Source organism: Rhinopithecus roxellana, chromosome 13, assembly GCF_007565055.1.
Source record: "Rhinopithecus roxellana isolate Shanxi Qingling chromosome 13, ASM756505v1, whole genome shotgun sequence".
NCBI lineage: Eukaryota > Metazoa > Chordata > Mammalia > Primates > Cercopithecidae > Rhinopithecus > Rhinopithecus roxellana.
In genome coordinates, this window is record NC_044561.1 from 51,927,759 (window position 1) to 52,489,880 (window position 562,122).

Genomic DNA, 562,122 nt, shown 5'->3' on the forward strand with positions numbered 1-562,122 from the left:
GGAAGAAAACATGTCTGTCTTCACAGGGCAGCAGGAAGGAGAAGAATGAGTGTTCAGTGAAGGGGGAAGCCCCTTATAAAACCATCAGATCTCATGAGAACTAATTCACTAATACGAGAACATGATGGGGAAAATTGCCCCCATGATTCAATTATCTACACCTGGTCCCTCCTATGACATGTGGGGATTATGGGAACTACAATTCAAGATGAGATTTGGGTGGGGGCACAACAAAACCATATCAGGTGCCATGCCAGGTCCAGGCCCTAGCCTTCATAAGCCCTGACAGAGTCTGCATTTACACTGCTGGGAGCTGGGAGCTGCCACAAAAGAAGTGCAGTGACCCTGCTGAAGAGACCACATGGAGAAGCCAGAGGAGAGAGAGAGAGGCCATGGGACCACATGGAGGAAGAGAGGCCCCCAACTCCAGCTAAGCCCAGCCTTCTAGATGCCCCTTCTTCCCAGTTCTTTGGAACTGGCTTCGAGCTTTGCCTCACTCCTGTCCCATTCCAGAGCCTGGTTCTCAGGACTGGAACCCCTAGTGCTTTCTGGGTCCTGGAGCACTTCCTCAGAGGCAGCTCAGAATCAGCTAGTCCTGCCCCGGGGCTTCTATTACATGTGGGGAACCATCTTGGATGTCCCTGCCCAGTGGAACCCCACGAAGACTGCAGCTCCAAGCAATGTCATCTGCAGCAAAAGAGCCACCCAGCTCATCCCAGTCAACCCACAGAATCATGAGGCATTGACAACCTTGAGGAAGAAGAGGCTCTTACAGATATAGGCATTTTAGGCAAAACCAGGTGTAAATAAATGACTGGTTCTTGGTCGCTATTCTCAGCAGATGTGCTGATAATAGTAAATTCTCTCTTTTTTTTTTTTTTTGAGACAGATTCTGGATCTGTTGCCCAGGCTGGAGTGCAGTGGCATGATCTTGGCTCACTACAACCTCTGCCTCCTGGGTTCAAATGAACCTTCCACCTCAACCTTTCCAGTAGCTGGGATTACAGGCATGCACCATCATGTCCAGCTAGTTTTTGTAATTTTTGTTTTTGTTTTTGGAGAGATGGGGTTCCGCCATGGTGCTCAGGCTGGTCTCAAACTCCATGGCTCAAGCAATCCACCTGCCTCAGCCTCCCAAAGTGCTGGGATTACAGGTGTGAGCCACAGTGCTCAGACAGATAATAGTAAATTCTTTAAACATATGAGTAGGAGCTTCACAGAGCATCCAACCAAAAGCTGACCCTTAGGTCTTAGTGCCATATGACTCTAATATTGTTAACCGTACATGGGAATGCTTTCTTCTTAATAGTAGTATTAATAAACACCTTTTTTTCTTTAGACAGAGTTTCACTCTTATTGCCCAGGCTGGAGTGCAATGGTGTGATCTTGGCTCACCACAACCTCTGCCTCCTGGGTTCAAGTGATTCTCCTGCCTCAGCCTCCCAAGTAGGCGGGATCACAGGCATGCGCCACCACACCCAGCTAATTTTTGTACTCAGTAGAGATAGGGTTTCACTACGTTGGTCAGGCTGGGCTCGAACTCCTGACCTCAGGTGATCTGCCCACCTCAGCCTCCCAAAGTGCTGGGATTATAGGCATGAGCCACTGCACCCAGCCTAAAGACTTATTTTTACAACTAAGTAAATAAATCTTACCAAATAAATAAAATATCGAATTATCAAATAAAACAAAACATCAAATTAACAAATATTGAATCAAATAAATAATAAAAATAAACTCATAATTAAATCCGTGCCTAACTTGACCACTCTGTGGAACTGTAGAGGTAAAGTGGTACTCACTTATGGGTAACCATGCACACTTCATCCCAGAGTCAGAAAGAAAAGCACACCATACCTGAGGCAAACAAACAAAACAAAGTCACCCAAAATGAGGAAAACCTTGTGCCTTTCCTGTAAGTTACTCACTCCTCAACAAAACTTTTACCCCAGACTTCTGCAATGCTGCTGCTTCAGGATTCGCCAGGACCTTTGTGGATATGACAATTGTGTGATAAATTTTGTTTCTCTGCCATGTGCAGATTACTATAAACTCAGTGGCCTTTGTAATTTTGTGCATTTGTTTTCTTTAAATGCCTGTTTTATTTGATGATCCACTTCTTCTATCCCCAGAACATTCTTGCAGCTCATTTTCAAGCAAACTTTTTTTTTTTTTTTTTCAAATGCTTTTGTCTCAAAATGTTCCATTCCCAGAGACCCTGAACTCAGGGAGGGCAGGCACAATGGAGGGTGGGGGTTGGGCACTGCATGGAAAATAGGAGAATTAAGCGAAGATCTATGTGCTGAATAGCCATGTTCTCCCACTCAGCTCCTAGAACACTGAAAATTAGGTGCCTTTTTTCCAGGCAAGAAATGGGAGGATTTGTCTCTGAAGAATCTAAATGGCCCCAGTAAAAATACTGCTGAGATTAACAGTTAGGGTCCCTGGTTAAAACAAACAAACAAACAAACCAACAGCCCTCCAATCATCCTGCAGAGAAGCCCAACCACCACATGTCCCAGTAAACTCCGCAGACCTTCCCTGCAGGCTCCTTCTCTTACAGGGGAACCCTCCAGGATCTTTCCTTTCTGGTTGGTTTGTTTTGTTCTCTGTCATATTAAACACCATTCTCTAACACGTGTTACAGACATCTTTTCCTAGCATTTTAACATGAGATGGCCTCTCACGTGATAGGCAAAAAACAAACAGGAGAAAAGACAAACGTGGGCAGCAGAATAGAAGCTCAAAAATTAAAAACAAAATTCTTAAAGAGAATACAATGCATCAATAAAACAAGAACAGAATGATAGAGAAAAAAGCGCACAATCAGAGAGCAAGAATGGGCTCTTAGAAAGAAATGATGCATTCGCTAAAATGAAAAATTCAATAGCCTGATTGGAAAAGGGAGTGGAAAAATTATCCCAGAAAGTAGAACAAAATGACAGAGATAAACTAGAGGAGAAAAAGATAAAAAGAAAAACAGAAAGCCAATACAGAAGCCAACATTCAACAATCGGTGGCCTAGAGAAGACAGATAATACAGAGAGAAAAAATCTATTAAAGAAAGAAGGACCCCCGACAACTGCCACCACTGAAATGCATGATTTTCTAGACTGAATAGGCCAGAGAGTACCCAGCACAATGAATGGAGCAAAGCCTCCACAAAGATTGTTTCAAAAAAAAATCTTAAAGTCTTTTACGGAGGAAAAATAGTTTCTATTTCTAAAAATTAGGATGATATCAACTTCTCAACAGCAATATTGGATGCTAGAAGATAATAAAGCAACAGCTTCGAATACAATTTCTAGACTCTATAATTATATAACTAGACAACAATTCGAGAATGAAAGTAGAATGAAGACACAGACTGGCAAAATCCCAAATGTGTGGACTCCCATGCATCCTTTCTCAGGAAGCTAACTGAAAATGTGCTTCTCCAAATGAGAAACGGACCAAGCAAGGCATGATGAGATAGATAGAGAGAGAGAGAGGGAGAGAGAGAGAGAAACTAACACGTAGGTGACATGAGGTATCACAGCCCAGTAGAGTCTGATGGGGAATGGCAAATATATGGTCTCAAAGTCACCCGCAAAAATACTTACTAATTACATTATTATTATTATTATTATTATTATTATTATTATTATTATTTTAAAACAGAGTCTCGCTCTGCCGCTCAGGCTGAAGTGCAGTGGCATAATCTCAGCTCACTGTAACCTCTGTCTCCCAGGTTCAAGCAATTCTCCTGCCTCAGTCTCCCGAGTAGCTGAGACTACAGAAGTCCGGCTAATTGTTTGTATTTTTAGTAGAGATGGGGTTTCATCATGTTGGCCAGGCTGGTCTCCTACTTCTGACCTCAAGTGATCCACCCGCCTTGCTCTCCCAAAGTGCTGGGATTACGGGTGTGAGCCACCATGCCTGGCCTGTGAGACATGTCCATAACTAAAAAAAAAAAAAGAAAAGAAAGAAAAGAAAAGGAAAGAAACTTTCTAATTACAAAGGGAATTGGAACGAATTTCCAGTGGGGAAGTCTGACAGATATCACCTCAATCAAATGAGGAAATTTAACATCAATAGTAATAGGGCCAATGAAAATCATATACGCTTGAAAGGATGCAATGAGAAGAACACAGCGCTGGGTCAGTGATGCCTCACCTGGATCTAATCACAGGCAGCAGCAGACAGAAAGGCAGAGGGACTGTTTCAGAGCAAAGGAAACTCAATACATGATCTGGGATCGGATCCTGGGTCAGGGAGAAAAAGTTATAAAGGACCTTGTTGGGAAAGTTAATGAACTTTGAAGATAAATTCTGGGTTAAATAATAGCAGTCCTTCGACAGTAAATTTTCTAATTTTAATAATTGTATCAAGGTTATATAAGTGAGTAATCTTGTTCTTAGGAAATACACACTAAAGTATTTAGGGATAAAGGGTAAAGGATATGTCCAACCTATTTTCAAATGAATCAGAGAGAGAGAAAATGATTCACCAAATGGGAGGAAATGTAAACAATGTGTGAATTTAGGTAGAAGGTACAGGAGAGTTCCTTATACCATTCTTGCAACACTCATGTAAGTTGGGAATTACATAAAAAGTTACCAAAAGGTTCATTCACTTTATTATTAGTTCATTTCCCCCAAAATTTACATTTTATAGTTAAAAATGTGGTATTACAACAGGCGCAGTGGCTCACACCTATAATCCCAGCACTTTGGGAGTCAGAAGCAGATGGATCACCTGAGGTCAGGAGTTCGAGACCAGCGTGACCAACATGGTGAGATTCCCATCTCTACTAAAAATACAAAAAATTAGCCGGGCATGATGGCAGGCACCTATAATCCCAGACACTCGGGAGTCTGAGGCAGGAGAATTGCTTGAACCAGGGAGGCAGAGGCTGCAGTGAGCCGAGATTGTACCCACTCCAGCTGCACTCCAGCCTGGGCAACAAGAGTGACACTCTGTCTCAAAGGAAAAAAATGTGGTTTTACTAAAGGAACCAATGGACTAAAAGGAAATATATTAGAGATTAAAGAGCATCTACCCAGAGGTAGACAACAGGTTAATTAACTTCCTTAAACCTCACCTTCCTCGTCGGTCAAAGTGACTAATAATAGTACCTATACCATAAATTTTGAGGATGGTTAAGGTAAAAGGGGTAGCATCCATATCACCTTATTTTAAAAAGCTCACTTTAAGAAACATACCGTTGGGCAGGGCAGGGTGGCTCACGCTTCTAATCCTAGCATTTTGGGAGGTCAAGGTGGGTGGATCACTTAAGCTCAGAAGTTTGAGACCAGCCTGGGTAAAATGGTGAAACCCTGTCTCTACAAGAAATACAAAATCAGTCAGGCATGGTGGCATGTGCTGGTAGTCCCAGCTACTCAGGAGGCCAGGGTAGGAGGGTCACCTGAGCCTGGGAGACAGAGGTTGCAGTGAGCTGAGATCATGCCACTGCACTCCAGCCTGAGTGGCAGAGCCAGAACTTGAAAGAAAAAGAAAGAAGAAGGAAGGAAGGAAGGAAGGAAGGAAGGAAGGAAGGAAGGAAGGAAGGAAGGAAGGAAGGAAGGAAGGAAGGAAGGAAAGAAAGAAAGAAAGAAAGAAAGAAAGAAAGAAAGAAAGAAAGAAAGAAAGAAAGAAAGAAAGAAAGAAAGAGGGAAAGGAGAGAGGGAGGGAGGGAGGGAGGAAGGAAGGAAGAGATTTTAGACTTCTAAGTTCCAGAACTGTGAGAGAAAAAACAGCTTTTTCAAGAAACCACCCAATTTGTGATAATTTACTTAGTTCAGCTGCAGGAAACCATACAAGTCTCATGGTGCTGAAGATACAAAAATCATCATTCAGAGCCTGCCAGAGAAGAGGGACCCTGGTAAATACCCCAGGCTTTCAGTTGTGATCCCAGAAGGACTGTGCCCCACTAGAAAAGGAAATCAGACTTAGTTTTGACACAAGACTAAATTTTCTCAGGGATCAAAAATACTGTACCAAGAAGTGCATATAAGATATGCAGAGCCAGTATGAAGATCTAACATAGGTATAATTGGAGTGGAGAAGAGCTGAGAGGATGGGGGCAAGCAATATTTGAAAAGATACTAAACTGGAAAGTTTCCAAAACTGATGAAAGACATCAAACCACAGAATCAAGATGCTCTGCCAACTCCAAGGAGGATAAATTATTTCTAGGAAAATCAGTAAAACTGATGAAAACCAAGACCAAAAACATATTTTTTCTTCCCCAGCTTTATTAGGTATAATTGACAAATAAAAATTGTGTATATTCAAGGTGTACAACATGATTTGATATACACTAATATGGTTTGGCTCTGTGTCCACACCCAAATCTGATCTCAAATTGTAATCCCCACATGTTGGGGGAGGTGCCTGTAATCCCCAGGTGTTGAGGGAGGAAGGTGATTGGATTATGGGGGCAGTTCCCCCCATACTGTTCTTGTGATAGTGAGTGAGTCTCACAAGATCTGATGGTTTTATAAGTGTTTGCCAGTTCCTCCTTCATTCACTTTTGCTCTCCTGCCTCCTTGTGAAGAAAGTGCCTGCTTCCCCTTCCACCATGATTGTAAGTTTCCTGAGGTCTCCCCAGCCATGTGGAACTGTGAGCCAATTAAACCTCTTACCTTTATAAATTACCCAGTCTCAGGCAGTTCTTTATAGCAGCGTGAGAACGGGCTAATACACACACATACACAGTGAAATGATTATCACAACCAAATTAATTAAAACCAGAATTAGTTACCGTGTGTGTGTGTGTGTGATATGACACTTAAATCCACTCTCTTTAGTGTGGGAGGGGAGTGAGGGATGAGAAATTACCTAATAGGTACAATGTACAGTATTCAGGTGATGGTCACACTAGAATCCCAGATGTCACCACTACACAATCTCTCCATTTAACAAAACTGCACTTGTACTCTCTAAATCTATAAAAATAAAAATGTATAAAATAAGATAAAATTTATAAAATCCACTCTCTTCACAGATTTCAAGTAAAAATATCATATTATTAACTATAATCACCATGCTGAACCGCAAGAAATCTTTAAAATAGCTAGAGAAGAAAAAACACATTACCTTCAAAGGAGCAAAAATGTAAGACCAACAACAGACTTTTCAACAAGAACAACAGAACACGGTAACTAATTCTGATAATGGAATAGAAAGAAATCTACTTAATGGGGGTAGGGAGACGAGAGGAGTGTCTACCTGCCACCAACATCATATTTAATGGTAAAATACTGAAAGATTTCCCCTTGAGACCAGGAATAAGGAAAGCATGTCTGCTCTCACCACTTCCATAGAAAATTGTATTGGAAGTTCTAGTCCATTGCTCTAAGTGAAGAAATAAATAAGAGAAAAGGAGGACTGTAAAGGATAAAATTGTGATTATTTGCAGACAGCATGACATGCTCTCTGGGCTACTTGGCAAGTGTGAGTCCTTCACTCATCCCTGGTGCAGATACCAGGTATGTCCTGGCACAGAGGTTATGATACTTTGGGGGTCTACCCTATGCGCTGGGTTGAGGGAGTGGAGGCTTGGGGAGGAGAGATGCCTGGCTTGATTTAGCTGCTTCTGGCCAGGCACAGGGCCTTTGTCTAGGAGCTGGCAGGAAGGGAAACCTGGAAGCTAGTGGAGTGCACATGGGTGCACTGAGTTGCAAAGTGGAACCCTTGCTAATGCAAGGGTCTGGATCTCCCACAAAATTATTATATCCTCATGCTCAAAGGAAAGTGACATTAAATAATAACAAAACAAAAATCAAAACCACCATGACAAGTGAAGAGAGAAACTGCAGAAGAAAGGGAAAAAAGGTGTTTCGAATTTTAGTACCTTCAATGTCACTTGTTCCTGCTTCTTGAACAAGGGTCTCACATTTTTATTTTGCACTGGGCCCTGCAAATGATCATATTGTCCCTGCTCCCCTTTGTACCTCAAGGCATAGTTTAGAGCAGAGTTCAAAAAAAGGGAGACACAGCAGGAGACACATAGTTGAGACTGCACTTCTGAGGCCGGAAGATCATGGAGTTGGAGAAGCCTACTCTCCAGCCCCGCCCCTCACTTGCCTATGATGCACTCCTGAAAACCTGCACTGGGCTCAGAAGGAAGAAGTCTGAACAACAGACGCACATGGCAAGGGGGTGCCCTTGGAAAACTAAACATTCTTCTTTTAATATCCTGACTTACACTTTCTCTTTGAGATACATTTTTTCATTTGTAGATAGTTTGGCATGTATTTCTAAAAGAGGAGGGCTCTTTCCTAAATATGTAATTACAATATCACTGTCAATCGTATTTCTCAAGGATGAAAAATACTGTACTAAAAAAATTGACACTTGGCCAGGCGTGGTGGCTTACACCTGTAATCCTAGCACTTTGGGATGCCGAGGCAGGTGGATCACTTAAAGTTAGGAGTTCAAAACCAGCCTGGCCAATATGTGAAGCCCCATCTCCACTAAAAATACAAAAATTAGCTAGGCATGGTGGTGGATGACTGTAATCCTAGCTACTTGGGAGGCAGGAGAATTGCTTGAACCTGGGAGGCGGAGGTTGCAGTGAGCCAAGATCGTGCCACTGCACTCCAGCCTGGGTGACAGAGCAAGACTCTGTCTCAAAAAAAAAAAAAAAAAAAAAAAAAAAAAAAAAATTGACACTCATGTCTTGGTAACATCAAATATCCAGTCAGTCTTCACATCTCCCTGATTCTCTTATACATTGGCCTGAATTAAAACGCAAACAAGATTCTCACTTTGCATGTGGTTGATACGCCTCTCCAGTGTCTTTTCATCTACGGGTTTCCTTCCTCCCTGCTCCCTTTTTTCTCCTTGCCACTTATTTGTTGAAGGAACTTGGTTGTCTTTCCTATAATTTCCCGTATTCTAGATTTGCTGGTAGTATCCTATGATACTGTTTCACATATTTCTCCATCCCTGGATTTCCTGAAAACCTGTGGTTAGGATGTCTAGTTAGGGACTGAGTCAGATTCACAGCTCATGTTTTCAGCAAGACTATTTTATAAGGGGTATGTACTCCATCAGGACGCAAGTGAGATCTCCAGATCACTCTGGAGAAACCTCTTTCTCTCTCTTCCCTTCTCCCTCCATGCCTCTCCTCCTCCCTTCCTCTCCCTATTAGCAGTCATTGACGAGAAGCGGATCGTTGATAAGACCCATAATCCCAACAAAGGTTTACAAAATGCTTTATCCTCATTCTATCCACCCTTCTTTTATGCTCCTATTAGAATATTTCCATAGGGACAAATTTTCCTTTGTTAACTATCTATTTAGCTATAGACATAATTTCAACGTTATATTTCCAGCATATCATATGTGTTCACCCTGGAACTTTATTCCCTACTAGGGTATAAAGACGAAAACTGAGCAAAAACAAGGAAACCCCTGTGGATACCTATTTTCTTAATTCAAGTAATTGATATTCCACCTATGTATCTTTCAACTCAGAATATGTAGGGCCATGCAAGTGTTTTGTTTATTTTATGGTTATTCCTGTAGCCTTTTGGCATTTGACATTGTAAGTCACAATCATGTTTAATACATGAGCTCTGGGCTGGGCGCGGTGGCTCAAGCCTGTAATCCCAGCACTTTGGGAGGCCGAGACGGGCGGATCACGAGGTCAAGAGATCGAGACCATCCTGGCTAACACGGTGAAACCCCGTCTCTACTAAAAAATACAAAAAAAAAAACTAGCCGGGCGAGGTGGCGGGCGCCTGTAGTCCCAGCTACTCGGAGGCTGAGGCAGGAGAATGGCATAAACCCGGGAGGCGGAGGTTGCAGTGAGCTGAGATCCGGCCACTGCACTCCAGCCCGGGCGACAGAGCGAGACTCCGTCTCAAAAAAAATAAATAAATAAATAAAATAAAAATACATGAGCTCTGGGAAACTTTGATTGATAGACCACTAATATTTTTAAGGAGTAGCTCACAGTTCCCAGACTGCACTCAAAACAGGAGAAATTCTCTCCAAGAAAATGTGTAAATAGCTAGTTTTTACAGGAGAGGAAACCTGTCTGAGTTTATAATCTTCAGCTTTGGTTCACACTCCACCTGACCCATTTAATTATACAAGGGCATCAGTCATTGAAAGCTAAAATTAACAGTTCATGAGTTTTGCCAGAGAGCTCTGATATCTCCAGGGGAAACTTTCCAGACTGCTCTTGTGACAGACCAGCATCCACTGATGTTGCCATAGAGAAACAAAAAGTAAGAAATGAGGTTTTTGCCTTGGTTTTTCCAGCAATTGCCACGTGGACAGTCTGCCTGGTCTTAGTGATAACCCCACTCTGGTCACATTCACATAACACATAGTTTTTGGTCATTGACTGTGGGTCTGGCACACAGATGGGTGCTGAGAGTAAAGAGGTGCACAAGACAGACAAACAGCCTGTGCCCAGAGCCAGGAGACCTGGCCTCCTACACCAGCCCCAGCACTCCACTCACTGGCCACATGGGTTCAGGCCAAGTCTTGAAAATCACATAGATTCTAGGCATTGGAGGAGTTCCCGGGTAAAGAGGCAGTGCACACCAAGTCAGGAAGAGCCAGATTAAATTCCCAGCTCCCTCCCTTACCATCTGTGTGGCATGAGCCTGAGGTCATTTAGAAATGGTCAGAAAGGAAGAAACAGATGAAATGCGAGAGTGCAAGGAAGATCCAAGGGAAACCACATAGCTGTTGTTCCTTCTTTAATCAGGGTGTAACGTTCATATAGTAAAATGTAATAACATGCACCAATCTTAAGCATACAACATAATGAACTCTTCACATGAATCCCATATAACCACCACCCAGATCAAGATATAGAACATTTCCAGCATCCCTGGTAGATAGACACTTCAATGTGAAAATATCAAAAGTTGAATCCCATGACATCTATTACGTTACCACAATCGGTCCTGCCTCACTCCAGTGCCATTTCCTTAGCAGGGGAGATGGGTTTACAGTTTCTCGTTCCACCCTCCTGGTGACCAAGAGCACCACTTATAGACTAGCCTGCTGATCTGGGATTACAGATGGAGCCTGTAGATCTGTCTTAGACTTGTTTTGTTTGTTTGTTTTTTATTTGTTTGTTTGTTTTTTTGAGACGGAGCTTACACCATTGCCTAGGCTGGAGTACAGTGGCACGATCATGGCTCACTTCAACCTCTGCCTTCTGGGTTCAAGCTATTCTCATGCCTCAGCCTCCCAAGGAGCTGGGATTACAGGTACTCACCACCATGTCCAGCTAATTTTTGTATTTTTTAGTAGAGGTGGAGTTTCACCATGTTGGCCAGGCTGGTCTCGTACTCCTGACCTCAGGTGATCCACCTACCTCGGCCTCCCAAAGCACTGGGATTACAGGCATGAGCCACAGCACCCAGCCTGGCTTAGACTTCTAATGTGTAATGAGCTAACTGGCCAATGCTGCACTAGCAAAATATACAATATTGTCCCCTTTTTATTGTACTAGCTAACCAGGCTAGATTTTCTTTATATTATAAAATGTACTAAATATCATAAAATTACTACATGGGCAATAAAAGTTGGGGGGATGTAACAGCATCTTTCTTAATAGCCAACTGGTGGAAACCACTCAAAAGTCCATCAACAGATGAATGGATAAACAAAATGTTGTCTATCTATATAATGGAATATTATTTAGCCATGAAAAGGAATGAAATTCTGATACATGCTACAACATGGATGGACCTTGAAAAACCTTATACTGAGTGAAAGAAACCAGACACAAAAGACCACATACTACTACATATATTTCCATTCATACAAACCTCCAGAATGGGTAACTCCGTAGAGACAGAAAGTAGATTAGTGATTGCTTGAGGTTGGTGCTCAGGGTGGAGGGATAGGAGGTTAATAGCTAAAGGGTATAGGGTTTGTTTTTGAGGTGATAAAATGTTCTAAAATTATAACGTTGGTTACACCTATTCGAGAATATACTACAAGCCATTAAATTGTACACTTTATATGGGTGAGTTTTATGGTACGTGATTGCTATGGTTTGAATGTCTGTCACCTCCAAAACTCCCGTTGTAACTTAGTCCCCAATGTAACAGCATTAAGATGGGGCTGGGCCAGCTGCGGTGGCTCACACCTATAATCCCAGCACTTTGGGAGGCTGAGGCAGGCAGATCACTTGACCTCAGGAATTTGAGACCAATCTGGGTGACATGTCAAAACTTCATCTCTACAAAAAATACAAAAATTAGTTGGGCATAGTGGCTTGCACCTGTAGTCCCAGCTACTTGGGAGGCTGAGGTAGGAGGATCACTTGAGCCTGGGAGGTGGAGTTGCAGTGAGCCCAGTCAAGCCACTGCATTCCAGCTTGGGCAACAGAGGGAGATCCTGTTTCCAAAAAAAAAAAAAGACTGGGCACCCGTGGCTTATGCTTGAACTCCCAGCACTTTGGGAGACTGAGGTAGGTGGATCACTTGAGGTCAGGAGTTCAAGACCAGCCTGGCCAACATGGTGAAACCCCGTCTCTACTAAAAGTGCAAAAATTAGCTAGATGTGGTAGTGGGTGCCTATAATTCCAGCCAGTCAGGAGGCTGAGGCAGTAGAATTCCTTGAACCTGGGAGGTGGATGTTGCAGTGACACAATGAGCTGACATTGTGCCACTGCACTCCAGCCTGGGCAACAGAGCCAGTCTTGTCTCAAAAAAAAAAAAACCCAAAATAAAATAAAATGGAAGTCACAGACACCGAGGGAAAAGCCAAGTGAAGATAAAGGCAAATGGAATAATCCAGCCACAAGCCAAGGAATGCCTGGGGCCACCAGGAGCCGGAAGAGGCAGGAAGGACCCTTTTCTAGGGCCTTCGGAGAAGGGGCAGCCCTGCTGATATGTTGACTTCAGATTTTTGGCTGGTCTGAATGGTGAGAAGAAATTTTTGTTGTTTCAAGCCAGGAGGCGGAGGTTGCAGTGAGCCAAGATCGTACCACTGCACTCCATCCTGGGTGACAGAACAAGACTCTGTCTCAAATTAATTAATTAATTAATTAGTCAGTCCCAAGTATTCAGTTATAGCAACAGAAAATGGACTAAGACCATGATTACATCTCAATAAAGCCATATTTAAGAAAATAAAACAAGGGGGCAATATAAAGTAAGTTGAAATGTAACTTAAGGTGTTATTACCCAAAGACACTCAGGATCAGCATTGTGAGGAAGATCCTTCTGGTGCTTTTCTACACGTAATTTTGTTATTGTTTTACTTAATCATGATCATACAATATGTAGAGTTTTATAGGACTGGAAAGACTTCTAAGGTATAACAGTCAGATTTAGGTGCCAATATCAGAAATTTCTTGAGCTATTTGAAGCACAAAGAGATTTAACAGAGGGACTCTTTGGTGTTTATGAAACTGTTAAAAAGACTGGGTGGAGACTCTAGACTGGCTTCCCAGGAACGGATCACACAGAACCAGCCAGCTAAGGCAGCTGTTAGCACTGCCACAGCCAATAATAGCATCAGGAATCTGCTACTGTGACTGGTGAATCCAGCAATGCCCTTGTTAGCTGTGATTGAGGGATCTGAAAACCACCACTGGAACTGCTGGCTTCAGAGCTTTGCCACTGGCACCTCTGCTAACGCTGCCAGGCACACACATACCCAAAAAAAGCATTCGCTGATGTGCTGACAGCAGAAACCACAAAGGCAGCCGAAGTGTGGCGGCCACTTTACTTCTCGAATAAATGCATCCAATTGGTCACACCTAATTGATATCAAGATCCTTAGCTGCAAGGGAGGCTGGGAAATACAATTATATAAGAAAGGTATTTACCATACCATGTTAGAAACTTTTAAACTATCTTAAAGTAGCTACATAGCTTTTCATTAAATATACATACATAAATATATATGCATTTAATCAATCAACCCCTCCACCAATTTATGATAGTTTGTTTCCAGAGTTTTATATTATGAATATTAAGATTCTAACATTTAATATTATAAATAATAATATCATGATACTGCCAACAATAACAACTACAGCTTATTTAATACATCCTTCTTCGAAACAGTGTGCTAGGTAGGCCATTTTCGTTATATTTGTCAATCATTTTTTAGTTAGGACTCAACAATCTGCTTATGAAAGTAACTAGTAATCCCATTGTACAGATAACAAAACTGAGGGTTAAACAGAAGTCAGAGCTAGATTTAACACCAAACCTTGCACCTTTAACTAGTACGCAAATACTCATGCAAATAGACTTTTTTGGTATTAGAAATGATCTCCATTGGACAAATAACCAGAAATAGAATTACATACTGTTCAAGAGCTGTGAATGCTTCTAAATCCCTTGAGATTCATGAATGAGCAGGCCAGATTCTCAGTCAACATAACTGTGAGGGCTGCGAACACCTCCATGGCAGAAGCTCCCTTTTATCACTTGAATGCCTGGCTCGGCGCCTGGCACACTGTGGCCATTCCGTGGGTGTTTCCTTAGTGTTTCTGTGTGTAACAGTGGGTGTGCAGGCAGGAGAGCATGAAGACGCTCCAGTCCAAATAACTGCTTTCCTTTTGCGGCATAAAGCACGAGTTGCACCTAGGCTAGTCCAGCTCTAGACCACACATGAAAGTGAGTGCCTGGAACATGCAACCCTCTATCTGCTTTAGCCAGCTTCACACACCAGGTAAGTCATTGCACTTTCCATGACCATGTTGCCTGTGAAAAGGATGAACATGGTATGATAAATCAGGCATCCAGCAACTGTGCACAAGGCTGGAGACTGCATCCATTGTTTTAGGTAGGTCAATAGGAGCAATTCTTAGCAAGTGAAACTGCATCACTTTGGATTATTTAATAAGTTAACTGCCCTATTTAATGCTGATTCTTTAAATCAATATTATCCACTCATATATATTGTCACAGTCCACCAATGCCCAGACAAGTTAGACTGTGAGCCCGAGGACTTCAGAAGATGCATTAACCACTGCAGCCCACCAAATAGCCTTCATAAGCCTTGCCCTACTTCTCTCCCAGGAAGGGGTTTATACTCACACAACTTCCAGCTGAAGGGGTTGGTATTGCTAATACCTTCGGACCTCCATATACTGCTTTTTCCTGCAGAGCAAAGTGTAGTAGCAAAATGATTGCTTTTAGGGCCAGGCATGGTTGCTCACACCTGTAATCCCAGTAGTTTGGGAGACCGAGGTGGGGGGCGGGTGGATCACCCAAAGTGTGGAGTTCAAGACCGGCCTGGCCAACGTGGTGAAACCCCGTCTCTACCAAAAACACAAAAATTAGCCTGGTGTGGTGGTGCATGCCTGTAATCCTAGCTACTCGGGAGGCTGAGGCATGAGAATTGCTTGAAAACCCAGCAGATGGAGGTTGCAGTGAACCAAGATTGTATCACTACACTCCATCCGGGTATCACAGAAAAACTGCCTCAAAAAAAAAAAAAAAAAAAAAACAAAAACAAAAAAACAAAACAAAAAAAAAAACGAATGATTGCTCTTGGGAATTTCACCACTAAGATGCCAAAAAACCGTGACACATCAGCTGGCCTATAATGAGGTGGGTCTATGTTCCAGTGGATTTATTCCATCTTTCAGACTATATCACGTGGAATTTTCTTATAGTCTTTTCTCCCTTTAAAAAAAATCCTAAGGTTATTAAAGATACTCCTTTCAGTACTGTCTTCCCCTCCCCATGGGCTACACTATTCAATTGTCTTTTAAAGAACAGAATTGTAGCTTGCATTATCCATGGAGAAAATTCCTGGAGAAAACACAGATGTTTTCTGGCTCATGTCACACAGGCGGTTCTGAAATCTACGAAGTTATATCAGGACTTCCTGGCACCGTGAGAGGAAGGTTGGGAGGCAGTATTACTCAGCCAGACTATAATGATTTTATTTATTCCACACGGCCTAAAAACATGTTTGAACATAACGTGCCACAATTTTTCTGGTGATTTCTATGAATCAGTTTTTAATTATGAATAATGTTTTTAGAGATACTCCTGAGAAATTGTACCCAAAGTTCCCTTGACAGCAATCATGTAAAGTATCTCAAATGAAGCCGCTTCCACGGCTAACACAGAAAATCAAAGCGTGGATTCTAAAAGATTTATTAGTCATCTTTGCTGAGAACAAGAGTCTCACCATTCGCACATGCAATGGGTGGCTGAGAAACATCAACAAACATAACTAGAAAGAGACGTTTACTGTCAAATAATTGTTCAAAGGAGTTTTGCACAAATATAAATTTTGTAACTTCACTCCGAGCCTTTTTTCTTTTCTTGTAGCTAGGAATTTTCTCTGTGTTTAAATTCTTGCCTTTCTAATCCTCAGCTGACGTTTTGCAGCTTTTAAGGGATCGCTGTGGCTACAGCAGGAAAGGTGCCTGCTCCATGGCTCAACCAGGCCACTCAGAAATTAAAATGTTTGTGCAAGATAATGAGTATGAATTTCTCCTTCTGGGATTTACTTTTAGAAAATCCAGCTACTGAAACTCAGTCAAATCGGGTCCAAGTAACACGCTCTCAAAGAACAGATGGGTGGAGTCAGCTCTGGAATTCAGGTACTTTTCACAGGTGTATCTCTCCGGGAGACCATTTTCCTTCATTTGTCAGAGCTCACAGCTTCTGCGAAAATGTCGGCAAGGGATCAGGCGAAACAGAAATACAAATAAGTCAAGTAGCTTTCAGTGGAGCACCCTTAATGTCACTTAAACAGGGAGGTATTTTCTGGTCAATTACTTTAAGTAGACTCCAATAAACGCGAAAAGTATTTTTGCATGGGTAGCAACAGCGCTTATCTTTTTCCTTTCCTGGCTCCCAACTATCCAGGAACAAAGTAAATTCACACAGAAGTGTTCCAGGACTCACAACCTTGTTTAGATTGTTTAAAAGGAATTGGAAGCTGTGGCTTTTCATCCAGTGTCAGTGCTCCCGAGCAAGTCACTGGAACTGGCTGCTTAGCCAGAGGAAGCCAGCGTCTACCTGTGTCACTCAACAGCGCTCCTCTCACCGCGACACCTCCGTGCTTTTTTTGCTTGCTTGTATTTATTCAAAAATTAGATTTGTCAATAACGCGGGGCCTGGCAAATAGGAGGACCTCTCCGAAATTAAATGCAAGATTGAACATAGGTCTCTCACATAATAATAGAGCGGTTTAATTGATTTCAGCCGGGGGAGAGGAGTGGCACTTGGCCAACCCCTTTGACCATGACCGCCTCGCGCACACTCGCACCATGACCGCCTCTCCCATAAAGAGAAAAGCCACGAGAAGTGTCCCCTGACTGTGCAGATCTGTGTGCCCTCCCAAGGAAGGCGCCTGAGGGCTCACTCTGCCTGGTTCAAAAGCTTGTGGGAGAGAAGCACCGAAAAGAATTCTGTTGTCAGGTTAAATAAAGTCTTTGTCTACACTCGCAGGATGGAAAGGGCGATGGTGCAATCACCGAGATTATTTTGTTTCCGTCCTCTAAAAAATGAAGAGGGGACTGGAGTCGGGACCAAAATTATTCGTAGACCGCACGGTTTGCAGTCACCCTGAAGTTACAAGCAGCCGATGCTGTCTCCAGGGAAAATATTCTTGAGCTGGAAAAGGTGCTAATTTAAAGTCTTTCGTTTTACACGAAAATGTGCTGCGCTCCTTGACTGCTCCGGAATTTGCTCTAGCACCTAGAAGGAATTCTGACTTAGGGCAGGGGCGAGGGAGAGTGGAGGACGTTGGACCTTCTTCCTCAATCGGGACCACGCCAGGTCTCCCCGGAGAAGGCTGAGTCTCCAGCGCGTGGATTCAGATCAGGCGAGAGCTGGGGATACCACTGAAGGCTTTGGCGAAGCTAAGAAAGCACTGGCATCTGATTCTCACCAGACATCTCAACACCCACGTGCGCTGGGTCCCGCAGTCTCCCGCCTTGCCCACACGAGTCCCAGCCCTGGTCCTTACTCCACACGCAGGAAGCATTTGAGGAGGATGGGGGCGGAGAGGGGGCTGACCAGAGAGTGGGAGGGAGGACGCGAGATGGGCAGAGGCTGCCAGAGTCAGGGCCGGGACAGACGTCCGCGCGGCCCCAAGGACTCACTTGAATGTCACCCAAGTCACCCCAACACCGCACAAGACCGTGTAGGGGTACGCACCGAGGCCCCTACCCCGAGTACGCGCACTGGACAACCCCTCCTCCAGGTGCGCGAGCAGCTCCGGCGGCCGTGCACACTGCGCCCCCTTCCGCCCACCTGCCTGGCCTGCGTTTCTAACCACGCGGGCGGTCCTGAGACTTCGCGCAAAAGGCAGGACCGCGACGCCCAAGAATAGTATCTCCGAAATAATCCCTTGCTGAGCCGGCGCCCAGGGCCTGGGTTGGAGTCCCGAGTCCCTTTTGCGGAGTTAAGGAGACCTCTGGCTACCGGGAAGCCTGCCCCTGTGACCGCTCCAGCAGCCCCTGCCGCGTGCATGCCCGAGTGTGGCCCGCAGCTCCCAAAGCCCAGGTGTGTGTGGCCTAGGGCGGGGAGAGTTGGCGACCCGAGCCCTTCACCGCCCCAGTGCCACCGCCCTAGTGCCTGACCAGATGGGGTGCCGTCCCTACGCCCGGCGTGGCCCCGCCGCCACTCAGATCTGAAGTCTGGCTTTCGCTCGCCCTGAGCGGCGCAGCCTCTGACTCGGAGCAGTCCTCGGCCGTGGGCTTCGTCTCCTCCTCCTGGAAGGAATGAATGGGCTCCCCGACACACATCTCTCAGGAAACTCACCTTTCACGCTGACCTTCAAAAGAAAAGAAAGAAAGAAAAAGAAAAATCCGGTCGAAGCGGGAGAATGTCCACGCCCGGGATTGGGGCGGACACGCGCCCCGGCCTGGCTGGAGGGGCCAACCCCGCGGGGCCCGCCTGCCCGCCGGCCTTTCTGTAACTTTCTCTCTTTAAACCTCCAATGAATGAACATGCCTCTTCTTACAGATTTGTTTAGATTAGGGAGTAGATTCCTCACTGATAGCGTTGCTTTGCAAATAGACCTCCTATATTATTCAAACCAAACGAGTTTGTGTCTTTAAAGGACTATAGGAGCCCTATTCTATATTAAGGGTTGACTATCACAATTATTATATGCTTAGAAAAAATGTAAGCCCTGTAGTTTGTGCTTTTCTTGATGTACAGAAAGATTTATCTCAGGTGGATAGGTTTTGTTTTGTTTCTTAGATGGGATTTTTTAGTTCATGTCTTCGAAGGGCTGTTTCGCGACGTCATTAATGAACTAATCGGTTTTCAGATTTCAAGACGGTGTGTAATTGATGTAACCACTGAGGAATTTAGTGCACACCAGACTAAGACTCTTTTAGGGCAGGGGTTTCCAGACGCTTCTTGGGCTCCCTGGAAGCCATGGGGATGTTTCCAGACCGAAAGGAGAGCTTTGCTGGGCAGTAGATGTGCTGCCCTTCCCCGACCCAGGACTTTGAGGCGATGTTTCCGTTAAGCTGGGCCGAGAGCCCTCTGGGAGACGGCGGCAGGTCCTAGGGGGCAGGGGTGAGGGGAAGCCGGATGAGGTCGGCGCTGGACGCTGGGTTCCCTTGTCCTTGTCCTTTTCTCCAGAATCCCTGGTCAGGCCTAGGGAGCCACCCCTGGGTGCTCGAAACGAGTTCCCACCCTCACTGAAGATCACTGGATGTCTGTGTGCATCGTAAGGGGGCCACGGAAGTCCCGAAGCCTTATCAGGGACCAGAGAGAAAGAGGAGCAGGCTTGGGAGAGAGGGAAGGAAAACGCAGGGGAAAGGGCTCACCCCTGGACTCCAGGTAAAATTAGAAGGAACCTGTGGCAACCTAGGTACAGCTTTGGTCGCTCGCTCAAGGACCTAGCTAGTCACTACCATTAATTAATTAATCACTGTCATTAACTACCAAGGACACCGTTTTTATTCCCCTAAAAGCATCACCTTGTGGAGAGTGGAGAAGTGGGCAGCTGCTATGCAAATCCTGGAACAGGAGACACTGCCTGGGGCCGCTCTCTCACTCCCAGTCCCAGAACCCGAAGTTATCCCAACAACCAAGTCCGAGCAGAAGAACCAAGAGGCTCAGTTTCAAGTAGCCCCTTGCCCCTACAAGGGGCCCAGGAGGTGGGCATAATCCCTCACCCCTGGGATTCCTCCATCCATCCCTCCCTCTTCTCTCCTGCAGGAGACAGAGCTGAGGTCTCCCAGTTGGGGGTGATGGCTCTGGACAAATGGGGTCTGTAGACCCAGGGCACAAAGGTTGATCTGCCAGGGTTCACTGCATGTAATGGGATAATCAAACATGTTGACCAACCTGAAAGCAAGGACTCTCCCAGGGAGTAACTCCCAGTGAAATAATTTATTAAAAGAAGCAAAAAAGAGACATAAATTTCTCCCTAATACTTGAGGAAACAGCAAACAGAACGAATTACGGTCTTAGCCTCTGGAGGAATAAATTATTCCCGACTTGCTCTGGATACCTGTAATTATTTGTAAGCAGTGGGTAGTAATACTGTGATAGTCCTCCAGTCCTTTCTGGAAGTAGCACTGACCCCAAGGACAGTTGGCGACGTCTTCACAGGGTTTACACAAGGACAGGAGTGAAAAATCGAGGAATTCTTTCAGATAGCCCAGACCAAAAATCCTCCCAGCCATGAAAAGGTCATATATGTGATGCTGGGCCAAGCAGACTTTTCTGGAGTAATCATATCGTAACTGATTGCGGGTGTAGACAAGGGTGTATAAACCAAACAGGCTTGAATCAACGAAGTCCTGGATTTTCTGTTGCCTCTGCTTGCTGGGGCCGTGGAAGTTCTTAAACTCCACTTCAGAGGTTGGAAATTCTTCCCCCTCCCCCACCTCCTTAGTGACAAGGTCTCTGATCTCCTGCTGCCACTGCAATAGCCTCTCCCATCCCGCGGGGAATGGCCAGGAGTTCTTGATCTCTCGCGAAAGTCGGTTTCCGCTGGGGATGGATCGCAGGTAGGCGCCGGTGCGGCCTGGGGAAAAACAGTTGCGGAGCATCTGAAGCGGAAAATCCAAGCAGATGTGAGGCGATCTGGGCCCGCCCCGTTCCTCTTGGGGCCTGAATTTCTTCCAGATAAGTTTCCTAATGGAACATTTCTAAGAGGTGGGGTACTAGGCGGCTTGCTCGCACGCGCAGCGGGACAGACTGCGGGTGGGGAAGCCCCGAGAGCTCTGGACCTCAATGCGTCCGACCTCTCTCCACACCGCCCTTTTCCAGCCCCCAATCTCCCTTCATTCCCGACTCCGCAGGCTCCTTCAGGGCCGGTGGGTGAACCGCCATTTCTGACGGTGCCTCGGACTCGGGGGTCGTGCTCTCCAACTGTGTCTCCCTCCTGGGGCCCGCGAGGCTGGTCCGGGCGTTCTGAGCTGGGCGTTCGGCTTTAGGCCCAATACCCGGACCAGGAATTTCTTCTCCCGGTTCCAGAAGGGAAAGACGTAGGAGGTGTCCCAACCTGCGGTCACCGCCGATGCTCCTGACCACTCCAGTGAGCACCTGCCCAGTAGTTTTCCATTCCAACAGAGCTTCCAGCTTCATACTAACTGTCCCACATACGACCAGAGGGTATTAGCTCTAAGTGTCCTTTTCGGAGGGCCCCAGGCTCCCCCTCCGGCAGGGAGAGCTCCGGGACGGCCCCCACCAAGATTGGGTTTCTTCCTTCACGATTCCACAGAGGCATCCCTGTCCTGCCTATCTGGGAAACCTCGAGGTACTCTGCATGGTGCTATCAGGGACCCCAGACCCACAGCTGCGTGTGTGTGTGTGTGTGTGTGTGTATGTGTGTGTGCGCGGGCGCGTGTACGGCGAAAGGATGTGCTTGGGGGAGCCGAGTACACAATGCCTGCTTGGGCAACTGCTGGGCAGGCATTGGGCCTGGAGGTATCTCACACCCACGTATCTTCCAGTAGTCAAACACGGCCTTGCGCTACCTCCAATAGCGCGCACTTTGAGCCCGCCTCTCGGACGCGTGAACAGAGGCTGTCCCTGGGAAGACAAGTGCGCTTTCCCGTAAAATCCGGGAAATTTGCCTTGAGGAAAGTTTCCGTTCTTGTTACTTGTCGGGTTTCTCCCAATTCCACTTAGCCATGTTTCTGCGATCTGGGTAATCCCTTTCAAGCCCGGGAGGAATTCTCCCGGGTCCATAATTGAGAGTCGGAAGTCGTGGGGGTGAGAAACGCATTAAATACTCCCGAAGCCCAGGAGGTGCCAGAGCGGGCTCAGGGGGCAGCCTGAGGAAGCTGCCGCAGGGGCTGGATCCGTAGCCTTTAACCCCTTGGAGCCCCTTCTCCCAGAGGCCCCGAGCCGGCAGCTGTCAGCGCAGCCAGGCGCGGGGTCCTGGGCGCGGAGGTGGGCCCGACTCGCCAGGCTTGGGCATTACAGACCCGCGCCGCTCGCCCACGGCCCTCTGCTCAAGCTGTTGCAACAGGAAAGCCCTCCTGGATCCGAAACCCCAAAGGAAAGCACAGTTCCTCTGTGCGTCCCGCTCGCGTGGCGTCGCGGTTTCAGAGCACCAAGCCTACCAGCCCTGGCCACGTTACGGGCTCCGCGAGGGGCTAGGGACAGGCGGGGATCGAGCCCGGGTTTGCGCACACCTTCCAGCCCCTGGAGGGATCCTGCTCCGCTTTGAAGGCCTTCGAACTTTTGACCTTCAAAGGAGTCCCTGGAAAAGGTCAGGAGCTGTCGCTGCAGGCACGGTTGCCGAAGGCCAGGCCTTCCTGGCGCAGGAGAGGGAAGGGGAGGGAAGAGGATACTAAGTCGCTGTCCGACGGCGAGTTTTCGGAGCAGCAGGCTCATGATCCTGGGCCAGTGGCGAGAGCAGTGACACCGGGAACCCAAATCTCCGCGCCCGCACCCGGGGCCGGGTGTCCTCCCGGCCGGTGCTGACTTCCAGGTCACGCACCCCCACTGCTCCACAGCTCTGCAGCCTGCAGCACACGGCCGAGAGTCCCCACATGATCTCGACGCCAAGGGAAGAAACTGTCCTGCGTCCTCTGCCGCGTCTCTGGCCTGGGAGGCCTGGAAAGCCGCACTCCTGGAAGAGGTGGGGTTATGCGAACGCCGCTGCAGGGGTACGCGGAGGACTCTGGGCCGCACACCCATTTCCAGGCTGCAGAAGCAGGACAGGGAAGACAGAGGCGGGAAAACAGGACTCTTTAAGTCCAAAGTGGCCCTGAAGGAGAGCTCCGGAACGCCCTGTGGCCGCGTCTGCAACGGAGTCTTCTCTCTCCAATTGCCTTCTGCCCCATCACCATGGGCCCCACCTGCGCCCACCCTGTGACCCTGGCTCAGCGACCTTCGCCCTTAAGCGCCCGCCCAACTGCGATTCCTCAAAATTCCGGCTGCGCTGAATCGGGCTGCTTTTGCTGCAGCCCAGGCAGTTGGGCCCTGTTTCCGCCGGCGCCCTGGGAGAGGCCTCGCCACCCGGCTGGGCTTCCCGGCCCCTCCCTTCCCCTGGCCTGCGCGCCCCTGCGGCCTCCGGCTCCTCCTGAGAAGGCGACAATTTCTTTTCACCTTAGTGTTTCCAGGACAGAAAGGGCAGAAGGGTCACTTCGGAGCCACTCACGCCGTTTTCTTGTGTGTGTGTAATGGGGGGAGGAGAGCCCCTGGCTTTCACCCTTTCAGCTCTTGGACCTGCAACGGGGGGAGGGCGAGGACGCGGGACCAGCGCACCCTCGGAAGGCTGGATTCTCCCGGGCAGGGCGCCTGGCCAACGCGCCGCCTCCTCTCGGCCGCGCCTGCTGGTGACCTGCCCGAGAGCCACAGGGGCGGCCTTGGCATCCCCTCCTTCCCTCGCCCTCCCCGCCGCCGATCCTAGCTCCGGGGTCCGGAGACCTGTGCTCAGGAGCGGGTCCCCGCGGCGCGCCGTGTGCACTCACCGCGACTTCCCCGAGCCCGGGAGCGCGGGGGTCTCTCCCGGGAGAGTCCCTGGAGGCATTGACGCGGAGGCGCGCCTGTGACTCCATGGCCGCGGCGGGGTCGGAGGCAAGATTCGCCGCCCCCGCCCCCGCCGCGGTCCCTCCCCCCTCCCGCCCCCCCGCTCCGGGACCCGGGCGGCCAGTGCTCCGCCCGAAGGCGGGTCCGCCATAAACAAACGCGGCTCGGCCGCACGTGGACGGCGAAGCTGCTGCGCCTCGCCACAGATCGCGGGCTCCGGCGCTGCGTCTCCAGGTACAGGGAGCCGCCAGGAAGTGCGGGAGAGAGCGCCCGGGCCAGGGCCCGGCCCCAGCCGCCTCCAGCCCGCTCCCCTCCGCTGGGCTCCCGCTCCATGGCTCCGCGGCCGCCGCCGCCCATGCCGCCCTCCAGTCCGGAGGGGCCTCGCCGCAGCCGGTGTGAACACTGGGCGAAGGAGTAAGCATCGCCTCCGGCTCCGCGCCGGCCGCCCCTACGCCCCCAGGAAGGCCGAGGCAGGAGAGGCAGGAGGGAGGAAGCAAGAGCGAGCAGGAACCGGGCTCCGGTTGCCGCGGGACGGTCCAGCCCGGAGGAGGCTGCGCCCCGGGCAGCAGCGGGCGGCGCCGCCGGGTTGCTTGGAGCTCAGGCCCGGGGGCTGCGGGGAGGCGTCTCGGAAACCCGGGAGGCCCTGCGCACCTGCCCGCAGCCCACGCCGCGGACTCACCCGGCTCTGAGCGTCCCCTTCCCCATCCCCGCCGCCGCAGCAAGAGCGGGGCTCCGCGGGCCTGGAGCACGGCCGGGTCTAATATGCCCGGAGCCAAGGCGCGATGAAGGAGAAGTCCAAGAATGCGGCCAAGACCAGGAGGGAGAAGGAAAATGGCGAGTTTTACGAGCTGGCCAAGCTGCTCCCGCTGCCGTCGGCCATCACCTCGCAGCTGGACAAAGCGTCCATCATCCGCCTCACCACGAGCTACCTGAAGATGCGCGCCGTCTTCCCCGAAGGTGAGGAGCAGGTGGGCGGCCGGGGACGCTGGGGAGCCCGGCGGCCTCGGCCCAGGCGGGAAGCTCAAGCTGGCCTGCCCAGAGGGGCTGCCGCGGCCTGGCGTCCAGAGGTGGGGCGTCTGAGGGAGGTTGCGTGAGGTCTTCGGCTTCGGCGCTGGCTTGGAGCGAGGAGCCAGGGCCTTGGCGGCCCAGGCGACCAAACCCTCTCCTGGTCCAGGGCTGGGTGAGGGTGAATTACGAATTGTTCCAGGGGCAGGCAGTCCCCCAGCCTTCACAGCCTGCGGGTTCTTTCTGGTTTTGTTCTTTCTCCCTTTCCTCCTTCCTTCCTTCCTTCACCAATGCATTCTGGTTTGGTTTGGATTTTTTTTCTCTCTTTCTCCCTCTGTCTCTCTTTTTCTTTCTTTCTTTGTCTCCTTTTCTTTCTTTTTTCCTCTTTCTTTCATTCTCTCACTCTTTCCTTCCTTCCTTTGCCAATGCATTGGTTTATTTTCTTTCCTTTTCTGCCTTCTTTTCTTTCTTTGGAAGTTCACCCTGGTTTTGTTTTGCTTGCTTGCTTTCCCCATCCCTTCCTTTCATTTTCCCTCCTTCCCTTCCTTCTTTTCTTTCTACAATTCCGTTTATTTTTCCTTCATTCCTCCCTCTTTTTTTCTCTTCGTGGAGGAGGTGAAGGAGGGTCGGCTTCACGTGCTGGGAGGCAGCGTGCATCACTGCGAGGCCCAGGCACTGCAGGCTAAAGCCACAGAGCGAGCACTTGTGCGGAGCCGGGCCCTCTAGTGAGGCTGGGGTGCGGGAAGTCAGGGCAGAAGAGACCACCACCCCCGCGCCGTTGGTGAGCTGAGATCCGGCTGAAAGAGAGGGGGCCGATTAATTCGAAAATGGCAGACGGAGCTGCCATTCTTTTCAGGATTGAAAATGTGTCACAGTGGGCCAGGGGCGCTGGGACACGCGGTCCCGAAAACTCGGAACCGGAAGAAATGGTGGCGCGCTGGGTGGGCTGCCCCGCCGCCCACACTGGTTGCCGCTGGTGACAGCGGCTGCCCGGCCAGGAACCTCCGAGCAGCAGGTCTCAGGAAGGCCTGGTCACCACAACGTTCGTTTTTGGCGTCCCAAGCATTCCGGGCCGCGTCTTCCAGCGCCTCTGCTCCCAGCGGGGTCGCTGCGGCCTGGGCCGAAAGGTTTGACTCTTTGCTGGGAGGCGCTCTGCTCAGGGGTCTGCTGGGTCCTCTAGGCCCAGGAGCTGGGAGGGCTGCACCGGCCTCTGGAGCCCCGGGAGCCAGTGCCGGGGAAGGGAGACAACTTCCGCTGCAGGGCGCCGGACGGTCGGTGCAGAACAGCCGACAGGTGTCCCTAGGCCGCAGGGCGCCTCCATAGCGCCATCCCCACCAGGCGCTCTACTCGAAATCAGAGAGCTCGACCTTTTGCTTTCGCCGCTGCCAAGCCTGTTATTTGTGCTGGTCGCTGGGTCTGGAGCTGCGCTTCTCAGAGCCTCACTGGTGGAGCGCGGAGGGCGGGTCTGCAAGCGCGGCCTCCAGCCCCGCGGCTCCCCTGCCCAGGAGCCGGGTGGACCGGGGAGTGCCGGGCAGCGGAGGTGGTTGGAAGAGGACCCTTGGCCTCTCCTGTGCCACCCGGCCCTACCGCGCGGCCCCGGGGCGCTCTCCTCTCGGGCACAGCAGTCCTTCAGCCCAGCGCAGCTTCCTACCTTTCCTACCCGGAACCTGGCAAAGATACCCGCTCCCAGCCCCTCCTGCCGAGAGCTGTTGCCCACGGCGGTCGCTACTTGTCTGCTCAAGGGTGACCCCTTGGCAGAGAAGCAGGGATGATTCCACTCCAGTTGATGTTTCAGGGGAAATTAAAAGAGCACTCGGTTTTATGAGTCTCCTTCCCACCGAGGGAGGCGTGGTGGTGACTGGTTTGCTGGGATGAGCGTTTCTTAACCGCATGCAACAAAGCAGGTGTGGAATCCAGACAAGAGGGCACTAACTGCCTTCTGTCCCCTTTGGAAATAGAAAAAGCATTCGAAGAAACAATCCAAAGATTAAATGATTTGTGGTCAGTGATTTCAGTTAAACCGGAAATTAGTGAGAGAGGGCTGAGAAAACACGGCTGCTCAAAAACTGTTCGCCGTTTGAGGGATTTCCCGGAGAGCCTGTGGAAAGCTGCGAAGTGCTGGGTGTACCGCTCAGCCACCTTTAAACCGGGTCTCCAGGCATTTGGGCTGAGAATTGCTGGGCCCTGAGTTTGTGCGGGGGTGGTCCTTCTGGGGGCCAGGACTTGAGCAGCTTGCTCTGGTGGCAGGTTTGGGAGAAGTTGAGGGGCCTCCTGTGTGTTTTTTAGGGGGTGACCCTGTAAGTTGGCACTCTGGAAGGGAGCTCTTTGGCCCTAGAGTTTTGGAAAGGGCCCTGAACCTGTTTGGTCCCCCTCAGAAAGGGAAGGGAGCAGTGGCTTAGTCCCTCCATCCTCCATTCCTGCGATGCCTGGGGTAGGGGTAGACCTGGAGTGGGTGGATACATATCCTTGGAATTCGTCAGGACAGCCGCTCAGGGGCCTTGGCCCTCAGTCAGTCTGGGGCTGAGGAATAGGGAAGCCAGGAGCTTAGGGCAGAGGAGGAAGATGCACTTAGAAAGACCTCCATTATGCAAACAGGAGTCCATTTATGCAAACCGGTCACCCTTCCAGTAGCTCCAAAAAGTGGCATCTTGATTGATTTAACCTCTTCTCAGGGAACCTCTGTCTGTGAGGGAGGATACGGCTGCGGGGTTGGAATAGGATCTGTCTGAGCTGCCAGGGTCAGGGTGGTGGCCCTAGGGAGGTTTTAGGGCCAGGGTGGTCCCGGGCTGTGGCAGGGGCTCTCAGATGGCCTTGGGCTCTCAGCTGCAAGGTGAAAAATACCATGAGGAATCGATCCGCCAAGGGCGGTCTTGTCTCAAAGCAAGTGGATTGCTGGGGTAAAGAATCTAGAGACCAACTTAGGACTCTGGGAGGAAAAACAAAATAAAAAGAATAGCAGAGTGCTAAGGAACTGCAAGGATCACCAGATTAACCCTTCATACCTGGGGAAATTGAAGCCAGACATGACAAAGGCCTTTCCCAAGGCCCCATAGCAAGGGCAATAGCAGACCAGTTGCTGCCACTGTGGTCCTGTGGGGCCTATTCTCACCCCACTGCACCCAGGAGGCTGCCAGCCTCTGTTCCTTTTAACCCAGAACTCCTCAGGTGGTAAAACAGAAAGAGGAACTCAGAGGAGTCCCTGTGTGTAGGACAGAGGGAGACCACCAGAACCAGGGTAAGCACCTCACTCAGTAGCCAGTTCAATGGCTTGGGGATGCTTTCAACATTTACAGCCAGGTTTGAGTCCCCATTGTCATGCTGTGCTACTCGGCCTTGGTCTCCTTGTCTGTAAAATGGGCCCGTTAGCAATGCACAGGGTTACTGTGACAAAGACTGAGGTCCCACAAGCAGAACTATGCAGTGAGGGGGGAATCCTAAGTGTTGTTCCTAGGCCACTCACCCCTTCCTGTGAGCTCCCCATGTTCCCTGGGTCAAAGGAGTCTTGAATGGCAGGGATGGAGGACTCACTGCCTGGACTTTGAAGATCTCTGCTTTCTGGGTGGCCATCTTTTCTCCCGTTTGACAGTGAACTAACAAATGGAAGGTAGATAGTACTGGGAAGAGGACAGGAGAGCAAGGCTGGCTTTGGACATGGGCTCAAAATTGAAAACTTGATGAGTCTTGGCGGGTGGTTAAGATAAGCTCCGGGCTGGGGCAGCGCTGAGATCCGACGGTCAGCCAGCCCTCCCCAAAGTGGGCCCTCCCTTCTGGAGATGGGGCTTTGGAAACCACGAAAGCATGCTGGCAGGCAAGCTCTGGTTCTTCCCTGGACATAGCCGCTCGGAACTTGAGTTGCTCCCTGGCCATAGCTGCTCTGACCAAAGGCAGCAGGATGCAGGTCAGCCTCTGCTCATCGGAGGTCAGAGGCAGGGCCTCCAGCACCAGACTCAGCAGTGCTACTGCAAACCTGGCACAACAGACTGGTCCCAGGACCCAGCTCAGTAGTGAAGTTGGAAACCAAGGTTAAGTCTCCCCATCTCCCTTTCCCAACCCGAAAGACCCAAGACAGGTGTGGGTGAAAGAGGGAGAAGGAATTGCTACTCCAGAAACTGTCATTCGCCCACACAAAAAGAGGTGGGGTTCAAGGTCTGAACTCTTCCAATGCCTGGGTGCCTTTGGGATTAAATTCAGCTGCAGGTGCCCCCATCACCACTTCCACCTGAGCACTCCACCAGAAGCCAAGTTATCTTAGACATTGTTTCCCAGAATCAAAGCGACTTGATTTGGAGAGCTAGGTGAGGAGAAACTCACCTCTATACCGGTGAGGGCGTCATAGATGTGAGGCCATTCTCTAGCTCCGCTGGAAAAAATGCAGATTAATTAAAGATCGACTGTTTAACAGAACAACGTAGATTTTTACAACTCTTTCCCCATCCGTGCTTTGAAGCCTGCCAGGCTGCAGCCGGGGATCCAGGAGGGAAAGCTCGCAGGCGCAGAGGGGACAATCTGGGAAGTGGTAAAGGGGACACCCGGGCACCGGGCCTGTGCTTTCGTTGGAGGTGAGGAAGTGGAGCGCGCGCTGCAGATTCAGCGCGGGGCTGGAGGAGGACCTGGATCCCTGAACCCCGGGGCTGAAAGGGAGCCTCCGGACTGCTGTGCGTGCCGACCTCCTTGGAGCCAGCAGATGCTGGGGCGGCCTACGAACTCCCCAGGTCTGGGCACCGGCAGTGGGGGCAAGGGGCCTTCTGCCTGTCCTCAGAGCGCGTAGGATACCCGCGGGCGACATGCCTGGCCAAGCTAGGAGCCTCCTTCCCTGCCCCTCCCCATCGGCCACGGGAGACTTTCTTGGGGCGTCCCCACGACCACCCCCTTCTCACCGGGTCCCCAGTTTGGAAAAGGGCGCAAGAGGCGGGCTTTTCAGGGGCCCCGGGTAGAACAGGAGGGCTCCGAGGCGGGAGAAGGATTGAAGCGCACAGATGCGCCCCAAATTGCGACTATTTACTGGGATCTTTGTGTGGGGAAAGGAGGCTTAAAGGCTCAAGTTGTAGGCTGTCCTAGAGCAGCGAGGCGAGGAACTGGCCCCAAACTCCCTTCTTACGCCCTGGCACAGGTTTCCGGCGCCTCGTGTTCCCAAGGGAGCCCCTGAGCCTACCGCCCCTGCAGGGGGGTCGTGCTGCGGCTTCAGGGTCGTAAACGCCGAGGTCGGGGGTGGCGGAGCTGTAGAGGCTGCCTGCGCGGAAAGCTCCAGGATCCCAAAATTTGCTTGCGTGGAGCAGGGAGCGGAAGAGGCAGCCGGTCCTCACCCTCCTCTCCCGCCACGCACATACCCTTCTTGACTTTGGAGTGGTTTGCAATCCGAAAGTGTGACCTTGAGTCCTCAGATGGCCGGCAACGCGCCAGAGGTCACGCTCCCCAGTGATACCCCCTCCCCTCCCCTACTCCAGCTCCCCCTGGAGCAAGGGATAATTGGGGGAGGAGAGGCCGCAGTCAGGGAAAGGGTGGGAAAGCCAGAGAGGGCGGCACAAAGTGATGGCAGCCGGGCAAACACCGGGGCTTCGGTCTGGGCCGCGCTCATTTAATCCCACAAAAATCCCGTTTTGGAGGTGAGAAATAGAGGTTAGAGGTCGAGCCCTTATGGAGATCAGACCGAGGCGACGGGCCCAGCTGGCGTCTTAAAGCAGGGAGGGGGAGTCCGGAGGAGGGGAGACCCCTGCACCCAGGTGGGGGCTCCCAAACTGTTCTGGATTTTCCACACTCCCAGGTCCGATTTTCCATGGAGGGCTGGGAGTAGGGACCGGCACCTTCTTGTTGTTAGCCGCATTTGATATTCACAAGAACTCTGTGAGGAGACTTTGTCACAGATGTTTTCAGATGCCTGAGTTTGCCGGAGGGGCAGTGAAAGAATGGCCGTGTAACCTGGTGTTCCTACCAGAGTCCAGGCCCTGTGTCCTGGGCTGGACCCCCAGTCCCTGCCACCACCCAGAGGAAGGCGCGAAGCTGGCTGCCTCCTTTACAGGTCTCCCGTAGGCGCCCTTATGAGGGGGGTCGGCCACCTCACAGTGCAGGAACTATCTCCCCGTTTGCTCCCAAAGTCTTCTTGGTGTGGTGCTGTTTATGGTCTCCGTGACCTGCATCTGGAGGTACCCCCAGGGCAAGCTGGAGAGGAGGGATCACGTGAAGGCAGTGTCTGTGATGTGAAGAACCGCAGGCAGGGTGTGGAACCAACATGCACACACTCACAGGTGCCGGGGGGCAGCGGGAATGAGGCGCTGGCTCCCTTTCCCTCCATTTCTCTCTGGGGGTCCCGGCAACCTGGCCATCCCTGACTTCCAATAGCACAGCCTCCCCACAGGTCCTGCAGTGCTCGGCAGGGGTGCAGGGAACTCCCCTCCCCCCAGTCCCAACCTCACCCCCCTCACCCCCAGCCCACCCCCACCCCTCCGGCAGGAAACCACAGGCTGAGTTGGGGACCCCTGGCTGCTACAGGAGAGCAGTGAGTGCTGGGAGCCGCTAACTCCGAGGCGCCTAGCCCAGACTCTTCTCATCCCGTTTTTGAAATAAAGCCCGTCCTTAATTCCAGATAAGGGCCACGTGCTCAGTGCCTCACTTTCCTGGGAGTGTATATCACTCCACAGTACCAAGACAATTTTCTTGCGTTGCAAATCTTCATTTAGTCTCTGCGTTCAGACCAAAGTAGATTTTTATGGGCTGAGTGAAAAAACCTCGCCCGCATTGGTTTCTAATGGAAGAGCTGGCAGCGCCACCGCCCCAGGGTGGGGTGGCCTAGAGGCAGGGGTGCTTGGGAGGAACATCTAGCACCAGGCCACCTCCACCAGGTGGGAAAAGGACGTTTGCACCAAATCTCCGTGGGCATAGCAGAGGCTTTGGGGAATTACAGAAAAACTATAATGATCTAAGAGAACAGGTTATCTTGAAGTGTGCGGGTATTTGAATTATACAGACAATTGTCCGGTGTGCCCAGTGCACTTTTGCATGTAGAGCCAGGGCCTTCGAGGAGGCTTTCAGGAGATCCCGGGCAGTGGAGTATGGTCTGGAGTTCCTTTCCGTAGGTGCAGATTTCTCCCCAAGTCTTCCCACCATGGGCTTTGCAAGAAGCCAGGGCCCAGAGGCCACGCTCACGCTAAATTTTTGTGGGTTCAAGTCCCATTGATCTAGCAAGGGCTTAGCTTAATTAAAGTGATTGATTTGCGTTCAGTTGATGCAGAGTGAAGTTTTGCAGTCCTTGTGTGTTTTAGAAATTAAGCATAGTTTACTTACCAAGGGCTTTGAAGGCTTTTGGTCTTACTTACCTAAATTTCTTTAGCACCGAACAGGGCAAAGGTGACTCCAGGACAACTGCCCAACCCCAGGAACAACCCAGCAGCAGAGAAAAGGACAGCTGCCAGGGTGCATTTGTCCATTTTTGGAAATCAGAATTCCTGAGTCGTTAGTGAAGTCTTACTTCACCAAACCCCAGGACCTTTATATTTTGGTTCTTGCCATTGCTGGTTAAACGGTTGTAAATGCTGCCGCCACGAGGCCTGGAAGGAAGGACCTGCTGCTGAGAGCATAGGGAGTGCTGCTGTGATCACGGTGGTGAGGGCGATTTCCCGGGATTAAAAAGCCACCTCTGCCCCCGTGGTGGAGGCTAGAGGCCCCCGAATAATGAGCTGTGATTGTATTCTCGGGATCATGTATGTGGAAATTAGCCACCTCTTCAGCCAAGATAAGCCCCTAATTCCTTGAGCCCAGGAGGAGAAATTAAAGGTCATCCCTTTTTAGATCGCGGAATACTTTTTTTTTTTAAGTTTTTCGTTGCCGAATAGGGAAGGGTTTGCGAAGCCGCTGCCCTGGGCCGAGGTGCATTTTACGCTTCCAGAGGTCGAGGCCTCCAGAAACCGCGACGCCCTGGGCGTTCCCGGGAAGGCTGAGAGACCCAGGGTGACTGGGTGACTGCACAGTGACTCCTCGGGAACCCACTCGGGGTGCTCGCTTGGAAGGGCTTTGAGACCCCGGGAACGGTCTCCAGAATCTGCACGGTTAGTCAGGTTCCCCGTCCGTCGTATCCGGCCCTGCCCAGAGGCTCCTGCCTTTGGTTAGGTGCTCGCGTCACCGCACGAAGGCAGGCAGTGGGGGGGCTGGGGCTGGGCCTGGCCTGAAGTTCCTGGGGTGGGGGGAGGGCATCGTGGGTTGGGGTGGGGGGCTCTCCAGCAGCGTCCGCAGCTCGCTCCGCAGGGGTCGCAGCCAGGGTTCGGGCGCTAGGCTCGTGGGCCGGGAGGCGGCGGGCATGTTGCCCTCCGGGGAGGTTGGGGTTCAGGCGGTGCACCGGCCCTCGCCATCTGGCGCGGCAGCCACGGCGCTCAGTGGAGGGTCTACGGCAAGGCTGCCGGCAGAAAGATTCCGGGGAGGGGTCGGGAGTTGTCCCAGCCCGCGCTAAGCGCCGCAGCCTCGCCCGGCTTTTCTGCTTCCTCGGAGTGTGCAGGGGAAGCCTGGGTTCTCGCGGGGTGCAGCAGTCAGGCCGAGGGTGCAGCAGGAGGGGAGCCCTGATGGGCAGGGCCCTCTTTCCTCTGGTGCGCAATACCAGTTGGTAGCTTTTGGGAAGGTGGTGAGGAAGGGCAGGAGGCCTGTTGAGCGGAGGGGCCGGGGAATCCCTAATTATGTCACAAGAGACCCTTTCCATTTCGGCCTGTAGCCCATCCTTCTCCCACCGCCCCCAGATTGGAGTCTGCTCTCGGGGAGCCCCCAGGTAAACCCCTCCCAGGCGGAAAGTTTCGGATTGGAAGGAGGACCGCGCTCGCGGGGCTCCTGTGAGAGCTGGGAAGCCCAAGGGGTAGCGTGTACGGGGCTTTTTATGCGGCAGGAGCTGCCTCCTGGGCGGTGGGGACTTTTTGTCACAGCCTCTCTGGCTTTGGGAAAACCAGGAGTTGCCGGAGAAGCAGGGAAAGAAAGGAGGGAAGGAAGGAGGGTCCTTGGGGGAATATTTACGGGTCAAATCGATATCCCCGTTTGGCCACGAGAATGGCGATTTCAAAGCAGATTAGATTACTTTGTGGCATTTCAAATAAAACGGCAATTTCAGGGCCGTGAGCACGTGGGCGACCCGCGGGAGCTGTGGGCCTGGCAGGCTCACACGGGAGCCCGGGCTGCCGGCCGCGGCTGGGATTTCTCCCCCGGCCTTTTCTTTTTTAACCAAGGGCAAAGGGACGAGGGCGAGAACACAGATGGCGGCTGCGGAGCCGGGGAGGCAGCGGGGGGACGCGCAGGACTCGTGGGGTGGGCTGGCAGGGTGCAGGGGTTCCGCGTGACCTGCCTGGCGCCCAGGCATCGGGCTGGACGCTGCAGTTTACTGATTTGCTTTCTTCCTGCGTCCAGGTTTAGGAGACGCGTGGGGACAGCCAAGCCGCGCCGGGCCCCTGGACAGCGTCGCCAAGGAGCTGGGATCGCACTTGCTGCAGGTAGAGCGGCTGCGCCAGGGGAGGAGCGCAGCCGCCTCAGGCTCCCTTCCGACGCCGCCACCCCAGCCTCCAGGCGCGCGTTCCCCAGGAGGGCCGGGCAGATCCAGAGGCTGCCAGGGGCTGGGGATAGGGGTGGTCCCCACTGCGGAGGGATGGACGCTTAGCATGCCGGATGCGGGCTGCGGCCAGACCTACCCTAACCCTACATCCGCCCCCACACCCTGCCGAAGGCCCCAGGACTCCCCAGGCCACCTGAGACCTAGGCCAGGGGCGCCTCCCGAGCGTGGCAAGTCCTTTCCAACCTCACTTCCCTCGGCAGCTTCCACCCAGAGCTTGCTCTGTGCCAGGCACTAGGTCCGGAGCAGCAGAAATGATCCGGCTGCTCTGAGCTCTAAAGCATTCGGCCGCTGCGTGTGTGCAGGGGGCGCAAGCACGGAGAGACAGCATCAATAATAGAATATTAACAGGGGCACTTGTCCAGAGCTTTCTGCAGGCCACATTCAGTTCCGGACTTTATTGGCTTCCCCTTCCCATCTAGAGTGCGTTCTGTTTTTTGCCTTGTTTTTGTTTGTTTGTTGTTTGTTTTTTGTTTTGTTTTGTTTTTGGTTTGGGGGTTTGGTTTTTTGGTTGTTTGTTTGTTTGTTTGTTTGTTTTGAGATGGAGTCTGTGGCCCTGGCTGGAGTGCAATGGCAGGATCTCGGCTCACTCCAACCTCCGCCTCCCAGGCTCAAGTGATTCTCCCGCTTCAGCCTCCCGAGTAGCCAGGATTACAGGAACCCGCCATCATGCCTGGCTAATTTTTGTATTTTTGTAGAGACGGGGGTTTCACCATGTTGGCCAGGCTGGTCTCGAACTCCCGACCTCTGATGATCCGCCCACCTCAGCCTCCCAAAGTGTTGGAATTACAGGCCTGAGCCAACGTGTCCTGCCTGGGTTCTGTTTTTAACTTCATTTTTTTTAGAGGAGGAAATTGAGGCACAGAGAGGTTAAATAACATGTCTAAGGTCACACAGCAAGAGGTGGAGCAGGGTTAGCCCATTGGCCTAGCTCTAGAGCCCAGCCGGATAACCAGAACTTGGTGAGGCCTCCGGGCTCTTGCTTGGTTTGGAGCCAGGTGCTTAACTCCCCGAGCCCGGGGCCATTCACCCTGCAGGAGTTGCACGCTGACCTCAGCTTTTCCCTGGCAGCAGAGGGGCTTTGTGGATCGTCTGGGTAGCCCTGGGCACAGCTCGCCACTTCCAGGTGGGCGGTTAGCGCTGGCTGGGGACAGATCCCAATCTTTCAAATGCCCTTTACAGAGCCTCATCAACGACCCGATTCATTCCCCACCCTCCCGTCATTTGTCTCTGCCATCGAAAAATGCCTACCGAGAGCTGCTCTGCATTTCCGCCCTCTATTTTGTGTTTTACTTTAAAATAATAATTTAAAAAATGTTGGCTGCAGGATGCCATGACTTAGGTCAGCGAGTCAGCCGCTAGCTCTGCATTTCCAAAAAGCAGATCTTTTCACAACTCTCTTGCCCCAAGTGCCCTAGTGTGGTTTATTTTTTAAAATGCATGCCTGCGGAAGAGAAGACCCGGGGAATATTTGAAACCCCGAGCTTTTACAACATAAAGCGCATGCTGTGGCCGCGGCGGGTAATGGCGCTCTGGGAGCCCTGCCCAGGCGGCCTCTGCTCCCCCTCCTTCACTTCCAGCTCCGAGCTGGGTGTGTTGCAAGTTTCATACTCCTACATATTATAAGTGACACTAATATCAGGGACAACTAAGTGCTGGGGAACTTCAATGAAAACCTGGTTGGCAAAATCAACACCCCCAGACTTCTCCATGCTACATTTCTTTAATTAATTCCGGAGTAATATGTGGACGGGTGTCTTTGCAGTTATTATACATGTAAGTGAATTAGGTCATTTGAAGCTACGAAGTCATACCCAACATTTTCCATTAAGAATGTTATTTTTTTAGCTACTGCTGGCAACTTTTAGAATTTAATTATGATAATTTTCCTCTTTTCCTCATTAACCCCGATATGGCTGGTTGTGAGATACTTTTTCACTAAATGTGTCTCTTTAATGATTTTGGAGTTAAGAAAGCATGCCAAATGCACCAAGACATTTATAACTTTAGAAATTGCTGTATAGTTTGTATTTTTGGAACACCACAGGTTTAGGTGGGAAAATATTTTGCAGCTGAGTTAGCAACTTGAAAGTTAGGGCCGGGCGCGGTGGCTCAAGCCTGTAATCCCAGCACTTTCGGAGGCCGAGACGGGCGGATCACGAGGTCAGCAGATCAAGACCATCCTGGCTAACATGGTGAAACCCCGTCTCTACTAAAAATACAGAAAACTAGCCGGGCGACCTGGCGGGCGCCTGTAGTCCCAGCTACTCGGGAGGCTGAGGCAGGAGAATGGCGTGAACCCGGGAGGCGGAGCTTGCAGTGAGCTGAGATCCGGCCACTGCACTCCAGCCTGGGCGACAGAGCGAGACTCCGTCTCAAAAAAAAAAAAAAAAAAAAAAGAAACTTGAAAAAAAGAAACTTGAAACCTTAGCATCGGGGAAGGTAATGATAGTTTAGTTGGCAAAGACTTTTTGCAGCAAACTGTATTTGAGACAGCAGAATCTAAGGATATCTTTCAAGATTCACTTATACTACATTCCTTTTTGGTCCCCTCTCTAGGGGTGGGGGGAGGGTGGCTTAGAAAAACGAAAGGTAATCTGGTTTCAATTACATGCTGTAAAAATAGAATTTGTGGCCAGAAATTAATTTGGAATATTTTTTATGGGGGCAGCATTGTGGGTTGCATGAGACTTTCACCAACTTTATTGCTTTCTTTTGGTTCTGGATCTAAAATATGAATGAGTAAATAAAATACAGTTTCCTTTTTCAAAAATAATTTAGTCTTTTTATCCTCGACACATAAACATAATCATTACCTTTTATTTGTCTTAATTACCTCTTATAGTTTTACTTTATTTTTGAGGGTTAGCCAACTTAGGAAAAATCAGAATTTCATTTGGGTAGTTTTCGTTTTTCAGAAGTTGATACTTTTCCTCCTTGAATTTTGCAAAGGTTATTTGATCTCTTGCAAATTCTAAATAATTAATTCTGTAGACATAGTCTGGTAAAATAACCAGGTATTTTGTTTTATTTTCTGGGCAGTGGTAGTGTTCGGAATTTATTATTCAAATGGTACTTAGAGGTAACTAGAAAATTGTGGCAAATAAAGCATATGTCCTAGTCGTATAAATGACTGCCAATTATGACATAAAATGGTCTATATAGTGGTAGATTTTCCCCTAAGTACCATAGAACTCCGGATTTGTACTAAGTGCTAAAATAACCCAAACAATAAAGCTACTACATTTAAACTGAGCATGATAGGAATTCTCAAATGTTTTGCATGATTTTTGTGATGTGGATGTATGATTGTTTCTAAAGTGCTTTAAAAGCATTGCAGAGCCTGGACTGGGAACTAAACCCTGGGTGCTGTTTCCTACAGTCCTTTTTAAGGACGTGAGCTTTGTTTTTGCATTTAGCAAGCATATGTTGATGGTCGCATTTGATGCATGCCTCCATCCCAGTGACTGTACCATTGTTAGATTTAACTCTAATGTGGAATGATCATCTCTTATTCTGACATTTTATCTTTTACAGACTTTGGATGGATTTGTTTTTGTGGTAGCATCTGATGGCAAAATCATGTATATATCCGAGACTGCTTCTGTCCATTTAGGCTTGTCCCAGGTGGGTATTGCCTAATTTTTTGTGCAACCAAAATATTAAACGAAGTGATAGCAGATTTTGACAGCCTCGCCCACCTTGAAAATGCGTCTGTTTAAGTGTTTGCTTTTGTGTAGGCACATAACCCCAAATTGCAAAATCCTCTTCTCAGGACATCCTGCAGGGGTTTGCTTCTTCATATTACGTTTTATTTTTTACTTTCTTTTTCCCTTGGGGTTTCATGACCAGTGTGTCTTCGCCACATCAGCTTTGTTCCGAGACTCTGTCCCATACCTGGACTATCTGCTTACATAGTAATGCTAGATGTCCCGAAAAGAGCTTCACAAAGGGACATGTTTCAGTACACACTTGCTGGTCCGCATGCGGTATTATGAGTTGCTATAAAGCAAGAGGTAAGCTGATGTGGAACATGGATTTTATGCAGAACGTTCTTTGGGGAGAGAGAATGGGGAGGGATAGATTTATGAGTGTTCACATGGAATTCAGGGTCATTTTTCCTGACTTTTTCCAGTTCAGTGGTCGTTTCAGCAAAGCATTTTATATGCTTGTGATAGAAACTCATAAAACTCAGTTTACTACTGTTTTGAACAGCAAGATTTCTTTAGAACATCTGAATATTACCAATTTTTCTGAAAAGATGAAATCATCTTCTTAAAAAGGTCCATCATTTCCTTAGAGGAAAGAGGGGGACTTAGCTTTGTCTCTCCCTGGCAAGCCAAGGGTTTGGTGGGGGATTTGGGGCTCCCTGGGCCCGTTGAACGTTTGAAAGGGGAGAGTGTAACTGATCATTCTCATTCGCGTGCCTGACTTAACAAATGCGCATGATGATTTTAAAAGCCACATTTTAAACTACATATAGGGACTAACTGTTTCTTCACATTGTGAACTATCAGAGTGACTTTTCACCATGACTGAAGACACACTAGAATTAATGATAGAAACAGCAGATGGGTTCCAGAGAGGCCCATAAGGAATCTGAATTACACCCTCCTCCTAATGTAGTTAAGCCAAAATAAAACATGCCGATTAATGTGGCTTCAGTTTGCTCAATGAAAAACAAAATAACCACATTTGGCAACCTGCATCTGGTGTACTCTTTTTATTTTTCTGCCAATACTTTTTTTTTTTTAAATAAACTTGCTGTTTGTTTACAACCTTCTCTTCCGATGTATGGATATCCTCATCCAGGTCCACGTGGGTTTATATAACTCCGTGTTTCTTAGGCAAAGCCCTTTAAAATGAATTACATATTAAATTGATTTGGAAGTTTTTCTCTTCCTCTTCTCTGCTTTTATCAAACCAAGTCTCCCAAATACAGTTTACTAAGGCTTGGCCCTTGTATCTATGTGACTCAAGAGATTAGCGTACTTGTAGAATAGGAACTACTGTTGGAAACAGGAAATTTACTATTTTTCATAGTTATTAGGTTGGTGCAAAAGTAAATGTGGTCTTTCCATTACTTTTAATGGCAATGACTGCAATTACCTTTGCACCAACCTACTATTATTCTCTGAATTTTTACCTTCCCCTATTTGGAATTATTCAGGGCCCTTAAGTTGTACCCAGACTAGTTTCTACTTCTGATTTGGCCCGATTGCTTACCTTTTTTAATCGTTTACAAAACCTTTCGTAGTCTTACAGTAATGTCACAAACACAACAAAACATTTCACACACTTTTAAAGATGACTGTTCGAAAATCTTAAATAAGTAAAGTCACTGTTATCAAATATTAAATTTAGATCTGAGCTCCCTAGCAGTCAAAGCAAAAAGGGAAATGCATTCAGTTATACAGTTTTCATTGTCTGCTAGGGCTTGTTCTTAACCTACTTGAACCTTGTAACTTAAATAATAAAATCATGCCTGCTCTGTCTTTAAGGATCGTGGTGAGAAACAGATCAAAATGCCTATTTCATGTGATTTACAAACTATGGGGAGCAACACAAAATCCAGGCATACCCACAGTTGCATTATAACAAAGTTGCTTTCAGCAGAGTCCTTTGGGGGCTCCTATTAGGGCTGCTTGGTCATTTGGAATGTCCTGGCCCATCAGGAGGTACTGTGCACGTCCCAAGAGATCCAGTTCATTCAGTCAGGCCATCCAAGTTAGCCGCTCTGTGCTATTTTTCTCTTTTTATGTGGAAAATAGAACTGATTGATTATAAACACAATAATTAAGAAGGACCAAAATATTGGATAGGTGACAAATCTGCCTCGTGTTCATGATCGACTCCACGGAAGGAAATCCAGGCAGCCTCACAAGTTGAAGTACTCTATTTCCTCATGATCATAATGCAGCAGGAAAACTTGGCCTCATAATTTTGAGAGAGGAGAGGGGTTAGGCACTACCATTTTCTAAGAAAGTTGTAGAGATACATTGTCTCTTTCTCTCCAGCAGAAGTAACAGTTTCTAAAACGATAAGTCTGATCATCTGCCTAGAGCAACTGATTTTTTCTGATTTCTCTGTGGGGCTGTGTTAGCATCAGTCCACAGCTACAAAAACACTTTAGTGCCGACGTGCCCTCTTTGTCGGTGTCTAGGGAGCGTTCCGTGGCGAACTGTTTAAATAAGCAACAACAAACTTTTCTCTCAAATATGCCTCCTGTTCATGATTAACTCCATAGAAGGAAATCTAGGCAGAATCACAATGTGTATTTTTTTCTGTCTTCTTTACTTAAATAGTAAAATAAGATATTGAATAGGATGTCAAATACCCAACTGGTCTTTTAAACATTTTTGCACCTTTAGATTATTTTTTAAAAGTCAGGCAAATGTATCAAGCATGAGACCTTTATTAAAACGGGCTTACATTTTTTTTAAGTCACGAGAGAGAAAAGTGATAATAAAATTTTACCCAGTAGTCAGAGTAACCTTTTAAACAGAATTTCTGATGAATAATGATAGTAATAATAGCTGATACATGCTGCTCTTTTGTGTTCCAAAAACTTTCAATTACCTTCAATGACATTATCTCATTAAGTAAAGATGTCTTTCATGTTAATTCAGCCTTAAACTTTATGTTAAAAGATAATAGAGAATATAAGCCCCTAGATCTGCTATAATTGTGTGGAAATTCACTGCAAAGTGGTATTTTTTGTTTTGTTTTTGGTCTAACCTCTACTAAATAACTATCCAAATTCTCTATTTGAGGGTATAGAAATGATTCTTTATGGGTTATAAGCCCATCTCCATTCCAAGTCTTTTATTAAGCCTTACTTGAACAAGTGTTGAAATAAATCTACTTCGTATGGCAGAGCTTTTTAGTTTATTTTTTTGTTTCCACTCGTAAACAAGTGCTGTTGCTGACAAACTTTGGTACTAAAACAATGACAGAGACAACCATAAAATGCCAGTTGTCTCCTCAGCCCAGGGTCCAAGCGTCAGGCAATAGAGAGGCAGGCTTTCAGCCTGAAAATTCCCTTTGGTGAACACACTCACACACATGTCCACACACAAAACATCTAGACAAGTTTCTATCTACGTGGATGAGGTAGAGTTGGGACAGCAATCTTTTTCCATTCATGTTTACTAAATGATTTAGTTCTATGTGCTTTTTTGGTTAATGCAATTATTTTACTTTTATTTAGGGAGGAGGGAAAAAAAAGCCCCTTGTAGCTGCTGTATACATTTTTAAGTATCCTTGAGTTAAGTTTTCTCACTAACATTGCATACAGTTATATAGCATCTAGGTAACTAGTATACATGTTCAGATAAATATAGGTATGTATGAAATAGCTGTTTATGAGACACATAAAAGATTGTCTTATTTAAGATTGTGGCTAGAAACAACCATAAATATGTCGATGATGTTGTGTGGAGGTACAAGATCTAATCCTTTCACTTTTGAAATGAAGACAAAAGACAACATATTATGTTTGTCGACATGACTTGAACCCTGAAACCCAAACCATTTTATTTTAAAATGCTTAATTTACCATACTCAGCAAAACACCCCAGAGTAACGTGCATTTTCGGAGTGCCAAGCGATCCTGCCCTTCCCCACAGAATATATGCATTTAGTGCTGTATTTATCATGTGTAGTTTTCTTGGCAGGAAGAAAAGCTATTCAGCAAGACATAAAAAAGCTCTTACTAGGAAAGCTATCCATTTTGTAGTTAGCGGGGTTTTACAAAAACTAAAATATCACATGGAAGGTCTGTTTTAATAAGGCTAATGTATGAGACCCAGGGAGTTTTATAGCGACAACCATAATTTTTTTTTTTTTTTTTTTTTTTGTGAGGTAGTCACATTTCTTTCAGTGTTCAAAGGCACAGATAGATACGTAAATACAGGAAACACCATGTCAACCATAATTTTGAGTTAAGGTCAGGACTGTTTTATCATTCCTAAATTTGTTATTTGAAGACATTTCCGTTATTTGAAGGCTGGTTCACTTCCTAGACAGCTCTGGAGTTTTCACGTTCATTTTATCACAGACCCGAGCCTTCAGAAAACCAAGCCTTTCATCTGTGCAACCTCACCCTTCTCATTCTTCAAACACATGTGATGAGAACGGGAACACTGAAAACACAAGAAGCTACTCTGGGATTAAAACGCAAACCTAACCCTTAATAAGCACAGATGGAAGGTCTTTCTGCAAGGATATGAAGATGTTTCCTGAAAACCCATCAGTTACTTTTTTCTAGAAAAGAACTTTGAGCAAACCAGAATTATTCTTTTTCCCTAAAAACATGGGGAAGGGAGAAACGATAGGCCAATATAACATTTCTCTATTTTGTTATTTTTTCATTTTTTAAATAAACTGTTGAAATTGTGAGTTAATATATATTTTCTTTTCTTTTCTTTTCTTTTTTTTTTTTTTTTTTTTTTTTTTTTGAGACAGAGTCTTGCTCTGTCGCCCAGGCTGGAGTGCAGTGGTGCGATGTCGGCTCACTGCAAACTCTGCCTCCCGGGTTCAAACGATTCTCCTGCCTCAGCCTCCCATGCAGCTGGAAGCACAGCTGCGTGCCACCGTGCCTGGCTAATTTTTGTATTTTTGGTATAACATGATTTTGCTGTGTTGGCCAGGCTGGTCTTGAACTCCTGACCTCAGGTGATCCGCCTGTCTCAGCCTCCCAAAGTGTCAATATATATTTTCTTAAGTCAGCTCTTATTTTTTAGCCTCTGTCACTCCGCACCTGGACAGGCCTTCCCAGGGCATATTCATTGCCACCCTGAGGAAAAAGGAAACGGTCCTGTCCCAAATGGTTGACTTACATGGTGCCAGTTTATTTAAACTTTTTAAAGATTAACAGGAATGACTCGAAAGAAGAATGTTCAGTTTTTATTATTTTTCTTAAATGAAATCCTGTAATAACTTTTCAGGGAGGCAAATGTCCGTCTGGGAGATCTATTGAGAAAGTGCCAGGCTTGGGAAGTGGGTGTTAAGTAAAGGGTAGGGAGGATTCCGCTAATAGGATTCTCTCTGTTGCTCTGTTTGCATAATATTGGAAGGAAACATTCCATGAATAATGTAAAAAATAGAACTGTGAGAGCCATTTTAGGGACAAGATGACTTAGCAGGCCAGAAGTGTAATTTATTCTGAATAAGAAGGCAACTCGCTCATCTTAACAAATTGGAAGAACTGGCTCGGAGGACTGCGATAGATCACTTCACCCCTCCACTACCCCTTGGTCCCAAGTTAAAGCTGATGGCCTAGATGCTAATCTGGAACGGCAGCTCCCAGCAGAACTTCTCCACTAAGCAGCTGGCTAGGCTGTCCTGTTGCGTGAGGTGGCACCGTCAGGACGGCCGCTTTGCAGATAATCATGTTGTCTGTCCTCTGATGGAGAGCCACGGGCTCCCGGCGACACCTCCAGCAAGAAACACCTAAAAATAACAAGGGGGTGGCTCGGGACAAGACACACCACGAGCCTCCTTTTGTTATCTTAAGTTACCCTCTCTCCTTAGGGCAGGGTTGAGAAGGAATTCTCTAGACCAACCCAAGATCCTTCGCCACCCAAGGACGGTTTCCCAGTGCTTTGAGTTTCTTCTCAGGCTGGGCACTGGGGCTCCTCTTGGCGGTGGAGGAAGTCCTACCACTGCCCCTGGGCCTCCCCTGAACAATGCTGTGGTTCGCCGACTCACTTTCCTTGTCAGCCATTCTCAGCACTATTGATTATAGCTCTAAAAATAGGATCCACCCACCACTGCTCAGAAGGCTGCTCTGCTAGTCATTTCTAGAACATTCTGTGCCACTCCATCTTAAGGTGGGTGGAGGCCCAGGTGTTGAGACTCTGTATCATATCCTCTCCTGGTACTTACGTTTGGGAGAACATTTGAAAGATTCTCAAGTTCGGGAATTGGGGTTCCAGGGACCTCTGTGTAAAAATTGTAACTATGATGGGTATTTTCCTGGGGCCATCCACTCCTGCAAAGTGACATGGACATGCTGTCCTCTGTGGGCTGTGTCTGGAAATAGGTGGCATCGGACTGTTGAGGCAGCAACCCCAGGACATAATCCCCACATAACGAGGCTCTCTGGAGCAGGCCCAGGCCCTCCAACAGGTCACACACAGCCCCAGCCACACCCCTGGGCGGGAGCCACAGAATTAGCACAGTCATTGCGGACTGGGAGGGCCAGAGAAACATTGCTGGCAATGTGAGAGAGGCCTGGCAGCGCCTGAGGGCACAGCTCAGAGCCGACGAAGAAAGGGCCTTTGTCTGAGTTCGTATCCTCCTCGGGCGCAGTGGAGCCCCCACCGTGGCGGGCTGGTCGGCCTCAGAGTGGACAAGACTCCTACAGTGAGCACAGTGTGGACAGGACAGCTGGCCTTCTGGCCAGCCAGTCCCCTCAGATCGCCAGCAAGGGAAGGACAGAGACCCCGGCCTGGGTCCGTTTCAAGCCCTCTTCTGTATGAAGAATGCTGCCCAGGCCAGCAGCGCCACCCACCTCTGGCACCCACCTTTTCCACCCTTTGCTTTCAGGTCCTTCCTGCTAAGGGTTCTCTTGGCTCCAAGCTTAAGCCTCAGTGCCCTGGCCTTTTTAGACGGTGTGGGAGACAGTTCAGAGCTCTGAGCTCTCTTGAGAAAAGAAAACTGTTTCTGCATTTGGCAAAGGCGTGGGTTGTCAGCAGAGATCAAAGTTCTGTTCTTGGCAGGGTGTGCACCTGTGACACACCTTGTCCCTCCCCCTGCGCCAATCCCAGAGGAGTGGTGGCATTTCTGACCCTTCCCTTCCACGGCAGGTGGAGCTCACGGGCAACAGTATTTATGAATACATCCATCCTTCTGACCACGACGAGATGACCGCTGTCCTCACGGCCCACCAGCCGCTGCACCACCACCTGCTCCAAGGTATTCCATCCAGAGGAAAAAAACCAGACTAAAAGCAAGGCGATGTTCTTAAATGGGACTCAGGTCATTGCTTCCCACGTCTGCCAAGTGGCTGGACATGACTAGGACTGCCCAGCCCAGGTCTCGAACCAATACACACACAGCACCCACCATGTGGGGATTTGCATTTATACCTGTGTCTTTTAAGCCAATATTCATCACGCTGCTACTGTTGGCCAGAAACTGTGTTGAGCACTAGGCAGAAGAGGAAAGTGCTGCAAGCCTGCTCCCCTCATTTGCTGTTGGTTCACAGTTGGGTACAGCATCACGGGGCTAGACCAAGCTTCTCCTTAACCAAGATGCCAGGCCTAAAACTCGGGGGTCGGGGGTGGTCCATGACATTTCGTGGGGAAAATTACGTTTGTGTTTCCTCCGGTTGAAATTTGGCATTTCCTTTGCTTCTGATTATAGACGATAAACCATCTTGGGATCACTAGTACCTGTGGTTTTGCCAACAACAGAAATCACAGATATTTTCCATATCATATTAAAGTTTTGCAGGTTTAAACATACCGCTTATGCCCACTTTAGAATTTCAGGAGTTCTGAGACCTGCTACTGAATCTTCTTATTTATGTATTCATAAAGCAGCACATTTATATCCATATCACTGTGTTGAAATATTTTGATAATTATTTTCCAATACAGTTGCTTTTTTGGTAATCTTATATATTTTATTTTATGTATTTAAAAATGTTACTCCAAGTAGGCATCTGTAGGTTTTGTGCTGTGGCACAAATCATTAAGAAGCCCTGGTCATTACACAAATGACTCCTTAAATTTCTTTTTTTTTTTTTTTTTTTTGAGACAGAGTCTCACTCTGCCGCCCAGGCTGGAGTGCAGTGGCCGGATCTCAGCTCACTGCAAGCTCCGCCTCCCGGGTTTACGCCATTCTCCTGCCTCAGCCTCCTGAGTAGCTGGGACTACAGGCGCCCGCCACGTCGCCCGGCTAGTTTTTTGTATTTTTTAGTAGAGACGGGGTTTCACCTTGTTAGCCAGGATGGTCTCGATCTCCTGACCTCGTGATCCGCCCATCTCGGCCTCCCAAAGTGCTGGGATTACAGGCTTAAGCCACCGCGCCCGGCCCGACTCCTTAAATTTCAATTGCGATGAGTGCTAGGAAGATACAGAAGGACTTCTTCCAGGGGCCCTGGCCTTTTAACTCCCTCCAACCATCCAGTGAGGCCAACAGGCCTCTTGACAAATGGGTCTTGTGTGTGCTTTGGACTATAGTACCCAGCTTGGCCAAAATACCCCAGTGGAACAAAATGCAAAAGAAGAGGCTTTAAGGATGATGAGAATGGAGTAGCTGGCTGCAGGAAAAAAACGAGTTGCATTCTTATTGCTGTCTTCTGGGGGAACAGTCATTCTTGGGCTGGGAAAAGAGAATACAAAATAGCACACACAGTTGTAAAATCCCTTGCAGAAAGTTCTGTGGCCCCCAAGTTCCAGCTCCAGAAATAGTTACTAGAGTCTAATTATTCCTTACCAAGGAGAGAGCCTGGCACGTTCATTTCTGAAATGAGATGGGGCACCTAGTTGTAGCTAAGGTCTGATTCTTGGATATGATATGTCTGCATACGTCATACGTCAACATGAATCATGGCTCTGAAGAGGGAATTTCTTTTTTTTTTTTTTTTTTTTTTTTTTGAGACAGAGTCTCTCTTTGTCGCCCAGGCTGGAGTGCAGTGGCTGGATCTTAGCTCACTGCAAGCTCCGCCTCCCGGGTTTACGCCATTCTCCTGCCTCAGCCTCCTGAGTAGCTGGGACTACAGGCGCCCGCCACTGTCGCCTGGCTAGTTTTTTGTATTTTTTAGTAGAGACGGGGTTTCACCGTGTTAGCCAGGATGGTCTCGATCTCCTGACCTCGTGATCTGCCCGTCTCGGCCTCCCAAAGTGCTGGGATTACAGGCGTGAGCCACCGCGCCTGGCCTGAAGAGGGAATTTCTAACAAAATCAGGGCTAGGCTAGAACATCGCCCCTGAATCGAATTCTTTCACTGTGGGGTTGTTTAAAGCTGGACAAAGACAACAGGTGTCAGAGAATTGCAGAACACAGAGCTGTTGTTGTTTTTGAAAATTGCACAGTATGGTTTTTTGTTTTGTTTTGTTTTGTTTTTTGGAGTCAGAGTTTCATTCTTGTTACCCAGGCATGGAGTGCAGTGGCCTGATCTCGGCTCACTGCAACCTCCGCTTCCCGGGTTCAGGCGTTTCTCCTGCCTCAGCCTATCAACTAGCTGGGATTACAGGTGCCTGCCACCAGGCCTGGCTAATTTGTTTGTATTTTTATTAGAGACAGGGTTTTGCCATGTTGCCCAGGCTGGTCTCGAAGCTCAGGTGATCCACCCACCTCAGCCTCCCAAAGTGCTGGGATTTACAGGCGTGAGCCGCCGTGCCTGGCCTGAAAATTGCAGTATATTAACTGTGTGGCACTGTGCTTTCTCCCCCTACCCCTGGTTTCATTTTACCCTGTCTGGGTCACAACCTCCCAAAGAGGGATTATAAATGAGAGCAAATGTGTCTTGGGAATATCATGAGACCCTTTCACCCCTTCTGTGGCCTTTGAGTCTGAAGCAATACGGGCTGAAAGTGCTGAAGCTGCACCTGACTCATTTCCACAGCCAGCCGAGGGGTGCAGGGGTTGAGATCCCCAAGTGCTTGGTTTTCTCCCCAGCTGCTCCATTTTCTCCCCAGCTGTTCCCTTGCCGACTTTCTGTGTCTGAAATGATCCCCACTGTTTTATGATAAACCTGTGAGAAATGGGCTCTCCCCAGAACTTGGTAGTTAATGACTGGTTGATGTATATTAGAGCTTCCACCCCCTCCCCGGGCTTATCTGGAAATGGCTGGGGCAGGCAGCCATGTTAGAGGGAAGCTTTTTGCCCACAGACACCAACTGCAGGGGGAATTGTGGGTAAAATATGGCAGCCTCTCCAACTAGGGGAGGTGGGGAGTGCCCTCTGAGGTGATTCCTGAGCTTCCACAGGGCAGTGACCTCAGGGAGGGTAGAAGACCTTGCTTCCATTCCTAGTGGTAACCTCCCTTTAAAAATTCATGTATTAACCTCCACCAAAGGGCTGTTTATTTAGAGTGGGGTGACCTCAGCCTCCCTCAGAGGTCCTTCTCTATTTGTGTCTCAGAGCGCTGGTGTCCCTTCCTGAGGCAGAGGGTGTTTCCTTAGGGGACACATTTGCATTGACAATAGCGAGGTCAGAGGTTTGCGTGTGAGGCCTGCAAAAGCAAAGTGAGTGAGTAGGAAGGGCAGAGCTCTGGAGAGACAGAGATGATGGGGTAGTCCTTCCAGGGCTAGAAATGAGGGTGAAAGCATGGATCTGCCGAGCCTGGGTCACACGTACTTAAGTCCTGCTACCCTGAGGGAAGTCAGAGGCTTCCGGGCCTTCCCGGAGCCCACAGCTCCCAGGAGCGGGCAACTGCAGGTGGAGCTCTGCAGGGCCCATCAGGGGCCTCAGGTGTGGCCTCATTTGGCTGCCTTCCTTTAGAGCCGAGGAAGCCACACCAGGACTGGGCTGGTGTCTCCACTGCCCCACCCAGATCTCAGCCAAGGCTGAAGATCTCTGAGCAGGGTCTGGGCACACTGAGAAGGCCTCTGGCAGCCGCGTCTGGCCTTGGGAACACATTGGTGAGGTTGGAAGAAGGATGGGGGAAGCACGGAGGGGCAGCTGCCAACCTCACCTTGCTCCTGCTTGCAGAGTATGAGATAGAGAGGTCGTTCTTTCTTCGAATGAAGTGTGTCTTGGCGAAAAGGAACGCGGGCCTGACCTGCAGTGGATACAAGGTACGGGGAGTCATGGGTGCGGGGAGGAGCTGGCCGTGGGTCCTCCCTGTGTGTTTTCAAGAGCTTCTGCAGAAAGGAAGGCATGGGAACGCAAACATATCATCCCCACTAATGTAGAACTCTCCAGGAACATGGGGCACAGTCTGTTGGAGGCACACGTGACAGCTGGTGTTTTAGGAGGATGTTCCAGGCTGGCTGGAATTCATCGCATAAGACCTGGAATCAGCGTGGCTTAGGGCAGATTTTATTAACACCTTGGTCCTTTGCATGTGGACCAGTCCCACTGGAGCTGCCGCCTCTGGAGTTTATTGAGGCCCATCCCGGGCACGGTGCAGCCGGGAGTGGTATCCAGAGCACGGACCCTGCTTTTCCTCTCAGGATGCTCCACCAAGTTCCGTGCCACCTATGGCGGTGTGCACCACAGTAATGCTAGAGCCCTTTCCAAGGCACAAGGCAGAGCTTTCATCTGCAGCACCACATCTGGGCCACTCCCTCAAGCATCTCAGCTGCCCTTTGGAATGAGCAGCACCGGCCAGGTTTTGTAGTCAAGGACCACAGGAGGGATGGCACAAGGGGCTCGGTGGCGGAGCTGGGACTCTGAGCCCAGCCCATGCTCCTCCCTGGCTCCACTTCTCTGCCAGACACCACTGCTTGTTCTGGTTAATTCCAGAATGGAGGAGTAGGTCGCGTCTCAGGGCACGAGAGTCAGCCGCTCCTCAGGGAAAGGTGGGTCGGGAGAAGTCTGTGCTGAGTGCCCCCGCCAACCCTTTTGTCCCCTGTCTGGGCTCCTCACCCTCCTCCCAGGCATCTTCACTGCCATCTCTCCAACCTCAGAGGACAGACATCATAACCCATCAGTATGAGGCAGGAGGCTGCTAGAAACTTTCTTCCAGGAGGATTTTCCCCCTAGAAAAGGAGGGAGGAGGATGGGGTGAGAGGAAAGGGCACTTTTGTGCCTTTGTCTTCTCTTTCTGGAAGGCCCCGCCCCAACTCCCCTCTTTGACCCCACTCTGAGCTCCTCCTTTGACCTGTATCTCACTGTGCTGTTACAGTTTGGGGGATATGTTTCTTCCTTCTTGTCCCAGATACTAAGCCTCTTTGGGCCACGGTGGGGCCCCAGGAGCCTACAGACATTCTTCAGAGGACTTGGGTCTTTTTGTTAAGGGACAGGGTCTTGCTCTGTCACCCCGGCTGGAGTGCAGTGGTGCAATCACAGCTCACTGGAGCCTCAAACTCCTGGGCTTAAATGATCCTCCCACTTCAGCCTTCTGAGTAGCTGGGGCCACAGGCACACACCACCACACCCAGCTAGTTTTTTAAGTTTTTTTTTGTGGAGATAGGGTCTTGCTGTATTTCCAGGCTGGTCTTGAGTCCCTAACCTCAGTCAATCCTCCTGCCTTGGCCTCCCAAAGTGTCGGGATTATAGACAGGAGCCACCACGCCTGGATGGGACTTGGGTCTTGACTTTTTTCCTGCCACTTATTAACTGTCCACTGTCCAATCTTAAGTGATACACAACACTGTCTTGTTCTTGGTTTCCTCATTAATACAATGGGAGAACAGACTAGAAGGATTTTAAGATGTGTTTCAGCCCTAAAGACGATGAATGCATTCAGAAATCCTGCAGGAAGGGTTTTGGAAGAGAGAACTTAGGGCTAAGATTCTTCACTGCTGTCGTGATGACAATGATCCTGTCAAGATTTCACAGACTGCAGCTTGAATAAATTCTTCCAGTAGTGAGGCTCGAGGCTGTACAGATGTTTCTGTTTGACACTGAAACACTGCGTTTTTGTCTGTATGGCTTTTGGCTATAGCAATTGGAAGGGCCACTCTGGCTTACTATTATGAGGGGATAAAATCTTGAATTATAAATAAAGGAAATAAAAATACATTAAAAATGAAGACTTCAAAAAATTGTACTGGGGCAGGGCACCGTGATTCATGCCTGTAATTCCAGTACTTTGGAAGGCTAAGGTGGGAGGATTGTTTGAGCCCAGGAGTTCGAGACCAGTCTGGGCAACATAATGAGACCTTGTCTCTACAAAAATTTTTTTTTAATTAGCCAGGCATGGTAGCACATGCCTGTGGTCCCAGCTACTCAGGAGGCTAAGGTGGGAGGATCACTTGAGCCTGGGAGGTCAAGGCTGCAGTGAGCCTGATTGCACCACTGCACCCCAGCCTGAGCGACAGTGAGACCTTGTCTTAAAAAAAAAAAAAAAAAAATTCTACTGACAGAATTGTTTATTTACTGGAGTGATACAGCATGTCAAGTGATACAGATGCCAAGTTCAATCCCATTGGAAGGTGGTAAGCAGCACAGTCACTGATGCGAGCACTGTGGAACAAATGTTTGGCTTTCCCCAGATGCCTTTATTGTGTTACCTACTCACAGCTTGGCAGCGAGCTCGTAAGGTATATCTCCATCACATATTACAGAGCCCTAATTTGTAGTTACTTACAGTACAATCAATTGGATAAGATAACCCTTATATTTTATTATGATATTTTTTGTTGTCTTGTGTGTGTGTTTGTTTTGTTACCCAGGCTGGAGTGCAGTGGCACAATCTCGGCTCACTGCAACCCCCGCCTCCAGGGCTCAAGTGATCCTCCCTCCTCAGCCTCCCAGGTAGCTGGAGACTATAGGCATGCACCACCATGCCCGGATAATTTTTGTATTTTTTGTAGAGACGGGGTTTCGCCATGTCACCAAGGCTGGTCTCGAACTCTTGGACTCAAGCGATCCCCCGACCTCGGCCTCCCGAAGTGCTGAGATGACAAGAATGAGCCACCGCATCCAGCTATTATGTGGTTTCCTAAGAAGCACAACTCTCCACTTCTCCTAAGCAATGAACCGGTGCCTGTCAGCACATTGGGCTGCACAGCGGAGGAGAGGCTGGGCTGGGAGAATTTCAGCACGTTTGAGAAAATGAGCCAGGAGGAGTGGGCACCAGCCCAACCCTGGGCGGCCAGTGGCTGACCCTGCCCTCTCCACTCCCAGGTCATTCACTGCAGTGGCTACTTGAAGATCAGGCAGTATATGCTGGACATGTCCCTGTACGACTCCTGCTACCAGATTGTGGGGCTGGTGGCCGTGGGCCAGTCGCTGCCGCCCAGTGCCATCACTGAGATCAAGCTGTATAGTAACATGTTCATGTTCAGGGCCAGCCTCGACCTGAAGCTGATATTCCTGGATTCCAGGTGAGTTTGGCACCTGCCACCGTGGCTGTGTCTTTTTGGAAGACACTGGTGGTGGAAATGGGTCCCTGAAAGCTGCCATCTTGGTCAAATCATAACGAGGAATAAGTCATAATAGGAATGTGGATTAAGCAAAACCAATTTACGAACTGAAAGAATATATGTCAGCCTTAGGACTCAAGGACTTGTTTTATTTTATTTACTTATTGATTTACTTATTTACTTATTGATTTACTTATTTATTTACTTATTGATTTACTTATTTACTTACTGATTCCTTGTTTTATTGTATTTACTTATTTGAATCACTAGAATTTGAAATGAAAACATGTGCTGTGAGCACAGGTTGGGATTTTTTGAAGGCCGTGATGTCAGAGCTCTGCCTCCTGTGTCCAAGGAGGACTTTAGAACAAATGGAAGGTTTCCACCCTGAGTGCGGCATGAGGGGGCCTTGGCACTCAGGCTGGTGTGAAGCCACCACAGGGCTGAGGCTGGGAGCAGAGAGGCTGCCTTCCCTGGGGGATGCCCTGCCCACCGCTCATGGGTGCCCTGTCTACATCTGGGCTGGGAGGAGGGGATTGGATGATGTCATTTCCCCTGGCCTTGGGGAGGACCTGCTCTCTAGACCCGTGCTGGAGTGGCCTTCACTCTCCCCGAGAGCCGGCTGCAGTCCCAGTTTTTTAACTGGGTCTGCAGTTAAAAGTCCAAGTTTTTTAAAATTGAAGTTAATTTTACTTTTAATTAATTTGTTGTTGTTGTTGTTGTTGTTGTTGTTGTTGTTGTTGTTGAGACGAGTCTCACTCTGTCGCCCAGGCTGAAGTGCAGTGGCGCGATCTCAGCTCACTGCTGGCTCCGCCTCCTGGGTTCACTGCCGTTCTCCTGCCTCAGTCTCCCTAGTAGCTGGGACTACAGGCACCCTGCCACCACGCCCGGCTAATTTTTTGTATTTTTAGTAGAGACGGGGTTTCACCGTGTTAGCCAGGATGGTCTCGATCTCCTGACCTCGTGATCCACCCACCTCAGCCTCCCAAAGTGCTGGGATTTCAGGCGTGAACCACTGCGCACAGCCTAAAATTGAATTGAATTTTTAAGTGACAAATGCTAACTGCGTTTGGTTTTCAGGGCTTTGTGGTGTTTGTGGGGTACAATGTGATGCTTTGACACATGTCCACGCTGTGGAACCGTCAAACCCCTCCCAAGTCTTGAGGCCATGCGCTAGTCAGGCCTTGTCCATGTTCTTATGTGAAATAGCAGCACGACCTGCTCGCTCACTGCTAGGAAAGATGAAATTAGATAATAGACTGAGGCATTTAAAACAGCGAAGCCTCTCTTAGCTGCAAGGCCACTTTAGCTCTTGGCAGGTAGGTTCCTCGGCTGTGCAGGCAGGACTAAGTCATCAGAGACCCCACTCCTGATGTGGGGTGTGTGTGCGATGAGTCTTTGGCAGGGGAAAGAGAGATACATTTTGCTTTCTGTATGTCCAGAAGCTAGAATTTACTGCTTTCTTTTCTTTTTCACTTTTTAAAGTTGTGGTAAAATACACACCATATAAAATTGATCATTTTAACCATTTATTGATGCTCTATAGAGAAAAAACAAATCTTTCCTGGTTAGGGGCAAGAGATAAAGACAGGAGTCGGTTTGGCTCCTTGTCAACACCCTTCAGGACCACTCAGAGGCAGGGAAATGACAAGGGTGAGCATGTCAGGGTCACCAGGATCTTCCCAGAAACTCCAAGCAGAGAGGAAGCAGTGCTCTTTGGGGAAAGCTGCCAGCACCACTGGGGATGGCCAAGAGCGACAAATGCCATTTTCTTGCCATGCAGAGGGAGGCCCTGCAGGGAGAGAAGGCAGCCGAGCTGCCCCAGCTGGAGTGGACCCCTCTGTTCCCGCTCCCTCTTTTCTGACTTGGGAGCCACTTCTGAGAGGCGGCTAGGAAGGACATCAGCTGCCCAAGGTCATTATCGGAGACATCTGGGAGGATCCAACTGGTTTCTCCCTTGTTTCGTCTCCTAGTTTTCCTCTGGTCCTTCTAGGAAACCCCTGAGACTGATGAATTCTCGAGAACAGGAAAGACATGGTGTCCCCAGAGGAGAGACCTGAGGGCTTTCCAAGCCATTCAATCCACACTGCCTGGAAAGGCAGCTGAAGGTAGAGGAGGTTTTGCCTGGATGGGGCTTTGTAGCAGCAGTGGGGGCTCCCGAGCCTCAGGGTGTGGGGGCTGCACCCCTGGAGTGAGAAGAAAAGAAGGCTGGTGGTCTTGAAGGAGACGTTCTGCCTCTCCCAGATCTCTGGTTGTTCCTGTCATATCAGGAAGCTTCTAGCAAAGCCTTGACGCCTTTTCTGAGCTGCAGTCACATAGGAGGGGCTGAAAGGGGCCAGAAGAGTGCCGCAGAGGCCTTCCCAGTCATCATGGTTGGTCTGTCACCAAGGGGTTGGGGCTTGGGCTGGCCCAGCCCTGGGAGGACAGCAGAGTGGTCAAGCAGGGTGGGAGATGTCCCTTCTGGGTCCAAACCCCAGGGACCAGGCGAGGGCTTGGCCCGAGGTCTTGCGGCCCCAAGTCATAGGAGTGAGGGTGGTCATGGGTCTGTCTGGCACCACACCCCGCTCAATCCCAGACACAACTGAACTCGCCGTAACCTGAAATTGGGCTTGTCGGGGTTTTGTGGTATTTCTCTTTGAAACTGGAGCTGATGCTTTTGCTAAGGATGGTTGAACACAGCGATGTTTGGGGTTTGGCAGATCCCTCTGACAGGTCTTCAGACACTAGAGGCTTGGAAAAAACTGGGAGGGCACCCTGCCAAATCCCTCCATTTCCCTTTAATTTTTAAAGCCAGTGTGTACTTTGATGAGAAACTTAATATATGTGTTTCTGATTCATTTACACGTTTGGGGCCGTTGTTCTGTAACTTTGCATCCAAAGGGTCTGGGAAGCCTCTTTCATCTCCACATGGTAGAGATGTCTGGTTTTCTTTTTGGGGGAAGCCAGATGGCTCAGTTTTCCTGCCACACAGAGTTAGATTCTGATGGGGCTTGAAGTTCTAGGTGGCCCTTGGACAAGTCCCCTGATCCCTGAATGACTTTGGGCTCTGCAAGGCCCGCTTCCCCACCACTGCAAGCCCTGTCTCCTTTCTACCCTAGTAGGACACCATGGAAATGAGTACACCAAACAGGGAATGATTCCAGGGAAACATGAGGCTCTCCGAGATTTACGACCCAAAGCTTGAGCAGATCTTAACAGAAAGGGAAGCGGGTTAAAGAATGAAAGTGAGGTCAAGTTTCTCAGCTTAATTTACAGCTAATGTCTCCTATCCTAGCAGGGAGGGCCCCCAGCCCTGGCCCTCCCTCTTTCCCCAGCCTCACCCGGTCTCCAGGACTGACTCTGCACCATAGCCTCACCTGCCTTGGAATCCCTTCATCCCTCTCTCTATCATCTGTTCTTGAAAATCCATCACCAGGATGTTGAGGACCACCCCCTTTGAGGACACGGTGCCCGGCCCCATTGCCCAAAGCCTGGGAAAGCATCGTTGCCACGTGCAGCTTCCACCTACGGCCAGAGCGATCCCCATGCGGGTGATGATGTGGTCTTGGGTACTGAGAGCCACTTTTCTTCAAAGAGCCGAAGTGGGAAATTAATATGCCTGGGGCTCGATGAGAACACAGAGGGGTTGTGTCACATAAGCCCCAGGAAAATGCTTCCATTTCTCTAGAGAGCTTAAGGCTTTCCTTTTAGTCACAATATCTTAGGTCGTTTTCCTGTCTTCTGGGGGGTCTGAGCCAATCCTCCCCTCATAGGAGCCTTAAAGGTCTCCAGTTATTCCGTAATTCCCAATAGTGGGAATCACCCAACGGCAGCATCCTGAGACCATCTGTGCCAATCAACAGTGTCTAGCATGCAACAGAGGTTTCAACACTCACGCCCGCAGTAGCCAAGATGTGCAAACAAATGTCCACAGACAGAGGGATGGAGGAACCAAATGTGATGTCTACATGAAACAGAAACTTATGCAGTCCTAAGAAGGAATGAAGTTCAGACACATGCCGCAGCATGGATAGCCTTGGAAACATCATGCTGAGTGAAAGAAGCCGCACACAAAAGGCCACATGGTGTGCCATCTCACGGACATGAACTTTCTCTAAGAGACAAATTCTTAGAGACAGAAAGTAGAATGGAGGCTACTGGGGGCTGGGCAGGGGGCAGTGGGGAACTGGTGTTTAATAGGGACAGAATGTCTGTTTGGGGGTCATGGAAAGCTCTGGAAAGGGGCAGTGATGCCTGTTACACAACATCGTGAGTGCACCAAATACCACTGAATTGTATGCTAGAAGTGGTTACCATGGTGAATTTTATATTATGTATATTTTACCACAATTTATAAAAAACATTCGCACAGGACTGTCCCCCCAGAGCCCTCCAAGAGTGCGTTCTTTCTCACCGTAGCAGCTTTCTCACAATATCGGTATCAAAGTTCACTCGTAAGCATTCCCTGATAAGCTGAACTTCGAAAAAGGCTACAATTTTAAGCCATTCCAAACATTCTCTTAGCCGGTGGTTTCAGAAGAACATTCCCGTTCATGAATAGTGCTACATCCTGTACCGGGCTAGAGTTCAAAGACTTGCTTCTTGTAAAAAAGATCATTCTCAGTTTCCAAAATCAACATTTCCCCCCTGAGCCTTTTAGCACTTGATTAGTTGGCAAAACCAATATTAGTTTAAATGAAAGGCAGTCTGCAGTGGTGTAACGCACTGAGCCGCTGTGCCCCCGCAGGGTGACCGAGGTGACGGGGTACGAGCCGCAGGACCTGATCGAGAAGACCCTATACCATCACGTGCATGGCTGCGACGTGTTCCACCTCCGCTACGCACACCACCTCCGTGAGTAGCACACCCACCCCAGCCACGGGAGGTAGCTGGTCAGGGAGGAGGCGCTGAGGACAGAGCTGGGGGGGACATGTCCCTTTTGTTGGTGCAGTTATCATCCATGATACACACTTGAATGTCAAGCCTTGAGTGGGGCGTCCTCCACCCCATGATTAAGTACAGCTGCGTGCTGTCGGTTCTCAAGCAGCTGTGTGCACCCTTTCAGCGAGACTTTAGCAGGTGTAGGAGCAGGAAGTTGCCTGGATTCTAGATTGTGGATGTGGAACCTAAACTCTATGATCTGGACACCATTTGTGAATAACAGCAACAACAGTGGACGAACTGCTGGTTATGGAGCTCTTACTGCTGTGGGGCACTAGTTTAAGTGACTAAACACATTACCAGCCCAAAAAGGGAGAGTCTCATGGTCACGATCCTCATTTTACCAGTGAGGACGCTGAGGTCCAGATAGGTTAAGCCACTTGCCCACCTTCATACAGCTGGGAGGTGGCGGAGCTGGGAGCTGAACCCACGCAGAGCCCTGTCTCCGACTGCTATACGCCTGCCGGCTAGGGGAAGCCCAGGAAGGCCACTGTTCCACGATGGGAGAGGTCATCTTGGGACACACAAGATTTGTTAACAAGGGTTAACAAACACCGATTTGATTTGCCGATGGAGGTGGTTTGGGAACATCTGGACATAGTGGGGATGCTCTAGTCACTGAAATGTTTGAAGAAGTGACGCTTTGGCCGGGAGTGGTGGCTCATGCCTGTAATCCCAGCACTTTGGGAGGCGAGGCGGGCGGATCACAAGGTCAGGAGATCGAGACCATCCTGGCTAACATGGTGAAACCCCATCTCTACTAAAAATACAAAATATAAGCCAGGCATGGTGGCGGGCGCCTGTAGTCCCAGCTACTCGGAAGGCTGAGGCAGGAGAATGGTGTGAACCTGGGAGGCGGAGTTTACAGTAAGCTGAGCTCACGCCACTGTACTCTAGCCTGGGCAACAGAGCGAAACTCCGTGTCGAAAAAAAAAGTGACACTTCTACTTTTTTAAAATTAAAAAAAAATTTTTTGAGACAAAGTCTTGCTCTGTCACCCAGACTGGAGTGTACTGCAATCTCTGCCTCCCGGGTTCAAGCGATTCTTCTACCTCAGCCTCCCAAGTAGCTGGGATTACAGGTGCGTGTCACCACGCCTGGCTAATCTTTGTATTTTTAGTAGAGATGGGGTTTCACCATGTTGGCCAGGCTGATCTAGAACTCCTGGCCTCAGGTGATCCATCTGTCTCTGCCTCCCAAAGTGCTGGGATTACAGGTGTGAACTACTGCACCCAGCCATACACTTTTAGAATCCAAACCGAGGCAAAGATTAATTTGGATGGAGTGGAATGCCTCATCCTCCTGCTGTCCAGTCCTGCCATGCCCATGGCCGGTCAGGAGTGCTTTATAATGGGGTGCAGACAGTTAGAGGAGCTGGGTCTTCTGCAGTGTGGCCCAGATGGCGTGTCCTCTGTTCTTGCTGCGCCTTCTGTTGGCTCAGGGATGTTAGAGGACAGGTTGCCAGTGTCAAGTGGGAGCAGACGGCAGGCCCATGAGCCACTGGGTCCACAGATGCGTGGTGTGCTGGGTTCGGTGTGGACTGGGACCCGGGGACTCAATACTCCCAGGGTTCGCTGTTGCTTTTCCCTCCCCAAGTCTCTACGGACAGAAACCCGTGACAACCAGGACTTATGGCTGGGCAGGCACAGATGGCTTCTTCCTTGCTCCTTGATGCATGTGGAGACTTGGAGGTGTGAACAACCCTTTTCTGTCTTTTGTTAAAGACCAAATCATGATCTCATAGCCATCCCTGTCATTCTGGAGACCAAGCTTGGTAGAGAAGCAACTACTTAGTGTTTGGATGGAACTTCTCAGTCGGTGTCACTAATATGGGAGGTAGAAAGTTTTCTTGTGCAAACCAGGTATGGTGTGTCAATTCTAGAATGAGATATCCAGGAGACTTGAACAGGCAGCTGTGAAGAGCAGAGTGGAGAGGGCTCTGAAGCAGCAAGAGCAGTTGGGAGATGGGAGAGGCATGTGCCTGGAGAGCACAGAACTGTGCTGTGCCCTAGAACAGTCTGGGACTTGGAGAGCGGAGGTGAGGGCTCACGCCTCCACACACTCCCCCTGCCACTGTTGGGGCGGAGGGACTGACCAGCTGCTCTGAGGGAAAGTCGGAGGCATGGTTGCATTGCAGAAATGCAAGTGTGCTGGAGACCCAGTCCCCAAAGGAGTAGGTGGCTTGGTTTCAGTGTCACCGACGACATTCACTGAGCTCCCCCCAGCCCTGCGGGAGGGACAAGAACCATGAGGGCACAGGGATTCCATTGACTACTTTTTTTCCCATTAGGGTGGTGGATTTGTTTCCTAGGGTTGCTGTGACAAATGAACACAAACTGGGTGGCTTAAAACAACAAAAATTCCTTCTCTCACTGTTGTGGAGGCCGAAAGGCTGAAATCAAGGTATCAGCAGAGCTGCCCTTCTCCGAAGGCTCTAGAGAAGGATCCTCCCTGCCTCTTCTGGCTCCTGGTGGCCCCAGGCGTTCCTTCGCTCATGGCTGCATCGCTCCAGTCTGTCTTTATCTTCACATGGCTCGCTCCTCTGTGTCTGTGACTTTATTTTATTTTATTTTATTTTATTTTATTTTATTTTATTTTATTTTATTTTTTTGAGATAGAGTCTCGCTCTGTTGCCCAGGCTGGAGTGCAGTGGTGAAATCTCGGCTCACTGCAACTTAAACCTCCTGAGTTCAAGCGATTCTCCTGCCTAAGCCTCCCTAGTAGCTGGGACTACGGGCGTGCACCGCCACACCCAGCTAATTTTTGTATTTTTAGTAGAGAGAGGGTTTCGCTATGTTGGCTATGCTGGTCCGTCCACCTAAAGCTGGGATTACAAGTGTGAGCCACTGTGCCCAGCTTGTGACTTTTCTTTTAGGGACACCTGACTTTGGATCTAGGGTGCATCTGGGTAATCCAGGATGATTCTGCGTTGAGATTCACAAGATTCCAGCTGCAAAGTCTTTTTCCAAATAAGTTCACATCCATAGGTTACTAGAGTTAGGATGTGAAACATATCTTTCTGGGGGACCCTGTTTAACCCAAGACAGGCATTTTTGGTATCCTTTTTAGCCCTTACAAATCCAAAACAGAAACAGAAATAGAAACAGAAATAGAAATAGAAGTTATGCTCAGGGCCAAAGTTTACTTTCCTCCCCAGGGTGTCTCCGAGACATGGCTGTGCCTGCAGGAGAAATTCTGGAAGAAGCAGGAAGGCCACTTAATTTTCTGGATAGTATATTTATATAAAACTAGAGGGCTGGGTGCGGTGGCTTAGGCCTGTAATCCCAGCACTTTGGGAGGCTAAGGTGGGCGGATCACATGAGGTCAGGAGTTCGAGACCAGCCTGCCCAACATGGTGAAACCCTGTCTCTACTAAAAAATACGAAACTTAGCCGGGCGTAGTGGTGTTCGCCTGTAATCCCAGCTATGCAGGAGGTTGAGGCAGAGATAATGGCTTGAATCCAGGAGGCAGAGGTTGCAGTGAGCCAAAATCTCACCATTGCACTCCAGTCTGGGCAACAGAGCGAGACTCCGTCTCCAAAAAAAAAAAAAAAAAAAAAAAAAAAGTAATGGCAAAAACCACAGGTACTTCTATACCAGCCTAATAGCTACAGAGAACTTTCCAGAGGCCGCTGCACCCTCCTCCCACAGCTGCCACTTTGAGGACACTTGGGCTGAACTCCAGCTGTGCCCTCAAGCTCTGTTGGCCCCGGTTTCCTGGTGCTGCCCGCCTCCCATGGTTGTAGTGGGGCTAGAATGAGGTAATCCTGTGAAATGAGCTAGAAGTAGACACCATGTATCTTTTCATTAGAGAAGCAAACCCCCAAAGGAGAAGCACTGTCAGACTTCTCTCTTTGCCACAGCCTTTGCCTACACCCTTCAGCAGCAATCTGAGTCAGCTGAGATGCAAATGTTAAGTAAGCCTGGGCAGAAAAGCGCTGCTCTCTGCCTGGTCCCAGAGAGGCCTCTCTCTAGCCGGTGGCATGCTTGTGACACGGCAGCACTGCCTCATGCCCCCAGGTTCATCCTGACGGGGTAGTGGGGCCTGATGGAGACTGGATTCCTGCCTCCCAACCCCCACAATCTTCTTTCCCATGTGAAAAAACCAAAAACATGTCATTCTGGTTAAACCTCCTCCTTGTTGGAAATTTAGAAAGTCAAGGAAAGCCGAAAAGAAGAAAGTGACAATTATCTGTCATTTTCAGTCAGATAAGAGTTAATATGTTTTGAGCCCTTCAGCTGTGTCTGCCAGTGTTCTAAATCCTCAAATAGATCATCTAATCTTTCAACAACCAGATGATGTAAGGACTGATTATCCTCTTTTTATAAATGAGGAAACTGAGTCACAGGGGGGTTGGTAGCTTGTCCAGGATCACAGTTTGTTGGAGGGCGTGGTGTGTGCACATGCCCACTTTTTCATAATTAGAGTTACACTTTACACATTTCTGAATCTTGTCTTTTCTTCTGTTAACATCGTGTCATACGCATTTCCTATAATATTACAATTTCTTATTAATCATCATTTTAATGGCGGTATAGTTTACCATAATGTATTTACTCGTTTCCCTACTGTTGAACAGTTAAGTCTCTCCCCACCCCTTTCCCCTGAATTTTCAGCAATACTTCAATGAAACTCTTTGTACATAAGTCTGTGCTTGCACTGCTCAAAATTTCCATAGGATCAATTCCCAGAAGTGAAATCGTGTGTCAGAGGGTGTGAGCGATCAGACTGCTTTCCAGGAGGACCACACCAACTCATCCTTCCATCACACATGAAAATGCCTCTCACTGGTCAGCGCTGTGGCTCATGCCTGTAATGACTGCATAGTTTGCCATAATGACAAACTATGGGAGGGCGACGCAGGCGGATCACTTGAGGTCAGGAGTTTGAGACCAGCCTGGCTAACTGGCAAAACTGGGGAGGCTGAGGCAGGAGAATTGCTTGAACCCAGGAGGCGGAGGTTTCAGTGAGCCGAGATCATGCCACTGCACTTCAGCCTGAGCAACACGGAGAGAGTCTGTCTGAAAAAAAAACAAACAAACAAAAAAAGAAAGAAAAAAGAAAATGCCACTCACCATATATTAGCCGGTGTCACCTGTTGGCCTTCCATTTTTTTTTAAAGATAAAATTCACCTTTCTCGCCATTTTCAGTGTTTTTTAGTTATATTCACAGTGTTGTACAACTATCACCTTTAATTCCAGAATGTTTTCATCATCCCAGAGGAGACTGTCACTCCAGTGGTCCTCGTCCTTCAGCCCCTGGCACCCACTCATTTGCTTTTGAACCCTGTGGATGTGCCTATTCTGGACATTGCACGTAAAGGGAGTCATACAATGCTTGTTTCTATTTTAATGTCTGTTGATCTGATGGATGGATCTGCCATTAAGTTAAACAAGGGAGTTGGGCATTTGTTTATCATTTCGCCCATTGTATTTATTCTCTGATGAATAATTGTTCATATTCTTTGCCTATATTGCTTTTAGGGCCTTTGTGTGTGGTTCTTTTTTTTTTTTTTTTTTTTTTTTTTTTTTTTTTTTTTTTTGAGACGGAGTCTCGCTCTGTCACCCAGGCTGGAGTGCTGTGGCCGGATCTCAGCTCACTGCAAGCTCCGCCTCCCAGGTTCACGCCATTATCCTGCCTCAGCCTCCCGAGTAGCTGGGACTACAGGCGCCGCCACGTCGCCCGGCTAGTGTTTTGTAGTTTTTTTTAGTAGAGACAGGGTTTCACCGTGTTAGCCAGGATGGTCTCGATCTCCTGACCTCGTGATCCACCCGTCTCGGCCTCCCAAAGTGCTGGGATTACAGGCTTGAGCCACCGCGCCCGGCCGGGCCTTTGTGTTTTTATCAATCTGTACAAACCCTTTATATAGTAAGGTGAATAACTCCGTGCAGCGTTTCTTTTGCACCAAAATATTTTGATGTGGATGAGAAAGAGCCATCTGCAAGGTGAAAAGGAAGCGTAAAGGGCCATGGAGAACCCAGGAGTGTTTGCGCAGAGACTGGGGGCTTTGCCTAGTGGTTTGATAGGAAGGCTGAATTTTTGTTGCATAGGAGCCTCAAAGTCTGAATTTTTGTTGGATATATGCCTTGGGGAGTTTCCTTCAGCGCCAGCTGGTACAGTCACAGACTCAGCCCCTTTGGCCACCTCCCCAAATCTCTGCTCAGGCAGCTGCTAGTTAGGTCCAGGGGCCAGTGCTGCCTTGAGAAGCAGGAATGTTCTGGAGCTGAGGACCCAGGCATCCAAGGATGCCTTTCTAGACTTGTGCTATCTTCCCCTTCCCTGGAGAAGCTTCACCTCTCCACTGCCCACCTGCAGGTTCTGGCACTTTCTTCCCTGACCTGCCTCCTGGAAGGCAGTGAGGTGGAACTGTGGTTTATGGGTGCACCGAGCCTTTGGCTGAGCTGCTTAGCAGCCTAGAGTTTGCACCCAAGCACAGAAGCAGGCCCATAGGCCCAATTTTCAGGAACTCTGTAACCAAGTTGAGGTCCTTCCTACATAAACAACATAGGGAAATTAATGAGCCCAAGGAAAACTGGGATTAATGGGAAGAAAATATAAAGGGCAACAGAGTAACACAGTTTCACTGTGCATACCCTCATGTTCCTGAACAGCAAACATCAGCAACAGCTTGACACTTGGTTACACTTGGTTGAATGCACTTAACTACTTTGTGTAAATAACTACATCACTCACCCCCCTGCCCATTAAGGATTTGGGGATTAAGACATAATCATGGCATTTTGGAAACTAAAAAGCAGATTCAATTTTTTCACTCTGCCAGGTACAAACTGTGGTGGCAAATGTTTCCCTCAATGAAAGCAATGACTGTTAAATGAGAGTTCTTAATGGGTGGGAACTCCTTGAAGTTGTAGGCAAAATTCCTGTGTGCACATGTATGCGCGCGTGTGTGTGTGCGTGCGTGTGTGTGCTTGTGCGTGTGCATGTGTGCGTGCGTGTGCGTGCGTGTGCATGCGTGTGCGTGCGTGTGCATGCGTGTGCGTGCGTGTGCATGTGTGCGTGCGTGGACGTGTGTGTGCGTGCACGTGTCTGCTTGTGCGTGTGTGTGCGTGCGTGTGTGCGTGTGTGCGCGTGTGCGTGCGTGTGCGCGCACGCACGAGACACACACAGACATGCATCCTCCAGCGGAGAAAGCCCGCCCCCTTTGGCAAGTTCTCAGAGGAGTCCATTGGGGGCAGCATCCCAGAGGTGGGGCCTGCGAAGCGTCTGAGGACTCATGTCGCTTTGTGCTTGCAGTGTTGGTGAAGGGCCAGGTCACCACCAAGTACTACCGGCTGCTGTCCAAGCGGGGCGGCTGGGTGTGGGTGCAGAGCTACGCCACCGTGGTGCACAACAGCCGCTCGTCCCGGCCCCACTGCATCGTGAGTGTCAATTATGTTCTCACGTAAGTCACACGTATTTGTTTCTCTCCTTGCTCTTTTCTCTTCCTGTCCCACATCGGATGGCTCCCATAAGCACCATCTCTCTTTCTCTCTTTCCTCTTTCTCAAACTGTTCATTTGTCTCCTGTTTTTTTTTTTTTGTTTTGTTTTGTTTTGTTTTTTCCAGCAATCTGGTCATTTTGGAAGGTCCAAACTATTTCTATGCTCAGAGGTGAAGGTCAAGTGCTAGGCTGCAGGGGGAGCCAGGAGGAGGGGGTCTGCACTGGGCATAGCTTAGGATCCCATCACACAGCCTAGTGAGGAGCATCGGGGGTGGGTGGGGATGCCCCCCATCCTGAATAGGGTGCAAAGAGGGTGCACACCCCCAATCAAGAATACAAACTTGTGTTATCCATGCCTATAAGCCTTCAGATCAACTTGGATGCTCCTGCTGTTTGAGACAGGAAATACCCCATTTTTTGCCTGTCTTCCTATAGAGCCTGTTGCAAATGATGGTAACTATTTGGTCCTTTAAACATTCCAGAAGGTCCAGTTCAGTTGCAAATGCTTTTTTTTTTTTTTTTTTTAATTAAAAAAATATATGTTTTTGTAGAGACGGGGTTTTGCTATGTTGCCCAGGCTGGTCTCAAACTCCTGGCTTCAAGTGATCCTCCCACTCAGCCTCCCAAAGTGCTGGAATTACAGGCATGAGCCAAGGTGCCCAGCCTGCAAATACTCTTAAGGCCATTAGAAGCAACAGGACAGATGTCTATCTGGGGCCATATATTACTTTTCACCCACCATAGCTATTGTAGGTTAAATCACCTTGCTCCAGGCTCTGACCCTTGCTGTGCCCCAGCCCCGTGATGAAAAGGGTTCTCATTTGCACTTCATCTGGGGTGAGGATTTAGGCTCTAGGTTTGTTCATAGAATGACTGTGTGTCTTAGAAATCAAGTGATTCTGGCAAAACTGTCAGGGAGAAAACAGTTTAGCTCTTTAGTTATTCTTCCTGAGCAAACGTGTGGGCTGGTTCGCTGGGTCGACGTCTCCCTGTGTGAACATGACCCTGCTGAGTTGGTTCTTTAGGGCAGAGATGGGTCCCCAGTGTGAGAATACACAAAGCTGGTGGTCAGGCTCCCAGGCCCGCAGAGGGTCCCAGACTCTTGCCTCCTGGAGTGCTAACTGGAGAGGCAGCTGGGCCACAGGTGCTCACGTTGGATGCAGGTGGATCTCATCCATGGCATTTCCGCCTGTCCCTTTTTCCCTTGACGGCTTTCCTAGTGGCCCACGGCCTCCCCCAGAAATGTGTTTGGGGCTTTGTGGGACTGGAGAGAGCTCTGACCTGGCTCAGCATTCCCTGGGATGGCCCGGCCTGGGGCTGCAGACAGCTTTTATAATGAGGGTGAGCTGGCCTTGTCTCAAATCCCATCCACATCCAACCCCAGTGAAAAGACACATTGGAGCACTGAGAATGTCCTCCCCAGGGGCTGGTGCCAGGGAAGCTGCTGCTGGACATGACTCGGCCCACTCTCGCCTTCCAGGGAGATTGAGTACAAGGAACTTCAGCTGTCCCTGGAGCAGGTGTCCACTGCCAAGTCCCAGGACTCCTGGAGGACCGCCTTGTCTACCTCACAAGAAACTAGGAAATTAGTGAAACCCAAAAATACCAAGATGAAGACAAAGCTGAGAACAAACCCTTACCCCCCACAGGTAACATGCATGTCCTGCAGCTTTGGGGTGCTGACATCTATCCTAGGGGTTCGAGACACCTGGACACGTTAAGGAATGGGAGCCTCTCATTTCACAGCAGGGATCTCCCTGCCGTGCAGCAAGGTCCCTCCGGGAGGTCCTGCCTACACGGTAGTGACAGCCTGGGAAGGCTGACATCCCGGTGGGCTAGCCAAGTTTAGGAAACAGAAGACTAAATTGGAAAGGCTCTTCAGCCTATTAGAATCCACGGGTTAGATTCGAATGGGCTTGACGGGTTAGAATCCACGGGTTAGATTCTAGACTGGTGGGTTAGAACACCAGTCCATTGTATTTCCACAGCATTTAAAAAATGAAAGCCCTGCCTTTTTTTAAAAAAGTAGTTTGTGAGCTCTCAGAAACAGCAATTGTCAGCTGGGCGCGGTGGCCCATGCCTGTAATACCAGCACTTTGGGAGGCCAAGGCAGGTGGATCACCTGAGGTCAGGAGTTTGAGTCCAGCTTGGCCAACATGGTGAAACTCCATCTCTATTAAAAATACAAAAATTAGCTGGGCGTGGTGGCGTGTGCCTGTAGTCCCAGCTACTCAGGAGGCTGAGACAGGGGAATCACTTGAACCGGGGAGGTAGAGGTTGCAGTGAGCCGAGACAGTGCCACTGCACTCCAGCCTGGGCGACAGAGCAAGACTCCATCACAAAAATAAATAAATAAATAAGTGCTCTGACTGTTCTATGCCAAGTGAACATTGGTAGCATGGTCATTAGCAGATAGACCCATTGAAGGTCACTGCCTCCATATTATGCCAAAAAAAAAAAAAAAGAAAGAAAAGAAACAGCAAGTGTCCATGTGTGTCTGATTTGTTATTGGTTCGGGGTGTGGGATCTCTTTCTACCCTAGGAGTAGGTCACTGGGGTATCGCTTGTTGTGTGCCTGTCACCAGTGGGACCTTGCTGTGGTGGCGAGGGTAGGGGGAGCCCTTGGATGGGGCTGGGCCCCATCAGGGCGGATCTTGCAGGGCCGGAAGGCAGCTTCCTTCCTGCCGGCCCCTTGCTCGCCCTTCATCCATCTTCTTTGCCATGCAGCAATACAGCTCGTTCCAAATGGACAAACTGGAATGCGGCCAGCTCGGAAACTGGAGAGCCAGTCCCCCTGCAAGCGCTCCCGTTCCTCCAGAACCGCAGCTCCACTCAGAAAGTAGTGACCTTCTGTACACACCATCCTACAGCCTGCCCTTCTCCTACCATTACGGACACTTTCCTCTGGACTCTCACGTCTTCAGCAGCAAAAAGCCAATGTTGCCGGCCAAGTTTGGGCAGCCCCAAGGATCCCCTTGTGAGGTGGCACACTTTTTCCTGAGCACACTGCCAGCTAGTGGTGAATGCCAGTGGCATTATGCCAACCCCCTAGTGCCTAGCAGCTCGTCTCCAGCTAAACATCCTCCAGAGCCACCGGTGAACACTGCTCGGCACAGCCTAGTGCCAAGCTACGAAGGTGGGTCAGGTCTGCTCGTGGGGAAGGCGGGAGGACTGGGCACGGCTGGGGGCTGAAGCAGCCGTGGCGGTGGGTGGCAGATGGAGACAGAACCCTCACGCTTTGGGCAAACTTTCCCTCTTTCTGCTTCTAAGTAGGGCTTGCTGTGCTTTCCTGCTCTCAATGCAGGCGCTCCTCGAGAGTGAGAAATGGCAGTCTGCCTGCCTCGGGAACACTAGTGACAGTATAAAGGGCAAAGGAAAACCGAGTATCCTGCCTTCACGTAAATCCTGGCCACATTCACCACACAAAGGGGGACAGTGATTTTCAAAACCAGCTCCCATGTGCTGAGAACACCCCAGCTGCATTTCTTTTCAAGATTCCTTTCCACTCCATCCAGAAGTGAATATTTGAGACAAACGGCCTATTGGCTGTTTTCCCACACCAATTTTGGAAGTGGGGAAAACTATGGTGGAAATTCATGGGCTTGGGGACAGAAATGCCACTCACCAACCCAGGGCAAAGAACACAAACCCTCCAGGGCTCAGTTTCTTCACTTGTAAAATGGGGTCATAAGCTGTGATGTGCCTATTTCCAAGGACATGGCACACAGTAGGGGCCTGCCCTGCACATGCTAGTTCAACAGCAGAAAGGAATGGCTTTTCGCCTTCTTCTGGGGGCAGGCAAGCAGATGTCCTCTGCGGAGATACTGCCAGCTCTCCAGGACGCAGACTGACTCCTGTTTGCTCACTGGAACAACCCCAGGCAGAGAGTGGAAGGTGGGGACGGAGGTTTAGCTGCAGGACATGTATTCCCGTTGCACCCAGACTAACTGCCGCTCAGAGTGCAGACCGACATGGTGCAGATGTCCTGCAGTGCCACTAAAATGTGGGTGAAGGTGACATCAGGATTATGTGCCCCAGGTCGGGCCCGGTGGCTCACGCCTGTAATCCCAGCACTTTGGGAGGCCAAGGTGGGCGGATCACCTGAGGTCAGGAGTTTGAGACCAGCCTGACCAACGTGGTGAAACCCCGTCTCCACTAAAAATACAAACATTAGTTGGGCACGGTGGTGAGCACCTGTAATCCTGGCTACTCCAGAGGCTGAGGTGGGAGGATCACTTGAACCTGGGAGGTGGAGGTTGCAGTGAGCTGAGAGCACCCCACTGCACTTCAGCCGGGGTAACAGAGTGAGCCTCTGTCTCAAAAAAAAAAAAAAAAAAAAAAAAAAGGATGACGTGCACCAGAAAAGAAGCACACCGGCCCCTGCTTAAAGACAAAGGACTTAAAGAAGAGAGCTCCACGAAGTTCCCTCTCCCCGCTCTAGAGGCAGGTAGGGCTCTGCTCCTTTTGGGCCTCATCCTGCTTCTTCTGCAAATCCTAGGAATCTCTTGCTCTGTCTTGTGACTTGAAGCTGAGATAACATTTCTTCCCGAAGCTGAGAAGAGGGATAGATTACAGGAGAATGCCGCCTTTCTGGAAATCACTAGGACATGTTTTTTCAGAAGTAGCTAACTTAGAAAAGACCACACTGGCCACCAGGGCCAGGCTGCCTGCCTTTTGACCTGGCCTGTCCCAGGAGCCACTGATCCCTTAGATTTGCATCTGCCACACCCATGAACACCTTGGGTCCCTCACATAACCAAGGAAGGGATCCTCCAGAACATCCGAGCAAAGGAAGACAAAGCAAAGGGTTTTGATAATAGCTGAAAATATTACCCACTTGAGATTGACTTGAGTTTGTGTGTCTGAACTGGCTAATGCGGTCACATGGTATTTGACTTTTACCACTATTTTAAAAGTGAAAGAAGTTAACAATCTCCTTATCACACACTTGATAAAAAGTGGACCCAAGGTGCTAATTTGAGGCAATTTGCGATCAGCTTTCTAGTCTTTTTGGTATTAAAGGAAGACAAATGTTGACAAACAGAAAACGACAAAAACAAAACAAGAAAACAAGCCAGGGAGCTACTTAATGTCAGGCATCGGACTGAGTAGATGGGAGTGGTTATTTTTCATTACAACACAGCGAAACCGATCAGGGTGGTTACCACCCCTCCACTGAGGGACGGGCAGAAGAAGTCAAGGCAGACGGGGCCATGCAACACCAGGGCCTCTAGACCTCTGCCGTCCAATCAGGTAGCCACCAACCCTGTGTGGTCTTGAACATGGAAATTTGGCCAGTGCAGTGAGGCAGGTGTGACCTGTGCTCTCCATCTCAGTACCAAAAAAAAAAAAAAAAAAAGAATAAAATATCCCAATAATTGTTTCACACTGATTGCACACTGAGATAGTATTTTGGATATGTTGCATTACAGCATATTATTTAACAGGCATTCCACCTGTTTCTCTGCTTTGTATCGTGGAACATTTCAGGTCGCGTCCTGAGACTGGACAGCGCGGCCTAGACTAAGGCGGGGGAGGGCGACAGCGATCCCGCGGGTGGAGCGCGTGGGCGGCCGAGGGGTGGTGGCTGCGCCCGGGGCTTGGGGTTGGGGTGGCTGCGGTCGCGCCCCTTGCTGCCCTCTAATGTGTCGCCTGTCCCCGCAGCGCCCGCCGCCGCCGTGCGCAGGTTCGGCGAGGACACCGCGCCCCCGAGCTTCCCGAGCTGCGGCCACTACCGCGAGGAGCCCGCGCTGGGCCCGGCCAAGGCCGTCCGCCAGGCCGCCCGGGACGGGGCACGGCTGGCGCTGGCCCGCGCGGCGCCCGAGTGCTGCGCGCCCCCGGCCCCCGAGCCCCCGGGCGCGCCGGCGCAGCTGCCCTTCGTGCTGCTCAACTACCACCGCGTGCTGACCCGGCGGGGACCGCTGGGGGGCGCCGCACCCGCCGCCTCCGGCTTGGCCTGCGCTCCCGGCGGCCCCGAGGCGGCGACCGGCGCGCTGCGGCCCCGGCACCCGAGCCCAGCCGCCGCCTCCCCAGCCGGCGCGCCACTGCCGCACTACCTGGGCGCCTCGGTCATCATCACGAACGGGAGGTGACCCGCTGGCCGCCCGCGCCAGGAGCCTGGACCCGGCCTCGGGGCTGCTGCGCCACCGAGCCCGGCAGATGCGCACGACCTACATTAATTTATGCAGAGACAGCTATTTGAATTGGACCCCTCCGCGGACTTGCGGATTTCCACCGCGGAGGCCGCGCGCGCCGGTGCCGAAGGTCGAGGAGCGCCCGGGTCCGGGCAGGTGACCGCCCGCCTCTGTCCTGCGAGGGCCGGTGCGACCCAGTTGCTGGTGGCTTGGTTTCCTCACCTTGAAATCGGGCTTCACGCATCTTGCCTTGTCCCCAGCGTTCCACGATAGTCCCGCTGGGGGATTTAAGCGATTTCACTCCGCAAATATCCTCCACTTTCAGGAGGGAAAACCCACCCTGCCACAGTCCGCTTTTCCAAGTGGATGGCAGCCCTGGAAGGGGACGCCTGTGTCCCGAGCCCTTTTAGATCCTTAGGTGAAGGCAGAAGTGACGATTGTAAGTTCCCATGAATACACAACTCCACTGTCTTTAAGTCGTTGAAGAGTCTCATTATTTTTGTTTTTATTTAACCCTTTCTTCAAAAACCAACAAGCCAAGACTAAGGGGGTGACCATGCAATTCCATTTTGTGTGTCTGTGAACATGGGTGTGCTTCACAAATCCATTAACAAGCTCTTACTTCCCCCTAACCCCTATGAACTCTTGATAACACCAAGAGTAGCACCTTCAGAATATATTGAATAGGCATTAAATGCAAAAATATATATGTAGCCAGAGAGTTTATGAGAATGACCCTGTCAAGCTTAATTATTACGTGGCAAAATCCCTCTGGTCCACACAGCTCTGTAATTCACTAGGCTCGTGTTTGCTACAAATAGTGCTAATAAAGTTAAATTGCATGTGCAATACCAAACACTGTCAATGGACTGCACCGTGTGGAGGAAAAACATGCTTAAGGGGATGTAATGAAAATGATGTAGACATTTTAAGCATTTTCTACACATCAAGAAAACGTCATAAGAACATGTTACGTGTGCAACAGGTAAACAGAAATCCTTTTGTAAAGCACCAGCAGTGTTTAAAAAATGAGCTTCTATTAATTTTTATTTTTTATGGGTTTTGCTTAAAGATCTCAACATTGAAAAATACTGCCATGGCTCTGAACTGCACCAATGCATGGAACCACCGTCTTTCAATTTTCTTCATCCTTTCAACATTGCATCATTTTGCTGCTTTATCAAAATGGTTTATATTAGGAAACTTTCCACCTTTCTGAACGGAAAGAGGTTTTCCCAAATGTTTTAAACTCATTGTTCTAGAATCAAGTGCACCTACACCAGCTGCTCTCAAAATGTGAACTTTTTTTTTTTTTTTTTTTTTGCCAACCCTGTGTCACTTAGTGAGGACCTGATATAATCCCTACAGGGTGTCTTTGTCAGTGGGCCTCATGGTAAGAGTCACAATTTGCAAATTTAGGACTGTGGGTCATGCAGTGAAGGGGCTGGATGGTAGGAAGGGAGGTGCCCGCCTCTCCACGCACTCAGCTATACCTCATTCACTGCTCCTTGTGAGTGTGTGCACGGGAAATAAGCCGAGGGTATTTTTTTTTTTTTTAATGTTCATGAGTCTTGTAATTAAACCATGATTCTTGAAAGGTGTAGGTTTGATTACTAGGAGATACCACCGACATTTTTCAATAAAGTACCGCAAAATGCTTTTGTGTCTATCTTGTTATTAACTTTTGGGGCTGTATTTAGTAAAAATAAATCTAAGCTATCAGAGCAGTTCAATAACAAAGGTTACTGTTGAGGAAAAAGACCCTACTATAGATTGACAAGTGACAACGTGGAGAGGCGTAACAGTGTGTATGTACTTGAAAAAGAAAATGTGTACTAGTGACAACGTCCTTGTCTAAACAAGCTTCACCGTTTTCATAACCTAGAACATGAAGGAAGATTCTTACACGAGCTGGCTTCAGGACGGCCAGGGCTGAGTGCAAAGTTAGCAGAGCTGTTACTATGGCAACCTAATATTGTTACCTCCATCTTGAAGAGTCTGCACATTTAAGCTGGGGATCGCGTTTCTTGACTTCTGTGAGGCTCTGGTGGGGGACGAGGAAGCATTTTAATACATATGCCTCTCTTTTACAGAAAGGAAAAAAAATCGTCGTGGGCCCTAACATGTACCATGTTGACAAAAATGCCAGATCAAATGGATTTGAGAAATAAGCCCAATTCCAGGCTGGCTCAGCCCTCACGGGGCCTCCCAGGGAAAGGAATTCCTTTATGTTCTTGGAAACCCTTTTCTAGAAAAGCCATTCCATTCATACCTTTGTAAAGCAGTGGGCTGGGTGTGGAGGGCAGCGCGGAGGGTATCTGTAAGAGCCTGTATTTTCTGCCTCCCTTGCCCCCACCTCTTTTAGCCTTTTAAAAGTTCTATCAGCCCTGCCTTCGTCCCTTCCGCCCTAAGCCCTAAGAGTGGAGGAGGTTTAATACGGCCAATGGATCTTGTATAAAGTCTACCTAAGTTTTAATTTACCAGAGCTATAAGGCGGTTAAGGTAGACTGGGGGTGCTGTTACAGATAAAATGGGATACAAAGAACATTTGCAAATAAATGCCATAAAATTACAGTAGCTTGGAATTTTAGTGAATCATAGCCCGTGTGTTATCTAGAATGCATTATTCAAGCTGTTCCTAAACTTAAGTATGACATATAAAGTTAAAATCTTGGGAGGAAAAACTGTTCAGATGAAAAGTCAAGCAGTTTCCACAAAAGAATAAGAAAAATCCTAAAAATAATCTAAAGTTGTTACATTAAATTTATTTCTCACCTCAATTAAAAGGGTTTTTGCTTTGGGGTTTTATTCACTTTCATTCTTTGGAGTAATAATATTTCTCTTGTGTATGGCGCTGAATACTTCTGTCAATAATACATCAAAAAAAAAACAAAAAACAAAACAAAAAAACACCTGGCTTCTTAATACTTGGAAATACATACATATTCCTTATTATGTAAAACACTTTATTTATTTTGTAAAAATATGTTTAAATATGAATAAAAATACTGTAACCCAAAGTAGTTGCCTACTTTTAAAAATGAAACTTGTAAAAATAAGGTTGAGCCCAAACCACATAGAAAGTCTTAGTTTATTTTGGTAGACTTGCTTTTTATAGGCATTGGTTTAAAGTGATTCTTTTCAGAGACATTCCTTGAGAAGTTAAAATGCAGAGGCTTACATTTTCTTTTATTTCAAATATGCATAGTGATTAACCAGCAATAAGGATTCTCCCATATTCTGCCTGTTAAGAGCAAAGAGATCTGGAGAATGGACGCCCACCCCACCTCCCTTCTCCATCTGAAGCAGTGTGGTGAGGCTGGCTCCTCTCTTTGTTCCCAGACACCAGGGCAAGGGGCGACCATGCTGCATATGCTGTGGCTTGGGGGACCCCCAGAGGCTGTGCTCTGTGGCCCGTGCTCCCCCGATGTGGGCCTGTGCACCCGCAACCTAGTGGGCCACTTGCTCTCACATGAGGCAATGTCAGCCTGCTGCAGTGAAACTCAACCATGATTTTACTTCGAACACAAATCCTTCCTACTTCCACCACTCCCTGGCAGAGTTCCCAGTGCCAAAAAGCACTGCTGGGGTGGGGGTGGGGACAGGAAGCCCAGTTATTGCTGTGTTCCATTTTAGGGGGCACTTCCCCAAGAGTCCCCCTGAAACCTGTTACCAGCCTGGAAGGGAGGATATCTTGCCTTGTACAAAATACGGTCAATACTCAATGCACAGCCTCTAAAGCAAGGGCTACTCCAGTGTTCTAAAAGCACAGGCCAATCCTGAGTTTAGTGACCACATTTCAAAGATCATGAGGAAAATGCCAAGTTCCCATTAAGACTTTAAAGCGCCTTCACCTCCCAGGTTGCAGGGTGCATAAATGGCCCAAATTGGAGAGTGTGGTATAGCAGGTAGACGGGTTTCGCTAACACTAACAGCTATCAGTAAAATGCCTTTATTCAGCTAATTCTATAGGAAGCAGAGTTTTGAGAGTCTTTGGTTCACGTGAGGCAAAATCAGATTTATGGAAAACGCAGCATCTGCTTCAAGACTGCTTTATCTCCCTCAGACAACTGGGTCTCCTGTGCGGCGGAGAAGCGCCTGTTGGAAAGCACAGAGCACAGCAGTATGCCCGGAACATCTCCATATCCTTTGACAAGGCCACACTTCATTAGTTTTAATTTGCAGAAAGGAAATTAAATGATAACATTTTTTCCCCAAAGCAGAATGTCCAGAATAGGACTTCAGCTTAAAACAAAACATAGCATGTTTTTCATTAAATAACCCCCAAAGAAATTCAAAAAGTGATGGTGGCAGCTCTGAGAGGGCTTGCCTTATATTACAAAGTCTGAGAAATGAAACCTACATCGTTAGCCTCGAGATCTTTGTCTCTGATGATATTGTGCAGATGCCCTCTCAAGGGTGAGTCCATTTTGTAATTTGGGGGTGCTCTGGGCTTATATTTTATTTAAGTTTCTAATTTCAAAAGAAGGCTTGGGCATTTGGAGAAGAGTAGTTTCTTTGTGGTTTGTTTGTTCGTTTTTGTTTTTTTGAGAATAATAATTCTAATTGAAGCCTCATTTCCAAAAATTACTTTTTAAGTTCTTTTAATGTTTCATTTCCAAAAAATATATATTGGGTATTTTTTCTTCCTATGGGGTGGTCCTGTGCCTGGCTAAAGGTAGACAAATTTTTTATACTAAAAACCACAAGTTTCTGGAATTAGCCTGACTGGGTTAAGACCTGGATAAAGATGGTGCTAGTTTACAATGAAGGGATTTTGTTCAAAGCTGAAAGTGCCATCAAACTTTCTTTCCACTAATTTCAGCTGGGACTGGCAGGAAGAGAGAAAACTGGACAAAAATTGGCCTTTTAAAGCTGAAAAGTAACGGGTATGATTCATAAGTTCAACAGAGATAGGAGGGACACGGCAAAGGCATGGTGTACATCTGGGAAAAGCGAGTGCATATCAAAAGCCTTCCTTTCTTTTGTTCTTTCATGAGACTCGTAGCACATCAGATTTTGAATATCTTCTTTTAAAGCTATGTGCGTACACGCACGCACACACATATGCGGGCACGCACACACACATCCTCCCTCTGAACTGATGGTGTTCAGTATCAATAACATTTTCTTTCTTGGTAATATGGGGTAAATCAGGGGGGCAAAAACCCTGTGACTTCTGAGTGAAATGTCATGTCTTCTATATCCTGTGAGCTGCACAGTCTTGCGGGAATGCTCCACATCTCAGAGTGAATCTGAAACTGGGTTAAAAGCTCCAAGTCCTCCCTTGTATGTGGTATGAGTGTGCCTTCATCTCCAGCTGTTACAGCCAAATCGCCCACCTCCTCATCCAAGTGATGCCTAATCCGACATTTAAGGATTCTGAACTTGATCCCATCTCTTCACAATATGCAGTAAATTTAAATTTACTTAAGAAAGTAAGTCCCTAACTCAGGACATTTAAACTTCCTTAGGAAAGGAGAGCTCATTGAATGATGTGAAAGTAATTATCCGATTTCCTCTACAAGGTCATTGCAACCACACGGGTTAGCTGTGTCTCTACAGGTGTTTAGACTTCGCTATGGGGCCACACCACCGGGGGGAGAGTAACTCTTGGAAGTCTACCTTCCCTTTCCTTCATGAATAAAAACACAGAACAATGACTAAGTGTCAAATCATGTTCTTATAGTTCAACACCTCCCCAGATGCTTAGGCAGTGATAGCATACCTCTAACTCACCACTGTCCTGGGCCCAAGAGCATATTTTGGTTTGTTTTTTCTTTTTTCTTTCTTTCTTTCTTTTTTTTTTTTTTTGAGACAGAGTCTCGCTCTGTCGCCTGGGCTGGAGTGCAGTGGCCGGATCTCAGCTCACTGCAAGCTCCGCCTCCCGGGTTTACACCATTCTCCTGCCTCAGCCTCCTGAGTAGCTGGGACTACAGGCGCCTGCCACCTCGCCCGGCTAGTTTTTTGCATTTTTTAGTAGAGACGGGGTTTCACCGTGTTAGCCAGGATGGTCTTGATCTCCTGACCTCGTGATCCGCCCGTCTCGGCCTCCCAAAGTGCTGGGATTACAGGCTTGAGCCACCGCACCCGGCCAGTTTGTTTTTTCATAGACTAGGGGTAAAGGTCTCCACTACTGGGAAAATATCTGAATTCTCCCATTGCCATTTCCATGTAAAAACTCCCCCTGACAATAAACAGAAGTCCAAGCCCCAGAGGGGAGAGCGATCTCCCACCTGTGGGAGGGCTTTCCCTAAACTAAATGTTCTACTTCTTAACCATCTATCCCAGAGCCTCTTCAAACACCAAAGAAAACAACAACAAAACAAACCTAAAACAAAAAACAGAAACATAGAAAAAGAATCAAAGGCTTCACAAATGAATTGCAGGAAGAGAAAATTCACCTACAACTCTAAATTAGATTTCCAGATGCGTGGGCACGGACAGGCGGCCGCGATGAAAGCTGAATGCTCACGGTGGTGGTTCTGCACTGGGCTCGGACCCCAGCCCAGTGGCATCCTCGCCTGCTGCCCAGGTGCCAGGCCCGGTGAGTCAGGAGGGCAGGCCCAGCCCCGTCTCAGGGACGCCCCACATTACCGCCGTTTGGGGAGGATGAGGTTTCTCAGCATGTCGAAGGAGTTGCCATCGGGGTGCACAGTCACAACCTCGCCGCCCTCCTGGTGAACCTGGAGGAAGCCAGAATCGTCCAGGCCAACGATGGACACCTTTGGTCCGTCCGTGCTGCCCAGATGGACTTGCTGACCACTGAAAAGGAAGAACAGCGTGAGGTCACTGAGAGGTGTCACAGGACGGCTTAAGACAATGAGCTGAAGAATAATCCATGATGAGAGGGCTGGGGGTGCTGGGGAGACGGCTGAGGCTCGCTGCGGGGAAAAGGCAGCCTGGGCTGAGCTCTGACTTTCTTCCACCCTGGTGAATGGTTTTAAGAATTACTCAAATAACCAGCAGGGTGCAAGTTCAACAAGGAGTCGAAATTTCTTCACACAACGTCACTCCTCCTAATTCTGGTCATCTGCCGTGATGGTTCGAGCCACTTCCTCATCTTCCAGCACTTTGAAGAAACACTCTGCAACTCTAGGTTTTTTGGCTGAGGTTGGAGGAAAATAGCCTGAGTTGGCAACAATCTTTTATCTCATAAAACAAAGTTGGGTCACATCAGCCACAAGCGAAATTCATCCTGATCCTATTTCTTTTGAATATTTTCCAAATATACTGAACTCACGTCCTTCTTCACAGCTTTCAACATATAGAATTTTCTCCTCAAGTTTTTATTTTGAAGAATTTCAAATCACAGAAAAGCTGAAAGAACAGCACAACAAACCCCATATTCTCTTCCACTCTCACACCAGATGAAAACACTTTCCCTATTTGCTTGCTTTCTTCGCATAGAAACACATATGAGCACGCATTTTTTTTTCCTGCATCATGTAAAGGTAAGTTGCAGCTGAGTGTGGTAGCTCATGCTTGTAATCTTAGCAGATTGGGAGGCCAAGGTGGGAGGACTGCTTGAGGCCAGGAGTTCAAGACCAGTCTGGGCAATATAGTGAGACCCTGCTTCTACAAAAAAAAACAACAACAACACTTTTTTGAATTAGCGGGCTCTGTGGCACATTCCTGTTGTCTCAGCTACTTGGGAGGCTGAGACAGGAGGATCATTTGAGCCTGGGAGTTCGAGGTTTCAGTAGTGAGCTATGATGGCGCCACTGCACTCCAGTGACAGAGCAAGACCCTCTCTAAAAAAAAAAAGAATAGAAATAGAAAACAAATGAAAAAAAAAGTTTTTTAAAAGCTGCAGGCATTGTGACACTTTCTGCTTAAATACTTTATCTCCTGAGAACAAGAACCTCTTACAAAATTGTAATAGCATTAACCATGACCAGTCAAGAAAGTCTGGATACAAGAGGTCCATGTTCATGTCATTCCCACTGTTCCTTTAATATCCTTTGTGGATATTTCCCTCCATCCAGGATCACACACATTATATTTAGATGTCATGCCTCTTTCGTCTTCTCTAATCCCAAACAATTCTGCCACCTTTTTTTGTCCAATTGTTTGTGTGCAGACACTGACATTGTTGCAGGGCACAGGCCTGTTGTGGTAAATCAGTGAGTGGCCCTTGGACTTCAGCTGCGTGAGAATCCCCAGAGCATCTGTTATGACACAGGGTGCTGGGCCCAGCCCAGCGGTTTCTGATGCGGTAGCCCCTGGTTGAGGCTGAGGCCACTGCCTGGAATCTCAAGTACCACTGTCACCTAGAAGGTTTGACAATTTAGATGCATCTGATTGTTTCTTCACAATTAGAATCAGATTAAACCAATGTGAAACTCTCTCATGATTTCGGTTCTTCCCACCGCATCCCACCAGGAGGCATAAGATGCCCGTTTGCTCCATTATTGGCGATGCCAACTTGGTCAAGGTGGTGTCCATACATTTTCTCCAATAGAGGCACAGAAAATCATCATTCAGACCAGCGCTCGGTCCCTCATTTTAAGACACTGAACTACGGCCAGGCGCGGTGGCTCATGCCTGTAATCCCAGCACTCTGGGAGGCCGAGGTGGGCGGATCACGAGGTCAGGAGATCGAGACCATCCTGGCTAACACGGTGAAACCCCATCTCTACTAAAAATACAAAAAATCAGCCGGGTGTGATGGCGGGCGCCTGCAGTCCCAGCTATTCGGGAGGCTGAGGCAGGAGAATGGCATGAACCCGGGAGGCAGAGGTTGCAGTGAGCCGAGATGGCGCCACTGTACTCCAGCCTGGGGGACAGAGCGAGACTCCGTCTCAAAGAAGAAAAAAAAAAAAATACTGAACTACTAAGATACTAATAAAGGAGCTGAAAAGAATGAAGACGAGCCAGCACTGACCTGTGGACCCAGTATCGGTAATAAAGGGGAAGGACGCTGTTGGGCCCTTTGTCCTGAAACTCTTCGATCAGTTTCTCCAGCACAGTCACGACTCTGGCGATGAGATAATCGGCTCTCAAGGGCTTCAGTTCGGCCTTGTGTTGCTTATTGTATTCTGTGATGAGGTCGTTGATGCAGATGGTAGGGTTACTGTTAGTCACATTAAATCCACAGCCTGGACAAAAACAAACAATTGAGCAGCTCAGCCGGTTGATGGCATCACACATTCCTCTCTGCTACCTGGAAAAAGTTACAGTCTTGACTGTCAACTTCCTCCTTCCTTGTCCTCATTTCAGACTTCGTGTCTCTAACCACTTGAAGAATGACTTACATCTTTTTGTCCATCTTCCTTTTTGTCCTTCTTTTATTATTCTTGTTCAAGCTAAAACCATCTCAACCTTACTGCAAATAAGAAGGTAGGAAAAAAGAAAGCCACATTTGATTCAATTTAATTCAACAGATGCTATTAAATATGGGACAAAACGTATCAGTGTTGCCTCTGAAATAAGTGGTCTACCAAGCATTGCAGCTCTGCACTGAGTCCAATAGAGAATACAATCTCTTGTTTCTTCTCCTACTTGAGTAACAGATCCCATGCTTGAAAATAGAGAGTTTTATTCAGGATTTGGGAAGTAAACTCTGGATTCAGAAATTTCAAACCTTGGTCATGGCATAACCCTAGAATGCATCTTTTAATACTTTATCCTTGGAAGTCTTTGGTGCTAAGGTTATGCTGTTGGCAAGACACCGACCCATTTTCAGTGGACTTTTTATAGGCTCCTAAACCAAGGCTTCATGAGAGTTACCAGGGATGGTGTCTGAACAGGCTTATCTGTGCAGTTACTTAACACCACTATGCTCTCCAGGGAGAGGGCGGTGTCTTCAGAAAAGCTGAACTTCAGTGTTCAGCAGGACCCTGAATCGGCCTGGAAGAGGTCTTCAGTAAGAAATGAAATACTGCAAAAACTAGGCAGTAAGAAAACTACCATGTTTTCAGTGACTCTAAGAAAAAAATCCCCAAAACATTCGCCACAGACAGAACGATGCCATTTGTAACAACAGCATTCTCCGGCAAGTGTCCTGCCGTTTCCCTTGTGAAGGGAAGGACTGACTGGTCTCAGATTTTAAAACAATATACTGGCTATTAAAATACAAAGCAATGTCAATTACCTCTGGAAAAAAACAAGTAACTACGGCAACAGGGGCAGAGCTTGCAGTTGTTCATGTATTCATCCATTCCATGCGCACAGTAACTGAAGCGCCTACTGAACGCTTGTAACGCATTAAATTAAGTGCCATATAGCACTGAAAATTCTCTCCTGTGTTCAGAAAACTGGAATTCCCAGGATGAGTAGCAACACTGACTACTGGCCACTTAGGCTATGTCCTTCTAAGGACCAGTGAGCACCCTGCTGGCTGCTCTAAATCCCCAAAGTCAGAGACCTCATCCCATGGCCTTCAGAATTCAGTAAAAGCTATGGGTTCTCACCATAGGAAAATGTTTCATTCCCCTACTTTATTTTTATTTTTATTTATTTATTTATTTTTTTTGAGACAGGGTCTCACTCCAGTTGCTCAGACTGGAGTGCAGTGGAGCCATCATAGCACACTGCAGCCTCAACCTCCTGAACTCAGGTGACTTTCCATCTCAGCCTCCTGAGTAGCTGGGACTATAGGCACGCACCACCACGCCCAGCTAATTTTTTGTATTTTTAGTGGAGACAGGGTTTCGCCATGTTGCTCAGGCTGGTCTCGAACTCCCGGACTCAAGCAATCCACCCACCTCAGACTCCCAAAGTGCTGAGATTACAGGTGTGAGCCACCATACCTGGCCTATTTTTTGTTTTTGAGACAGGGTCTTACTCTGTCACCCAGAATGGAGTGTAGAGGCTCAATCACAGCTCACTGTAGCCTTGAACTCCTGGTTCAAGTGATCTTCCTGCCTCAGTCTCACAAGTAGCTGGGATTATGAGCTCAAGCCACTACGCCTGGCCTTTGCTTACCCCATGCTGATAACATTCATTAGCTCCCTGAAGCCATCCATGTGCCTCCTTGTTGTCTGTGGCCCCTACCTAGGAATCTCTGCATCAACTGCAATTACTCACTTAAAGATAGGAAATGAGGGAGGCTGGATGCGGTGGCTCACGCCTATAATCCCAGCACTTTGGGAGGCGGAGGCGGGTGGATCATGAGGTCAGGAGTTTGAGACCAGCCTGGCCAACATAGTGAAACCCTGTCTCTACTAAAAATACAAAAAAATTAGCTGGGTGTGGTGGCGGACACCTGTATTCCCAGCTACTTGGGAGGCTAAGGCAAGGAGAATCGCTTGAACCTGGGAAGCAGAGGTTGCAGTGAGCCGAGATTGCACCACTGCATTCCAGTCCAGGCAACAGTGCTGGACTCAGTCTCAAAAAAAAAAAAAAAAAGAAGAAGATAGGAAATGGAGCTATAAGTGTATGAAGTAGCTTGCCCAGAATAATATTGCCCCTTGGTGGCAGAGCTGGTAACACAGCTCTTGTATTCCCTGGCTGCCACCTGAAACACATGGTTACATGTTTTTCGACCATTGCTGGTTTCTGAACACAGGTTAGGTTCTACTGCCACAGAGTGAAGCAGATGACTGGACGGCCAGGAACCTAAGGACTTCTGAGGTTGCCTCTGAATCCATCTTCTTGCCTGATGTGGATGTGCTGCGGTGAAACAGGGATTCTTTTTTTTTTTTTTTTTGAGACGGAGTCTTGCTCTGTCGCCCAGGCTGGAGTGCAGTGGCCGGATCTCAGCTCACTGCAAGCTCCACCTCCCGGGTTCATGCCATTCTCCTGCCTCAGCCTCCCGAGTAGCTGGGACTACAGGCGCCCGTCACCTCGCCCGGCTAGTATTTTTTTTGTATTTTTTTAGTAGAGACAGGGTTTCACTGTGTTCGCCAGGATGGTCTCGATCTCCTGACCTCGTGATCCACCCGTCTTGGGCTCCCAAAGTGCTGGGATTACAGGCTTCAGCCACCGCGCCCGGCCGGAACAGGGATTCTTTACCCTGCCTTGAACAGCCTGCAGCTTCTTCTGAAGGTTAAAATGATGCCAACTCTTTCATGGTCCAGGAAGGTCAGGATAAGAATGCAAGACACCAGGAGAACTATTTAAGAAATTAACTTTCACCGTGTTAGCCGAAACCCCATCTCTACTAAAATACAAAAAACTAGCCGGGCGAGGTGGCGGACGCCTGTAGTCCCAGCTACTGGTGAGGCTGAGGCAGGAGAATGGCGTGAACCCGGGAGGCGGAGCTTGCAGTGAGCTGAGATCCGGCCACTGCACTCCAGCCTGGGCGACAAAGCGAGACTCCGTCTCAAAAAAAAAAAAAAAAAGAAAAAAAAAAGAAAAAAAGAAATTAACTTTTCCTTTTCTTATTACAGAATAGAACGTCAAATGTTTATTTTCGCCATTTCAAATTCAATGAGTAGCAGGAGTGTGGAAGGAGGTAAGAACATACCTGCTTGATATGATACCACTTTGGTGGTTTCCATGGAAACACACAGAAAATGCTGAACTCTGTGAAGTGCTTTCGACCAATCTCTCTGCATCTATACCCTGCTCTAAAACTACAAGATTCAAAATAATCTCATATGATCATCTGCTCCTGCCATCAAGCATTTTTATTTTTTTTGTTTTATTAATCTAAAAATGCTGGGGGAAAGGTTTTTGAAACTTACCAATAAGTATATGAAATGTTTCTCCCATGAGCGTTGAGTTAACCAGAACTCCGCCGATCTTCATGAGGTCGCTGTAATAAATATCGTTGGGCCACTTCACTCGTAAGTTGATATCCTGAAGGGAAATCTGCACATTAATTAAGCAGTCACAGGACACAAGGGGCCCAGGCAAGTCACTGAGCTAAGGGAAGATAAGCAGAAACCAAGGTAACATGGGCCTTGTCCTCTTCTCTTTTCCAGATAGCTAATCACTTCTTTGGGACAATCCGATATTGAAGTGCCTCTTGGGGCCAGGAGGTAAAAGCCCTGAAGAACAACTGGCATAAACCCCAGCATTCCTCCCCATCCCCCAGCACTGTTTCTCATCATCCAAAACCCCTTCTGAAGATGCCTGCCTTGTAAATGAAGTTCATTATGTCAGTACCCACCACCACCACCACCACCATGGAGTAGCTAACTAACATGCTAGGGCCAGAGGGTGGGGACAGAATAGTAATCTCTGGGTCCGTCTCCATTCAGGAACCCATGCTTGAGAGAGAAAGATGGCCCAGAATTAACCAAGGTCACAAAACGCAGGTAGAAATGTCTTCAGTAGGAGCCAGTGGTGGGGCGCGGTGGCTTGTGCCTGTAATCCCAGCACTTTGGGAGGCTGAGGCGGGCAGATCGCAAGATCAGGAGTTCAAGACCAGTCTGGCCAACATAGTGAAACCGCGTATCTACTAAAAATACAAAAAATTAGCTGGGTGTGGTGGTGTGCGTCTGTAATCCCAGCTACTTGAGAGGCTGAGGCAGGAGAATCATGTGAACCTGGGAGGTGGAGGTTGCAGTGAGCCGAGATGGCGCCACTGCACTCCAGACTGGCCGACAGGGCGAGGCTCTGTCTCAAAAAAAAAAAAAAGAAAAGAAAAGAAAAAAGAGTGCTGTGAAGACACAGAGGAGAAATTCACCCGGGTAATGAAACTGGACTTGTCATGTGGCCCCTACTACCTCTTCATCTTGAATGGTGTGGCCTGGGGAGGCTCTCCCCGTCATCAGCTCACGGAATGGACCGAGAGTGGACAGCGTCTTGAACAAGGCCACCCAGGCCTCTGCCTATCCACTGTGACTCTGAAGTTGGGACACAAGAGACTGGGCTAGCTGAGTGGGTGTCAGAACCACCAGGTCTTCTAGACCTGGGGCTGGCAGCCAGGCTGTGCCATGTGTGGGTAAAGGAAGCCTGTCTGGAGATGCAAGGCTGGAAGAGAACATTCAGCAAAATAAAGCTAAGGGAGCAGAGAGTAGCTGATGGCTTCCGAGGGCCATGGTGCTGGTCTTCCCATATCGCAGGCCAGGCATGGCACTGAGTGCCTTCTCAGCACTAGTCCACGTGTTACTTACATCCAGCCCATGTGTTGGTGCCAGTGCATCCCTAGGGAACAGAGGGAGAAACGGAAGCTTAGAGCAATTATGTGGCTTGCCTGAGGTTATACCACTTGAAAACCACGGAGCTGAGATTCAAACCCTTCTGCCACCAGGCCTGGGTGATGAATCCCATGCTACGTGGCCTGTTGCTTCCATGAAATCCCCTTCCTCCTTCCAACAGGCCTTCTTTTGACTTTGGCCAGTTAGAGCATAGTGGAAGCTCATCTGCTTTAAAACAGCAGTTCAGGCTAAGAGAAAAAATACAGGAATAGGAGCACAGGAGAACAGAAAGTGTAAGTAAACCAAGGATGGGGGGTGCGCAATGACCTGGAACTGATCAACAGCTTCACGTTTCTTTTCTCTCTAGAATGGGGATTCTCAGCGGGAGAGGGGTGGATTTGGCAGGAGACTTCCTTGGTTTTCACAGCGTGAGGGAGTGCTACCGGCCTCTAGAGAGTAGAGGCCGCAATGCTGACACATATCCTTTAAGGCACAGGACATCCCCACGACAAACATGCCAGGGCCCACATATCAATAGCGCCGGGCTGAGAAAGTCTTCTCTAGGAAACCTGTGACTAGGAGGCTCTGCTCTTCATCACTGCCCCCCGTTCCCTTTCCTGCTCCTCTCTCGCCTTCCCACATCCCCCTGTGCCAGTGCCATGGCCAGGGAAATGAGCCCCTGCCTAGGCGGTGGGAGGACACCTGCAGAGTTCCCAGAGCTGTCAAGCTCCTCCGCCACGTGCGTGCGTGACAGCTGGTGCCTGGGCGGGCCCTGCACTTGGGCTCCAGCTCGCCTTCATGGCTTCAGATCTCATTGGCTCATGAAGCAGTTCATGAAACTCTGGGTTCTCACGCAGGTAAGCAGGACCAGCATTTCCAGATGAAGAGGAGCGCTGTGTGCTTATTTTTCATTTTCGCAATCATTTATTCCAACAGCTGCTGTGATCCTCCCACATAAAAAAAGACCAAAATGAAACAGATCCTGCTCTCGAAGAGCTACTAACTTCATGGGAGACGGAACAGGAACACACATCACTCCTCTTCAAAGCCACACACGGTAGAAACGATAAAAGAGGCTTCAACACAGCAAGTGCTGGATGGTGCTGGAGGAAAGAGCTGGAAGTAGCTGGAGGGTCTGAGAACAGCATTGGAGCTGGGCCTTAAGGATGAACATTATTTTAAGAAGCAGAGAAGAGGCTGGGCGTGGTGGCTCACGCCTGTAATCCCAGCACTTTGGGAGGCCAAGGCGGGGGGATCACTAGGTCAGGAGATCGAGACCATCCTGGTAAACATGGTGAAACCCTGTCTCTACTAAGAATACAAAAAAATTAGCCGGGCGTGGTGGTGGGCGCCTGTAGTCCCAGCTACTGGGGAGGCTGAGGCAGGAGAACGGCAGGAACCCAGGGGGCGGAGCTTGCAGTGAGCGGACATCATGCCACTGCACTCCAGCCTGGGCAACAAAGCAAGACTCTGTCTCAAAAAAAAAAAAAAAAAAAAGCAGAGAAGAGAGCAGGGGCAAGGGTGTGTGGGTGGAGGGAGGGTACAGGACCCAGGGGTACTTCATGGACAGAAGAAAGAGCAGGAGTGAGAATGGGCACCCCAAGGCGGGCTCTGGAAGGAATGGGTGCACCCCAGTGAGGCCGCCTTGGGCCTGGAGAGGGTGGTCATGATTTGTGTGCTGATGGTGACATCTGGTTAGGGACCAGTTGGGGTCCTAGTGAAGGCCATAAAGAAAGTGAAATCCAAACAACAGGGGCCTGTTTCAATCATCTAGTAGCTGCTCTGTGTCAGCTAACCTGGCTATGTTAAAAAAGAAACCCAATTCAATATCAAATGTCCCATCACACAGGTGACGCTGGGCAGCTGACTATGGAAGAGGGATAGAACATTGATACAAACTTCTTAAGAAGAATGGGAACACAAACCCCAACCCCGTTCACTGCTGAAGGCAAACTTCCCACTTCCATCCTGGCCCCCAGTGCTTGGCGCACACAGCCTCTGCGCATAGCAGGCCCTCAAGAATGCTGGCTAAGGGAACTAGTGGGCTCCAAGGTCAAAGTCAAAGCCATGAAAAAGCTAAACAGACCAAACAGGCTCATTTAACGTTCTCAGCTTAGTGTTTGCTTTACTTATTTTCCTAAGACTAACCTGTTGCTAGAGTTAAAAGATAATTTCTCCCATGACAGGACTATTTCTTTTTTTTTGATTCGAAGTCTCACTCTGTTGCCCAGGCTGGAGTGCAATGGCACGATCTCAGCTTACTGCAACCTCCATCTCCCGAGTTCAAGCGATTCTTGTGCCTCAGCCTCCCGAGTAGCTGAGATTACAGGGACCTGCCACCATGCCTAGCTAATTTTTGTGTTTTTAGTAGAGACAGGGTTTCACCATGTTGGCCAGGCTGGTCTCGAACTCCTTACCTCAGGTGATCCACCTGCCTCAGCCTCCCCAAAGTGCTGGGATTACAGGCATGAGCCACCGTGCCCGGCCAGGACTTTCTATTTTGATTGCTTTCTGCTAGACAGAACGCACAGCTCAGGTGCTAAAGGCCGGGCACCCGAAGCCCTGTAATGGTATGATGCCCCAAACCATCAGACATGCAAGGATGCTGGGCGGCTGGTAGTAAACATCCGTTTCAGCAATGTGATGTGATACAGGAAACAGAGACGTCAGCATTAACTACATCTGAGGAATACCAAAAATTCATACACAGTGAATACATCACAGAGGGATTTAAGGGGCAGTGAGAAGGACTGTTTCTTCAATGAAATGATGACAGGGCCTCCAAGTCTCCTTTGAGAGTCACGCTCTTAACACCTTGGTCCAGGAATCAATCCAATCATTTCTCTTTAGCCTGACATAGGAGCTGCTGGGGGAGGGAGGCAGGAACCTCCTCTTTATACCCATATGGAATTCTTCCAGGAACATCTGGGAGGGGGCTGTGGGACGTGAAGCCCAAGTACGGAAGAAAATGCTTCGGTCAGTAAGCTAATCATTCCCTGTTGCTTGTCTTTTTAATAACCGACAACAAAACATCCAACAGTAATAAAGAAGCAGGCACACGGGTCCTAATAGCTGGGGGAAGATGGCCCCAAGTGGACCTACACATTGTATGTGGTCAACAGTGGATAAAGGATAGCGCTGCTAGAGCACAGAGTCTAGGAAACAGAGGCAGGAAATGAGAAAGGTTTTTAGGTCCCCAAATAACCCTTTTCAACAGAAAATGCAGATGAATAACTTCCATCCAGTCCAACAAGCAAACCTCATCCAGTGCTTCAATCAGAAAGCAAACACGGGGCCGGGCGCAGTGGCTCACGCCTCTAATCCCAGCACTTTGGGAGGCTGAGGTGGGAGGATCACAAGGTCAAGAGATTGAGACCATCCTGGCCGACATGGTGAAACTCCATCTCTACCAACGACACAAAAATTAGCTGTGTGTGATGGTGCACGCCTGTAGTCCCAGCTACTCGGGAGGCTGAGGCAGGAGAATCGCTTGAACCCTGGAGGCAGAGATTGCAGTGAGTGGAGATGGCGTCATTACACTCCAGCCTGGTGACAGAGTGAGACTCCGTCTCAAAAAAAAAAAAAAATAAATAATAAATAAATAAATATATAAACAAACATGACCAGGTGCAGTGGCTCATGCCTACAATCCCAGAACTTTGGGAAGCTGAAGCAGGCAGATTGCTTGAGCTCAGGAGTTCAAGACCAGCCTGGGCCACATGGTGAAACCCCATCTCTACTAAAAATACAAAAAAATAGCCAGGCGTGGTGGTGTGCACCTATGGTCCCAGCTACTCGGGAGGTTGAGGATGTGAGGACTGCTTAAGCCTGGGAGGTGGAGGCTGCAGTGAGCCGAGATAGTGCCACTGCACTCCAGCCTGGGTGACAGAGTGAGACCCTGTCTCAATTAAAATAAATAAATAAACAACAACAAAACCCAAAATCTAAAGCATTGCCCTCATCAGGCTGTTTGAGAAATCTAAAAAACTGGGTAGAAAGGGAGTTCTGGGGAATGAATGCATTCGGGCAAGTCTGAAGCAGCATTAGCACCTGGTGGCGCTCTTAAAACTCTGAGGGCACTTTGTTGCCAGCTGTGCAAAGGGTAGGCTGAGGTTCTACAGCCACCAATTATGCAAGCACATGCTACAAACAAGAATAAGCCGGATTCTGCATGCATTACAGGGTCGTAGAGGGGGACTGAACTGTACCTACCTGATACTTGGGAATGGACCTCACCGCTTCCACGACAGCCACGGACATCAGATGCTGGACAAACGGGATCCTCTGTCCCAGCTGGGATCTCAGTGGGATGGAGATGAGCAGAGTAGAAACAGCACATCCCACGGGGCTCAGCCACGCATTCCCTCCCCGTCCTGGAACACAGTGCGCAGTGGGAAACAGGCTACCTTGCCATGTGGACAGACACAGACACACATCATGCCAGGGCCACACACTCAAATAAACCTGGACTTATTACACTTCTTATTGTATTACAATGCTTATTACATTCTGGGCTTAACTCAATAAAAGAATAGCTGGTTAAAATCTGAGCTCTGTTGCTGAAAACGTTTCCAATAATTAGCATAATGTTCTGCTTCTGTGAGCATATCATTTGTGCCTTGATGACTCAGAGTCTTACAACGTCTGAACATGACTATCAGTTTAATTCCCACCATATGGTCATGAAGGCAAACACAGACATTGGGAAACTGAACTGATATATACTGATCCAGGAGAGGTCCTGGAAGCCACTGTTTAGAAGCAATTCCCATTGTGGCAATGGTTGCACAACCCAGCAAATATGCTATTAAATAAAAGCCACGGAGCTACATATTTTATTTACTTATTTTTATTATCATTTTGTAAGATGAAGTCTCACTATGTTGCCTAGTTGAAGTGCAGTGCATGTGATCTCGGCTCACTGCAACCTCTGCCTCCCGGGTTCAAGCAATTCTCCTGCCTCAGCCTCCCAAGTAACTGGGATTAAGGTGCCCGCAACCATCCCCAGGTAAGTTTTGTATTTTTAGTAGAGACAGGGTTTCACCATGTTGGCCAGGCTGGTCTTGAACTCCTGACTTCAAGTTATCTGCCTGCCTCGGCCTCCCAAAGTGTTGGGATTACAGACATGAGCCACCACGCCCAGCCAGAACTATATACTTTAAATGGAGGAATTATATTTCAACAAAGTTGTTTATAAAGGGATTCCTGATATTAACTGAGTTGTTACTTTTCTTTCTTTCTTCCATTTTTTTTTTTTTTTTTTTTTTTTTTTAAGAGACAGGGTCTTGCTCTGTTACCTAGGCTGGAATGCAGTGGCGCGATTACAGCTCACTGGGCTCAAGTAATGCTCCCACCTCAGGCTCTCAAGTAGTTGGGACTACAGGTGAGTACCACCGTGCCCAGCCGATTTTTGTATTTTTTTAAGAGATGGGTCTTGCTAAGTTGTCCCAGCTGGTCTTGAACTCCTGGACTCAAGTGATCTTCCGCCTCGGCCTCCTTGGCTAGGATTATAGCATGAGCCACCGTGCCTGGCCTACTTTTCTTAAAATTGAAGTTAGAAAAATAGAAGAATCCAAATGAGAGGTAGAGTTCATCAAAGTTCTTCTTGAATGTCTTTTCTTAAAAAAAAAAAAAATTTCACATATTGAGATCCATAGCTTTTGCCAAAAATTTTTTTTTCCATTTGAATTATGTTTGAAAGACATGTTCAGGAGAAAGAAGGGAGAACAGCAGATTTCTTATTTCTTTGGTTCTTATTAAAAAGTCATAAGAGCCTGTGAGAGTGAGAAGCACATCTGGGTGAGCCTGGCACTGCAACCGTTGGGGCAGGGAGGGACCAAGCCCCGTGGAGCAGCCCCTGTACAGGGTCAGACCCCAGATGGGTCTGGGAGGATGTGGGCACTCGCCTCCAGGATCTGCAGGTGGTGGAGCCCTGGGCAGTGCTCTGCTTCTCTGTGGTCACTGTGTGAATGGGCACTGATGCAGAGCCCACCGTGTGCATGCAAGCCCAGGGCCGGCTGGGGTGGGAACTGGCATGCAAAAGGCCTCCCACGTGATGCTCGGTACAGACACAGAAGGCTCCTTATGGGGAACCTTCAGGAAAATAAATGTCTCTAGAGCACAGTGAGGATTCCCAAATTGCAAAGCCCGGAATTCACGTAGGTCACATTTGCCATCATAGGCAAATGTCCAGTGATTCATAAGCATGGTGATTAGAGAGAATGCTTTGGTTCTACTAAGGCTGAACCTTCTGATCAGTGCTTCCCTCTTCCTCTTCCTCTAATCCAGGCAGTTATGAAAACAGAAACTACTAACTTGAGTCCCCCAGATATTCAGCACACACATTCAATGGGCTCCTGGGCCACAGGAGTTGCAGAGTTTAGGAAACAAAAGCAACAGCAATGATCACAAAAGATGACTGACCTTTGCCCTGGGTCTGCCGGGCTGCGATCGCTATTAAGCCCATTTCCTGCGGTGTCTGAAACATCAACCTGCGAAGAGGGGGAAAGAATGGTCAGGCCAGACATGGACACGCACGCGGCACCAACGGCTCACACAGGAGGGACAGGGTTTGCATGCATCTGAGGGTGTGTGGCCACGGAAGGGCCAACTGTGGTTTCCACTGGCCTTCAGGAATGGGGAGCCAGGAGGGATATCACCCTCCTTTCTAACCTCAGTTGTGAGAATGAAAAGAGATGAAGAAAGCACCTTTTAATATCAAAAAAGAGCATGGGAGGGGGCGTGTGTACCTGCCTGAGCGTTACTCCATTTATTTAAGACTTGGTTAGATTCTATTTCATCAGAATATCCTGCCAAGTTCTTTCTCCCCCCAGCCCCAATGTGTGTACCTTCTTCAAGTGACAACTAGCAATTCCCGACATTTGTTCCTACTTAGGGTGTGTTTCTGTTCGAACACTAGAACACAATCTTAACAGAAGTTTCTGATTATTCAGAAAACCAATATGGTGGCAATAAAGCCGTTTAAAAGACATACTATCCCCTGAGAACTAATTATGATTTAACTATGGTAAATAAATCCACACCTTCTGAGGACGCAGGAGAACCCTGCATCGTTTTCGGCTTCAGTCCTGCTTTTAAAATGGTTTCATTGAAAAGAACACAAACTTTCCTTTGGGGGATAGGTAGAAAAGTGCATTACATCCTCACCAAATGAGTGGATATTAACTTTTTTTCAAAAAAAGGAAAGAAAAAAAAAATCACACAAAAAAACCCCCACTCTGAGAATTTCCTGCAAGCCGCGCTCTCCCTATTGTAACCCCGTGGTAGGACAGTTTCTCTCTGCATGCCTGGGAATTGCTGATCAGGTGCTGCACAGGTGCAGTTCGAGGTAGGATCCATCAACAGAACAAAGATCAGGTTTGGCCTCTTTGTCACTGCAGATGAGAGGGCCTCTTTGATTTATTTATTTTTGGAAGGAGGGGAGCGGCCAGGACAGAGATGCAGAAGAGATGGCATTTCGTCATAACATAAAGTTTCTAATAATAAGTCTCCAGGCTTCCACAGTGGCCCTGCTGAGGACAAAGGAACTCTAAAGAAAGACCATGCTCGGAGAAGCTTATCATCCTCCTCTCCCAGCTACAGAAACTGGGTGGAACTTTACAAATGGCTGGAACTCGGGAAGAGAAGAAAAATATTTAAAAGCAGAGAGAAACAACAGCGTCCACTGTGCACCGATGGCTCACGGAGCTCCGTCTGACGGCGCGTGCAGACCTCAGTCAGGACAGGAGGAGCCCAGAAGACCCTCCACGTGTTTAAAAGACCTCAGGACACACAGGGCAGGGGCTCAGCTGGTGACACAGCTGTCTTCCCACACGGCTGCTGGAACAGGCACAGGACGCTCTCGGTGAGCAGGCCGGCCTTGCCGCCCATGTGCCAGGCCCACTCCATCTCACATGAAATACAGCTCCGAAGTATTTCTCTTGGACACGATGAATAACTCATTGAGATCGAGTGTGCTGTACGCCACTGGGTCCAAGAAGAAAGCGTCCTTTTCTTGTGTTGGACCAGCAGAAAATCTAAGAAGGAGTCTTTGTGCAGGGAGTTAACATTGTCTTTCAGGAACCTCTGCTTTCTAGAGGGTCCAGCAACCCTCCACCTGGCTTCCTAAGGCCCAGGGCTCTCGAGGTGATGGGGCAGGGGTCGAGGGGACGATTTAGCATGTTGCGAGCAGACTGCAAAGGCAATCTAGGATGTTCTGTAAATAAACATGTAGATGGTAGACAGTCATAGGCTATAGCCAGGGAGACTGATGGGAGGGGCAGGAAAAAGGTTGGTTCAGAAACCAAACACAGACTTCTAGAACAAAGAGAAATGATTAAGGGAACATATGCACTAAACTGCTAGAGGTTTGGCAGCAGTTAACAGGGCATATTAATGAGAAGAGGGAGTCTGTGCTGAAGGCCAAGAGGAAATTCTGCAAGGAGGGAGACAACGGGGGAAGGAGCTAATGCTCAGTTTGAGACAACTGGAGGCCGCCAGATTTATTTGTGCTATCTGAGATAACTCTGGGGCCAAACCGCACGGCTCACAGTCAACAAAGCAGCATTTATAAACCCTGTCAATTCTGCATTTCTGAAAATGAAGCTGCTTGAGTTTGCTTTAGCAGAAAGGAGAAACCATAAATGCATTTCCATCCTTAGTGGATGATGTCCTTACAAAACGAAAAAGGAAAAACAAAAAGGAGGGGGTCACATAATGATTACCTCCCTGCTTCTGTATATTTTCCTTCCTTGCTGGCAAAGGTTGTGGAATAAAAGCTTTCTGTGAGTGGCAGCCGAGTGCATTCACTGTGGAACCAGAGCGGCACTCAAGAAGAGTGCTCTGTTTTGTACTCTTGTGTTGAGTCTGAAACATCCGGAGCCCCCTAAGGGTCACTCTGCAAACGAGACAGCCTCCTGACCCCTTTGGTTACTAAGGACAGCCCAGTAGCCACGGAGGCTCTGCGAATGGAACTGTCCTGATTGTCACATGGTCCTTTAAGATTAAGCTTTAATGATTGAGAATAACCTAAAGACAGGCCAGTATGAATTAGTGAAAAATCCGAATGAACAAAAATGTACATTCAGACCAAGTCCATCCACTTCGGGGATCTGAACCTAAGAAAATAGTCCACATTCACTACAGTGTTATAAAGGTAAAAATACGGAAATAACCTCACTGTTATTAGGCAAATGGTTACATAAATTCTGATAAGTCAATGGAATAATTTGTAATCAAATTATTATAGTTCTGAAGACTATATAGCAACGTGGAAGAAAGGCTTGCACTGGTATGTCAAATGAAAGGCTTGCACTGGTATGTCAGATGCAGTCTCACTCTGTTGCCCAGGCTGGAGTGTAGTGGCACGAGTCTTGGCTCACTGCAACCTCCATCTCCCAGGTTTAAGCAATTCTCCTGCCTCAGCCTCCTGAGTAGCTGGGATTACAGGCCTGCACCACCATGTCCAACTAATTTTTGTATTTTTAGTAGAGATGAGGTTTCATCATGTTAGCCAGGCTGGTCTTGAACTCCTGGCCTCAAGCGATCCTCCCGCCTCAGCCTCCCAAAAGTGCTGGGATTACAGGTGTAAGCCACTGTGCCTGGTCAAAAACTACATATACTTTTATTGCAAGTATGTAAAATTCAAAAAAGGGTGGGAATGAGATTAGTCAAAATGTTAATGATGGCTATATTAAGAAGAATTTTTTCTTTTAAAACTTCAATATGATTGGTAACCTATCTTTTTTTTTTTTTTTCTTTTGAGACAGGGTCTTATTCTGTCGTCTCAGCTAGAGTGCAGTAACTCACTGTAGCCTGGACCTCCAGGGCTCAAGGGATCCTCCCACCTCAACTTCCCGAATAGCTGGGACCACTATGGGTTCATACCACCACACCTGGCTAACTTTTGTATTTTTTGGTAGAGATGGGGTTTTGCCATGTTGCCCAGACTGCGTAACCTTTTGATTTAAAATTTATTTTGATTTTTTTTTGGAGAAAAAGCATATTTTTACATTTAAATATAATATTGTAATTGAGCCACCGTGCCCGGCCATAATTTTTAAAAGCATACTTCAAAACATGATTGGACTCATGCTATATAGGATTTTGCATCCTGATTAAATCACCTAAAAGTGTCTGGTGGTCATCTGCCCACATTACTGATGGCTATATGATGGGCTTTCATGTGGGACTGCTGTGGGTTTTTTTATTCTTCAACAATGGGCTGTTTGGATTATTTCTGATTTTTCACACTGCATCAATAATGCTGTGGTGAACAGTTGAGCCCCTGAATTATTTTGTGACCCTGTCTGAGTCCTCCTCAGGATTCAATTCTGTAGAAGTACAGTCACTGGGTCAGGAAGTGAACCATTTTTAAGGCTATCACTGGGTCTGAACAGACTGGTTTTAAGGATTTCTGCTCACTTGTTAGTATCAGATAGAGACCATTCTGGCTAACAGGGTGAAACCCCATCTCTACTAAAAATACAAAAAAATTAGCTGGGCCCACGTGGTGGCTCACACCTGTAATCCTAGCACTTTGGGAGGCCAAGGCGGGCAGATCACTTGAGGTCAGGAGTTCGAGACCAGTTGGCCAACATGGTGAGACCCCATCTCTACTAAAAATACAGAAAATTAGCCGGGTATGGTGGCGGGTGCCTGTAATCCCAGCTATGTGGGAGACTGAGGCAGGAGAATCACTTGAACCCAGGGGACAGAGGCTGCAGTGAGCTGAGATTGCACCACTGCACTCCAGCCTGGGCAACACAGGGAGACTCCATCTCAAAAAACAAAACAAAAATTATTAGGAAATATACCAAAATATTAGCGGCAGTTATCTTGGGGAGTGGACATATTTGAAAAATATAGAAAAGTGTTAAGTAGCACATAAGTTATCTAGGTAAGTCCTGCTTCTCATTAAATATTATTATTTTGGGATTGTATATTATTTTGGGATTGCTCTCTTTTTAGAAAACACAGATATATTTTATAAAGTATTTTTCTGATAATTAAAAATTTTTTATTTTGAAGATCTTACAGTGATGTTGTAGATACATAATTATAGACATTCTTATTATATTGTTAAAAAGAAGGCTTAAAAACAGTATCATAGAATGATTCTCTTTATATAAGATATGTATTTATAGAAAAATACAGGAGCCAGGCTCAGTGGCTCATGTTTATAATCCCAGCACTTTGGGAGGCTGAGGTGGGTGGACCACTTGAGCCCAGGAGTTCAAGACCAGCCTGGGCAACATGGCAAAGCCCCACGTCTATCAAAAAATACAAAAATTTAGCCAGGCATGGTGGCACATGCCTGTAGTTCCAGCTACTTGGGAGGCTGAGGTGGGAGGATCAGTTGAGGGAGGGAGTTCAATGCTGCAGTAAGCAAAGATCATGCCACTGCACTCCAGCCTGGGCAACAGAGCAAGATGCTGTTTCAAAAAAGAAAAAAGAAGAAGAAGAAGAATACCGGACACATATTAACAGTGGTTATCTCAAGAAGGTGGAAGAGGCCGGGCGTGGTGGCTCACACCTGTAATCCTAACATTTTGGGAGGCTGAGGCAGGCAGATCATGAGGTCAAGAGATCGAGACCATCCTGGCCAACATGGTGAAACCGTGTCTCTACTAAAAATACAGAAATTAGCTGGGCATGTTGGCACACACCTGTAGTCCCAGCTACTCAGGAGGCTGAGGCAAGAGAATGGCTTGAACCTGGGAGGCGAAGGTTGCAGTGAGCCAAGATCCCACCACTGCCTTCTAGCCAGGTGACAGAGCAAGACTCCGTCTCAAAAAAAAAAAAAAAAAAAAAAAGAAGGTGGAAGTGTGAAGTGTGTAAGTAGAATTATATGATGATTTAAATGTCTCCTTTATGTTGTTCTATATAATCTCTGGGTGGTAAGATTTCAAGTGATTTTTACTTCTCTCTTATACTTTACTGAATTTTCCAATACTTTTGTAACTGTAGTTCAGTCATTTTATAAATGCTATTAAAAAAGGATTGATTTAAGCCCAACCTGTAAGTGGATTAAGCTTGCAGCCGCCAGTTCACTAGTTGGTGGAACAACCTCCTTTCCGGCACAGACTGGCAAAGAAAGGGCGGCCAAGTGCAGGCAGCTTTCCCAGGCTGCCACACCTGTCCCGTGCTCATCCTCTGCTGCACAGGCCAAGGCCACGGAGGGCTGGCACTCTGCCGCTGGGGCAGCTGGCCTCTGGACGCCGGGCTGTACCTCCGACTGGCCTCCCTTTCTAAAAGATGTTGTAAAGTCTTTCTCTGGAAAGCACACCCCAGCCACCCCTAAGTCTGGGGCATCATGCCCTGCAGCAGTCTGGCATGGTGTGGGTGTGAGGCGACCTTGAAGTCTCCCTCGGACCTGGGGGGCTTCCTCAGCTCATGGTCCTGGCCTGGCACCAGTCTGTGCTTCTCTTTGCTATCTTCTTTCCCCTACCAGTTTTCTCAGCTCTGACGCGGTTCTTAGCTTTCGGAGAGACAAACACTCTCTCATGTGTGAAAAAGAAAGCCAACGGGGGTTGGGGAGGAAAAGGGAGAAGGGGGCCCCAGGCAGTCACATGTTGAAGGTTCATGAGTTATTTTTCATTTTTTAAAAGCTGACTGGAAGATGAATTCCCACTGTTCATAACCCTGCTGCCCTCTGCGTAGTTCAAAGGAGGCAGCGCCATACTTCATTTCAGAACCACTTCTAAAACGTATGACATTGTGAACACCAACCATGACATCTGAGTAGCACTTTCTAAAAAGTTAACAAGCTAAAATATCAAGATACTTCATTTTTGTTAAAGTCACACTTTAACAATATAATTTTTTTTTAAGCTACTTTCTCGGCAGGAATGCACAATATTGTTTTTTGAAAGAAAATGAACAGTGGTTTCTGCTAAAAACGCCTCCACCGTAAAATGGAGCGAGGCCCATGAGATGGCTGTGCAACGCATGGGGACACAGTCGGGGCAGAAGAGGCCCGACTTCTGACAGGCGACTTCTGAACTGGCGGCAGGGTCCACAGCACAAAGCTGAGGTTGCTGCCCCAGGACACTGCAGGGTCCTAGCCAGGGACCCCGGGGATATTATTCCTGGCAGCTACAGAAAGGTTCCCAGGGGACTTGAGAAACATCACAGCAGAGTGGAGACTCGGACAGGGAATGGGACAGATCTGGACTCGAATCCCAGTGTTGATATAAACATGGAGTAAGGGAATCCATCCCTCTCGGTCTCTCCAGTCACCTATAAAATGGAACACTTTGTGCAATGTCAGTAAAAATGACATATGACGGAATCCGCAACGTGGTCCCTGTCATGTCAGTCCTAGAACTTCTTGCTGCCAGAAGACAAGCAGAGCCTCCCCTTACCTCCTCCTCTTGGGGATAAGGAGGGAAGTTGGGAAGAGGGAGGGAAGGAATGCAATGGTGGGAACAAATGTGTGTGTTTTAGGACTCCTCAAAAATTCTACAGGTGATGCCTCTCCTCTCTGTACCCACCCGTCATCACTTCTACCTACACACACTAAGGTGATCTCTATCTGGGCTAAAAACCATGTAAGTGACACTAGCAACGGGGGATGCAGAATCTTCACTTCCAATTCTAGGGTCTCTGAACCTACTCAGCAAAGCTACACATAGTTGGTTGCACTGGCTCTTTGGCTGACTTTGCTTAGGCGACTGCTTAGAAACACTGTTGGTCAGAGGTGTGCTCAGGCAGGTAACAGAACAGTTTTATTGATACATTCTTCCATTCTATTCTGGATTTGACACTACGGCCTGATCTTTCCTCAATGCACCCCGTTGGTAGGCTTTAGATCATATCCCCTTTCCGCTCTTGGTGTAGCACAGGATGAGTGTTTCAGTCGGAGGCAACACAGGAATCGGGACTGTTCACCACGAGCAGAGCCATCATGATCCTCCCGCTGGAGCTCCCCAGAAGCAGAGTGATGCCTGTGGGTCAGGTCCTCTGGTAGAGACACCCGCTTCATTTCCATAGCTCCTGGCATACCTGCCCTTCTTAGGTTTTTGGCTAATCTTCCCCATGTCCAGCATAAGAGCGTCCATACTGCTGCTAAATAAATCACTTCATGGCTCCCAAGAAGGAGCCCAGTGGATTCAGCTTTCAGAATGAGGCTCCTTTCTGGTAAATCAAGCATTTACTGACGTTGCTCTGTATTATCCAATCAAAGTGAATACAAACCACTGTTTCTTACCCTGACACTTCACCATAAATACTGGATGTCTGAGCATCCACTGCCTTCTATCTTAAACTGGTGCTATTACAGAATTTACAGATGAGCAAAGAAGCTTGCCTACAGAGAAATATTCATGGTACCCACAGCCACCTCTGTGGCTATACCTCAATGGCAGCCCTGATGGTAGATCCCTGCCTCTAGTGGCGAGCCTTCACTGTGCCACCACACACCAGTACTCAGACTATCTGTCCCCACTCCTCCGCCAGGGGTCTCCAGATCCTCCACATGATCCTCTCAACCTCCCTTCCAGGCTGGTCAGATCTCATAAATACATGTGTCTTCTACAACTGGGTGTGGAGCGGCTCCTGGTGGAGAGTGTCCACAAGCCTTGACCATAAGTCATCTGCCCCCAAAGAGGGTCTGCTACTGGGAAGTGCTGCTATTTCAGAAGATGGACACCGACTCACGTGGACTACACAGCAAGCAGACATCTGCGAACAGTGTTTCTGCAAGCACCAGGTAGATGCTTCAACTGGTCACCTGGAATTCATGCCAATTTTGTGTGCTATGAGTGGCATTATAGGTGTGCGATCTCATCCAAGCCTTCCAAAGCTGAGAAGAAGTCCTTCCTCACAGACAAGAGGACACAGTCTCAGAAAGGCAAAACCACTTCTATGAAGCCACATAGCAATCTAACTGGAAATTCAAATCAAGTTCTGGTTGGCTGTAAGGTCTATAATACTTTTTTTCTTTTTAACCTTTTACTTTGAAATAATAGCAGACTTAAAGTTACAAGAAGAGTACAAAGCATTCCTCCATGCCCTTCACACAGCACTCAGATTTCCTAAAGGTTCACTTTTTGCCACATGTTTTGTCCATCTGTCTATCCATCATTATTTTCTGAACCATTTGAGAGTGAGTTGCAGCCCTAATGTCTCTGTATCTCTATACACTTCTGTGTGGCTTCCTAAAACCCAGGGTTTATCTTATTTAATTATGGTTCAATCTTGGAAATCAAGAGCATTGATACCACACTATTTTACTCTTTTCGTTTTCTTTTTGTGTGTGTGTGTGGAGTCTCGCTCTATCACCCAGGCTAGAGTGCAGTGGCGCGATCTTGGCTCACTGCAACCTCCGCCTCCCGGGTTCAAATGATTCTCCTGCCTCTCAGTCTCTTGAGTAGCTGGGATTACAGGCGTGCACCACTATGCCCGGCTAAGTCTTGTATTTTTAGTAGAGACGGGGTTTCACCATGTTGGTCAGGCTGGTCTCGAACTCCTGACCTCGTGATCCGCCCACCTCAGCCCCCCAAAGTGCTGGGATTACAGGCATGAGCCACCACACCCAGCTGATATAACACTATTATCTAATCCAGAGGTCAGCAGAATTTTCTATGAAGGGTCAGAGCGTAAATACTGTAGGCTCTGCAGGCCATATGGTTTGTATGCTCAGTTGCTCAAACCTGCCGTCCGAGGGCAAAGGCAACCATGCCTGTGTTTCAACATTTACGGACGTAAAAATTTGAATTTTACATAATGTTCATGTATCACAATATATTCCTTTTAACTAATAGGTTTTTTTGTTTTTGTTTTTGTTTTTTTAGAGCAACTTTAGGTTTACAGAAAAATTGTGCAGAAAGAGTTCCCATATGTCCGCTTCCCTAACAGTTTCCTTATCATTCGCATCTTGCTGTGGTGCGGCCATTTGTCACAATTTCTGAAGCGGTCTTGGTATGGGATCGTTAACTACAGCTCACTGCTTCCGTTAGGGTTCCTGCTTTGTGCTGTGCATTCTGTGGGTTTTGATAAACACACCGCATCTTGTGGCCACCGTGTCGGCCTCACACAGAACAGTTTCCCTGCCCTAAACATCCCCCTGTGCTTCGCTTATTCATTCCTCATCCCTTCCTCTCCCCGAACCCTTTGGCAACCACTGTTACTTCTACTATCTCTATAGTTTTGCCTTTCCCAAAGTGTCATATAAATTTTACTCCTTAAAATTTTTTCTGACCCTTTAAAATGTAAAAATCATGCTTAGCTTTCATGTGGTACGAAAACTGGCAGCAGGCCAGATCTGGCCGAAGGGTCACACTTTGCCAACCCCAGATCTCATCTATAGAGTGTATTCAAATTGTAGCCATTGTCCTAGTAATAATGCTCTTTTTTTCTGGTCTAAAAATCAAATCCAGGATCATCTGATGCTTTCAGCTGTCACGGCTCCTTAGTCTCCTTTTATCTGGTTCAGTTTCTTAGCCTTCTTTTTGTTCTTCATGATCCAGACATTTTTGGAAGAGCAGGGGCAGTTATTTTGTCCTATGTCCCTCAATTTAGATAATCTGATACCCCCGTTCTAAGACTCAGGCGTGCATGTCTAGCAGGAATACATGGAAGCGATGTTGTGACCTCAGGGCCTGATCGGGAGGCAGGCAGTGCTGTCTCCTAACATCGGGGATGTGAACTTTGACCCACAGGGTTATGTGGTTTGTGCTGGGTTTTCCCACTAAAATCCTTTGTAATTAATATGCACTTATGGGGAGATAAATCTGCTTCTCATGAAATTTAATCTACTAGTTTTAGTATCCATGAATGATTCTTGCTTGAATCAATTATTATTATTATTATTTGAGACAGAGTCTCACTCTGTCACCCAGGCTGGAATGCAGTGGTGCAGCCTCCACCCACTGCAACCTCTGCCTTCTGGGTTCAGGCGATTCTCCTGCCACAGCCTCCTGAGTAGCTGGGATTACAGGTGTGTGCCACCACACCCGGCAAATTTTTTATTTTAGTAGAGACAGGGTTTCTCTCTGTTGGTCAGGCTTGTCTCGAACTCTTGAACTCAGGCGATCCACCTGTCTTGGCCTCCCAAAGTGCTGAGATTACAGGTGTGAGCTACCTTGCCTGGCCTTGAATCAATTATTTACTTGATGGCTGCCAAATAGATTTTTCTGAGCCATCATTTCTTCTATATTCACTTGTTGGGTTCTACTGTAAGGAGTAACTTCTTCTTCTCCCCTCCACTTATTATTTATATTTTAATTTATTTATATCAGAGTAGACTTATGGATTCTTATTGTATTCAATAGATTGCATGCCTTCCTATCATTATTTATTTTGATACTCAAATTGTCACACACCTGGCAAGTGAATGCTCCTTCAGTCTGGCTGCTGGGTCCTACTGGTGTGTCCCAGTCATCTTTCAGCATAAGAGGTCTCTACTTTCAGGCACAAGAGGTTCTAGGCTCATCTTGAACTTTCTTAGCCCCCACCCTGGAATCAGCTATTTCTCCAAGGAGCTCTGGTTCCTTTTGATGAAAAATGGTATTTAAAACAAAACTGAGGCTAAGAAAGAGACAGAAAATGTGTGTATGTGTGTCTAGGGTGTATATATGCATTATAATTGTCCCTTGGTATTCATGGAGGATTTGTTCCAGACTGCCTCCCAAGTCCCACAATGAGCTCTGTGGAACTACTGAGCACACAAAAAATTGGCCCTCCATATATGTGGGTTTCACATCCCATGAATAATCTGCTTTGGTTGAAATAATTCCATGTATAGTATGATCCTTGCAGTTCATACCCCTGAGAAATCAAGGGTCAACTGTATTTCCTTCCGTCCGTCCCTCCCTCCCTCCCTCCTTCCTTCCTTCCTTCCCTCCTTCCTTTCTTTCTTCCTTCCTTCCTCTAGATTCTCAACTTCTTCCTCTATGTAATCCATCCATCCATCCATCCATCCATCCATCCATCCATCCATCCATCCATCCAGTTTGAAAACCAAGTTCATCATAAACTCCAATCCAATCCAACACCACAAGGTTCATTCTAGCCCCCCCCTTTTTCTATATTCATAAATTCCTTCTCCGATAGTGAGAAATCTGGCTCGCATTATCTACACTATTTATTCATTTGCTCACACCGTAATACACAGGGGAAGTGGTCTCGGCAGTGCTGACCCATATCACTGTGAAATCACACTTACTAACTAGAGTTCAACATTTGTTTACGGTTCTTTTTGCCCTTAGCATGAGGGTATAGATTCAAATATTGTATTGAACATTTCCTTGGATTTGTTCTTTTTTTCCCCCTTCACGTTAGTGTGGTTACTTGTCTGAAATCAGGTTAGGTTTAACTGTACTTCTATATTACATTTTACCTCCACACCCAAACCCCACCAATCCTTCTTTCTTTTTTCATTGTTTAACCTGGTTCAGAGTCAGAACTGTACACAGACAAGTATACTCTAAGAAGTCAGCTCCCCTACGCATCCCTTCGAGCTAGGTCTCCCACTCCATCTCCTTTCTGTAAACTGCAAATCAAAATCTCGTTCGTTTCTGGTTCATTCTTCTTGTGTTCCTTTTTATATAAATGAATGGATACATGCATATTTTCTTATTTCCTTGTCTTCCTTACAGAAAGTTACCATTTTGTAGATACTCTTTTGCCTCCCCCACCCCCCTAACTCCCCCACACTTAATATACCCGGGAAGCACTCTGTAAGTTCATAGAGCTTTTCCTCATTTTTTCTTTCTCTCTCTCTTTTTTTTTTTTTTTTGTTGAGACAGAGTCTCACTCTGTTGCCCAGGCTGGAATGCAGTGGCGCAATCTTGGCTCAGTGCAAGCTCTGCCTCCCGGGTTAACGCCATTCTCCTGCCTCAAGCCTCTGGAATAGCTGGGACTACAGGCGCCCACCACCACGCCCGGCTTATTTTTTTGTATTTTTATTTATTTTTTTTTAAAGGTTAAGGAATTTTATTTTTTACAAATTAAGACTATGTAGATTTCATATATTTCTGAATCAAAAACACCTTTGTCTTCACAGTATGAGTTAGAATGCAGCCTGAGCTGAAAATCAAGGAACTAGAAAATAAAGTAGTAATTAGAGATAACTGTATTAAAAATCTGTTAGGCATTTTCTTTAAAAGTCGTTTTTTTTTTTTTTTGTTTGTTTTTTTTTTTTTTTTAAATATCTTGTCATTCTTGGCACTGTTTCTAAAAGAAAAACTCCATTATCCCCAGCAAAAAAGCACAGAAGGCGGAGTTTGGCTTCAGGAGATGTAACTCAAATTTTTAGGCCTGGCAGAGAATCACCAAATTTATGGAGAGTTGTTAACAGGGGTTTAACAGGAAGGAAGTCCCTTTAGTGCGTTCTTAAGCCAGAGGCTGGAGGCAGCAGCTACATCAGAGGACAGCATCCTCAAAGTGAGCTTTTCCGGGTGGCATGGCACTTCAGGAATAAACACAACTTAGGAACAAATGGTTTCATGGGATAGCACAGTAACACGGTGCACTGTGAACCTGAGGCCACCGTGTCAATCTGTGCACTGGTTGTGAATAGAGAGAGCCAAAAATCATGTCCTATTGGTAATGAGCTTTCAATGGCTCAATCCTCTCACACTGAGGCTCTGTAGAGCAGCTCAGAGCCACAACCACTCCCAACACTGGCCCTTCTGTGGGCAGCTGTCTGTGGCAGCCCACAGGAAAGGAGCTGGAGATCCTCATTAGGACTGTCCACCCACACTTGAAGCCACAAAACTGCAGAGATTGGGGCTGTCACTGGTTTGGCCACCTAACTCCCGCCTAAAAGGCCACAAATTTCTGGAAAACAGGTAACAGACCAAAAACTAAAGTGCATCAGTAAGATGAACATTTATCTACTGCACTGAGTCTCTGGCTTGATACTACCTATTGGTAGTATCAAGTCCAGTTGGGGACAGACTAAAATGCACTGAAGGACTATTAGGATTGCTGCCTCCTAAGTTATCACAGCCCCATTCTGTTCATGTGAACGAGGAACTGCTTGGTTGGTAAAGGAGATTTTGCTCCCCACTGCCCCAAACAGGTCCTTATCTAGGTTTGCTCCCTGCTGCCCCAAACAGGTCTGGCAGGAGTGGTTACAATGAGCTCCAGAGGCTCAACCATTCCCCTTCCCTATCCTTGCTCAGACATTTAATCACAGCCACTTAGTAGAGGCCACTCAGTAAGGGGACAACCAACTAAAAAAACAAAAACAGGGCAAGTTTAGGGGAACCCTATGATGCTGTACCTTGATACACATAATCAACCTTTTCAAAAATGCCTGACAAGAATTAGTCTTCCCTTTGTGCTGAAGTCTTCCCACCCACGGATGGAAGCAGGCTGACTCCCTGAGGATCAGGCAAGGGATGGGAAAGGGAACACATTACTTTTGTGAAGACAAAGCAGAAAGGTGTGTTTGCCAGACCAGCATGGGCAGCTCAGAGGAAGCAAAGCATCCACCAGAAGAGGCTCTCCATTTTCTTTGTAGGGCCTGACAGTTCAGATAGGAGGCTAAGTTAACAATGGGACCACTGAATTTCTTTCCAATGGAAAACTCATGGCCCAGTCCCACAGGAACTGTGCGCACTACCAAACAGCGATGAGGAAGGAAGGGCCGGGTGGCCCTACCAAACAGTTCAGGTCCACTGGGTGAAGCCTGGTGGGAAAGCGACTTCTGAAGTTAGCGCCCTCTGCTGGTCCCACTCCTCATCACAGCAGGTCGACTGCCTAAGTAGAGGAAGAGGCTACAGACTGGGTTGACAAAAAAGGGAGTGAGGAGAACTCCAGGAAGATGAAGCCAAACTCCAAACTGTATTCTGCTAATCAGTTTTTTGATCAAAAAATTCAAAATAGAGGAAACCACAAAGTACAAAAGCTTTTCTGATGCTTTTCATTATCACAGAACACACCACCTGGAATGTGTGCAAGAAGGAAATGAGGGGTGGAAGGAGAGGAAGTCAAATTGGGAAAGGCTGGATGGTCACTTCATTTCTTCTCTTTCTTCTTATCCTTTTCATTCATGGCCAGGATCATCATGAGTTTTCTGAAGAGAGTAACAAAATCTAAGAAGAGATCAATGCAGTGCCAGATATAATCTTGATCTCCATTTTCGGCCTTTTCAATAATGAGTTGAGTATCAAAAAGGACAAAGCCACACATGACCACCAGTCCCACATACAGGTTTGCCTGGAAAAGCCAAATGGATCCAAAGAAAACATTCCCCACGGAAGACAAAAGCAACAGGCTCAGGGCTGACATCAAGATACCTCCCAGAAAGAGGTAGCTACGGCGCCTGGCATAGAGTGCACTGAGGGTGAAGCAGGTGAAGATCATTGCTGTGCCCAGGAAAGCGGTGGGAAGGATGCTGGGGTTGACAGCAATACAAAATTCCAGGGCAGGGCCCAGGCCAACTCCTGTAAGGAAAGCAAATCCAGCAAGAAGTCCCAGTCTTTTCTGCTCAGTTTCATGGCTATGAGGTGTTGCCATCAGCCAAATCATCAATATCAGGGAGCCCAAGGCAGACAGCAGGCCAGCCTGAATGAAATGAGTGACCACATGGACATAGGACCCTGCAGCCGCCACAAACATACAAAGGGCAAAACTTGCATAGACCTTCTTTAGGTGCTGCTGTGTTGAGGGGGTTATATGAGAAAATTTAAAAAGCACATCAAAGTTGATCTTTCGATCAAATATGTTCATGGTTCCAGAGTCTGTGCAACAGTCTCCACTCTTCCTAACCAGCCACTCCAAGGCCTACGGGTGCTTCTAACACCGGATGTGCTCTCTTTTTTGTATTTTTATTAGAGACAGGGTTTCACCGTGTTAGCCAGGATGGTCTCGATCTCCTGACCTTGTGATCCACCTGCCTCAGCTTCCCAAAGTGCTAGGATTACAGGCGTGAGCCACCGCGCCCGGCTCCTCATTTTTTCTTAAAGCTGAGCAGACTCCATTCTGTGGATGTAGCACAGCCTCTTCAGCCACTCTCTTACGTACAGGCATTTAAAGTAGTTCCTAAAAGGACAGTATAATGAACACTCTTATTTGCATAGATTTTTATATTACTGAAGGTATATCTTCAGGGTAAACTGCTGGAAATAGGATGCTGAGCCAGAAGGTAAACACATTAGTAGCTTTATCAGATTCTGCCAGAACCCCCACTACTGCACACAGCCATGCAGAGATACCGGTTTCCCTACAGCCTCACCAATGGACAGTGGTGTGTGTCTGTGCATGTGTGTGTGTATACACAGTCAATTACCAGTTAATGTCTTTTGAGTTAACTCAAAAGTTAAGAGTTTCTTATATATTAGGGCAGGGTCCTCAGCTCTGCCCCACCTCTCCCACCCTCCAAAGGCTGCACAGCAGAAGGTGAGAAGAGGGCAGGCAGGTGGGCAAGCAAGCTAGCAAAGCTTCATCTGTATTTACAGCCACTCCCTACAGCTCACGTTACCACCTGAGCTCCACTTTCTGTCAGATCAGCGGCAGCATTAGATTCTCATAGGAGCGTGAACCCTATTGTGAACTGTGTGTCCAAGGGATCTAGGTTGCGTGCTCCTTATGAGAATTGAAGGCCTGATGATCTGAGGTGGAGCTGAGGTGGTGTTGCTAGCACTGGGGAGTGGCTGCAAATACAGATTAACATTAGCAGAGATGTTTGACTACAGAGACCATAATAAATCAACTGCTTGCAGACTCGTATCAAAACCCTCTCAGTGAGTGGCAAGAGACAATTAAGCTGCAGGCTTCACGGTGGCAAGTGAGTTGATGCACTTCAATTGTACAGCTGCATCCAGTGGCCTTAAAAGTACGTCTGACACAACTACACATCTCCATATGTTCTGGATTAAAGTCAAGGTGGAGTATCCTGAGATTGCCACAAAAGCACTGCAAAGCCTGCTTCTATTTTCAACATCCTATCTTTGTGAAGCAGGGTTTTCTGCAGTGATAGCAACCAAAGGGTGATTACATAGTAGACCAGACTTAAGCAACATACTTTGGGTGTCTCTGTCTCCATCACCCCCAGATGGAATCATCTAGTTACAGGAAAACAAGCTTGGGAATCCCACTGATTCTACATTATTGTGCATTGTATAATTATGTCATTATATATTATAATGTAATAATAATAAAAATAATAGAAATAAAGGTTACAAGAAATGTAATGCACTGGAATCATCCCAAAACCATCCCACTGCACCTCATCCACAGAAAAATTGTCTCCCATGAAACTGGCTCCCAGTGCCAGAAAGGTTGGGGACCACTGCATTAGAGAATACTAGTGCTTTACCTGTGATATCTGTTGCAAATATTACCACCCAGTTTGTCACTTTTCTTTTGCTTATCATGTTTTTTGCCATCCAAAAGTTGGTTTTTGTGGGGTTTTTTTTTTTTGAGACAGGGTCTCCCTCTGTTGCCTGGACTGGAGTACAGTGGTGTGATCACGGCTTACTGCAGCCTCAACCTCCTGGGCTTAAGCGATCCTCCCACCTTGGCCACCTGAGTTGCTGGGACCACAGACATGCACCACTACATCTGGCTTTTTTTTTTTTTTTTTTTTTTTTTTGGTAGAGACAGGTTTTTACCATGTTGCTCAGACTGGCCTTGAACTCCCAGGCTCAACTGATCCGCCTGCCTCAGCCTCACAAAGTGCTAGGATTATAGGTGTGAGCCACCACACCTGACCCAAAAGTTATTTATTTTTATATTTTTATGGAGCCAAATATATCGATTTTTTTTATTGCCTCTTGTTTTTTGTGTTGTGTTTAGAGAACCTTTCCCTACGCCCGGGTTTTACAAGAATTCATCTACTTATTTCCAGTACTTCCATCTACTTATTTCATTTTTATTTATTTATATTTATTTATTTATTTATTTATTTATTTATTTATTTATTTATTTTTGTTGCGATGGAGTCTTGCTCTGTTGCTCAGGCTGCAGTGCAGTGGCGTAATCTCGGCTCACTGCAAGCTCCACCTCCCGGGTTCACGCCATTCTCCTGCCTCTCCTCCCTCAGCCCCGAGCTGGGACTACAGGCGCCCGCCACCATGTCCGGCTAATTTTTTGTATTTTTAGTAGAGATGGGGTTTCACTGTGTTAGCCAGGATGGTCTTGATCTCCTGACCTCATGATCCACCCGCCTCGGCCTCCCAAAGTTCTGGGATTACAGGGATCAACCACTGTGCCCGGCAAGATTTCATTTTTAAAACTCAGATTCCTGATCCATTTGGAGTTCATTCTTGTGTCTGATGAAAGGTATGGGTCTGATTTTATCTTTTTGTCCAAAAGTCTGTCAGATTGTTCCAGGACCATTTGTTAAAAAGTCTACCCTTTAGTCACAGTGTAGTGGCTCACGCCTGTAATCCCAGCACTTTGCGAGGCCGAGGCAGGTGGATCGCTTGAGGTCAGGAGCTCGAGATCAGCCTGGTCAACATGGCGAAACACTGTTTCTACCCAAAATACAAAAAGTAGCCGGACATGGTGATGTGGGTCTGTAATCCCAGCTGCTGGAGAGACTGAGGCACGAGAATCGCCGGAACCCGGGAGGCAGAGGTTGTAGTGGGATGAGATCACACCACTGCACTCCAGCCTGGGCAACAGAGTAAGACTCTGTCTTAAAAAAAAAAAAAGAAAAGAAAAGTCTACCGTTTGCTCTAGGGATTGGAAACCCTACCTTTATTATAGTCTAAATCTCCAAATGTAGTTGGGGTTATTTCTGGACTTTCTGTTCCTTTCTGCTGGTCCCTCCATTTATTCATGTGCCAATATCACACCGTTTCATAGTCTTCATAGCATGTTTTAAAATCTAGCCAGGCTATTACCCCCAGTGTCTTTCCTTTTTCATTGTTTTCCTGGCTATTCTCGCATATTTGCTTTTCTAGATGATCTTTAGCATCTACTTATCTAGCTCCACTGAAAAAGGCCTTGATGGGGTTAGGCACGGTGGATCACTCCTGTAATCACAGCACTTTGGGAGGCCGAGGCAGGCGGATCACCTGAGGTCGGGAGTTTGAGACCAGCCTGGCCACCATGGAGAAACCCCGTCTCTACTAAAAATATAAAATTAGCTGGGCGTAGTGGTGTGTGCCTATAATCCCAGCTACTCGGGAGGCTGCCTGGGCAACAGGAGCGAAACTCTGCCTAAAAGGAAAAAAAAAAAGCCTTGATGGTATTTTTAGTCTAAGCGCATTAAATGTATAAATTAACTTGGGGAGAACTGACCACCTTTGTGATTTTGAGTTGTCCTATCTATGAGCAAAGGATGACTTATATTTGTTCAAACATACTTTTGTGTCTTTCAGATTGTTTTAAAGTGATCTCATTTTGATTGTGCATATTTCTTAAGTGCTATCTTATGTATTTTATCTTATTTGTTGCTATTATGAATATATCCCATAATTTCCTTTAACTGGTTATCGCTTGTTGTTTATAAAAACTGTGGATTTCTGTATAATAATTTTATACCCTGCTCTATTACTGAATTCTCTTATTTGTTGAGTTAGAGAGTCACTGATTCTCTAAGGTTTCTCATTTCATCTGCAAACAGATAGTTTTACTTCTTTTTCAATGATACCTTTAATTGACTTCTCTTGTCTGTTTGGATTGGCTAATACCTTTAGTACAATCCAAAAAGAAGTGGAGACAGTGGGCATCCTTGCCATGTTTCTGTTCTTAGTGTTTCCTTGCTATATAAGATGCTATCTAGGACTCACAGACACTTACAAGTCAGTAAATCATCCATTAAGTCCTATTTTTGGAATTTTTAAAAATCAGGACAGGGTGGTGAATTTTATAAAGTGTTTTCTCAGTATCTATGGAGATAATCATAATTTTTCTTCTTTGATCTATTAATATATTAATGATTAATAGATCTATTAATGTTTTTAATATTAAACCAACCTTGCATTCTTAGAAAAAAAAATCACATTTGGTCATGGTGTATTATTGTCTTAATGTTAGATTCTGTTAGTTAATATTTATTTAGAATTTCTGCATTGATGCTTATTAGTGATACTGGCCTAAAATTTTTATACTGTCTTTAACAGATTTAATATCAATATTATTTACTTCATTAAAATGAATTTGAAAATTTTCCTTCTTTTTGATGAGCCCATCCTTTTTCCACTGAAGTACTCCTTCTGAGGAAGACTAAAAACAAATTTCTGCTAGTGATCCTGTAGGAAAATTCCAAAAGAAACCTTTTTGATTTCTTCCTGAAACAGCTTTCAGAACTCCTGTTCTCAATCAAATATCTTTGCACCTACAGCTCTGTGTGAGTTACTTGCAGCACATGGGTAGTAAGACAATGAGTTTACATTAATGTGGACTACATTTAACAATCTACATATAAGAACCTTAACTGAGGCTTTACCTTAATACTCCAGACAAACAGGCTGGAGACCTGACCTCCTCAACAGGTCTGGACCAGTTCTGGTAGAGATCAGCCCAGAATGACCAGGCCTCTGAACATTTCACAAAATGTGTTCCATGGAGAGGGCGTGGACGAGAATAGGTAGCACTACCGAACGGCAAAGGAAAACACTTTAAGACTCTCCTCAACCATTCCCATTAAAATTTCAGAAACAGGCCAGGTGCAATGGCTCATGCCTGTAATCCCAGCACTTTGGGAGGCCAAGGCAGGTGGATCACCTGAGGTCAGGAGTTTGAGACTATTGTGACCAACATGGTGAAACCTCATCTCTACTAAAAATACAAAAATTAGCTCAGCATAGTGGCAGGCAACTGTAGTCCCAGATACTCTCGAGGCTGAGGCACAAGAATCACTTGAACTTGGGAGGCAGAGACTGCCGAGATCACACCACTGCACTCCAGCCTGGGTGACAGAGTGAGACACTGTCTCCAAAAAAAAAAAAAAAAAAAAAAATCAAAACCAAAACCAAAACCAAAACAAAGAAAACCTCCAGAAACATATGAGAACATATTTAGATGTTTTGTATTGTATTAATACTTTTTGCTCAATTTTAACAAATGCCTCAGTCTTTGCTAGGAGCTACCCACCTCAACAAGCATGGGTTCCTGGCCATATCATCAAGGTCACAGTGGCAAAGCTGCCTCCAGAGCTAGACTCTCAAACAACGTTGCACATCAGAATTGCGTGTCCCAGATGGCTAGAATGCAGCTGGTCCAAAGACTGGGGTTCTAAAACCATGGCTCCCAAAGCGATTTTTCAATGACGTTTTTAAAACTACATTTCTTTTAAAAATTTTCCAGAGCTACAACATCAAAGAGGCAGTAATTCTCTTCTGGTTCCTTCAGTGATTGAAATGAAGCATCGCATTATTTTGATATTTACTAGGACGGCACAACAATAGTCCCACAGATGGAGAAATTTCATTTTCTAGAGCCAGAGGGGGGTCGGTAGTCGAGGAAAACAAAAAAGGGGAAAGAACAAAGAATTGGCATTCGGACATAAAGTGTGCACCAGAAAGTACCATTACATGCAAGATAGTCACTTAGTGTGTCTGAGTCCCTGTTGGCGTTCTGTCTCCCTACAGTGACTTCATTCATGATCACCAGATGTCAGGCCTGCCAGATGTCGTTTTTAGCCCCATAAAGCATAGTAAGGGCTGGTGTCTCATGCACACACACACGTGTGCATGCACATGCACACACACATGCACATACACACACACACACATACACACTCACACATACACACTCACACACACACTTGACTGCCACCTCAATATGGCAGGTTTCCAACAGTGAGCACACCAGCCAACACGGCACCATCTTTCCACTCACTGTAAGATTTCTCCAAGGTCTTGTAAATGGATGAATGAATGAGCCATAGGGAAGGGGTATCTTCAGCTGTAGATCTCAAGACTCAACACTGCATGCAAGGCAATGGTTCCTTTGACTGAACACCCATCCACATGCTGGGCTCTTGGTATGAGCCATGTTCTCATTTAAATGTCCCAGTGACTCTCAAGGGAGAGTCTCAAGACATCATCATTGCCAAGTAGTCTCATTTTACTGCTGACGAGTGGAAGCTACACCGGAGAAGTGGCCTGGTGAGATCACAGAACAGTCAACCAGGTTTGCCTGGCTCAGAGGCCCATCTTCTCACTCACTAGGAAAGAATCTTTTGCTTTTATCAAAACCGAATCTCAAGGTAGAAATACCACCAGCAATTTTTTTTTTTTTTTTAATGAGACAGAGTCTTGCTCTTTGCCCAGCCTGGAGTGCCGTAGCACTCTCTCTGCTCACTGCAGCCTCTGCCTCCCAGGTTCAAGCAATTCTCATGCTTCAGCCACCTAAGTAGCTGGGACTACAGGCGTGCGCCACCACGCATGGCTAATTTTTGTATTTTTAGTAGAGATGGGGTTTTGCCATGTTGGCCAGGCTGGTCTTGAACTCCTGACCTCAGATGATCCGCCCATCTCGGTTTCTGAAAGTGTTGAGATTACAGGCATGAGTCACCACACCCAGCCAGCCAGCCTCTTAACATGCATTTGTGTAAGTTTAACACTGCTGGAGGCTATAAGGCTTTCTAGAAAGATCTGGAAATTGACTGCCAAATAATAACATCAAAATGGGGGTTCTTGTTTTATTTTCTTTTTCTGAGAACTGAAACAGTCATCTTACATTTTCTGAAAGTAAACACCACCAGCTTCGCAGCCAAGTTCATCAGTTCTGTGCTACGTGTCTGAATAGGTATTTTCCCAGCTCTGTACATTTTCTGCTTCAAATACTTCATTTTCCCTTATGAAATTTACATAAATTATAATACTAATAATAAGTTTCTTTACCTACAGAGTGAAGGGGTGTCTGAAACACCCGGGCAAACAAAGGAATGTGAAGGTAACGAATTCCTTCCTCCAGAGGGGCGGCTCCACCCGGCCACTTGGCCCTTGCTTTCCACCCCAGGTACTGTCACCTTCGGGGTAATGACGAGGAAGAATGCCCTGCCCTGCCAGCTGGCCTGGAAACCAGTGTGCCTTTCACCACCCTGACGCCCTGCGTGTCACCTTCCTCTTTCCCTCGCATGGCTCCTACCTCTCTTCAGAGCCTTCCCTGCACTCCACCCTGCCAGAGATCAACCAACATGCCAGAGCTCATTTGTCTGGGATGCTTAGCACCAGCTTAACTCTTCACTCAGTGGGATAAGGGGCCTCTTTCTTTCAGGCAGGGCTTTGCTCCATGACACGCTGGGTTTATGGCCCCTGTGAACCAAACCTGGTTCAGAATCCAATTCTTTAACAGATTTTCGTTCAAATGCTTATTTTCCATCCCTTGTCCCCAATTCCATTTTCTACCCATCTCTCCCAGCTCTCTGCCTGTGGGGGCTGACCCCCTGAGACCTGGGTGGGTTCGTGCTTCTGGGTGGGTTCTGTGCTGGCAAGACATTTTATATCCTTTTCCCTTACTGAAGCCTTGTACTGTTTGAGTTGAGTTTGATCCTTTATTCTCAAGGTTTCCCAGATATACTACAATATCATCCACAGATAGAGTTTTACTTGTTTTCTGATTCTTATGTCTCCAACTGGCTTCTGTGTCCACTTGGATTGGGTAATACCTCCAGGACGATGCTAAGTATTACAGAAGTGGAAGCAGTGGATGTATCTTGGCCTTCTTTCTCCTGGCCTCTGTGGAAATGCTCTTAGGTTTCCCCAAGAAGCAGGAGGCTAGCTTTAGCACTCTGGATCTCACCCACTCCCTCCCACCTTTGAGTCTTTGGAAAATACTATTTCCTCCCTTGCTCTTTCAGGCCCAGGTGGCAGAACTCCCCTCTCTGGGGACACCTCCATCGTGTTTTCCCTTCCACAGGATTCTGAGTTGGATCCTGTGTTTGTCTGTGGCCCTGATGGCTGCAGGCACCGACCACAGGCTCAGCATGGTGGGATGGACAGTATCCTCAACTCTGTTTCAACAGCGACACTTCTGCTAGGAGAGAATGGGCCCAGATGAAAAGCTGCCTTTCTCCGGGGTTTCCTGAACCTCCTGGTCTCTTTACCTTCATCCTGCCTCTTCCTGCTCCGTTAAAAAGAAAATGCTTCCCATTTGTTAATTGTTGAGTGTATGCTGCTGTTTTATTTTGCTTGACATCTTATAATCAATCTTCTGTATATGTTTATATATGCTTTTCTATTTAAGCTGTTTTTTTTTTCAAATCTAAAAAACACAGTACCATACCGCCAAAGGTGTCAGGAAACACGCTCAAATAAGGAAGGGCTCCAAAGACTGCTTTGCCAACAAAATGCCAGTAAAATCTGAAACCTGGGTTCAGACACACTGGGAACGTTCCAAAATTTAAAACTTAAAGAACTTCTTTATTCCAGTAAATCAGGTTCCCTGTGAATACCATCAAAATCCTGGGCTTTAATGAGTAAGGGAATATCAGAGGAAGGGGTGGAGAAGGAAAGGATTTGGACGAGCACAAAATTTAATTTAAAAACTATTATGAGAAGTTTAATTTCCCCTCCCCCAACCAAACACATAAATCTTTTTCATGCATTTTCTTTGTTTCAGTTTTTCCTAAAAAATCTGGAGAGGGAAAGGCATCTTGAACCATCTGAAATGACAGCGAGTCAGTGGAGTTTTTAATAATAAATACGTGTTTACTGGACTCCTATGAATTAAAGTGCCATATTAGCTATATGGGAGGATCCGAAGAAATCGTAAGCAAAATTGCATTCTCACTGAATGTGTAGTCAACCAGGGAGAAAAGACATTGACGGGGAGGATAACGAGTGATACAAGGCCTCGGGCCTCTCAAGGAGTAGGGACAACAGAGGTGTCAGAGTCCGGGCGAGGATGGCTCACTTCGGCAGGGGTGGTCAGGGCCCAGCACACCCCCAAGTGCACTGAAAGATGTGAGCATGTAGGGAGAATGAAGCCGGCCTTCACAGTTCATAATTCCATCCACAAGCAGCACTGCGTGCAGCCACATTTCAACACTGGAACTTTCCGGGGCCAAGAAGCACTGAACACATTGCAAGAGCATGGACTTCCCAGGTTTTCCCCAGGCCACACATGAGCATGGGTTGTGGGTGTCGGTGTGCCTCAGCACCGCCACGTCCGCTCCGAGTGCAGGTCCGGCTCAGTTTTGGATGTTCCTCCGACAGCAGTCCTCCAGGGCCACCGTGGGACGAGGCACCTCTTTGGTAGGCCGTTTACACTCCAGCACGGCCTCTGTTCCTAATCATGATGGGCTGCTGGTTCAAGGACCCCCTGCCACAGCCAGGAGGCACAGAAGACCCCACAGAAGACCCCACTTGGCTGGCCTCGTGGGGTCTTCTGTAAGACCTGCAGGGGTCACCTGCCTAGGCTGAGCCTCAATGTCCTTGTAGATAAAACTAGGCTTCACTCCCCAGGAGCCTTCACTGCCCAGGGCTCCTAGGGAACAATGTGCCACGCTGCGTGGGATGCCCAAGCAGAGCTCTGTGGGCATTTATTTAGCCACACTGGTTCCTCTACCCTGGTTTCTTTTCATCATCAAATGGACATGATGGACCGCTCCTTTGCGGTCCTTCTAGGAAAGAGGGCGGCACCTATATTCCCGATGCAGCCATTTTACAACCAGGCGCTGCTTCCTGGTCAGAGGTGCTCGACCACAAGGATATTCTACAGAAAGAGAACTCAACTCTCTCCTTCCTACCTCACATGACCCTAAGGAAAGTTAAGAAAAAGAGGAAAAGACCTGTGAAGATGCCTGATGAGCTGTCAGGGTTACGTAGACACTGGCTGCTGTTATTTATTGTTCCCTGGTTGATAAAATATCCAGGTCACCTGTGCCGATAACCAGACCCATCCCCTATCCACCAGCAGGGCTACTAGGGCTTTCTGGAGAGATGCTGCTGCTTGGTTTTTATTTCCTTTGCTTTCTAGCCCTCCGGTTGGCTTGAGTTTGATCATGGGTTTATTCCATTTCCATTTTGCTAGATTCCCTCCACTCCCTCAAGCTTCTATAAAACTGTGGGGGCCACCACTCCCCACAAAAGATAAAACCAAGACGTTTCCTAGAGGTGGCATTTTGTCTTCCTGAAGCTGCTCTGTGCACAGGTCCTCTCCACACTCATGCCAAATGCTCAGTGAAGCGTCTTCCTGAATGTCCCTAAGGGGCATGTGCCACTGACAGAGCTGATGGGCACACCTCACTCCCACACATGCTACGCCGAGCTCATGACTCCACTGCGCAGGGCCCGCCCAAGAGCGAGGCAAACACCAACACCACACAGCGACCCTTTGTCAACGGCGGGGACCTCAGTGGCTTCTCCATCGGCAGGGACCTCAGTGGCTTCTCCCTCGGAACTCGGGGCTGACGGGCCTCCAGACCTACTGCTACATGCTGGCCCACGGAATGACCCTCATAAAGCCAAGAACAGTAAACAGAGCTTAACATTCTAACGAAATCAAGATTGCCGGGTGTGCTTTCACAAAATGAAACTGCCTGGAACTTCTCATAACGTTTTTTATGATGAGCATTAAAATGCAAAGAGGAAGATTAAAGTTCCTGCTACAGACCAGAGCAGGAATGAGCATGGGAGGAGGAGCTGTGGGTAGGGTCCGGGAGAGAAGTTTATGCACTGCATTACCGTTGGATATTATTATATAAAATGAGTGTGTTATTAAAAGGATCCTGAAGTTATAGAAACTCAAAGGAACTTTTAGTGAGGATGAATAACTTCTTTGGTAAAGATGAATAACTCTCACGTCCTAGAGACTGGGGTGCAGTCACGTGCCAGAGCTCTTTAATTGCTAGTAGCTGGATTTCGTTGTTTTTGTGGGGTGTTTTTTTTTTTGTGGGGGAAGGGGCAGAAAGATTAGGAATACATTCTCTGATTAGGAGAGTTCTAATGGGTATGAGAAAGTCCCTCTAGTTAGTAACCACGTATCTTGATTATCCTACCAGAAAAAGGCAATAAGAAGACGCATTTCCTATGGCCATGACAGCCACCTGATATGATTTGTTTTGCTCTACTTCTTTTAATTTTTTTGTTTGTTTGTTTTGAGACAGAATCTCATTCTGTTGCCCAGGCTAAAGTACAGTAGTGCAACCATAGCTCACTGCAGGCTTGACCTCCTGGGCTCAAGTCATCCTCTCACCTCAGCCTCCCAAGTAACTGGGACCACAGGTGTGTGCCACCATGCCTGGCTCATTTTTAAAATTTTTCTAGAGACAGGGTCTTGCTATGTTGCCCAGGCTGCTTGCTCGACTTCTTAAACAGTACTTACCACCTCATCCATTTAATGTTACAAACACAATGAAATCAGTAAGTCAGAAAACTGTAGAGTGATGTGGTAATAAACATTTTATTAAAGTGTAGTTCTACTTATTTTAAACACATTTAATTAACTAAAATCATACCAGAGTATGGCTTTGGGCTTGATCTACTCAAGTAATTTACACATTTTCCCTATAATTTTGTGTCCATAAACTAGGAAATTTCCATGTAATCTGTGTCAAGACAATCACAAATTCTAAATTAGTGAAGACCAAAGTAATGTTTACCTTTACCATGGTCAGAAGTGTATAGGGTATTTACTTTATTAATTTTAAAAATTATGAGAGTAACCCCAACAGTCTGGAAAACAGAAACAAACGATTTCATCATGCATACGAACACAAGGATTGCCACCTTATGCAGTTTCTAGTCCTTTCTCAAAGATGCATGTTTTAAGATTTTAATCTATGAATTAATAATTTATTGAAACCTGCTTTTTACTTTAGTTGTCTGAGCATTTCTGTATCTTGCCACAGTCTTTCTGCTAATGGACAATATTCCATTGAGTGAGTGTGTACAGAGTACTTAACTATACATGTTTGTGAGTATGAACTTTGCCATGTATCTGATCACTTTTTAAGGGTAGATTATTAGAAGTAGGATCACTGGGTCAAGGATATTAACTTTTTACAACTCCCGATGCCTACTGCCACACTATGCTTTTCAAGAGGTTGCTCTAATGTACACGACCACTGGGGTGTGAACAAGACTTAAAAGTACCTGTTTCGTTATATCCTGGCCCATCCTGGATATTATCATTAAGAACCATTTTGGGCCGGGCGTGGTGGCTCATGCCTATAATCCCAGCACTTTGGGAGGCTGAGGCGGGCAGATTACGAGGTCAGGAGATCAAGACCATCCTGGCCAACATGGTGAAACCCCATCTCTACTAACAGCACAAAAATTAGCCGGGTGTGGTGGCATGCACCTGTAATCCCAGCTACTCGGGAGGCTGAGGCAGGAGAATCACTTCAATCCAGGAGGCCGAGGTTGCAGTGAGATGAGATCACGCCACTGCACTCCAGCCTGGCGAGGGAGTGGGACTCCAACTCAAACAAACAAACAAAAATCAATTTGGGTGTGAGTTTGTTGGCTGATGTAGCGAGTGAAAACAGCCAACAAACACACCAAAATGGTGGAGGATTAGGAAGAGGGTCTTATGGTGTTTCCTTGGCTTTTCAATCAGATTGACGACAGGAAACAACCACACAGACATATTCTGTATCTGGCTGCCTTTCCCACGATCTTATGCTTTTGTTCCTCCACGGAGAAAAACGCAAAAGGACGCACGAATGCTCCAATCTGGGCTGTGAAGGCTCAGACAGCAAGGAGGCTGTCTGCCCAGGAAGGCAGGTCAGAAGCTGCTATTAACCACTCCGGCAGGGCAGCGTTTCCGTCAGCCTTCAGAGCACTTCGGTTTCTGGAAGCAGCCGCTGGCAGAATTGTGGTGTTCTCTCCATGTAAAAAAAATGAGGAAGTCAGCAAAATGTTCTTAAGCCATTCCGTCCACCATTTTGCCGATCTGTGTTGATTTGGCAGGTGTTGGCAAAGAATCTGGGTGTAGGACAATATGCTTTGTAAATAGAAGAAAATGAAATCAGAGGTGCAGGGGTGCCTTCGTTTGAGCTTGCTTGTATTTACAGTGGGTTAGGTATGCCTCAGCAGAGATCTTTGGCGACATGAATCATAATAGAAAAATATAGCAACACATGGGCTTGTCCAAAATAAAACCTGCTCACCGTGCCTCAGGTAACCCTAAGACACATCCTCTTTTACAAAAACAATTCAAATACATACCAAGTAGCAAGAATCGCATATGGAACCCCAACATAGGATGTCCGGGGCAACAACATGCAGACCTCCACCCCTGCCGGAGCCGAGTACACGCTGGCCCACACATCCAGGGCTCTGGGCAGCGGTGGCTGTTCAGTGAGGCCGCTTTCAGCATTTGCGAGAAGCTGCTCACCAACTGCCAAGTTCTTGCTGGGTCGGCCAAGAGGTATGAACCAAAAATGAAAAAACATGAAAGGTTTGTTTTTTAAAGGCAATACATCAAACATAAAAAGAGCCCTTTTGTATGAATTTTCAGTGTGGGAGCCAGAGAGGAGAAAAAATCATTTTCCCTCCTGGGAGGAAGCAGTTTGACCTCACCTGCGACTTTTCTCTTACGGTGTGGATTTTTCTCACCCCATTAAATGTAACCTACTCTAGGTGGGTTAGTACCATGTGAGAGAAATAGAGAGTGATGGGGAATATGGCAGACAGGCAGGCTGGGGCTCAGACAGAGCGCCGAGCACCCTGGAGGGTGGGTCCTCGAGGGCCATGGAAGCGGGTGCCACAGTGCCGCATGGAATGCGGCTGCTCCAAGGGGCCTGTTTGCTAGACACACAAGGATTAAGTTTCCATGGCTCCAAAACCTTTAAGGCCTCTCACCCCCATGGCAAAAGCATTCTTTGCAAAAGGAAAGGAAAAAAGAACAACCAAGTTAGAATGGGGTTATCTTCTTACCACTTTTACAAAGAAAGGGCTGGCTGGGATGGACACAGCAGGCTTCCTACTGTGAAGCCGTCAGAAAAGCAGCGGAAAAAACCAACGTAGCAGTTAGGTGTGGACCAGCCAGAGACAGGAACAAGCGAGCCTTCAAACCTAGAAGGTGAGTGTGCTACCTGTCAGGGTTCACAGGACTTTGCTCTGAAGAACAGTAAAAGACCATCTCAGCACCAGGTCCCTAAATCCCCTTCCCATTAACCAGGTGCCAATAGTGACACCTAGAAGAGGACCCTGGATAAATCACCTGGCGGCTACCCCGCAGGCTCCCCGCGCTAAGCTCTGGGGACTGGCAGCCTTTTCTTCTGTCACACAGCAGGAGAATGAGCTCACTTTGGCATCTGTGTGACCAGGGATGGCTGCCATCCGTGTGTCACTGTTAGCAGTGGTCAGAACAGAAGTAGCAGGTGGAACCATGTGAAATTCCTGACATTCAATCGTTTGGACCTGCAAAAATGGCTCTTTCCTTTGATTTACCCTGATGATAAGAAGAGGAGGAGGAAGGAGGGAGGGAGGGGAGGGGAGGGAAGGGAGGAGGAGGAGGAGGAGGAGGACCATAATCATCAGCCAATTGTGCTACATTAGTCCAGAGTGAGCTGCTACTTATGATTTCATCTCCTCCTTGGACCGATAGGAGCAATGACAATCCCCATTTGTAGATGAGGCACCTGCTCAGAGAACTTAAGTTACTCATCCAGGGTCACATGGCTGGTAAGAGGCATGCCCAGTACCCAGGACAAATATTCATCCCCAAGTAATGAAGCTGACGACCTGTGTCTCACCCCAGAACCACGAGCTGTTACAACACGCAGTGCCACCTGAGCCAGCAGCCAGGGGCAAGAACGAGAGGACGCAGGGAGAGGCTCTGGGGAAAGGGTTGCGTCCCCTCAGTCATGTGACCCCCAGGCTTTCCAGAGTGACTCAAGGTGAGGACAGCAAAGATCACAAAATGCTGTCTAGACCTTCACTCTGCCCATCACCCCATCCATTTGGTTTCGTTTCCCTTTCATTTGCATGTGTAGTCACATGCTCAGCATCCTTGGGGGCAACTGCGGTCCTCCAGAACCCCAGGCTTTGCAGTTGGACTTGAACCCCTCATGCGCTTTTGATCCCTGATTAAATGACCTGATTTGAGTTGTTGAGATCTTTAGTTTAAGTCAAATAATTCTTCTATTGCTCCATTCACTTCTGCACTTTGCCTTAGATACTGATCCATTTTCTCTACGACCCCCGCTGCTTACATGAGTTCTAAGAACATCCACAGGTGTGTGCCTGTCAGAGGGCTCATAAGAACACGGGAGAGCAGGATGCAACCTTTTTTTTGTTTTGTTTTTTTGAGACAGAGTCTCGCTCTGTTGCCCAGGCTGGCGTGCAGTGGTGCAATCTTGCCTCACTGCTACCTCTGCCTCCTGGGTCCCAGTTCAAGCAATTCTCCTTTCTCAGCCTCCCGAGTAGCTAGGATTACAGGCATGCACCACCATGCCCAGCTAATTTTTGTATTTTTAGTAGAGACGGGGTTTCTCCATGTTGGCCAGGCTGGTCTTGAACTCCTGACCTCGTGATCCACCACCCTCCTCGGTCTCCCAAAGTGCTGGGATTACAGGCATGAGCCACCGTGCCCAGCCAGGATGCAATCCTATTGGTGTGTCACTTTTAGCCTGAGAAGCAAAAAAGTGGAGTAAGCTGGTAGTATCAACTGTTATTTTTATATTAAAACAAACACGTACCAGAATTATGCAGTAAAAATTATGCAAAATTTACAAGCATGTTAGAGATAAATCAGACCTTAAAGAAATTTAGTGCTAGTCAGAAGTTACATAAACGGTCGGGCATGTGGCTGCTGGTGTAATATTGTCCCTTTATGGCCAAGAGACCTTGGACAAGTTACTTAACCTCTCCCATTGAAAGCATCTCTCATGAAGACGCTGCTTCAGTCATAGGGTTGTTATGAGGATTTACCAAGTTAGTACCTATATGGACAGCTGTTTAGAAGCCTCAGACCACCCTGAGAAGGTGCTTTCAGACCTGCCCTGGATTCTTAGCACACAGTGCCTCCTGATACTAAGGATGAGCTAGGGGCGGGATGGGGTTATGCTTGGCTCATTCTGGCCTCCCCGGAGTAACATTTCCAAAGGGGCGATTTCTGAGCTCCTGGGAGCAAACCCATGAGGATACGGATGATTCTGCAACTTTGTACCAGGCCCTCTCCAGGCTCTGGGGTTGTTTCTGTGAACAAACACTCTGTCTCTGTACCCAGGGAGCTGGCATTCTAGTACGTGTGTGCAAGGGTTGGGGAGAGGCAGGTAAATGCATAATATGTCAATGCAGTGGACACAAAATACAGCAGATAAGGGGTAGAAGGAAGGACAAAGGATGGGGTGTTCAAATGGTCCCCAAAGGCTTGCTACGATAAGGCATTTGTCCAGAGAGAAGTAGTGAGGGCATACCATGAAGACATGTGACAGAGGACTATTCCAAGCAGAGGCAGCGGCAAGGCCCTCAGTGGGTTTGGAGAGGAACAAAAAGGTGACCAATGTGGCTGAAGCACACTCTGTGTATGGAGCTGGGGGAAATAGGAATAAGGGTTATGCTGGTTGCGGGGGCAGATTTGGAAGTGTGCAGGTCATGGTAAGAACTCTGGATTTTTTATTGAATGAAGTAGGAAGCAACACTGAACCTTTCTAAGCTAAGAGGGATGAGATAACTAAGTTACATTTTAAAGGAAATCACCTGGCTGCTACATGGAAAACAGCCTGGTGGAGGGGGCCACTGGCTTAAGGGCTGTGCACTGGTGCAGGGGAGAGGGTGCTGGGTGGGCTGGGGCATGCATGCCAGCAGGAGGAACAGATGTGTTCTGCACATTTTCAAAGTGGAACCAACAGGATTTGATGATGAACTGAGCTCCTGAAAGAAAGATGGAGTCAAGGGTGAGTTCACGATTTCTGGCATGCACAACTCAAGGAAAAAGTGATGTGCCGTTTTCCAAAAGTGGGAGGCAAGGGCTGAGCAGGCTGGAGGGTGGAATCTGGTGCTGGGCTTGGATGTGGCAAGCATAAGATGACTATGAGACAGCCCATGGAATCCAAGGAGAAGTCTGGTGTGAGAGGGAGAAGTCTGGGCTAAGATATTCATTTGGGAATCATTATCGTGGAGATGGTTCTTAGAACTGTGGGACCAAGAGAGGACAGCTAGGGAATGAGTTGGGCTGGAGAGGGGAAGACATCTGATTAACCTGACTTTGTTCTCTGGCAAAGGCACCAGGTTAAGAATTCAGAAACTCACATCCCTGGTTTCTTTTTAGCAAACACGAAGCATGGTGACCAAGCCATGTCATCACACTGGAACTGCAAAAAAGAGAAGAAAGGAAATGTGCTTCGTCTTCTGCAAGGACGCACTGATGGCGCTCAGCTAGCCAGCATCTAGGTCCCACAGAGGGCAGGAGGGATCCGGAAACACTGAGGTCCCGACTCCTGAGAGGCTCATGCCTTCACATACTTTCTTAATATATTCAAAATGGGAGTAAATGACAATATGCATCTTCCCAAATACTGAGGGTTCTGGATACAAGCTACTGAAACAGATTTCCTAGTTGCTATGCTCCACACTCTGCCTAGCATATGGTAGGCATTTTATAAACATCTGATGAATAGTTATGAATATTTCTAACAGAAACCAGAAATTTTGGAGCCATAACTCCTTTACAGCTCAAGAAATATGCAGAATTGTATTCCCTGAGAGACAAATGTCTGAAGGCCCCAAGCAGTCCAACCCTGTCCTGTCACAGCCTGGGACATCCTGCCTTAGGGAGTAAGTTATTACTAACTGTGGACAAGCTCTGTTTCCCTTTTGGAGGAACCGAGGGCAGAGGTCCTGCCACTAACTCCTACCCCAGTGCCTGGATAATGCCCTGTGCACAGCAAATGTCCAATACATCTAAATAAATGTCAAATGAATGAGCGAATAAATATTCATTAAAAATTAACCGAACAGTTAATTTAGGTCATTCACTGGAAAAAAGAAAAACATTGAAACTAGAAAAGCATCTTTTTAATTTAAAAGGTTAATTAAGGACAAGGTTTTAAAAAATATTTTGGTGGCTTAAGTAAACCAAGCACAGCTGGGACTCAAAATAGTTGCGATCTGTAACTCTGAAAACAGCCCATTATGTCCCATGAATTAGAAAATGAGGGAAACTGCCTGACTCACTTCATGATTCTGGTATAATCTCAATTCTTCAACCAGATAGTGAACAAGAAAACAAAAAACCCCAAGCACTTATACACACAGATGTGAAAATCATGAATAAATGCTAGTTAACTGAATTCAATGCTGCATTTTATGTGTATTATAATCACATATTGTTTATCCTAGAAATGCAAGGATGGTTTAACATCAGAAAAAATGTATCAACATAATACATAACGTATGGGTGGGCAAAATGAGGAAAATCACATGATTTTCTGAATAGATGCAGAACAGACATTTGGTAATTTCAGTAGCCCTAGGCCAGTCCAAATGATCTATTAGTCTAGTCAATTTAATGATTTTACTAGATTCTCTAATTCTCAAAAGGATGTTTCTTTTTATTATTTAAACATTTTACAGCTATCTGTTTTAGATGTATTGGCAGGGCCCAGAAAAGCTGTGAGGGACCAGGACTCAGATAATCCAGGGCGTTGGGAGACTCCCCCAAACCGGCAAATGATCCCATGCACCATTCGAGCCTTCCAGTCTTCCCATAGAATTTACCAAACGTTATCAGGGCCACTAACAAAGAAGGAAGAAAATTTCAATCTTAGCTCTCCCTTTGACTCTTCCACTGAGGGATATGTGGGGGGACCCGTGTTAATGAATAATAACTTCCAGAAATAAAAATTCAAAAGAGACAAGCAACGCAGCACCTATAGAAACAAAAATAATCAGACCTAAATCCACAAGTTTATTAAAGTGACTTTTTATCATGATTTTTTTTTCCCCCTGCAGTGGAATCTCACTCTGTTGCCCAGGTTAGAGGGCAGTGGGGTGATCTGGGCTCACTGCAACCTCCACCTCCCAGGTTCAAGCAATTGTCCAGCCTCAGCCTCCCAAGTAGCTGGGACTACAGGTACACACAACCACGCCCATCTAATTTTTGTATTTTTAGTAGAGACGGGGTTTCACCATGTTGACCAGGCTGATCTCAAACTCCTGACCTCAGGTGATCCACCTGCCTTGGCCTCTCAAAGTGCTGGGATTACAGGCATGAGCCATGGCTCCCAGCCTACCACGATCTCTCTTAACACTGCCCTGACATAACTTACGGCTATACCATCCAAAGACATTATTTTGTGCTATCTCTGAAAATCTTTCAATCTGGCCTTAAAATAAATATTCAGCAACATAATAGAGTGGTAATGTCAGAAAAGAGTATTGGCTCCCATATCCACAGTTGTTTTAATAGCATTTAAGACCAACATTTTGTAAATATTATTAGAAATAATTCTATTTATTTTTCTTATTATTTAACATTAAAATATAATAAAGATACTGTTTTTCTCCTAGCTTTGCTTATGTTTGTGTTTTCATAAAAGGCAGAGGGGAGAACTAATAATTAATCAATGAGCTGTGCATCACTCGACAAGTTCCCTGTGTGAAAAGCTCTAAATTAACATCTTTGCAAAAACATTATGAAGAATTTCCCGATAATCCATGTAAACATATGAGATTAATGAGGAATTAAATGCATCTGCACTTATTCTTGGTGTGTGGACTTCATCTGTTTCTCAAAGTTGAACTGAGCCAGAGCCTGCTCAGCACAAGAAAAAATGAGAAGGCTAATGGAGAGAGCCATTAGTGTAGGATGCAATGGTGTGCAACTTGGTGGGCACACACGGTCTGAAGCCTCACCCTGCCCTGATGCCTGCATTCCTAATTCTGTGCATTTACATGTTGACTCAACAATGGTTTATTGAGCATTTACTATATAATGCTGTTCTAGGGACCGAGAAATACAGCAGTAAATCAAGTAGGCTTACATTCTGGCAGGAGGAGTCAGATACTCAACAAATATGCAAATACATATATATTGGGTTGCGGGGTTAGAGAAGAAGTAGTGGGAGCTAAGGATGGTGGGGGGAAGGCCTCTCTGATAAGCTAACATGTAAGCAGAGACTTGAAGGAAGTGAGAGAATCAGCAAGCTACCTTGGGGAGGAACGATCTGGGCAGGGGGAAGAGTAAACACAAAGGATGGAGGTAGTAGTGTGTGCTTGACCTGAGGCCCAACAAGGAGGCCCAGGTCACTGGATGAAGTGTGTGCACACGTGTGTGTATGTGTGTACAGTTATGTGTGTGTGTGTGTGTGTGTGCAGGTATTTGGGGGAAGAAGGAAGGCAATCACACAGGGCTTCCAGGGAGATGAGGACTATGACTTTTCACTTAGCATAATATTTTTAAGATTCACCCATGCTGTCATATAAATTAATATTTTGTTCCTTTATATTGCTTAGATTCTTAGTTGTATTCTAGTAATTTGTTTATCCATTCACCAAATGATGACTATTTAGGTTGTTTCCAGTTTGGGGTTATTTAAATAAAGCTGCTACGAATATCTACATACATGTCTTTGTATGGACAAGTGTTTTCATTTAGCTTGAAAGCCATCTATCTATCAATTGATTGACTGACTGATTGATCTGTTCACTATATATCATCCAGTAATGCCACTCCTAGGGATTTACCCAAGATAAATTCCAGACTGTTTTCAAAAGTGGCTGCTATCATTCTGCTTTCCCACCAGTAACACATGAAAGTTCCAGTTTCTGGCCGGGCACGGTGGCTCAAGGCTGTAGTCCCAGTACTTTGGGAGGCCGAGATGGGTGGATCACGAGGTCAGGAGATCGAGACCATCCTGGCTAACACCGTGAAACCCCGTCTCTACTAAAAAAATACAAAAAACTAGCCGGGCGAGGTGGCGGGCGCCTGTAGTCCCAGCTACTCGGGAGGCTGAGGCAGGAGAATGGCGTAAACCCAGGAGGCGGAGTTTGCAGTGAGCTGAGATCCGGCCACTGCACTCCAGCCTGGGTGACAGAGCGAGACTCCGTCTCAAAAAAAAAAAGAAAGTTCCAGTTTCTCCACATTCTCGCCAACATTTGGTATTGTCAGTCTTTTTTAAGTTCAGCCCTATTAATGCATGTGAAGTGGTATCTTATCATAGTGTTAATTTGCACTTCTCTGAAGACTGGTGACATTGAGCATTTTCTCATGTGCCTTTAAGAATTTATATATTTTCTTTGCTGAAGTGTCTTTTCAAATTTTTGCCTTTTTAAAAAATTGAGTTGTCTTAATATTGAGTCGTAAGGTTCTTTATATATTCTGGATATAGGCCCTTTGTCAGATACATGTCTTGCAAATATTTTCTCCCAGTCTGTGGCTTACCTTTTTCATTTTTAAAATGTGTTTTATAAAGAAAATAAGTTTTTTTAGATCAAAGTCCATTTTAATCATTTTTTCTTTTATAGTTCATGCTTTTTGTGTCTCGTTTAAGAAATCTTTCCCTACTCCAATGTCACAAATATATTCTCTGAGAAGCTTAATAGTTTTTGCAACTAAATTTGGGTCTATGATCCGTTTTGACTTAATTTTTACATATGGTGTCATGTAACAGTTGAGATTTTTTTCCTATGCAGGCAGATGTTCAGTGGTTCAAGTACCATTTATTGAAATGGCTATCTTTTCTCCACTGAATGACCTTGGCACTTTTATCAAACATCAACTGGCCACATACAGGTGAGTCTACTTCTGGACACTTATCCCATTCCATTCATCTATGTATCTCTATCCTTACACCAACACGCACGGTCTTGAATAATGGGGCAAGTTAATTTTAAGATGTCTCCTGGATATGTAAAAATTAGATATCCGAGTTAAACTACAGTTTATTTATATATCCAGACAGCAAATAAATGTGAGAATCTCGAGGTGAGGGAAGAGATCAGAGATGTCAACTTGGAAACCATCAATTCAGAGATGACTCTTAAGGCAAGGGACTAAGGGACACTCTATAGGACACGGATAGAGAGGGGAAGGGGCTGCGGCCTGAACACCCCACCTGCATGCCCACTCACGTGGCCTGTGTTAACGAAGTGCTGGGTCTCCCCAGCCTCTCTCATCTGTAGGCAGTGCCCACAACGTCCAATACAGTTCCATCCAATTTGGATCTGCCAGATTTCCAAGGAGCAGAAAACTTGACCCTACAAATCAGAGTCCCGAATTCAGCCCAGAGGCTCAGAAAGTTGTTCCGGTTTTCTAAGCCCCAGTTCTCAAAAATTTGGAAAAATAGAAACTCAGGAACTAGCCAAAATCAAATGTAAACATTTAGACACGCAAGCCCCGTGAGGAAAATCCAGCCGTCCCTCTTTCTTTTTTTTTTTTTTTTTTTTTTTTTGAGACGGAGTCTCGCTCTGTCACCCAGGCTGGAGTGCAGTGGCACGATGTCGGCTCACTACAAGCTCCGCCTCCCGGGTTTACGCCATTCTCCTGCCTCAGCCTCCCGAGTAGCTGGGACTACAGGCGCCCGCCATCTCGCCCGGCTAATTTTTTGTATTTTTTAGTAGAGACGGGGTTTCACCGTGTTAGCCAGGATGGTCTCAATCTCCTGACCTCATGATCCACCCGTCTCGGCCTCCCAAAGTGCTGGGATTACAGGCTTGAGCCACTGCGCCCAGCCCCGTCCCTCTTTCTAATCAGTGTGGTGTGAGTTTCCTATGATCCATTTCCACATTTATGAACCATGATCAACATTAGCCACGGAAAACAGAGGAAAACAACATCTGGACAAGTCACCGTGAGCTCAAATGACCCCGCAGACTCTGCGGCCAGCTCGACCCCACCACTCCATCATCAAAGAGGACCATGGTGAGAGCCTGAGGGATGAGGCACTACTTGTTGATGCTGGCAGGATCAGCAGAAACAGATGTTTTCATGCTGAAAAAGAAGACACAGATGTGGGCACACCTAGAATGCACTCCTGGCACACAGTGGGTACTCCGTAAGTACTTGGTGAACAAATAGACACAAAGAAACAGCAGTCATTTGAACCATCAGCTGAGAAAAACAGAGACTCTGTGACCAAGCTCTCCATCAGGTACGGAACAGAGGCAGTCGCAAGAATAGTAACAGTCACAAGGAGAGCTGAGGGTGGCTCCCTGCTGGTACCACTCTTGGCAGTTTACAGGAAATTATTCATCCTGTGGAGCAGCACCATTATTAACCCTGGTGTACCAGTGAGGAAACAGAGGCAGGAAGGTACTAGAATTACTCCCATTTCATAGGTTAAGGAAACTAAAACCCACCAAAGTGGCAGGGCTGGGACTTGAACCTAGGTCATCAGGTTATGGGGTTCCACGGACCACGGCTCAGCTATGATACTCTGCGATATTCTCTCCCATCTTCAGAATGTTTGCTTCACTTCAAGTAAAAGACAGTAACTGAAAATTCTCTTTCCATCATCTGTTGCCTTAAAACAGCCTCACTCAACAAAACTTCAGAATGCAAGCCCAGGTATTATGGAACCCACCAAGAATAGTGAGTTCAGTGTTGGCTGCCATTTCTACATGGACAGTGTGAATTCCCTCCACTGAGTTTAGGGGTGGAGAGTGCTGTTGAAAGAAAGAGATGAGATGACAAGCCTGAAGTGGCTCATCACAAAGCATCTATGGCTGTGTTATGTAGCTGTGTCATCTGTGGTGACATTCGCCTGAATGGAGATTCTATTATGGATATGGTTCTGGGATGCCTGATGCTGACAGCATGGGACATAAATATGCGGCTGGACATATTTATGTAGGAAAATTAAAGAACGGACTGGTCAATCATTGGTAAGCCGTGAATGCCCCCTCAATGATTACTGTTGTTATTCGTGCCAGCCAAAACACACCCAGTTCACAACAGAGACGCAAGCAACTTTTCAACCTGCAACTGTCCACTAGAAATTTATTTTAGGCCGGGCGCGGTGGCTCAACCCTGTAATCCCAGCACTTTGGGAGGCCGAGATGGACGGATCACGAGGTCAGGAGATCGAGACCATCCTGGCTAACACGGTGAAACCCTGTCTCTACTAAAAAAATACAAAAAACTAGCCGGGCGAGATGGCAGGTGCCTGTAGTCCCAGCTACTCGGGAGGCTGAGGCAGGAGAATGGCGGGAACCCGGGAGGCGGAGCTTGCAGTGAGCTGAGATCCGGCCACTGCACTCCAGCCTGGGCGACAGAGCGAGACTCTGTCTCAAAAAAAAAAGAAATTTATTTTAGTAGTTGCCTCTATCCTATGATATTTTACAAGTCAGGTTCTCATGCATAATTAGCTCTCCAGCCCAACTCATCTGTGCCATGTTCTACTATAACAATGGTAGAGGGTATGACAATCAAGAAAAGGAAAAAAACGCAGGCATCTGTCTCATAGTTCAATTTTAACAGGAATAAAAATAATTTGAAAGAAAGAACAAACACGTAGATCAGGGCCACATCTGCCATCTCATTGCAAGACACATGCCCATCCTGTCTGCAAAGCTTTTGGCATAGCACGTCTGGTTCACAGTAAGTGCTCAGATATTAATTGGCTTCACTGTGAGTAGTTATGTTCTATTTACGAAAATTGCAAACAGATTGATTTCTTTTCTTTGTTTTTTTAAATTTTTAAATTTTTTTATAGAGACAGTATCTAACTGTGTTGCCTAAGCTGGTCTCAAACTCCTGGTCTCAAGCAATCCTCATGCCTTAGCCTCCCAAAGTACTGGGACTACAGGTGTGAGCCACCGCATTCAGCATTAATCTCATTTTCATTTGCACTTTTAGCAGCAATATGATATATATAATATTCTTTAATAACAATATTCATAATGTATATGATGTAAAGTATATAACAATACAACTATTTTATATGCTAACAGTAGCAAATAATATTCTCTTTCAAAATTGTGATTCATCAAGGTAGACTAACATTAGCTGAAATAAGTCCAACTGCAGAGGCCCAAGTCCAGGGCTAGTCAGGCAGCTCTCCTCCAAGCGGTGACTCAGGGCCACAGGCCTCTTCCAATTTGGGATGCCGCCATTTTCCCACAAGACCTCCAAGATCGCAGCATAAGGGGAAAGGGACAGTGGGAGAATCCCATGGGCCAGGCCTGGAAGAAGTGTACTTCATGTCCATCTGTCTGTTGGCTGTCTAGGCAACGTCAGCCCAACTGAAAGGGGACTATGCACCCAAGAGAAAAATGAAATAGGTTTGGGAATCACGTACTATTTTCTCTGCCATAAACATTTTCTCCATGGACAATTAACATCTGCCTTTTATTTTACACGTTTACACAGCACTTTTCACTATGTCTTATTTATTCATTCAGAAAATTTAGTCAATTTAAAAAAGTTGAAAAGTTGCTATTGTTATTGCCATTTTCCAGGTGAAGAAACTGCAGCTTGGAGGAGTCATTTAGCATCCAAGCAGATGAGTGGCACAGCCAAGACTTCATTCCCTGACCTCTGCATCCAAATCTCAAGCCATTTCCACTTTTCTTTGCATCGTATTAAACTTCAAGAAGAACAGAGTTCCTGTGATGAAACAGATTTATGACAGAAGTAGGGTTACCTTTTCACTCCCAATGAGATTCAATGTCGTGTAATTCCACAAAAAAAGGCACTATCCCCACACAATTCATGGAGTGGAATCAACAGGACAGCCTGAGAGCAGGCTTTCACCAGTCCATAGTCATATATTAGCCAGTACAGGGAGTGTTTCAAAACTGAAATAGAAGTTAATATCCTGATAACCTCAAAATAAGACCTCTAATTCTTATTTTAGAGGTCAAAGAGATAGGTGCAGATACGGGTGAACATGATTAAATCAAAATTAACGGATGTGAAGAAAAACTCTGGGCGATCAGAGTCCAGTTCCTACCCCTGTCCCCTTAACTAGACATGAAACCCATGTGGAATACTCATTGTCATGGTGACAACTGGGTGGATGGAGTTTGAAGACAGGTCAGAACACACTACTAGGTCGACAAAGCTCAAGGCGTCACTGAGCTGGGCGTGAAGTGGCTGTCCAGTACATCTTCCATCGACAAGCCGGCCTTCATGATGGGAAGGAGGCTCATGGCACAGTCTTAGCTGAGTCTACTCCTGCAGGCAGGGAGCAGGGCGGACAAAATGTCCCCAGCTTCCTTCTCCATGATCTCTGCCTACAGAGCATCAGTATTTCAATGTTCAGGATGGAACAGACTTCCGTAACACTGAAAGCAGTGATTTTCTCTTTTCAAAACAAGGTGTCGTGTGCAGTATTAAATCTGGATTCCAGAAACGCTTGCACAGGGCGACCTTGTGTGCAGAAGTTTATTGCCAAAGTTCCAGTTTATGCCCACGAGGCGCACAGCGAGGCTCCTGGAGGAAGCTGCTAGCTTTTGGCGTTCCTTACAGAGCTCAGAGCCCCGACAGGTTTTGGCTGTAAGGAGTATCCCGCGACTGATTTATTCCTCAATTTCAATTATTTTTTTCTCTACATGAATCATTTCCATGTTTCCAAAGCAGAAGTAGAAAGAAAAAAAAAACACTCATAAGGTGAAAAAAAATTCCAAAGTTTTTTGTTTTTGTTTTTAAAAAAAGCCTGCAATACGGGAATGGATTTGCTATCAAACATCCATTTCAGGAAACCATCAGATAGAATCGGGCAATTGGGTCTCAATTTCCCCATCAAGAACAACGTCTGTGCACACATACATACACACATTCACTCCCAAGTCATCCACCTCACCAGACCATGAGCTTTTAGGGAGACCAAATTCCAGCCAGGAAGGCAGTTTCCTTTTCACTGTACTAACATAATGCTTCATTACACCAAGACACAGCACTCTCCGATCTGCCAGATCAATAAAGAACGAAGCTTAAAATTTACAGTCACCTTTACAAAGCTAAGCATTTCAACCTTAAATGAATGTGCGGTCCACCAATCCGCTTCCCCGGCCTGCGGCCAGCTCTTCCTGTGGCTCAGGCTCAAATGATCTTCCACGGGGTCCATTAGTTCCTCTTGGCTGGTCCCTGGGTTCAATGCAACGCTCCTAGCAGGTACGGTAACTGCCACTCATCTGAAACTCCCAAGTTACACTCTGCCTCACTGACAAGGGCATGGGGCGCTGCCTCCTATTCTGCTGTGTGGGTTCTTTGATCACCAGAAGGAATTTCGAGCCACCATGCTAAGTAAATCAAGTTACTCACAGAATGGGATCCCAGAAGCCGCTGGGTTCTTCCATATACCATCAGAAGCTAAGCTTGTCCAGAGGCCACTGAAGGGTCTGCTCAAGAACCCTACAGCAGGTTGTCCCAAAATTACCCACCATGACCTCAGTAGCTGACTAAATGCCACAGCCCACCTGAAGTTTCCCCAGGCAAACACCTGGAGTGTCTCATGACTAAGCAAGATGTCCTATGGAGCTAAAAATAACCCTCCTATCCCTTCTTCCTCCTGCCATCCCCATCTCTCTGACTCTCTGTGGTCCTCAAAGGGCATTCGAGACTCAAGTCTCCTGGCCAGAATGTGGGCAAGTGCTTGTATTTATTTGCTATTTACTAACTGCTGCCATAGTAGATGGCATTTCTAATACAGTATAAAACATCTACCAACACCACCAGGTTTTTGGTATTCTCTATGTGACTGTTAAAATAAAACTGGACCTTGGCTACCTATAATGAATGAGCCAAGTAAAAGCACCCCAATCCTGGCATCCAATTCTATCAGCTGATATTTGACACAGGTTTGACAGTTGACCAACTGTCTCTCCATGGTTCCAACCTCTTAACAGCTCCATGAGGTGGCAGGGCCAGTACAATCATCCTTGTTTTGTATCTGAGCAAAGGACATTGCGGAGAGATTAAGCAAGGCCACGAAATTGGTGAAGGATTCCGACTTTCCACTACAGCAAGAGGTCTCAGTGCATGGCTAGCCCTAGGCGATGCCAGAAACATGACAACATAAGTAAGATTTTTTTTTTAACAGTAAAGAAAGCAAGCCAGTAAGATGTCCAGTTTGGGAAATAAGAAGTGGGCAAGGACAAAAGATGCCTCCAAATTTTAAAGGAAAAAAAAAATCTCTCTCTCAGTTAAACTCATTACTCCATCAAGAATAACAGCAGAGTCCAGGTATCCCCTGGAAGCGGGTCAGGTTCGGGTCTGCACCATCTTCTTGCTTCCAGGTACCTTCCTCGTCCCAGGCCGCAAGGAGTCCAGGCCCAGCTCTGGGCGCTGTGTTTACAGGCAGGGCGGCAGGAAGGACATGACCTCCCCGGCTTCGCGGCAGGTTAAGCAGCCTGATTGAACGTGGCTGCTAATTAAGGGCCCCTCTCATCTGGCAGGGCCACCAGGGTACCTTCTGCACTTGTTCATGACCACAGCACCTCGCTCAGAAATTAACTCTTGATGAGTGCAGACAGGGGCCCAGCTGGTCCTCCCGAGTCCTCCCAAGTAGATAAATGAAGTGTAATAAGAACGCCGCTGACTGCCAAGGGAAGAGGGGCTCTCCGTGACCTCTTGGTAAAATCCAGAGTATACTTTTACCGTGACTTAATTATCTGCACTGGGGACACCTAATGTAGCCAGGAATGGTGTGAACAGACCACTAGCCACAGGGACAGCATAGAGGCGTCCATCACCAGACGTCCACTTCATGAAGTAAGAGTTAAAAGAATAAAGAGGCGATTTATGAGAAACTAATTTTCAATTGGCAAATATTTTCGGGAGGTGTGATGACCTACTTTTCTTCGTAATTCTTCATGGGCCCAGGAACAACGGTGGCTCCTATTACAGTTTGCAAATGGTACAATCATTCCGCTCAGCTTTAAAATATTAAATGCTCAGCTTCTACCACTTACAGAGGGATTCTTTCCCTGATGCTGTATTTAAGGAGAGGAAAATTGCGGCCATCATTGTCCAGGCCTCCCAGATATAGAAACTTGGTAGGCAGACATGTTCTGGGTCACACGGCTAAGCTGTACTGACATGCCACTCGAGTCCAGAGGTATCGCCATTGAGTTCGGCATAGTCAGGACCAGAGCCTTTTCCACCATTCATCTCAGGAAGCCAACACACACAGCTGGTAACGGGGAGGGCCTGGAGCTAGGAGACTGGGAACTGTGCGTGGTCAGAAGCCACCTCACTGCCCTGGCCCACAGTGTGGCTCCCTGTGTGACATCGTCTTTGAGATATGACAGAGACAAAAAGCAGGCTGCGAGCCCCTGCTCTGGACTCTAGATCGTGATGAAGTCACATCTTTCTACAACTTTCAAAAGAAGCAGGTGAGGTTTCCAAAAAAAAACAGGTGAAATGAAAGGTGACGGTCAGTGTGCTATCTTTTGACCGCACAGCAAAAAAGTGGTTGCCAGGCTAGAAGCAAGATAGAAAGATGAAGAAATGGGCAGAAAAGGCATTTGGTGCCTTGATGGAAATTTTCAAAAATAAAAGGGTACCATGGTAGAACTAGAACAATTCCCAGAAGACTAAATGTGGGAGGAATGGGACGAGGTAGGGGAAGTCAGTAGAGACTCTAAGTGGTTTAAGAGAGCGTATTAGTTATCCACTGCTGTGTAACAAGTAACACAAAACTAAGCGGCCTAAGACAACTTAAGAAACCCACGGTTTCCGTGCGCCTGGAGTCTGGGTTGGCTTAGCAGCATGCCTTTAGCTCAGGGTCTCTCACAAGGCTGCACTTAAGGTGTCAGCGGGAACTGCAGTCATCTCAAGGCTTGCCTGGGGGGGTGGCTCCGCCTCCACTTTGTCCCCTCCCAAACTCATCTGTAGGCTGCCGCAAGCCTCGGTGCCCCCATAGCTGCTCATCTTTTGCCATGGGGTTACTCATAGCACGTCAGCTTGCTTCCCTCAGAGCTGGGGGTAGGGGGAAGTGGGGGAAGAGGAAAAGCAAGCAAGACAGAAGTCAGCCAGAAGTGCAAAAAAGGAGAGCCATCCCATTACTTTTGCCATATTTGATTTGTTAGAAGTGATCCAGTAGGTCCGACCCACCTGCAAGGGGAGGGGCTTATGCAAGAGCATGAACACCCAAGGACAGAGACCACCAGGACCAACAAAAGCTGTGGACCACAGAGAGACTCTTCATTCACGGGATAAACCTGAAGCCTGATTCTCCCACGGTGAGCCTCCTAAAATGATAGAAGCTCTATGGAGGGAGGCCACATGCTAGGCCACATGTCAGCATTATTATTGTTCATCATTCATTCAGGGCCCACAAAAGCGAGAGCATCTCCATACGGGTGTGGATTTTAAAATCAGAAAAGCAGGCCAGACTGAATTCATGCGTAGGCACAGCTGCTCAGAACTGACCACCCTAAGGGGCCCACTGTTAATAACTTATCCTTTCTGATGATCCGCTTACTGCCTGGTGTGGCTGCTGCCACTGCTCAGCTCTGTCCCCTGCCCTGAGAAACATGTGCTTCCAGAGGTTCGTCCTCACAATAATAACTGCTAACACTGAGTGAGAGCACGTGATGGTCAAGTACAGAGTCTGGCACTTTATATTCAACACCGCATTTCGTCCTCACAACGACCCTGTTCTGTGGATCGGGATGGGTGCGTCAGGAGGTGGGAGTCCCTGTCGTTTGGGCACTGATCAGTGCCTCAATGTTCTCAGGGACACTCCCCTGCATTAAAGCCGGCAGTTAGACATTAACAGCTCTCACGACTCAATATATAACTGAATCGTTACATTATGGGCACACTGCACAACCGTTCACGTAGAAAATCTAAAAGAATCAGCTAAAAACTACTAGAAAAACCTAGTGACGTATATAAAAGGAGACTATAGAAACACTACCGTGTCACTTTAGGACTCTGGCAATAGCTTAAAAAGTTAAGTTTTGTGATAACTCATGCTCATTGTAGAAAATCTAGAAAATAAAAAAAAAAGTAAGACTAAGGCATTAAGTCACTCATGACTCTACCAAAAGACATTTTGGTATATTTTCTTTGATGCATTTTTCTATGTTACATGGGTGACTGTATCATTGTATTTTTTTAAATTGTTGTCATACTACACTAGCTGAGCATCTTGCTTTTTTCACTTAATGTAACATTAAATGGGGAGCATTTTCCCATGCTCGTGTTCTTCAAAAACCCAAGGTTAAATGGTTACAGAATAGCTCATCATATTATTAAAACCTCATTTAAAAAACTATTTCCTTTCACTCATTTAGCCAAAAAAATCAAAATTTTTTCCTCTGTTCCCCATTTCCTGTCTTTAAAAAATTATTTGAATATCCATTTCAATTCTTCTATCGACTTAACACATATTTCTTTACATTTTTAAGTTGGCTGCAAGTTAGAAATACGTTATAAGTTTTCACAGTCTGCCTACAGTCAATACTGTATGGCCTCTATAATAAAGAACTCTTCTCACCATCGAGGTCCGTATCTACCCCTGGTCTTTACACCTTACAGCTGTTACATGTATCTCATCTATAGATGTTATAAGCCTTGCAAGACAGTGTTATAATTTTTGCTGAAAATTCTTATATGATTAACAATGAAATTAAGAAGAAAAAAGCAGAAAGAAGAAAACTAGTATTTCATATTGATCCAAATATTTACCAGTCCAGTAGTCTTTATTCTTTTCCAAGAACCTGAGTTCCCAATTGGTATTATTTCCCTTCAACGGAAAGAAGTTCATTCAGCATTTCTTGCAGTGCAAGTCTGCTGGTGATAAATTCTCTTAATTTTCTTTTATCAAAAAATGACTTTATTTCCCCTTCAATCTTAGAAGGCTATTTCTACAAGACATAAAATTCTGGGTTAGGGCAGGCGCGGTGGCTCACACCTGTAATCCCAGCACTTTGGGAGGCTGAGGCAGGCAGATCACTTGAGGCCAGGAATTCAAGACTAGCTTGGGCCACATGGTGAGACCCTGTCTCTACTAAAAATACAAAAAATAGTTGGGCGTGATGGTCCACACCTGTAGTCCCAGCTACTCGGGAGGCTGAGGCAGGAGAATTGATCAAACCCAGAAGGCAGAGGTTGCAGTGAGCCGACATCATGCCACTGCACTCCAGCCTGGGCAACAGAGCGAGACCTCATCTTAAAAAAAAAAAAAAAGGCCGGGCGCGGTGGCTCAAGCCTGTAATCCCAGCACTTTGGGAGGCCGAGGCGGGCGGATCACGAGGTCAGGAGATCGAGACCATCCTGGCTAACACGGTGAAACCCCGTCTCTACTAAAAAAATACAAAAAACTAGCCGGGCGAGGTGGCGGGCGCCTGTAGTCCCAGCTACTCGGGAGGCGGAGGCAGGAGAATGGCGTAAACCCGGGAGGCGGAGTTTGCAGTGAGCTGAGATCTGGCCACTGCACTCCAGCCTGGGTGACAGAGCGAGACTCCTTCTCAAAAAAAAAAAAAAAAAAAAAAAAAAAAAAAAAAAAAAAAAAAAATTCTGGGTTAGAATTTTCTGATTCTCTGTTAGTACCCTGAGGATGCTATTTCATGCCGTTCTGGTCTGCAAGGTTTCCAGTGAGAAGTCAGCCATTAATTGAATTATTAATGTATGGCTTTTCTCTTGTTGCTTTCAAGATTTGCTCTTCATCTTTGGTTTTCAAAAGTTTGCAAGAATCAGCATGGGATTTTAAAATATTTATTCTTTTTGGTGTTTCTTGAGCATATGATCTTATATCTAAATTTCTACTTGTCACTGAATTCTGAAATTTTTTAGCTATTATTTCTTCTGCTACTTTTTTCTACTCCATTTTCTCTTTTTCCTCGGTCATTTTCCCTGTGTCTTCAGCTGTTAAGTCCATTTAGTAAATTTTTATTTGAGATAACTGTATTTTCAGTTCTAGAATTTCCATTTGGTTCTTCTTTCCATCATTCTATTTCTCTGCTGAGCGATCTTATCTTTTCATTCATAGTAAGCATATATCATCTTATTTCATTTAGGATAGTTTTGTTTTGCTTTGCTTTGAGACAAGGTCTTACTCCGTCACCCAGGCTGGAGTGCAGTGGTGTGATCACGGCTCACTGCAGCCTCAACCTCCAGGGCCCAGGCAGTCCTCCCACTTGAGCCTCCCCAATAGCTGGGACTACAAGGGCATACTACCATGCCCAGCTAATTTTTGTATTTTTTGTAGACATGGGGTTTCCCCGTGTTGCCCAGGCTGGTCTCAGACACTGAGGTGGGCGCAAGCAATATGTCCAAGCCAGCTTTCCAAAGCACTGGGATTACAGGCGTGAGCCATGGCGCCCAGCCATTTAGTATAGTTATAAAACCTTGTGTGACTCTCCTTATCTGCTTCCCCTTGGGGTTGGACTTCATTCAATTTCTCTTTTTCTTGAGATAGTATTCTATTTCCTTGGTTTTTCAAATGTTGATTATTTTAGCTTTGTATCCCAGACGCGAGGAACGTTGAATTGTAGAGGTTTGGGATTTTGCGATTTTTCTTGGATTAGTGTTACTTCTTTTGGTTGGCAATTACCTGAACCGGAACTGCAAACTCTGAGCCTTTCAGCAGCAAGCGCAGATTCTTTGTCATTATTGTGATCTGAGTCTATTCTATGCACGTACGGTTTAGTGATCGAAGAGGTGTATAAACAGAATTTGGGGGTCCCCTCTCCAGTCCCTTTCTTCTAGGATTCCCCATCACTGCACCACCTGCCCTTGGCCCTGAGATTACCTGGTGCAGCTCAAGACCTACCCTGTCCCAATGAGGTTCTCCCATCATAGCTGGCCTGCTTCTGCTCACTCTCAATGGCTTCAGGCAGCTGCTTTCTGAATTATGCCGAGTTTTCATAGTTATTTTGTGTGTGTGGTGGGTGCGAGGCATGGAGGTAGGAGGATCTGTCTGGCAAGATCTTGGTCTGCCATTCTCAGAAGCAGAAGTTCCCAGACCTTTGTATCTAAATACCATTCTCCACTAAAAAGGAACCCGAGTTCCTTCTAAAAACGTAGAAAGTAAAACATCAAAACAGCTCATTCCAGAGCTGGGTACACGGTTACACCTGGAATGTCTTCTTATGCCAGAGAGTGAGTGAGGAAGTGAACAAAGATCCATGAGGCCCTGTCAAAAGGAGACGGGAGCCTACTTTTCAAACCAAATCTGGGATAATTTGAGCAAAGAGAATAAGGATCATAATTAATAATAAAATTCTGAAGAAAAGACTTAGTGGTCCACAGTGCTGATCCAGAGGAAAAGGAAGAGAAGCATATTACTCATTTAATTGGCAGATAAAACAGAATGTATCATGTACAACACGATGTTCTGAAGTACCTAACACATTATGAAATTACTAAATCTAGCTAATTAACATAGGCATTACCTCACACTGTTACCATTTGTTACATTTTTAACTGATAACTTATCTCTCATTTATTGGACTGATAACGTATCTATCCCTCATTCATTGGATTCTACCCGGAAATAGCACACTTTCACCCTTTAATGGTACAGCTGCCATGCTCTTTACAATGTTATTATTCTAGACTATTACAGTTCAAGCTAGCAGTGACCTATTTATCTTTTAGGATCATGAATATTGTATATCACTTCATTTCTAGAAACTGATCTTCGAAAACTATAACCCACTGCAGGACAGGTGAGGCCAGGGAGGCGGACACCTCTGCCTCCAGGAGGCCACTCTGTGCCTTGAGAACTAAAGAACGAGGAGAGTTCGACCCACTGCTTGTACAGAGCCCGAATGCCCTCCCTGCTGCTGTTCTAACACATGTCCCATTTGCAGTGTTAGAAAACAAGCTTCGGCTTGATACAGTGAAACTTGAGAGATGGCACAGTTTGCTTCTTACAGAACTAAGTATGAAAAAAATTCATTCAGTAGTGCTCCTTAGAGAAATGTGGTTCAGAAGTCAATTTTAAAAGACCTCTGTCCCATGTAAGACACCCATGAAACAATGCTCTGGTCATAATCAGTCTCTAAACTTTCAAAATGCCTGCTGTGCCAGGCGCGGTGGCTCACGCCTGTAATCCCGGCACTTTGGGAGGCAGCGGCAGGTGGATCACGAGGTCAGGAGATCGAGACCATCCTGGCTAACACGGTGAAACCCCGTCTCTACTAAAAATACAAAAAATTAGCCAGGCGTGGTGGCGGGCGCCTGTAGTCCCAGCTACTCGGGAGACTGAGGCAGGAGAATGGCGTGAAACTGGGAGGCGGAGCTTGCAGTGAGCGGAGATGGCGCCACTGCACTCCAGCCTGGGGCACAGAGCGAGACTCCGTCTCAAAAAAATAAAAAATAAAAATAAAAAAAAATTTTAAATGCCTGCTTCGGTGACCTCAGCTGCTGTTGAACACCATGCCTGCAGACGGTGTGAGGTGGCCGAAGGGCGAAGGACCAGGAGCGGGGGCGGCAGCGGCTGGCGTGACCCAGCCACTCACTTGCTGAATGATCAGGGAGAGACACTGTGTCTTTCTGGGTCTCAGCTTCTTAACCTGTAAAACCCGGGGGTTGGGGAAAAGCTCACCAAGTCTTCTTCCAGCTTTGGCATCCTATGAGTCTTTGTTGTCGTGGACTAGCTGGGACCCCTAGGACACCGGGCAGCTCCTTCCACCTCACATAATCGTTCTGCTCAAGAAGAACTTGCAGGAGCCACAGACCCGCCTCACAAACATGAGGAAGCGCACCCTTCTACAAAGCGAGAGGCTCAAGGTGTGTGTATAGCCAGGTCAAGGTGAAAGCAGAATTAACTTTGTATCAAATCTCCTCTCTCTATCCTTCTCAGAGTCTGATCAAACTGGGAGGTAACAGATTCTCAACAAATCTCACACAGAGGGAGGAAAATACCTACCTACTATGGAATTATCTATCATTTTTCTAACACACAGAGTATGTTAGCTAAAACTTTAATGCCCCATACCCTTTCTGTCACTTATGGTACACTTTATCCTTTGATTTTTGATCAACTTAGCTGCAGAATGAAATGCCTACATTATCACTGAAATCTAGCAAATTATGTCTTAGAATGTTAGCTTTAAAAATAAGTTTAAAAATCACTTTTATGAGTCTTTATAAGCGCAAAAATATAGCTCTCATTATTTTGACTTCGTTTGTTTAAATTGCTGAGAAAATTATTTCTTCAAAAAACAGACACAGTACTCTTCACCAAATTTAGTATGTTGAAAACTGAAAATAAGAAATTATATATGAAAGAGCAAGCCAGAGACAACATACCAATATACAGAAAAAATAAAGGAAAAAAATACTAAATTTTTCACCTCTGACTTTTCCTCCTTTTAAAAAGAAAAAAATCAGGGCCGACGCGGTGGCTCCCGCCTGTAATCCTAGCACTTTGGGAGGCCAAGGTGTGAGGATGGCTTGAGTCCAGGATTTCAAGACCAACCTGGGCTACAAAGTGAGACCCTGCCTCTATTAAAAATAAAAAAATTAGCCAGGCATGGTGCTATGTGCCTATGGTCCCAGCTACTTGGGAGGCTGAAGTGGGAGGATTGCCTGAGCCTAGGAGTTCAAGGTTGCAGTGAGCTGTGATCGTGCCACTACACTTCATCCTGGGCAACAGAGCGAGACTGTCTCAAAAAGAGAAGAAAAGAAAAGAAAAGATCTACCAGAAGCCTTGGGTTCCTGTTTTCTGGCAATATTATGCTATGCATATTTGCAAATATGTAAACCACATGGATAATTTTGCTGTAACTAGGAATGTCACTTTACCAGACTATAAATTTAGTCAGCATTCCTCTGAACAAACTTGCTCATGATACTAAGCAACGCAAACACGCAGCTAAACAACTGGTGTTTTAATATTCTAGCTTCTATTTCTTCCACGACATAATTTCCTGTAATAATCTCACTCATGCCTGAACTCCACAGACATTCTTATTTATATTTTTCAGGTCAGTATGCCAACAGCAAGAAGACTCGTTCTTGAAAGGTTGAGTTTTTCAAATGAGTCCTGAAAGAATTCTACCAACACTACCTGTTTCCCAAGCAGGGATCATGGCAGAAAGCAAATTTTTAAGAAAATGGTTCTAATGCCATTTTGTTAAAAGTACTGAGAGATTTACAATGATCAAGTAATATGCCAGTTTCTTTCAAAGGATGCCAACATTTGATGCCAACACAATTACAAGTTGGAAAAATGTGTAATGAATCAGGCGGCTCATAATTTCCCTTAGAATATATATGTACAACTTATTAAATGACATAAAAAGCAGAGAGTCACGGCAAATGTTGAAACCTTAAATCTGAGTTTCATTGCTTTGGGGCATTTTCGTCAAACTCCATCATCTGGAAGTACCTAACAATAAGAAATATTAGGTCACAAGCTGTTTTAGAAACACCTGTAATACCTTCACCTAATGAGGCCAATAAATGAGAGCTTCGTGTTCCTCATCAAATAAGAAAACTTAATAGTCAAATCTGACATAATAAGCCCAAACTCAAACCCTGTAGAAATGAAAACACTCACATGGAGAGCATTTTCTCTTCCAAATTTTCGATTCTGCCAGGTCCCTCCCCTAAAGCCACCTGGTGGAAAAATGTGCCCCCGGTGCTAGGTCAGCGTGGGTTTCCCAGAGTAGGGCTTAATTCATGTGGAGGCTTTGGAGGCTCAGAAAGAATAGAATAGAGTTTTCTCATCATTGATGGTCACTGTCCTCACCTCCTCCTCCTTTCCCCCAAACACACTACAACCTAGGAAAGGAGAAAGATCCTTCTGACATCTTAATCAAAACCCCAAATCCCACCCCTTTCAAGGTACCTGCCAGGGAGGTAAATGGTGGACTCTCCAGGTTTCCTCCTCCAAAATCATTTGTATACTTTGTCTATTGTTACTTTCTCCTCAAAAGGGCTATACTATCATTTTCTTCCAACTAGGGCTGTCAGATTTCACAAATAAAAATACAGAATGCCCATTTAAATGTGAATTTCAGATAATTTCTTAGTATGTCTCAAACCGTGCATGCGATATACTTATACTAAAAAGCTACCTGGTGTTTATCTGAAACTCAAAATGAACAGGGCATCCTGGATTTTACCTGGCAAATCTATGCAAAACATTCATAATATGGGGAATGAGAAATTAATACCTTTACCTCTTTCTGGTAGTTCAGGAAGTAGAGAAAAGGCAGCTCTAAGAAGGGGTAGAGGTGAGAGTAAGGAAAACGTAAGGAGAAAATAAGGCCTTCCTTATTTTGGTAGAATTCCATGTGGTCCTTTACAAACTTTAACGTGCATACAAATCACCCAGGGACCTTGTTAATTTAATATGTGGGTTCTGATTGGATAGGGTCGTGGAGTCTGGAATTCTCCATTTATAATCCCTCTCCAGGCAATGCTGATACTGCTGGTTCAAAGTTCGTTTCACTGGTAACATAACTCCAGCCTCCTTTATTCCAGGAATTGCATGGGGTCAAAGGCAAGAAGACCCAGTGCAATGGGTGGAGAAGCAGGTGGAGAAGTGGGGGCCCTGTGAGGGCCAGGGAAGGTCATGTGAGTGTGTGGATCTGTGGCTGAGGGGAAGAAGGAGGCCAGGGATCAATGAATCTTTGCTTTGCCCTTTTTTCTTTTTTTTCTTTTTTTTTTAATGGAGTCTTGCCTGTCACCCAGGCTGGAGTGCAGTGGTGCAATCTCGGCTCTCTGCAACCTCCGCCTCCCGGGTTCAAGCAATTCTCCTGCTTCAGGCTCCTGAGTAGCTGAGATTACAGGCATATGCCACCACATCCCACTAATTTTTTTTTTGTATTTTTAGTAGAGACGGGGTTTCACCATGTTGGTCACGCTGGTCTCGAACTCCGGAGCTCAAATGATCCGCCCGCTTCGGCCTCCCAAAGTGCTGGGATTGCAGGCGTGAGCCACCACACCTGGCCTCAATGAAATTTTTCTAACAGTGAAGGTGAAATACAAAGATTTAGTCTCTTCTGAGGTTCCTTCTGATTCTGCACTGTGGGAAATAACCGCTATTGTTATCCATACTAAGACATGAATTCTGAGCAACAACAGTAACAACAAAAAATGTACACATAGCAAAAGCAGCAAACAATTTTAGACATGTGTGCTTCTCATATTATCACTGAGAAACAGAGCCGTACGCTTACTTAAGAATCCAACACAAACGCCTTGCCACATTTGGACAAACAAGTAAAGATGGGGGATAAGTTGCGCAGAATCCATCAAATTGGTGCTCCTAAAAAGTGATTTGAGATTTCAGGACCTGGCCATGGGTTGACCCTTAGAGATGTGTGTGCCTATATACACACCAATACAGGTACTCGCATCACTTTCCAAAAGTTATCTGGAGAAAAGTTGTTCTAGTTCAGGGCGTTTACATAGGCCAAGGATGGTCAACTGAGACTCCAGGGCAAATACATGACATTTTTACCAGTTCCTTGATACCTTTGACTTAAAACAGAAAAAAAGTCATTAGGAAAATGGAAATTATTCTTGTCATTCATAGAAGCCTACAATTCTCCCACCCAAGAAATTCCACTACTCAATTAATTGATTATATGGAATAGGATGTCTCCACTAGTCATCTAGTCAATGTGGACACCGGTCTGGGTTTTAACTTGTGGGGAATTGTTTTTCTTTAACTCAGGGGGCTCTGAAGTACAATGGTTAAGAGTACCAGAGTCAGACTACTTGTGCTGAATTCTTGCTCCAACACTGTCTCCCTGGGTTCCATACTACTCTTCGCCTCAGTTTTTACATCTGTAAAAGGGGATCTATAAAAGTATGTCTGGCTGGGGCAACATAGTGAGACCCCATCTCTATAAACATTTCAAAAATTAGCCAGGCCTGGCACGGTGGTGCATGCCTGTAGTCCCAGCTCCTCAGGAAGCTGGGGTGGGAGGATCACTTGAGCCTGGGAAGTCAAGGCTGCAGTGAGCTGTGATCACACCACTGCACTCCAGCCTGGGTGACAAAGGAAGACCCTATCTCAAAAAAAAAAAAAAAAAGTGTGACTGTCACTAGGTTGTTGTGGGGGAAAAAATAAAGTATGTCTAGGAAATACACAGAAGTTCAGTAACATCGCCTGTTAATACCTTGTCACTGTAGTTGTTTCTTTGCTACTTTGCATGAAGCTCTGAATTGCTCGATGTTACCCTGAAGCTGGGGACTAGCCATCCTTCTCTGGATTGCCTTCTACCACTCAGCCATTCCAGTAATCAAGCCAAGCCTCTGCTGAGGTCCCAGGACACACAGTTGTACGGGTAAGCCAATGCGGCCAATGAAATGTGTTGTAGATATAGAAAATGAACTATCGGAAACGCTGACTTCAGGAAGTGCAGATACATGGCACAGCTCCAAAGGCAAGAAACCCGCAGCCACCATGAATCTAGTTAAGTCCTCCCTGCTTCTTGTCTTACATTCACAAGTGTTAGGGAAACCGGTGGTAAAAATTTCCTTTCCCATGACTGGTAACCTTCTAAGAAAAGCATTGTGATGATACTAAGTACTTCAGCAAAGGGTCAGAGGAGTCAGCTGTGAGCACTGTTCAGATCCCAGTAAGACTTTCAGTGGCCAAGATTAAAGCTGGCTTCCCTCTGCCATGCAGAGCAACCCGGTCTGGCTACAGTACAGCAGGCTGCTGCGGGAACTTGTCAGAGCAAAGAGTAGGCATTCGACGAAGATGAAGACTCGATTAGAGTGGAAGATGGAAGCAGGAGATAACGGATGCATTACATACCATACTCTTTTCAGAACGAAAAAGCAACTAACATGCAATCCTTCAATATAAAGGCAGATTATAAACACTGGCATTTTTTACTTTTATTCGCACTTGGAATTACTTTGGTCGTAACCATTTATGTCTTTGCTCAGCCTGGTCTTAACCGGTTTCTCTGTTCTTCCCTGTAAAACTGAGTCTTTCCACCAAATGACCCTGCATTCACCTTAATTTGATTTTCTGGGTTTTCGTCTTTTAAAAATCATCACATGTCTTATGCCATAGTTGTGATCAATTCTCCAACATTTGTCTGACTGTGGCTCAAGATTAAAAAACATTTTCTTCTAAGATATGAGATCTCCTAATTCTCCAACACTCACCTATCCTCCACCCACCGGCATTTCTCTCCCTCATCCCACTCCTCCGCCTGCTTCTCCACCCACTGCACTGGGGCTTCTTGCCTTTGACATCATGCGATTCCTGGAATAAAGGAGACTAGAGTTCTGTTACCAGTGAAATGAACTTTACGTTAGAGACATCCAAACTGTGTGGATTTGGTATAAGCTTCTTTCAAAAAGTACTACTCCATTATTGGGAATGTTTATGCCTAAAAAGAAGATTCTGTGTTCTATTGTGTCAGAAGCTTTCAAAGTGCAATTGTTCAATTTGCAAACTGCAATTGGTTAACCAAGCTAAACTTAATTAGTCCAACGATCCTACACATCAAACCCTACTGTTTGATGTATTCTGCGAGATGTCCAAGCCGCCTACAGCTGGCTAAGGGTCACAATGAAAAGGCAGCCAGGCTTAGGTCTGGGAACTGAAATGAGCTGTTCTAAGTGGAGCTTTTCTTCCATTTTCTGAGGCTGCACTGCTCTGACCTTCTCCAAATCAATCCTTTGCGGATTAACATGTAAAGCAGTGTCGAATTAATTTCAGAAAGGGAATATGAGATCAGCCTAGGATCATACAAAACATCTAACTCCTAAATACACTAATGCTTCTAGCCATTCAATGAGAAGCTGTCAATAAAGGGAAAAAAGTCGGGGAGGGGGCGGCCAGAAGGATTTGAAGGTTGGAGCAATCTATCAGACTAGTTAGCACATTGCCTACTTCTGTGGCATGGCTAATGCATTCCTCTAGAAGTTAATCCTATTTCTAAAGACCCTCCCGCGAGGAGCACATAGGCCGTGATGAATGAGAACTAAAATGCATTAAAATTCTCAACAACTTCACCAAAAGGCACACTATTAGATTCTGAGTGTCTAAAATAAGACGGTTCATTAAAAGTGCAGGTCTTAAAGAACCCGCTTTTGTCCCTACACACTGGGGAGAGAGGGGCCAGTGTGTCACTTGTGACACCTGCAGCCAAAATATTTTTACATTAGGTTGTCCAAGTAATCACATGAGAAACACTGCATGAAACGGCAAGGGAAGGCCTTTTTCACAAGCGGGCTTAAATAGTGTTATTACGTGCCTACGCTGGGGGAGGGTGTGTTTCCCCAGCATTAGCCACACAACAGTGTCATTAAACCCACTTTTAAAAAACAGACATGAAAGAGCACTTAATTTCCCTTGGAGGAGCGGCAGTGTTTGAACACTTCTCCTTTTCTCTCATTGTATTTTGCTTGTACTCAATTAAGAGATAATTTAGCCATTTATCAAGATGGAGTCGGGGCTGAGCATTCATAAAGGCATTTACTGCAGCTATCCTTACAGGCGAAAATCTGAAACTGTCTCCAGAAGACAGTTCACAGTGGTGGGCCTAGTGTTGACTGGAAACTACACCTTGACGAGTTAGTTTTGAGTCCCTGTTAACAGCACAGGGGATGGCTGGACGGCCCTCAAGACTGATTGCGACAAATTATAAAGCAATGTCGATGCTAACGTCTGAAACACCAAGGACGAAACACTTGAGTCCCTACAGAACTGGCAGGAAGCAGCAGCTTAAGAGGCTCCGAAAGACGAACACACAAGGACGGCAGCACACCTAGAAACTGGAGGGAATCCACATCGCGTGTCTGTTAAATGAATGAATTAAAGAGAGAAGAAGTAGAGTCAGATTGCCATCTGGACTCAGACGTTTACAGCAACTCAATGGGTTGAAGTTTTGCCAAAGTTCATCCTCAATGCTAAACATCAGGTCCAGCAGAGGGATTCCCCAGAGGGGTGTGGGCACGGGAGGACGAGAGAGGAGCATGAGAGACATGTGATCCTGCCCACTTTGTTTCCACGCTTCATAAGAAACGCCTGTGCTGCATTTACTCTTTTGTATGAATCGAATATTACACTGAAAAAAATTGGAAAGTAATACTTCTTCTGACCTTTCATTTTCACATCAGCATCTACCACTTCTTTGCAGGGTCATCAATCCTACTATAAACAGTGTTATCAGTCTAAACTCTGCCATATCTGAACATTGTAATAATTATGATACTAACAGGAACATTTATAGAAAGCTTCCAATACAGCATCTGTTTTACACACACTATCTCTAATCCTCACAATCCTTTGGGCAGGTGGCATCTTTGTTTTACAGACAGAACACCTGAGGCTCAGAGAGGGCGAATCAGGTGTTAAAGGCCACACAGCTAGCAGCCACCACTGAGAGGATTAAACTGAGGTCTGCTGGGCTCCCAAATCCGTACTCTTTCCACTTTCCCATAAAGAAACAGTGCAGGGGAAAACATAATACCACGTATCTAAAAGAAAGAAGCATAACGAAGAAGTCGCACATCCGAAAGGTTGCAAGTTCCCTCAAGCTTAAAGTAAAAACACTCATTAAATGATAGGGTCCAGGATTTTATGAATAAATAAAAAAGAGCCATCCTACCTAAGCCTGATAAAGTGCACTCACAGGGTAGCAAAAATAAGCCAGACTCAAGCCACATCAGGGTCCCAGCGAAACCCAGGCTGTGTGATCCATGGAGATGACCACCAACCAGCACTGCTCCCTCAGTGAGAAGGTGGCTCCTCGGCCACTGGGAATGAGGCGAAGGAAGGGGCAGGGCCCAGGGAGCAGTGGCCTGACAGCCCCTTCCCATGGGTTGGGGAGTAGGAGGCAGGTAGTGATGGCAGTGAGGCCCCGCGCCAGCTGCAGTGGAGGAGGCATGGTTGGGGCTGCACCTCCCCAGAGCTGGCAGGAACTGGGAACAGGTGAGAGCCATGCCCCCTTCCGAGTTGAAGGCACTGGAGCTCCACTCTCCCAGGCACGGCTGCAGCTGCCCAGTCGTGGCTGCCAACTGGGACATCCTTGCACTCTCAGGGGCCCCAGGAAGTACCCCTCCCGCCACAGGCTCAGAAGTGCCTGCTCCTGCTGCAGGGCCTGTCCCTGCTCCTGGCACCGCTCTGATTTTGGAGCAAAGTTGTGGCCAAGCCCGGGCGCCGTCATGACCCAGCCAGATGCGCACATGCTCAGGGTGGGGCTGACATGCCAGCCCCCTCTTGCCTCAGCCCCCACGGGACTTTGGGGACCAACAAGCACAGGCTCCTGGGATGCCAAGGTGGGGCTGAGGGCAGCTGGGCGCACAGGCCTGCACGCGCCCTTTAGCATGAACAGCCTGGGCACTGTGGGCACCGTGAATGTCAGGTTGATGGCTGCAAGAGGCAGACAGGCTCCTGGGCAGAAAGTGGCACGTCCCTGGTGAAGCTCCATCTTCATGCCAAGGACAGCCTGAAGCGTTTCTTGGGTCTGGATAGCTTTTGTCTTTTAGATGACCCCAAAAGCACAGCCTGGCCAACATGGCAAAACCCCCGTCTCTACTAAAAATACAAAAATTAGCCAGGCGTGGTGGCTTGCACCTGTAATCTCAGCTGCTTGGGAGGCTGAGGCAGGAGAATTGTTTGAACCCCGGAGGCAGAGGTTGCAGTGAGCCAAGTTCGCAACACTGTACTCCAGCCTGGGTGATAGAGCAAGACTCTGTCTTGGGGGTAAAAAAGAAAAAAAAAAAGCATCAATCTTCTAATCTAATGGATGACGCACAGACTTCATAAAGCATATTTATCTGACCTGATGGGTTTTTTAAAATAAATTTTGGAATAATTTTTCATCTACATTACTTTTAATTATAGTAATCACAGCTCTTTCGTGATGGGCTGAGCACATGTGATGGGCACCAGCACATATACATACGCCCTTTCAAATCAATCTACAGCTTGTTCAGGGATGTATGGAGACAGATGTAGATGTAGTATTGGGATAATTACTATTAATGCTAACTATTAATTTTACCTCTCCTAGTATTTCAAAATATGGTTACGCAAGCCAATTATCCATGCATGGAAAAATTTCCAGAACAGGGAAGAACAAGAACAGAACAAGATCTAGCTAGAGCAGGACAGTGACTTTTAAAGCAAGATAACTAATTTTAAAAACCTACCAATAAATACAGCATTTAATCCAGGGTAGGGTTAAAAGAAATAAAAACAACAAAGAAAAACTTAAATGTATCACTCACTAAAATTACCTGTCATACTGATTAGGGCATAACCACTCGGGTTTTCTTGACCTGTGAGCCTGGACTTCTTGTGTGTGTTAAAGCACCGCCAAATACAATGACAGCCTTTTTAAACGAATCTAAGACCCTGCTGATGGTAGTATACATCCCAATTTCAGAAGTGTTACAATGTGTATTTTAGAACTGATGAAACAGTAATACATTAAGCTGAACCAAATCAAAACTACATTTCCTACTTATTTGGATAATGATGCACAATGCCTGGAAGAGAATGAGAAACAGGCAAATATTTACTGAATCAATGGATAGTCTAGGAGGTGACAGTCATCTGTTAAATATGGAATTACTCGCAGTTTGCTGACACATCATCTTCTTTCCTCTCTACACTTGCCTGGGACACCCCTCTCTTAGCCTTTCATTATAAGGAACAATCAGTTCAATAATACGAATCTCTCTTCACTATGCATGAAGTGATCATTCCTTGCAAACTAGAAACACGAACTTGTTAACCTCCTTCAAGGATGCAAGAAGACTCAGGAATCCTTCTCAGGAATCCTTCCATGTACTCTGCATTCACAAATATGTGTATGTGTGAACTTAGTCTACAAGGAGACTAACGACAGCCCATTTATCAGCTTCAAACGTGCAGGGTGTGTGTGTGTGTGTGTGTGTGTGTGTGTGTGTGTGTGTGTGTGTGTGTGTGTGTACACATGAGCTTCAGGGCAAGGCATGTGCTATATAATTTATTTTATAAGTTTACTACCACCAGATGTACAGTGTCAGTATCACCTGTGTAAATTAGACACAACTGGGTTTTGTATTTTGCATTACCTAGATAAGTATTTCTCTGCATTAGAGCTACATAGACCAGGCCTATTTAGCTACTTCCCCCCTCCCATTCTTGGAGGATAAAACCAATTTTTTGTCCTCATAGATTCTCTGAGCATCTAACCCTATAGCACCAAGAGAAACCAAACAGAGCACTGATGCCATGTTTGCTGGAATACCAACAAGGAGAGTGGAGGACAATGAGTAGAATTAGTACAAAAATAGGCCAGGCATGGTGGCTCATGCCTGTAATCTCAGCACTTTGGGAAGCCAAGGCAGGTGGATCACCTGAGGTCAGGAGTTTGAGACTAGCCTGGCCAACATGGTGAAACCCTGTCTCTACTAAAAATACAACAAAAATGGGCCGGGTGTGGTGGCACATGTCTGTAATCCCAGCTACTTGGGAGGCTGAGGCAGGAGAATCACTTGAACCCAGGAGGCAGAGGCTGCAGTGAGCCGACATCGCACCATTGCACTCCAGCCTGGGCAACAAGAGCGAAACTCCGTCTCGAAACAAAACAAACAAACAAACAAACAAAGAATTAGTACCAAAACATCAAATGTCAACAAAAACAACAGCAAAAATTTCAGGGTATCAGAAACTCATTAACAATCTGCTAAACCTGTAAGCTTCCTGGGTAGCACATGTAGAGAGAAACATTCTTTTGATATAACCATGAGAACCATAAATTACTAATGAAAATCCACTAACAAACCATCAAGATGCATCTCAGCGAGCGACTGTGGACTGCTTCACCTCTGCTGTTCCTCACAGGGCTTTCCTGCCACTCTTTAGGATACCTTCTGATGTCATCACCATCAACTCTGACACCATGAGATGGTATCTCACTGTGGTTTTGATTTGCATTTCTCTAATGATCAGTGATGTTGAGCTTTTTTTCATATGTTTGTTGGCTGTATAAATGTCTTCTTTTGAGAATCGTCTTCATGTCCTTTGCCCACTTTTTGATGGGGATGTTTTTTTCTTGTAAATTTGTTTAAGTTCCTTGTAAATTCTGGATATTAGACCTTTGTCAGATGGGTAGATTGTAAAAATGTTCTACTATTCTGTAGGTTGCCTGTTCACTCCAATGATAGTTTTTTTTTGCTGTGCAGAAGCTCTTTAGTTTAATTAGATCCCAGTTGTCAATTTTAGCTTTTGTTGCAATTGCTTTTGGCAATTTCATCATAAAATCTTTCCCCTTGCCTATGTCCTGAATGATATTGCCTAGATTTTCTTCTAGGGTTTTTATGGTTTTGGGTTTTATATTTAAGTCTTTAATCCAGCTTGAGCTAATTTTTGTATAATGTGTAAGGAAGGGGGTCCAGTTTCAGTATTCTGCATGTGGTTAGCCAGCACCATTTATTAAATGAGGAATCCTTTCCCCGTTGCTTTTTTTTTTTTTTTTTGTCAGGTTTGTCGAAGATCAGATGTTTGTAGATGTGTGGTCCTATTTCTGAGGTCACTATTCTGTTCCATTGATCTATTTATCTGTTTTGGTACCAGTACCATGCTGTTTTGGTTAGTATAGCCTTGTAGTATAGTTTGAAGTCAGCTAGCGTGATGTCTCCAGCTTTGTTCTTTTTGCTTAGGATTGACTTGGCTATCTGTGCTCTTTTTTGGTTCCACATGAATTTTAAAGTAGTTTTTTCTAATTCTGTGAAGAATGTCAATGGTAGTTTGATGGGGATAGCATTGAATCAGAATGGCGGTTATTAAAAAGTCAAGAAACAACAGATTCTGGCGAGGCTGTGGAGAAATAGGAATGCTTTTACACTGTTGGTAGGAATGTAAATTAGTTCAACCATTGTGGAAGACAGTGTGGCAATTCCTCAAGGATCTAGAACCAGAAATACCATTTGACCAGCAATACCATTACTGGGTACACACTCAAAGAAATATAAATCATTCTACAATAAAAACACATGCACACGTATGTTTATTGCACCACTATTCACAATCGCAAAGACATGGAGCCAATCCAAATGCCCATTAATGATAGACTGGATAAAGAAAATATGGTACATATACACCATGTAATACTATGCGGCCATAAAAAGGAATGAGTTCATGTCCTTTGCAGGGACATGGATGAAGCTGGACACCATCATCCTCAGCAAACTAACACAGGAACAGAAAACCAACCACCACAAGTTCTCACTCATGAGTGGGAGCTGAACAATGAGAACACATGAACACAGGGAAGGGAACATCACACACTGGGGCCTGTCAGAGAAGGAAAAAGGGGAGGGAGAGCATCAGGACAAACAGCTAATGTACGCAAGGCTTAATACCCAAGTTAATAGGTGCAGCAAACCACCATGACACACATTTACCTAACCTGTATGTTCTGTACATGCACCCCAGAACTTAAAGCAAAAAACAAACGAACAAAACTCTGATGCCATCTCTGGCATCTCAGGCAATCTCTGCTTTTCTAGGTTTTCTTTTGTCCATACACTGCAGAGATTTCCTCCACGGGGGGGACTTCACGAGAGCCAGAACCAACAGGAAAACCTGGGTGAGAGGTACTAACATAATTAACAAACTGAAGAAACACACCAACTTTCCTAACCAGGGAAGAAACACAAAACAATAAAGGAAGTCACATTTCCCTCCTTTTCCCATCCCTGAAGAGATGGCAGCCAAATGGTCACGCTCACATTTTGGTGGTGCAGGAAAGTGCTTTGGCAGTAATGATCGACAGGCAGTCACTGGCATGCTTATGGTCACTGACTTGTGACCTTGTTTCTCGAGTTTCTCCTAAAATTTCCTTTTGAAAGAAAGAAAGACTTTGACATAAAAATGTTCAACGTAGCTTCAGAATCACAAGAATTAGAAATTACCTCAATATCTAACAGCAGGGAGACCACTAAGGAAATTACAGTATGAGGCCAGGTGCAGTGAATCACGCCCTAGAACTCTGGGAAGCTGAGGCAGGAGGACTGCTTGAGGCCAGGAATTTGGAACCAGCCTGGGCAACATAGTGAGAGGTTCTGTCTCTACAAAAACTAAGGACGAAACTCATCCAGGTGTAGCAGGATGTGTCTCTGGTCCTGGCTACTTGGGAGGCTAAGGCGGGAGGATCACTTGAGCCTAGGAGGTCATGGCTGCAGTAAGTCAAGATCACGCCACTGCACTCCAGCCTGGACAACAGAGTGAGACTCTATCTCAATTAAAATAATAATAATAATTATTATTATTGTCTTTCTGTTAATCAATTCTTGAGACTGGTTTGGTTCTGGCTTATGTGTGTGTATGTGTGTGTCTATGTGTGTGTGTGTACATGCAAATATATATATATATTGTTCTACATGACTAAAAACATACACTTCATTCATCTTCCAAGTAAGTTAGCCTTCTTGTTTCCATTAAAATGCAGGAGGTGGGTCTGGTTCTACCATCCTCGCTCGAAATTTATCCCCAAGTCACTCCCTGGCCCCAGGATTCTGGCAGTGCTAGCGTAAGGGAGAACACTGGTGGCTGATCCTGAATGTCACCTGCAGGCCACATATGCATCTCCACCATCTCCAGACGTTGGCAGCGCCGCAGCATGACTCTGGGGATGCAGCTTCTAGACAGTAAGCAGCAAGTTAGAGACTAGAACAATTTCACTGATAAAAGACGCCTGCTGGAGACATATGACTTCAAACCATGCAAAGGGGACTTGAAAGCTGCCATTCTGCCAACCAATACCTTAGCAGGCAGGGGACACACAGAGTGGGGACAGTAAAGGGAGGGACACTCTCTCCCAACAACCAAGGAACAGACCCACCTGAAAGAGAGAGGGGGTTTCCTCACCGGGTGCAAGGAATTAGAGTAACAGTTATTTTTTTTTAAATTAGAAACAAATGAAAGAATGCCACCAACTTCACTCTATGAGCTATGATTTTAACGTAAGAGTAACAAAGATGGGAAATCTATCAAAATCCTCAATTTTGTATTACACTGCACACTCGTGAAACAGTTCCTGACAAGCCTAGATGAATTTCCGTTCTTTTAAGCCAATATTTGAAATACATAATCACTTTTTACTACTATTGGTTTAACTGCTTTTTCCAACGAATTGAATATTTTAATCTTTCTTTTCCCACCCCTCTCTCAGCCCATTCTTTATTTGTCTCCTGTGCTTTGAGCATCAGGAGTTGAGATTCCCGGAGAGGGGCAGGACACCAGACAGAAAGAGCTTCGCTGATGACCACATCGTGGCTTTTCTACTTCTCGATCTTTAGGATTTGATGCCTGTTTTTGTTCTTAATTCCTCAATTTTCCATTCCACCGTGTTGCCAGTGGGTTGCTTTTTCCAAATACCCTAATGGCATGTGCCAAACACCAATGTGTTTGTCCCTTCTCAGGTGACAAGCAAATCAGTTCCATCCAAGTTTGTTTCTCATTTAGCATGAAGGTATTCACTAAAATATAATTTGAAAAAACGTATATATATAAAACCATGGGAAAACACATATAACCAAGCGTATGACCCTTACTAAGGCACCAAGAGAGCACCGGCGGCTGCTCTGGGCAGACTTCCCCTAGGAGAGGGGGTTCCAGGGCCACAAAGCTGTCTGGGGGGCTGGTGGGGAAAGATCATTACAGGCACACAGTGACACTGCTTCAGTGAGGGGACAGAGGCAAAAGCAAGCTGGTGCGTGAAAGAGCCAGAAGGGCTGAACCTGAGATGAAAGGGACAGCTGGGTAGAGCACACACAGCGGGCAACACAGGAAGCCACGATCTTCCATGCCTACGGGAAAGATTTTTCAAGACCGAGGAGAGCTTGGCTTTGGGCCAGAGTTCGACGGAAGATCTCTGTGGCGCTTTATAGAGATAACACCTCAGGAAAACGGTGGAGGATGAAAGTGAGGGTTCCAGAGGTAAGAGGCAACAGAAAGGGCCTTTTCTGAGATGAACTTTGGGTCCAGGAGAAGCTGTAAGAGGGAGACTTGATAACTCAATGACACAGAGAGAAATGAGATGGACTGAACAGAGCCAGCCTCGAGTACATGGTATTGACCCACACCCCGTTTATCCTAAGATGAAGCCAAAGCCCTCCTCCTTTAAGAAGCCCCCGCTGGCTGGGCGTGGTGGCTCACGCCTGTAATCCCAGCACTTTGGGAGGCTGAGGGGGCGGATCACGAGGTCAGGAGATCGAGACTGTCCTGGCCAACATGGTGAAACCCTGTCTCTACTAAAAATACAAAAAAAAAAAAAAAAAGAGCCAGGCATGGTGGCAGGTACCTGTAATCCCAGCTACTTAGGAGGGTGAGGCAGGAGAATCACTCAAACCCAGGAGGCGGAGGTTGCAGTGAGCCGAGATCACGCCACTGCACTCCAGCCTGGGCGACAGAGCGAGACTCCATCTCAAAAAAGAAGAAAGAAAAAAAAGCCCCCACTGACCGCCTCAGGTAGAGCAGGAGGAAGGGCACCACAAAGCCTTCCAACTCCTTCCAGAGTGCCGGCCTGTCCTGAAGAGGCTGGCAATGTTAATAGTGGCATCTCCAGACTCCCGACAGGTAAGGCTGAGGAAGCAGCTGACGCAGGTTTGCCAATGAGACATGTTCGCATGAGATTTGGAAGGAGGAAGAGAGGCAGAGATCCTCTACTGCCACTTCTCTTCAGGCCATATCCAGTCCCCAGCGTGGTGGGCGCAGCCAGACCAAGTATCTCAGGGCCTGGCCATGAGCTGCCTGGGTGTTGTGAGCAGGGGCAGCTGCACTGGGGACCTGCTCCCAGATCTCAGCCACAGGGCATGCTCCTGAGGTCAGCAGTTCCAGCAGGGTCCCCAATCCCACCCCTTCCTTAGCAGTGGCCCACTTCCGTGGCTGTTTTCTAGCAGTTGTTCCTGGAGTTAGTCTGGAGTCAGCACCTCCAGCCCTCATACTGATCTCTCAGCGAGATACATGCATCTCCAGAGTTCAGTACTCGGTACACTGATGGCACTCAGAAATTAGTGGAATGAATGGATGAATGAATGAATGGTTATGCCTCACTGGAGCAGGCAGGATGAACCACCTGGAAGTGTTAAAGAAGGTGCTGAACGAAACTCTGCTTTTCTTGCCTTCATTCTTCCTTTTTTTCCACAAGGGTAAAAAGCAGCTGCATCAAATCCCTTTCTGTTCAGATGTCCTGGAACTGCTACCAGGCCCACCACATATCCCTCGTCATCTTCAACCAGCACGGGGTAAATAGTAACATTCTACTGCACCACATTTTCTAGAATGGCTGTATATATGAAGTTGCAATTCACGCTATGCACTGCTAGTGAACTTTCCACAATGCCATAAATAAAATATGTAATATCATGACTCCCATTTTACAAATGAGGAAGCTTGTCCAAGTTTACACAGTTAACAGCGGAACTGGGACTCCATTCTGCTATACTGCCTCCCAGTAAAAGTTTACATGGTGAATACAGAACTAATATTCAAAAGAGAGAAAGAGGGGAAACAGAGGTGACAGAGGATCCAGTGTTGGCTTAATAGGTATAAAGATGGTCTGAGTCTGATTATAGGCAAAAGAAATAAAGAAGAGCAGAAAAAAAGGAGTCACATGCATGGATAGCAGGGTGCTGCGAGGATGTCTAATAACGCAGACCCGTGGCGGGGAGGGTCACAGGATAATGGCATGCTTAAGGTGGCCCAATAGACATAGAAGAACAGTGATGCCTCCTGGCAGGCTGGGAAGAATCCATGGGGAGCTTATACTTAACGTCTGTTTTGGGAGTAAAAAAAGGATGAGGAGGGTAAAGTTAAAGAAAAGGACTGAAGGTCATGAGGAGTTCTTCAGTGAGCATACTCAGCTGGTAAGTCAAAAATACTGCTGAGCTGAGGCCGGGCGCGGTGGCTAACATTTGTAATCCCAGCACTTTGGGAGGCCGAGGCGAGTGGATCACCTGAGGTCAGGAGTTCAAGACCAGCCTGGCCAACATGGTGAAATCCCATCTCTACTAAAAACACACACACACAAAATTAGCCAGGCGTGGTGGCAGACACCTGTAATCCCAGCTACTCGGGAGGCTGAGACAGGAGAATCACATGAACCCAGGAGGGAGAGGTTGCAGTGAGCGAAGAATGTGCCACTGCACTCCAGCCTAGGCAAGAAGGTGAGACTCCATCTCAAAAACCAAAAAACAAAAAAAATCACTGCTGAGCTGAAAGAGATGGGCATACAATTCCTACAGCAGAAAGAAACTCAGTTCTCTGGGGACAATATTTTTCACTTACAAATTGAGTGTGCTCATTGAAGAAACCTTGGTGACCTTTAGGGATTTTCTTTAAATTATACCCCCGATCCTTTTTGTACTCCCAAATTCAGTGGTGAGTATTTTTCTACAGTTGCTTCATGTTCTGAGAGCCAGAAGAAGGATATGTAAGGCTGTTGGGTGTACAGGTTCAGGTCTGATTCAGCGGGTTCAGAAGGAAATGAATAACAGCAGGGAACCAGTATAGCGAATATCACAAGGGAGCTGAGATTTGCTAATAGGCCATAATTTATTTAAAAAATAATTAGTCTCATAACTTTAGAGTTCAGTACTTGGTTCACTGATGGCATTCAGAAGTATGTGGAATGAATGAATGAATGAATGAATGAATGAATGAGTAAATGGTTACACTTCACTGGAGTTGGCAGGATCAACACCCTGGAAACAATAATAAGATGTTGAACAAAACTCTTTTTTTCCTTCATTCTTCCTTTTTTTCCAAAAGACGAATAGCCTATTCAGTAATTCTTCTTTTCCCTCTAACTGCAGTAGATACGTAATACCATATTTTCACTAACAGCAAAAACAATTCACATTAGAAGGGGTTCTTCCATTCACCAGAGTTAATTTTTTAAGTGGATAAGCAATTAAAGATGTCAAGTAGATTAAAATTGATCCCTAGCATAAAAGTTGTGATCAATAAAAAAACAATCTGTAAATTTGATTGCATAAATCCTTTTTACTTAAGTCTACCATAAGCATAATTTTCAGGATCACTACTTTGATCTCACTTACTGGAAAATAAAATGCAATAAAAATATTGCTGCAAAACCTAGTTCAGAAATTAATAAATAAAACATCCATTTGAAAATTTTGGAACCACTCATGGGAGACAAATGCACAATGATTAGACTATGCCACTAACCAAGGGAAATACAGGATTAAAAAGTCCCTTGGGATCTAGCCAAGTTCCTAAACTAGTGGGAAAAATGCTCTCTGACATGCAGCTTGTTTTATTTAACTGGTTCCAACAGCCCCTTACTGGTTTTCATGGTTTGGCAACTTTATACATTGTCTTTGGATTCTTGCTGTTAGGATCTAGCTCACACATCATCCATCTCTCCTCACGCTCAGTTACGCATCTGTTGCCAGTTCTACTGGATTCCTGTGAAACTCCAAATAGCGTACTCAAAGCCCCCTCACTGTTTTACCTAGGAGATGTATGTCTTGCTGCTCAGTTTGTATGAGAAGCACAACCACGCTCGGCTTTTCAGTCCCTTTCTCTTCATCTGCTTCCCCACCCACCTCTGTCACCCTTTACCTTGTCAAATGTAGTAACATTCACACAGTTCAGTAGCAACTGTTATCTTTCATGATTTGTCTCTAGATTCATTCTGAAAGTTGACACATTCCAATTTTGTGTGTCATGATACATAAACATAATTTACAGTATTAACTATACAGATAATACTTATGATAGAATGCATACTATACAGATACTACTATAAATATGAATAGTCATATTAGATATTACTAAATATTAATATACTATACAGATATTTGTAACTATGCAGATATTTATAATAATCCTAGTTTGTTACGATTACATTTCCTTCTCAATGGGTTCATGGTGCCATCCAATGGATGATGTTTCTAGTATCAAAATAAAAAAGACCCTGTCTCCTCCCTCATGTAATTTGCTTTTATTTCAAGACACTAAAAAACCTGAGAGATCTCCCCACTCTATTCCCTTCCCAGAGAAGACTTACTTAAGTTCTAGAGTGAAGTCAGCCCCTCTCCCCGGCCCTCTCCCCCAGAGGGAAGGAGGGGCAGGCACGCAGCTACACTATATGAGCTCACGTCTGATTGTTCAGGAACCCCTCTTCTGTAGTACAACCTGGCTGCACATGCATGGGGTTAGAGGCTGAACTGTGTGCCCCTAAAAATTCAGATGTTGAAGTCCTCACCCTCAGCACCTCAAAATGGAAATGTATTTACAGACAGGGTCTTTCCAGAGGCGATTAAGTCAAAACGAGGTCATTCGGATGGGTCCTAATCCAGTATGACTCGTGTTCTTGTAAGAAGAGGATATTTGAACACAGACACACAGAGAGGGGAGGTGACGTGAACATACAGGGAGACGACGGCCTCTACAAGCCAGAGAGAGGGGTCCGGAACAGAGCCTCCCTCATGGCCTCAGAAGGAGCCAGCCCTGCTGACACTTGATCCTGGACTTCTGGCCTTCAGAACTGGGAGAAATGAATGTTGTTGAAGCCACCCCAGGCTGTGGTGCTTTGTCCCAGCAGCCCTAGCAAGATAATACACAGAGTAACATCAGCCTCTTCCCATCCAGTCCTGTGGTAACAGAAGCACTAAAAAGCTCTGCGAGGAATGCGTGGTTTGTTCTTAGACTCAGAGATCTCGTGTTTCTTGTCAGAATATATCTTTCTCTATAGCTGTAGCTACAGATTTAGCAGCAGGGAGATCTGTATCAAAATAACACACAGGGCCTGTAACACACAGGGCTTGTCAATAGACAGGTTTCACTTTAGTAAAAGTGGACACAGGGGCCGTATATGGTGGCTCATGCCTGTAATCTCAGCATTTTGGGAGACTAAGGTGGGTGGATCGCTTGAGCCCAGGAGTTCGAGACCAGCCTGGGCAACATGATGAAACCCGAAACCCTGTCTCTAAAAAAATTTTTAAAAATTAGCAGGGCACGGTGGCACACATCTGTAGTCTCAACAACTCTGGAGGTTGAAGTAGAAGGATGACCTGAGTCCATGGAAGTTGAGGCTGCCGTGAGCCATGATGATGCCACTGTACTCCAACCTGTGCAACACAGTGAGACCCTTTCTCAAAAAAAAAAAAAAAAAAAAAAAAAGGTAGACACAGGGGATCTCTACATCCAGGACGAGGGGGCTTTTACTCTGAGGTATCTGCCCCAGTTATTGCCAGAAAGCCATTCCATTTCTTTAAAGGTAGGAATCACCCTAAGGCGGCTTCATCGTTGTCATCCTCCCATCTGCTTTTCATCTCCCCAAATTCATTTAAATCTTATCTGCTACTAACTGCCTTTACTTCCTTTAATGTTGTAGATGTTTAACTATTAGTTTTGTATAATCTTTTTGGAGGGTTTCAAGAAGGGGAGAAGATAAACTCAACACGTGACCCCATGGCCTTATTCAAGTAGAAGCTCTGATCTATTTTTTTTAACGTTGTTTCCTGATATTAAATCAATTAAGAGATGTAGGGTTCTCCTAACTACAATTAACTCTCTCATATGGCTAAATAAAGGCAAGTTATATGAAACACTTCTTTAAAGCTCTCTTGAAAATGTTTAAGGAAGTGGGAAGAAATGGAAATCTTTGAGGGTAGCCAAAGGGAAGGAAATAAGTTACAAGTCTCAGAATATAGAAGTAAAGTTATTGGGCCAGCACGGTGGCTCACATCTGTAATCTCCGTACTTTGGGAGGCCGAGGTGGCCAGATCACTAGAGGTCAGGAGTTCGAGACCAGCCTGGCCAACATGGTGAAACCCCGTCTCTACTAAAAATACAAAAAACATTAGCCAGGTGTGGTGGCATGCACCTGGAGTCCCAGCTACTCGGGAGGCTGAAGTAGGAGAATCACTTGAACCTGGGAGGTGGAGGTTGCAGTGAGCCAAGATCATGTCACTGCACTTCAGCTTGGGCAACAGAGCAAGACTCCAACTCTAAAAAAATAAATCGATCAAGATAAAGTTACTGTATCACAGCAGCTATGTCATCTGGAAACATAAAAATATTCTATTTAGGTATGGAGTGGTTTAGGGTTAGGTCTCCTTTACGAGTAGAAGGGAATATATTGAAAACATTTTTGTAAATACAGTTTCCTACATCTTTCAGTTCCAGAACTGGTTCTAAATCACTGACTCTCAGCAATTTCACTAGAAATGCTCCCTAATGACCTGCCCTGAGCTAATAGCATCGAGATCATTGATTAGACACAAGACAAGCAGACCAGGACACAGGGCACAGCTAAGCTTTTACAGCTCAGATTTTCAGCCTTTCCATCACCACGGTGGAAGGGGAAAAAAACTCCTTTCAGTTCCCTGAAGGATGTGTTCTTGCACATAAATTGGCATTTAGGTTCAATTAGATACTGAAGGCCTGGTCCTTTAAGGCCAGCCGGGTGGGTTGCGGCTAGATATGCCTCGGCGCCTCTCCTCTGTCCTATTACTAGGCAAGTGTCCCCTGGCTGTATGTGCTCCAAGTGAAAACCTAACGGAAGGGCAAAAAGGTAGAAGAGATGGCTGATGAGGAGGAAGAGGATGGAAAGGAAAGGAAGACAAAAAGATTCCCCAGACTATGCACATGGCCAGAATCTCACCAGGCAAAATTATACAGCACAGAGAATCTCAATGAAGATTCTAATATAGATCACACAACTCTAAAGCTTTTCTCTTTAACATGAAACTCAGTTAAGGGTTGGAAGGGAGCTGGTGAGAAATAAAACAGTGAAGTACAAGAGGGTTCCAGCTTCCCGACCTCACTCACACTCTAGGCTAGATTAGCACACGCCAGACACAGTTCTGTTCACTTTACAGCCATTGCTCATTTAATACTCACAACAATGACACTCACAGTATCTTCACTTTACAGAGAGGGAAAATAAGGCACAGAGAGGCTGTGACTTGCCCAAAGTCACGCAGCTAGTCCGAGGCAAAGCCTCAGCTCTAACATGGGAGGCCATTCCCTAACTCTTTGTTCACTGTTTTCTTTAAAACATGATCTTGGAATTACTTTCTCTCATTTAGCAATACTATGCTAATTCAAGAGTTGGTCAAATGCGTCCTTGAAGGTAGGTACAAAAAAATGCTGTTCCCTCCAAAGGCAGCCCTCGTCGCAGCCTGAACCTTCAAAGGGTTGTAAGGCGCCTCAGATGCACAGCTGCCTTCTCTAGCACCACACTTTTGGTTCCACTGCTTAGATGACTAAGGAGAGTGAAGAGCTTGTTCCTTATTTTTCCAGCTTCTAGAAGGGCAAAGGAAGGGAGTACCATGAGACAGAGGCCACAGAGCAACCAAAAATAGAAGACCTTTTTTTTTCTAAGGCAAGGTCTCACTCTGTCACCCAGGTTGGGGTACAATGGCACAATCATAGTCCACGGCAGCCTTGACTTCCCAGGCTCAAGTGATCCTCCCAGCTCAGCTTCCCAAAGTGCTGGGACTACAGGCACCTGCCACCATGCCTGGCTAAATTATTATTTTTTTTAAATTTTAGTAGAGGTGAGGTCTCACTTTGTTGCCCAGGTTGGTTCTTGAACTCCTGGGCTCAAGCAATCCTCCTACCTAGGCTTCCCAAAGTGCTAGGATTGGCCAGGCACAATGGCTCGCACCTGTAATCCCAGTACTTTGGGAGGCCGTGGTGGGTGGATCACTTGAGGTCAGGAGTTCAAGACCAGCCTGGCCAACATGGTGAAGCCCTGCCTCTAATAAAAATACAAAAATTAGCCGGATGTAGTGGCACGCACCTGTAATCCCAGCTACTCGGGAGGCTGAAGCAGGAGAACTGCTTGAACCTGGGAGGTGGAGGTTGCAGTGAGCTGAGATCGTGACACTGCACTCCAGCCTGAGGGAGAGAGTTGGAGACTGTCTCAAAAAAAAAATTATATATATATATTTGATTTGGACACTGATTCTATATGGAGATCTTAATATTCAGTAAAGGCAGAATAAGATGTGGAAATACCTCAAATAAACAGAAGAGGATAAGGCATCAGTCAAACCAGGGAGGGATAAATCAGATAAAGTAAAGGAATAAGTTCAAACATAAGCAAGTGGTATAGGAGCCAAAGATTCCCAACCAAAATGACCACTGGAACAATTGCAGTTTGAAAATATTTCCTGCGATCAAAATTAGCTCACGAGCTATGGACGTGAGTTTTGGGAAGGGATGACTCTCTTTTACATAACTGCCCAGATTGAAGAGGATTTGCTAGAATTTAGTACAGTGGACCCGTGAATGACACAGGGTGGAACTGCATGGGTCCACTTATACGTGGGTTCTTTTCCAACCAAACGCAGACTGAAAATATAGTACTGGCGGGACGCGAAACCTGCAATGTACAGAGGGCTCCTAGGCGAGGGTTCCACAGGGCTCACTGCCATACTTGAGTATACACGGACTTTGGTGTATGCGAGGGTCCTGGAACCAATCCCCCATAGACGCTGAAGGACAGCTGTATTTATCCCCTGACACACTGCAGCTCTTCATGAATACCGGGAGTCACTACACTCACCTAAGTTCTATACACTGAGGTTATGAGGTTCCAGATTCCAAATGTGGAAGCGAACTTCCTTCTTTTCTCCTTGTGAGTGTGTAGGAGTCTGTGGGAGTGTGCATGAGGGGAGAAAAGGGAATGTCACTGAGCACCAGCACGAGCATGTCCAAATGTAACCAAGATGGACCAAGCACAAAAGTAGTCAAGTGGGTGAGTGACCAAGCGCCAGGGAGGCCAGTCCCAAGAGTGACTGTGCCCAGGGGTGGCCGAGCCTGACAGCATCGGGCTGCTTTCAGTGGTCGCAGATTGAGGCTATGTATGAAGAGACTCTTCCAGCAGACACTTTGTTGTTTTTTGTTTGTTTGTTTCTTGGTTTTGAGACGGAGTCTCGCTCTGTCACCAGGTTGGAGTGCAGTGGCACGATCTTGGCTCACTGCAACCTCTGCCTCCCAGGTTCAAGCGATTCTCCTGCCTCAGCCTCCTGTGTAGCTGCAACTATAGGCATGTGCCAGCACGCCCAGCTAATTTTTGTATTTTTAGTAGAGATGAGGTTTCACCATGTTGGCCAGGATGGTCTCAATCTCTTGGACCTTGTTATCTGCCCGCCTTGGCCTCCCAAAGTGCTGGGATTTCAGGCGTGAGCCGTCGCGCCTGGCCCCCAGCAGACACATCTAAGACATCCTATTCCGAGTCCAAAAATACATTTTTAGGCTGAAAGACAAGAACAACTTCTTTGGAGAAGCAATGACCAGCAGTGGGTGGTGTCAGGAGTCAGGCTAAGCACTCTGACACCTGTTAGAAGCCTTCTCGAGAACACTCCTATCCTCCTAGATTCCCAGGTGAGGGTCTTCAGCCTGATCTCACCCATTCCCCAATGTGCTGGCTGGACAAAAGCCACAGGCTATGGGAAGAGCCATTTCCAGCAGAGCAGGCAACTGCTTCCAAGATTTAAAGTAAATGGGAGATTCCAAGATGTCTGATTCAGAGAATCAGTAAAGTCACTGATGGTTTCGTCTTTCCTAAATACAGTCACAAAGATTTTAATTTCACATTATGTCAAGAGTTTTACGGAGCCAAGGATCTTTCCAGTACTGAATATGCCTATACAAACCCCACAGAAATCAGGCGGCAAAAGCAATAATCATAACTATCACCTGTTGGGTCAAAAACTTGATTAAAGCCAAATGACAACTAAAATGTATTTTATTAGCAGTAAGATTAAATCCAGAGCATATGTCAAAGCTGGAATATGAAGTCATAATTTCTCTAGATCACAGGTGGAAGCAGTAATTTTATCACTCTGTTCTTCCCTAGCCTGTAAATCCAAATATAGTTCAGACAGCAGCTCTGGACCACGGGGTAGTATCCTACTCACTGTGAGACCCTGCAGAGGAGCTCCGCTCTCACTGGCCCAGGCAGGCCACACCCAGGCTCCCTGCTCTCCCGAGTTTATGGCCCTGGGAACCTCTCCCAATCCAAGGCAGAATCAGCTGTCACAGGAGTAAGATGCTGCCACACACCCTGGATCAGCTGTCCCCAGTAGGCATGCCATGGAATGGTCTAATTAGCTGCCATGAAGATGTCATGTTTCGTGAGCGATGAGGAGGACCTAGACAATTTTAGACATGAGAACATTCCTTCGGGCATGTCAGAGGTAGTGCTCTCTTTCCGTGGGCCCTTGTGTGTGTTCTTAATACAAAGACCTGATTCCCATTTTTCAAATCAAACCAGGAGTCCCCTGGTTTAGAGTGGCCCTCTACACCCCACCACCACCCTGCCCACAACTAACACATCACCTTACCCAAGAATGTCATGCAAATCTGCTCATGGTCTCTCCCTACTCCTATCCCCAGTGCCACATCTGAACCTTCCTTCTTATTACGGTTTGCTTATATTAGTGGCAGAGTCTCCACAAAAGTCCCCTGACGCAATCTCCTAGTCACTGTGGCAAAACTAGTCTGGAACATGGCCCCACTTACACGGCTCCATACTGGGAAGGGTTGATGTCCCTCCACAGTCACCTCTCCCATTGCAAGACAAGAGCAAGAGCTACACTTACCCTGGGGCTGCAACAGGATGATTATTTGCTTACCAGGACAGTGAAAATCCTGATGTAATTTTTTTTAAGGTGGTAAGTGTTAAGGCATGATCTAAGCTTCTTTCTCATGTAATCAGAACTGAACCACAATTGCCTGTTGAATGATGATAAACATAAAAACTGCATGATGGCCAGGCACGGTGGCTCACACCTGTAATCCAGCACTTTGGGAGGCCGAGGCAGGTGGATCACCTGAGGTCAGGAGTTCAAGACCAGCCTGGCCAACATGGTGAAACCCCATGTCTACAAAAATACAAAAATTAGCCAGACGTGGTGGCATGTGCCTGTAATCCCAGCTACTCTGGAGGCTGAGGCAGAAGAATCGCATGAACCTGGGAGGTGGAGGTTGCAGTGAGCCAAGATTGTGCCACTGCACTCCAGCTTGGTGACAGAGTGAGACTCTGTCTCAAAAAACAAAACAAACAAACAAAAAACTGCATGGCATTTGACGTTCTTGGCATTGGGACGTGACCTGCTTATTGTTCAGAAAGCTATTTATAAAAGTTTTGTGAAAACCTGAAGCATTATACAAACTATATGCTATACTGTAAAGTTTTTATAATATGGAGATCCTTTTAAATAGAAACTTCTACTAATAGGCAACTCAAAATCCCCAACTACATATCATCTTTCAACTTTAGACATTTGAAAATACAGCACACAAAAAACTTCATTTTGGCTATGTCCACGGCAAGTAGGAAAAAGTCCAAACAGAATGAAAGGGTCTGAATTATAAATCCTTGTGAAAATACTATTAATCAAGAGGGAATTGATGTTAACTTATCTAGTGGGTGCTATTATCATAACTCTTTAATATCAAACTCACAAAATTAGCAGCAGAAATAAAATAATACTTTTAAAAAAAGATTATTTTCTCAGTAAGGTTGGCCCATAGAAGAATACGCATTAGTAAGATGCACAGCAGTCAAACATGAAGAAATGAGTGACAATTTTTAGGGAAATTTGCAAGTTGGCTGCAATCATGAACACCGTATCAAGCCAAGTAATGAAAGCCACTTTTGTCTGGGTGGGCTGCGTCCAGCCTGGCCCCTGTTGATACCCTGATGCATTCTGCAGCTAATCAAGTTCTTATGGGGGAGAGGGGAAGATATGGCAACAAAATACACACTGAAAACAAAATAAACATGTTTCCTGTAGCCAATATCTGAATAATCCTTAGGTAATGACCATTTACACACTTGATAGTTTCCCAAGTTTTTCTTTCCTCTTTCTTAAGTAAAATGGAAACCGAGGACAATTTTAAAGCCAGAGAATATTTAGAAACTATTTTTTAGGTCATTTCATCCCATTTTTGGTTGACTAGTGTAACCTAGGCAGCAATTGGATTTCAAAGCAGCAGAGGAAGACATTCCGAGCCCACTCCGAGCCCAGCGCTGGGATGCAGCCTCCACCCTCCCAGGAATCTTGTCACTTACATTCCCTTGCCCTCTTGCCCTTCTGCCGTTCCTGCCACCAGGTAGCTGGTCAGAATGGGAGTTTTCTTTCTTTCTGCAGTGGGTTGAATGATCACACACACACACATACACACACACACCCACAGCCAAGTCCTAGTACCCACACTCTGTGAATGTTTACTTACTTGGAAAAAGGGTCTTTGCAGATAGAATAGAATTAAGTTACAATCTTAGCCAGGTGTGGAGGTTCATGCCTGCAATCCCAGCACTTTGGGAGGCTGAGGCAGGCAGATCATGAGGTCAGGAGATAGAGACCATCCTGGAAACCCTGTCTCTACTAAAAATACAAAAGTTAGCCGGGCGTGGTGGCAGGCTCCTGTAGTCCCAGCTACTCGGGAGGCTGAGGCAGGAGAATGGCATGAACCCGGGAGGCAGAGTTTGCAGTTAGCCGAGATCACGCCACTGCACTCCAGCGTGTGTGACAGAGCAAGACTCTGTCTCAAAAAAAAAAAGAGAGAGAGAGAGACAGAAAAGGAGAAGAGACACACACAGAGGGGGTCACATGAAGATGGAGGCAGAGACTGCAGTGACGCAGCCACAAGCCAAGGAACACCTGAAGCCACGAGAAGCTGGATGGGGCAAGGAACAGGGCCTCCCGTGGAGCTTCCGGAGGAAGTGTGGCCCTGCCGACACCTTGATTTCAGACTTGTGGCCTCCAGAACTGAGAGAGAATTATTTTCAGCTGTTTTAAGCTGCCGGTTTGCAGGAATTTGTTACAGCAGCACCAAGAAACGTACATTCCAGATACACAGATATATTATTCTCATTTTTGGAGCAGCAAAGGAACATCACTTAAACAGTTAACAGGGACCAACCTCCCATCTTTAGAGCAATCTAAGCATTTGTTCTCTACAATTAGATTAAATGGGATTAAACACAGGCACTGCTTCACATATGAAATTGCTGTGTAAATACACACGGCTGAAATATACGAGAGGTCAATGGACAGCATTAGCATGTCCACTTCATGAAAAAATGAGACACTTCTCCGCGTTGCTTTAGTGGATACTGGATCCAGTCCAACGTGAATGGCTCACTTTCAGAAATGAATCTGAAGCTGCTGACCATCTTCTTTGGAGTCACATGCTAGGAGGTAGCCTGGGAAGACGCCTGACTCTGAAATCTCTCACACACGTTGTAACCACTCGCTATTTTTGCGAGAACTTGCTTTTCTTTCTAGATATAAATGTAAACACGCTTTGCTCACTGGAGTGTAATTCTTGAAAGGAGGGAGAGGGGAGAGGTGGCAGCCCAGGGAAGAAAGGACTGAGGGAGAGCAGATAGCAGCAGATGACCTGAGCGGGGACCAGATGTACGCCAGGAGACAGGAGAACTTCAAAGCCAACACACAAAATACGGGCAAAGGAAATTAACGGGCACATCACAGAAGACATCCAAACAGTCAAAACATTCTTAAGAAGATGGTCCAGCTCACTGGCAATATCCTACACACATGTTTCTGAAAATTCCAAAATGTCTTAAGACAGAAGAAGAACCTTCAAATCCAAATATGGATCCCTAAGGTCATTTTTCAACCCAACTACATTAACACAAGCAAAACTCCAGAGAGCCACACGATGCTCCAGAGAGCCACACGATGCTGTCACTTAAATGACAAATTCTAACGTTAACATTTATTTCACTGGATGCCAAGACGACATAATAACAAAAGTGTTATGTAGCTTATAAACGGCCTACTTGTAACTTATTAGCACAATTTTGGAAGTGCGTTCCAAGGAGCAAGAAAAACTTCAAAACATAAACAAACTAATCTTCACTAAGGCTCCATTACTCACAATAAAGGTTAAGGATGTACCTTAAAAAGCTCATAAACAGAAAAAGCACGTGTGGATTTCTTTGAGAAGCTTGTAACATCTTGGGAGTTTACTTGTCCTAGTAGAAGCTTTATAGCTAATTTTTACACAATCATAGAACTATATGAAATAGCCATGTTGCCTAACATTTATACTTGATTTTTAATTACTATTCCCAAATATAAAAATAACCTATCATTAGAAAAGGTAGGTGAATATTTTTTTAAAAGTTTTTTTAAAAATAATAATTCAGTCTACCTTTAGTGTTGAAGTACTGCCTTCATAACTATTGATGGGGACTCCAAAAATACCCTCTATGGAAAAATATTCAGGTATCTAAAAAAGGATCCATCTGAAGGAATTTTATTTTATTTATTTTATTTTTTTTTATTTTTTATTTTTTGAGACGGAGTCTCGCTGTGTCGCCCAGGGTGGAGTGCAGTGGCCGGATCTCAGCTCACTGCAAGCTCTGCCTCCCAGGTTTATGCCATTCTCCTGCCTCAGCCTCCCGAGTAGCTGGGACTACAGGCGCCCGCCACCTCGCCCGGCTAGTTTTTTGTATTTTTTTAGTAGAGACGGGGTTTCACCATGTTAGCCAGGATGGTCTCGAACTCCTGACCTCGTGATCCGCCCGTCTCGGCCTCCCAAAGTGCTGGGATTACAGGCTTGCGCCACCGCGCCCGGCGGGGAAATTTATATTAATGGTTTCCTTTCAAATATTTTTGGACCTCTGACAGTGAAATCATGAGCCACAAAAATAATAAATGTCTCCCATATTTTAAAACTAAGTAGTGACATCTCATCATTATAAAGATTACAAAGAAATCTTCCTACATGATGAGACCAAATTAAATGTTGCTTTTATTTTATTTTAATTAATTTTGTTTTGAGATAAGAGTTTTTTGCTCTTGTCACCCAGGTTGGAGTGCAATGGCGTGATCTCAGCTCACTTCAACCTGTGCCTCCTGGGTTCAAGAGATTCTGCTGCCTCAGCCTCCCTAATAGCTGGGATTATAGGCGCCCACCACCACGCCTGGCTAATATTTATATTTATATTATATATACAGGCTACAATATTTTAGATTAAATTTGTAATCTTCAGTGGAAGAAAACTCCAGGAGGATTTTTGTTTTTTCACAGAGGAGTGGGACAACAATACAAAAATGAAACTGTTTGGGGTGGGTATTTTACAATATATAAATTATACCTCAATTAAAAAATTAAAATGACCTGGCCAGGCACAGTGGCTCATGCCTGTAATCCCAGCACTTTGGGAGGCCGAGGCGGGTGGATCACGAGGTCAGGAGATCGAGACCATCCTGGCTAACACGGTGAAACCCCATCTCTACTAAAAATACAAAAAATTAACCCGGTGTGGTGCGGGCGCCTGTAGTCCCAGCTGCTTGGGAGGCTGAGGCAGGAGAATGGCGTGAACCCGGGAGGCGGAGCTTGCAGTGAGCGGAGATCCGACCACTGCACTCCAGCCTGGGCGACAGAGTGAGACTGTCTCAAAAAAAAAAAAAAATCAAAATGACCTTAAATTTTAAAACGACAGGGACTTAGGTACCAAAAAACCTTTTGGAAGCATTTAGTTCTTTTCCATCGTACAGCCATAAATTAAAGGTATTTCTTAATTTGCTAAAAAATATTTCAACTGAATTGGCTTATATTTAAGTTTTAATGGGTCAAATATGTTAACCAAGGATATTCTTTTGGCTTTTCGGGGAATTTGTCTGTCTTCAAACAAAACAAAACTAAACCACTGTCCGAATAGTAGGAACAATTTACAATGTGTGTGAAGATCTAGAGTTCACGAAATGTGATAATAAATAGCCCAAACCACGAGCACATTATTTATTATTACTGCTGTAAGAGTAAAATGCTATGGTCACGTGAGGGCTGTGTAAAGGATAGGATGATGGCCTCCGCCATGTGATCTAGAAGCCACATAATGCAACTTTTGTGGAAGGTAAGAGGATTCAATCTGTGTGTGAAGATGGCAAGGGCTAGGGTTGCACAACGTGGTGGCTAACAGCACAGGAGTCAAAGTCCTAGGCTGGGAAACAGCTTCTGTCCTTAGTAGCATCAGACCTTAGACAAAACTATCATCTTCAGTCGCAGGCTTCTCATCTGTAAAATGGGGATAATGCAACTTACGATTCTTGTGAACTAATCTGTGTGAAAGCAGCAGGCAAATCAGCCTGGCTTCACAGGCAACTAAGACGTGAGCTATGTTCCTCAACTGGCTTGGCTCTGTTCTGCAGCCACAGGGTAGGCCTGGCATCCCAGAAATGCTTGTCATTGATAACAAGGGGACATCAAGTCGGAGAATTCGAATGTCACTCCTGAAAGTCTAATGACCCTCAGCTGTCATCCACAGCTCATTGGAAAACTGTTTGGTAGGACCCACTAAGGCCGACATATGCATACCTCACAACCCAGCAATTCTACTCCTGGGTATACACTCAACAAAAATGCTTACATATGTTCACCAAAAGAATCAGATGGTTCATAACAGCGTAATTCATAGTAGCCCCAAACCAGAAACAACCCAAATGCCCATTCATAGTAGAAGATAAACAAACTGTGGGATACTCACCCAAAGAAGTATTTTACGGCAATGAGAATGAAAAAACTATAGCAACACAGATGACAAGACAGAACGCAAGAGGCCATGGTGTATGTTTCCATCTGTATGAAATATAAAACCAGGCAAAACGAAGATAGTGTCAGAAATCAGGACAGTATCCCTCAAAGGGGGGATGCAGATGGGAAGGGACCTGAAGGTGCCTCTGACCTCTGGAACCCCGTTTCTTGATCTGGCTACATGTGAGGGAGTTTACACTGTAAAAATTCAAATGCTGCACCCTCAGGATGTGTACACTCTTCTGGATGCATATTATACTTCACTAAAACTTCTAAGAAACTCTCTGGTCAAGCACAGTGGCTCATCCCTGTAATCCCAGCACTTCGCGAGGCCAAGGGCAGATCACATGAGGCCAGGAGTTCAAGACCAGCCTGGCCAACCATGTGAAACCTCATTTCTACTAAAAATACAAAAGAAATTAGCCGGGTGTGGTGACACACACCTGTAATGCCAACTACTTGGGAGGCTGAGGCACAAGAATTGCTTGAACCCGGGAGGTGGAGGTTGCAGTGAGCCAAGATGGTGCCACTACACTCTACCCTGGGCAACAGAGCAAGACTCAGTCTCAAAAACAACAACAACAACAACAACAACAACAACAACAACAAAACCTATCTTTATTATTGATAAAACCATTCAAGGCCACAAACCCAGAGCAGCCCATACCACCCTACTCTGAGGCCCTGAATTCTGCAGACCTGCGTCAGCCTAACCAGCAGGGTGGGGGGCCCCAGGTCAGGGAGCAACATCCTCTCTCACCAATGATCTCCTTCCATTTCTAAGCCTGGCATCTCTCTGTTGCTTAGAACATGTCTGAAACTGAGCAGTTCTTCCTACCATGTCTTATCTTCTAGACTTTCGTGGCCATCTGTATGGAAGGAATCTTCAGGTAAAAGACACGCCTCAGGATACTGAGCTGAAATGATACCCAACTTCTTTTAATGAAACGTATCTTGCCCCAGGCAAGTCATTTAAAAGAAGTATCTGTTAAGATACTGGCCAGAATGGTGGCTCACACCTGTAATCCTAACACTTTGGAAGGCCAGTGTAAGAGGATAGCTTGAGTCCAGGAGTTCAAGACCAGCCTGGGAAACATGGCAAGACCCTGTCTCCACAAAAAAATAAAAAATTAGCCAGGTGTGGTGGCATGTCCCTGCAGTCCCACTACTCGAGAGGCTGAGGTAGGGGGATCATATGAGCCCGGGAAGGCGAGACTCCCGTGAGCTATGATCATGCCACTGCACTCCAGCCTGGGTGACAGAGGGAGATCCTGTCCTCCCCACCCCTCCAACCCCCAAAAAATACACAAAGAAAGAAAGAAAAAGAAATATCCATTGAGATATTAAAGATATATCTTTTAAGAAACTATGAAAGAATATTTTGTACAAAACTTAAATGAACACTAGTAATGCATAGAATTTTCTAATTAGGCACACATCATATCCCATCAATCTTAGTGAAGTCAAAGTTACCAGTGTGTGCAAAGTTATTTAAAAATATAGAGCATGTGGGAAAACTAAGGTTTCTGAAATTCTGTACATTCACTTCTAAAATGTCAAAATAGGCTGGGTGCAGTGGCTCATGCCTGTAATCCCAACACTTAGGGAGGTCAAGAGGTAGGAGGCCTGCTTCAAGCCCAGGAGTTCAAGACCAGCCTGGGCAACAAAGAGAGACCCCATCACTATGAAATATTCTAAAAAATTACCTGGGTATGGTGACATGCACCTGTAGTACCAGCTCTTGGGAAGGCTGAGGCAGGAGGATCACTAGAGCCCAGGAGATTGAGGCTGCAGTGAGCCATGATCATACTGCTGCACTCTAGCCTGTGTGACAGAGCAAGACCCTGTCTCTAAAAGAGAAAATAAAATGTCAAAATAACTATTTGTTTGGATCACTATGCATGAGAAATAGTTTCTTCTTAAACACATCCTCATATAAGAATATTTCAGTCAATAATGCTCCCTCTCCCTAGTGCAGCAAGCAGAATGTTTAGGGCACTGAAACTGTAAAATACTGTAACGGTGGATACATATCACTATACATTTGGTAAAACCCATAGAACTCTGCAGCACGAAGAATGAGCCGTCATGGAACTGATGGACTTCAGTAACAATTCAGTAACAATTTATGAATAGAAGCTTATCAATTGTAATAAATGTACCACACTAATGAAAGATGTTAGTAATAGGGGAAAACGGAGGGGGATTCGGCAGGGGAGACAGAAGGACAGGGAGGGAGTATATGGGAACTCTATATTCTGTTCAATTTTTCTGTTAACCTTAAACTGCTCTAAGAAGTGGTCTATTGATTAAAATATAAATAAATAAATAATGCTTCCTCCCGCCTTCTAAGATGTCCACATTTTACCTTCGATCATTTTTGCTGGAAACACCTAGTTTAGAACACACGGGCCACAGGAAAGAACAAAAGCTTTCACGTATTTTCAGGGCTTTGTGCTTGTATGTGTGAACATCTTTGTCACTCATGATCAGTGAATTATACAGACGTGATTTTAACAATTCAGCATGGAGAACGACTATCTTTTTTTTTTTTTTTTAACTTGGCTGGATACTGTCCTGTGTAAGAAAATATATTGCAAAATGTATTCATATAAAAGCAAGAATAAGGGTCGACTTTAATACCGTGGGGAGAAATCCGATCAATTGGGTCCATAAGGAAAGATGTATGCATTTGGTGCTCCCTAATTACAACTGCTTTGGTGGGCAGCAGCACTGGTGAAACAGATGTTGGAGACCTATTAAAGAAGGGGTTTCAACATCTGCTTACAATTTTAAGGCAATTGTAAATACAGCAGAGAAGGTCAATTGGGCCAATTAAGGCCAATGTGCAAATCCACCACTGCGGGTTTCTTTTCAAGCTTACATGGACTTGATTTTTTATGCTTCCATTTTCTACAACCACAATTTTTTTTAAACCCAGGAAATGGGTTTAATAACTTTTGTCCATTTTGATTGTTATTCTTTTTAAATGGAAGAAAACTTTCTGTTCAAAGAAGTCACTGCACACCTTCTGCCTCCCGATGACTCATTTTCCTTCCTTCCCTCCCCTCCCATGCTCACAGCCAGCCACTCGGCCCCAGTCAAAGCAGGTACGTGTTACCAGGGAGGTGAGGAATCCCGAATACTGGGCTTCCTTTCTAAGCCAGAATGAACACGGGCAAGTGTCACCTTCAGAAACTTCCGTGCCATGACACACAACAGTGCTCCCAGCTGTATGGACAGGACTGCTGGGAGCATTTGCTACTTCTCTACCCTAGGCACCTTCACCAGCCTTTATTAGAAAATCATGAAGTTTCATGAACCGTAAATACAATGGCAAACTGTACTATCCCTCATCTAAGTAGGTAAAACTGAAATTATCTCATGGTATGCAAGGCTCATTCATGTAAGAGACAGTAACAGGGACACGCTCCCAGTTGATTCCAGGCCAGAGATACAAAGTCTGAGACCCACTTGCTGCTCAACAATTGGCCCCCAGGGGTGGAGCGGGACTCAGAGACTGAGTGTCGGCAAAGAGGCAGAGCTGTCCAGCTCAACGTTACTAGGTCATTTCTCTTAAAGCTAAACGTGTAATCGTTATTTGTGCTAAGTAGGTATAAAAAGTCCAAGTATCACAGGTATCAGAATGGCCTCCTTTGGGAGAGTAAGAAATAAGCCTGGCCTATCTTCTTTCCTAGGAGTTCTAAGTGATGGCCACCGGAGTATATTTTGCCACCTTTTCTTGGTGGCCCAGACCACTCAACTGTTCTCTTTATATAAAGAAAAAACCAAGGTTGGGCAAACCTAGATTCAAATTCTGCACTTCTGAGCTGAGTGACCTCGAAGCCTCTGTTTCCTCATCTATAAAATGGGAATATTGCCATTTCTAGAGCTCTAAAAGTTGATACAAAGTAGGTGCTCAATAAATGCTGAGTTCCTAAAGGTGATACACAGTAAGTACTCCGTAAATGTTGGTTTCCTAAAAGTGATACATAGTAGACACTCCATAAATTTAGCTTCCTAAAGTTGATGTGTGGTAGGCACTCAGTAAACGCTGGCTTTGTAAAGTTGATACACAGTAGGCACATAATAAATGTTGTTTCCTAAAGGGGATACACAGTAGACACTCAACAAACATTAGTTTCCTAAAGCTGATTCCTAGCGGCAGTCAACAAATGTTGGTTTCCTAAAGAAAATACACAGTAGGCACTCAATAAATGTTGATTTCCTAAAATTTCTATACATTAGGCACTCAATAAATGTTGAGTTCCTCTGTCCTCTTTCTGAGACCTTTGGGACCTCCACCAAGACACTTCCAAGCGGCCTAGACCGGTGTTTCCAACCGGGGGGGGGGGGGGGCAGTTCCCCTGAATGTTTCTATTTGTTTATTTTCAGGGGGAGGTATATCCAGTTTTTGTGCTACTGTTGATATTGTTGTTGTTATTATTTGCTTTGTTTTTGGTGAAACAGAAAGTAGATAATGAAACTACAAAAAAGTTCTAAAAGAAGAATCCTTGAGGCAGCAGAATGGGAAGAAATAGTATTCAGAACAAAGAAAATTCTGAAGGAAAGTCAATATACCGCACAGAAATCTAGGTTGAGAAAGAACTGTTTTTCCCTTACATCCCCTTTTTACTTTTCAACCTTGAGGCTCAGCTCACTCAGGTCTGAGCAAGAATAAAGAGTCCTGCTTGTCTAAACAACTGCTAAATCTGAAGGCAAACAGCTCAACTCCATGTGGTTCTTCAGCAACATTCCTGTCAACAAACCCCATCTTTGCTCGATTGGTCCAACAATGCCAGATTTAGAGCCATCCGCTCATCCTTCTTCCAGGATGCAAGGGGATTTTCAAAAGGCCATTCCAGGAACAGCTCTTGCAATTTTTGTAGCCTTTTCAAAAACACAAAAATCTAATTTATCTGCTGCACTGCTTCAGCTATTCAGCTTACACCGATTTTAAAATCTCCCCTTTTGTAAATAGAGATGTTGGGAACGCCACCACTGCCACAATATAAAATGATGGTATCTTTCTCTTTTGTAATCAAATTACCATCATTTATTATAAAGCTTCAGACAGAAACCTGAGGGATGGGCAAGATGACCTTGGCTTCAGAAGAGAGAGATGGCATTTCTGACACTGAAATAAAAGCTTGGAGGGCATAAATACTTTTTTAAAAATCAAGTATTTAGCACAGGATTTGGTATAAACACTGATCAATAAATAAGAGCCAGCAGTCGCAGCAGCACGCTGGAATCAGCATCATCTGAGTTCTAACACAGACCCGTTTCTATGAATCACTGAAAAGGAATTTCATGGTGCCAGCAGCATCAGCACAGAAAGTCAGAATAAGCACTTAGACAGTAATACCAGCATCTTATTTACTATCCTACAATGGAGTCAGTTTGCTGGATTTTATGTAAGCTAAGCAATGGATATCCAAAGTACCGTCAATTTAAAAAAGTTTTCCAAAGTTAATTTTTATTAAAAATTGCATATGATAAACTGTAAAACCAAAAAAACATTTGGGTCAAAACTCCAAAGAGTTGGAGTATCACTAAGCTAGAAAGAGAAAACCAGCAGAAAGAGGATTCTCTTGCTGATATGCCAAAAACGTGACTCTATTTCTTTCAACAGGGTTTATTGTTTTCTTCCTGTTTTACAATGGCAATACATACAAGAATTTTTTTTTTAATTCAGAAAATTGCAGAGACAAGGGGAAATTTCTCCCCTAATTCTATTCCCCAAAGAGAACTGCCTTTCATGTGTTCTGGCAAAATTATCTCATCTTCTTTCAATGCATGCACAAACCTTTTATTTATTTACTTTTCGAAAACAAAATTGGGTCATACAGTAGGTATTGTTTTTTGATCTGCTTTTCTAATTTTTAAATGCTGTGCAATAGTTAAGCAAATGGATATACAATTAACCTCCCATTATTAAACACCAAGAACAGCTTCTATTTTTCTGTATTATAAATAGAAAAGCAACGAACATCCACACAAATAAAACTTGGCGTCACTTCATCTACTTGGGTTAAATTCCTGCAAACTGAATTGTTGGGTCAAAATACATGCACATTTTAAGGTAGGTGATGTACAAGACACTCCAGAAAGGTTGTGCTAATTCTGCACAATGTATGAGAGTGCGCTTTTCTCCATAACGTTGCCCATATAATTTTTTTTTTTTTTTTGGAAACAGAGTCTCGCTCTGTCACCCAGGCTGAAGTGCAGTGGCATAATATTGGCTCACCGCAACCTCTGCCTCCCGAGTTCAAGCAATTCTCCTGCCTCAGCCTCCCCAGTAGCTGGGATTACAGGCGCCGGCCACCATGCTCAGCTGATTTTGGTATTTTTAGTAGAGAGGGGATTTTACCACGTTGGCCAGGCTGATCTTGAACTCCTGACCTCAAACGATCTGCCTGCCTCAGCCTCCCAAAGTGCTGGGATTACAGGCGTGAGCCACCGCGCCCGGCCCATAATTTTTTAATCTTCACTAATTTAGCATGTAAAAACTTATGTAGCATTTCCATTTTATTAGTAAAGATATTCAGGTGTTTTTCCACGTTTTTACTGGATACTTAATTTCTTCCTTTGGGAACTGAATGCTCACTTCCTGGACCCATTTTTCTTTTCTTTTTTTTTTTTCCTGGACCTGTTTTTTGACTGTAAAGCTTTTGTATGCTGAAAATATTAAACTTTTATTATTATATTCCAACTATGTTTCCTCCATTAGTAACCTGTTGCATGGTGCCGCTTAAAGCACAGAATGTTACTATTGTAGACCAACCAATCTGCCTTTTTCTTTCATCATTTTCCCTTGGATTTGTAAACTCAGAAAGGCCTTTCCCATCCTAAGAGCAAATACAAAATCTGCTTTACATATTGAACTAATATTGGGATGGTACTGATTTTGATTGCAATATTTGAGAAGGCAAAACAGAGTTAAGAAAAGAAGAAAGAAATCCCAAAGGATGGGGAAAGAGGTGAGAAGGCTTCTAAAAATAACATTTGGCAGACATCGGCTCAATGCAAGTCTAATTTGCTTCTTAGTTAATGAAGGAGAAAATGGAGATGGCGAAGGAATAAAAGATCCATTCTAAAATGGCAATAATAAAATCCCCTATGAAGACAATACCAACATTCTTGTTATACATGGAAATCTAATCCTAAAATAATAAAGAATATATTGATATAACAGCACTGTGAATAAATTCCATTTAAGCTATGTTATTTTAACAATGACCCAGAAAATGTTAAACTAAAGTAGTTTGTTACATGCCTAGTTTGGCCCACTTAGAGAACCACAGGTTCTCAGAAACATATCTGGAAAAGGCCTTTTTGTCTGCAATCAATGCATCCACCATGGTGCACCAACAGGCTGACTATAAAGGGCTTACACATAAATATATGTGCATATACAAACAGATTTTACTTGCATCAAAAGGTAAAAATAGAATTTGGTTTATTTTGTAAAGCCATTAAACATAATCATAATCTCATTAGGATCTAGCAGAAAAGAATGACTCTGGCAGCTTTATGCTGGGTCCCTGGCACCTCTTTCTATGGATAGAAAAGGAGCCCCTGGGGGCATCTGGGTGGAAGGAAGTCACGGAGGCTGCAGACTTGCTTGCCTGGATGCCAGCCAGTGTGGCAAAGATGTCCAGGGCAGCCTAGAGTTCCTGCTGGGGGCAGTGGCAGGGGTGGTCAGGGCACAGCCAAGTGCCAGGCAGTATCCACCCCAGGCCCCACTGAACTGCTGGCATCCGGCTCTGCCTGTCTTTGGCTTCTGGCTTGCTTTCCCGGCTTGATTCTCTGGCCTTCCCCTAGGCATTGAGAGCTTTCCAACATTCATCCTTCCAATGCATTTCTTTTCTGCTTAAGTGACCCAGGTCAGTTTCTGTTGTTTGCAATCATGAACCTTGACTGTACAAACTCTTATTAGCTTCCGGCAGATACTAAAAGATGCGTGAGCTCACTTTGATGCAAAGGGGTCTCAGCATGGATGCACGACCAATCTACCAGAAGGCGCCTCTGCTTCCTCTCCTGGCCTCCCTGTACTTATCTCATGGTTTATATTTGATTTTGTTCCATTCACTTTCTTCTTTTCATGCCCAACTCTCCTCCCTAAAACATGTCTGGTGGCAGAGGTGAAGGCAGAGAGCGGAGGTGAGAAGAAAATAGGAAAGTGAGTAACTTTCAGATATTACTTTTCAGAAAACATTCTGTGTGGCAGTGGCCACTTTCCTGTCAGAGGCTTAACATTTTTTTCCTATAAATACATTAAAAGTGAGTCAGACTTGGATTTGCACCTTAACATTATTGCTAACACTTTCAATAACTGTATGTTCTCTACAAATGTTCTCTACTAAAGAAGGGACTCCGAGGATGGAGGGAGCAAAATGGAGAATGGGGAGGCGACTCTGGGGCAGCTCACCTGTCTGGCCCTGTGCGGAGTTTCCTCTTTAGAATTCAGCAGGCTGTAGGGAAAGGGAATGCTGGGTACTCGGTAACCCCTGCCCTGGTCAGGGAGTCAGGGAAAACTGGACAGACTGCTCTCTATCCTACACCCCCGAGCCCCACGCTCCACAGGCTTGCAGGGTTGTCTCAGGAAGCCCCTCCTAGAGGCTAGGCCCAATTCAGCAGGGTGATGGGGCATGGACCACACACGCATGCCTGTCCTTAGTGCCTTGAGTCCAAGACCCCCTTTCCTCCCAGTTCCTTTCCTTGTGGAAGGGCGAAGGGAGAGGTGCCCTCAGGGAGGGTTTTGGACTGTAGCCACCTCTTGAGATTCTGGGGTCGGGGGACAAGTCCTGAGTCCAAGGGGATAGCAGGGTGACACTGGTCAACAGGTATGTGAGTCCTGGTTGAATTCTTGCCCTCAAATGTTCATGCTACATTTTCTGTGTCCCTTCCACCCTCAGTCTACAATGAGGAGCTCCCCCATCCTGGGCCAGTCGGGGTCTACAGGCCAGCCAGGGAAGCAGAGGGACAGCGGGAGAGGCCTTCGAGGACACTCTACCCCTGCTGGAGGGGAGGATGTGCTGTTGTTGAGGGGCTGTACCCTACGGCCACAGGTGATGGGCAGGGTGGGTTAGGAACTGTGCACTCCAAAACTGGTTGTGTTTTTCTCTCAGCAAAAGCTTCTTGTACCTCCCCTCCCTCCATGGGGGGGGGGGGGTATGGAAGAGACAAAGATATTAGGTTAAGAGCCTTCTACATTTCAATAGAGCTACCATACAATTCAGCAATCCCAATCCTAGGTATATACCCAAAAGAAAGGAAACCAGGACACTGAAGAGCTATCTGCACTCCCATGTTTATTGCAGCCCTATTCACAGTAGCCAAGACCTGGGAGCAAACTAAGCATCCATCAGCAGATGACTGGACAAAGAAAACATGCTGCAGATACACAATGGAGTACTATTCAGCCACAAAAAAGAATGAGATATGGTCATTTGCAACAACATGGATGGAACTGGAGGTCATTATGTTCAGTGAAATAAGCCAGACATCGAAAAACAAACATTGTATGTCCTCATTTATTTGTAGGAGCTAAAAATTATAACACTGAACTCATGTTGATGAAGGAGAAGGATGGTCACCAGAGGCTGGGAAGGGTAGTGAGGGGCAAGGGTGTAGGTGGGGATGGTTAATGGGGACAAAATAGCAGTTAGAAAGAATGGAAAAGACCTAATATTTGCTAGCACAACAGGGTGACTATAGTAAAAAATATTTTAATTGTACATTTTTAAATAACTCAAAGAATATAACTGGATTGTTTGTAACACAAAGGATAAATGCTTGAGGTGATGGACACCCCATTTACCCTGAGGTGATTATGACACATTGCATGCCTGTATCAAGATATCCCATATACCCCATAAAAATATACACATACTGTGTACCCAAAAAATAAAAAAATAAAAAATTTAAAAAGCTAGAGTCTTCAACATTTCAGAAACATATCTTTTAAAAAATTAGAAAAAAGGCAGAAAAACAGTAGTTTATGGCCCTAAGAGCCTGCATGCACCCTGCTTATCCAATCACGGAAGCTAAGCAGGGTTGGGCCTGGTTAGTACTTGCATGGGAGACCATGTAGGAATGCCGGGTGCTCTAGGCTTAAATTTAAGTAAGTCTAAGTAAATTTAAAGAGATTTTTTTTAAGATGACAGATTATAAGTCAAAGTGCCACCCTGTGGCACCCATGACTGTTCCTGCTGCAGAGATGCTCTGAGGATGCTATTCATTCTCACACGGCATTCTTTCATGAAGATCCTGAAGAAATTTCTGTCTGGTCTCACCTTTCAGAATAAATCTACTTTTTTCTAAGTGTCTCTCTATGTTTAATCTGTGACTTGCTGAGTTCTTTACATCAGCTGTTAGTAAATCTAAAGATAAATTCCTAACTGATGAGATAAGCTGGATTACCTGAATGCTACCCGGGATCCCCCTCTGGGTTATCTGACACGGCGAGACCAGAGGCTTTCTCTCCTGGCAGAGAGGACCATCCCCAGCTTCCCAGAGGCCCTCAAGTCCATGCACAGGGCAGCTGAATTTCCCAGACAATTCTGGTCAGCAGCCAACACCCCAGGTCCCGCTGCTGGTGCCAGGCTGGCTGCTGCCCCACTAACAAGGGGCTCTCACAATTCCTATGCCAAGTGAAAGCAGTAAGGGAACAGAGTTCTTTCTCCAAAACACATTCACACTTCACGGCTAGCACAGAGCCCATCACACCTCTCAGAGGGGTGCCAGAAGGATCAGGGGACCAGATCCTTGGTACATCTGCCTCTAAAGCCTGATTCTTAAGCCATATTCTAAGACTTTGAGGACCCCATGCCAAGTCCTGGTGCACAACAGGTACCTTCTGCAAAGATCCAACCTGCCTGAAACCACCCCTCAGACACAGGATCCCGCTGAGGACATCGCTTCCTCATCCCTGCCAGTGCACATTTCTGGTGCGGCTTCTCCTTTTGCCCCTCCCAATTCTGTTTCAGGACCTGACAGATTTATAAATTGCCTCCAATAATTTCTGGAACACAGCAGCACAGAAGAAGGAGAAGGAGTGAAAGCAAAAGCAAAACAAAACAAAACAAAACAAAACATAAATTCTCTATCTTTCAATGCAAGCATAACTTTTGGCTTCCTATGACTCAATGCACACTATCCCCTCAAGATTCTCATGATGAATAGGACTGAAAATGCCCTAAAATAGAGCCACCTTCAAACTGTAGCAGAACACCTTCCCAAGAGGGCACACAGGTACAAATGGTCTGAAGGGCAAAAAATTCACAGAGCCTCACTCTCCCGTATGTGCTTTCCTAAAACAAGTTATTTCAGAGCGAGCTTGGAGTTCAGGCACACAAAGCTCTATCTTTAAACCTCTCCTTAAACAACTGCCTTTCTCCCATGTGACAAAGAAAGGGAGACCTCTCACCCTCCCTGGGTCTAGCTATGGAAGGATGTATCCTGGGAGCATAAAGACCTCCATGGGGCAACAGACAGGTCATGCAAAATTCTGATGACAGTAAAAAATCTGCAGATCAAGGTTTTTATAGCAGTATGTTTAAAACATGGGATAAAATACAAGTATTTTCTTTAAAAAGTATGCTATTCTATTGATAAGGTAGTATTAAAATTAACCATTTCAATTTTCTCAACTAGTTTTAAGTACAGCATAAATGTCTTTAAATAAAGCATTAACAGGTATAATGATAACAATTTGATAAGTCACAGTAAAGTCTCTTAACGATCCTTCAGATATTAATAAAGTGAATTAATAAAGTAACAGATTCTCTCATAAATCAGGTGGGTTCCAGTTCTTTGCTTTCAACAAAACTGAAGGAGGACCTAACTGAATTATTAACTGATAAGTCAATAAAAATAATTGTTGATGAGAATGCAATATAATTTTTGGCATATAACTTGTAATCATTTCAAAAAAACTGAGTGGCAATGCTGTTTTTAAAAATCAATTCCATCCAAATGGAATTAACATTTGTTTTTGTTGTAGAAAAGTATCCTGGAGTGATTAATAAAAGACTTTTCAAGCACAAAAATGGGTCATATTAGTATATCATTCTATGGGGAAGAAGAATGGAAATATGAGTTCAAAAAGATAAAATAACAATGTAAAATTCTGACTATTAAAAAAGAGTTTCGGCCGGGCGCGGTGGCTCAAGCCTGTAATGCCAGCACTTTGGGAGGCCGAGATGGGCGGATCACGAGGTCAGGAGTTCGAGACCATCCTGGCTAACACGGTGAAACCCCGTCTCTATTAAAAAATACAAAAAACTAGCCGGGCGAGGTGGCGGGCGTCTGTAATCCCAGCTACTCGGGAGGCTGAGGCAGGAGAATGGTGTAAGCCCGGGAGGCGGAGCTTGTGGTGAGCTGAGATCTGGCCACTGCACTCCAGCCTGGGTGACAGAGCGAGACTCCATCTCAAAAAAAAAAAAAAAAAGAGTTTCATATAACTTTTAATGGATAATGGCAGGCATCAAATAGGTATGGCATTTAAATTCATTGGATAAATTTTAGAAAGACATGAGACTTTGAACGTCAATATTTGTCACATGTTAAAAATCACATCCAGAATTAAACTTTTGATGAAAATGGTTAGATGTCAGCTTAAACACGTGTAAGGGGATTTACAGATTTTCAAAATTATTTTAGGGGTACACAACTAAGAACATTGAACAACCACTGCTATAATGGCACCCTATTACTCTCCCACAGGGAGAAAGCTCCCAGGTTTCCCACTAGAGACAGACACATCTGGGGCACAGGAAAGGACGCTTACAGCGATGTTCATTTAAAAACCTCATTTTAACAGGGAACAGTAAGACAAGCATCAAAAGGAAGTGCAGACTGTACAGATCCTTGGAGCTCTGCAGGGGGAGTGACTTCTCAGGTGCTGGTTTTCCTCCTGTTTATGAGAGTAGGACTAATAATTCACTAATAACTCAAGCAGTTCAAGGTGGGGAAAAGCTTAAGTACTGAGTGCACTGAGGAAGCAGAGGTCACAGGAAGGACCCCACAGCGAGGTCCTCTGTGTGTGCAGGACTGCCCCCTAGGGGACATTTCAGAACTCTATTTTTCTGGTTGTCACAATGACTAGAATTTAGTGCTCAGAGGGGCCAAGGATGCATGTTGTCTTGTAACACACAAGGTCAGCCCTGGACAACGAGATTCTCCCACTAGTAAAACAAATGTTTAACATTCCACTGGACACTCATTTAGATGAAATACTTATTCACAATGATCTGACTTGAGAATCTGATTCTATTTTTGCGGATAAACAGAAAGTCCTTTCTGTACAGCAGTATTAAACTCCAAATATTCCAAAGATAGGACCACCATGTAAATCAAGGGGGAGTTGGGTAAAGTCCACACAAGCACAAGCTGTTTCCCACTCTGAGACCAGGTCATCTCAGGCTACACTATTCATGGCGTCTAGGCTGCCCAAGACCTTGCAGCCATCACATTCATGATTTTTTTTTTATATAGGTGCATGTGTCTATTTCATTACATCTTCTTGAACAGATATGAGCACATATTTAGATGCATCTTGTTTTCTTTAACTTTATTTCTACATTGGATTTTAGAATTATCTGCATAGTTTATATAATGTATAAATTCAACTTCAAGAGGTTGGCCAGGCATGGTGGCTCATGTCTGTAATCCCAGCACTTTGGGAGGCCAAGGCAGGTTGATTGCCTTAAGTCAGGAGTTCAAGACCAGTCTGGTCAACACGGTGAAACCCTGTCTCTACTAAAAATACAAAAAAAATTAGCTGGGCATGATGGTATGTGCCTGTTATCCCAGCTACTCAGGAGGCTGAGGCAGGGGAACTGCTTGAACCAGGCAGGTGGAGGCTGCAGTGAGCCAAGACGACACCACTGCACTCCAGCCTGGGCAACAGGGTGAGACTCTGTCAAACAAAAAAAAGAGGTTAAAGGTGGCAGTACAAAATGTTTGCTTGTTTGTAGACAGGATCTCACTCTATTGTCCAGGCTGGAGTAGTACAGTGGCACAATCATGGCTCACTGCAACCTCTGCCTCCCAGGCTCAGGCAAGCCTCTTATCTCAGCCTCCCAAGTAGCTGGGACCACAGGTGCACGCCACCACACCTGGCTAATTTTTGCATTTTTTTTTTTGTAGAGATGAGGTTTTTCTGTGTTTCCCAGGCTGGTCTCAAACTCTTGAGCTCAAGTGATCTTCCTTCCTGGGCTTCCCAAAGTGCTGGGATTACAGGTGTTAGCCCACACACCTGGCCCAAAATATTTGTTATAAAAAGAGATATGGACATGCTACAACATGGGTGAATCTTGAAAATATTATGCTAGGTCAAAGAAGCCAGAGGTGAAAGGCCACATGTTATATGATTCCATTGCTATATGTCCAGAATAGGCAAATCCATAGAAACAGAAAGTAGATGGTGACACCCAGGGCTGGTGGGTGAGGGGCAAGGGGAAGGGGAGTGATTGCTAATGGGTACGGGGTTTCTTTTTGGGGAGATTTTTTAAAAGTTCTAAATTTGAGTGTGGTGATGGTCGCACAAGTGAGAATATAATTTTAAAAACCACTGAATTAATTGTACGGTTTAAGTGACTGAATTATATGGGATGTGGTTTATATTTCAAAAAGCTTTTTTAAAGCATGGGTCAAATTTGGTTGAAAACCACTACTCCAGACTTGCTCACATGGAAAAGAACTGGAAGGAAAAAAGGTAGGCCAGAACATCTTGGTGGGACTCCTACAGTGTTAAAACAGGTATCAGAACACTTCTGGCATTTAGACTGCGGAAGGCTTTCATTTTAAAGGACACACAAATGTGCAATGAATATAGGTGAGACTTTCCAAAATAGAATCTATCTCAGATTGCAAATAAATACTATGGTTTCTATGGGTCAAAAAGACATAAATAACACATACCATGCCAACAGTAGTCCTTTGAAACCCTCCAGACCCAATTAACACCCTAAGAAAGCATAAGAACATAAACTGTTCTAGGAAGTATATCATCAGGTAAGGTAATGCAGTCCCCCCAGCAACAAAAAGAAAAATAGAAGGAAGGGAAAAAAATGAATGCCCAAATAGCACCCACCACCAATAATCACCTAGTTAAGAGAAAACCACATCTAGGGATCATGTTCCCTCGCCTCGAGTTATGAGGCAGGTATGAGCCAGTGCATGAAATGCTAATGTATTCTGAAATCAGAAAACCAGCGCAAAGGAACTAAAGGAACTAAGATTTACTAGCACGTAAAACCACACACACGCACACACAGACATACATACAAGGTAATTTCCCCAGGCAGCATCTTACTTTGATTACCTTAAATTTAGTCATTTGTTAATACAGGCAGCTCTCCCTTTGCTTGGTCCCACGTTAACTGAAACTCATGCATGTCCATTGCAAACTGTGTAAAGTGAGGACACTGTTCTGATATGTACAAGTTTCAGTTTACATGGCGCCATGCAAAGCAATAAATGCCTCTACCAAAACAGGTCAAACGACATTTTTAAAAGTCTTCTCTAATATAGAGGTCTGTTTGAAAACACGTATCAGGATTGCTTATCTCTTGTTCAACACTGCCTTTTCAAAACCCAAGCCACACCAGGTATTCCAGTTCTACATCAGTTGTTCCAGCAATATGCCCAAAGGAGAACAAGAACAAACCTTCAAGATCCTTTCTCCTTCCCTTTCTTGAACCTTTCTGTCTGTTCAATCCTATTCCAAAGCTGTAGGTGGAATGGCAGAAGGCAGGAGTGGGGTAGGAGAGATACAGAGAACTTCCATCTCCTTGCTAGCCTCTCATCACTAGTCCTATTCCGAAGAGGTTCACGAGGATTCATGCTGTTTGCTCTTTCATTTGTGTACTACTTGAGGAAGTCCAGCTAGGTTACCCATAATACCAGCGGTCTTAGCAAGGCTTGGTAAGAAGATGAGCCGTCATGCCAATGTCCCCACATTGGCCCTCCTTTGTTTACCCACCCAAAACTTCCAGGGCCCTCGCTGGGGCTCATGCCTAGAGCTCCCACTCCTAGGATGGCATCTCAGTGGCCCAAGTTCTGGTGGTTTCATCTAAGCTCCCCTCATCAAAGCAGAGTGATCCTGTTTTCTCCATAAAAGCCCAGTTTTTAGCTGGCCATCATTTAATTTAGGATTTTGGTTTTTTGTTTGTTTTTTGAGATGGAGTCTCACTCTGTCATGCAGGCTGGAGTGCAGTGGCGCAATCTCGGCTCACTGCAACCTCCGCCTCCCAGGTTCAAGTGATTCTCCTGCCTCAGCCTCCCGAGTAGCTGGGACTACAGGTGTGTGGCACCACACTCGGCTAATTTTTGTATTTTTAATAGAGACAAGGATTCACCATGTTGGCCAGGCTCGTCTTGAACTCCTGACCTAATGATTCGCCTGCCTCAGCCTCTCAAAGTGCTGGGATTACAGGTGTGAGCCACTGCGCCCGGCCAGGATCTTATTTATTTTTTATTATATTTTAAACATTTTCATTAGATATTTAAAGTCATCAAGATTTGATAAAAACCTCTTTCATTGCCCTTAAACTTAAGAAATCTTATCTCATCAAAAGCATGACTAAATATTCACTTTATCCTCTCCTCCTAATTCGTATTTTAATATTTAATTCATTCATTTATCTGGAGTCCTTTCTGATACATCTCTAAAAGACGGATAATTCCACAATGAGCTGCTAGCTAAACACTACTTGAAATTTCAGGATGGGACTCTGTCCTAACCACCAAGCCTTGTTTCCAAGAGATGCCACGACTGCTAAAACTGAGGTTGGAAAGATCAATGTCTTACAGAAAACAGAAGATTGGGGGGAAACGATTGAAACAGCACTGAATGTGCTTATGAAATGCATCCTCTCACTCAACAAATATTTACTGTGCCTCTGTCTCATCCAAGTTCCAGGGATACAGCAGTGAGCAAAGTTCCTGACTTTGTAATGTTTAAGTGATAAGAGAGGGAGACAGATGTTAAAGAATGCAATACATCAAGGGCAGAGGAGGCCGTGAAGAATCGTGGATGGAGGGTGCCTGCAGTGAGGTGGTGGCTGCTGTTGTCAGGCGGGGAGGGAGCCTGCCCTGCCATGAGGACCTCTGGGCATCTGCAGGAGACAGGGAGCAGGCCACGCAGCTGTGCAGGAGAAGAGGAGAGCCTTCCAGGTGAAGAGGAAGCCCATGCACACGCACCAGAGGCTAAATGACCCCCATTTGCAGAGTGAGCCTGTCCCCAAATACTCCTGGTGCATCACCCCCTCCCCAGGCTTGGGACATCTGCAACAGGCTGGGAACCACTGGGACAGGACTTCCTACCAGGTTTGTCATCTACAGGCTACACCTCCTGTGAGGCCCCTAAGTCACCCAATGTTTGGCTTGGAGTTTTTTGTTTGGTTTTTGTTTTGTTTTTGTTTTGAGATGGAGTCTCACTCTGTCTCCCAGGCTGGAGTGCAGTGGCGCGATCTTGGCTCACTGTAACCTCCACCTCTCGAGTTCAAGCGATTCTCCTGCCTCAGCCTCCTGAGTAGCTGGGATTACAGGCGTGTGCCACCAAGCCCAGCTAATTTCTGTACTTTTAGTAGAGACGGGATTTCACCATGTTGGTCAGGCTGGTCTCAAACTCCTGACCTCGTGATCTGCCCGCCTCAGCCTCCCAAAGTGCTGGGATTAGAGGCTTGAGCTACCGTGCCTGGTCAGCTTGGAGTTTTTTTGTCTTTTGTCCTGGCATTCTTCCTTTCCTGACTTGGTCCTCCTAGAGTCAAAAACAGTTTCTAAGCTGAAGAATCCATTGTTCTGAGTCTGGCCTCGCACCCTCAGCTCTCCCCACTCTGCGAGCTCCACCGGGACCCCCACAGGTCCACAGCAGGAGAGGGGAGCGGGACAACTGCAGTCTTGTTCTTTTGTGTAAGTGGACTGAGTTTTGCAGAGGCAGGAAGATGGAAGATTTTCATCTTTCAGTTTCAAAAGTCTGTCTCAAAACCATAGCTGGAGTGGCCTTGCTGCACAGAGCAGTGACTTTCCTACAAGTTGTCTTGTGGTTGAAGGGCATCCAACTCCAAACCCAGGAGTATCCCTCAAGCTTTCTCATTTCATTTAAAATAAAATTGTAGGATTTTCAATAAGGAATAGAAGTGGTCCCAAGGTGGGTTTCACAAGCCACCATTCCCATACATGTTTGCGGGGAAGCCCTCAGCAGCAGTGCTGCTCAGGTGGGCGTCCAGGCACAGTGACAAGGAGATGGGGAAGAAGACGGTCTCGCAATAATCACTTACACCACTGGAGGCTTCTGGCTGCCTAAGGACACACTGGCCTAAGGACATCCTGAAATTGCTCCTTTCAGGTCACATATTAATCAATATTCACGCAGAATCCACTCTATAGCAGGCTCTAGGTCAGAATTGGCTGGGCGAGAATGCTCGGGTTACCTCCATGTGTGCACACGTGCACCCTATAAATAGTATAAGTTGCAGCAGGAGGGGTTAATTTTAATTGAGCACCTGCTCTGATGTGTCTAATATAGGGTTTGATTTCATCCTTATTCTGAGTAGGCATTACTATTCCTTTTTTTCAAATGAGGAAACTAAGCAGAGAGAGATCACATAACCTCCCCAAGGTCAGCCAGCTAGTTAGTGGCAAAGTAGGACTCAAGCCAGGGTGATCAGACTCCAAAGCCATGCCCCCTCCAGGAAGCCACACCCTCCAGGAAGTCAGGCTAATTCCCCAAACTAGCCACTAAAAGTGGCCAGGACTAGTCAGATCAACGTGCAGAGAAAGCTGCTGATGTTTTATTGTTAATAAGGTCCCAAGTTCAAGTTTTACTTGGAGATGTTCACATTTTAATTATTACTTTTAATTGAAATGCACTGTAATTTAATATTAATTTTTGTGTAAGTCAAATAAACTAGGCTAAATTGCAACTTTCCTTTTATTTTGGAAGAAGGAGAGGCTGAAGAAAAAAAGCAATAAATAAAAAGGAAAAAGTATTTCTCTTAGAAATTCACCTGATAGAGAGGGATTACTGCATTTTCTAAACCATGTCTAGTTTAGACACGGCACATCTGGTATGATAGATGCTGTGTATGAATGGAAACAAGTTTAGGGTAATAAATGTTTCCCAGTGTTAAAATAAACGCCTCAGCAGTTCAGATTTTGGCCAGGCAGTTTCTCCACAGTAGGAGGCACTTATCTACTTTAACACTTTGCTACTTAGAAATTATCACTCAATCAATTACCGTCCACCTGGGTTTATTTTTACAGAGAGCTTCAATAAAATGAGTGTGAAAATAAGTTAAACACATTCTATTCATTTTCTCAATTTTTCACCTCTCCCAATGGTGGTTATGTTGACAGAAAAATTACTTCATTTTATTTCAAGAGACATTTATGGAACGCTGACCAGGTTCTGTGCTAAGGGCTGGGAGACAGGATATGACAAAGTGGAATGAAATGCAGTCCCTCTCATTACAGAGCCTATATAACCTACCTTTTAGCACAGGCGGTGCCTCTAAAGCCCAAATGAAGGCAACCACGAGAAAATTCTGGATCCTACAATCTCCACAGCCCTCCCCTTCCACCCCTACCACAAGAGACTCTGCCCTTTGCCCAGGTAAGGTCCCTGTGAGTAGTTACCTATGTGGTCCATCAAACTCTCAGGTGCTTCCAGATATGGAAATACTCTTTCACCAAGAGATGTTTGTTATACTTTCTTTTTTCTTTTTAAACTTTTCTTTTAGGTTCAGGGGTACATGTGCAGGTTTGTTAATACAGGCAAACCTGTGTCACAGAGATTTGGTGTATAGACCATCCTGTCACCCTAAGTCACACTAAGTGTGACACACTTAGTCACACACTTAGTGTCACTCTGTCACACTAAGACTAGTACCCAATAGATTTTTTTCTTGATCCTCTCCCTCCTCTCACCCTCTACCCTCCGGTAGGCCCCAGGACCCATTGTTCCCCTCTTTGTGCTCACTGGTTCTCATTATTTAGCTCCTACTTACAAGTGAGAACACAGAACATTTGGTTTTCTGTTCCTGTGTTCGTTTGCTTACACTTTCTTTTAAAAGAGTGCCTCCCTCTTACATCACTTCTGACATAAGCTTTAGAATTTCTGAACCACCTGTCTTTTTAAAAATAACACCTTTACTGAGACATAATTCAAATACGATAAATTCACCCTTTCAAAGTACAAGACTCAGCGGTCTTGATACTTTCACAAAGTTGTACAACCATTACCACTATCTAATTCCAGATTCATCACCCCCAAAAGAGTCTCTCACACATTAGCAGCCACTCCCCATTCCTCTCTCCTCCACCCCCCACCAACCAATCTCCTGGCAACCACTAATCTATTATACTTACTATCTCCATGGATTTGCCTATCCTAGGCATTTCCTATAAATGAAATCACACAACATGTGGTCTTCCTCTGTGTCTGACTTCTTTCATTTTAGCATAATGTTTTCAAGGTTCATCCACGGTGCAGCATGCATCAGTACTGCAGGTATCAGTACTGCATTCCTTTTTACGGCTGAATAATATTCCATCGTATGAATAGACATTTTATTTATCCATTCATCCACTGATGGACATTTGAGTTGTTCCCACCTTTTGGCTGTCATGAAGCACAATGCCATAAATATTCACATGCATGTTTTCGTGTGGACCTCCGTTTTCATCTCTCTTGGGTAGGTGTCTAGGAGCAGAGCTGCTGTATTACATGGTTAACTCTGTGTTTAACCTTGCGAGGCGCTGCCTGTTTTCCAAAGCAGCTGCTCCATTTTACATTCCCACCAACAGTGTGGGAGAGTTCCAATGTCTCCACATCCTTGCCAACACTTGTTACTGCCTCTTTTTTCTGACAGCCCCGGGTGTGAGGTGGCATCTCATTGTGATTTTGATTGGCATCTCCCTGATGGCTACTGATGTGGGGCATCTTTTCGTGTGCTTAATAATAAATCTGTTTTCCTTTACAAAATTTTCTAAGATCTTTGGGGTATTCTTTTGAATTTCACGTTTTGATCTACAAGTTCAGAACCTCTCCACATCTGTTCCTCTCACCCTCCTGTAATGTGGTGTGGTCACCTGTCTCTCAGCTCCTATAGTCAGGGCCTGGGTCACCATCGCTACTCTTGCATGGCTGATGAGCCTTATACAGCCTACATCACATCTCTTGGACCTGGAAGGGAAGGAAGAGGAAAGTCCTGAGACTTACCAAAAGGAAGGAATTCAGCACTGGCAGAAGTGAGTCCCAAAGTCCCAAAGTCTCTGAATTATTCTTTCCACCAAACCATGCTATGCCCCTAATTCAACACTTGTCATTTCTCTTTCTCTTTTTTTCTTTTTTTTTAAGCGACGGGGTCTCATTATGTTGCTCAGGCCTCAAGCGATCCTCCCACTTCAGCTTCCGGAATAGCTGGGACTACATGCGTGCGCCACTGAGCCTGGCTTCACCATTTCTTAATTGCTACAAATTCCCCAAGTCCCATGAGACAGAAGTGTATGTTCAGTCATAAATATGAGTGCACATTATTCTCCCAGGCCTGACACGAAACAAGTAAAATAGTAATCCTGCTTTCTGGGTGCAGAGTCAGTGACGAAACATAAAACCAGTCACACAGGGTGATGCAGAGAGATTTAGAAATAGTACCATAAAAGCTGTAAACAGGGAGATTCCACGTGGAGACATCAGCAAGGCTTCCAGAGGAGAGGAGAGAACTGACCGACGCTGAGCCACTGAGAAAGAATCAGATGGAAAATGTGGCGGTGGGGAATAATCAGGGGTGGGAACAGCACATTCAAAGATCCAGTTTCAGGAAATAGCAGGTGTTTAGTGAAACTAAAACAGAAAGTATGAGGGTCGCAGGTGGGGTCACGGAAAGGGTCAAGGCTGGAAAGAGAGGTTGGGGCCAGTGCTTGTCAGTCTTCCCTGCCATGTTCAGGGTTGGGATTTTGTAGATTCGGAAATGGAAAGCCTGTGAGTTTTTGAGAAAGGAAGGAACATGATTAGATTTGCACTTAAAGAGCTCACTGCAGCAACCATATCTTTGGATATCATACAGATAGATCTTTTCAGTATAGTAATGAAAACTGAAAATTACTGCAAAACGGCTAAACTTGTTCAAGATTGTCTTTGCATCATTTCTTCTTGGCAAAGTTCTGCTGCTCAAGACCCAACAATTCATCTCAACCACCCACCACAAGGTTAAGAAATGCTCTGATGTTGTGGTGTGGAACTCAGCTATGTACCACAAAGCACTGGGCTTCAAACCTTTGGCTTAAATAACCCCTAGTAGAATTACTAAAAAAAAAAAAAAAACTGAAAGCCTTGCATATTTTTAAGTTCATATAAAATGTTTCCGTCTAAGCTAGGACAGTTGCAAAGGATGCAATTTCTGGTTTGGGATCGATATTGACATTTAAATGAAACTATTATATCACTTTTATAAGTATGTTCAAAGGAATCAAAATATCAGAGAAACCATCATCTAAAGTGCATGAACAGGCCGGGTTTGGTGGCTCATGCCTGTAATCCCAGCACTTTGGGAGGTAGAGGGAGGCGGATCACTTGAGGCCAAGAGTTTGAGACCAGCCTGGCCAACATGGTGAAACCCTGTCTCTACTAAAAATACAAAAATTAGCTGGGCATGGTGGTGTGTGCCTGTAATCCCAGCTACTCGGGAGGCTGAGGCAGGAGAATCACTTGAACCTGGGAGAGAGAGGTTGCAGCGAGCTGAGGTTGTGCCACTGCACTCCAGCCTGGACAACAGAGCAAGACTATATCTCAAAAAAAAAAAAAAAAGTACATGAACAAACACTTCCTTTAGTCAAAAATTTGCCTTCCTTTTCCTCCTTCAAGAAAATTCCACTTCACCCCAATTCCATCCTAATTCTACTTAAAAGCCTTACTTCTGTTTTCTCTACAATAAAAACGCACATAGGCCGGGCGCGGTGGCTCAAGCCTGTAATCCCAGCACTTTGGGAGGCCAAGACGGGCGGATCACAAGGTCAGGAGATCGAGACCATCCTGGCTAACATGGTGAAACCCTGTCTCTACTAAAAAAATACAAAAAAACTAGCCGGACGAGGTGGCGGGCGCCTGTAGTCCCAGCTGCTCGCTCGGGAGGCTGAGGCAGGAGAATGGCGTAAACCCGGGAGGTGGAGCTTGCAGTGAGCTGAGATCTGGCCATTTGCACTCCAGCCTGGGCGACAGAGCGAGACTCCGTCTCAAAAAAAAAAAATGCAAAAAACAAATGCACATTAAAAAATTGTAGTTTTTATTTCCTGTAGCCATTAAGTTCTAAGTGTTAAGTTTTCATATTATGAATTGATTCAGTTACAATAGCCAATAGTACAGAATGGATCAAAATATAAATGTTTCAAATTTTAATAAAAATATTATGCATAACTTGAAATCCATTGGAAATTCATCTTTTAATAAGATGAATGGGCCTTTTTATCCTTTCTATAGATGAATATTACTTATGGCTAGAATAAGACAGGGTCAACATCAATTCCATTTCTACTTTCCATTTTTTATAGATGTTAACACTAAGAAACCTTGTCCACATACCTAAGTACAGGGAAATAAAGGAGTTTTATTACAGCAGCGTTGCTCAATTCTTTAAACTCCTTCCAACATTTTGCCAAAAATCATGCCTTATCTATCATTAAAAAGTCTTTTTTAAATCTTGTCTTTTGCTTTCTGACACCACTATTTCACGCTGCCCTGTCTGCCACCCTAGAGGCTGCTCCATCTCAGACAGGGTCATCCATAGCAAGATTATGGACGGGTGAGAAAAGGCAGTCACGGTGGAGGTGGGGGGTAGCGCATGGCAGTGGGTGGGAGAAGAAAACAGGCTGATATCCCCACCACTGACATCTGCTCAAGCGGATCAATCTCAAGCAAGAGTCCATGTGGAGGCTGAGGGTCTGAAAACTACACCACTCCCTACTCATGTGCCCCAGAATGCGCGCTAGTTTAAAGGAATGGCTCCGAGGCAGGTTTGTAGACTCCTGGGTCTCCCACTCTGGTTAAATCTTGAAACAGATGCTCTGTTCCTGGGGACACCGAGAAAGGAGATGGAAGCAGGAAAGAAGCAAAGATGGAAAAAGATGAAAAATGTTAGAAAATGACATAAAAACAAACAGTAAAGTGTTTTTCAAAAAAATAGAGAAAATCTCTATAAATTAGAACTCTGTGGCTTGCCCCACATGAAGCCATCAGAGTAGGGAGCAGACCCTCTTCGGCTTTCTCCTCCCAGCTCCTGCCTCTCCTAAATGTATCCGGAGAACCTGTTCAGTCTTTGTACCGTTCTGTTGTTGTCATTTTTAAGCAGAGGGTCATCATTTCAACCCTGGTTGTTCCAAACGAATAGTAAACTGTGATAGAAAATTCTGAACATTCCACCACCAGCGACCCTTACTATTCTGATATGGTCTAATAACTCAGAATTATTCCCTATCATACGTACTTTATATGACATCAGCTACCACACAAGTTTTTAATACACAGTAAGCAGGTGGCCCCAGCAATTTCTCTTATATCTCACATCTGGTATTGTACTCCATATAAGGTGCTGAGTCCGATTTTTTAATAAAAACATGGCCTGAGCTTGTAAAAGTTCAAGTAAAATATGCCTTTAAAACTGCTGTATTTAATTTCCAGTCATGAAAGTCTAAAATTATTGTAAAATAATACTCAACTTTTTTCATAGATCCATTCAATGACGCTTAAAACTAGTTTCCTTTCAGAAAGGTAAAGAGCTTCATAACTAACAGTTTCTTGAATTCACATGTGCTATCTTACTTTTGTGAGCCTAAATTGTAACATTTTATAACCTTTCAATCTGGACAAAATTAGTTTGGTTAGTAGCGCAAAGTAATAATACATGTATGTTTCTGGGTAGACGTGGGGGAAGGGAATGGTGAGGGGAAGGGCAGAAATGCTGCGAATTAAACCAATAACTTGAGACTTGGAGGAATTCATTATTTTTTCAAAAATGAAATCGAAGACATAAACTGAAGATACACATTAGGAAACATCAACAAATGTGATATGATTATAAATATTATCTTATAGTTGAGGAAATACCCATTTTGACAGTCATTACACTTTATGTGAGGTTGGTGTACAATGTGCGGTAAAAGACTGGTGTAAAAATGAGATGGATTTCTGCAAGTTCAAACTTACAATCGTGTATCTGACTAGATATAAGCTGTTGCCAGTGCATTACGTCTCCCACTGCAGTCTAGGAAAGGTGGAGTCCCTTTTATTTACATGACTATTTTCGTGATTGGGCAAATTCACAGGGGAAACACAGGGATCACATTCCTTCGATCATAAAGTCCTCAAAAGCCATCTTGCTCCATGTCAGCTAGTGCTAAATCAAAAGGTAACTTTCATTTCCTTTAAATAATTCAGTTTCATCTCTAACTATCATCTTCAACCACAGATTTTAAATTGATACTAAATTGGGTAACTAAGTAGAAATAAATTAGTAGTAGATGATGCTGGCTATAAAACCAAGCCAAGAACTTGAGTAGTTATTTTTTTTTTAAGGGTTCTGCTCTACTGAATCTATTCAATAATAAATATTTCTCCAAAGAACTTTTATACCATTGCTCATTTTTTCCTTTTTGGGGATGATGGAAAGGGGGCACTTACCCTCCCTTGTTATCACAAGTAAAATGCAAAAATCAGCCCACAGATGGTTGCAGAGAAAAAGATCCTCTCAAACCCCAAAGGCCCAAGTGTAAACTGATATTAATAGATCTGCTCAGTTTGTAGGCAATTTAACAATAGCTATCCAGACTAAAGACACATGCTTGACGACCCAGTTCCCATAAGAGAGAAACATCGCACATGTACATATATCTGGGGGGCCGGGTTCCCCAGTGGGCATTGCAACATTGGTTCTCAGAGCAAAACGACAGAAATCAGCTAGCTATCCATTAGGAAGGAAACGGCTAGCAGCTAAACAAAGCGTAGCATGCTCTTATTGTGGTATAACATACAGTAGTAAAAAGGAACGAGCTAGATCAATTGGCTACAACATAGCTAAACCTCCAGAGTACATGACTGAATTACAGAGTAACACAGCAGCAAAGACAGATCAAAATCCAACCAAATCTACCTTCCCCTTCTTGACAACAGAATTTTGGCTGCGAAGTTCGTCTCCCTCACTCCCCTCCTTTCAGCCAGGCAGGCTAGGACCAGGTTCTTGCCAATGAAGTGTACCACTCCAGCCTCACATGTTTAAGAGAAAATCTCTAGCTCTCTGTTTCCACTTCTTTGTCTTATCTGCTGTCTGGAAAAGCAATGACCAGATGACTGACCTAGAAAGTCACAAGTCAAAGATGGCAGAGCCCCTGTCAGCCTGGGTCTCTGAATGACTGCATGGAATACAGCAGCCCAATGACCTACACTACGTATTCTGTTCTATCACATGAGGTAAAACTACATGCCCTTCTTTTAAAGCCAAATTACTGTCAAGTCTCTTACTATAGCAACTTAATCTTGTAACCCCAACATAGAAATATACAGCAAGACGACCAGGCGCGGTGGCTCACGCCTATAATCTCAGCACTTTGGGAGGCCAAGGTGGGAGGATCTCTTGAGGTTGGGAGGATCTCTCGAGGTTAGGAGATCGAGACCAGCCTGGCCAACATGGTGAAACCCCATCTCTACTAAAAATACAAAAATTAGCCAGGTGTGGTGGCACACGCCTATAATCCCAGCTACTTGGAGGCTGAGGCAGGAGAATCATTTGAATGGGGAGGCAGAGGTTGTAATAAGCCGAGATCACACCACTGCACTCCAGCCTAGGCCACAGAGCAAGACTCCGTCAAGAAAGAAAGGAAAAAAGGGAAGGGAAAAGGGAAGGGAAGGGGAAAAAAAGGGAGAGAGGAAGAGAAAGGAGAAAGAAAAAAGAAAAGAAAACAAAAGAAAAGAAGGAAGAAAAAAGAAAAAAAGAAAGAGAAAGAAAGAGAGAGAGAGAAAGACCCCTTGTATATTAACACCATATTGAAAAGTCTTGAAAAAGGCAGATCAGTCTCTTGACAGCGACTACAGAGGTAGGAATGAGATACAGGAAGGACGTAGGCAAAGCAAGACAGATGGGATGAGGGTAAACTTTAGAGTTCACTTTTAAATTTATGAACAGAAAATAAAGCTGATGATCTATAGAATTTAACAATTTTAATGACCAATTCTATTTCTTCCTCTAAATTTTTCATTGATGGCATTTGGATTCTAATGTGATTCCAGTCAACACATCTTTCCATAAAATATAAAGAAAATGATGACCAAAATAAAAAGTCATGGGGGGGAAAAAAAGGTGTCATGAGAACATTGTCTGGCACTCATACTCTGGAAAGGGGAAAGAAACAATTGGCTGGCATGACGACTTTGTCCCCACGCAACACTGCACTGTACAAGCATTCTTCCACCAGGCCACCGTGTGAGCCTGGGCAGTTGTCCCCATCTCGGGGTCTCCAGAACCCGGGAGAAGTCCATCCACCCTAGTCCGGGAGACAGCACAGGCTCTAGAAGACGAGGTGAAGGCTCTGTCCCCTGCAAGCCATCAGGTATAGAGCAATCTTCCTCTCTCCAAGGGACAGTTTCTTCCAATGAAAAAATGAGGCACTGCACAGGTTGTGTCTGAGATATGACTCCTGGCATTCAAGCCTCAGCTGTAAGGCCCTAAGGAAACAACTGCAACTTTGTTTCAATGACCTGAGTCCATTCATTAAACAAAAGATGTTAAATTTTTATTTATTTGTTTATTTTGTTTTGGAGACAGAGTCTTGCTCTGTCACCCAGGCTGGAGTGCAGTGGCACGATCTCAGCTCACTGCAAGCTCCGCCTCCCGGGTTCATGCCATTCTCCTGCCTCAGCCTCCCGAGTAGCTGGGACTACAGGCGCCCGCCACCACGCCCGGCTAAACTTTTGTATTTTCAGTAGAGACAGGGTTTCACCGTGTTAGCCAGGATGGTCTCGATCTCCTGACCTCGTGATCCGCCTGCCTCAGCCTCCCAAAGTGCTGGGATTACAGGCGTGAGCCACCATGCCTGGCCAAAGGACATTTAATTTTAGATGAGTTTCTTTCTGCCATCTCAGGATCCACCAGAAAAGAGATTTTCATTTTCAAATCTCATTTCTTTCCTAAGGATTATCCATACAAACTGCATTTCATACTTTCAAAATGCCCTTTGCTTATTAAAAACCACTGTGAGAACACAGACACGCTTAAGAAATTTCATGATACTCGGAGAACAAAAAAAATTCTACTTCTGATAATTGTCATCTTTACCAGACTTGCTTAGTACAATTAAATTATCCACCCTAAAATAAATTTTCTTCTAGATACCATATCCTTATTTTGTTAATCCTCCATCTTAAATGTATTGATGTCCTTAATCTTGTGTTTATAACATCTGGGTTAAAATCACAGACTCACAGAACCAATCCAACTCCCCTACTTAAAGAGAAAGAACAGAGGTCTTCCATCTAGAATCGTTTTATGAACAATAGGGGAACTTTAACTTCTGGGGAAACCCTAGATTCCTGCTTTGGAATCCTTTAGGAGTGGGAACAGGAATACGAACAGGAGAAAACCACCTTTAAAATAAAACCTGTGAACCCTAGTTATATAGCACCTTCGAATTGCAAAGAATCTGAAAAGTTGTTTGTCACGATTTTAAAATTAATTCCACACCAAAGCATGCATGTTTTTCATTTAAGAGACTTCAGAAATGGACTCTGAAGGACTGTCAGCAGCGAGACTTGGTTGCTTTTGTTTCTCGCCCCAGTACTGCTATTAGGAGTGCAGCCTCTGGCCACCAGTGACCTGGACACAAACCCAGCTGCCCCTCTGAGAAGCTACGTCTGGACCACTGCATCTCCCCGGGAATCTCGTTGACACCACAGGCTTATTACCATGAAGGGGCGGGGAGGAAGAAAGCAGAATATACCTAAGTCCTCCTTAGCAGGCCTGATACAGTCTTAACAGTCCCTCTCATGATTATTAGCTATTAATTCCTTATTTGCCCTAGTTATTACTTGCATGATTTTCACTTTTATGAGCATATTCCCCTCCATTTCTTAAACTATTTTCCCATATCATTCTTAATTTTAAAACTAGATTATCCATAAACAGACCTACATTTCTACCTATATTTCTCCAACAGTTATTGGTAAATTTGTTACCTTTGCAGACAGGAGGATTTTCATCTCAGCTTTCCAATGAGAAGTGATTGTTTGGGAATCATAGTTACAAGTTTCCCTTAAAGTAACTGGAAATCTTAAAGGGGGGCTTCATGACAAAATATCACATGAGGAAAAATATCTTAAGGACTAGTTAGCAGTGAGATTTTTCAATAAAATCATAAGCTAGAGATATCAAGACTAAAATTCAAATACTAACAGCAGAAAAATGTTCCTAACTCTCACAGGTCTGGTCCAGCTGTTTTAAAAGACCTGGGCAGAAGGGTTTAGAAAATGGCATCTAAGAAGGAGGAAACTTTAGCACCTACCCCCCGGCCCTGGCCCCCCACCCCACCTTCAACTGGAGCCTTAGAGAGGCTCTTTTGAGCAATTACAGAGTAAAATTACATCAGAATATACATTAATGAGAATATTTTCAATAATGCAAACGCTGCTAATTATATCTTTTCTTTTTAACACGAGGTAGAACATTTTACGGCAACCCTGAGACCGGCGGTGTGCCCAGCAGGGAGCCTCGTATTCCGCACACACTTGTAAAGGCCATGACAGCAGGCTGCATGATATGAGGTGTGAGAAATGAAAACTTTATGTGCATACAAATTTAGATTTTTAAAATATTTTCACTAGGGGCATAAATAAAGAGAAATTAGACCACTGGGATTTCAGGAAACGAGAATACAGACTGTGATTTTTGTTTTAAATTTTAGTACTCAGAGTACCCAAAACCTAAGAAGTAAATAATTCAGCAAGTTACCAAAAGTAACACTTCAGTTTTAACTTTCTACTTTTTATATCATTTGCGCTATTTTGTTCAAGGAAGGAGAGAAAATTGCACACATTTAAGTAAAAGAAAGGAGACAAGGAAGGAAAATGAACGGACATGGGCGCCACCACAGATGGCCCTTTATCAGGCTGCCCTGACACATCCATGCGACAAGGGCTACCAAAAACGCGACGTAAATACAAATTCCACCAATTTACACTGAGTTTTATTATACCATAGCACTTGAAAAAACTGTCCACGGTTATTTGCCCCTATTATAAAAATAATGACACTTTACCACAAGGTTGGATTTTAGCATGAACATCCACATACATACCCACCACCTAGACAAGTCACACACTGGGAGTTAATATGTGCAAAACATATATCTGAAAAAGGACTGGTATCTGAGATATACAAAGAACTTCTACGACTCAATAGTAAAATGACAAATACCCCAACTTCAAAATGGGCAAAAGATTTGAACAACATTTCACAAATTAAGAATGCCAGCAGTGTAGTAGGTTCAGTAAGTGTAATCATCCTTAACAATATCTGTTTTCACGAAAATGCAGATTAAAGGCACAGTGAGCTACCACTGCACACCCACCAGATCAGCTGAAAGTAAAAGACTGACCACACCAAATACTGGTGAAGATGTAGAGGACCACCTACCATTAACATTCTATTCTACTTGCTTTAGTACATTATCAACCTATGCATCCAGCCATTAGTTCATCTTCTTGCTTTATGCCTTTCAATGTAAATTGCAGATATCCCCTTTAATACTTCAGCCTGCACACCATTAACTAGAGTTCGATACTTTAGTTTTTATGTAAATTTGGCCTACATTGATATGCTAAGATCTGCTGGGTTTTGACAAATGTGTATACCACCGCCACTCCCAGAAACAACCATTCTTCTAATTTTCTTCCACCATAGATTAGATGTGTCTGTTCTTCAATTTCAGAAAATGGAATAGCACAGTATGTACTCATTCATGGGATGTTTCTTTCACTCATAATGTTTTTGAGATTCACGCAAGTTCATTCCTTTTTGTTGCTAAGTAGTATACCTTTGTATAAGTATGCTGCGGTTTATCCATTCATCTGCTGATGGACACTTAGGTTGCTTCCGGGTTTTGGCAATTACAAATAAAGGTGCTATGAACAGGATGTACAGGTCTGCAGAGATATGTATTTTTGTTTATCTTGGGTAAATATCTGGGGGTGGGGTTACAGGGTCATAGGTAGGCACATGTGTGCTTTTATTTAAAAATTGCTACACTTTTTTTTTTTTTGAAAAACGGTCGTATCATTTTATATTCCCACCAACGATGTTCAGAAATTGCAGTTGCTCTGCATCTTCACCAATATTTGGCGTGTCAGTCTTTCTATTTTCAGCTGATCTGGGGGGTATGCAGTGGCATCTCACTGTGCTTTTAATCTGCATTTTCCTGAAAACAGACACTGTTAAGGATTATTACACTTATTATACTTATTACACTGCTGGCATTCTTCTTCTTTTTTTTTTTTTTTTTTTTTTTTTTTTTTGAGACAGAGTCTTGCTCTATCGCCAGGCTGGAGTACAGTGGCGCCATCTCGGCTCACTGCAACCTCCAACTCCCGGGTTCAAGCGATTCTCCTGCCTCAGCCTCCCCAGTAGCTGGGACTACAGGCATGCGCCACCACACCCAGCTAATTTTTGTATTTTTAGTAGAGATGGAGCTTCACCATCTTGGCCAGGATGGTCTCGATCTCTTGAGTTCGTGATCCACCTGCCGAGGGCTCCGAAAGCGCTGGGATTACAGGCGTGAGCCACTGCGCCCAGCTACTGCTGGCATTCTTAATTTGTGAAGTGTTGTTCAAATCTTTTGCCCATTTTTAAATTGGAGTATTTGTCATTTTATTACTGAGTTGCAGAAGTTCTTTGTATATCTCAGATACCAGTCCTTTGCCAGACACATGTTTTGCAAGTATTAACTCCCGGTGTGTGACTATCTATTCGTTTCCTCATCAGTAGCTTTTGATGAGCAGAATTTTTCTTTTTAGAGACAGGGTGTCACTCTGTCATCCAGGCTGGAGTGCAGTGGTGCAATCAGAGCTCACTGCAGCCCTGACCTTTTGGGTTCAGGCCTCCTGGGCAACTGGGACCACAGGCACATGCCACCACATCCAGCTAATTTTTAAAATATTCTGTAGAGACGGAGTTTCACTATGTTGCTCAGGCTAGTCTCAAACTTCTGGGATCAAGCTATTCTCCTGCTTTGACCTCCCAAAGTACTGAGATTACAGGCATGAACCACTGTACCTGGCTAGAATTTTTAAATGAAGTCTACCATCACTTTTTCTTTTACAGTTATTGCTTTCTGTAATCAGTTTAAGAAATTTCTTTCTAGTCACAAGTCATGAAGATACTGTTTTCCTTTAAAGCTTTATGATTTTCACTTCTGTATGAAGGTCTATGATCCATCTCAAATCAATTTTCGTGTATCAGGTGAAGTAGAGCACAAGATTCTCTTATTTTCCTATATGGAGCACATATCGAGTTATTGTATCACCACTTATTGAAAAGACGCTTCTTTCCCCATCAGATTGTTTTAACACCTGTCTCAAAAATCAAAGGCCAATAAGGTGCAGATCTATTTCCAAGATATTCTTCTCCATTGTTCTATTTTCTTGTTAATGCCAGTATCATATAGCTTTGATTGTTGTCATTTTATAGTAAGTCTTAAAGTTAAGTAGTATGACTTCTCCACCAACTTTGTTCTTGTTCTAAATTACTTTCTCTATTATAGAACTCTTGCATTTCTATGTACATGTTAGAATTAGTGATGGCGTGGTGGCCTATCTGGAGCAGCCACTGTGGGGACACCAGCTGCAATGGGGGAAATGCAGCCAGGGCTGCTGCACTCCATGGAGTTGGCAGGGGCCAGGGATAGGCAGGAGCCCTGCCCCCTACCAGGTCGGCTGGGCAGGAGCCCCATGCTCCCAGGCGCAGCTGCGGCCACCCAGCCACGGCTCTGGATGCAGGCATCCCTGCACTTTCGGGGATCCAGGAAGCATCCCTGGTCCCTGCAGGCTTGGAAGTGCCTACTCCCACTCCCTGGCCTCTCTCCGCTCCCACCACCTACTTCATTGCAAAGTTGTAGCCAAGCCCAGGTGCTGTCATGACCCAGCCAGGTGTGCACATACATGGAGTAGCACTGAGATGCCAGCACTCCCCTCCCCCACTGATGCCTCAGCCCTCTCTGGCCTTTGGGCACCAATGAATGCAGGAAGGAAGCCAGGGACCTGAGCGTGACTTGGCACAGGCCTGTGGGTGCCCCTCAGCACAGACAGCCTGGGCACCGTGGACAGCATGTTGATGACAGTGGGAGGCAGACAGGCTCCTAAGCAGGAAGAAGCAGGTTCCCGGTGAAACCACAGATTCAAGCCTGAAGCCTGGGCTCCAGGCTGCCAGTTCTAGGTGAAGTCCACAGCCTGGAGTGAGAATTTCATTGACAACTGTTTGGCCAATCGGATGGTGCTTTTTCCAGGACGAGCCAGGGACACCCATGGACCAGTCAGCACACACTTCCTCCATTGTGACAACATAAAAACCCGACTCAGCCAGACTCACACTCTCCTCTGGAAGAACCCACTGAGAGCTGGACACATGTCGGGACAACCTGCCTGCAGAAAGGAGCTACCCACTATGGGTCTCCTCTTTGCTGAGAGCCGGAGAGACGTTGGGATAACCCGTCTGCGGAAAGGAGCTACCCACTACAGGTCTCCTCTCCGCTAAGAGCTGGACACTCGTCTGGATGACCTGCCTGCAGAAAGGAGCTACCCACTTCAGGTCTCTTCAGAGCTGTTCTGCCACTCAATGAAACTCCTCTCTGCCTTGCTCACCCTCCAGTTGTCCACATACCTCCTTCTTCCTAGATGCAGGACAAGAACTTAGGACCTGCCAAATGGTGGAATTGAGAGAGCTGTAACACAAACAGGGCGCAATGTCCCCCTGCTCACCATGTTGCAGGTGATGAGGAAAGAAGAGATGCAGCCCTTCAGGGAGCCAGACCTAGGGGCTTCCCAAGCCAGGGCTATAACACCCTCTTTGGGACTCTGCAGTTCCTGGTGTCTCCAAGTTTCTGGATGCCACCACATTCCCCTCATCTAAGCGTGGGTGCTTGCAGCAGAAGCCACTCATGGTACATCTGATCCAGCATCAGCCTTGCACGGAGGCAGCACCTGTGCCAGGGCAGGGCCTGGAGCTGCCTGCCCCACCGCAGCAGCCACTGTGCACCGGCCTGGCTGTGCACAGTGGCCAGACCCCAAGCTTGCTCGTTCACAACCCCTCGCCAGTCTGCGTCTGGCTCGCCCTTGGCAGGTGTGGGATCCAGGCTGATAGCACAAGCCAAGAGCAGCCTGCCAGGGAAGAATGAGTCCAGCAGGCCCGAGCAAAACTCAGGCAAAGGTACCACCAGCCACAGAGGCTTCCGGCTGGAAAAGCAACACTCTAAGGATCTTATGACATTTTCATATACATTTCTACAAAAATACCTGCCGTGATTTTGATTGAGCTTGTGCCAAATTCGTACATCAACTTACAGCAAACCGGCACCTCACCAATACCAACTCTTCCAAACCATGATCATGGTTTCTCCACGTAGGTCCTACGCAGTTTCAAAACAATTTGTACTTTCCCTTGTGATTTCTTGCTTAACCAATGGACAATTTAGATGTTTTGTTTACTTTCTAAATATTTGAGGGTTTCCTAGATACATCTTTGTTATTGATTTCTAATTTAATTCCATTATGGACAGGAAATATACTCTGTGATTTCAATCACTTTAGGCTTTTGGAGACTTGTTTTATGACCCAGCACATAGTCTACCTTGGTGAACATACCAAGTACACTTGAAATGAAGGTGCGTTTGGCGAGCTGTAGTGTTCTGGAAGTACTGGGGATCAGGTAGGTGAAAGTGGCTGACAGTGTTATCCAGATCATCTGTTTTTCATGATTTTTGGTTAGCTGTTCCATCATGGGCTAAGAGAACAATGCTGAAATCTCCAACTATGACCATGGACTTGCCTATTTCTTTTATTCTGTCCATTTTTGCATCATATATTTTAAAGCTCTGTTACCAGGTAAATCCACATCCATGAGTTGTTATCTGTTCTCTATGAATTACCCCTATTGTCACCGTGAAATATCCCTCCTCACCTTTTGTACTTCTTTGTCTTAAAGTCCATTTTGTCTACTATTTAAAAAGTCACTCCAACCTCCTTAGGCTGTTAATATGGTATATCATTTCCTATCCTTTTACTTCTAACCTGTGGCTTTATAATTGAAGTGTATCTTGAAGAGAACATATACTTAGGTCTTGCTTTTTAAAAAATCCATTCTGACATTTTCTGCCTTTTAATTACAGGGCTTAGTCTATTATCATTTAACGTAAATATTGGTAAGTTTGAATTGACTTAAACCATTTGGTTAATTTTGGGGGTTTTTTTCCTCTCTTTTTTTTGTGTGTGTTTCTAGTCCTCTTTTCGTGACCTCCTTTGGATTTTTTTAGAATGGCATTTTATCTATTGGCTTTTGAACTGTATCTTTTGCCTTATGTGTTTAGTGGTTATCCTAGGGATTACAATGTACATCCCTACCTTTTACATCTACTTAGCATTAATACGTACCATGTCAGATCAAATGCAGAAATGTTACAATCTTATAGGTCCATTTACCACCCCTTCGTTGTTCCTTTATGCTAGAGTTGTCATATGTATTCTATCAATAAATGTAAGACTATGTAAGATGATGCTACACTTTTGCTTTAGGTAGATGTATGTGTGTTGGGGGAGTATTTTAAATTTATCCAGATATTTTTCCAGTTAGCATTCCTTCCTAAAGACTCAAGTTTCCCTCTAGTGTTTTTCCTTTCTTATTTTGAAACTTCCTTTGGCATTTCCTTCCAGCAGACCCGCACTCTGACACATGATCTTAGTGTTCTTTTACCTGAACATCTATTTTGCCATCATTATTGAAACATTTTGTTGGATACAGAATTCTGGGTTGACAAGTTTATTTTCCTTGAGCCCTCTAAAAATATTGTTCCACTCTCTTCTGGGCTCAATAATTTCTGAGAAAAAGTTCACAAATATCCAAATCATTCTTCCTCACTGCATGAAATGCTGTTTTCCTCAGATTACTTTCAGTACTTTTTTTTTTTTTAATCTTTGGTCTGCAGCAGTTTGACTATGATATGCCTAGGTGTATTTTCATCATATTCATCTGGCTTGGAGTTTGCTGAACTTCTTGAGCCTGTAAATTTATGTCTTCTGCCAAACTGAGGGAACATTTGGTCACTATTTTTTCAAATTTTTTTTCCATCTCTCCTACATACATATTAAACACTCTGATATTATCCCATAGGTCCCTGAGGCTCTGTTTATTTTTAAAATCTTTTTCTCTCTTCCTCAGATTAGATAATTATTACCGTTTTATTTTGAAGTTCATAGAACCTGAGAGCATGAGGATGATAAAATTACATTCACTATGGCTAATCATTGAAGGGTCATTCTGAACTAGACAGAAGCTAGAAGAAACACGCAATTCTAATTTTCAAAGGAAATTGTACTAACCAGAGATATTCTATCCCAAGTGAAATTCAAGTAAATAAATGAAACTACTACTACTGAGCACCTATTAAAGGTCAGAAATTGTACCAGCACTTTCATACTTACCATGTATTTAATTTAGATCACAGCTCATTAATAAAGGTATTACTGTCCAAATTTTACAGATAATAGTACAGAGGAACAAAAAAGTAACTTGTCCCACTAATTAGCTCAAGAGTTGAGACTTTAACTTAGGACTCCCATTATAGCTCTTTCCACCACTCATCTCATTAAAAAAATAAAAAATTAAGAGAATCATCAAGAGTTAGACATATTAGCTAACCTGATTTTCTTTTGTAATAAGATTAGTGTACAAGTAGATATTGGAAGTATGGGGAACATAGTACATTATGATTTCAGCAAAGCATCTGTCAGAAGTAATATAGTATTACGAACTAACAATTAAGGCTCTTAAGACAGACAAAACTCTTAAATGCTGCTTCTACCACTTACTCTTTATGTCATTCTGTCCAAGCATTTAAACTCTAAGCTATAGCTCCCCCCTCATCTCTTTAAAGGGGAACCATGATGATAACTATCTCATCAGGTTTTAGTAAAGACCACATGGTAAAAACCTACAGAATGCATTTAGCATAGTACCTGTCACATAGTAAGTGGTGAATCAATGTTAAATATTATTATTAAGGCATGATATCTCTTTGGACAAAAAATAATTTGAAACAATTCCATAATAATGAAATATTATGAAATATTGAAAACAACAGTTATTAACCCCATCCTATTCAACTTCTATCAATGTCTGCTTTGTTTTATAATCCACCAAGTATCTTCCAGAAAAGAAAGATTGTAATGGGGTCACTACAGAATTATATAGAACTGCTGGCTCAAAAAGAAATACGCTTATTATTTATAATAGGAAATCATCAGCAATGAGAAGAATGCATTCATAGAAGATTGCTTAAATAAATTACGATCAGACTAATTTTGCACATGTAGTGTAGGAGGAAATAAAAGACTAAACGGAGATACACCAAAAGATTAACACGATTCATATCTCTTCAACTAATTAACAAGCATCTTATCTATCATTTAGGAAAAGATTACATTTTTTTCAACAGTATTTGGATTCAGATTTCCACTTTGGAATGGGGTGGGTTTATAAGGAGCCATTCTGGGAGACAGAGCTATCTCCAAGGTGACTGGAAGGGGCTGCCTCGAGTTATAAGAGCTCAACAGACCAGGCACAGTGGCTCACACCTATAGTCCCAGAATTTTGGGAGGCCAGGAATTCAAAACCAGCCTTGGGCAAAAAAGTGAGACCTCGTCTCTACAAAAGCTATGAAAAATTAGCCAAGCATGGTGGCACACGCCTGTAGTCCCAGCTACTCAAGAGGCTGAGGTGGGAGGAACGCTTAAGCCCAGGAGTTCGAGGCTGCAGTGAGCCAAGATCACACCACTGCACTCCAGCCTGGATGACAGAGCAAGACCCCATCTCTTAAAGAAAAAAAAAAAAAAAGAGCTCAATAAATATTTGACTGAACAAATGGTAAGAAATTGCCCAGTATCTGATGCTCAGACACATCCACAACACTGCAGAGGGCATTCAAGCCCTCTGGCCCCTGAGGTGCCTGCCAGAGTTTGGACAGACATTTGTTTGTCTGATTTAAGGTTTAGTAAAAGTCAAATCCCTCATTCAATTCCAATGATGACAACACTGTGCTGGAAACATGTGGTGCACTTCATGACAGTTTTCCAGGTATCAACAGCAAAAATAGAAACTGCCTGTAATCTTACAATGGTGCCTGAACAAAGGCTCCAAGAAGGCCTCTTAGCAGTTAGGAAACATGTTCATATTTTGCAACAGAAAGAAGGGAAGAGGAGGCAGGAGAAGGAAGAAAGGAGAACAAGATCTGAAACAAAGCTAGAGATGGCATTTTAATTGAGCTGAAAAAAAAAAAAAATTCTAAAAGTAGCTCCACATCAGAGATTCACAGTCCAGGTTTGCAACATCTAAGTTTCTTGTATTACCTCAATGGGCATCACACAATGCAAAAAAAAAATCAGATTACACTTCATCTTGTTTCCATTTATAAAAGAGAAGATGCCATAGGTTGTTTCCAGAAGTAGAAAGGGTATTGAAAATGAGTAGAAAGGATGAAAATAAAAACCAGGAAAGCAGGGAAATTGCCATGACTTGCAGAATCCACCTCAAACGCCCCACCAGGATTCCAAGCATATAAGACCCCACACTCCGATTCCATGGCAGGTTCTATACTACGTTAGTAAAGCCAAACGAGCTTTAACAAAACATCGAAATCCAAAATGTCAGCCAAGACCTCACCCAAGACCACTCCATCTCTGCCCAATCTCCCCTTCCCCCTCCCAGAGCATTCCGAAGGGCATGGGAGCCGAGGGGCATTTTCCACCACAGCTGAGTTCTTCACGCCACTGTAGCATCCCCTCCTGCGTTCTGGGTGTTTGGGATGGAAGCGACGCCCGCAGATAGTTGTTTTGTTTTGTTTTGTTTTGTTTTGTTTTGTTTTTCGAGATAGAGTCTCACTGTCACCCAGGCTGGAGCGCAGTGGCATGATCTTGGCTCACTGCAACCTCCACCTCCCAGATCCAAGCAATCTCCTGCCTTGGCCCCTCAAGTAGCTGGGACTACAAGCGTGCACCACCACACCCGGCTAATTTTTGTATTTTTAGTAGACATGGGGTTTCACCATGTTGGCCAGGCTGGTCTCAAACTCCTGACCTCAAGTGATCTGCCCGCCTTTGCCTCCCAAAGTGTTGGGATTACAGACGTGAGCCACCACGCCCAGCCCAGCAGAGATTTTCTTCTCAGATATCACTCAATTCTAATTGGAGACATCTGAACACCCACCTGGATCATCAGCCCCACTCCCACCCCAGGAGCCACTTCGCCTAATAGGGGCATGGAACTCACTCCACTTTCCCTGGGTTCCAGAAGGAAACTCCAGTTATTCAGCCACCACTACTGTTAGCGTGGGAAGCTGAGAAGTACGGAATGAAGCTGAGTTATGAATCATGCGCACACAGACAGCTGTCGGGGGATGCATGCCAACTAGAGGGGCCACGCGTATTCCGTGTTGATGGGACAGCACCTGCAGGAGGCAGAGAGAACTTGTAACAGATCATATGAAATCCCCATTGCCGTAATTCCTTTTCAGAACAGGACAGGGCATAAAAAGAAGTAATCCAGATGATCAGCCAGACAGACATGAAAAGAAAAGAACTGTCCTCAGGCCAGTTGGGCCTCAGTGTCCGAGTTGGAAGGACACTTCCAACTTCAGTGGTCTTGACGTCCATCCCCTGAGGAATCTGGCCTCTGAGAAGGCTCCCAGGGCCCATGTGGACAGGGGGGCTCGGCACTATTTCACTTGAAAGGGGGCTTTATGGGCATGGTGGCACGTGCCTTAATCCCAGTTACTAGGGGAGGCTGAGGCAGGAGGATCGCTTGAACCTGGGAGGTGGAGGTTGCAGTGAACCAAGATTCTGCCACGGCACTCCAGCTTGGGCAAGAGTGAGACTCCGCAGAAAGCAAGCAAGCAAGCAAGAGAAAGGAAAAGGTAAAGGAAAAGGAAAAGGGAAGGGGAGGGGAGGGGAGGGGAGGGAAGAAAGAAGAAAGGGAAGGGAGGGGAGGGGAGGGGAGGGAGGAAGGAAGGGAAGGAAGGAAAGGAAGAAAGGAAGGAAGGAAGGAAGGAAGGAAGGAAGGAAGGAAGGAAGGAAGGAAGGAAGGAAGGAAGGAAGGGAGGGAGGGAGGGAGGGAGGGAGGGAGGGAGGGAGGGAGGAGAGAGAGAGAGAGAAAGAGAAAGAGAGAAAGAGAGAGAGAAGGAGAGAAAGAGAAAGAGAGAAAGAGAAAGAAGGAAGGAAGGAAGGAAGGAAGGAAGGAAGGAAGGAAGGAAGGAAGGAAAGAAAGAAGAAAGAGGGCTTTATAGCTTTAAAAAAAAAATCAGCCAGGCACGATGGCTCACGCCTGTAATCCCAGCACTTTGGGAGCCTGAGGCGGGCAGATTACGAGGTTAGGAGTTCGAGACAAGCCTGGCCAACATAGTGAAACCCCATCTCTACTAAAAATACAAAAATTAGCCGGGTGTGATGGCATGCACCTGCAGTCCCAGCTATTCGGGGGATTAAGGCAGGAGAATCACTTGAACCCTGGAGGTGGAGGCTGCAGTGAGCTGAGATCGCACCACTGCACTCCAGCCTGGGCAACAGAGCGAGACTCCGTCTTGGGAAAAAAAAAAAAAATTAAGCCACAGATCTAGTACAACCCTCCAATCTCACAGATGAGAAACAGACCCTGAGAGGCTGGGTGATTCACTAACATCACACAAACTGCTGTGTCAAAACAGCAGGCAAGAAAGTTACAGTCTGAGATTTTGTTTGTTTTTTGTTTTTGTTTTTGAGACAGAGTCTCACTCCCTAGCCCAGGCTGGAGCGCAGTGCCTCAATCTCAGCTCACTGCAGCCTCTACCTCCTAGGTTCAAGCGATTCTCCTGCCTCAGCCTCCTGAGTAACTGGGACTACAGGTGCGTGCCACCACGCCTGGTTAATTTTTTTTTGTTTTTTGTATTTTTAGTAGAGACGGGGTTTCACCATGTTAGCCAGGATGGCCTTGATCTCCTGACATCGTGATCCACCCACCTCGGCCTCCCAAAGTGCTGGCATTACAGGCGTGAGCCACCGCGCCCGGCCAGGTCATTCTAATTTTTTAATCAAGGTATAATTTATATACTGTAAAATACCCACCCCAAACAGTTTCATCTCTATATTGTTGTCCCACCCCTCTGCCCGGCCCAGTCTGAGGTTTTTGTATTTCATTTTCAGGTAAATTCTGTATGCACATATTATTCCATTTTAAACTGAAAACTGTATTAGCATCAAGGTGACCTCTGGAACCAAAGGGCAAAGAAAGAGGCAGGTGCAGACTTCCCCATCATTCCTCCTCCTCCTCGTCTCCTTGCCCTTCCACATCCAGGAAAAATCCTTCTCCGCCAGGCAATGACTTCATTGTTTCCTTCTCACTAATTTGAATACTCTTAAGGGAGAGCCAAACAAAAAAGGAAAATGATGAATGACTCCTTGTGCAATGCAGAAAAAATGTGGCGTTTTGGATCTCACAGTGACGGAATACCCCTCATGCAGAAACAGAACATGCTTCTCTCCAAAACAAAAAGCAGAAACAAAGGTATTGCAGACCTCAGAGGGCGTTTTGCCAAATGCTAGGTATGTAAAAGATTTTAAAGGGGCAGGTGAAAGCAAGTCAACTCTCACCTCCAAAGCAGGTAACTGTTTTATTTGAAAGAAAAACAAAAGTTCCTCTAAATAAGCCACAAAGCTAAATCAGGAGAGAAACAGAAATGGGAGAGGGGGATGCCTCAAGTAGGAGGAAAAATACCCGCTGGCTTATCTGGCACATTTATTTTATACATTTACAGATTTTGACTAAAACACATTTTTAACCCAGAGTTCAGCCTCTATCTGCACACCCTATGTGTCCAGGTGACTGGTCAGACCTCAGTTATCATAAATACTAACTTCTAAGAATATCTAAAAAAGTTTCTACTTAGAAACTACTGTTAAATCATAATTCAAGTTTGGGCAATGCTGCTTTCTTATCACAGATTTCTTACTGCATCAGTATCTTGAAACACATTCTCAGGTTTTATTTGCAGTTTCCAAAGTCGGTGGCTATCGGCAGTGCGTGTGGGGAAAGCACCTGCCTTCACTGATAGCTGAAGAGGAGACTAAACCAGCTCTTGGTGGCCACCCTACTCTGCGTCAGAGACTATGCAATGGGCTTTCCACATGGCCACCTGCTTTGACCTTCCCCACATGAATGGCTGCTAGGTCCAACCCGCAGACCACGGCCAGACGACAGATGAACAAAGGCACTCAGACACAGGAATCCAGTCAAAGAGTGGGCTAGGGGACTGGGCCACCCACAAACACCAAGAAGGGTGCTGTAAAGAGTCAGCAGCCACAGCCCTGAGAAGCCAGCACTGTGGGCATTTATTCAGTATAGATTTAATGACAAAGGTCTTGAGTCAACACATTTGTGGGCAATTCATACAGTCGCCCAGACCCGGAGAGAGTAGTTCTGCACATGGATGATTAAGGGCGAGGTTCCGCGGCCTAAGTAAACTAACTTATCTAGATCAATTTATTTATATCCCCTTGTTATCAAACCTAAGCTTTCAGGCACCAGATTATAACCAGAGGCTGGTTATTCCAAGGTCATGTCATTGGCCCTCCTGCTAAGGAATAACTCCTTTACAATCTATAGACTAGAGAGGAAGCAGTTCCAAACATCAGTGGATTCAGCTCACTACTAAACTATAATCAACACACTTGGCTTTTTCTCTAAGATAAACCTGAACTAGGGGGAAGAGAGTGTAGAGAAGTCCCTGTCACCATCTTGATTGATTATCTTTTCTAACCCCAAACCTTGCCTTATTACCTTTTGTGGTCTTTTATTGCTTGTTTAAATAAAACAGAGGCATCTGACAAAATGAATATTAAATGTAGTTACAATCAAGCAATTCTGCAGAGTAATAAACATCTGGGGTTTTTTTTTTAGAGATTCAAGAGAATGTAGTAATGTCAAGTGCACGTGTTTCTGACTGTCACGGAAGGTTCAGGGGTCTCAGGAAGGTGTGGGTGATGCACAAGGCATATCCACGGGACTGCGAAAATGTTCAAACCACTGCAGATTTGGCTCTTTTGAAATGACTGTGAATTACCTGTGAAAATGATAATTAAAGGGTTAAGATTTTTAAAAAACAGAAATTTCAATGAAAAAGAGACTTGCTTCACATATAAGAGAAACACAAACATGGACAACTGACTATGTTTTCTCATCTTTCAAAACAAGTTGGACTAAAACAAAACATTTTTGGCAAAACAGTAACCAGCAACAAACAATTGGTTCTAGTATGAGAAAAAAACTGTCGAAATCTTCAACAAAAACTCCATTCGAAGAAAACACTTACTACACCAGGCACGGTAGCTCATGCCTATAATCCCAGCACTTTGGGAGGCCTAGGTGGGAGGATCGCTTTAATTCCGCAGTTCAAAGCCAACCTGGGTAACAGAGTGAGACTCCTGTCTCTACAAAAAATTTAAAAATTATCCAGGCATGGTGACTCATGCCTGTGGTCCCAGCTACTTGGGAGGCTGAGGTGGGAGGATCACTTGGACCCAGGAGGTTGAGACTGCAGTGAGCCATGATCAGACCACTGTACTCCAGCCTGAGCAACAGAGCGAGATCCTGTCTCCAGAAAAAAGGATACACATAGCACAATCCTGAGCACGGACCACACCCATCTGTTTCATGGACATCCAGAGCACTGGTGCTGAAGGATGTATCATGAAGGCTAAAAAGAATTGCACACAAAGTTTAAATAATAATGAGAGTTCCATAAATATTAGCTATGTACTAAGAGTCTGCTGACATATTATCTCAGTGCATTCTTACCCTATCCAGCGAGGCAACCTGAAAGAGGGCCCAACATCCTCTCTATTCCCCATGGGTCCCAGAGCCTCACACAGGGTCTTGCACACAGCTGGTGTGCCAGAGAAAGTAGCTAGTAATTAAACTTTTTATTTTTAAGGAGACTATTACCAGCCACATGACACAGATAAGGAAATAAAGGCATAAAAGGTTGCTGATTTTCCCAAGTTTACTTGTCTAATAAATTGGGATTCCAAACCAGGGCCAGCAGGATCCATCCCAAGATCTAAGTAATGTAAAATGAGTGAACCATGGGCCGATACGCAATTTCTGCAAACACTTTCTAACCCAGCTATCCTACCATGCTAATTTTTTTTTTTTCTAAAAGTCTCATAAACCCTCAAAAGATGAAGACTGCCACCATTGAGAACATTCAAAAGATGGGTGCTGTTGGCCAGGCGCAGTGGCTCATGCCTGTGATCCCAGCACTTTGGGAGGCTGAGATGGGTGGATCACGAGGTCAGGAGATCGAGACCATCCTGGCTAACACGGTGAAACCCCGTCTCTACTAAAAATACAAAAAATTAGCCAGGCATGGTGTCGGGCACCTGTAGTCCCAGCTATTCAGGAGGCTGAGGCAGGAGAATGGTGTGAACCCGGGAAGCAGAGGTTGTAGTGAGCCGAGATCACACCACTGTAACTCCAGCCTGGGCAACAGAGCAAGACTCCATCTCAAAAAAAAGAGAGAGAGAGAGATGAGTGCTGTGGGTTTGAAAGAGCTTCAGCAGAGTCCCTCCCATGGCTGGGCAGCTTGCTCTACCCTGAAGGAGGACATATTCACTCCACTCCAGGTGACATTCACTCCTGCTGTCCTGTGCAGTCAAACTTGGGATGCTTCAAGTTGTCCAACAGTAAAAGGATATTCAACTGCAATGGACTGAATGTGTGTGTTCCCTCTCCAACCCTCTGTCAAAATTCATGTGTTGAAATCCTAACCCCCAATGTGATGGTAATCACTTTTGGGGTGATTAAGTCAGGAGGGTGGAGCCTTCACTAATGGGATTAGTGCCCTTCTATCTGAGGACCATTGAGAGCTCTCTCACCCTCTTTCTGCCATGTGTGGATACAAGAAGTCAGCAGTCAGCAGGGTCTGGTGGCTCATGCCTGTAATCCCAGCACTTTGAGAGGCTGAGGCAGGTGGATCATTTGAGGCCAGGGGTTCGAGACCAGCCTGACCAACATGGTGAAACCCCGTCTCTACTAAAAATACAAAAAAAAAAAAATCAGCTGGGTGTGGTGGTGCAAGCCTGTAATCCCAGCTGCTCAGGAGGCTGAGGCAGGAGAATTGCTTGATCCCCGGAGACAGAGGTTGCAATGAGCCGAGATCCTGCCACTGCACTCCAGCCTGGGCCACAGAGTGAGATTCCGTCTCACACAAAAAAAGTCAGCAGTCTGCAATCCGGAAGAGAATTTGACTAAGCTGGGTAGCGCCTTGATCTCAGACTTCTAGCCTCCAGAACGGTAAGAAACAAATTTCTGTTGTTCATAGGCCATTCAGTTCATGGTACTTTGTTACTGCACCCCAAAATGATGAGGACATCAACGGCAACGCTGAGAGGACACTGGGACAGCTCAGTTCTAATGAAAATGTCACCTAAATAGAACAGATATCACTGTCATAAAATGGTAAACATCACAATAACTCTACCCTCCTTAAAAAATCAGTTACAGAATATGAAAACAAACAACCAAGAACACTAAAAATTAATATAGAAGCTTCTCTGAAAAATACCAGGCCACAAAATAATTCAACTTCAGGGGCTTGGCATGTGAAAGGTTAACTTATTCAGGTGTTGAACTGGAACAACAAAAAAATTTTGATGGAGAACTTGCCAGAATAACCCTTCAGTCACAACCGTTGCCAAAGTCAAAGGCCAAAGTTATATTTTAAACTTTAGAAGTAAACATTAAAATGAAGGGGTTTTTTTTAATTCTCCAATAATTTTCACTTTTAAAGTACCAAACTGACACATAAAAAAATTCGTGCTAATTATCCCAAGGAATCGACTTCTTTAAAAACCCTTTATTTCACAATTACGCTAATATCCCATTAATTTGGGACACTTACCAATGTATTTATTCTTTGCTCATTACCTGTGTGCACATTAAGAGTACACCAATAACACAATACAGGCATTAATATGGAAAACATCAACAAAAGCCATCTGGAAAGCTAATGAATAATCAAGGGATTTCAAATTAAACTACAGAATTTTCCCTTAGAATCTTTAGGACAACACTGTCAAGCTCAATCTATTCACTTCGCCTCCAGAATCAATTTTTCAAACTTTATGACAGGTCTAATCGCTTCCACCTGTGTCTCCAGCTTGACTCTTGACTGGCATGCTACCAGCCAGAGTGGAAATGTAGACAAAGACCCCTATTAGGATCCGGCTGTTTCTCTACTGTGAGGTCACTCAGCCATTAAATTAGTTCCAGCCCAATTTCTGTCCTCTCGGGCCTCGATTTCAGGGGAGGAGGGTGCAGAGTTGAGTCAGTTAGCAGCACAGAACCAGAAGAGAAGAAATGGGGGAAAAGATATTTGGGACTGACTAGGTAGGTGTACATGAAGCTGAAAAGCTGGGGTTGGCCCCAAACTCTGAAATCGAAATACTATCTTTCTTAAATGACTGCAGCTATTCTCTCCAGTGCAATCCTGTCCCCCTTCCCATTTAAAAAAATATATATATTTTGGCCAGGCGCGGTGGCTCAAGCCTGTAATCCCAGCACTTTGGGAGGCCGAGGCGGGCGGATCACGAGGTCAGGAGATCGAGACCATCCTGGCGAACACGGTGAAACCCCGTCTCTACTAAAAAATACAAAAACCTAGCCGGGCGAGGTGGCGGGCACCTGTAGTCCCAGCTACTGGGGAGGCTGAGGCAGGAGAATGGCGTAAACCCGGAAGGCGGAGCTTGCAGTGAGTCGAGATCCGGCCACTGCACTCCACCCTGGGCAACAGAGCGAGACTCCGTCTCAAAAAAAAAAAAAAAAAAAAAAAAAAAAAAAATATATATATATATATATATATATATATATATATTTTATGGGATTGTGTTTCCTTTTCTTCTCCTTCATTTGGAGAAAGTCAACTGTCTCCCACACAATGTTTCCTCAACTCACATGAGGCTGATTCACAAAACTAGCTCAGCCATCTAAAAGCACCAGAGGTCACCGAGAGATAGAAAGGCTGGTTGGTGAAGGCTCTGGGGTGGGGGCATCACCAGGTCAAAGGAGGTGAGCTGAAGGTGCCTGGAGAGCATCTAGTGTTCCAACGCCTCTGATCTCACAGCTGAAGACAGTAAGGCTCAGGGAGGAGAGACTGTCAAGGTCATAGAGCTAGTGGATGATAAAGTCTTGGTTCCAGCATTTTCCCTACTAGATTACGAGCTCTACAGCATCAGGAACAAGGCCCAACACACAGTAACTGCAAAAACAAAAACAAACCCCGCACATGTCTCCTATATCACTGAGCCTACTTCATTTCTGCCCAAAGCCCCAATGCTCAGACCAAGAACGGTGTATGCAACTTTACAAACTGGCACATGCACTAGGATCTGCTTCTGCAAATGCGCCGTCTGGCATGGACGCTGCCTGAGCCGCCAGGACACCTCTCCAGTGCCTAACATGGTGCCTGGTATATAGGGGGTGCTTCAGAACTGTTTATCCCATGAGGCAAAGAAGTCAAATCTAAGCCTGAAACATCAAGGGACTCAAACAGTGACAAATGAGAAATCAGCTTATTTAATAAGAAAATCTAAAATATTATTTACAAATACAAAACGTTCAACCCTTGGCCAGTTCATTCAGATTGCACAAATATACGAAGGAAATCAGCATAAGCAAGGTTATGCTCATCTGGTCACCACACATTGTGGTTTCACGTCATTTCACTCTCAGATGGAGATTTGATATGAGTCAATCAAAAAAGATGCTATCGGCCGAATAAAAGATGATTCCAAAAATAGCACAATGACTCAGTTACCCCAAGCTCCTATGTTTCACAGCCTAGCCTCATGCTGTCTCTAGAGGGTTGTCATTTATCAGGAGATTAAATGGAATGTGCCACACTCCCACCATGTCAAGGCAGAGTGAACTCTGGGAGGGGCCTTTCCTGCAGTGACAATGGATTTGCAGTGGCTGGTCCATACCCCCTTCCCTAGACCCCACCACCACCAGTAGCTCACATTTGCAAAGGGATTCCTGAGCTGTAGCTGTGGGATGTGAGCCTGGAACAAGGGGAAGTTCACTGTCCCAGACACAGACACGGACTGGACCCATGTCCCTGAGACTCTACTTAACTGGCTGAGCTAACTGTTCACAGGGAAACCTACCAGGAAATAGCACAGAAAAATAAAGACCTCTGGCATGAAACAAAACCGGCAATACACACAGCATGGTGATATGGTTAGGCCCTGTGTCCCCACACAAATCTCATCTTGAATTATAATCCCTGTAATCCTCATAATCCCTGGGTGCCAAGGGAGAGACTGGATGGAGGTAATTGCATCATGGCGGTGGTTTCTCCCATGCCGTTCTTGTGATAGTGAGTTCTCACGAGATCTGATGGTTTTGTAAGTGTTTGGTAGTTCCTCCTGTATTCATTCTCCTTCCTGCTGCCTTGTGAAGAAGGTGCCTTGCTTCCCCTTCGCCTTCCACCATGATTGTAAGTTTCCTGAGGCCTCCCCAGCCATGCTGAACTGTGATTCAGTTAAACCTCTTTCCTTTATAAATGACTCAGTCTTGGTTAGTTCTTTATAGCAATATGGAAACAGATTAATACACACGGCATCCGGAAGGTGTTACCCTGGCAATAGTGTGGAAAAGCAATTCACGGTCAGGAAGACATGTCAGAGAAAATGGCTGCAGCCTGGGATAAAGGATGAAATGACCTTTTCTAAGCAAATGAGTTGGGTGGCACAAGTCAGATTCCTGGGGAAAGAGCATCACTCACGGGGTTTTGACTTTTGACTCTGGGGGTGAAGGGGACTCAGTCATCAGCAAGTGGCACCCACATTGCCCTGTGCTGCTTCCTCTCCTCCGAGTGCTCTCCCCTCTACTCAATCACAAACATGCTTCCAAATTTGTGGGGTGGGGGCACAAGGTGAAGGCAGTGGGGGTTCATGCTCTAAGACAAGCCACTCGCATGCCCAGAGAGATCAAAAGAAAGCTCTCTACACCAGTACCATGGTAGCTCAGCTGGATTTGCAAAGAAGAAAATATCATGTCCTCAAAAATCTGTAAGAAATCTCCAAATCCGCCTACATGTGTAAACACCTTAAAAAAAATTCCTCTAATTACCTTGAGTAAGCACTGAAACAAAAGCAGTGCTGTAAGTCAAATAATTATCTTCACCTGTGATCCTAAATCTGGTAGACCCTGGCACTATGAGAAAGTATACTACTTTCAGGGCCTCCAGGTATTTTTCTTGATAGTCTGAAAAACTGAAAGTACATTCCTGAGGCAGAATCCTAACTGTCTTCCAGTGTCTACCCTCCTCTCCTCCTTAGTGATAGAAGCCTGGTTTCCAGTTAGATCCATGGATGCCTGCTATAAAGACCACATTTATTTCCCAGCCTTGTTTGTACGTCATGTGACTAGGTCCTGTTCATAATATATAAACAAAAAGGCCATATGCAACTTCTGTCCCTTGAAGAACGGGGATGTGGCTTCTTTACCCCTTCCTCCTGCTTACTGGCTCAAGTAAGAACATAAACACTGGGATCGCCATCCTGGACATGTGCTGAAGGTGGCCGAGCAATTCAATTGGGCCCTTGACACGTGAGCCAACACACCAACGCTGGACTTCCCATCTCAGTCTATCTCATTTGCAGGAGAGAAAAATAAAACTTCCATTCTGTTCAAGCGACTTCTATTTTCGGATATCTGTTGCACACAGTGAAACCTAATCCTAATGGATCTAGGAACTGGTACCTGAATCAGGGGTGCTAGGTCTCAGATTATATGTATGCCACCAGAAACAAGGAATAAAAATGCAGCCTGACATGGAGGAGATGGGCAGGGGATTGCTGGCAAAGACACAGGTCTCACAGGTTCTCAACTGCTGATTGCCGCAGCAAAGCCTTTGACGGAGTCCTGACCTTCTACATGTTGGGAGGTAGACCTGGTGTCTCTTAGAAGCTCTTAGGAGACAGCTCTGAAAAATCAAAATGTCAGTGTTTGCCAGTCCTTGACACTGTCGGCAAGGTTCAATCAAAGAGAAATGATCTCCAACTAAAGCTAACTAGTCTCAAGAAAGTGGAAAAGAATACAGATTTGATTAGAAAGGAGCTCTGTGTCAGCAACCAACAATCTAAGTTGAGCCTATGGGGCTGTAGCCCCAGCAGGAGGTAAGACAGAGGCTTCACCACATAGAGCCCAGAAGTCTTGTGCCAAAGACATGATGAAGGGCCTGGCCTTCCACCCAAGCCCATGGTTTCATTTGGCCCAAGGGAGTTGCTATTAAAATGGGAGGGAAGGGAATGGCAGAGCGTTGAGGCCTTTAAAAGACCAGAGTTTTTAGGCTGAAAAACTGTCTAGACAAGATCTTGATGGTTACTCACATGGAACCAATCAGAAGCAGACTAGAGGGCTACTAAAGTCCTGAGAGACTTATATCTGTACAGAAACCTTAAGGCTGGCCTATAAAAAGCTGTGACTATTCAGTCCTCAAAACAACACCCAGACCCCAAATCCTCCCAGAAAGCGGGTGTTGGAACCCCATCCGCTCCAGTATCCGTCTCTGATGTGGTACAGAGAAGACCCTTTCAGAAGGCAAAGCCATGGCCCCAAAAGATCCCGGGCAAGAGCATTCCTGGAGGGCAGAACATGGGCTGCCAGACAGCGAAAAGGAAACATACTGGCCACTAGTGCAGGGGGTACAGGGGGACTTAATGGTCCCGATTTCTACTACAGCAGCGTGGCACATGGTGTGCTGGGGGCAGAGAGCTCGTCTGTTTCAGCTAACAGATTGCAAGACCTTAACAGGCACATCTGGCCCTAAAAGAGAAAAGGGCCCATCATCCAGAGATCCTGAATCTGACCGAGGGGAAGGAAATGAATGCGATACTAGGGCCGTTCTCCTTGAGGAATAGGTGAGAGTTTTCTATGGAAGGGAAGACAGATGCATGTGGACTATCTGGGACCTCAGCAGAAACTGCTGGCTGTTCCCTACTGTGTCCTTCCCTGACTTCCTTAGGAATACAACTCCCAATTTTCAGCTGGTGCAGGTTCCATAATGGGGAAGGATGGACGGAGAAAAAGAGATTTTTTAAATCATATGATCAAGATCTATATGTAACGTAAATTTCACTTCTACTTCAGCCCATTAGGAAAGAGCTGCTCAATTGCTGCAGACATGATACACACAGATGAAGAGAGAAATAAGCATTGAGAGAACCCAGTCCATGGTTTTGAAAATTCTTCTTGTCCTGTATGGTTGGTTCATCAAAGTGATAGTCTCATCATGTTGCCCAGGCTGGTCTCAAACTCCTGGGCTTAAGCAATTCTCCTGCCTCAGTCTCCCAAAGTGCTGCAATTACAGGCATGAGCCACAAAAAAAGTATCCCACTTTTTTTGAGATGGAGTCTCGTTCTGTCGCCCAGGCTAGAGTGCAATGGCACGATCTCGGCTCACTGCAACCTCTGCCTCCAAAGTTCAAGCGATTCTCTTGCCTCAGCCTCCTGAGTACCTGGGATTACAGGAGCACGCCACTACTGCCTGGCTAGTTTTTGAATTTTTAGTAGGCACAGGGTTTCACCATGTTGGCCAGGCTGGTCTGAAACTCCTGAACTCAAGTGATCCACCCACCTCAGCCTCCCAAAATGCTGGGATTACAGGTATGAGCCACCGCGCCTGGCCGTATCCCACATTTTTGATAAATATTCAGAAACAGGAACAATTCCACACACAGTAAATTCTGTTACCTAGAATTCTACACACTGGTGTAATACTAGTGTTTGACACTGTTCCAGTAATGGCTCCAAAGCATTAAAACAATGGTCCCCAACCTTTTTGGCACCAGGGTCCGGTTTTGTGGAAGACAATTTGTCCATGGACGGGGGGTTGGGGAGTGGTTTCGGGATGAAACTGCTCCACCTCAGATCACAAGGCATTAGTCAGATTCTCATAAGGAGCACGCAACCTAGATCCCTTACATGCACAGTTCACAATAGGGTTTGAGCTCCTGTGAGAATCTAATGCTGCCGCTGATTTGACAGGAGGCAGGGCTCAGCCAGTAATGCTCACTTGTACCGCTCACCTACTGCTGTGCGGCCCAGCTCCTAATAGGCTACAGACCACAGCCCGGGCGTCAGGGATCCCCACACTAAAAAATAAAAGTATGAGATTCATTGCTTTGTGTAAAGCACACAAAAGCAGCAACTGGAAGAGAACAGCTGCCGGTACACATTACCTATTATTACTACCACAAATAGACTATGTTTCCATAAGGATAGCTGGTTAACATGGTTTGGATTTATGTTCCTGCCCAAATATCATGTCGAATTGTAATCCCCAGTGTTGGAGGAGGGCCTGGTGGGAGGTGATTTGGTCATGGGGGTGGATATTCCCCTTGCTGTTCTCATGATAGTGAATGAGTTCTCATGAGATCTGGTTGTATAAAAGTGTGTGGCACCACCCACTTTGCTGTCTTCCTCCTGCTCCCATCATGTAGGACGTGCCCGCTTCCCCTTCACCTTTTGCAATGATTGTAAGTTTCCTGCGGCCTCCCCAGTCATGCTTCCTGTATAGCCTGTAGAACTGTGAGCCAATTAAACCTCTTTTCTTTGTAAACTACCCAGTCTCACTTCTTCATAGCAATGCGAGAACGAACTGATACACTCAGGTAGGATCAAATAGAGTTTTAGAAATATTTTGGCCTTATTCTTAGAACATAAGAAGCCATGTATTTTGTGCATCCATCTATCTTGTGGTCCCTCTGACACCAAGCTGACCTCTTCAAATGTCTTCTCCTTAAAAAGGCAAGTGCCTCCCCAGCAGGAATTTCTTCCCAGGTTCACTGACTCAGTAGGTTTCTGTGAGTAACTTCACTTTGTAGTTTTAGGAAGGAACCTCCGGGAACAGTGGATGCAGGGCATCTATGGTAAGCTAAGGCCGTCAACAACCATTCATTCAGTATCAGCTCTGCACCAAGTGAGGGATTAATAACTAATAATCAAACCAAACAAGAAGAGAAACAAAGATTCCAAAACACCCTCAGAAAGGCCAAAATATTTTTCCCCCTTTGAAAAAAATAAAAACTCTTAACCCTATGGGAGGTTCCACCTCTAGTGTTGGCAAGCTCAGCTTCAACGTCTCTCAGACACTTGTACAGACCTGAGTTTCCTAAGGCGGAGGGTTTTTTTTTTTTAAGTTTAATATCAAAAGTGAACTTCCTGATATCCAAGACTATTAAGGCAATATATTTATGTAGGTTCTTTTTTCACCCAAAAACACAGGCTGGACAGCATGTGGTGAAGCCCAGCCCTGTGCAGATGTGTGGGAGCCTTGGCCCGTCCACACTCTCAGGGCATGTGCTGCCCTCCTGGCGACACGCTGCCCTGGCCACAAGCTCCAGGACCACACTTCCAAGGTTCCCAGATGGTGCTAACACGAAATATTCTTCAGTATTCTCCACAGAAACAACAAAAACAGCCTGGAAGTACCCGTATTTTTCTACCTGAACTTTGCCTCCCCAAATCTTTTGTTAATAACTTATCTGACTTTTTTATTCAGAAAATGTAACTATCACGAGTTACCCCTTCAATATAATAAAGTCTTCACTTGAGTAACAAAGGATTATCACAGAGTTTGCAACAAGCAAGTGATGACTGTTCCATCTACAAGAACAGGCTTTTTCCTTTTCTACTGGGAAGCAATGGATGTCGGGGGTGGGGTGGAAGCAGCAGAGTTAAGAAACGCTGAAAACAAAAGTACCTATGACAATACAAATTAACTCAGTACACAACAATTGTTAATGAACACAGCTCACAGTTCCCCTCCCAGTTCGCCCCCGTTACTCTGATAATCCTCCCAAACGATTCCGCCAAAGCCTCCTCTAATACAACACATATACTAAAACTGCCATTCCGATGACCCTAAGTTTGACAGTCAAGAAAATGCTCAAGTTGGCTCCTCATTTTATATCAATATAGCATTAAATTCCAGAAACTATTATTAGGAAAAAAGGTCAAAATATTCCCATACATTGAATTATACCTCTGTCTAATCATGTGGTCCCACGAGTGAAATGCTTAGAAACTATGAATCCAGTTATTTTTGGAATATTTCACTCCTTATTTTTGACCCCACATTGAAGGAAGGCACTTTTGTTATTTATTCCCTCCCTCTATAACCCGATTTTTTTTTTTTTTTTTTTTTTTTTTTTGAGACGCAGTCTCACTCTCGCCCAGGCTGGAGTACAGTGGTGCAATCTCAGCCTCCTGGGTTCACGCCATTCTCCTGCCTCAGCCTCCCGAGTAGCTGGGCCCACAGGCGCCCGCCACCATGCCCAGCTAATTTTTTGTATTTTTAGTAGAGACAGGGTTTCACCATGTTAGCCAGGATGGTCTCGAGCTCAGACCTTGTGATTCGCCCGCCTTGCCTCCCAAAGTGCTGGGATTACAGGCATAAGCCACCGTGCCCAGCCTGTACCCCAATTTTTAAAACTATAATAGTATTAGTACTATTGGGGAGTTTAAAACAATTCCTTTATTTTCCATTTTTTAATCTTTAGTCAGAGTCTACATAACAGAAGGAATCAAAAGGAAAACTTGCAATAAGAGTAAATTTCAAATATCCAAATGGGGTAATGGACTGCTTTAGAAAAGGTACTGGGGCTGAGCATGGTGGCTCACGCCTCAAATCCCAGCACTCTGGGAGGTTGAGTCAGGAGGATCACTTGAACCCAGGAGTTCGAGGCCAGCCTGGGCAACATGGGGAAACCCTGTCTCTACCAAAAACACAAAACTTAGCTGGGCGTGGTGACGTGTGCCTATAGTCCCAGCTACTTGGGAGGCTGAGGCAGGAGCAACCATTGAGCTCAGAAGGTCGAGGCTGCAATGAGCCGCTTGTACCACTGGACTCCAGCCTGGGTGACAGAGCAAGATCCTGTTTCCATAAATAAATACATAAATAAATACATAAATGTATTGGATAGCAATGTACCAAAAACACTTTTCAAAATACAAAGCTCTGACTTTTTTCAATTTACACAGCTTAGGTGCCATTCAAACTTCCTCTTCAAATGCCCCTCAAAAACATCCTAAATTAAATGTCTAACACTGATTGTAACTGCACAAAAGAAGAATGATAACCTGAGCAATAATGCCATTGGTTAAACATATTTTTTCATATTAGTTTATCAAAGAACATTTTGAAGGCCTGATTCAAGGAAGCAAGACACAAAGCACAACCAACCACCTTCCATTCCCATAAAAAACAAATCTGTGATCAAAGAACTTCACCTTCCTTTTCCACAATTTAACTCTTCTAGGACAAGAGTACTTCCACTTTGCTAATAGGTCTCGTCAAACGCATTCCTCTACAACTCTATCCCCTCCTCCACTGTTGGTAAGAGAGGATGATCAACGGAACAGGATTCCTCCGAGCAGATGCAGGAGGCCTGCGCACACCTTACCCATCCAGGAGATGCATCGTTGTGGGGGTCACTTCGGCAAACAAAATTACTTTCCCCAACTGCTTGGTCTGCAGATTTTGGCGATAGATCTCCAAGTTGAAATTTTCTGATGAGAAGGCCTCCATGTTGGTCACCACAGGTATACAAGATGGGGTTATTTCTACTTCAGACACGTAGGATGAAACAAATCTAAGAGAGAGCTGGCTGGATTTTATTTCTCCCTTGGAGTTCACGTGTTTCCCAAGCCACCGCATGAGAGGATCCCGGATTTCCTGTGTCATAAAGAAATGAGAAGGTCGTAATTTGGCATTACATTAGATCATGGTAGCTTTTCCTTATGCCATTTTGGCAATATGAGTACTTCCTAATTCATGACCAATAAAAGCTGGATTAACATATTCCATACATCTAAACGATTAGACAATATGGTAACCATATACTTAGTATGCTTATACTATAAAATAAGCTGTGCAGAAACCAGGATCCAAGAAAATCAGTTCAGTTCATGATTATACTTCCTATCTTACATTCTGTCATGATTTGCAAGATTCCCCTCCAGTCTAGAGTTCATAAGTAGTTCTCCAGTCCTCTGTGCATTTTATCCTCTGTGCATTTTACGGAAAACTTTTATCTTTTCGCCCCACAAAGAAATTCATTATCCTATCTGCAAAAACAACAACAGGAAACCCTGGGGGAAAGAAGTCACAGAACACAAAGCACGAAAATATGAGAACACTCGGTCTCAGCCTCATGTCTTAGAGAACCTCCTCTTCCTCCTGTAAAGACAAGGCAACTTGATCACCGACAAGGAAGACACTAATCTTCACAAAGAAAGTGGGGTACCCCAAAGCTGATTTCTGTTTGCCCCAAATGGAGGTACAAGGAGGAGAAGGAAGGCAAAACCTAGAAGAGACGTTGCCCAATCCAGGTGCAGAGCTCTCTATTCTACCCGTGAAACACCACAACCTGGAGGAGGTTCCCCCACCCCAGACCTTAGAGGTCCCAGAGGCCTTCCTCAAGGGTGGTTTATCAGGAACTGAGGGCTGAGGGAAGTCATCATCTCAAGAGGACTGCACAAAACTTACTAAGATCTCAGTAAACACAGATCCAGGCTCTTAGGCCATCCTCCTGCAAACACCAGGCCCTTCACGTCCCAGAACTCCCTGTGGCTACAGAGAAGTGGCTTCAGAGATGAAATTTAATTCAATGAATTTCAATTGATCAACCTTTAAAACTCACATCTAGTTTGCAGATAATACAGAGAAGAAGAGAACGAGTCAAATGACTTCAGAAGAAAGCATTCAGGGCTGGACACGGTGGCTCACACCTGTAACCTCAGCAGTTTGGGAGGCCGAGGAAGGCGGACCACCTCAGATCAGGAGTTCAAGACGAGCCTGGCCAACATAGTGAAACCCTGTCTCTACTGAAAATACAAAAATTTGCCAGGCGTGGTGGCAGGTGCCTGTAATCCCAGCTTACTCGGGAGGCTGAAACAGGAGAATCGCTTGAACCTCGGAGGCAGAGGTTGCAGTGAGCAGAGTTTGCTCCACTGCACTCCAGCCTGGGCAACAAAGAGTGAAACTCTGTCTCAAAAAACAAAACAAAACACAAAACAAAGAAGAAGAAGAAAAAAGAAAGCATTCGGAAGAAATCCAGGAGATAAAACACTTTACAGGACAGCTGGGCTGCAATCTTCAACTAGTCAATGTCACGGTGGAGATGTGGTGGGGACAGGAGTCGAGAGGGGGACCCAGTCTATATTAGAAGGGGCTTAAAAGACATAATGAAATGCAATGGTTAGTTCTTTACTGGATTCCAATTTGAACAAACTAGCTGGAAAGGACAATTAGGAAATCTGAATGTGAGCAGCATGCATTAGACAACAAACTGGAATTACTTCAGTTTTAATAGGTGTGATAAGGGTACTGTGGAGGCCAGGCGCAGTGGCTCACATCTGTAATCTTAGCACTTTGCGAGGCTGAGGCAGGTGAATTGCTTGAGCTCAAGAGTCTGAGACCAGCCTGGGCAACATGGTGAAACCCCGTCTCTCCTAAAAATACAAAAATTAGCCAGGCATAGTGCCATGCAACTGTAGTCTCACATACTCAGGTGGCTGAGGTGGAAAGATTGCTTGAGCCCAAGAAGCAGAGGCCACAGTAAGCCAAGATTGCGCCACTGCACTCCAGCCTGAGTAACAGAACCAAACCCTGTCTCAAGGAAAAAAGGAGGTAATGTGGTGACATAGAAAAAGTCCTTAATTTTTAGAAATGTATATATGTCATGATATCTGTAAAATTTACCCCCAAAATACATAAAGTAAGGCAAAATGTTGATAATTGTTAAATTATGTTGATAATTGTTAAATCTAGATGATGGGTATTTGGGGTATGGGTTAACAGTATTCTCTCTATTCTTTTCCACATTTGAGAACTGTCATAATTAAGAGTAAAAAAAAGTGGTGATATAAACATAAGCTATTTAAAAATAATAAATTCAGGCCGGGCACAGTGGTTCACGCCTGTAATCCCAACACTTTGGGAGGCTGAAGAGGGTGGATCACTTGAGGCCAGGAGTTCGAGACTAACGTGGGCAACATGGTGAGACCTCGTCTCTACTAAAAGTACAAAAATTAACTGGGCGTGGTGGCACATGCCTATAATCCCAGCTACTCAGGAGGCTGAGGCAGGAAAATCTCTTGAACCCAGGAGGCGGAGGTTGCAGTGAGCCGAGATCATGCCACTGCACTCCAGCCTGGGAGACAGAGCAAAACTCCATCTCAAATAATAATAATAATAATAATAATAATAATAATAAAGAATTCAGGCCGGGCGCAGTGGCTCACGCCTGTAATCCCAGCACTTTGGGAGGCCGAGGCAGGCAGATCACGAGGTCAGGAGATCGAGACCATCCTGGCTAACACGGTGAAACCCCGTCTCTACTAAAAATACAAAAAATGAGCCGGGCATGGTGGTACGCGCTTGTAGTCCCAGCTACTCAGAGGCTGAGGCAGGAGAATGGCGTAAACCTGGGAGGCGCAGCTTGCAGTGAGCTGAGATCGCGCCACTGCACTCCAGCCTGGGCGACAAAGCAAGACTCCGTCTCAAAAAAAAAAAAAAAAAAGAATTCAATTGGCCATACACTGGCAACCCATTCCCTCTGTCATCCACTCAACAAACGTTATGGGATGTCTGCCATATGGCAGGCAGTCTCACAGGTTCTGAGGACGGAGCAGTGATCAAAGGGATCAAAATTCCTGTCTTTGGAGGGGTAATGCTACAGTGTGCGAGTCAGAAAGTTAAAAAAGTCCGGGCGCAGTGGCTCACGCCTGTAATCCCAGCACTTTGGGAGGCTGAGGTGGGCGGATCACTTGAGGTCAGGAGTTCAAGATTAGCCTGGCCAACATGATGAAACCCCATCTCTACTAAAAATTCAAAAAATTAGCCATGCGTCGTGGTGGGTGCCTGTAATCCTGGCTACTTGGGAGGCTGAGGCACAAGAATCACTTGAACCCAGGAGGCGGAGGTTGCAGTGAGCCAAGATCGCGCCACTGCACTCCAGCTGGGGTGATAGAGTGAGATTCAGTCTCAAAAAAAAGTTAAAAAACAGTAAACGCAATACATAGAATGTTAGAGAGTAACACATACAAAGGAGGGACAAGAAAACAGAGAAGAGAGGGAGGCCACTTCAGATCAGACAGATGGAGGACCTGCTGAGAAGGCGACGCTTAAGGAAAGGCCTGGAGCAAGTGAAGGAGGACGTTAGGACAAAATCCATAGAACTATGTCATTTATATTTATTTATAAAGGGATTCCAGCAAGTGCAGAGGCTCCTGGAGCGGGAAAAGAGCCTGATCGGGGCAGAGTATTTGAGCAGAGTGAGCGCGGGGAGAAGGTGGAATGTCGGGGCCAGAGAGGCAGAGGGGGTGGCAAGAGCCATGGTCCACATTGCAAGGGCCTCAAAGGCCACAGTGAGGACTGGGCATTCACTCGAGGAGCAACAGGGAGCCCCAGAAGGTTCTGTGGAAGGGCGTGGGATGTCCTACCTCTGTTGGAGCAGGATCACCCCACTCCGACTCCTGTGTTGAGAAGAGCCTGAAGGGGAACAAACAAGCAGAGAAACTAGTTACAAAGTCACCTAAATGAACCAGGAGTGAGACTACAGCCTGGACCAGCGTGCAGCAGACATGGTGAGAAAGGATAGGATTCACAGTATACTCTGAAGTACAGGCTACAAGATTTGCTAACAAGTCATATTTGAGATGTTAGAGAAAACAGGGGCACAAAAAACAGCCCATGATTTCTGGCCTAAACACCTGGAAGGACAGAACTGCTGCTGGAAATACCATAGAGAGAGCAGGTTTGGAGAAGAAGAGGCAGGAGGTCAGCCCTGGGTGTGCTAAGCTTGAGATATCTATTTAAAATCCCATGGGTGCTGGGCGCAGTGGCACACACCTGTAATCCCAGCACTTTGGGAGGCCGAGGCAGTCAAATCACTTGAGGTCAGGAGTTCAAGACCAGCCTGTCCAACATGGTGAAACCCCATCTCTACTAAAAATACAAAAATTAGCTGGGCATGATGGTGGGCATCTGTAGTCCCAGCTACTTGGGAGGCTGAGGCAGGAGAATCACCTGGACTCAGGAGGTGGAGGTTGCAGTGAGCCAAGATCATGCCACTGCACTCTAGCCTGAGCAACAGAGAAAGACTCCATCTCAAAGTTTTTTTAAAAAAAAAAAAAGGAAAAAAAAAAAAATCCCATGGAAACAATGAACTGGCAGTAGAACATGTGAGTCCGGAATCCAGGGGAGAGGTTCGCACCATGGATATCAATTTGAGAATTGTCAGACTATGGGTGATCATTTAAAGCCAAGAAAGAGGATAAGATCCATGAAAAGAGTGACTGTAGTTACAAAGAGGATGCAAAGTAGGGCTGCTATCACCAAGGGTCACAAATCGGGTGGCTTGAGACACTAGAAATCTATTCTTTCACAGTTTTGGAGGAGATAAGTCAGAAATGAACACATCAACGGGGCCATGACTCCTGGGAAGGCTCTGGGGGAACTCATGCACACGCCTTTGCTTCTGGTGCTGCTGCCACTCCATGGTGCCCCTCGACTTGTACACACATCACCCCCGTCTCTGCGGCCATCATCACATGACGTTCTCCTCTTCAAGTGTCCCTGATTCTGTGTGTCCTCTAGTCTTCTGAGGACGCCAGTCATACTGGATTAGGGATCTACCCTAATGACCTCATCTTCACTTGATCACATCTGCAAAGACCTGGCTTCCAAACAAGGTCATATTCACAGGCTCCAGGGCTGGGGCTTCCACATATCTTTTTGGGGGACACAATTCAACCAACAATAGTGGTCCACGCTTAGGTTTCAGGGAGATCATAAAGAGTGTGCAAAGGAGATTGACAAAGGGAGAGAAAATCAAGTGTGTTTGTGAATAGCAGCAGGGGGCAGTGGTCGCGGGAGTCTCCTGATCCAGTTTTGAAGGCTGGAAGACGATGACAGTGGCATGGGGAGAGGGCTGAGAAGTCACCGCTGGCCTCGGCGCCACAGAGCCCAGCCTCTGATGAGAGCAGTTTGAGAGGCGTGATGGAGGCCACAGTCGGATGGGAGTGGTGAAGAGAAAATCTGCAGACTCCAGGAAAAAAACTTCGGCAAAGAGTCTCCTCTAAAGGGGAAGAGAGACGGGGGCAGTGGCTAGAGGGAGGAATGGGGGCAACGCAGGCTGAGCTTGGTTTAAAGGGGAGAAACAGCAGCATTTTCAGATTGATGTGACAGGTCCCCTAGAGAAAAGAATCCAGAGACCAGGTGGGCAATATAAGCAAAAAGGTCGGCCTTGGGAGCAGAAACAGCTCCCCCATAGGGATGGGGGCAGCTCAGGCTCCCCTCTGGGGACACTTGGTCTTATGACTCCACTGGTTCCAGACCTCCCTTGGCCCTTGCTGGCTGCAGAGCTACAAGGCACAGCCTGGTAATTGAACTTCGCTGCTCCCACCCTGCTCCACGGCTGCAGGGAGGTGGGAATCCTGGTGCTGGTGGCCGGCAGAAGTCATCTTATGATTGCTTCTGTGTTCTCAATAAATAGGAAGCAAGATCATCAGCTAAGAGAGAAAAGAAGGCAGGAGGTGTTGAAGTTTGGGGAGGGAGGAACGAACAAGACAACACAGAGAAAGAGAAGATGAATGTAGTGGGGAAAATCTTCTGAGCGGCAATTCCCCAGGGCAGCTGGAAGCATTTGAGCACCACAGAAGGTCAGTGACTGAACTGAGAGTGAGAAGTCTGCATGACTTTGTGTTTTTATCCTGCCACAGTCAGCTATCCAGCCAAGTGGGCTTAGCAGAGAGGAGGCAGTGAGCTGAAGGTGTACAGAAAGCAGTAACTGAGACTAACCAACCACAAATGAGGCACTGCTGGAGACAGAAAGATAAATAGGACTGATCCTGTTGGGGCTGGAGAGTGAGAGGAATGTCCCTGGACCAAAAAGCTTAGGTCAGCACCAGAGAGAGCTCCCAGAGAAGGTGTGTAAAATAAGGGGTGACCCGACCAGAAAAGTTGTTGGAAGAGGTCAAGCTCAAATGAGCTACGAAAAGCTACATTTGGTCCTATGACAGCACTAACTTTCAGTTTTCAGACTACAGAATACCAAGATAAATTTCAAATGGATTATTCCCTGTTCACCATTCTTTCCTTGGTATATACTCTATTGGAAGAAGAAGAAGGAATGAATAAATAACATACAAAGGTGATCCCCAAACCTCAAATCTGGCCATTAGTTGTAACCAACTCTTCCCCTAAAACTTGGGTCAATGCCCTTAAAGCATAAAATGCACAGATCTGAATTTCCACCACTTTCCCCAGGGTAGTTGGATGTCACCAGGCCACCACACAGGCTAGAGATACATACAGGTGAATAGGTTAAGCCACAAAAACAGAAAGATAAAATTATTATTTAACTCAAGCAGAGAGCTAAGAGGTTATTCATCAGATGATGGTAATATAAATATCCCATTCAAAGTCAATGAAAACCAGGATAAAATGAAAAAGAAACAACTAGCACTAAGTAGAACTTTCAGAACAGGAATAATGCAGGAATTATCCTCTAAAGTGAATCATCCAGATTGACTACTGCATACATACATCATTCATTTAAGAAATATGTATAGAGTACCCACTGTGTCTTAAAAATAGTACCACAGTAGAAAGAGAAGAGGAAGGACAGATATTGCTATAGTTTGAATGTGTCCTCCAAATTTCATGTGTTGGAAACATAATCCCCCAATTCATATGTTGATGGTACATGGAGGTGGGGCCTTTGGGAAGAAATTGAGATTGAATGGGGTCATCAGGGTAGGGCTCCTATGGTGGGACTGGTGGCTTTATAAGAAGAGAAAGAAAGACCTAAACTGGCACACTCCTGCCCTCTTGCCATGTGATTCCCTTCCCATGTTATAATGCAGCAAGAAGGCCCTCACCAGATGATGGCACCACACTCTTGGATTTTCCAGTCTCCAGAACCAAGAGCTAAATAAACCTCTATTCTTTCTAAATTACCCAATCTCAGGTATTCTGTGATAGCAACAGAAAACAGACTAAGAGAGATGCATACACATAACTACAAGACAGTGTGACAAGTACTACAAAAATTCACTCAAACTATTCAAACATACACTTCTCTTTGGCAAAGTAAGTCAATCTGACTTGCCAAATTTAATCACCTATTCTTTTCTGCATGCAAGTTGAGAGCCATATTCTCAAGAAATTACATCATCATTGTTATGTCTACTAATTACTAAAGTAACACTCTAAATTATTTGTTTTTGAAAGCAATACTTAGACATGCACAAATCTGCAAAATGAAACTGATGAAAGCAAGGCATGCAGGTTTTTTTCTTATACCTATTTTACATAATCTTTCAGGGCTTACTCAGAACCAAGTGAATTACTCAGAACAAAGAGAATCTAAAAGGTATCAAATGAAACCAGGACCCTCTTAAGAAACATAACTATATACCACCCATAATTATATATAATTAAATATTTATATTTATATTCACTACAAATACATTTTAAGTACCATAGGAAGCATTTAGCCTCCCCCAAAACTTTCTCCCCACTCCACCATTATCCCTGGACAACATAAAAATTCTGAATAAAATTCTGGTTGTAAGAAATACCAAAATTACTCTCTGTTTGATGTAAATCTGCCTGGCATGTCTTCTCAAATGCACTCAAATTATGATTATGACTTGAGAGCTGCATATATAGCTGCTAATAATACATGTAGGGAAAAGGAATTAATTCATGACTCTTGTCTAAACTCTCCTAATGATCATGCAATGTAAAAATGTTACTGAAGAAAAAAGGTTTGGATCATAGACATCAAGATAAGTGGGCTGACATAAAAGTAGCACTACCCACTCTGCAATCCGTAAATCTACCTATTTCTTTGAACTCAACTACCGGAGGATAGTTAAAACGTCACTTCCATAGGAAGGATGTCTCTGACCCACAGCCGTTCACAAACTTTCATAAACCCTTAGTTACTCTATAGCACTTATCACGACTATACATAATTTGTATAACTGCTTATTCAATGCCACACAGCCTTATTAGAATATAAGTTCCAGAAAGATAATATACATATGTTCCTGTTTCGCTCCCAACTGTATCCGTGGAACCTAGGACAAAAGTGCATGCTTAATAAACATTTACTGTATAAATGCATATTAAAACCTTACCAAAGAAAACTCTCCAAATAACAGATAGATAGGTAATCAAGAGGTAAAACTCAAAAAAGACAATGAGTATGGTCTTGAGATGGCTACATGAGCATCAAAAAGAAATACACAATCTTTGAAATCATTACAGCTAGTTCTATTGACAACAAACAACCACTATCAGATTCCACTTCAAGGGGGTTTATAAAATTCTAATTAATGTTATTTTTCTAACATTTAAACTTCAAGAATTTAAGTATTTCTCTTCCTCTAGGATTTCAGGTTAATTAAATACAATTTGGGTGGAACCAACAGCTGAAGGCTTTATAGTCACATAAATGTGGCCCCTTTAAATCAGCCACAGCACCCAGGCATTCTCAAGAAAGGTGAATATGTCTTTTATTGGGACATGTTGCACAGGACATGAAAATCCCAAGGAATCTTAAAAATAAAACCAAAAAAAACTAGAACTTATAAGTGAGTTTAGCAAGGCTGCAGGATACAAGGTCAATATACAAAAATTGGCAGGGCACAGTGGCTCACGCCTGTAATCCCAGCACTTTGGGAGGCCAAAGCGGGTGGATCAGTTGAGGTCAGGAGTTTCGAGACCAGCCTGGCTAACATGGTGAAACCCCACCTTTACTAAAAATACAAAAATTAGCTGGGAGTGGTGGCACACGCCTATAATCCCAGGTACTTGGGAGGCAGAGACACGAGAATCGCTTGAACTGGGGAGGCAGAAGTTGCAGTGAGCTGAGATTGCACCATTGCACTCCAGCCTGGGTGACAGAGTGAGATTCCATCTCAAAAAAAAAAAAAAAAAAAGCAAAAATTGGATGCATTTCTATATACTAACAATAAATATTTGGAGTCTGGACTTCTTTAAAACATCATTTTGATGGCATCAATAGATCTGAAATATTTAGGGGCATATTTAACAAAATATGTGCCAGACCTGTATACTGAAAACTACAAAACACTCCTGAATTAAAAATTAAAGATGTCTGGGCATCATGACTCATACTTGTAATCCCAGCACTTCGGAAGGCTGAGGCAGGAGGATCACTTGAGCCCAGAAATTTGAGATCAGCCTGGGCAACTCAGAAAGACTCCATGTCTAAAAAAAAGAGTTTTCCTTTAATTAGCTGGGTGTGGTGGCGTGTACCTGTCGTCCCAGCTACTCAGGAGGCTGAGGTGAGAGGATCACTTGAGACCAGGAGCTAGGCTGCAACAAGCCGTGATGCCACCACTGCACTCCGGCCTGGGTGACAGAGTGAGACCCCATCTCAAAAAAACAAAAAGAAAATTAAAAAGGCTGTAAATAACTGAAAAGATACACCATGTTCATGAATCAGAAGACTCTGACACTGCTAAGATGTCAATTCTTCAGATTAATCTACGGGTTCAATGCAATCCCAATGAAAATCCCAGAAGGCTTTTTTTTGTTGTAGAAATTAACAAGCTGATTATAAAATTTATACAGAAATAGAAACTATTTTAAATGGCCAAAACAATTTTCAGAAGGAACAAAAAGTTGGAAAACCTACATTATTTGCTTTCAAGATTTACTATAAAGTTGCAGTGTATCAAGACGGTGTGGTATTGGCACACAGACATATGTACAGATTACTGGCACAGAATAGGGTACAGAAATAGGGCCAAACATATAAGTGTGATTGATATTTTTAATTTTTTGAGACAGGGTCTTGCGTTATCACCCGGGGGGAGTGCAGTGGTGTGATCACAGCTCACTGCAGCCTCAAATTCCTGAGCTCAAGCCATCCTCCTGCCTTGGTCTGTTTGATTGATTTTTGACAAAAGCGCCCAAGTTAACTGACTTGAAAAAGGATAATCTTTGCAATATGTGGTGCTGAAACAAACATTCATATGCAAGAAAATGAAACCTTGATCTTTATCTTGCGTGTATATAAAAATTAACTTGAAATAAATCATAGACCTAAATGTAAAACTACTAACCTTCTAAAATAAAATACAGGAGAAAATCTTTCTGACCTTGGGTAGGTCAAGTTTTTTTCAGATGGAACAAAATAAGCATGAACCATAAAAGGAAAAAAGTGGTAAGCTTTTTATAAAAATTTATAAAAGTAAGACTTTATAAAAATTAAGGATATTAAGAACTGCTGTTCTTCAAGAGATAATGCTGGCCAGGCATGGTGGCCCGCACCTGTAATCCCAGCACTACGGGAGGCTGAGGCCGGTGGATCACCTGAGGTCAGGAGTTTGAGACCAGCCTGGCCAACATGGTGAAACCTCATCTCTACTAAAAATACAAAAATTAGCAAGGCATGGTAGCACACACCTGTAATCCCAGCTACTCGGGAGGCTGAGGCAGGAGAACTGCTTGAACCGGGAGGCGGAGGTTGCAGTGAGCTGAGATCACGCAACTGCACTCCAGCCTGGGTGACAGAGCGAGACTCCGTTCCAAAAAAAAAGAGAGAGAAAAGAGAGATAATGCTAAGAACAGTGAAAAGACAGACAACAAACTGGAAGAAATTATTCTCAATACTTACATCGGACAAAGGACTTGTATCTGGAATATAAAAAAGAAGTCTTAAAATTTTAAGACAACAATTCAACTTAAAGCCTGAGCAAAAGAGCTGAATAGACACTGCCCAAAAGAAAATATCGGATCGCCAATAAGCACATGAAGAAATGGTTGGCACCAATTGGCAACAGGAAAATGCAAATTAAAACCACAATGAGGTGCCTCTATACATCCATCTGAATGGTTAAAATTAAAAATTAGGCCGGGCGCAGTGGCTCACGCCTGTAATCCCAGCACTTTGGGAGGCCGAGGCGGGCAGATCACCTGAGGTCAGGAGTTCGAGATCAGCCTGGGCAATACGGTGAAACCCTGTCTCTACTAAAAATACAAAATTAGCCGAGCGTGGTGACACTTGCCTGTAATCCCAGCTACTCGTGAGGCTGAGGCAGGAGAATCTCTTGAACCTGGGAGGCAGAGGATGCGGTGAGTCGAGATCGTGCCATTGCACTCCAGCCTTTGCAACAAGAATAAATCTCTGTCTCACCAAAAAAAAAAAAAAAAATTAAAAATTATTTTGAGCCCAGGAGTTTGGGGCTGCAATGAGCTATGAGCACACCACTGCACTCTAGCCTGAACAACATAGCAAGACCCTGTCTCTACAAAAAAACAAACAAACAAAAAATCCCAGCATTTTGGGAGGCTGAGGCAGGAGGACTGCTTGAGCCCAGGAATGTGAGACCAGCCTGAGCAACACAGTGACCCCCAGTCTCTACAAAAAAAAAAAAAAAAAAACTAGTCAGGAGTGGTTGTACGCACCTGTATCCCACCTACTCAGGAGGTTGAGGTAGCAGGATCACTTGAGCCCAGGAATCCAAGACTACAGTGAGCCATGACTGTGCCACTGCACTGACAGCCTGGGAAACAGAGCAAGATCCTGTCTCTTAAAATAAAAAGATCTGACAATTTATCAAGTGTTGGCAAAGATGTAGAATAACTAGAGCTCTCATGTCCTACTGGTGGGTATGTAAAATGGTACAATGGTTTTTAAAAAACAGTTGGCAGTTTCCTATAAAGTTAAACACACACTTCTCATATGACCGAGAAATTCTAGGTATTTCTAGAATTCCTAGGTATTTACCCAAAAGAAATGAAAACACATGTCTGCGCAAAGACCTGTATGTGGATGTTCATAGCAGCTTTACTCAAAACAGCCATAAATGACAGCATATCCATACAATGGAATACTACTCAGGAATAAAAAGTAATGGGCTACCCACACATGCAACAAGGACAAATCTCAAAAACATAACACTGATAAAAAAAAAAAAAAGACAAAGAAGAGTATACAGTACACTATATGATTCCACTTAGATGACATTTCAGAAAAGGCCAATCTAATCATCTAGTGATAGACAGTATATCAGTGATCGCCTGAGACTCTAGGCTTAGGGATGGATGAACAGATGAAAATTGATTAAGAAAGGTTCAAAGTCCGGGCGCAGTGGCTCACGCCTGTAATCCCAACACATTGGAAGGCCAAGGCGGGCGGATCACGAGGTCAGGAGATCGAGACCATCCTGGCGAACACGGTGAAACCCCACCTCTACTAAAAAATACAAAAAACTAGCCGGGCGTGGTGGTGGGTGCCTGTAGTCCCAGCGACTGAGGGAAGCTGAGGCAGGAGAATGGCGTGAACCTGGGAGGCGGAGCTTGCAGTGAGCTGAGATCACGCCACTCCACTCCAGCCTGGGTGACCTAGCGAGACCCGGTCTCAAAAAAAAGAAAAGTAACAAAGGAATCTTTTGGAATACTGGAAATGTTCTGTATCTTTGTTGTAAAGGTAGTTACACATAAAACATTTATCAAACTGTACACTAAAATGGTGCATTTTCTTGATTTATATTCAACAGTAAATAAAGTTGATTTTTTAAAAAAGCAAACAGCAACAAACCTATGCAACATTAAACAACACTAAGGCCCGTGAGACTCCATATTCACTAATGTCCAAAATAACACTAATATCTCCACTTCTAAAGAGAGTAAATGCTTGAATCTGTACCTAGTGCAAATTCACAGAAGTGACTACTCTATGGTGGGTAAACATATTGCAGCGTCTGCTACAGATAGAGTGCAACTAAGATCAGAAACCCATGTTATGCTGTGTCTCGCCACCTTATCTATTGATTGGAGGCAGCATCTTGCTCTGTTGCCCAGGCTGGAGTGCAATGATGTGATCATAGCTCACTGCAACCTTCAACTCCTGGGCTCAAGCAATCCTCCCACCTCAGACTCCCAAAGTGCTGGGTTTACAGGTGTGGGTCACATCACTTTTGAGCAGTTCCACCCGTTACTTGTCTTATCTGCTAAATTTACCCAGCTAACAAGATTCAGAGTTGAATTCAAAATATTTCTTATGATCTCCATTTATGTTTTGGAGCTTCCTTTCCCAAGAAACACCAAATAACTGATCTTAACCTATAAAGGTTTTCTATCTTAGAGACACATTTGCCTCATTGTAAATAATTAGATTAGTCGTGCTTCAGTCATAACATCATAAGTTGCTAGGCAACCAGAAGCGAGTTAATCAGAAAACGAATCATCAAAGACATGGCACGCAATCTCCTTTTACGGGTGTCTCATTCTTAAAACACTTTCAAGGAAACAGAAGCAAATATTTGTCTACTCGTATGGAATTTATATGACGCAATCCAATTCTTACTATTGGTATTTGACACACAAAATATTCACATTCGCTTGGTGTCTTCACTCACAGGACAAAGCCAGATGGCACAGCAAATCTTCATAATCAAAAGATGACACTCCTGGGCCAGGCGCAGTGGCTCATGCCTGTAATCTCGGCACTTTTGGAGGCTGAGGCAGGTGGATCACCTGAGGTCAGGAGTTCGAGACCAGCCTGGCCAACATGGTGAAACCCTATCTCTACTAAAAAATACAAAAATTAGCCGGGTGTGGTGGTAGGCACCTGTAGTCCCAGCTACTTGGGAGGCTGAGGCAGGAGAATCGCTTGAACTCGGGAGGTGAAGGATGTAGTGAGCAGAGATTGCGCCACTGCACTCCAGTCTGGGGTACAGAGCGAGACTCTGTATGAAGGAAAAAAAACAAAAAATGGCACTCTTGAAATAGGACTGGTTTTTCGTTTTTTGTTTTTTTTCCTGACTTCATTTAAGGCAGGGATTGATCATTTGACAATCCTTGGGGTGGATGTTTATTCAGAGCACCAGTACCAAGCAAAGCAAGGCTCCATGCAGGTTTGCGAGGTGCCTGTCTGGGTGTCTGTGTGTGTACACCTCCTCACTAGCCTGGTCTTTTATGCAGCAGCTTCTGTCTAGCCACCCTGGTCCCCTGTGGTCTAACCAACCCCTGCCTGATCTGTCCAGATTCCACACTGCACGGCGCTGCACCCTGGCATGGGTTCTGAAGACTGCTGCTTCCTGCTTCCCACCCTGTGTTCTGCCACTAGCCCCAAGCACTGGCATGCAAAAGTGAACGGATCTGGAGGGCTTCCACCTTCCAGTGGCTTAGTTTGCTGAAACTAGTCCATTTTCACAAACATCCAGGCTGACTGTCGCTTAGGGACACCCTCAGGCCAAAATGAACCTGGAGACATGGTTTATTTAGCCCACATTTTGAACCAGTTGCAACACTTAAAAATTGAGATATTTCATATCACATTTCCTGCCTCTTTTGAAGAAGTAGCAACTCTTTCCACACAGCAGTAATGGGCTGCAGCCAAGTAGCCACCCTCATCCCGTGGAGAACACGCTCCAGCTGGCCCTATGTGTCCCCAGCAGCCAGCTGCACTCTGTGCCGCCTCTCCTGCCCCCTCCCCTGGCCTCTGGGTTAGAGACCACTCATCTTAGCCCTGGCGACAAGCCTGGAATCCACGCAGCCATCCTCCTCTGGGCCCCTGATGATGCATCCTTCCAGTTAGGTCCAAACTGAGTCTAGTGACACTGACTCTCAGAACAGACGGGGACCATTTTGGTAGTTCCTCAAAAAGTTAAACAGAGAGGGCCAGGCACAGTGGCTCCCACCTGTAATCCCAACACTTTGGGAGGGGCCGAGGTGGGTGGATCACCTGAGGTCATGAGTTTGAGACCAGCCTGACCAACATGGTGAAACCCCGTCTCTACTAAAAATAAAAAATCAGCCAGGCGTGGTGGCGAGCACCTACAATCTCTGCCACTTGGGAGGCTGAGACAGGAGAATTGCTTGAACCCAGGAGGCGGAGGTTGCAATGAGCCGAGATCAGGCCATTGCACTCCAGCCTGGGCAACAAGAACGAAACTCCATCTCGAAAAAAATATTAAACAGAATATATCACCCAGCAATTCCACTCCCAGGTATAAACCCAAAAGAACTGAGAGCAGGGACCCAGATATGTGTGTTCCAATCATCATGGCAGCATTATTCACAATAGCCAAAGGCTGGAAATAACCCAGGTGTCCCTCAATAGACACATGGATAAATAAAATGTGGCATATACAACTTAGGGGATATTATTCAGCCAAAAAAAAAAAAAAAGTATGAAGTTCTGATACATGTTGTAACATAGATGGACCTTGAAAACATTACGCTAAGTGAAATAAAAGCCAGATACAAAAGGACAAGTATTGTATGATGTCACTTGTATGAAATATCCAGAATAGGAAAATTCATAAAAATGGAAAGTAGAACAGAGGTTACCAGGAGCCACAGGGAGAAGGGAAGGGGAATTATTTATTCATTGTTACAGAGTTTGTTTAGGATGCTTCAAAAAAAAAGTTTTGGAAATAGAGAGTGAAAATGGTTGTAAAACAGTGTGGGTGTAATTTACACCACTGAATCAGAGACTTAAAAGTGGTTCTAACGGCAAACTTATTTTATAAATATTTTATTACAATAAAGAGAGAAAGGGAGAGAGAGAAGGAGTCAGGATCTCAGTCCCTTTATTCTCACAAAGCTCCCTGTCCTCTATGCAATTAGCCACACCCCCACCCCCCGCCATCAAGCAGCCCTGCGGACCAGGGGGAGCAAAGGGACAGCTTGCACTGGCAACCAAGGGGTCTCGCTGTGCTCTCCTCGGGGTCCCTCCTTGCTGTCCCTGCGTATCACCAAAAGAGGCCATTCAAGGGACCTCTCAGAACAAAAGTTGTTTCCAAGGTGACTTTCCACCTACTTCTCCTGCTAAATGATTTTAAGTTCTGCTTAGGCACCCACTCAGCTACAACAAGAGTGTGAAAGCCACCACTTTCTGCACACCCACTCAATGCCGAGCACTGCTAGGTGCTGTGGACCCAAGATCCCCAGTCCTTTCCAGGCGACACCCCTGCATCATTAGCACCATCCACAGCAGAAGAAACGGGACCCCAGACAGCATTAATGACTGCCCAAACCACACAGGCAGTATACCGCAGAGCTGGAATTTGAACCCATGAAACCAAATCTGTCTGGCTCCCAAATCCTTGCTCTAATTCCTATCCCACAGTCCTCACAAAGAGACCTACCTAACCCAAAATGCAGCAAATTAGGAAATGCCTATTTACTACAATCAAAATGCTGATGGTATCATAAACTCAATATGCAACCATCAATAAATATAAAATGGATGTATATGGCTCAGAGCTGGGGGTGGAGTGGGAGGGAGAAGAGCAGTGGGCAGGGGTGGGAGCAGAGTGTTTGGTAAGAGAAACTTGAATTCGGCCGGGTGCGGTGGCTCACGCTGTAATCCCAACATTTTGGGAGGCCCAGGCGGGCAGATCACCTGAGGCCAGGAATTCGAGACTAGTCTGGCATCGTGAAACTCCCTCTCTACTAAAAATACAAAAATTAGCTGGGCATGGTGGAGGGCGCCTGTAGTCCCAGCTACTTGGGAAGCTGAGGCAGAAGAATCACTTGAACCCAGGACGTGGAGGTTGCAGTGAGCCAAGATCACAGGCCACTGTACCACTCCAGCCTGGGTGACAGAGCAAGACTCCCTCTCAAAAAAAAAAAAAGAAAGAAAAAGAAACTTGAATTTGAACCTTGAAGCTACCACCCATTGGCTGTGTCTACTTAGACAAGGCTGTGAGAGGACACTTTCCCAAAGAAACAAAGGTTTTAGCATGTAAGTGAGCTACTGCTGACCTCACCCCATCCGGTTTCTGGAGGAAAGAGGTGTCATATTCACAAGGTTTCCGTAATGGAAGGACTGTGGGCAGAGGTAAGAGAACCCAAGAGCAAGGAAGGGGTGGCAAAGCACTGAGAACCAGCAAGGGACTGAAGGAGCAAGCGGTGGAGCTGCTAATGGCAAATAATATTAAATACCTCGACCTCTCTCCATTTCTGCCATCAGTCTCCTGCCAGTGCAGCCAGTGATAAGAAGCATCCAGAGTTAGGAGCACGGGAGCCCAGGGATGGGCTGACAGGTGAACAGTCCAGGGGCCAGCACATCTAGCTGGGTGGCCTCGCTGGTTATATGGCCCCTCTCACACCCAGCCCTGCACAATTCTGACTTAGTCCCAGCAACAACATGAATTTCTACAAGTCCTGATCTAGCGATGAGTCCAAACTGATTCTGCAACTCCAAAGAACTTAGGATTGACGTCATTGGCTATCTAACTCCTAAGAATACGAGTTCCTCCAGGGCTGAACTTGCCACAGTGCTTTCCAGATCCCCAACACCTGGGACACAGTAGGCACTCAATAAATGTCTGGTAAACGGTCTTCCTTTTATAATGTAAAGTGATAGCTCAGCCTCGGACGCTGAAAGGCCCAGGATTTACTGCATTTTTTTGTTACCTGCCAACTAGCGAAGACCACAAAAGGCTTGAGTGGAACAGTAAAAGCAGGGAGTGAATAAGTCATTTCTAACAAGGCTGGTTTTATAGGCATCACACCTCCACCCGGCCAAATAGGCTCATTGTAGAGGCGGAATCTATTCTGTAAGTGCAGAGACCAAAGAGAAAGCCAGAGTCAGCTCTAACGGCAAGGGCGGCTCTACGGGGCAGCTCAGCCACCGCCTCCACAATAAGAGACGCGAACTTCCACTGCCTGGGCTCGTGGGTGCGGGACCGACACCCGCAGGAGTCTCTGGGGCCTTCATCAAGCCTGCCCAAGGAAAACACCCGCCATTTGTCTCTGCCCAACACAAACAGGCTTCTGACAGAGCAGGCAGTGTGGGGGTGGAGGGCATGGAAAAAGCTGGGGCTGAGCCCTGGGGGCCCACGGGCAGCCCTGCCTGGTGCACCCAGAGGTGGCCCATCCTAGACACCATTGTGGCCGTTCACACGTTCCCTTCCTTCGGATGTTGACATGTCCCCCGGCCCCACCACCCTCAGCTATTTGCCTGTTACCTGCCGGCCCCACCTGGGCCTCTTGTGTGGGCAGGGGACTCTGGGACAGGATCCTGCCCTCGGCTCTGCCACCACCAGCTGTGAGGCCGCAAGAGGCACTCCCTGGGCTGACCTCAGCTTCTTCATTTTTCTAACGAGAAAACGAGAACATCTCTCTCTGGCAAAACGGAGCTTCAAGATTCAATGTTCAGCCTCCACTGTTTAATTCTCAGTTGAAATTTAACATCGTGTTAGGATGCCAGGGTTAAAATACATGTTACCTGAAAAGAGAGAAGGAGCCCCATATCAAGAGGCTAAGAGCTTTCTGCTCCAGGGCCTTATCTTAGCAAAGGTTCACTGGTCCAACCGGCTGTCACCATGACACTCAGGAAAATCCAGAGAATCCCAGGGAACAACACCTGGCCAGGCCTGGCAGGAGAGAGGGCAGTGGCATCTAACACTGCCCTATGTGTCCAAGGAGAGGGAGGGTCTAAGCTCACGCACTCAAGGCTGCAGTCTAAGAAGTTCCAGCTCAAAAGTGCATTCGTTCATAGGAGAAAGGGGCTGACCGCCCACTTTGTACACAGAAGAGTTTCTAAACTGAAAAGAGTTTTTAATAACACACAAAACAATTCCAACTTTTCCCTGAAACTCCATCTGGCCAGTTTCCTCTGGCACGTCCACAGCTGATTCTTCTAGAAACTGTTTAACATGATTGTTAAGAATAACCTAACAACCCGTTAGGTTATTTATCCTGCTCTTCCAGAAAACAGAGCTGGACTATGCGGGCAGCTGCTTGGGCAGAGAGGGCTGTGCACTGCTGGCCTGTCCCTGGGGTCTCTCGGGGCTCTCAGTGCACGGGAGCCAAGGAAGCAGCTCCCAATCCATTAGCGGGAAAAGCCAAAACACTTTGCAAGTGTCCAAATAAAATGCACTTACTAAATGTCTACTATAAGCAAAACACTGGGAAAGGGATACAAAGATTAACAACATATGGTCCTTGCTTTCAAATCATCTTGCATGACAGTTTAATGGGGAAAACAGATATTTACACAAATAATACAACAACAGCACTTATACAAACCACCTAAAAAAAATTCCTATGGAAGTGACTGGATCTAAGGTTCCAAGTCGCAATACTTGGGTTAGGAAATTGAAAAAAAATTCAAATCCTATACCCGTGACGTGATCATCTGTGGAATTTTCCTGGATCGGAGCAGTAGAATCCCTTTGATGAGTATAAAAGATCAACTATTTGTCCTCATAGCATCTGGCTGTAAGATTTTTTATGTTCTGTAATTTAAGACTTTCTTTTAAGAGATAGGGTCTTGCTTGCTCAACATGTTGCTCAGGCTGGAGTGCAGTGGCACGATCACAAACTCAACTCCTGGGCTCAAGCGAACCTCCCATCTCAGCCTCCCAAGTAGCTGGGGACTATAGGTGCACACCACCATGCCTAGTTAATTTTTTTTTTTTAAATCTTTTGTAGAGATAGGGTCTCGCTGTTTGCCCAGGAGTGATCCTCCCACCTCAGCCTCCCGAAGTGCTGAGATTACAGGCATGAGCCACTGCAACCGGCCAATTTAAAACTTAAAATCTTACTACTCTAAGAACTTCATACACATGTGCTTTATAAATGCTGGTTCATATGAAGATGGAATATCCCCCTCAACCCCGTAGGGTGATACACAGCCATATGGAACCATCACTAACTAGTAGGCTACTGCTTTTACTTCAAATAAAACAAATACTCCCAGGGCCAAGTAGAAACTAGCGCTGTTCTCTTGACAACTCCTGGAAGCAAAGATGTCAAAGCCTCCCACTCTTAAGGTGGCTCAAGCCTGTAATCCCAGCACTTTGGGAGGCCGAGACGGGTGGATCACGAGGTGACGCGGTCAGGAGATCGAGACCATCCTGGCTAACATGGTGAAACCCCGTCTCTACTAAAAAATACAAAAAAACTAGCCGGGCGAGGTGGCGGGCGCCTGTAGTCCCAGCTACGCCGGAGGCTGAGGCAGGAGAATAGCGTGAACCCGGGAGGCGGAGCTTGCAGTGAGCTGAGATCCGGCCACTGCACTCCAGCCTGGGCGACAAAGCAAGATTCCGTCTCAAAAAAATAAATAAATAAAAAATAAATTAAAAAAAAAAAAACAACCCCCGATAGAGTCTGGGCTTTGTGGTTTACTTAAAGGCAGTAACATTTGCATATTCAAAACAAAAACAAAAGGCCCTCTTTATCAGGAAAATGTGGCAAAAGGTTCACCAGTGATAAATCCGGGTGAAGGCTGCATGGGGCTTACAGGGTTGGTGTACGACTCTTTTACCTTTTCTTCAGTTTTAATTTTTTGTAACAAAAAATTGGGGGAGAAATAAAGGATTTTCCCCAGAAGTTTGAAAGGCCCTGCCAGCTCCTACATGAACTGTAGATTTTTGTTCTGCTGTTAATCATGGAATCATCAAAGAAACAGCCTTCATAAAGAATCAAAAAGCAAAACAGCAATGAAGAACACCTTTTAGCTTTTTGATCTGAACAAGCCTTCGTGCTGCCTGTGCTGGGGAAGCATTGCTAAACCATTCTGAGGCAAGAACACCTCCCTGAAAAACCACAGATTTCCATCCTCACGGAGCCGTCCCTCTGGAGGCCCAGATCTTGTACGACCCAAATGCAGGGCGCACTTTCCCCAAGTACAAACCCCAGTGCGTTTCATGAAGCTGTTCAGTATATGCGGAATCAGTGCATTAATAACAGCTTATTGGCACCAAATGAAAAACACACAAGTCTTAATCTTAGGTCTTGAATTTTGTCCAGGTCCTACGTCATACCTGGCTGGAAGGCCTACAGCCGTAAGCATGCTTGGTGACTGGAGGCTGTGTAGTGAGACCTGAGTTTTGAAACCAGGATTGGTAGCTTAACAAAATTTACTGGTTGTAGAAAAAGTAAACTTGCCTCCAGGGAGGTGAGCTCAGCCTCACCATTCTGACAGCAGCCTCTGGTGGCCAGTTTAGTAAAAAGTGTTGGCTCTGATGCTGAAAGCTCGGACCTTCCCTTCTTAATGAAGGTCACTGCAAGCAGACAGGCCATTCTAGGTAACAGCTGGGGGTGACTGGGGAAGCTGCAGAAATCCAAACGAAGGTGCGACTTTGGGCCATGTAAATCACCAAGTCATTGGATGATCTGTCTCTTGCATTAAAAAAAAAAAAAAAAAGAAGTACTCTCTTTCAAAAGTAGAAAAATAAATAAAGAGAACTGTTTTAAAAGGGCTCGAGTCACAAGGCAGATAACACATACTCAGTTTGAAAGTAATCTCATTCCATACTTGCATAGAAAGCCTTTAAATATTCAAGGAGCACAGATTCCTGCACAAAATAAAGCCCAGCCTGTCTACTTTCTTACATAGCACCCCACGGTACACTAACTCCTATGTACTGAGTGCCGGAAATTCTTCCTGCCATGTAAGGAATTGCTCCATAGGGCAGAAACTTCTAGAAAATGCTACGACCATTCATTCAGAGAACAAAATTAAATATTCAGGACTGTAGGTGAGGCCTGATTTCTAGTGCCACAGATTCACACCATTTCACTGGATATAAATAGAGGAATGATCAGAGGCCGACAGTTGGCTTCAAAGGCAGAGAGGGTAAGAAGGAGATGCCATCAGCTTCAAGCCAACTTCTTCGTAAGGTGCACTCTGTCCTCAGCCGTCAGAGAACAATCTGGAAACAATCTGCTGAGCAGCTGCTCTCATCAACAAACTGTTTATTGTAAGAAAGTGGCTGGGTCAAAGGCTAAACATCAACCCGAGCTGAAAGCATACAGACCAAAAATCAATACCGTCCCTGCTAAAGAGACCCAGGACTTCGCATGCAGAAAAGAGTGGGTGAGGAACTCATGCTTAGTTCTGAAAGAGTGAGAGTTGGAACAAAACCCCCATATTTCAACATTCAGGGTTCTTCTGAGTGTTATTCTAACTGGCCACTTGCTGCTATTTGCAGAACGGCCTAGTAATGGGGGCTAAAATGTGGCATTCAACAGGGACATAGAAATCAACATTGCCCAAAAAGTTACAGGGGTTTACATCAGTTGTTTCTTTCTCAAAGTTGTTTTGCAACAGGACCAACGTGCTCATTATACACATGTGCTTATTATACACAGACACCACAGTCCATCTGTAAATATGTCTAATCGGAAACTGGAGGGCTGACTGGACATGAGATTGTATGAAGAGATTGTTTCATTTTAGGTATGACAGTGGAATTGTGATTATGTTTTTAAACAGAGCTCGTATCTTTCAGAGACACATACTAAAATATTCGCAGATGAGAGAACTGAAACGGTATCTGGGAATTCCTTCCAAATAATATTGGCGGAGAAGTGGGTAGAAAGAAGTGAAATAAGATTGGCCATAAATGGATAACTGTGAAGGAGAGTGATGAGTACAAAAGAATTCACTGCATTATTTATATTTACTTTTGTATATTTGAAATTTTCTATGAAATGTTTTCTTTTACTTTTGTGTAAAGTTCAACAGTCACTTTGAAAGAAAAAAGTTTTCTTAAATATAAGAAAAGTATTAACCTACCAAGGGAAATTAATTAAGTTATACACCATGGTATTGCTAGGTATCCAATTTGATGTTTTTGAGCAATGTCCGAGATATGGTTGTTATGTCCTGAGTTGAACGACGGAGAAGTAGAAAGAGAGGCTCAAAGTGTTCCCACTGCATATGTGCTCCAGCAAGCCAGCATGTGACACACAGACAAGACGGTTTCTTGTGGTTTAACTGCATTATGGAGCATGAGGACATACGTGAGCTGCTAGGAAAACCCAACTGTCATAAATAATGGGAACCAAGTTGTTAAAAGACAAGTTGGCATACAAATTTTGAAAATACAATTTCTTTGTAAATTTGAGGCTGCTATTGATAATTCTTAAATTAACAGCAAAATTAGAGAATTAGCCTGAAATAAATAAAAATAAACAGATAGCAAAACATTCTTTCATTGTGCTGAAATTAACTGTGAATATGTATCTATGATTTTAACTTGTATCAATATAAAGATGACAATGGTAATAATCACAAATTCTTAGAAAAGAATGCATTCAAGGGAACTGCTTAAAAAGTTAAATCTTTTTAGTCTGCTTGCTTTACCAAGGCCAGCATAAATACTGCAGAGAGTCCTGGAAAGGATGAGAAAGGTCTTCTTGTCTACTCTCCGTCCCAACAGAATAGAGAAGGGTTTGGCCATGAGAATTTGGTAACCCACCAGGCACGGTAGCTCATACCTGTAATGCCAGTACTTTGGGAGGCTGAGGTGGAAGAATTGTCTGGGCCCAGAAATTTGAGACCAGTTTGGGCAAAAAAGTAAGACTCCATCTCTACAAAACATAAAAGTAAATTAGCCGAGTATGGTGCTACGTGCCTGTAGTCCCCACTACTTGGGAGGCTGAGGTGGGAGATCACCTGAGCTCAGGAGTTCAAGGCTGCAGTGAGCCATGATCGTGCCACTGCACTTCAATCTGAGTGACAGAACAAGACCCTGTCTCAAGAAAAAAAAAAGACACCCACCCTAGTGGGAAGGTGGGGCAGAGATGGGGATGGTTAATGGATGCAAAAAAAAAAAAAAATAGAAAGAATGAATAAGACCTAGTATTTGATAGCACAACAGGGTGACTACAGTCAATAATTTAATTGTACATGCTCAAATAACTAAAAGAATATAATTTGTTTGTAACATAAAGGATAAATGCTTGAGGAGATAGGTACCCCATTTTATATGGTGTGATTATTACGCACAGCATGCCTGAATCAAAGCATCTCATGTACCCCATAAATGTATACACCTACTATGTACCTAATAAATTAAAATTTTAAAAAATGTTAAAAAGCCATCTACCCAGACAAACTCATTTGGCCAATGTGAGACACTACATCTAACTCCAGCATCACAGAAGGAAAAAATACACAGAGGAAAACCTTCGAAATTATAGACCTTTGACCTTTAAAGCATTTTATGAACGAAAAAGCTACAGAAAAACTTAAATCCTGAAATGTATCAAGGTTGCCTATAGGAAGTAATAATCTAGACAATCCTAGGCAGAGTCTGGCTATCCCCCCATCCCCAAATTAACCATCATTTTTTAATTTATGAAACTACTGTTTGCTGTTTTTTTTAAAAGGTATATTTTCTTATTCACGGAAATTAAAAACAGGAAGGGGGATCAGTGGTGCCGTCATTCAATTACTCTTCAGTGAACTGCTCTATGTAGGATTCATTTTTGTTCAGAAAAGAGAGCAACTTACCAAATGTTTACCTAGGGCATACAAAAGCAAACTCAGTAAGTTTTCTGAGAATATTCACTTTCAGCCGGGCACAGTGGCTCACGCCTGTAATCCCAGCACTTTGGGAGGCCGAGGCGGGCGGATCACAAGGTCAGGAGTCCGAGACCAGCCTGACCAACATGGTGAAACCCCGTCTCTACTAAAAATACAAAAATTAGCCAGGTGTGGTGGTGTGTGCCTGTAATCCCAGCTACTCAGGAGGCTGAGGCAGGAGAATTGCTTGAACCCAGGAGGCAGAGGTTGCAGTGAGCTGAGCTCTAGCCTGGGCAACAGAGCGACACTCCGTCTCAAAAAAAAAAAAGAAAAAAAAAGAACATTCACTTTCAACTTTAATTTTTTAAACTTTTCCTTAATGCATGTAAGAGGCAGGTTGATTTAAACTAAAAGTATTTATAGACCAGTGCCTCAGGAAAGCCTCATGGTGTGTGAAACTGATGACAAGGGTCCTATGATAACGCATGTTCAGGACCCAGCGATCTAGCTGACTGCTGATGGGCAACGCTGGTCTCCTTTCGCTCACACCTAGAATCTGAATCTCAGCCTCGGAGGTGCAACAGCACAGTGCCAAAGCAGCCCTCCTCTTCACCCACAGCCTCTGTCCCCTGCACTCAGACACACACACCAGAGACCCGCCAGAGACCCGCCAGAGACACGAACAGCTACATAACAAAATCGTGCTGTGAACCTCCCTGTGTCAAGGGAAAGTCCATTTCCCTTTTACCAGAAATCTCCAGACCCGCTACTCTAAGTCTTCTCTCACTCTCAGGGAGAAATGACCGCTCCACAAAGGCACGTTCTATCTCAACAATCTTATGTTTTTTTGTAGTTCTGGTTAAAACAGACATATGCACTTAAATAAATATATAAATGTATATGCATATATATTATCATAATAACTATATGTATTCATACGGTTGAAATTTTAAAAACTCAAATACCCTTAAAAATATCGATTAAAACAGACTCTGTTGTTTTAAATTAAAGACATGTTCCGCGATTCACGAAATAAAATTTGTGTTCTAGAATTTTTTTGTAAGGGACACTGGCTCCAATGATCAATGAGAACTGAAATTATAGTCTTTAACTCCAATATTTATTTTTTAGAAAAAAATATTTATCTTATTGACAAGTAAAAAATATGTACATTTCTGGTATACCACATGATGCTTTGACGTAGGTGTATGTTGCGGAACGTAAACTCCAGTATTCCTTCCACTGATTCTATTATTAAACGAAAGCCTAAAAGCGTTTTAAGAAAGAAAATACCCATGACACCAGCAGAGGGATAATGTAGAATTGTACTGGAAACATGCAGTACCTGGACAGCTGTGTGGCCAAACTTGGCACGCAGTACCTGGAGAGATGCAGCCACACACATGCAGCTACAACAAAATGAAGAAATCGGGAAGATCTCTCAGAAAAAAGGAGCCTTCCCTTTTTATCTCCAGGAGAAAGTGCCTGTGGGACAGACAGACAGACTAACCTTGGCCAAGTTTTCCTGCTTTCACGAGGAAGCCTGTGCAATCCTCCTGGTGCTGCCCAGCATCGGCTGAGCTCCAGCAGAGGAGCGCTCTCCTCGCACCCCAAGCTGTTTCTCCCCTTTCCACTCAGGCGGGGGAAACGGAGGATTAAACACCACTCAGGTCCACAAACTGCCTGTCAGTTTTGAGCCCCCCGAAACACTATGAACATTTTTCCAAGACCGTCAGTGCAAATCTCTGGGCGGCACTCTCAAATCATGAGCAATGCATGGAAACAAAATGTGTTCCCCAGCTATAATTCACATCCCAAGAACTGAAGGAGAACGTTTATTAAATGGGATTCGGGTCTCAGACCCCAACATTCCTGAGCTGACACTGCCAGCTCCGCGGCCCGGGAGCGCCAGACTCAAGGGTTCCCTGTCATCGCCAGGTGCCCCACCGCCGCACCCACCTCCAACTCTAGTCCTTGGCCCTGCACCTGATCACAGGAGCCCTTTGATCATGCTCTCTAACCCGGCACCAGTATGGGCTTATTCCTAGGATGTGTTTTTTTGAAGTTGGGAGACAAAAATCCACACGTGAGAGTGTTCTAAGCCCTTCTGGAGACAGCCTCCACCGCCTTCCCCGGGAGGTGAGGCCAGAATCCGTACCCGCTCACACATGGCAGCTATTAGGAAGCCCGGGTAGGAGACAAAAAGCATGTGGTCTTGGAGGACTTTTTTATTCCAAAAGAGGCCGTTTCCCATCCACAAGTTTGTGACTGCATAAATGGTAGCTATAAATAGACGGAGGAAAGAAAACCACGCTTCTTAGACGGGATGCTATCCCAAGAAGGAAAGTGCTGAGCGGGAATGTTCCCCCGGCCTCGGAGACCTTACCACCCCTTCCCCAGGCCAGACAGCAAAGGCTGCAACGCACAGAAGCCAGAATCATCACAGAACTAATTAAACATGGAAAACAACAAAAGCGTTTGTGCAGATTTCCCACAAGCACACATCTCTGTCCTGGGTATTTACTCTGCAGGCGCTGCTTTGAGGCACACTTGTGGAAACAAGATTCAGGTAAAAAGACAGGACACACAGTAGCTGAAAAGCCTTCTTCCCACAAAAATAAAACATTCTAAAGGCAGCACAGGAAAACCCCCCAAGTATGATTCCTTTTGCAATTCAACGTCAAAACCCATCATGTCGCCTTTTGCTATGGGTATTATGTTTGATAACAGGAAGTCAGTCAAAATGAACAAAAAATTTCCAGTGTAGGTGAAGGGCGAAGGAAGAAAGAAAGGAGAGAAAGAGGTATATGAAAGACCCTTAAAAACATTCATAGCTATAAAAGCTTTTAAATGTTTGCTTTAATCTGCCAGCTGCCTTTAGCTGGTGCCGTATTGTAAAACAGCCGCACAAGACCACAGCAGCCACATTTCAAAAGCTATTCAAGGTGCACCTGGAATTCTGACTTCCTCTCTAATCTGGATCTCTAAAAATTATTTTTAAACTGTATTTTAAAGTTATGCCTGAAGCTTCTCCATATTTATACATTCGAGACTCAGAACTAGGATTAAAAGTAGGAGAAGGGGAGGATTCCACATCAAATACTATGCTAAAACACGGCAGGCAAAGATTTTTTTTAAGTGGAGAATTCTAATTAACTCATTAGAAAAATACATGAAGCCAATGCGGTGGTTCACGCCTGTAATCCCAGCACTTTGGGAGGCTGAGGCGGGAGGATCACCTGAGGTCAGGAGTTTGAGACCAGCCTGGCCAACATGGTGAAACCCTGTCTCTACTAAAAATACAAAAAATCGCCGGGCATGGTGACAGGCACCTATAACCCCAGCTACTTGGGAGGCTGAGGCAGGAGAATCACTTGAACCCAGGAGGCAGAGGTTGCAGTGAGCAGAGATCACACCACTGCACTCCAGCCTAGGCGACAAGAGCAAGAGTCTGTCTCAAAAAAAAACAGAAACGAAAAATACATAAGCCTCTTCACTGTCCTGTAAGCCAGGTTCCTCTCCCGGGGGCAAGGACTCCTTCCCCACCCTGTCCTACTTATCAGGGTCACTGTGAGACCCACATGAGATGGCGACACAGGCAAAAAAAGCTTGGTCAACTGGAACGCATGCCACAAAGATGAGGAATTATCCCTCGTTTTCAGCAAACTTCTGCAGCAAGGCTTGTACTTAGCAGGCACACAGATGTTTGCTACATGAAGGGGCCAGTTAGAGTAGGAGGAACAACTGTGTGGTATATATGACTGAGTCTCAGTTTCTTCATAAAGCAACCAACATCTGAAAAACAGCTCCATCTCAGTATGTTCACGTATATCAAATCATCATGCTGCACACCTTAAATACATACAATAAAAAATAAACGTAACATAAAGGACTTCCCGGAGTAGAAGGGTCTGTACCCATTTTTTGATATGTTTACAAGTATCTAAACTAACCTTACCAACAAAACCTGCTTTTTATGGGGGGAAAAAGTTTCACAGTACAAATTCAGGGTTAAATCTAAAGGAAATGTCATAACTAGTTTTTGTTTTCAAGGACATATTATGCATTCCACAACTCCCCACTACCAAAATCACACACACACATCCCATGGTGATTGTGCCTGATTATTTCGGTAACAAACTCAGTTGTCGCTTCTTGCGACAGCTACATCTTGATCCCAAGGGTAAGGTAACTGGATGCAGGACCCCTGCTAAGAGTCCAGCCCGCTTCTATTTCTCAAGTCACCTACATACCATTAGCCACTGTTGGCCACGATGAACACCCACAAGGTTCCCAAGCTTTTTCATTTTGGAAAAAATCTTGCGCTCCCCAGATCCTAAGCGGATGTCCCAGACTATGGGAGCAATGCACAAGTTCTCTAGTTCCCCAAGGGGAAGGTGCCAACCTTCCTGGGGGTGCCACATCCAGTTCCCCAAGGTAAAGGTGCCGACCTTCTTGGGGGTGGCACATCCCACCCTATTCTGCTTCCTCTGGCCTCAGTGGGGGGATAAAAAGGGACCCACTGGCAGGCAACTCTGCAGGGGTGGAGGGTGGGAGGCTGGTTCTGTCACACACACAGGTTCAGGCCCCAGCCAGTCCCAACCCACCAGCTGCCCCTCCCCATGAGACCCTGCAGAGTGTGGCAGCCTGTGCTCTTTCTTTCTGCCATTGCTCTGGCAGAGATAAAATGGAAAATGGAACCCAGAGAAACAGAAACAAGGCAGCTAGCTTCTCAACTGGGAAAGAATTATGTTTTCTCTATAACATCAGATTTGATAGAAAATAAAATCTGTTAAAATGTTTCTATAAAATATAAAAGAATTATGTTTTTTCTGGTATTCTGTAAGGGAAAGAATTGTGTTTCTTCTATAAAATCAGTGTCTCTCAAAAACACTCATGTCCCAGCACAGTAAAGATGTATTGCTGCTAACTGCCTGTCACCCACTGGTGGCGGGAAGATGTGGTGGCCACCAGGTGATCTCACCCAGGACACCCCACAGTGAGCCATGTGGTGTATCAGTCTCTCACCCACCAACATCCGCAGAGAGGAAGCCATGGAGAGGTCCCCATATATATGGTCTTGGAGAAACAGTTCAAAGGGCTCTGCCAAGAAACTGGAACATCTAAGCAGTGGTAGGGCACTCAGGGGTACCTGTACCACCCACAGAAGCAAAGGGAGAGCTTCAGCTCGGAGGCCCCCACACACCAACTCAGAGCTCACAGTTAACCCTGGGAGTCACAGCTGTCACAGGCCATGAACAAGAGTCACATGTTTTACTATCAAAGCGAACCCTCTCTAAATAATATGTCAAATATTAATATTAACCACAGTATCGACACTTATATGAGATTCCCTGCCTCTTAACATTCAAGTGTGACCATGTGTGAGATGCCTTCAAAGTCCAGTGACATGCAGTCATTTGTTTTCAGTTTTTAATAACTAATCTGGCTCATTATAAAGTAACTAATAACAAATCACTAATTTGGCTTATTATATATACAATTATTATAGAAAATTTGGAAAATACAGAGAAAGTTTTAAAAGATTATTAAAATCACCCTTAAGCACTCCACCAGAAATACATCCTATATATACCAGATTTCCTTCCTTCCAGTATTGTTTCCTTTTTTTTTTTTTTTTTTTCCTTTTTGCAACAAGGTCTCACTCTCTGTTGCCCAGGCTGGAGTGCAGTGGCGCAATCACAGCTCACTACAGCCTCAACCTCCCTGGCTCAGGCAATCCTCCTGCCTCAGCCTCCTGAGTAGCTGGGACTACAGGTATGCGCCACCATGCCTGGCTAATTTTTGTATCTTTTGTAAAGAATACAAAATTCTGCCAGGTTGCCCAGGCTGGTCTCGAACTCCTGAGCTCGAGGAATCCACCTGCCTCGGCCTCCCAAAGCATTGAGATTATAGGCGTGAACCACTGCACCTGGCCCAGTCTTCTTTCTACGGAGATAGGTGTGTGGTAAACATGTGTTGGTGTGTTTGTTTTATGGTTTAACTTTTTGTCATTTTGCTGAGACCCAAATTTCAATCCTGCTCCTGGGAATCAAACGTGAAAGCCTTGGTCGGAGGAAGCCCAGCTCAGCCGCCCAGAGTCTGCACCTCAGCCAAGCCCTGCTTCCTCTTGGTGTCGTGCACAGTGACGCTGATGAAGTCACACATGACTGGGTTTTATAGTGGGAATCACACGCTACCATGGTGTTTGGGTATCGATGAAGGTCTCAGAGCACATCCTTCACAAATGCCAAGGGCTGACTGTCGTTGAGGCGAGTGTTTTTTCTCCTTGGGTCTTGGTGCTATTCTTTCCAGTTATATCACAGTAACAGAGAAGCACATAAATCTTCTGCGCTATTCGTCATAAAGAGCAAGTGTCAAGGCACCAAACTGTGTAAACACAGCTGCTACGCAGTAAAACTATTTAGATAACTAGCGTATTTATTTTGTTCTTTCATATCCCATACTATAATAGTACCTAGGACACAGTAAATGTTGAATGAAAGATGAATATTATTAACTGGGACATTGAAACGATTTCTGCAGACCCAAAAGAAAGTGCCACCAATATAATGGAAAGCTATAAAACTATACTATGTGAAACTGATATAGAGAGAAAAAAATTAAATCTCTGAAGAACAACTTTATAGTTCTAGGGGCCTGTATGCCAGGCAGCCTAGCTCAGCAGCGACACCCTGTGGTAAGAGATCTTTGATTCCTGGCAACAGAGTATCTTGCAGGGCACAGGAAGCAGAAAGCCAGCCCAGGCATCCAATCCCTAAGGCAGGCGATGAGCCTAATGGACAGGCAGGATTTAGCAGATGACTGGGTGCCAAGATCCTCTCCACGGAACATAATTCCATGGGGATGACTGAGATCTGTTAAGTAGGGATGCTGGAAAGAAAACCAAATATAAAGTACAAACCCAATTCCATTCCCAGTCTCTGTGGTCCAGATCTATAAATACTGACCCATAGCCCAGTGACTAGGCACAGGAGGAATTCAGCTGCCTCCGGAAAGACCATCTCAGGCAGTGCATATCCACCTTCAAATTCATTTGCACCATAATCCTTTAGAGAACTTATATTCCAAGAAGACATCATATAAAACTTTGAATTCTGCCATTTCCTTCTCTAGCAGATTCAAGGACACCTAAGCAGAGTTAATAAACATTAAGAGGCTGGGCATGCCATGACTGTAATCCCAACATTTTGGAAAGCCAAGGCAGGCAGATTGCTTGAACTCTGGAGTTCAAGACGAGCCTGGCCAACATGGCAAAACCCTGTCTCCACAAAAAGTATTAAAAATTAGCCAGGCATGGTGACACACACCTGTAGTCCCAGCTACTCGGGGGGCTGAGGTGGGAGGATCGCTTGAGCTTGGGAGGTTGAGGCTGCAGTGAGCCGTGACTGCACCACTACACTCCAGCCTGGGCAACGGAGCAAGACCCCGCCTCAAAAACTAAAAATAAACATTAAGAAATGAGGATATGTACAACATACACATACTCATTCCATTCCTTAGGCTGCCAAAGTAAAGCAGAATTCAGTCAGAAATAAGTAGCTGAGAGGAAAGTAGTCCACAGTACAGATATTCAAGAAAATCAACAAGGCCAAGTGGAGGGCCCACAATAGGAAGTGAACATTTCTGAAAATAATTATTTTCCAAAGTTATTATGTAATAAGGGGCTTAGTAGGGAGTGTCCATGTATGTGTATACAGAGCAAATATTTGCTTTAATCACGTTCAAGCATTTCATTCCCAAAGTTTGTGAAGGGGAAAATGAATACTCCCTTAATTGATCAATGAACAGGTGAAAATGTATCACCTCCCACTGCCCCAGGCTGTTTAAAAAACCAGAAGGACAAAAACGTGAAGCGTCTGTTGTGTGCTTGAATATAAGCAGACCCATGACACAAAGCCCCGACTTGGGTATTTTAGGTTATACTCATCCTAAATACACCAGAAATGCCAAGAGTTCCAAACTTCCACTCACAGGAGAATAACCGGGGGCGGGGTCACTCTTCCTATCCACTGCTCTGTCCAAGAGTCTGGAGGTCAAGTTCGAAGACCAGCATGATCTGAACTCTGAGAAAGGGCAAGGAGCTGTGCCAAGGGCAAGGCCAAGCCACCTCACTCCCTGACTTCCCCAGTTGGGAGCCTCAGAGCAGGCACTCGCTAAGGTAGCCAGCCCCAGCCCTCCATCCCCAGGAAAACACTGACAGAGAAGGTCTAGGGGAGTGGCAGTGCTCTCAGATTTTCTATCTGTCTTCTCCAAGTGAGCCCATCACACCCAGATAGCTCACAGCTCTGCTCTCCTCCAAAAACTAAGGGACACAGTGTAACACAAAAGAAAGTGCCTCCTTTTTAAAAAATGTTGGGATGAGAGGTATAATTTGTTCGTTTCAAGAGAAAAGTAGGTAAGTTTAGTGTTTAAAGTCACCTAGACTATTGGATGTTTGCAGAAACTACGTGGTTATGTCACCAAACTCACAAATTTGTCTGTTCAGAGAAGACAACAGAAATAGACAAAATAATTTGTCACAATGACTATGAAACTGACAGCATGGCCGAGCAGGGGGATTAGCAAGAACACACACCTGGAGAATCTGGCAACCTGCCCAAAACCAGGTATCAATCACAGGCAGCAAGTGCAGGCACTGGCCACGAGAATTGCCGACCACATTCCCAGTTCCGTGGGCATTTTCCTGTTAGACACGACTCACAGACGTGAAACCCAGAGCGCTGTTGCCACAAGATGGCAGACATTAGCACAAATGTCATTGTTCCAAAGATTTGCTGAAAGCAGCCCAAATCAAATGCTTTCAATCCCAAATGAATACAATTACAGTTTCTGAATATACTCTTGACACAGGGACCCTCTTCCCCCCAACGCGGAAAGGGCCACACCTACAGACTTAACACCTTTCTAAACTCTACCAGTCATCCCTCCCTTATACATAACCCTCCCCCGACAAAATGAGTATGTGCACATCTTGAAGATGATTTCCAAACCCGAAGTCAAAACAGAAATGAAAAATCAAAACCAACCAAAATAAAACAGTTAAGGCAACGGGTCGCCACTGTGAAGAGGGCCACGTCGTGGTGCGCTCTGCCCGCTGAGCCCACAACTCACCTCCACAGCTGACAGCAAGTAAAGAGGAGTTAAGGCAGGAACTTGTTTCATGTCACAGCTGAGGCCAAGGGTTGTCAGAATCTCTCTAAGGACTTCGTATCTTCTAAAATTGCTTGACTTAAGCAAGTTAAAATCTTCTGGAGCTTGCACTATGTCGGAGCTCGGAGGTAGTTCCAAGTGCACCTGAAGGGAAAACATAGCACTATATAAACGGGGGGCACACACAGGCAATAAGAAAAACAGTTTCTTTTTTCTTTTTCTTTCCTTTTTTTAAAATTTAGAGACAGGATCTTATTATGTTGCCCAGGCCGGTCTTGAACTCCTGGGCTCAAGCGATCCTTCTGCCTCAGCCTCCCAAAGTGCTGGGATTACAGGTATAAGCCACCGCACCCGGCCAAAAAATTTCTTTACCAGTTTTCTTCTCCAAGTGAGCACATCATACCCAGATAGCTCATAGCTTTGCTCTCCTCTGAAAATTAAGGGACACAGTATAACCCAATAGAGAAAACTTGAACCTGAATTTTTCTAATTATCAATATCAATAGCATACAAACTCTGAAGCTGAATATCTGGAAAGTCATGGCCAACAAGAAAATGATTCCAAAGAGCCTGTTCAAATCCTGGTTGTCAGGCAGAGAGGCCATGGTGGAAATGACCCTAGACAGTCATCATCTCTCTCCATGTTCCACACTCATCAGTCATATGACCTTCCGCAAGTTACTTAACTTGGTTATAGGAATAAAATAGTTAGGGCCGGGCACAGTGGCTCATGCCTGTAATCCCAGCACTTTGGGAGGCCAAGGCAGGCGGATCACCTGAGGTCAGGAGTTCAAGACCAGCCTGATCCACATGGAGAAACCCTGTCTCTACTAAAAATACAAATGTAGTCAGGCGTAGTTGCATGTGCCTGTAATCCCAGCTACTCAGGAGGCTGAGGCAGAAGAATGGCTTGAACCCGGGAGGCGGAAGTTGCGGTGAGCTGAGATCATGCCATTGTACTCCAAACTGGGGAACAAGAGCAAAAACTCCATTTAAAAAAAAAAAAAAACAACCTAGAAAGACAGCTGTGCTGAAAACCTAATTGCTAGTGAGCTCAGGGAGGCAAATGGCTCACGCTGGAAACTTCCATTTGGCCTACTAGCCATAAATGGAAAACAATACCTGGGAAGAGAGCAGCCTTATTCATCATTTTAAGAGAGTTTGCAGAAGGCTGGGCATAGTGGCTCACACCTGTAATCCCGACACTTTGGAAGGCCGAGATGGTAGGATTGCTTGAGCCTAGGAGTTTCAGACCAGCCTGGGCAACACAGTGAGACCCTGTCTCTACAAAAAATACAAAAATTAGCCAGGCGTGGGTGGTGCACCTGTAGTCCCAACTACTTGGGAGGCTGAGCTGGGAGGATCCCTTGAACTCAGGAGGTTGAGGCTGCAGTGAGCCATGATCGTGCCAGTGCACTCCAGCCTGGGCAACAGAGTGCGACCATTTAAAAAAAAAAGAGAGAGAGAGTTTGCAGGAATTCAAAACATCAGGTCCTTGAATAATGTTGTTTCACTCAAAATCATTTTGTTATGATGTTGATGAGGGGAAAAAGAAATCACTTCCCAGCCGGGGCCACCCTCTGTGGGTCTGCAAACTCTCCCCATGTCTGCCCCGGTTTTCTCCAGATTCTCCATTTTCCCCCCACATCCCCAAGCTGTGCACATTAGGTGAACTGATGCGTCTACATGGTCCTGGTCTGAGCAAGTGTGAGTGCAGATGTGAGTGTGCCCTGCGATGGGTGGGCATCCCGGTCAGGGCTGGCTCCCCAACCAGTGCCCTGAGCTTCCAGGCTGAGCTCCAGCCACGCGGCCACCCACCATGCTGAACTGAAATAATTAGGTAAATAATTATCTTGTGTTTTTATTAATCTTTCTTAAATGTACATACAACTCATATGTATTTCAATGTTTCAGTGTTTTGTCCTTTATTTAGAAGTCTGGTGATGTCTTTGTGACCAGAAATACGCCATGGGAACTGACTTCTTGTTTCTATCAATTAGCCTGTGGTAACATTGGTTTCAGTGTATGTCATTTCACTTAAGTGTGCAGTTTCCAAGAACCGATCAACAGCTTTAAGTGAGGACTTACTGAGGGAGGAGTAGGATTTCTTGGACACCAGAAAGGCCTTTCCTCCCACCCTCCTTCCCCTGATTGAATTTTAAGATTTGGAACTTCACCTAGTTACTTCAGGCTTTGTTGTCTAGTTAAAACTTAAAATATCTCCACCTATCAACAGCCTCTGTCTTGGGATGAAGGAACTTACTGGAACCTCTAGCTCCCCTGAGATCAGATTTTAAATGAGCATTAGAGCCTGGAGGTTGCCAGAACACTGAGTACCCAGAAAAGCAAACTGAGCTCGTCTGACTTATTTTGTTTCAGCTTTGCCTACTGTATGCAAAGCTTCTAGCCTGATACTATAGAAGTATTATGAAAATAAAAAGCATAGTGCCAGCTTTCAGGCGACTTAAAATCTCTCAGTTCCCACCCACACCTTAACCAAGCCAAATATACTAACCAAATGTTAAAAGTTGAGGCCTGGCTGAGTGTGGTGGCTCACCCCTATAATCCCAGCACTTTGGCAGGCCGAGGCGGGAGGATCACTTGAGGCCAGGAGTTTGAGATCGGCCAGCCAACATGGTGAAACCTCATTGCCACTAAAATTAAGACAAAAATCAGCTAGGCGTGGTGGCGCATGCCTGTAATCCCAGTTACTTGAGAGGCTGAGGCACAAGAATCACTTGAACCTGGGAGGTGGAGGTTACAGTGAGCTGAGATCGTGCCAGTGTACTCCAGCCTGGGTGACAGAGTGAGACTCTGGCTCAAAAAAGAAAGGTTGAGGCCAATCAGAAAAGGTCTGCAGGACACCGTCCAACATGGTCCCCAAACCACAGCTGGCTGGCTGCAGGCTGGCTGCTTCCTCTAAGACCAAGCACGCCGATCGGGGGCAACAGGTCAGGTGGGCCTGTTTCTAGATAGCCCGGGAGAGGGGAAGAGGCAGAAAAGCAAAACCCTCTGAAGAATCCGTATCCTCACCTGAGGTCAGGATTTCGAAACCAGCCTGACCAACATGGTGAAACCCCATCTCTACTAAAAATACAAAAAAAAATAGACGGGCCTGGTGGCGCATGCTTGTAATTCCAGCTACTTGGGAGGCTGAGGCAGGAGAATCACTTGAACCCAGGAGGCAGAGGTTGCAGTGAGCCGAGATGTGCCACTGCACTCCAGCCTGGGCAATAAGAATGAAACTCCATCTCAAAAAAAATAAAAATAAAAAATCCGTATCCTACTCAGTGCGCTTCTACCTTAAATGTGCACCTCTCCCCTATGGTGGACAAAGTTATGCCAATGTAGACTAACAGCACAGTGGCAGGACCCGTTTAATTCACTTGAGCACATGGCTATTCCAGAGATTAACCCTTACAGGTGGCAGAAATGAAGTAAGTCAAGTTCTGTTCCCACCAGAGCCGAAGGGATGAGAGAGGTGCTCGAATGAATGCATGTGGACTTGCTGGTCAGGGCAAATACACAGAGTAGCCAAGACGCACATGCAGTGAATTATATTAACTCATTTTCACATGAGAACAATGCCAGGATGGAAAACAGAATGGCGCTACAAGCGGGAGGAGTTCCCAGAGACAAGGAGGAAGACGGCTGCTGAAACCCCGAGAACTGCTTGGTTTCACTGTCTTATGGTTTCAAGATGTAGGTGCTTCTACAATGGAAACCAGAAAAGAGGCCACCTCTGGTTCTACGCTCCCAATGAGCAGGGAGAAATGGCACGCCAGAGTGTGTGGGTGGCAGATTTGTACTCCTTGTCCACAGAGGTACTGGACTAGAGTCTCATCCTCTGGGTGTAATCCTGTTACCATAATGACAGGTCTATTTCTGTAACTTGGCCTTCCTGTAAAAATAAGACTTTTTAGTTGGACCGAAAACCAGAACTTAAAAAATGTCTCCAGCCACAAATGCGGGGAGAGGGTGATACTGGCATCTAGTGGGGAGAGACCAGGGATGCTTCTCCGCAGCAGAAAATGCACAGGACTGTTTCTCACCACGAAGAATTATCTGACCCAAAATGTCAATAGTGCCATGGTTGAGAAACTCTGCCATCAAAGGCGACCCACTGCTGCCATGTGCTAAGCTAAACAAGAAAACAAAATCTTTTAAAATCCATTTTAGAGATTTTCTGTGGACAACTTTATGGCAAACTCCTGGTCTATTTGACAGTCAAATGTCAGCATTAATCCACAGCCTCAAGTTTTCCCTGCAAACTTGATCAGTACAGCGAAAATACAAACATTTCCTCTCTTTCTTTATTATTATGAATGGCAAAGGCATCAAATCTGTAGCTTACTTGGCTGGGACACCAGTGCCTAGGGTGCAGCTGTGTTCTGCCCTTGAAATACTTTACCTCCTCTTATTGGGTTACATCATTACTAGATTTATTACAAAAGTGAAGACTATGAAATTGAACAGGGAAAGAGGAAACTAACCAGCCTGTGATAATATTTATTTTTTGATCTCAGTAAGGTATCACAGAGACACAGGCCTGTGGAGAAAACTGTGACCCTGTCACACAGAAGACTGGAAGTCATTTAAAATCAAAAATGACATTCTAATCCTCTGAATCTGATTTGTGAAGCTGCATCATATTGCCTTTTTTTCCTAGGGCAATACACTGCAGTATCAAATTTTATGATAGTAATGGGGTCAATTTAAATGGTGCAGCAAGCAGATTTGCTATGTAACTCAGAGAAATGAATCACAACAGTGCCAGATCAATTTTCTAGTACAAGTCTGTGCTCAGGGGTGGTAAAATTCACTCTTCAAAACTGAAATATGGCTCTAGGAAGTTGGGTTTTTAAGTGGATTTTCTGAGAATATGCAGTTACTATAGTTACCATATTTGCAGAGAAAAAGATAAGAGGAACATTTATTACGCCTCCAAATGCTAATTCATGTGGTCTGCAGCACTGCAGGAAACCTGCTTGGGTTGTATGCGTTCATCTGTCCTAATGTCCGAATTCCTTAATTTTAAGCATCTCTGCTTAAAATGTAGGTGCAGTAAAGAAACAAATATATACTCCCTGGAAAAAATGTTTGGTCAGAAAATTCAAGAAACTTAGCTTTCAGGAGAACTGGAAAAAGACAAGGCATTACAAAATGAAAACAAAACAAAAAAGAAACAATTCTCTAACTCAGTAAAAAGATCCCTATAATAAAACAAAATCAATTACACTTATCTTGGGAACTCTCCTGGACAAAATATCTACATCTGCTTAATTTCTCCTTAGAGCATTAAATCCTTAAGGACAAGTGAACGTTCGTCTAACTCTAATGAAAACCTTTTCCCCTAAGGATTAAAAGATTTGGAGTCAATGATAAGGAATTCTGAAATAGTCCATCCGCTACCGTTTGCTTAAACAAACAAAAAGCTAAAAGGAAAAAGAAGATGGAATAAAAGGAAAAAAAAAAAAGAGCCAAAGGATCTCCTAAGCAAGAAAAACAAATTAGCATTTTCCTTTCATCCTCTTTCCATTTTTCCCCTACCTATGTATTAGTATGCCACAAATCTCAGTACCTTCAATATTCTCTTATTTCAAGTTTTTCTTCAGCACTTGGAAGAGTGACAAAACATAAGAAAGGAATTGGGACGCTGAAGATGTTTTTAACACAAACTACCTTGGCAATCAACTACAGTATTTCATCGCAGCGGTCACTGACGTCTAGAATCACTACCCTGATGGTTTCAACTTCCTACATTAAATAAAGGATCAATTATATTAACCAAGGAGTGCTCTAAGGCAAGAAAGCAGACCAATGTATTTGAGAAAGATCATTACTAGTAAAGAACAAAACAAGAATTTTCTGACTAAGCCTGAGTTAACCAGCAAGCTCATTTAACCCGGACACCTGTCTTGTTCCTCCCTCACAAGTCTTTTGGTTAATCAGGGTATTCAAGAAAGCCCTAAACTAAACTCAACTTTCTGCTCACTATCAGCAAAAGCTCCCAGGCAACAGTCAAAAACAGCGCACAGCACACAAGCTCCTGAAACTTTTAAGCGTGTAGCTTTAAAAGACATATTCCCTCTCAAAGATACCCACAGATACCCAAAGATCACCAAATCCATGCTGCCCTGAGTACCTGGCAAAGAACAGCTTCTCCCCCGCGAGTTCCAAAAGGCACATGCACAATCATCCTGTCCTTGTCATCATTCTCCAGGTGGCCCTGGAGCCCGCCGGGGCTGAGCCGGACGGGGCCTTCCTGGTACCTGCAGCCACTGCTCAAGACGCTGAGCTTCACCTCGCTCTGATCAGCCTTGGAGAAAACCAGGTTCTGGACTGTCTTCCGCAGTGCATCCTTGCTTGTCACCTGAAAGCCACCAAAGGTGAAGGACGAAGACAGGCCCAACACCTTCCCTCCCTGAGAAAGATAGGCCATGAACTTCTGGTACAGGTCTTCAGGAATGGACTCCCTGGTAGCAATGACCAACAGCAGACAGTTGTCCATCCACGGGTCTCTGAGAGCACTGTCCTCCAGCAAGTGGTAGAGAACGTAACTGTCAATGTCCACACAGTCAGCCAGCACGGACCGGACCTCATGGAACCGGCCGAGGGCTTCCTGGGAGTTGGAGCCCACATAGAGGAGGATGTTAGGTGCCTTTCCTGTGGGGTTGACTCTTCTCCCTTCTCTTGCAGGGGAGGTCTCATCAGCAACACTCTCCAAACTGCTGCTATAATCGTAGGGAAGGTCTGGAATGTTCTCGGCAGATGCAAACTTGACTGACTCAATGGTGCTGTTCTCAAGTTCCAGACACTCGTGGCAACTAGACAGATGGAGGTGATAATGCTCAATGGGGCCCCCTCCCCTGTCACTGTCCCCAGCAGGCTCACTCCCAGAGGCACTGCCTCTCCTTTGTTTGGGTTCTTCACCAAGAGCCTTTGGGTCATCTCTGCCAACGTGCTCCATACCGTCCTGCTCAGGCTTAATCTCAAGAGAAGGTTCAGGCTTCGGCTCTAGGATCTGGGCTTGCTTGTTTGAGGCCTGATCCTTAACTTCCTTCAGAGTGGAGTTCTGCAAGCGCACCGCTAAGGCACAAACAGGAGAGAGGGAGAGAATTAATCAACACTTCTTGTGTGACACGTAGCTCATCTGAAGAATCTCATGACCCTCTCTGCATTCTGGGACTTACATTCCAGGACAGCCACTGGCACGGCTCCCACCTGCATCCCCCCTCAATCCGGGGGCATCCTTTGGAAACACTAACTGTTCCTACCTAAAGACCCCAAGTGAAATCAGCAGTTTGCCCAACAGCTTTTACACCTATTGGAGAACCTAAGACCCTCTTACGGAATGGTGAGGAAAGTGAGATTCAGAGAGGTGCTTTTGCCTCCTTACTCACAGAGTCTATTTCTTGGGTGTTACTCTCCTTTACAATAATGAAACTGAGCAATAAAAAAGGACACATATCTAGAGTCCACCCCAGCACGCCCCAGTGAAATGTCACTCTCAGGACATGCCATAGGATCAATGGGAGAAGATTCTTCCCAGTATCTTGTCTCAGGACTGGAACATAAGTTGACAATCACTAATTCAAAAACATTTATCAAGCACTTGCTACGTGTCAGATATGGTAGTGGAGACATGTACGAGGTGATTCTGGATATTAAGGGATTTACATGAACTTCCAGAGCTGATAAGCGACATTTATTTGCCCATGAGATGAAAGAAGACATTCATAGACATAAAAAGCCTGCTTTTAAGTCTAATTAAGGAAGAACAGTTTGTGTTTCCTGAAAAACGATTTGTCCCAAAAAATTGTGATACATATATTTTCAGTAAAAAGCTGTTTGATTTAGAACTTCATAGTAACACTAGCTATGCTTCCCACTCAGTCAGAACTGTAGTCCAGACACTAGTTATACTGTATTAAACTATGTGGAATAAATATTATATGGGTTCTGAATTTGAATGCCACCTCATGAGCAATGCAGTCATGAAACATTCTTGTTTAAGAAATTTAATAAGCACTAAAAATGTACCCTGCAGCCCCCCAAAAAAATCTTGACACGTGCATGAATTGTATATTATTATAGTAAAATCAAACCTGTTGACTGAATTACACTGAAACTAAGCATAGCCCTCATGTCATACCAGTAAGAGTGCTCAACAGTCCTTAAGCTAATAACCTATAGTGTCCCACTATGATAAAAGCAGGGCCTCACTTTGTCACCCACATGGGAATGCAGTGGCATGATCATGGCTTACGGTAGCCTCAACCTCCCAACTCAAGTGATCCTCCCATCTCAGTCTCCCAAGAACCCGGGACCACAGGCATGCACCACCACACCCAGCTAATTTTTTGTTTGTTTGTTTGTTTGGAGACGGGTGTCTATGTTGCCCAGGCTGGTCTCAAGCTCCTGGGCTCCAAGCGATCCTCCTGCCTCGGCCTTCCAAAGTGCTGGGATTACAGGCATAAGCCACTATGCTTGGCCAATAAAAACATTTTCTAAAGTTACTTACACATAATCTTTTGGGGTACCAGTCCATTATCCATGTGGAGTCTATCTTCCATGAATGCCACCCCCAGCTTGCTGAAGTTGTCCACACTTGCTTCAGCAATTAGCCGATAAGGATCCCCAGGTCTGCAAGCTAATGGCAAACAACAGTCTGACCACTTGACAATCTGAGAAAAAGCAGGAGAGGGAGGCGATGGGAAAAGACAGGTTGAGATTTTTCTTCTCTAAAATAACCAGATACTTTATTTTTCTGTTGAGGCTCCTATCACTAAATTATAGTCATTAATAACAAATTACTGGATACTACATTTTATTAATATCAGAGTTGTTTTGAATCAAACATTCTCATCTCTACCTGACAACAGTGCTTACAAAACACTAAATATAACTCTCTCATTTAAAAGTAACTGAAGTCGGCCGGGCGCGGTGGCTCAAGCCTGTAATCCCAGCACTTTGGGAGGCCGAGACGGGCAGATCACGAGGTCAGGAGATCGAGACCATCCTGGCTAACACGGTGAAACCCCGTCTCTACTAAAAAAATTTAAAAAACTAGCCAGGCGAGGTGGCGGGCGCCTGTAGTCCCAGCTACTCGGGAGGCTGAGGCAGGAGAATGGCGTAAACCCGGGAGGCGGAGCTTGCAGTGAGCTGAGATCCGGCCACTGCACTCCAGCCTGGGAGACAGAGCGAGACTCTGTCTCAAAAAAAAAAAAAAAAAAAAAGTAACTGAAGTCTCCACCTTTTTAGGGAACTAAAAGATAAAGGGACATTCCCCACACACCAGAAAAGTATCATGCTGCCCTTTAAAAACAGAGAAGAGGAGAGAACAAGTCCACAATACCCAATTACTTTCAATGTAACCTGTGGACCCGCTTGTCTCAAAGTGTGGTCCGAGACCAAGTGCAACCGACCTCCCAAGGAGCACATCAGACCTTCAGAGTCCCAAGCACAACTCCCTCCCTGTCTGGTGCACTGGACTTTCTGGAGTTGAACTCCAGATATCAGAATGTTAAAACATGCTTCCCCTGTGGTTCCTGCACTCAAACTGTGAGAACAATCTGAAAAGACTCTCCAGACAGTTCCTCCCTGTAAGGAGGTTCAGGTTCCCACCACAAGGGGGACAGGGAGAAAGAGAGCAGGCAAAACACCCCGCTTAGCCTTCCAGTTCTTACTACAGAAGACTGTGACACTGGGGCCTGGAACACCCATACTCTCGCTGAGGGTTCCCATAGAGAAGAGTGCCTATGAGGTGAAGAGCCCGGCGCTGCAGTCGGGTCTGAGGCCGAGTCAAAGACAACTAATCATCGCTGTCTGTCCTCGGGCAAGCTTCTGACTCTCGCAGCGTCCTAATTTGTAAAACAAGAATACTCTACTAAAAATATAAAAATCAGCCAGGCGTGGTGTCACATGCCTGTAGTCCCAGCTACTCGGGGGGGGGGGGGGGTGAGGTAGGAGAATTGCTTGAACCCAGGAGGCAGAGGTTGCAGTGAGCCAAGATTACGCCACTGCACTCCAGCATGGGTGACAGAGAGACTCCATCTCAAAAACTAAATAAATAAATAAATATAATTTAAAGGTTGGTAGCGTTCATGACATCAAAGGGTATATGTAATGCCCCCAGTAGAAAGCTTAGATGGACCGGAATAAAGTACTCAATTACCAACAGCTGCTTTTATTAGCGGTCACAAATGTGGCTTTAAAAGCAGCAGTGAGCAGCACAGTCTTTTTCTAAAGATGCCATGAATGATTCCTCTACTTCCTAAAGATACCTTCTCAGGGACACATTGCCCTGAATTTCATAATTATAGATAAATAATTTTTTATTCCATTTTTATTTATTTGTATTTATTTATTTTTTTAGATGAGTACTCGCTGTATCACCCAGGCTGGTTTTGAACTCCTGGCCTTGAGTAATTCTCTCGCCTCAGCCTCCCGAGTAGTTGGGACAACAGACTCGGGCCACCACACTTGGCTTGAATTCTATTTTATATACTGGTGGGATAGGATTTTAGAACTAACTCCTCCTAAAAACTATTTTTTAAATGCTGGATAAAATAAATGAATAAAGCATTACCTTAGAAGTCTGGAAGAACTGACTAGATAATAATGAACTTCCAAGTCAAGTGTTGGGATAAATCTTGAACCTACAGAGGAAAGGGGGATTCCCGCAAGACACACCACTTCTGCCCCCAGGGTCCTTGCTCATCCAAGCAACTTGGGTTTCAAAAGTCAACGTCCAACTGGCATAAGCATAGACATATAGTGATATGGTTTGGCTGGGTCCCCACCCAAATCTCATCTCCAACTGTAATCCCCATGTGTCAAGGGAGGGACCTGGTGGTGACAGGATCCTGGGGGCAGTTTCCCCCATGCTGTTCTCGTGATAGTAAGTTCTCATGAGATCTGATACTTTTGAAGTGTTTGGACCAGGTGCGGTGGTTCATGCCTGTAATCCCAGCAGTTTGGGAGGCCGAGGTGGGTGAATCACCTGAGCTCAGGAGTTCATGACCAGCCTGGGCAACATGGTGAAACCCTGTCTCTACTAAAAATACAAAAATTAGCCGGGCGTGGTGGTGGGTGCCTATAATCCCAGCTATTTGGGAGGCTGAGGCAGGAGAATCACTTAAACCCGGGAGCTGGAGGTTGCAGTGAGCTGAGATCATGCCATTGCACTCCAGCCTGGGTGACAGAGGAAGACTCTGTCTCAATCAATCAATCAGTCAATCAATAAAGTGTTTGGTAGTTTCCTCTCTGTCTCTGTCTCTCACCTGCCACCATGTAAGACATACCTTGCTTCCCCCTTTGCCTTCCGCCATGATGGTAAGTTTCCTGAGGCTTCTCCCGCCATGAAGAACTGTGAGTCAATTAAACCTCTTTCCTTTATAAATTACTCAGTCTTGGGCAGTTCTTTCTAGCAGTGTGAAAATAGACTAACACATATAGACCAACAGAACAGAGCTGACAGTATAGAAATAAACACACATTCATGGACAACTGAATTTGGACAAGGATGCCAAGACAATTCAATAAGGAAATAATATGTCTTTCCAACCAATATTTCAACCATTATTATTACAACCAGATACTGACGTGTAAAAGAATGAAGATAGGCTGGGCGCGGTGGCTCACGCTTGTAATCCCAACACTTTGGGAGGCCGAGGCAGGTGGATCACCTGAGGTCAGGAGTTCGAGACCAGTATGACTCACATGGTGAAACCCCATTTCTACTAAAAATACAAAAATTGGCCAGGCGTGGTGTGCCACGCCTGTAATCCTAGCACTTTGGGAGGCCAAGGCAGGTGGATTGTCTGAGATCAGGAGCTCGAGACCAGCCTGGCCAACATAGTGAAACCCCGTCTCTACTAAAAAATACAAAAAATTAGCTGGGCGTGGTGGCAGGCACCTGTAATCCCAGCGACTCAGGAGGCTGAGGCAGGAGAACCGCTTGAACCTGGGAGGCAGAGGTTGCAGTGAGCCGAGATCACACTACTACACTCCAGCCTGGGCAATGAGAGTGAAACCCTGTCTCAAAAAAAAAAAAAATTTAGCTGGGCATGGTAGCAGGCGCCTGTAATCCCAGCTTCTTGGGAGGCTGAGGCTAGGAGAATTGCTTGAACCCAGGATGCAGAGGTTACAGTGAGCCAACACTCCAGCCTGGCACTCCAGCTTGGGCACTCCAGCCTGGGCACTCCAGCCTGGCGACAGAGCGAGACTTGTCTCAAAAAAAAACCTATTAAACTTTAAAAGACTCAGATTTGCATTAAACTGATACAGAAAAAGAAGAAACCACAGATAGGGAAGGGTCAAAGACCTATTTTAGAAAAAGGAGAAATGGGCCAGGCTGGGTGGCTCACGCCTGCAATCCCGCCTGGGAGGAAGAGGTTGCGGTGAGCTGAGATTGTGCCATTACACTCCAGCCTGGGCGACAGAGCAAGGCCCCGCCTCAAAAAAAAAAAAAAAAAAAAAAAAAGAATGAAGATAAACCTCTTCCTCACACCATGCAGACCATGTGCAAAAATGAACTCAAGCTGGATCAAAGACCTCAATGTAAGAGCTAAAACTACAAAATTCAGAGAAGAAAACACAGGCATAAATTGTCATGACTTTTGATCAACCAATGGCTTCTGAGATAAGACATCAAAAGTACAAGCAGCAAAAGAAGAAATAGATAAACTGGACTTCATCAAACATTTTTGGGCTTCAAAAGATATCAAGAAAATGCAAAGACAACACACTCACAAAAATAGGAGAAAGTACTGGCAAATCATGTAAGAACTCCTACAACTCAACCATACAAAGACAATCCAATCTAAAAACGGGCAAAGGATGTAAACAGTTATTTCTCCAAAGAAAATATACAAACGCCCAGCCAGGTGCAGTGGCTCACGTCTATAATCCCAAGCACTTTGGGAGGCCGAGGTGGGTGGATCACCAGGTTAGGAGATCAAGACCATCCCGGCTAACACAGAGAAACCCCATCTCTACTAAAAATACAAAAAAAAAAAAAAGATTAGCCAGGCGTGGTGGCGGGCACCTGTAGTCCCAGCTACTAGGGAGGCTGAGGCAGGAGAATGGCGCAAACCCCAGAGGCAGAGCTTGCAGTGAGCCAAGATCGCGCCACTGCACTCCAGCCTGGGCAACAGAGCAAGACTTCATCTCAAAATAAAAAAGAGGCCGGGCGCGGTGGCTCAAGCCTATAATCCCAGCACTTTGGGAGGCCGAGACGGGCGGATCACAAGGTCAGGAAATCGAGACCATCCTGGCGAACACGGTGAAACCCCGTCTCTACTAAAAAAATACAAAAAAACTAGCCGGGCGAGGTGGTGGGCGCCTGTAGTCCCAGCTACTCGGGAGGCTGAGGCAGGCGAATGGCGTGAACCCGGGAGGCGGAGCTTGCAGTGAGCTGCGATCCGGCCACTGCACTCCAGCCTGGGCGACAGAGCGAGACTCCGTCTCAAAAAAAAAAAAGAAAATAAAATATACCAATGCCCAATAAGCACACGAAACGCTGCTCAACATCATCAGTCATTAAGGAAATGCATACAGAAACCAGAGTGAGATACAACAAAATACCCACTAGGATGGCTAGAATCAAAAAAGATACCGACGAGGACAAGGTAAACTGGAACTCTAATACATTGCTCATAGAAATGAAAGTGCTGGGCCGGGCGCGGTGTCTCAAGCCTGTAATCCCAGCACTTTGGGAGGCCGAGACGGGCGGATCACGAGGTCAGGAGATCGAGACCATCCTGGCTAACATGGTGAAACCCCGTCTCTACTAAAAAAAATACAAAAAAAAAAAACTAGCCGGGCGAGGTGGTGGGCGCCTGTAGTCCCAGCTACTCGGGAGGCTGAGGCAGGAGAATGGCGTAAACCCGGGAGGCGGAGCTTGCAGTGAGCTGAGATCCGGCCACTGCACTCCAACCCGGGCGACAGAGCGAGACTCCATCTCCAAAAAAAAAAAGAAAAGAAATGAAAGTGCAGCCGCTTTGGAAGAGTTTGGGAGTTCCTCAAATAGTTGAACATAGAGTTACCATATGATCTAGTAATTCTACTCCCCAGTATATACCTGAGACAACTGGACCTGAACACAAGAACACATCTAGATTAGGCTCAGAGGATCTTCCCAAAGGCAAGCCCCAGAGGCCTTCACAAAAGAAACAAACTATGTTCACTGAGAAACTGGAAGATCTGAACTTGCTCAATAAGAACGCATACCCAAACCCCAGCCTTTAGAAAGATATGGTCTCCAAAATGGAAATACATCCAGACGTACTGCAGGTTTGGCTCAAAAACCTTGGAGCAAAACTCAAGAAAGCCAAATGCAAGCATATCTGGCAAAAACAAGAAGCTCAATAACAGCAAATATCTGAAAATGAGGCTGGGTGCGGTGGCTCACTCCTGTAATCCCAGCACTTTGTGGGGCTGAGGCAGAAGGATCAGGAATTCAGGACCAACCTGGGCAACATGGCAAAACCCTGTCTCTATGAAAAACTACAAAAAATAGCCAGGTGTGGTGATAGGCACCTGTAGTTCCCGCTACTCGGGAGGCTTAGATGGGAGGATCACTTAAGCCTGGGAAGTTGAAGCTGCAGTGAGCTGTGATCATGCCACTACACTCCAGCCTGGGCAACAGAGTAAGGCCCTGTCTAAAAAAAAAAAAAAAAAATTAAAAAAAAAAAAAAACAAAAAAAAACTGAGGGTAGAGTCAAGACCAATCCTTCTCAGGGAAATATGGACACACTACCCACATCCCCAAATGAGGCCCATCCTACAGTTTACACAGATCATCAGGCACCCTCATTCCAACTCCACTTAGGCCCCAGGGGTAGGGACCCTATAGACCACTCCAGTGGCCCCAAAATAGTTCATTTTGGCTGCTACCAAGATCTGAACATATACTGCTTCTAGACACTTCAGAATCCGAAGTTCATTCTCCAAGCTTCCATTTTAATTCTTTTGGTTCCTCATCTCTACAAAATAGAGACATCAGACACAAAAGGTCACATATTGTAATGGTTTATGATGATTCTCATACAAGAGAATACTTTTCAGCAGTAAGAAACAAATGTGAGATATATACAACATGGATGTATTTCAAAAACATTATGTTGAGTGGAAGAAAAAGACGCCAAAGGATACATGCTGTATAATTCCATTTCTACGAATTCCTAGAACAGGAGAAACTAATTTACCATGTCAAAAAGATGAGAGGCCCAAGTAGAAAGAATTGAATAGAAAGAGGTGCAAGACAAATGTATTGGGGTGATGGTAATGTTTCATGTCTTAATTACCCAGGCAGTTACCTAGATGTATAAATTCATCAAAACACATACAACTGTGCATCTAAAATCTGTGCATTTTATTTTATATAAATTATACCTCAACTAAAATTTAATATACAACAAAACTAGTAAGGACAGTTTCTTTCTTTTTTTTCCTGCTTCTTTGTTTTGATTCTGGTTTTTGGTTTTTTGATTGTTGTTGTTGTTCCATTTGTTCAGCTAATAAGATTTAGTCAGCATCAAGAAGTGGACAGGTGGCTTATGTTTTTACATCCTGTTTTTTGGTCACCTCCCTCCATCATCATACTTTAATGACCTCGTCAAGCTCCCTTCATTCATTTTGGCTCTCCCCAAGACGTTCTTCACATAGTCACCAGGGTAATGTCATTATTCCTTTAAAAATGTTGCACTATTCCTTGGCCTGACGCGGTGGCTCTTGCCTGTAATCCCAGCACTTTGGGAGGCCGAGGCGGATGGATCACGAGGTCAGGAGATTGAGACCATCCTGGTTAACGGTGAAACCACATCTCTACTAAAAATACAAAAAATTAGCCAGGTGTGGTGACAGGCGCCTGTAGTCCCAACTACTCAGAAGGCTGAGGCAGGAGAATGGCATGAATCCGGGAGGCAGAGCTTGCAGTGAACCGAGATCGCACTACTGCACTCCAGGCTGGGCGACAGAGCTAGACTCCATCTCAAAAAAAAAAAAATGTTGCACTAGTCCTCTGCTTAAAATCCTTTAGTGAATAAGTTTTGAAGATCTACTGTACATCATGGTGACTACAGGTTTTGTGAGGTTTTTTTGTCTCAAAGAAAAAACCACATCATATGTTGTACCCCATAAATATATACAACTAAAAAATACTTTCATGGCCATTTTTCATCATTCAGGAAAAAAAATATGCCCACACAAAAAGCTTGTATGCAAATGTTCACAGCAGTATTATTCACAATAGCCAAAAGGTAGGAACAATCCAAATGCCCATCAATAGATGAATGGATATATAAAATGTGTATATCCATACAACGGACCATTATTCAACCATAAAAAAGGAATGAACTACTGATATATGTTACAACACGGATGAATCTTGAATACATTAAGTGAAAAAAGCCAACAACCAAAGGTCACATATTTTATGAGGCTATTTACGTGAAGTATCTAAAATAGGCAAATCTAGAGTCAGAAAGTAGATTCGCAGTTGCCAGGAGCTGAGGTGTTGGGGAGCAGACAGTGAATGCTGACAGGTGTGTGGTTTCTTTCTGGTGTGCTGAAAATGTTCTAGAATTAGATAACGCTGATGATTGCACAACTTTGTGAACATACTAAAAACTACAGAATTGCTTTTCAAGGGTGAATTTCATGATATGTGAATTACATCTCAATTTTTTAAAACAAAAAGAAAAGGGTCCAGGCAGTTTGTTTGTCTCTACACTCTTCGGCACAGCTTAGTCAGTAAATGGACTCTAGAGTCCAACTTCCCAAACTTCAATCCTGGCTCCTCCGGTTAAGGGCGTGTGACCTGAGCAAGCTACTCAAATTCCCCATGCTTCAATGTCCTGTCTGTAAGGTAGAGATAAGAGCACCTACCTTGGAAGGTTACTGGGAGCACTAAGTGCCTGGGCCACAAGGGGCGCTCTTATGGTTCCAAAATACAGAGTCCTTTAAAGCAAGTAACCTCATGAGAAACCACATCATCCCTAGTGGGCAAAAACCGATCTTGGCAGGGAGTGGGGAGGTAGAAAAAATCTTAAGACATTACAACAGTTTGTGGCCCTCCAAGGCTCAACCCTACACCACAACCTTTTTTTTTTTTTTTTTTTTTTTTGAGACAGTCTCACTTTATCACCCCAGCTGCAGTGGTGCAATCATGGCTCATTGCAGCCTCGACTTCCTGGGCTCCAGCAATCCTCCCACCTCAGCCTCCCGAGTAGCTGGAACAAGAGGCATGCACCACCATGATCAGCTAATTTTTGTATTTTTTGTAGAGCCGGGATTTCGCTATGTTGCCCAGGCTGGTCTCAAACTCCTGAGCTCAAGCGATCCTCCTGCCTCAATCTCCCAAAGTGCTGGGATTACAGGTGTGAGCCACCGTGTCTGGCCCCCCACAACGAAATCTTAATCCTTAGTAGCTCATTTCCCTTCTTAAAGTGAACTTGAATCTAATTATTCTCCTTGGAAAAACAATCATGAAAAAAAAATACCTGAGAAACATGGCCTTGGAGGGAAAAATAATAAACACAGACCTTTATGGCCAACTCACTAAACTGTGTAGAATATTTGGACAAAGAGAAACTCCAGAATTTTCATTTAGCTCTACTTGTAGCTTTCCCTCCACTTTACTACCTACTTCTCCCACCTTCTCCTCCCGGACACACAGCCAAGGGAAGCAGAATTCACCTGGCGGGTCAGGCCCACCCAGCATTTCAGCAGAATTCTACATTTCAGAAATGACATCTTTGATTCAGGACAGAGAGTCCGTTGATTTCAGCTTTGGGAATGGGGGAAAGGATGTCAGTTCAGGAAGATGAGAAGATAAACTAACACTGTAGCAGGGCAGACTTTTGGGATGAGGGTGCATGGAAAACATGGAAAAGAACAGGGCAACCTCCTGCAGGAAACCAAAGGCATCATTGTCCTCAGAGCAATCAGAGGAGGAGGAGAACCGCTCAGCCAATGGAGACTCAACCCGGAATTTAGCTGTAAAAACATTGATTTAGTCCCCTGCGGTAGCAGGCACTGGCAATGTAAAAGGAGCCAATAATGAAATTCCCACACGCCTCTAAGGAGGAATGAGGCAGGAGATAAACAAAAGAAGAGGAAGGACCGGAAGAGGCCAAAGAACAATACATCCACACATCCCGGATCAAGTTTCTCCACTCTGCCAACTGTTTCCTCAACTAAGTGCATTTCCTTTTTCTAGGAGCGTGGTCCATGAGCCACGGACCATACAAATGCCTTCAAGCAGCGCTGGGTGCTCCCATCAAAGCAGAGCCGCACTGTCACTGATACGTCGCCCAGGGTGTTTGCCTTTCAGTGGATAAAGGCAAACAGGCCACTTCAAATTTGCACTTCGAGATGGAAACAAAGGCATGGAAAAGAAAAGGGAAGTCAAGCAAAAGGCTTACTCCCAAAGATCAAAGCTAAGGAAGCCCTGGCTGTCCATAAACAAAGGAGTTTCCTCTTATAATAGCAGCCAGCAGAAATCTGTTAAGTAACTAAAGCTCTTGACTTGATGTTACAATGTATGGCAGCCCGCAAGGCATATCTTCTCTGCTCCATTTAAAACTCACGTCCAGGCTGCGCCCGGTGGCTCACGCCTGTAATCCCAGCACTCTGGGAGGCCGAGGCAGGCGGATCACAAGGTCAGGAGATTGAGACCATCCTGGCTAACACAGTGAAACCCCATCTCTACTGAAAAACACAAAAAATTAGCTGGGCGCGCTACTCGGGAGGCTGAGGCTGGAGAATGGCATGAACCCGGGAGGTGGAACTTGCAAAACCGAGATCGCGCCACTGCACTCCAGCACTCTGGCCTGGGCAATAGAGCAAGACTCCGTCTCAAAAAACAAACAAACAAACAAACAAAAAAAACTCACATCCAAGAAGCAGCCTGGGAGTGACAGACCCCAGGTTAAACTAGCACAGGTGGCCCTGCCCAACAGGGGGCGTTGGCAGGCAGCGGCTCTGCAGCCAGTGTCGGGAACAGAAATCTCAACCCACTGGTACGCAGAGTCAGATCACGGATGCTGCTAATTTTTCTGACTCTTGTTTCTCCTCTTACAAATCATCTTAATTCAATGTGAAATTGTTAAAAAGTTCTAGTAACAAATTGGATGGAGGAGGGCTGGACACGCAGAGGAAGAGAATTTGAAAATACAGGGCTGGGCGCAGTGGCTCACACCCATAATCCCAGCACTTTGGGAGGCCGAGATGGGTGGATCACAAGGTCAGGAGTCTGAAACCAGCCTGGCTGGCATGGTGAAACCCTGTCTCTACTAAAAATACAAAAATCAGCCGGGCATGGTGGTACACATCTGTAGTCCCAGCTACTCAGGAGGCTGAGGCAGGAGAATCACTTGAACCCCGGAGGCGGAGGTCGTGGTGAGCCGAGACCCCGCACCACTGCACTCCAGCCTGGGTGACAGAGCAAGACTTCATCTCAAAAAAAAAAAAAAAAAAAAAAAAAATGAAAATACAAGAGTAAAGAGAAGAGGTTATTTTTAACTTCTGGCTATCCTTGCTGTCTTTTGTGTTTGGAAACAGAGAGGATAAAGGAGAGCTACAAAATTGACTTTCACTTGATATTATGCAAAAAGACAGGCCAGGTGCAGTGGATAATGCCTGTCATCCCAGCACTTTGGGAGGCCAAGGCAGGAAGGATCACTTAAGCTCAGGAGTTCAAGACCAGCCTGGGCAACAAGGCAAAACCCCATCTCTACTAAAGACAAAAGACTAGCTGGGTGTGGTGGCACGCACCTGTATTCCCCGCTACTTGGGAGGTTTAGGTGGGAGGATGGATTGAGCCCAGGAAGTAAAGGCTGCAGTGAGCCTTGATCATGCCACTGCACTCCAGCCTGGATGACGGAATAAGACCCTGTCTCAAAAAAAAAAAAAAAAAAAAAGACAACATGCCCTATGGCACTTTGAAGAGAAGGGTATTGGAAAATCAAGTAACAGTGTAAGAGTTATCACAAAGTCACAGCAAGCAGGAGCTGAAATGGTCAACTGACCCAGGTGGAGCTGAAAAGAGGAACTGCGAAACCATGACTGGCCAGATGCTCAGGGAAAAGGCGGGTCTCACTGTTTAAATATTCTGAATAAGTGAGAAAATAATACAAATATTGTGAGAATAAATACCCTTGTTGCCACACAGAAGAGTGTTATTATTGTGTTCTGTAGATGTCCGATACACTGCCGAGGCCCACGAAGGTGTGCTGCATTTACATCCACAGTTACTTCCCACCTCATCCCTCCATTCCACTGATGTAAGCTGAGGAAGAAGAGGAGTTTTAAGAGGTATCCCAAGTGGTTTAGTTATCCACTGATGTGTAACAAACCACTGCAAAATTCAGTGGCTTAAAACTAATCATTTATTTTGCTCATGAATCTCAATTTGGACAGGACTGGGCAGGAACAGCTTAACTCTGCTCCATGTGGCATCAGGTAGAGTGACTCAACCAGGGCTGGATGACCTACTTTCAAGATGCCTCTGTCTCTGAGCTGGAGCTGCCTGTCAGCTGGAAGCTCGACCAGGGCTGTCCACAAAGAGCCACGTCCTTCTCCTTCATGTGGATCTCGCCACAGGGCAGCTTGAGCTTCCTCACAGTATAGGAGCTGGACTCCCAGATGGCATGTTCCAAGAGCCCAGAAGGAGGCTCCAAGGTTTCTTATGATCTAGCCTGAGAATTCTCAGAATGTCACTTCCATCATATCCCAGTGGACACACAAATAACTAAGGTCAGTTCAGATTCAAGGGAGGGGGAAGTGACTCCACCTCTCAACAGGAGGAAAGAATTTGCAGCTATCTTCAATGCACTGCAACAAGTTTCTGCCAGCAATTAGTCTTCCCCTTCTGCATGAGAATGACATGTCCCTAAATGGGCATGCTCCTTTGGCCCAAGACCCTGCACAACAGAGATGTAGAGAGCAGAGAGCTCAAAACAGAGTCACAGCTGGAAAGAGCAGCAGCGAACCTGCTGAGCATACGAGTAACATACCCAAGAAACTAGGATTCACGGTTAGAAGCCGCTGGGATTCTAAGCTTATCTGTTACTCCAGCAATCTGATTAACACAATGTGTGAAACTGTATTCCTGACAACAGCCCTCTAAGTCCTTCCTGCTACATTCCCCATCTCCACAAGTGACCCACCACCCAACCACAGGCCATCACCTCCTAACCAATATGGCCATCTGTCTCTATCTCAGTGTTCCTACTCCCAACACTCACCAAGCCCATTATCTTTTCCCACATTGGCCTACAATCTGTTCCAGGTTTGCTCCCCTCCCATCCCTTCTGCAATCTGCCTGAATTGTGACCTTCCTAAAGCACAAATCTGATCATTCTGCTTTAAAAAAAAAAAAAAAAAAAAAAAAAAAAACTTTAGGTTTTAGCCTACTGTCCTTGGGATCAAGTCCAAACTCCTGGTTAACACATATAAGCCTTGTTTGATTTGTGTATTATGTCCATTTGCCATCCAATTTGTGAGTATATTCAATTCTGCTACATAGAAAACAAGAAAAACAAATAGCATGGATGAAACTCATAGTGAGTCAAAAGCTTGTAAGACACGCTCAAGACAGACAAAATAAGTGGAACATACATGTGTTGAACATAGATAAAAAGGACAAAACCAAAGAGTATTAGTCCTAGGCAGAAAGTCAAGGGAGAATCAATCTTTTTTTTTTTTAGAGAGAGACAGGGTCTCACAGCTGTGTCACCCAGCCTAGAGTTCAATAGTGCAATCAGGGCTCACTGCAGTCTCAACCTCCTGGGCTCAAGCAATCCTCCCACCTCAGCCTCCCAAGTAGATGGGATCAAAGGCATACGTTATCATGCCTGGCTACTTTTTTTTTTTTTTTATTTCTTATGGAGACAGCATCTTGCTGTGCTGCCCAGGCTGACCAGGGCCAATCTTATCAAATCTTAAATATCAGTAAGACACAAACTATGCCACTTGACAGTTATGTCATCCTTAATTTGGCCACCCATTTTGACCCCCTTTTTTTTTATTTTTTTATTTTTTTATTTTATTTTATTTTTTTTTTGAGACGGAGTCTGGCTCTGTCACCCAGGCTGGAGTGCAGTGGCCAGATCTCAGCTCACTGCAAGCTCCGCCTCCCGGGTTCACGCCATTCTCCTGCCTCAGCCTCCCGAGCAGCTGGGACTACAGGTGCCCACCACCACGCCCAGCTAGTTTTTTGTATTTTTTAGTAGAGACGGGGGTTTCACCGTGTTAGCCAGGATGGTCTCGATCTCCTGACCTCGTGATCCACCCGTCTCGGCCTCCCAAAGTGCTGGGATTACAGGCTTGAGCCACCGTGCCCGGCCAGACCCCATTTATATACTGTCTAGAAACACAGATTAAAAAACACACACAGCATCTCAGCAGGTCTCTGGTAAGCCACAGCTATTGCAGATAAATATATCCAAGTCTCTCTAACAAAGCAACTGTGTGCTGACTACAGGCACCTTCCACCTTCTGGGCCCTTGTGTAACTTCAGCTCTAGTCCTTGTACTGACACCACTGGCAGGGAAGGCTGATGCAGCAGACGGAGACAGGACTCCATGTATGAACATCACATGGCCGAGGATTCAGACTGTGCTCCTTCCATTCCATAGGCACCCGATCCTAAGTGTTAACCGATCCCAGATCTCTCCCCGTTTCTTGCTGCATGTTTTGAATTGATGTAATAAATAACGTGATTCAAGCATCTTAACTCAGCCTATGAGCCTCTCTATTCTGTGACTGCTGGAATAGCCTGCTTGGCCGTGTTCTTGGACGCTACCACCGCATCAAGGTAATTTCCCACACAACATTCCACCCCCTGCTTTCCCCTCCGGTCTTATCTAGGGCCATTCCCCAACTCAGGTGAATGCAGACTCCAAATGTACTGAGCTGTGTGCAGTGGCCAGGTGCAAATGCTTTCTGTACATCTGTACATGCTGTTCTACCTGGGAAGGCCTTTCCTCCTTTCACCTGATTCCTATTTTCACCTTAAACCTCAGACATCACCTGCCTTGGAAAGTCCTTCCTGACCTCACCCAATCTAGGTAGGTCCCCCGAGAATCCCTATCCATGCCTTCTACAGTACTTAACATGGTGACCTTTAATTGTTCATTTACTTAGTTCTCTGCTCCCCCACACTGAGTTCCTGACAAACAGGGAATGTCATCTCTGAATGAATCTTTCCTCTCCACGTGACTCATGCCTCCAGCCCTACCTAGCACACAATCTGGCATATAACAGGCAATCAATAAACCTTCAATGAATGCCTTGATCGAGTACAAGGAACATAAGCAAATTTCCTGTGGAAAAAAAGAATTGTATTAAGTTCTTTGGCTCAACAATTCTTACTAAATGTGATTGCTAATGCAAGTGCAGAAAATACTGAAAACAGCTGAATCTGCCATCGCTTCTTGGTATTACTGCATCAAGCAAAATAAGTGAAACATAGATGTTCAATAAATATGTTCATGAATGAATAAGCGAAAATATGAATATGTGAATGCTACATTTTTTAAAACTGAATTTCAAGATCCATTTATCTGTTGTTAGGAATCTACAGAATGACCACAGATCAAAGCCATTTGAAACATCCAAAATTTAAAAAGATATTTTAAATATCTTTAAGAATTGTATAGTCTTAAAAATGTGAAAAAATATAAGATCCCATCAAATTCAAATGTCTTTCTTACATAATATTTTTTTTTTGTTTTTTTTTTTTTTTTTTTGAGACGGAGTCTCGCTCTGTCGCCCAGGCTGAAGTGCAGTGGCCGGATCTCAGCTCACTGCAAGCTCCGCCTCCTGGGTTTACGCCATTCTCCTGCCTCAGCCTCCCGAGTAGCTGGGACTACAGGCGCCCGCCACCTCGCCCGGCTAGCTTTTTTGTATTTTTTAGTAGAGACGGGGTTTCACCGTGTTAGCCAGGATGGTCTCGATCTCCTGACCTCGTGATCCGCCCGTCTCGGCCTCCCAAAGTGCTGGGATTACAGGCTTGAGCCACCACGCCCGGCCACATAATATATTTTTATATTTAATATCTTAGGACCCTGTAAAATTCAAATGGGGCTGTGACGTTAGGTGAAACATACATGCACAGATTCATAAAAGCCCCCCAAAATGCAAAATCCCATCAAGCAATCAACCCGAAAGGGAACTGTTGACTTGGTTAGAAGACAGTGAGCTATGAGATCAATCCCTTTTTAAGTTTTGAATCCTAATTTATAAAATGGAGCTCAGGGTAACAGCCAGAGTGGTCAACATGAATGGCTCTGGACGTCTCTAGCCCCTGGTTGCAAGACCCACTGATGTCTCTGATCATAAGTGAAATTATCTAACTGGACTGTGGCAATCCTCCTCATTGGGAAGGCATTATTCTACCCTAGAAAATTAAGAATTAAGTAACCACGGCTGGGCACAGTGGCTCACGCCTGTAATCCCAGCACTTTGGGAGGCCAAAGCGGGCAGATCATGAGGTCAGGAGATCAAGACCATCCTGACCAACATGGTGAAACTCCGTCTCTACTAAAAATACAAAAATTAGCTGGTTGTGGTGGTGTGTGCCTGTAATTCCAGCTACTCGGGAGGCTGAGGCAGGAGACTGGCTTGAACCAGGAAGTCAGAGGTTGCAGTGAGCCAAGATTGCGCCACTGCTCTCCACCCTGGCGACAGAGAGAGACTCCATCTAAAAAAAAAAAGAAAAAAGAAAAAAGAAAAAAAAAGAACTAAGTAACTACCACTCAGCAAAGTCTTAATTAAATCTTCCTTGGAAAGTCAGTTAACTGAGATAGCTGTGGCAGAGATGCTAATTATCTCCCAAAATCTAGCCTTTCTTTCTCCTTTACAGGAACAGAACTCCTGGTTTCTGCTGAATCCATGACTGTCCAGCTAGGGAATGCATTTCTCAGCCTACCCTACACCTAAGTGACCATGGGAGCTATGTGACTAAGTTCTGGACAATGGAATGGGAGCAGAAGTCACCATGTGAAATTTCTGGATCACAAATGTATTTTTTTAATTTATTAATTTTTTAAGAGATGAGGTTTTACTCTAGTACAGTGGCAATCAAAGCTCACAGCAACCTCAAACTTCTGGTCTCAAGTGATCCTCCCACCCCAGCCTCTTAAGTAGCTGGGACCACAGGCAGGAGCCACCACGCCCAGATAGATTTCAGTTTTAAAGAGGAAACTGGTTGTCTTCCAACCTGCTCTCTTCCCCCATTCTGAAGGCTAGAATGTGGATGAAGCTGATGGTGGTGGAGTAGCAGGGGAGCCAGACTCTAGCAAGAGAGAACCACTACCTAGGATAGAGGAGGGAAGATGGGAGAAAGAACCAAGGAAGAAGATGAGGAAAATAATGGGTCCCTGGATGGACTTCCAAAGCAAAACCACTGCCCAGAGAGAGAAATTTAACTTCTAGCTTGTTTGAGCCCCTGTAGCTCTGGGTCCCATTGTTATACAGCTTAGCCTGTATCCTATATAATATAGTAACTATGTTCCTTAAGATGCTGTATATCTTTTAGCCCCATAAAGACATATAATTAACAATTTAGGAAATTAAAAGCACAGCAGTCATATTTTATGTTAAAAAGCAACCTGTACATATTTGAAATCTTGCTAAATTTATATATATTAGAATATATAAGAAAACTTCAAGCTTACCATATTTGTAAATTTTGTACAGTCATACACCACATAATGTCTCGCCCAACAATGGACCACATATATGATGGCTGTCCGATAAGATTGCAACGAAGGTAAAAAAATTCCTATGGTCTAATGACATTGTAGCACAGCACAGTACTCACGTATTTCTGGTGATGCTGGTGTACACAAACCTAGTAGGCTGCTGGTCATATAAAAGTATAGCACAGACAAGGCCGGGCACGGTGGCTCATACCTGTAATCCCAGCACCTTGGGAGGCCGAGGCAGGTAGATCCCTTGAGGTCAAGAGATTGAGACCATCCTAACCAACCTGGTGACACCCCGCCTAATACAAAAATTAGCTGGGTATGGTGGCGCGTGCCTGCAGTCCCAGCTACTAGGGAGGCTGAGGCAGGAGAATTGCTTGAACCCAGGAGGCAGAGGTTGCAGTGAGCTGAGATCACACCACTGCACTCCAGCCTGGCAACAAAGCAAGATTCCATCTCTAAATAAAATAAAATAAAATAAAATAAAATAAAATAAAATAAAATAAAATGAAATAATAAAATAAAATAAAATAAAATAAAATAAAATGTATAACACAGACAATTACGTACAGTACACAGTACCTAATAATAAACAACTGTTACTGGTTTATGTGTTTTCTATTATTTTAAAGTGGACTCCTTCTACTTATTTAAAAAAAAAAAAACGGCTGGCTATGGTGGCTCATGCCTGTAATCCCCAGCACTTTGGGAGGCCGAGGCAGGTGGATCACTTGAGGTCAGGGCTTTGAGACCAGTCTGGCCAACATGTGAAACCTCATCTCTGCTAAAAATACAAAAATTAGCCAGGTGCGGTGGCAGGCACCTGTAATCCCAGCTACTTGGGAGGCTGAGGCAGAATTGCTAATTCTGGGGGCCAGAGGTTGCAGTGAGCCAAGATCACACTTGAACTCTAGCCTGGACAACAGAGTGAGATATTGTCTCAAAAAAAACAACAACAAAACAGTAACAGCCTGAGGCAGGTCCTTCAGGAACTACTGGGGGGAAGGCACTGTTATCATAGGAGTTCACCATTCCATGCACGTTACTGCCCATGAAGACCTTCTAGGAGGACACGTGTGCAGTTAAAGTCAGTGATACTGACGATCCTGATCCTGGGTAGCCTAGGCTAATGTGTGTGTTTGTGTGTTCGTTTTTAACAAAAAAAGTTTACCAAGTAAGAAACAGGCTGGGCTTGGTGACTCACGTCTATAATCCCAGTGCTTGGGGGATGCTGAGGTGGGAGGACTGCTTGAAGCCAGGAGTTGGAGATCAGCCTAGGAAACATAGCAATTTGTATGTTCACAAATTTGTAGAGATAAATAAATAAAAATAAGAATAAAATTTTAAAAACAAAATTTTTTTAAAAATACAAAATCTTAGAAAAAAGCTTTTAGAATAAGGATATAAAAATATTTTTTACAGCTGTACAATGTGTTTGTGTTTTAAGCTGTGTTATTACAAAAGAATCAAAAATGTTAAACAATCAAGTTTATAAAGTAAAAATGTGATAGTAAGCTAAGATTAATTTATCAAAGAAGAAGGCTGTTATAAATTCAGTGTAGCCGCCGGGCGCGGTGGCTCAAGCCTGTAATCCCAGCACTTTGGGAGGCCGAGACGGGCGGATCACGAGGTCAGGAGATCGAGACCATCCTGGCTAACACGGTGAAACCCCGTCTCTACTAAAAAATGCAAAAAACTAGCCGGGCGAGATGGCGGGCGCCTGTAGTCCCAGCTACTCGGGAGGCTGAGACAGGAGAATGGCGTGAACCTGGGAGGCGGAGCTTGCAGTGAGCGGAGATGGCGCCACTGCACTCCAGCCCGGGCGACAGAGCGAGACTCCGTCTCAAAAAAATAAAAATAAAAATAAATTCAGTGTAGCCTAAGTATACAGTGTTTTTTAAGTCTAAAGTAGTGACTGTTGTGTCCTACACTTTCACATTCACACGCTACTCACAAACGGACTTCCTGAGCCACTTTCAGTCCTGTAAGCTCCATTCATGGCAAGTGCCCTAGACAGGTGTACTGTTATCTTTTATACTGTATCTTTACTGTGCCTTTTCTATGTTTAGATACACAAATACCACTGTGTTACAGCTGTGTACAGTATCCAGTGCAGTAACATGCTGTACAGGTTTACAGCTTAGGAGCAATAGGCTACCCCATAAATCCCAGGTGTGAAGTAGGTTACAGCATCTAGATTTGTGTAAGTACACTCTATGATGTTTGCATGATGAAATCACCTGAGGATGCATTTCTCACAACGTGTATCTGTTGTGAAGCAACACATAACTATAATGTATAAGGGTTATGTAAGTGTTCAAAAACATGGTGTCTGTTAATCCAGACAACTTAAAAATCTAAAAAGAAACTGGGAGGAGGGGAGGGACCCATGAGGAAGGAGTAGGAGCAAGTAGATGGACCCAGGGGGTGGGGAGGCACTTGTAGTTCTAGCGGTGAGTTCATGGGCATTTATTATATTATTTCAAATCCACAGGTGAATGAGAGCCATGCATAAACCAATGATGAGAGTACATTTGGAACAAGGAGTATGGTTAACCCAATTCTATGCACCTAGAGTCCTAAAATGAAATGAAATCTTTTAAGACATTTGAGTTTGCAGGCCGGGTGCGGTGGCTCAAGCCTGTAATCCCAGCACTTTGGGAGGCCAAGGCGAGCGGATCACGAGGTCAGGAGATCGAGACTATCCTGGCTAACAAGGTGAAAATCCGTCTCTACTAAACATACAAAAAAAAATTAGCCGGGCGAGGTGGCGGGCACCTGTAGTCCCAGCTACTCGGGAGGATGAGGCAAGAGAATGGCATGAACCCAGGAGGCAGGGCTTGTAGTGAGCTGAGATCGTGCCACTGCACTCTAGCCTGGGCAACAGAGCAAGACTCCCTCTCATAAATAAATAAATAAATAAATGTCCAAGGAGCTGGAAGTGGTGGCTCAAGGCTGTAATCCCAGCACTGGGAGGCCAAGGCGGGTGGATCACCTGAGGTCAGGAGTTCAAGACCACCCTGGCCAACATGGTAAAACCCCATCTCTACTAAAAATACAAAAAATTAGCCAGGCGTGGTGGTAGGTGCCTGTAATTCCAGTTACTTGGGAAGGTGACGCAGGAGAATCGCTTGAACCCAGGAGGCAGAGGTTGCAGTGAGCCAAGATTGCACCACTGCAGTCCAGCCTGGGAAACAGAGCCAGACTTCGTCTCAAAAAAAAAGGCCAAGGAATTGGTTACTGATAGAATCTGGAAGTTTGTGCCCTCTAAATCTCATGCTGAAATGTAATCCCCAATGGTTGAGGTGGGGCCTAGTGGGAAGTGCTTGTGTCATGGGAGCAGATCCCTCATGAATAGTGTGGTGCTGTCCTCCCCACAGTGAGTGAGTTCTCACAAGACCTGATTGTTTAAAAGTGTGTGGCACCTCCCCCAGCTCAGTTCACTCTCACCACCTTCCCCAGCTCAGTTCACTCTCATTCCCATTCTTGCCACGTGATACACCTGCACCTCTGTCGCTTTCTGCCATGACTATAAGTTCCTCAAGGCCCTCACCAGAAGTACATGCTGGCACCACACTTCCTGTATGGCTTGGAGACTCCTCTTCTTTATAAATTATCCAGCTCCAGGTACTTCTTTATAGCAATGCAAGAACCGTCTAATAGTTACCACATGACAAGGACTCTTCGTAGTTCAAAAAGAAAAGCCAGATATCAGCAATTTCATATGATTTGACTTACTTGATTATTTAATTTATATTTTCAATACATTGAAAATCGTTTTTAAAATAAAAATGAAGTTTATGAATCGTCTTTTCTGCATATGAAAATTAGCCCTGAGTTGGCCAGGCACCGTGGCTCACACCTGTAATCCCAGCATTTTGGGAGGCCGAGGTGGGTGGATCATGAGGTCAGGAAATCAAGACCATCCTGACTAATATAGTGAAACCCCATCTCTACTAAAAATATAAAAAATTAGCCAGGCGTGGTGGTGGGTGCCTCTAGTCCCAGCTACTCAGGAGGCTGAGGCAGGAGAATGGCATGAACCTGGAAGGCAGAGTTTACAGTGAGCCGAGATCACGCCTCTGCACTTCCGTCTGGGTGACGGAGCAAGACTTCGTCTCAAAAAAAAAAAAAGAAAGAAAGAAAATTTGCCCCAAGTTCACCAAAACCGTCACATCAACAGCTGGTCTCCTACCAAACATAAGAGACAGAAGTACTGTTTGATTGGACCCAGGTTAATAAAAGCTTTATTTATTTTGAAATCTCAATGATCTAGATCTCTTTAAAACCATTAATTCGTTCCTCTAGTTACTAGAAAGGGCAGAGGCATTGGTTAAAATCTTATCTCTCATTTAGCAGCTGGTTAAAACCTTGTCTAGGCCAGTAATCCCAGCACTTTGGGAAGCCGAGGAAGGCAGATTGCCTGAGCTCAGGAGTTTGAGACCAGCCTGAGCAACACGGTGAAACCCGGTCTCTGCTAAAATACAAACAATTAGCCGGGCGTGGCAGCATGCGCCTATAGTCCCAGCTACTTGAGAGGGTGAGGCAGGAGAATTGCTTGAACCCGGAAGGTGGAGGTTGCAGTGAGCTGAGATCGCACCACTGCACTCCAGCCTGGGCGACACAGCGAGACTCCATCTCCAAAAAAAAAAAAAAGAAAGAAAGAAAAGAAAGAAAACCTTGTCTATCACTTAGCAATGATATTCCTATCACTTTAGGAATGTCATTTAATCTTATAACCTAAGTTTTCTTATCTTCAAAATGGCAAGAATAATAATAACAAAAATGTGTAAAGCCGTAAGTATTAGTGATGGCGGCAGCAGCCAGTCTGGAGCAGGGCAGGCGTGGCCAGGGATACGCGCTCTGTGGAACCAAGTGAAGCTGGGAGCAGGCAGGAGCCCTTCCCGGTTCTGAGTTGGTGGGGCGGGAGCCCAGCCGCAGCTGCGGACCTGGGCATCCCTGTGCTCTCAGGGGCCCTAGAAGCCCTCTTCCCCACAGGCTTTTAAGTGCCTGATTCCGCTGCCTGGCCTCTCCCTGCTCCCTGTGCCCGCTCTGATTCTGGAGCAAAATTGAAGCTGAGCCTGGGCGCTATCCCATCCCGGCCAGGTGAGTGCCGCTCAGGATGGCGCTGACACACCAGCTCCCTGCCACCTCAGCCCCCTCTAGACTTTGGGAGCCACTCTGGACTAATCCTCTTGACTACGAGGATGGGAGGGAGGCCGAGGAGGAGCTGAGGACGGCTGGTTGCAGGCCTGCAGGCACCCCTCAGCACAAACAGCCTGGGCGCCTTGGACGACATGACTGACAGCAGAAGGCAGACAGGCTGATAGGTAGAAAGGGTCGGGTCCCTGGCGATGCCCCACCTTCAAGCCAAGACCAGCCCAAAACCTTGGGGACCTGGCTGTTAGTTCCGGGTGAAGCCTGTGGCCCAGAGTGAGAACGGATGGTGCTTTTTCTGGCCTGCCCATGGCTGCCCATGGACCAATGAGCACACACTTCCTCCCTTCTGAGCCCATGAAAACCTCAGGCCCAACCAGATTCACACAGACACTGGGACTACCAGCTGCAGAAAAGAGATACCCATTTCAGGTCTTCTGAGAGCTGTTCTGCCACTCAATGAAGCTCCTCTCTGCCTTGCTCACCCTCCAGTTGCTCACCCTCTGCGTACCTCATTCTTCCTGGATGCAGGACAATAACTCAGGACCCACCGAATGGCAGTACTAAAAGCTGTAAGACAAACCAGGGCTGAAACATGTCCCCGTGCCGACTACATTGCAGGCAACAAGAAGGAGAGAAGAACTGTGGCCCTTCGAGAAGCCAAGATCTAGGGGCTCCCCAAGCCAAGGCTATAAACACCCTCTTTGGGGCTCTGCGGTTCCCAGCATCTCCATGCTTCCAGGTGCCACCATGTTCCCCTTGTCCAGACGCAGGTGCCCTCAGTGAAAGCCTCATTCAGTACACCTGGTCCAGCCCCCGTCTTGCATGGAGCCACCCACCCCCAGACCCCGCACTTGCTCACACACACACGCCTTGCCACTCTGCACCTGGCTTGCCCCTGGTAGGTGTGCGATCTGAGCTGGTAGTGAAAGAACACAAACACATCACAGCCTTGAGCACATCACATCCCCCCATATGCCTCCACTTCCTGAGCCCGACACAAACACATCACAGCCTTGAGCAATGCCTCCACTTCCTGAGCCTGACACAAACACATTCCTCAGTATATTTCAAAGAAAAACAACACCTGGAGAACCTCCGATAAGGTTGCAACCGTTTGTAAAAGCGCAGGAACCAATAAGAAAGCTGCTAAAAGCATAATTTAAAATGTAAACCAATTGTAATGCCTTGTTCCTCTGTAACCTGACAAGTCCTGTTTATCTCAAGCTATAAAAAGCAAGCGCGGGCATTGTTCCAGGCCCTCTTGTATGTTGTGGAACAGAGGGACCAAGTTCGAACTTGCATTAAAGATCCTTGCCGCTTGGCTTTGACTCTGGACTCTGGTGGTCTTCTTCGGGGAATAAACGGTCTGGGCATAACATTTGGGGGCTCGTCCGGGAGTCCCCCAAGCCCACCAGACCCCCGGTCAACAGATCTACTAGGATCGATCTGCTGATAGGTGAGCCGGCTTGTCTCTGTTTGTCTGTCTGTGTCCGTTCTGAATCTGCAACTCTCTGAGTCTGCGGCTTGTCTCTGTTTGTCTGTCTGTGTCCGTTCTGAATCTGCAACTCTCTGAGTCTGCGGCTTGGCTCTGTTTGTCTGTGTCAGTTCTAAACCTGTATCTGTAACTCGCGAGGTCTGAAACTGAAGCTGACGCAGTCCTGGCGGACGCGCTATAGGACAGCCAGCGGAGACCGGTGGGAGACGTCCCCCGGCTCCCCTCTGATCTGACTCTGACCCAGGTTTCTGGTGCGCGCTGGCGGCTGTGTGCGCTGGCGGCTGCCCTCTGATCTGACTCTGACCCAGGTTTCTGGTGCGCGCTGGCGGCTGTGTGCGCTGGCAGCTGCCCTCTGATCTGACTCTGACCCAGATTTCTGGTGCGCGCCTGCGGCTGACATAATTTGTTCCCTTGCAGGACCTGTTCCAGACGCCTCTCCAGGCACTATCGTTTAAAATGGGTAATACCCAGAGCACTCCCCTATCTCTCCTTACAAGTAATTTCAAGGATGTTAGAGCAAGGGGCCGTGATCTTAGTATGGAAATCAGGAAGGGAAGGCTAATTACTCTATGCCGCTCCGAATGGCCTGCCTTTGATGTAGGGTGGCCACCCGGAGGGACATTCTGCCTTCCCGTCATCACTAGAGTGAAGTCCAAGGTTTTCCTATCAGGGCGTGCCGGCCACCCGGATCATATCCCATACATTCTTATATGGCAGGACCTAACTGAGAACCCGCCCCGTTGGCTGTCCCCCTTCCTATTAGCCCCGGAACCCTGCAAGGCACTGAGTTGCTCGGCCGCTAAAATCCAAGCAACCGACGGCCCCCCCCATCCTGTTTTACCTGAGAGCGAGGACCCACTGTCCACAGAACCCCCTCCGTACCCCTCCGGACCCCAGGCCCCAGCCCCCCGGGCTGAGCCACGGGGGGCGGCCGGAGCTCCCGGATCTGCTGAAAGTGAAGGTAACTCTGAAGGGCCGGCTGGGCGGACGCGGGGGCGCACTTTGCGAGCTAGCCCCCCCCAGCCGCCTGACTCCACAGTGGCTTTACCCCTCCGGGAAATAGGACCCCCAGATGACACGGGAATCTCCAGGCTTCAGTACTGGCCATTCTCCACTAGTGATCTGTATAACTGGAAGACTCAGAGTGCCCGGTTTTCAGACAACCCCAAAGATTTAATGGCTTTACTAGATAGTGTCATGTTCACCCACCAGCCCACTTGGGATGATTGTCAGCAGCTCCTCCGGATCTTGTTCACAACGGAGGAGCGAGAGAGAATACAGGTAGAAGCTAGAAAGCTGGTCCCGGGGGACGACGGTCAACCAACTGCCAACCCTGACCTCATAAATGCGACTTTTCCTCTGACCAGACCGGCGTGGGATTACAACTCAGCAGAAGGTAGGGGACGGCTACACCTTTATCGCCAGACTCTAATGGCGGGTCTCCGGGCGGCTGCTCGCAAGCCCACTAATTTGGCTAAAGTATACTCTGTTTTGCAAGGAAAGACAGAAAGCCCAGCCAGCTACTTAGAAAGATTAATGGAAGCCTTTAGACAGTATACCCCCATAGACCCAGAGGCCCCAGGAAGTCAGGCAGCTATTGTAATGTCTTTTGTAAATCAGGCAGCCCCAGATATTAAAAAGAAACTCCAGAAATTAGAAAACTTAGAGGGAAAAGATACAGGACCTCCTCCAGATAGCCCAGCGAGTTTACAATAATAGAGATACTCCAGAAGAAAGGCAATTTAAGGCCACTGAAAAAATGACTAAGGTCCTGGCAGCAGTAGTACAGAAAGAGCATCTACAGCCAGAGAACACTCAACCTAGGCAGTGCCCCAGACATGATAATCTGAGCAAAGACCAATGCGCCTACTGTAAGGAAGTTGGCCACTGGGTAAGAGACTGCCCCAAAAAGAAACAACGAGGACAGGGACCCCCTAGGCCTACACCCGTACTAGTCACTCAAGACGAAGACTAGGGAAGACGGGGTTCGGAACCCCTCCCCGAACCTAGGGTAACTTTACAAGTGGAGGGGTCCCCAGTCCAGTTCTTGGTCGATACGGGAGCACAGCATTCGGTCCTAGTTAAAACTAATGGAAAATTATCCACCAAGTCCTCATGGGTACAAGGGGCCACAGGAAGTAAGAAGTACCCCTGGACGACACAAAGGACAGTAAACCTCGGAGCCAGGAACGTAACCCATTCTTTCCTGGTCATCCCTGAGAGCCCCTGCCCCTTATTAGGGAGAGACCTGCTGACTAAAATGGGAGCACAGATCCATTTCCTCCCTGAGGGGCCCATCGTGACCAATTCCCAAAATCAGCCCGTGCCCATCCTGACTATAACCCTAGAAGATGAGTACTGGCTCCACCAAGAGCAAGTGACCCCTGACCAGGACATAGCAACCTGGCTCCAGCAATATCCAGGAGCTTGGGCAGAGACAGGGGGCTTAGGACTAGCGAAACACCATCCTGCCTTGTTTGTCGAACTCAAGCCTGGGACAGATCCTGTTCGGGTACGGCAGTACCCAATGCCCCTAGAAGCCAAAGTAGGAATTACGCCCCACATCCGTCGGCTCCTCGACCAAGGGGTCCTTCAGCCCTGTCATTCACCCTGGAACACTCCATTGTTGCTGGTACGTAAACCTAATAGCGGAGAGTACAGACCTGTACAAGACTTAAGAGAAGTCAATAAGAGGGTTATGGACATGCATCCAACTGTGCCTAACCCGTACACCCTCCTGAGTATTCTAAACCCCAAACACCAATGGTACACTGTTTTAGATTTGAAAGATGCCTTCTTCAGTTTGCCTTTAGCCCCTCAGAGTCAAAAGCTCTTCGCCTTCGAGTGGACTGACCCTGAGAGGGGCATAAGTGGCCAACTGACATGGACCAGACTGCCTCAGGGATTCAAAAACTCTCCCACCCTGTTCGATGAGGCCCTCCATGAAGACCTGGGTGAGTACCGACGCAAACACCCTGAAATAACTTTACTACAGTATGTTGATGACCTCCTGATTGCAGCCGAGACCCAAGAAGCTTGCCTCCAAGGGACCAACGGTCTCTTACAAGCTTTAGGAAATCTAGGATACCGGGCCTCGGCAAAGAAAGCACAAATTTGTAAACCAGAAGTAACATATCTGGGGTACCTGCTAAAAGGAGGGCAGTGCTGGTTAACAGACGCCCGGAAGCAGACTGTTCTGCAGATCCCCAGGCCACAGTCCACCCGACAAGTAAGGGAATTCCTGGGGTCAGCAGGATTTTGTAGACTATGGATACCTGGGTTCGCGGAGCTGGCTAAACCCTTATATCAGGCAACCCAGGGACAGCAGCCATTTAGTTGGACAGAAGAAGCCGAGACGGCTTTCCAACAGATCAAAACCGCCTTACTCTCTGCGCCTGCACTGGGACTACCTGACATCACTAAGCCCTTCCACTTATACGTGGACGAGAGCAAGGGTGTCGCCAAGGCGGTGCTAACTCAGAACTTAGGCCCCTGGCAGAGGCCAGTTGCTTACCCGTCAAAGAAATTAGACCCGGTGGCTACCGGGTGGCCCCCTTGCCTCCGAATGATTGCAGCCACGGCCCTGATGGTACAAGATGCTGATAAACTTGTCATGGGTCAAGAATTACGGGTCGGTACCCCACATGCCATCGAGGGTGTACTCAAACAGCCACCTAATCGGTGGATAAGTAACTCCCGGCTCACCCACTACCAAGGACTACTACTAAACCCCCTCAGGATAACTTTCCTGCCCCCAACAACCTTAAACCCTGCCTCGCTGCTGCCTAACCCGGACCTGGACGCCCCGCTCCATGATTGCACTGAGATACTAGCTCAAGTGCACGGAGTTCGAGAGGACCTACAGGACCGCCCACTTCCTGACGCAGACCTCGTCTGGTTCACTGATGGAAGCAGCTTCATTCACCAAGGCCAGAGGTACGCTGGAGCAGCAGTGACTTCAGAGACTGAGGTAATCTGGGCGGAACCCTTGCCCCCGGGGACATCGGCCCAGAAGGCCGAACTGATAGCGCTCACCCAAGCTCTTACCCTAGGGGCAGGGAAGAAACTGACAGTATACACAGACAGCCGATATGCTTTTGCTACGGCGCACATACATGGGGCCATTTACAGGGAGCGAGGGTTACTAACGGCTGAAGGAAAAGAGATAAAAAATAAGCAAGAGATCCTAGCCCTGTTAACAGCCCTATGGGAACCAGAAAAATTGGCTATTGTACATTGCCCAGGGCATCAGAAACCAACCACTCCAATTGCTCAAGGCAACTTTCTGGCAGACCAAACTGCAAGGAGTGTGGCAAAGGCTCCCAGTCAACTCCTTGCACTCCATATCCCTGATCCGGGCCCCCGGGACCTGCCATATCTCCCTGATTATTCAGAACAAGATCTCCAGTGGATCGACAAACTTCCCCTGAAACAGATCCAGAATGGGTGGTGGACTGATACTAATGACCAAACCATCCTACCAGAAAAATTAGGACAACAAGTGTTAGAACACATCCACCGAACCACCCACCTGGGTGCCCGGCGGATGATAGACGTGATCAGATGCTCCAAGCTCAAAATCAGACATATAGCCGAGACGGCCAGCAGCATCGTGACCAATTGCAAAGTCTGCCAGCTTAACAACGCCTACCCTCAATCCCAGGCTGCAACGGGAACGAGGCTCAGGGGAACCAGGCCTGGTATCTACTGGGAGGTAGATTTTAGATTTTACTGAGATAAAGCCAGGGAAGTACGGGTATCGGTACTTACTTGTCTTTGTAGATACTTTTTCAGGGTGGATTGAAGCATTCCCAACCAAGAGGGAGACTGCTCAGGTTGTAGCAAAGAAAATTCTAGAAGATATCCTTCCCAGGTATGGCTTCCCCCACCAGATAGGGTCAGATAATGGACCAGCCTTCGTTGCTAAGCCTTGCAGAAAATTCATCAGGAAGTCTGGCCCAAGCTGAAGGAACTATATGAGACCGGTCCCCCACCGACACCCCATCCGTACCAGCCGGGAGACTGGGTCCTGGTTAAGCGACACCGACAGGAGACCTTGGAACCCAGGTGGAAGGGACCACTCCAGGTACTCCTGACCACACCCACCACCCTGAGAGTGGAGGGCATCGCGTCGTGGATCCACTACACCCACGTCAAACCGGTGGACCCAACCTCCGACCTTCTTGGACCACTCACGGCAGCGACTGAAGCACCAACCACGTGGACTGTGGACAGAGCTAAGAACAACCCCTTAAAACTCACCCTGCGCCGGCAGCATAGCTCACTGCAAACATGCAGCTAAGCAGTCTAACCCTAGCGTTAGCTGCCCTAGTGGCCACCGGGGCAAACACAAAACCAGTTTCTAATCCCTTTGTCTGGAGATTCTGGCTTTATGAAAACCAAACCCACCCTGGGCAACCTCATAAACCGGGGAAATTATTGGCCAGTGCTGATTGCCCCCCCTCAGGGTGCAGTGACCCAATTTTGCTAAATTTTACTGGTTTTCAAATAGCCGAACCAAAGGTGCCAATAATATGTTTTGAGTTTGATCAGACTAAATACAATTGTAAACACTATTGGTGGCACCAAAACGCAGGCTGCCCCTACAATTACTGTAGAATGCACTCAGTCAGAGGGTGGCGCGAGCGATCTGGGGGAAACTTCTACCAACAGGGTAGAGGTGGCATCTATACTTGGGTAGTTAAAGACCCTTGGAACTCCCGCTGGACCAAGCCTCAACATGGAGCTGTATACTACTCCCCTTCCTCCACGTGAATAAACGGTCTGGGCATAACAGTAGAATGAGCTGAGAGCAGCCTACCAGGCCAAGTGGGTGGAATAAGCCCAGTGGGCACAAGCAATACTCAGGCAGAAGGCGCCGCTAGCCACAGAGGTTTCTGTCTGGTGAAGCAACACCCCAAGGATCCCGTGACATCGGGGTAATGTTTATAAAATACCTAGCAAGGGCTCAATAAATGGCTTATTATTACTGTAAGTGTCTACAGGGCTAAACGAAACATTACAAAGCTTCGGGAGACAGCGTACTGTCTTAACACACTGCACTGCTCCAGGCCCGTCTGCCTGATGCTCTGCCCGCTCCGGGGCGCCCACCAGAAAGTCTCTCGCTATCCTATACTATCTGCACCTGCCTCCACTTATTTTGGTTCACCCTGAATTCCAGTCAATTATTTCTCGTTTACTTCCCCCTTTGTCCTCTTCTCTCATCTCAATACAGCATCTTACAGATAATCTTCATGAAATAGGAATCCAGTAAACATGGCTAGCATCAGCAAAATCCCCACTGGATTATCTACATGGCAGGGAACAATGGCGAGTGAGGACCCACAGGTCAGGGGAAGGAAGCTGCAAGGCTGGGTTGGAGTCAGACCTCCATGAGCCTCAGGACATGGACTGCACCTGGAGGGATGACATCCACCAAAAGCTTATGCAACAGTGTCCCAACTGGATGTGGGTCCAGAATGACTAACTCTGGCCATCAAGAGGAATGCCCAAGGAAGGGACATGGGACAGGCTATTTTCACAGCTCACACAAAAGATAATGCACATGAGGATGGAAAGAGGAGCAGTGGAGATGAAGGAGCGGAGCTGACAATTTAGGGAGTGCTGTTAGAACTAGTAACTTCACAGAAGTGAGGAGGAGGTGCAAGGAAAAGCAGCCTGGCGTGTTAATTTGAGATTTTCTCTTTTTTAAGCAGAAAAATACAAACACAACTCATTTTGGACATGTGGCTGAGGTTGAAGTATTTTCAGAATACTCAGGGAAAGACGTTTAGGACGTAGGTGGTGATATACCCCAGCCACTCAGGTTGATTTAGGAAACAAGATGTTGTAGGAATGGACGAGATGACCTGAGAGAGAGTGCTGCTGAATAAAAATATAACATGAGCCACAAATATAAGCCACACACGCGGTTTTAACTTTCCTAGCAGTGACCAGGCATGGAGGCTAACATCTTTAATCCAAGTATTTTGGGAGGCCACGGAGGCAGGATCCCTTGAGCTCTGAGTCTGAGGCTACAGTGAGCTATGATGGCCACTGTACCCCAGCCTAGGTGACACAGTAAAACCCTGTCTGAAAAATAATAAGAACAATAAAATTTTCTAGCAGCCGCATTAAAAACATAAAAAGAAACAGGTGAAAATAATTTTACTAACATAGTTAACCCAAAATATCCAAAGAGAAAGGGGTTCACAAAGGCTAGGAAAGAGCACTCATAAAAACACAAATTTGAGGCCGGACGTGGTAGCTCATGCCTGTAATCCCAGCACTTTGGAAGGCCGAGGCAGGTGGATCACTTGAGGTCAGGAGTTCAAGACCAGCCTAGCCAACATGGCAAAACCCCGTCTCTACTAAAAATACAAAAATTAGCCCGGTGTGGTGGCGCACGCCTGTAGTTCTAGCTACGCTGGGGGCTGAGGCATAAGAATCACTTGAACCCAGGAGGTGGAGGTCCCAGTGAGCCGAGATCACACCACGGCACTCCAGCCTGGGTGACAGCAAGACTCTGTCTCAGAAAAAATAAAAAACAAAAAATAAAAGCAAATTTGGTTTTGACTAAGACACATCAGTTCCTTATGGGACACAAGTAAACATGGTACTCACAGTTTCTGAGGAAGAGGATGATCTCTGTAAATTCTCACTTTGTACCCAAATGCTCTCTGTCACAAATGCTATGTGTTCTGCTTCAAGTATAAAAGGAGACACAAGAAATAGAGCCCACTTGTTCAAGTCTTCAATGGACTGTAGAGAGGGAAAGAAACAGAATGAGATTGTCACTTCACACCACAACTGCCATAAATGTCAACCCCCTCTGAAACACACCCTCCCCTATAATTCCAAGTAACATCTAAATAAGTTTATCTGATGCTCCTCTGTAGGCCACAGGAACCCTGTGTTTCTTGTTTAGCTGTGACTATTTAAGCACCTGCAAAAGCCCATCTATGATTCAGGACAGCTTTAACATCTCTAGACAACTGTTCTCAAGCAATGAATTCTGAAACGGGGCTTATCCCCACCATTCCTCACTGCTTAGCACATAGTAGCTAACTGGGAAGTACATTTAAAGATGAGGAGGCTGGCAGCACAGTGGCTCACACCTGTAATGCTAGCACTTTGGGAGGCTAAGGTGGGCGGATCGCTTGAGCCCAGGAGTTCAAGACCAGCCTGGCCAACATGGTGAAACCTTATCTCTACAAAACATACCAAAAAAATGAGTTGGGCATGGGGGCCTGTAGTCCCAGCTACTCAGGAAGCTGAGGTGGGAGGATCACTTGAGCCTGGGAGCCCAAGGTTGCAGTGAACTGAGATCATGCCACTACACTCCAGCCTTGGGTGACAGAGTGAGACCCTATCTCAAAAAAAAAAAAAAAAAAGATGAGGAGGTCTAGAGGTACATACCCACCAACAAAAGCTCCTTACTCACAGAAGCCCAAAGGGCTATTCCTTCATTCCCTACAGCCATCACAGCACGGGCACAAGGCAGTTTTTCTTTACGCCTTCCTTATAGTGAAATCAACCCTGCTCCTCTCCCTGAGATCTGGGAAGTGTGCAAGTCTCTGGATGCTCACACAGCAGTCAAATCCAGAGAGAAAAGCTATTTCAGGGAAAGGCATTTACCATATGCAGAGATGCAATCAGACATACTTTAATGGAATGTAAACTCCAGTCAGGAGTGATTGTAGTTTTTAAAAAAGAAGATTAGAATCAAGATTGGTTAGCAAATCAGATATACCCAGTTATCTCTTGTTTTCTTTCCTGAAATCTCTCTAAGAAAAACAGCAAATTGATTTTAAAAGGCTTTGATATACAGGGCATAGCCAGAGAAGAAAAGATGAAATCTAAGCTGGGCATGCAAGGGGCTTTCACCATTCACCCAGAACAAAGGTAACTAAGGCTCCACTGTGCTGCATATCAGTTCAAATCTGCTTGATAAAAACCTGTTGAACTAAATGAATGAAAATTTAGGGAAGAATTTGCCCCTCCCTCAGTAAACATAATTATCAATATAGTGGTTAAAAAGTATGTCCACTTAGGCCGGGCGCGGTGGCTCAGGTCTATAATCCCAGCACCTTGGAAGGCTGAGGCACCTGAGGTTGGGAATATGAGACCAACCAACATGAAGAAACCCCATCTCTACTAAAAATGCAAAATTAGCCGGGCGTGGTGGTGCATGCCTGTAATCCCAGCTACTCGGTAGGCTGAGGCAGGAGAATGACTTCAACCCGGGAGGCAGAAGTGCGGTGAGCCGAGATCGCACCATTGCACACTAACCTGGGCAACAAGAGCAAAACTCCATCTCAAAAAAAAAAAAAAAAAAGCATGTTCACTTTATCCAAGCATAGAATATGTATATTAAACATATAATAAACAGTCAAAAAGCTTGACATTGCCCATTTGTATAAACTATCTTTGGTTAAACCTATCAATTGATTATAGCGCATTCCATTATAAACATACACATTCAGTATTGATGCATTTGATTTTAAATGTATAACATATGAGAACAGGCCAGGCTTGGTGGCTCACACCTGTAATCCCAGCACTTTGGGAGGCCAAGGTGGGCTGATCACCTGAGGTCAGGAGTTCAAAACCAGCCTGGCCATCACTTTGGTGAAACCCTGTCTCTACTAAAAATACAAAAATTAGCCAGGCATGGTGGCTCATGCCTGTAATCCCAGCTGCTCAGGATGCCAAAAGAGGAGAATCACTTGAACTTGGGAGGTGGAGATTGCTGTGAGCCGAGATCGCGCCACTGCACTCCAGCCTGGGAGACAGAATGAGATCCATCTCAATATATGGGCGTGAGAGTCAGGTGTGTCCTTATTTCAGCCCAAGTAGACTGAGGTATCCATCAAAGTAGACACAAGTAGACTGAGGTATCCACCAAATCATCCACCTGATCATATTTTAAATCTCAAATTAACAGTAGCCAACCACAAATAAATGGTCAAGCTTTCCACCTGCAGACCTTAAACATCACAGCTTAAACCCAACAACCATTAAATTTACTATTTCAGGTCAAGCTGCTTTGCTAAACAGGCTAATTTCCTAATAGGAAAAAGATACGAACTAGAATAGGAACTGTGATTTAAAGGCGACGGGGACACAGAGCATGGCAGTCCCATCCATTTTCCTAGTCCAGAAAACCAGGAAATGACGCAGCAATATCTAACCAAATCGGTAGGCAAAGTTTACTGTGCAGAGTGAGAAAGCAGAGTTGCAGAATCCCTGAAAGCACCAGCCACTCCTACTCCGGCCTGCACAGGTAGGCAAGGGCTGAAAACCACTAGTTATGGTTAGTGTAGTTAACAGAAGACCAGCAGAGACATGAAAATGTTCAAAACCAAAACTGTCCAAGAAAATCAGACATTCCCATCTCAATGTTTTTATGTGTCCAAAATTTCTATTCTGACCTAAATCCTAAAAGTAATTGATCCCATTTGGCAACTACTACAAAAAGCTCACCCCTCAATTTTTTCCCATTTTACTGAGTCATTTTTCTCAATCAGGTTAATTCTCTAAGCCATACATTGTATGTAATGAATGAACGTCTTCCCCTTTTGTCTGGGAAGTGTCAGCTATGTGGAGGTGGTACTAGTTATGTGCATAACTAGTACCTTGAGAGACCTGAGAAAACAGTCATTCATATTCAGTGTGTCCTAATACATACATAGTACTAACAAAAAAGAGTATTTTTTATTTGCTAGTGGTACAATTTCATCCCGGATCTAAGCATAGCCTCCAGGCAATGTTCAAACCTTAGATAAGATTCAATTTCCCACAGGGGTTTTATGGTGTGGCATATGCAGAAAACATCATTTTAAGGCTAAAAGTGAGGCAATATTCCAGAAAGCAGAGGAAAGGGACAAGAAACTGATTAAAAGCAAAACATGTTTAAATACTGAGAACAATGCTCCCGATGTCCATGAAATTTTGTGCAGTACTGCACTGTGAAACCAAGCCCATTTCCAAAAACAGCTGAATGGAAAGATCTATTGTTCCCTTTACAGCAAGGCAGCAGACTTTTTACAGAGATTAATTGACTGGCCCAAGTCACAATGTAGGTGACAGAGTGGGCAGAACACGTAACCACCATCCTAAGTATTGGGTCAAAACAAACAAAGGCTGAGTGTCAACTGAAACTTACAGGACACAAAGACCATCACTCGGGTGCCCAAGTTGGTGAATAACGCAACTGACAGAAGACGGAGAGGGGAAAGTGCAGTTTTTTACATTTTGGAGACATCTGACAAAAAGCTGATGACACATGTGGGAGTTTTTTGTTTGGGATCTTTTTTTTTTCCTTAAGACAGGGTCTTGCTTTGTCACCCAGACTGGAGTGCAATGCCTCAATCGTAGCTCACTGTGGCTTCAACCTCCAGGACTCAAGTGAACCTCCCGGGCTCAAGTGACACTCCCGCCTCACCCTCCCTAGTAGCTGGGACCACAGGTGCCTGCCACCACACCGACTTCAGTTTGTTTTTTGTTTTTTGTTTTTTGTTTTTTTTTGTAGAGAGGGGTCTAGCCATGTTGCCCAGGCTGGTCTCCGTCTCCTGGGCTCAAAGCTATCCTCCCTCCTGGGCCTCCCAAAATGCAGGGATTACAGGCATAAGCCATCGCTCCCGACCGGCCACAGCTGTCTTTCCTGGTTCACGGTCACCCAAACGCCGGCTCCAAGGGTGGGAAAGGAGGTCGGGGGCGACCCCAGGTGGGCGCTGCTGGCGTCCGGCTGCCAATCCACAGCTCACGTCCTCACAGGTGCGCGCCTAGAGTCACGCGTCCACGCACCGCCCCGCTGACCGGGAGAGGCGACAGGGTCCGTGGTCCGAGTCCCACACCTCCGGCCTCTCTCTGGGCCCCGGGGCACCCACCCCTCCCGCGCCGCACAGGCCGCACTAAGGACGCCACCCCGGGGCTCCTGAACTCCCGGGCTCCCGGCGGGGACGAGGCGCAGGGACGGGGGCACTTCCGGCTCGCGGGACCCGGGTCGCCCGCCCGCCCGGCCCGCCCACCTGGCTGTCGCTGACGCAGAAGACGCGGCCGCCGCGGCTCAGGCACACGCGGGCGCCGGGGGGCTGCGCAGCCGCGCCGCAGAAGGTGAGGGAGCAGCGCGAGGCGCGCAGCCGCCGCACCGTGGCGCGCACGAGCTCAGCCGGCCGGCGACCCCAGCGCGCCCACAGGTACAGGTAGCACAGCGTGATGAGCATGGCCGCGCCGCTGGCAGGGCGAGCCCGCCCTCCCCAGCGCCCCAGGCCCGGCCCCGCCCCGGCCGGAAGGGCCGCGCCACCCTCCCGGGCCAGGCGGCGCGGGGGTGGGGACGGCGGGGGAGGCGGGGACCCGGAGGGTGACGCGGGCAAGTGGAGGCTGCGGCGGGAGGGGCGGGGGAGCGGGGAGGCCGCGCCTGGCTGTGTGATGGGGAGCTTCGGAGGCCGTGCCCAGGGCTGGTGGCGGCGGCGAGGGGCAGCGCTGGGGTGGGGGGGTGTGCACCGGGGTCAGTGGCTGCACCCAAGGAGGGGGCTCAGGAGGGGGTGAAGGCCGGGGTGAGGGGCCGCACCCGGGCTGAGGAGTGGGATGGGTAGGTTGCGGATGCGGGGGAGGGGAGGCTCCAGTGGCTACCCGACCTGTTTAAGCCAAGTCCGGCCTCCCTTCCTTGGAGGAGTGGGAGGCGGATTGAGGACGGGGCTCTGCCTATGTTCAAGGCCAACGTTTACTAACCAGCACCACACCCGGAGTCCCGGAGCGGTCACACAGCCACTACCCAGTCCATTTGGGAAAATAAGGCCGTTTTTATTAAATTGCACTAAGCCTTCATGCAAAAGATTTTAAGGTCAATCACATACATTCACGGGATGCAATAATGTTTTTTAAAATAAGGGCAGGAAACAGAAATCGAAGACAGATAAGCACCAAAAAGGCTGCCTCTAAAAAGGCTGTGCCAGGAAGGCTCGCTATGGTGTTCGTGCTACATGTGGATCACCAGTTTGACTGTAAGCATCCTAACACCAGTGGGAAAAAGAAACATCACCATGATTTGGTGTTCTTGTCTCCAAGGGAAGCATAATTAGTCCTGACATAGAGGCTTCTCCCACAGAACCTCATTTCTTTAAAAGGCATTATGTAAAGAACGTGTTCTGAACAGCCCCGAAGCACAGCAAAGAATTCCATCGAGTGGCTTCCTATTCTGGCCCTCACTGCAAGCAGATGGCAAGATGCAGCAAAAGCAATCATGTATACCGCATCCATGTCTTAATCCAACGATAGTTTTTGTTTGTTTTTGAGACAGAGTCTCACTCTGTCGCCCAGGCTGGAGTGCAGTGGCACAATCTTGGCTCACTGCAACCTTCGCCTCTTGGGTTCACGCCATTCTCCTGCCTCAGCCTCAGCCTCCCAAGTAGCTGGGATTACAGGCGCCTGCCACCATGCCCGGCTAATGTTTGTATTTTTAGTAGAGACGGGGTTTCACCATGTTGGCCAGGGGTGGTCTGGAACTCCCAACCTCAGGTGATCCACCCGCCTCTGCCTCCCAAAGTGCTGGGATTATAGGCGTGAGCCACCGGGCCCAGCTAGATTTTTTTTTAAGAGACAAGGTCTCGTTCTGTCACCCAGGCTGGAATGCAGTGGTATAATCATAGCTCTTCAAACTCTGAGCTGAAGTGATCCTCCTGGCCACCATGCCCAGCTAATTTTTTAAAAATTATTTTTCATAGAGACAGGGTCTCGCTGTGTCACCCAGGCTGGTCTCAAACTCCTGGTCTCAAGCAGTCAAACTCCTGCCTGGATCTCCCAAAGTGCTGGGATTACAAGTGTGAGCCACAGCGCCTAGCCATAAAGATAGATTTTTTTTTTTTTTTTTTTTTTTTTTTTTTTTTTTTTTAGGCCGGGCGCGGTGGCTCAAGCCTGTAATCCCAGCACTTTGGGAGGCCGAGGCGGGCGGATCACGAGGTCAGGAGATCGAGACCATCCTGGCTAACACGGTGAAACCCCGTCTCTACTAAAAAAATACAAAAAACTAGCCGGGCGAGGTGGCGGGCGCCTGTAGTCCCAGCTACTCGGGAGGCTGAGGCAGGAGAATGGCGTAAACCCGGGAGGTGGAGTTTGCAGTGAGCTGAGATCTGGCCACTGCACTCCAGCCTGGGTGACAGAGCGAGACTCCTTCTCAAAAAAAAAAAAAAAAAAAAAAAAAAAAAAAAAAAGATAGATTTTTAAAGTACCTTGACCATTTGTTCATCTGCTTTAAAATAGCTGCATAGAATACCCACTCTCAGAACTTCAGACTTTTGGTTAGATAACATAGTAAATTTCCCCCATTGCATATAGCAATAGATTTTTAAAAGAGAAAAATCCAAAAAGAAATAACTGGGCCCAAAAGCAAGCATCTCTGTGGACCAGAAATAGAAGAAAAACAGTAAGTGATGAACAGGACTAAAGCCATATCCTACACTTCTCTACAGGACAGTAGCAGCTGGGAAGTGGGTTCCTGCATGGTAACAAGACCTTAAAATTGTGTCACTGGAGAAGGATGTGCAGTTCTCTCTGAGGAGAGATTCGGCCACTCCAGGACAACACAGGGCTACAAGTCAGGAATTTGAAAATGAAAACTGCTCAACAGTGATAAGTCCTAAATGTTTCACTGAACAACCTTTCAAATAGCCTTCTTGAAGTTTGCTGAATTATGGCTATAAGGACCACTCCCTACCCCTGCTAGGTATGGAGAGGTCATCTCTTCTATCTGAAGGTCACCAACATCTCCAGTTTTTCCAAATTCCCTAAGGGTTTTGAGACCACACCTTCCCACAGGTACCATAACTCCACCTGGCCAATAGGAATTTTCCAGGTTTACCCTTCCTTAGGTGTTTCAAGATATGGTCTCAGAATACATCATGGGAAAATTACATTTTGTGGTGAATCCTGTATACCAATTCTAGGTTAAAAGCATGGGGGTCTTTGTACTGATGCCCTCTTGGGTCACAAACACCTTCTAAAGGAAGAATTTGCAATCTACTATCTTTATCAATACAATAAATGAATCAGTAATACAAACATACCCAAATAATGAGACTCAGCAGTAACACATTTTATCCTACATACCACCATGGTTCAACATGAGCTCACCCTTGCATTGAAGAGTACTGATACCATTCACGCCTGGGGAAGGAATAGAAGGAGGAAGATATGAAGGTCACAGTGAGAAGTGAAACAGTCACACAACAAGCTCTGTTTATGATACCACCCTAAAATGATTTCATTTTCCAAAGGTCAAGGATAGAGCTGAGTTTCATCATCCCCACATAACAAAGGAATAGGGGAAGGATGCAAAAACAATACATCAAGGGATATTAACGTGTATGTACCTAATCCTCATCCTGTAGTCCCTCACTGCTCAAAGTGTGGTCCTTAGAGCAGGAGCAACAGCATCACTTGGAAGCTCGCTGGAAATGTGGAATCCTAGGCTCCGCCCAACCCCAAATCAGCGTCTGCATTTTAACAAAATCCCAGGACACTCACAAACACGTTGAAGTTAGAGAAGCACTGCTAACATCTTCCTCTGTCATTCCCTGGGTCTGGGCTACTCTAGACCCTTATTAATAAGACATTTCCAAAATGATGTGGAAAATAAGACCACAGACTAGGGTTTTTTTTTTTTTTAGATGAAGTCTCACTCGCCCAGGCTGGAGTACGGCATGATCTCGGCTCACTGCAACCTCCACCTCCCAAGTTCAAGTGATTCTCCTGCCTCAGCCTCCCGAGTAGCTGGGATTACAAGCACGTGCCACCACACCTGGCTAATTTGTGTATTTTTAGTAGAGATGAGGTTTCACCATGTTGGCCAGGCTGGTCTCAAACTCTAACCTCAGGTGATCCTCCCACCTCGGCCTCCCAATGTGCTGGGATTATAGGCGTGAGCCACTTTGCCTGGCCAGACCAGGGATTTAGAAGCAAGACTTTGTCATTTATATGAACACTACAGAAAGGAAGAAGAGTGAACCAGCTAGCCACTGAAGACCACCTCTGAAACCCATCAACACGACTGGCTTTCTATAGGAAAAGTCTCCACAGACTCAAGAAGTCTCTAGTTTCTTGCCCTTAGGAAAGCATGCCCTGGGAATAATAGTTTGGGGACAAGAGAGAGTAGAGTATTTACTGTCCTATCCCCCATTAAATACATAACAGAACTTCCCCAAGGAAAACCTATTATACTCACATTAACTCAGTACCTGTTTGAACTTGGAGAGTATTCAGAATTCTCATCAGTCACATGGCCAGAGCTGAGAAGGATAGCTTATTTTGTTTGTTTTTGAGACAGGGTCTTGCTATGTCACCCAGGCTGGAGGGCAGTGGTGCGATCCTGGCACACTGCAGCCTCAACCTCTTGGGCTCAAGCAATCCTCCCTCCTCAGTTTCCCAAAATGTTAGGATTATAGGCATGAGCCACCACACCTGGCTAATTTTTGTATTTTTTGTAGAGACACGGTTTCACCATGTTGCCCAGGCTGGTTTCCAACTCCCGAGCTCAAGCCATCCGCCCACCTCAGCCTCCCAAAGTTGTGGGATTACAGGCACATGCCACCACGCCTGGCTAATTTTTGAATTTTTTTTGTAGAGACAGGATTTTGCCATGTTGCCCAGGCTTGTCTCGAACTCCTGGATTCAAGCAATCTACCCACCGCGGCCTCCCAAAGTACCAGGATTACAAGCGTGAGCCACCGTGCCCGGCCTAGGATACTTTCTAAGAACCAAGGAACTATATAGAAAATGTTGATCTCTATTCAGTAACTTTAATACGTATATTAATATGTTCTTGTTTTTGGAACAATCATGTCAAATCAAACAAAAAGTAATTTTATTTTGTTAATCAAAATAAAGAGAAAAGTAGATAATATTTAGAGCATCAAAAGAATTTAAATTAGAACATCTTGAACTATTGGAAATATTAATTTAACTCATGTCTTTAAGAGGTAAATATGTATCTTTTCTAGCTCTGTTCACTGAGATGGCCTCAGAGTAGCCTTACCCCAAAATGCACCTGAGTGCTCAGATTCTTGAACGGGTGCTCTTCTCCTCATTACAGGGAACTAGAAATCCTTGGAGAAATCACTGATTCTGGTGTTCAGGAGATATCAGATAAGCCAGAACATCTTACGCTAGGAAGCAGGGGAAGCTTCCAAGAAAAACAGGGCCAGGCAGAAGGATGCAGGAGACAAGCCAGAAGTGCTTCCACTAGCCAAATCAGGATGATTTGAGTATCAAATTGAAATACACCCAATTACGAAAGTACCCAGTTTTCAAGACCCAGCTGGGCGTGGTGGCTCACACCTGTAATCCTACAACTCTGGGAGACTGATGTGGGCAGATCACCTGAAATCAAGAGTTCAACACCAGCCTGGCCAATATGGCAAAACCCCATCTCTACTAAAAATATAAAAATCAGCCAGGCGCAGTGGCATACACCTGTAGTCCCAGCTACTTGGGAGGCTGAGCCAGGAGAATCACTTGAACCCAGGAGGCAGAGGTTGCAGTGAGCCGAGATCGCACCACTGCACGCAAGCCTGGGTGACAGAAAAAGACTCCATCTCAAAAAGAAAAAAAAAATGAAGAGCCATAAAATCCATGGTCATCCTCAATAAAATTTAAATATTCTAAAAGAATGTAGGATAAAATGTGTTACTGCTGAGTCTTGTTATTTGGGTATGTTTGTATTATTGATTCATTTATTGTATTGATAAGGATTTGTAGATTGCAAATTCTTCCTTTAGAAGGTTGTTTGCGACCCAAGAGGGCATCAGTACAAAGACCCTAAAGCTGAGATTCCAAAGCACAGAGTCGCAGGAGAAAACCAAAGCTCATCACATCTGGTTTAAGACTCCTTCCGAGTTGGATCAGCCTAAAAACAGTACATGGTGATGAATTGATGGGTGCTGACGAGTTGATGGGTGCAGCACACCAACATGGCATAAGTATACATATGTAACAAACCTGCACGTTATGCACATGTACCCTAGAACTTAAAGTATAATAAAAAAAAAAAAAAAAAAAAAAAAAAAAAAAAAAAAACAGTACATGGTACAAGATTTTATTAGTTCCAAAGATTGTAAAAATTAAATTTATCCTGAGAATGTATCAGTCTGTGTGGCAGCTACAGACTTCTATGAGCAAGCAGAGGTAAATAATGTTTTAACTTCAATTAAAAGAGGCTAAGAGATCATTTTCCTTCTTTTGAATGTAATTTTTGTGTTATTATTTTAAAAGACAGGGTCTTGCCCTGCCACCCAGGCTGCTCTTGAACCCCTGTCCTCAAGCTGTCCTCCGGCCTCAGCCTCCCAAAGCATTGAGATTACAGGCATGTGTTGTGTCTGGCCTCACCCTCCTTGAGATTTCAGAATTGTTGACAGAATGACAATAAGTAGGATTCACTGTCTCCTTAAAGACTGAGGAAAGAAACCCAGCGAAATCTCTGATGGACGATGGCCTCGGTTAACTAGGACAGTAACTGTACAGCATCCATCTCCTCATCCAATAAAACTGAGTTAAATATAGAAAGGCTTGAAGGAAGCAAAGCCGGCCGGGCGCGGTGGCTCAAGCCTGTAATCCCAGCACTTTGGGAGGCCGAGACGGGCGGATCACGAGGTCAGGAGTTCGAGACCATCCTGGCTAACACGGTGAAACCCTGTCTCTACTAAAAAATACAAAAAAAGCTAGCCGGGCGAGGTGGCTGGCGCCTGTAGTCCCAGCTACTTGGGAGGCTGAGGCAGGAGAATGGCATAAACCCGGGAGGCGGAACTTGCAGTGAGCTGAGATCCGGCCACTGCACTCCAGCCCGGGCGACAGAGCGAGACTCCATCTCAAAAAAAAAAAAAAAAAAAAAAAAAGAAAGAAAGAAGCAAAGCCATAGATTTATATTTCTGGATTAATAGGGAATCTATGCATATTTTTGGTCTTACATATACTTGAAGTGTGTTAGACTATGTGGCTGTTCTAAGTACATTCTTATAACTAATTTGAAATGGGTACTTCTATATTGAAATCTTACTGAGTTTATGAACAGTATTGAAACATCTAAGGGAATATTATTAGGTTTGCCATATTAATATACTGAATCTGCTAGATTGATAAGAATTATAGAATCAGGCAACAAAAATGTATAAAAAGGAAATTTAAATTAAGAAGGACTTGGGGGCAGACACAGTGGCTCATGCCTGTAATCCCAACAGTTTGGGAGGCCAAAGTGGGAGGATCACTTGAGTCCAGAAGGTCATGACCAGCCTGGGCAACATAGGGAAACCCCACCTCTACAAAAAAAGAAAAAATATATATTTTTTAATTAGCCAAGCATGGTGGTGCATGCCTGTGGTGACAGCTTCTCTGGAGGCTGAGGTAGAGGTGAGGCTGAGCCCAGGAGGTCAAGGCTTCAGTGAGCTGTGATCGCACCACTGGTCTGGGTGACAGAGAAAGACCCTGTCTTTTTTTTTTTTTTTTTTTTTAGCAGCTCTGGAATGAGAATAGGTATTTGTAACACACATAACTGATCAAGGATTCATATCTAGAATATACAAAGAACTCCAAATCAATGAGGAAAAGTCAGAAAACCAAAAAAGGAGGACAGCTAAAGCCGAAAAAGCACTTCAGAAACAGACTGTACCCAGCTGCGTGATAAACATGAAAAAGTACTGTCTCAAAGTAGGTCCAAATTAAGACCTTCATGAGAATTGGTATACACCCATCAATTTGCCAAAAATCTCCTTCTCAAGCCCTGGAATTCTGGGCTCTACCCTCACTGCTCAAAGATCTGACCATTTTCCATTTCCATCCCTTCCATCTTTCTGCAATTCCTGACCATGCTATTTCTACCAATCAACAAAAACTACTATTCATAGGGGACTTAATGCAGAGTTGGCTACAACATGATAAAGGTACTAAAACAGCAGACAAGGGAGGGCACAGTGGCTCACGCCTGTAATCCCAGCACTTCGGGAGGCTGAGGCGGGTGGATCACCTGAGGTCAGGAGTTCGAGACCAGCTGGCCAACATGGTGAAATACTGTCTCTACTAAAAATACAAAAAATTAAGCAGGTGTGGTGGTAGGCGCCTGTAATCCCAGCTACTTGGGAGGCTGAGGCAGGAGAATGGCTTGAACCTGGGAGGTGGAGGTTGCAGTGAGCCGAGATCGCGCCATTGCACTCCAGCCTGGGCAACAAGAGTGAAATTCCGTCTGAAATAAATAAATAAATAAACAGACAGACACCAGAGAAGGGACAGTGAGGCAACCCAGGGAATAGAAAGAACAGATGGCCGCAACCCTCTGCAGGGCTGAGGGCACACAGCACAGGTCAGGTTACCATCACCCAGGATCCAGGGTCCCCTGGTGGAAGCTGGAACCCACAGATTGGTGCTGTGAGAGGTGGAGCCACAGAGAAACAACTGCTGCTGGAGACATCGGCAGAGGAAGAAGGTGGAAAAATACTGTAGCCGCTCCACACGTCCAGCCCAATGCCATGTGGCCAAACCTCACTAGAGGCCCCACAGCAGAAGAGCCTTCAGGAACCTCCTGGTGGACCACAGGAGAGAGAGAGGCGGCAGGAGTCAAGGGCATGTCTAAGAACAAACAAGCCATTGCCAGCCTCTGGCCTTTCTGAAACTCTTCCCTTGGGTTTGTTTAAAATTCAATATTCTGCTTCTGTTCCTGTGTTGATGGGCTGAACTGTGTCCCCTCAAATTCTAATGTTGAAGTTCTAACCCCCAGTACCTCAGACTGGGACTGCATCAGCAGACAGGGACTTCAAAATAGTCATTAAGTTACAATGAGGTCACCAGGGTGGGTCCTAATCTGTTATGACTGGTGTCCTTATAAGGAGAGGAGATTAGACACAGACATGCACAGGGAGACAATCCTGTGAGGACAAAGGGAGAAGACGGCCATCTCCAAGCCAAAGAGAAAAGCCTCAGGAGAAACCAAGCCCACCCACACCTTCATCTTGGACTTCTAGCTTCCCAACTCAGGAAGTGAATTTCTGTTGTCGTAGCCCCAGTCTGCAGTACTTAGTTACAGCAGCCCTTGCGAACCAGCACATCCGAGTTCTCCGCCTCTGTCTCTAACCCTTCTCTCAACCATCAGCCATAAGTGAGTCTCTGCCCCCAACTTCTGACCTCCTCTATGTTCTCTTCCTTGGTGACCCCATTCTCCCGCATGGGTCAGCAGTGACCTCCAGCAGTGACGCTCAGTCACTCAGTGACGCTCAGCTACTTGGGAGGCCGAGGCGGGCAGATCACAAGGTCAGGAGATCGAGACCATCCTGGCGAACACGGTGAAACCCCGTCTCTACTAAAAATACAAAAAAATAGCCAGGCGTGGTGGCGGGCGCCTGTAGTCCCAGCTTCTCGGGAGGCTGAGACAGGAGAATGGCGTGAACCCAGGAGGCGGAGCTTGCAGCGAGCGGAGATCGCGCCACTGCACTCCAACCTGGGTGACAGAGCGAGACTCCGTCTCAAAAAAAAAAAATACAAAAGTTAGCTGGGCGTGGTGGTGTGCACCTGCAATCCCAGCTACTCGGGAGGCTGAGGCAGGAGAATCACTTGAACCCGGAAGGTGGAGGTTGCAGTGTGTCAAGATTGTGTCACTGCCCTCCAACCTGGGCAACAGAGCAAGACTGTCTCAAAAAATAAATAAATAACAATAATAATAATAATGTTGCACCAATGTTAGTTTTGGTAAATCCACGGTTGTGTAAGATGTTAGCATTAGAGGAAGCTGGGTGAAGGTTCAAAGAACTGTCTCTACTATTTTGTAAGCCTAAAATTATTTCAAAATAATAGGTTATAAAAATTAGAGGGTGACCTTCCACTTAATTTCATCAGCACTCCTTTTTTCCCCTCTTCCTAACCAGCCATGTGATCTTAAGCAAATTATTTCATCTCTCTAGGTCACAGTTTTTCAACTACTTAGGAAAAAAAAAAGAGCGATACAAGCCAGATCGTCTCTAACTTCCCCTCAATCCCTCAAATTCTGTGGTCCCCGTACATTTACAATATGATGCAATCTACAAACATTTGATTTTGGTGTTCTCTTATTCACCTTCATATCCCTGGTATTTAGCATTGTGTCTATACATAGTAGGTGCTCACTGAAAGTTTTTGAAACTACCTCAAAAATGGAGGTTCATACCTCAGTTTGTAAAGTGAAGTAGAACTGTTAGCTCTTTTACCTAGTTGACCACTAGAGAGCGAAGCGGTCACAAAATCTTTCTCTGTTAAAAGCAAATTTGTCTTCATCCAGCAGAGGGGAGTGGTCCTTTATATTTCAGGCATGTAAAAATCAGGTCCTGGTTGGGGGAAGGGAGACATCTGTGTGCAGTTTCCTGCCTATCAGACAGGCCCTCCACAGGGGTGCTTAGTACCATAAGCTTCCAGGTAAGCACACGGGGCCACTGCCGCACCCTCCAAAACACTTAGCCTCCAAAGTCTAAACCACCTAGATGGATGGGAGATTGCTCTGCAAAGGGGGGAGCCCCACTCCTAGTATGTTCATCATTGTCTTCCTAAGGATCCTAGCTCATTTCTTGAACAAATGTTTCACTTTTACAGGGTTTGCACAGAGGCAGCTTTAAGAGTTCAAATAAATGAATGTGGAAGGAAATTAAGTTTTACAACCACATGAAAAAGGCATTAGCCAGTCATCCTGCCCAGCACCCCATATTGAGCCTGTGTGAGTTGCCGTTTGTTTAGTGAAGCAATCGAGGCCATGGTCTGGACTCAGAAACCCTGAGTTCAAATACTGCCTCTGACCCCCCAACTCCCCAACAAAATGCACACATTCAGTGGCCATGTGACCAGGGCAAATGCCTCTCTTTCCACAGCTCCAATGCAGGAATAATAATAGCATCCACCCGGTGTTCAGTGGCAGGGTTCAGACAGAACAGCCACACAGGGCTAAGAGTGCAGACTATTGTGACCAAGCAACTGGCCACCTGGACAGAGTGGACAGGAAGGAATGGAAGGGCAAGGCGCTTTCACTTCATCCTCATGAGCGCTCTTTGTGGGGAAACTATTACACAAAGTGGGGGTGGGGAGTTCCTTCCCAGTAAATCGAGTTGCCTTTTTCAGGCACGGAGAAGCCTATCTGCCTAAATTTTCCTCAACTGGTCAATGATGGTGCCAGAAGTCCCTACCACTTGAACTGCTCCTTCGGGTTACGTCACTTTATCTGCCAACTGCATTAGTTTAAACAAGTCAGTTTCCAAGTCCTGAGCTGCTGCTTTTATCATCCCATTAATTTAGAAAACTAAGAGTAGGGGCCAAACGCGGTGGCTCACGCCTGTGATCCCAACACTTTGGGAGGTCGAGGCGGGCGGATCACCTGAGGTCAGGAGTTCAAGACCAGCCTGGCCAACATGGTGAGAGCCCATCTCTACTAAAAATACAAAAATTAGCCAGGCATGGTGGTGCGCACGTAGTCCCAGCTGCTCAGGAGGCTGAGACAAGAGAATCACTTGAATCCAGGAGACAGAGGTTGCAGTGAGCTGAGACTGCACCACTGCACTCCAGCCTGGGCAACAGAGTGAGACTCCCATCTCAAACAAAAAAAAGAAAGAAAGAAAATGAAGAGTAGGACCCCAGAGTGTGGGAAGGAGGCTGGAAGCGTCCTGATTAAACTGCAGCCTGAGGACTGCTGGGTGGGATCTCGCAGAGCACACTGAGCCCTGAGAAGGGGGCAAGAAGGGCCCCAGGGTGCAAGGCCAGAGACTCGCTGGGGCAGAGAAGACTGCGAAGCTGGCAGGACCCTGAAACAGATGTCCTGGGAGTGTACGTGTCAACCAGCAAAGCATATGATGAGAACTGTTCAACAGTGGACTCAGCTGGGAACTCCAGACACTGCGGCAAAACCAGCACAGATGCATCCTCTCCTGTGGCTGAAAGCTCCATGAAAGGGGCCAGTGAGTCACATGACAACCGAATTTCTCCTCTGCCAACCTGAACACATTCTGGGACTGAAACTTCCATACCTAGGGAAAGCCAATCACACTACTTAAAAGAAAAAAAAACTACCTATGATAAACCCTAAATGCTATCAATTTAATGGGGCTGGAAAGAAATTCCCTTGAAAGACTGGTGGGAGAAGGGGGGCATGACCTTCATCCCTTTACATTCTCCAGCCATCAGAACTAGCTCCTTTGTTTTCACTGAATTTATGTTTCTATAGAGGCACCCAGGATTGAGTCTCCTATGGGGGGACCCCATGAAGCTGCCATGCCCCTCTGTTGATATGCCTTGCTTTGTAGGTCAATTTGTGATTTTTAAAATGGTTTTATGCAAACCACATGTTTAGCCCAAATGCACTGCAGGTAGCTTGTGATAAAACAGCAGTACGGACCAGGCACAGTGGCTCACACCTATAATGCCAGCACTTTGAGAGGCCAAGGCAGGAGGATCACTTGAGGCCAGGAGTTTGAGACCAGCCTCCGCAACATAGGGAGACTCCATCTCTACAGAAAATTAAAAATTAGCCAGGCGGCCAGGTGCGGTGGCTCACACCTGTAATCCTAACACTTTGGGAGGCAAAGGCAGGCAGATCACTTGAACTCAAGTTCAAGACCAGCCTGGGCAACATGGTGAAACCGTATCTCTACAAAAATAAAAATTAGCCAGGCATGGTGGTGTGTGCCTGTAGTTCCAGCTACTCCTGGGGAGGTCGAGGCTGCAGTGAGCCGCGACCAGGCCACTTGTACTCCAGCCTGGGCGACACAGCAAGTCCCCATCTCAAAAAAAAAAAAAAAAAAAAAGCTGGGTGTGGTGGCCTGCATGCCTGTGGTCCCAGATACTCGGAGGCTGAAACGGGAGGACTGCTTGAGCCCAGGGGTTCAAGGCTGCAGTGAGCTGTGATCACATCAATGCACTCCATCCAGCCTGAGCAACAGAGTGAGACCCTGACTATATTTAAAAAAAAAGAAAGCAATAGGAAGAAACAACTCAACCACAGGGCCAGTATGTTACTGGATTACAAAATCATAAAGCCCTAAACAGAGAATTAGCCCATTTCCAGAAGAGGTCAAGAACAGGTGATACAGCTGAACTGAACTGCCTGTACAGCTCGTTTTCTACAAGATTCCAGCCCTGGAAGATGATGGGATCCAGCCCCCACTGAAGCACCTCGAACAAGAAAACCGCCGAGTCCAAAGAGCCAGGCCTTGAACACACGATCCCTGTCTATAAATAACTCCCCCTGGGAAATAAAAAGCAGGATCTAAAGCAGGAAACCCGAGCCGCGGAATCTGGTGAGTTCTTAGGAAACCCACTCAGGGGCCTGAGCCCCCGTGGGAGCGGCGGCTCCGGCACCTGGACACCCGAGCCCCCGGAGCCCTGGGTGGCCGCGCGTCCCTACCTGCAGGCCTGATACCGGCGGCGGAGCGCTCCTGGCCCCGCACCCGCCCGGCTCCGAGACCGCTGAAACGCACCCAGGGCGGTGAGGGCGTCGTCGCCAAGGACAGCGCAGATGGCAGCGGAGGCATGCGAGCCGGAACCGACTGTGGGAAAGGGCCAGGTTCAGCCCCAAATCCTGCCCGCTCCCCAGCCCCGCTCAGGCGGCGCCCCTGCCACCTCTGGCCACATGGGCTGGGACGTCTGGCTCCTGCAGAGCGCGCTTCCCGCTGCCCTTCTCCACTGGCTGCTCAGGCCCTGCCTCGCCAGCCCGGCATCCTCGGGGCATCCCTACCTGTCCTTTAGGGCTTGCCTCATAGGTGAAATGTCATCTGCCAGGGAGGTATGGCCTGCCCCCTAGCAGGTGGGCCTCTTCCACGCTGCCTGCAACACCACCTACCCACCTTGATAAATGCTTGTAAACGGTGTACTGCTTTCCCCCTTGAGACTGCAAACTTTCAAGGGCAGGAAATGGGTCTGTTTTCCTGGCAAAATAATGAAGTTGGCTGAAGGTTTTGCTGAATAAAATGAGTGACAGACAAAAGTAGCCAAATTGGGCACTTCTGATGGGTTTATTTGGTGAAGGAAGTGCAGTGTATGGGCTTAACTAGTTATTCTGGATTTCTTTCCCCGTGTTACTCCTCCCTAATTCTGATGGGGAACTGAGAGCTGGATCTATTAATCTATTAACTCTTAACCTCCTTTTTTTTTTTTTTTTTTTTTTTTTGAGACGGAGTCTCACTCTGTCACCCAGCCTTGAGTGCAGTGGCGCGATCTCGGCTCACTATAACCTCTGCCTCCCGGGTTCAAGAGATTCTCCTGCCTCAGCCTACTAAGTATTGGGATTACAGGCGCCCGCCACCATGCCCAGATAATTTTTGGGTTTTTAGTAGAGACAGTGTTTCACCATGTTGGCCAGGCTGGTCTGAAACTCCTGACCTCAGGTGATCCACCCGCCTCAGCCTCCAAAAGTGCTGGGGTTACAGGCGTGAGCCACTGCGTCCAACCTTAGCCTTCCTTTTCTAAGGGCACTACCAGACTTCTCTTGCTACCCTAAGCATGGAGTCCTAACTCTGCCATCTGAACCCTGCATCCTTCAGTTTCCACACAACAATTTCCACCAAAGACTTGCAGCCTCTCCTTCTGGGTTTAGGGGAATGGGGGATGCTTTCATCTGAGGTGGGACACATATGATGTTAATTAGAATACTCTCTCCCAAAGAGGAGGAAATAAGTAGGAAAATAAGCAAGTCTGATGCCCGGGAAGTGTTTACGGATGGGGTGCAGAATAGCCCTACCACAAAGAAAATCTCAAATGAGACATCCTATCACTGCTGGGGTTTCTGGTAAAACAAGAGCTGAGGCCAGGTGTGGTTGTTTTGTTTTGTTTTGTTTTTTTGCTTTACAAAAATAATATTCAGTAAGTAGATTTCCAAGCCTTGCATTCTTTCTAGTCAATGTTTCTAAGATTCACACATATTCTATTTGTGATCATATCGTACTTTCTTTAGCCATTGTCCTGCTGATCAACATGGGGTTATCTCCATTTTGTTTCCTTTACTGTTCTGAACATCCACTCACTTGTCTCCTGGAGCCCCTGGGCAAGCATTTTTCTGGGTGTGGACCCATTACTACACCAGGCATAGCCCCAGCAAGCTAATGTAATGTGCAGAATTAAGGGATAACACTAACCTGTTTTCCAAAGCAGTTATACCAATGTATACTCCCATTAAAAGTGACTTTTGTTTTTGACTCAGTACTTTTCAGGTCAAACACATTTTCCTTTCGATTTCAGATGTATACTGATTTTCACAAACTGTCTTGGAGAATTATGAGGTCCTCAAACACAAAGCTTCATACTGTGGTTCTTAGTCAAGAAAATCTCCTAGAGGCAATGATCCAGCTAATTACAGATCCCCTACTGTCCACGTCTAAATTTAGGCATTGTGGCCGGGATGAGACCCATGAACCCTAGCACAATGCCAGGGGTGTCATTAACTTAAAAACTCTGGCAGGCCAAGTGCAGTGGATCATGCCTGTAATCCCAGCACTTTGGGAGACCAAGGCAGGCAGATCACGAGGTCAGGAATTGAAGACCAGCCTGGCCAAGATGGTGAAACCCCATCTCCACTAAAAATACAAAAATTAGCCGGCCGTGGTGGCACGCACCTGTAATCCCAGCTACTCAGAGGCTGAAGCAGAGAATTGCTTAAACCCAGAAGGCAGAGGTTGCAGTGAGCCGAGATTGTGCCACTGCACTCCAGCCTGGTTGACAGAGCGAGACTCCGTCTCAAAAAAAAGAAAAAAACAAACAAACAAACAAATAAAACTCTGGCATAAGCATGGTGTGGGGAGTGTCTGCAGTAATATGAGAATCCTGTGCACAACAGCATAAGCAGCTGCCTTCAGAATCTACTGCTCTCACCTCCCACGGTCCATACAACCTCTTCTTTATTTTCTTCTTTTCTTAATGTTTGTTTATTTATTTATTTATCTTTTGAGACAGAGTCTCACTCTGTCACCCAAGCCGGAATGCAGAAGCACGATCTTGGCTCACTGTAACCTCCGCCTCCTGGGTTCAAGTGATTCTCCTGCCTCAGCCTCCCAAGTAGCTGGGATTACAGGTGCCCACCACCATGCCCAGCTAATTTTTGTATTTTTAGTAGAGATGGGGTTTCACTCTGTTGGCCAGGCTGGTCTCGAACTCTTGACCTCAAGTGATCCGCCCACCTCGGCCTCCCAAAGTGCTAGAACTACAGGCATGAGCCACCGCGCCCAGCCTGTAAAGAGTTTCATAGCAACAACCCTTATAAAAATGATTTTTTTTGGCCAGGCACAGTGGCTCACGCCTGTCATCCCAACACTTTGGGAGGCCAAGGCGGGAGGATCACGAGGTCAGGAGATCGAGACCATCCTGGCTAACATGGTAAAACCCAGTCTCTAGTAAAAATACAAAAAATTAGCCGGGCGTGGTGGCAGGCACCTATAGTCCCAGCTATTCGGGAGGCTGAGGCAGGAGAATGGCGTGAACCCAGGAGGTGGAGCTTGCAGTGAGACAAGATGGCACCACTGCACTCAAGCCTGGGTGACAGAGCGAGACTCCGTCTCAAAAAAAAAAAAAAAAAAAAAAAAAAAGATTTTATTTTTGAGACAGGGTGTATCAGGCTGGAGTGCAGTGGTGCAATCATAGCTTACTGTAACCTCAAACTCCTGTGCTCAGCTGACCCTCCTGCCTCAGCCTCCCAAGTAGCTGATACTATATGCACAAACCACCATTGCCAGCTAATTATTTGTGTATTTTTTATAGAGATGGGTTCCTCCTGTGTTGCCCAGGCTGGTCTCGAACTCCTGGCCTCAAACGATCTACCCACCTTTGCCTCACAAAGCACTAGGATCATACGTATAAGCCACCACACCTGGCCAACAGTGATTTTTTTTTTATTGGAAAGTTTTAAATGTTCAATAAGGAACATATTAAGCAAATTGTGGTAGAGTAGTCCCCCCTTATCCACAAGGGGTATGTTCCAAGACCCCCAGTGAACGCCTGAAGCACAGAGAGTGCTGAACCCTATATATATATATTTTTCCTATTACTTACCTATGATAAAGTTTATACATTAGGCACAATAACAAATTAACAACTAATAATAAAATAGGGTAATAATAAACTAATAATAAAATTAAATAAAGTAAGGATGACTAGAACACAAGCACTGTGATACCACAACAGTCGATCTGATCACCAAGAGAGCTACTAAGTGACAAAATGGGAGAATCTGCTGGACAAAGAGATGATTCGTATCCCAGGTGACAGAACAGGAAGGTGTGAGATTTCATCATGCTCTTCCGAACCGCACACAATTTAAAACTCATGAATTATGTTCTCACTTCTAAGTGGGAGCTCAATAATGTGTACACATGGACACAGAGAGTGGAATAACAGGCATTGGAGGCTCAGAAGTGTGGGAGGGGTGAACAATGAGAAATTACTTAATGGGTACAATGTACACGATCGGAGGTGATGGCTGCACTCAAAATCCAGACTTCACCACTACCCAATGTATCCAAACAGGGGTACTTGTACCCTCTAAATCTATCAAAATTAAATAAACAAATAAATCTTATGAAGTGTTCTGGAATTTTCCATTTAATATTTTCTTTTTTTGTTGTTTGTTTGTTTTTCATTTAATATTTTCAAACTGCAGTTGGCCACAGGTAACTGAAACCTTGGAAAGCAACAGGACAGCTAAGGGGGGAAACACTGTATAGCCACTCAGTGGTACAAAGTACAGACTTTCTTTCCAGAACCATTTGAGACTAAATTGCAGAAACAATGACCTTTCACCCTAGTACTTCAAGATGTATTTCCTAAGAACATTTCTCCAACATAACCACACTGCAATGATCAGATTCAGAAAATTTAACACTGCAATAATCAGATTCAGGTATCAGCATCCATCCAGTGCTAATTACTATTCACATTTAGTCAATTGTCCCAAATAACATTCTTGCTAGCAATATTATTTTTCCCAATTCAAGGACACATATGGCATTTAGCTGTCATGTCTCTATTCCCTTTTAATCTGGAACAGTTCCTTAGTCTTTCATGACCTTGACATCTTTTTTTTTTTGAGACGGAGTCTCGCTCTGTCGCCCAGGCTGGAGTGCAGTGGCCGGATCTCAGCTCACTGCAAGCTCCGCCTCCCGGGTTTACGCCATTCTCCTGCGTCAGCCTCCCGAGTAGCTGGGACTACAGGCGCCCGCCACCTCGCCCGGCTAGTTTTTTGTATTTTTTAGTAGAGATGGGGTTTCACTGTGTTAGCCAGGATGGTCTCGATCTCCTGACCTCGTGATCCGCCTGGACCTTGACATCTTTTAAGTCAGCCCCGGCTGGGCCCAGTGGCTCACGCCTGTAATCTCAGCACTTTGGGAGGCCAAGGTGGGCGGATCACTTCAGGTCAGGAGTTTGAGATCATCCTGGCAACATGGTGAAACCTCATCTCTACTAAAAATACAAAAACTGGCTGGGCACGGTGGCTCATGCCTGTAATCCCAGCACTTCGGGAGGCCGAGGCAGGCAGATCACGAGATCAAGAGATGGAGACCATCCTGGCCAACATTGTAAAACCCCATCTCTACTAAAAATACAAGAATTAGCTGGGTATGGTGGTGCACACCTGTAGTCCCAGCTACTCAGGAGGCTGAGGCAGGAGAATCGCTTGAACCTGGGAGGCGGAGGTTGCAGTGAGCCAAGATCGGGCCACTGCACTCCAGCCTGGGCTACAGTGCGAGACTTGGTCTTGGGGAAAAAAAAGAAGTTAGCTCCACTGTATTGCAGCTGGTCCCTCAATTTGTGTTTGTCTGATGTTTCCTATATCCAATTCAGGTTATACATTTTTGGCATAGGATGCCAGTTCAAAATGGTGATGCTGACTTTGTTCACATGGTTAAGGTGGTTTCCAGAAGAACCACTACAAAGGTTCCTTGTATATATTTGTAATTCACACGTAATCTGAGGAGTGAGGCTTTGGCATCTTATTCCCCAATGCTATGGTTTGAATGTATTCCCCAAGTGCATGTGTTGGAAATTTAATCCCCAGTGCAACAGTGTTGAGAGCTGGGTGATTAGGTCTTAAAGGCTCTGTTGTTATTGCGGGAGTGGGATCCTGATAAAGGAATGAGTTTGGCCCCCTTCCTTTCTCTTTCCCTTGTCTACCCTCTTGCCCTTCTGCTTTCCACCATGAGATGATGCAGCCAGAAGGCCCTCACCAGATGTGGCTCCTCAATCTTGGACTTCTCAGCCTCCAGAACCATAAGGCAAATCAATTTCTGTTCATTATAAATTACCCAGTCTCAGGTATTCTGTTACGGAAGAATAAAACAGACCAAGATACCCAGTAAGCACCCACCTGAATCAGTCATGACTGTGTTAGTTGCAATGTCGTAACTTTTTGTTTGTTTGTTTGTTTTTGAGATGGAGTTTCACTTGTTGCCCAGGCTGGAGTGCAATGGCGCGATCTCGGCTCACCACAACCTCCCCCTCCCGGGTTCAAGCCATTCTCCTGCCTCAGCCTCCTGAGTAGGTGGGATTACAGGCATGCGCCACCACACCCAGCTAATTTTGTATTTTTAGTAGAGACAGGGTTTCTCCATGTTAGTCAGGCTGGTCTCGAACTCCTGACCTCAGGTGATCCACCTGCCTCGGCCTCCCAAAGTGCTGGGATTACAGGCGTGAGCCACCGTGCCCGGCCTACAATGTGGCAAATTTTTTTGTATTAGTCACGTACACTAGTGAGAAGGGGGAAAAGAATAGAACAAAGAGTTCAATCTGTAACTGACCATGAACAATCAAGTGACATAACTCGCTACCTTGAGACTAGCCAACTTTTCCAACGCTGTTGTTCCTTCAGCAATCATTAGCTGGTATTCTCCTCTTCTACCTCTGTTTATGTATTTGTTGGTAAGTTTATTTGCTTTTTAGTATTACTCTGGACTCATGGATTCTCTTTTATTCAATGTGATAATTCATTATTGCCATTACTAATTCTGATATTCAAATTGTTCCAGGTTTGGCCACTGGGGCCCCATCAAGCTGGCCCCTGTGTCCTTCTGACCTGTCTCTATCATTCTTTGAGCACCTCCTTGTGTTCTGAACGAGCTGCTCCTGACTCATTGTTGACCTTCCCTCCCCTTCCCACAATGAGCCATTTCTCCTAGGAGCTCTGGCTCCTTTTAATGGACAATGGTATTTAGAAACCAAGATACGGGCATGAGGAATGGTCATTGCTACTTGGGTGGCCCTGCTCCCCCGCTCTCTCAGCAGACAGATCTTGAAAATAAACTCTTAAGTCAAAATGAAAAGTAGGCCAGGCGCGATGGCTCACACCTGTAATCCAAGCACTTTGGGAGGCTGAGGTGGGCAGATCACTTGAGACCAGGAGTTCCAGACCAGCATGGCTAGCATGGTGAAAGCTGTCTCTACTAAAAATACAAAAATTAGACAGGCCTGGTGGTGCATACCTGTAGTCCCAGCTACTTGGGAGGCTGAGTCAGGAGAATTGTCTGAACCTGGGAGGCAGAGGTTGCAGTGAGCCGAGATCACACCACTGCACTCCAGCCTAGACAACAGAGTGAGACTCTGTCTCCAAAAAAACCAAAAACATGAAAAGTTAAGGGTTATCCATTAAGTTTCCAAGTTTCTCCACTATAAAGGTTCCTTTTTTATCTTTGTAATTAATAAGTAATCTGTGGAGTCTCTCATTCCAGTTCATGGAGCTCTTCTTTGCCTTCCTTCACTCCGTATTTGTATGTTTCTTCTCTCATAGTGAGTATCCCAGCTCCCAAGAATGTCATTATATTTACTTATTTGCTTAATCCTACAATACACAGAAAATATTTTCAGAATTGCTATACCAGATCACTACCAACTAAGTGAAGTGCACAATTTCTTTGTAGTTTTGTTTGTTTACACACAGGTGTATAGTCAAAGAGCTGTGTTCAAAGTTATCTGAGTTTGACTTTCTGCGGTTAATTTACTATGCAGTTTAGCTCATTTGTTCACTTTTGTTTGTATTCAATTTTAGGTTTCTTTTCCCCCATCTTATGTTGATTTAGTTTTACTTTTTAAATACTAAAACATTAACATGTTTTGAAAAGTCCAAACTGCCCCCAAAAAAGGTATGCTTGGAGATGTGTCATTTCCTCTTAGACTTTCACCCCATTCCCATCCACCCACTGCAAGTAGCCAATTTATTAGTTTCTAGTTTTTTCTTCCTGGGTTTCTTTTTTCCCTTTCTTTTCTTTTTCTTTTTTTTCCCCCCCAAAAATAAGGAGATACTTGAATGTTTCACACGAAAAATAGCCTAACTACAGTACTCTCTGTTTAACTTTTGTTCATTTCCTAATACTGTATACCCTAGAAATCACTCCACATCAGTTCACAGAGATCTTCCTCACTTTTTTTAAATTTTTTTATTTTTTTTTATTTTTTTTTTTTGAGACAGAGTCTCGCACTGTCGCCCAGGCTAGAGTACAGTGGTGCAATCTCGGCTCACTGCAAGCTCCACCTCCCGAGTTCACATCATTCTCCTGCCTCAGTCTCCTGAGTAGCTGGGACTACAGGCGCCCGCCACCACGCCCAGCTAATTTTTTGTATTTTTAGTAGAGACGGGGTTTCACCGTGTTAGCCAGGATGGTCTCGATCTCCTGACCTCGTGATCTGCCCACCTCGCCTGCCAAAGTGCTGTGATTACAGGCATGAGCCACTGCACCAGCCCTCACTCTTTTTCATAAGTGCATTGTGTGGATGGACCAGGGTTTATTCAACCAGTTGCCTATGTATTGGCACTGAAGTTGTTTCCAAAATTTTGCCATTGCAAACAATGCTGCAATGAGTGACCTTGTACATATATATACACTTTTATACTGGTGTAGGCGTTTCTCCAGGGTAAATTCCTAGCTGTAGAATTGCTGGGTCAAGGGGTAAATGCATATGTAGTTTTGTTAAACAATGCTAAATGTTTCTCTCTAGGAGTTGGACCATCTTGCATTCCCACCAGCAATGTACAACAGCATCTGTTACCCCACAGCCTGTCCTGTTGCTTTACACTTAGCAACTGGATTAGTTAGAATCGTGATGGTTTCACAGAGTACCCTGCATTTCTCTTTCTGCGGGAGAAACAGAACATCTTTTCATTGAAAGGCCAGTTTTATGTCATTTTTGTGCAGATTGTCAGTTCATGTCTTTTGCCTATTTGGTCTTTGGCTCCCTCAATGTTTGAGTTATTTACATACTTGGGATCTTTTTTTTTTTTTTTTTTGAGACGGAGTCTTGCTCTGTCACCAGGGCTGGAGTGCAGTGGCCGGATCTCAGCTCACTGCAAGCTCCGCCTCCCAGGTTTAAGCCATTCTCCTGCCTCAGCCTCCCGAGTAGCTGGGACTACAGGCGCCCGCCACCTCGCCCGGCTAGTTTTTTGTAATTTTTAGTAGAGACGGGGTTTCACCGTGTTAGCCAGGATGGTCTCGATCTCCTGACCTCGTGATCCGCCCGTCTCGGCCTCCCAAAGTGCTGGGATTACAGGCTTGAGCCACCGAGCCCGGCATACTTGGGATCTTAAACCTTTATCTGTGACAGATGTTGCAAATATTTTTCCCAGTTTGCCATCTGTCTTTAATTAATGGTAGGGTTTTTTTTTTTTTTTTTTTTTTTTTTTTTTTGAGACAGTTTTGCTCTTGTAGTCCAGGCTGGAATGCAGTGGCCCGATCTCGGTTAACTGCAACCTCCACCTCCCGAATTCAAGTGATTCTCCTGCCTCAGCCTCCCGAGTAGCTGGGATTACAGGAGCGCCACCACCACGCCCGGTTAATTTTTGTATTTTTAGTAGAGATGAGGGTTCACCATGTTGCCCAGGATGGTCTCGAACTCCTGACCTCAAGTGATACGCCTGCCTCGGCCTCGCAAAGTGCTGAGATTTCAGGCATAAACCACCGCGCACGGCCCCGGCTTCCGTTTTTTAATATTATGTATCTTTATTTTCCTGCCACGTAGGCTGTGGGTCATTAGGAAGCCTTTCCCCACACGCAGGTCCTAGTCACCCGTACTTTCTAGCGGCTGGTAGGCCCTGTGGCTCTGCCCCTAACACGGGCGTGGGGCACGCGGCCAGGAGCCCGTGGTAGGGGGACCCGGCGCGCGAACCTAGGCTCTCAGGCCGCGTCGGCCGCGCGTGCGCACTGACAGCCGGGCCGAGCCAGCCCGGGTCCCGCAGGGAAGAACGCGAGCGGCGCGGGGAGGCGGCGCTGCCCTGGGCCGCGAGGTCCCTATGGCTGCCCCACCGGAAGCCCCACCCGCTTCTGGTAGCTGAAAGCAGTTTTCCGGCCGTCCCGGCTGCAGCCCAGCGGCCTGGACTTTGGACACGGATGTTCCCCGGCAGGGCCCGGGCGTGGACTGCCAGACCCTCGCCCGGCCCCAGCACGCCTCCGGCGAGCGCCCACCCCCAGCCCTGGGCCGCAGCGCCCCGACTTACTTCTGAGGCCGAGATGCGGCCGCTCCTGCTCCGGGTGGTCGCCCGCGAATCCCTGCCGCGCCGCACTGCGCCCCCTCGCGGCCCGCCTGGTGGTGCAGCCGGGCTCTCAGTGTAGGGCCGCGGGGCCGCCCGGCCTCATCCTGCCCTGTACGCGGTCGTTTCGCCGCTAGCCAGCTTCTGCCTCTCGGCCACCCGTCCTCTCTCGCCCAAGCTGCCTAGGAGGCGCGCCTCTGCCGCCTTCTTGCTGCGCTCGCTCCAGCCTCGCCCACTCCTGCGGCCTTACAGGGCCGAACCTCACCCTGCTCTGCGGAAGACAGGCCTCCACCTTCCCTCCACGCCTTCCTCCCTGACCGGCACCAGACACCGCGTTGCCCTTTCCAGCATCGACGACCTATTCCCCAGTGCTCTGACACCAGCTGAATTAGCGCGAACCTACTCGTTAAGGGATTAGCCCAGAGAGACTGCCCTCCCTTCACCAGCCACAAGCGGGGTGCCCAGAATGTCCACATTTCTGCCCTGCCCACTAGAAACTGAGGGATTGCCACAGCTCCCCTGAGGTTCATCAATTCCCTGGGACGACACAGAACTCAGGGAGACACTTTACTGTTAGAAGATTATTGTAAAGGACACAACTCGGGAACAGCCAAGTGGAAGAGATGCGCGGCACGGGGGGCGAAGGGCGGGAGTGCTGCCCTCACAGCACCTCTGTGTGCCCACCTGCCTGGAAGCTCTCTGCACCCTGTTTAAGGGATTTGTATCCAGGTTTCATTATGTCATTGGGCATTGGTGATTGAATTCAACCTCCAGCCCCTTTGCCTTCCCGCAAGGGGAGTAGGCATATGTTCGGGCTGAAAGCTACAACCCTCTGATCACATGGTGTGTTGCACCAGCCCCACCCTGAATCCATCCTAGAGCCCACAGATAGCTACCTCATCAGCATAAATTGTGATTTGATTAAAGAACTCATGAATAACAAAAACACTCCTATCGCCTAGGAAATTCCAAGAGGTTTAGGAGTGCTGTGTCAGGAACTGGGGACAAAGACCAAATAGATTTTTTATACCAAACTCCCTAAACCAATAACCCAGTCTAATCGTGAGAAAAACATCAGACAAATCCCAGCAGAGGGGACATTGTACAAAATAGGTAGCCCACCTAAACTCGGCCAAGGTTGTGAATGTTGTGAGAATAAAAATGGTGGAGTCATTTGTGTTAAAAGAGAGAGGGAAAAAAATGACAAATAGAGGCCGGGCGCGGTGGCTCAAGCCTGTAATCCCAGCACTTTGGGAGGCCGAGACGGGCGGATCACGAGGTCAGCAGATCGAGACCATCCTGGCTAACACAGTGAAACCCCGTCTCTACTAAAAAAAATACAAAAACCAGCCGGGTGAGGTGGCGGGCGCCTGTAGTCCCAGCTACTTGGGAGGCTGAGGCAGGAGAATGGCGTAAACCCGGAGGCGGAGCTTGCAGTGAGCTGAGATCCGGCCACTGCACTCCAGCCTGGGCGACAGAGCGAGACTCCGTCTCAAAAAAAAAAAAAAAAAATGACAAATAGAGCTGGGGAAAGCCATGAAGAGGATTCTTCTTCATAAATGCCTGATGTCACAAATGCTCATGAAAGACCAACACCGTCCACAGAGGCCATGTCAGCCTTCCCAAAAGAAGACTCCTGCCAGGACATCTGCCCAGCAATAGCCTGTCCAACCTCAGACTGGTATCACCCTGGTCAATACTTGTTGCTGAGGGTAATTATCAAAAACAATATGTAGTCCTTCTCATTTTTTCTTTAAAAACCTTTGTCTTCCTTTACCTCCCTGAATACACCCATAGCTTAATATGGCCCACATGGTCCCATTGCAACGCCCTGTTCCCAAGTATTATTTTCTTTTAGAGAACCTCTCTGTTTGTTACGGAGGTTGACAAGGTCACCAAAACCAAAGAGAGTGTGAGGAACTGTCCCAGCCAAAAGGCATCTAAGGAGACATGATGGTTAAATGTTAAGTGGTGTGCTAGATGGGATCCTGGAACAGAAAAAGGACATTGGGAGAAAATGGAGGAAATTTAAATAATATACCAATAATATCAATAATATAATGTACCAATGTTGGTTTATTAATTGTTAACAAATGTGCCATACTAATGAAAGATACAAATATGAGGAAACTGGTTTATGGGAACTCTCTGCACTATCTTGCAAATTATCTGTAAATCTAAAACTACTCTAAAATAACGCTTTAAAAAAAAATAGGGCTCAGTGTCATGGGCACACCTGTAATCCCAGCACTTTGGGAGGCCAAGGTAGGAGGATCACTTGGGCCCAAGAGTTTCGGGACCAGCCTGGGTAACACAGCGAGACCCCATCTCTTAAAAAAAAAAAAAAAATAGCCAGGCAAGGCAGTGTGCGCCTGTAGTCCCAGATACGCAGGAGGCTGAGTGAGGAGGATCTCTCGAGCCTAGGAGGTCAAGGCTGCAGTGAGTCATGATGACGCCACTGTACTCCTGCTTGGGCAACAGAGCAAGACCCTGTCTCAGAAAAGACAAGAATCATAAATAAATAAATAAACAAGTAAACTAGAAATAAGCCAGGTGTGGTGATGCATGCCTATAATCAGTTATTCGGGAGGCTGTGGTGGGAGGATAGCTTGAGCCCAGGAGTTCAAGACCAGCCTAAGCAACATGGCAAGACTCCCTCTGAAAATAAAAGGAAAAACAATTACAAAGATTTAAAATCCCTTCAATTTTGAGGATCCACCTTCTTTAAATGGCAGAGGGAGAAAGGGCGTAAATTGAGTGACATTCACTGGAATTAGGAGATCCAGAGTGGAAATTTCCAGAAATCCTGGTGAGAAGAAAGGAATAGCCATAGCAGGCCCTGAGAATACAGAGCTTCCCAGCCAGATCAGATCCATCCCATCCTTCTCCCACCTCCACTCCCCCTCCCCTGGCACCAAGGGGGTCCGCAGAGGGAGCAGAAACCTTCAAACACTCCCCTTCCTGCAGATAGGCAGCCCCAGCCCTGACCACAGCTGGCTGGCCTTGGAATGAAGCTTGAAGGACTGATAAATATCTAGGACTGGACACACTAGTTTCTGAATTGAGAAGAAGTTTGTGATTTAAAGTGATCTAGGCCGGGTGCAAATGGCTCACACCTGTAATCCCTGCCCTTTGAGAGGCTTAGGCGGGCAGATCACCTAAGATCGGGAGATTGAGACCAGCCTGGCCAACACAGCGAACCCCCATCTCTACTAAAAATAGAAAAATTAGTCAGGCATGGTGGCTTGCGCCTGTAATCCCAGCTACTCAGGAGGCTGAGACAGGAGAATCACTTGATCCCGGGAGGCGGAGGTTGCAGTGAGTCAAGATTTCACCACTGCACTCCAGCCTGGGCAATGGAGCAAGACTCCATCTCAAAACAAACAAATAAATAAAGTGACTTTAAGATTGTCCCCAACTAACATGAGCAGAAAAGTTTTGGGTCTGTGTTATGAGTTCAATTGTACCCTCCTGAAAAAGCTATGTTAAAGTCCTAAAGGCTCGCATACTTGAGAATATGACCTCCTTTGGAAACAAGACCGTTGCAGATATAATTAGTTAAGGTGAGGTCACACTCACCTAATATGCCTGGCGTCTTTATAATAAAATGGATATATGCCAACAGAGACACTGGGAGAATGCCACGTGACGACAAAGGCAGAGGATGGCCCGATGCCACAAACCACTGAAAGGAGGAACAAGCGAGGAAGACGTGAGGAACGATCCCCCACAGGTTTCAGAGGGAGCACAGCCTGCTGCCACCTTGATTTTGAACTTCTAGGCTGGAGAATTGCAAAGCAAAATTCTGTTATTTTAAGCAACCCTATTTGTAGTACTTTGTTGCAGAGGCCCTGGGAGTCTAATTCAGCCCTATTAGCGTTTTCATGGGGTTAAGTGAAGATACTCTCTACTGGATACATTTTAGAGATGGTAGAAGATAAAGCTGTGTTTGTCAGGCCCTGTGAGTTACAGGTACAATGTACCAGTTACTCAACTGTCTTGTGTTCTAAATCTCTTTAAGGGACCAAGGAAGCTTACCAGGCCCCTGGTAAGGAAACCTAGGCCCATAGGTGGTACCAAAGCAAAAGGGATCCAGCACAGTGGTGAAAACCTCCAGCACACCTTCTGGGAACTTGCTCTGCAGATACGGTCATCTGTGTGCAAAATAGTGTGTGTATGTGTGTACAAGGTTATTCACTGAGGCGTTGTTTGCAATAACAGAAGATTGGAAACCACTACACATCCAATAGGTATGGAAGGCAAATAATTATTTGTACTCCATGCACTGGAAGACTGCAGCTTGGCCAGGCATGATGGCTCATACCTGTAATCCAAGCACTTTGGGAGGCCAAGGCGGGTGGATCACAAGGTCAGGAGTTCGAGACCAGCCTGACCAACATAGTGAAACCCCCATCTCTACTAAAAATACAAAAATTAGCCAGGCTGGTGGTGCGCGTCTGTAATCCAGACTGAGGCACGAGAATCGCTTGAACCCGGCAGGCGGAGGTTGCAGTGAGCCGAGGCCGCGCCACTGCACTCCAGCCTGGGCGACAGAGCGAGACTGCGTCTCAAAAAAAAAAAAAAAAAAAAAAAAAAAAAAAAAAAAAAGACCGTGCAGCTCTTAAAAACGGAGAGGAAGCGACGCCCGGTAAGACTGCGGCACAGCGCGTGCATTGTTGCGGATCCGGGACGGTGGCCCGGGGGCATCTTGGTCTTCCTCACCGCTGCGAAATCGCGTCACCTACAGCTACTGGCGGATTCAGAAGGTGCTGAAGCATGCCAAGCACTTCCGGCGGAGGAGGGGGTGAGGGGGACATTGCTGCTACAGGTTGGCGGTCAGAGCCGGGACTCGAGCCTTTGTGAAATGCACCAAAGCCCGAAACCTGAAGAAGAGGATCACGAGGACCCTCTGGATTAATCGAATTACAGCTGCTACCCAGTCACACGGCCCGACGTATCCAGCGTTCACTGGCAATTTCATTAAGTGCCAGGTGGAGCGCCACAGGAAAGTCCTAGAGGATCTGGCCATTTACGAACCAAAGACTTAAATCTTCGGCTGCCTTGGCCAATAGGAGGCAACAGGAAGAATTTGCTGCTGCCTTAGGGGATGGGAAGGAGCCCGAGGGCATTTTTTCCCAGAATGGTGCGGTACCACCGAGGACCGTTGCTGTACTGATTACGAAAAGACACAGAGTAATTTGCAATTTATTTGATTTGTACTTGTGTTTATCCACAATTCCAGTAACAGGAATGAGGGAAGGCCCCTTCTCTCTGGAACAGAGCCTCACAGATGACTTCCGTGTTTCGTGTGAATGAAACTCAAACATTGTTCAAAAAAAAAATTGGGAGGAAGCAAGAAAGAAAAAGAGTAAGGGAGCTCTTTGTATTCTAATAGAGAAATAGAAATATCTGGAATACAGTAACTTGCCTTTTCTGTAAAAGGCAGGGAGGCTGATAAAAAAATAATATAACTGTATTTCGGCCGGGTGGGGTGGCTCACACCTGTAATCCTAGCACTTTGGGAAGCCAAGGCGGGCAGATCATCTGAGGTCAGGAGTTTGAGACCAGATTGGCCAACGTGGTGAAACCCGTCTCTACTAAAAATACAAATATTAGACAAGTGTGGTGGTGCACGCCTGTAATCCCAGCTACTCAGGAGGCTGAGACAGGAGGATCGCTTGAACCTGGGAGGCAGAGGTTGCAGTGAGCTGAAATCGTGCCACTACATTCCAGCCTGGGCAACAAGAATGAAACTTTGTCTCCGGAAAAAAAAAAAAAAAAAAAAAAGGAAGTAATTGTATTTAGCCAGGTGTGGTAGCATCTTCCCATATAGTCTCAGCTGCTTGGGAGGCCAAGGCAGGAGGATCACCTGAGCCCAAGAGTTCTAGTCCAGCCTGGGCAACATAGTAAGACCCCCATCACTACAAAAAGAAAAAGAAAATCTAACTGTATTTGCTTATGTCTGCATAAAGGACCCTACAGCATGCACAAGAATCTTTTAAGAGTGAGGAGACATGGGGGAATGGAATGGTGGCAGCAGGGAAGGGGACTTTTCACATATCACTTTTTATGCTGTTCTATTTTTGAACCATGTTAACACATGATCTACTAATAAAATGAAAAGTAAGGAGAATGTCCAGAGAGCAGATTTCCTATAATGACAGGCACTTTGGATTTACTGATTAACAAGTGACTATGGAAATCCTGGAATGCTAAGCTAAGAGGTTAAGAGTTGATTGGGGAATCATTGGATTTGAGCCAGGAAGTAGCATCAGGAAGAATCATCTGAAGGGAGTGTATAGTCTAGATCAGAAGGAGGAGAGACTCAAATGGGAAGGCTGTGGCCCTATTCAGGTGTAAAATGATGAGGCAAGGAACAACGATGGTAGTGAGCTGGAAATAGAGGTTTTCAAGAAAAATCTACACACCAAAAAAGACCAGCTGGCCAGGCGCCGTGGCTCACACCTGTAATCCCAACACTTTGGGGGGTCAAGGTGAGTGGATTACTTGAAGTCAAGGGTTCAAACCAGCCTGGCCAACATAGTGAAACCCGGTCTCTACTAAAAATACAAAAATTAGCCAGGTGTGGTGGCACACGCCTGTAATCCCAGCTACTCAGGAAGCAGAGGCAGAAGAATCACTTGAACTAGGAAGGCGGAGGTTGCAGTGAGCCGAGATCGCACCACTGCACTCCAGTCTGGGCAACAGAGCAAGACTCCATCTCAAAACAAAAACAAAAACAAAAACAAACAGCTTAACTTCTTACATATCAAGTGCATGCTGCTTGAAATCAATGGGTCACAGAATAAATTTTTGTCACATAGGTGTGTCTACTTGCTTTTGGCATATAAAATATTGTGAAGGCTGCTTACATTTTAGACCTTTATATTGACCTGGATTTGGAATTTACAAGGACATCATAATGTATGTTTCAGCTTTCCAGACAATAGGCTGGCTAGTTTGATTTTCTTTTCTATGTCCTTATGCTTGGCACACCATTTTAGAGTTATTTGCTAAACTTACCTTTTTTTTTTTTGGAGAAGGGGTTTCACTCTTGTTGCCCAGGTTGGAGTGCAATGGCGTAATCTCAGTTCAAGGCAACCTCTGCCTCCCGAGTTCAAGCGATTCTCCCATCTCAGCCTCACGAGTAGTTGGGATTACAGGTGTGCACCACCACACGCAGCTAATTTTGTATTTTTAGTAGAGATGGGTATCTCCATGTTAGTCAGGCTGGTCTCAAACCCCCAACCTCAGGTGGTCCGCCCATCTCGGCCTCCCAAAGTGCTGGGATTCCAGGAGTGAGTCACCCCACCCCCCATCCGATAGCTTACCAAATCTAATGCTACTTTCTGTTCAGTTTGGTGAAAACCTTTGGCTCTGTCTATGGTAAATATTTCAACTTATGTCATAAAAACATCCATCTATGCCCCCGGTCTATTTTTGTGTTTTGTTTTGTTTTGTTTTGTTTTGAGACAGAGTCTTGCTCTGTCGCCCAGGCTGGAGTGCAGTGGCACGATCTCTGCTCACTGCAAGCTCCGCCTCCCAGGTTCACGTCATTCTCCTGCCTCAGCCTCCCCAGTAGCTGGGACTACAGGTGCCCACCACAGTGAGCCAGGAGTGAGACTCTTTCTAAAACAAACAAACAAACAAACACCTAAATATAGAATTTTCAGCTGGGTGCAGTGTACTCCAGAATAACCACTATACTTCCCAGCCTCCCTTGCTATTCCGTGTGGCCTTGTGACCAAGTTCATAATAGGATGTGAGCAAAAGTGAGGTGTTGGATGTTTAGCTCTTATCCTGAAAAGGAGGGTGCCATGTACTCACTGTGGTTTGAATGTCTCCCTCAAATTTGGAAACTTAATTCTCTTTTTTTTTTTTTTTTTTGAGACAGAGTTTCACTCTTGTTGCCCAGGCTGGAGTGCAGTGATATGATCTCGGCTCACTGCAGCCTCTGCCTCCTGGGTTCAAGCGATTCTCCTGCCTCAATCTCCTGAGTAGCTGGGATTACAGGCACTCGCCACCACGCCCAGCTAATTTTTTGTAGTTTTGTAGAGACTGGATTTCACCATGTTGGGCAGGCTGGTCTCAAACTCCAACCTCAGGTGATCCACCCACCTTGGCCTCCCAAAGTTCTGGGATTACAGGCATGAGCCACCATGCCAGGCCTTAATTCTTGTATTCATATGTTGATGGTATTTGGAGATGGGGTCTTTGAGGGGTAATTAGGATTAAATAAATTCATTAAGCTAGGCACAGTGGCTCACACCTATAATCCCAGCACTTTGGGAGGCTGAGGCAGGAGGATCACTTGAGCCTAGGAATTTGAAACCAGCCTGGACAACATAACAATATCCAGTCTCTACAAAAAAGTTTAAAAACTGGCTGGGCATGGTGGCATGCACTTGTGGTCCCCAGCTACTTGGGAGGCTGAGGTGGGAGAATCACTTGAGCCCCAGAGGTCAAGGCTGCAGTAAGCCATGATCACACCACTACACTGCTCTGGATGACAGAGCGAGACCCTGTCTAAAAAAAAAAAAAAGCGGCCAGACACAGTGGCTCACGCCTGTAATCCCAGTACTTTGGGAGGCTGAGGTGGGCAGATCACCTGAGTTCAGGAGTTGGAGCCCAGCCTGGCCAACATGGTGAAACCCCTTCTCCATTGAAAATACAAAAAATTAGCCAGGCGTGGTGGTGCATGCCTATAGTCCCAGCTACTCGGGAAGCTGAGGCAGGAGAATCTCTTGGACCTTGCGGGGCAGAGGTGGCAATGAGCCGAGATCACGACACTGCACTCTAGCCTGGGTGACAGAGCAAGACTCTGTCTCAAAAAAAAAAAAAAGAAAGAAAGAAAGAGAAAAGCTCGTTAGGGTGCGGCCCCTATGATGGAACTGGTGGCTTTATAAGAAAAGGAAGAGTCTGGGTACAGTGGCTCACATCTGCAATCCCAGCACTTTCTGAGACTGAGGCAGGAGAATTGCTTGAACCCAGAAGGTCAAGACCAGCCTACCAGCCTGGACAATATAGTGAGACTCCGCCTCTACAAATAACTTCTTTAAATTAGCCAGATGTTGTGGTGTGTGCCTGTAGTCCCAGCTACTTGGGAGGCTGAGGTGGAAGGATTCCTTGAGCCCAGCAGGTTGAGCTTGTAGTGAGTCACGATCATGCTACTGCACTCCAGCCTGGGCAACAGAGTGAGACCCTATCTCCAAAAAAGTAAAGAAAGAGAAGAAGAGACCTGAACGGCCATGCTCTTGCTTTCTGACCATGTGATGCTCTCTGCCATGTTATGATGTAGTAAGAAGGCCCTCACCAGAGGCTCTTGGACCTCCCAGCCTCTAAATCTGCAAGAAATAATTTTCTAGGGCCAGGCACAGGGGCTCACACTTGTAATCCCAGTCTGGATTGAGGTGCATGGGAGTCTGAGGTGCATGGATCACTTGAAGTCAAGAGTTCAAGACCAGCCTGGCCAACATGGTGAAACCCCATCTCTACTTAAAAAAAAAAAAAAAAAAAAATTAGCCAGGCATGGTGGTGGGAACCTATAATCCCAGCTGCTCAGGAGACTGAGGCACAAGAATTGCTTGAACCCAAGAGGCAGAGGTTGCAGTGAGCTGAGATCACACCACTGCACTCCACCCTGGGAGACAGAGCAAGACTGTCTCAAAAAAAAGAAAAAAAGAAATATTTTTTAAAAATAAATGATCCAACATTAGATATTCTGTTACAGCCACAGAAAACAGACTAAGACAAGATTAAATGTGTGTTCCCCTGAAATTCATCTGTTGAAGCCTAATCTCAATATGATGGTATTAGGATGTGGGGCTTTGGGGAGGTGATTAGGTCATGAGGGTAGAGCCCTCATAAATGGAATTAGTGCCCTTTTGGAAGAGGCCCCAGGGCCTGCCCTTCCACCCCGTGAGGACACAGTGAGAAGGCACCATCCGTGAACCGGAAAGCAGGCTATGGAATCTGCTGGTACCTCGATCTCAGACTTTCCAGCCTCCCAGGTATAGCCAAACTTACAGCCACAGTCATACGCAGAGATTGTTCTGGGTTCTAGGAATACAATGTAAAAAGTAGATTTCCACTCTACTTGGGAAGTTAGATGAATACTTTTTAAAAATACAGTTTTTTTATTTAAAAGGCATTTATTGGCCAGGCAAGGTGACTCATGCCTGTAATCCCAGCACTTTGGGAGGCCAAGGCAGGCGGATCTCTTGAGGTCAGGATTTTGAGACCAGCCTGGGCAATAAGGTAAAACCCCATCCCTATTAAAATTACAAAAACTAGCCGACGTGGTGATGCACACCTATAATCCCAGCTACTCAGGAGGTTAAGGCATGAGAATCACTTGAACCCAGGAGGCAGAGGTTGCAGTAAGCACAAATCATGCCACTGTACTCCATTCTGGGTAACAGAGCAAGACTCTGTCTTGAAAAATAAAATAAAATAAATAAAAAAGATAAAATAAAATAAAGAATATAAAATGTACTCATTGCCTGTTACGTACTCAACATTGTTCTGTCAGTACACAGCCAAGGGTGAAATAGGCCACGGCTAGAAATGAACAGTTATTTACTCACAGAAAACGGGCAGTGGGCTAGGCATATTTACTCATGTTTATTTCAAACGTTAGAAAAGAATTCCTAGCCAGGCGCGGTGGCTCAAGCCTGTAATCCCAGCACTTTGGGAGGCCGAGATGGGTGGATCACGAGGTCAGGAGATCGAGACCATCCTGGCTAACAAGGTGAAACCCCGTCTCTACTAAAAAATACAAAAAAAAAAAAAACTAGCCGGGCGAGGTGGTGGGCGCCTGTAGTCCCAGCTACTCGGGAGGCTGAGGCAGGAGAATGGCGTGAACCCGGGAGGCGGAGCTTGCAGTGAGCTGAGATCCAGCCACTGCACTCCAGCCTGGGCGACACAGCGAGACTCCATCTCAAAAAAAAAAAAGAAAAGAAAAGAAAAGAAAAGAATTCCTGTACATTTCTAGGAGTCCTAGATGCCCAGGATACCACCGCTTTTTCTTCCTCACATTCTTCATGTTTCTCTAGCCGCGAGCAAAATATAGGTAGGAAAACACTATCTATAGTGTTCAACACAATAAGAACCCAGAGAGGCAGAGGAAACTGGATGGGTCTGAATTCCAACTCATCAGAACAGAAGCTGAGTTTCAGTGTGACCCACAGCCTGAATAGTTTTCATTCAGGATTGGTCAAAAGGAGTTCCAGGCCGGGAGCATGGTGGCTCACACCTGTAATCCCAGTACTTTGGGAAGCTGATGCAGGAGGATCAGTTGAGTTTGGGAGTTTGAGACCAACTCAGGCAATATAGTGAGACCCTATCTCTACAGAAAATTTAAAAAGTAGGCATGATGGTACATACCTGTGGTCTCAGCTATTTGGGAGGCTGAGGTGGGAGGATCACTTGAGCCAAGGAGGTCGAGGCTGCAGTAAGCTGTGATCACGCCACTGCACTCTAACCTGGCTGACAGAGTGAGACCCTGTCTCAAAAAAAAAAAAAAGAAAAGAAAAGCAAAAAATGAGTTCCACATCTTTCTCACAGCCCATTCTCTATGAATTGAGAGATGACATAGGATGACTGTTTTTTGTTTTGTTTGTTTTGTTTTGTTTTGTTTTGTTTTGAGACTGAGTCTTGCTCTGTTGCCCAGGCTAGAGTAGTGCAGTGGCACGATCTTGGCTCACTGCAACCTCCGCCTCCCGGGTTCAAGCGATTCTCCTGCCTCAGCCTCCTGAGTAGCTGGGATTACAGGTGTGCACCACCATGCCTGGCTACTTTTTGTATTTTTGATAGAGACAGAGTTTCACCCTGTTGGCCAGGAAGGTCTCAATCTCCTGACCTCATGATCCACCCGCCTTGGCCTTCCAAAGTGCTGGGACTACAGGTGTCAGCCACCACACCCAGCCAGGATGATTTTTTTTTTTCTTTTTTTTGAGACGGAGTCTCGCTCTCTTGCCCAGGCTGGAGTGCAGTGGCCGGATCTTAGCTCACTGCAAGCTCTGCCTCCTGGGTTCACGCCATTCTCCTGCCTCAGCCTCCCGAGTAGCTGGGACTACAGGCCCCGCCACCTCGCCCGGCTAGCTTTTTGTATTTTTTAGTAGAGACGGGGTTTCACCTTGTTAGCCAGGATGGTCTCGATCTCCTGACCTCGTGATCTGCCCGTCTCGGCCTCCCAAAGTGCTGGGATTACAGGCTTGAGCCACCGTGCCCGGCCGAGGATAATTTTTTTAACCATGTGTTTGCCACCTTCTCCGTGGCCTCTGCTGCTCAGCCTATGAATAGTTAGGTTGGTCGGCCATCTACAATTTATCTTTCGTATCTTTCCCCCAGAAAGCCAGTGTACCTGTGATGTGAGATCAATCCTGACAGCTCACAGAACGAGTCTGGTCTTCTGTAGAGCACGCTTGCTAAGTCCCAGACTCTGCAGTAAGCCTGGCTGGCTTCGCATCACACCCCTGATCTTCGGGGTGACATTGAAGTAATGACTGAGCTTCTCTATGACTCGGTTTCCTCACCTCAAAAGTATGGATAACCTACTGTCTCTCTTACATGCTTATTGTCAGGACTGAGTAAATTCATATCCATAAACCACAGTCCCTGGCACACAGTACATGCTCTATAAATGTTAAAGTTATAGTTACTATATTAGCTATTATTAGTGCAGTAGACATGTCCCTGCCTGAGCTTCCATTATCTTGTCTGCAAAATGAAGAGATGAACCAGGAATGAGATTGAAGTTCTCTTCTAGCTCTGAAATCTGCAGGCCTGGCTTCCCTGATTTGCTTCGTCCATTTTTTTTTTCCCCACATGGCACTGTATGTGCCCAGGCAATATGTAATGAATAGGAGTTTCTTAGTTTCTTCTGTTTTCTTATAGACATAACTAGAAGAGTGAATCTCATTACACTGACAAACTCAGGGACCAGGCCGGGCACGGTGGCTCACACCTGTAATCCCTGCATTTTGGGAGGCCGAGGTGGGTGAATCACTTGAGGCCAGGAATTTGAGACCAGCCTGGGCAATATGGTGAAACCCTGTCTCTACTGAAAAGGCAAAAATAGCCAGGTGTGGTGGTGCACACCTGCAGTCCCAGCTACTCAGGAGGCTGAGGCAGGAGAATCGCTTGAACAGGGAGACGGAGGTTGCAGTGCGCTGAGACCACAGCACTGCACACCAGTCTGGGCAACAGAGTGAAACTCCAGCTCAAAAATAAAAAAAAAAAATGACCACACACTGGGCGGCTTACAACAACAGCAGTGTCTTGTCTCCCAGCTCTGGGGCTGAAGTCTGAAACCCAGGTGCCTGCAGCGTTGTTTCCTCGCAGAGGCTCTCGGGGAGAATCAGCCCCTTGCCCCGTCCCTCTCCTTGCATCTGGTGTGCCTTGGCTTCCAGAGGCTTCACTCCAGCCTCTGCTTCTGTCTTCTCAAGGCTCGCTTCCCCGTGTGTCTCTGTGTCTCGAATCTCCTTCCGCCTTTCTCTTATAAGGACACCTGTCGTTGGATTTAGGTCCCACCCTGTGTTGGTCTATTTTGTGCTGCTATAATACAATGCCAGAGACTAGGTAATTGATAAAAAACGGAAATGGATTTCATACAGTTCTGGAGGCTGGGAAGCCCAAGGTCAAGGCACTGTCAGTTTTGGTGTCCGGTGAGGGCCTGGTCTCTGCTTCCAAGATGGTGCCTTGAATACTGTATCCTCCAGAGTGGAGGAACGCTGTTCCTTACAAGGCAGAAAGGTAGAAGAGTGAGAACCCACTCCTGACAGTCTTTTTTTTAAGGGCATTAAACCCATCCATGAGGGCAGAACTCTCATGGCCTGATCACCTATTTTTTTTTTTTTTTTTTTTGAGACGGAGTCTCGCTCTGTTGCCCAGGCTGGAGTGCAGTGGCCGGATCTCAGCTCACTGCAAGCTCCGCCTCCCGGGTTTATGCCATTCTCCTGCCTCAGCCTCCCGAGTAACTGGGACTACAGACGCCCGCCACCTCGCCCAGCTAGTTTTTTTGTATTTTTTTTTTTAGTAGTGACGGGGTTTCACTGTGTTAGCCAGGATGGTCTCGATCTCCTGACCTCATGATCCACCCGTCTCGGCCTCCCAAAGTGCTGGGATTACAGGCTTGAGCCACCGCGCCCGGCCCTGATCACCTATTAAAGGCCCCACCTCCCAATACCATTACATTGGAAATTAAATTTGAACAACAGTTTGGGAGGGGAGAAATTTCTAATCTTTTTTTTTTTTTTTTTTTTGAGACGGAGTCTCGCTCTGTCACCCGGGCTGGAGTGCAGTGGCCGGATCTCAGCTCACTGCAAGCTCCGCCTCCTGGGTTTACGCCATTCTCCCGCCTCAGCCTCCGAGTAGCTGGGACTACAGGCGCCCGCCACCTCACCCGGCTAGTTTTTTGTATTTTTTAGTAGAGACGGGGTTTCACTGTGTTAACCAGGATGGTCTCGATCTCCTGACCTCGTGATCCACCTGTCTCGGCCTCCCAAAGTGCTGGGATTACAGGCTTGAGCCACCGCGCCCGGCCGAGAAATATCTAATCTATAGTACACCCTAAATCCAGAATGATCTCCTCTCAAGATCCCTGCTACCACCTCCTTCTCCTCCTCCTTTTCTTTCTCCTCCTTCCACTTCTTATTGTTGTTATTTTAGTGACAGGGTCTTGCTTTATCTCCCAAGCTGAAGTGCAGTGGTGCGATCATAGCTCACTGCAGCCTCCAACCCCTGGGCTCAAGTGATCCTTCCACCTCAGCCTCACAAGTAACTGGTACTACAGTTGTGTACCAACATTCCTGGCCAGGAGATCTCTAATTTAATTGCATCTGCAAAGCCCCTTTTCCCAAGTAAGGTCACATTCCCAGGTTCTGGGGGGCAGAGCTTAGACATATCTTTTTGGGGGCCACTGCTTAATGCACTGTAGGAGGGCCACATCCTGTGTGCTACAGGGACAGCCTGAGGTGAGATTCTGCTACTTACCACGTGCCACCTGTGGATAAAACTTTCTGCTTTCCGTGTTTTCTTATGTTGGGTGTTAGCTCAAAGTACATAATTAAATTGGACAACTCCAAAGTACTTCTTCGTTTTCTTTTGAAGCTAGCTGAGCAGTGCCGAAACAGAGGAAACCCCTGCCTTCACGGAACTGACACACTCCTGGGAAAGGCAGACAACAAGTAAAATAAATAGGTAAGAGATACTAGGACAGGCACAGTGGCTCATGCCTGTGCTCCCAGCACTTTGGGAGGCTCAGGTGGACGAACTGCTAAAGCTTAGGAATTCCAGGCTAGCCTGGGCAATGTGGCAAAACCCCCTCTCTACAAACAAATTCAAAACTTAGCCAGGTGTGGTGGTGGGCACCTGTAGTCCCAGCTGCTCGGGAGGCTGAGGCAGGAGGATCACTTGAGCCCAGGAGGTTGAGCCTGCAGTGAGCCCTGATTGCACTACTGCATTCCAGCCCGGGGAACAGAGTGAGACCCTGTCTTAAAAAAAAAAAGAAAGAAAAAAAGAAAAGAAAGAAAGAAAAAAAGAAAAGAAGTAGTCGGTTAACTGTGTTATGGTGATAGGTATAGATATGAAAAATATAGTTATGTTAAATGTAATGGAGAAAACTGAAGCAGGGAAGGAGGCTAGGGAATGCCAAGGTGCATGTGTCTTTGTGAGTATGAAGGAGAGAGAGGCTTTAAAAGGGTGTCCAGGGAAGGTGTCATCCCCAGAGGGGATCGGAGTCAGACCTAAAGGAGGTGAGGGGACAGGCCATGCAGACATCTGGAAGGACAGTGTTGCAGGCAGGGACCCTGAGACATGAATGTGCCTGGGAGGCTCCCAGGCCAAAAATAGTCCAGAGGGAAGGGAATCTGCGGGGAGTAGGGTAGGGGAGGTAAAGCCAGGGCTGTAGATGGTTCCAGCTTCCAGACATCAGTCATGGCATGGTTAAATGCAGAAAAGCTGCTTTTTTTTTTTTTTTTTGAGACAGAGTTTCACTCTGGTATTCTTGTCGCCCAGGCTGGAGTGCAATGGCACGATCTCAGCTCATTGCAACCTCCGCCTCCCATGTTCAAGTAATTCTTCTGTTGCAGCCTCCCAAGTAGCTGGGATTACAGGCACCCGCCACCACGCCCAGCTAATTTTTGTATTTTTAGTAGAGATGGGGTTTCACCACGTTGGCCAGGTTGGTTTTGAACTTCTGACCTCAGGTGATCCACCAGCCTTGACCTTCCACAGTGCTGGGATTACAGGTGTGAGCCACCCCACTGCTCTGGGCCGGAAAAGCTTCTTTACAAAACGTTTCCAATTTTCCTTCACACCTTGAATACAAATTTCATGATTAACTTTTTTTTTTTGAGATGGAGTCTCACTCTGCTGCCAGGCTGGAGTGCAGTGGCGTGACTCACTGCAACCTCTGCCTCCTGGGTTCAAGAGATTCTCCTGCTTCAGCCTCCCAAGTAGCTGGGATTACAGGCCCACGCCAACATGCCCAGATAATTAACTTTTTTCTTTTCTTTTTTTTTTGAGACGGAGTCTCGCTCTTGTTGCTCAGGCTAGAGTGCAATGGCGCAATCTTGGCTCACCACAACCTCCGCCAACAGGTTCAAGCGATTCTCCTGCCTTAGCCTCCCAAGTAGCTGAGATTACAGGCATGTGCCACCGTGCCCAGCTAATTTTGTATTTTTAGTAGAGACAGGTTTCTCTATGTTGGTCAGGCTGGTCTCAAATTCCCAACCTTAGGTGATCCTCCTGCCTCAGCCTCCCAAAGTGCTGGAATTACAGGCGTGAGCCACCGAGTCTGGTCTTTTTTTTTTTTTTTTTTTTTTTTTTTTCAAAAGCAAACTTGGGCCTTAACATAAGGATTCAAAAACAGATATATTTCACCTCACAATTCCATTTCTGAGAATATATCCAAGAGAACTGACAGCAGATGCTTGAAGGAACGGTGTTCATAGCGTATTATTCACAACAGCCGGAAGCTGGAAGCCACTCAAGTGTCCATCTACTGACGATGAACGGATAAACAAAATGTGGTCTCTGCACACAAGGGAATATTATTCAGCCTCAAAAAGAAAAGAAATTCTGAGCTATACTACAATATGGATGAACCTTATGGGTACTATGCTGAGTGAAATAAATCATCCAAGAAAGGCAAATACTCACAGATTCCACTTATATGAGGTACCTATAATAGTCAAACTCATGAGGACAGAAAGAATGGTGGCTGCCAGGGCCTGGCAAAGGGGGAAGTGGGAAGTTACTGTTGAAGAGTTTCAGCTTTGCAAGATGAAGAGTTCTCTGGATAGATGGTGGTGATGGGAGCACAGCAGCATCATTGTACCTAATGCCACTAAACTGTGCGCCTCAAGTGGTAAAGATGCTAAATTCTATGTTATGTGTATTTTACCGTAATTGCAAAATATAAAAATAAATAACTTTTGGCTGGGCATGGTGGCTCACACCTGTAATCCCAGCATTTTGGGAGGCCAAGTCGGGCAGATTACTTGAGGTCAGGAGTTCGAGACCAGCCTAGCCAACATGATGAAACCCCATCTCTACTAAAAATACAAAAATTAGCTGGGTGTGGTGGCACACCCCTGTAATCCCAGCTACTTGGGAGGCTGAGGCACAAGAATTGCTTGAACCCGGGAGGCAGAGGTTGCCGTGAGCCAAGATCGCGCCACTGCACTCTGGCCTGAGTGACAGAATGAGACTCCATCTCAAACAAAACAAAACAAACCAAACAAACAAAAAACTTTAAAAAAAAAAATCCCAAAACAAATATATCTCTTATTCCCACGGAAGAAATATACAAATATCCTTTTTTGGTCTTAAATATTTTAGAAAATAACAACATCAAAAGCAATAACAACCTCTTGTAGCTTCTAAAAGAGCTTTAAGAGGTGCAGAACACTTAGGAGCAGATGACAGGAAATACGGTCTGACTGAACAGAAGAAAAGGAAATTACCATTTCCCTGCTTGTCTTCAGCACTGTTTATGTAAAAATATTCTGACCTCTTAGATGTTCTGAGTTTCAGGATCCTCCTCCTAGGCAGACCGGAAAACTTCAGGCTGACATCTTTACTTTTGGTTTCCAGGCAACAATGGAGAGTCAGCATATGAAAAATAATTTTTTTTTTTTTTTTTTTTTTTTTTTTTTTTTTTGAGACGGAGTCTCGCTCTGTCGCCCAGACTGGAGTGCAGTGGCCGGATCTCAGCTCACTACAAGCTCCGCCTCCCGGGTTCCCGCCATTCTCCTGCCTCAGCCTCCCGAGTAGCTGGGACTACAGGCGCCCGCCAGGTCGCCCGGCTAGTTTTTTGTATTTTTAGTAGAGACGGGGTTTCACCATGTTAGCCAGGATGGTCTTGATCTCCTGACCTCGTGATCCGCCCGTCTCGGCCTCCCAAAGTGCTGGGATTACAGGCGTGAGCCACCGCGCCCGGCCTGAAAAAGAATTTTTAATTAAAGATAGCAGGGAAAGAAACAATCTCCATTTTATTTAACTCCCGGGAAGGGAGGGCTCCACACACTGACCTTCAGCAATTTTTCCCAGTTTATAAAGCCAGGGGCCTAATTAAGTTTCTTTAGATTTCTGCCCCTTCCCCAAATTACTTCCTCTATCACAAAGGTCTTCCATGGACCCAAATAAAGTTTAAGAAATAGTTGAAAATACCTGGTAACACAAAAGGTCTTTGAATTCCCAACTACTTCAACGGCCATTTTATTTCATTCACCGTATTTTAATTCCTCCACCTGCAGAAAGAAAAACTAAAAAACAAACAAACAAACAACCCTCACTTTACATTACCAGTAAATTTATTTTTCATTCAACACATTTTCAACAAAAACGTGCATAGTTATGGATTTTAATTATGGTTTCTGTAGCTACATTCTACCTCCCCGAGGACAGATTATCCACATAAATTATTTGGAATTCTTCTACTAAGGAGATTTGTCTATTCTCCCCGTATTTTCATTTATTCAATATTTACTGATATCAATATAAGCTCAATAATATTTATTTTATACCTCGAGTTATAAACAGATACTACTTTATTTTGTTGCTCAAATTGTCCCAGCTTTGGCCATGGTGGTCTTTTCTTTTTTTTTTTTTTTTTTTTTTTGAGACGGAGTCTCGCTCTGTCGCCCAGGCTGGAGTGCAGTGGCCGGATCTCAGCTCACTGCAAGCTCCGCCTCCCGGGTTTATGCCATTCTCCTGCCTCAGCCTCCCGAGTAGCTGGGACTACAGGCGCCCACCACCACGCCCGGCTAGTTTTTTGTATTTTTTAGTAGAGACGGGGTTTCACCGTGTTAGCCAGGATGGTCTCGATCTCCTGACCTCGTGATCCGCCCGTCTCGGCCTCCCAAAGTGCTGGGATTACAGGCTTGAGCCACCGCGCCCGGCCGCCATGGTGGTCTTACAGCGTACTTGGCCGAAGGAAAAATAAAAATAAGAAAAAATAGAGTGTCTACTGCCTGCAGGTGCTGAGTTTGGTCGTTTTGCTCTTTAAATTTAAATTTATTTTATTTTATATTTATTTTTCTGAGACAGAGTCTCACTGTCATTTGGGCTGGTGTATAGTGGCGCAATCGTGGCTCACTGCAACTTCCACCTCCCGGGTTCGAGCGATTCTCCTGCCTCGGCCTCTGGAGTAGCTAGGATTACAAGTGCCCACCACCACGCCGGCTAATTTTTCGTTGTTTTTTTTTTTTTTAGTAGTGATGGGGTTTCACCATGTTGGCCTGGGCAGGTCTGAAACTCCTGACCTAATGTGATCCACCTGCCTCGGCCTCCCAAAGTGCTGGGATTACTGGCGTGACACATGCCCAGCCCCTCAAATTTATTTTTAGTTGTGCTCACTTTCTTTCTTTTCTTTTCTTTTTTTTTGAGATGGAGTCTCACTCTGTCGCCCAGGCTGGAGGGCAAAGGTACAGTCTCAGCTCACTGCAACCTCCGCCTCCCAGGTTCAAGTGATCCTCCTGCCTCAGCCCTCTGAGTAACTGAGACTACAGGTGTGTGCCACCACACTCAGGTAATTTTTTTATTTTTAGTAGAGACGGGGTTTCACTGTGTTGGCCAGGCTGGTCTTGAACTCCTGACCTCACGATCCACCCGTCTTGGACTTCCAAAGTGCTGGGAATACAGGGGTGAGTCATGGCACCAGGCCGTGGCATTCACTTTCCACAGCCCAGGTACCCGACAGGAACTCAAGTCCTGCTTCTTTGTACCAGTTACTTAACCTCTGCGAACTCCGGTTTCTTAGTAAACTGAGGATAATGCCTGATTTGCAGGGTTTGAGGGAGGATTATAAATTAATGCATGCTCCAGAAAAGACCAAATGCTTCTACTTCTGTGAGGTGCCTGGAATAGTCAAATGTATAGATACAGAAAGCGGGATGGTGGTTACCGATGGCAGGGGGTGGGGAATGAGGAGTTACTGTTTCACGAGTACGGAGTTTTGGTTTGGGATGACGAAAAAGTTCTAGAGATGGGGGTATTGGAGATGCACAATGATGTGAGTGGACTTACTGCCACTGAATTGTACATTTGAAAATGGTTAAAATGGTAAATTTTATGTTATGTACCTTTTACCATAATAAAAAGTAATATATTCATTGTTGAACATTTAGAAAACAAGTTTTAAAGCCCCTCCAAATCTTTAGTAATGTCAGCACTCAGCAGGCACTTCTGTTTTATTTGTAGCCTTTGAATATAGTTTACATCCTAGGCATACAGTTTCGTTCTTTTCACATTGTGTCATGTTTTTCCCCATGCTTTTCAAAACTCTGTAAACATGTTTTTATTAGCTGCATACTATTCTACCATCATTTATTTAATCATTGCCATATTTTTGGACATAGTTTTTCAACAGTGTAAGCAGCGCTCTCTGATTAAATACATCTTCATTCCCATTTCAAAATACTTCTATAGTATAGACACAAGTAGAATTACTGGGACAAAAGGTGAACTTTCATTTTCGTTGTGCTTTTTTTGAGATAGGATCTTAGGGTCTTGCTCTGTTGCCCAGGCTGGAGTGCAGTGGCATGATCATGGCTCACTACAGCCTGCAACTCCTGGGCTCAAACAGTCCTCCCACCTCAGCCTCCTGGGTAGCTGGGACCACAGGCATGTATCACCACACCCGGCCTGGGTGAATATTTTTATGGCACATGATGCACCTTATCAAACTTTTTCATTGCATTGCCACCAGCTACCTAGAAGACACTTGTTTAAAAACATTCACACTAAGCCAGGCATGGTGGTGCACACCTGTAGTCCTAGCTACTTGGGAGGCTGAGGTGGGAGGATCATTTGAACCTGGAAGGTCGAGGTTGCAGTAAGCAGTGATCATACCACTGTACTGCAGCCTGGGCAACAGAGCAAGACTCTGTCTCAGAAAACAAACACAGTGAAAACACCCCTTCTGCACCCGGTTGACCAATGTTCTTTCATTTTCTTTTCTTTTTTAAAAAAATTATATATATATATTTGAGAAAAATAACAGCGTCTCACTCTCTGGCCCGGGCTGGGCTGCAGTGGCGTGATCATGTCTTACTGCAGCCTTGACTTCCCCGAGCTCAGGTAATCCTCCCACCTCAGCCTCCTGAGTAGCTGGGACCACAAGCACACTCCACCATGCCTGGCTAATTTTTGTATTTTTGTAGAGACGGGGTTTCACCACATTGGCCAGGCTGGTCTGGAAATTTTGACCTCAAGTGATCTGCCCGCTTCTGCTTCCCAAAGTGCATGGATTACAGGAGTGAGCCACTGCCCCTGCCCAGTGTTCTTGTAAAACCCTGTTCTGCATTTAGATTAAATATGGTACCTTATTGTTGCAACCTGGTCCACTAATGTTCTTTACCTCCTTCTAACCTCCTCCCATTAATTCCCCCCTCTTAAATTTTTGCCTTTATTTAGATTTAATTATTGTTGCTCAGAATCTTTTTTTTTTTTTTTTTTTTTTTTTTTTTTTGAGACGGAGTCTCGCTCTGTCGCCCAGGCTGGAGTGCAATGGCCGGATCTCAGCTCACTGCAAGCTCCGCCTCCCGGGTCCACGCCATTCTCCTCATCAGCCTCCCGAGTAGCTGGGACTACAGGCGCCGCCATCTCGCCGCTAATTTTTTGTATTTTTTAAGTGGAGACGGGGTTTCACTGTGTTAGCCAGGATGGTCTCGACCTCCTGACCTTGTGATCCGCCCGCCTCGGCCTCCCAAAGTGCTGGGATTACAGGCTTGAGCCACCGCGCCCGGCCTGTTGCTCAGAATCTTAATGAAAAAAATGTGAAAACATTTTAATCTCTGAAGTTCTTCGATTTTTTTTTTTTTTTTTTTTTTTGAGACTGAGTCTGGTTCTTGTTGCCCAGGCTAGAGTGCACTGGCGTGATCTCGGCTCACTGCAACCTCTGCCCCCGGGGTTCAAGCGATTCTCCTGCCTCAGCCTCCCGAGTAGCTGGGATTACAGGCGCCCGCCACCACGCCCAGCTATTTTTTTTGTATTTTCTTAGTAGATACAGGGTTTCATCATGTTGGCCAGGCTGGTCTGGAACTCCCGACTTCAAGTGATCCACCCGCCTCGGCCTCCCAAAGTGCTGAGATTACAGGCATAAGCCACTGCGCCTTGCCGAAGTTTCTTCGATTTTTTTTTTTTTTTTTTGTAAGGGAATCTCGCTGTCTCCCAGGCTGGAGTGCAGTGGTACACTCTCGACTCACCGCAACCTCCGCCTCCCAGGTTCAAGCGAGTCTCCTGCCTCAGCCTCCCAAATAGCTGGGATTACAGGCGCCTGCCACCACGCCCAGCTAATTTTTGTATTTTTAGTAGAGACTGGATTTCACCATATTGGCCAGACTGATTTCGAACTCCTGACTTCAAGTGATCCGTCTGCCTCCGTCTCCCAAAGTGCTGAGATTACAGGTGTGAGCCACCGCGCCCGGCCTAGTTCTTCGATTTTTTAACATCCACCACAGTAACTTAAAGTATATAAAGTAATTACCCCTGAGGAGCCCGGGGGTCCAGGCCCGCGGCCCTCCAGCGCCTTTGGCGTTCCGTCGCAGTGCACTACCCGTGAAACCGCTTTCCTCCCATCCTGGCCGTGAGCTGGTGATGGTGGCAGCGGAGCTCCACCGACCCCCGCGGCCCAGGCTCGCCCGGGGAAGTGTCCCCAGGGCCGGGCAAAGTCGCTCCCGCCGGTCGGGAGGCGCTTTCTAAGCCTGATTGGGGCTAACCGAAGGAGAAGCCTGCCGCTCCCGGCTTCATTAAAAATTCGCATACTTTCCAGGCCGGGCGCGGTGGCTCAAGCCTGTAATCCCAGCACTTTGGGAGGCCGAGACGGGCGGATCACGAGGTCAGGAGATCGAGACCATCCTGGCTAACACGGTGAAACCCCGTCTCTACTAAAAAAAAAATACAAAAAACTGGCCAGGCGAGGTGGCGGGCGCCTGTAGTCCCAGCTACTCGGGAGGCTGAGGCAGGAGAATGGCGTGAACCCGGGAGGCGGAGCTTGCAGTGAGCCGAGATTGCGCCACTGCACTCCAGCCCGGGCGACAGAGCGAGACTCCGCCTCAAAAAAAAAAAAAAAAAAAAAAAAAAAAAAAAAAAAAAAAAAAAAAAAAATTCGCATACTTTCCAAGGCCGCCAACGGTGGGAAGGGTGTGCTCGTAGCACCCCTCTTGCTCGGTTCCATCCCTGGCCTTCTGTCTCCTGGAAGGGTCGCCGCGGCCCACCCCCCCCGCTTCGCCACGCGTTCGAGTCCTGGCGACTGGGCGTCCGGGAGCCCGCTGTCCAGCACCGAAGGCAAGGCCGGTCCAAGCGTACCTGAGGATTCAGTGGATGTCCCCCAAGCACCGCTGCCGCTCTAAGGCGGTGGAAGCGAGATTCTCCGGAAACCCAGGGAACCTGATGCTTGCACAGGACCAAAGCCGGAGGCCGCGGGGACCACAGAGGGACGGAGAAGCCGGGACTCCTCACATCCCACATCCGGCAGGGGAAGCCCAGCGGGTGAGCGCGGGTCCCCCGAGTCCCCGAGGGAGTCCGCCCGACGGAAACGCCCCTCGCCCGCGGGCCTCGCTTTCCTCTCCCGCGTTCTTGGGTCACTTCCCGCTGTCTCCAGCCCGAGCCCGTGGCCCCAATCCCTGGTACCTCCCTCCTCTGGTCACCCCTTCCCTGGTGCACCCTCCCCGGCTTTCCTTTGTCCCGTCCCCACCCTTGCCCGGGCCTGCCGGACTCGCCTCTTTGACACCCGGCGCCACCTCCTTGAGCTTTTCTCGTCCCCTCCCCATCCCCGGCTCCCTGGTCCCCTCCCGGAACTTCTCTGGACCTCTCCGCTCCTCCGCCCCGGGCTTTCCCTCCGCACTCTGCGGCCTCCTCAGCACCCTTCCCGGAGCTCCTCGGGTCCTTCCCCCTCCCCGCGGTTGCCCGCGCCGCCCCGCCCCCGTTTTTAAACCTGGCGCGCGAGTAGGTGAGCGCACTAGCCCGAGTGGATCTAGGCACGCACGGAGTCCGGCGCCGCAGCAGGGGGCGCGGGCTCCGCCGGCACCATGGAGTCCGAGGCGGCGGCCGGAGCCCGGAAGGCGCGGGGGCGCGGCTGTCACTGTCCCGGGGACGCTCCCTGGAGGCCTCCGCCACCGCGCGGGCCGGAGAGGTGAGGGTGGCCCCGCGCCCTGGTGGACGCACGGAGAGGCGCGCGCGGTGGCGGTGCGGGGAGCGCAGCGAGCGGGAGGCTGGGGCGCCGCTGAACCCCCGATCCACAGCAGAGCTCCCGAGCTCGACCGCGACGCCAAGCAAGCTCCTGAGCCGGCAGCCGGGTTCCCGGGAGGGGCTCTCAGTTCTCCCGGTTCCAACGCACAGCTCTGAAGTGCGGAGGCCCAGGATGCAGCTGGCCAGGAAAGGGGTCGACGCTTCCGTGTAGAGGAGATCTCAATTCGCCGGCCGGGGACACTGAAGTCTCGGGCTCCTAAGCCAGCCTTGCAAAGGCAGTCTCTCACTTTGCCACTTTCTCGGTAGCCGTTTCTGTTGTCCCTGGGTTGGAGTCTCAGCGTTCGCTGTCCCTGGGCTCCAGCCCTTTTAAAGACAGTAACGTTGTAGGAAATCAGATTAGCCAGGGAGGTAGGGAAGGGACCGGGTAGGCCGGGTGGGCCAGGTACCCAGGCGGGAGAAAGATTCCCTTTTTTTTTTTTTTTTTTTTTTTTTTTGAGAAGGGTCTCACTGTGTCACCGAGGCTGGATTGCAGTGGCGTGATCTTGTTCACGGGAACCTCCGCCTCCCGGGTTCAAGGGATTCTCCTGCCTCAGGCTCCTGTGTAGCTGGGATTACAGGCGCCCATCACCACGCCCTGCTAATTTTTGTATTTTTAGCAGAGGCGGGGTTTCGCCATGTTGGCCAAACTCCTGACCTCGAGTGATCCGCTAACCTCGGCCTCCCAAAGTGCTGGAATTAGAGGCGTGAGCCACCGCGCCCAGCCCTCTTTTTTTGTTTGTTTTTCATCCTACAACTCTGTAAAATCATCTCTGTAGAATCAAGCTCCTTCAGTGACCGAGGTGGCGTGATTGAAATTAACCGGGGACAAAGTCGCCAGCTATAGTTGGGGAACCCGGAATTGAATAATTCAGCCAGGATTTGCAGGGAGAGAAATCTCTCAACTAATGGGTTCCCGGATAATTGTGTGAGATTCAGGACTTCCATTCTCAAAGCTTAACTGGAGGCAGAGAACTGGGGACGTAGCAGGAGAGAAAAAACACAAATGACAGTAATTTATCCACAGCCCTGAGAACTTGAGGGAAAGTTCCTGGGGGGGTCTGGTGCCTCTTTTTCAGGCAGGCACTGGAAATAAGATTAACTCTCATGGCATAGTGTGAAGGCAGCAGAAGTGCCCAGGGTTCACACTCTCCTGGCGCTTGCCGTTCCAGCCCCGCGCCCTGGCGACCTTGGATCCAGACACCTGGAGATGCTGAGCTGACCGGAACTGGAAGGCCGGTAAGGTTCAGTACGGGCGTTGTAGGTAAAACCTCCAGCCAGAAAGTGGCACCGTCTTTTAAAATAAAGGGACCATGTCCCTCCTGCGCAGGGCCCTCCCTTGGCCGTCTAACCCAGGAGCGCCTCGGGGTCTGGGAGTTGGAACCTGAATGTGTAAGGTGTTAATCAGACCTGAGTCGCATTATAGATTGGGCTCCTGGTAGCTTCTCCTTCCTAAAAAAGCAAACCCACTATAAAAGCATAGTCATAGGCCGGGCGCAGTGGCTCGGGCCTGTAATCTCAGCATTTTGGGAGGCCGAGGGATAACCTGAGGTCAGGAGTTCGTGGCGAAACCCTCTCTCTACTAAAAATACAAAAATTAGCCGGGCATGGTGGTGCACACCTGTCATCCCAGCTACTCTGGAGGCTGAGGCGGGAGAATCATTAGAATCCGGGAGGTGGAGGTTACAGGGAGCCGAGATCGCGCCACTGCACTCCAGTGTGGGCGACACAGCAAGGCTCATCTCAAAAAAAAAAAAAAAAAAAAAAAAAATCATAGTCGTTTCATGGGAATTATAAGGGATGTCCTCCGTGTTGGGGTTTCTTCTGCAAAGCAACAGGTCGGGAGGGGAGGGGAGAAGGCTGCCACTATCCCTTGCCTTAGAGAAAAGCTGAGTGCACCATTAGCGTTGGGCCGGTGCCACAGAGCAAATAGGACTGAGCCCCGTCTGAGGTGCCCAGAGTTGCTGTTAAAAGCCCCCCACCCAGCGTCTGGCTCTTTTTGAAGCACTTTCAGCCCCGTCAAGCACTCCTGGGGTATCTCATGTTGTCTGAGCAAATACACTCAAGCAGAGGGCTTTGTGGGCAAGATTAATTACCTCGACCATTCTTTTGTTACTCTGTATCGGTAACTCAGTTGCCTTATACTTACTGATGTAATGACTCGCTTTCATAGAATTTACCTTTCCTTTGTTATATTTTAAAATATAAATTGATGACTTTTATTTAAATTTTTTTGATGACTCTTAAAACACTGAAGAATTAGGCTGGGAAAGACGATGTATTTAATTTACATAACACGTGTTATGTGGCCTAACGTGCAGTTATTTGTAATGTGGTAAAAAAAAAAAAAAACTTGAGTGTGGGAAAACAGACCACCCTATTTTGATATTTGCACCACTTTATTAAATTAATCTGAATATTGGGAATTTTAATTTACTTCAAAGAAGGAAGCAGATAAATCAATTAACAAGAGATATGATTTTTAGTCCCCAATTTTTTATGCATATAAAATCTAAATAATGTAAAATAATTCCTTCTTTTGCATTCAAACTTAGTTCTTAAACATAAAATTTAAAGGTGCTTGTGTGAAAATACAGATGTTTACAATTATCCAGTTTTCTTTTAAATGAAATGGATGTGGAACCTATTAGTTGTTTGCAAGAATAAAAATACGATAGCACGCTTCCTAAGTAAGACGGATGGTTTTGGGTTTTGTTTTCTGTTAAGGACGTCTGTGAGACAAATTTACTTGCAGAGAAATGTTGAACTTTAGTAACTTTTTCACTGATCGGTAGGTAGTCTGTCACGCTGAAGTAGTTCTGTCCACGGATGTGGGGGCTGTAGAGCCCGCCACTGCCCCTCCCCCAACCCGGGGTACTCTCTTTGCAGGGCCCAGCTGGTTGCTCAGAGCGGCCAGCGCCAGTCTGTGCTCTGGTACTGTGCACCGCGCTGGGTTGCCTGCAGCCCAGCTACTAGAGCTGCCTAGCGCGGGGAAGGAACGCTTCTTGCTCAACAGCGCCCTCGTCCGACAAAGCAGGATAATTCCCCAGCTCCCAAGCCCTCTTCTGTATTTCTCAAAAATGCCATTGGCTGGAGTGGCGGTGAGGAGTGCTAACGCCTGGTGACCTGTACCAGGGCTCCTGGCAAGCAACGCAAAACTAGAATAAAACCTCAAGTAGGCCAGGCGCGTAGCTCACCCCTGTAATCTCGGCACTTTGGGAGGCCCAGGCGTTCGGATCATCTGAGGTCAGGAGTTTAACCTGACGAACATGGTGAAACCGCGTCTCCACTAAAAATACAAAAGTTAGCCAGGTGGTGGTGGCCTGCGCCTATAATCCCAGCTACTCGGGAGGCTGAGACAGGAGGATCGCTTGAACCTGGTAGGCAGAGGTTGCAGTGAGCTGAAATGGAGACACTGCAGTCCAGTGTGGGCGACAGAATGAGACCCTGTCTCAAAAACAAAAACGACAACAACAAAAAAACCCAAAAAAATCCTCAAGTAGAAGGAAGGCCTCAAGGCCCTGTGCTCTGAGCAGCAGGGTCACCCTCACCCACTTCATGCCCCTACACCCCCTAGGGCCCTATCTCCCTCCCCTACCTGCACCTTTTTTGATCTCTGTTGGCGTTTCCCTCCTGGCCACTTGTGGGCACTGCCAGGGAGGCAGTTTCCTGGAAAACATCAGGGACTGTTTGTTCTCCTGGGCCTGTCCTATCTGCCAGGCTCCCACACCTTAGCCTTAGGCCAGTCAGAGACTCAAACGGGGAGGAAAGGGCTGACCCCCACTGAAAGCCTCTCTGCACCTGTCGGTCCTCAGGCTCATAGGAAAACACACTGGCACATACCTTAAACACAGTGCTTGCCTTGTGCACATTTCTGTTCTCGCATTTCATTATAAGATGTGAATATTTAGACATTTCCCTCACTGAACAAAGGATCCTTTTGGAAAACAATCAGGATATTTGTGGTATACTTCTTTTTTTTTTTTTTTTTTTTTTTTGGCAGAGTCTCGCTCTGTCTCCCAGGCTGGAATGCAGTGGTGCAATCTCAGCTCACTGCAACCTCCGCCTCCCGGTTCAAGCGATTCTCCTGCCTCAGCCTCCAAGTAGCTGGGATTACAAGAGTGCGCCACCATGCCCAGCTAATTTTTGTATTTTTAGTAGGGACGGGGTTTCACCATGTTGGCCAGGCTGGTCTGGAACTCCTGACCTCAGATAGTGATCTGCCCGCCTCCGCCTCCCAAAGTGCTGGTAATTACAGGCATGAGCCGCTGCACCCTGCCTGGCATAAAACTTTTAAAGCTGCATATGTTTGTGGGGTAAAGTTTTTAAAGTGGATAAAGGTGTGCTGAATGTTTTAACAGGGTCCAGTTAGAACTGGACGATTTACAGAAGCTATTCTTTCTCTGACACCTGCCACTGCCGAGTTAGGCCCTGTCTGATTGCAGGGCGCCAAACAGCCGTTAGCAGGGCAGGATTGCTTGTGGCCATAAAGTAAGCCTGAAGAATTAGGAGTGTTTTATAATTACGAACAGAGCTTAACAAAGAAGCAGCTTCCTGTATCCCCCAAAGAGTGAACAACTTTATGGAAAAGATTTTGTTCCAAAGAGCCTCATCACTTTCTTAGCTCATCACGGTGAATTATGAAAATATGGCTGGGGCTGGGCACAGTGGCTCACACCTGTAATCCCAGCAATTTGGAAGGCCGAGGTGGGAGGATCACGGTCAGGAGATCGAAACATGGTGAAACCCCGTCTCTACTAAAAATACAAAAAATTAGCTGGGCGTGGTGGCGGGTGCCTGTAGTCCCAGCTACTAGGGAGGCTGAGGCAGGGGAATCGCTTGAATCTGGGAGGTGGAGGTTGCAGTGAGCCAAGATCACACCACTGCACTCCAGCCTGGGTGAGCAGAGTGAGACTCCATCTCAAAAAAAAAAAAAGAAAGAAAATATGGCTGGTAAAATGTAATGTCTGCAGAGGCTCCTTACAGGCTAATTTGCTCGTGAATGTCATGTGCACATTGCCCCTGCCCCCCGCCCCAGCGTCCCTGCAGGATGGAATGGCGTGGAGATTCACAGTGTCAAAGTCCTTCCTTGTCAGGCCATAGTAAGTTTTGTCCTGTTCCTCATCTGGTTCCAATTGAACTCTGGAATCTGAAGATTTGGGTTTTCTGATGCACCGCTCCAGGCCATTTCAGCTCTTTATAAATTTATTTATTTATTTTTGAGACGGAGTCTCGCTCTGTTGCCAGGCTGGAGTGCAGTGGTGTGATCTCAGCTCACTGCAACCTCTGCTTCCCAGGTTCAAGTGATTCTCCTGCCTCAGCCTCCTGAGTAGCTTGGGACTATAGGTACATGCCACCATGCCCAGCTAATTTTTTTGGTATTTTTAGTAGAGATGGGGCTTCACCATGTTGGCCAAGATGGTCTCGATCTCTCTTTTTTTTTATATTTTTTGAGACGGAGTTTCGCTCTTGTTGCCCAGGCTGGAGTGCAATGGCACAATCTTGGCTCACTACAACTTCCGCCTCCTGGGTTCAAGTGATTCTCCTGCCTTAGCCTCCTGAGTAGCTGGGATTACAGTCATGTGCCACCACACCTGGCTAATTTTATTTATTTTATTTTATTTTATTTTATTTTTTTTTTGAGACAGAGTCTCGCTTTGCCGCCCAGGCTGGAGTGCAGTGGCCGGATCTCAGCTCACTGCAAGCTCCGCCTCCCGGGTTCACGCCATTCTCCTGCCTCAGCCTCCGGAGTAGCTGGGACTACAGGCGCCCGCCACGTCGCCTGGCTAGTTTTTGTATTTTTTAGTAGAGACGGGGTTTCACCGTGTTAGCCAGGATGGTCTCGATCTCCTGACCTCGTGATCCGCCCGTCTCAGCCTCCCAAAGTGCTGGGATTACAGGCTTGAGCCACCGCGCCCGGCCTAATTTTATATCTTTTAGTAGAGATGGGGCTTCACCGTGTTGGCCAGGCTAGTCTTGAACTCTTGACCTCAAGTGATCTGCCCACCTGGGCTTCCCAAAGTGCTGCGATTACAGGAGTGAGCCACAGCACCCAGCCTGAGTTCCCATCCTGCCCTCATCCAGAAGCTCTTCACCATCAATTGCCAAGACTGGTTCCTCCAAGCCCTTTCTACCTCAGCCTCATCTGTGCATAGCTCCCTGCGACCACTGCTCTCCTTGAAATACGGATCTGATAGTTGGACTCCCTGACTCAAAAATCCACCTTCAGTTCCTGTATCCAGAGTCAAACCTAAACTCAACAGTGGGTATTCAAGGCAAATGTCACTGTATGAGCCCTTTACCCATCGCAGTGTCTCACTTGTACCACGCCAAGCTCCTCACCGCTCCCCACCTGCGCCCTCTGTTTTCCTGCCACTCTGAATTTCTTTCTTTTTTTTTTTTTTTTTTGGAGATGGAGTCTCGCTCTGTCGTCCAGGCTGGAGTACAGTGGCAGGGTCTTGGTTCACTGTAACCTCCGCCTCCCAGGTTCAAGTGATTCTTGTGCCTCAGCCTCCCGAGTAGCTGGGATTACAGGCATGCAGCACCACATCCACGCCCAGCTAAATTTTGTATTTTTAGTAGAGACAGGGTTTCACCATGTTGGTCAGGCTGGTCTCGAACTCCCAACCTCAGGTAATCCACCTGCCTCAGCTTCCCAAAGTGCTGGTATTACAGGCATGAGCTACCGTGCCCAGTACTGCCACTCTGAATTTGATGCTCTCCTCTGCCAAAGTAGTCTTAGAATTGCAAATCCACATGCCACAGATGTCTCTGCGAGGCCCTCCATGAGCCCGCTCCTGATCTTCCTTCATGCTTAGAATCATGGGCATCTCACCATGTGATGCTTTGTAGCACGGTTATTTGCACACATGTGAGTTTCTGTCCATTAGATGGTAAAATGCTGGACCGAGGCACTGTGTCTGACTCCTTTCATAGGAATTCTTCACAGTGCCTGGGACATTTTGGGCCACAGTAACAGGAACACAGGCTTATCAAATACTGATAAGGTGTCTAAATGCTCTAAAATTGATATTGATATGTACAATTGCAGGTGACTTACATTCTGTGGTTTAAAACCTCAGGATGTCACCTTCCAATGCTCCTGCACTGTCTCTGTGTTTGTATGTGTCTGTCGTTACAGCTTGAACCTAGGGCTGACCAACACACTTTTGGATCAAAGGAAGCCTTTGGGTTTCAGCATCCTGTAAGGTAATACATGACTTCACAATAAGTAATCTGTAATTTCCTTTTAATATAGGCGTTAATACACTTTAGTGTCTTCAACCACATAGATTTTCAACAAAGTGGAAAATAATTCAATATATTCTTTGGTATTGTTTAGTTTCCTTATACCAAGGATATTTTGTTGGATTTCTGGAATCCATCCATGTATTCATCCATTCAGTGTTTTCTGCAAAGTGCAGTTGGCCTCTCTCTTTTCTCTATACCTTTTATTTCTACTTCTCATTACATATTATGCCTTGTATTATATTTATATAATTGCATATGAATTGTATATGCATTTATAAAAACTTAGATATTGAGGTATATTTCTATTGTCCTACCAGGATATAAGCTAGTGTACTGTCTAGTGCAAAGTCGACCTTCAAAATCTGTATGTTCAGGGTGGGCATGGTGGCTCGTGCCTGTAATCCCAGCACATTGGAAGGCTGAGGTGGGTGGATCACCTGAGGTCAGGAGTTCGAGACCAGACTGACCAACATGGTGAAACCCCATCTCTACTAAAAATACAAAAATTAGGTGGGCATGGTGGCGGGTGCCTGTAATTCCAGCTACTTGGGAGGCTGAGGCAGGAGAATCATTTGAACCTGGGAGGTGGAGGTTGCAGTGAGCTGAGATTGCACCATTGTACTCCAGCCTGGGTGACAAGAGCAAAACTCTGTCTCCAAAAAAAAAAAACAATCTATGTGTTGAGTAAATGGTTGGCTCCGGCACAGGGGGTGCCAAGCACCTTTGAGAGAGCCTTTTCCTCCTGCCTCTGAAGTGTGTGTCGTGGTCCTGGTGGTGACCAGAATTCTCACTGCTGTATCCATCTACACTCCGCCCGTTTTAGACAAGTGGCTCATGTTTAGGATTTCTGCCTGTCTCTCTGTCTCTGTCTCTCTCTTATTCTTTGTCTGTCCTTCTCGATCTCCTTTACTAAAATTAACCTTGCCTGGGCCGCCTCCACTCCTCCAGGTGCCTTTGCCTTGGTTACTCTATAAGACTGGAAAGCTGAATACAACCCGAAGACACTCATGTGTAGGCATGAAGCTTAGACCTCTCAGACTGGTTAGAAGGAAGCTTTCCTTGTATGCCTTACACCAATAGTTTTCTTTTCTCTTCTGACATCTCACTCTGTCATCCAGGTTGGAGTGCAGTGGTACAATCTCAGCTCACTGCAACCCCTGCCTCCTGGGCTTAAACGATCCTCCCACTTCACCCTCCTAAGTGGCTGGGACCACAGGTATGTGCCACCATGCTCTGCTAATTTTGTAATTTTTTGTAGAGACAAGGTCTCACTATATTGCCCAGACTGGTCTTGAACTCCTAGGCTCAAGCTATCCTCTTCCCTAGGCTTCCCAAAGTGTTGGGATTACAAGCATGAGCCACAGATATTGGCCACACCAATGGTTTTCAATCCTCATAGAATTACTAGTGGAGCTTTTAAAAATACAGATGCCTGGGTGGTTCTCCCAGGCGCTTTGATTCACTTGTTCTAGGGAAAGACGCAGGCATCGAGTTTGTTTGTTTGTTTGTTTTGAGATGGAGTCTCACTCCGTTGCTCAGGCTGGAGTGCAGTGGTGTGATCTCGGCTCAACTGCAACTCCACCTCCCAGATTCAAGTGATTCTCCTGCCTCAGCCTCCCAAGTAGCTAGAATTACAGGTGTGTGCCGCCCTGCCCGGCTAATTTTTTTTTTGTATATTTAGTAGAGATGGGGTCTCACCATGTTGGCCAGGCTGGTCTCAAACTCCTGACCTCAGGTGATCCACCCACCTTGGCCTCCTAAAGTGCTGAGATTACAGGCGTGAGCCACTGCGCCTGGCTTGTATTTTTACAGACTCCCCAGGGGGTCTTAATGTGTAGCCAGGACTGAGAGTCACCACCCTGCTTCATGCCCTGCAGGCATCCATTCGCAGCACCTACCCACAGCTGGCCTCACAGACACACTGCTGCTGCTCCCGTTTTGTTTTGTTGTTGTTGTTTTTTGTGTTTGACACAGAGTCTCGCTCTGTCACCCAGGCTGGAGTGTAATGGTACGATCTTGGTCACTGCAACCTCTGTCTTCCAGGTTCAAGTGATTTTTCTGCCTCAGCCTCTGGAGTAGCTGGGACTACAGGTGCTACCATGCCCGGCTAATTTTTGTATTTTTAATAGAGATGGTGTTTCACCATTTTGGCCAGGCTGGTCTTGAACTCTTGATGTGAGGTAATCCACCCGCCTTGGACTTCCAAAGTGCTGCGATTACAGACGTGAGCCACTGTGCCCGGCCACCCTGTTTTTGATTGGTTGACAATGCTGTGACTGACAAAGCATGAGCTACAGCCATGCATTGCACACTGGATATACAATTTCACTTTATATTTTTACTACAGAAAATTTCAGACATACACAAAAGTGGAGCGAATAGTACAGTGAACCCCATGTACCCATCACCGGCCTCAATAGTTATCAATGGTCTGAGCTGATCATATTCATCACCCGCGACTATGTTGTTGTTGCTAGCATATTTTATTTTATTTATTTTATTTTGAGATGGGGTCTTGCTCTGTTGCCCAGGCTGGAGTGCAGTGGTGTCATCGCAGCTCACTGCAGCCTCCACCTCCCCAGGCTCCCATCTCAGCCTCTGGAGTGGCTGGGACTACAAGTGCACAACACCACACCCAGTTAATTTTTTTTTTTTTTTTTTTTTTTTTTTTGTATTTTTCGGATACAGGGTTTTGCCATGTTGCCCAGGCTGGTCTCAAACTCCTGGGCTCAACTGATCCTCCTGCTTTGGCCTTCCAAACTGCTGAGATTACAGATATGAGCCAATGAGCTACTGTGTCCCACCCCAGCATATTTCAAAGTAAATCTCAAGACATGCTAGGAATTCACCTGTGAATACTTCAGTATAAATACCTAATTGTAAACATGGCTAAAAATGGAACTATGCTCATATTTCTGTCTTAGATGAATATATACATTCTGTCTGTTGCAGAATTTCTCAACCTTAGCACTGTTGGCACTTTGGGCTTGATAATTCTTCATGGTGGGAGCTAGCCTGGGCCTCATAGGGTGTTTACCAGTCAGTATTCCTGACCTCTACTCACTAAATGTTAGTAGCTTCCCCTCAGTTCTGACAATCAAAAATGTCTCCAGACATTGCCAGATGTCCCCTGGAGGTCGAGAACCACCGGTCTATTGGATATCTTATGAAGTAAAAAACTATCATCCATTATTTACAGAAGGGTGTTTTCTCTCTCCCTTTTCTCTTCTATATGAAAAAAAAGGATATTGAAATCAGCTTTGCAAATAAGCAGTGATCAATTGACAAACTTACTTCCTCAGAGGACTACAGAGAAAAATGCAAATAAATTAATGAATGAAAAGCAGGTCGAGGCATGGTGGTTCACACCTGTAATCTCATACTTTGGGAGGCTGAGGCAGGAGGATCACTTGAGCTCAGGAGTGACAGACCAGCCTGGGTAATATGGCTAAACCCTGTCTCTATGAAAAATATAGGCCGGGCGCGGTGGCTCACGCCTGTAATCACAGCACTTTGGGAGGCCGAGACGGGTGGATCACGAGGTCAGGAGATCGAGACCATCCTGGCTAACATGGTGAAACCCCGTCTCTACTAAAAAAATACAAAAATTAGCCGGGCGCGGTGGCGGGCGCCTGTAGTCCCAGCTACTCGGGAGGCTAAGGCAGGAGAACGGTGTGAACCCGGGAGTCAGAGCTTGCGGTGAGTGGAGATCGCGCCACTGCACTCCAGCCTGGGCAACAGAGTGAGACTCCGTCTCAAAAAAAAAAGAGAAAAATATAAAGAATTAGCTGGACGTGGTGGCATGCACCAGTAGTCTCAGCTACTAAGGAGGCTTAGGTGGGAGATGCTTGAGTTCAGGAGTTCAAGGCTGCAGTGAGCTATGATTGCCCCACTGCACTCCAGCCTGGGTGGCAGAGTGAGACCCTTTCTCAAAAACAAAGAAGGAAATAAGTAAAGGATAAAAGATTATGGCAGGGAGTGGTGACCCACGCCTGTAATCGCAGCACTTTGGGAGGCCGAGTTGGGCGAATCATTTGAGATCAGGAGTTCAAGACCAGCCTGACCAACATGGTGAAACCCCGTCTCTACTAAATACAAAAACTAGCCAGGCGTGGTGGCGGGTGCCTGTAATTTCAGCTACTTGGGAGGCTGAGACAGGAGAATCACTGAACTCAGGAGGCGGAAGTTGCAGTGAGCCGAGATTGCGCCACTACACTCCAGCCTGGGTGGGAGAGCAAGACTCCCTCTCAAAAAAAAAAAAAAAAGGTTATGGGGAGGGGATATCTTAATACTTGCCATGTATGAGCAAATCCAAAATTCTATAAAAACATGAAATTTAGGGGTTCCAAATTTTACATACTTAAGCACTTTCTTTTTTCTTTCTCTCTTTTATTTCCTTTTTTCCTCAGCACATCTTTTTTATTCTGGCAGAGCAAGGGACTTGTGCCTCCAATTTCTCTATGGCAACATCTGGAAAACTTAGCTGCTTCTCTAGACCAGGGTTTCAGAGATGTCAGAGTAAATTTCCTCCAGAACCCAAGGGGTTACAGCATTTCCCATGCTGCAGGGGACAGAGGGTGGGGTGGGAGAGTGGGGCTTCACCTAAGTGGGACATCAATTATCCAGGAAGAGTCAAGTCCCCTGTTTGATCAGAGTGAGCCTCCTAATCTTAGAATTCAATGTTTTCAGTTGCCTTTTACCTTCCTTGAAGCACACCCTTTTCCTTGCGACTGTCTAAATTGACTGGCTGGGTCAGATTATAACTCACTTGTGAACTGGGATAGGTTTATCACCAGGTCCCTCCAATAGGTGCCTACAGTTCTCTGTTCTGCTGGCTTAAATTCTGTGTGTTGTGAAGGCAAAGACCAGAGAGGAAAACTGGGGAGTTATCTGCTTCTGGGAAAAAGCATCCTCTAGAAGGGGTTGAGGACGAGGTTCAGGTTGATTAATGGTGTATTTGTTTCTTAAATATTAGAGTCTGTTTACCCATGTCAAAGCGTCAAGAATACCTGCAGAGCTCCGGGGAGCAAGTGCTGGCCAGTTTCCCAGTGCAAGCCACGATTGACTTCTACGACGATGAGTCCACTGAGTCTGCTTCGGAAGCTGAAGAGCCAGAGGAAGGACCCCCGCCCCTCCATCTTCCGCCCCAGGAGGCGGGAGGTCTGCAGGAAAAAGGCAGAGACCAGGGCATCAACTGAGGGTAGCGATCCTCAGGAGGGGGTGACCCCTGTGGGGAGGGTCCGCTCCCTCACGGCGACTCCTCAAGGGGCGGCGAGTGCTCCTCATCCAAATGAGTCTGTCTCTGTCTCCTGGGCCCTGCTCCAGGACCTGCCCCAACATTCTGTTGGGGACACCCGAGCCAGGACACCACGCATCCCTGCTGAGTGTACAGAGGCTGGAGACTTCTCGGGCAGCCCCTGGCCCGCACACTACTCAGGGCAGAGAGTCAGCTTTTACTTTTCTTTCTCCTGGCGATTCGTTTTTGGTGCACTCATGCATACCTTTGAGAGAGGATTCCAGGACAAAGAGAAGGTCTGTGTCAACACAGTTGTTATCTGGTAGAGCCCATTTTCACAGCTCCTTCGAGCATTGTCACTCGCTGATCAGGTAACGGATTCTTCCTAGTCACCCACTCCACCTCCTACTTAAGCTGAGACTCATTACTTAGCTCTTTCTGCTTTTGTAAAAACAATTTAGATATTAAACCCCATTTTAATCTATCATCCAAGGGCAGATGCAGTTGCTTAGTAGCATTTTGAAAAACAAACAAACAAAAAGGTTTGGTTTGGTTTGGTTTTGTGACAGAGTTTCGCTCTTGTTGCCCAGGCTGGAGTACAGTGGCAGGATGGTCTCGATCTCCTGACCTCGTGATCCGCCCGTCTCGGCCTCCCAAAGTGCTGGGATTACAGGCTTGAGCCACCGCGCCCGGCCAAAAAATATTTTTTTAACCCACCAAATAATTCCCATAAGAGTAACAGAAAGGACCAGGCACAGTGGCTCACGCCTGTAATCCTAGCACTTTGGGAGGCCAAAGCGGGCAGATCACCTGAGGTTGGGAGTTCGAGACCAGCCTGACCAACGTGGAGAAACTCCGTCTCTACTAAAAATACAAAATTAGCTGGGCGTGGTGGCACATGCCTGTAATCCCAGCTACTTGGGAGGCTGAGGCAGGAGAATGGCTTGAACCCGGGAGGTGGAGGTTGCGGTGAGCTGAGATTGCGCCATTGCACTCCAGCCTGGGCAACAAGAATGAAACTCTGTCTCAAAAAAACAAAAAGAATAACAAAAAGATAGGGATTTTTAGGAGACAATTAGATAAAAATGTATGTGATGACTGTATAAGGGCTGTGTGTATGAATTTATAGGGAGTAGAACCTTCACTCTTAGTTGGTGACTGTTTGGGGCTTGTTATTTTAATAGATGAACACTAGTTTTTAAATTTTTTATTTTTTTAACCCTCCCCTTAACCCATGAACACTATTTTTAATTAAAGTATCTAATGTAAAATTATTTTGAGTTTTTAATATTTTGATGATAAATGTGTATTCCTGAACATTTTTGACTTACTTATCTTACATGTGGTGTCTCCCTGTATGTAGTACATTATATCGATTTCTACTTGAAATAAATATTTTGAAAGAATGTTTGATAATCACCTTTTTTGCTTAAGACATTTTTGGAATTAAATAGTCCCTGCTTTAAGGTTTTTTGGTTTTTCATGGTTTTTAAAAATAATTCTTTTAAAATTATAAACTATTAATATTTTATTTCAGTATTCTATTTTATTTTTTAAAATTTTAGACACAGGGTCTTGCTCTGTCCCTGGCTGGAGTGCAGTGGCTCAATAATAGCTCACTGCAGCCTTGAACTCCTGGGCTCAGGGAATCCTCCCACCTCAGCCTTCGTGGTAGGTAGGACGACAGGTATGGGCCACCACGCCCAGCAATGTTTTTTTGAGACGGAGTTTCACTCTTGTCGCCCAGGCTGGAGTGCAATGGCACAGTCTCAGCTCACTGCAACCTCTGCCTGGCAGGTTCAATCAATTCTCCTGCTTTTGCCTCCTGAGTAGCTGGGATTACTGGCATGTGCCACCACGCCTGGCTAATTTTGTATTTTTAGTAGAGATGGGGTTTCACCATGTTGGCCCGGCTGGTCTCAAACTCCTGACTTCAGGTGATCCACCCACCTTGGCCTCCCAAGGTGCTGGGATTACAGGCATGAACCACTGTGTCCAGCCACCCAGTTAATTAAAAATATGTCTTTTGTAGATACAGTTCTCAATATGTTGCCAAGGCGGCTCTTGAACTCCTGGCCTCAAGCTGTCCTCTTACCTAGGCCTCCTAAAGCGCTGGAACTACAGGAATGAGCCACCATACTAGGCCTAATATATTAAAAAGTAGGAGTAATGAACGGAAATACTTTTAGTGATCCAAGCATTATAGAAAGTACACATTGCAAAGTAAAATCACATTCTGCTGTTCTCCCTTTCCTTTGTCTAAAGGTAACAAACATCAATTTTTTTTATTGCTTCAGTCTTTTGAAAAATGCCTCTTTTTGTGTTTTTCTTTTCTGGGCCCTTTTTTTTTTTTGCTTTTAAAATGTTTACTTTTTTGGTTTTTGAACAAGTTTGGCTTTTTCTTTTAAAAATTAAAAATTGTATTTTATTGTTTCTTTTATTTATTTAAAGTACATCTTTTCAGACTTAAAAACAATTAAACCTGTGTGAATTTCAGAAAGGATTTAATATGACCCCTAATTTTGCTGGCTTTTTCGCATAAAAATACTGGATCACAGAAAAATACTAGAAGTCTTATCCTTACTCCTTCATGTGATGCTTGAGATAAAAACTAAATAATCACATCTGGCTTTGTTGAGTTTTCTTGGTAAATCAGTTTTATTGACAAATAAAAGCCTGGTCCAATAATGAGTTTATCCTAAATAAACCAAACATAGTCCAAATTCTGATGGCATCAACCTCCAGAGTTTAAAATATGCTGCATGTGCCAGGCAAGGTGGTTCACCCCTGTAATCCCAACATTTTGGGAGGCCAAAGCAGGTGGATCACTTGAGGGGAGGTCAAGACCTCCCTGGATGTAGTGAAACCCCGTCTCTACTAAAAATACAAAATATGCGCTAGGTGTGGTGACACGTACCTGTAATCTCAGCCACTTGGGAGGTTGAGGTGGGAGGATCACCTGAGCCAGGGGAGGTTGAGGCTGCAGTGAGCTGAAATCACACCACTGCACTCCAGCTTGGGAGACAGAAAGAGACCCTGCTCAAAAAAGTTAATATATGCTGTATGAAAAAAAAAATACACATATATATATATGCTGTATGATAGTTTCACATTACATTAATTCTAAATTACTTAGAATCTGGCCAGCTTAGTGCAAATACAAAACAAGGCACTTTAGCTGTGGCTAGCAATGGAATCACATATATTGTGGGTCAGACATTTTTGATAGCAAGGATATGGTGAGGTTGGGGCCTCCTTAGCGCTCTGATTTTTGCAGTTACATGAATGAACTAAAAGTATGAAACCTAAGAGCTCCAGGGTTTTGATCATGTATCCCTCTCTCTGAAAAATGTAGCTGAGCACGGTAGCTCATACCTGTAATCACAGCACTTTGGGAGGCTGAGGCAGGAGGATCACTTGAGCCCAGGAGTTTGAGACCAGCCTGGGCAACAGAGGGAGACCTCCTTCTCAACAAAAAATTTAAAAGCTAGCCAGGTGCAGTGGTGTGTGCCTATAGTCCCAGCAACTCAGGAGCCTTGAGCCTAGGAGTTCAAGGTTGCAGTGAGCTATGATTGCACCACTGCACTCCAGCCTGGGCAACAGAGTAAGACTCTGTCTCAAAAAACTACAAAATTGGCCGGGCGCGGTGGCTCAAGCCTGTAATTCCAGCACTTTGGGAGGCCGAGACGGGCGGATCACGAGGTCAGGAGATCGTGACCATCCTGGCTAACATGGTGAAACCCCGTCTCTACTAAAAAATACAAAAAAAACTAGCCGGGCGAGGTGGCGGGCGCCTGTAGTCCCAGCTACTCGGGAGGCTGAGGCAAGAGAATGGCATAAACCTGGGAGGCGGAGCTTGCAGTGAGCTGAGATCCGGCCACTGCACTCCAGCCTGGGTGACAGAGCGAAACTCCGTCTCAAAAAAAAAAAAAAAAAAAAAAAAAAAAAACTACAAAATTAAAAATGTGTGCCCGCCCCCTAACATATATTCACTTATGAATTATATGTTATGTTGAGCCATTTGAAATTGCTGATGTTTTACCATTTTTAACCTACAAAAAAGGCAATTTCATATGGTTCACCCAACATGTACTACTGGGATAATATATTGCACATTACAAAGTATACACAAAACATATTTTAAAGGATCGTCCAGGTTGGGCATGGTGGCTTACACCTGTAATTCCAGCACTTTGGGAGGCCGAGGCAAGAGGATCGCTTGTGACCAGCCTGGGCAACATAGCAAGACCACATCTCTACAAAAAATAAAGCAAATAAGCAATTTATTTACTTTTTAAAACTTGTAGCCAGGCGCAGTGGCTCACGCCTATAATTCCAGCACTTTGGGAGGCCAAGGCAGGCGGATCACGAGGTCAGGAGATGGAGACCACAGTGAAACCCCGTCTCTACTGAAAATACAAAAAATTAGCCAGGCGTGGTGGCGGGCACCTGTAGTCCCAGATACTCAGGAGGCTGAGGCAGGAGAATGGTGTGAACCCGGGAGGTGGAGCTTGCAGTGAGCCGAAATAGTGTCACTGCACTCCAGCCTGGGCGACAGAGCGAGACTCTGTCTCAAAAATAACAAAAGAAAAGGAAAAAAAAAAAAGAAGAAAAAAGTTGTATTTTAAGTTCAGAGGTACATGTGCAGGTTTGTTACATAGCTACATAGGTAAAGGCATGTCATGGGGTCTTTTTATACAGATTACTTCATCACCCAGGTGTTAAGCCTAGTATCCATTTGTTATTTTTTCTCTCCTTCCTCCCACTCAAAGCCAGTCTCCCATGGGCCCCAGTGTGTGTTGTTCCTCTGTATGTGTCCGTGTGTTCTCATCATTTAGATCCCACTTGTAAGTGAGAATATGCAGTATTTGGTTTTCTGTTCCTGCATTAGTTTGCTGAGGATAATAGTCTCCAGCTCCTGAGTAGCCTCCGCCTCCTGAGTAGCTGTGATTACAGATATTCACCACCATGCCCAGCTAATTTTTAAATTTTTGCAGAGATGGGGGTCTCTCTATGCTACCACCAGGCTAGTCTTGAACTCCTGGCATCAAGTGATCCTCCCTCTGTGGCCTCCCAAAGTGTTTTAAAATGAACCCCATTGTATAACCTTCCTGAAGAAGTCAGAAGTTTACCACTAGCCTATCATTCTACAGCAAAACACGCATGGGGAGAGAGAGAGAGAAGACTGCTCTTCGAAAGACCAATTTTGTGTTCCTGTCACTTGGGTTTTAAAAATCAGGTGATTTCTCTTTAAAAATCTGGATCTCTGGCAGTGTTTGCCTGTGATCCTGCAAGGAGTCACTCGGCTGGAGCTGAGGAATGGCTGTTGGTGTTGAACAGCCCAGCCTCTCCCGCTCTTCACAGTCTCCATCTTCCTCCATCTCCTTCCATTTCTTTCCTGCAACAGCTTGCCTAATAACGGTGCAGTAAATGGATTTCACATGTGGTGCCATCTCTATACATTTTCTCTGGAATCATTTTAGCATTCTAATCAAAATGGCTGCTCCAAAAATGGTTATACTTAGCTAGGTTTTCTACAAAATATCCATGTTTTAAAAAGTAATTTATGGTTGAGGCTGACTCCTCTGACACATCTTTCTTTCAGTGGCTCACAAAAAGTAGCTCCTAATGAGTTTCATTATTGAAACAGAATCTTGCAAATACCACAAGCTGGAACATGCTAGAAATGTCTGCACTTTCACCCGACTGTACTCAAACCTCCCGCACTGTGTGATTTGATGTAATAATGGTTTCTTCAAATCTCCAGCTACATTTTCTTTGAGTCTTCCAATAGATTTTCTTACAAAAGAATGCATTTCAATTTCTTGCCATAGTGTTTCCTATTTGCTATTTTAACCAGTTTTGCTGTGGTAGGAAGAAAGTGCTTTCTAATTTTTTTTTAAACTTCTGTATTACACACAGAATTGTGAAACATGCTGTTTAACATGCTGTTAAACATTTGTCATTAAGCTGAGTGAAATTTTGTATGATCTTGTATTGAGGATCACGATTTTTAAACACAATTGATAGTATCTAAGGAATAATGTATGGTTTGCTTGAGGTCCAATGATAAAAGATGTTAATAATTCAATTATTTTTCTTGATAATGTTAATTATTTTTGCTAACTTTTTGCCAGATCTCTTTTAGCTTGTTATGTGGCTGATGATGAGCTTGCAATAAAGACAGAAATGTTAGCCTTGACATTTGTTTGGGGTTTGCTTGAGCTTGCATTATCTATATTATTTTCAATCCAGTTTCTTGGGCAGAATTTTGTTTGTTTTGTTTTGTTTTGTTTTGTTTTAGAGAGACAGGGTCTTAATGTGTTGTCCAGGCTGGAGTCCAGTGGTGCGATCACGGGTCACTGGAGACTTGAACTCCTGGTCCCAAGCAATCCTCCCACTTCAACTTTCTGAGTAGCTGGGACCACAAGTATGCGCCACCATGCCTGCTACGTGTGTGTGTTGGGGGGGGGAGGGGAGATGGGGCCTATGTTGTGCAAGCTGGTCTCAAACTCCTGGCCTCAAGTGATCCTCTTGCCCTGGCCTCCCAAAGTGTTGGGATTACAAGCACGAGCCACCACATTCACCCAGAAAAATGTTAAATTTTAAATTGTGATATAATTTACACACCATAAAATTCACTGGTTTTTTTTTTTTTTTTTTGAGATGGAGTTTCACTCTTGTTGCCCAGGCTCGAGTGCAATGGCATGACTTTGGCTCACAGCAACCTCCACCTCCCAGGTTCAAGCGATTCTCCTGCCTCAGCCTCCCAAGTAGCTGGGATCACAGGCATGCGCCACCACGTCTGGCTAATTTTGTATTTTTAGTAGAGATGGGGTTTCTCCATGTTGGTCAGGCTGGTCTCAAACTCCCCACCTCAGGTGATCCACCCATCTTGGCCTCCTAAAGTGCTGGGATTACAGGCGTGAGCCACCGCCCCTGGCCAAAATTCACCCCTTTAAAGTGTACAGTTCAGGCTGGGCACAGTGGTTCATGCCTGTACTCCCAGCACTTCGGGAGCCAGAGGTAGGAGGATCTCTTGAAACCTGGAGCTTGAAACCAGCCTGGGTAACATGATGAAACCCCGTCTCTACAAGAAATACAAAAATTAGCTGGGTGTGGTGGTGCGAGCCTGTAGTCCCTGCTACTCGGGTGGCTAAGATGGAAGGATTGCTTGAGCCTGGGAGGTTGAGGTTGCAGTGAGCTATGATCACACCACTGCACTCCATCCTGGGCGACAGAGTGAGACTGTCTCCAAACAAACAAACAAACAAACAACAACAAAAAAAACCATAAACACCCAAAAACTGTATAGTTCAGCAGCTTTTTGTGTATTCACAGAAGTGTACAAGCATCACCACTAATCTCAGATGATTTTCATCATCCCAGAAAGAAATCTCATATCCATTAGCAGACACTCCCATACCCCCCAGGCCCTGGCAGTCACTCACCTACTTTCTGTCTCTCTGGATCTCCCTCTCCTAGACATTTCATAAAGTGGAATCATACAATATGTGTGTGTGAGTTTTTTTATTTGGCTTCTAAATTATTTTTTAAAACTTAAAAAAAATTAGCTTAAAAAAAGCCCAGAAGTCTCAATACTGCACCCCTGTCCCCATCAAACCATGGTCCCTTTCCACACTCACCTGGGCTGTGCACAGGCGACTGTGGTTAGAGCACAGCATTGATGCCGTCAGCAACACAGCCTCAATTTCGATACAATCCAATTACCTCGGCTCAGAGAACAATTTGTTCTGAATAAGGAAGCAAGCAAATCCTTGTTTTGCAAATTTCTGCTACTGGTCTAGAGAGTGACAGTGCTCCCAAAGATGGGCCAGCAGGGGCTTATTATGCTCTGCGGGAACGCTCCACTGCATGGGGCACATGCGTTTTCAGTAGCATTGTCTTCATGCAGGGAGAATAGAATATTTGTTATCAAGGAAGGCTGCAAAAAAGTAAAATATGTACCACCAACAAGCCAATACACCCAAGAAATGTTCATTTTAGGACTAAGGAGTAAATTCTGGTGGGCATCACACAAAGGAGTTTTAGACTATTTCGGGTCGATGTTAAAGTAAGGCATAAAACTGCTCCCTGAAATTATACATAAGATTATTCTTTTCCTTTCTATTCCAGAGGTCTATTTGAAGAGTATGTTGAAGAGCACAGTTTTTTAGAGGGAAATACATAACAATTTTGTTACAAATATTAACATCAAGGACATAAAACCATCCTTTCTTCAACGTAAACTTTTAATTTTTTTAATATTTTGTATTTATTTTATTTTATTTATTTTTCGAGGCAGCATCTCAGCATTAGTCCGTTCTCCTGCTGCTATAAAGACATACCCGAGACTGGGTAATTTGTAAAGGATAGAGGTTTAAGTGACTCACAGTTCAGCATGACTGGGGAGGTCTCAGGAAACGTACAATCATGGTGGAAGGGGAAGCAAACACATCCTTCTTCACGTGGCAGCAGCAAGGAGAATTGCCGAGCAAATGGGGAAAAACCCATTATAAAACCATCAGATGGCCGGGCATGGTGGCTCACACCTGTAATCCCAGCACTTTGGGAGGCTGAGGTGGGCAGATCACCTGAGGTCAGGAGTTCGAGACCAGCCTGACCAACATAGAGAAACCCTGTCTCTACTAAAAATAGAAAATTAGCCGGGCATGGTGGTGCATGCCTGTAATCCCAGCTACTCGGGAGGCTGAGACAAGAGAATCGCTTGAACTTGGGAGGCGGAGGTTGTGGTGAGCCGAGATCGTGCCATTGCAGTCCAGCCTGGGCAACAAGAGCAAAACTCTGTCTCAAAACAAAACAAAACAAAACCCATCAGATCTCGTGAGAACTCACTATCACGAGAACAGCATGAGGGTACCCACCCTCATGATTCAATTACCTCCCACCGGTCCCTCCCATGACATGTGGAGATTATGGGAACTACAATTCAAGATGAGATTTGGGTGGGGACACAGCCAAACCATATCAGACAGGGTCACACTCTGTCACCTCAGCTAGAGTGCAGTGGTGCAATCACAGCTCCCTGTGGCCTTGACCTCCCTGGCTCAAGCTATTATCTTCCTCAGCCTCCCAAAGTGCTGGGATTACAGGCATAAGCCACTGGGACTGGCCCAGTATAAACTTTCTATTAAAGAAGAATACACCTATAGAAACTACGTAAATCATAAACTTAATATAATTTGCAAAGTTAATATGCTCATGTAAGCAGTATCCAGATCAAAAACAGAGCAGAACCTGTCCCCTAGGATAACTCCTGGCACTCTCTTCCAGTCTCCACCCCTCTAAAACCGTAGATACGATTTGTCTAGTTTTGAACTTGATATCAAAGAGACCAAATGGTATGTGCTCTTTTGTGTGTGGCTTCCATCCTTAACATTATGCTTGGGAGAATCAGCCCAACTGTGATGTGAAGCTGTAGGCAGCTCGTTCTCATTGCGAGGAGAACTGTTATGTCAATGTATTCACTGTCCTATTGACAACTGGTTACTTTCCGGTTTGTGTTTATCAGAAATAATACTGCCCTGACCATGCCTGTCAATGGCTATTGGTGGACATATGGACCCATACTGAATGCGTTTCTTTTTTTTTTTTTTTTTCTGAGACAGGGTCTCACTGTGTCACCTAGGCTGGAGTGCAGTGGTACAATCACAACTCACTGCAGCCTCCACCTCCCAGGCTCAAGCGATCCTCCTGCCTCAGCCTCCCAAGTAGCCGGGACTAAAGTTATATGCCACCATGTCTGGCTAATTTTTGCATTTTTTGTAGAGATGGGTTTTGGCCATGTTGCCCAGGCTGGTCTTGAACTCCTGAGCTCAAGTGATCCACCAGCCTCAGCCTCCCAAAGTGCTGGGATTACAGGCATAAGCCACTGCACCTGGCCATTGGGTATATTTCTAAGAGAAGTAGCAAGAAGATAGTTTTTATGTCTGCCTCTCATATGTTTGGTGTCCTCCACCTGAAAATAATTAAAAAACTCAAGAGTGGAGGGCATGGACCACGAAGTTTTAGAGGAAAAGAACAAAGTTACCAAAAAGGCTGTTCTCTTCTGTGCGATCTTTGCTAATGAACCAGAGTTTAGGGGTGCTGTTGTGTCCAGAAAGTGACCACAGTCAGTGGGCTCTTCCTTCTTCCTAAACTGGGATTTTGTAACAAGATTTAGGAGCTTACTTCATTTGGGAATGGGATGTGACTTGGAAACGTGAAAGGGGACCTGGGAATTCAATCCCCCTCCTTTTTTTAAGACGGAGTATTGTGCTGTCACCCAGGCATGATCTGGGCTCACTACAACCTCTATCTCCTGGGTTCAAGCAATTCTCCTGCCTCAGCCTTCCGAATAGCTAGGATTACAGGCATGCACCATCACGCCTGGCTAATTTTTGTATTTTTATTATTTTTTAGTATTTTTTGAGACACAGTCTTACTCTGTTGCCCAGGCCAAAGTGCAGTGGCGCAATCTCTGCTCAGTGCAACCTCCACCCTCCCTGGGCTAAAGCGATTCTCCTGCCTCAGCTTCCCAAGTAGCTAAGACTACAGGCACGCACCATCACGCCTGGCTGATTTTTGTATCTTTAGCAGAGACGGGGTTTCACCATGTTAGCCAAGCTAGTCTCAAACTCCCAACCTCAGGTGATCTACCTACCTCGGCCTCCCAAAGTGTTGGATTTAAAGGCATGAGCCACCATGTCTGGCTTAGGAATTCAATCTCTTAAGAAGATCCTGGAGAAGTCTAATAATTCTCTTCTGAAGGATCCATGAACTTACCAAGGCTTCAACTCATCTCATCTCTTTACATAAAGAGAAAATCTAATTACAGAAAGCATCAAATTGGAGAACAGAACCCACATCCTACAAATGCTTCTTCTCAGCAGGGAGCGTGGTCCCTCCCTGACCTCCCTTCCTCTGGGGTAGCATCCTTCACCAGGAATTACTTACACTGACCACCGGCCACCTGTTGCTACTCTTATCTGCTTCTATTGTACATCCCTACCATGTCAATTACAGATTTTACTAAGATTTTTTTTCTATTATTTTATTTTGGATCCTGAACAATCAACTGAACTGAAAGAGGTTTTATGTGTGTTTGCTTGAGCAATTTATTTATTTAGTTTTTAGAGACAGGGTCTTGCCCCATCGCCCAGGCTGGAGTTCAGTGGAGCAATCACAGCTCACTGTAGTCTCGAACTCCTAGACTCAAGCGATTCTCCTGTCTCAGCCTCCTGAGTATCTGGGACTACAGGTGCAACCATCATGCCCTGCTCATTGTTTTATTTTTTGCAGGGACAGAGTCTTGCTATGTTATTCAGGCTGGTCTCAAAACACCTCGGCTCAAGTGATCCTCCTGCCTCGATCTCCCACAGACCTGGGATTACAGGCATGAGCCACCGTGCCTGGCACGAGCAGTTTATTTTTGTCACCTGTTTATTCTGTGATAGGAGGGTAATATATCAAAGAAGAGAAAACCGGTCCTATACAGAAACCACCAGAGGAATCATTTGCTACTTTCCTGCAGGGCATGAATCATGTCTGCATGACTCATTTTTGCAGAACTACTGGTGAAAGGCCAATGCATAAATAGGTACTTTGTGATGATGAAAATGAAAATGATGGATAATAAAAAGGTACAAACAGTTCTAACTGCCTTAGAAGGCAGTTGCTGGGCAAATAAAAAATACAGTACTATTTGAATATTCTATTGCATCATTACTTAGTAATCCTTACAAACAGATTTTATTTTATAGTTTCAAATATTTCAAAAAGATGTTCAATGTCATTACAGAAATGCAAATTAAAACAAAGTGAGATACTGCTACATCCCTGTTAGAATGGATACAATTTTATTTATTTATTAAAATACTATTATTGTAAATTGACGAACTATAGTTGTATGTATTTATGGGATACAAAGTGATGTTATGATTTACGAGTACAACTTGGGATAATTAAATCAAGTGAATTTACTTCATCACCTCAAATTTTGTGGAGAGAACATTTGAAATTTTACTCTCTTAGCAATTTTGAAATGTACCATACACTATTATTAACTAAACTTACTATGCTGTGTAATAGATTGCAAAAAACCCCTTATTTCTCCTGCCTAACAGAGGCTTTGTAGTAGCCTCTGACCATCATTTACCCATTCCCTTCAGCCCCCAGCCTCTGGTAATCACTGTCCTACTCTATGCTTCTATGAGGCCTATTGTTTTAGTTTCCACATTGTATTAGTCAAGGTTCTCTAGAGGGACAGAACTAATAGGATATATACACTATATATATGGGAGTTTTTTATGCCATATATATTTATATATAAATATGTGTATAACACACAAAAAATAAGATATATATAATATATATGGGATATATATTATATATACGGGATATATATAATGTATATGTGGTGTATATATATATATAATATATATGGGATATGTATATATATGGGGGAATTTATTAAGCATTAACTCACATGATCATAAGGTCCCACAACAGGCCTTCTGCAAGCTGAGGAGTAAGAAGAGCCAGTCGGAGTTCCAAAACTGAAGAACTTGGAGTCCAAAGTTCGAGGGCAGGAAGCATCCAGCACGAGAGAAAGATGTAGGCTGGGAGGCTGGGCCAGTCTAGTCTGTTCGTCTGTTCACATTTTTCTGCCTGCTTTATATTCTAGTCACACTGGCAGCCGATTAGATTGTGCCCACCCAGATTGAGGGTGAGTCTGCCTTTCCCAGCCCACTGACTCAGATGTGAATCTCCTTTGGCAACATCCCTCACAGACATACCCAGGATCAGTACTTTGCATCCTTCAATCCAATCAAGTTGACACTCAGTATCAACCATCACACACGTGAGATCATGTGGTATTTGTCTTTCTGTGTGTGGCTTATTATACCTAAAATCACGTCTTCTGATCTCTCTTTTTTTTTTTCTTTTTGAGACTTGTTCCCCAGGCTAGAGTCCAATGGCATGATCTCGGCTCACTGTAACCACTGCATCCCAGGTTCAAGCGATTATCCTACCTCAGCCTACTAAGTAGCTGGGATTACAGGCACCCGCCACCACAGCTAATTTTTTTGTATTTTTAGTAGCGACAGAGTTTCACCATGTTGGTCAGGCTGGTCTCGAACTCCTGACCTCAGGTGATCCACCTGCCTCTGCCTCCCAAAGTGCTGGGGATTACAGGCATGAGCCACTGCGTCCTGCCCATGTCTTCCGATTTCATCCATGTTGTTGTTAATGAAAGAATTTCTTTCCTTTTTTAAGGCTAAAATTCCATTTTGGATATATTACATTTTCTTTATTCGTTCATCTATTGACGGACACTTAGATTGATTCCATAATTTGGCTAGTGTAAATAGTGCTGCAGTGAAAATGGGAGTGCAGACATCTCTTTGACATACTGATTTCAAATCTGTTGGGTAAATACCCAGAAGTGAGAATGCTGGATCACTATTTTTTAAATTTTATTTATTTTATTTTACTTTATTTTTTTGAGACCGAGTCTTGCTGTCACCCAGGCTGGAGTGCAGTGGCGTGATCTCGGCCCATTGCAACCTCCACCTCCTGGGTTCAAGCAATTCTCCTGCCTCAGCCTCCTGAGTAGCTGGGACTGCAGGAATGCACCACCACACCCAGCTAATTCATTTTTTTTTTTTCATATTTTTTTAGCAGAGATGGGGTTTCGCCATGTTAGGCAGGCTGGTCTCAAACTTCTGACCTCAAGTGATCTGCCTGCTTCGGCCTCCAAAAGTGCTAGGATTAGAGGTATAAGCCATCATGCCCAACCTAGATCACGATTTTAAATAAGAAGTGTTGGCAGGGATGTGGAGAAACTAGAACCCTCATATTGTATTATTGGTGGAAATGTATAAACAGTACAACCATTTTGGAGAACAACCTGGCAGTTTCAGTAAAAAGTTAAAACTGCCTGGGCACAGTGGCTCGCGCCTGTAATCCTGGCACTTTGGGAGGCTGAAGCAGGAGGTTTGCTTGAGCCCAGGAGTTCAGACCAACCTGGGAAACATATGGAGATCCCATCTCTACAATTTTTTTTTTTTTTTTTTTTGAGATGAAGTCTTGCTCTGTCACCAGGCTGGAGTGCCGTGGCATGATCTTGGCTCTCTGCAACCCCCACCTCCTGGGTTCAAGCGACTCCCCTGCCTCAGGCTCCTGAGTAGCTGGGATTACAGGTGTGTGCCACCATGCCCAACTAATTTTTGTATTTTTAGTAGAGACAGGATTTCACCATGTTGGCCAGGATGGTCTCTATCTCTTGACCTCGTGATCCACCCACCTCGGCCTCCCAAAGTGCTGGGATTACAGGCATGTGCCACTGTGCCTGGCCAAAAAATTTTTTTTTTAAATTAGCCAGGCATGGTGGTGAGTCCTGTAGTTCCAGGTAGGATGTTCACTTGAGTCCGGGAGGTCAAGACTGGAGTAAGCCATGATAGCAACCCTGCACTCCAGCCTGAGCGAGAAAGTATGGCCCTGTCTGAAAGAAAAAAAAAAAAAGTTAACATAAATCAACCATAGTCTCTTGTAGGAATATATCAACTGTTTGTTTATTCATTCTATTATTGATGTACATTTGTATTGCTTCCAGGATTTTTGGCTGTTATGAATAATGCTGCTATGAATACATTAGGTTTTGTTTTTTTTGTGCCATAGAACCTAGCAATTCCACTCCTCGGAATCTACCCAAGACAAACAAAAACATTAGTCCACACAAAGACATGTATGTTTGTTCGTAGTAGCTCTATTCATAATCATCTAACACTGGAAATAATCCAAATATACATTAACTGGTGAATGGATAAATAAAATGTGGTATGTCCGTACAATGGGACGTCATGCAGTAATTAGAAGAGATGAAGTATTGATACATGTGGAAACACGAGTGGACCTTGGAAGCAGTGTGCTAAGTGGGAGAAACCAGACATAACAGACTGCGTTACATGAGTCCATTTATTTTTTTAAATTTTTATTTATTTATTTGTTTGAGACGGAAGCTCACTGTCATCCAGGGTGGAGTGCAGTGGCATGATCTCAACTAACTGCAACTTCCACCTCCTGGGTTCCAGCGATTTTCGTGCCTCAGCCTCCTAAGTAGCTGGGATTACAGGAACCCGCCACCATGCCTGGCTAATTTTTGTATTTTTAGTAGAGATGGGGTTTCACCATGTTGGCCAGGCTGGTCTTGAACTCCTGACCTCGTGATTCACCCACCTCGGCCTCTCAAAGTGCTGGGATTACAGGCGTGAGCCACTGCACCTGTCTGTATGAGTCCATTTATATAAAATGTCCACAGAAAGACAAATTTCTAGTGACAGAAAACAGAACAGTTGTTGTTTAGTGCTGGAAGTGGGAGCAAGGATTAACTGTAAATCAGCACAAGAAAACTTTTTGGGGTGATGGAAATATTCTAAAACTGGATTATGGTGTTAGTTACATAATTCTAGAAATGCACTAAAATCTTTGAAATGTACAGTGCCAATGGGTGAATACATAGTATATAAATAACATCCCAATAAGTTGTTTTTTTAAAAGCATAGACTCTTATATTTAGACAATATTTGTATCTTTTATTTAGCTACTCAGTCACTACAGGAATAATACATTTTTTGGGGGGTGGAGAGCATGACAAAGTTTAAATTTTTAAGAAGTAACCCAAAGGAAAACATTCTAAAGAAATCTTTCAGTTTCTTCCCTGAGACCTCTTAGTTTTTTATTCTCCTTGGTTTATTCATTAAAGCCCTGTCTTCTGAAGATGTGCAGTGACCTCTGAGTCATCAGTCACTTAGAGGTAAAGAGGTCCCAGGTGTACTTTTAGAATAATGGGTTCAATTCCAAAGTAACACACGAAGGGAGGACCTATTCTCTACATCCAGGTCATGAGTAGGCTAGACCTTCCTGTCCTGCATTCAAAGTGAGTATCTGGAATTACTTGAAACTCCAAGATTAGGTTGTTAAACAACATGGTAAGACCAATAGCCAAATTTAAGTTAGGTGTAAGACTGAGGGCTTCAGATGTCAACAATACCAAACCATAATAGTCACCACTGTCATAAAGTTGGCTCTCTCCAGATGTATCAACAGTACACCTGGAAAGTCCATCATTTTCCATAATTTTTTACAATAATATACTGGTCCCTAGCAACAATTACAGTTACCATATAGATGATTAAAAGACACTAACTTTTTTTATTTTAAAATGCAGTTTTTATCAACATACAACAGATACAGAAAAGCAAGCATATCATAAGTGCTCAATGAATTTTCAAAGGTAACATCCTTTCTATAACACCAACAAGCTTGAGAAATAGATCACCATCACCCTGGAAGCCCCTCCAAGCCCCTCCCAGCTACCACACTTACTCTCTTCCTCAAAGATAACCACTATTCTGACTCTTCACACCATACATTTGTTGCCCAGTTCTGAACTTTATATAAATGGAATCAACCACACTCTATGCACTCATTTTTTTCTGGTTTATTTTACACTGTACATAAATCAACCATAGTCTCTTGTAGGAATATATCAACTGTTTATTTATTCATTCTATTAATGATGTACATTTGTATTGCTTCCAGGGTTTTTGGCTGCTATGAATAATGCTGCTATGAACACTTTAGGGTTTGTTTTTTTTGTGCGTATCTGTGGACGTTTCTGTTGAGAATATATCTGGGAGTGGATGTTGGCTGCTAGGGTATATGTATGGTTAGCTTTAGTATACATCATTTTATTTTTGCCAAAATCTAGAAAGCTACTTGAAGTGACGTTAAGTGTAAACATACCTAAACGGAGAAATTTCCTAAATGTAAACACACATTCATTCTTCATCAGAACTGACCCAAGCAAACACTGTCACGGGCAGGACAACTGAGTATCAGTCACAAAGTTAGTGGAGTGTGATGTCTCACACTCCATCACCTCTGTGGGGTTCAGGCCTTGGGAAGTGAGCCCCACATGAACTTCCTGGCACTCCTGCCAGCTCCCTTTAGTGGAGTGTGGATGAACAAGGCTCATAGCCCTGCCTTCGCTTTGATACAATGAAAAACCTTAGGCGTGTTCAATTTCCCCCTAAGGTCTGGAAATCAATTTATCTTTTTTCCTTCTTTTTCTTTTCTTTTGTCTTTTCTTTTCTTTTTTTTTAAGACAAGATCTGTCACCCAGGCTGGAGTGCAGTGGTGCATTCTTGGCTCACTGCAGCCTCAACCTCCTGAGTTCAAGTGATCCTACCACATCAGCCTCCCGAGTAGCTGGGACAAGAGGCACGTGCCACCACGACTGGCTGATTTTTGTATTATTATTATTATTATTATTATTATTATTATTTTTTTTTTTTTATAGAGTCAGGGTTTCACTATGTTGTCCAGGCTGGTCTCAAACTCCTGGGCTCAAGGGATCCACCTGCCTTGGCCTCCCAAAGTGCTGGAATTTTACAACTTATTTTTCTTTAAAAAACAAAAAAGCCCGGTGTAATTATTAGCACACAGTACCAGGCTGAGTCTCTCAGTTCCTGGAGGACACTTGTCTGCTGCTTTTGGGAACTTGGTGGTCCTTTCCTTCTGGGCAGGGCTAAAAGCTCTTGCCTGTGACTGGTTCTTCCTGGTGGCTGTGGGCTCATAATCTACCTCATGTCAGAACCCACCTCTGATAGGATTTGAAGCCAGGGCACCTGGATTCAGCTCACAATGCTTCTAGTAGAATTTTTTTCACGGTCCAGGCTAGTCTGAATAATCCAGTGTTTGTTCCCAGTGAAACTTTCCAGGGAGTTTCTCCATCTGTTTCACTTCATGGTCTCTGATCTGGGTGTCCACTTGGGTTTCAGGAAGACTTTCTGTGAACATGAGGATCCCTTTGGCTTGCCGCCTATCTGTGGAAGTTGAAGCGTTAGTCAGAATTCCAACCTCAGAGGCTTTTACACCCTAATGGGACAGACTGCAGAGAGGGCTCTATCTTGTTTTCTTTTAAATTCTCTTTAAATTTTGATTCCTTCTGTAGCTGCTTGTTCTCTTCCATGTGTCTGGAGTTTTTTTTTTTTTTTTTTTTTTTGAGGCGGAGTCTCGCTCTGTCGCCCAGGCTGGAGTGCAGTGGCGCGATCTCGGCTCACTGCAAGCTCCGCCTCCCGGGTTCACGCCATTCTCCTGCCTCAGCCTCCCGAGTAGCTGGGACAGGCGCCCGCCACCGCGCCCGGCTAATTTTGCCACTGCGCCCAGCTAATTTTTTGTATTTTTAGTAGAGACGGGGTTTCACCATGGTCTCGATCTCCTGACCTTGTGATCAGCCCGCCTCGGCCTCCCAAAGTGCTAGGATTACAGGCATGAGCCACCGCGCCCGCCCGGCCGGCATTTGTTAGTATACAGAAGAAACAGCTTCTTGAATAATGTCCATTATAGCTTTGTATTTAAATAACAAAGACTTCCTCCCTCTGCCTTCCCCTCCCCTCTCCTCCCCTCCCCTCCCCTCCCTTCCCTTTCCCTTCCCTTCCCTTCCCGTCTCACAGGGCTTGCTCTGTTGCCCAGGCTGTAGTACACTGGTGTGATCATAGCTCACTGCAGCCTAGAGCTCCTAGGCTCACGCAATCCTCCTGCCCCAGCCTCCCAAGTAGCTGGAACTACAGGCACGTACCACCACGCCCAGCTAACTTTTAAATTTTATTTTTTTATAGACAGGATGTCTTGCTATGTTGCCCAGGCTGGTATTGAACTCCTGGCCTCAAACAATCTTCCTGCCTCTGCCTCCTAAAGTTCTGGGATTACAAACATGAACCACTGCACCGGCCTATTTTATTTCTTTTCTACCATACTTCAAGGCTGCACTAGAGCAGCTGCAATGCTGGCTTTTAGCATTGGAGAACTTACCATATGCTCCTTACTTTCTGGTTTTGCTTGCTTTAAAAGTTGCTACAACTTTTGACATTCTTATTTGCTGGTGGTAGAGAAGAACTTACATTCTCCAAGCTCAGATGTGCTTCCTGAATTTGGCCCTACTTTTTATGTTTGTATAAACCATTGACATGTACTAAAACTACTCGGGGCATGACTCGTGAAAAATTTGTCATTTGTCACATGGCAAATATTCACTACAAACATATAGAACAACCAATCACCTACTTGCTTAGGTTTAAAATGGAAAGAAATTATTTTGGATTCTATATTTTGGGATAACTTAACGTTTTAAAAGTATTACTTATTGCAGGCTGGGCGCAGTGTCTCATGCCTGTAATCCTACCACTTTGGGAGGCCAAGGCAGGCGAATCACTTCAGTTCAGGAGTTTAAGACTAGCCTGGGCAATATAGCAAAACCTGATCTTTACAAAAAATACAAAAATTAGCCAGGTGTGGTGGTGTGTGCCTATAGTCCCAGCAACTTGGGAGGCTGAGGGAGGATCGTTTGAGCCTGGGAGACGAAGGCTATGGTGAGCTGAGATCGTGCCACTGCACTCCAGCCTGGGCGACAGAATGAGACCCTGTCTCAAAAAAAAGAGTATTGTTTATTGATTGCATAAGATGCAATACAATGAATACAAATCACTTAGCATTAGGAGGCTAATTAGGCAATATGAGGGGGAATGGCTTTATCAAGAGACCAACCAGGTCAATTTTCTCAGATTTTAGGTCAGTTTCGGGATATGTTTGGGATGACCCTTATATGGGTGACTTAGGTAGCTTTTTGATTGTTGTTACCAGTTTTCATTCATTCATTTTTTTTTTAAATAGCTGTATTGAGATAGAATTCACATACTTTATAATTCACCCATTTAAAGTATACAATTCAATGGCTTTTAGTATTTTCACTGATACATGCAATCATCACCACAGTCAATTTTAAAACATTTTATCACTTCAAAAGACAAACCTTTTGATGGGCGCAGCACACCAACATGGCACATATATACGTATGTAACAAACCTACACATTGTGCACATGTACCCTAGAACTTGAAGTATAATTTAAAAAAAAAGAAAAGGAAGAAAAGCATCCTGGCCCAACATTATGCACTTCCCTCTTTTACTTGTTGAATCCTAAAGAAACAAATGTCTCCTGTTCCTTTGTTTAAATGAAATGGCAAAACCATTACCCTTTCTCCTTTTTCACACTCTTCTGCCAGTTCTTAAAAAAGTGACCATGAAAATGAGCACAATTATTTTTCCACACACAGGAGCAGACCACAAAGCTCATCCTAATAGTTGTTTCATTTGTCAGTTATTTAAGTTACCCAAAGTACTTTCAGCATGACCTGAACTTCACCAAGCATGTCACCTCAGACAAGCCATCACAATGGTCCTTTTAGTTTTTGTCTCATATAGTCAACAACAAAACATTTAAAATGTGACAAGAAGATAACATTAGGTAGAGTAAAAATAACATATAAAGCTTCAATTTCCTTTTGGCTGGGTGAGGTGGCTCACGCCTGTAATTCCAGCACTTTAGGAGGCTGAGGCAGGTGGACCACCTGAGGTCAGGAGTTCGAGACCAGCCTCACCAACATGATGAGACCCCCATCTCTACTAAACATATAAAAAATTAGCTGGGCATGGTGGTGGGTGCCTGTAATCCCAGCTACTCGGGAGGCTGAGGCAGGAGAACTGCCTGAGCCAGGGAGGCAGAGGTTGCAGTGAGCTGAGATTGTGCCACTGCACTCCAGCCTGGGCAAGAAGAGCAAAACTCCATCTCAAACAAACAAAACCCCCCAAAACTTCAAGATAGCCTCTAGATAGCCAAGGCTGACCTAGTTGTTACTGAAGAACAAGCTCTTCAAAATTCTGATCCAAATAAAAGAAAACATTATTTTGTATTAGCCAAAGAAGTACCTTGATTTAAACACATTGGCAGTGACATCCAAGCTCACAATAGGTTTTTGCTTTTGCAACTTCTCCAGGAAGGACAGATATTCAGCTCTCATTTGGAATCAGCCTGCGAAGAATTCCTATCAAGGTTCTCACTTGTCCTATTGCAGACACCTTTGGGGCCTATGCCCCAATTATTTCTCTCTTTTTCAAGGACCGTCCCCCAGTGCAAGCGGGAAGCCAACCAGGGAACACAGCTGAGCCTATAATACGAACATCGAGGAGCTAGGATAGATAGACACATTTGGCCATAAGGACTGGGGAGCAGAGAAAGTTGATCTGTAGCGGGACATGAAATGAAACAGCTGTGGTTGGAGGAACAGAGATGAGCAGCTGAGAGACCTGTTAGCTAGCTATTAGGTTGGTGTAAAAGTCAGAGACAATTTTGCCACTAAAAGTAATGGCAAAATCTGCAATGACTTTTGCACCAACCTAACAGTTATTTGTTCCTTTGTATTTCTGATCCCAGCTGCCTTCCTGACATGGGTTGCATGAGAGACACTTGCGTCTTTGAAACAACAACAAGAATAATACTTACATAATCACGTAACACTTGTTGAATCCTTCCTACGCACCATGTGCTGGTCTAAGTATTTTGCTCGTTTCATCCTCACAACAGCCCTGTGACATAACTACCATTTTCATCACCATTTGACAGCTGAGGATACTGAGGGGCATGTGATTGATAACTTGCTCAACTCTCATAGGGGCCCCATGGGGACCAGTATCCGGGTCCCCAGGGCTCTGTGGGTGGCATCCAGGAGAGGTGGCCTTGCCAGAGGATGCTGAGGGAGAAGCAAGGACCACAGAGCTGTGTATTAGCCTGAGGGAGGTCCCCAGAGGTGGAAAAAGAGCATGCCTCCAGGTAAATGAGCATTTCTCAAGTAAGCGTTAGTGTCACTGTTCTGTCCTCACTGCCACCCACTCTCCTCCCCATCAGTGGGCTGGAAAGGACAGGTCTGGAGCCAAAGAGGGCGTTTGTGGTTACAGCCTCTCCCGCTAGCAGGCCCGGGTGAGGGCCTCCTGGCCTGGGGCCTCGGGGTAGCGATGCTGTCCCTCCTGCCACAGCCTTTGCAAAGTTGTCCCCTCTCACCTGACAACTCTGGAGGCAGGCCTGAGCAGGTGGAGCAGCAGCCGAGGCAGGCGGGTGTCAGTTGCTGCAGGCGGCTCTGGGGAAGTGTTGGGCATTTCGTCTTCCACAGAGCTGAGTGTGGTTGATTCCACCTAGGATGGCCAGGCAGCCTCATCATACCGGAAGGGGTGGTTGGAAATTTAGTGTCGAGCTGCCCAGGGCCATGAAGGTGGCAGTGGCCACACATTCAAAAGCTGAGGTGCCCTGGGGAAGAACAAACAGACAACTCACTAATCCACTTAAAACCCTGAGCTAGGCCAGGTGCAGTGGCTCACGCCTGGAATCCCAGCACTTTGGGAGGCCGAGGTGGGTGGATCAGTTGAGGTCAGGAGTTTGAGACCAGCCTGGCCAACAGGGAGAAACCCTGTCTCTACTGAAAACACAAAAATTAGCCAGGCATGGTGGGGCATGCCTGTAATACCAGCTACTCGGGAGGCTGAGGCAGGAGAATCATTTGAACTTGGGAGGTGAAAGTTGCTGTGAGCCGAGATTGCACCACTGCACTCCAGCCTGGGCAACAGTGAGACTCTGTCTCAAAAAAACCAAACCAAAACAAAACCCTGAGCTGAAACCAACGCAGACTTACATTTCAAATAGTACGGAAACTGGCATGGGGCCAGCTTTGCCAGGCCACCTGCATAGTCTGTTTGCATGGGCTGGCTTGGCCCTGAGGTCTTCAGGTGGGTGACTATCTTGAGAATGGGCTGAGGACATCCTGAGACTTGCCTGGAAGAACCTGGCTGGGGACACGGACCACCCTGAGAGTCAGCCCCAGGGTCCTCCTCCCCCAGGGATGACCCGGCCCGTTTGCTTTTCTGAGTCAGTTTCCCTGTGACCATTCCTTTTCCCTCTGCTCTGGGGGTGCAGTAGCCTGCCTTCTCTCTTCATAGCTGCCATCAGCCTCTGGTCTCTTGGGGACCGCTCCGCTCCACACCTAGAGCTGCCTGAGGAAGAGATTTGAGGCCCTTGCCCCTACTGCCTTCTGTCCTGGACCAGATGCATCAGGCAGAGCCATGTGCAATGCTGATATGTGACCACTTTGACCTATGAAAATGACTTTCCCATAGGTCAATTTGGATATAGTCTTTTTTTCTTTTCTTTCTTATTTATTTATTTATTTATTTATTTATTTATTTATTTATTATGAGACAGTGTCTCGCTCTGCCGCTCAGAGAGGATTCAGGCCGGCTCATTGCAATTTCTGCCTCCCAGGTTCAAGCAGTTCTCCTGCCTCAGCCCCCCAAGTAGCTGAGACTACAGACACACACCACCACACCTGACTAATTTTTCTATTTTCGGTAGAGACAGGGTTTTGCCATGTTGCCCAGGCTGGTCTCGATTTCCTGAGCTCAAGCGATCCACCTGCCTCAGCCTCCCAAAGTGCTGGGATTACAGGCGCGAGCCACCGTGCCTGGCCTGGACATAGCCTTTGTTATTTGAAATATCTTCGGCTGGGCGCAGTGGCTCAAGCCTGTAATCCCAGCACTTTGGGAGGCCGAGACAGGGCGGATCACGAGGTCAGGAGATTGAGACCATCCTGGCTAATATGGTGAAACCCCGTCTCTACTAAAAAAATACAAAAAACTAGCCGGGCGCGGTGGCGGGCGCCTGTAGTCCCAGCTACTCCGGAGGCTGAGGCAGAGAATGGCATAAACCCGGGAGGCGGAGCTTGCAGTGAGCTGAGATCCGGCCACTGCACTCCAGCCTGGGCGACAGAGCGAGACTCCGTCTCAAAAAAAAAAAAAAAAAAAAGAAATATCTTTCCTACTAATTGTGATAGGAAAATAAACAGAAAGAAACAAAAACAAAAATAGTGGGCACATAGACTCTCTAGAGATGGTAAAGCATATTATTTTTCTGTCTGGGCCTGCGTTTCCTGGGCCTTTTATTAACAGTGAACTTTGTGGCTGGGCACGGTGGCTCATGCCTGTAATCCCAGCACTTTGGGAAGTTGAGGCAGGCAGATCACCTGAGGTCAGGAGTTCAAGACCAGCCTGGCCAACATGGTGAAACCCCGTCTCTACTAAAAATACAAAAATTAGCTGGGTGTGGTGGCACACCCCTGTAATCTCACTTACTTGGGAGGCTGAGGCAGAAGAATCACTTCAACTCAGGAGGCAGAGGTTTCAGTGAGCTGAGATCGTGCCACTGTACTCCAGCCTGGGCGACACAGCAATGCTCCACCTCAAAAAAAAGATAGGGAATTCTGAGAATGTCTCCCAAGGCTACCACGCCTTCCAATTTGGCTGGACCAGATGGCTTCCCTCAGACAGCAGGCGGGCCAGGCCCAGGCTCACAGAATCCCCATCCTGGGGCTCAGTCTCCGGTTCTCCTCTTCTGGTCTCTCCTGGCTGTGCTTTCATTCTGCAGCCCTCTCTTGGTCCTGCCCTGACTCTCCCCGCCCTCCCCACAAATGCCCCCAAGGAGTCCCACAGCTCAGGCTTCCTGTCTGACCTTGCGGTCACCTCCTCCCTGTGTCCTGGAGGCTCCTGGGTCCAGCCCCCACCCCTGGCCCATTGCTCTCTGTCCTGAGTGTTTTGCCCACAACATTTTTCCTGGCCGGGCTGGTAAGTCCAGAAAAGTTCAGTTTCCTTATCTGCGCTGCAGCTTTCTCTTGAAGTCAGGTGTCATACACAGCAGGGGCCAACCTTGGAAGCCTGGCAGGCTTGACTTGCTGCCTCCTGTCTTTCTCCTATTCCTGAGCCCCTGCAGAGGCCGTGTCTATTTCAGGCATGAGTCCCTGCTGGCCTTGCTCTGATACCTGGTCCAGGCTGCACGCTGCTTAGGGACCTGCACTGGCAGAGGAAGGAGGACAGCCAGCCACCCCCCGGAAATCTGCCTCCTCGGGGTCTCTCTCCGTCTCCCCTCAGGTGGCCTGCTCCCTACCCAGGTACCCCCATCAACGGGCCCCATCGGAATTTCCATCCAGGACCCTCACAGGGAATCTGGTTAGAGATCAGAGGGGTTGCCAGGCAGAAAAGGGGCACAGCCCATGCTGAGCAGTCCTGAGATAAAGGGTGGATTCTGCCTGGGCAGCGGCCACTGCCCTGGGCCTCTCCTGACTGCCATGAGCCTGGACAGCAGGAGTCGTCCTTGTGCCCCTGTGGGTCCCCAGAATGCTTGCAGACTTCACAGCCTGTACCCTGCCAGTGGGCCAAGAGTGACCAACCCAGCCAAACATCCTGTGGACCCCTCTTTCCATATGCTTTCCTTTGTCACTGGCTGCTTGTTCATTGAACCACTTGAGTTATTCACTAAGAATACACTGAATACCTACTATGTGCCAGGTACCATTCTAGGCCTTAGGGACATAGTGGTGAATAGGACAGGTGACCCTCCCCCTCCCCCCAGAGCTCAAAGTCTAGTGGGAACACAAGTAATGAAACCAATGATTCTCTAAGTGGGATCTGCGTGCTGGGGCCCCACCACGGCCTGTGTTACCAGCCTCGGATGAGGTGGCCAGGAGTTGAGAGAAATGTTTCATTGTTGCCGAAGGTCTTTACATATTACAGAAAGTTGCTGTAAATCATTTACAAAAGATGATTTAGGCAGGTTTAAATTAGGCGACTCGAGCAGGGATCATTATGGTGGATCGGAGACAGGACTAGATTGTAGCTCCAACTCGGACGGACAGAGCAGCGTGCGGAGGCTTGCATAGTGAATTTTAGCTCCAGGTTGACTGCAAGAACAAACCGGCAATCTCGGGAGAACCCACAGACTCTCTGAAGGAAGCAGACTGCTCCTGCAGGACATGGGAGACACCCCAAATACTGTGAGCGCCCCAACTGCAGAAGTGGGAAAGGGAGATCCTTTTCTCCTGAACACACACCCCAACTGGAGAAACTGAAGGTCTGTTTGCGGGAGAAGTTTCTGACCTTACCTGGAGCTCAGTCAAGTTAGAGAGCCAAGTGAAATACAGGGGTAGAGAAAGCAGTGGGAAAGGCCTTGGGAGCTTGCTGGGTCCCCAAGCAGGCCATTCCTGCCTGGCACCACAGGGACCCATTGGGAGGGCAGCTAGAGGAGTCAGTGGAAATGCCACAGGGAGAAGGAAATCTCCAGGTGAACTGGGGCGAGAAGCCTCCTAGCCAGAACTCAGGGGATGGCATGAATCCAGTGTGCAGACTTCACAGGCAGGGGAAGAACCATGCCCTTTTCTTTTGCAGCTGGGAGGCAAGGAGCCTGGGGCAAGTTCTCAAGCCTGGGTTGCCCACTGCCTGGAAACAGACTTGGGGCTGTTAGAGGGGCATGGTGGGAGTGAGACTGGCCCTTTGTATTGCGTGGGAGCTGGGTGAGGCCTGTAACTGCCGGCTGTCCCTTACTTCCCTGACAACCTGCATGACTCAGCAGAGCAGCCATAATCCTCCTAGGTATACAACTCCACTGACCTGGGAACCTCACCCCCATCCCCCAAAGCAGTCGCAGCAAGACCCACCCAAGGAGAGTCTGAGCTCAGACACACCTAGCCCTGCCCCCACCTGGTGGCCCTTCCCTACCCACCCTGGTAGTGAAGACAAAGGGCATATGCTCTTGGGAATTCTAGGGCCCCACCCACTGCTGGTTCCTCTCCACACTACCACAGCTGATGCTCTCTGGAAAGCGCCACTTCCCAGCAGGAGGCCAACCAGCACAAAAGTAGAGCATTAAACCACCAAAGCTAAGAATTCTCATGGAGTCCACTGCACAGCCCCCCAGCTCCACTGGAACAGGTGCTGGTACCCATGGCTGAGAGACCCATAGATGGTTCACATCCAGGACTCTGTGCAGACAACTCCCAGTGCCAGCCTGGAGCCAGGCACACTTGCTGGGTGGCTAGACCCAGAAGACAGGCAACAGTCACTGCAGTTCAGCTCACAGGAAGTCACATCTGTAGGAAAAGGGGAAGAGTACTACAACAAAAGAACATCTAGTGGAACAAAAGAATCTGAACCACAGCCTTCAGCCCTAGACCTTCCCTCTGACAGAGCCTACCCAAATGAGAAGGAACCAGAAAACCAACTCTGGTAATATGACAAAACAAGGCTCTTTAACACCCCCTGCCCCAAAAGAAAAAATCACACTAGTTACCAGCAATGGATCCAAACTAAGAAGAAATCCCTGATTTACCTGAAAAAGAATTCAGGAGGTTAGTTATTAAGCTAATCAGGGAGGCACCAGAGAAAAGCGAATCCCGGTGCAAGGAAATCCAAAAAACAATACAAGAAGTGAAGGGAGAAACATTCAAGGAAATAGATAGCTTAAAGAAAAAACAATCAAAACTTCAGGAAACATTGGATACACTTACAGAAATGCAAAAAACTCTAGGAAGTCTCAGCAATAGAATTGAACAAGTAGAAGAAAGAAATTCAGAGCTTGAAGACAAGGTCTTCGAATTAACCCAATCCAACAAAGACAAAGGAAAAAGAATACGAAAATATGAACAAAGCCTCCATGAAGTCTGGGATTATGTTAAACAACCAAACCTAAGAATAATCAGTGCTCCTGAGGAAGAAGAGAATTCTAAAAGTTTGGAAAACATATTTGGGGGAGTAATTGAGGAAAACTTCCCCAGCCTTGCTAGAGACCTAGACATCCAAATACAAGAAGCTGAAAGAACACCTGGAAAGTTCATTGTAAAAAGATCATTCCCTAGGCACACTGTCATCAGGTTATCCAAAGTTAAGACAAACGGAAGAATCTTAAGAGCTATGAGACAGAAGCACCAGGTAACCTATGAAGGAAAACCTATCAGATTAACAGCAGATTTCTCAGCAGAAACCCTACAAGCTAGAAGGGATTGGGGCCCTATCTTCAGCCTCCTCAAACAAAACAATTATCAGCCAAGAATTCTGTATCCAGAGAAACTAAGCATCATATATGAAGGAAAGATACAGTCTTTTTCAGACAAACAAATACTGGGAGAATTTGCCATTACCAAGCCACCACTACAAGAGCTGCTAAAAGGAGTTCTAAATCTTGAAAGAAATCCTGGAAACACATCAAAACAGAACCTGTTTAAAGCATAAATCACACAGGACCTATACAACAAAAATACAAGTTAAAAAGCAGAAACAAAAAACAAAAAAACCAAAGCACACAGGCAACAAATAGCATGATGAATGCAATGGTACCTCATATCTCAATACTAACATTGAATGTAAATGGCTTAAATGCTCCACTTGAAAGATACAGGACTGCAGAATGGATAAAAACTCACCAACCAACCATCTGCCGCCTTCAGGAGACTCACCTAACACATAAGGACTCATATAAACTTAAAGGGGTGGAAAAAGGCATTGCATGCAAATAGACCCCAAAAGCGAGAAGGGGTAGCTATTCTTATTTCAGAAAAAACAAACTTTAAAGCAACAGCAGTTAAGAGACAAAGAGGGACATCATATAATGGTAAAAGGCCTTGTCCAACAGGAAAATATCACAATCTTAAACATATATACACCTAACACTGGAGCTCCCAAATTTATGAACAATTAAGAATAGACCTAAGAAATGAGATAGACATCAACACAATAATAGTGGGGGACTTCAGTACTCCACTGACAGCACCAGACAGGTCATCAAGACAGAAAGTCAACAAAGAAACAAATGAATTTAAACTATACCTTGGAACAAATGGGCTTAACAGGTATATACAGAACACTTCATCCAGCAACCACAGAATGCACATTCTATTCAACAGTGCATGGAACTTTCTCCAAGACAGACCATATGATAGGCCATAAAATGAGCCTCAAATAATTTAAGGAAATTTGAAATTATATCAAGCACTCTCTCAGACCATAGTGGAATAAAACTGGATATAAAGTCCAAAAGGAACCTTCAAAACCATGTAACTACATGAAAATTAAATAACCTGCTCCTGAATGAGCTTTGGGTCAAAAACAAAATCAAGATGTAAATTAAAAAATTATTCGAACCGAACAACAATAATGACACAACCTATCAAAACCTTGGGGATACAGCAAAGGCCGTGCTAAGAGGAAAGTTCATAGCCCTAAACACCTACAAGAAAAAGACTGAAAGAGCACAAATTGACAATCCAAGGTCACACCTCAAGGACTAGAGAAAAAAGAACAAACCAAACTCAAACCCAGCAGAAGAAAGGAAATAATCAAGATCAGAGCAGAAATAAATGAAATTGAAACAAACAAACAAACAAATACAAAAGATAAATGAAACAAAAAGCTGGTTCTTTGAAAAGATAAATAAAATTGATGACCATTAGCAAGATCAACCAAGGAAAGAGAGAAAATCTAAATAACCTCATTAAGAAATGAAACAGGAGATATTGCAACTGACACCATGGAAATACAAAAGGTCATTCAAGGCTACTGTGAATACCTTTACGCACATAAACTAGAAAACCTAGAAGAGATGGATAAATTCCTGGAAAAACACAACCCTCCAAGCTTCAATCAGGAAGAATTAGATACCCTGAACAGACCAAATGGCGAGACTGAAATGGTAATAAAAAAATCTACCAACAAAAAAAGGTCCAGGATCAGATGGATTCACAGGAGAATTCTACCGGACATTCAAAGAATTGGTACCAATCCTTTTGACACTATTCCACAAGATAGAGAAAGAAGGAACCCTCCCTAATTCATTCTATGAAGCCAGCATCACCCTAAGACAAAAACCAGAAAAGGACATAACCAAAAAAGAAAACTACAGACCAATATCCCTCATGAACATAGATGCTAAAATCCTTAATAAAATACCAGCTAACTGAATCCAACAGCATATCAAAAAAATAATCCACCATGATCAAGTGGGTTTCATACCAGCGATGCAGGGATGGTCTAACATCCGCAAGTCAATGCATGTGATGCACTACATAAACAGAATTAAAAACAAAAATCATGGCCGGGTGCGGTGGCTTATGCCTGTAATCCCAGCACCTTGGGTGGCTGAGGCGGGTGGATCGCCTGAGGTCAGGAGTTCAAGACCAACCTGATTAACATGGTGAAACTCTGTCTCTACTAAAAAATATTTTTAAAATTAGCTGGGTGTTGTGCTGGGCACCTGTAATCCCAGCTATATGGGAGGCTGAGGCAGGAGAATCGCTTGAACCCAGGAGGCAGAGGTTGCAGTGAGCCGAGATCACACTATTGCACTCCAGCCTGGGTGACATGAGCGAAACTCCGTCTCAGAAAAAAAAAAAATCACATGATCATCTTGATAAATGCAGAAAAAGCATTAGACAAAATCCAGCACCGCTTTATGATTAAAACTCTCAGAAAAATCAGCATACGAGGGACATACCTCAATGTAATAAAGGCCATCCACAGCCCACATAGTACTGAATGGGGAAAAGTTGAAAGCATTCCCTCTGAGAACTGGAACAAGAGAAGGATGCCCACTCTCACCACTCCTCTTCAACACTGTAATGGAAGTCCTAGCCAGAGCAATCAGACAAGAGAAAGAAATAAAGGGCAGGCCAGGTGCGGTGGCTCACGCCAGTGATCCCAGCACTTTCGGAGGCCAAGGCAGGCGGATCACGAGGTCAGGAATTTGAGATCTGCCTGACCAACATGGTAAAACCCCCTATCTACTAAAAATACAAAAATTAGCCAGGTGTGGTGGTGTGCTAGGAGGCTGAGGCAGGAGAATTGCTTGAACCCGGGAAGTGGAGGTTGTAGTGAATCAAGATCGTGCCACTGTACTCCAGCCTGGGTGACACAGCGAGACTCTGTCTCAAAAAAAGAAAAAAAAAAAAGAAATAATGGGCATCCAAATTGGTAAAGAGGACGTCAAACTGTCCCTGTTTGCTGGTGATATGATCATTTACCTTGAAAACCCTAACGACTCCTCCAGAAAGCTCCCAGAACTGATCAAATAATTCAGCACAATTTCTGGATACAAGATTAATGTACACAAATTAGTAGCTCTTCTATATACCAACAGCCACCAAGCAAAGAATCAAATCAAGAACTCAACCCCTTTACAATAGCTGGGAAAAAAAAAACAAAAACCTTAGGAATATACCTAATCAAGGAGTCTAAAGACCTCTACAAGGAGAACTACAAAACACTGCTGAAAGGAATCACAGGCTGGGCGCGGTGACTCACGCCTGTAATCCCAGCACTTTGGGAGGCTGAGGCAGGCAGATCACCTGAGGTCAGGAACTTGAGACTAGCCTGGCTAATACGGTGAAACCCCATTTCTACTAAAAATACAAGAAATTAGTCGAGTGTGATGGTGTGCGCCTATAATCCCAGCTACTCGGGAGGCTGAGGCAGGAGAATTGCTTGAACCCAGAAGGCGGAGGTTGCAGTGAGCTGAGACTGCACCACTGCACTCCAGCTTGGGCAACAAGAGCAAAACTCAGTCTCAAAAAAAAATTGAAAAAAAAATCACAGAGGACACAAACAAACGGAAACACAACCCATGCTCATGGATGAGTAGAACCAATATTGTGAAAATGACCATACTGCCACAGGCAATCCACAAATTTCACGCAATCCTCATCAAAATACCACCATAATTCTTCACATAATTAGAAAAAAACAATTCTAAATTAATATGGAACCCAAAAAGGGCCCACAAGTCAAACCAAGACTAAGCAAAAAGAACAAATCTGGAGGCATCATGGTACTTGATTTCAAAATACTATAAGGTCATAGTCATCAAAACAGTATGATGCTGGTATTAAAATAGGCACGTAGATCAATGGAAAAGAATAGAGAACCCAGAAGTAAACCCAAATACTTGTAGCCAACTGACCTTCAACAAAGCAAACAAACACATAAAGTGGGGAAACGATACCCTTTTTAACAAATGGTGCTGGGATAATTGGCTAGTCACATGTAGGAGAATGAAACTGGATCCCCATCTTTCACCTTTTACAAAAATCAACTCAAGATCAAGGACTTAAATCTAAGACCTGAAGACTATAAAAATTCTAGAAGATAACACTGGGAAAATCCTTCTAAACATTGGCTTTGGCAAGGATTTCATGACCAAGAACCCAAAAGCAAATGCAATAAAAACAAAGATAAATAGTTGGGACTTAATTAAACTAAAGAGCTTTTGCACAGCAAAAGTAACAGTCAGCAGAGTAAACAGATAACCTACAGAGTGGGAGTAAATCTTCACAATCTATGCATCTGACAAAGAACTAGTATCCAGAATCGCCAGGCGTGGTGGCTCACACTTGTAATCCCAGCACTTTGGGAGGCTGAGATAGGCAGATCACAAGGTCAGGAGTTCGAGACCAGCCTGGCCAACACAGTGAAACTCCATCTCTACTAAAAATACAAAAATCAGCTGGGTGTGGTGGCAGGTGCCTGTAACCCCAGCTACTTGGGAGGCTGAGGCAGGAGAATTGCTTGAACCCAGGAGGCAGATGTTGCAGTTAGCCAAGATCATACCACTGCACTCCAGCTGGGGCGACAGAGCTAGACTCTGTCTCAAAATAATAATAATAATAATAATAAAATTAAAATAAAAAATAAAATATCCAGCATCTATAACAAACTTAAACAAATCAGTAAAAAAAAAAAAAAAAAAAAAAAAATCCCTTCAAAAACTGGGCTAAGGACATGAATAGACAGTTCTCAAAAGAAGATATACAAATGGCCAACAAACACATAAAAAAAGTTCAACGTCACTAATGATCAGGGAAATGCACATTAAAAGCACAATGCGATACCACTTCACTCCTGCAAGAATGGCCATAATCAAAACACCGAAAAACAGCAGATATTGGTGTGGATGTGGTGATCAGAGAACACTTCTACGCTGCTGGTGGGAGTGTAAACTAGTACAGTCACTATGGAAAACAGTGTGGAGATTCCTTAAAGAACGGAAAGTAGAACTACCATTTGATCCAGCAATCCCACTACTGAGTATCTACCCAGAGGAAAAGAAGTCATTACACAAAAAAGACACTTGCACACGCATGTTTATAGCCACACAATTCACAATTGCAAAGTCATAGAACCAACCCAAATGCCCATCAAAGAGTAGATAAACAAACTATGGTATATATATGTGTATGTGTGTACATATATATATGTCTGTGTATACATACACACACACACACTGGAATACTACTCAGCCATAAAAAGGAATGCATTAACAGCATTTTCAGGCCAGGTGCAGTGGCTCACGCCTGTAATCCCAGCACTTTGGGAGGCCGAGGCAGGTGGGTCACGAGGTCAGGAGTTTGAGACCAGCCTGACCAACATGGTGAAACCCTGTCTCTACTAAAAATACAAAAATTAGCTGGGCATGGCGGCAGGCGCCTGTAGTCCCAGCTACTCAGGAGGCTGAGGCAGGAGAATCGCTTGAACCTGGGAGGTGGAGGCTGCAGTGAGCCGAGATCGCGCCATTGCACTCTAGCCTGGGTGAGAGAGTGAGACTCTGTCTCAAAAAAAAGCATTTGCGGCAACCTGGAGACTATTATTCTGAGTGAAGTCACTCAGGATGGAAAACCCAATACCTTGTATTTTTGCTGATATGTGGGAGCTAAGCTATGAGGACGCAAAAGCGTAAGAATAATACATTGGACTGTGGGACTTGGGGGGAAGAGTGGGAGGGAGGCGAGGAATAAAAGACTACAAATATGGTACAGTGTATACTGCTCGGGAGATGGGTGCACCAAAATCTCACAAATCACCACTAAAGAACTCACTCATGTAACCAAATAAAACCTGTACCCCAATAACTTATGGAAAAATAAAAAATAAAAATAAATAAAGGCCTGGCATGGTGACTCACGCCTGTAATCCCAGCACTTTGGGAAGCCGAGGAGGGTGGATCACGAGGTCAAGCGTTTGAGACCAGCCTGGCCAACACAGTGAAACCCTGTCTCTACTAAAAATACAAAAAATTAGCTGGGCGTGGTGGTGGGCACCTGTAATCCCAGATACTTGGGAGGCTGAGGCAGGAGAATTGCTTGAATCTGGGAGGTGGAGATTGCAGTGAGTCGAAATTGTGCCACTACACTCCGGCCCGGGCAACAGTGCGAGACTCTGTCTCAAAATAAATAAATAAATAAATAAAATAAAAAGCATCAAAAAAATAAAGAAGAAACACAGACAAAAAAAAAAATAAATTAGGCAACTCCATAGCCACTTTTATTCTTGAAAAATAATTACCTTGTGTATAAAGGGAATTTTCTTCTCTTTTCTTGTTTTGTTAAGAGACAGGGTCTTGTGCTGTCACCCATGCTAGTGTGCAGTGATGCCATCATAGCTCACTGCAGCCTTGAACTCCTGGGCTCAAGCAGTCCTCCCACCTCGGCCTCCCAAATCACTGGGATTATAGGCGTGAGCCACCTGTACCTGACCTGTGAAGAGGATTTCCTAAATGAGTTTCAAAGTTTAAGTCATGTCATACAAATAAGTGATTTCAGCCTCCTAGGCTGCCAGGAAGCTCTTAATACAAATTTGCTAAGTAAATTCCTGTGAAACCATGGCCTATCAGCTATTCAAACCATACTTTGTAATTTCTCTGAACTCATTTCATTAATTCGCAAAATGATCATGGAAGATCTACTGTCATTTTCTTGAAAAATTAAAGCATAAAATGGTTATTAAATAAACAATCAATACGTGATGTGGACAAGTGAACAGTCATGCTTTGTCGGCGGGAATGTAAAATTGAGGTTACCTTGCTGGCAATATGGTAATCCATAAGGGTGTCAGAAATTTTCTACTCCATTATCCTTCTAAAACTCTTTCCTAAGGACAAATCAGAGATAAGGACAAATATTTTTGTTCAAGAATATTTGCTGTTATGACATTTACAAAAATGAAAATTTAGAACCATCTCAAAAGTCCAATAATAAAGACTTTGTGAAATAAATGTTAGTGCATCCCCTTGGTGCAATTATAATATAGCTGCTAAATGTTCACAATATAATATTGTTTTTAAAATAAGGAACACAAAATTATATTTGCAGTGTGATCCCACTTTTTTTGTTAAATATACATCTATAACACACACATATACTTACACGGACTTATACAAGACTATTAAGAGTAATTATCTTTGGGTGATGGATTATGGGTGACTTGAATTTTTTGTTATTCTCTATAGTTTTAAAATTTTCTACAATGAATAGACATTACTTCTAAAATAAGTGATACTTATTGAAAAGGAATAATAAAAATATTTAAAAATCAACCATCTGGTAACATTCCATTTTCATTACTTATGTAGACTTAAAAGACTATAATCATGAAATGACCTTAGCCAAAATTTTAGAGACTTTTAATCAAGGGTATTTCTGAAATAGTCTATCAATCCACAGAGTGTGGTCGATGTGCTTCATTAGTGCCTTTTTTTTGAGACGGAGTTTTGCTCTTGTCGCTGAGGCTGTAGGGCAATGGCGTGATCTTGGCTCACCACTGCAACCTCCACCTCCTGGATTCAAGTGATTCTCCTGCCTCAGCCTCCCCAGTAGCTGGGATTACAGGTACCCACCATCACGCCCGGCTAATTTTTGTATTTTTAGTAGAGACGGGGTTTTGCCATGCTGGTCAGGCTGGTCATGAGCCATTAGTGCCTTTCAATCACTAAGTTATTTGGTTCATGACATTGTCTTGATTAACCCAACAGAAAAAAATCTGATTTAGTCCAACACACGAACTACCACTCATCTTATCGGTGACAAGAAGCTCCTGATAAGGATGGGCTGAAGAGGTGAAAATGAGGGCAAGTTTTGGGATTTAACTTCACTGAAACCATTTTCTTTGAAGGACTGGATATCTGATCTGATGTCGTTTACTTCAGATCTTTGAACAAATCATTACACAGGTATGTTTGGGAAGGAAGGAGTTAAGTCTGAAAAGTGCTTGATTCAGGATTTGTTTTGGAATCACTTATCTACTGGGTTGCTGACAGCAATAAACATTTTCTAAATACCTAAAGGAAAGAAAGTAGAATATCACCCAGTGAGAAGGTGGCAGGTGAAACTTGGTTATTTCTTTATATTAGTTCAGCTGAATGTTAGAGTTTAAAAAAACCCCTAAAACAAAACAAAACAGATACAAGTTACCTTTTAAATTTGTCATGCATCTGTCACCAGTGTGTGGTCCTTTATAGCGTCCAAGACGGCCTATGGAAGATATTTATTTTGTAAAATAAAGTTCAAAAAGGCAAAGAGATCATCAACTTAGACCAAACATGCAATAACTCCTGTAAATGAATTGTCAGCAGGCATTGACATACATTCTCTATTTTGGCCAGGAAGAAGTGGAGTTATTCTCAAGGTTAAGTAAAGGTCATCTCTCTCTGCCATACTGCCACTCAGCAGTGATGGAAAAGCAAAGCCTGAAGTTGGGTACCGGGAAATTTCATTTGGGAGACGGATGGCCCAGTCTGTCTGTGCACTGAGGTCATCTCGGTTAGTTTTCCCATAATTGTACTAGATCAGCAGTCAAGTGAAATGCCAGATTCATCACTGATAGAATCTCTGTCCTGGGTTGACAGTCCTTTAATTTGTGTGCCTTTGTGGCCAGAGGCCATTATTTCTAATTGCCTTTTTGTCCTGTAGCAGTTCATCTATCTTTCACACACACCAAATTTAATCTTCATGTTAGACAATGATGGGGAATTTGGGCTGAAGTCGTTATCAAAAGAGTTTCATAAACTTTAGTAACCTCAGGGGGAAAAAAATCTTAAAAAACTTACCAAAATTTGAAAATAGTAAACAATGGTGGCTTTCTAGTAATTTAAGGTTGTTACAGGATCTCCATATTGATAATTCAAAATATCTGGGTCAATGATTTGACTCCTAAACATAAGAAAGAAAAGTTTATACTTCTCTTATTGTACCTACAGTTTAATTATAACACATCTGATAATTTCTGATAGGAATGTCTCAATTTTTTTTTTTCCTCTTCACTCAACCACCATATATATATTGTAGCTGCCCTGAGTTAGGCACTGGGACCCAAGATGAATCAATGAAGTCCCTGTGAAGACAAATGAAACAGCCAAGACTGCCTTTGGACCAGGGTGTGTACCATAGGGTACATTCAGAGTGAAATGGAAGCCCATCTGGGGGTGCGGGTGGGGTTAGGGAACATGCAGTGAGCAGCAGCAAGACCATGGGACAGGCTCTGTCCCATGAATCAGGTAGAGGAGTTTCACCCACTCTACCTGATTCAGCCCTGGGGATAATGGAGAGAGGGGTCTCCATCTAACAGGTGAGGAAACAGAGGATTAGGGGGATTAGGATTAGTTTGGCTCTGTGTCCCCACCCAAATCTCATCTTGTAGCTCCCATAGTTCCCACATGTGGGAGAGACCAGTGGGAAATAATTGAATCATGGAGGCAGGTCTTTCCCATGCTGTTCTCATGATAGTGAATTAATCTCATGAGATCTGATGGTTTTAAAAACGGGAGTTTCGCTGCACAAGCTCTCTCTCTTCACCTGCTGCCATCCATGTAAGACCTGACTTGCTCCTCCTTGTTTTCCGCCATGATTGTGAGGCTTCCCCAGCCACGTGGAACTGTAAGTCCACTAACCCCTTTTCCTATATAAATAAAGGCTCAGGTATGTCTTTATCAACAGCATGAAAACTAACTATTACAGGGGATGAACACTCCCATGGCCTCACACAGCAAGAAGGAAGCGATGGGAATACTTGAGACCCAGTGTCCAGATCTGTGAGTTGAGTTGGTCCAGCTGAGCTGGGGTGATGGGAAGCAGTTGGGGTCAGGGAACTGCACAAAGGTCCCAGTTGCCCAGCCGACCAGGACAGAAAATGCAGAACTGTGAAACTATTTGGGGATTTGTCTTTTTTTTTTTTTTTAATGGAAAGGACTTTTCTGCACATCCGTTCACTTTTCTGCCCACGCCAGCAGCTCAGTGGCCCCATTTTTTGGGTGAACGTTGCAGGCATGGTATAAAACCCATTCTATTTCCCGCATTGACTTTGCACAGGCCACATGGTCTCTTTTCTCTCAGATTCTTCACATGGCTATCGTGAAGAGGGGTGGAAGAGAAGTTTACATTCCAACCTTCAGAGACAAGGCAGCCAAATTATGTCCCTCCATCTGTCCATCCGACTGTCCATCCATTAGAGCCAGGGCAAGCAGCATAGGGCTCTGGGTGGACAGCCCCCAAGATACGCTTTACCTCCACTGCCACTTTCTCTGCCTGGGTTACTCATTCATTGGGCAGGTATTTATTGAGGGCCCTTCTGCCTACCAGGCACTGAGCCAGGCCTTGGGGATGAGGTGACCAAACAGGCAAGGTCCCTGGCATGGTGTGGCTTGTACAAAAGGGTACATGGGAAATAACAGTTGTGAGCACTATTGTGGAGGATGGGCCTAAGGAAGGAAGCTCAGTGTGAAGGGAGAGGGGAAGGAGGGTGGAGGAGGAGGACAGGCATTCGAGGCAGAAGAAACAGCAGATGTGGGCCCTGAGTGGGAGGGGCAGGTCCTTCTGATGACCTGAAAGGAGTCGGGTGTGGCAAGTACTGGCCCACAGCCCTGTATAAGATGCCCAGACACGCTTCCTCTCTTTGAGGTGCTTAGACAAGAGGCCTGTTACAGTCATACTGCTGAGGACAATTACAGAGACTGACATACGTAGATACAGAACCAGGTATGTTTCTGAGTATCACAGATGACAGAGAGAGAAATGATGAGGCACAGTCACGCATCACTGAATAACGGGGATATGGTCTGAGAAATGTGTCATCAGGTGATTTCGTCACTGTGTGAACATCACAGAGTGACCTACACAAACCTAGATGGCATAGTCTCCTCACAACTAGGCTGCATGGTACAACCTCAGGCTCCGAGGCTACAAGCCGACACAGCGTGTTACCGCATGAATGCTGCAGGTAGTGGTGACACAGTGGTGTTTGTGTATCTAAACAAATCTAAAGATAGAAACGGTACAGTAGGGGCACAGTAACTCACGCCTGTAATCCCAGCACTTGCAGAGGCTGAGGCGGGCGAATCCTTGAGCTCTGGAGTTTCATAATAGCCTAGGTAACACAGCAAAACCCCATTTCTACTAAAAAAAAACAAAAAAACCCCACAAAAAACTAGCTGGGCGTGGTGGCACACACCTAAACTCCCAGCTACTCAGGAGGCTGAGGCAGGAGGATTGCTTGCGCCCAGGAAGTTGAGGCTGCAGTAAGCAGTGATCCCACTGCACTCACGCCTAGGTGACAGAGTGATACCCTGTCTCAAATTACCCAATCTTAGGTAGTTTTTTTTTTTTTTTTTTTTTTTTTTTTTTTGAGACGGAGTCTTGCTCTGTCATCCGGGCTGGAGTGCAGTGGCCAGATCTCAGCTCACTGCAAGCTCCGCCTCCCGGGTTCACGCCATTCTCCTGCCTCAGCCTCCCGAGTAGCTGGGACTACAGGCGCCCGCCAGGTCGCCCGGCTAGTTTTTTGTATTTTTAGTAGAGACGGGGTTTCACCATGTTAGCCAGGATAGTCTTGATCTCCTGACCTCGTGATCCGACCGTCTCGGCCTCCCAAAGTGCTGGGATTACAGGCTTGAGCCACCGCGCCCGGCTTTTTTTTTTTTTTTGAGGTGGAGTTTCGTTCTGTCACCCAGGCTGGACTGCAGTGGCGCGATCTTGGCTCACTGCAAACTCTGCCTCCCGAGTTCAAGCGATTCTCCTGCCTCAGCCTCCTGAGTAGCTGAGATTACAGGCATGCACCACCATGCCTGGCTAATTTTTGTATTATCAGTAGAGACGAGGTTTCACCATGTTGGTCAGGCTGGTCTCGAACTCCTGACATTGTGATCTGCCCGCCTCGGCCTCCCAAAGTGCTGGGATTACAGGCATGAGCCACCACGCCTGGCCTTAGGTAGTTCTTTATAGCAACGCGAGAACATGTCCTTAGAGGAGAGAGGCCATGGGAGGTTTGATGTATACTGAAGGGGAGCACCCACAGGATCAATGAGGCAGGCAGTGGGGAGATGCAGCCACAAGCCAAGGCTGGACAAGGCCAGGCAGCGTCCCCCTCCTACCTCCGGACGGAGCTTGGCCCTGCTGAGGTCTTGATGGCCCTGAAGCTCATCTCAGTCTTGTGACCTCCAGGACAGCGAGATAATCCATTTCCATTGTTTGAAGCCACTCAGTTTGAGGTGATTTGTTACTGCAGCCCCAGGAAACAAATACAACGATGGACAGGAATCGGTGGAGATGAAGCACCAGAGTGGTGACCACCATGAGGAAAAGTGTGGGGTACAGTAGTGATTACCATTACTCAAGGCCTGACTGTGGCCCAAGCATGGTTTTAAGCATTTTATACACTTCCTGTTTCCCAGTGGCCTATACAATAAGTGATGTTTACAGAAAGGTAATGTAACCTGCCCAAGGTCACACTGGCAAGAAGTAGTATAGCTGGGACTTGAACTCAGTTCTAATAGATCCCCAAAGCCCATGCTCTTTTTACTTTGCTCCTTGGAGGTTGGCCACTTAAGTGCCACTTATTTATTTATTCACTATTTATTTATTTGAATAAAAATACTGAGTTTTTATTCACTATTTGAATAAAAATACTGAGTTTTGTTAGTATTCCAATTTGCAAATTAAAACTACATACCATTCCTTTACTTACTTTCTTAGCAACAGTGGGACAAGTGGGAATTACTGAGCCACTTTCTGGCATCTGGCTCACTTTTTGTTGCTGTATTCTGGGCCACCACATGCCTTGTTAAAAATGGGGAACTCTTTCAAAGGCAGATGGGGAGAACAAACACAGAGATGCCAGAAGCCTCTGCCACAGGGCGTGCGCCCAACCCTAGCAGTGATGGCTGCCGATCCTGAGACTGGGACAGGTGGACAGAGACCAATACAGTGGGTGTGCAGCACCCATGGAGGAGGGCCTTGAATAGCGAGTTGGTTGAAACACAGTCTGCTGGGCACAGAGCTCCAAGCCCTGTGAGCCTTTGGCAGTTTGTGAGTGAGAGGAAGGAGGAGGTGGAATCATGGGCCTCGATAAGGCACAATGGCAGTGACAGCAAATACCATGGATTAAAAACCAGTACCCTCTTCCATTTTCTTTGATAGAATAAGCATAAGTAACCCAAAGGAGGGTCAGGAAATCCCACAATAAATGACTCTGAAATGTCTGTTAATAATGAACTGTGGAAAATCAAAGCATATTCAGTTAGATTAGGAAAAATGGAACATCATTACATTTTGTATACTCCAAATTTGAGGAACAACACATAAGGGTACATGGGTAATCCCCAGTGTTGGTGTTATAGGGAGTAAATTGATAGAATCCTTTTGGAGATCAGTCTGGTGTTTTATATTAAGTGTCTTAGTCTGTTTTGTACTAGTATTATTTGTATTAGTCTGTTCTTACACTGCTATAAAGATACTACCTGAGACTGGATAATTTATAAACAAGAGGTTTAACTGACTCACAGTTAAACATGGCTGGGGAGGCCTCAGGAAACTTACAATAATGGCAGAAGGTGCAGGGGAAGCAAGGCATATCTTACATAGCGGCAGGAGAAAGAGATAGAGTGCAGGGGAAACCAGCACATTTAAACCATCAGATCTCATGAGGACTCCCTCACTAGCAAGAGAACAGCTTTGGGGAAACCACCCCCATGATCCAGTCACCTCCCACCAGAATCCTCCCTCAACAGGTTTTACAATTCGAGATGAGATTTAGACGGGGACACAGAGCTGAACCATATCAACATTCAAGTTCTTTGACCCTGTAGTAATTCCAGTACAAGAAGCCTAGCCCAAGGACACAATTTCATAAAGTTTATCCACAAAAGATGTTTGCTGTACTCATTGTTTAATATAGGGGAAAACAGGAGACAACGAAAGTGGCTAGTATCTGGGAGCCATCATGTTTTTGCCTCAACAACTGTAACACTTCTGCATTTTGGGGGTAGTAGTAAGGAAGCCACTTCTGCCACTGGCTTCCCTATATTCTTTTTTTTTTTTGAGATGGAGTTTCACTCTTGTTGCCCAGACTGGAGTGCAATGGTGCGATCTCGGCTCACTGCAACCTCCACCTCCCGGGTTCAAGTGATTCTCCTGCCTCAGCCTCCCGAGTAGCTGGAATTACAGAAGCCCACCACCATGCCCAGCTAATTTTGTATTTTTAGTAGAGACAGGGTTTCTCCATGTTCGTCAGGCTGGTCTCGAACCCCTGACGTCAGGTGATCCATCTGCCTCGGCCTCCCAAATTGCTGAGATTGCAGGTGTGAGCCATCATGCCCAGCCCCTCATATTCTTTACACCCTTGGGAAGAGCTGTGACTTATCCGATGGGTGAAAATGAGCCAAGAGTGACTGCATGGAGTTGTCTGCTGTCCGCCCGGCCCTGCCACCTCCTGAGCCTGCAGCTGGTCAGGCCCCGTGTCTAGGTCTGCAGGCCCAGTCCTCGTTACATCACTCCCCAAGTCTAGATTTAGGGAAGAAAGCATGATTTTGGCTTTAGGCTTATGCAGCACTTGAAAATCTGGCTCCATCAGTAATAAGGTAGATGCTGTATTTTAATTCTTGCCAGGTGCGTAAGTCCTTCACAGAAGGGTGGTGAGGAGTGAGTGATTGAACTTTCCCCAGGATGTGCCCACCCATGGTGCATTCACTGAGAACATTCAAAAGAGGTTGCCTTAGAAACCAAAGTATCACATGGAGAGATGGGCCCCTTGGGACAGCCGCAGCAGCTGACGCAGGCTGACTCACAACTGCTTCTAATATGCCAGGCTTTGTGTAAACAGGCTTTATGACACAAGTGGGCTGATTACAGTGCAAATGGAGTGTGACATCTGAGTCACTGTGAGGCTCTAGCTGGCTTCTTCCAGCCCTGGCCATAGGGTCCCCTGTGACTGTAACTTACACAAGCAGAGCTTGGGCATGCTGGATTTGCAGAAATAACCTTAGGCAGGTATTGAATTATTGGACGATATTTTCCCCTGCATTATGTGAAAATACAAATCTTGGTCCACAAAGACTTGTTCAAGAATTGTATTTTCCACAGTGCCATCATTTCTGACTCTGCGACTCCTTTGGTCCCTAATTGAGATTTCCATTGCATTTCTGACCTCTGAGACTTAAGTGGTGATAAGGCACAGAGAGGAAAAGAATATCTGGTCCTCAGTCATAGGTCCAGATAGGTAATTGCTGAAACATCCACTGTGCTTGTCCGTGTGGCCCTGTTCAGATTTAGTGGCTATCTCAAAGTGCAGTTCTTTGAAAACTAAACTCTGTTATGATAAGCCATTGACATTTTAGGGTTTTTGTTTATTTATGTATTTATTTAATTTATTTATTTTACCATGGAACGACAAACTCTCCTGACTAGAAAAGGTGGGACAAGTACATTTCCTCCCACACCGAAGTAGTAAATAGTGCCACCATTAACCTAATTGCGTTAAACTGAGTGAGACCCATGAAAACTGCCACAGCCTGACTTGTACCCCAGCAAGATGAATCAAGAAGAATCTCTCTCCTCTTCTGTTTTCTGTCTTCCTCTCCCCATGTCCCATCAAGTCTGTTCTAGTTACTGGCTGGTGGGTCTGTACTATGCAATGTACTGGGTTCCAGGACTATTGCTGTAGGAGTTGATTTATTTGGGTTTTCAAAGTTCTTTGTGGATGGGACTGTTAATATGACATTTTTGTATATCCTACTGAACCTTTAAAAAAGTGAGAGATGCAGGCCGGGCGCGGTGGCTCAAGCCTGTAATCCCAGCACTTTGGGAGGCCGAGACAGGCGGATCACGAGGTCAGGAGATCGAGACCATCCTGGCGAACACGGTGAAACCCCGTCTCTACTAAAAAAATACAAAAAATCAGCCGGGTGAGGTGGCAGGCGCTTGTAGTCCCAGCTACTCAGGAGGCTGAGGCAGGAGAATGGCGTAAACCTGGGAGGCGGAGATTGCAGTGAGCTGAGATCTGGCCACTGCACTCCAGCCTGGGAGGCAGAGCGAGACTCGGTCTCAAAAAAAAAAAAAAAAAAAGTGAGAGATGCAAGAAATTTTGGGTTGGGTCAATGTGCTTAAGGATGACTCCCATTCTTATGACAGCCTAGGCAGCAGCTTCTTGAGGAAACCCAGGCATCTGATTGAGATCATTTCAACTAAAACAGGGCAGGTCAAGAAATTAGGGAGAGCAGAATTTTGGATTTAAATTATGTAGGCTTTTCATCAGGTGATTTCATACTTGGGCTTTTATTTCTCCCTGGGAGTTGAATCACTGGAGAAGGTTTTGTTAGTATATGGAAATTTTTATATTATTGACACTTTTTTTTTTTTTTTTTTTTTTGAGACGGAGTCTCGCTCTGTCACCCAGGCTGGAGTGCAGTGGCCAGATCTCAGCTCACTGCAAGCTCCGCCTCCCGGGTTCACGCCATTCTCCTGCCTCAGCCTCCCGAGTAGCTGGGACTACAGGCGCCGCCACCTCGCCCGGCTAGCTTTTTTTTTTATTTTTATTTGTAGTAGAGACGGGGTTTCACCGTGTTAGCCAGAGATGGTCTCGATCTCCTGACCTCGTGATCCGCCCGTCTTGGCCTCCCAAAGTGCTGGGATTACAGGCTTGAGCCACCGCGCCCGGCCAATTATTGACACTTTCTATTTGGAGTATTTTATGCTATTATTGGGGCTCATTGCAAAACAGTGTCTTTCAAACTTTTTTCTTAAATTAGGACATGCATTATACATCATGGCAGAAGCACAATTTTTACAAAGAAAAAAAAAACATCTCACAGCCTGGGCAACATAGGGAGACCCTGTCACAAATAAATAAATAAAAAGGTTAGCTAGGCATAGTGGTGCATGCCTCTGGTCATGGCTACTCAGGAGGCTAAGGTGGGAGGATTGCTTCAGCCTGGGAGTTCAAGGTGCGGTGAGCCATGATGGCACCACTGCATTCCAGCTTGGGCAACAGGGTAAGACCCTGTCTCAAAAAAACCAAAACCAAAAAACATCTCAGCTGGAGTTCTGAAAGCAGAGGCTGGGACACAGGCTTGTGTGCAGGCAGTTTACTGGGAAAGTGACCACAGAGAGCAGGGCAAAGAAGCAGAGGGTACAAAACACAGCAGACAGACAAGCACGTGGGCTGAGTCCACCACCATCGTGGCAACCGCAGCTCAATCCCCCAAGACCTTCTGAAGAGCTCATGGAATGCAGTGCAGAACTGTCTCCTTGGGGCTGAAAGGCAGATGTGTATATCCACTGACACTTGTCCCAGGCTGGGCTCCAGGCTGGTCCCATGGGTGTTAACCCCTCTCCTTCCAGAGTGTACTATAAGGGGCACCTATGTGGATTTGGTTAAATTCGCATGAACTGTTTGGGGCATCAGTGGCTGGAGTAAGAGGTGAACAGAGAGGGTCTGAAGTGGTTGCAAGAGATGTTCAGTCAAAATATTTACCCTTACCGAGTGCAATGCACTGACATATTCTACTCTAGTTCATCACACACACACACTAGTGGAGGCCCACTCACCAGTGGTTCTCAAAGTCCAGGGGTCCCAAGACCATATTTCGGGGGCCTATGAGATCAAAACTATTTTCCTACTACTGCTGAGATGTTTTTGTCTTTTTCATCCTTGTTCTCTCACGAGTATACAGCGGAGCTTTCCAGAGGCTTTGTGACAGCCACTAATGCCACAGACTGAATGCACAAGCAGATATGAGAACCGGCTATGTTCCATGAAGCCAGACATTAAAGAGACTTGCAGAAATGTAAAACAATTCTGCTTATCTCACTGAAGTTTTTTGTTTTACAAAATATAGTTCTCACAAATATGTTTATGCTAAATTTGTCTTTTTAGAGTCAGCTTAGTATTACAACAATGATTTGGGTGAAACGTTTCTGTAACAGAAATTTTGTTTCTAATTATGTGATATGAATTAATTTTGTAACTAAAAGGTAATGGATTTATTATTTATAAACAATTACTTAAAAATTTTCTATTTTAATTTTAAAATATATCTACATACACAAAAGGTCTTTGGGGCTCTCTTTACAAGAATAAAGGGGTCCTAAGATTTTAAAAAAAGGTAGAGAATTGCTGCACTAAACTGATCATGACCCTCAAAAACACTGCTGCCCATAGTTTGCAAAACATCGGTGTTCCTTTCATGACCTGCAAGGACAGAGTGATTGGAAACCAGAACGAAAAGTTAATTTCAGGCTTAATGTGCAATAAAACACTAGAGTCCATGAAGGTTCTATTCTGACCCATTTCAAATCCGTCTCAGGTCCATCACCGGTCCTAGGGGAAGACAAGGGAATACCGCCGACATGAGCAGGAGTCTCACAAAGATGGGAGGGAACTGCTCGGATAACTGCTGGCTTTCTCTTTCAAAGCTTACAGCTACTGCCCTGCTTGACCAAAACTCAGTTAAGTCTAGTCATACAAGGGAGTCCAATCACGTAAGGGAGTCATTCTTGACCCTGGCTGCATATTGGAAACATCTGGGAGATGTTAAAAAATTACCCCTGATGGGCTCTACTCCAGACCAATGAATCAACATTTTCTGGAGGTGGGCATTGGTACTGGTACTGTTTTTTCCCCCCTTTTTATTGAGGTGTAACTTGCATCAGAAGCAGAAATCTTAGTAACTTAATGATTTTTTAAAAACATGTATTACCTCCATGTAATCCATAACCACCACCCAGATCAAGATGTAGGGCATTTTCAATTCACCAGCAGGCTCCTTCATGCCTCCTCCCAGTTAATACTCTTCTCCAAAGGTAACCATTATTCTAATATTTGCCACCATAGATTAGTTTTTCCTGATTTTGAACTTCAAATAAAGGGAATCACACAGTAGTCTATTCTTTTGTCTGGCTTTTTTGCCCAATGTTATGGCCATATTAATTCATATTATTAGGTAGAGAAGTAATGCATTCTTGTTTGCACGGCTGTGTAGTGTTCCACTGTAGAAACAGACCATGATTTATTTACCATTCTATACTTGCTGGATTTGGCTGGTTCCCTTACACTGCCTTTTTTTTTCCTTTTTTTTTTTCTTTTGAGACGGTTGCCAAGGCAACCATCTCGCTCTGTTGCCAAGGCTGGAGTGCAGTGGCACGATCTCGGGTCACTGCAACTTCTGCCTCCCAGGCTCAAGCAATTCTCCTGCCTCAGCCTCCTGAGTACCTGGGATTACAGACGCCTGCCAACACGCCTAATTTTTGTATTTTTAGTAGAGTTGGGGTTTTGCCATGTTGGCCAGGCTGGTCTCCAACACCTGACCTCAGGTGATCCACCTGCCTCAGCCTCCCAAAGTGCTGGGATTACAGGTGTGAACCACCACGTCCAGTCCCCTCATACTGCTCTTAAGTGTGGTGACATGCTCTCACCATAATATAACAGGAACTGAGATGAACTAGGGAACAGGAAAAGCAGATTCATGTTATCTATCTCATGCTTAGTGGCTAAGGATATGGTTATTGTCCCCTTCCCAGCTCCTCCTCTGAATCTATTCGCCATTCACTAGTCAGAATGACTTAAAAAACAGAAATCAGGCCATGTCACTCCTTTCCTTCAAGACTCCCAACAGCTTGATCCCAAAGTGCCTCAAACTCATCACACTTACACTTAAATCCACACTTCCTACACTGATCTACAAAGCCCTTCACAATCTGAGCCTGGTCTCTCCAGGCTAACCTGGGACCACATTCTCTTGTTTGGTATGCTCTAAGGACAATGCCAGTCTTCTCTCTGTTCTTAGGACACACCAAGCTCCTTCCCACCTTATGGTCTTTGCCTCATCTGCTTTATACTTAGATCCCAACAGCCTCTTTCTGAGAGGCCTTCCTTGACCACCTAATGTGAACTAGTCATCCCTTTGCATTCTAGAATACATTATCTTAATTCTCTGCATAGCACTCATCAAATTATATTTCCTTGTTTATTTGCTTAGTCACCTCACCCTGCCTCTAAAAATGTAAGCTCTTTGAGAGAGAATCTTACCATTACTTCATCCCCAGTGCCTAGAAAAATACCTGGTACACACTGAGTACTCAACAAATATTTGTGTCTTAGACAAGAATCTGATGGCACAAGTACTAAATGTACCCTCCCCCAAAACTAAGGATTTGAATTCTGGGCCCCTCAGAATAAACAGGAGGAAAGACACCATTGCCCTTTGCAAATTACAATATAAAAGCCTCTCTGGAGGAACTTCTTGATTATACTGACACTGATTTTTTTTTTAAGTCTGCTATATGGTAATGCAATATTGGATTTATTCTGTTCATTAACAATTAATACTTGAGAACATTTACAACATTCATTGAATATAATCTAAGAGAAGGTCAACTGACATTTTTTACTTCTCTATTAATAAGAGAGATGGTCAAATTAATTTATGGCCAAAATTATAATGGCAAAAACTTATAAATAAATATGTGCTTGGTGTTAGTATGGTTACATACAGTTCAGTTTTTGGTGTAAAGTTCTTTGGCTGCAAGAAAGAACACCTGGTTTACTTCACTAATAGAAATATCTCTTAATGCTGGAATGGCTTCCTCTTGGTATTTCTTCTGCTGTTGATTTTTAGCATAGTTATCTGTAAGAAAAGACCAAAAAGTTCTGTTTACCCAAGCAATTTCTTCTACAGTCTCTGTGTCTGATGGAGACCCACCACATAGTTTACTAGGCCGATGTTTGGATAGTGACAAACATCGTGTTTAACATAATTAAATGATTACTTAAATCTTCTCTTTAGAAGAAATGTCCCTATTAAAATAAAAACATAACTGGTAAAGTATTTTTTTCATCTCTAACTTGGAAAGAAATTAGTATTTTAATCAACCGTACAATGATGATTAAAGTCTCATTTGCACATTTCTCATGGGAACAGAATTATATCCAGGCCTTGAAAATGTATTTAAATAAACACCACAAAACTATTAAATCATTTGGTATAAATATTCATGCAAACTTAACAATTTTCCCTCTTTGCACAAATTATCTATTTGCTGCCAATTCCAGTCAAGAATGCATGGAATGCAGTGTATTAGACAGACATTTAAAAATAATAGAATTGATTTTCAAAATAAATTGTAGAGGCTAATAAAGGTTTTGAAAAGTTGAAAAATCATACCAGGGAACTTAAAAAATACCTTACTTTCTAGAATTTAACCAAGCTCAGGAGTCTGATTTATTTTCATCTTTAGACTTGAAAGAACTTAAAAAAAAATAAAACCAGACGACTGTGTTGTGGCTCTTTTATCCACTTAATTGGAATAAGGAGTACACAATGATTCTGAAGAGGATACACACCCCCAAAGTCCTTTTTCTGAACAACGTCTGCATGTACTATTTGCTATGTCTTGATCAACAGTGTCTGTTCAGGATAAAAGAAATTTCTCTCAGGCAAAGTTAATGGGAACATATTATAGACACATATAGTATATACTTGTCATTTTATGGGAACATACACCTGCTAACCAGTGTTATAATTCATTATAATTTATTTCCTCCATGAATATAGCTAGTGCATATTCATCAGAACTTAATTCCTCCATGCAAATATTTCCTTTTGTATAAGTTTGTATTTATTTCTCTTAGTAGCTTCTTTTTACCGTCCCAATGTGTGTGTATGTGTGTTTTCTTTTAGGATGGCGTTTCATTCTTGTCACCCAAGCTGGAGTGCAGTGGCGCGATCTTGGCTCACTGCAACCTCTGCCTCCTGGGTTCAAGTGATTCTCCTGCCTCAGCCTCCCAAGTAGCTGGGATTACAGGCATGCACCACCACCGTGTGTTTTACAGCCTGTTCTTTGTTGCTTTTCTGGGTAAAAGTGCTAATACTGTACTCTTTCATTGCCCCAGCACTTTCCTTTTATATAAAGTTACCTGTGATTGTATGAATGGAGTCGAGTGGAGAGGTACTCATCATGTTAATCCCAAACAAGAGCACGTAGCCAATTACTATAGTAATAAGGAGGTAGACAGGTAATGCAACTGCCCAATATCTGCCAAAGAGAATATTAAAGTACATAATAGACACTTTAAAAAAGTTGTAATTCTCAAGAGTCAGTCACAAAGCCAACACGTTTTTTAAATTTAAATTTTATAAAGTAATACGTGTACATAGAGACAAATAGTTCCACAAGGCTTATAATGAAAAACTGCAGTTCTCTATCCCACCATCCCAACCTTGGGGTCTCACTCTCCAAAAAGAAATGCTTTGAGCACTTGAGCTGTCTTCTGGTACTTACCTCCTCATTGTTACAAAACATGCTCATAGTACTATTTCTTCATCTTTTTCCATTACAGACATTTTCTCTAGACTTGCTAATATGGAGATGATGAATTAACCTCCTGTATCCTCTTCTATACTTACATCACAATTTCTCATTATAGCAGCAGGTTTTAGAAATAATTGTAACTATATAAACAAGTTTGCCATGAGGACCTTAGTGCATTATTATTATATATTTTCTTGTACAACATTTTGGGTTTTTTCTGGAATAATTACATCTTTTTGTCCGTTCACTTGGTTTTCCATGTGTCCACCAATACCAGAGCCTCAGATTCTCTGACAGGACTCTATTATGCCTCTCGGTATCACTGTGTACACGGAGTGGTATTTATTTATTTTTTTTGAGAGAGCATTTCCCTCTGTCACCCAGGCTGGAGTGCTATGGCACAATCACGGCTCACTAGCCTCAACCTCCTGAGCTCACTTCAGCCCTGCAAGTAGCGGGACTATAGGCACACAACACCACGCCTGGCTAATTTTTAATTTTTTTTGGAGAAATGCGGTCTTAAGATGTTGGCTAGGCTTTTTTTTTTTTAATGATTTATTCTCTATTATTTTCTCTTTCTGGAACTTCTAATGGTTAGATTTTTAACCATTATACTTTCTTCTAGTTTCAATTTTTTTGTTCTAATTTCTAGAGATTACCTTTATTTTCCAATCTTTCAATTAAAATTTTAATTTTGATTATCATGTTTGCAATTTCCAAATACAATAATTTCCTGAACATTCCTTTTCCATAGCATTCTCTTCTTGTTTCACAGTTATAATTGTTTCTTACCTCTTTGAGAATTTTATGTTATTTAAAAATTTTTTTCTGTTTTCTGCATTATCTCTATTTCCTTCAAATTTCCTTTACTTTTCTGCTTTTTCATTTCATGCTAGAGGCTTTATTTTAATGTCTGGTAACTTAGAGTAGTCCATTCATATTTAAAAATGAAGTGCTAACAAGTGAGTTGGAGCACTATGTGTATGTGGGCAGGGATGGTCAACTGGTGAGCCTCACTCTAAGAGACTTGGCCACTTCACTGGGGTCCTCTAAATGTCAGAAATTATAGATCCTTTCTCTTGGGCTGGTCAGCTTCCTCAGGAAATAACTATCTATCTTTTTCTGTAAGGAGTAGGGTCTATAAGCCTGGAAGCCCCAAGAGGGAAAACGGAGGAGGAGGTAAACCTTCTCATTAAGCCATGCAGATTTTCACTTACTTCCCTGTTTTCAGTAACACGCCTCATTCCCACACTCAGACTAAGAAGCCCCAACACTAGAGACTCTTACTCAACCTTGCCAGAGAGTAAAACTCCTGTTTTCTGCAGGGGAGGGCAGGGCGGGTCTCCCAGCTTTGAGGGATGAGAGAGGGAGATTTGAAGGCTGAAGCCTTTAAACATGTTTTCAGTCCAACCTAGAATTAAAGAGCTACCTGGTACCCCAATGTCTGAGCTATTCTGGAGTTCTAAGGCACAAATATTCTTGCTGGCTTCCCTACTTCAGCAATGTGAAAATCACAGAAACAAAGGCAGTTACTTCTCACCTATCACAACCCACTTTCCGAAATGTGGTTGATAACTCTTTTCTGCTATCCTATTGTTTCTGTGGTTTATATCTTAAGTCGTTTTTTTTTCCTGTAGGGTCATTTTAACAAGATTTTTGGAGGAAATGGATGGAGATAAACATGCATGTTCATGCTACCATCTTTAATTAGAGGGGTATCAATAGCGATCTTTAAAAAGCTTTCAATTTCTATATGGCTATTGATGAATTTTAGGAAAATGAATATTTAAGATTTGGATAGGTTTAAGAAAGGATATGATTCCTCAAAATAGCATTAATTATATCCTCATTTAAGAAATATATTAAACTTACTTTTGAGGCCAATAGGTTAAACCTAAAGAGTTTAGCCAAGATTCAGGAATAAAGGCCCACACGAGGTAAAGTACTGTAGAAAAGAAAAGGAAAAAAAAAGAAAAAAAAGAGGAAGAGAAGTCAGTAAGACATACATCTAATCTATCAATCTATTAAGATTCAGATAAAACTGAAAGCTCTTTTGAAGTGTCCCTGATTCACTTAGAAATGATTTTTTCCTCCTTTCAGTTCTTCTAGCTCCTTGTTTGTACAATTCTTATAATACTTATAATTACTGTATTAGTCATTTTTTTAACATCTTAACTTTCACACTATATTTTAAGCAATTCAAGGACACAAATCACGGCCTAGCAATTGTTGTAATCCTTATTACCTAGCAATTTCCTTTATGTACAATAAGTGTTCAATACTTCATCTCCACAAGGTTGAAGTAATTATAGACATTTAGTTGCTCAAAGGGAAATTTACCTATCCTAGTTCTCATCCACCACATGTTGAGCTTCTGCCTTATCTCCCAGAGTACAAAGTTATTTTCCTCAATGCCAAATCTCTGCGGCACCCTTTACTGTTATTCCACCATAACAACAACAATGGCTAAGTTCTGAGCACTCACTGTGGGTTAAGCACAGTTCCAAGCATTCTGTACCCATTATTTAAGATAATCTTCTACAACAATCCTCTGAGGCAAGTACGCAATTTTAACTGATGAGGAAATGGAAGCTCAGAAAGGATTCATCACCTACCCAAGGTAAGCGGCAGAGACAAATTTTAACTACCTACTACATCAGTGATGATGCATTCTTTTCTTCACAAATATGTATTACAGAATTCTGTATGTCAGGAGTGTGAGACACAATATTGAATCCAAAAGAGATGGCTTCTGCCCTCCCTAAACTTAATATCTAGTGGTGAATAGAGAAAATTGGTATTTCCACTACATTGTGATAAGTGTTCATGAATGAGTAATAAAAGATGACGGTGGCTCACGCCTGTAAGCCCAGCACTTTGGGAGGTCGAAGCAGGTGGATCACGAGGTCAGGAGATTGAGACCATCCTGGCTAACATGGTGAAACCCCGTCTCTACTAAAAAAAATACAAAAAATTAGCCGGGCGTGGTGGCAGGCGCCTGTAGTCCCAGTTAGTCGGGAGGCTGAGACAGGAGAATGGTGTGAACCCGCGAGGCGGAGCTTGCAGTGAGCCGAGATCGCGCCACTGCACCTCCAGCCTAGGCCGCAGAGCAAGACTCCGTTTCAAAAAAAAAAAAATACAATAAAATAAATAAATAAATGACATAGAAGCACATTAAAAGGCCCTCCTTCCACTCCGTATCCTCCTTCCCCTTGCTTAATTTCTCCCCATGGTACTTTAGCACCTGATACTATATACGTTTTTCTTATTTAATTTGTCCATTGACTATCTCCCCCCAGCGTTAGAATAAAAACTCTGTGAAAGCAGGGCATTTTTGGCTGTTTTGGTCCTTCCTAGCCTGTAACAGTGCCTGGCACATGGTAAGCACCAACAAATACTTGAATTACTTTTTGGTTGTGGGTATCATGGAATTTAATTTTTTTTTTTTTTTTTTTTTTTTTTGAGACAGAGTTTCGCTCTTGTTGCCCAGGCTGGAGTGCAATGGTGCGATCACCGCAACCTCCACCTCCCGGGTTCAAGCGATTCTCCTGCCTCAGCCTCCCGAGTAGCTGGGATTACAGGCATGTGCCACCATGCCCGGCTAATTTTGTATTTTTAGTAGAGACGGGGTTTTTCCATGTTGGTCAGGCTGGTCTCAAACTCCCGACCTCAGGTGATATGCCTGCCTCGGCCACCCAAAGTGCTGGGATTACAGGAGTGAGCCACTGCGCTGGCCAGAATTTAAGTCTTAAAGTGATTGCTTTTATTTATGCATATAGCTTCTAATCCTTGATACACTCTTTGAACAAGGATTTACGAAAGTGCTAACAATAACATCAGTAGCTAACACTTATTAAGTCCTTAGCCGCTCCGAGGCATTATTTTCCGTGCTTTACATAAATTACCCCGGTTAATCCTCACAACAGTCAGAAGAGGCAGCAGAGTGAAGTCAGTCAGTGTATTTGGGTTCAAATTTAGAGGCCTATCATTTAGTAGCTTTGCAATCTTGAGCAAGTTACTGAAACCACAGGATGCTCATCTTTAAAGTAAGCACAATAATAACAGAACCTACCCCATAGAACTGTTTCATGTGTCATAAGCATTTAACAACCATCATTATCACTAACCTTTTACAGATAAGGAACCTGAGGTTCAAAAAATTTGCTGAGGGTCCCAGCTCACATGGCTAATCTGTGGAGGAGTCAGAATTTGAACTCAGTTGTAACTTCTTCACTTCTTTTCAGTTGTAACAGCCTGGCCATTATATTCATCTGCAAGCAGTACTGATGGTGCAGGCTGATATATTTTAGTTAGGGTTCAGAAGTACTACCACTCCTCCACTTTCCTAGTTTCCAAAGAGTTGCAGAACGTTCGATCAGGGGCACTCAATTTTCTCCCTCTTGTGTGCCTCAAAATTCCCAAATCCTTTTGGGGAGAGACTTGGAGCTTGCTGAGTGACTGGGCATACTAGTGTCTCAGTGAGCGTCAGTCTCCGTATCTGTAAAACGGAATGTTATGGGGATTAAGGGAGATCCTGGATGAAAAGGACACACCTTTCAACCTGACTTCCCTGGGCTACTTCTTTTGTTCCCCAGATCCCCGCAGGGCACACTGGTGCCACACCAAGCTCCTCGGGTCCAAACCCTTTCACACCCTCATTCACGGCCTTTCCACGTCTTCCCTCTCTCCTACTCTTTTCTAATCAGCATCAGTGCCTTTCCACATCTTCCCTCTCTCCTACTCTTTTCTAATCAGCATCAGTGCCGGGGGAAAGGCCTCTGTAAAAGCCTTGACTTTCCAGTCTGGTTTCAATGTCTCTCCACCGTGCTCCCCTGACACTCGTCACACTGAGCACTAACTGTAGATTTACTCATCTGTCTCCTCCACAAGACCACGACCTCCTTAAGGGCAGGGACCAGGCTTTATTCACTTTGCCATTGCGTCTGGTGCTGTATAAATATTTGTAGAGACTAAAACCTCCTAGGCTAGTGCTGGCACACAGAACACTCAACAAACACGAGTTCCCTTCAGATTTTCTTAAAAAGAGACATAGGGAGAAAGAATCAACAGTTCATGTGTGCACAGTCTAACCAATGGATTCTTCCCTTGTCACTGAACGCCAGAAAAAGCTCCTGGCCATCCATCAGGAAAGTACTTACTGAAGCCAAACTGGGAGCTTAAGAAAAGAACAAAGCCATAAATCGCTCTTTCTGGCAACGGCGACGGTGAATTTTCCACCATTTTTCCTGGGGCTTTAGACAATCTGTGGAAAAGGAACACAATCAGTCGTCAGCGAGGTGCTTTCAGGCACCATTGGTCCATTCTCGCCCCATCGCTCCGCCGCGGGCACGGCCCCCGCCCCGCATTATTGCCTCCCGCGCCCCGGTCCGCAACCCGCGCCCCCGCCTCGCGCGCACACACAAGCACCCAGGCTGGCGCGCGCCCCGCAACATAAGGGGTGGCGGGGGATAGGGCAGCGAGAGGGGGCCCGGGGGACAGAGGCGCGCTCCAGCTCTGCGAGCGTGGCCTCCCTGTGGAAGGGGAGGGCAGGGAACAAGGCTCGCGCGGCGCCCACCAGCACGCGGGCCTACTGGGTCGCGGCGCCGAGGCCCCGGGCTCTGCCCACTCGTGGAGATTTACATTTCTCATTCGAGGCAGGGTATGGGGGGGGGCCCGCGACCTCGGGTCCTTCATACGCCCACCTGGGCCCCTCTCGACACTTGGACACCTCAGCGCTGAGTTCTCTGCGCAAGCGCCGACCAGGCAGCCGCAGTGGGGGAGAAAAGAGGAAAACCTGAGGGAAAGGCCTAGGCGCAACGGCAACCCCCACCTTGGCGCAGGCGCACGACGACCCTCCCTGGGTGGGAGCTGGGGAGCGCGAGGCCGGCGTGATCCCGCGAATCGCGACGGCAAAGGAGGGGGCGGTGGGGTGCGACTGCGCAGGCGCGCTGCCCGCCCACGTGATGCACCTCCGTTTAGCTCAGCCACTCGCTCCCTCCCGCCGTGGGCTGACGTGGAGGGCCGGAGGTGGCGGCGGCTGCGGCGGCGGCTGCTGCTGCCTGCGCCGAGGCTCGCGGGCGGCGGGCCCGGGTGAGTGCACACCCGGCGCGCGGCCGGGCTCCAGGATGTGTCACCTTGTCCCGCTGTAGCCGAGATGCCGGGGGAGCGGGGCATTCCACACCCCCTCCGTGGGTGTGTGGTGAGTGTGGGTGTGTGCGCGTCGCCCCGCGTCCCTCGCTGCGGTGCCTGCTGTGTGTCTGCATGGGTTGGGGCCCCGCGCGATGAGGGGGTGTGGCCGCTATTGCCTACCCTAGTGGGTTTCTCCCCTTGGTCGGGTGCCCTGTTGCGAGCGAAGCCCTGGGATACCGGTGCGAGGGTGGGAGTAGTCCCTTTGTGCGCATTCCCCCGCTGCCCGTGCCTCGGCCGGTGCGTGGCTGACACCCCCCCTCTGGGTGGAGGGGCCCGCGCTCGCGTGTCGCCTCGTGGCCCCCTTTGTGTCGGTGTCCGCGCTCCCTGGCGGCTGCGGGGGCGCTCTCGGCCTCGCGGGTGGACCCCCCTTTGTGTCACTGCCCATGTCTGTGGGCTGCGCGTCCCCCAGCGCGCGTGGCCGCGCCTCCTGTACTCGCGACCCCCGCCTAGAGCCTTGCTCGCGCAAGTGTGCGTCCTCGCGTGTCTCCGAGTGTCCCCAGAGAGTCTGCGCATGGGTCCTGTCGAGTGCGTGATCTCATGTGTGCGGGTTTAGTTTTGTCGAGTGGGTATCTCTTGTGTGGGGTTTCGTTGGTGCGTGTTCGTGAACGTTCGTGCACACCCCTTGCTGTGTGTGCGTGTGTTCACGACTCTGTTGTCACCTGTTTTCGTGTGAACTGGCAGTCCAGTCCAGGGCCTGTCCCTACGGAACGGACCCAGGAGGGGGGTAACCTCGCCTCTCCCCTCGCCCCCGCGCCTCTGTCTGAGCATCCTCCCCCACAGACGCTAAAGGGAAGGGGGGTGGACAGGATGGAGTCTGGCCAGTTGCTCCGCAGTGTTGACGCTGCCAGTGTGGCCTCTTCAGCCAGCCTGTTCAGGGCACAGAATAGAGGGATCAAAGATAAAAAATGGAGCCGAGACAGGTGAATTTGGGCTGGTACCAGTTCGCAGTGTCTTTTCAAGCATAGGCGCCCTGGACGTCAAAACCCCCTCGGTTGCAGAGACCTTTCAAAATGTATGCACACGCCTGCTGGGCGATGCCGTCCTTAGCCGTTCGTGATGATATTTAATGGTTTATAGAATATTTTATGGCATTCACCTAAATCTCTTTCCGTTTTGCCCAACATCCTGGCGAGGGAAACAAGGTAAAAATCTTACAGATTTTACTCCTCCGGAGGGAGCCTTTTCCTTATAACTACGACTCTAGTTAGGACATTTTTTTGTTGCAAGAAATTTGCGATTTAATCTAAGAAAAATGGGATATATTATAAGGACACCTAGGGTAAGAAACTTCAAACCCATTAGAGAACCAGCTACTGCTCCGTTTGCTCAACGTTTCATGCTCTGCGCGCAAGGGCTGTGTTTTGGTGTCTTTGTTCTGCCTAATTTTCTTATTGTCTAATTTTCGTTTTTTAAAAATTTTTTTTGGAATATTTCAAATATCAGATACAGAGGGGGGAGCTAACCAATCCGTGATTCAGATTTTACAGACGTGATTATTTAATATTTTGCCAAATTTACTTCAGATTTTTTTTTAAAGAAATAAAATTGCTCTCAGTTCCTTCCCCTCCTTTTCTAGAGATAGCCACTGCGTTGAGATTTGTGTATATCTTTACTTTGCATATTTTATACTTTGATCATGGTGAATCCACACACAATATATTCTATTGTTTTTAAACTTTAGTGGTATTAAAATATACATGCCTTTTTGCAACTTGCTTTTTTTTTTTTTGCTCAGCATCATATTTTGAGGTTGATATATGAACAAATTGAATAACTGTGATATCTTTGGTTCATTCATTTTACTTGCTGGTATAGAATTGCATTGTATGAATATACCATATTTATTTATACATTCCCCTGTTGATAGACTTTGAACATGTTTCGGTTTTTGACTCTTAAAAACAGTCCTGCAATAAATACCTTTGTACTTGTATGCTTGTGCACACATTTGGAAGTTTTCTGTAGGAAATACAACTAAGTAGTAGATTTGCTGGATTGTAGGCTATGTGCATCTTCAACTTAACCAAATATCACAGAAGCTCTCGAAGTGGTTGTACCAATTTTCACTGTCACTGGTGTTGAGTGAGAACACCATTTCCTCACAACCCTGCTAACACTTTATATGTTATTAGACTTTACATTTTTGCTGTCTCTTTACTGACCAGCTTCCTTACGACTTTTGGTTGCTGCTAAATTTGCTTGTAGCCACCTTGGCCTCTCTTGTAGCCCTGTGTCAGCCTATGGATTTATCTCTTGCAGCTAATTGGCTTAGTCTTTTTCTCCTTTGGTTCTCTTAAGAGTAATTCCAATGAACATTTATTGTATACCTAATGCATGTCAGTTCCTATGGTTGTTGTATAGATAGAATTTTCATGATATGTTAAATATGTACCTCTTTAGTGGCAGGTGAGGTGATTTAATTAAAAGTATTTTTTTCATACGATGAATGTTTAAAAAAATTTTTCTTTCCTCTCCATTTTATTGTAGTATTTGATAAATTCAAAATATATGTAAAACATATGCAAGCTGTATAGCAAAACAATAAAATGAACATCTATGAATTCACCACTCAATCCAATAATCAAAATGACCAATATTGAATGTGCTTACTTCCAGAGGTGACTACTATCCTAAATTGTGTATATTATGCCTTGTTTTTAAAAATAATTTTATCAGATATGTATACATCCCTTAAAAAATGTATTGTATGGTTTCTGTTGTTTTTGAGTGGAAAAAAATCATATTGGGTATAGTTTTCTGGGACTTGCTTATTTCACTTGATGTTATGTTTCCGAGTTACTAATATTGGGTATAGATGTAAGTCATTAATTTTCACTGCTGTGTAATATTCCATGTGTGAATATAACACAGTGTGTGCATTCTTCTGTTGATGGGTATTTTGGTTGTTTCTAGGTTTTGCTGTTATGAAGATGCTTGTACATACTTTTTGGTTGACAGTTGTAAGAATTTCTCCAATTTTCACACTGGGGTATATGAGCCTCAGAGTAGTAATGAAGATTTGCTAAGGAGTGTGTGGGTACAAATAATGTTAATGAATCACTTTCAAGATCATTACATTCCATAGGTACACTTTCCTAAAATTGGTAATACCTGAGGCTTCCTGCTAGTGCTACTTTCTCACCTTATGTTTCTAACGTTGCACTTTACATAAGAAAGGCAAACCACAGGTTCTTGTGGAATCTTACTATGGCACTGCCCTAAGTAGGAAAACTACCTTGGGGAAAACGACGGGATAATTTTTTTTTTTTTTTTTTGAGTGGAGTTTTGCTCTTTTTGCCCAGGCTAGAGTTTAATGGCACGATCTCAGCTCACTGCAACCTCTGCCACCCAAGTTCAAGTGATTATCTTGCCTCAGCCTCCCGAGTAGCTGGGATTACAGGCGCACACCACCACACCCAGCTAATTTTGTATTTTTAGTAGAGACGGGATTTCACCGTGTTGGCTAGGCAGGTGTTGAATTCCTGACCTCAGGTGATCTACCCAACTTGGCCTCCCAAAGTGCTGGGATTACAGGCTTAAGCCACCGTGCCCGGCCTACAAAATGATACTTTAAAATATCACTATAGTGTTAGGGAAAGCCTCTTAATCCTGGCACTTCCCCATCCATTTCCTTAAGAGATACATTTGCAATAAAGTTTCATTTTTTATGTTATCAGGGTATATTTTTTGGCCAACTATATGCTGGTAATAATTATACATTTAAAAGAATGAGATATCAGTTTTACTTTAAAATGTTACTGTGATATTCTAGAAATTCAAATTCACCCTTTGCAATTATTTAATCTTATGGTGATATTTTTTAAATGTCATCTTAATGGGTAAAGGGTATGTAATTTTTAAAAGCACTTTTAGTGGTTGGTGAGCAAAAAAAAAGGGGGGAGGGGTTGGAATACCACCATGTTAATTTGTTCAGCAGCAAAAGCAAAAGAAAAGAGAAAGAAATACTGCCATACCACTATAGTAAGCTGTTTGCTAGAAATGGGATTGCTAGATCAAGGGGTATGAATGATCAGCTTTACAAAATAATGTCAGATTGCTTTCTGAAGGGGTGGTATCAGTTTGTACTTTGGTCAGCAGTTTTGTCTGTTTATATACTTTGATCAACAGTGTGTAAGAGTTACAGTTGATCTACAACCTCTCCAACACTTGTTATTGTCAGACTTAATATTTGCCAATAGAATGGGTATGAAATGATGCATTGTGGTTTTAATTTGCATTTTTTTGTTATTAATGAGATTGAGCATCTTTTGTATGTTTATGAACTGTCTTTGTTTCCTTTTTATGAAATATCTAGTCATATATTTTATCCTTTGTTCTGATGAGTTGTCTTTTAAAACGGATAAACTGGTAACATTGATTATGTGCATTGTAAATATGTTCTGGTTTGTGGCCTGTCCTTCTACTCTTTATGGTATATTTTGGTGAACAGAAGTTCTTAATCTTATCATAATCTAATTGGAACCTTTCTTGCCCTGGGCTTATAAAGACATTCCTCCATTTCTTTTTAGAGGTTTTAAAATGATGTCTTTCGCAATTAAGTTCGTAATTCATCTGGAATTGATTTTTGTGTATGTTGTGAGATAGTGATCCACATTCATTTTTCCTGTGTGGTTCTAATTATCCCTGTACCATGTATTGAATTGGCCCTCTGTTCACCAGTGATCTGCTGTGCCATCCTTTTACATGTTTAGTTACTACCTGCATGGGTCTGTTTTTGGCTTGCCTTTCTTGTGTCACTTGTCACCTTGTCTCTCTGTGTGTTCATACCACACTGTCTTGATCATTAATACTATAGTTTTACTTGAAATCTTGGTATCTGGGAAGGACTTGAATCTCACCTGTTTTTGGTCATTTGTTCTTAATAATTAACTTGTTACATGATATGAATAACCCTTTGGGTATTAATTGGAATTAATTGAATCAGTTTGGGGGAGAATCAAAGTCTTTAAGATTTTGATCCTTTTTGTCTAAGAATATGGTATGTATCTCTATTTATGTAAGGTTTTAGTGTAGTTTTATGATTTTCTCCATAGAGATTTTCTACTTTTTATATGTTGATTCTGATGTTATTGTTTTTGTTGCTATTATAAATGGTGGTATTCTTAAAGATTCTATTTTAACTTATTTATTGTTAGTAAATATTTTAACTTATTTATTGTTAAATAGAAATTTAATGAATTTTTAAAAATATTGACCCTTTAGTCATCCACTTGATAAACTTACTAATTTTTTTTCTGAAATTCCTTTGGGTTTTCTGTGTGGATAATTATATCACTTGCAAATAGTGACAGGTTTGGTTCTTTAATTCTAGTTATTTTTGCTTTTAATTTATTCTTTTTTTTTGGTCTTAAATGTGCTGGCATACTTTATACTTATGTTCTATGGAAGTGATTAGGGTTGTTCATTAGAAGCGATTATAGTGGGCATAGAGGTCTTGTTCTCATTTTTAAAGAGAATATTTATCCGCTGAGAATAACATTTGCTGTGAATTTTTGTAGATACCTTTGATTAAGTTAGGGAAGTCTTTGCAGTTGTCACTTGCTTTTCTGCACTTGCTGAGAATATCTTGTGTCTTTTCTCCTTTAATCTGTTAAATGTAATGAATTCCATTTTATAGATTTAAAACTTCATTTTCTTTTATATTCTTTCTTGACATAAACCCAAATTGGTCTTTATAGATTGTATTTTTATGAACTACTACTTTGAGTTTGCTCATATTTTATTTAGATTTTTGTGTCTGTTTGTGACTAGAATCACCTCTCATTTTTCTTTATTGGCTGTCTTATCTGACTTTGGTATTAAAGTTACACTAACTTTATACCATGAGTTAGAGAGTAGTTCCTCTTTTTCTGTTCCCTGGGAGAGATTGGATTGGAGTGATTTGTTTCTTAAAAGCTTGGTGGAACTTAACTGTAAGGTCATTTGGATCTAATGTTTTCTTCATAGAGTTTTAGTAGTAATTAGTTGAATAGTCATAGGACTGTTCAGGTATTCTATTTCTTTTAGTCAGTTTTGGTAAGTTTTAGAAGTTTGTCCTTTTATCATAAGTTTTAAGTTCTTCACATGAAGTTTATGGTTTTTTTTTTTTTTTTTTTTTTTTTTTTTTTTTTTTTGAGGTGGAGTCTGTCTGTTGCCCAGGCTGGAGTAGTGCAATGGTGCCATCTCATTGCAACCTTCCCCTCCCGGGTTCAAGAGATTCTCCTGCCTCAGCCTCCCGAGTAGCTGGGATTACAGGAGTGCGCCACCATGCCTGGCTGATTTTTTTCTATTTTTAGTGGAGACGGAGTTTCACCATGTTGGCCAGGCTGCTCACAAACTCCTGACCTCAAGTGGTCTGCCCACCTCAGCCTCCCAAAGTGCTAGGATTATAGGCGTGAGCCACTGCTCACGGTATGGCATTAACTCTGTTTTTAATCTCTGTTTTATTTGTGTATGTGTTCCCCTTTTCTCATTTTGAATGTTATTTATGTCTGACTTCTCTTTCTTGATCAGTCTTACTAAAAGTTTGTCCATTTTTTTTTTTTTTTTTTTTGAGGCGGAGTCTCGCTCTGGCGCCCAGACTGGAGTGCAGTGGCCAGATCTCAGCTCACTGCAAGCTCCGCCTCCCGGGTTTACCCCATTCTCCTGCCTCAGCCTCCCAAGTAGCTGGGACTACCGGCGCCCGCCACCTCGCCCGGCTAGTTTTTGTATTTTTAGTAGAGACGGGGTTTCACCGTGTTAGCCAGGATGGTCTCGATCTCCTGACCTCGTGATCCGCCCGTCTCGGCCTCCCAAAGTGCTGGGATTACAGGCTTGAGCCACCGCGCCCGGCCAAAGTTTGTCCATTTTTAAAATCTTGGCAAAGGATTAACTTTTGGCCTAATTTGTTCTATTATTTGTTTTTTATTTCATTGATCTTTTTTCTCTTTTATTATTTCATTTTACTTTCAGTTTGTTATTTAACTATTTTTCTCGCTTAAATTACACACTTAGCATTAATTTTCAACATTCTTATTTCCTAGTATAAACATGCAAGGCTATAAACTTCCTCAAAGTTCATTTTCACTTTATCTAACATAGTTTAATTTATAGTGTTTTCATTAACTTTCAAATCAAGTATTTTTAAAATTTCTATTTTGATTTTTTCTTTGACTTATGAGTTACTCAGACATTTTACAATTTTCAAATGTGTCTGTATTAAGTTGTTTTCCTTTAATTATTGATTTCTTAATTGTGTTCCAGAGAATGTTTTATCTTTTTAATATCTTTTTTTTTTTTTGCCCTTGCTTTATGGCCTTGTACATAGTGAATTATTAGAACTGTTCTGTGTATACTTGTGAAGAGTATATATTCTGTAATTGTTAAGTGTCTATTAGGTAAAACTTGTTATTTGTGTTGTTCTGGTAGTCTTTATCCTTATTAATTTTGGTTTATCGTATCTTAACTGAGGGAAATGTGTTGCAATATCCTACCATTACTAGTTTCTAACAGATTTCCTGTAGTTCTAACAATTTTTGTTCTTCTGTATTTTGAGACTTTTATTAGCTACGTGCAAGCTTAACATTATTTTCCTAGTGGCTCGAACCTTCACTATATTGTGATCTTCTCTAAGTTTGCTTCTTTGTCTTCGAGGCTTTTTGTCTGATCCCATCTTTCTTTTGGTGCTGATTTACCTGGAATGTTCTTTTCTTTCATTTTACTTTGATTTTTTTAAGTGTCCTTACATTTTAAGTGTCTCTTATAAGAGACATAGTACTGGATTTTTCTTTTAATCTCACCAGACAACCTCTGTCTTTTAATTGGTAAGTTCCAAGTGTCTTGGTTGGTGGTTGACTCAGTTTTAGATATTAAAAAATATCTAAAAGTATTTTTATTTTACGTTTGTTCTTGACAGATCATTTAATGGATGTACAGTTGTAGGTTAGTGTTTCTTTTCTGTCAGTAGGATAGGAATACTAGTCTAATGTTGCTTATACAAAGTGTGCCGCCAGTTTTATTTATGCTTTTTCCTTTTTCTTTTTTTTTGGAGATGGGGTCTTTCTCTGTTGCCAGGCTGGAGTGCAGTGGCGCGATCTCGGCTCACTGCAACCTCCGCCTCCCAGGTTCAAGTGATTGTCCTGCCTCAGACTCCTGAGTAAGTGGGACTACCGGCGCCTGCCACTACGCCTGGCCAATTTTTGTATTTTTAGTAGAGATGGAGTTTCACCATGTTGGCCAGGATGGTCTTGATCTCTTGACCTCATGATCTGCCCGCCTCAGCCTCCTGAAGTGCTGGGATTACAGGCGTGAGCCACTGTGCCCAGCCTATTTATGCATTTTTGAAGAAAATATCCTTTTTTTTTTTAGTTACGTTGGATTTTCTGTCTTTGGTGTTACATCATTTCACTTCTAAGTCTACATAGAGATTATATTTATCCTATTTTGGATGCATGTGTTTCATGATTCTGCATTTTGTGTTGCATGAGATCTAGAAGTTTCTGAGCCCTGTATTCTTTAAATATTATGTCTCATTAATCTCTTCTCTCCTGCTGGAACTTTAACTGGATATATATACACACTAAACTGTTTCCAGATCACTTATTCTTTATCTTTCATATTTTTTATCTCTTTGTTTCTCTTTACCAGAATTTACAGTGCTGGGTAATTTCATAAGGCATATATTTTAGTTCACCAATTTTCTCTTCAACTGTGCCTCTGTTAGGATATCCTCTGTTAGGAACTTTTTGGGATGGGTTAGAACCCATCCCATCTTTTTTTTTCTTTTAATGATTACGTTTTTAATTTCTAAAAGTTCTGCTTGGTTCTTTTTTGATATGCTCAGTCATTCTTCACGTTCTCATGTTATATGCTGATTTTTGTGACCCTATAGCTATTCTGTAGACTATATCAGACATTCCCAATGTCTGATATCCTTGGGGAGGGGGATGTCTAAACTTAAGTGCTTTTTTTTTTTTTTTTCTGTTGTCTCTCCCTCAATGTAGCTGTCACCTCATGTGTTTGATGATCATTGATTACGAACTTCTGTTTGATCTTTGTGGGAATCTTGAGAGTCTAATTTGGGGATGCTTTCTTTCTGAAAGCATTTCTGTCAGCTTTGTCTGGGAGCTAGGAAGTTTAGGTGGCATCACTTTTAAGTTCCTACGTTTTGCTTCTAGCCCAGGGCTCAGTGTCCTGATCCTGCTACTGCTCTTGGTACCACCACTTGTAGCACTAAACTGTAGCCAAGTTTAATTTCTAGCTCAAGGTTTGTTGCTTTTGCATGGAGAGGGTGGCTTCAGATGTTCCCCTGTTTCTATGGTCTCAGCAAAATCATCCAAAAAGTGTTGTTTTTTTTTTTTTAAATCTAGGATCTACCTTTTTCCTCCCAATAGTACGTTCCCCCAGAGTGTCTAGTTCACCATAACTGATGGGGTCAGAAGCTCTTTATTTTAGTATTTAATTTTAGTAGTATATTTTTGTTTGTATTAGAAAAAATTTTATGGTACCAAACAAGCTTTCTTGGTGATATCAGCATTTCTATTGAAACTAGTTTACATCTAAGTTAAGATTTGAGTTATCCTAAAGAAAACCATTAAGTAAATAGCAGTACAGATGACAAGTGGATTGCACAGTATATCCTCTAGATCTATAGTGACCCTGCAGAGATAAACCTGTGATAGTCAAACAGTGTGAAAACTGCTGTCAGAGACATGGATAGGGTGCTCTTGTTTAGAGAGAAGAGGTGCAAAAATCAACTTGATGGTAGTGGGAAGATCAGGAAATGCTTCCTGGAATTGGGTATTAAGAACTGATAGCATTAGGTGGTTACAGAATAAGTTTTGTTTGGGAAGGACTGGGGTATGATTGGCTTCTAGGTTGTGTGTCGTAGAGTGACTGGAGATAAAAGCAGGAGCAAGATCACAAAAGGCCTTCTATGCTTATATTAGGGAAGTTAGACTTTATTTTCAAGCTGAAGGGAAGCTGTTGCATGGTTTTAAGCAGTATAGTGACATGATCAGAGTTTTAGAGGGTGCCAAGATTGAAGGCAAGCCTGACCAGTTAGGAGACTGCTTGTTAAATTAGTTCAGAGGAGAAACAGTGAAGGCAGTGGCACTGGGCATGAAGAAGTATATGTGTGCTAATTTTAGATTTCTTAGGGAAGCAGAAATGACAACAGTTTGCGATCAGTTGGACAGAAATGTTGAAGGAGACTGAGGAGACTAGGTTGACTCCCAGGGTTTAGGTTTGGGTAGTAAAATGGCATGTAGAACAATTAACTGATAAACAGCATACAGAAAGAGGAAAGAACTTGGTTTCATATGTTTGTTTTTGAGGAAAAGATGTTTGTTTTTGAACTTACTGATTCAGAGGGGCTTGTGGGACATCTTGGTTAAGATCTTGTTGTAGTTCTAGTAGGGTCTAGAAGTCGAGATACAACCTCGCCTGGAAGGATTTGGGAGTCTTCAGCATTTGGAAGTTTGGAAGCCATTGTTTACTGTAGTGCATATGAGATAATTTAAACTGGTACATAGATAAACACTTGAAAAAATTTTAATAGATAGGAATTTAATGTGTATGAGAAACATAACTTGCACATCTAACCTTTGATAATCATGGACATCATCACTTAGGCCAAGCAAGCTCAATAAAAGGGAAATATTAACTAAAAATATATGTGATACATGGAAATGGCAAAAATCATGGTGAAGCTATGCAAATGATGCAAGTTCAGAAAGTGCTCTGTTAAGTCATGGGTGTGGTGGATAAATTCACCCAAGGAGAGAGTAAGAGTGAGAAGAAAAGAGAGTTGACATTGGGTGGCGGGGAATGGAGAAGAAGAGCCCATGAAGGAAACTGAGGAAGAGCAGCCAGACGAATAGGAGGAAAACCAGGAGAAGATGGTCTTTGGAGTCCAAATGAAGAGTTCTGAGGAGGAAGTGGTCCACAGTGTCAAGTAAGTTGTAAGCTGAAAAGTGCTCTTTGGATTTAGCAATTAAGGTAGACTATTTAGCTGGAAGCATCCAAACCGTGGATTTTAAAAATACTCATCTAACGTTAATGTTAATGATAGCTGGTATTTAGAGCATTTCCCATATACCTGGTACTCTTCTAAGCACTTGACATGTATTAACTGATTGATCAGGTAGGTAATATCGTTATCCCCATTTGATATGCGAGGAAACACAGAAGAAGCACAGAGAGGTTAAGTAACTTGCCCAAGATCACACACCCAAGGAAATGAGAGCCAGGATTCAAGCCGAGAGTCTTGGCTACAGAGTCCATGTTCTTAACCACTTTGTCACATTGCCTCTCTAGTTAAAATACAAGGCTGGGTGCGGTGGCTCACGCCTGTAATCCCAGCACTTTGGGAGGCCGAGGCGGGTGGATCACAAGGTCAGCAGTTCAAGACCAGCCTGGCCAATATGGTGAAATCCCGTCTCTACTAAAAATACAAAAATTAGCCGGGCGTGGTGGTGGGCGCCTGTAATCCCAGCTACTTGGGAGACTGAGGCAGGAAAATCGCTTGAACCTGGGAAGTGGAGATTGCAGTGAGCCGAGATCGTGCCAGTGCACTCCAGCCTGGGTGACAGAGTGAGACTCTGTCTCAAACAAACAAACAAACAAACAAAAAATAGAAAATAAAATTTACCCCAGTGTCGTAATTACAATACAATTGGTGCTGTGTGTGTTATCAGTGAGATTTGCCAGACTTGAATGATCAGTATCAGTCTGCCAGGTATGAGCACATTAATTGTATTGTAATTGACGTCATGATATGTGGCTGTGACAGTTCTTGGCTCTTTCTGTATTTTATGCCAAAACAATTTGTAAGACGAGTGAGTTTAGCACATACGTCATATCATGTGCTATAGTTTGGGTGCTCCATTATCTTATGTTTTCTGGTCATGGTTCACTCTTAGAGTTAAATTTTTTTAAACTCTAGAAATATTCATGCCAAATAGGTCAGGTTCTAGACATTATAGATAAGTAGTCTTTTGTGAAAGGTCATTAATGATCTTCATGAAAGCAGTTTCCCTTGAACGGTCGAAGTGGAAACCAATTCGTAGGAGGCCGAAAGTGAATGAGAAGGAGGATTCAGATGGGTGAAAAATGAAGAGTTCTTGATGAAGTTGAAGAATGGCTGTGGTAGGAAATCAGGAAGACATGAGCCATAATGACTCTTGGCTATGATCAGAGAGGAGTTAATAAAAAGTTTTACAACTGGTTTTGACCCAGGTAGTGTTCTGAGGTGTCACCCTGGGGTGGGAGAACCTAGTGAGGTAGGCAGTGAAGTTCATGTTAGTTGAGGAGGCTGTTAAACTACAAGGCTAGAGTATTGTGTGCATGGACCTCGATGTGGCTGGGATGATGACAGAATTTGGAGGAAAGAGAAAAACACTGTGAACTAGTTGCCAGTGATCTTGAAACGTGACAGTAACCAAGAGATAAATAGGTGACAATGACAGGAAAAGTAGATGTAGTAAAAGAGAGTGTTTGAGAACAGAAGCTATGGCAACTAAAGACTGGATTTGAATCCTTCCTAGCTTGGTGACATGAGCAAATTACTTGATTTAAGTGAGCATTTTCCCATCTTTACAGTGGAGATGATGATAATTGTGCCTGCTAAGAAGAACTGCTTGAGGATTAGTGAAATAATGCATGTAAAACATTTGGTACAGTATGTGACACATAGTACAAATAATTTGCTAGTAAGATTGTTATTATTCTTCACTTGTGAGATTGTGAAGTTTTCATACAGCAATTTGGACATCATGAGATGGATTGATTAAATAAATAGATTTGTATTTCAAGGACTGGTGGTGGTCTTGCTTTGGAAAGAAGAAACTTGGTTTATCCTAACAATAGTAGGATAATAATGGTGAAGTGAGAGGTACAAGGAATAGTGTTAATGATGTGCTGGTGATGACAGGAAAAGAAAGCCATTATATGGGCAAGAGCTAGAAGTAATAAAATGGTGCATTTTTCAGTGATGTTTAGCCTATGTAGCTATTCTCTGATAATTATAAAAATCCTTATTATTAAAGTTTCTTCAGGAAAAAAAAACCCTTAGTCTGAAACTTTAGCACTAACCCCCTTGGTCCCCCATTGAAATAAGTATTTTTAAAACATGGCTTTTGATAATGTGAGGGTTTTTTCCTTTTTGCAATTTAGCAGTGCTGATTGTGTATTGCAGTAGTTGTGAGAGTGTTAGAAGCAGCAGTCCATAGGAGGATGGAAGGTCTGGATGCTGCCTTGAGGAGTTAGGAGATTGGCAGACTTCCCCTGCACCACTCTAGCCCTACTCCTTTGCCCAAGATAGAAACACACTGAGAGATGAGTAGGAAAATATGAGCAGTTGATAGGAAAGTTCTCAGTGGAGTCAGGATTTAGGTCAGGCCAGGAGGTTGAGAATATAACAGTTTGTGTATGATGAAATGGCGCATTTCACAGAATGCAGTAAAAGCAGGTAGGGTACAAGTGCAGCAACGGGAAGATGTCTTTTCTTCATTCAGCAAACACTTTGAGAGCTTACCATGTGCTAGGCACATACAAAGATAAATAAGATGCCCTTAGTGATCCTCCATTTAAAGGAGACATGTAAACAGATTAACTTAGAGTAGAGATGGTTAATATGTGAACCTAAGGAAAGGAAGAAATAGATTAAATTATTTGGAGAGAGTCAGGGGAAAAGTCAGCAGAATGGGGACAAGAGTCTTTCGGAGCTCAGTGTTCTGATAGAAGTTATTTCCTTGGGACATAGGTTCCAAGTATTTTTCTAATATACCATAGAAGCCAGGAAAACTTTCTTCTATCATCTCAAATGATTTAATTACTGACTTGAGTTTGTGTTGTCTCCTTAGACTTGTGCATCATGGACAATTTTGCTGAGGGAGATTTCACTGTGACAGATTATGCCTTGTTAGAAGATTGCCCTTACGTGGACGATTGTGTCTTTGCTGCTGAATTTATGAGCAATGATTTTGTTCGTGTGACTCAGCTTTACTGTGATGGGGTGGTAAGTAGGTTTGCTAATTTTTCATTTTTGACATTGTGTACTGAAGATTTTCTGGTTTAGGGCTCTCTGAGTAAAGATGCTTTTGTGTTACGTGCATTTTGACAGGGAGGTACACATGCTGTTGAAAAGTTGATTTGAGTTGCCTGAACCCAAGAGGCAGAGTTTGCAGTGAGCTGAAATCATATCATTGTACTCCAGCCTGGGTGACGGAGTGAGACTCTTGTCTCTTAAAAAAAAAAAAAAAAAGAAAGAAAAGTTGATTTGAGAAGGAAAAGTAAGCACTGGCTCAAAAATAAGATTGTGGAATGCCAGAAGACAAGTGGTGGCAAAAGGTGGTTTTCTGACAGGGAATTAGAAAAGCTCTTGGGGAGAGCCATAGAAGCAAACTCAGGAAATACTGTAAAAAGGGTCTCAAATTAAGACTCATTGGCTGAAGATGTGTTTGAAGCATATAAATAAATGTCCACTGAAAGTTCTTTGGTTAGTTCTGGTAATCCTTAGATCAAAAATCAAGAACTGTACTTTTCCATTTTATTAGACACAAATCAAAATAATTTTCTTCTTTTTAGGGTATGCAATATAAAGATTATATCCAAAGTGAGAGGAATTTAGGTGAGTACACTGGTATTTTTAATGTTAATATATGGAAATACTATAAAGGGAGGTCCATCCATGCTGTCATAACAATACAACAGATTTATATGCCTTTTAAAAATGTATTCTTACTAGTTTTTCATCTAGAAATCAGAACTTTTCTTTGTTAAAATAGAGTTTTAGCCAGCACTTAAATATTCTTAACATTTAACAGGCTAAAATACTTCATTCATTTCTTCCCTCTCCATATCCATTTTTGCCTTTTTACTATTAACAGTGTTGATTTATTAAAAAATGAGGCACAAACATTAATTTTAAACTTTTTTTTAAATTAAGAATTTGACATCTGCAGTATATGGTGTAGTAAACCAATTTCTGTCCTGCAAGATTATTGTGATGCCATTAAAATACACATCTTCTGGCCACTTCTGTTTCAACATCAAAACAGTTCTGTAATATCACGATTGCATCCCTGTGTGGACGCCAAGTAAGTTACTATATGTTACTCATTTTGTATGGACAGTGATAAGCATGTTACCCAATACCAAGGAATGCAAGTTCACTGGAAGGCTTATGTCTTATTCTTGTGTGCTGCTCAACTTTTGTCTAATAGGGTGGAAAAAACAAAGCTTGAGATTTGGATATGAATGAATAATTGTAACATAATCAGTGAAATTCTGAATAGAATCGTACTAGATGGTAGACTAGAAGCTGAGTCGAGAAGAATTAACATGTTTGTTTATAAATATCAGTGTTATAGTACAAAAGAGAGGAAAAAGATACAGTATTTTGTTCACTGAATAAATAGCTTAGTTATTGTTACCTAGAGTGAAGAAAAAGAGAACTTATTTTTTTAATGGTTTGAGATACATAGCTAAGCATAAAGTTCAATGAATTTGTATATATGATAATCTAATCTTTTAAAAAATAAATTTGTCTTTAAGCAATTCACGTGCTTCTGAGATAAGTTTGAAGAAATTACAACATCTTGAGTTGATGGAAGATATTGTGGATTTGGCAAAGAAAGTTGCTGTAAGTGGTAGAATGTAGGTTCCCCCTAAGCCCTTGGTTTAAATAATATAAACATTTATATAGTGTTAGGCTCATATGACTAATTTATAGCAATTAACAGGTAATGGTTTTAGTTTTGGTTAACCTGAGATGAATCTGCTATCCATCAGTGCGTGCTCAGTATTTGAGAGATCAGGGAGATGACTGCTGTCATGGTTCTATGCTGGGGACCAGGACTGCATCTTGTCATTAAAGGATAGAAATTGGAACTTGTCGCAGAAAGTGGGGCATGGGTTCATAGAAACCTTTGCCACAGGTTCTGAAAGTGATGTGCTCTATCTGTTGATATAAAAACACATCACCATCAACAAGTATTTTGTCTTTGGGTAGGTAGACTTTATCAGGGCAGATTTGAGGAGGTGTCCTTCCTTACACTATTGAGATAAGTTGAGAGTTTTTGTGGTTTTAAAATTTTTTTTGAAAGCTGTTGGATAAGCTTTTTAAATTTCAGTTGGTTGTGGAGTCAAGTGTTGTTCTTGGTACTATTAAATTTAGAAAGGCCATTCTGATGTTTATATTCTGCAGTAGTTATTTGCAGTAACATACAAATGTTAGCCACCACACCTGGCCTAGTGTGAGCTGCCACGCCTGGCCTAGTGCAATGAACTTTGAAAATTCATGTTGGCTGGTCATGGTGGCTCATGTCTGTAATCCCAGCACTTTGGGAGGCTGAGGCAGGTGGATCATTTGAGGTCAGGAGTTTGAGACCAGCCTGGCCAACATGTTGAAACCTCGCCTCTACTAAAAATACAGAAATAGTGGCACGTGCCTGTAATCCCAGCTACTTGGGAGACTGAGGCAGGAGAATCTCTTGATCCTGGGAGGCGGAGGTTGTGGTGAGCTAAGATTGTGCCACTGCACTCCAGCCTGGGTGATAGAGTGAGACCCTGTCTGAAAAAAAAAAAAAAACTCACATGTCTAAAGATTACACTAAGTTATTTTACTACTAGAACCCAATGGGAGACTATTTTGGAATTTCTTGTCTTAGGGTCTTAAGGGGTAACTTGGTCATGTAAATGCTTGTTGGAAGTGTACTATTGTGTACGTATAGTAGTGTTCCTAAAATGTAGGCCATTTTTCCATTAGAAAATTCAAGTAGAATTGACTGAATAAGGAAAAAATATGTCCCTTTTTTATTTTTCAGAATGATTCATTCCTCATTGGAGGCTTATTGAGAATTGGTTGTAAAATAGAAAATGTAAGTGTTAAACACAGAACCTGACACAGCCACTGTGGATGAGTGGCAGTTACCTCACTGCTCATTTCCCCTTGTATTGAGTCCATACGCTCAATGTTCTATATGTGGGGTTTGGTAGTATTGACTTCTATATTTTCTTTAAGCAGACTCCTCATTTTGGGGGTTTGGATCTTTTTTTTAACCCATGTGCATAATGTAATTTTGAGCTTATTTTACAAGTTGATTCTTTTTCTCTTTTAGATTATTTACCTGGCTTATGTTTCCCCAAATGAAATTATTAGGCCTCTGGTATGAGTATTTTTTGATATGTAATTACTAGGTAATCTCCAGATTCAATGTTAAACCAATTTTGAATTATACTGATGCCATAAACATCTATGTTTACCTTAAGCCCATTGTTAACTTTAATTTTTGAAGTTACTTTAGACACTAGAAGTACAAATAACGTTTCTGTGAATTCTTGATCCTTCATGGAGATCACTGTACTGAGTGCCCATTTGCCCAGACACATCTTCCCCTTGTTCTTTATCTCCTTATTCTTCTATTTGTCACAGACCACGTAAAATATGTAGTTCCTCTGGAGAACTTTAATCTATAAATTTAACCTTGGGGTAAGGATGGAGGTCTTTGTGTAGATGAGATCTGAGAACCCTCATCCACCTTGTTATATTGCACTCGCCTGCTACCCCAGGCAGTCTGGCCAGGTTGTAGACCTCAAATTCCAGGTCTGTAATAATTGCAGAAGCATCTTGAGCTCTGAGGTCTCCTGAAGAGGTAACATATGTGAGTCCATGGTGTCTGTTAATTTACATGTCAGTCTACTCTAGGTTACGTGCTGGAGTAGCAAAAAATAATTGGTTGTACCAGTTTTGTATTAAAGATCTGACATACTTGCATAAGATGAATTTATAATGCCACATGCAAATTTAGAATTAATAACCAAGTCCCCATTCTTCATTTCTCTTTTGAAACAGAAAATCTTGGCAATGGAAGAAGCTCTGAATTGGATAAAATATGCAGGCGATGTAACAATTCTAACTAAATTAGGATCAATTGACAATTGTTGGCCTATGTTAAGTATTTTCTTTACTGAATGTAAGTATAAATGCTTTAAATTGTACTTGACTCGGTTTTTAAAGTTATTTGGGAAAATGAGATGTGTAGTTATGTGATTTCTGATTTATCTTAGAAGTTTAAACTGATAAGAATAGATACTACACTTGATCTTAGCCAGAAGGCCGAGAAGCGATGTCTTCTTAGAATTTTTAAAAAATGTTTTTTATGTATGCCTGAAAAAGAGAATTTCAAACCAGTAGTTAATTTTATTCTGTATTTTTTGTCTTAATGATTTTTGTGACATTGTACTTTAAAAATTTTTGCTGAATGGATATCGTAAGTTATTATATGTAATACTCAAAGAGACCACAACTGGGCCAGGCATGGTGGCTCATGCCTGTAATCCCAGCACTTTGGGAGGCTGAGGTGGGCAGATCACGAGGTCAGGAGATCGAGACCATCTTGGCTAACACGGTGAAATCCCGTCTCTACTAAAAATACAAAAGAATTAGCCGGGCATGGTGGCGGGCACCTGTAGTCCCAGCTACTCGGGAGGCTGAAGCAGGAGAATGGTGTGAACCTGGGAGGCGGAGCTTGCAGTGAGCCGAGATGGTGCCACTGCACTCCAACCTGGGCGACAGAGCGAGACTCCATCTCAAAAAAAAAAAAAAAAAAAAATAGAGATCACAACTGGGTAGTCTCTTTCGTAAGAAAAAGTAACCGAAGCTAAGCTTATGATTTTTATTTTCTTCATGAGTCTGTTATTCTTTTATGTATGAGGTAACTGCCTTACATACTTCTTTTACTGTGTGAAATATTTTTCTTTAAAGCATTTGAATGTTAGCAGTGTTTTTATAGTGTAGTTATAGGAATCTTGAAACAGGAAAGATTTGGGTTTTCAGTAGATGATGACCAATAATTTACCATCTCTGCTGAGATAAAGGCAAATTTTGCACTACTGACTTAAGTGCTAGAAAGGAATTAAATGACACATCTTTCTCATAGATTTATTAGACACTGGGGTGTATTACACTGATAGAGGTTGTTCTCTTCATTGTTTTGGAGGCCCTTAATTATAAGCTAGATATTATGGTGGAAATGGAGAAGCAGTATCTTTTATTGGGTACACCTCTTCAGGCTGATAGCTGATTTTTTACATTCTATTTTCTTTATAATAACTCTGCAAGGTGGCTGTTATTATGTTTATTTTAGCAGTGAGCACACTGACTTTGAGAGGTTAAGTGTTGTTTCTGCAGTCTAGTAAGTAGTAGGTAGGACTAGATAAGTGAGATCTCTCTGATCTCAAAGCCCAGGTTTTCCTCCATGTAATCTTACTCTGTTCCTTAGAATTTATTTCTTTGGTGACTTTCCTAGGTCCTTTATTGAATCTTAAATTTTAGGTACTCTTTTCACTTTAGAAATGAATATGTTTGGCTAGAGGCTTAACTATAGTTTTGTTGCAGTACATTTTTTTTTTTGCCACTTTAAAACATCCTTTTTATGTAATAGCTTACAATGTAGAAAATGAGGCCTGATAAACTTTGGTTACTTACTGCATCTTAGTTTATTAAATTGTTGTAATAATAGTGTTCCAACTTCTCATTGTAACATTTTACTCATGAGAGTCAAAATACTGAATAAAAACATTTGAAAGTATTTATTTAAAATAGGTTGAGCATCAAAAATCCAAAATCTGAAATGCTCCAAAATTTGAAACTTTTTGAGCTTCGCTATGACACTCGAAGGAAATGCTCATTGGAGCATTTTGAATTTTTGGATTTGGGATACTCACCCAGTATAATGCAAATATTCCAAAATCTAAAATTATCCCAAATCCAAAACACTTCTGATCCTAAGCATTTTGAATAAGAGATACTCCATCTTTATATTAAATATATTGTAGAAAGTAGTTTTCCAGGTTTTTGTTTTCATACATTTTTATTGAATGTCGTGCATAGTACACCATACATGCTTGACAGTGTTTATTGAAGTAAGTGATTATGTGGCCTATTTGGAATATTTTATGACAGTGCATTTATTAGAAATACAATTGCAACTAATATAATAATAAATAAAGGTTTTTTATTGCTAGAAGTAAAAAGTGAGATTAGATTCATAGCAAGCAATAACTGATGTTTTCTGCAACATTTTATCAGTTTATTTTTTACTATGTTCTCTAATACACATAAAAGGTTACAAGAAACGTGCTATTTAGAAAGAATAATAATATAGGACCTTTGTGGACTCACCTAACTTAAGATTTAAAGTATTATCAATACCAATTTTTTTTTAACAAATATTCTCTCTTGCTCTCTCCTAAAAATAAAATTTAGACAAGTACCACATAACTAAAATTGTAATGGAAGACTGCAATTTACTTGAAGAACTTAAAACTCAAAGTTGTATGGATTGTATAGAGGTGAGAATGAATATAATAAATATATTTTAAGATTTGCCCGTTAGAACTTTTAACACTCAGAGGAAGTTAATAAAACTGCTGACAATATACAGTTCATAAAATTGGATGACATATTTGAGGGAAATAGCTAATATCTTGATCAGAGTTTTCTAATGATTTAAAAACCATTAATTGAAAGTGAAAATTTGATTTTTTTTTTTTTTTTTTTTTTTTGAGATGGAGTCTTGCTCTGTCGCCGGGGCTGGAGTGCAGTGGCCGGATCTCAGCTCACTGCAAGCTCCGCCTCCCAGGTTTACGCCATTCTCCTGCCTCAGCCTCCCGAGTAGCTGGGACTACAGGCGCCCGCCACCTCGCCCGGCTAGTTTATTTATTTATTTATTTTTTTTTTTATTTTTAGTAGAGACGGGGTTTCACCGTGTTAGCCAGGATGGTCTCGATCTCCTGACCTCGTGATCCGCCCGTCTCGGCCTCCCAAAGTGCTGGGATTACAGGCTTGAGCCACCGTGCCCGGCCTGAAAATTTGATTTTTAAAAACTGTAGTCTTTAATGAGTTGAAGAAGTATGATTTTCTTTGGTAACAGCTGAGATGTAATTCATGTGCTGCACTGTTCACTCATAGAAAATAGGACTTTAGGCCGGGCGCGGTGGCTCAAGCCTGTAATCCCAGCACTTTGGGAGGCCGAGACGGGCGGATCACGAGGTCAGGAGATCGAGACCATCCTGGCTAACACGGTAAAACCCCGTCTCTACTAAAAAATACAAAAAACTAGCCGGGCGAGGTGGCAGCGCCTGTAGTCCCAGCTACTCGGGAGGCTGAGGCAGGAGAATGGCGTAAACCCAGGAGGCGGAACTTGCAGTGAGCTGAGATCCGGCCACTGCACTCCAGCCTGGGCGACAGAGGGAGACTGTGTCTCAAAAAAAAAAAAAAGAAAAAGAAAAAAGAAAATAGGACTTTAACTCATTAATTTTAAAAAAGGAATTTGGGAAAATATTTAATGTTCTATTGAATTCCCTAATGCCGTTGATATGATGTGATTTAGTTTATTTTAAAAAAATCAGTGTTTGAAGTGAAAAGTTTTAGTTTTTTCTCTAGCACCCTTCATATATATTCTTATTAACCTACCAACTCATGCTTTGCAATTAGTCTAATCAACATTGCCTCTATGTTATTGATTTATATATGTTTTTCGGCACTGAGGTTTCTTGTATAATACCGTATTTGCTAACCTAAAGTTAAAATTCTACTTTGCATCTGTTTTTTAGCCTTATTACCTTATTTGCCTTATTGATAAGCTGTATTTAAAAGTGGGTCTACCAAATACAGCACAAAAATTTTAGTAATTATTCATAATGTGATGGTTTTGTTTACTTTTAATATTCTCTAACCAAGTTAGTGTTGAGACATTCAAGATAGGTTTATTTAAATATATATACTGAGACTGCGCATGATGGCTCACGCCTGTAGTCCCAGCACTTTGGAAGGTCGAGGTGGGAGGATTGCTTGAGGTCAGAAGTTCAAGACCAGCTTGGGCAACATAGCAAGACCTGGTCTCTACAAAAAAATTTTAAAAATGAGCTTGGCATGGTGGGGTGCACTTGTAGTCCTAGCTACTTGGGAGACTGAGATGGGAGGATCCCTTCGGCCTGGGAGATCGAGGCTGTTGTGAGGTGTGATTGCACCACTGCCCTCCAGCCTGGGTGACAGAGTGAGACCCTGTCTCTAAAAGTATATGTGTGTGTGTGTGTGTGTGTGTATAGTGTGTGTCATATATATATATATATATGTAACAAAATATTGGGTATTGTAATCTCATTTTCTACATAAATAATCCCCTAGTTATTTCTGATATCCAAGATAGAAACCCAGATCCATTTTTCCTAGGTATTGGGTTCTTGATTATCTTTGGAGCTAATTGATGGGTCTTCTTTCACCTTGGTTTCTCAGCAAGGAGAACTAATGAAAATGAAAGGAAATGAAGAGTTTTCCAAAGAAAGATTTGATATAGCCATTATCTATTACACCAGAGCCATTGAATATAGGTAAGAGCAAATAGAACCAAAGAAATCCTGTTTCTGTGTCAGATCAAGTTAGAATGGTAGTCAGAGGAAATAAAAACAAGATGGGGAATTGGAAAGTATCTTCCAACTTGTTATGCAGAATAGATTTTCTCATCCTTGGGCATTCGAAGCATTGAAGATGGCCTGGGTATATGAAGCTAACGTAGTAGCATAACTCAAGCAAGTCAGGCAAAATTGTGAATTTGGTTCTGCCCTCTTCCATTTTCTTTAAAACTTTCCAGTACAGAGTTATCTCTTTTGTCTTGTTCTCATTTTGCTATCAACCAAGTCCTCCCAAATTATTAACTGGTCAAAAAGGATTAAAGGATTAGTTCTTAATACTGAAGATGCCACCCATTCAGGGTTTTTTGCTTTCTAAGAGGGAACTTTTACAGGATAATTGAGAGAATACATGCATGCTCTCTACCTTGTCTTCTCTTTGCTCAGCTGCTAGAATTTTGTAGCTTTCCTCCAGATGTGCCTCATAACTGTGCCCCTGTTGTCTCAGTTGGGCCATGTAATATTGTAGCAGCCTTTGAAGGGTGCTCTGTAGCCACTGCTCTTTTTCCTCCCTTGCGCATCTCCACAGGGAATGAGGGAATCCAGTTAGTGTGTCACCTCTGAAAGGCTGCTGCCCTATTCTTTTGAGGAATAAGTGGAGGAAAGGGAGATACGTTTTACCACACATAGTCAAATAAAACTAAAAAACAAAAGTTCAAATGAAGCTATTTTAATTTGCAATTACTGTAGGCTTCCTTTCTCAGTTGTTTGTCAAAACGACGTAGTCGTAGTCCTGACTTACTGTATAAGTAATCCTATCCTCTAGAGTTACTCTGTAGTTTGCTAGCTCTTTAATATGTCTCATTTGATCTTCACAACAGCCCTATGAGTTAGAGCAACTAGAGTTATCTTCATTTTGAATATAGAGAAGTTTAGGTTGGTTCAAACAAAGTTATTTATGTAGGAAGTGAAGGAACTGGGACTTAGCCAGTTAAGACTCCAGGTCCTATATTCTTTTTGCTCTGCCACACAGATGTAAAGTTTAAAAAAAGTTTTCTTGTGCCTTATGTTTTCTGCGTGATTTTTATTTGTTTCATGTGTAATGTGCTTTACTGACTAAACATTGTGTCTTTTTAAGACCTGAAAACCACCTTCTTTATGGTAACCGAGCTCTTTGTTTTCTTCGTACTGGACAGTTTAGGTAAGTTGGTTAAAATATCTCAACCACTGAATTATTGTGCTAAATACCCATTTTTGGGAAACTTTTCTGTTTTGCAGGTATACAAGAAAATCCTTGACTAGTTCTTTGGCAGAAATACTTAAGTGGTTAAAAGAATACACTTAGGCTTTATATATAACAACAGTGACAGCAGCAGCTATTCTGATTGAGTGCAGACATATGTTAAGCATTATTTTAAGTGCTTTGCGTATGTTATTTAGTTCTCACAGCACCTGTAATAGGTAGGTAATGTTATAGTTCACATTTTACGTGACCAACGTGTACTACTAGTGATACCAAGATTTGAACACATTTTATCTGATAATGTCAAAGTCTGTGTTTATGACATCTATATTACCTCTTTATGCTCTGTTAATTAATCCATATAGTATAAAAGAAGCATTTTCATTTTTTCTCTGTTTATCCTGGTATAAAAAATTAAGTAAATATCCTTCGTAAGTGAAAGAAAGCAAATAAATTTAATAGTATAAGAGTGGAATCATAATTCATTCCTAGTTCCTTATATTGAATTTAAGCTGAGTTTTTATTTATTAGCTAAGAAAGACTGAGAAAGATACTGCACTATGATTTTATTGTTCCCACAGTATAAAATTTTTAGAACATAAATTATAAGCATTAATATTGAGCAGATAGACTATTATATTTAATTTTGTCCTGCTTTACTGTAAGAAGGGTGTAGGGTGGAGTCAAGAATACATCCACACAGTAGAAGAATATTCAAAAGAAAACAAACCAGAAAACAAAGTTGGAATCTGGGATTCTCAGAACCGAGCTTCACAGGCATAAGGTCCTGCGTAGGTATTAGTTAGAATTCATATTTGCCTCTGACCTTCAGCTGTCCAAAATGAAATGGGAAAACTTGACAAGTTACTTAATTCTCATTGTCCATAAAGAAACAATTTGTCAGGTGAAACAGTTTTCCTAGTGTTTACTTTTGAAGGAAGGTGGGCTGTAATATTAATTGAGTGATGGAGTAGAGAATAATCTCAGCAGTATTCTTATGCATAGCAAAAAACTCCCTGAAAGCACAGTTTTGAGTTTCACAAATACGTTTTTTGTGAAGTTTTCTCATGAAAGCTGAGAATCTGCTGTCAGTTGTTTTTCAGTGAAAGCACTTGTATGGGAGGGTGGGAGTGGGGAAGGTAGTATATTCTAAGCATGTAGCTTTAAAAATAACATTTATTGTGTTTTTCTTTTATTGTAAACAGAACACATTCTCATGGTAGAAAATTTGGAAAATACAAGAGTTTAAAAAGAAGAAAATAAAAATCACCAGTAATCCAACCACCTTGGAGAATACCGCTGTATTAACGTTATGCAGCTTTTAGATGGCTTAAGCCGTGGATAAACCGAGGCTATCTAGACTAGAGGAATGGATGGGCTTGACACAGTCTTCCATCAATACCACTGTCCTCAACGGGTTCTGACAAGAAATGAGCTGCAAGTGTCTTTAGGTTATTGCTTCTGGCTAGGTCCAGAATTGCATTTATTTTGTGCTGTTTAAAGGTGAATTTGTATGCTTTCAAGATCAGATGAATAGGTTGGTAACTTGGCTAGCCTCTTGTGAAAATTGAGGTGCCTATCTGAAATATTGCTTGGCAGAAGGTATCCACTTTCCACCTCTACGAGCTGAGAGGCAAACCAGGGTGTTTCTGCTCTCTTTCATGAGTGTTGAATGCTAGACACACAAGGAAGATCCTTCTAATATCTTGCTGCAACAGGAGGTGAATCAAAGTAGAAGTACAGAAGCTAGGTAGCTTGGTGAGGTAAAGGCCAAGAGCAGCTTGTGGATCTATCCTTGTACCTCCTTGCTGATGGTCTAGCTTGTGGTTTAATACCATCTACATTTCACTAGAGCCAGGTGAGCAGCATTGAGAACCCTTTGTTTCTTACTAGGCAATCACCAGTATGTATTGGATGCCTGCCTGTTTTATGCATGAAGTGTTTTACCACACTGGTTTTGCTGGTGTTTCCTACCTCCTCACATATTGTCTATATGATTTGCTCAATAATGTAGGGATGTTTTCAGAGTCCATAGTATATATAACTCATAGTATATATGTAAGTCCATAGTATAGTATATATATATCAGGTGACTAGATGGTGTGACTTAAGGAAAGAACACGTTGCCAGTAATTCGGATGTGCCATTGACACAGGAGGACCCATGCCTGAGAAAGACTTTTATCTGAGTTACTGAGGTTGAGATGTTTTGAAGCTCTCAAGCAGAGGGGTGCTGGATCTGCTGTGGGAATCTGGCTGAGCAGCTGCAGGGACAGCTGGGGGTAAAGCACCCACCCTTCCCCAGTTTGGTGAGGATGCACTCCTCAGCTGTTCTGCAAGGCCAGACTGCTTATCTCCTGTCATTGAAGCAAGAATTGAGATGTCCAAAGAGGACAGAAATGGGACAATTTAATACTAGAAAAGAAAGGAAAAAAAGGGTTAAAGTCTTGAATGCTAAAACTTCTGAAATACTTAATCCTAAAAGATTAGAAAATATAAGTTGAAACTTCAAATGAAAAAGAGATTCAATTTAAAAAAGAGAACTTTTATCATGGGGAGGGGGGAGGAGGGAGGGATTGCATTGGGGAGTTATACATGATATAAATGATGAATTGATGGGTGCTGACGAGTTGATGGGTGCAGCACACCAACATGGCATAAGTATACATATGTAACAAACCTGCACGTTATGCACATGTACCCTAGAACTTAAAGTATAATTAAAAAAAAAAAAAAAAAAAAAAAAAAAAAAAAAAAAAAAAAAGAGAACTTTGGTAAGATTAATCTCTCAAAGGGTAAAAATAATAATACTGTATCTTACAACATGGTTATCACTGTTCTGAGCACTTAATGTGTATTAACTCGTAAAACCCTCACAACTGTGTGAGGTAAGTGCTACTGCCTCTTTACAGATGATGAAACTGAGGTATAGGGAGGCCAAGCAAAGTGTCTGAGGACACTAGGTGGATGTGATGGATCCAGAATTTGAACCCAGGCAGCCTGGATGTAGAGTCTCTACTATTAATCACTATGGGAAAGTGGTGATAGAATAAAAGGGAATGTGAAAGTTGGAAAAATTAAAAAATAAATGGTCTAAATAGTCAATACACGTTTATGAGGAAATGATTATCCTTCCAGGACATGTAGATTAAAAACTATGAGTTTCTTGTTTATACCCATCAGATGGACAAAAGTTTAAAAATCTCATAATACCAAGTGTTTGAGAGGATGTGGAACAAAGGAGACTCTCATATTCAGCTGGAGAAAGTGTAAATTGGTACAATCACTTTGGAGAGCAATTTGACAAGGTGAAGATGTGCATACTCCGCAATCCACTTCTAGGCTCATATCCTCTGAACTCTCAAATGTGTACCCAAGAAGATATGTATACGCCTTCATGATAGCATTGTTTGTAAGAGTAAATAAATGGAAACGACCTAAATGGCCATCAATAGGGGAATGGATAAATATGGTATATTCATACAATGGAATTCTATATGGCAGTTAAAATGAACGCAATGTTGAGTGAAAAAGCAAGTTGCAGAATGATTTGTACACTGTGATGCCATTTATTAATGTTTAAAAACGTGCAAAACAATATGCATATATTACAGACTGTGTATTAACAATGTTTAAAAATGCATGGGCGTGTTAAACACCCAGGGAGTGGCTGGGGAGAGAAGGAGGGAAAAGGGATTGGAGTTGGGAGGGATGGTACACAGTGGATGTCAACTGTAACAAACTACTACAAAAAGAGCTGAAGTAAATATGGCAAAATGTTAATTTCTTGCTAAGGTGGTATGCCATTGGTACATGGGTGTTCGTTTTGTTAATGATGTTCTCTGTACTTTTATGTATACTTGAAATATTTGATAAAAAGTGAAACAAAATGTGATTAAAAATGCACATGAGAAAAGGAACAGAAAACAAGAACAGTGACCACTAAACATCAAGCATAAAATAGTGAACAGTGACCTTGAAAAGAGAAATATAAGTATTGTAAGGCCAGTTGCAGAAGTGTGAAGTGTGTGTGGGGAAGCCTGAGGTGAGGCACATATGGGGAAACAGATGCTTCATTCAAACATGGTGGCAGTGGCAGTGATGATTTTAATGCCAAAATAGTCATGCAGTTTGTAAATCCAACCACTTTTGGGTGAATGTAAGTTAGGCCAAGAGCCTTTCAAAACCCTTCCGGTCCTGCGAATGTTGCGCTTGGAAAACACAGGAGATGGGGTTGGCGTGAGGCAGGGGTTGGGGAACTGTGCTGCCTCCTGCGCCCCCACTCCTGCCGCAGCCTTTCCCCTTCAAATCTTCACATTGAGGATTGTGTTTATCCCAGGACATCTGGCTTAGAAGATGAAATGTCCATTTTATTCTGCTCCTTCTCAAAGTGTACTTTTCAAATACAAGTTGGTAACTATAGGGCATTTGAGAGCGATCATTGTAATTGAAGTAATCAGAACTTTTCAGTTTAGACAAGAATCTAGAGAAAGAAATTAGGCATATCTGTACCTTCTGCAGTTCCAACAGCTGATGTAATATACGTGATTAGGCTTTGCCCACTTACTATTCAATTCATTCTTGTGGGACTCATGGAAAATTCAGATTCTTTGGTGGGATGTGATGAACTGTGTAAGGGAAAATGTTAATTGGAGAAAGGGAATGCTTAGCTTGAATGGTTTTTGCGTTGCTTTGGAAAATCATGTATTTTTAAACTTGGTGTTTACTTCAACTGTTGGTATTCATTTAAGTACCCATCACATGATACTGCCTTCCATCAGATCCCAACTGTGATTGGTAGCAGACAGATAGATATTAACTGACTCCTCTCTTGTTGCTTTTTTTCCCCCTAAATTTCTCTAAGACTAGAGATATAAAGCACTGTATGTTTCTGTGAGAATTTCACAAATTCTTGTATGTGTGTGTTGGTTTGGTGAATTATTCCTCACTCTGCCCTCTGGTGTGTTTTCTTTATTTTTACTTAGAAGCCACTGAATTTGCTTTTGAAGAAAACATTTACTTTTTTCAGTCTTATTTGGGGTGTACCCCCTTTTAAAAAAAACAATAACAAATGCCCATGGTAAGCAACAGAGTAGGAAAAGGTACACTTGCCCACTCTGACCCAATCCTCTGATTCATCTCTTCATATCTTTGTGTATTCCCATAATATTTTATGCCTTTACAAGTGCTTATGTTGAACCAAATGAAGTGGCCATTTTTGTAAGTCAGAATATAGGCAGTTTTATTTGGTTTAATGTAATGTATATGTCTTTTTCTTTAAATGGGTAGGAACATACTACATACGCTGTTGTACGTTGTGGTTTTTTTTTTATATTTAAGTCTTGGAGCTTGTGGATCTGTATATAGAGAACCACCTTGTTCTTCATGTCTGCACAGTGTTTTCCTGGATGGACTTCCCATGTAATCCATTAGTTCATATTATATCAGTATATAGTTTATATGTATGATTAGTTTATATTAGTATATAGATTATTTTATTTACAGTGTTAAATTATATATTTATTAGTATGTAGATTATTTCCCTTTTAAAGATTATATATACCTATGCAATGATTATCTTTTTACTTATGTTTTACACTCAGGTTCAAATATATCTGTAGGACACATTTCTGATAAATTTATTTTACTCAGTTGAATGAAAGAACATATCATTTTAATTATAGACACTAACTTTTTATTTAAAATGTATGTTTATTCAGTCCATGGTTATTATTCACTGCATGTTTGTCAGTGACTGACCTTTATACCTGAATCTTGCTTTTGTTCCTTAGTTGGAAGATTTGGAAACTTGGGGAATAGTTGTTATTTCTTTATTGATCTGGTCAGGTCCTGAAAATAATTATAATTGAGGAAAAAAGCAATATCCCTTATATGGCTTGCAAAATTCTTGCATACTTTTTATGGTATGGTTTGAGAGAGTCAATAAATAGCATCTCCTTTCCCTTCCAAGTGCAGAATCGGTTAAAAGATGGATGGAAAAGACAGGCAACTGGTGATCAGATATTGCCTTTATTACAGATGCAATTGGAGAACAGGCCTTAACTCTGATAGTCAAGGGGCTGGTTACTACTAGGTTGGTGCAAAAGTAAATGTGGTTTTTAGAAGTAATGGCAAAACCCCTAATTACTTTTGCACCAACCAATAATTCACCCACAGTCAGAACAGGGCTCTTGGGAACTTTAAGCCTGAAAGAAAAGGGAATCTGGTGTTGTTAGATTCCAAAGAGTAAGGCCAGGTACAGTGGCTCATGCCTGTAATCCCAGCACTTTGAGAGGCTGAGGTGGATGGATCACTTGAGGTCAGGAGTTTGAGACCATCCTGGCCAACATGGTGAAACCCCGTCTCTACTAAAAATACAAAAATTAGCTGGGCATGGTGTTGCATGCCTGTAATCCCAGCTACTCGGGAGGCTGAGGCAGGAGAATCGCTTGAACCCAGGAGGCAGAGGTTTCAGTGAGCTGAGATTGCACCACTGCTGTCCAGCCTGGGCGATAGAGCGATACCATGTCTAAAAAAAATAAAAAATAAAAAGGATTCCAAAGAGTGAGAAAAAGAAGAGGCAAAGCCACATATGATTAGTGTCCCTCCCTCGCCATTAGATAAATTATTATTCATCATCTGGGGATGTTAGCCAAGGGTGGGGAGAGGAAAGAGTTCAGGAGTAATTAGCAAATCCACATGGAAACTAGGGGAGAGGGAATAAGTGTTCTTTACAAACATCGTCTTTTAGGGCAGAATGTAGCATATTTTATATGCAGTAATGAGGAGGGGCTGGAAAAATAAAAATACTTCCCCATGTAAGAGCAGTAAGTTGGAGCACCTGTACTGGAACTCTGTTTCTTACTCTGTTTAATACTCTTACCGTGTCACACAGTCTTCAAGAGTAAATAACTGTTTGCATCTTGAGTCTTGTCCCATTTTGATACATCTCTTGTGCAGGGAATTGCTGCTACCAAAAGTCAAACCTGATTATTTAGACCCTGGGCTGCAGTGGTCTGGATAAGCAATAGCATCATGTAATTGACTATGCCCACTTTGCCTTAGTTGTAGGATGTTGTCATATGCCAGTAAATGTGAAATTTTATTAGCATTAATTGCATTCATATACTAATATTGTGATATTTATAATATATGCTATTATAACAATGCTGTTTGTAGTGCTATTATTATAATAAAGTAACATTCAGCATTGATTCAACAAATATTGGGGTTCTGTTGATGGATAATGTCAGAAATGAGCAAAAACAGCCTCTGTGTTTCAGACAGTGGGCTGGCATTGTGAGGGCCTGTATTGGGAGGAATTTGTTGCATTTGTGGTACTGATAGTTGCTAGATGGCCTGAATACAGAGGAGAGGGTAGTATGGCCATAGGCTAAGCCAAGGAGGGCCTTGTAGGCTGTGTTAAGGCTTTTGGCCTTTAAGAGCAATAAGAAAGTAAAGGATTTTAAACTGAGGAGAGAGCATGATTAGTACTTAAAAAAAAATTGAGTACAGTGAAAATGGATCTGAAGGGGATGTAGTAGGAGGCTGTTACAGTAGCCCAGGCCAGAGATGATGGCTTCCAGCAGAATATTGACAGTGGAAATGGAAAAGTGGAAGGATTCAAGAGTTTAGAGGTGAAGTTGACAGAAGTTGCTTGTGGTTGGTGTTGGAACGTGAGAGTGAAGGCGGTTGGAACTGTTCTGACGTTTCTGCCTTAAGCAGCATTATGGATTATGGGCCTACTCACTCACATTGGGATTGCTGGAAGAGGAATAAATTTGTAGGAGGTAGAACTGCACTTCACTCTCAGACACTGAATCGAAGTACCTTTGAAGGCCAGGCGTGGTGACTCACAGCTGTAATCCCAGCACTTTGGGAGGCCGAGGTGGGAGGATCACCAAAGTTCAGGAGTTTGAGACCAGCCTGGCCAACATGGCGAAACCCCGTCTCTACTACAACTACAAAAATTAGCTGGGCGTGGTGAGGGGAGTGCGTCTAATCTCAGTTACTCAGGAGGTTGAGGCAGGAGAACTGCTTGAACCTGAGAGGCGGAGGATGCAGTGAGCCAAAATTGCACCACTGCACTCCAGCCTGGGCAACAAGAGCAAAACTCTGTCTCAAAAAAAAAAAAAAAAAAAAAGTGCCTTTGAAGCATCCAAATTGCAATGTTGTATAGGTAGTGAGTTATATGGGTCTGGAACTCAAGGGAGAGTTTGGACGGGAGACATGTTTGGGATAGTTAGCCTCCATGATTTGAAGTTGTGGGTGAGATTGCTTACAGAAGTGTTTGTCAACCGGGACTGCACTTTGGAATCACTGAACTTTGACAAATACCACCCACCCTAGATATTCTGATTCAATTAATCTAGAGTAAAGCTTGGGCATTGGGCTTATAGGAGCTCCCCAGATGGTACTAATGTGCAGTCAAGGTTGAGACCCACTGGCCTAGAGAGAACCTAGGCTGAGACTAGGAGAGGAATCAGGATTGAGCCTTGAACACATATGACCAGTTGGAGAAGGATGAGCCTGCCCAGGGGAGTATTAAAAGGTGATCAGAGAGATGGAACAAAGACTAAGTGTGGTGTTAGAAGTAAGTAAAAGAATGGTCAGCAGTGTCTGTTGGCTACTGAGAAGCCAGTTACAGTGGAACTTAGATTTGGCAACATAGATGTCATTCAGTAACCATAGGGAAAGCTGTCAGTTCTTGGAACAGATGCCAATTAGATGGGGTTGAGAAATGCGAGGAAATGGAGACAGCTAGCACAGGCAGCTTTTAAAGGTATTTGGGGAGAGAGACCCAGTGTGTCTCTTTAAATGGTAAAGAAAACTTACCTTATTCAGGAGTTCCAGAAGAAGGTGGCGCTTGGGTTGTATATTCAGTGGCTCAGCAATGTCATCAGAGACTTAGATTTTTCCAGCCTCAGTGTGTGACTTGGTCCTCAGGCTGTCCCCTCAGAATGTAGGATGGCTGCTGTAATTCATACGTCTTCAGCAGAAGAAGGACAACTTTGTCTTATGTACTTTTAAAAAAAATCTTAATACACATGCTGAAAAGTATACAAGTGTTAAGTGTAGATGGAATTTTCAGAAGTCAAACAACTGTAACCAGCACGCAAATGACAACCCCAGTACCCCAGAAGTTCCTCTTGTTCCTCCTCCTAGTCATGACCCACCTCCTCCCCCAGGATAACTACCAGCCTGGCTTCCGGTGGTTAATTTTGCCTCTTTTAGTGCAATGTAATGAAATAATATACTATGTATTCTTTTATGTTTGGTTTTCAGCATCGTTTTTGAGATCCATATTGTTGCATGTAGTAAAGTGTTCATCGATTGCATGAATATACCACATTTTATCCATTCTATTGTTGATGGGCATTTGGGTAGCTTCTTGTATTTGGCTTTTACAGATAGTATTGTTGTGAACATACGTATTCATTTCTGTTGAGTGTATAATCAGGGAGTGGAATTGCTGTGGACAGAGGGTATGCTTATATGCATTTAGCTTTCCTGTGTGATTGTATCATTTTGTACTCTTACAGCCGCATATGAGAGTTTCAGTTCTGTGCCCTCACCAACACTTACTATTTTTCATCTTTTATTGTAGACATTCTGGTGGGTGATGGTGGTATACCACTGTGATTATAATTTGCATTTTCATAAATTGATTAAGGATGTTTCAGATTTTCATAAGGTTATTGACCATTTGGATATTCTCTTTTGTGAAGTGCCTGTTTAAGTCTTTTGCTATTTTTTTCTCTTGAGTAGAATGCCTTATTCATTTTTAGGAGTTTTTCTCTTGTATTCTGAATATGAGTCATTGGTCAGATATATGTATTGCAAATATCTTCTCACACTCAGTGGCTTGCCTTTTCACTGTCGATGTTTTCTTTTCACAAACAAGTTACTAATTTTAATGTAGTACAGTTTATCGGTTTTTCTCTCTGTGATAAGCTCTTTTTGTGTTCTGTTTATCGTCTTTACCCATTCAAAGGTTACCAGATTCTCTGTGTTTCGTCTGAAGGTTTGATTGTTCAACTCTGATGTACAACTTTGTATTTAGTGTGAGGTAGGGTTCAAGATTCATATGGGCCTGAAGCGGTGGCTCATGCCTGTAATCCCAGCACTTTGGGAGGACAAGGCAGGAACTTTGGCAAATACCACCCACTTGACAAATACCATTGCTTGAGCCCAGGAGTTTGAGACCACCCTGGGCAACATAGTGGGACCCTGTCTCTCCAAAAAATTCAGAAATTAGCCAGAAATTAGCTAGGCATGATGGCACGTGCCTGTAGTACCAGCTACTCAGGAGGCTTAGGTGGGAGGAGTGCTTGAGCCTGTGATGTCAAGGCTGTGGTGAGAGGGACTGGCACTGCACTCCAGCCTGGGTGACAGAGTGAGACCTTGTTTCAAAAAAAAAAGAAAAAAAAGATTCATATGGATGTCCAATTGACCCAGCACCATTTATTAAGAGAGTATATTTTCTCCATGTACTGCAGTATTACCTTTGTCATGAATCAGGTGATTATGTGTAAGAATCCATTTCTAGTTTCTTTAGTCTATTTTGTTGGTCAGGTTATCTGTCCTCATCTAGTTGGGTTTTTTTTTTTTTTAATGTAAACTTTTAGTAGGTATTGATATCTGGTAGTATAAGTTATCTAGTTCTTGAAATCTCTTTAATAGTGATGAATTAGCATAAATATGAATGTGAAATGATGAACCAGCAAATCTTAATCTATGTTGAAAAAAGTAGGTGAATAAATCAGTGAGCTGGGTACCCCAAGGAGATAGGGACAGTTGAACAAGTTAAATGGGATAACCTAGGTTATAGTGGGAGTTGGATACCTGAATTAGTGATTGAACAGTTTGAAGTTTGAACAGTTTTGAGTGATGCTAAGTTCCAGGGGTGCAGTGATGGGTGGCTGAGTTGGGCTAGAGGTGGAAGTCATTGAAGATAAGGAAGCCAGGAAACTGATAGACTGTGGTCTGGATCTGTTAGTACTTGATAGGTTATGAAAGTACATTTAATAATGTAGTATCTAATTTAATATCTACCTCAGAACAGGTAGAACAGAATTATTCACATTTTACAGATGAGAAAAATGGGCCCAGAGATGTTAATAACTCCCTAATAGCCCCAAGAAAATTAGTGATTAAATTAGACCTAACCTGGGTCTTATGGTCTAGCTTCCATGCTCTGTTCAGTGTAGCTTAACTGATGTTGTGTGAGAGACCTGTTAGTGATACATCTGGAAAGTCTTACTGACATGCAGAAATAGTATAGAAAAACGTACAAATAAGAATGTTATAGGCTGGGCGTGGTGGCTCACACCTTTAATCCCAACACTTTTGGAGGCTGAGGCAGGTGGAGGCCGAGGCAGGTGGATCACAAGGTCAGGAGATCAAGCCCATCGTGGCTAACATGGTGAAACCCTGTCCCTACTAAATATTTAAAAAATTAGCCGGGTGTGGTGGCATGCACCTGTAATCCCAGCTACTCTGGAGGCTGAGACAGGAGAATCACTTGAACCCGGGAGGTGGAGGTTGCAGTGAGCCGAGATCACGCCGCTGCACTCCACCCTGGGCAACAGAGCGAGACTCCATCTCAAAAAAAAAGAAAAAAAAAAAAAAGAAGAATGCTGTGCGTAGATATGATGTTGATATGTGCAAGAAATACTTCAGAAATATTAAAAGTAGTTATTCCTGGGTAGTTGTGATTGTGACTCTGGGTGACTTTTTCCCTTTGTTTTATTTTTCTGTATTTTCCAAATTTCCTATAATGGACGTATATTACATGGATTTTTAAAAATTAAAATTATCTTTTGACTAGATAATATACATGGAAAATTCACAAAGTATACATATGCAAGATACAATACTTTTACTAAAAAAGTGAAAAATTTTAAATGCTTAATTGTTTTTCTTTTTAGAAATGCACTCGGTGATGGAAAGAGAGCCACTATTCTGAAGAACACTTGGCCAAAGGTAGGTTTCTTCTATATTTTACTTTGAGCAAATAATGCCATACAACATTGTGAAAAATCTGTTTACTGGGTGTGTTTGTTCATAAAAATGCTATATGAAATTACGTAGAGCTCCAGAATGTGAAAGGGCGGTCATGAGATCCATGATCATCATGGGGACCCAGCCACAGCAGTGACAGGCTGTGTGTGAGGACAGGCGGCCTGTGGGCATCTTGAGCCTTCAGGGTGCCTTAGTGATTGAGAGGTCATCTCTGCATATTCTGGGTGGGTGTGCCTGAGTGTGAAAAACCACTTAAAACTGGGAAGGAACTATAGGAGGCTGTCTTTATAGGAGGCAGGAAAAGGTTTCTTAACACACAGTGCACAAATCAGCAGTGAAAAAACCCATCTTGATACATTTGGCTATATCAAACTTAAAAACTTGTGTATGTCAAAAGACGCCGTAGATGAAATAGTAGTTTGAGAGGAGATAATTTGCCACATATATAACTGGTAGGATTTATAGCCGGAATATGCACATAATTCCTAAAGTAAATAAGAAACCCAGTAGAAAATGGGCCAGTAAAACAAGTAAGCATTTCACAGAAGAGTAATCCTGAATGGCCGATAGAAATAGAAATAGTTTCTTATTTATAGTAGGATTTGGTAAATTGTAAGGATTTGGTACACAGAAAAATGAAACCAATAGTGCAGAATAGAGGGCCTCCACACAGAACCCACTATGTGCGTAAATTTTACAGTGTCATAATGTTTGAGTCCTTCAGATTGGCAGAAATTAAAGAGGCTGATTGTCCTGAGTGTTGGTGGGTATGTGTAGTAACAGGAAGCCCCAGTAAACTGGTGGGAGTGTGATTGCTTACAACCAACTCAGGGAGCAGTATGATAGACAGACTCCACAGTTACTTGGTTCTGAGTGTGTGTACCCTAGAAAATTTCTAGCAAATATGCACATGGTGAGATATACAAGGTTGGTCATTGCAGCGCTGTTTTATTGGCATACTACTGCAAATACCTACATGTCTGTTGATGAAGCAGCAGGTAAATGTGGTATTTTCACTTGATCAAAGTTGTTGCTCTGACCTGTGTGATCTGTCCCCGTCTTGAAGACTTGTTATTTCTCCAACCTCACTCCTCCTGTTCTGTCCCTGGTTCACTTTATGTTGGCGCTTGGCATCCTCACTGTTCCTCAGACATGCCAGGCCCACTTCCACTTTGTACTTGCCCTTCCCTCTGCCTGGAATGCTTTTCCCCGGAGCGTTGGCCAGCCGCCTTATTTCCTTGCAGTCGGTATTGAAAGGACTCTTCTCAGTGAAACATTCCCTGGCCACATTACTAAAATGCCAAACACCTCACTTCCTATGCATTTCTTATCTTCTTTCCCTGCTTTCCTTTTTTCCTCTTTGGAGTTACCATTATTGAATACATTATACCTACTGTTTGAGTTATATTGGCTATTGTGTGTGTCTTCCAGTATAATATGAGCTCCCCAAGGAAAGATTTTTTTGGTGTTTGGTTCACTTCACTCTTGAATCCAGACTGTCTGACTAGCTGCCTGACACTTAGCAGGCACGCGTTAGTAAATAATTGTTGACTTAGTGATTGAATGAATCAAATAGTAGATTGCAGTTGAATTAACTGGCTTATCAACATTTACGGATTTTTAAAAGTGTTAAATGAAAAAGTCAGTAAAACATAGGCTGGAAAAATATCTATCAAGTTCATGATAGTGTTTGCTTCTAGGCAGTAAGAGAGGGAAAGGAGATTGGAGAGGGTGCAAAGGAGATTTCAGCCATATCTGTATCATCAGAAATAGTTTTATTTCTTTCATTAAAAAATCAGAAGCAAATATAACAAAATGTTAACAGTTAATTCTGGGTATCTGTGTATTAGTCTCTGTATTTTCCTAAACTGTAAAAATCTCCATTTTTTTTTTTAAGTGAAGCTTTAGATGCCAGGCGTGATGGCTCACACCTATAATCCTAGCACTTTAGGAGGCCGAGGCAGGCAGATCACTTGAGGTCAGGAGTTTGAGACCAGCCTGGCTAACATGTGAAACTCCGTCTTTACAAAAAAAACACGAAAAAATTAGCTGGTTGTGGTGATGCATGCCTGTAGTTCTAGCTACTCAGGAGGCTGAGGCAGGAGAATCATTTGAACTCAGGAGGTTCAGAGGTATCGGAAAACCACAGCACAGGCCAATGGTTTCATCCAGCTCTAAAAACTTCTCCATTTCCAGGTGTAGGAAAGACGATGACTTGGAGACTGTTATTGCCTTCAAATATTTTAAAAACATGAAGTTATTTATAATGAATGACATTTTTTACTTTATCTGGCAGAAATTATTGTATTATCTGTTAGCAAAATATAACAAAAGTTGAACTGTTTGCTGTGGGTACAGAAATTTCTTAAGCAAAAATATTGATCCTTAATTATTGTAATTATTTGTCTATTTATAACTTTTCACTTAGCTCATTAGGTCATTTTATTTCCTGAGGTATTAACATTTTAAATTTATTTTTCATTGGTAGGGACCTAATCTAATATTTTAAGTAATGAATCCGTTTTCAAGCAAGATAGTGTTCCTTACCTGTTTTCTTTAACTTAAGCATATTTTTGAGAAAAAATTTAAATTTATCTTTTTGGAACAGGGTCATTATCGTTATTGTGATGCTCTTTCTATGCTGGGGGAATATGACTGGGCCCTGCAAGCAAACATAAAAGCTCAAAAACTCTGTAAAAATGACCCTGAGGGAATCAAGGATCTAATTCAGCAGCATGTAAAGTTACAAAAACAAATAGAAGACCTACAAGGTATTTCACCTAAGACTCTTTTGGTTACAGTCTAATTCCCTTTCAGACTTTGGAAGGTGGGTTTCTTGGATTGACAGAGGACCACAAATCAATCCTCAGATGACTTATCCTTATTTTAGCATGTTATCTTGGTCATGGCACTTGAGTTTTTCATTTCTATCTGTGTAGAGTTACATGTTATCCATTAGGTAATTATAAATGATTTGTACTTTTTATTTGAAACAGACAGCAGCTAAATTGTTATTATTTGTTCTTCTGTAGAAAAAAAAACCCTTTCAGAAATTTTGAATACAATAAAAGCTTTTTGAAACAAAATTATTTAAAAATACTTCCTTCGTTACTAAAGTTATTCCTAAAGAAAAGACCCCAGAGCTGCTTGATGTTTCTGCACCGTTTGTGCTAATTCTATAGTGTGCTGAACATATGTATATGTAGTGTGTTTTATATATATAGCAGAAATTGGCTGTGCAGGCTAGGAGTTGTAGATTTTCATTCTGCCCTTGTTTTCTCTACTACGTCTTTTTGCTTTCTCCAATGCCTGAAAGTCCCTTAATCTACATTTTTAGTGTATGAGTTTTTCCTGCTTTTTATTCTTCGGGTCGTAAAATGCTGAGCTGAACAGCTCTGTTTGACTGGCAGATGTTGTTATCCATCATAACATGATTATATAATAAGATCGTGAGTTCCTTGAAGACAGGTACCACCTCTGATTCAGATTTACATGTTGCTGTCAACTTGTCAATGATCACATGTGATGGAATGTCAGACAAAGTTTATGTAACATTTTGTTGACACCATCCTAAAACTAAAGACATCTAGAAATGAAAAATTGCTTAGGTTTACTTTTCAGTTTTCTAAATTTGATGTTCCTTATTATCAGCTTAAAGTAAATTTGAAAATCTTTTAAAGTCTTATGTTGCCAATCCATTGATTACTATGTATATGTGTGTGTGACTGACTTTTATAGGTCGAACAGCAAATAAGGATCCAATTAAAGCCTTTTACGAAAACAGGTAAGTTAATAGCAGGTCAGTAGCTGCTGCTAGGAATGGCTTTGCTCCATGAATTTAAGAATCACTTCTGTTTGACGCTTTAGGAGCTAATAGCAACCATAGTAAAGTTGGAGATGGAAGGAAGAGAGGTAGTTTTTTAAGTGCCTGTGTTATCAGGTGACCTGTAAGTTGTCAGATTTATTTCGCTGTTTTTCTGAACCATATAGATATAAGTAGCCTAATCCTGTGGGAAAAGAGGGGTGAAATGTTAATTGGACCTTACTATGCTTGAATGGGACCAGTTTGGCCATGAAGCTCCTGGCAGCAGAGAGCTGGGACATAGCCTGTGCCCTCTGCCCTTCACCTCTGTCTTGGAAACATCTATGGCAAAAACCACAAGTACTCTTGGACCAACCTAATACTTCCAGCTTCCTGATGTCTTTCAAAGGCTAAGATACTTCCTATTAGAATTAGGCAACAGACAGACTTGAGTATGCTCACAAGAAAACAATAGCAACCAGGGTTCTACCTTTGCATATTTGGCAGTTAAAACAGATTAAATGTTTTTCTGCATGCTTGTTCAGATGTCTGGGATATTGAAGCTGCTCATTCTGTAGCATGCTGAACATGTAGACATAAAGAAATTGGCTGCGGAGTCTTTAAATTTAATTTTAGTATCCGAATTTAACTTAAATTAGGATATTTAAATTTAACACAAGGACATAGGTTTTTTTGTTCGTTTGTTTTTTAAATTTTTTTGAGACGGAGTTTCACTCTGTCACCCAGGCTGGAGTGCAGTGATGTGATCTTGGCTCACTGCAACCTCTGCCTCTAGGTTCAAGCGATTCTCCTGCCTCAACCTCTCGAGTAACTGGGACCACAGGCAGCTGCCACCATGCCTGACTAATTTTTGTATTTTTGGTAGAGATGGGGTTTCACCATGTTGGCCAGGCTGGTCTCGAACTCCTGACCTCAAGTGATCTGCTTGCCTTGGCCTCCAAAGTGCTGAGATTACAAGTGAGCCACTGTGCCCAGCCTGAGCCACTGCATCTGGTTAGAACCCAGAATGCTTTTTTTTGAAGTTGTTGTTTTTTTTTTTTTTTTTTTTTTGAGACAGAGTCTCCTTCTGTCTCACCTAGGCTGGAGTGCAGTGGCACAATCTTAGGTCACTGCAACCTCCGTCTACTGGGTTCAAGCAGTTCTTCTGCCTCAGCCTCCCCAGTTGCTGGGATTACAGGCACATGCCACCACACCTGGCTGATTTTTGTATTTTTAGTAGAGACGGGGGTCTCACGATGTTGGCCAGGCTGATCTCGAACTCCTGACCTTAGCTGATCCACCTGCCCTGGACTCCCAAAGTGCTGGAATTACAGGTGTGAGCCACCGCACCCGGCCATTGAACTGTTCTTTCTTTATTTTGAGTTTAATACCAAATTTAAAATAATGTTTATTGATAAAGCCCCATCTCACAGGTAGAAAATCTTTTTAAAACAATAATACCTTGCTTTCAAGGAAAAAAGGCTGTGATTGTTGCAACCTGTTCATTCAAAGGATAACTTTTTAAAAATATATAATAATTCATTTCTTTTTTCCCTCCACTTAGGGCCTACACACCTAGGAATTTATCAACACCTGTATTTGCAACTTCACTTAACTTTGTGGAGAAGGAAAGAGATTTCAGAAAAATTAATCACGAAATGGCCAGCGGTGGTAATCAGAATCTAAAGGTAAGCTCCATTGAAAACTACAGTTTTTTTCAAGTATAGATAGTCTCATATTTTTACAGTAATATTTTGGTAGTAATAGAAACCAAATTTTTGGCGATTTGAACCCTTTTTGCCTATTGTTACCAAAAGAATGATTCTTTTTATAATAAATAATCTGAGTATCTCATACAACTACATAAATATAATATTTTAAAGTCACAGAATTTTAAAATAACCATTTTGGGCCGGGCGCAGTGGCTCACGCCTGTAATCCCAGCACTCTGGGAGGCCAAGGCGGGCGGATCACAAGGTCAGGAGATCGAGACCATTCTGGCTAACACGGTGAAACCCCGTCTCTATAAAAATACAAAATATTAGCCGGGCGTGGTGGCGGGCTCCTGTAGTCCCAGCTACTCGGGAGGCTGAGGCAGGAGAATGGCGTGAACCCGGGAGGCGGAGCTTGCAGTGAGCTGAGATCCGGCCACTGCACTCCAGCCTGGTCGATGAGCAAGACTCCGTCTCAAAAAAAAAATAAAATTAAATTTAAAAATAACGATTTTGTCACTTACTTCTCTTTGTATCTTCTTCCTTCGGTGGTTGGAAAAGTCCTCTTGTTGATAACATTGAAAATTTCTAAGAGACTGTGTTCAGTTAGGGAGAGGAGTTTATACTGAGCATTTCCAGCTGGATCTGGAATTGTTTTGAGCATTTCCAGCTGGATCTGAAGCTAAGGGTCTGTAAACACTCACCCCAGCCTACCCTAGCAGCCCTTTTCCAGCCTTCCACCCTTTTTGAGGTCTTGAAATCACACAGGTTTACTTGGTGCTTCTAAATGAACTCTACTTTTGGGTTCAAGCCATTCTATCCAGATCGTACTTCTTCCTCAAAACCAAACACAAATGCTATATCCTCACTAACATTTTTCTTAACCACTCCAGCTTAAGTGATTTTTCCCTTTTGTGAGCTGTGAGAGATATTACTGACTATGCAATTAACATGTCAATAACAACACAGTACTTTCTTTTCTTCATAAGGATGATTGTTGTTTAACTACTGAAGTGATGTGTCTTTTCACCCCATTTGATTGTAAGCTGTCTGAGAACAGGAGTTACCTCCTGTATCTCTCTGTATCTATGGTAGACCTAAATCATAATAATGATCACTATTATAATTGATCTTTAATAATTGAATATATTTAATAATTTATTATATATAGAAAAATATCATCAGTAGCTTCTTTTTCGGCTTACCCTTTTGTAGTTATACTCACGAGTACCATATTGCCGCTTCTCTCTCTTTTTTTTTTTTTTGAGTTGAAGTCTTGCTCTGTTGCCCAGGCTTGAGTGCAGTGGTGCGATCTCCGCTCACTGCAAGCTCCACCTCCCGGGTTCACACCATTCTCCTGCCTCAGCCTTCCGAGTAGCTGGGACTGCAGGTGCCCACCACCACGCCTGGTTAATTTTTTTGTAGTTTTAGTAGAGACAGGGTTTCATCATGTTAGCCAGGATGGTCTCGATCTCCTGACCTCATGATCCGCCTGCCTCGGCCTCCCAAAGTGCTGGGATTACAGGCGTGAGCCACTGCACCCGGCTGCTGCTTCTGTTTTCTTCCTGCAATTTATATTTTTAAAATAGTTTTACTCTCAGGCTTGTAGATTTTTATGTACAGATGTGATAGTGTTAATTCAGATATTACTGAACAGTTGTCATGTCAGGCATTGTGCTAGGCAACAGAAATAGAATTGTCATTCAAGAATTTGTCGTTGTGTATCATGATCCTTATCATTAGTTATCATTTTGTTTGCTTGTTTATACATTTAGGCTTAATAACCAGCTGCATATTTTAGATGCTTGGGTGAATTCTATCCTATTCTATTCTAAATTCTTTTATATGGCTATTGAATTCTTCATGGTTGGGTTTTTGTTTTTGTTTTTAGAGTCTCACTAATTTTCATTGGCAGGTAGTGAATGAGGTGTTGAAGGTAGATGATTGTGACTGTCATCCTGAATTTTCACCACCATCAAGTGAGTATTGTTTTTATATCAATTGTTGCCAAGTTAATATAATGTCTCCTAAACTTGGGATGCCCTACAATTTGCACAAGCCTTGCTTATATCCACTCTTGTTCTCCTTTACTTTATAATGCTTCTATGTTAAGAAATTGTTGAATATTTATTTGAAATCAATGCTCAGTCTTTTCATATTATTTAGTAAATGTAATTTTGGAAATTCAAATAAAAGGAAAGGAAAAGATGAAGTACATAGCTCTTTTTGACCTGCTTCTTAATTTTTTTTAGGCTGTTGTTTCTCCTTATTGAAAGTTTATTATTGCCTCCCTTCCTCCCACCTGCTAGGAGCCTGTTTAGACCTTTTTAAATCTAATTGTTCTCCCCCATAAAATTTTAATAGCTGTTTATGTACCATATGTGCATCTGTGCTTTATGTGTAAAAAGAATTGATATTGTCTCCCAATAACTAATTTTCACCCTATTGGGAGTGATATCACCCATGTTGAGAACGGATGCTGCTATAACAAAAATACCATAAACTGGATAGCTTATAAGCAACAAGCATTTATTTCTCACATTTCCAGAAGCTGGGAAATTCATCATCATGATGTCAACAGATATGATGTCTGCTGAGGGTCCTTTTCCTGGTTCATAGATGGCCATCTTTTTGCCGTGTCCTCATGTAGTAGAAGGGAGCAAGACAGCCCTCTGGGGTCTCTTTTCGTTTTCTTTTTTTTGAGACAGAGTCTTGCTCTATTGCCCAGGCTGGAGTGCAGTGGCATGATCTGGGCTAACTGCAACCTCCGCCTCATGGGTTTAAGCAATTCTCCTGCCTCAGCCTCCCAAGTAGCTGGGATTACAGGCATGCACCACCACGCCAGGCTAATTTTTGTATTTTTAGTAGAGATAGGGTTTTGCCACGCTGACCAGGCTGGTGTCAAAATCTTGGCTTCAAGCGGTCCTCCCACCTTAGCCTCCCAAAGTGCTGGGATTGCAGGCGTGTGCCACCACGACCAGCCTGGGGTGTCTTCTTATAAGGGCACTAATCCCATGCATGAGGGGACAGCCTCATGACCTAATGCCTCCCAGAGGTTCCACCTCCTATTATCATCGCCTTGAGGATTTGGATTTCAACATGTGAATCTTGTGAGGGACACACATGTCCACACCATAACAGTGCTGTAGGCTAAGTCTCATTTGTTTTAAGTTGTGTGTGCTCAGTGCATGTATTTATTTACATATCTAGTAAACACAGATACCGCAGAACCTCATTACTTGGCATCATTTGGAGATGAAGGTTCTGGAGCAGTGAATATTTTTGTACTTCATTCATTTCTGAATCTTAACACTACCAGAGTTTGAAGGAAATCTTTCTAAAGTATATTACATGCTTCCCTGCCTTTTAACACGAGATTTAGGAAAATACAGTTTTTCTTGATGGCTTAAGGTTGTGGTCACACACAACAGTGACTGACCTCAAGCCTGGAAGTGTTCCTCCCAGGATTCTTAAGGTGAGATTGTTGGTTTTTTAGTTAACGATCCTCTCTTTTCCCTTCTCTTGTTTGTTGGGTGGTTGGTTTTTCTTTCCATGGTTTTGCTTCTAGCAGCCATTTCTATTTTTTGCGAACTGCAGCTTCATGTTCGCTCAGGCTCAGTTAGTTCCGTAGATATAGCTACTTAGTATCGAGCATTTCCATTTGGTTAGCACATTGGCGTCATGACACGGAGGGAAAACTCAGGCAGTTGTCCTACCTGATGCAATTCCAACAGCATATGAAACATCTTTGAGGATAAAACTTTTTTTGTGGAAGATAGCTTTTAATTTCTTGATATTTCTCAGACCATTATTATCATTTAATTAAATAAATTCTGTCTACCCTTCAGCATTTACATACAGGTGAAGAAATTGAAGTTCCAGGGTTAAGGTTAAGTAGTTTTGTCCAAGGTCACAGAATGGAAATCAAACTAGAATTCTTCTGCCTTTCCAAAAGCTGCTTTTGTTTTCTGAGGCCACCAAAGCCCAGGCTCTCATTCCGTCTTTATTACATTGGCTCTGACTTGTCTCTGTGCCCTCCCCTTAAACCTTCATCAGATGCACCCTGCTCCTCCTGCCATACCAGTTCTTCTACACAGCTCCGAGCATGTCTCTCCCTGCCCAAAAATATGCAATGGTTTCCTACTCCTGCCAGCAGAATAAAGCTGGGCTCACAGAGCTGCATGAAAAGCGAAGGGTCTGTAAACACTCACCCCAGCCTGCCTTAGCAGCCCTTTTCCAGTCTTCCACCCTTTTTGAGGTCTTGAAATCACACAGGTTTACTTAGTGCTTCTGAAATGAACTCTGCTCTTGGGTTCAGGCCATTCTATCCAAATCGTACTTCTTCCTCAAAACCAAACAAATGCTATATCCTCACTAACATTTTTCTTAACCACTCCAGCTTAAGTGATTTTTCCCTTTTGTGAGCTGTGAGAGATATTACTGACTATGCAATTAACATGTCAATAACAACACAGTACTTTCTTTTCTTCATAAGGATGATTGTTGTTTAACTGCTGAAGTGATGTGTCTTTTCACCCCATCTAATTGTAAGCTGTCTGAGAACAGAAGTTGTCTCCTGTATCTCTCTGTATTCTATGGTAGACCTAAATCATAATAATGATCACTATTATAATTGATCTTTAATAATTGATTATATTTAATAATTTATTATGTATGGAAAAATATCATCAGTAGCTTCTTTTTCGGCTTACCCTTTTGTAGTTATGCTCACGTACCATATTGCCGCTTCTGTTTTCTTACTCCAGTTTATATTTTAAAAATAGTTTTACTCTCAGGCTTGTAGATTTTTATGTACAGATTTCAGGAACAAATACTTTTATGTTCACAGGTCAGCCTCCAAAACATAAAGGAAAACAAAAATCTCGAAACAATGAATCAGAGAAGTTCAGGTATGTTTTTTCTCTTAGGTGTGTTTTTTTTCCCCTAGCGTACTCTTCCCAAGTAAAAGGAAAAAAAAGATTGTTTTTTGAGTATTAGCTACTTTAATGTATGTATTATGATGAGTACCAAAATCCCTTTCAAATATCAAAAGCATATCTTTAGGAAATGATAATTTTTGGCTAAAGGATTATTAATCCTGGATATTAATATGTTGACTTCTGAAAGTCATATAATATTTAATATGTCCATATTAATTTTTTAAATTCCAGAATATGTACGCTAAAAGGAAAAAGCATTGAGAGAGATATAAGATGCACATGAAACCTCCTTCCTTGCTCACTTCATTTGACCCCTCCTGCAGTCCCTTCTCTAGGGCCTCCAGGAGTGCACTGTTAACAGTTTCATGACTATTGGGAAAATTACTCTGTATACACAGACATAGGTATGCATATTTCAGATACCCTTTTGAGTAATTTTCGTTAGAGGAAAATATTTCCTAATGAATTCTGACTACTTATAAAATGAATTATATCAGACATCCCCATGAAAATTAACAGTAATTAATTGCCTGCTCTCTTTTTTTTTTTTTTTTTTTTTTGAGATAGGGTCTTGCTCTATCACTTACGCTGTGGTGCAGTAGTGTGACCCTAGCTCACTGCAGCCTTGAACTCCTGGGCTCAAGTGATTCTTCTGCCTCAGCTCCCAAGTAGCCGGGACTACTACTGCTACTATGGTGCATGTCACCATGCCTGGGTAATTAAAACTGAATTTTTTTTAGAGACAGGATCTTGCTCTGTTGCCCAGGCTGGTCTTGAACTCCTGGCCTCAAGTGATCCTTCTGCCTTGGCCTCCCAGAGTGCTGGGATTCCAGGCGTGTGCCTGGCCTTGCCTCCTATCTTTATAGTTAATACCCCATTGACAACAAGATATAAATTGATTACAATGTGAAATTGTAAATATTTTAATACAGAAGTTTTTTTTTTTTTTTTTTTTTTTTTTTTTTTTTTGAGACGGAGTCTTGCTCTGCCGCCCAGGCTGGAGTGCAGTGGCCGGATCTCAGCTCACTGCAAGCTCCGCCTCCCGGGTTCACGCCATTCTTCCTGCCTCAGGCTCACCGTAGTCCTGGGACTACAGGCGCCACCAGGTCGTCCGGCTAGTTTTTGTATTTTGTTAGCGACGGGGTTTCACCGTTGTAGTCCAGATGGTCTCGATCTCCTGACCTCGTGATGCCCGTCTCGGAGTGCTGGGATACAGCTTGAGCAATGCGCCGGCCAATACAAAGTTTTTTTTTTTTTTTTTTTTTTTTTTTTTTTTTTTTTGAGCAGAGTTCGCTCCGCCCAGGTGAGTCAGTGGCGGTCCAGCTCATGCAGCTCGCCCCCGGGTTTACGCCATTCCTTGCTCAGCTCCGAGTAGTGGACTACAGGCGCCGCACTCGCCCGGCTATTTTTGTATTTTGTAGGACGGGTTAACCGGTAGCCGGTCTCGATATCCTGACCTCTATCCCGTTCGGCTCCCAAAGTGCTGGGATTACAGGCTTGAGCCACCGCGCCCGGCCAGAAGTTTTTGAAGTGAATGAAAGTGATGTTGGAGAAACAGCAAAGCCATATCTGCCACAATACACTGGTTTTCAATTTCTTCTCCATTTCTTAATCTGAATCCATAATAGATGCTTCAGGGAGAATTATTTGAATATCAAAACACTAAAAAAAATCAGTGAAATCTCATTTCTTTTCAAAAATGACCATTTTTGGATACTGCTACAAAAATTAAATACAAAGCAAGGATATAGCATATTATTATGTTTTTCTATTATTTGATAGAAAAATCATGAGTCTTCTTCCTTGCCCTCCCCTGTACCCCTAAAGAAACCAGAGCTTAATATATGGTCATTTTTTAAATGCAGAATTGTAATTTTAACCTGTTTTATTTTAAAAAATTTTATTTTTGGCCGGGCGCGGTGGCTCAAGCCTGTAATCCCAGCACTTTGGGAGGCCGAGACGGGCGGATCACGAGGTCAGGAGATCGAGACCATCCTGGCTAACACGGTGAAACCCCGTCTCTACTAAAAAATACAAAAAAATACTAGCCGTGCGAGGTGGTGGGCGCCTGTAGTCCCAGCTACTCGGGAGGCTGAGGCAGGAGAATGGCGTGAACCCGGGAGGCGGGGCTTGCAGTGAGCTGAGATCCGGCCACTGCACTCCAGCCCGGGCAACAGAGCGAGACTCCGTCTCAAAAAAAAAAAAAATTTTTTTATTTTTCTGATATTTTGTTTCACTTTTCAAACCGAACACTCCTTATTCGATAGTATCTACCATATGGGACTATTTCATCATTCAATGGGATAACCACATAAAACGCTTAGAGCCCTGGAACGTCGTAAATCTTCAGTGTGCTTCAGCTGTCATCATTGCTATCACCATCATTTTCGTTGTTACTAGAATGACTCTGACCTACAGCTTGCTTTTTTGTCTTTTACAAAGTATCTTGTGTTTCTTCCTGTGTTCAGAACACAGAGCTCTTCCATTCTTCATTTGCTGCACAGTATTTTGTAATATAGCCATATCCCCCATTTTTGTGCATTAGGCTCTTCCTTCCTCTTTTCCTCCCTCACTTTCTTTCCCTCTCTCCATCTCTCTCTTTTTCTTATTTCTTTCCTTTGAGAGGGATAAATCATACGGTACTTCAAACATCCTTGCACATGCACCTTTGTGCACCTGTTGATGTATATTTACAATAAATACTTTGTAAATAATGTATAGAAGTTGTTTCTATAGTGGAATTGCTGTATGAAAGGGGACGTGTAATTTTGACTTTGACAGATATTGCCAAATTGTTCTCTCAGAAAATGCGCACTGTTCACACTCCTGCTAATCTACAAGAGGGTGCGGTGTAATAAAAAATACGTGTGTTTGGTATTTGTTCCCAGTTCCTGGTACAGAGCTCCCAAAACCCATGGAATTTCCTGAATGATATGAGTATATTTTGTTACTCATCATGAGCCCCGTTCCATGTATTTGAGTTTATGCTCATGGGGTGACTCAAAGTAGTGCCTCAGATAGTTCAGGAGGAGGTCTAGTTACCGGAAAGACCAAGCACCTGATTAGAGGGCTAAGACTTTCAACCTCATACCTGACCTCCAAGGAGGGCAGGGGGGCTGGAAATTGAGGTTAGGCACCAGTGGCCAGTGGTTAATTGTACCTACATACCTACATAATGAAACCTTAGTAAAATCCTTAAAAGAGGGCTTGAGGAGCTTCTAGATTGACGAACACATTGATGTGCTGGGAAAGTGGCATGCCCAAGGGGAGCACGAAGCTCCTCGTGACCCCCAACCTTCCTATGCATCTCTTCCCCTAGGCTGTTGGTGAGTTGTATCCTTTATAATAAATTGGTAATAGCAAGCACTTCCTTGAGTTCCATGTGTTTTTCTAGTGAGCTTGAAGAGGTAATCATGGGAACCCTCTTGTAGTCAGCAGGGCAGGAGTGTGGGTAACCTGTGTACCCCACTTGCAGCTGAAGTGAGGGCAGTCTGGTGGGACTGATTCTTTACCCTGTGAGCTCTGTGCTAACTCTGGGAGTTAGTATCAGAACTGAATTGCATTATTGCACACTCATTTTGTGTTGGACAGTTGAATTGATTTGGAAAAATGACAATATTTGGTGTTGGAAAAAATCTATACATTTGATGTCAGAAGTGCTTTCAGAAAACTCCACATCGAGTGCCTCAGATTTTCTTACTCTCACCAACTTAGGGAGTCAGACTTTCTGAAATGCTTATATCTTATTATTAGATTTTCCCATCACATTGAACATCTTTGCACTGTCTATTGGGCACATTTATTGTTTTAGGACAATGTTGTTACTAGTGACTGCAGATCAAGGCAAATACCCCTTAATTTTTCTCTTTTTTCAAAAGCCGCTTTTCCATATTTTCTTTATAATCAATTCATCTGGTTTCCCTCCACCTCTGATTTTATAGGAATGTTTATTGAGATTGCATTGGATATAGAAATTTCTAATAGAAATACTGCCAAAATGCCAATTCCCCCCGAAAGAATGGCCAACTTGTATGGCTTACCATTTACTCAGTGTTTTACATGGCCTTCAGTACATATATTTTTTTCTTCTGTCTGTCACTTTGGAGGGATGAGAGTGAACTAATATTCAGATTCTATATTTTTTTTCTTTTTTTTTTTTTTTATATGATTGAGTCTTGCTCTGTTGCTCAGGCTGGAGTGCAGTGGTGTGATCTCGGCTCACTGCAACCTGCACCTCCTGGGCTCAAGCAGTTCTCCTGCCTCAGCCTCCCAAGTAGCTGGGATTACAGGCGTGTACCACCACACCAGGCCAGTTTTTGTATTTTTGGTAGAGACAGGATTTCACCATGTTGGTCAGGCTGGTCTCGAACACCTAACCTCAGGTGATCCACCTGCCTCGGCCTCCCAAAATGCTGGGATTACAGGTGTGAGCCACTGTGCCTGGCTCTATTTTTTCTTTATATGAGTAGAACTGTTTTATTTTTAAATGATTTTTTAAAATGTTTTTTTCTTTTAGTTGTAGTTCACCATTGACTTTACCAGCAGATTTGAAGAACATCTTGGAGAAACAGTTTTCTAAATCTTCCAGAGCTGCACACCAGGTAATGGAGAAGCTTTTCCAATGGAAAAAGTAAAACTCTTTGAATAAAACATTGTTCACGTGAATAAAGTTCTAATCATGTACATCTCTAAGATTTTAAAAATATAATTATTGTATTATATTGTAGTTTTGTAGAGGTGGGGCCTCACTATGTTGTCCAGGTTGGTTTCAAACTCCTGGCCTCAAGCAATCCTTCTAAAGTGTTGGGATTACAGGCGTGAGCTATCACACCCAGCTGTTATAGACATATAATTTAATATATATGACTGCTAAGAATCCAATCTATCACTAATTTAAATATTAACTTGATAATTATATTAGCTAGAGGTTTAACTAATGATTAACACTGTGGAGTTATTTGCTTCTCAAAGAGTTAACAGTAATATTAACTTTATTTTAAAACTATTTAAACACAGTTTCATTATACTTACTCTAAAGTCATTAAAGAGCAAACTTTTATTCTTTAAATGATTTAACTTAATTAGATAATATTGTATGTAAAATTCTTTTTATGTTACTTCGTGATGGAAAATATACATTAACATGGAATAGAATGCTTGTTTCAAAACATGTGGATCTTTTTTTAAGTATACATAACAGATATTTTACAAAGAACTAAAATAGATTCCTAGTAATTTGAGGCCGGGCACGGTGGCTCGAGCCTGTAATCCCAGCACTTTGGGAGGCCGAGACGGGCGGATCACGAGGTCAGGAGATTGAGACCATCCTGGCTAACACGGTGAAACCCCTTCTCTACTAAAAATACAAAAACTAGCTGGGCGAGGTGGCGGGCGCCTGTAGTCCCAGCTACTCGGGAGGCTGAGGCAGGAGAATGGAGTAAACCCGGGAGGCGGAGCTTGCAGTGAGCTGAGATCCGGCCACTGCACTCCAGCCTGGGCGACAGAGCGAGACTCCGCCTCAAAAAAAAAAAAAAAAAAAAAAAAAAGCATTTTTGAGAATTTCTTACAGTTGGAGATTTTAAATTTTATCTTTTTACATTGATTTTTACTGACTCTAAAAACCATGAAATACTTAAATAGATGACAGCCTGTGAAGATGAAAAGACTATTTAAATAAATATGATTGGTATCTTTGAGCCTCTCTTCATTCAACACAGTTTGATTGAATCTCTCTCCATATGCTAAAGAGTGAGAGAGACTGGGTGTGCAGTGATGTGATTTTGGCCTGCTCCTGCTGGAGCTTTCAGGACAGATCATTTATGTTGTATTGAGGGAAGTGACTTCCAATGAAAGCATGAGACTGTATGGATCTGATTTCTAGACTGATAAAGAAAGCTGGGCATAATGGCACGTGTCTGTAGTCCCAGATCCTCAGGAGGCTGAGGTGAGGATTAGCCACTGCTCTCCAGCCTGGGCAACATAGTAAGGCCCTGAATTATTTATTTATTTATTTATTTATTTATTTATTTATTTATTTATTTATTATTTTCTTCTGTTTTCTTTTTTTAAGCCTCTCACTAGTTTGGGAGCCCTGTCTCTTTTAAAGAAGAAAGAAAAAGAATGAGAACAAGATTAAAATTGAATGAGTTTATAAAAGGCTAATAACTGGTATTTGTAGGGCTAGCACATCATTATTTTCAACTTCAAGTTCATATCTTAAAACAAATATGGCTGTCTTTGAGCTTTTAAGTTTTTGTGAGAGCTGCTCTTTTCCATGCATATTCTGGGGAGCGTTCTGCCAAACTTTGATTCATTGATTGAAAAGCCAGCAGAGGCTAGGTGCAGGGGCTCACGCCTGTAATCCCAGCACTTTGGGAGGCCAAGGCTGGCGGATCACGAGGTCAAGAGATTGAAACCATCCTGGCTAACATGGCAAAACCCCGTCTCTACTAAAAATACAAAAAATTAGCTGGGTGTGGTGGCGCGTGCCTGTAGTCCTAGCTACCCGGGAGGCTGAGGCAGGAGAATTGCTTAAACTCCAGAGGCGGAGGTTGTAGTGAGCCGAGATCGTGCCACTTGCACTGCAGCCTGGCGACCGAGCAAGACTCCATCTCAAAAATAAATAAATTAATTAATTAAATAAAATGGCCAGCAGAAGGCTTTTGTTAATTGGTAACCAAACTGCTTTTTCCGCTGTGATTTGTGCAGTGGGGTCTCCTTTTGGATCTTCATTTTTAGGAACGGTGAGGAATACAGCATACATATTTGCATTCGCTGCCCTTTTGAATGGCACACACGTGTATAGCAAGGAGTGAGGAGATTTTAGGCTTAATGTCTAGCCTTGCCTCTCCAATCTTTATGGAACTTTGGTGACTTACAGCTATTCCCATGTCACTAAAATATGAATTCAAATTATAATGCATATTCAAATTACAAAGTTTTTCTTAGTTTAAGGGTACATGATAGCAATTTTGTTTTAACTTTTTATTCCTTATGTTATTCCTTTTGCATTTAACCTATTGTTATCTCTCCCAGTAATTTTATCTAGTTATATTCAAATATATGTTAGGCAGGAGTACAGTTAACAATTGAAATATTTATTTCTTGCTTAGAATTAAGGTTTGTTTCAGAGCAGGATGGCAGTTGTTAAAATCTGGTAGTGATTAGAATATTGATTGTATGTTCTTAAGTGTCTAATTGTTCTACTCCCAAACAATTTATTTTAAATGATGGCTAGTGTTTTTCATATATATTGTTAAAACTTAAAAATGCTATCTGTCTAGTCTGGAGAGCAAGTGAGGCTTAGTGCCATGTAGTGTAAAATGAGCCACCTTTGTCACAGGCAACAGAAGAGGTGTTGCAATTAAGATGGTAAAGCAGTACCTTTTCATTTTTCACTTTAAAAGTGTGCTGCTGAGAAAGGCATATGATGAATAAGGGTAGTTTGGGTATTGATTTAAACATTTGATCATTAGTTATAAAATATTACTTGAACTTGGCATCTTAAGTTTTAAATTAAAAATGTGTAGATTTGGGTTACTGAAATAGAATTTCTTTTTTCCAGGATTTTGCTAATATAATGAAAATGCTGAGAAGCTTAATTCAAGATGGCTATATGGCCTTATTGGAGCAGCGTTGCCGCAGTGCCGCACAGGCCTTTACAGAGTTGCTGAACGGTTTAGATCCTCAAAAAATAAAGGTAAATTTGCCATATCATAACTTGTTTATCAATGCTAATGCACCTCAGATGAATGCAGAAGAGAACCAAGGCCTTAACTCTTTATAGTCATATACCTAAGACCTTGCTGAGATTGGCTGAATCTACTTCAGGCTGTGGGAAGCAGGTAGTGCTCCAATTCAGACTTCACGAGTATGCTCAATAGGTGATCCATGTTTATACTCTCTCCTTGACTGTAGTTTAAGGTCATTAGAACTGACTTTTTCTCTAAATCAAGGATTTCAACTCACTTTAGTCACACCTTTTCACCCAGGAAGAAAGTATAGGCATACCTCGTTTCATTATGCTTTGCTTTATTGCACTTTGCAGACAATGCATTTTTTACAAATTGAAGATTTGTGGCAATCCTGTGTCAAGCAAGTCTGTTGGTGCCAGTCTTCCGAAAGCATGTGCTCACCTTGTGTTTCTGTAGCACATTTTGGTAATTCTCACAATAGGCCAAACTTTTTCATTATCATTATCACTATATCTGTGATCAGTGATCTTTGATGTTACTATTGTAATTATTTTGGGACACTACAACCTGTGCCTATGTAAGAAAGGGAACTTAATAAATTGTGTGTGTGTGTTCTGAGTGCTCTGCCAACCAGCTGTTATCTCCACCCACTTCTTTAAGTCTCCCTGTTCCCTGAGACATGATATTGAAATTAGGCCAATTAATGACTCTACAGTGGCCTCTAAGTATTCAAGCGAAAGGAAGAGTTGCACGTCTCTCACTTTAAATAAAAAACTAGAATGATTACGCTTCGTGAGGAAGGCATGTTGAAAGCCAAGACAGGCAGAAAGTTAGTCCTCTTGTGCCAAATAGCCAAACTGTGAATGCAAAGAAAAAGTTTTTGAAGGAAATTTAAAGTGCTACTTTAATGAACACATGAATGACAAGAAAGTGAAACAGCTTTCTTGCCGATGTGGAGAGTCTTAGTGGTCTGGGTGGAAGATCAAACCAGCCATAACATTCTCTTAAGCCAGAGCCTAATCCAGAGCAAGACTGTAACTCTTCTATTCTGTGAAGGCTGAGAGAGGTGAGGAAGTTGCAGAAGAATAGTTTGAAACTAGCAGAAGTTGGTTCATGAGATTTAAGGAAAGAAACCAATTTCATAACGTAAAAGTGCAAGGTGAAGCAGCAAGTGCTGATGGAGAAGCTGCAGCAAGTTATCAAGAAGATCTAGTGAAGATCATTGATGAAGGTGGCTGTGCTAAACAACAGATTGTCAATGGAGACAAAACAATCTTCTGTTGGAAGAAGATGCCGTCTAGGACTTTCATAGCTAGAGAGAAGTCAATGTCTGGTTTCAAAGCTTCAAAAACGATGGGCTCATTACTCATTAGGGGCTGATGCAGCTGGTGACCTAAGTTGAAGCCAGTGCTCATTTACTTTCCAAAAATCTGCAGGCCCTTGAGAATTATGCTACTTCACTCTGCCTGGAGCCCTAAAAATGGAACAACAAAGCATGAATGACAGCACATCTGTTGACAGCAAGGTTTACTAAGTACTTTAAGCCCACTGTTGAGACCTACTGCTAGAATAAAAGATTCCTTGCCAAATACTACTGCTCATTGACAGTGCACCTGCCCAAGAGATCTGGTACGTGCACAAGGAGATGAATGTTGTTTTCATGCCTGGTAGCACATGGATCAAGGAGTCATTTTGACTTTCAAGTCTTATTATTTAAGAAACATATTTTATAAGGTTATAGCTGCCATATTCCTCTATGAGTCCTCTGTTGGATCTGGACAAAGTAAATTGAAAACCTTCTGGAAAGGATCACCACTCTAGATACCATAAAGAACGTTCATGGTGCATGTGAGAGATCAAAATATCAACATCAACAGGAGTTTGGAAGAAGTGAATTCCAGCCCTCATGGATGACTTTGGGGGGTTCAGGACATTAGTGGAGGAAGTCACTACAGATGTGGTGGAACAAGCAACAGAATTAGAAGTGGAGCCTGAAGATGTGACTGAATTGCTGCAACCTCAGGATAAAACTTGTAGGGATACGGAGTTGCTTCTTACACATGAACAAAAGAAGTCATTTCTTGAAATAGAACCTACTCCTTGTGAAGATGCTGTGAATATTGTTGAAATGAGAAACTTAGTTGATCAAGCAGTAGCAGGATTTGAGAGGATTCACTCCAATTTTGAAAGAAGTTCTAGTGTGGGTAAAATGCTGTCAAAAAGCATCACATGTTACAGAGAAACCTTTTCTGAAAGTCAGAGTCACTCAGTACGATGGACTTCATTGTTGTCTTATTTTAAGAAATTGCAGCAGCACCTTAATTTTCAGGAACTACCACCCTGAACAGTTAGCAGTCATCAATATCAAGGCAAAACCATCCACCAACAAAAATATGTAGATGACAGGTTGATGGGTGCAGCAAACCACCACGACACGTGTATACCTATGTAACAAACCTGCATGTTCTGCACATGTATCCCAGAACTTAAAGTATAATTTTTAAAAAAGTTTAAAAAAAGATTATGACTCAGTAAAGCCTCAGATGATCATTAGCATTTGTAGCAATAAAATCTTAAATTAAGGTGTATACATTGTTTAATAGACATAGTGCTAGTACACACTTAATAAACTACAGTATCACTTAAACATAACTTTTATATGCACTGGGTAACCCACAAGTTTGTGAGACTCACTTGATTGTGATATTTGCTTTATTGTAATGCTCCAGAGCCGAACCCACAGTATCTCTGAGGTAGCCTATAATAGCTAAGTAAATGTCTTAATCTGTCACTAGTACCCCTTACATGAAAAATAATATGACTTTAATTAGAAATTAATCTATTATGAACCATGCCTTAAGGAACTCTGAGACAGTGATTCTGTGTTTTAAATAGCAGGATAACTGCTTTATTGGGATAAAAATCTCTTTTCTAATTCAATTTGGCCAGTCATACTGATTAGTGAGATTTTATGACAATCATTGATTAGTAAGATTGATTAGCAAGATTCTGTTACACTTCTTTTTCTGTTGTGACTAGATGCAGATTGGGCAGAATTATGTTCAGATTTTTAACTGAGGCATTTTTATTGACAGCAATTGAACCTGGCCATGATTAACTATGTCTTGGTTGTCTATGGACTTGCCATTTCTCTCCTTGGAATAGGACAGCCTGAGGTAAGATTTGTAACAGTGGTAATAAACAATTAAAATGATAGTGACATACCTTATAATAGTTGTTTTCTCATTTTGACCCATTTTCTTCTCTGTACCTTCTGATAATTTTGTCTGAAATATATCAGTTTAATTTAGTTTGTGTTTTTAAAGAATATTTAGTTTGTTCCTATTAGAAAAAGGCTTTGCCAGGCAATCAGTGGGAATCTACTTTTTATGTGTATAAAAATTAGGACATAATGTATCATGATAGATAGATTTCAGAAACATAATCTTGGGGGAAAAGCAAGTTGGAGGACATAAACATTGTGATCCCACTTATATACAATTTGGAAAATATAAATAATAGTATTACATACTGTTTAAGAATTCTGTGCATCTTGTAAAAAAGTGGAAAAAATATGGATTATGTTTATATAGAATTGAAGATAATGGCTGCCTTTAGTGATGGCAGGAGGGAATGGACCTGGGGAGGTTTCATGTTATGCTGTTTTCCTAGAAAAACACAGGTAACAATGATAATGTTAATATCTTTTATTTCTAGGTAGAAAGTACTTAGGTATTGTATTTCTAGATTGCAGGCTTCCTATAACTGCATGTAGTCAGTGTATAGACATGAGCTCCCAGGATTTCCCTTAGTCATGCTCCTGCCTTGCTCTCCTGGAATGTCTACCTACCTATACTGTTTGACATTATAACTTTGCTTTCTGAGGTTTTGAGTTTGCTATAAATGTTGAAATGCTCTAGAATGACCTCAAGTATAATATATAATTTGGGCTCTGTTTTTCCCTGTCTAGATGAAGGTTTAACCCTAACTTGCCACCTAGCGAGGATCTAAGTAGTCTTTTACGTTCTGTTCTCTCCCAGAAGTCGACAGTGCCCAAGGTTCATTTTCCTTGATCTCGGTGTCACAGATTAATAATGTCTTCCATGAATGCTGTCTAATTCTATTTTCCAAGAGACAGCTGGAGACAGAACTTCATGATTTTAATTTTATTCCTGACAGTAATAATAAATACCATATTTTACCTTATTAGAATTGAAGAAATCATTTATTACATTTGTGATTTAATGTAAAATAGAATGATTTGGGAAAAAAAACATGTTATAGTAGAACTTACATGTTTGGAAGAATTTCATCAGAGGATAGCCCTTGCTTCAAACATTTTTAGAATGCCTCTGTTGGAACTGGCCTCAAAGCTCTATTTTGTAGTGACATTTCTTTTTTTCACTCACAGTAGGGTTACCAGTATTTCTTAGAACTGAGTGTCTTTTGGATGTTTTCCAAAAACAAAATTCATTCAACTTAGTGGTTTTTCACTGTTGAGAATATTAAAAAAAGAATGTACTCTAAGTTATGTTAAGTTTTTCCTAAAGAGCTGTTTTTAAGACAGCTTTCATCCATCTTATGCCACAAAAGACTGTGATAACATCATTGGAATGGCATTCCTTCCAAGGGATTAGCACTTAATAGGATCTATGTTATGGTGTGTTTACACCATAATTAGCCTTTTTTAAAAAAACAAAAACAAAAACACGATTTGACTCTTTTTAGTATTAGCCAGCACCTGCTAGGCCCTTAGTGTGTACTGGTAAATGCTTGTAGGTTGATTATCTGATGTGTTCAGCTGGATTGGTTTGGTTGTGTCTCTGACTATCTATATGATCAGAAATTTATGTAATTCCTAAGAAAGTGAAACACAGAGGTATAATTTTGCCACAGGAATTTGGGGATATGCAGTTGTTATTTTAATATTATTTAAAAAAAATCAACCTTTAGGTAAAATTTATTTCAGTATTTCTGTTTGTATGTAAGTGATCATTGTTTTCACTGCTATTGAAGGAATTATCTGAAGCTGAAAACCAGTTTAAGAGGATTATTGAACACTACCCCAATGAGGGACTTGATTGCTTGGCCTACTGTGGAATTGGAAAAGTATATTTGAAAAAAAACAGGTTAGTAGAAATGACACTACTTTAAGCTCTAGGCTGGTAACTCATTTAAAATCCAATGTGATAATGATCCATTTTCTGGAATTATTTTGATATCTCCTCTGTAGCACAGTATCATAATTGTGATTTACTTTGAGGACCTGAAATTTCACTATCAATATATATATATTTTTTTATTATACTTTAAGTTCTAGGGTACATGTGCACAACGTGCAGGTTTGTTACATATATATACATGTGCCATGTTGGTGTGCTGCACCCATTAACTTGTCATTTACATTAGGTATATCTCCTAATGCTATCACTCCCCCTCTCCCTCCCCACAATAGGACCTGGTGTGTGATGTTCCCCTTCCTGTGTCCAAGTGATCTCATTGTTCAATTCCCACCGATGAGTGAGAACATGTGGTATTTGGTTTTCTGTTCTTGCGATAGTTTGCTGAGAATGATGGTTTCCAGCTGCATCCATGTCCCTACAAAGACACGAACTCATCCTTTTTTATGGCTGCATAGTATTTCATGGTGTATATGTGCCACATTTTCTTAATCCAGTCTGTCACTGATGGACATTTGGGTTGATTCCAAGTCTTTGCTATTGTGAATAGTGCCGCAGTAAACATCCGTGTGCATGTGTCTTTATAGCAGCATGACTTATAATCCTTTGGGTATATCCCCAGTAATGGTATGGCTAGGTCAAATGGTATTTCTAGTTCTAGATCTTGAGGAATCACCACACTGTTTTCTACAATGGTTGAACTAGTTTACAGTCCCACCAACATTGTAAAAGTGTTCCTATTTCTCCACATCCTCTCCAGGACCTGTTGTTTCCTGATTTTTTAATGATTGCCATTTTAACTGGTGTGAGATGGTATCTCATTGTGGTTTTGATTTGCATTTCTCTGATGGCGAGGAATGATGAGCATTTTTTCATGTGTCTGTTGGCTGTATGAATGTCTTCTTTTGAGAAGTGTCTGTTCATATCCTTTGCCCACTTTTTGATGGGGTTGTTTGTTTTTTTTCTTGTAAATTTGATTGAGTTCTTTATAGGTTCTGGATATTAGCCCTTTGTCAGATGAGTAGATTGCAAAAATTTTCTCCCGTTCTGTAGGTTGCCTGTTCACTCTGATGGTAGTTTCTTTTGCTGTGCAGAAGCTCTTTAGTTTAATTAGATCCCATTTGTCAATTTTGGCTTTTGTTGCCATTGCTTTTAGTGTTTTAGACATGAAGTCCTTGCCCATGCCTATGTCCTGAATGGTATTGCCTAGGTTTTCTTCTAGGGTTTTTATGGTTTTAGGTCTAACATTCAAGTCTCTAATTCATCTTGAATTAATTTTCGTATAAGGAGTAAGGAAAGGATCCAGTTTCAGCTTTCTACTTATGGCTAGCCAATTTTCCCAGCACCATTTATTAAATACACTATCAATATTAATTGTTAAAGCAAGGCCAGTCATTGCAGTTGTTGGTACTTCCTGATTTTAAATCTAATAAGTCAGCAATATAGTAATTTGACATTAAAGATTGAATAGTCTAGTGTATAATCATCTATAGTGAGTGAATTGATATAAACTAATGTTTTTAAAATCTGATTGTTTAATTTTTTTGATTTAATTATTTTTTAAAAATCTGTATAAAGATGGTTTTAAATAAGAGATATCTATGTATTCAAAGACATAATGAGTTAGGAATAAAAGTCTCTCCTCTGAACTCTATTGTAGTTGTAATCCTTACAGTTTAATATTGAAGCTGTTCTCTAAATGCCTCATGTCTCTTAGTCTTGTCTCCCTGAATGTCAGTATGTCCCCAAGGGGACAGGATTATGTCTTGAGCTTTAAAAAAAGAAAATCTGTTCTGCCACTTGTACCCAGTATAGAGGTAGGTATTTTAGATTACTGTATAAAGAAATAATTGTTGACCGATTGAATATTATTTATAATTTCTAACTATCTTTCAATTTTCATTTAACTTGTTAGGGGAAATTTTGTGAGATTTTAGGGGAAATTTTGTGAGATTTTGGGGGAACCCCCCACCCCAGGCTTAGAATGTGCCTAGAACCTCCTTTATATATTTTTTTAAATTAAATAAAGTTTTTTTTTTGGCCAGGCACAGTGGCCCACACCTGGAATCCCAGCACTTTGGGAGGCCGAGGTGGGTGAATCACCTGAGGTCAGAAGTTCGAGACCAGCCTGACCAATATGGTGAAACCCCGTCTCTACTAAAAATACAAAAATTAGCCGAGTGTGGTGGTGTGCGCCTGTAGTCCCAGCTACCGGGAGACTGAGGCAGGAGAATTGCTTGAACCCAGGAGGCAGAGGTTGCAGTGAGTCGAGATTGTGCCACTGCACTTTAGCCTGGGTGACAGAGCGACACTCCGTCTCAAAAAAACAAAGTTTTTTTTTACTTCGTGAAATTACTGTCTTAGCTGAGCTATATTAAGGATCAAGCAGATGCAGGGAAAGTGAGGACTTAGCAAGCACCTTTATAGGATTAGCAAATGAAACTAGTTTAAAAGTTTAGTATAAATTGTTTAGGTTATACCCGTTTGATGCAGCAGTCACATGCAAATTCACAAGGTCTAGAAAAATTACTTAAATGTTTAGAATCATGAAGATTGTGCAAAACTAGAAAGTCTTTTTCATATTGAAAAGCATTTACATTTTAATTTCTGAATATTACAGTGTGGGACTGAATAGCAAATACACTGTTTTTTGGTGTTGCAATGTGCAGTTTCTGCTTTGAAATCCTGTGATGTATGACTGTCTTACAGTGGATGGTGGTGTAGCTTTTCTGCACGTGAATCTTACTGTAGCTGTAGGCAAAAATAAGTTTTTAAATTGGGAAGTCATTTCAGGATTAGAGAAGGCAGGAAAGTCTTCTCTAGTGTGAAGAGATGAATAAAGACTTGGTTAACTTTTTTTTTTTGTTGAGGCAGTGTTTCGCTCTTGTTGCCCAGGGTGGGGTGCAATGGCGCAGTCTCAGCTCACTGCAACCTCTGCCTCCTGGAGGCAATTCTCTTGCCTCAACCTCCCAAGTAGCTGGGATTACAGGCATGTACCACCACACCCAGCTAATTTTGTATTTTTAGTAGAGACGGGATTTCACTATGTTGGTCAGGCTGGTTTTGAACTCCTGACCTCAGGTGATCCACCTGCCATGGCCTCCCAAAGTGTTGAAATTACCGGCATGAGCCACTGCGCCCAGCCTTGGTTAACTTTATAATTAAGTACTTCAGTATTCTTTTGTTGAATGGACTGTGGGAATCTATTGACATTATTTCTTCAAGTCATGAATCAAATCAGAACTAAAACATTTCGTATTTATAGTTAAAGCAATTTAAATACACATTTAAATATTTGTTAAAATAATTTACTGTTTTATGGTTGAGAGAAAACATCCAGAATACATGATGCCTTAAAAAAAATTTTTTAGCAGAGAAATTTTTACTACCGTTGTCCTAATAGAGTCAAATAAAATAAAAATTCCCCTATTTATGAATTATTAGTTGTAGTGGAAGTTTGCTGTTTCTGTATAAGAATCTACTTTAGTTTAGTTAATGAAACAAAGATTGAACAGATTATTCAATTTTCTGTTTCAATTGTTGGAATCTTTAAAAAGTAAGTACCAACTTTAAAAGAACTAGTGTACATTGGCCAGGCGTGGTGGCTCACGCCTGTACCAGCACTTTGGGAGGCCTAGGCGGGCGAATCATGAGGTCGGGAGTTCGGCACCAGCCTGGCCAATATGGTGAAACCCTTTCTCTACTAAAAAAATACAAAAATTAGCCGGGCGTGGTGGTGCGTGCCTGTAGTTACAGCTACTCGGGAGACTGAGGCAGAAAGAATCGCTGAACCCAGGGGGTGGAGGTTGCAGTGAGCTGAGATCTCACCACTGCACTCCAGCCTGGGCAACAGAGTGAGACCCCATCTCAAAAACAGCAACAACAACAACAACAACAAAAAAAAACTAGTGTACACCTAGCACAATAAAGCCAGTGTCCAAGACGAGTTGTGTTTAATGCGTATTACTTTTATAGCAAAACAGCAATAGTGACTTTGTTTTTTTAAAGAAAATTTAGTTACATTGAATATTGCTGTTCAGTGATTCAGCAAATGTATTTGTCCCAGTAAGCTTGAGATCTTTGGTGACTTTTGTTGAGGGGAATGAAAATACCATTTTACATATTTAATACCTTTTTCATAATTTTGACTTTAGATTTCTAGAAGCTCTCAATCACTTTGAGAAAGCAAGAACCTTGATTTATCGTCTTCCTGGAGTGTTAACTTGGCCCACAAGTAATGTGATTATTGAAGAGTCTCAGCCACAAAAAGTAAAGGTAACCATTAATTTTTGCAGAGTGTTTCTTACTGTGAATGCTTATCTGCATTGACTGACTCAGGTAGCAGGAGGCAGAGAGGTAGGAGCATTCCATCCCCACTTCCTTTACATGCATTTCCCCTCTACAGTCTATTGAGAATCTCTGACATTTATTGAATGTTTTCTATGTGCTAGTCCTGTACCTTCCATTTATCATTATGCTTAACAGCAGGCCTGTGCAGGGGGCACTGTGATCATTCCCATTTTACAGATGAGGAAGGTTAAGTTTAGAGAGGTGAAATGATGCACTCAAGGTGAAACAGCAAGCAAATCGTAGTCCTGGGACTTGAGTCCAGGCATTCTGACTTCTGAGTGTACGTGATCCTGCAGTATGCTGGACTTGGTTGTACTTAGAGGAAGGTATAGTATTGCTGTTTCATCATAAAGTTACCACAGTTACTGAGATGGTACTTAAAGATTCAGAAAAATACTAATTTAGTCTCACATCCAGAAGCATAAAGATGCTTTGCTTGTTCTAGAAAGACGTATGTGTGAAATGACTGAGATAGGCTTTTACTTGTAGTGAACTCTCACATGTACTCAGAACTTGATTTTGGCTAAAGTCAACTTTTACAACTCAATAATAAAAAGACAATCTAATTTAAGAAGTAGACAAAGGATCTGAATAGACATTTCTGCAAAGAAGATATACAAATGGCCAATTAGCACATGAAAAGATATTCAGCATCATTAGCTATCAGAGAAATACAAATCAAAACCACAGTGAGATACTACTTCACACTCAGTAGGATGTGGGTAGACAATAAATATTGGCAAGGGTATAGAAAAATGGGAACATTCAGACACTGCTGGTGGTAATGTATAATGATGCAGCTGCTTTGGAAAATAGTCTGGCAGTTGCTCAGACAGTTAAACATAGAGTTACCATGTCTCAGTCCATTTGTGTTGCTATAAAGGACTACCTGAGACTGGGTGATTTATGAAGAAAAGTAGGCTTGTGGTTTTGCAGGCTGTATAAGAAGCATGGTGTCAGCATCTGCTGGTGAGGGCCTTCAGCAGCTCCTACTCATGTGGCGTAGGAGAGCCAGTCTGTAGAGATCATATGGTGAGAGATGGGGAAGTGCCAGACTCTTTTTAACAACCAACTCTTTAGGGAACTAATGGAGTGAGAACTCACTCACCCCAGGGAGGGAATTAGTCTATTCATGAGAGATTTGTCACCATGACTCAAAACACCTCCCACTGTGTCTCACCTCCAACACCAGGGATCAGATTTCAACATGTGGTTTGGAGGGTCAAACATTCAAACTATAGCATACCATATGACCCAGCAGTTTCACTCCTAGGTGTGTACAGAGAAAGGAAAACATGTTCTCACAAAAACTTGTACGTGAATGTTCATAGCAGCGTTAGTCATAATAGCCCAAGTATTCATCAGCTGATAAATGGGTGAATAAGTATTGGAACCTGGGAGGTTGAGGCTGCAGTAAGCCTTGATTGTGCCACTGCAGTGCAGCCTGGACAACAGAGTGAGAGTCTGCCTCAAAAACAAATGGCCAGGTGTGGTGGCTCACTCCTGTAATCCCACCACTTTCGGAGGCCAAGGCTTCAGGAAGCTTGCTTGAGCTCAGGAGTTCCAGACCAGCCTGGGCAACATGGTGAAACCGGTCAATACAAAAATTAGCCAAACATGGTGGCACACACCTGTAGTCCCAGTGACTCAGGAGGCTGAGGTGGGAGGATCAGTTGAACCTAGGAGGCAGAGGTTTCAGTGAGGTGAGATTATGCCACTGCACTCCAGCCTGAGTGACAGAGTGAGACCCTGTCTCAAAAAAAAAAAAAACAAACAAAAAAGTACTTGATAACATGCTACAGCATGTATGAACCTTGACAAAATTATGCTAAATAAAAGAAGCCAAACACGAAGGGCTTGTGTGAGTCCATTCGTATGAAATCTCCAGAATAGGCAAATCTGTATATAGAACAGAAAGCAGACTAGTGATTGCTGGGCCTGGGAGGTTAGGGGAAAATGAGGAGGGACTGCTAATGCATATGGAGTTTCTTGTTGAAAATGTTCTAAATTTAGATTGTGGTGATGTCGGTACATCCTGTGAATATGCTAAAAACCACTGGACTACACTTTACTTGAGTTGTATAGTGTGTTAATTATATCTCAACAAAGCTGTTATAAAAAATAAAACACAGGGATTCTTGGATTTTCCTCTCTTCATACAAGATTGGGATGGAGGCACAGGAGCTATTGATAACAAAAAGCCAGCACTGGAGGCATGGCATGAGTCTCTTGGGGGCTTCATTAGCCATGGAATAATTCGCCAGGGAGTCCACAAACAACAGTGGCAGAGCTGCAAGGAGGAAGATCATGGGAGTGTTAGGATCCTGGATGAGGTGATGTCGGGCAAGAGGAGCTGGTAAAGTCCTCAGGATTCCCCTAAGGGTTATTCTGCCTTGCTTGACTTCCTCTTAATGCTTATGGGAGATTTCTGAGAGTTGTAAATTATGAAATGAGATTTGATGATTGTAACAGGACAAAATTTTGATTCTTTCGAAATTCTGTAAAAAAATTTTGTTCAGTCCTCTTTTTAAATCTCTTATGTCTTTGTATCAGCCTTCCTTTTAAAAGGAAAAACTTTCAAAGTTGTATGTAGTTTGTTGTTGGTGAAAAAAATTTAGTCATTCTTATGCTGAAAATATTTTGATGGCAAGAGGTTATTGAAATCACAGACATTTTTATTGACAGATTAGTATTGTAATGGTATCATTTTTGTTTATTTTGTTTTAGATGCTGTTAGAGAAATTTGTTGAAGAATGCAAGTTCCCTCCAGTGCCAGATGCCATTTGTTGCTATCAGAAGTGCCATGGATATTCTAAGATCCAGATATACATAACTGATCCAGACTTTAAGGTAAATAATGAGTGTACAGTGGGACATTAATTGCAAAATCATTCCTTAAAATGGGCTCAAAACAATCTCTAATTGGAAACACCCAAGTTCTCTGGCTAGTTAGCAGTTGTCCACGCCTTTCCCTGGACTTTTTTTTTTTTTTTTTTTTTTTTTGAGACGGAGTCTCACTCTGTCACCCAGGCTGGAGCGCAGTGGCACAATCTTGGCTCACTGCACCCACTGCCTCCTGGGTTCAAGCAATTTTCCTGCCTCAGCCTCCCGAGTAGCTGGGATTACAGGCATGTCCCAGCACACCCAGCTAATTTTTGTATTTTTAGTAGAGACGGAGTTTCATCCTATTGATCAGGATGGTCTCGATCTCTTGACTTCGTAATCTGCCCCCCTCAGCCTCCCAAAGTGCTGGGATTACAGGTATGAACCACCGCGCCCAGCCTTCCTGTACTTTTTTAGGTCTACATCATCTCACATGGGAACCAGAGCCACTGTTGTATAAACACTGTGGGCTGGGGTAGTGACCTGAGAAGGCAGGCTGGCTCATTCCTTTTCCTCTTCCAGCCACCTTAGGAGGATAGGAAACAAAGTGAGATTGTTACCTCTGATTTGTTGCAATTCTGATGTCTCATAAAATTTGAGTCCCGAATCTAAAGGTCATTGTGATCACTGAATTAGCTGCTAAAGACCAAAATTTGAGATAAGTCTGGCACTTAATTTATACTGGTTTATTCAAGAAGATAGTAGCTGCCCTTGTCCTACTGTTCCAATGTCCATGGTTAGTAAATCAGATGAAATAATGTTTATAAAATATTTGATATAAAGAATAATGTGACTTTTTGCTGTGGAAATAAACATGTTAGTCAAGCTCTCTCTGTCTTTATGTGTGTTGTAGTGAGTGCGTGTGCAGAGACATCTTTGAAACGTTAATTACAAATTTTTTTGTAACCCTAGGGTTTTATACGCATCAGCTGCTGCCAGTACTGTAAAATAGAATTTCACATGAATTGCTGGAAGAAGTTAAAAAGCACAACCTTTAATGATAAAATTGACAAGGTAAAGCATAACAAGATTGTCTGAATTTTTCAGTATACTTATTGTATGTCAATTTTTTCCCCCAAGAATTCCTTCCTGAACATTCTGCACATCATTAGAAAGTTTTAAATTATAACTTTAATAATAAAGTGGAAAATCAGGTTTTGTTTTTATTTATACAATTATGAAGGCATTAACCATAGAGGCTTTGTTTTTTTAAAGAGACAGATCTCACTGTGTTACCCAGGCTAGAGGCAGTGGTGCAGTCGTAGCTCACTGCAGCCTCAGACTCCTTGACCCAAGTGATCCTGCTTCAGCCTCCCAAAGTGCTGGGATTATAGGTATGAGCCACTGTGCCAGACCCCACTTGAAAGTTTTGATGTGGAATTAGAGGTTTCAAAACCAAAATTTGATGCGGTAATTTGTACTAAGAAATCAACTCAAAACAATTTTTTTAATGTTGGGAAGAAGGATCAACTTCAATTTTAAACTGCCATTTCTTACCAGGGATTTTCTTATCATCAAGATAATGACGTTAATTACCATGAAGTAGACATACTTTGAGGGAAGACATAATATTATGATCTTATTTGTATTCATAGAATTCGTTTCTGATCTGTAGAAACTATGGACCTTTTCCTACACTTCTTAGGCTTATGCAGACCACTGTTCTTATCTGGGAAAGAGTAAGGCAGTTGTACTAGGCATCTGTTAACAATAGCAATGATTAAAGTTGGTAGAAGTAAATTCTCACATTTTGTACATTTTCACATAATGAATTAACAATATAATGATGTGAGTAAATAACTGTCACCTTTGAGTCACTTCTGCTATGTCTTTGTCTTACCTAAATTGAGTTTCTCTAGCGATATACCATCTTTTAGTGGTCCTAACCGTTCCCATGGTGGTCTTAACCGTTCCCATGGTTTTAAATATGCTCTTTAGATTAGTTAGCTTTCACTAGGATATGCTGAAGTAATATACAACCCAAATATCTTGTGGCATACATTCAGAGAAGTTTGTTTTTTGCTTACATGACTTGTCCTACAGTTCTGCAGTTGTTGGCTGGGACTGGGCTATAGCAGCTTTATTCTGTCTGGCTCTATTCCTTGTTTCTCAATCTAAGTTGAAGAATGACCCTTTTCTGGAACATCTTCCTGTGTCAGAGGAAAAAGAACAATGTCCAGTCTATAAAGTGTTTGTGAAACCTTTTGCCTAGACATGTGTACATCATGTCTGGTCACTTTGCATTGATGAAAGCAAGTCACATGGTCAGACCCACACCTGAAAGTATGTTTTTCCTACATGGAAGCCTTAGAATTCACATGGCAGTGAGTAAGGATTTTCACCACTTCCCTGAAGATGGTTTTAGTCCATATTTTGACTGTTCCTACTGGTAAAAGTAGTATACATGTATAGATTTATCCCCCCTAGACGTAACATTTTTCTTGTTTTTTTTTTTTTTTTTTTTTAATCAAATAGGATTTTCTACAAGGAATGTGTCTTACCCCTGACTGTGAAGGTGTCATTTCTAAGATTATCATCTTCAGCAGTGGTGGTCAAGTTAAATGTGAAGTAAGTAATAAAGGGGTTAAATAGATAACCAAAATGTTTACACCTTTTGAAACATGATTTGAATTCGTAGATGTCATGTAATTTGGATATTTTCCAGGAAAGAAGCAATTACTTCATTTAAGAAAATATAGGAAATACTTGGATGTGAGAATCCTTCATTGTAATGAAAGCATTTGTATATTCTTTTATTTTTTAATAGGAAAAGGAGGCTTTTTATATCTTAGTTTTACTGATTTTACTCTTTTTGATAACTTCATTTTCTTAATCCTGGTAAACTTTTGGGCATTAGTGGGTGTGCAGGTTTTTAGGGAAGGGGAAGAGCATCTTGAGGGATTACGTTTAACTTCTTGACATGGGAGTGGCAGGAGTGGGTAGTCGTAATAATATTTACACTTTATTAGATCATCTGCTTACTCTTAATTTTTAAAAATATTTTTCCTCAAGTGTGTCTACTCTCTTGTTCCTCTTCAGTAAATTATTTTGCTAAAGCTTTCTGGGCTTTTGTCTGGGTCAGAACATCATCACTGTTCTCTATCAAACTGAACATTATGTGTGCTTCTGAAATACTTGTCACTTGTGGTTTTGTGTTTTATGTCATGGGAGTATGAGACAAATTTTGGATGTCTTTGTTTTATTTAAAGTTTGAACACAAGGTCATAAAAGAAAAGGTTCCTCCAAGACCTATTCTGAAACAGAAATGTTCTAGGTAAGATTTTTAACAATCAGTGCTTTGATGATGTCTCTTAGAATATAATTCAGTTAAATGCAGATTTCTAAATTATGCCTTTTAAAAAATTGGCTGTGTATACATATATCCAAATAAGTGTTTTTTAGAAATGATTTTTATGGAAATTTAAAACTTAAAGAGAACTAGCCTAGAATGACTAAATACTAAAAACTTGATTCAGAATTATTTATCTAGTGGCTGAATTTACAAGTAAAATTAGAACATTTGATGTTGTGAAATTACATGTTTGATGAATAGATTTGGCATTTATATAAAAACTATATAGTTTGCTGTCTGTTGTTGAAACTTTAATTCCAAAAGTGTATTTTTCTTTTTATTTCTCTTCAATAAACATTTTGAACCTATGACTATTTTTTACCCTGAAATACTCAATGTACTGTCTAAATTATTACTTCTCTATAGCTTTTTGTTTAGATCAAATAATTCAGATTCTTTTTTCTTTTCTTTTTGGTCCTGCTTCTTGTTTTTCTTTCTAAGAAGTGATTATTTTTTAATATTTGTGACCAAGTAAAAGCAAAAGAAAAGAGGAACAGAATTATTTGTTGGAGAGAATTCATTGTAACCAGATCAACCAAATTATAGTGTTGTGGGTTATTATTGGGATGTGAAAACTATATTTTACTATGGGACCTTTCTTAGAAATGAGAGTTTACATGAATTATTTTGCAGAGTAATTTGTACTGTTTCTGTTTACCTTATGAAGTAACTTACATACATGGAAGTGACATCTACACAATCTGTAGACTGCATCCTTAGACATCACCTAATCATTGAGGTTCTTGTTTTCATGAAACAAGTACCCTTATTTTGACAATACTGACAGTTTCTTATATTGAATGGAAGATGTAGGCTGGGCTCTAATTAAAAAGGAAAACTTCTAATGTATTGCTTGGAAGATGGTTTCTACGATAGTCAAAGGAAAGCAGTTCATCGAGTTATCACTAATTGTAATTGTTTATCAGCCTAGAGAAACTAAGACTGAAAGAAGACAAAAAATTGAAGAGAAAGATCCAAAAAAAAGAAGCAAAAAAATTAGCACAAGAAAGAATGGAGGAGGACTTAAGAGAAAGTAATCCACCTAAAAACGAAGAGCAGAAAGGTATGCAGAAGCCAAAGCCATGATACGAATATTATACTTTCATTTAAAAGTATAAATAGAAGCATCTTTTGGGCCTTATGTTCATTGATATTGAAATGAAAATTTCAGTTACTAATTTAATATTATCACTGTCTTCTGTTACTCGAAGACAGAACTGGGTTGGTGTAAAGAGCACTGAAAAACCTTTCAGAGATTGTATTTTAACTTTCCTTGCTTAATGACTAAACATATTTATTGTATGTAAAGTTAAGGTAGTTGATGAAGCTGGGTTAGGATTGTTGAAGGAAGTGGCCATATTTTAGAGGAACTAAGTTTTACATGCTACATGAATGGTTCAGAATGAAGGGTATAAAATGCTTGCTTTTGATATGTTTATTTTAAGATGCACTTTCAATGTCTTTTCAAAAGTATTGTTAAATGTTTATATTTCTAATTAAAGTTTCTTGAGTTTAGTAAAACAATATAATCAAGCTGAATCATTTTATATTATGTAATTTTACATTATTTCTAAGTTTATATCATTGTGAATTAGTCCTATTTATCACTTTAACCATTGTTATTTATCCTTAGAAACTGTAGACAATGTTCAGCATTGTCAGTTCCTTGATGACAGAATTCTACAGTGTATAAAGCAGTATGCTGACAAAATCAAATCTGGCATACGGAATACAGCCACGCTTCTCAAAGAATTGCTTTCTTGGAAAGTTTTGAGCACAGAAGACTATACAACCTGTTTTTCTAGCAGAAATTTTCTAAATGAAGCAGTGGACTATGTTATTCGTCACTTGATTCAAGAAAAGAACAGAGTAAAAACAAGAATATTTCTGCATGTTTTGAGTGAGCTTAAAGAAGTGGAGCCCAAATTAGCCGCCTGGATCCAAAAACTTAATAGCTTTGGTATGTCCCTTTATATTCCAGAGCAATATACTTTAATAGGAAGGGGAAGTGTAGGTCTCTGAGTCATTTTCATTTTCTTGTCATATAATTTATAACTTTAAATGCAGGACTTTACATTTCTATGGTTAAGAATACTTTTCCAGTCCCAGCTACTTGGGAGGCTGAGGCAGGATGATTGCTTAAGCTCAGGAATTTGAGACCAACCTGGCAATGTTGCAAGACCTGTCTCTAAAAGAATTTTTTTAAAAAAGAACTGAATATATGAAGGCCTTTAAAAAACAAAAAAAACTATTACATACACACACATACACCACAATTTTTAGGTTATTTTATAGGTAGGTTACAGTATACTTTTTCAAAAGGTGCAATCTAAGGAAAGACCAGTCAGTAAAGAAATCCAGACCTATATTAGACTAAACTATTTGTAAATGTGTAGATGTGTGAATACTAGGCACAACCATGGTAAATAACGCATCCTGGAGTCTGCCCCTGCTCCGGAGCTGTGTTGAGAAGACAAATATATAATTCAGATTCTTTGAAGAAAAATTTAGAGGGAAGAGTGGATGAGACTTAATTGCTCAGGGTCACCTAGGGCAAATCTGTATCTAGAGATTAAGAGAAACATATCCTGGGGTTGGACTGAGCTGTGGTAAATCACAGGATTATATGACTCTGTACTGTGTTCTGACTTTAGTAACTTGGCTGGGAGAAGGGAAGAGTGAGCAAGCCCCCTGCCTTCCCCCAAAGCAGGCGCTTTGCCTAAGGCCATATAGGACTGAAGAAGGCAGCTGCAGATGCAGTTGTTGTGTGACACGAGGTAGGGATGATTTGGGCACCTACCAGGGCACTATTTATCTTAGTGACTGGATAGCACCTGGCCTAGCACAATAGTTTATTCAGTTGGCAGCTATTAGGTAAAAGGCTAAAGGAAGCCACAGGAAAAAGACAGGGCCTTTAGCAGCAGACCACAGAGTGGGGCCTGCCAAGCCTCTGCCAGCGGTCCCCAATGTTTAGAAACATGGGGCTATTAGAATTCTAGGGTTTCAGAGAAGATATTCGTCAGTTTCTGCCAGAAGAGACAATGTAAGATGGCAGCAAGCTTGGCATAGTTAGACAGCTGAACATGCTTGCTTTGAGCATAGATCCTCATGGATTTGTGATCCCGGAAAGTTATTTTTAAGTGACAAGATTGTCACTAGTGAATATCAAGTAAGCACATTATAAAGTTATTGCTTGCTTTAACATGCTTTAGGAGATACTCAGGACTGGAGAAGTAGGTTTGCCTGGGTTATGCTACACGGTCAAGACTGCCAGCCATTGTTCATTCAGGTAAATGCAGCACTTGAGCCCTCCAGCTCACTGGCAGGAAAGGGTGAACATGTCTTTTGATATAAACTATGTTTATTCTGAAGATTAAAGGTATCATTTTAATAAGGATATATGTATACTATTTAAAGTAGCAATTTTTATTTGAAGTTGTGAAATGAGTTCAAGCATGTTAATTAGTAAGGCTGTTACTGCAGCCCTGAGGTAAAATGCACACTTACTTAAATAAGAAGTAAAGCAGTTTTCATTTCCTGGAATTTTACTTCTCATAAAACGTCTGTTGGGTGGACTTATATCGTGCACATATTTAACATAAGACAGGTCAGTTTTTATGTTCAGCAAAAGATGAAGAGAGGAAAAGAGAGAGGAAAGGAGGGAGGGAGAGAGAAGTAATAGAACACTAGTAAGATAAATTTAACATTTCAATAGTGAACACTGCCTGCCTGCATTCCCCTCACTGAGCACAAGCTCTTGACGTGGATGGGGAATGGGCGTGTGCTGTTTCTTCACTGGGCTCTCATAAATCTTTTACTGTGTGAGTATTCTACATGGTCCCTGATTCTGGTGTTCAAAGATCCTAATTTTCCTGCAATATGATCTGTGCAAGCTAACTCTTTAATCCGGAAGCGAGCAGTCTAGGGTAATTTTGACTGAGCAACCTCTGCTTCATTTATTGACTTCATTTGTTGACTGAGGCCCTTGGAAGAAGTGACCGTTTTGTATTAGAGGCACGATGGAGAAATTGGACAGAGCTCCTTTTTTCTTTTTGGTAGCCGTTCATCAGGAGTGGGGCTTCACTGTCGTTTCAGTAGGAGTGTGTATGAGATTGCAGTCACCCTGTTGTCTACTTTGGAGAGTGGAGAATAAAAGTAGGCAAACTGACCACCTTGATTTTTTGTAGAGGAGGGTGAGGACCCACATTTTGGGGCATAAGGAGCAGTTATTTTAGGTGTTGGGGAATGGATTTACCCATTTCCTCTTTTAGACACATTTGGGAAGATTTTGCATATTGTTGATGTTTTGTTAGTGTGGAATCCATATAAAGAAACATAAAATCTTGCTAGTTTATACTAATTGGAATGAAAGTCATTATGAATTCGTGAAAACATTGTTTGGGTTTTTTTTTTTTTTAGAGAGAGGATCTTGCCCCATCACCCAGGCTGGAGTGCAGTGGCGCCATCATAGCTCACTGTAGCCTTGAAGTCCTGGGTTCAAGCAATCCCCCCACCTCAGCCTCCCAAGTAGCTGGGACTACAGGCATTTGCCACCATGCCTGGCTAATTTTTTTTTTTTTTTTTTCTTAGAGATAGGGGTCTTGCTATGTTGCCAGGGCTGGTATTGAACTCCTGGCCTCAAGTGATCTTTCAGCCTTGGCCTCCCAAAGTGCTGGGGTTACAGGCCTAAACCACCATACCTGGCCTCATTGTTACATTTTTAAAGAAATTTAATGCCATACTTTCATCTCCTAGGTCTAATAAATGTAACTATGATAGTAGAAGGCTTTGGTCCACATTATTCAAATCTAATAGACAAGAATTATTATAATTAGTCTAACAATGTTAAATGGTGTTTCTAAAATGCCTAATAGCTTGAACGAATCTGTTCTCAACTATTTAAATGTTTTTGCTGAGAATTTAAGCAAACTATAGTCAGCTGCTTTCAGAGATGTGAGACTGAATGTGATTTTACAGTAAATAATTTCCCTCCTCTTCTGATTTGGGTTTTGTTTTTATTACAGGCTTAGATGCCACAGGACCTTTCTTTTCTCGTTATGGAGCATCTCTTAAACAGCTTGATTTTAGTATCATGACTTTCCTCTGGCATGAGAAATATGGTCACAAACTAGCCTCTATAGAAGGAAAGCAACTTGATTATTTCTCTGAGCCAACATCATTGAAGGAAGCCCGTTGTTTAATATGGCTGCTAGAAGAACACAGAGACAAGTTCCCAGCATTGCATAGTGCTTTAGATGAATTCTTTGATATAATGGGTATGTGGACTGAATTTAGATTTATATTACATTTAACCTTAAGGGGAAAAAAATCTGTGAAGGACCTAGCTAAACTTGTTTAAATACATAACAAAGAAAATAGTGAAAATTATTATGGTACAACCAGTTTATGTGGGGAAGTTAGGGATTAACAGTAGCAATTTTTTTATATCATAAAGCTTTTTTACTTTATCAGTTAAAGAGATACTCAGATGTGGGTATGTTATGCTAACAATACACAATATTCTGCCTGTCTTAGATATTTTCACAGCATCATGGGAAAGATTGCATGTTACATTGACAGAATCTATTAGCAAGTGGTTTGATTTGTAGCATTTTAGAAAACATTGGCCTGCAGAAGTAGGTGATGTTTGCAAAATCTAGAATGGATGCCCCATGTTTTAATGGGAAGAGCCTAGAACTAGGGGTCAGGAAAAGTAGGTTATGGCACAGCTTCTTCCTTAGTTTAGTTCATTAAAAACCTTGTGGGCCCAGTGATGGGTGTTGAGAAGGAATTCAGAAATGCTTACACTTGTCTCTGCCCTTGAGGACCTTGTGTTCTAGAAAAGAGAATAAGAAACATGCACCAATAACAGTAACATGGTAGTAAGCTCAATACAGGAGGGCCAGAGAAAGTGCCAAGGGCATCAAAGGAAGGACCCAACACTTTCTTTCTCCCTGGGAGAGAGGAAAGCTGTGGTGCAGGGGTAGAGTCTCAGATGGGCTATGAATGTGAAAGTGGAGTTAGAAAGCTGGGTGTCAGGGCTTATTTGGAATTGGGGGGCCTATTTGGGTAACGGCATGGATTCCAGCTTGAACTAACTAGCTAGCTAGCAGCTAATTCCTTATCTTCTCTTAGATCTTAATTTCCTCATATTAAAATGAGATAATTTGGAGGCAGTGACTTGTGTGGTCCTGTTTTACTTAAAAATTCTCATATTCCTAGATTCTAAATAATAATTTCTTACCTTTCATGCTACATAAACATGTTATGATAATCCCCAAATCCCTCAGAATCAGAAGTCTCCTCTATGTATTGTTAGGAGTTAGACTTTTAAATGTCATGCTGTTTGTTTTAAAGAGTACATTAAAAGGTCCGGCCTTGTACGATGGTGTCACAGATGATAAAGTTCCAATGCAGTATAAGGAAGCGGAAAGCTTACTTTTGACAACAAAAGTTCTTAGAAAAGAGCACACTCAAATACAGATGGCTTTATCTTTTCAGGATACTGCTTCATGACTGAAGGTGACATGCTACTTGATAGCCTGAATTTATTACCATCAGTTTGCTGCTGCTGGTAATAAAATGCTGTCCCAGGACTGAGGTTACAAAATCTGATGCATGTTTGGATCACAAAACAAGACAACTAAAAAGGACACAGTTCCCTCTCAGCATACACTTGTCCTTTAACTTGTGTTCTCTACATATAAAACACAGCACTTCCAGCTGCTACTGTTTCTCTGTTTCTAGTCATGAGGTCAGAAGCCACTAACCAAATTATTGGCAATCCCAATGGATTCTCAAGTCCAGTAGCTCTGCCTTCCACCTTCACCCCAAACATTTTCAGTTTTATCTCCTCATTTAAAGGAATGCTTATATTTCTTAAAACTTTTCAAAATCCACTGATTTTGTAGATTAGAGTGTTCGACAGTGTCACTAGTACTGTGATAACTGAGAGCCCCGACTTTTCCCCTGGCCTCTTCATGCATGATTCCCTAGGGTATTTCTGTGAGACAGCCAAAGAACCCCTTGAAGCAGTATGACTGAACCCACCTATCACATCTTCAAAGATCTGTTTTTCCTTAATTTATCTCAGTCATTAACATCGTATATCTAGTTTTTAAACGGGAAACTCTGTAATTAGTCTCAATTCTTTGTTTTCGGTATTAAGAGTATAACTTGTTTGTCATCAATCCAAATGAGCTTTGTCCTTGATCTATCCTTTGCTGTCCACCCCACTTCTTCCCAAGGCCAGGACCTTAGTTGTCTTCCATAGTTAGACTACTGTAGTAGCCTCCAAACTGGACTCCATGCCTCTAGACTCTCCCACTCTTCCATCTTCCCCTTATATTGTAGGTAGTGACTCTTCTAGAACATCTCTCTGATTCTTTTAACTCTTCAATTTGGGAAACATTTGTTTAGTTTTACTTACAAATTAAGTTCACATCATCTGGGGTCTGGGTTCATCATCATCCTCTGTCTCTGAGCACACACCCCACTTCTGACTGTGCCCAAACCTGCCTTATGCTTTCCTGACTCCTGTCTTTGTTCATGTAGTTCCCCCAGCCATGCCCCACCCCTTTGCTTGTTCATTTCCAGAGTAACTTAAATGTCCCCTCTTCCTCAGAGTCCTCCTTGCCCCTCCTGTGGGCCTCTCCCATGCAGACTGCAGACTTGAGTCCTTCGTGAGCTTTGTTGCCTTGTGTTTCATGTGGTACTTAGCATGCTGGGTTACAGGTGTTTGTCTGTTTGTCTTTCTGGCAGTGGAGCAGGAGTTCATCAATGGCAGGGACTGTCTTGGGCATCTCTATGCCCAGCACCAGCATAGATAGCACCTAGAAGGCACTCACATTATGCTGAATCCGATTGAAGTTCTTTGGTTCTTTGTAGTTGGTTTCCTGTTTAGTCAGCCATTTTGCCCTTGGTTTCTAAACCACACTTGTGTCAAAGCCTATTAAAGAATAGAACATGGCCTGTGCCAGTAGTCTCAGGAGTTGTTCGAAGGCTTTAGTGTATTATATGGAAATGTAAATATTTAGTTTCCTCACAAAACTATCTGTATATTCCTGCAGACAGCCGCTGTACTGTGTTAAGGAAACAAGACAGTGGTGACGCACTGGTAAGTTACTTGATCACTTGAAATCTTATGTTCTAATCTATGTTAAACCGAGGATGAGAGGGGGACCCAGGCCGGTGTTTATTGACATCACAGCCAGTATTCAAGAACCACATTAAAAGGACGTCTGGGTAGTACGTACTATTTCATTAGAAAGTCACTGCCAGTCTTCCCGGAATTGGAGCAATAATCAGCAAACTATGAGGCTTAAATTAGACAATTTCCATGAAGTTTCAGAGCTGATAAACATTAATATTCTAATTAAGAAAGGAAGAGTTCTTCATCTCCTGGCATAAAAATGAAAAGTTATCTTTAATAACTAAAGTTTTAATTTTTGCTCTAGAAGGAAAACAAAGGGACTTCGTTTTGAGTGGCTCTAAATTGAGTTTAAGTTAAAACAGTTCCAGAGTTGTCTTCCTTAGTAGTTTGCAGTTGCCTTTTATTCATTCTTCAGAAATTCTTCAGTTTAGGAAAGTGAGTAAATAGAGAAAAGCACAGCATTGTGGCAGTTTTCAAAGAGAAAGATGCCCGTTTACTGATTTTCAGGAGCAAATCATCTATCTATATGAAATTTTATCTTAATCTGCTCCATCAAATATTGCCCGGCTAAGCAGGGAAACACAGCTGATATACCCCATAAGGAGCTGAAGGCTTCGTTATTCACTGTTTGTGCCCCAGTGTGTGGTCAGGTGCAGAATGTCTAGTGTGGCTTAGTGAAAGAAATACATTAATAATAAAAATACTATTATAGCGTATAACTGGAATTACTTAAAAGTCTGATTAATTACTTGAAACAACATTCCAACCCTGTGGAAAATAAGATAAAAATGTTGGAACAATTTAATTTTAGTTATAACATTAGGTATTATTAAATTTTGCTTGTTTTCTATTATAAATCATAGCACTTTGGCTGATACACTGTAGTGTTATTTTTGTTAAACATTTTATGTACATTTAACTTATGGCTAGTCTGTGAAAACCAATATGGTTTCTTTATGTTGAGATTCATAATGCTGTTGTTTGAGTGTTCACTGATTTTCCCCCCATTTTTTAGTTTAGTTCTACCAAGGTGAAAAACAAAGGCAAGAAAAAGAAGCCAAAGGATTCAAAGGTACGGAGTATTTTCTGTATTAATTCTTGTCTAAACTCTCCAAAATAGTTGGACATATAAATTAGAATTGAGCAATTCTTCGGATATTTTGAAACATTTGTAGAGAAAGACTTTCTAGGAATTAAAGATGTTTTGGCAGTCTTCTACATTTTGAAGAAATTTCAGGTTCATATTGTGTAATAGCAAGTCTTGAGACTCATATTCTTTATTGACCTTTTTATTTTTTAGATGTTTCTGAGTAAAAAAAAAAATGCCATAATGTCCCTAAAAATAAATAAGTCTCAAAAAATAGATAACATATTTAAACTAAAAATGATGAATACTAATCATTATGACTGTCCCAGGATTGATAGAATCCCTTCCTTCCTCTCACCAAAGGGTCTCCTCCAAGCCCGTGAGATAAGTAGGGCATTTTTATTTTTATTTTTGAGACAGGGTCTCCTTCTCTCACCCAGGCTGGAGAGCAGTGGTGCAGTGACAGCTCACTGCAGCCTCAAACTCCCAGGCTCAAGTGATCCTCCCACCTCAGCCTCCTGAGTAGCTGGAATGACAGGTGCATGCCACCATGCCCAGCTAATTTTTTGTAGAGATGGGGTTTTGCTATATTACCCAGGCTGGTCTAGAACTCCTGGGTTCAAGCGATCTGCCCACCTTGGCCTTACAGGTGTGAACTACTGTGCCAGAGTAGAGCACAATTTTTAAGTCTTTGGTGGATTCTTCATGGCTCTTGTGTATGTGGGGAGCAGAAAGGGGGATGGAGTGAGAGAGAGCAAGTCTTCAAAAGATGAGAAGAGCTAAGGAGATCCAATACAACTTTTATTTTTATCTTTGACTATATGTATTTAGTTTAGGTAAAATGGGAGTTTAAACTGAGTAACATCTTAATTTTTTTGGAGCATTGGAAACTATCCTAAATGTTAATTTGAGCTTATTTTTGGTTGTTGAAACTTTTATTACTGTGTATTCCTGTTTGTAAGAAAATTTGGATAGATCTTATATATTAGCAATTTGTATGTGTGTTTATATAAGCATTCATCAATTTTAATGTTTTTTTTTTCTTTAATGGAATTTTAAGGTAGAAAATCATTGTCATTTTTCTGTCTTTTAAACCAGCCTATGTTAGTTGGGTCTGGAACAACTTCAGTAACTCCAAATAATGATGTCATCACTTCAAGTGAAGACCATACGTAAGTATAATTTTTAAATTTTTGCTTCATTTTAACTCAAATGTCTTTACTTAATAAGTTGTGTTAATTTAATGTATATAAACTTGTGTTTTATTTCCCTAACTTTCCTTTCTAAAGCTGTGCCTCTGACAGCCTGATGTAATTATATCTTGATTACATTTACATAGCATGGCTAGAAGGCATTAAGAATTCATTCAAACTGTGTCACAATACTGGTAACGTTCATTCACTAAGTACATACTAAGTACATACTAAGTACATACATTCACTAACACAATACTGGTAACGTTCATTCACTAAGTACATATTGAGAACCTACCAAGTGCAAGGCTCTGTGGGAAAATCATGGAAAAATGTCTAGAAATTATTCTTTAAAATAGTCAATAAAGAGAATGTCCTGTTAATACTTACTAGCATTTTTGCTGTAATAAAGAGGAAGCTGTTTTGGGAGCTGTGTATGATGTTATGGTTTCACCTTATATATTAGTGATTTTCAATGCCATCTTGTTGTCGAAACTGAGTTTTCAGGAAACAAATATTTAAGAAATAAAACTAGTGAGTAGCAGTAACCCATATTCCTTTATGAACCAAAAATGTACAACATGGTTTCTTTTCACATTTCTTAAAGGAGTTATCAGAACAGTTAAAAATTTACGTGGTCGTTTTCATGGATTCCTTAAGTAGGGTAATTGTTTTAAGTTAAAATAATAGCCTGTCTTAGTGAGTTTGTGCTGCTATAACAATATACCATAAACTGGGAGGCTTACACACGGAAATTTATTCCTCACAGTTCTGGAGGCTGGGAAGTCCAAGATCAAGGTACTGGCAGATTCAGTGTGTGGTGAGGGCCTGCTTTCTGGTTCATAGATGGTGCCTTCTCACTGTGTTTTCTCATAGTGGAAGGGACAGGGCAACTCTCTGGGGCCTCTTTTATAAGGGCACTAAGTCCATTCATGGGGGCAGAGCCTAATTACCTCCCAAAGAGTCCACATCCTAACACCATCACATTGGTGATTAGGTTTCAACATGTGAATTTTGCAGGAACATAAACATTTAGACCATAGCATAGCCTTTACTGAGATTGTTATGTATCAGACATTGTTTTAGGGGGTTTACATACATAAACTCTTTCAATCCACTTATCCCGCCTAGGAGGTAAGTGCTATTATATTTTGTCCAGTGTACAGATAAGGAAACTCTGAGGCACAGTGCAGAACGACTTGCCCAAGAACACAAAGCTTATAAATAGCAGAGCTGGGATTTAAGTCATGCAGCCTGGTTTTAGAGTCCACACTCAAACTACTACATCTTTTTAGAGTGCTAACATCTTATATTTAAAAAAAACTTTTGTTCAGATGGAGTTTCGCTCTTGTTGCCCAGACTGGAGTGCAAGGGCGTGATCTCAGCTCACCACAACCTCCACCTCCCGGGTTCAAGCACTTCTCCTGCCTCAGCCTCCTGAGTAGTTGGGATTACAGCCATGCGCCACGATGCCTGGCTAATTTTGTGTTTTTATTAGGGACAGGGTTTCTCCATGTTGGTCAGGCTGATCTTGAACTCCTGACCTCAAGTGATCCGCCCACCATGGCCTCCCACAGTGCTGGGATTACAGGCATGAGCCACCGCACCCGGCCTAAAAAAACCTTTTATTAATACCATTTACCAGTCTCAGTCTCACTTTAACTTACTTAATAGCAGTTGTAATATAGTCTTCATTTGTCTTTCAATCATTTAACAAGTTATAGTTAATGCAACATTTTTTTAAAATATGGAGTTTTAAGAATTTTGCTCTTTGGAGCAAGACTAAATAATTGAAAGTGCTTACTTAGATTGTCAGATATGATATTTCTTGCCCATAACTGTGGAAGGGTAACTTATCTACACTAAGTTCCCTGGTGCTATTTTTTTGCAACATAGAGCTGAGTAATATATTGCCATTATTGTGTTTATTTCAATTAAACATTCTTCTGGTTAAATAATAAACCAAAAGTTTATCTTTCACAAAACTGGGTGTTTTTTGTTGTTATTTACCAGCAATCGAAATTCAGATTCTGCAGGCCCATTTGCAGTGCCTGACCATCTTCGGCAAGATGTAGAGGAATTTGAAGCTCTCTATGACCAACACAGTAACAAATATGTTGTCCGCAATAAGAAGCTATGGGACATGAACCCAAAACAAAAATGTTCAACTCTGTATGAGTAAGTGGGTTGAAATTTTCACAATCATTATTTTATACTGAGGCTGCCAATTAAAGATCAGAAGTTGTTTAATTTGTGCCTGTTTTTAGAGATTTTGCCACATTTTACACAAAGTTAATTTAGGGCTTTTTTTTTTTTTATTTTGAGACAGAGTCTTGCTGCGTCACACGGGCTGGAGTGCAGTGGTGCAATCTCTGCTCACCACAGCCTGTGCCTCTCAGGTTCGGGTGATTCTCATGCCTCAGCCTCCTGAGTGGCTGAGATTACAGGCTTGCACCACCATGCCTGGCTAATTTTTGTATTTTCAGTAGAGAAGGGGTTTCACCATGTTGGCCAGGCAGGTCTCCAGCTCCTGGCCTCAAGTGATCTGTGTGCCTCGGCCTTCCAAAATGGTGAGATTATAGGCATGAACCACCTCGCCCCGCTCTGAGGATTTTTAATTATTAAATTTAGAGTCCTAATGATTATTGATTTTGTCAGTCTGAGCTACTAGATCGATATTGAGTGGGGTGGATAGAACAAGTAAAAAAATCAGGAAAATCTGAGAAATAGCTTACCATTTTGAGCTTTGTGTTATTAAATAGTGCATGAGGCCTTCCTTTTAAGAAAATAAATCAAGGGCTGAGGTCTGTAATAGAGCATTAATTTAAAAGCCAACTCTTCTCCTGGAAGTCCTGTCAGTAGCATATCCACCATATGGCCCTTTCTTCTGTTTTCCTCCATTGCATCATTCCTGTTTAGTTCTGTGCTCTTAGATCCTTCTTCATAATTTTTCTTTGGAGTTGAAATGCTGAGCAAATCATACTTCCAGAGAACTCTTGAGTGACAGTGTGGAAACAACTGTAAAATTATACTGTTATTTCTTAAAATATGCTAGAATTTGCCTCAGACATCCAAAAGTAAAGCTAAAGTATGTAGTTTTCAGTATTTACTGTACACAAATTCAAATAGGATTTGTTTTTGGATTCGATTTTCTCTTTTGATTTAAAATTCTTATTAGCATTATTATTATCTTTCCTGAATAAATTTTTATTTTTTTATTGTTTTTAGAATAAATTGTATAATTACATAGTTGAAAGTTATAAAATAACTTTGATTTCATTTTGCTTTCCCTCACTCCCAGAAACGTTTTAAATGATCATTTTCTAGGAGGTATACAAAATTTTCTGTATAGTATCATTGATTGCAGTTAACCTTATGTTTGTTATATTTGTTGTTGGGGAAAGGTTGAGATCAGTGAAAAGTGAAACAGTGTTTTCCTTTGGGAGAATAAAAGTTTTTTATTTATAGACGTATTCAAGTACTTCCTTATAGTAACTCATGTAAATGTAAATTTTTTCCAAGTTACTTCTCTCAGTTTTTGGAGGAGCATGGTCCCTTGGACATGAGTAACAAGATGTTCTCTGAAGAATATGAGTTTTTCCCAGAAGAAACTCGACAGATACTAGAAAAAGCAGGAGGTTTAAAACCTTTTCTCTTGGGATGTCCTCGTTTTGTTGTGATTGACAACTGTATTGCATTGAAGAAAGTTGCATCACGGCTTAAGAAAAAAAGGAAGAAGAAAAACATTAAAACAAAAGTAGAAGAAATTTCAAAAGCAGGAGAGTATTTACAAGTTAAACTACCTCTGAATCCAGCTGCTAGGGAATTTAAACCAGATGTAAAGTCTACACCAGTGTCAGATTCATCTTCAGCACCAGCTTCTGAAGATGTAAAACCCAAACCTGTGTCTGCAAATTCTCCTGAGCCAGCTTGTGAAGATGTGAGGGCCAAACCAGTAGCCGACAATTCTTCTAGACAAGTTTCTGAGGATGGGAAACCCAAAGGGGCCTCTTCCAATTCTCCCACACCAGGCTCTGAGGATGCAAATTACAAGCGAGTCTCCTCTAACTCCCCCAGACCGGTTCTTGAGGATGTGAAACCAACTTATTGGGCTCAATCCCATTTGGTCACAGGATACTGTACGTATCTTCCTTTCCAGAGATTTGATATCACCCAGACACCGGCAGCATACATAAACGTGTTACCAGGTTTGCCCCAGTACACCAGCATATATACACCCTTGGCCAGCCTTTCTCCTGAATATCAGCTACCAAGATCAGTACCAGTGGTGCCGTCTTTTGTGGCCAATGACAGAGCAGATAAAAATGCTGCTGCCTATTTTGAGGGTCATCATTTGAAAGCTGAGAATGCTGTTGGTCACCAGATTGCCTCTGAAACACAGATCCTTGAAGACTCTTTGGGAATATCTGTAAAGTCACACTGCAGCACAGGTGATGCTCATACAGTCCTGAGTGAGTCTAACAGAAATGATGGGCACTGTGGAAATTCTAACAACAAATGTGAAGTAATTCCAGAAAGCACCAGTGCAGTAACAAACATTCCACACGTGCAGATGGTTGCCATACAGGTAAGAGTTAAATAGAAAAGTCTTCTTAATACTGAAGTTAAATTTTCCTTTTCATTTTTCATTGCTGTTATATTTACAAGAATCCTTAAAGTTGATTGACTTTATAATGATTACTGAAGCTTTTGCCTGAAAATATTTTTAAAATATGAACTATTTTGCAAGGTGTGCCAGGTAATCTTCTCAGAAAGAAGCTTGGGTCCAGTAAATAATACCCATCTTTGCTACTGAAATTCTGCGCACATTGAGAAATAAGACAGCAGGTGGAGCCAAAACGTCATCCTAAGAATTAATAAAGGGACTGGAGGAGAAGGTGGCTGTTTGTAGAAAAGTCAAGTGCTGGCTGGCTGTGTAGCCTGTATCACAGTGCCTTACCTGCCAGTTACAGGAGGGCCCACTTGGAGGCCTTCCAGTGTGGGGTGCCTGCCCCATAGGACTTACCACGTGGAGGAGGAAGGGAAAATGTGCTGGCAGCTACTCAGAAAGAAAGAGAAGGAAAAAGGAAGACCCTGATCTACATGTGCCCAGCTTCTCCTGTCAAACCAGGGGAGGAATGAGAAAAAAAGAGACAGCCAGATAGAAACAAGAGAGATGTGTATGAGTTCCTTCCTAACAAGAGATGAAATCAAGATTCTCCTATGATTGCCTTTATAGGGTATGAATTCATTAAATCCTTATTGAATTGCCCCACTCCTCATTATGTTTTCTAGGAAGCTTTGAAAAAAATAGGTTAAGAGCAATGGATCATAATCATTTTCAGTTATACTAATTCTAAATAATTTTCCTAATATACATGTTTATAGAAAGTATGGAACATGATCTAAATGGAAAAAAAACCTTGAAAAAATTGTGGGTGTATTTTAAAGTGTTATTACTTGATGGGCTTTACTAGAGCAATTGAGATAAAGTGAATTTTAATTTTTTGTTTTGCCCACAGGTATCTTGGAACATAATACACCAAGAAGTCAATACTGAGCCATATAATCCTTTTGAGGAACAACAAGTGAGTCAAAATTGTGTTAAACTGTTTAAAGGTTTAGTTTTCATTAATTTATCCAGATGGAATGATAAACTAGAACTATTTTGGAGTCAGCTTTTTCCACACAAAGTTATCATGGAATAAGCTTGAGAACATAACAAAAAAAGATTTTGTTTTCATTGTTGAAATTTGAGAAGGGAAGGAAAAGGTAAATTTTTTCCAGCATATTTATTTCAAATTATAACAGCGTTATTGTTTCATTATTTTTAAATTTTTATTTTATTTATTTTATTTTAATTATTTTTGGGACAGGGTCTCGCTGTCACCCAGGCTGGCCAGCTTTATTGTTTTAACTGGTATAATGAGCATGTAATAATTTATAAGTAAGCTTATTCATGTGAATAATACAGAAAGATATAAAGACCTTCTCTACTATAATAAGGATTCAGTTAGAAAACCTACTAATATAATTTACTTCATTAATATGCATCATAAGAGAAAAGTTGTCTTATCAACTCAAAGTTACTGAAAAGGTATTGGATAAAATCCAGGTCACTGTCTTGACCAAAACTAGTAAGAAAATGGGAATTGATGAATATTTCTCAAGATGCTAATATTTTAAGCCAAAAGCCATCATCTTGCTTAATGGTAAAGCCTTACCATTAATATTTATTATTATTCTGGGTATATTAACTGAGAAAGCAGGTATGAGAAAGAAAGAAGACAGAAAAGAGAAGTGACTATCATTATTTACAGAGGCTAAGACTGTGTAGCAGGAAAATCCAAAATGATCAACTGAAAACCTGTACTAACCTCTATAAACCTATACTTGTATATAAAAATATATACAAACAGTTACCTGTTAGAAAGTATGTTGAAAGAAAGTATTTTCAATACCAAAAAAAGAGATAAAATACTTAAATGTATATAAAGAAAATTTTTAAATGCTACGGAGAGACACATAGAAGCCTTAAATGAAAAGATATTTCCTGTACTTGGATAAGAACACCTAATTTGATAATGAGATTGGTTCTCCCTAAAGCTTTTTAAAATTTAACACAATCCCAGTATATACATGAACAGGTCTAATTAGTTGTGTATATTGCTGTATATATAACAACTTTAAAACTAGTGGCTTAAAACAGTAAATATTTCACAATTGTGAAATCTCACAATTTCGCTCTAAGTCAGGAATTCAGGAGCAGTTTAGGTGGATGGTTCTGGAGATTCTCACATGGCTAGCCAAGATGTTGACCAGGGCTCGGTCATCTGTGGGAGTAACTGGGGCCAGAGGTTCTACTCCCAAGATAGCTCACTCACATGGCTGGCAAGTGGGTGTTGGCAGTTGCCAGGAAGCTTCAGTTCCTTGCCTTGTGGACCTCCACCTAGCCCCGCTTGACCTCATGGGGCTGGCTTTTCCCAGAGTGTGTGATCCCAGGCAGAAGCTGCAGTGCTTTAGGAAGTCACAAATCATCACTTCTGCTGTATTCTCTTGGTCACATAGACCAATCCACCAACCCTGATACATGGTAGGAGAGGTCTATACAAGGCTGTGACTACCAAGAGGCTTGGTTACTGCACAGGATTAATTTGAAATTAGACAAATTGATTTTAAACTTCATATGTAAAAATGAATATCAAGAATGGGTATGGAAGAGAAACTGTAAGAAAAGGAGTTGTGCAACGAAATATCAAAACACAATATAAATCTATCTGTCTTACCACATACATAGACCATTAATATGAGAGTACCTGGCCAATATGTTGAAACCCTGTCTCTACTAAAAATACAAAAATTAGCCAGGTGTGTTGGCTCACCTGTAATCCCAGCTACTTGGGAGGCTGAGGTAGGATAATTGCTTGAATCCGAGAGGCAGAAGTTGCAGTGAGCCAAGATCACACCACTGCACTCCAGCTTAGGTGACAGAGTGAGACTCCATCTCAATCAATCAATCAATCAAGATGGTAAATTGGCTGGGCGCGGTGGTTCATGCCTGTAATCCCAGCACTTTGGGAGGCTGAGGTGGGTGGATCACGAGGTTAGGAGTTTGAGACCAGCCTGGCCAACATAGTAAAACCCCATCTCTACTAAAAATTAAAAAAAATTAGCTGGCGTGGTGGTGGGCACCTGTAATCCCAGCTACTTGGGAGGCTGAGGCAGGAGAATCGCTTGAACCCAGGAAGCAGAGGTTGCAGTGAGCCAAGACTGCACCACTGCACTATAGCCTGGGCAACAGTGCGAGACTCTGTCTCAAAAAAAAAAAAAAAAAACCAAAGATGGCAGATTACCAGTGAGCAAAAATTGGATTCTTAAATACATAGGAGAAATGGATTGCCATCTAAAAAAAAATCAGTCTTGGTCCGTACCTCATTTCCTTATACCACAATAAGTTCCAGGCAGATTAAAGATTTTAGCATAAAAAATGGACCTATAAAAGTATCCAGGAAAAAAATGAAAATTTTTTTATAAGATCAGTAAACAGCATGGGAAAAAAGTATGTTTATATACCTATACACATGCATGTAATGTGTATATCCTATATGCATAGCATATGTATAAGAACAAATTATATATACACATACACATGTCAAAGCACAGATGACAAACAAGGAAAATTGTGTGCAGTGTGAAACAGATAAAGAACTAATTTCCTTAACATACAGAGTTTCTAGAAATCAGTAAGGATAAGATTAACAGCCTATCACAAAGATGAGAATGGATGTGAATAGACAATTCACAATGAAAGAAATACAGATGATTTTTAAACATATAAACAGATGCCCACCCCACTTGAAATAAGAAAAGCAACCATTCACATTTTGAAAGATAGTGAAACTGAAATTTCTGGGAAGGCAGTTAGGAATCGATCTGCACTAATATGTATAGAGAGAGACCAGTGAGCCAAGGGGATTCGTGTGTTTGTTTAGTCTGTATTTGAATCAGCAGAAAATTGAATACAATCTAAACCTCCATCAATAGCAGACTAGTTAAATTATGATATACCTATAAAATGAAATATTATGGGGTCATTTAAAAAACAGTTCTATAGTTAGATATGGAATGATTGACAAGATCAATGTCTAGTTAAGTAGGAGGAAGGTCAGAACTTGTGTTTCCTGCTGCTGTTTGTACAAATAGCATTTAGTTGTTGCTAATGATAAAAATAATATATAGAGTTCTTAAATTTTTTAAATGAATAATACCAAAAATTATGAAAGAAAAATTGAAAATCATCTACCTTCCCATCACTCATGTTAATATTTTGATGTGTAGCCTTCCAGGATGTTTGAACATTTACATATAATTAAACAATAGTTTTTAAAAGATGGGATCACAGCATATATATTGTATTTGAAATTTGCAACCTTTAATTAATATATTGTAGACTTGTTTCCATATCAGTAAATATGATTTATAGCATCATTTTAAACGGATACTTGGTTTTCCATTTTATTAATGTGTGATAATTTATTTGACCAATTTCTTGTTGAACATTTAGATTGTGTCAGCTTCTTATGTTCACAAACAGTCCTATAGTGAACGTTTTGGCCTGTTTACTGTTGTTGAGGTCTTATGCTGTGCTTAGCTTTAAACAAGGTAGGCTCTATTGTTTAATGAGTCAGTGCTTTTGACTCTCAAATGAGTGTTTTTATTAGTGATGGGAACGTTCAGAAATGCTTTCTTAAATTAGTTCTTAGTTTTAGGACCTCTATGTTAGTGTAGTTGATTGTTGGCTTCTCAACCAGTGAGACTTGCATTTGAATCCCAGCATTGCTACTTTCTCCTGGGACGTTGAGAAGTTGCCTCACTTGGTTTTCTGATCTATTAAAGGCAAAAATAATGTATTTCTCACAGAAGTATGGGGAAGTTTAAGTGTAATAACATAGAGGTGGCATTTAGCTTCCTGCCTGTCTCTGTTGGTAATTTGGGGCATGTAAATTCATTCATGATAGCAAGTTACTATTCACCGTGATCCTTTTGCTGAATTAAAAATTAAAATGGAGGTAACTAAAGTCTTAAACCATAAAGTTTTGTTCCTGGGTGATAGTAAGGTTGACTGTTTAATTAATTTAGTTAAGCATGGACTCTATTTATAGTACTAAACTTTCAGTCTGGGCAGACAAAGTGGCATGCTCCAAGGCAAATGGGCATGCATGGTCAATCTGACCGTAATTCACAGTTCTCTAACTGATCATTCACAGAGTTTCAAATACTTGATTCCCTGCTTTTTTATACTCGAAAAATACTAAGGTATTGGGGGAAGGTACAGGAAGTGTCAGAGCTGGACCAGGTTTGTGCTTGGGATAGATTTCTAAAGCCTGGCTGCCACAGGGAGGACAGTTACCTCCAGCTGGAGAAGCTGCCAGCATCAAACAGATGCTCTTTTAAAGTTATATGCAGTTTGAAAGGTTTTAAAAAATAATTACATAAATGACATTTATTGTTTGCCAACAGAATGGTTTCTGGGTTTGGGGTTTTTTTGTTGTTGTTAAGCTGGTACAAGAAACATAACTGACAATAATTCATTGATAATATTTTGTCATTTTGAAATAACCCGCAACTATTTATTTGAAACACCTAAAAGTTAAGCCAAAGTTAAAATGTTCTATTTATATCTAAAATATGTATAATATGTGCAACTTTTTAAACCTAATAAATAATCGTTGGTGTTAATTGTGGAGAGTGACATTTAAATCAAACTGTTGATCTAATATTGAACACTTCTAAAACAAATATTCAGAACTAATTATAGATTGGAGAATTTATGAATTCCAATAATATGAATGATTATATTTATAAAAGAGCTGGTTTTGCTAAACACTGTTTAGAGGTTTTTAATTCTTGAATTACTGTGACATTTCCCTTGTAAATTTTCATCTGCCTTTTACTCTCCTTTGTTTAAGAAACAGTAAAGAACAAGATCGTAAGTAGGCATTTTAAATAATTTTTAATAGATTGTTTTGTAATTCACTTTTAGGGGGAAATTTCACGGATTGAAAAGGAGCACCAGGTATTACAAGAGCAACTTAAAGAAGCATATGAAAATTATGAGCAGATGAAACTTAAGGGCTTAGAAGAGACCAGGGACCTGGAAGAAAAGTTGAAAAGGCACTTAGAAGAAAACAAGGTAATCCTATCTGAAACCTGTCTTTAATTGCACATAGCATAGTTAGGAGAATATGAGTGTAACTGTGCTGGTGCAGCTTCAGCTGAACTTCTGCATTGTTGACTAAACAAAACATTCTTTCTCAGAATTGCCTGCTTCAGATTTCTTCACGACATATTAAAGTGGCTGTTTCTTGCCGTGCTTTAGAACCTCTGCAAACTGCCTTATGAGAAAGGGGCTGTAAATCTGGGTTTTCGTTTAGCTATAGTTCAGTTTCCTTGGTTAACTAAAACTCTATTTTATGGTGACTGAGCTCTGAGATAAATTCTTGTTTATATTGAGAGGCAGCATAGCAATAGAGGTTCAGAATGAGAACCCTGGAGACAGACTGGCTGGGTTCAGATCTGGGCATGGTTCTATGCTAGTTCTAATCTTGGGCAATTTACTTAACTTCTCTGTGCTTTTAGTTCTTTACCTGGAAAATGTGAGTAATAATAACTCACATTATGTATGGTTAGATTAATACTTATAAAGTACTTAAAACTGCCTTGTTCGTAAGGACTCAGTACGTATTGGATGCTACTGTTATCATCTTCATGTTATTCCTAAGGAAGTATAAGAATAACACATGGAGCCTTAGACATACTAGAACTGTAAAGTCACCCAGAGTATCTTGTTGAGATCTGCTGACCTTGAATTCTGTTAGTGAAGACTGATCATCAGATACATGGCTAGTGGAGGGATAGCAATTAGTAGCAAAGCCAGATTGAATTAGTGAAAAAATGGAATCATAGATGTGAGGAAATCAGGTGCATTTGTTTTTAAAAACTACCATCATCTATTTAGAAAGGTAACAAAAGCATATTAATTCATTTAAGAAAGGAGGAATTTGTTCCAGAAGTCTGGATCAGTAGCTGGGGTAACATATTAAATAGAAGAAAACTAGCTTAGTGGGACCTTAATCAGGAAACCTATTTACTAAGATTTTAGTAGAAAGCCTAGGGTCAGTTTGTAAAGGTAACTGTCATAGCATTCTCCAGGACCGGTTTATACTCAAGATGAGACTGGGGAGATTCTAAGGACAAGAAGAATTAGATAGATCCTCAGACTTGACTCAGTTTCCTGGCTGGGAGAAGTAAAAAAGAACAAAAGCAAAATCCTACATAGCATAGTGACACATGAAACACAAGTTTCTATAAGCTACTTAGGGGTTTAACAAAACAAAATAGTTTTATAAACCTTATTTTGCCTCAGGAAACTTCAGTTTTAATAAATGCATGTGGGAATGCCTATAGCTGCCTGTTTGAGTGATGAGGCAGATTGGAAACACAGTCTTAAAGGTAGCATTCAGCTGGTGAGGTATCTTTCTTTCTGGCAGAGGCTTTCCCGGATTTATAAATTGCTGGTCTGACTGTGTGCTCTGTGTGTACAGTTCATCAAGGTTCTTTCTTTGTACAGTCAGTTCAGAAGAGTCTGGGAAATAAAGCACCCATGGGGAGGGCTCCAGCTGTCAGGCTTTTTTTTAACTTAAAACTTTGAGTCTGCTGTTGGGTGGCCCTACTCAAGAGTGCCTTAAAAGGGCAATTACTAAACCCCCCAAATTATAGGCCTGATAAGTTATTAGACTTACCACGTAAAATGTATACTTATTCCCTGCCAGGATAAGTTGCTAATCTGAGTTCCTTGGGTTGGTGTCCACATAAGAGTAGATGAGATTTAGCCATAGTCATTTCTTTATTAATGGTGGTTATGCTCATTGCTCATGGAGAAATTTCTTGTAAACATAGAAAGAAACGAGTGGCTTTTCCTGATATTTCCCTTTGGCCTTTGACTGCAGATTGCTGAGGTTATGAGCTAACCAACTTTTCCTTTTACTCCAGTTACTTGATGCCCTGTTTGAATGTAGCAAATGTACACCCAGCCCCTTATAGAGAACAGAAAAACAGGAACGCTCTAGAAATCTGAGTGCATTAGAGTCCCACTGCCCACACCACACCGCAGCACCTCCACGTAATAGCTTTGTGACGTTAGACAATTTCTTCAGCCTCTTTGACTCTCAGTCTTCTCACTAATAATGTATTGTCTACTTCACAGCTTTGTGAAAAGGGTGGTTTTCACAAAGGGGTGGTTGAAAAAGGACAGGGGATAGCCAGAGATAGTAAGTACAGTACTCAAGGAGGAACTGTCCCACCCAAAATTCTACTTGTGCCTCTGCTAAGAAAATTGTTTTTTTACAAACCACTTTAAGAATGCTTCGCATATGGCCGGGCGCAGTGGCTCATGCCTATAATCCTAACACTTTGGGAGGCCGAGGCAGGTGGATCACAAGGTCAGGAGGTAGAGACCATCCTGGCTACCACGGTGAAACCCCATCTCTACTAAAAATACAAAAAAAAAAAAAAAATTAGCCAGGTGTGGTGGTGGGCGCCTTGTAGTCCCAGCTACTCACGAGGCTGAGGCAGGAGAATGGCGTGAACCCGGGAGGTGGAGCTTGCAGTGAGCCGAGATCACGCCATGTACTCCAGCCTGGGCAATAGAGCGAGACTCTGTCTCAAAAAGAAAAAAAAAAGAATGCTTAGCATATACAGGCCAGGCACAGTGGCTTACACCTGTAACCCCAGCGCTTTGGGAGGCCAAGGCGGGCATATCACCTGAGGTCAGGAGTTCGAGACCAGCCTGGCCAACATGGTGAAACCCCATCTCTACCAAAAGTACAAAAACTAGCTGGGCATGGTGGTGGGTGCCTGTAATCCTAGCTACTTGGGAGGCTGAGGCGGGAGAATCACTTGAACCCAGGAGGCAGAGGTTGCAGTGAGCCAAGATCGTACCACTGCACTCCAGTCTGGGCGACAAGAGCTAGACTCCATCTCAAAAAAAAAGAAAAAAAAAAAAAGAATGCTTAGCATATTATAAGCATCAGTAAAAGTCTGGGCGAGGTATTATATATAGCTGATGGGGTTCTATTATTATTCATGAGCTAGGAATGGCCTCTATAGGTAGTTAGGCCAGTTATCTATTCTCTGCCAGTGGAAAAGTGGCTTTTTAAATTTTTTTTAGTTTTTAGATGGAGTCTTGCTCTGTCGCCCAGGCTGGAGTGGAGTGGCACAATATCGGCTTACTGCAACCTCTGCCTCCCGGGTTCCAGCGATTCTCCTGCCTCAGACTCCTGGGTAGCTGGGATTACAGGTGCACTCCACCAAGCCTGACTAATTTTTGTATTTTTAGTAGAGACGGGGTTTCGCCATGTTGGCCAGGCTAGTCTCGAACTTCTGACCTCCGGTGATCCTCCCACCTCGACCTCCCAAAGTGCTGGGATTACAGGCGTGAGCCACCGTGCCTGGCCAAAAGTAGCTTTTTTAAAGCCAGAATCTCTTGTTGTTTTTATTGTACCTTAACCTATGACTGGCAGGTTATAACTGGTTGCAGTATTGCTGAAGGACATAGGTTCATTTTTTTTTGAGAATAAAGTTCACATAACATAAAATTTGCTGTTTTAACCATTACAAAGTGTACAATATAGTGGTTTTTTGAATATTCACATTATTGTGTAACCGTTACCACTATCTAATTCCAGAAAACTTTTATCACCCCCCAAAAGAAACCCCATATTTATTAATCAGTCACTCCCTATCTGCCCAGGACATACGGTCTTAAGGTGCTTTAATGAGATGCTAAAATGAACATTGAGTCAACATCAGCTCTTAAAAACACTGTCAAATTATTTGGCCCAGAATAATTTACAGGGTAGATTTTTGGACCTTTGTCTGTATTAGAACAGAATCTTGGCCCTGCCTGTCAAAACTTCCCTAGCCCACACCGGTGCAGAAGTGGGATTCTTCTCTTCAGTCATGGGTCCTTGTCAAGTTCAGCCTTTTTAAAATCTAACATTTATGAAGCTCCTACTATGTGCCATACTCAATTTTTTTTTTTTATAGTTTAATGTATTTTAATAGCAAACTTACAGGAACAGCACAGAAGACAGACAACATTAAAAACATGTACTTGCATGTAGGACAACTCAGTTAGAAAAGTATACTGAATGGATGGAATCTACTGTATGATAAAAATGCTACAAACACCATTTAGTGGCCGTCAATAAGAAATTTACTTGTTTTAAAAAAATCCAAATGCTGGCATTGTCCAGAAAAATTTAACAGGTTTATTTATAATTATTATAAAGTTGAACCGCTGAAACTTGCTCACTGAAACATTTTAACTTGCATTAATGCTTTACGCCTCTGCATTTATATTAAAAATTCACACACAAATGAAAATGGAAAAACTGCCAATACCTGATTTCTGTCCCCTATTTTTCCACTCGCAATCATATACTTAGGTACCTTTTGACCCCATGGAAAAAAAATATCTAACGTTCAGAACTACCAATAACAGGAAGAAGAGAATTTTTTTTTTTTTTTTTTTTTTTTGAGAATGAAATGTTTCCCATCATAGTGGATTCTTAAGCACGTTCTCCACGTATGCGGCGTGCTAGCTGGATGTCTTTTGGCATAATTGTTACACGTTTGGCATGGATAGCACACAGGTTGGTGTCTTCAAAAAGGCCAACCAGATAGGCCTCACTTGCCTCCTGCAAAGCACCGATAGCTGCGCTCTGGAAGCGCAGATCTGTTTTAAAGCCCTGAGCAATTTCTCGCACCAGACGCTGGAAGGGAAGTTTGCGAATCAGAAGTTCAGTGGACTTCTGATAACGTCTAATTTCACGAAGCACCACAGTACCAGGCCTGTAGCGATGAGGTTTCTTCACCCCTCCAGTAGAGGGCGCACTCTTGCGAGCGGCTTTTGTAGCCAGTTGCTTCCTGGGTGCTTTACCACCGGTCGATTTGCGGGCAGTCTGCTTTGTAGGAGCCATGGTACACAGACCTCCTTACTTACCCCCCTGAGATCTCCTTCGGCTGGAGCTCGGCGAGCGAAAGGCGGCGCTGGCGTTAGAGAGCGACGGTGGCGCGGCGGCGGCTGCGAACACCGCCATACTCAATTGTTTTTACATGTATTTAATCTCAAAACAGTCCTTATACAGTAGTGTTATACTCTGGTACATAAATCTCCATGTTACTTGTGAGGAAATGGAGGTGGGAGCAGCTGATGCAGCTTTCCCCAAGCCACACCAGTACGAAGTGGCAGAACAGGTCATGTCAGGCTTCAGAGCACGTGCATTTGTTCTCCCTTAAGAGAAGGTCAGCTCCACAGCCCCGTTCAACTGTTAGGAATGTTTCTCACCACTTTACAGCAGTGTAGGCGTATCAGTTAATCACTGTCATAATAATGCTGAGTAACTCCCAGCCACAAAACCCCAGTGACACGTGACTGTAATCGCTTAGCATAGGAGTCTCGATCAGCTGGTCCTGCTTGGGCTTGGCTGGATCAGTTCACCTTTGGGCCAGCAAGAGCTCTGCAGCGTCTTTGCTGTTCTTGCCTACATATCTCGGGTCAGCTGGCTGTAGATTGATCTAGAATGGCCTCAGCTGGAATGACTGGGACAACTAGCTCTGCTCCACATGTCTTGCATCTTCCACCCTGAAAATTCTATTCTGAAGGCAGTAGGAAGGTGCAAGGGCAAGCAAAGATGGCCACACGGCACCTTTCAAGCCTCTGCTGACTTCAGGTCTGCTTAGACCCCACCACCAAAAGCAGTCACATAGCCAGCCAGAGTCAGGGCTGGGAAAAATAGACTTTGCCTCATTAGTGAAGGGAACTGCAAGTCACATGACAAATGGAGTGGCTGCAGAGTGTGAAGGATGGAGCTATGAATGCCATCCCTCCACTACAGTAGGTCAGCACCAGTAATTTACTAACACTCAGTAATTACCAAGAGCCTTCTGTGTGCCTGCTTCATCTTCCGGCTTCTCCCTTGCCAGCTCTCTGCATTATTCTCTAATTTAATGGATAATGTTGGTCATTCGATTTTTCACTTCCAAACCTTTTCCCAGTACCATCCCTTCTGCCTGGAGTGGTTTTCCTTCTTCCTGAGCCTGACTCCCTCCTGCTTCTCCTTTGGGCATCACTTTCTTGAGGAAACAGTTGTTGATGGCAACCTCAGGCTTACCTACAGGCCTTTGTTAATGCAGTGGTGGTAATAATGACTATGTGATACAGTAATTATCATTTTATAACATCTTTATTGAGATATAATTAACCATAGTGTAACATTTACCCATTAAAAATAGACAGTTTAATGTTTTTGGTATATGTCCAGGGCTGTGTGTAGCACAATCTAAGTTTCAACCATTTTCATCAACCTAAAAAGAAATCTTATACCCACTAGCTGTCACTCCCCATTCTCTCCCGCATCCCAGCCCTTGGCAACCACTGATTTACTCTCTAGATTTGTCTATTCTGGGCATTTTGTTTAAATGGATCATGTTACATGTAGTCTTTTATAAGTGTCTTCTTTCACTTACAGTGTTTTCAAGGTTCATCCATGTACATCCATCTATGTTAATATGTATCAGTATGTCATTCCTTTGTACTGTGGAATAATATTCTATTGTATGACTATATCACATTTTATTCATTCACTAGTTGACATTTGCGTTCTTTTCCACTTTTGCACTATTCTGAATAATGCTGCTGTGAACATTCATGGACAGGTTTTTCTGTGGACATATGTTTTCATTTCTTTTGGATATATGTGTAGGAGTGCAACTGCTGATCATATGGCAATTCCATATTTAACCATACGAGGAACTGCGAGCCTGTTCCAAAACCATCCTGCCAGCAGTATATGAGGATTCCAGTTTCTCCATTCTTACTGACAGTTATCATCATTTGTCTTTTTATTTAGGCCTCCTAACGGGTATGGAGTGGTATCTCATTGTGGTTTTGATTTTTATTTCCCTAAAGGCTAATGATATTGAGCATCTTTTCATATGCTTTTTATCCATTTGTATATCTTCTTTGGAGGAAGGTCCACTCAGATCCTTTATTCATTTTTGAATTGAGTTTATCTTTCTATTATTGACTTTTAAGAGTTTTTGGGCCAGGTGCAGTGGCTCACACATATAAAACCAGCACTTTGAGAGACCAAAGCAGGAAGATCACTTGAACCCAGGAGTTTGAAACCAGCCTGGGCAACATGGCAAGATCCCTTCTCTACAAAAAGTTTAAAAATAAACCAGGCATGGTGTTGTGCATCTGTGGCCCCAGCTACTTGGGAGGCTGAGCTGAGAGGGTCACTTGAGCCCAGGGGTTTTGAGGCTACAGTGAGCCAGGATCATGCCATTGCACTCCAGCCTGGGCAACAACAGAGTGAGACCCTGTCTCGAAAGGAAAAAAAAAAAAGAAACAAAACAGGGCTGGGCATGGTGGCTCACGTCTATAATCCCAGCACTTTGGGAGGCTGAGGCAGGAGAATTGGTTGAGCCCAGGAGTTCAAGACAAGTCAGGGTGATGTGATGAGACCCTCACTCGCTACAAAAAATTAAAAAACTAAATAAATAATTAGGTAGGTACGGTGATACATGCCTGTAGTTCCAGCTACTCAGGAGGCTGAGGTGGGAGGATCACTTGAGACCAAGAAGTCGAGGCTGCAGTGAGCCATGATCTTGCCCCTGCACTGCAGTTTGGGCAACAGAGCAAGACCCTGTCTCCAAAAAACAAAGAGTTTTTCTATATTCTGGATACAAGTTGCTCATCAAATCTGTGATTTACAGATATTTACTTCCATCTTCCATATTTACAAATGTATCTCCCGTCTCCATTTTGTGGGTTGCCTTTTCACTTTCCTAATGGTATCATTTGCAGCACCAAACTTTTTACTTTGGGTACACTAAGTCCAATTTCTCATATTCTTTCATTGCTTGTGCCTTTGGTGTCATAGCTAAGAAACCCCTGTCTACTTCAAGGGCACTGCTTACCCATTTAGGTCTGTGACCCATTTCAAATTAATTTTTCGAACGGTATAGTATAGTAACTATCTTTTATGCATATTTTCTCTACCAAACTGTGATCTTGAAAGTAAGGACTGTTTTTTGTTTTGTTTTGTTTGTTTGTTTTTTGAATGGGGGTCTCATTAGATTGCCAAGGTGGAACTCCCGGGCTCAAGGGATCCTCCTGCCTCAAACTTCTGAGTAGCTGAGACTACAAACACATGCTACCATGCCCAGAAGGGTGGTTTTTAAAGTTATCTTTGATAGCACCTAGCTCAGTATACAAACTAGGAGCTTTGCAAATGTTTATCAAACAATGTGTGCTTGGCCCCTAAAAAGCTGCATTTAATGAGTTGTGTTTCCATATTCTCTATCAGCCTACATCAGAGGACATCAGGCTCACATTCTGTGAAGTTTGCTGCTTTATTTACTGCTAGTATGGACTTGGGGCTATTATCCATTCTTTCATGTAACAAATATTTCTTGAATGTTCTTTTAAGTGCCAGGCTCTGTGCTGGTCTTGTGGGGTGTTTCTGCAGCATCCTCTTCGTGAGGCCCTTCTGTCCGCCATCACTTCCAGAGCCTCTCTTGTGCAACTGGTTTGTTTTTATGTTTTATATCGAATTGTACGGCTCATTATATTTTCTCTTTGACCTTGTCTGCCAGAAAGTTTTAATGTTGTCTCTAAAGAATGGTTAGGAGCGCATGCCATTCATTTTTGTATTACTCTCCCTCATGGTTTTGTGTTGTCATTCCTCTTTTTATTCTATTTTCTTTACATGCTTGGCATTCTTTTTCTTTTTTCTTTTAAAAATTTATGTATATATTATCAAAGGTACCTCAAATATTTGTTTTAGAACAACACTGAGGTTTAATAAAAAAGGTAAGAAAACAAGTTTTTTTCTAATTGAGAAAAAGAAAGTGTTTGTAGTTATGTCAATAAACTGTAATATAGCAGATACAGTTGTATATAGCCTATTTGATTGTTTTATGCTAAGTTTGAAAGAAAAAGGTTCAGGAGATCATTCTGTCTTCCATGCAGTCAGAAACAAGCTCGTGATAGCTAACCTGTTTAGCATTGTGAGGCAGCTATGGCATTCAGCAGTGGTTAGTACAAACAGAAGATGAACTCATGTAGTATTTTCGCTGCCTGAGCTATATTCGTGTGTATGTGCGCGTGTGTTTATAATACTTTGTGCTTCTTGATACTTGAACTCCCTTAGGTACTTGTTGCCAACTAGGTTCTTATGCCTCAGCATAACCTTGTGGTTGCACATAATCTCCCAGCCAAAGGGATGGATCCCAGGTGAGATCATTGGCTCAGACTAGGAGCACAGGATAGGTGAGAAATAAGACTGGCTTGGCTGCCAGCAGCAAGGCATGCAAATTCACATTGGTCCTGGTAGAACCGAACCAGGTGGAACACAGGATTCTTAAGTAGAATAGGCATGGTGGTCACCTCAGTCACAGCAATGACCCAAGAAATTCAGGATCAATAAGGTTGCAGCTAAGAAGATGTGGGAAGAACTGGTTCCCATGTTAAAGGGAATGTTACTGAGCTGTTGTTCAGTTTTTGCCACCTAAGAACAGTTGTCCTGTGCCAAAATCAACCTTATCCCTGCTGTAGGATTCAGAAATCTTAAAGGACCTTGACTGGTTAGCAAATCTGCCTTTAAAAAACATTGAGGGTCGGGCGCGGTGGCTCAAGCCTGTAATCCCAGCACTTTGGGAGGCCGAGACGGGCGGATCACGAGGTCAGGAGATCGAGACCATCCTGGCTAACACGGTGAAACCCCGTCTCTACTAAAGAAATACAAAAACTTAGCCGGGCGATGTGGCGGGCGCCTGTAGTCCCAGCTACTTGGGAGGCTGAGGCGAGAGAATGGCGTAAACCCGGGAGGAGGAGCTTGCAGTGAGCTGAGATCCGGCCACTGCACTCCAGCCTGGGAGACAGAGCAAGACTCCATCTCAAAAAAAATAAAAATAAAAATAAAAAACATTGAGAACCTTGGTGTCTAAGGCTGAAGGAGTAGTGGCCTCTTAAATTGATAGAGCTTTTGGCCTGAAGGCCATGATTTCCTATGGAATCCATGTAGGTTGACTTTAGTGTCCTTTTTGACAGAGAAGAACTCGAGTTTCTATAGCTGAACTGTATTCCTCAGTGACCTATGCATGCTCTAAGCCTAAGCAGGAAGTTCAGGCTGTAGGTAATCTGATAGGAAGTAAAAAATTACAAGTTTCCCTAAAGCAAATGTGAAGTTAGGATTTCATTAAGCCATCATTGATAATAGTGAGATTTTAAACTAGAAAATATTTGTTTCCTTTAAGTATTGCTTTGATTCACGTTTAAATTAATTATTAGAAATATTAACATAGGGAATGTTTTACTTATAAATGACTGGTATTTATAAGCATGTGCCCCACCCAAACTGCTTGCTACCATTGAATAGATGATACTTCAAAACAAACATCAAACCTTTAGAGAATGTGTAGATTCAGAAGTTTCAAAACCAGCAACTACATAAGAAGTTGACAGAGAGGGTTGGGTGTCAAGTGGTGCTGTACCAAACCCTCCAGGGGAATGGTAACTAGCATTGACTCCAAAGAGGTTTCCATTTCTCTTTGTCACACTGCCTGAAATTCTGGCAGGTATCTCAACCCAAATGCCTTTAATGACCAGCAAGAGGATTACATTTATATTTATAACCGCAAACAAAAACTATTGGCCTTGCCAACTAAAACATGTGTACAGACTCCTTGTAGATTATAGAATCATTTAGGCTGGAGAGTGAAGTGTGAATACTTCTGGGCACATCAGAGTGGTTCTTCAGGGTGCCTTACTGTAATCAGGTGCACATAGTGGGTAGGATGTGGCTGTCTGGTGTGACTTGATGTCCCAGGCTTGGCTGGGGGGCATAGCCTGCCACAGGGCACCACCAGCTTGGGAGTGTATGTTCCACTGAATTTGAGTCATTGTTTAAGCTATGACGCCGTCACAATTCTAGCCTTTCAGTCTCTTTTGTTAAAAAGTATATTTTGCCATTTATTTAAGTACTTTCTAAATGTTTTTAGATCTCAAAGACGGAATTAGATTGGTTCCTTCAAGATTTGGAAAGAGAAATTAAAAAATGGCAGCAGGAAAAACAAGAAATCCAAGAAAGACTAAAATCACTGAAGAAGAAAATTAAAAAAGTTTCAAATGCCAGTGAAATGTAAGTAATGATTGAAAGGCAGTAATTTTTATTTTTAAAAAATTGTGACTTTTGGTTATTTTCACATTTTGATATTTAATTTTAAACTATATCAAGTAAAGTAAAAATGAATAGCTACTGTTTTCAGTGTTTGTCTCATTTTAAAAAGTATTCATTGAGTAATTATCTCACCTAAATTTTTTTCTAAACTTAACATTTTTTCAGATAAATTATATAAAAGTGAGAGTAGCATGGAACTGAGAATCCCCAAGGAACTGACTTCCTTGCGGTTTGAACACCATCCCTTTCTCTGGCCCTCTTTTTTCTTATCAGCAAAACATGGGGGCTGGTCTAAAAATCTAAGGTTCCTTTCAAAAGTAAGATTCTGTGATGATTATTTTATTTATAATTACTTTTATCCTGAATCTATAAATTATTAAAATTTGTCTTGTAGTGTGAACGATTTGATAACATGCATGGATCCTAGGAATGATTGTCAGGTGGACCAAGAGTGTGTTTTAAGATTGTCTATGATCCGACCCTAACCTCCCTCTGCTCTAAACAGTGATAGGTCAAATTCTTCAGCTTGTTTTCTACCACTGTGTAAGAAAACACCCAAAAGTCAGTGTCTTGGTTAGCAGCCATTGTATTTGCTCACGGTCCTGCAATCTGGGCTGAGTTCAGCTGGGCCATTCTTCTGCTGGTCTTGCCAGGAGTCCTCGTGTGGCTGAATTTAGCTGGGTGGTGACTGGGGCTGGCCTCAGCTGGGATGCTGGGGTGGCTTGGTCTCACTTTTCTGTGTAGCCTCTCTGTGATTTTGATTTATGTGGTCTTTCCATGTGATCTCTATTATGATAGCCAGCCTTCTTACGTGGTGGCCAAGGACTTCAAATGGTGCAGAAGTGGGAGCCACTAGGCCTCCTGAAGGTTCAGGCCCAGAACTGTCATAGCATCATCTCTGCTACCTTTTATTGCTTAAAACAAGTCATAGGCTTGGTCCAGATTCAAGGGCACGAATAATGGGAGGCCGGGTTCGTTGGGGGGCCACGCTACACATTCATCTTTCAAAGGCTTTTGTATTTTTCCATGCCGCATGCCATACGATAAGATGACTTTCATTACGAGTCTTGCTAGCATTGCATTTAGGCAGTTTTTAGGCAGTCCTCAAACAATGAGGAAGAGTAAAGCACTGCCTCAGAATTGTCACTCCCTGTGTCATGTCATTTTGATGATCAAAGTAGCTTCACTAGTAGAACACACTAATGGAAACGATAATGTCTGTAAAGGTTTTTATCTCTAATATTTGAACCTGACCAGTCTTGGTCATTTTGTTACTAAAAAATGTGGAAATACTTATATTTAACATACTTTTTATGTTCAATTCAGACATACTGTCAAACTAGACAAGGTAACTAGAGGCTGTTATGATAAGAATTTTTTTTTCTGTACTTGCATAAAAGTTAATTTCTGCTGAAGAATAAACTTTTTATTGTTGACTTTTTTCCATTTTATTAATAGATTTCTTTACCTTTCCTGTCACAATTTAAAGATAAACCATAGGCTTCTAAGTTTTTTGCTTTTTTTTTTTTTTTTTTTTTTGAGATAGAGTTTTGCTTTTGTCACCCAGCCTGGAGTGCAGTGGTGCAGTCTCAGCTCACTGCAACCTCTGCTTCCCGTGTTCAAGCAATTCTCCTGCCTCAGCCTCCCAAGTAGCTGGGATTACAGGTGCCCACCGCTATGCCTGACTAATTTTTATTTATTTATTTATTTTTTAAGTAGAGATGGAGTTTCACCATGTTGACCAGGCTGGTCTCGAACTCCTGACCTCAGATGATCCACCTGTCTTGGCCTCCCAAAGTGCTGGGATTACAGGCATGAGCCACTGCACCTGGCCTACTTTTTACATTTTCCATATAAATGCTTTAAAGCTCAATTTTTCTATTTAGATTTTTAAGTAACATCTTTAAACTTTTTGGATCTCTTTCTCAGAGATGCACAAAGGGCATGAAAAAATGATTTCCTGGATGTTTCTGTGCTCTTGATCACACTTAGTATTCATTAAGAAATGACTAGAATGTAGAGCTCGTGATTGGTAGTGACACAAACCACAGGCGGCTATGAAAGAAGGCAGGGCTTCCATGAGATTGTTACCCAGTATTTGTCTATTTAGAGGAGAGAGGAAGTGTTTTACAAAAGAAGTAAAATAATAGTTAAACTGGCTTGTATTAGAAACAAGCGGCTTTAGTAAACAGAGATGACTGCAAAGGTATCTCACGGTAGCATGAAAGAAGAGGCAGAACCCGCCTTGTGCAGGGCATGGCTCAAGAATCGGGGATTCACACACTTGTTTTGAAGGATTATCAGTGTGTGTGTGTGTGTGCGCGCGTGCGCGCACCCGCATGTGTGCATGAATGCTTGTTTTGACTTTAAGTTCTGTTTTAAAGAGTAGAAGGCTGTTTTCATTTTGAATGAGAATCCACATCATCTCATTTTCAATAAGAATCACTGGTCACACTGATGATGATGCCACAGTACCTGTGTTCTCTGTCTCCTGTGGAAACCATCTTGAGCTGCACATCTTAGAGTGAGATAGGGTGATTTACCTGTAAGCATATGACTTAGAGTGAAGAAAAAGGTGATCTGGAAGGAAAATTTCCCAAAAGGGAAATGACCTCAAATTATTTTCCTATTTAGAAGATACTAAAAAGGAAACAAGATGTAAAAAAATATATATTACAAAATCAAGAAATGTTTGTAAGGATAAGGATAGAATTTACTGTGTGGGAGTCCTGTTAAAAATTTTTTTTCAAAATTAATTAAAATTTGGTGATTATGCTTTTATAGGTATACCCAGAAAAATGATGGAAAGGAAAAGGAACATGAATTACATCTGGATCAGTCCCTTGAAATCAGGCAAATTAAGCTTAAATTTATTTTTAATATCTTTTAATACTTATCATGCCAGGGGTACAAGCACAGTAGACTTTGAAATATATTGTTGCTTGTCTATTTCTTTTAAATAATTATGTTTCTGTTTTCTTTATTTCTATTTCTGTTGCATTTTAAAAATTAATTTATAAATATTCTTTGAATATTTAAATATTTTTATTTTACAAGATTTCCTGCATTGTCAATATAGAAATACTGAATTTATTGCTGTCAATAACTTTTTTTGGATTAACTTGAAACTAAAAACATGTTTTAAAAACTTTTCTTTTGTGTTACTTGGAATATTCGTCTCCACTGTAGGCTGGTAGTTTGTTGCTCTTATTGCTCTATAATTATAGGTTCATTAAATTTTTATTATGACTCTATGCAAAGTTTCCCTTTAACCCTTGCTTGCTAATGGAAATAATATGTTTTCACATACTGGTAACTGTATGTTCAACGATAAGCAGTTGTATTCTGCTTTTCTCACTGAGTATTGTTTCATATGCACATTTCTATCCTTTTTTGAATAATTTTGTACAGATTTCTTTTTCCCTTTGGGTTCTGTCCTTGTAATATGTGTCAAAACAGAATTTCTGGCTCAAAGGATAGGGAATGTTTTATAAAGCTTATTTTTAAACTGTATTTATTTATTTATTTTTTGAGACGGGGTCTTGCTCTGTCACCCAGGCTGGAGTGCAGTAGCGTGGTCATGGCTCACTGCAGACTCCATCTCCCAGCTCAAGCAGTTCTCTCGCCTCAGCCTCCCAAGTAGCTGGGACTAGCGGCACGCACCACCATTGTATTTTTTGTAGATACAGGGTTTTGCCATGCTGCCTAGGCTGGTCTTGAACTCCTGGGCCCAAGCCATCCACCTGCCTCGGCCTCCCAAAGTACTGGAATTACAGGCCTAAGCCACTGTGCCTGGTCTATATAGTTTATTAATGTCACCAGATTGTACTCCACCTACCCTCATAAAATGGTGAACTGGAACAGTGCCCTCACCTGATTCTTAGCATGCCCATCTAATGTGCACTTCCATTTCATATCTGCCTTTGATCACTTGAAAAGCACAAAGAGCACATTTGAGTCTGTGTGTTGTACAGTAAAATATGAGATGAGAAACTGCTCTGGAAGATGTAGCTGAGGCTGTGGTGGTGCGGTTTCAGAGTTCATCCAGCCTGAAGCCTTTGTCATCTCACTGTGAAATTTTGTTCAAAAAGGTTTTTTTTTCCTTCAATATTTGTAGCAACACACTTACAAATGAGAAAATGAAAATAGAAGAGTGTATAAAGAAAGGGAAAGAGGATTATGAAGAGAGTCATCAGAGAGCTGTGGCTGCAGAGGTGAGTCCATGACACTTAGTGACCACTATGGCATTTGTCATTTGTTTTTGTGTTTCTTAAATGACACATGAGGCATAACAGACATTACTGAAAAGTGTGGTGCATAAAGGATATCCTGTCACCCATAGTATATCCTCCCTAAAATGACCACTCTTTTTCCTTGCCTATAGCCTTGTAATGTTTTACCGGTATGCTTGTGGTGTTACTTAAATGCACTCATAGTGTACACCAAATTTTGTAACCTGCTGTCCTTATTTACCATTATAATTCGGTCATTTCCTATATTATACACTTCAAATACTTTCATCATATGTACTCAAGTGATGTACCATGAAGTAGCCAACTATATTTGCCAATACTTGGAAAGGAACTTGAAAATAATCCACGTATTAGGAGTACACTCCTCCCGCCCCTAGAAGAATATATAGCAATGTCAGTACACTGTTTGAGAAAACTACTGAGATGAAAATCAGAATAATGACATCTGACTGTATTTTATTTAGTTCCCGAAACATGATTCTCTGTTTCTCTAGCTGAGAAACAAATGATATTTATTGGCATATGTGTCTGTGATTATTCTGGTAAAATAAGAAAAGGCTTAGTTTATACAGTCTGCAAAAATTAGGCTTTTCAATTAAGAATTGACTATGCACCTGCTTCTAAGGAGCGGGAAGGAAAAAGAGCCAAAGTATGAATACTCTGTGGGTCCTACACCTGCATCCGTACTCCTGAGCTTGTTTAATTCACACCACCATTTGGTAAGCAGGTTTGCCTGGTGGGCCCTGTCAAGTTTACTGACACCTGGATTAAAAGGCTATTTGATGGATCATTTGGACCACAAGACCATTCTACATTTCCTGCAGTGATTCTCACAAAAATGGCCAGTTGGCTTGTGGAGAAGCCACAGAGAGCCTAAAATCTTAAAAGCATACCCCAAAGGCTTTTGATGCCCTTGCTGAGAACAGCTTCTCTGAGGCTTTTCTATTGCAGAGGATGCAGCCTTTATTAAGGGTTATTCTGCTGCAGGACCATAGGTAATGCACACTGGTGTGCACATGCAGTTAACCTGGCTCTGTGCTTATATATAGCTTAAGCAGAAAACCATGTACAGTTATTCATATCTGCAAAAAGAATCATGGAAGGTATGCATTTGTAATGTCATTTTGTTACTCTGTTTTCAAATCTCAAGTCTAATTCATGTTCCCCTATGATATAATCAAGTTCTGGTGATTCTGTCATCATGCTTCATTTAAGGAGAAATGGGAAAGTGGCTTGGAATGTTTAAGTTTTAACCTTTAAAATAGTTTCAGGCTGTCATTTGTAAAATATTTGTATGTCCTCTAATCTACTGACAGGTATCCGTACTTGAAAACTGGAAGGAGAGTGAAGTGTGTAAGCTACAGATCATGGAGTCACAAGCAGAAGCCTATCTGAAGAAGCTGGAGCTGATTAGCTGGTAATGCAGTTTCGTGGGTGTTCTTAGCACGTCATTTAGAAGATAAAGCTAGGACCATTTGAGAGAAACATTATTTTGTATTAGGACCATTTTATTTTTAATAGTTATATAATTGATACATGTTCAGTTGTAGAAAAGTTAAGACATACAAACAAAAATAAAAATCATTCATAATTCTAAATGGCGATATAGCATTTCTATTTTGAAATACATGAAGTGTTTGAAAAAATGAAAATTTGTGAATTATTTTTACTAAATAGTATATAGGAAATTTCTTTTCATATTGGTAATTACATTTCTCCAACCTGATTTTGAAAGGTTGGGTAGTATTTGAGCATAGAAACATGTCATGATTTATCAAACACTGCTGTGCTGGGACAGTGAAGTTGTTTGTGAATTTGTGTTAATATAAGCCACCCTGCAGTGAGCATCCTTATAGTTAAATCTTTATGCACATTATTAGTCATTTCCATGCAGTAAAATTTTGGAATGAAGATCACATTTTCAAGTCTTTCAAAATTTTTTGCCAAGTTGCTTTCCTAATAACTATTATTTAACAGTCTGTATGACAGCATGTGAGAATGTTACTACAAAGTATATTCACACGTTAAATTTTTTTCAACTCTCCACATAATCTCCACCTGTTTTTGTTTGTTTGTTTTTTTGAGACGGAGTCTCGCTCCGTCACCCAGGCTGGAGTGCAGTGGCGCGATCTTGGCTCACTGCAAGCTCCGCCTCCTGGGTTCACGCCATTCTCCTGCCTCAGCCTCCCAAGTAGCTGAGACTACAGGTGCCTGCCACCACTCCTGGCTAATTTTTTGTATTTTTAGTAGAGACAGGGTTTCACCATGTTAGACAGGATGGGTCTCGATACCCTGACCTCGTGATCCGCCTCCCAAAATGCTGGGATTACAGGCATGAGCCACTGCGCTGGGCTGGCCTTGTTTGTTTTTAAGATAAGGCTTGCCTGGGATTTCTAGAGGATCTTCTTCTAATACTTAGCACTTCTCTATGTGGGATTACTTTTCATTGAGTCCTTTTATCGTGTTCTATACACAGGTTTTGCATTTTTAATCCCAGGATTTTGATCCTTCCTGGTGCTTGCCTTTTGATTCAAATTTCAAACCCTCAGCATTGAACCAGAGATTGTGTGAATCACGGACGAACAGTTTTAGTGTATAGTTCTTCTTCTTAATTTTCTTTTTTCCTCTTTCTTTCTTTTTTTTTGTTGGAGTCTTGCTCTGTCATGCAGGCTGGAGTGCAGTGGCGTGATCTCGGCTCACTGCAACCTCTACCTCCTGGGTTCAAGTGATTTTCCTGCCTCCTGAGTAGCTGGGATTATAGGCGCCCACGGCACGCCAGGCTGATTTTTGTATTTTTAGTAGAGACAGGGTTTCACCATGTTGGCCAGGCTGGTCTCTGATTCCTGACCTGGTGATCCGCCTGCCTAGGCCTCCTGAAGTGCTGGGATTACAGGTGTGAGCCACCACGCCCGGCCCCTTCTTCATTTTCAAGATTTAATTTTTTTCATTAGAAAACTTTTCTGATTAAAAGTAAACTAATATGCTGATTTAGAATACAGGACTAGTACAGCTGAGGTTGAGACCAAGTGGTGGTCAACCGCCTGTACTAAGCACCCGCCATAGGCTGCATTGCAGCTCATCTGGGAAACAAAGATAATCTCAGACTCATTTCATCTAATAGTATCAACTCTTCCAATAAACCATAGAATATACAAAGATTCTTTCTTCAGGATGCCATGCTAACTCTGCCTCCTCCACCAAAGTATAGAAACATAGAAAAGGGGTAAAAAGAGGCCAGGCGCGGTGGCTCATGCCTATAATCCCAGCACTTTGGGAGGCCGAGGCGGGCGGATCACGAGGTCAGGAGATCCAGACCATCCTGGCTAACACAGTAAAACCCCGTCTGTACTAAAAGTACAAAGAATTTAACTGGGCATGGTGGCTTGTGCCTGTAGTCCCAGCTACTCGGGAGACTGAGGCAGGAGAATGGCATGAACCCAGGAGGTGGAGCCACTGCACTCCAGCCTGGGCAACAGTACATGACTCCGTCTCAAAAAGAATGCTCTGGTTTTTCTTCAAGATGTATGATGAGGTCTTACCGTACCCACAGATTGGTAGTGTTTTTGATCTTCTCAATTAGGAGTAGTCAATTTATCTGTCACTTTCAATAGACCAGATTCATGAGGTGCTGAGATGATAAATTTATCTCAGGCCCATCCTTTATTTTCATAATAAGGTAATGATTAGGGTTTGATTGGAATCTTTTGAATGTTTCAGACTACCTTTTTAAAAAATCTTTAAATGCAGACGCTGGTTTTAATATTAAACATAAAGATGTTAAATGAAGAGTGGTCACACTTTTAAATTTGGGAAAAGAATTTAAAATTCAGGAGACTTACTTTCCCTCTGCCCTTCAATTTTAGAGTTTTTGTTATATTAATAATTAAAATTTTCTAAAGTGTCTCTAGTGGCAAATTTACAAGATAAGCAATCTTTAAAAATAGTTGGGTTTTTTTGTGTGTATGTGATCATGTTAAATGTATCTTTCTCTCATGTTTAGATGTTTATTTGACCATAAGTGCTTTTAATTTTTTAGATTTCTAAAGCAGTTTTATATTATACTTTTTCAGTGATCCTGCAGCATATCCTGACATGGAGTCTGATATATGTTCATGGGAATTGTTTCTTTCTAATGTTACAAAAGAAATTGAGAAAGCAAAGGTAAGTTGTAAAAAACATCTTTTAATCCCATCAAAATCTTTATGATAGTTATAATTCTCAGGAGGCTAGTGTCATATTGAAACTATTTCTTTTTTGTCTATTATTGTCAGTAATTTTTTTTGTTGAAAGTATTATGAGCTTTTCATGGAAGCAATGGTTTTGTTTTTTTATTTTTTATAATTTGTTTTGAGACGGAGTTTCACTCTTGTTGCCCAGGCTGGAGTGCCATGGTGTGATCTTGGCTCACTGCAACCTCCACTTTCCAGGTTCAAGTGATTCTCCTGCCTCAGCCCCTGAAGTAGCTGGGATTACAGGCATGTGCCACCATGCCCGGCTAATTTTGTTTTTTAGTAGAGACAGGGTTTTTCCATGTTGGTCAGGCTGGTCTCCAACTCCTGACCTCAGGTGATCTGCCCGCCTCGGCCTCCCAAAGTGCTGGGATTACAGGCGTGAGCCACCGTGCCCAGCCGAAAGTAATTGTATTGTCTTAATTAACCATCTTGACCTCTGCCTTGATTGGTAAGATTAGAGGAGTTATGTTTGAAAAGGCTTTGGAGCATTTGGATTAATGAGGTCTTATTTTGAATTTCCTTACAAGACAGTTATGTTTCATTTATAACGTATAGGAAGAAACAAAGTATTAATTGACAATTGTGGTTTTCCCACACTTCACTTTCTACTCACAGTCTCAGTTTGAAGAACAAATTAAGGCAATTAAAAATGGTTCTCGTCTCAGTGAACTTTCTAAAGTGCAGATTTCCGAGCTTTCATTTCCTGCCTGTAACACGGTAAGTCTAACACATCTTTTTTTTAAAAAAAACCATAATTCATTTGTTAACTAGCCAAAGTAGTTATTTGTTGTTGTTCCCTAGGAGTGAGGATGAGATTGGTTAATAATTGCCTTAATGTTTCATTATTGGTGCTACTGATGAACCTTTTAAGCTGTATAACATTCTTATATAAAATAGATCAGTCTTTCTGCATCTGTATGAGGAATGGACTGAGGTGAATACACCATTGCTACCTTTCTGTCACTCTTCTGTACCTTGGCCTGTCTTCTGTCTTTTCTGTGTGTGTGTGTTGTATATGTATTCTTTGAATGACTAATCCAGGAGTAGCAGGTGCCTGTGATTCAAGCAGGACCCTATCACCACCTCAGATTATACTCTTATTCCTAGATATTTGGGGCATAAGACCAAAATCTAAAAATTAAGAGGTTTCCTCCTCAAATACAGAATAAAAGCTGCTATGCCTGAGACATACAGGGCTTTGTTGGTCTGGCACATCATATTTTACTACTTGTTTGAGGTATTTGCCAAATCTTGTGAATAACAGTGAATAATCTTGTCTTTTTATTTTAATATGCACAGCACAGAAAAGAAAAGCATTAATTGCATTTTGTGGACTTTACAACATGGCTAAACCCACATTTCTTAGATTTGGACACAGATAGATGCTTAGTAAATACTAAATTGAAATGAATTAGGCCCAGAGGAGATCAGATCATAGGAATTTAAAGTTAGATCTTGTGAGAAAACTTAGGTAAAAAAGAAAAAATTAAAGGAGGACTGTATATGAGAGTTGAAAGATGTTAAGTTCCAGAATGTTGTGACAGGACAGTGAAATCTTCTGGTTCCTAAAGACAGAGGAGACTCTCTCCCAGCACCTGACTTGCACCCTCCCACTATTGCCAGATCTTTGCCTGGGCTGTTCCCGGCCTGGACCACCATCCCTGCTCTGCATCCTGCCTTCCCCTGAAACCCCATCAGGGGCTGCCCTCTTTTGGCCTCCCACTGTGGCCCTTCTCTCACGTGCATTAGATCTCAGCCTGGCCTTGAATGTCTCTTTCTCACCAGTACCTTGCACAGTAAACATCCAAACTTACTGTGAATTCATCTGAAAAAAAAAAAAAAAATTAAGTGTGGAAAAAGTGTGACCACCCTAAACTGAATAAAATATTCTGTTGAGATCCAGTTTTTTCTCTCCATTGAATGTGCAATTTTAGTTAGAATTACACTAAAGGGCACTTATCATTTATCATTTTTCTAAGTTCGTATAACAACAGATATACAGAGAGAAAACATTGGCTCTCAATAGGATGTTTTACTATTAGTTTGTAATCCTAGCTTATGTTATTTTATAAATACTCAAAAAAAATTTCATATCCCAAATTCTGGGAACTCTTATTGTGCCAGGAGCTTTGGTAATAAATGTGCCTAAAAATTATTTACTTTGTATCTCATTTCTCCCTCATTCATTCATTGGGTAATTAGTGGTGATAAAGATTGTGGGCTGTGCCCTCAAAGTGCACATAGACTTGGGGAAAGACAGACTTTAAACCCATCACTACCTGCAGCAGAGTGAGGTTTCTCATGGCAGAATGCTGGAGCAGCGTGAATTAGGGGCCACTAACCTAATCTAGAAGTGTGGCCTCAGCGGAAGATTCCCAGTTGGAAGTCTCTCAGAGACGGAGATCTGCAATAGGAACTTACCAGACAAAGGAGTGGGAGGGGTGTGTTTGGACGGTCAGAGTTCCAGATGGAACACACAGTGCACCTGGAGCCTAGAGAGATAGGGAATACACTCCTTTCATGCTGTAATAGAAGCCCAGTATGACGCAGGAGCAGAACCAGGGGAGCCTTCTTCTGTAAGCTGTGTTACAGCAGTTTGGACACTTCTAGCTTCATTAGACCAGACAGGATAGGTCTCAAATAAGGGAACAGCAGCAGAACAGGAGTCCCTCCTTCTTCATGGCTTCGCTTTCCATGGTTTCAGTTATCTGCAGTCAACCGCAGTTAGAAAATACTCAATGGAAAATTCCAGAAATACATAATTTGTAAGTTTTAAATTGCGCACTGTTTTGAGTAGCATGATGAAATCTGGAATCTCACATGGTCACACCAGGGACGTGCCTCCTCCCTTTGTCCAGTGTTTTCATGCTGTTGCTACTCCCTGCCTGTGAGCCACTTAGAAGCTGATTTGGTGACCAGATGAACTTCTCACGTTACCCCAGTGCCTGTGTTCAAGTCACCCCTATTTTACTTCATAATAGCCCCAAAGCATGGGAGTAATGATGCTGATCATTCAGATATGCCATAGAGAAGCAATATAGTGCTTCCTTTAAGTGAAAAGCTGAAAGTTCTCAAAATAATAAAGAAAGAGAAAAGATCGTATCCTGAGGTTGCTAAGATCTATGGTCAGAACAAATCTACCCATGAAATTGTGAAGAAGGAAAAAGAAATGTGTGCATAGGATACATAGGGTTCAGTACTGTTTGCGACCTCAAACATTCACTAGGGGTCTCAGAATGTATCCCTGAGGATTACAGGGAGCTACTGTGCTTTTTGAAGATGAGCTTGCCACTAATGTGGGGGAGTGTTGGGGAGGGGCTTGAGTGATTTCCAGTTGTTCGATTATCAGCTTATTACCATCATCCTGTCCTGGATGGGGCGTGGCAGTGGGGGTAGAGGGAAGAGAACAGATGTGAGAGGTGATTAGGGGTACATTTACAGGCGCCATTGCTGCTCAGGAGACCAGGCCCCATGTGTCCACGTGGAAGTCGAGGGTGAGTCTCTGGGGAGGTTGAGGCTGGTTTCCAACACATTGACTTTGAGTTGTCTTGGAATCACCCAAGTGGATTTGCAGATTTGGATCTCAGGAAAATATTCTAGACTGTAAACTTAATATTCTAGACTGCACACTTTTAAAAAGATTCGGCCTCAGGCAGCCGCATGGGGAGGAGCGTCAGCACTGCAGGCATGGACGGAGGCCTGAGAGCTGCCAAGAGAGACGGCAGGGAAGAGGAGGCAGCCTGCTGGGACGGAGACAGCTCTGAGGAGTGTGGTGGCCGTGATGCTGCATCTGTCAGCTACAGGGTTTAGCTCGGAAGGGGAGAAGTGTAACCAGGTAGAGGCTGAAGGAGGGCCAGGAGGCAGGCGAAATTTTCATCTTACAGAGAAAATAGTGACTTACAGAGATAATTATTTAGAAGTCTGAACCCTCCTACTCTTCTTCTAATAACTAACAAGTTATTATCAAGAATTCTTTTAAAACGAAAATACTTAATTCATGGTATCAGGTTTCCTGTGCACGGAGCCTCTGGGCTGTATTATTGTATTTATTCATCGACCTTTGCCCTTGGGCGTTTCGTCCTCTTAATTCAAGGGAAGCCCTAAGTGATCCTGGTGTGGTGTGTTCCTCACAGGTTCGTTCCGAGTTACTCCCTGAGTCTTCAGGCCATGATGACCAAGGGCTTGTGACTTCTGCAAGCGACGTGACTGGAAACCATGCAGCACTTCACAGGGATCCCAGTGTGTTCTCTGCCGGCGATTCCCCAGGGGAGGCTCCTTCTGCGCTGTTGCCAGGGCCACCCCCTGGTCAGCCTGAAGCCGCCCAGCTGCCAGGGCCAAAAAGGGCAGCTCTGTCAGAACGAAGCCCTGTGGCTGATCGGAAGCAGCCTGTTCTTCCAGGACATGCTGCGCGTTCAAGTCAGTCTCCAAAAAAGCCGTTCAATAGTATTATTGAGCACCTGTCAGTGGTATTCCCGTGTTACAACAGGTATGAACAGAAAATGTCTGTGACTGTGTTCAGTACTTTATTGAACTGAGGTTTCCTGATCAGATAAAACCAATTAGGTGTTAACATGAAAAGGGTTGCATAATTGTTTTGCTCAGAAAGACAGGTGCTACCTTTCTTTCTTTTTGTAAATACAGAGATAAGTATTTTCAAATAAATTGGTGGGTTTTTTTTGTTTTTTGTTTTTTGTTTTGAGACAGAGTCTCACTCTGTCGCCTATGCTGGAGTGCTATGGCATGATCTTGGCTCCCTGCAACCTCTCCCTCCCAGGTTCAAGTGATTCTCCTGCCTCAGCCTCCTGAGAAGCTGGGATTATAGGCATGCACCACTAAGTCTGACTAATTTTTATATTTTTAGTACAGGTGGGGTTTTACCATGTTGGCCAGGCTGGTCTCGAACTCCTGACCTCAAGTGATTCACCCACCTTGGCCTCCCAAAGTGCTGGGGTTACAGGCATGAGACACTACACCCAGCCTCAAATAAATTTTTTTTTTTTTTTTTTTTTTTTGAGACGGAGTCTTGCTCTGTCACCCAGACTGGAGTGCAGTGGCCGGATCTCGGCTCACTGCAAGCTCTGCCTCCCGAGTTTACGCCATTCTCCTGCCTCAGCCTCCCGAGTAGCTGGGACTACAGGCGCCCGCCACCTTGCCCGGCTAGTTTTTTGTATTTTTTAGTAGAGACGGGGTTTCACTGTGTTAGCCAGGATGGTCTCGATCTCCTGACCTCGTGATCCGCCCGTCTCGGCCTCCCAAAGTGCTGGGATTACAGGCTTGAGCCACCGCGCCCGGCCCTCAAATAAATTTTTTAATGTGCATATGTAAATTGAAAACATTGACCACTGGGTAATTAACACTCATCGGAACCCATGACAATTTGCTAAGATTTTGATGAGACCAATAGCATTGTCTAAAACTAGTGTTATAGAATCAATAAATGAACTGCAAAACAATAATTTTGCATCATTTGGGGGGACAAAATTACATTTAGCAAAGAAGGCAGCAGCAACTTATACCTTATTAGATAAGACCTCTGATTTGTTAGAGTGTGAGGTTGAAGACTGGATGGAATTCCATAGTGAATGGGGCACGTGGACATGTTAACAAGGGGTCCTTGTGAATGTGGGAAAAAGCTGCCCTTAACTGAGTGAGCAAGAGCTGTAAATAGGGTTGGGATGACGGCAGGCTCTTCAGTAGCATTTCTGCCTCCACCTCTGGTTTCTGCTGTTCAGGTTGGTGCAAGGGGGGCAGAGTTGCCTCTTGTCTCAGCTGTGAGAGATGATGACATAGAGGCAGTGTCTCTGAAGTGCAGCTCGGAACAAAGGACTCTACACTCAGGAATGACCTTTGGCATCTGCCCGATTATTTCAGTTTCTGAGACAGTGTTAATTAGAAGCTTCAGAACTGAAATTTGTAACAGTGGAGCAGTTAAAATATGATTAGCCAGCAGGCAAGGTGGCTCACGCCAGGCTGAGGCAGGTGGATCACCTGAGGTTGGGAGTTCGGGACCAGCCTGGCCAACATGGTGAAATCCCATCTCTTCTTAAAAAATAAAAAATACAAAACTCGCTTGAACCCAAGAGACAGAGGTTGCGGTGAGCAGGGATTATGCCACTGCACTCTAGCCTGGGTAACAGAGTGAGACTGTGTCTCAAAAAAAAAAAAAAAAAAAAAAAATAGCTCTGCTTTTTAGATACAGTTATGGTTGTTATTAGTATTCAAATTAATTTTGTGTGCATTTGTCTTTGTGTCTTTGGGTTGGGCTGTTGGATTAATATTGGTGTGTAATATTGCTTAGCAGTAAGGAACTTTCTGTTGTCACTTAACACTCACTCTCCCTTTCAGCACCGAGCTTGCTGGTTTTATTAAAAAAGTGCGAAGCAAAAACAAGAACTCACTCTCAGGATTGAGTATTGATGAAATTGTCCAAAGAGTGACAGAACACATTCTAGACGGACAGAAAAAGAAAAAGGTATTTTATCCAGATGTTCCACTTCATCCTTACTTATTTATAAAATATGAAAAGTGTTTTAAAAAAAAAAAAAAAAAGCTTCAAACCAAAACCTAGAGAACAATGTACTAAAGACAGAAGATGGTCAAGTTGTTGGATAACTGAACTTTGCTTCCCTCTTGTCCCCCCGCCCCGCCCCACACCCCTCTTATCTTCACAGCCAAACCCAGGAAAGGACAAGAGGACTTATGAGCCCAGCTCTGCCGCCCCCGTGGCCAGGCCCTCCCCGGGCCCACCCTCGGCAGTTGTTGCACCATCACCCAAAACCAAGGGGCAGAAAGCAGAAGATGTCTCTGTGAAGGTTGTATGTATAACTGTATAGTTTTGTTTTTTAATGAAAAACAAGAAGCAAACAATTTTTAATCCATGATTTAGCCCCATTCATTTCTAGACCAAATTTGATCCTAACATTAGAAACTGAATTTCAGTGTACTTGAATGTGTCCAGTTAGAGCAGTCAGTGAATGGCCGAGGTCATGGTCTCTGCTCTGACACCTTGGGTGCCCAGCATGGAGAGAAGCCACTGCACATGAGTGACAAGGGTTCTGACCACTGTGGGGGATCTGGGCCTTCTCTCTCTTGCTCTTGTTTTGCTGCAGATGGTCAAATACATGAACTCTGTACATCCAGTGTGGTATTTTGAACAGTTGGGGAAATAATTTTTGAATAATTTTCTTCTGTGTAACCATGGCTTTGGAATTGCACAGATTGGTTCCATCACTTATTAGCAATGAGCCCACGTCCCGCTGCTTGCCCAGGCTGTGGCCTGGATCAAATGCTGCTGTAGAATGACTGGGTCAGCTGTGTGCTCCAGAGAGTCTACTTGCTGTCCTTGGCCTCTTCCTCTAGTGCCTGAGAAGGGATGCTGGAATGGGCTACACTTGCCTGGAATTCTGTGTAGTGATTTAAGTTGTTTATTTTCCTTTTACACAGTAAGAATGTTTACATTTACATAGAACATTTCATAAAATACTACAATAGCTATGATCTGAATTGATAAGGCAATATAATTAATTTATAATAAGGAAACTGAGGACAGAGCGCTCACATAGCTTGCCAGTGTTCACTTGACTGTTTGAAGACCGGAGGTAGCTCAGAGTGGGCCTTTGGACTTGTGTGTGCCCCATGTAATTCATCCTCACCACCGGGACTGGCTGACGTTGGAACCATGCAGTAGGGACCTCAGGGGTGGCTGCAAGAGGGCCTCTCACCTGTGTGGCTCGGGGCTGGGGGCTCTGGATGGAATTCTGGTGTCAAGCAGACACCAGAATTTTTCTCTTCGTCCATCTCTGGTGTCAGAGTATAACCAACATCCACAGGAGGAGAGTTACAGGCCCCATAATCTTCTCAGCAGGGAGCCAGCGGTAGGAGATTGCACAGAGAGTACTGGTTTGCTAACTTGAGTCGGCATTGAGTCTTTAGGTTTTTATTCCTCCCATACGTTTTCACTTTCCACTACCCTTTGGAAACCTTCCACACCGCACACACTCAGCTCCAGAGGGTCTCGGCCCCACCCACACCCAAGTGAGGGAGCTTCTGAGCATGTAGGGCATTCCTGCAAGACCTGGCTAGAGTCCCTCCTCTCCTGGGGGTTTCCCTGATGGGTCACGTGCACTGTGGTTCTTCACCCAGGCAGAATCCCCAGTCACATGTGGGTGTACATGCGCACAAGTCAGTGTGTTGTGTGGCCACACCCACCCCAAGATAGACCGTGAGCTCGTGATCTCCTGGAGAAGAGTTCCCTTTTTCTTCATGATGGATGTTTGTAGTAATGAAGATACAAAAGCTGACTTAGTGAAACTTCACCAAATTGTATGAGAAAGAAAAAATGTATTCAAGCTGGGACCTAATTTGATAACCATAGTTTGTTAAAAGTATTAATTTTTAAATTACAAAGTATTACATACTCACAATAGAAAATACAAATAAAAAGGGCATTTAAAAACCCACCCTGTAATCAGTATTACCACTTTGATATATATTTTTCTAAACTCTTGAATGCATTTATATGTGAATTAGTCGAAACTGAATATGCTGGTCATACTTTGTTCTCTGAGGGGCTGGATTTTTTGGTTGTTTTCCTTTTTTTCTTTTACTTAGAAATATACTGTGCCCATCTTTTCTAGGAAACAGAAAACTGTCAAGTTAAGTGTATGTTTTTTTCAAACTAAACCTGGCTCCGAGCTTTGCACTGGGCATTGGAGAGGCCTTCACTGGCTCTTCCCCGGTCTGGCACTTCCTCTTCTTCCCTGACCCTCGAGTCATGGGCAGCAGTGGAGGGGCATAAACCCTCCTTCTGCAGCATCTGTCCCATCTCCTCCTGGGCCAAGTCATGCCTTGGGAGAGACAGCAAAACCCTGGACAGCAGTTCAAGGTCTTTTCAGTCCTCGGGTGGTGCGCCCAGTACTACTCCCTGAACTTGATCCCACTACCAGGGCTGCCCACATTCGCCCGCTCCCTCAGCAGGGGATTTTAGAGCATGAGTTTGGGCTAGGTTTTCCACCACCTGCTAAGGACCCAGATGGGACTCATTTTGTGCCTTCAAGGTGCTCAGAGTTAAGAGGCAGTGAGCTAGAATAGAAGTTAATGATGCAGGATAGGGTAAGTGCTGTGAGAACTGTGCCTGGAGTCCCAGGCGACACTCCGGTCTGCTCTCACATCGAAAGCACTGTCTGTGCTCACCAGACTGTGAGCTGCTGAGGCCGGAGCCCTCCATTCATCTCTGCGTCCAGCACCCCACACCGTCCCTGCCCATGGATGTTTGCCGGATGAGCCATCCGTTTGTTTTGTTTTGATTTGCACAAGTAATCCATGCTCATAGAAACTAGAAAATAGTAAAGAAAAAGATTAAATCGCCCTTACCCTGAGGCAACCACTGTTAACTGTCTAGGCATGTATGTATACACGCAGCCTCTTTATTAAAAAGTGAGTTATGTATGATACATGCTGTCTTGCTAGCTGCTTTCATTCAACAGGCTTTTGGGGCCAGCTTTCTATGTCAGGGATTATGGGCTTCCGTCATGATTTCCCTTTTGGCTACACAATAGTCCATTGTGTGGATGTGTTGGAATTTACCACCCTCAACTGTTAGATGATTAGATGAATGATTAATTCACACCATGCCATGTGATTATCCCATACTGTACTTTAGGTATGGTCATCTTCACCTGGGAATCTTTTAGCCACATAAAACAGTTTTTTCTCTGAGGCAATTAGAACTTTAAAAGTATACTTTTCTTTTTGTATTTTTATATTTTTTCTTAAGAAACGCTACTAAAAAGTAAGTTGTTTCCTCAGACTGTTTAGCTGTAATTGTGAATAATTTGCCACCCTTTGTGGCAGAAGATGTTTGAAGGAAGAACTCTTGTCATAAAAACAGCTGTCGTTATTCTGTATTATTCAGGTGTGTTTGTTTCCACAGGCACCAGGTGCAAGTTCCTGTGAAATATGCCACGAGGTGTTCAAATCAAAAAACGTGTGTGTGCTCAAATGTGGGCACAAGTATCACAAAGGGGTAAGAGCTCTTTTTGGCCATCCTTACAGCAGGCATTGGGACCATCAAGTATTTTCAAAATAAGAAAGGAATTGTTTTCTAGTCATCAGTATTTATTGTGCTGTCAAACCATTTTCTTTGCAAACCTCCATGTCATTGTTCAGTGCCTCCCTGTCCACACACTAGCGCTGCCGGAGGGGCAGCTCCGCAGACTGTCCTTTCCATCCCGTGTGGGGAGAGGGGAACGGCAGCTCCAGCCACTTGTTGCTGAGATTCGAAGCAGTATTGGTTCCTTGAAAGGTGATTTCTTACACACTTGACTAAACGGAGAAAGAGTGAAACCATTTTTTTGACTTAGTGTAGTATATGAAGTCAAGTTAACATTTTAGAGGAGAAAAACTAAACCTAGCTGAGTCCCTTCTGCCTGACCTGGGGACAGTCCTGCTCGTACCATTCTGGGATCTGTGTGTGAACTGTCATGGTGTTCTAGGTACCGTGAGCATTTGTGTGCACCCCTGCTGCTGGGTTAGAACAGATCAGGTCTCTGCCATGGGGATGTACTAATCCCTTGGAACGGGATCAATACAGCATACTCACTGAAAGGAATTGAGACCACTTGCCGAGTCTCTTTGGTGTGGTGTGCCTCCTTTGGGTACAGGGTCTTCTGTCCGGGCCGGCTGACTGTCCACAGCCTCTGCAGTGTGGGCAGCAGCAGCAGGAGGATGGCATGCAGGCTGGAGGGCTGTTCCAGAGCCCAGGGCCAAGGCCAGGCCAGGGGATGGGCTAAGAGTGAGTGGTCGGTCCTAGGGCCGAGAATGTCAGGCTCTGGAATTTGGTGCAGCTGACGTGGAAGAGCCGAGACTAGAACCGGGGCTTAGGGCAAGGCCACCCCGAGGCCAGGTAGGAGGCCCAGAGCGTTCAGGATCTGACCCTGAGGTGGGATGGTTTGCAGCTGGGACTTCGTCCACACTCTGGCCTGAGCGGGCGTTGGTGTCCCTGAGTATTGGGCAGCTCCAGGCCCAAGAGACCAAGGGCAAGTGAGCCACGCCTGCCAAAGAGCCCAGCAGCACAGGGGAGCTAGGCTTCCTCATGGTCCTGAAGGCATCTTCTGATTTTGTTTTCTCCTTTTCAGTGCTTTAAGCAGTGGCTTAAAGGGCAGAGCGCTTGCCCGGCCTGCCAGGGTCGTGATCTCCTGTCAGAAGAGTAGCCTGCACTTCTGGAAGAGGCTGGCCCGGTGAGAATCAGGAGCCGCCTTCCTGCTCCTCTAGGTAGTCACACTTCACTAAAGCGTCATCCACCAGTACTGGTGTTGAATCGGAATGACAATTTCCTGCCGCCCCTGGCGTAAAAAACAAACATTTGAAGACCCTTGTGCATTGTGTCACAAAGCTAAATACATGGAAATCGTTAATATCGTTGAGAATAAGTAATTTCCCCACTCTGAGTGAATACTTTGATGACGGCCAAGCAGTGGCTAATAAAATGACGGCTACCGCACTCGTGGGTCGCTGGGGCTGCGCGGGGCTCTTTGAGGTGGGTGGCTTCTTTTGGAAAGTACTGTGAGCGCCTCAAAGCGCAGTATTCTAGTGATAAGAATTCTTCACATGTCCAAGCACCCCACGTTTGTTCCCCTTTTGTGTTTGAAAAACCTTTTCTAGTAGCTCCGCAAGAGAGATGATACGACTTTTTAAATTTTTTACAAGAGTCTGTATTCCTGAAAATATGCCTATATTTTTCTTCAAAGATTCTGCATTTTAAGAATGGGCATAAGCAAACCACATTTTAATAATTTATAGTTAATGTTAAAATATTGGCTGATTTAGACCAAAAGATTCAAATCTCCTCTTTGTGAAATCCCATCTGCATTTGATTTTTTTAATTTTATGTTCCCCCGATAGTTTTAAGTGTTTACTTTTCATCTTTTATAGATATAATCTGATTTTCAAAAATGATTAATACTTTTTGATTAGTATCGACTAAGACTTTTTCCCCCTGGAATGAAGGCTGTGTGTCCATCATCCCAGCCCCCGTTTGGAGCCTGCTCTTTGAACTCCACCGCCCTCCTCAGTAGCTTCTGTCCTCTTTCATGAGTCAGCCAGCAAGTGCTTGGGATCTGCATCTAGCCGTGCTGAGCACACAACAGGCTGTGTGTGGAAATGGCCACCACCCTTCTCCTTCCCTACCCCACCACAAAAAGAGAAGCTGTGTCTTTAGACAACCCTGAGGTGTCTGTGTTACAGTCGCTCTGTGTTTGACATTTGTGTAAAGTATGCATGCAGTCTTATACTGTGGTCTAAAACAAAACTGTAACTGCATTAGAAACCATGAAAAAATTAGATACTGTTTTGTGAGTTTTATATAGTGGTAAATATAGAACCATGAATTCTGGACACATTCCATTTCTCTCCAACATGAAGGATCAAAAAATGTTTTTCAATGTGTTCTTTGTTCCACTGGATACTTGGAGTCATGAGTTTATGAGCTGATTTGGTCACCTTCCTCTGCCTTTATTCACCATGAGTTCTGATGTCTTAGTCACTTAGTTCGTAGAAGCTCACGCCTTAGTTTGAAACATTCTCCACGGTGGTCCCCAAAACATTGTCTGCATATTCATAAGAATTGAGCGCTGTGGGTGTTAACGTGCATAAGGATCAGTTTGCAGCAGCAAGTACAAAAGGAGAGGAGGAACATCGTCAAATGAGTGTGTTTTGTACATAACTTCAGATACTTGTGAACATGCCTTATATATGTCCAACTGTCAGAATAAAGAACATTCTAAAACGAGAAGTTCACTGTCATTCTTGTCCATTCTTAATTTAAAAAATGCATTCTCCTGGAAATCTTAGGACATGTATGTAATGCTAACATTTTAAGAGTGCTTTCATCAGGAAAGAACAGCCACGCCACGCTGTGTCTGAGGAGTCTGACCAGGGATCTCAGGGCGTTTTAGGGCCTGGGCCAGAACTTTCCTTTGTGCCTGCATAAGATCGACTACTTCAATGTGTGAATGGCTCACACAGAGATGACAGAGTTTACTTCTTACGGCCACATTAAGAGAGTTTTCATGTGCATACGTACAAAGATGTTGAAGATCAATTGTATTCCTTGGTTTTTTTTTTTTTTTTTTTTTTTTTTGAGGCATTTGTGGATTTATGGGCCGCCGAGGCTGTCGATGGGGTTTCCTCTTTAGAGGGGCTTCTGGGTGTGCGGAGCACTCAGAGTTTGAAGACAGCGCATTTTCACAATCTGTCTTCTGTTTATTCAAGTGTATTCAAAGTATTATCAGTACAGATTTTTAGTCTGATGGCATTTAATTTAAAGCAATGACTATTAAGAATTTAGATTAGTTTGCTCTGCTGAACTGCTTAATCTATGTTATGAGTAATGGATAACCCGGTATAAAATTGAAGTGGTGCCCCAGCAATGCAAAATGTCACTACGGTTTTAAGACTACGGAAGCGGCCCCACTTATTAGTGATTTTGATTTCCACAGTTTGTTACCCCCAGTCAGCCGTGGTCTGAAAATAGGCGAGTACAGTGCAGTACAATAAGATATTTTAAGGGAGAGAGACCGCACTCACATAATCTTTATTACAGTGTAGTTGTTCTATTTTATCACTAGTTCTAGTTGTTCATCTCTTACTGTGCCTAATTTATAAATTAAACTTCATCATAGGTACGTATGTATAGGAAAAAACACTGCATATGTAGGGTTTGGAATTATCTGTGGTTTCAGGCATCCACTGGAGGTCTTGGAACATACCTGCCACGGATAAAGGGTGTGTGTGTGTGTGCGCACGCATGCATACGCGCAGTGGCGGCAGGTGGTTAAAGTGATCAACACGCTGCAGACTGAAGCAATAAAACTATTTTAGCGTAGTTTTTGTAGATGACTGGAGAAGGGGATTAAAGGAAACAGTGGGAGACACAATAGCAAAGATGGAAGTTCATTCTGTCCGCCTGAAGTACTTAGGAGGCTGAAAAAGCAGAGGCCATAAAGTGATAGGATGGTTGGTCAGAATGAGGACCAAAAACCATCTGTAGTATGACCTCATGAAAGAAATGGGAAATATGTTTAGGTATTTGAAACACTTGTGCAACACACTTAATTGAAAGAATAATTGTAAAAATAATTGGTCATCCATCATGTCTAGTTCCTTTTTATTTTCTTCACACTGGTGTGATTGGCTGAGAGGGGAGGTCCGCATTTGGTCACCATATACCTTATGTGCTTTGCTGGGAAGAATGGGCAAGGCCTGCCATAGGCACCACTGAAAACTGGGAACCATTCATTCAGCAAGTGTGCATTGAGTACCCACCACCCATACGCCAGGCTAGATGTTTTGATACAATAGTAAAGGAGACAAGGACCCCATGAAACATGGCTTTCAGTTGAGTAGACACCAAGAAACAAATATATAACGTAGCTTCAGGCAATGAGAAGGGCTCAGGAGGAGAAGCCAGGAAGGCATACAGATGAGTAAATTCCTAGTGAAGTGCTCAGCACAGTGCCTGCACACAAACTCGTGATAACCGGAGCTAATAACTAACAAACACTAAGATTAAGGGCCTGGAAATTGCACGGGAAAGAGTTAGGATGGTACAGTAGGAAAGCCTCCGTTAGGTGAGGAACTCCACTTCCTCAGTGTGGCCTACACTGGAACACGATCCAGTGGTGAAAAGAGCAAGAAGAAATCAAATCACCTCGAAGTCATTTTGGAAAATAACAGCTTTGTTCCTGAGATCTCCCTGAATTGACTTCAGGAATATTGTGATTCTACAGCAATGGATCATTTCACCTTTTGGCTTTCCCAGATTACCTGACTGAGCAGTTTTGAGTCAACCTTTCCTATCCAGTTTGGGTTCAGGATCAGAGCCCTGTGGTGGGCTCACTGGGGGGTTGCCCTGGAGTATTGGTGTGGCTGTGCAAGGCTCACTGTAGTGGAGGTGTGTAGTCCAGACTCCCTGGCTTAGGGTGAGAACTGTTTCCACTTATTCCATCATCGCCTCCACATTTTTTTTTTTTTTTTTTTTGAGACAGAGTCTCGCTCTGTCACCCAGGCTGGAGTGCAGTGGCATGATCTCCACTCACTGCAACCTCCACCTCCTGGGTTCAAGCAATTCTCCTGCCTCAGCCTCCCGAGTAGCTGGGATTACAAGTGCACGGCACCACAGCTGGCTGATTTTTATATTTTTAGTAGAAACAGAGTTTTATCATGTTGGCCAGGCTCGTCTTGAACTCCTGACCTCAGGTGATCCACCTGCCTCAGCCTCCCAAAGTGCAGGGATTTATAGGCATGAGGCACTGCACCCAGCCCATCGCCTCCACTTTATACTGTCTCTTCCTGTTCTCCCTTTAAAGGTGAAAAAAGATAACTATTACTTAGCAAGAATACAGAAATTAAACAATTTAAACTAGAAAATCCTAACGAGTCATCGGTCAATCAAGTTGGATAAACCATCAAGGCAAAAAAAGACTTTTAGCTACTTAAGAATAATAATTTGGGGGCCAGGGCCTGGTGGCTCACGTCTGTAATCCCAGCACTTTGGGATGCTAAGGTGGGCAGATTGCTTGAGCTCAGGAGTTCGAGACAAGCCTGGGCAACATAGTGAAACCCCGTCTGCAAAAAATATAAAAATTAACTAGGCATGGTGGCACATGTCTGTGGTCCCAGCTACTTGGGAGGCTGAAGTGGGAGGATCACTTGAGCCTGAGAGGCGGAAGTTGCGTGAGCTGAGACTGCACCACTGCACTCCAGCCTGGGTGACAGAGTGACTCTGTCTCAAAAAACCAAGAATAATTTGGGATTTCCATATGAAAATAAATGAAGCGTGACCTCTCACAACATATACAAATGTCAATTTCCAATGGATCACAGTCCTCAATATGGAAAGCAAAATAATGCAGCTTCTACAAGAAAAGAGACCATCTTCCTGCCCCTGGAATAGGCAAAGATTTTAAGGAAGCACTAGCTCCAAGAATAAAAAGTTGATAAACTGGATTTTGTTGCACTAAGAACTCTTAAGTTTCCATTGAGAGAGTGAAAAGGCAAGCCATGCAGTGGAAGATGTTGGTAATCCACACCTCCAACAAGACTCCTCCAGAATGTACAAACAACTACAAATTCAACAAGAAAAAGATAACAATATATTAGAAATAGGCAAGAGATGTGAATAGGCACTTCACGAGTATCCAGATGGTTTGTAGGCATTTTGATAACCACATTTGTTCAAAATCCATCACCAAGGAAATATAAATTAAAACATTGCTGGCAGGGTGATAGGGTTTGGATTCGTGTCCCGACCCAAATCTCATGTCGAATCGGAGGAAGGGCCTGGTGGCAGGTGACTGGATCGTGGGGAGAGATTTCCCCCTTGCTGATCTCATGACAGCGAGTCCTCATGAGAGCTGATAGTTTAGAAGTGTGTGGCGTTCCCCCTTGGCGCTCTCTCCTGCCCCCATGTAAGTCATGCTTGCTTCCCCTTCACCTTCCTCCATGACTGTACATTTCCGGAGTCTCCCAGCCATGCTTCCTGTTAAGCCTGTGGATCTGTGAGTCAATTAAACCTCTGTTCTTCATAAATTACCTGGTCTCAGGTAGTTCTTTATAGTAGCGTGAGAATAGACCAACACACGGTATTTTGTCTTGAAGTGTCCTGGTTCTAGCAGGTAGGACCCTGTACTTAGCAAGGACCTGTTTTGCTGTTCTCTGGGGCATGGGTGAAGGTCTGGGGTGTGAGAGGCTGCAGTGAGCTGTAATCACACCACTGCACTCCAGCCTGGGGGATACAGTGAGACCCTGTCTCAAAATACAACAACAAAAAATTGAATTATATATGCACTTACGTCAAAAACCAATGTACTTCTGATTACCTCAGCTTATTATGTTGGGGTTATTGATGTCTATAGTATCTGTATGGTGGAAATACCGTATAATGCAACTCTTCCCAACTCTATGTTTAGTGGGGTCACACTGGTAGCTTGAAATCAACCACCGTGGGAGTACTTACACCACAGTCATTGGCAAATGCTGCTGTGCTTCCCTGAAGAAGCTGGTAAAGCCTGGAGTTCTGCTGGTCTGACTGTGCTGGAGATGTCCTTGATACCGTTCTCATTTCACATTTGAAATGGTGATTCAGGCACTGAGCAAACCCTGCTGGGATGATTTCTGCTGAGGGAGCTCCTTCCCACTGCTCTTTGGCAAGAGTCCTCACTTCCCCTGCCACTGCCTGGCCTTGCCCAGTTCTCCGCCGTCCTGGAAAGGAGACACTGCTGTCTGCAGCATCTCTGCCCCAGAGACAGGCCGAGTCTGTCATTGCATCAGCCTCTTAGCGGTTCCTTGGGAGCCACTCCCAGCCTTGCCACAACAGGTCCTGTGCTACGAAACACCAAGGAAGGCCCCTTTCTGCTTCTGGCCAGGCCCTGCCTGGGAGGGTGCATGTGAAAGCAAAGCAGGTCTGTTTCAGGAGTGCCCAAGAAGCCACCGGGAGGACACCTCCACGCCAGAGGTCACTCCTCTTACCTCCCAGAGGAAGGACCGGGGCCGGTCCCTTGGCCTTGCCAGGAGAGCCTCCGCAACGAGCAGCTGGTATGTGTTACAGGGCTCCTGTGGCAGGCACTTCAAAGAGACAAGCTTGCTCTCTGTAACGTGTGCCTTTGTGTCAAACAGACCTGTCATTGTTTTCAACAAATACCTTGGGACTCCAGTGCATAAATACCATTCTGGGTTTTTCCCCCACCCTCCGTTTTTCAGAAGTTATGTATAAAGGCATTCTGCCTAATTCCTTCAGTCCTCTATTTCAGTTTCTGTTTATTTGGTGTGATAGAAAGCTCTTAATTTAGATCTCCCCACTGCCAGTTCCAAGAAATCTGCCACCGGCTCCAAGCTTCATGTCCTGAAGTGCCACCTCATTCCCGCGGGGTGAGCCAGCGGCCTCTGAAAAGAGGAAGCCGTTGAACAGATCACACTGTGCCTCCTGCCGCTGGCCGCCGCCCCAGCGCCAGCAGGACTCCGGCTTTGATTGGGGCCTCATTGGAGTCCACATCGCTTTTGCTTCCAGTTTCCAAACTGCCACCACCTTGAAACTGCCAGACCTTTGAAAGCTGAGGCACAGTGCCTTACCCCTTCCTTCAGAGGACTGTCCAGCTCCCCCCTCCTCCCTCCCCAACTGGGGACCTCTCCTAGGGGAGGGGTCTGGTGTCCTCAGCTGGCTCCTCTCCACCTTCGCTTTTACCCGGGGACTTCAGTACATACGGCTTTATCTCCGGGGTGAGCCATGCAGCCCTGGTCATCTGGACGGGCCACTGAACTCCGCACATTCACCTGTTCACTGGCTCATCCATTCATTCATCCGGTCTCCCATGCACTGCACTGTTCTAGGTGCTTCCATACAAAGGGGGACAGAAGAGACAATGGAAGGCCTCAGCACTGCAGGGGGGGAGACGGATGTCATCTACGGTCGCACAATACATAGGAGGTCACGGGTGATCCCGAGGAAAATGGAGCTGGGAAGGGGATGAGGGAGTCTGTTTGTCTAAACTTGACCCAGGTTTAGACAGAAGCCAGGGACAGCGTCATCTGAGTGCAGCCTGAGGGATGGGGGAGGAGGTAAGGGCAGGGGGTGCGGGCAGTCAGGCAGAGAAGCCAGAGGAGCAATGCCTGGCAGAGTGTTTCCAGAGCCCTAAGAGGCCAGAGCTGCTCTTTGATTGGGGGATTGTACAGAGGTGGAAATTCCCAGGGGATGGATGGGGATGGGAGGGGGGTAGTGGCCTGAGCCTGGCAGCTCAGGGATTCATCCAGCAGGCAGTGCAGCTTGTTGGTCAGCCTCATGAAATGCTGGTTCCACATGTGGCCTTAGACTCTGGGGACTTGGTCTGGGGCCAGGTAGGGGGCATTTCTGATGCGATGTCACCTGTGTTACTCTATCCATCAGGGCCTGACAGAGCCCCTGCTTCCTCCCACACTCCCACCCCCTTTCTCCCGTGGCTTAATATTGACCTAGTCAGGCCTGCCAGTGGGTCTACCCTGCAGGGCCATGGGAGCACCCATGGATCCCCAGTCCTGGCCCAAGCACCTGCCCTCACTGCTACCTGCCCCAGGCCATCAGCCTCATTCTCACTTGACCTCCTCACACCTGGTTTCACTGGAGCCTGAGCCAGCCCCGCAACCCCTTCCTAAGCTCCCATCTCCCCCTGCCACAGCCTTGCTTCCTGCAGCAGGGGCCTCAAAAGTTAGTCAGTCTCTTGGAGCGCTGGGATTAAATGAATGTGCCTTGCACATACTAGCTGCTCAGTAAGCACAAAAAAACTCAACCCAAGCTCCAGAATAAGAGTCACACCCCACAAGCTGGCTGTGGTGGCCTCTGAATCTGAATTCCCACCTCCATGTGACCTTCCTTAAGCCCCTCACTCCAGCCCTGCTCTTCACCATCTCCCAACATGATACTTACTAATGGCCATTTCAGGTACTGTGTTACCTGTCCACAAACACTGCAGCATTTAATTTCCCCAAGTATCCTACGAAGCAGAGATTACTCTTGCCCACATCTTACAGACAAGGAAATAAACCTAAAAGGTTGAGTGATTTCCCCAAGGTCATGTAATTGGAAAATGTCAGGATTTGCACTTGCTAAGCCAATTCTCTCCTCTAGCCATTCTGCTTCTTCCCCTTAATACAAAACCCACTTGTCCCCCAAGGTTCAGCTCAGGTTCCCATGCCAAAACAAAACCTTCTCAGGCATACAGGCAGCAAAAGCTTTGGAACCCCCATTTACTACTGCTCGCCCTCACACCACGGCTGCAGTGGGTGTCCCCTTCATGTTAGCTCATGAGGCTGATGCAGGGCAGGTGAGACACAAAATCGGGACTTAGCCTGGGAAGGTTCTTGGCTTCACCCTGGAAAGAATTCAGGGGCAAGCTGGTGGTATTAGTCAGCAACTTTTATTGAAGTGGCCGTGCACAGCAGCAGCAGAGGTGCTGCTCCCTGCAGAGCAGGGCTACCCCATAGGCAGTACATCCAGAGTAACAGCTCAGAGGCAGTGCTGCAGTCCTAGTTATAGCCACTTTTAATTATATGCTAATTAATGGGCAGATTATGCAGAAATTTCTAGGAAAAAGGTGGTAACTTCTGGGTCATTGAGTTCTTGCCACAGGGAAGGGGAAGTAATGTCCAGGTGTTGCCATGGCAATGGTAAACTGACAGGGCACATGAGTGAATATGTCTTACAGACAGTTGCTTTTTAGTACTTTATATATTCTAGTACAAATCATTTGTTGGATGTGTTTTGTAATTTTTCTTCAAGTCTGTGGCTTGCATTTTCATTTTCTTAACAGTATGTTTTAACAGTCTTTTGAAATTTTGAGGAAAAGTCTTCAATTTTGATGAAGTCCAATGTATTGTTTTTTCTTATTTTTATACTTTGTTCTTTTTTATTTTAAAAAAATCAGCAAGGCTGGGCATGGTGGCTCATGCTTGTAATCCAGTACTTTGGGAGGCCAAGGTGGGTGGATTACTTGAGTATAGGAGTTTGAGACCAGCCTAGGCAACACAGCAAGACCCTCCCATCTCTTTTTTCAGAAGAAGAAGAAGTAGGAGGAGAAGGGGAAGGAGGAGGAGGAGAAGGAGGGGAGGAGGAGGAGAAGGAGGGGAGGAGGAGGAGAAGGAGGGGAGGAGGAGGAGGAGGAGGGGAGGGGAGGAGGAGGAGAAGGAGGGGAGGAGGAGGAGGAGGAGAAGGAGGGGAGGAGGAGGAGGAGGGGAAGGAGGAGGAGGAAAAAAGAAAGAAGGAAGAAGAGGAGGAGGAGGAGGAGGAGGAAGGGAGAGGGTGGGGAGGGGGAGGAGGAGAGAAGGAAAGAAGAAGGAAAGAAATCTGCCAAACCACCCAAAGGCAGTAAGATTATTCTCCTCAAAGTTTTTTAGTTTTAGTTGTTACATTTAGGTCTATAATCATTTTCTAGTTGATTTTTGTATGTGCTATATCATGGGGATTGAGGTTCACTTTCTTTTTGCGTATAGTTAACCGGTTATTTCAACTTGGAGCCTTGAAATCATGTAGTGTAAGTCCTCCAATTTTGTTCTTTTCCAGTTTTGCTGTTGACTATTCATTTATTTCCATATTAATTTACAATTAACATCAGTTTTTACCAAAAAGTCTGCTTAGATTTTTATCTAAGCATCTATAGATCAATATAGGGAAACTTGACACCTTTACATGATTGAATCTTCCACTCTCTGAATATGGAATCTCTCTCCATTTATTCAGGTATTCTTTAATTTCTTTCAGGAATATTTTGTAGTTTCCAGTGTACACATCTTTCAATCTTGCACATCTTTTGTGAAATTCATCCCTAAGTATTTTCTATTTTTCATGCTGTTAATGATATTTATTTTAATTTTAATTTCTGATTGTTCATTGCTGGGATATAGAACAGCAATTGGTTTTTGTATATATATTTTATATACTACAACTTTGCTAAAGCCACTTATTGGTTGTAGGGACCAGTGAGGCTGCAACTTTGAGGCCATCTTGGAAGCAGAGAGCAGCCCTCACCAGACAACTGACCCTGCCAGTGCTGTGATCTTGGACTTCCCAGCCTCCAGAACTGTAAGGCAGTATGTTTCTATTCTTTACAAATGACCCCATCTCAGATAATCTGTGTGGCAGCACAAATGGACTAAGACAATAGCCTTCATCATTCCTCCCTCTGCTACAGCCTGAGTGGCTTCATCTGGACACGGACTTCCCTGACCAGTGTGGGCAGGGACCAGTGGTGACAGATATAGGTGACAGAGAAGCCTAAGCATGTGAAGGCCATACTCCAGGGACTCTGAGTTAATCTCTTCTTCACAGGTGTCATTCATTTTCTTGCTCTTGGTTTCCTAAGTACTCTGAGTTTTCACTTTTTCTTTTGTTTCAAACAGGTTCTCTAGGATGAACTGTGTAAGGTGATAATCATACATGCCATGAGCAATGTGACAATACTTTACCTTTAAAAAGATGGGAGGCTGAGGCAGGAGAATGGCATGAACCCAGGAGGCGGAGCTTGCAGTAAGCGGAGATCGCGCCACTGCACTCCAACCTGGGCGACAGAGTGAGACTCTGTCTCAAAAAAAAAAAAAGATATGTCTCGGCCGAGCACAGTGGCTCATGCCTGTAATCTCAGCACTTTGGGAGGCCGAGGCAGGTGGATTACCTGAGGTCAGGAGTTCGAGACCAGCCTGGCCAATATGATGAAACCCCGTTTCTACTAAAAACACAAAAATTAGCCGGGCGTGGTGGCAGGCCCCTGTAATCCCAGCTGCTTGGGAGGTTAAGGCAGGAGAATCACTTGAATCCAGGAGAAGGAAGTTGCAGTGAGCCAAGATCACGCCATTGCACTACAGCCTGGGTGACAAGAGCAAAACTCCGTCTCAAGAAAAAAAAAATTTCTCTGGATCCCTTAATCTATTATCATATGTGAAATGCATATGTGTGTATACATATGTCCAGATATATCCCAATTTATAGTCCCCAACATGAAAATATATTGCATTTTTAAAAATTATTTTTTAAATTTAAAAAATACATGAATAAGGTAAAAATTCAAATAGCACAGAAAGTAAAAACACTAGAAATAAAGACTTAAAATCTGTTTCTCTGTATCCCTCTACTCTGGCTCCTTGCCCCCAAAGAAACCACTTCTAAGAGTTCATTGTGGATACTTCCATATCCCTCTCTGATGCACACGTATACATGACAATGCACGTCCTTTTCAAACCTACACCAATGGAACCATTCTATATGTGTTATTTTTAGGCCTTGCTTTTCTCACTTTATACTATTAATATATATGATCTCTCCATATTAGCACATTCAAATCTACTTTATCCTACTGAACATCTATCTACCACAACATTGTATTGATACTGATGAAAAATGACTGTTTTCATTTTCATCAAGTTTAGAAAAATTTCAGTCATTGCTTCTTCAGTAATTTTTCTGCCCCCATCCAACATTTTTCTAGGACTGCGGTTATCTGTATGTTAGACGACTTCGGTTATCTGTATGTTAGACCACTTGCTGTTGCCCCATGGGTCACTGAACCTTCGTTTGTTTGTTCCTCCATTCACTGATTTTTAGCCTTTTCCCCCACTGTGCTTCAGTCTGGGTCATGTCAACTGCTCTCTTTTTAAATTCACTGATCTTTCATCCTTTAGAGCCCATGAGTTATTATATTAAACCAATCCAAACAATTTTTTATTTCAGAACTTTCATGTCTAGGAATCTGATTTGTAAAAAATATATCTTCAATTTGTTTTCTCATCACATCCACATTGTGCCACAAATACCTGAGTCCATTTTCAATAGCTCTTTTTAAAATTCCTTGTTTGCCAATTGGACCATCTCTGCCACTTCTGGATTTTTTTTTTTAACCGATTTTTCTCTTGTTTATGGATCACGTTTTTGAAGTGTCTAGTACTTTCGATTGGATGCTAGATAATGTGTGGTATGCTCTTGAGTGTCTGCATTTTGTGGCTTCCTAATTTATAGTGTTGAGTTTGTTTTGGGTGGCATTTAAACTTGCCGATCAATTTGATCCTTTCAAGGCTTGTTTTTAAAATGTGTTGGGACGGATTTACAATGGCCTTTATTCTAGGATTATTTTAGCCCTACTACTTAGGTGTGACCCGTCTGGAATCCTTACTGAATGCCTCAGGTGTTCAGTGAAGTCTTTTCACTCTGGCTGACTGGAATTGAAATATATCCTGGCACTGTTATCTCTGCGAATGATTTGGCTTTCAGACAACTGGTACTTCTCCCTACCCTTTTGAGTTTTGCCATGCACATGTACAACTAAGTTTTCAGAAGATTCTAGGGCACCCTGGATGGTGAATACTGAGTGTCAACTTGATTGGATTGAAGGATACAAAGTATTGATCCTGGGTGTATCTGTGAGGGTGTTGCCAAAGGAGATTAACATTTGAGTCAGTGGACTGGGAAAGGCAGTTCCATCATTAATCTGGGTGGGCACAATCTAACCAGCTGCCAGCATGGCTAGAATATAAACAGGCAGAAAAATGTGAAAAGAGAGACTGGCTCAGCCTCCCAGCCTATATCCTTCTCTCATGCTGGATCCTTCCTGCCCTAAAACATTAGACTCCAAGTTCTTCAGTTTTGGAACTTGGACTGGCTCTCCTTGCTCCTAAGCCTATTAGTTCTGTCCCTCTAGAGAATCTTAATATAAACCCGCTTTCAGATTTCAGGAGCTCTTTTTCTATTTCAATTTCTCCTCTCCAGTATTCTGATTCTCAAACTCCAGCCATCTCAGCCTCCCCAAACTCCAATCTCTAACTCCTCAACCCATTTGCTCTAAAAACTAATAAGTTATCTCTAATACTTTCTTATTGCAGGATCATGTTTCCTATTATTCAAACTTGCTGTGGAAATTTTGGCTGATAAAGTAAGATTTACTAAAAAAGGTGGAGCTGGTCACAGTGACTCATACCTGTAATCCCAGAGCTTATAGAGGCCAAGCTTGAGGATCGCTTGAGGCCAGGAGTTTGAGACCAGCCTGGGTAATAAAATGAGACCCTATCTCTACGAAAAAATTCAAAACATTAGCTTGGGTAACAGAGCAAGACCCTGTCTCTTTAAAAAAGAAAAAAGTTAAACACAGAGCTACCATATGACGCTGAAATTCTACTCCTAAATATATATGAGAAATAAAACCATATGTTGATACAAAAACTTGTATCTGTGTGTTCATAACAGCATTTTTCTTAATAGTCAAAAGGTGGAAGAATTTCAAATGTCTGTCAACTGATGAATGATTATACACAATATGGTATATCTAAACAATGGAGTGTTATTTGGCAATACAAGATAATGAAGTACTAATATGTGCTACAATATGGATTGCCCTTAAATACTCTATGCTATGTCAAAGAAGCCAGTAACAAAAGACTACATAGTATGATTCCTTTCATAGGTAATGTCCAGACTTAGCAAACCTATGGAGACAGAAAGTAAATTACTGGCTGCTTAGGGCTGAAGGGAGAAGGGGATTAGGACTGGCTGCTAATGGGTTCAGTGTTTCTTTTGGGGGTAAAAGGGAGTCTTAGATTGTAGTGATGGTTGCACAACTCTGAATATAGTAAAAACCACTAAACGGTACACTTTAAATGGGTGAATTTTATGATTTATGAATTGTATCTGAAAGATATATCTCAATAGAATAGGTGCCTTTTGAGTACAACATAATCTGTATGGTTCTCTCTTTTTGTATACATCTGAAATTTCCAAATATAAGTTAAAAGAATATATACTTCATGGTATCCATTAGGAGTATCATGTGTGTCCTCTCCTTCAACCCAGTAAAGTGATAAGTTGTAGTAACAGATTTCCTAGTGGTGAGCTGTCCTTGCATACCTGAAATAAACCTCCCTTTTTGGTCATGATCTTTTAATACACTGAAAAATCAACTTGCTAATATTTTCTTTAGGATTACTGCATACATATTTTAAGTGGTATAGGTTTGTGGTTTGCTTCATCAATATGGCAATGCTGCTGGTTTTCAATTTTTGCTTTTCTAAAACCTGATTTTTTTTTTTTTTTTTAGGCAAATGACTACACAGGATAAATACTGTTTCTTTGCAGCTATGTGTGGCCATGGCGGTAAGCTCTTGATTATAAGATACAGGCTGACGCTTCACGTGGCAGCATCTGGAAACCTGCCTTCATAGAGAGCCAGCAGCTGGTCTTTGCACCCCACTTTCCCCCCGCTTCATCCCTTTCCCATCCTGCTGCCCAGAATGTAGATGAGATGGCTGGAGTTAGGTGCTACTATCCTAGACCATGAAGAAGAGGGCCACACCCTAGAAAAGGTGGCACAGTGAGCACAGTGAGCTGAAGTAGCCTGTGTCACTAAGGACCACGGCTCTAAGCTGCCATGCCAGCTCTGGACTGCCTACTTGTGGACTTGTATGTGAGTCTTCTTTACGCCACCCTTAGTTGGAATCTCAACTCACAGCTAAACATAAACCCAACTGATAGGTCAGGTTTTGACATAAGGGATATGCCAGCTTCATAAAATACACTGGAAGGCTTCTCATGTTTCTCTGTAGCCTGCAACAGTTTAAGAGCAGAGGAACTATCTGATCCTTAAAGGTGTGATAGAAACCTCCTGTAAAACCATCTGGGTCTGGCACCTTTTTAGTGCTATTTCTTCAACAATTTTTTCAGTTTCTTCCACAGGCTAACATTTTATCCAGGTGGTTTACCTTTTCCAGAGTCACTGTGCATTTTAATGAGGTTAGCAAACTTGTTAACAGGGAAGGTCCATGCTGTAGTTCTCTAATGTTCTTCAGGCTCTGCTTTTTTTATCTGAAGTTGTTCCTGGGGTTAT

General features: G+C 44.2%; 7 protein-coding genes, 1 long non-coding RNA gene and 1 pseudogene across 18 annotated transcripts; 3 read left to right on the plus strand and 6 right to left on the minus strand.

The window, feature by feature from the left end:
• The first annotated feature begins 24,052 nt into the window (after window positions 1-24,052).
• On the plus strand, window positions 24,053-73,056 carry SIM2 (SIM bHLH transcription factor 2). The gene is made up of 11 exons (XM_010384861.2): window positions 24,053-24,860; window positions 34,281-34,363; window positions 38,017-38,106; window positions 45,291-45,399; window positions 49,146-49,231; window positions 52,230-52,429; window positions 57,195-57,301; window positions 64,645-64,792; window positions 66,311-66,479; window positions 67,558-67,966; window positions 70,495-73,056. Exons 1-11 carry the CDS (start codon window positions 24,686-24,688, stop codon window positions 70,920-70,922), a joined length of 2,004 nt encoding a protein of 667 aa, XP_010383163.2. The 5' UTR covers window positions 24,053-24,685; the 3' UTR covers window positions 70,923-73,056.
• Window positions 73,057-76,947: 3,891 nt separating this feature from the next.
• HLCS (holocarboxylase synthetase) lies at window positions 76,948-332,014 on the minus strand. 6 transcript variants are annotated; one of them, XM_030915741.1, is made up of 11 exons: window positions 308,429-308,660; window positions 304,020-304,157; window positions 272,548-272,710; window positions 270,169-271,112; window positions 263,985-264,167; window positions 229,989-230,260; window positions 91,421-91,488; window positions 89,210-89,370; window positions 83,597-83,711; window positions 79,852-80,065; window positions 76,948-77,729 (listed from the first exon to the last, which is right to left on the minus strand). In XM_030915741.1, the coding sequence occupies exons 1-11, from the start codon at window positions 308,621-308,623 to the stop codon at window positions 77,558-77,560; spliced, it is 2,625 nt and encodes an 874-aa protein (XP_030771601.1). In that variant the 5' UTR covers window positions 308,624-308,660; the 3' UTR covers window positions 76,948-77,557. The 6 variants fall into 6 exon arrangements, with proteins under 6 accessions (XP_030771601.1, XP_030771602.1, XP_030771603.1 ...); XM_030915742.1 differs by lacking the exon at window positions 272,548-272,710 and adding an exon at window positions 290,946-291,015 and having other exon boundaries at window positions 308,429-308,644; XM_030915745.1 differs by lacking the exon at window positions 308,429-308,660 and adding an exon at window positions 331,843-332,014 and having other exon boundaries at window positions 77,558-77,729; window positions 272,548-272,676.
• Window positions 104,147-106,775, minus strand: LOC104679093 (bax inhibitor 1). Its single transcript, XM_010384604.2, has one exon. It carries the CDS (start codon window positions 106,676-106,678, stop codon window positions 105,965-105,967), a length of 714 nt encoding a protein of 237 aa, XP_010382906.1. The 5' UTR covers window positions 106,679-106,775; the 3' UTR covers window positions 104,147-105,964.
• A 24,377-nt stretch (window positions 332,015-356,391) lies between the features above and the next one.
• On the plus strand, window positions 356,392-369,716 carry RIPPLY3 (ripply transcriptional repressor 3). The gene is made up of 4 exons (XM_010384504.2): window positions 356,392-356,515; window positions 357,780-357,846; window positions 363,749-363,816; window positions 368,834-369,716. Exons 1-4 carry the CDS (start codon window positions 356,412-356,414, stop codon window positions 369,054-369,056), a joined length of 462 nt encoding a protein of 153 aa, XP_010382806.2. The 5' UTR covers window positions 356,392-356,411; the 3' UTR covers window positions 369,057-369,716.
• A 16,752-nt stretch (window positions 369,717-386,468) lies between these two features.
• On the minus strand, window positions 386,469-393,233 carry LOC115892761. Its single transcript, XR_004052655.1, has 3 exons — window positions 393,172-393,233; window positions 391,055-391,297; window positions 386,469-386,985 (listed from the first exon to the last, which is right to left on the minus strand). It is a non-coding gene; the product is annotated as an uncharacterized LOC115892761 (long non-coding RNA).
• A 23,990-nt stretch (window positions 393,234-417,223) lies between these two features.
• PIGP (phosphatidylinositol glycan anchor biosynthesis class P) lies at window positions 417,224-425,175 on the minus strand. Of its 2 annotated transcripts, none has more exons than XM_010384258.2 (5): window positions 425,083-425,175; window positions 424,412-424,515; window positions 421,125-421,197; window positions 418,858-418,976; window positions 417,224-417,568 (listed from the first exon to the last, which is right to left on the minus strand). In XM_010384258.2, the coding sequence occupies exons 2-5, from the start codon at window positions 424,491-424,493 to the stop codon at window positions 417,438-417,440; spliced, it is 405 nt and encodes a 134-aa protein (XP_010382560.1). In that variant the 5' UTR covers window positions 424,494-424,515; window positions 425,083-425,175; the 3' UTR covers window positions 417,224-417,437. The 2 variants fall into 2 exon arrangements, with proteins under 2 accessions (XP_010382560.1, XP_010382627.1); XM_010384325.2 differs by having other exon boundaries at window positions 424,955-425,087.
• Window positions 425,176-425,216: 41 nt separating this feature from the next.
• On the plus strand, window positions 425,217-548,528 carry TTC3 (tetratricopeptide repeat domain 3). 5 transcript variants are annotated; one of them, XM_010384139.2, is made up of 46 exons: window positions 425,266-425,451; window positions 439,283-439,437; window positions 440,007-440,049; window positions 440,368-440,518; window positions 440,976-441,063; window positions 442,247-442,300; window positions 443,275-443,395; window positions 445,690-445,775; window positions 447,721-447,815; window positions 448,972-449,034; window positions 461,006-461,060; window positions 463,708-463,870; window positions 464,838-464,883; window positions 466,466-466,589; window positions 468,529-468,592; window positions 471,463-471,523; window positions 476,070-476,154; window positions 479,118-479,252; window positions 482,343-482,423; window positions 484,264-484,376; window positions 488,582-488,702; window positions 491,505-491,627; window positions 492,573-492,674; window positions 494,136-494,228; window positions 494,870-494,934; window positions 495,939-496,075; window positions 496,646-496,972; window positions 500,037-500,288; window positions 503,082-503,128; window positions 504,180-504,236; window positions 505,350-505,423; window positions 507,458-507,622; window positions 508,967-510,032; window positions 510,967-511,032; window positions 515,988-516,137; window positions 527,075-527,214; window positions 530,038-530,106; window positions 531,371-531,467; window positions 532,823-532,923; window positions 535,577-535,667; window positions 536,354-536,455; window positions 539,872-540,224; window positions 542,084-542,210; window positions 542,410-542,553; window positions 545,670-545,762; window positions 546,874-548,528. In XM_010384139.2, exons 2-46 carry the CDS (start codon window positions 439,294-439,296, stop codon window positions 546,946-546,948), a joined length of 6,009 nt encoding a protein of 2,002 aa, XP_010382441.2. In that variant the 5' UTR covers window positions 425,266-425,451; window positions 439,283-439,293; the 3' UTR covers window positions 546,949-548,528. The 5 variants fall into 5 exon arrangements, with proteins under 5 accessions (XP_030770576.1, XP_030770578.1, XP_010382441.2 ...); XM_030914715.1 differs by having other exon boundaries at window positions 542,410-542,550; XM_030914716.1 differs by lacking the exons at window positions 439,283-439,437; window positions 440,007-440,049; window positions 440,368-440,518; ... (4 more) ...; window positions 447,721-447,815; window positions 448,972-449,034 and having other exon boundaries at window positions 425,217-425,342.
• On the minus strand, window positions 443,435-443,550 carry LOC115893111 (annotated as a pseudogene).
• Window positions 520,036-521,001, minus strand: LOC104678627 (histone H3.3-like). The gene has a single exon (XM_010383980.2). It carries the CDS (start codon window positions 520,984-520,986, stop codon window positions 520,576-520,578), a length of 411 nt encoding a protein of 136 aa, XP_010382282.2. The 5' UTR covers window positions 520,987-521,001; the 3' UTR covers window positions 520,036-520,575.
• Window positions 548,529-562,122: the final 13,594 nt, after the last annotated feature.

Bases quoted from the DNA above. Each gene is read 5' to 3' on its own strand.
- HLCS (XM_030915741.1), bottom strand. From the start codon at position 308,623: ATGCTCATCACGCTGTGCTACCTGTACCTGTGGGCGCGCTGGGGTCGC. The intron at 91,489-229,988 runs GTAAGGTGTGCG...CCCTCTTCGCAG, and splicing joins ACGATGCATCTCCTGGATGG to GTTGATGTTTCAGACACCGC. The intron at 83,712-89,209 runs GTAGGTACAGTT...ATTTCCCTTCAG, and splicing joins GGTCCATTCCCAAGTATCAG to GATATCAACTTACGAGTGAA.
- RIPPLY3 (XM_010384504.2), top strand. From the start codon at position 356,412: ATGGAGTCCGAGGCGGCGGCCGGAGCCCGGAAGGCGCGGGGGCGCGGC. The intron at 356,516-357,779 runs GTGAGGGTGGCC...TTGCCGTTCCAG, and splicing joins CCACCGCGCGGGCCGGAGAG to CCCCGCGCCCTGGCGACCTT. The intron at 363,817-368,833 runs GTAATACATGAC...CTTAAATATTAG, and splicing joins GGGTTTCAGCATCCTGTAAG to AGTCTGTTTACCCATGTCAA.
- PIGP (XM_010384258.2), bottom strand. From the start codon at position 424,493: ATGGTGGAAAATTCACCGTCGCCGTTGCCAGAAAGAGCGATTTATGGC. The intron at 418,977-421,124 runs GTAAGTTTAATA...TCTCTTTGGCAG, and splicing joins TTAACCTATTGGCCTCAAAA to ATATTGGGCAGTTGCATTAC. The intron at 417,569-418,857 runs GTAACTTTATAT...CTTTTCTTACAG, and splicing joins CTCCATTCATACAATCACAG to ATAACTATGCTAAAAATCAA.
- TTC3 (XM_010384139.2), top strand. From the start codon at position 439,294: ATGGACAATTTTGCTGAGGGAGATTTCACTGTGACAGATTATGCCTTG. The intron at 441,064-442,246 runs GTAAGTGGTAGA...TTTATTTTTCAG, and splicing joins ATTTGGCAAAGAAAGTTGCT to AATGATTCATTCCTCATTGG. The intron at 510,033-510,966 runs GTAAGAGTTAAA...TTTTGCCCACAG, and splicing joins TGCAGATGGTTGCCATACAG to GTATCTTGGAACATAATACA.
- LOC104679093 (XM_010384604.2), bottom strand. From the start codon at position 106,678: ATGAACATATTTGATCGAAAGATCAACTTTGATGTGCTTTTTAAATTT.
- LOC104678627 (XM_010383980.2), bottom strand. From the start codon at position 520,986: ATGGCTCCTACAAAGCAGACTGCCCGCAAATCGACCGGTGGTAAAGCA.
- SIM2 (XM_010384861.2), top strand. From the start codon at position 24,686: ATGAAGGAGAAGTCCAAGAATGCGGCCAAGACCAGGAGGGAGAAGGAA. The intron at 45,400-49,145 runs GTATTCCATCCA...TCCTGCTTGCAG, and splicing joins GCACCACCACCTGCTCCAAG to AGTATGAGATAGAGAGGTCG. The intron at 57,302-64,644 runs GTGAGTAGCACA...TTGTGCTTGCAG, and splicing joins CCGCTACGCACACCACCTCC to TGTTGGTGAAGGGCCAGGTC.